Here is a 534,375-nt window from a genome sequence, read left to right as displayed (position 1 = left end):
CCTGGCCCAAGGTGCGAGGCCCGGCCCCGCGGCGTCGAGGAGCGCACTGCCTCCAGGGGAAGAACTTTTTGCTGCGCCCCCGTGAGGAGTCAAAGAGAGGTGACACTTAGGCAGGGAGATGAACATCGACAATGCTGCGACCAGCAACTGGAAAGGCCCCCTGACGCTGTGAAGTGTGGAGGAGCCAAGAGGGCAGGCAGCTGCGAAGAAAGTTCATCATAAAAGAAAGCGAAGCCACTTTTACTGACAATTGCAACAGTAACTTACATATTTTCTTAAAGGAAACATTTTTAGGGTTATTTTATTTTTAAAGATGGATGGATGGATGGATTTGGGAGAGGGTGGCAGGAGAGGGCGGAGAGAATCTTAAGCAGCGCTGAGAGTGGAACCTGTTGATGGCTCCATCCAATGACCCTGAGATCACCATCTGAGCAGAAATCAAGAGTGGGAGGCTTAACGTACTGTGCCACCCAGGTGCTCCAAGATGAATTTATATGAATGTGATCCTTTTTGACAACATGAGCCAGATCATTGTCATTTCTCTGCTCAAAACTCTCAAAACTCTCAAAACTCTACAGTGTTTCCTTTCTCGCTGCCTAAAAGCCAACGGCCTACAAAGTCCTACAGGATCTGGTCCCCTACCCTGTCTGACCTCATCTCCTTGCTCTACATCCATTTTAGCTGGTTTCCCATCAAACAGTCCCTGAACTTTAGTCTGGCCGGCCTCTTTGGGTAAATTTGGCTATAAAGAGACAACCAACCCAAATGCATTTAGCCAGGTTATTATTTATACTGGTAGCAAAAGCAAAATCAGCATGGTGTCAGCTCCTTGAGTCCCCAGTCCCATAGGACACCAAACCAGAGGGGCCAGATGTATATACTTGAGCAACGGGTTGCTCTGCTGCTGGATAGCCAACTCTACACTACTGCCAAGCAGTAATATGAACTTACACTGGGGTCTGCAGTTGTAGCCTTCAGAGGAGGAGGAGGAATGGAAATGGAAGGAAGGAAATGGAAAGTCCTGTGCTCAACTAAAACTAAGGAGAAGGAAGAAAAACAGGCTTGCTGCAGTCTCCCACAAGATAGGGATAGGAAACTGCCTTCCAAGAGCTGCTCACCAGCCTTACCTCCTCTTGTTCCAGGAGGAATTCTACAGCACTATGTTAAGACTTGGGTTAGACTGTAGTCGATCCCTGCCTACATGGATGTGTGGAAATATGCAACGTCCCCAGGGCATCTCAACAGGGTCGTTCTACAATTTTCTAGTTATGGCTAGTATATACTACACAGTCTGCCACCCCAGGGTATTACACCAACTGTTCCCTCTGCCCAGAATGCTCTTCCCCCAGACTCACACACTCTTGGTTAACTCTACTCCTTCAAGTTTGCTCAAACCTCTTTCTTCATGAGGCCTACCTTGCATAAAACAGTTCCAATGATCTATTTCTATGTGACATACCACCCCAAACATAGTGGGGATAAGACAGTCATTAGAGTCATGGATTCTATGGGTCAGAGATTTGGACAGGGCACAGGGGAGACAGTTTGTCTTTGCTCTCCCATCTCTGCTGGGATCTTAGCCTCAAATGGCTGGGGACTAGAATCATCTAGAGCAGGGGTCAGCAAACTATAGCCTGCCAAAGTATCACATGTTTTTGTAAAAAAGTGTTATTGGAATGTAGCCATTTGTGCTGCTTTTGTGCTATGACAGCAGAGTTGAGTAGTTGTGACAGACATTAGATGGCCCACAAATGGCCTGGATCTTTAGGAAAAAATTGGTCAATTTCTGATCTAAAGGCTTGGGCTGGCATTTGCATTGAGATGACCTGAAGTCTAGGGCTGCAGGCCAGAGCATTTAATGAGGCTTCTCCATGGTGGCCCCAGTGCAGTTGGAAGTCTTGCATGGTGATTTGGGCCTCCAAGAGCAGGCATTCATTCTAGGGAACAAGGTAGAAGATGTAGGACCTTATAAGACCTATAGCTTTAGAGGTCACCTAACTCCATGTCCCTAGACTTTCTTGGTGCAAGCACTCATAATGCCACTATCACAGAGAAGAGTCATAGGCACCCCCTTTCACCTCTTGATGATGGAATTGTCAAAGAATTTCCAACTATGAAAAAAAAAAAGAACTTCCAACTATGTTTTATAACTTCCACAAATAGGAAAAAGTAGGTAACAATGTGGGGTATCAGCTCTATTGTATTAATTTCATGTATACCATGCAACTAAATGACATTATAAATTTTTCATATCTTCAGATATTTTTATTTAAATTCAATCAACTTATAATGTATTATTAGTTTCAGAGGTAGAAGTCAGTGATTTATCAGTCTTATATAACACCCAGTGCTCATTATATCCCATGCACTCTTTTTTTTTCCCCATGCACTCTTTAATGTCTATCATCCAGTTACCCCATCCCCCAACCCCTCACCTCCAGTGACCCTCAGTTTGTTTTCTATGACTAAGAGTCTCTTATGGTTTCTCTCCCTCTCTGATTCCATCTTGTTTTACTTTTCTCTCCTTTCCCCTATGATCCTCTGTTTTGTTCTTAAATTCTACATATGAGTGAGATCATATATAATTGTCTTTCTCTGACTTACTTCACTCTGCCTCCATCCATGTCTTTGCAAATGGCAAGATTTCATTTTTTGGATGGCTGAGTGGTATTCCATTGCATACATATACCGCATCTTCTTTATCCATTCATCTGTTGATGGACACCTGGGCTCTTACCATAGTTTGGCTATTGTAGACAATGCTGCTGTAAGCATTGGACTGCAGGTCTCCCTTTGGATCACTACATTTGTATCTTTGGGGGTAAATACCCAGTAGTGCAATTGCTGGCTTGTAGGGTAGCTCTATTTTCAACTTTGTGAGGAACCTCCATTCTGCATTCCAGAGTGGTGGCACCAGCTTGCATTCCCACCAACAGTGTAAGAGGGTTTCCCTTTCTCCGCATCCTTGTCAACATCTGTCCTTTCCTGACTTCATTTTAGCCATTCTGACTGCTGTGAGGTGGTAACTTATTGTGGTTTTGATTTGGATTTCCCTGATAGCAAGTGATGTTGACCATTTTTTCATGTGTCTGTTGGCCATTTGTATGTCTTCTTTAAAGAAATATCTGTTCATGTCTTCTGCCCACTTCTTGATTGGATTATTTGTTCTTTGGGTGTTCAGTTTGATAAGTTCTTCATAGATTTTCCATAGTAGCCCTTTATCTGATAAGACATTTGAAAATATCTTCTCCCATTCTGCCAGTTGTCTTTTGGTTTTGACTGTTTCCTTTGCTGTGCAAAAGCTTTTTATCTTGATGAAGTCCCAATAGTTCAGTTTTGCCTTTGTTTCCCTTGCCTTTGGAGGCATGTCTAGCAAGAAGTTGCTGTGGCCGAGGTCACAGAGGTTGCTGCCTTTGTTCTCCTCTAGGATTTTGATGGGTTTTTGTCTCCCATTTAGGTCTTTCATCCATTTTCATTGGAATGAAAATGGCCCAGTTTCATTCTTGTGCATGTGGCTGTCCAACTTTTCCAACACCATTTGTTGAAGAGACTGTCCTTTTTCCATTGGATAGTCTTTCCTGCTTGTCAAAGATTAGTTGCTCATAGAGCAGAAGGTCCATTTATCGGTTCTCTATTCTGTTCCATTGATCTTTGTGTCAGTTTTTGTACCAGTACCGTACTGTCTGGATAATTACAGCTTTCTAATAGAGCTTGAAGTCTGGAATTGTGGTAGCCACCAGCTTTGGTTTTCGTTTTCAACATTCCTTTGACTATTCGGGGTCTTTTCTGGTTTCATACAAATTTTAGGATTGTTTGTTTCAGCTCTGTGAAAAAAGTTGATGGCATTTTGATAGGGATTGCATTGAATGTATAGATTGCTCTAGATAGCATAGACATCTTAACAATATTTATTCTTTCAATCCATGAGCATGGGACATTTTTCCATTTCTTTGTGTCTTCTTCAATGTCTTCCATGAATGTTCTATAGTTTTCTGAGTACAGATCCTTCTGGCTCTTTGGTTAGCTTTATTCCTAGGTATCTTATGGTTTTGGGTGCAATTGTAAGTGGGATCTACTCCTTAATTACTCTTTCTTCTGTCTCATTGTTAGTGTAGAGAAATGCAACTGATTTCTGTGCATTGGTTTTGTATTCTGCCATGTTGCTGAATTCCTGTATGAGTTCTAGCAATTTTGGGATGGAGTCTTTTGGGTTTTCCACATAGAATATCATGCCATCTGTGAAGAGTGAGAGTTTGGTTTCTTAGCCAATTTCAATGCCTTTTATTTCTTTTTGTTATCTGATTTCTGAGGCTAAGACTTCTAGTACTATGTTGAAGAGTGGTGAGACTGTACATCCTTGTCATGTTCCTGACCTTAGGATAAAGCTCTCAGTTTTTCCCCATTGAGAATGATATTCATTGTGGGCTTTTTACATATGGTTTTTAAGATACTGAGGTATGTTCTCTCTATCCCTATGCTGTGAGGAGTTTAAATCAAGGAAGAATGCTGTTCTTTGTCAAATGCTTTTTCTGCATCTATTGAGAGAATCATATGGTTTTTGTCCTTTCTTTTATTAATGTGGTGTATCATACTGATTTCTGGAGGTTGAATCATCATTCTTGCAGCCAAGGAATAAATCCCACTTGGTGGTGATGAATAATCCTTTTAATGTACCGTTGGATCCTATTAGCTGGTATCTTGGTGAGAAGTTTTGCATCCATGTTATCAGATATTAGTCTGTAATTCTTTTTGGTGGAGTCTTTGTCTAGTTATGGGATCAAGGTAATGTTGGCCTCATAGAAAGAGTTTGGAAGTTTTCATTCCATTCCATTTCTTTCTTTCTTTCTTTCTTTCTTTCTTTCTTTCTTTCTTTCTTTCTTTCTTTCTTTCTTTCTTTCTTTTTTTTTTTTTTGAAACAGTTCCTGAAGAACAGGTATTAATTCTTCTTTAAATGTTTGGTAGAATTGCCCTGGGAAGCCATTCAGCCCTGGACTCTTGTTTCTTGGGAGATTTTTGATGACTGCTTCAATTTCCTTGTTGGTTACAGGTCTGTTCAGGCTTTCTATTTCTTCTTGTTTCAGTTTTGGTAGTTTATATGTCTCTAGGAATGCATCGGTTTCTTCCAGATTGCCTAGTTTGTTGGCATATGAACAACTATATAGTTGTTTATATTTCTTCAGTATTGGTTGTGATCTTTTGTCTTTATTCATAGTTTTATTTATTTGGGCCCTCCTCTTTTCTTTTTGATAAGTCTGGCCAGGGGTTTATTGAACTTATTAATTCTTTCAAAGAATAAGCTTCTAGTTTTGTCGATCTGTTCTACTGTTCTTTTGATTCTATTTTATTGACTTCTGCTCTAATCTTTATTAATTTTCTTCTCCTGCTGGGTTTAGGCGTTGTTTGCTGCTCCTTCTTCAGCTCCTTTATATGTAAGTTTAGGTTGTATATTTGAGAACTTTCTTGTTTCTTAAGAAAGGCTTGTATTGCTGTATCATGTTTTCATTTTCAATTTTTTCCTTGGATTTTTACATTCTTCTTTAATTTCCTGGTTGATCCATTCATTCTTTAGTAGGATGCTCTTTAACTTCCATGTATTTGAGTTCTTTCCAAATTTCCCCCTGTGATTGAGTTCAAGTTTCAAAGCATTATGATCTGAAAATATGCAGGGAATGACCCCAATGTTTTGGTGCCAACTGAGACCGTATTTGTGACCCAGTATTGATTTATTCTGGAGAATGTTCCACCTGACTCAAGAAGAATTTGTATTCTGTTGCTTTAGGATGGAATACTCTGAATATATCTGTGAAGTCCATCTGGTCAGTGAGTCATTCAAAGCCCTTGTTTCCTTGTTGATCTTCTGCTTAGATTATCTGTCCATTGTGGTGAGTGGGGTGTTAAAGTTGCCTGCTATTATTGTATTATCAATGTGTTTCTTTAATTCTGTGATTAATTGGTTTATGTAATTGGCTGCTTCCATATTAGGGGCATAAATATTTACAATTGTTAGATCCTTTTGTTGGGTAGACACTTTAACTATGATATAATATGTTCTTCATCTCTTATTACAGTCTTTGGTTTAAAATCTCATTTGTCTGATGTAAGGATTGCCACCCCAGCTTTCTTTGGATGTCCATTAGCATGGTAAATGTTTTTCCAACTCCTCACTTTCAATCTGGAGGTATCTTCAGGTATAAAATGAGTCTTTTTAGACAGCGTCTCGATGGGGCTTGCTTTTTTATCCAACCTGATACCCTGTGTCTTTTTATTGGGGCATTTACTCAATTTACATTCAGAGTAACTATTGAAAGATATGAATTTAGTGCCATTGTATTACCTGTAAAGTTACTGTTTCTGTGTATTGTTTTTGTTCCTTTCTGGTCTATGTTACTTTTGGGCTCTCTCTTTGCTTAAAGGATCCTCTTTAATATTTCTTGCAGGACTGGTTTAGTGATCACACATTCTTTTAGTTTCCATTTGTCCTGGAAACTTTTTATCTCTTCTTCTATTTTGAATGACAGCCTTGCAGGATAAATTTTTCTTGACTGCATAGTTTTCTCATTTAGCACCCTGAATATATCATTCCAGTCCTTCTGGCCTTCCAGGTCTCTGTGGAGAGGTCTGTTGCCTGACTAATGTTTCTACTCTTGTAAGTTATATACCACTTGTCCTGAGCTGCTTTCAGGATTTTCTTTTTATCTCTGAGATTTGCAAGGTTCATTATTATATGTCCTGGCATTGTACTAACTCCTGTCTATCACATGGACCTCCCAATTCAGGGGAGGATTCCTTCTGTCCAATTTCATATAGTTCAGGCCACCTGATATAGTATTTACACACCTGGCTTGGCCTCGGGATACTCTGAATGAGGATGTCCTGAGAAAAGGCTTCATCCCTCTTTCAGTGCCAGAGAACCATTCATTCATTCAGAATTCCACAGACATCAATTGAGCTTGTGTTGAATTACAAGTTAACACCAACACCTGGGATATATGCATAGCACCTCCCTTAGGGAGCCTGTCCCATGGACCCTCATGTTAGTCATAGGATGGACTCACTCACTTAGCAGCCATCCCACAGTCTTCCAGTCATGGCACCCTGGATATCCTTAGCAGAACCATTGTTCCCATCCTCATATTATCTTCTGTCCCTGAGCCTCAAGGTGGGGTTCTCCCTGCTGGCTTAATACCATTCCCTGTCCCTTCTCCCTAAAGTCTGTCACTTTAATCATATGTCACCAACCATTGGGTCTCTCTCATTCCTTGAAGATTTTAGTACTTGCACCACAGTCGCTCCATTACAGTATCCTTATAGTAATTCTTGGTGGTTTGAGTATCATATGATGACATTCCAACACTACATATTCTAAGCTTCTTGACATCTTTTCATCCATTCAGTGTGCTGAGCTACATGTTGTAAAAATAAGTATCATGTTCTTGAAATTTGCTGGGGAATGGGTGGTGCCAATAAAGCAGTCAACTCGGAATGCCCCAAATCTTTTTTTTTTTTTTTTTTGAGAGAGAGAGAGAGTAGTAGCAGTGGGGGAAGGGGCAGAAGGAGAGAGATAATCTCAAGTAGATGCTGTGCTGAGTGAGGCACCTGATGTGGGGCTTGATCTCATGACCATGAGATCATGACTTGAGCTGACAACAAGGCTAGGACACTAAACTGACTGAGCCACCCAGGCACACCAATTCTCCAAATGTTAAGGAAAGCACAGCATCTAGTAGTTTCTTGGAAAACACAGATGGTGTTGGAAGGGTCTCCATTCAATGAGCTGAACAACCTATTGGGAGTACAATTGTATAGCTCCTGACTGTGTTGTAGGGAAGGTAATCCACTAGGAATACTAAATCTACCACTGCACTTGTATAACTAAATGGCAATTGCACAGAAATCCACTGTTAAAGAAGACTGGCCAGATGCCAACCCTATGGTTTGTTACAAAAAGAGAATACAATATAACAACAAAAATAAAGTAAGTATATGCAACACAGTTAAAGATTATTTCGTGGTAAGGGGTCTAGGGCAGCCAGGTACAGAGTCTTTTGTCTTCTCTTCTATAAGGCATATGGCCAACTGCATTTCCTCTTTTGCATCAGGAACCACCTGGAACACCTTGGAAACAGGGAGCCCAAAATAGAGGCTCAGCTGGGAAGTTTTATATTTTCTGGTCACCTAGACATATTTCCAAGGCATAACCAGCCTCAGTAGCAGAGTCCTCTCCGGGTCTCACTAAGACCAGGTGCAAATCATCTGTCTGTTTATAATAAACAATGCTGACAAGCTGATACAAATCTCCTTGAACCTCTACAAACCCATGATTACAAAGCAACATTATTAATCAGTATGCTTTAAGCCCTGACCAGGAATCAGTGCCATGTGAGAACTTTAGCAAAATAGCCCAGGCTAATTCCAGGCCCTCAGGGTACAATAGCTTTTGTAGTCGTTGCAAAATGAAATGGTACAAGTAAAGGTTTACATTCAGCACAGTGATTATCATAGTGAAATAAAGGCATCTCCTTTTGTGGGTTTTGGAACTCTTTTGCAAGAAAACCCATTCACTAGGCTGAAAATTTTACTGAAAATAAAATTGTCTAGCTCAGAAAAGGGATACTACTCTCTTTTTTAATTAATTAATTAATTTATGATAGTCACACACACAGAGAGAGAGAGAGAGAGAGAGAGAGGCAGAGACATAGGCAGAGGGAGAAGCAGGCTCCATGCACCGGGAGCCCGACGTGGGATTCGATCCCCGGTCTCCAGGATCACGCCTTGGGCCAAAGGCAGGGGCTGAACCACTGTGCCACCCAGGGATCCCGGGATACTACTCTTTAAAGATCTCTCTCCGTGTATTGAACAATTCATAAAACAATTGTTGGGCTTTTGCAATTTGCTGGGGGAGTGATGTGCATGTAACAGAATCTACTGGGTGTCCTGGAAAGAGTAGAAGTACAAGTATTCAAGTGTTCCAATTTGTAAAAAAAAAAAAAAAAAAAAAAGTGAGTTGGTGAAAAAAAGTGGAAGTACTATTGTCTGGCATTTGCTTTTTTTGTTTTGTTTTGTTTTGTTTTAATTTTTTTTAAATGTATTTATGATAGTCACAGAGAGAGAGAGGCAGAGACACAGGCAGAGGGAGAAGCAGGCTCCATGCACCGGGAGCCCAACGTGGGATTCGATTCTGGGTCTCCAGGATCGCGCCCTGGGCCAAAGGCAGGCGCCAAACCGCTGCGCCACCCAGGGATCCCTTGCCTGGCATTTGTAATTTGTTATGGGGCTGAAAATTCTGGTATGACACTTCATTCATCCAGCAAGCTGAACTACATACTAGAAAGCCAAATGCCCAATTCTTGTATTTATTGGGGTATGATAATGAAGCATATAAACTACCTCATTCCACATGCTGAACAACAGATTGGAAATTATCCAGCTCAAGTATCTGGACGTGTTTGCACGTGTGTGGTGTGGGCAGGGAGGACAAATTTAGATTTTGTACTTAAAAGGCTCAAATCACCCAGTTAACAATATATGGGAAGTACAAGTATTGGAGCATGTAGGTGACTGCATGTGGAGAGGTAAATGACAAACCCGAAGCACCAGTGTCCAACCCTTGCAGCTTTTGGAAACCCAAGATGGTGTTGATAAGATAGTCTCTCACCATGCTAAACATCTGGGATGTGCAAATATCTAGATATTAGAATTCACTGAGGCACTGAGACGGTGCTTAGCAGAGTCTCAGATTAGCATAAAGCCTTTCTGGATGTACAAGCGTCCAACACTTGAAGACTGGGGGACATCGAGATGGTGGATGTATGGAGTCATTTAGCATGCTACAGAACATAGCAGAAGCATGACAATCTAGATTTTGTAGCTTAATGGGAAACTGAACTGATTCTTATGAGCAACTCCATTTAGCTTCTTGAACAAAATACTCGTATAGTGGGACGCCTGGGTGGCTCAGCAGTTGGGCACCTGCCTTTGGCTCAGATCATGATCCCGGGATCCAGAATCGAGTCCCATATCGGGCTTCCTGCAAGGATTCTGCTTCTCCCTCTGCCTATGTCTCTGTCTCTCTCTCTCAGCCTGTGTCTCTCATGAATAAATAAACAAATCTTTAAAAAAAAAAATACTAGTATAGTAGTTGAAATGTTTTGCCTTTGCATTTGTAGGGGAATTGAGATAGTACATGTAAAAAAAAACTCCATTTTGCTTGCCAAAACCATTCTGAAAATAAGAACTTTCTAGTTCTTATAGTTTGTTGGCAGAATGGAGATGGTAAGTATATGAGATTCCACTTGCTGAACAATACGTTAAAATTACAGGGGTCTCATTTTGGTAGTTTCTCAGGAATGGCTGACTGTCTGGTGATCTGCCACGTAGCAGACAATAAAAAATCCGATGATAATAGTTTTTTTTTTTAAGATTTTATTTATTCACTCATGAGAGACAGAGAGACAGAGACACAGGCAGAGGGAGAAGCAGGCTCCCTGCAGGGAGCCTGACGTGGGACTCGATCCTGAGTCTCCAGGATCATGTGGGCCAAGGGTGGAGCTAAACCGCTGAGCCACCCAGCTGCCCTTATTTGCTTATTTGGACATGTGTACTTTTGTCATCTCCTTTTGTTCTCTGTGCTCTTTGATGTACTTGCTTGCCACAAAGGGTGTAAAAATGTGTGTGTGTGTGTGTGTGTGTGTGTGTGTGTGTGTGTGCTGGAGCTGCTGGATCGGTGTTTTTGTGTTTCAAATTTCCTTTTCACCCTTGGCTGAAGTTGTAAAACCTAGGCTTGTAGTTCTTTTTGTATGGGTAAAATTTTTAAATTTTTTGAATATTTTATTTACTTATTCATGAGAGACATGCACAGAGAAAGAGACAGAGACACAGGCAGAGGGAGAAGCAGGCTCCATGCAGAGAGCCTGAGGTGGACTTGATCCTGGGACTCCAGGATCATGCCCTAGGCCAAAGGCAGGCACCAAACTGCTGAGCCACCCAGGGATCCCAAAAGCCTTTTCTTCACAAAAGATGATGATCGTTTACAAAGCCTTGTTTATCAATAACCCTTTCTATGTCTCTCTTGTCTCTCAGTTTGAGGAGAAAGCTCCATGTGCAACAATAAAGTGTTATTAAATCTTAAAAGCTATGTCCATAACTTCAGCCACAATCTGCCTAGAAAAGCGCTATCACTAAGGGCACATAACAAAATAGCTGGATTAACTCCAGCTATTAACCCCTTGTGAGGGCCTCTGTTTACCTGAGAGGAATTGGTCTTCAGGAAAAAAACATCAAAAGAACCACAGTTGAAGACTGTACCATAGATACAGAATAGACTGCCATTGTCAACAGACTGCTGTCAACCTGTACTAAAGCGCTGGGGTAGGATTTGCAGACTACTTAGTCCAGAAGCAGACAAATGCATGAAAATATTACTGCTTAACCCAGGAGCTACAAAACCTATTTTTGATTTAATTATGGGTAATACTCTACTTTTAGTGAGCATATCCAAAAGCCTTTTCCCTTCATCTCTAGCCATCAATTTTACTGTCACGCTTGTTCAAACTGGAAAGAGACACCCTTTAAATAGTATCTTGTACTAACTGACCCATTGGAAATCAGAGTAAGCAATCCCATAAAGAGTGTAGATGAGATTATGAGCTAACAATGAACACATGTAATAAAGCTTATGTTATGATTAATGGTATATATTGATTATTCTTGTCTATAAAACCGCTCAGAATAATGGTAAGATTGGCTAAAAATTATACAATATTTACCCAGTTCTTCTTTCATAACCATAATTTTTTTTGCATAACTTCAATAAGAATCTGTCTTCTTTTTTACCAGGTTGAAATTGGATAAATAAATGTGTAACCATGATCATGATGACGATCTCATTTAAGAATGATAAGAGCTTTATCAAGGAACAAGGTGGTATGTTTCCTTTTTTTGAGTTTTGAGAATTCTTTATATATTCTGGATGAAAGATACTTGCCAATAATATGACTTGCAAGATTTGTTTCCCAATCTATGGCTTGGATTTTCTTTTTCTTAACAATGTCTTTAGGGGCACCTAGGTGGCTCAGTCAGTTAGGCATCTGCTTTTGGCTCAGGTCATGATCCCAGGGTCCTGGGATTGAGCCTGCATTGGGCTCTCTGCTCAGCAGGAAGTCTGTTTCTCCCTCTCCTTCTGTCCCTCTACCCCCACTCCCCACTTGCTTTCTGCTCTCTTTTTCAAATAAATAAAATATTTTTTTTAAAAACCCAATGTCTTTAGCAGAGCAAAAAGGATTAATTTTGTTGAGGTTTTCAATTCACTATTTCTTTTTCATTTTCGGATTGTGCTTTTGGTGTTTTATCTAAGAAAGTTTTTAAAAACATAGCTTTATTCAGATATATTTCAAATAGCATAACATTCTCCTATTTAAAGTATATAATTCAGCAGTTTTTAGTATATACACATACTTGTGCAACCAACATCATTCTTTTAGAGCATTTCATCATCCCAGAAAGAAATCTCATACCTATTAGCAGTCATTTTCTGCTCCCCTATCTCCACCCTATGTTCCAACCTCTACCCCTGGCCACCACTAATTTACTTCTGTCTCTAAAGATCTGCCTATTCTAGGCATTTCATATAAATGGAATTATACAATATGTCACCATTAGTGACTGGATTCTTTCATTAGGCATAATATTTTCAAGATTCATTTATGTTGTAGTATGTATCAAGACTTCATTCCCTTTATAGCTGAATAATATTCCACTGCATGCATACACCGCATTTTATGCGCCCAGTCATCAGTTGATGGACATTTGGGTTACTTCTACTTCCTGGCTATTATGAATAATGCTGTTGTGGACATTCATGTAGAAGTGTTTGCATGAACATATTTTTCAGTTCTCTTGGGTATAAAGCTGGAAGTAGAATTGCTGGATCATCTGATAACTCTAGGTTTACATTTTTTGAGGATCTGTCAAATTGTCTTATCAAGTGGTTGTACCATTTTGTATTCCTACCAGTCATGTAGGAGGATTCCAATATTTCCACATTCTCATCAACATTTGTTATTGTACTATTTTTGTTTTTGTTCTTTTAAAAACAAAAGATTTTATTTATTTGACAGACACAGAGAGCACAAACGGGGAGTGGCAGGCAAAAGGAGAGAGAGAAGCAGTCTCTTTGCTCGATCTCAGGACCCTGGGATCATGACCTGAGCCAAAGGCAGATGCCTAGCTGACTGAGCCAACCAGGCATCCTGGGTTTCTTTTCATGTTGAGTTGTAAGAGTTTTTTACATATTGTAGATAATAAATGCAGATATATGACTTGCAAACATTTCCTCCCATTCTGTGGCTTGTCTTTGCATTTTCTTGGTAGTATCCTTTGAAACACAAACTCATAAAAATTTTTATGAAGTCAGATATATTAAATTTTTTTGATTCCTTGATCTTTTGGTAGGATATCTAAGAAGTCATTGTCTAATCCAAGGTCACAAAAATATATACCTATGTTGTGTTCTTCTGAATGTCTTATAGTTTTACTTTCGCATTTAAGTCTTTGATCATTTTGAATGACTAATATGAATTATAGATCAAGTTTCTCTGTCTCTTTTTTTTTGTATATGGATATCCATATACAAAATTGTCAAAAAGACTATCTTTCCTACTAATTGTCAAAAAGACTATCTTTCCTACTCTGTAAAAAAAAATCACTTGACTCTACTCCTTTTTTTAAAAAAAATTATTTATTTATTCATGAGAGACAGAGAGAGAGAGAGAAGAGAGAGAGAGGCAGAGACACAGGCAGAGGGAGAAGCAAGCTCCATGCAGGGAGCCCAACGTGGGACTTGATCCAGGGTCTCCAGGATCACGCCCTGGGCTGAAGGCGGTGCTAAACCGCTGGGCTACCTGGGCTGCCCTATCATAAATGAGGGCTGCACATATCATTTTCCTTCCTAAGAATACAATGTAGAAAGAGGGTAACAGTAATTTTTTAAAAAATATTTTACTTATTTATTCACGAGAGACACACAAAGAGAGGCAGAGACATAGGCAGAGGGAGAAGCAGTCTCCCTTTGGGGAACCTGATGTGGGACTCAATGCCAGGACCCCAGGATCACAGCCTGAGCTGAAGGCAGACACTCAACCGATGAGCCACCTAGGTGCCCCAGGGGTAACAGTACTTTTAAAGTATATGAAGAATAAGTTACAAATACTACTTAGGCCAGGTGACCACAGTTAAAATCAAAACTAAGTCATGTGGTTGGTATACATATGATAGGATGAAATGGCTAATCTTCCTCCCCCAAATCCATATCCCCAGTCTAATCAGGAGAAAAATATTAGACAAATTCCAGCTGAAGAATATTCTACAAAATACCTGACCAGTGTTCCTCAGAACTTTTAAGGTTGTTATAAACAACAAGAAGAGCCTAAGGAAACACAGCAACTTAAATGTAATATTGTATCCTGAATGGGATCCTGGAACAGAAACAGGACTTTAGGTAAAAACTAATGAAATCTGAATTAAAGCATGGTTTTAGGGATCCCTGGGTGGCGCAGCGGTTTGGCGCCTGCCTTTGGCCCAGGGCGTGATCCTGGAGACCCGGGATCGAATCCCACATCGGGCTCCTGGTGCATGGAGCCTGCTTCTCCCTCTGCCTGTGTCTCTGCCTCTCTTTCTCTCTGTGTGACTATCATAAATAAATAAAAATTAAAAAAAAAGCATGGTTTTAAATTAATAATGTTTTGATACTAGTTCATTAATTTTCATTACTGTATCCACCTTACATTTAATAAATGTAAAATATTAATAATAGAGGAAACTGAGTGTGGGATATATGGGAGCTCTCTGAACTATCTTTGCAATTTTTCTGTTAAATTAAATTGTTGGAAAAGTAAAGTGACTTAAAAATATCAATTGCCTCTATTTGTATGTAACTGTTTCTCAACTCTACCTGTCTCATGGATCTGTGCATCTATCTTTTCTCCTATAACCCACTCTTTTTTTTTTCCAGCTTTATTTAGAGGCATAGTTGAGAACTACAATTGTAATATATTTAAGGTGTACAACATGATGATTTGATATATGTATACATTTTGAAAGGATTCTCTCCATCAAGTTAATTAACACATCTATCATCTGACCGATTTCCCCCTCCCTCGCTTTTGATTTATTCATGAGGGACACGGAGAGGCAGAGAAACAGGCAGAGGGAGAAGCAGGCTCCCCATAGGGAGCCCGATGTGGGACTCAATTTGGAACTCCAGGATCACGCTCTGAGCTAAAGGCCCTCCCCTACCTTTTTAAAGTGTTCTCAACACTGCCATCTCTTTGACCAATGTGAGTCATATTGCCAGGGCCATTATCAGAGTAGAAAGGGACTACAAAGTTATAGGGCAAAGCTTACAGATATGGGGAGGCCATTAATTAGGGCCCTTAATGCAGTTAGTGTACTACGTACGGGTCTGAAGCCATTCTGACTCCTAACACTTTGTGTAGATCTGTTCTATCTCTTCAAAACTGTATCTGAAAAAAAATGTATCTGAAATTCAGAGATAAGATTTTGTGTATATCTTTTCTCATCCACTGTATTAGGCACTTGGTGGGTCTTTTCAATAAGTAAATCACATCTATAGTTCTGGATAATTTTGCTGGTTTTATTGATTCTGTGCTCTGTATTTTCCTATTCTCTCTCTCTCTCTCTCTTTGGAACTCCTGTTTGAATTTTGATTTCTTGGACCATTCTCCTAATTTTCTTATATTTTCCTACCCATTTTCATTTTCCCATCTTTTTGTCCTACTTTCTGGGAGATCTTCATTTTATAACTGTTTTAGTAAATATTTTTCTTTCTAAAGCTATATTTTTAATTTATTAGAATTCTTTTTTGCTCTCTGATTATGCCTTTTTATGATATACTACTCCTAGTCACACTAAATATAATTTAACTTCTCTTATCTTTTTGAAAACCATGCTTTTTCTTTCTTTTTTTTTTTTTTTGAGAAATTGTCTTCTCTATGTATTTTCTCCGTTACTCCAAGTCGCTTTTTATTGTTTTTGTTTTTAATGTTAGAGGCTGTATTCATCGATTTGGGCTGCTGTAACAAATTACCCTAAACTGAGTGGCTTAAAACAACAGAACTTTACTCTCGTGGTTCAGGAGGACAGAAATCCAAAATTAAAATGTCGATCTGGTTGGTTCCTTCTGGGGATTCTGAAGGAGAAATTATCCCATCCTTCTGTCCTAGCTTCTGGTGGTTGCCAGTAATCTTTGGTGTTACTTGCCTTTTGGCAGCATGACTCTAATCTCTTCCTCCTTCTTCACATGGCCGTCTTCCTCCTGTGTGTATCTATACCTTTGTGTCCAAAGTTTCTTTTTTTGGTAAGGATCCTAGTCATTGGATTAGGTTTATCCAAAGTCTGGTATAAATTCACTTTAACTTGACTATATTAGCAAAGACCCTATTCCAAATAAGGGCACGTTCTGGGGTTCCAGGTGGATATAAATTTGGAGGGGAGGGTGGGTGTGGGAGCTACTAGTCAACCTGGTACAGAAGTTTCCTTAGATTTGTGTTAATCTTCGTTGTCTGTTCCAGATATCTATTGGTATGTAACAAATGACCCCAAATTTCATGGTATAAAACAACAAACATATTATTTTAACATCCTTTAGAAACTCTGAGATAATAGTAAATGTCGATCGCCACTAGGTTTGTGTTAATGTTGTTACATAGCAAGAAATGACTAATACATAACCATTGTGAAATTAGAATCTGTGTCTTTTAATTTACTTGTCTGGAAGAATTTTTGATAGTGGATATAGTTGTACTTTACCATATTGGGAGACAGTTATGCTTGCCTTTCAAGGGGGCAGTCTTGGCTGGAAACTTTGGAAGATAGAAATGGTATCTGTCTCTGGAGCAAAGGGCAGGTTTGTTTATAGCCTTTGAAGACGGAAACCGTGTCTTCTTCTTTTTTTTTTTTTTTTTCGTGTCTTCTTTTAAGCAAAGGGCAGACATTCTTACTGCCCATTAATAAGGTTTTCTTAACTTCACTATTCCTTTCCTGTGATGCAACCCGATGTGTAGGCAGATGTCATCTGGCCTTCTTCACAGAACTCTGTGGGAATTGGGGCTCAGGGTGCTGGCACAATAATGCTGCTATTCTGCTGCTATTGCTATAAGTTCATCTCTGACCCAGTGGTTTTCCAGCTTCTACTGGTACTCATGGAACTGTGGCAGGCAGACAGTAAAATTTCAGACCTCTCAGAGTTCTTGAAAGGCTATAGAAAATGATGTACAGGGATCCCTGGGTGGTGCAGCGGTTTAGCGCCTGCCTTTGGCCCAGGGCGTGATCCTGGAGACCCGGGATCGAATCCCACATCAGGCTCCTGGTGCATGGAGCCTGCTTCTCCCTCTGCCTATGTCTCTGCCTCTCTCTCTCTCTCTCTGTGTGTGTGACTATCATAAATAAATAAAAATTTAAAAAAAAAAAGAAAAAGAAAATGATGTACAGCACATATTTACCTTTGGAAACTGGAAGGCATTTTTTTTTCAGAGGTGGAAATGTAAATACTATACAAAATTACCTCTGAACCTATTAAAGAGACAAGTGAGAATTCGAGCTGTATAGTTCTTTGTCAGCATATGGTGTTACTCCTTCTCCACCAACCTTAACTACACACCCTCACTTAGTAAAGTCTTCATACCTGGGATTAGTTAGGCATGAATGATGGCTAAGAATACCTTTATCATGGAGGAATTTTAGCAAGCATTATCTTCGGACGCCTGGGTGGCTCAGTGGTTGAGCCTCTGCCTCAGCTCATGGCATGATCCTGGATCCCAGGATCAAGTCCCGCTTCGGGCTCCCTGCGAGGAGCCTGCTTCTCCTTCAAGGAGCCTGCTTCTCCCTCTGCCTATGTCTCTGCCTCTTTCTCTGTCTCTCATGAATAAATAAATAAAATTTTTAAAAAAGCACTACCTTAATCGTTTTTTGTTATGTTACAGGAGCTGTCATCCCATTTACCGAATGACTGTTTGGTGCCATTTGTACCTAAGGTCCCCAAGTCAGTACCATACAATAACATATTCACTGTACTATGAAGAACTCCATTACCATCACCATTTCAAGTCTTGTGGCCTACTAACTTAGCAATTATAGTAATAGCAAAGAGACCCAGAGGCGTAAAATAATAGAGCACTGCTGGTTAAAATCAGAATTGGGAAGCAAGAACTTGATATAAAATGTACTAAGCAAACTAACCTGAGTTGCCTTTGGAAAAAAAAAATCACAGTCTTTTATAATTTAGTTTCCACATGCCACCTACTCTCAATTTAATCTCTAATTACAGTTCTCTGAGATTGTTGTCTTTTTCTTGAGGAAAACGGGTTATTATTTGAAAAAGTAGCATTTACATTGTGTAATCAGGATATCATAAACCTTTTTGGTAAACAAAAAAATTTAGATCAGGAATATGAACTTTCTTTTTAAGATGGGACAAGCTTTGATTAAATGAACGAAACTCCTAATTTCCTAGGTTTTTAGGCTTCCTGTTTGCTCAATGTAATGGTGAAAATTGTTCCTGATCATTTTTTTTTTTTTTGAGATTTAAATTTTTTATTTGGTAGAGAGAATGCACACACAACAGGGGGAGCTGCAGGCAGAGGGAGAGGGAGGAGAGGACTTCCCACTGAATAGGGAGCCCAATGCGGGGCTTGATCCCAGGACCCTGGGATTAGGACCTGAGCTGAAGGCAGATGCTTGACTAGGCCATCCAGGCACCCAAATTGTTCCTGATCTTGAAACTGTTTTTTGCAAATACACTGTGAGACATAGAGTCAGACCAGCCAGGCTAGCCTTATGTTTGAAATGAAGACATTGTATTTAATATGCTGTGGGGTTTAATTCCCTGGAATGTCCCAATATCCAAGGTCCCAGAAGGTAAGGGTTTGCTCAACTGTGTGTAAAGCCTGCCTCTTGTCATTTCAAATTAGGGTGACCAGTAGTCTCATTTGATGCAGGCTGTCTGTTTTTTTATTTATTTATTTATTTATGATAGTCACAGAGAGAGAGAGAGAGAGGAGAGAGAGAGGCAGAGACATAGGCAGAGGGAGAAGCAGGCTCCATGCACCGGGAGCCTGATGTGGGATTCGATCCTGGGTCTCCGGGATCGCGCCCTGGGCCAAAGGTAGGCGCCAAACCGTTGCGCCACCCAGGGATCCCCGGATGTCTGGTTTTAAAACTGAAAGTCCTGTGTCCTGGGAACAAAGGACTGGGAAAATTGGGATGATTGGTCACTCTACTTCAAATTATAAATCTGAACCCCTATACTTAAATTGACTTCACATTTGTGTATCAGAATATATCAGAAAACTGAATATGTTCATAAAACATTATGCAGTAACTCATTAATCATACCTCTTGTTATTCCCTTACTGTGTAAATGAACTGGTAACTATCCCCTGGCTTTTTGGTCCTTTTTCTTCAAGCCTATAAAAATCAAGTATGATTTCTGGCATTTGAGGTGCAGCTTGTTTTCCCTGTCTCTCCTCTGCAGTAGTTAAAACACAGAAAACCTAATTTTAACCAAAGTCTTTTTGTAGTTTCTGAGACTATGAAGTTGTCAAGAACTGGAGGGTGAAAGGTGCCAGCTGTGGGCCTGGTGCAGGCCTGGTAGAGAGGAAGATATAGGGCCCCGGGCAGGCCCAGAGAGGAAGGCAGTCGCAAGGGTTCAGAAGAGAGGAAGAACCTGGTATACAATTCACTCTCAGCTAAAAAGGTTAGTTTAAGGTCTTATACTTACCAGGCAGATACTGGATATAGCAGGGGGCTGCTTCTGAGAATGCCCCTAATGCTCCCTCCTTCCTTATGTAATCCTCCCTCACTTCTGAGTGTGACTTCCTTCTAACCCTCAAAAGTGATGAGATGTCCCTTCTGTGGTTAGACTAAGATTATGATTGATTTCTTGCTAGTAAATGCTATTGGTTTATTGGCTTGCAAGCTTTGATGATATTGGGGAACCCCATGTGGCAAGGAACTATGGGTGACCTCCAGTTGCTGAAGACAGCCTCTTGCTGACAGCCAGAAAAATGCTGAAGCCCTTAGTCCCAGAACCCAAGAAATTGAATTCTGACTGAGCCTGGGAGCAGAACTTTCCCCAGCAGAGCATTGGATGAGATCATACACTAAACAACACCTTTATTGCAGCCTTGTGAGGCCCTGAGCAGAAGACCCATCTAGGCCTGTCCTGATCCACAGAAATCATGACATAATAAATATATTATTCCAACCCATACATTTTGTGGTAATATTTTATGCAGCAATAGCTATTAGTGCAGAGACTTGTCTATTTTCTCATAATCAGATTAAAAGTGACAAACAGGGATTTTATCAAAATTTTTGGCACACCAATTATATATGGAGAATTTTCCTAATTACCAGGTAAGTACACCAACAAAAGAGGTCTACTTTATAATACTAGATATACCTGTATCTGTATCCAAAATGCAATCTCAGGAGGCCTAAAGGTAATCCATGCTTGTTTGGAGGACATGGCAGGAGTTCAGCGAGTCGGTTGTCTGTAGGAGTCTACACCAGGCTTCTGTGTTCTGAGCCAAGTGGATGCCTCAAATGCTCACAGAAGAGAATGGAAGGATGATGGAGATAATAGATGACCATTCTCTGAAACTCCTGGATTTGTGGTTTGGACCCCCATGAGCAGAGGTTAGTGGCAGAAGCTAGAAGATTTGCTTCCTTAAGAGACTTTGTCAGACCATGAGTGCAAGCAGTCCTATTATTGACACTGGAGTGCCGCAGTGGGGGAGAATGACATGTTTGGCCACTCGGCAGGGAACACAGCCCTGCTTTGGCAACTGAGAATGGATGGTCTTTGGGAGTACAGGAGGGGCAATGTCAGCATCATCCTTGGTTTCCTCACAGTGAACATTGTGGGCTGCGGTTGCAGAGAAGCATCTTGAGAGAATTTGTGAGCACCAGGGGAATACCCAGGAGGGAGAGCTGAATGAATCCTTTCAGTGATTCTGCGTTACAGATTGGATAATTAGGAGCATAAGATTGTGCTGCCTTCGTTCCTTAAACGACAGAGCCAGAAGCAAGCTTGATGAGCGCTGATGCTTTAGTCCACAGGGAGAAAATGAAGGAAAGAGGAAAAGAAGCAGGAAAGATGAGAAGTACTGTGCTGGTGCTGCTTCAAATCAAGAATCTGCATGGCAGGTGGCCCACTCAGCCACACACATCTCCTGACAGGTGGTGCAGAGAGACCATGCCTTACAGTAGTCTACCTCGGGGAGAGGAAAAGGAAATTTATTTGACTGGCTCCTTCCAGCCTTGTTCCCACTGATCAATTTGCCTTGATCAAAATTTGCTCCCTGTATCAGGCCAGGGAAGTCTGGGGATTTTTTGGTTTCAGGCAAATGACTATAGTGAAAGGCAAGTCTACTGAAACTTCTGAAAGTCTCTGGCTTAGTCCATTGGGGTTGCCATAACTAAAATACCATAAAATGCCTGGTGTATAAACAGCAAACTTTTATTTCTCATAGTTCTGGAGTCTGGGATGCCCAAGATTAGGGCGCTGGCAGATTCCGTGTCTGGTGACACCTGCTGTCTAGTTCATTGATAGCTGTTTTTTGCTGGGTTCTCACTTGGTGGCAGGGGCCAGGGAGTTCTGTGGGGTCTCTTTTAGAAGTACACTAATCCCACTCATGAAGGCTCCACCATTATGATCTAAGCACCTCCTAAAGACCCCATTTCCTAATACCATCCCATGGGGCATTAGGTTTCAATATACGAATTTTGCTGGGACACAAACATTCAGTCCTCAGCAGCCTCTTTCCTGTTGGAGCGAAGGCTTCTGAGAAAAGGCATTTGAGCTAAACCCTGAAGGCTGACGTTCCCAATAAAAGGAAGAGAATGAACCAAGATACCAGGGCCACGGAGGGCAAAACGTATTTGGGGATTCCCAGAGGACATAAAGTTTCAGCCAACTTTACATTTCTGGTTAAAGAACTTAAACTTTATTTTTTAGGCAATAGGATGCCTAACAATACTTTTAACCTGGAGATACCATGCAATGGGAGATTATAGCTCAAGAAAATTTTCTAGTTTTTGTTAAGTGTGGTATGGTACAGTTGCATCCACAGACACAGAGTGCGGGATAAAGCTGGCTTCTTAACCTGGATCTATGAATCACATGGGGGAAGCGTGTATGAAGCTCAAAAAGTCACGCTACGTTTTTGTAGGAGCCTCCCTAACTTCAACTTTTCAAAGGCTCCGGAATCCAAAAAGTTAAAGCGCACTGGCAGGCAAATAGAGAAAAATCAGCACATCCCTTTCTGCCCCAAGCCTGGAAGTACATCCTTCCAGTTTGGGGGTCAGGAGGCTGAAGTGAAAGAGGCAGTTCACGCTTGTAATGACACCACCTGGAGAAGATCTGGACGCCAGGAGGGACCTATCACGGTACACACTGCAGCAGAGACCGGAGCCTCCGGAGGGAGGTTGCAGCGCCCTGGAAAACCCGCCCCGCGCTTTCTCCCCGCGGCTGCGCAGGCGCTAGGACCGAGGTACTACGGCCGCGCGCCTCCCGCGACGCCCCGCCCCTCCCCGCCCCGCCCCGCCCCGCCCCCGCGCGAGGCAGGACGGGAAGGCTAAGATGGACGCGTTCATTTGAACATCTCGCCTGAGTGGCTTCTCCGCACGCCTGCCTGTCGTTCGCTGTCGCGCCAGCAGCCGCAGTCCATTCTTCCTCCGGAATAGAGGAGGGAGAGGGAATGAGAAGCTGCGGCGGCCGAGGCGTCCCCGTGACCGGCCCTGCCGCTGCCCTCGGGCCCCCTCGGCCCCGCGCCTCCGGGGAGCAGCCGGGGCTCGCCGCGCCTGACGCGTCCCGAGTCACACAGGTGCGGGCCGGGCCCGCAGCGGCCGGTGGTTCCCCGCGTGTCCCGTGATCCGCGCAGCGGCGCCGAGGTGGACCTCCGTGCGGTGACTAGATGGCCGGGAGCCCGGGGGCAGGCCCTGAGCACGCGTTTGCGCCCGGTGGTCCCTGGCCTGCGGACCGGGCTTCCCGGGGGCGGGGGGGCAGCTCGCCTCGCCTCGCCTCGCCTCGCCGCGCCGCGCCGACTTCCTTCCTGAGCCGGACGCGGTGTCCCGTGGGGGCCTCAGCTTCTAAGTCGGCCCCCTGCTCCTCGGACAGGATTCTCCGAGGTCCGGGGGCTAGCTTGACGGTTTCACCTAACCCTAAGGAGGCTGAGGAAGCTCTGCCTTTTTGCGGAGACTCCACGCAAGATGCCTTTCCTGTGCACCTGGGTCTCTCTCTCTCTTTTTTTTTTTTTTTAAAGATTTTATTTATTTATTTATTTATGAGAGAGAGAGAGAGAGAGAGAGAGAGAGAAGCAGAGACACAGGCAGAAGGAGAAGCAGGCTCCATGCAGGGAGCCCAACACGGGACTCGATCCTGGGTCTCCACGATCAATGGGTCTCTTGAAGCAGTTTGGTGGTTACTTTGGGGCAGGGTCGTTTTTGTTTCTAGTAAACGATGCTGATAACTTGATTTATAGCCTATTTAATGTAATATAGTACTTTTATATGTAGCTTTTTAATGTTGCCTCTAATAAGTAAACACAAAAATTTGGGGCTCCTATGAAACTCTTTTTTTCAAAAAATATATTTATTTATTCATTCATGAGAGACACAGGCAGAGGGAGAAGCAGGCTCCATGCAGGGAGCCCGATGCGGGACTCGATCCCGGGTCTCCAGGATCACACCCCGGGCCTAAGGCAGCGCTAAACCGCTGAGCCACCCGGGCTGCCCTATGAAAGTCTTCAGTATGTTTTAATCGTACTGAAGAATATTGCGCTGTTAAAATAATCACATAATAATGTAATTTTTCTCAAAGTTTTAATAGAATAACATTTCGAAATTGCACAACTGAAGTTGGATAAAGTCGCAAGTTTAATGCTGGCTCTCCTGTTGACTAGGAAATAGGAAGACCAGCAGAGTTTTGTTGTTTTCCTGTAAGTTTTATAAGGCACGTTATTAGTTATGTCCTAAATTCACCTGTTCTCAATTCTGAATTTTAGCAGGAGGAATAAGTGCCACCATTTTGACATACAGTAATCTCAGGAATAATGTTAATTCACAGCAAAATAGCTTCGCGACTCTGGTTGCTGTATAGGAACTTGCGTAGGAACTACAGATGCTTAGAGAGTGCAGCAAGGAAAATGGATGCCAAAAAACCCTCACGTGAGAAATCACAGTCAAATTTAGTTAAACTCTTGTCTGTAGTGCTGATACCAAATGTTTGTTTTGATTTCCATGTTCGAGGATTGCAGTTTAAATGTGATGCCACAAAGCCTATTTCTAATGTAGGTATTGTCTCAGACACAGAACCGGCATCCACCTTATATATCACACGGCAGAGCATCAGAATTTTATTAGCTGTCGATTACTGTATATGGAAATATTTTGGAGATAAAGGAGCATTATTCCACCCATAGCTTATCTACTAATGAACTGTATCTTCATAGATTGTACTAATGTAAAGCTAGCAGTCTTTTTTTTTTTTTTTTTTAAAAGCTAGCAATCTTAAATTTACTGCCAGCATGACTATTCTGTGGCCAGGGTTATTCATGCATTGGTTCTGGTTTGACCAAAAATTTGGAATTGGTTGTAATTATATGTTTAAATGAATTGAAGTGTCAGAACTGCTGATGACATTTAATGGATTATTCGGTCTTTTGTGGACGGGTCAACTAAAAGCAGTACTCAACTACTGATGAATTAGAAGTAATATTTTTTTGTTTCATTCCAATATGCCATTGATCCTTTAGATATGCTTTTCATGGAATCTGGAATGCCCTTTGGTACTATGATTACTTGTATACCTACAATATGATAGAATTATTTGACACTCATCTAAGGATTAATGACTTCTGTAAACTTTTATGATATTTTTATTCTGGTTTTGACTTTAGAAGCTGACCAGAATGTCTTTGAATTCATGCAGAAATAATGTTGATATTTGGAACCCATGTCGAACTTCTATGAAGAAAGGGCAACGATGATTGCAGCCGGGGATTTGCAGGAATTTGTTCCTTTCGGTCGAGACCACTGCAAGCACCACCCTAATGCTTTGAACCTTCAGCTTCGCCAGCTGCAGCCAGCCTCTGAGTTATGGTCTTCTGATGGTGCTGCTGGCTTGGTGGGATCCCTTCAGGAGGTTACAATCCACGAGAAACAGAAGGTTCCATTAAGTTTCCCAGTACATTTTTTGAAACGTAGAGTGATGTGATCTGTTTATAATTTAAGGCTACTCAGATGCATCTGAGAAATGAATATGATGCAACTTGTAGAGTCAAGATTCTTATTTGGTAATTTCAATCAAGGAAGTAATAACATTGTATTATAGTGTCATAGTTATTTATTTTAGACACGTGTAACTCATAGTTATTTATTTTAGACATGTGTAACTCAAGAGTCCAGTTTGGTAGTATGATTATGGTCTATTTTAAATCTCCTTCTCTTCATTTAGTATGTAGAGTCCAGATTTCATGTTTTGGGGAGTAGGTGGTAGAGTTAGAAATAGTCCCCGCTGCAAAAGATCTGCATGTTTCTAGAGGAGAAAAAAAATTCTGCACAAGTAGGTAGAGTAGTAATTCTTAAATAGAGGAATGAGATGTAAATGTGTATCAGAAAATCAGTCTTCTTTCCTGCCTTATTCCTTTCTTGTATCCCTTTGGGTTACCAAAATCTCAGGGAAGAGAGGTTTATGTAGTTAGAAATCTAAACCTTTCTTGTTCTCATTCATTTAATGGGTAGGACAAGTGAAGGAAGGTGAATGTACATGCAGTTGTGAAATGGGGAAGTCTGCATTATTACCAGTAATTCCTGCATATACCTCACTACTCCTTTTCCATCACCCTCACATATACTTAATATACCCTTTTAGTGTCCCGAGTATGTTGGTTTCATTTTTGTATCTATAGATAAGTATAATTTTTGTTTATATTTTCGGCAGAATAATATAGTAACATAAGGCAGTTAATACAGAATTTTTGAGTAAATTCTCGTTCATGAAACCTGTAAGATTTATAATACACACCCACTGTCCGTTAATCAGTGGCACCAAACTTTCTGAGAGTTAGGTTTGGATTGAGTCTTACTCCATAGGCAGAGAGAGAGTAGGAGACTTGTATCTGGATGACTCTTTTACTTAATTAATAAATCTTGTTCCATACTATTGAAAAAGAGCGTGCTTTAACATGTCTTACATATGTTAATTTTTAAGGAAAGCTGGCAGTTAAGGAAAGGCGTCAGTGAAATTGGAGAAGAAGTGGATTATGATGAGGAACTCTATGTGGCTGGAAATATGGTGATCTGGAGCAAAGGAAGTAAAAGCCAGGCATTGGCTGTTTATAAAGCGTTTACAGTTGACAGTCCTGTTCAACAGGTGAGTTGGTTTGAATTTTAGCATCTCTGCCTCATGAGTAAATAAGTAAAATCTTTTTTTTTAAATTTTTATTTATTTATGATAGTCACACAGAGAGAGAGAGAGGCAGAGACACAGGCAGAGGGAGAAGCAGGCTCCATGCACCGGGAGCCCAATGTGGGACTTGATCCCGGGTTTCCAGGATCGCGCCCTGGGCCAAAGGCAGGCAGGCGCCAAACCGCTGCGCCACCCAGGGATCCCAAATAAGTAAAATCTTAAAAAAAAAGTTATTTTTTTCTTAGGATGACAGTTTTGTGGCTATATAGGAAAACATCTTTATTTGCATGATGAAGTGGCTAGGGGTAAAGTGTCATGATATGTAATTCAAATAGTGCCCCCTCAACCCCACATGTACATAAAATGCATGCACATAAACAGATTGGGAGATTATTAATAACTTAGATTTAGGTGAGACAGATATCAGTGTACTACTTCAACTTTTCTTACTGAGCATTTTCAGAAATGAAAAGTTGAGGGGAAAAAGGAATACATTTATAGTAGTTGAATTAATTGTTAGGCTGTTTACAGGAGATTTTGGAGGCTTTTTGGCTAATGTTAAATTTCTTATTGGGGAACACTGAAATCTTTGTATCTGGACACTGCTTATTATTATTTTTCCATTAACTTTCCTTTTTTTTTTTTTTTTTTTTTTTTTTTTTAAATTTTTATTTATTTATGATAGTTACAGAGAGAGAGAGAGGCAGAGACACAGGCAGAGGGAGAAGCAGGCTCCATGCACCGGGAGCCCGATGTGGGACTCGATCCCAGGTCTCCAGGATCGCGCCCTGGGCCAAAGGCAGGCGCCAAACCGCTGCGCCACCCAGGGATCCCTCCATTAACTTTCCTGATGAGAGTATACTCTTTTAACAATTTATTGGGAAAGATAAACTGAATTATTCCAAAACCTGAGGGCATGTGTGAAAGTGTTTCTGTTCAGAAATGTTAAAGTCACTGATCTCTCTTTTATTTTTTTTTTGGTAAGATTTTATTTATGTATTTGAGAAAGAGAAAGAGCGCAGGCACTTGTGCAAGCTGGGGGAGGGGCAAAGGGAGAGGGAGAGAGAATCTGAAGCAGACTCCATGCTCAGTATGGAGATCCACATGGGGCTCCGTCTCACGACTCTAACCCTAACCTGAGCTGAAATCAAGAGTTGGACGTTCACCCAATTGAGCCACCCAGGAACTCTGCCAGTGATCTTTTTTTTTTTTTAATTTTTATTTATTTATGATAGTCTGTATGCAGAGGGAGAGACACAGACAGAGGGAGAAGCAGGCTCCATGCACCGGGAGCCCGATGTGGGATTTGATCCCGGGTCTCCAGGATTGCGCCCTGGGCCAAAGGCAGGCGCCAAACCGCTGCGCCACCCAGGGATCCCGCCAGTGATCTTTTTGATGATAATTTTTCCATATATAATCCATATGGTTAGTGTAGACGTGAAAAATGGATTTGATGATGTCCAAATAATTCTTTGCTTTTGTGTTTCCATCTTAATTTCTCCCAAGAATGATTGCCTGTTTATTAGATTCCATAGATATGTGGTTAGACATTTTATCTATTTTCTCTTACCTTCTTTTAAGATTGCTTGTAAATAGGGGTGCCTGGGTGATTCGGTCAGTGAAGCATCTGACTTTCAATTTCTACTCAGGTTATGATCTCAGGGTCAACTTGGGAGTTGGGCTCTGCACTGGGTGTGGAGCCTGTTTAAGATTCCCTCCCTCCCTCTCTCTCTTAAAAAAAAAGGAAAGAAAAAATAGTTAAAGTGATAAGTTTTATGTTACATATATTTTACCACAATTTAGAGAAACAGAAATGCCACTAAATAATTTCAATAAGTAATTGTCAAGCATGCAGATTGAAGTCTAATAACTTTTCCTAGTTTTTATTTTATGAGAGGGGGGCCTTTAAGACAGGAAAATGTTAGCTTTTCTAAAGTTTTTTTTTCTAATGTGAGTCTAATACAGTCTGAGAATGATAAGATCATTAGGTAAGTCTGGAGATTATAAAATAGCTTGGTAGTTTTGAACACTTCTGATAACTCTTTAGCTTTCTAAAACTTATTTGCAAACATAGTTTGTCTCTCCTTACAATATTTATTAATTAGTCTAATTTTATTTTATCTTACTCTTTTTTGTTCCCATGGTATGATAAGGAGGTACGGGTATTACCTAGGTGTCATTGTTATTAGTCGGATGCCACTAGTGAATAGGTTATTATTTAGATAAAATTTTCTCAGGTAAATCTATTTTGTTTTGATTTTAGGCATTGTGGTGTGACTTCATTATATCACAGGATAAGTCTGAGAAGGCCTACAGTAAGTTTTTTTTTGAAATTTTATTTCATCTTACTCCAGATGTTTATCTCCTTGGATTTTGTTGTTGTTCAAAATAAGTAGCCACTAATAATAGTGATTTAGCCTAAGCAGTTTTTTTATGGTACATTAAAGAATTTGTGCTGTTGGAAATTGCAGTTTGTGATTGTTGAAAAAAATTTTTTTGAAAAAACAAACAAACAAAAAACCATAAATCTTGTTGTATCCTTTCTTTTCAGGTAGCAATGAAGTAGAAAAATGCATATGTATATTGCAAAGCTCATGTATTAACATGCATAGCGTAGAAGGAAAAGATTACATAGCTTCTTTACCTTTTCAGGTAAATCGAGTGTTTTACTGTTTTTGTGTTTAGTTGTATAATATTCTTGAATTAATTGGTTGCAGAAGTATTGCTATCCTTTTTTTTTTTGCTATCCTTATGCTTTGTAGTAATCAATAATGTCATTTTTATTCAGATAAAGTAACCAAATTTTAACAGTTTTACTTCTTACTGTTTTTCCATCCTTTGCATAAAAAATAAATTTTTTAATGAAGCGAATTATGGAATTTTTTTTTATAAAAAATAAAAAGAAATTGTAATATTAAAGCACAAGACCAAAATTAGTCTTTTTCCTGTTTCTCACCATCTTTTTTATACCTAGTGTTATATTAAAATTTTATCACATTGTCATTTTGGTACTGTTACTAGCCAGTGGCAGGAATTTCTGATTGAATTCTTTCTTAGGTTTGATTTTGTCTTGAACTTTAAAAAAATATAGTTAATGATCACATTGTTTTGTAAAGCTATTACATTGGAACAAAATCTAATGTTTTATAGTTTCCTAAGCACATATTATATGGAGTAATTTCTTTTACTTCTGTTTTTTCTTGTCCTTTACCTGATAGGTTGCAAATGTTTGGCCCACCAAATATGGATTATTGTTTGAACGAAGCAGTTCTACACATGAGGTACCTCCAGGTCCACCCAGGTATTCGTTTTACTCAGTTCAGTATATTATTTGGGCTTTTTTTGGTGTTGGTTTTGAGGTAAAATTACCTAAAAGTTCAGGATGATGGGGGCATCTGGGCAGCTTAGTGGTTGAGGGTCTGCCTTTGGCTCAGGTCGTGATCCCAGGGTCCTGGGATGGAGATCTGCAGTGGGCTCCCTGCGGGGAGCCTGCTATTCCCTCTGCTTATGTCTCTGCTGCTCTATGTCTCTCATGAATAAATAAAAATCTTAAAAAAAAAAGTTCAAGGTGATGATAATTTCCATGCTAACGGCGTAGTTAAATGCCATTTTCTCTTATCTCAATATTGTATACTTATGAGCTCTATTTCTGTTTTGGCATTTCATTATCTACTGCTTCCCTTCTCCCTTCCATAGTAAAATTAAACAAGCACATACTGAAGGATAAAAAAGACTCTGTTATTAAAGCTGTCATTGTTTCATTGTGTTATTATGGGCAAGTCATTACAGCTTTCTTAGCTTTAGTTTCCTTATCTGTTACAAAAGTACTATCATTAACTTCTTGGATTTATGCAAAGATTAAATGAGCTAATGCACATAATCTTTGATGTAGGACTTAGTACATATCAGGTGCACAATAAATGGTAGATGCTTATTGGTGGCATGTTTACCTTGTCTTCCTAATAAATTGTGAGCTTACTGAAGGGCAGTAACATACCAGTACCTGTCATAGTCTGCTGCAAGTAGTAGACACTGGTTTTAAAAATTTGCTTATAGATTTTAATCTTTCTGTGTTTAGGTAGAAGACCTATTTTTTTCTCCTTTTTAATCATTCCTTAAAAAAATGCAGCCTTTTTATTTACTTGAAGTTTTTCTTCCTTTTTTGGGGGTGGGACACTTTGTAAATGGAGGTAGGACACTAAATTTGTTTCTTAGCTGCCAAAGACACACTGCCACTAAGAGAGGTTTAAAAAAAGAAAAAAGAAGACTGCCTTATGCTTATTACTCCGTTGGTTCTGTAATGTGATGACTGCTGTTTGTAGAGATTTCCTGGGCTATATTGATTTCCTTGTGTGTGTGCATGCATGGAATTACCATGTACAAGAAGACCGATTTCCAGGAATGAAATAGAAGATACTGTAAAACGTTTAGAGGCTTGCTTTGTGAGATGGTAGGTTTCTAGTTGCTTGTATATTCTGGAGAAGATATTTCTTTGCAGGAAAAAAGTGCATAATTTGCGTACAAATGGAATGATTCTGTGTTGGTGATCACTGATTATTTGTTTATTACTAGAGAACCTTTACCCACTATGTTCAGCATGCTGCATCCACTAGATGAAATAACCCCACTTGTTTGTAAATCTGGAAGTAAGTGTATTTTTATAAATTCTTTCATATACGTTCTTTTTTTTTTGAGTTTAGGAGATGGGAGGAAATGAAGGAGCTTTTTGAAAATAGAGTTGTTTTTTTTTTTAATTGGCTTGTTTTATAGAAATAATGTAGTTTGAACATTTTTATTATGAAAATTTATATTAAAGCAAGAACTTAATACCAACTATTGAAACAGTATTAACTGTTTTAATAGTTATTCTTTTCTTAAAAATAGGGCCTATAATCAATCAGGAATATTGATAGATTTGCTAACCTATCTGTAGATGACTCTTGACTCTGTTCCTCAGTAATTCCTTAATAAGTAAATGAATAATACTTAGATGAACTAAAATTGTTTTTTGTTGTTGGAGAAAAAAAGTATAGGTTCATAGACTTCTGTTTAATCATTTTTGCTGTTCATAATAAACTAATTTGCTGAGATGCAGAACTTTTAGTATTTCCTGTGAGTATTTCTAGATGCTTATCTTAAAAAATTTAAATGTGGCCAAATATGATAGGTAATTATAAATAATGAGGACTTGGAAACTGAAAAAAATACTTCTATATATATATATTATTTTTTTTTTTTTTTACCGGTTTCACTTGTAGTACTTTATCCTAAGCACATATTCTGAAATTCCACTAAGATTTTAATCTTCTGTATCAGGGCTTGGCAAACTGCAGCCCATGGGCTAAATCCAGCCAACAGCTTGTTTTTGTAAGGCTTATGAGCTAAGAATGGTATTTATCTTTTTAAAGAATTGTAGAAAAAAACATTATGCAACAGTCAGTATGTGGTTCACAAAGCTAAGCTATTTATTCTCTGGCCTTTTACAAAAACGTTTGTTGATAATTCTATATCATATTGGTAATGATTACAGACTATCTAATTACACACATTAGAGCCTGTGACTGAATGGTGTGAAGCCATTATTGATCATGCTTTTGAATAATAATGATCTCAGGAATTACTTACTCATAATGTTAAGTAGAATATAAAACTGAATACAGTGTGATTCTAATTTTGTAAAAGCATAAAAAGTATGTATATGTGTAGGAAAAAAACACTACAAGGAATACTCCCTAATATAGTGGATATTTTGAGATGGTTGAATTACGAGTGATTTTTATTCATTTCTTTATAAAATACCTCTCATTTTATAAAATAATTATTGAAAATTAAAAAGTATTTTAACAGAGGGAAGCATTTAGGAAGCTGTCAAATAAGGTTATAGATAGAAATCATTTCAGGGTACTATAGAAGTAAAAGTTAAACTCACTAGGGAAAACTTATTTTGCATGTATGCTCAGTAAAAGGTGTACTGTTCAGCTGTGTTTGAATAGTTATTATAGAGGACAGATTTCATAGAGAAGAAAACAGTCAAGAGGTCAAACTTGGCAGAATAGTTGATTGCAGTTTACAGGTCAGCTGTTGGGTGGTCACGGACCTTCTGCCTGTGGCCGATGGGACATTGAGTGAGCATACATCTTTAACATGTAATTGCATGTGTGTGAGAATGAAACTGGTAATGTATTTTTATCTTATCTTTACGTATCTTGAGGAAGTTGATGCCCAAAGTAAATTTAAAAATTCAGGGTGATTCTATGTTAATGGATTTTGTGTCTTAATTGGCTGAATTTCTCTTTAGGAATTACAGGAAGTCACTTCATAAAGAACTGTTTTTACAAAGTTCATTGTTCAATACCTGATCATTTCTGTTTTATCTTTAAAGGTCTTTTTGGTTCATCAAGGGTGCAATATGTTGTAGATCATGCAATGAAAATTGTTTTTCTCAACACTGAGCCCTCCATTATAATGACCTATGACACTGTTCAAAGTTTGCATTCTGTGTGGGCTCTCCGGAGAGTCAAAACAGAGGTAAGGATAAAGGCAAGTCACATCTTAGTAGGAAAGGATAGCTAACACTGAAAACTTTCACATGTGTTTGGGAGAATCATTTGTGAAATGCATTGAGCTTTATAGGAAAAAGGAAATATTGTGTCTTTAATAACTGGCTTCTACCCTGAATTCTCACCAGGAAATTACCCTTTTAATCTAATTATTGCCTTTTTTTCCCCCCTTCTCATCATTTTGACTTAAGGAAGAGAATGTTGTCTTAAAGTTCTCTGAACAGGGGGGAACCCCACAGAATGTGGCCAGTAGTAGCTCCCTCACAGCACACCTCAGAAGCCTCTCCAAAGGAGATTCTCCCGTGGCTTCACCTTTCCAGAATTACTCCTCCATTCACAGTCAGAGTCGCTCGACCTCCTCACCCAGTCTACACTCTCGTTCACCTTCTATTTCCAACATGGCAGCTCTAAGGTGGGAATTAAGTGTGGAAGTGTTTCCTTGTTTTAACAGGATCTCCCAAGAAAGAAATACCTTCTTTTCAAACTTTCTCTTATTGTTACGAAAGATTTATGATCTCTGTTGACAGCTCTTGGGTATTTTTTTTTACAGAAAATAGTAATTATCCCAGTTGTGTTACTTTTACTAAGTAAAAGCTAGTTTTTTTTTTAAATGAGTCCTATTTAGAAGCTGGCTGTGTTTGCAGTAAGATTGGTTGCCTCATTACCACTAAATGGCAGCAGTTTGATGAATATCAATTGCAAAAATATTTTGCAATTCTTTCTTTCTTTCTTTCTCTTTCTTCTTTCTTTCTTTCTTTCTTTCTTTCTTTCTCTTTTCTTTTCTTTTCTTTTTTCTTTTTCCTTCCTTCCTTCCTTCCTTCCTTCCTTCCTTCCTTCCTTCCTTCCTTCTTTCTTTCTTTTTTGTTTGCATTAGCTTTTTCATTTTTATTAGTGTATACCTGGTAATATGGGGACATAGTTTTGTTGGTATGTATGTATCTGGATATATAAGAATATAGTTTGGACCTTTTGGAATAATAAAAACAATTCATGTTCTGAGGCAGAAAATGAACTAATTTTCAGTTTTAAAAGTAAAGGATGAATTCTAACAACAATTTTAAATCTTTGGAACGTAATAAAGCACATTAGCGTGAACCATTTAAGTAGTTTTTCCCTTAAAAAAATATTTCTGACTGGGATTATGCCATGAATGCACTTGGTACCTAGAGTTTTAGAAATTGTGATTGCAAAGTATGTTCCATCAGTCTGCCTTGTTAATTGTGATGCCCTTTCTCTGTTTGTTTTGCAGTCGTGCTCATTCTCCTGCCTTAGGAGTGCACTCTTTTTCAGGGGTGCAGAGGTTCAACCTTTCAAGCCATAATCAGTCTCCAAAGAGACACAGTATTTCCCACTCTCCAAATAGCTCTAATGGCTCCTTCCTTGCACCAGAAACAGAGCCAATTGTTCCTGAACTTTGTATTGACCATTTATGGACAGAAACGATTACGAATATAAGGTTTGGGATATATATTTTTATATTCGAAGAAAAATGTGGGTAAAAGTCTTAAAAAATATTTAGTGTTTTACTTAAGGTTTCCTTTTAATCTTTTAATATAACTAATTATATAAAAACATAAATATTAAGGCTACCTTAGTTTCAATAGAGGATATTAATGATATTAAAGTGATTATAAAAGTATTCTCTTATCATTTCTTATTTCTTCCATAGTAGTAAAAATCTCTCAGATTTGAGGTGTTTGATGTTTTAGGGAGAAACAACTAATTTCTGTATATTAAGAAACTTGGGATTTTATAGTATTTTTAAAGTTTTATCTTTATGTTAGTTGAGTGTCAGCTGTTTTTGGGAAATGCAGCTCAGATCTCTGTTCTGTGTGGCCTTTCTATTATTTTCTCTTTGATCATTCATTAATTCAGCCAATTCCAGTGTGTGTGCTAGTGGCTGTGGGTTAATAGGTGTTCCTCTCCTGAAAAAGAGACAGCTGAAGGTTGGTGACACAGAGGCACTGCCTACTTTACTGATAGGGCCTTGGGAAGATGAATAGGTATTTGTTGGGGAATAAAGGGAAAAAGGACACAGTAGGCAGGGCGATCAGAAGTTCAGAAGTATGAGTATGTAATATGTGCAAATACTCTCTGCTTATCCTGGAAGGAAGGGCAAGGTTTGAGAAAGGGGAGGCTAGAGAAAGATTGCCCTTTAGGGCTGCTGTATATGATAAAGGCTGTTAAGAAGGTGCTTTATATGTATGGGTCATAAACTCAGAGGAAAGAGCAAAGCAATAAATGTGGGAGTTGTTGGCTTATAAGTGGTGATTTGGGCAAGAGAGGTAGATTGGAAGTCAAAGAGTGTGTAGATGTTGGTTTCCTGGAAGGCCTCTGGATGAGTTTGCATTTGGCAGAGGTTCCAGTAACGTAGCATTATATAGTAATCATGTGCACGTGTGATGTATAGGACTTTTCCTAAAGAGAGGGTTTTAACATTCATTAGATTCTCATAGGGGATCTGAGTCCTCCAAATAATTGATCTGGTGGTTGTGAGTCAGAAGAGTGCTAGAGACTAAAGTCTTGGAAACTTAAGATTTTGGGGGTAAAAAGGGAAAAAGAGACAAAGCTGGAGAGGTCAAGTGGGAGAAGCAGCAGAAGTGTCATGGAACACTGGAAAAGAGAGCCTTTCAAAAAGAAAGCTGCCAGTATTACCAGGTGCTGATGGGGGTGGCACTAAGTGATGAGCTCAGGGAGGTGGTATGTAGGTGGCAGTGAGTTCACTGGTGACCTTGGCCGGAGCACTTGGAGAGGGGCTGTGAAGTGGAATGGGGTGGAAGAAGTGAATGGGGAATGAGGAAGTGAACATTGACATACAGATTATTTTAAGGATTGCCTTTGAATTGGGATGAGGAAACAAATTAGAGGGAGTCTCAGGGTCAAGGGAGAATTTTCTTGCTGAATTACATTAGAGAAAATTAGTCTTTGAGACTAAATATCTTGGCATGTATCTCTAAAACATAAGAACATCTTACCACAAGGCCATTTTTATACCTAGCCAGTTAACAGTACTTTATATCATTTATTATTCAGTCCATCTTCATATTTTAAGATTTTTATCTTAATATGAGAGAGTAGGCTGCAAGGACTATATCCAAAGTAGGGAAAGCATTGAAAATACAGGAGAGAGGAAATGACTGATAGAACTAGGAACCAGAAAGGAGCACAAGTGGAGAGATTAGCCTTGGGGAGAAAGATGAAAGGCAGTGATGGTTATTAGATACATAGAGAAGAGGTTGGGCTCAAGTCCAGTTTTCTCTGTGATGCAGAAGGCAAATGTATGTTGTTAGGGGATAGGTATAGTTGGAGGAAAGTAAAGCTGTGAATACAGTGTTGAAGTAGCTTCTCTGTTTTTGTTCCTCATAAATAAAAATTTCCTATATTTAAAAATCATTTGTCTTTAAATATTTCTTGCTAAATTGAATATATTGCAGATCCTTATTTTACAGAATTATGGTCTTCTGTACCAGATTTCCAGAAGGAAATCTTTGGAAATTAGAGATATGATTTCCAAAAAGAGGGATGAAGTAGAGCCTAATCTGAGAGAGAGAGGTTGGTTAGGTTAGGGTGGAGGTGACGTTATAAGAAATGTGATACCTTACACCCTTTAAGGGATAGGAATTCAGGTTTGCAGCTTTAGCAGTAGGTAACTTTAATTATATGGAATTAAAAAGATCATTGATAATGATTAAACTTATTATAATATATTCCCAGAAAAGCTGTGAAATGGACTCAGAATCAAAGAACTAGAAGGAATCTTAGAGATCAGGAAGTTCCAATCTTTTTTTTTTTTTTTTAGGAAGTTCCAATCTTAGAAGTGTTGTGGGGTCTTCAGTGTTACTGCTTGGCCCAAGTAGTTTTAAGATTTCTTGCAAGATATTTTCATCAGTAGTTAACGATGGCAGATTTTGGAACCAATGTTGACAGATATTTTATTAATGTATCTACTACAGAGAGAAAAATTCACAGGCCTCAAAAGTGTTTATTACATCTGACCTATGTGGGCAGAAGTTTTTGTGCTTTTTAGTGGAGTCTGAACTCCAGTTACGGTAAGTGCGTGCATATACTTCCCCTGATTTTTTGTAAATAAACTTAGGGCTGCTTATTCTTTTTTTCTTTTTTTGACTTAAGTAGCTTTATTGAAGTAATTTACATACCAAAAAATTAACATGTTTTAAGTGTATAGTTAAATGATTTTAGTAAAATTACAGAGTTAATGCAACCATCAGTACAATCTGGTTTTATAACTTTTCTATCCTAAAAGTTTGATTTACAGTCAGTCTCTCTTCTGATTTCCAGCCTCAGGTAGCCACTCTGTAGGTTTTCTGCATAGTATATTTGCCTTTTCTGGTGGTTTTATGGAATCATACAAAATGTAGTTTTTTTGTGGCTAGTTTCTTTCACTTAGCGTAATGTTTTTTAGGATCCACCATGTTGTAACATATATGAATATTTTATTTCTCTTGCAGTGTAGTAGTCCATTATGTAGATACATACATCACTTTATATGTTTATACATTCATCTGTTGATGGACATTTGGTTTATTTCCACTTTTTGACTATTGTGAATTATGGCCCTGTGAACACTGGAGCAGAAGTCTTTTGTCTGAATATACATGATTACTTTTTTCTTGAGATATCTAGTAGTGGAATTGTTGCGTTGAACACTAAATTCATGTTTAACTTTTTAAGAAATTGCCAAACTTTTCCAAATAGGCTGCATCCTTTTATATTCCCACCAGAAATCTGTGAGGGTTCCAGTTTCTTTATTGTGTTGTCATCTCTTTGTAGCTATTTCTAGTGGATATGAATTTGCATTTCCCTAATGATTAAGATGTTGAGCATCTTTTCATGTTTTTATTGGCCATTTATCTTTTTAGGTAAAAATGTGAATTAAGATCTTTTGTCCACTTATTTACCTTTTTATTTTGAAATAATTTTAAAACATAGGCAGTTGCAAAATAGTAGGGCGGGGGGGGGCGGTCCTATGTACCATGCACTGTTTATCCCCCGAGGTAACATCTTATATAATTATAGTACATTATCAAAACATGGAAATTGACATAAGTAGAATCCACATACCTTATTCAGATTTCATCAGTTTTACGTGTACTCATTTGTGTTTTTATATGATTCCATGAGGTTTTCTCACATGTAGATTTCTGCTAACATAATAGTCAAGATACAGAACTTCTTTATTACTTCAAAGATGTCCCTCATGCTACTCCTTTGTAGTTCTATACACCATACCTACCCACCCTCATCCCTAACCCCTAGCGACCACTAATCTGTTCTCCATTTCTGTGATTTTGTCATTTGAAAATGTTACATAAATGGAATCATAACAGTATGTAACCTTTCAAAATTGGCTTTTCCCAGTCAGCATAATACCTTTGAGATCACTGTAAGTTGTTGCACATATCAGTAGTTTGTTTCTCTTTTTATTTTAAAATTTAGCTGTGTAAAGTTTCAAGAGAGTAATGATAAAACTCAGCTCATCTTTGGCTCCATCACCAATATACATGCAAAGGATGCAGCACCAGTGGAGGTAAATGCAGGCACATTTCTTGAAAAGTTGAAAATTACTATGTTTTATGATTTGCACAGATTGGCAAATAAAATTTTTGTTTCTCTCAGAAGATAGATACCATGCTGGTCCTTGAAGGCAGTGGAAACCTGGTGCTGTACACAGGAGTGGTTCGGGTAAGTAATAAATAGCATTTCATCCTTTTGTAGGACCACTTCCTTGATGATTATTTTTTAATGTTAATTTAGTTTAATATTAGTGACCACCTGGCTGTAGGATTTAGCAGATTTTTCTAAGAGTTGAAAATGAAGTCTCCAATTAAGGTTGGTCCCAATGTGGAAACCTAAGACAAACCGCTATTATGGATTGGTGCTATGAATCTGGCACAGATGGGGAACCATAAAGAGTATAGGTAGATTATTAAAAAAAAATTAAAAATAATTTAACCTGAAGTTTTATAAATAATGTAGTTTTGAAATTGATGTATGGGTAGCTTTGTCAGGTTTCCAAAAGTTTTTGTAAAGTTTCATTAAATGTGTAATATATTGGCCATATATATATATATATATATATATTTTTTTTTTTTTTTTTTTTTTTTAAGATTTATTTGTTTAGGATAGAGAGAGAGAGAGAGAGAGAGGCAGAGACACAGGAGGAGGGAGAAGCAGGCTTCATGCCGGGAGCCCGACGCGGGACTTGATCCTGGGACTCCAGGGTCACGCCCTGGGCCAAAGGCAGGCACTAAACTGCTGAGACACCCAGGGATCCCCAGCCATATATATTTTTTAACAGTTGTGAAATTTACATACATAATTACGTAAATTTTAAAGATTTAAACTATGAAATTTAAATACACACATACGCACACATAATTTGAAGGCTAATGGAGTGCCCCTTCCTATGACTACTGTCCAGATTAAGAACTAGAACATTGCCAGTATCTTTATAGTCTGCAGAGTGTTGTTTCCTTACTGCATCCTCATCTCCTTGCCTCCCCCTGGATAGACACAATTCTGACTTTTGCAGTAAATCTTTTTTGCAATGTACAGCATGTTTTACTGAGAAGTAAATTGTTTAGTTTTTCTTAAATTTGAATTTTTATATAAAGGAAATCATACCATCTAGTCTTCTCCAGATGTCATTATTTTCTTCAACATTATTACTATTTTTAGATTTACCTATGTCCACATGTAGCTGTTTACTCATTCACTGTTATGCAGTAGTCTATTGTATGGTTATACCAAACTTTTACTGTTTTGTCATCACTGGGGGTATTTATTTTGCTTCTGCTATTTCCTCTAGTAACACTTTAAAAAAAATTCTTTTTTTTATTTTTTATTTTTTATTTTTTTTATTTTTTATTTTTTTAAAAAAAAATTCTTACACGTGTCTCTTAACCTTCAGAGTATATGCATATTCAACTTGGCCATGGGCCAAATTGTCCTCCAAGGTGTAGGTTGTACCAGTTTACAACATCTCCCCTTACTCCTTATCTCCAGCAGAGTATGAGAGTACTGAGTACTGCTTTACATTCTTGTGAATCTATATTACTATTTATTTTTTCTTCTTTTTCTCCCCCCAAATTGGTGCCTCTTTAAAGCCAGGTGATAATGGAAGTCTAGGCACCCCACTTGGCCTTTGCTGACATGACTGAGAGATGGGACACAGTTGTTCCCATGGTGTTTGTCTGGAGTAGGTTGCTTACTGCCTCAAAGTTTTTTATCTTGTTAGGCTATTCCTTTCCTGACTTTCTTGGCCAAGGAGAGCAGTATTTCTGGGGCCTTTTTTGTTTGTTTGTTTGTTTGTTTGTTTGTTTTTTTGTCTGCTCTCTTAATGAGATTGTGGTCTGACCCAACTTTTTTGCTACCCAGAGGCCAGCCTGAGAACTAAATGGTGTTACAGATCAGTATTTAGTTCTCAGATCTTTTACTGTGTCATTGTTGGTCAGTTTCACACATGGCTCACTCAGAGGCCTGCCCAGGATTTTATACACATATTTAAGAAATCCTTTTCTCTACTTACTTCCTTTCTATTTTTCATCTCACTCCCTAAATGGGACAGGGAGGGGTTACTGCCTTGTTATTGCATGGTGGGGGTGGAACACAGTACTCCACCAATAATTTCTGTGGAGGTTAGAAGGGGAGAGGTATGCTGCCTTATTATTGTAGAGTAAGGATGAAAGACAGTGTTCCTCCCCCTTCATAGTTTTTGTACACCATTGGGAGGTGTAGAGGCGCTGCCTCTTGGCAATGAAAACAGCAGCACTCTGTCCATAGTCTTTGTACCTGCAGTGCCTGCTGAGGGGAGGAGATACCACCTAGTTACTGCAGGGCAGCTGTGCAAAACAAGCTTGGCCCACAGTCCCTATGCTCAGGGAGGGATGCCACCTACTTCTCAAAAGGGGAATGATAGAACTCTGCCTGTAGTTTCCAGACTGTAGCTCCAGAGGAGACTGAGGACTATTGTTTTTTTTTTCTTAGTGTTTCCTGGAATGGGGCAGGTACGGTGAAGATGTCTGTCTTGCTTGGTTCCTCTTTTTCTGACACTTTGTCTAAAAAGAACGAGGTTTCCGGGGCATCTGAGTGGCTCTATGGCTTTTTTTTTCTTAGTGTTTCCTGGAATGGGGCAGGTATGGTGAAGATGTCTGTCTTGCTTGGTTCCTCTTTTTCTGACACTTTGTCTAAAAAGAACAAGGTTTCCGGGGCATCTGAGTGGCTCAGTTGGTTAAGTGTCTGCCTTTGGCTCAGATCATGATCTCAGGGCCCTGGGATCAAGCCCTGCATCAGGCTCCCTCCTCAGGGAGCCTGCTTCTCTCTCTCTCCTGGCTGCTGCTCTCCCTGCTTGTGCTTATGTGCACACGTGTACACATGTTCCCTCTCTTTCTCTGTCAAAGAAAAAAAGAAGAGCAGAGTTTCTCTTGGTTTGTACCTGTGGCCATTTCTGGGTTGCAGGCCCTTTGAGAGCTCAAGGCCTGTTACGGAAAAGTGAAAGAAACAAAAACACCTAGGGAATTCAGCATAGGTTCATTTTTGGTTCTCGTGTCCCTAGCCAGTGTCTTCTTTTCCTCACCTTTCAGAGTCTTGCATTGCATTATAAAATCTGTACAGATTCTATTGTAAATAGTGGGAGGAATAGAGTGAGATGTACTTACTCCATATTTTCGTTAACTGGAGGTCTCTGTAGCTTTTTAAGAACTTTATATATACTGGTTCTCTCTCTCATTTTGTTTTCTAATCCTGAGGATTTTATTCGGGTAACTTTTGTAATTTTATTAGCTTTTGGGTAGTATATGGACATAAATATGGATTTTGTTAGAATTTCACTTGAGTTCTGAATATTTCCTTTGAGTCTTCTCAGGAGTTTTCAGCTTGTGTGGGTGTGAACCTTTGTTGTGTTTCTCCTGAAGACCCCACAGATAGCCAAAATAAGGGGTGGTTAGCATGGGTTGTAAACTCACTCTTTTAATGAAGAATTTATATAAAGTTTCTTGAGGAAGAAATATTTGAGAGTTTATGAGGGAAGAAGGCAGATTATGAGCTCAAGAGCAGTTTGGATTATATTGGGATTTAATTTCTGGAGCATCAGTCAGTCTCATTTATTTATTTTTTTTTTAGCCCCGTGAAGGTAATTGATCATTCTCTCTGTCTGGAGATATTGTTAACAAGATTGTTGCTTGTAGTCTCTGAAAGTTTAATGTCTCTGCTGTTTATACCACTAATATGGTAGGAAAATGCATGATACATGGAATTTTGTATAATGTTCTGACTGTATTAGCATTCACCTACTTTCCTGCCAGAAATAAGTCTTTAGTAATGAAGAGAAAGAGTCAAACCAAGAGAAATTATACCAAGACATTTGTAGTTGGATGGTTGGAATTAATAAAATTTTAATTCTTTTCATTTTTTAGATATGTTTGGAATATTTCAAAGCTTATTTAAAATTTGGAATATTAAAAGAAATTAATGCTTATGTGCCATAACATTTTATTTAAGGTTATGATACATTAAAGCCAATATTTTTTTCTGCATCTTTGTATTGCTTAAAGGTGGGAAAGGTTTTTATTCCTGGACTGCCAGCTCCTTCCCTGACAATGTCTAACACGATGCCTCGGCCCAGCACTCCACTTGACAGTGTCAGTACTCCTAAACCTCTTAGTAAACTACTTGGATCCTTGGATGAGGTGAGTAATGAATTAGGTACTGTCAAAAAAAATTAGAGACTCTTTTTTTTTTTTTTTTTAGATTTTATTTATTTGAGATAGCAAGCAAGAGGATAGAGAACATGAGCAGGGGGGAGGGGCAGAGCAAGAAGCAGGCTCTCCATTGAGCCAGGAGGCCAATGTGGGGCTCCATCCCAGGACCCTGGGATCATGACCCGAGCCAAAGGCAGACCTTAATCAACTAAGCCATTGGGGGCCCCAAAATTAGAGACTCCTTTTTTTTTTTTTTTTTTTTTAAAGAAAGATTTTATTTATTCATGAGAGACACAGAGAGAGAGAGAGAGGCAGAGACACAGGCAGAGGGAGAAGCAAGCTCCACACAGGAAGCCCGATGTGGGACTCTATCTCGGGTTTCCAGGATTATGCTCTGGGCTGAAGGTGGCACTAAACCACTGAGCCACCCAGGCTGCCCCTAGAAACTATTAATCATAGGAAACAAAAGGAAGATTGGTGGAGGGGAGGGGGGTTGGGGCGGTTGGGAACCTGGGTGATGGACTTAAAGAGGGCACATAATATAATGAGCACTGGGTATTATATAAGATTGATGAATCACTAAACTCTTTCTGAAATTAATAATGTACTATATGTTAATTTAATTTAAATAAAGAAATAAAAAAATAAGTAAAATTTTAAAAATGTGCTAGTGTTTTAAAGAAGTTTGGTTCAAATAGTAGTTCTTCCCATGGTTAACTCTTTTCTGTTTTAAAAATGACAGAGTTGGGGGATCGCTGGGTGGCTCAGCGGTTTGGTGCCTGCCTTTGGCCTAGGGTGTGATCCTGGGGTCCCGGGATCGAGTCCCATGCTGGGCTCCTGGCATGGAGCCTGCTTCTCCCTCTTCCTGTGTCTCTGCCTCTCTCTCTGTCTATAATAAACAAACAAACAAATAAATAAATATTAAAAAAATGACAGAGTTGGAAGTTAGCTAATACTTGTAGGGTATACATATTTTCAAAACAAATGGTTCAGTGAATGTATTGACCTCCCTTGTGATGCGTAAGGTATTACAGAGATGAGAATGATACATTCTTTTTCATCTAGGAACTTCCTAATTGATTTGGATAGAACAGATGTATTATCTACATGAGAAGTTATAATTTAAGATAGACTATTAAGACTTACGAATGAGGAACAGAGAGTACCACAGCAGATCCACTGATAGGAAAATATATCCTTATGGGTTGATGTAGCAGAACCAGAGGCTCATGTCTGAGGGGCTTGTCTGACTTGGTGCAGACCTTCAGGATAGTAGGCTATCTGTAGATAGAAAGGGGTATTTGGGGCAGAGAGGAATCACATGGGAAATAGGTGTGAAAGCAGGTAAGTACAGAACATTTCTTACACATATTTATATTTCCATTTTGTAGCATATAAGACTCAAGGTTGTGGAGTGAATGAACGCTTGTAAAAGTACAAGTAGCCTGTTGGGTGGGACAGGGCAGGGAATCGGTGACAATATCTTGTTTTTGAATGTTTTCTATGTGCTAGGCACTATTCCAAGTGTTTCATTTGTATTAACTCATTTAATCCCTTAGAATGGCTTTGTTGGGAAGATACTGCTCCCCATTTTATGAATGGGTACATGGAGGTATAAGAAGGTTACTTGTCTAAAGTCATATAGCTAGTAAGTGTTAGAGCTGGGATTTATACTCTTACTAACATGTTCTTAAAGGCAGAGAGGATGAAAAGGTTTTTATTCTAAATGCTATCACCAGAACATTACAGGATTTTGAGGTTGGAGTTACAAATGCTAGGCTCTGTGTTTTATTTATTTATTTTTATTTTTTAAAGATTTATTTATTTATTCATGAGAGACACAGAGAGAAAGAGAGGCAGAGACACAGGCAGAGGGAGAAGCAGGCTCCACGCAGGGAGCTTGACATGGGACTCGATCCCGGGTCCCCAGGATCACACCTCAGGCTGCAGGTGGCGCTAATAAGCCGCTGTGCCACCGGGGCCGCTCAGGCTCTGTGTTTTAGATGTATATCTTGGGACTTAGACCTAAGAGATTCCAAGTGTTTTCTGTGTTAATTCAAGAGATGCGAAGGGGATCTGAGTTATAGCAACAAATTGGAAAGGAGGGGAATGACACGAGAGGTCTGGAGAATTTGAAATGGCAGAGTCTGTAGTCTGATTGGTTTTGTGCTGTGCTGGGAGAAAGAAGTGTGGGTAATAAGGCTCAGAGTTCTCTGAGCAAGCTAGGTGGATACCCATGCATACCAAGTTAGGAATCCTGGAGAAAAGAGTTCTGTATTTGAGACATTTGAGTGCAGATGTTGAGGGGAAGTTGAAAGTGGAGATTGGTGCAAGCAGTTGATTGTATTGATCAGTGTCTAAGCCCTGGTTTTATTTTTTAAATATGTGCAGCATTGAGTTCTTTCCCTTTAAGTCAGGACATTTGAAGAACTTTCAAATGGGAGCTGGAGAAGTGTCAGGGTTTTGTGTAATTTGGAAGAATTTTTGTGCTTTAAAACGTAAAATGGTTCCTAACTTTTTAGAATTCCATTAACCCAGGAATGGTTAATATCTCTGGTAGCCACGGGATCACAAGATTATAGTATTACACATTGGCCAGTGGCTTTCTATGCTTCTGGTTGATTGTGCAACTAAGATTCAGGACCAGTGGAACTCAGTTTTTTGTGGCATCTGTGGGAGGAGAAGCTAAAACATAATAAATAATCTTATACTTGATGGGCTGGCAATGTCGACAAGATATTTACTTAAGAGATGCCCTATAATTTGAATTTGGGAATACAGAAAGAGTCAGTGGTTAGGACTGGATCTAAAACTGGAAGCATCTACATGTAAATAGTAACTAAGATCATTTAAGTTTTTTGTTTGCATATCTACAGTCAAGCACGTAAATGTTCTCATGTTTTCAGAACATAACAGTTGCCTATAGGGGAAATACCACTATGTGCTTATCTTAATCTTGTTTCTTTTCTTTCTCATTACTCTCCTTTCTCTGGGGTTTTAAGATCCTCGAGTCATCTCTACCTTGGCTGCCTCAAGTTATAGTTTATGTGTCTACCTCTGTAAGATTGCCGGAAGTCTCCTTCCTCTTAACAGTGGCTTTCCTTGTACACTCAGTGTATCCAAGTTCCCTTCCAAATCCCCATCAAATATTGCACATGCCAAGACCAGGAAAAGCAGTGTAAGAATTTCCGGCCACCTCCTTATGACGCCCTTCTTTCTCTCCTAGATCTTGGCCCCTCGGGTTTAGGTTGTTCCATGGCTCTCCAGTGCTATTGATCAGAGGTTTTGCTATATTACTGGCCTCTTCTAGTTGCTTTAGGTGAGGTCTTGGTCTGCTGTAAGGTACTTCATCACATCCAGAGAAGAATGATTTTAAATCATTACGTACAGTTGTTAGATTATGTACAAAAAGAGATTTCTTTAACCATAATTCATCAAAAAATATTTCATATGTGTTGTATATATGACTTTTTACAGGTGGTTCTGTTCTCCCCAGTTCCAGAACTGAGGGATTCTTCAAAACTTCATGATTCTCTCTATAACGAGGATTGTACTTTTCAGCAGCTTGGAACTTATATTCATTCTATAAGAGACCCTGTCTGTAACAGAGTAACTCTGGTAAGTATATTTATTTTTAAAAGATAAGGTAGTTCTTTAAAAAATATGACTATCAAATTTGTCAGAATGCAGAATTTTGTCTGAAAAATGAAAATATTTTTCATGATTTTTAAAATCTCTTGCAATGTGTCATTTTTTGGGTACTATTTTACTTTAGAAAAATTTTTAAAAAGATTTGATTTATTAATTTGAGAGAGCAGCGTGCTAGCACAAACAAAAGGGAAGGGTAGAGAGAAAGGGAGAAGCAAGCTCCCTGCTGAACAGAGTCCAACATGGAGCTCCATCCCAGGACCCCGGGACTATGACCTGAGCCAAAGCAGATGCTTAACTGGCTGAGCCACCTAGGCGCCCCCTAATTCTGCTTAACTTTTCTACAGTTGCTTTATTATTAAAAAATTACTGAAAACAAATCTTGTTACAGTTGAATTTCATATTGACAGGATTTTTGTCTTTTCATTAGAAGTTAATCTTTTTTAGTGCCGGTGACTCTTCGTGTCTGTATAAAAATTAGACATTCATTAAAACAACTTTTGGAAATTTTTTTAAAATAAGCACATTTATAGTTTCTGAAATTTGAAAGTATTTAGTTCCAGTTGAAAAATAATTGTTTTTCATTTATTTTATTGAATTTTGCTTTGACAGGCAGTCTTGTAAAGCATAGCCATTTTTAAGACATTCAAAGACTTAAAATGCACAACTTCTGTTTACTTGCTCTTGTTTATTTCCATTCTTTTCCTTAGGAATTGAGTAATGGGTCCATGGTTAGGATCACTATTCCTGAAATTGCCACCTCTGAATTAGGTATGATTGAAGTCAGACCTCACTTCCATTTATTCTCAGATTGTTAAGATTTGTGCTATTTGCTGATTTACAGTAGTAATTGGGATTTTAAAAAATCTGTTGTATTTGAAGCCATGGGATTGCAGAGAGGCTGTGAAGAGCTGGGGAGCTCTTTTTATTGTCTACTCCATGTGTGCTCAAAGGCTAGGGGTATACTTGGAAGATATGCTAGTTCTGTTTCCCTGAGATATCTTATGTTGAAGAATGCTGTGCGGTGAGATCATAATATATGGACATGCCTCTTGCAAGAAAATCTGAGAAACAAGGAAGCCTACGCAACTAAAATAGTTTTTGGCATATGTGATGGGTTTTAATCATACAATGAATCTCTCAATTGTTAGATAAATTGAGAAATTAACATAATTGCCTTAATTGAATAAAACTTAATATTGCAGCCAAAATCAGGTGTATTTCAATAAAATTGAAAATTGAGTCTGCTGAAATTATTGAAACAATTTGGGAAATACTAGGTGGAAAATATTTCTGAATAGAGAATAGTAAAGAAAACTTTAATTTGAAAAGATTTGTCAACAATTGTAGTAAGTTAAGAATGTGTAAGGAAATTCACAACATTTATTGGTTTCAAAATCTAAGTGGCAAAGCAAAGCGTTGGTAGATTGTGTGATTTCTGGAATTTGATAAGTAGGGTAGAATGACTTTTCCATTTTAGGAAATATCTTTCTTGGTGTGGTAAAATGATGCTATGAGTAGGTATAGAGATACCTTGATTTTCTAAAAGGTGCTTAGCCAATAATTTCAAAGCCATGTGCCTTAGAAGTATAAGCCTGAACAAAATATATAAAAACAAATAATGGATTAAATAAAATAAATGAAAATGGAAAAAAATCTTACTCTCATCAAATAGAAGTCACATAAATTTCTATCCTTTATGTATAAAGCATTCCTCGGCCCCTCAAGCAGTATCTGGTTTACACTTATTTTGGATTCAACCATGACAAACTTGGTTTTTTAGTTTTCTAACATTTATTCTATTTGACTCTAATCTTTGCTATATGTGTACACACATAGCAAATTGATGAGAGAAAGGATGTGCTGCTGAGGATGGGCCTGGTGACAGTGGCAGTGGGAAGGGAAGAAGAGAATCCTCCAAAGAGAAGATGTGAGAATACAAAAACATTGCAGTTTGGGACCACTTACTATAAAAAGCAGACCCAGGCCTCTTTAGGACAGTAGCCTGACAGTGTAGTTCTGTGACTGCTATTTCCACAATGGCACTGAGTCATTAAGGAAGGTAATAGTTATGTAGTATTGGCTGATCCATTTGAGACAAGAGCATGTAAAACATTTATATGGTGTCAGAAATAAAAAGTGAATGGTGTCAGAAATAAAAGTTGTAAAGTTTTGGTTAACAGGAATGTTAACTCACTGAGAACATCTTTTAGCAATAGTTAAGCATTTGCTATTTGAGGTTGCATATATTGAATATTACATATTTACTGAAGTATTTCAGCAGTATTTTGTATGAATTTATTCATGTAGGCATTGTATATTTTTGATAGAATGACCTTTAGTTTATTGTCCAAACTAGAATATTTTTGAGAGTAAAATGGGATGCTAATAGTAATTGCTGGAGCAGTGGGTATAAATCAGTTCTATCTCAGGTAAGGCGGACTATTGGTTGTCTTATTTCTGATCCAGAATCAATGAGTGGAAACCTGCCTGAGACCTCCTACAAGCCGTGTTGAATTCAGTAGTGGTTTAAGTTTCAAATGATCGGCAGGGAATGTTTGCATCCTCCTGGCTCCGTAATGGTAGTTCTCTTTTCAGAGTAAATGGCCTTTACACAGAAGTTAGAAAATCTTTCTTATTAAAAGGGGAAAAAATGGAAATATTGGAAGCATACTAAAATTAATCTTTGCTTTTAATAGTACAAACATGTTTGCAAGCAATTAAGTTTATCCTGCCAAAGGAAATAGCTGTTCAGATGCTTGTTAAGTGGTACAGTGTCCACAGTGCTCCAGGAGGACCCAGTTATCATTCCGAGTGGAATTTATTTGTGACTTGTCTCATGAACATGATGGGTTATAACACAGACCGCTTAGCATGGACCCGAAATGTAAGTACATATAATTTCTTTTTTCTGAGTTATTCTTGTGTTACCAATGTAATGTTTGCATAATTGGTAGTACAGTATTTAAGGTATATAATGGAGCAGTTTACTGAAAGGTATACCTTAATCAACAAAATGATATAATACTAAGGCTTATTCTATCTCTATGGTAAATCACATGTCATTTAATATTTAATAATAACATTTTACTACTAATTATAATTATTGAGTTTTATAACATGGGAAAGCATGTTTTGATTATAATTTCTCATTTCATCTTTGTAAAATGACTGCAGGTTATGCTAGGATTAGTAGTAATCATTTTGGTTTTATTAATGAAGAAAATGAATCACAGAGAGATCACAGACTGGTAACTTGCTCAAAACAGGGCCTAGACTAGGTCTTCTGATTGATGGCTTGCTGTTGTTCTCTTCAGCCCAGACTGTTTTTGCACACAAATTACTTGGTCTGTGGGGAGGAAGGTTTGATTTGAGGGCGATTTAGAGGGCTTTAGCCTAAGTATCTACTCTGCTAATGATGCAAAAGTATATTCCTAACCCTCCACTCCAGAAGCTTTCTTACAGGTCCTTAACAAGTGATTTACAAAACCAGTGTCTTAAGTATTGGTGATTCCTTTTGGCTCTAGAGAGGTCAAGGTCCCAGGGCAACCTTGCTTGGGTCACTCTGAAGAAATCCCTCTAGAATACACTTAACGTTTGTCTCGGTAATTCAGCTGTACCTGTCTGTATATTTTAGTCTTATACTAGCAAATCCATTTAAAAAATCATTTTTTTCTTCATTATGAACATACGTGCTTACCGTGGAAAATCTTGAAAATGGAAGAATTAAGAAGAAAATACTACTACTCAGATAACCACTCTGAGCATCTTTATATTGCCTTTTAGATTAACACGATGTAAATGAAAAGTTCCAATATTATTAAAAATTCTTAGGAAAAAAACCCTCATTTTTATCATCTTCATAATAGGCTGTCATGTGATTTTATCATTAACCAACTGCTAATAATAGAACATTATTATTATATATTATATAAAAATGTTAAATCACTCTCCCTTTTTCTAATTAGGAATAACTTGAAGGAAGGCTCTAGTCATTTCCTAAGAATATATAACCTTAGAAGAGGTATTATTAGGTCAAGTAATTTTCAGAAAGGGTTTCCTGTTGACATTCTCACCAGCTTCATTTAGAAGTGCCCACTTCACTACAATGTTGATTTGTGGTTTGGTGAACCTTTGGAAATTAGACATTTTTCTTTTTTTTTTTTTTAAGATTTTATTTATTTATTCATGAGAGACACAAGAGATAGAGAGGCAGAGAGAGACACAGGCAGAGGGAGAAGCAGGCTCTATGCAGGGAGCCTGATGTGGGACTTGATCCCAGGAATCCAGGATCACACCCTGCACCAAAGGCAGATGCTCGACCACTGAGCCATCCAGGCGTCTCATTTTTTCTTATTCCTAAGTAAATGGGAACGGTTTTTTCATATTCTCATTGTTTGTTTGTTTGTTTATGTATGTACGTATGTACGTATGTAGGCAGGCTCCATACCCAACATAGGGCTTGAATTCATGACCCTGAGATTAAGAGTTGGATGCTCTACTGAATGAGTGAGTCAGGAGCCCCACTCATTGGTCATTTATAGTCACTATTTTTTGACTTGCATTTCCTGTCCTTGTCTATGTTTCATTCTTTTCTCTGCCAGTAACCAAAGTAATCCTGTCTGACAAAGTCAGATCATGTCTCTGTTCAGAGACCTCCAGTATCTTCCCTTCCCAGAGTAAAAGCCAGAAACCTGCAAGGTGCCATGTAACCCATCCCTGTCTTACCTTTCTCATCTTATCTCCTCATCCCTGCCTTGCTCACATTGTTCCTAGCTGTCCTCCTTCAGTTTCTCTTCTTGGAACATACCAGGCATGTTCCTGCCTCAGGGTCTTTGCACTTGCTATTTATTAACTCTGGAGGAAAAGCCTTCCCCCAGAAGAGAAGCTTAGGCCTTTTTCAGATAGCACCTCAGTGCAGCATGCTCTGTTCATTCCAGTGGAATTGTTACCTCTCCCCATGCTTTTTATCCCCTTTACCTGTTTTATTTTTCTCTTTGTGCTAATTAAATATGCTGCATATTTTACTTAATTTATATTGCTCTGTGGAGTTGTTACCTCTCCCCATGCTTTTTATCCCCTTTACCTGTTTTAGTTTTCTTTTTGTGTAATTAAATATGCAGCATTATATCTAAGCAGGAATTTTTGTTTAGTTTTGTTTTCTATCCCTAGGCCCTACAGTAGTGCCTGGCATAGATGGATGTTCAGTGAATTTGTTGAATGAACACCCTTTTGCGTCTGAATGAGATATTATTTTTAAGAATTTGTATTTATCATATTAAAGAATTTCCCTCTGAAATTCCCTTGAGAAAAACCTTCCTGGGAAAATAGAGATAATTTTTTAAAATTTTAAACAGTTGCATGAAAGCTACTTTATTCCATATTTTCCCATTCTTCATTTAAATATGAAGAAATTGAGCCTTATTAGAAACTAAGGATATCTACAGTGCTTCAGCTTTTTGCAGTTTGTGTGTTACTCTGCTGTGGAACTTGCTGATGAATATAGGTTGTTGTGCTCCATTCTCTAGCAGAGATCCAGGGCCCTCTTAGGTTTTCATATTATTGGGAAGACTGAGCAGCTACCATTTTTTCTTTTGTAAAATGTGGCTCTCTTACTTATTTATTGGATAATAGTTCTAAAAGAAGGAATGAGGAAATCAGTCCTGAGGCTGAGTTGCTTTCACATTTATTTATAGAACTGCATAATAAATCTCTTGCTATACTTTGGTTCCTACATCAAAGCTCAGGATGAAATGGTCTTCAGTGGCAAATGATTTTCATTTTGTTTTCTTCAAATATATCCTTTTTTTGTTTTCATTTAAATGGGTAGAGAGGGCGCCTGGGTGGCTCAGTGGTTGAGTGTCTGCCTTTGGCTCAGGTCATGATCCTGGGGTCTTGGGATCAAGTCCCACATTGGGCTCCCCACAGGGAGCCTGCTTTTCCCTCTGCCTATGTCTCTGCCTTTCTCTCTCTCTCTCTCTCTCTTTCATGAGTAAATAAAAATAAAATCTTTTAAAAAAGTAATGGGTTAGAGAGTAAGAAGTACAGAATTTTTCCCAATGAGTTACATGATTTTTGGCATTTCTTTGGGTCTTCCTTAACTTACTGATGTGTTAAATGAGAGCATTGAAAAAAAAAATGAGAGCATTGGACAGATGATGTTTCCTTCTGGTTCTCACATTCTATGAATGGTTGCATCGGGGGTTAACATTTTGTATCCTCAGGATGCTCATATTTTTGTTAGGTAGAAGTTGAGCCTCTGCTGAAGGCCAGGTGTGTGATGCCAGGCTTTTCAGATTTGCATCAGGCAGGGTAGTTTCTCTCACGGAATTGACAGTCTCAGGAGAAGGCAGATAAGTATTTTATATCAGGTTGTGATAAAGGTCAGGGATCTACAAAAGCATATAATAGGGTTGGGTAGCTTGCAGAATATTAAAATAATGAAAATAAGATAGATCCATATATGCCACAAAGAGGTATCTATATCAGATAATTTCTGTTGTTTTTCGTAACTCCAGGTCTTATAAATGTGATAACGATAGCAAGAACATTCTTTATGACATTTAGAATGTGTGTGAGAGAGAATGTGTATATATAGGCATGTTAGTATGTGCTAAATTTTGGTTGAAGGTAAAATAGCTAACAAATGGATTTGTTGCTTTGATTGTACTCTTGTCATTTTCTTTTTTGATAGTATTGTGTGTGAACTGGACTGTGTTTTCTTTGAATGCTTCACAAGAAAACCTTTTCTCTTGATCAGTTTTAAAATTACTCAGTTCTAAAAACCACTTTATTCCATTTTATATTTAATATTTAAATATGACATTTAAATATTCAGCACATTAAAATTACTTTTTTGCTATGTTTACTTTTTTTTTTTAAAGATTTTATTTATTTATTCATGAGAGAGAAAGAGAAGCCGAGACACAGGCAGAAGGAGAAGCAGGCTCCATGCAGGGAGCCCGACGCAGGACTTGATCCCGGGTCTCTAGGATCATGCCCTGGGCCAAGGCAGTGCTAAACCGCCGAGCCACCTGGGCTGCCCTATGTTTAGTTTTTATATAGAAATCAACTTTCTTTTTTTTTTTAATTTTTTAAAAAATTATTTATTCATGATAGTCATAGAGAGAGGAGAGAGAGGTAGAGACACAGGCAGAGGGAGAAGCGGGCTCCATGCCGGGAGCCCGACGCGGGACTTGATCCTGGGACTCCGGGATCGCGCCCTGGGCCAAAGGCAGGCGCTAGACCGCTGAGCCACCCAGGGATCCCAGAAATCAACTTTCATATGAGTGAGATTGATTGATAAATTATGTAAGTTTTATAAAAACTTTATTGTATTATAAATAAAGCATAGGAAAGTAGCCATTGCCATTCATGGACTTATGGTTGATTAATTGGTAGTTTAGTGCCCATGTGAAGTAGCAGAGGCGGCAAAGGTGATGCAGGGGGGAACTGAATAAGATTAGTTAGGATAGGCTAAATATATTATAATGGAAAATCCTCAAAAGATGTAATGGCTCACACAATAAAAATTTAGGTCTTCCTCATGTAACAGTACTTAGGAGGTAAACAGTCTGCACAGTTATTACAGATCCAGGCTGATGGAGCATCTGCCATCTTCAACATGAGGCTTCAAAGATTACCCTGGGGTTGACTCCATCCAGTCAGGTACAAAGGAGAAAGAGATTGAAGGAGCACACACATGAGTTTGTCATGAACAGGGCATGGAAGTGGTAACATCTACTTTCATTTATAGTCACACTGTCATAGGGCTGTACATAACTCAGAGGGAGGCAGGGATATAAAGCCTGGCTGTGGGTCCAGGAGAAAGAGGAGAACTCTTTACTTTGAAGAGTAGCTATCTGTCTCTGCCATAGAATTGTTAGCCTGTCTACTAGAGTCTGTTATGTAAACTCTAAATAAATGTCTACTTGGTTCTGATATTTGGCTAACATTGGGTTGTACTTCGTGTATTTGGGATATGGCTAATGGTTCTTGTTTTACTAAAGTAGTGGCAATCTGTGTCATCACAGAAGTCAGGAAGGAAAGGAAACCACCATTCTAGTGCCTGTGAGCCAAGGCACTGTACTAGGTGCTTTCCATATATGATTTCATTTCTTCTTCACAGTGACCTGAAAAGAAAAGTATTCCTACCATATTTTCCAGATGAAAAAATGAGTATTGGTGACTTACCTTAGTTTCGGTAATATGGAACTGATACCTGAATTCTTTAAGTTGATCAGTTGACTGATAAATTTATATGATTTTGTCTTTTTTGGGATTGTCTTTCAGTTTGACTTTGAGGGATCACTTTCCCCAGTCATTGCACCCAAAAAAGCGAGGCCTTCTGAGACAGGATCTGATGATGTAAGCATTATTATTTCTTGCTACTATAAATTAATTTGTGGGTGCTTGTACTAGAGTCTACAGAAGTGGTACTCTTGTTGATTTGTATTTCTAACATCCTTTATTTTAATACTGAATAGTATTTATTTTGAAAGTTGGATGTGTTATGTTTTTTGTGGTTATTTATTTACTTTTGTCTTTAATAATCATTTAAAAATTACTGAATATACATAATGCTGCATGATTTGAGTTTGGATGCTAGATGTTTTATTGCTAATTAATCCTCTGGTTTTAGGTTCTCAATCATATTAGATTCTATGGGTATATTCTTAAGTTCAAAGAAATTTTTAAAAATTGAGGTATAATTTACATAAATGAAATGCTCAAGATCTGAAGTTTATAGTTTGATCAAACACTTATGTAACCCACACCCCAAAACACAAAACCTATCCATTATTCCATAAAATTTCCACGTGCCATTTTTAGTCATTTCTTCCTTCCCTTCCTCTATTCTTGAAGCAGTCATTGATTTCAGTTCTATCACTATATGTTATTTTTGCCTGTTGTAGAACTTGTTATATATGAAATAATGTGGTACAGAATCGTTCGTATAAGGTTTCTTTGATTTAGCATGTTTTTGAGATTCATCCCAGGCATTGCAGATGTCAGCAGTTTGTGCCTTTTATTGCTGAGTGGGATGAATATACTATAGTTTGTTTATACATTTGTCTGCTGATGGATACGATACCTATGCCATTTTCATTATTTGACTATTATGAATAAAGCTGCCATCAGTATTCAGTGACAAGTGTTTGTGGACATATATTTTCATTTGTGTAAATACCTAGCAGTGAAATTGTTAGGTCATTGCTGGTTCCCAAACTCATTGTACTACCTTACACTCTGACCAGTGATATATGAGAGTTCCTCTTGTTCATTTTGGCCAGCATTAGCTGTTGTCAGTCTTTTTCATTTAAATCATTTGAGTTTGTATAAAGTAGTTACTCTTAGGTTTTAATTTGCCTTTTCCTCATGACTAATGATATTAGACACTTCTTTATGTGCTTCTTAGCTACTTACATATCTTTTTGTCAAGTTTCTGCTCAAACCTTTTACAGTTTTTTATTTTTATTTATTTTATTTTTATTTTTATATTTTTTAAAGATTTTATTTATTTATTCATGAGAGACACACACACACACACACACACACACAGAGGCAGAAACATAGGCAGAGGGAGAAGCAGGCTCCATGCAGGGAGCCTGACGTGGGACTCAATCCCGGGTCTCCAGGACCACACCCATGGCTGAAGGCGGTGCTAAACTGCTGAGCCACCCGGGCTACCCACCTTTTACAATTTTTTAATTGGATTTTTAAAAATACTCATTGAACTATAGAAGTTCTTTATATACTCTGAGTATGAGTTCTTTGTTGTATGTTTTCTCTTAGTATATGGCTTAATAGTGTCTTTTGATGAACAGAGTTTTAAAAATTTTAGTTACTCTTCTTGCCAATGTTTTATGGTTTGTTTTTTCTTTATCTGTTCCAAGAGATTTTAAGTTAGAATAACACACTGTAGTAAACCTTTCAAAAGTGTTAGAAAATTCCAAGACCTGAAAATAGCGTAAACCATATTCTCTCAATACAATACAGTAAATCAAAACAGAAACCAAAACAGACTCAATACTTGGAAAATGGAGGACAATCAGTGTGAATATAAAATTCAGTTGATGATTAGATTGTAATTGCTTGCCCCAGCATCTTATAAACATAGATAAATGTACTAACTATATACAAGTAGACTTTTCTCCTTACCAAAACACAGATAAATATATTAGTCACTAAACTTGCCCATCTATACTTATGACCTGTTATTCTCTACTTTTGGCTTCATAAGATATCACCTAGGATAATTTTAGTTTTCTTTCTCATTCTCTCTATAAGTAGTTGGATTCTTCCCCCAGTCTTTTTCCTAATAGGGCATAACTAAAATTTTTCAAATGGGTTTTGAAGTGGTTTATCTTAGTGTCTATTGTTGGCATCTGGAAATTGCCTAGCTAATTTGATATGGGGATCTGATTTTTAGGTATTGTGATTGTTTTTTCAACTTAATGTGAAAATGAAACTTAAATTATTCTAATGATGACATTACAAGGGGGCATTATTTAAAAAATTAATATCTTCTTTATTTTTCTCAGGACTGGGAGTATTTACTAAATTCAGACTACCACCAGAATGTTGAGTCTCATCTTTTGAATAGATCTTTATGTTTAAGTCCTTTGGAAGTTTCACAAATGAAGGATGAGGATTTTTCACAGAATCTCATTCTGGATTCTTCTACACTTCTTTTTACTCATATACCTGCAATATTTTTTGTTCTTCACCTTATCTATGAGGAGCTTAAGTTGAATACTCTAATGGGAGAAGGAATTCGTTCACTTGTTGGCCTTCTTGTTCAGTTGGCAAGGTAAATCTTGTTTGTAGACTAGTAACTACCAAGAAGTCCTTAGATTACCTGATCTCAGCCATGAATATCATATAGGAACCTTGTAAATAAATTTATGAACTCTACCTTTTCAGAAAACCAGAATATTTTCTATAAACCACAGAAATGTTTGAAGGTACTGGCTATATAAAGGCCTTGTGGGCTGTTATGGGGTTCTTAATCTTTGTCCTAAGATCAGTGGGAAGTCACAGAAGTGTGTTAAACAATGGTGGTGACCAACCTACTCAGCTCTTCATTTTGACAAGGTGACTTGGCTGTGCTTTTGCGAAAGTTCTGTAACACCTACTGTTTTGCAGTAATACCTAAATTCAAAGAAGAGGTATAGTTAACATAATCATAGTTTACATATATGAATATGAATTGTAGCTATTATGATCCCTGTATTAATGATGATGAAACTTATCTAAGTTTGTTTCTATGAACATGAGTAGTATTTGCTAGCTGAGGATTCTTTTTGCCGTGTTTTTGTTGTCTCAATCTGTCGTTGTCTCTGCCTTTGAGGCTTTTTTAGTGTATCCAGTTTGGCCCTGAATTCTGAAGGTTATATTTAGGTGGTGTTTCAGCCTTTATTGAGCCTTAGTGATAAAGAAAGTTGAATTTGAATTAAAATGTCAACCACTGAGTTAAGATTGTAGAACATTTTCTAATTTCTGTGATCTTCCTCAAGACTTAAATTCTCTTCTGAGGTGTGACCATTTTAATTGATGATCAGTTTCTCTTATGACAAATCATTACTGTCATGAAAATTCTTTTGTTATGAAATGACTTCCAAACTCTAATCATTATGGCTTTCTGAAATTCCATTTTTTAGGTTTTTTTTTAGGTATTACATGTTTTAAGGTATTCTTAACACATATATCTTATTTAATTTTCAAAACTTCTGAGTGAGTGAATAGAAATTTTCCTATTTTCTAGAAGAAAATACTGAGGTTCATAGAGATAACTTGCTGAAGATCACAAAACTAACAAATAATAGAGGAGAAACTAGTTTTAACCCCATAAAATTTATCTAGCAAAAGGAGTTTGGGTTGCCCAGTAGGGCACTTCAAGGTCCAAAAATAGAATAAAAAGATTCTAGATTTGATGATCTTTTTTGTTATAAGTTTAAATTGAAAAATTGAACCGATGAATCCTAATTTTGTGAGGGAAATGCTTTAATACTTTCCTTATGATTTCTTTTTTATATGCTCTTACTGTTTTAGGGATTTAAAATTGGAACCTTATGTAGATCATTACTATAGAGATTTCCCAACACTTGTCAGAACTACTGGACAAGTGTGCACAATTGATCAAGGTACGTGTTTGTGCCATTAAAATTTTTCTTTTTCTTTTTTTTTTTCTTTAAGATTTCATTTGTTCATGAGAGACACAGATAGAGAGGGCAGTGACATAGGCAGAGGGAGAAGCAGGCTCCCTGTGGGGAGCCCGATATGGGACTCAATCCTAGGACCCCAGGATCACGACCTGAGCCAAAGGCAAATGCTCAACCACTGAGCTACCCAGGCTCTCCATTAAAGATTTTCTAAACAGTGAGTGACATTTGGTTGTATCTTTCTTGGTGAATAGCACTGTATTTCTTACCTTTAGTCTCTTAAGTTGGAAGTGGTTTCTTTCCACCGGTAGATTTCAGTTTGTAGTGTTTGCTCTCTGACTTATAGTAAGAGATAACATTAACTTCTTCAGTGTGTGGGAAAAATTTTACCCATCCCCAAGTGCTAAGGATGCTTTGTTCTAGACCTATCTGATAGTAGCTAACAACTATGTATTATTTAAATTAATTTATATAGAAAATTCAAGTTTACATTTCAAGTAGTAAGTAGACACATAGGGCAGTAGTTGCCATATTGGATAGTTCAGGTATAGAACATTTCGATCACCACTCTACGGCCTTAGACCTTGAGCTACAGGAACTCGGTCAGGGCCCAATGTTTAGAGGAAAATCCTAGGTGTCTCTTGTTTTCTTGCCTTTAGGATTAGGGCAGTATTTTGGTTAGATTCTTTATATGGCTTGAGTACAATAATTTGCTAAATTTCCATCCAGGATGGATAAAATAGTAGTCATTTAGATGCTACATATTATAATATAGTCTGTTATTTTCTGTGGCAAAAATCATGAAGCATTTTGAAGAAAAATGTTACTCTGATTGTTTCCAAATGGCAGACAATGATCATTTTCCCTTTAGAATAAAATGGCATTGCGGGATGCCTGTGTCGCTCAGTTGGTTGAGCATTCAACTCTTGATCTTAGCTCAGGTCTTGAGCTCATGATCATGAGTTCAAGCTCCATGTTGGGCTCTGTGCTGGTCATGGAGCCTGCTTAAAAAAAAAAAGATTAAAACAGTAGTATCTTAATGTATTCTTGTGTTTTTATAAATGTGTATCTAATTCTAAAGGTCAAACAGGATTTATGCATCATCCATCATTTTTTACTCCTGAGCCACCAAGTATTTATCAGTGGGTGAGTTCTTGTCTGAAGGGTGAAGGAATGCCGCCCTATCCTTACCTTCCTGGAATCTGTGAAAGAAGCAGACTTGTAGTATTGGTATGTATTGTCTACCTTGTTTATTTTTTTCTTTTTAAAGCTTCATTTTAAAAATTCTGCCAAAAAATTAACTTTGTTTTGTGTACATTTCTGTGAATTTCTTTTTTTTTTAATATTTATTTATTTATTTATTTATTTATTTATTTATTTATTTACTTATTTATTTACTTACTTATTTATTTATTTATGATAGTCATGAGAGAGAGAGAGAGGCAGAGACATAGGCAGAGGGAGAAGCAGGCTCCATGCACCGGGAGCCTGATGTGGGATTCGATCCCAGGTCTTCAGGATCGCGCCCTGGGCCAAAGGCAGGCGCCAAACCGCTGCGCCACCCAGGAATCCCCATTTCTGTGAATTTCAACAAATGTATAGATTTATGTAATTACCACCATAATTAGGCCACAGAACAGTTCCATCCCCCCAAAACTTCCCACAAGCTTTTGTGATTCTTACAGATTGTTGCCTGTGTTAGCAGGCAATACCTGTTGTATTTAATTGCCAAGTGCTAGTCAATTACGGGGATGTTTCATATTGGTTACCCATTCACCCTTTGAAGATATTTGGACTCGTTCCAGTTTTTAGCAATTATCAATACAGCTCCTATAAACATTCATGCCCTAGGTTTTTGTGTGAATGTAAATTTCATTTCTCAACGGTAGATACTCAGAGGTGAGATTGATGGTCATGTAAGTATTTTTCAGAGCGGCCATACCATTTTACATTCTCACAATCACTTGTGAGAGTTCTGATTTCTCTACATCCTTTCAGTGTTTGGTGTGGTCATGGTTTTTAATTTTTGCCATTTCTGTTAGATATGTAGTATTTTGTGGTTTTAATTTGCATTTCTTTAATGGCCAATGAGGTTTTGAGAGTTCTAGATAGGAGGTTTTTTTTTTTTTTTTTTTATTTATGATAGTCACAGAGAGAGCGAGACAGGCAGAGACATAGGCAGAGGGAGAAGCAGGCTCCACGCACCGGAAACCCGATGTGGGACTCGATCCCGGGTCTCCAGGATCGCGCCCTGGGCCAAAGGCAGGCGCTAAACCGCTGCGCTACCCAGGGATCCCTAGATAGGAGGTTTTGTCAGCTATGTGGATTGTAAATATTTTCTTCTGGTTTGTAGCTGTCATGTCTCATTCTCTTAATATTTCTTCTGCAGAACAAAAATGTTTAATTTTGTTGAAGCCAGTTTATCCATTTTTTCTTTTATGGATAGTGCTTTTGGTGTCTAGGAATTCATTAACTTCAGGTCACAATTAGGGTCTCCTCTGTTTTTTCACAGAAGTTTTATAGTTTTTGCTTTATACTTAGATCTATAATCTATTGTGTGTGTGTGTATATGTATACATATATGTATAATACATTGTATATATATAAATATATATATATTTATAAGATGTGAGGTTTAGGTTGAGGTTCTTACTCTATTTGGATGTCCAGTTCTTTTAACACCATTTGTTGAGAAGACTCTCCTTTCTCTCTTGCTTTTGCACTTTTCTCCAAAATTAATTTACCACATTTTTGCGGGTCTATTTCTAGACTATTGTAGTACATTAATTCATATTGCTGTCCATACTGTGTTGATTACTGTAGCTGTATAGTAAGTCTTAAAATTGGTTAGTGTGATGACTCCTTTTGTTACTCTTCATTTTCAAAATTGTTTTAGCTATTTTGGTTCCTTTGCCTTTTCATTTAAATTTTATAATCAGCCTGTCTATAGCTACAAAAAAATTCTTCCTGAAATTTTTTCCCTAAAGAAACACATCTTTCTTATTTTAAAAAATTAGTTAATTTTGAATAGTTAATACGTGTCTGAGGTCAAGACTTCAAATAGAACCAAAGGACTTTGGTAAAGGTGAGTTCCTTCATGCTCCCATTTCTTGGTCCCTTCTCCCAGGAGCAGGCAGCTTACAGGTCCTTTGTGTATCTTTCCAGAGATGAGGCCTTCCCAGGCTTATAGGAGAACCTCTTGCTTTTATCTCCTCCACAAATATCATTGGACTGTAAATATGTTTATACCCACATGTCTTTTCGTTTATTATGTATTCTGCTTTGCTTCATGTTGAGAAAGATTTCAGAGTCCCCTGTGGCTCTGAAACAGATATGTAGAATAGTCATTCTGCTTTTTAAAAAAAATGGTGGTAAAATATGCATAATATTATTTTAACTATTTTTAAGAATACAGTTAATTCAGTGGCATTAAATACATTCACAAAAATATCAAGAGCAGGTTTGTCCCAGAATTTTCACATCCCTTGATGCTTGTGTCGAAACATTTAAGTGAAATCACCTAGTATATTGGTCCTGCCCTACTCTGCTTGGGGGTTGGGATTGGGAGAGACTTGGTGTAGTATCTAGCCACACGGAGGAATCAGAAATATGAATATACCAAGTTGGTCAGCCTCCCAACTTAAATTATATTAGTCAACTTGTAGATATTCATATTATGACTTTTCTTTGTTAGATATGATGTCAGCTAGGTTCAGGAGTATGTCATTTGCAGTGGTTATATTGGTTTGGAATTTAGGATTTTTAAGATGCTCCAGCATAGTAGTAAAATTTTAATAGAATCGCTTTACCTTCTTAAAAAAAAAAGCTACTGCAGGTTCAGCTCTTGGTAGTAGTAGCAAGGAGCAAATATTCAAATGAGAACTTCGAAGGCCAAGGGGAGAAAGGTGTGAGTTAGGGTTCACCTAACCAGATACAGTCCAAGTGTCTATCAGATTATGAATAGAGAGAGTTTGGTACATCTGTGTAATGGAATACTACTCAGCAATAAAGAGAAATCACTGATACATGCCGTAATGTGAATGAGTCTCAGAGGTTTGCTGAGTTAAACAAGTAGGACACAGAAGATTACATATTTTAAGATTCCATTTATTTGACATTGTAGTATAGGCAAAACTATGGGGAAAGAAAACAGGTGGGTTGTTTCCTGTGCTAGGTGAAGGAGGAGTGGGGTGACTAGAGGGTATAAGGGAACTTTTTGGTATGATGGAAGTGTTCTATATCATGATTGTAGTAGTGGTTATATTATTATATGATCTTTGTCAAAACTCAGAGCTGTACATGTAAAATGGATGAATTTTCCTATATGTAATTATGCCTCATTTGTTTAAAAAATAATGTTAATTTTCTTCTTTTGCAGAGTATTGCACTCTACATACTTGGTAATGAGAGCTCTGTTTCTGAGGAATCCTCACAGTATTTATCAAGAATAACTATAGGTAAGTCAGTGTAATAATGTTAGGTTTCCCAAAACAATTTTTTTCCCCAAAACAAATTTTTGTGAATGTTGATACCAGAATTGAAATTAAAAAATGAAAAATTTCCTAAGTGTTTGCTTTAGAGGCCATGTCTTGCCTCATTTTATTTATTTATTTATTTTACTTATTTTTATTTTTTTTAAAGATTTTATTTATTTATTCATGAGAGACACAAAGAGAGAGGCAGACACAGGCAGAGGGAGAAGCAGACTCCATGCAGGGAGCCCGACATGGAACTTGATCCCGGGCCTCCAGGATCACATCCTGGGCTGAAGGCGGTGCTAAACTGCTGAGCCACCTGGGCTGCCCCCCAAATGAAAAATTTCCTAAGTGTTTGCTTTAGAGGCCATGTCTTGCCTCATTTTAGAGATGACCTTTTGTACTGTTACAGGCTGTAGTCCATAGCTGATTTTCAGAGACCAGTACTTCAGATCTAACAAATTTTATTTTTCATTGTATGTGAAAGGACTATTTTATAGTCTCAGGGAAGTTACTACTACACTTTCCAGCCTACCAGAGGACTGCTTATTTTGTTTTTTAGGAGTTGTTCGTTAATGAATTTTTATTTCCAAATGTCTTCTACATGTGATATGTTTTCTTTGTGAAGATAACTATTAAAATAAAATTTCATTTTGTTGCCTTTTAGCCCCCCAAAAGTCACAAGCAGAACAAGAAGAAAACAGGTGACTTTTATTCAGATTGCGCTTGTATATTAAAAATATAAAACACTATTATGTTTACTGTTTCATAACTCATGTTTTATTCCCTCATAGGTTCAGTTTCAGGCATTCTACATCAGTTTCTAGTCTAGCTGAACGATTAGTTGTCTGGATGACGAATGTAGGTAAGATAGTCCTTGTTACTTTTTTCATGTCTTTGAGATGCTGGTGAGAACCACCTGCTTCGTCCATTGGCCCTGTTTCCTCACAGTCAGCTAGAACAGAGAGGCAGAAAAGGAGCTCTCACTCTGTGAAAGGTCCTGCAGGACCAAGATCATGGCCCATCAAGCCACACCTCCTTTCCCTGTCACACCTTCCATATCATAATGCTGGCATACCAGCTTTTTATCTCTTGGCAGGTAAGAAATGTTTATTTGCTCTGCAGACTGGCCTCTTCAGAATGGAGACTTATAATCACTCCATGTTCAAACTTGAAGCCATTATAATACTTAGGTATCAGAAGGGAGTATGTCTGGCAAAATCTAAAAGTAATTATACAGACACTTCAGGGAATGCTTTTGAAGGATCTAAGCTAGTGATTTAGACTCCAAGATGAGGATGTAGCTGGGAAAGGGGAAGGGGAGGAAAGGAGTTCCTTATTCTTTTGCCAAAGCCAGTGCTTTTAGGCTTTAAACGGAGTAAGACACTAAAGACATTATTTTTTTTCTTGAAAGTAAAGGACTAAAAAAAATTTTTTAAATTTTGGATATGAAGATACAAAAAATGATAGATAGTATTATGTAATAGTATGTTATAAAGTAATAGTTTGATGAATGTGGTGTAATGAATGGTATAATGAATTTGGATTTCCAAATTCTTATTTAAGGAATATTCTAAATGATTTAGTTTTTCGCTTTTTTTTTTATATGCTCCCTTGAAAATTACAATAATTGTCATATAGTATTGCAGGTAGGATACTTCTGCTGAAAAATATTAGATGAGTTCTGTCTGTTGGTATGTCATATAATATTTAATAAAAGTGTTATTCTCATATAAGGAAATGTTTTTACCTCAATAATTCATCAACTTTCGATATTAAATAGTAGAAAATCATTATAGGAAAATAAATTTTAATTTATTTGAGATTTGAAAAATTTTAAATATGAAGTATGGTATAATACAACAGAATGTATAAAATATATGTTTAGAGAATAATAATAAAGTGAAACATTTTTGTGTACTAGTTACCTACCATTAGTAATAGAACATTTCTAGTGTACTAGAAGGCTCTGCATCTCTGCTCCAGGTGATAATCTTCCTCCTATGTACCCTATTGCTACAGGTACTCTTGGCCCTACCTGAATTTTGTATTATCTCCTTTCTTTCGTAGTTTTATCATCTTCATATATTGGTTGGTGTTATATGTCTTTGAACTTCATATAAATGGATATAGATATAAATTATTTTTTTCACTCCATGTTGATTCCTGTAGCAGTAGGTCATTCATTTTCAGTGCTGCATACTCCATTGTTTGACTACAGCACCATTTATTTATCCATTCTATTTAATGATAGCAGTGGGGCTGCTTCCTCCCTTCCCTTTTTGTCATAGCGAAAATATTCACTACTGAATATTTTAATACTTATGTCCTGGTGCACATGTGCACAAGTTTCTGTGTGGCCATTAATGGGCCACAGAGGGGGACCTATCTGTATATGTCACATGTTTTCCAAAGTGATGATACCACCAGCTGTGGGTGGGGATTACTGTTGCTCCATTTAGTTGCCAACATCTGCTATTGATTTGCTTTAATATTTATCAAGTGAGTGTGAAATTATATTTTTAGTAGTTTTATTTTTTTTTTAATTTTTATTTATTTATGATAGTCACACACACAGGGGGGGGGGGGCAGAGACACAGGCAGAGGGAGAAGCAGGCTCCATGCACCGGGAGCCCGACGTGGGATTCGATCCCGGGTCTCCAGGATCACGCCCTGGGCCAAAGACAGGCGCCAAGCTGCTGCGCCACCCAGGGATCCCATTTTTAGTAGTTTTAATTTGAACTTTTCATAATCACTTTTCATATGTTTATTGCCCATTTGTGTTTCCACTTTGGGAAATGTCTTTTTGTCCCTCCTGTCTTTACAATTGGGTGGTTTCCCTTTTTCTTAAGGTTTTTAGGAGTTCTTTTAAAGGGGCCTTTTATACTAATGCTTGATGGCAAAACACTAGTCTGGTAGTAAGATGAATAAAATTGATTTCTGTTTTGTCAGGATAGATGTCGATTAACTTTAGTTAGGATAATTGGGACAGTGGCAGGTCTGAATGAGAAATTTTCTCCCTTTCATTACAAGGTTTCACTTTAAGAGACTTGGAAACTCTTCCCTTTGGAATTGCTCTTCCTATCAGAGATGCAATTTACCACTGTCGAGAACAGCCTGCTTCAGACTGGCCAGAAGCTGTCTGTCTCCTGATAGGACGTCAGGATCTTTCCAAGCAGGCCTGCGAAGGAAACTTACCCAAAGGGAAATCTGTGAGTGTCAACATAGAAAGTTCAAAGTTTAGCTTTAGTCTCAAAATCAAAGTAGAACTACTCGTTTTTCTCGTCTTTTTACAAGTATATATGTTTGTCTTTTGTATGCCATATGGAGTTTATAATTGTGCAGGTCTTCTCCTTTATAAGTTGAACATGGGAACAAGGTTTGTGAAGGCTCTGCCTTGCCTAGATATTTCTTTCTTTGAGTCAGGATAAGTGCTGAGTCAGTAGATCCACTACCATGACTCTTTCTCTACTTGTATCATATTGGTAATTAACTACTTTGTAACTGTTACATAGAAAAAAGGAGAGTACATACATCCTCAATTTGAATATCTAGCTCTATTCTCTTTTATACATTTTTGATGTGTTGAATTTCTTGAATTTAACTTTTTTTTTTTTTTAAGATTTTATTTATTTATTCATGAGAGACACACACAGAGAGAGGCAGAGACACAGGAAGAGGGAGAAGCAGGGAGCCTGATGTGGGACTCGATCCCCAGATCCGGGAACACGCCCTGAGCTGAAGGCAGATGCTCAACCGCTGAGCCACCCAGACTGCCCGAATTTAACTTTTTAAATAGGTATAGATATATTTGTTTAATCATAGAAAACTAAAGCCCCAGGAAAGAATTTTTTTGGGAACTGGAATGGGGGATACTAAAGCTGTTTAGAAGATGTCTTAGGCGGCAGCCTGGGTGGCTCAGTGGTTTAACGCTGCCTTCAGCCCAGGGCGTGATCCTGGAGACCCGGGATTGAGTTACATGTCAGGCTCCCTGCATGGAGCCTGCTGCTCCCTCTGCCTGTATTTCTGCGTGTCTCTCTCTCTCTCTCTCTGTTACTCATAAATAAATAAATTAAATCTTAAAAAAAAAAAAAAAGATCTTAGGTTATTTGTCCTGAAATTCTATCCTTTGCCAGTCTTCCTCTGCTTTTATGAAGAATGGGTTCTAAGAAGCCTACAAATAGAAAATGAAATGCATCATTATTCTCCAATTATCTCTCTTTTAATATTAGCCTCTTTTAAAACTTTAAAATGGAGTTTTAACTACTTTTTCTAGAACTGCTTAACTTAAAAAAATATAAATGGTAGCACTGCATTACTAAAAAAATATAAATGGTAGCACTGCATTACTGTAAGGATCATAGAGGATTCAGGGATGGCTTTCCCACTCCTAGTGACTCTTGTACTTTTTTTGAGAGCAAGCCAGCAGGGGTGGGGGTGGGGTGAGCAGGAAGAGAGGGAGAGGGAGGGAGGCGAGGGGAGAGGAGGGGAGGAGCAGGGAAAGAGGGAGAGAGAGAGAAAATCCTGAACAAGCTCTGCCCAATACGATGAAGCTGATCTCACAACCCTGAGGTCATGACTTGAGCCTAAATCAAGAGTTGGATGCCTAGCCAACTGAGCCACCCAGGTGCCCTGCTTGTATTTAGTTTTTATATTCCCTAGGAGAACAGCACAAATTTGCCTCATCTCTTATCAGCTTTGAACCGACACATATCAATCAAAATATTGTAACTTTGTAATCCATATTAGGACTTAGGCTATTAATGTTTCTTCGGACCTCCAAAGTCTATATCAAAATTTTATTCCTAACATCATAGTTGCCTACTGGATCTGTGAGAGAAGCAGTTTCCGTGGGACCTCATCTCCAGCAGGATTGGCCCAGCACATCTCTTTTAACCCATACTCATATAATAGTTGAATTAGTGTTTGTCCTACTTTAAACAGAAAACCTTTTTTTAAATGCTAATAATATGATTATACTTTGCTTTACCAAGATAAATTTTAGCATGTAGACCTCATTTCTTACAATGAGTGAGAGCAGTTGAACATCATTAGCACTAAAACCAAATGGTATTGATAATCTTTGATCTGTATTTATTTATTTATTTTTTAAGATATTTATTTATTCATGGGAGGTACAGAGAGAGAGAGGCAGAGACACAGGCAGAGGGAAAAGCAGGCTCCATGCAGGAAGCCCGATGGTGGGACTCGATCCTGGACTCCAGGATTATGCCTTGGGCCGAGGGCAGGGGCTAAACCCCTGAGCCACACAGGGATCCCATTTGATCTGTATTTAGATGTCATTTTAAGTAATTCTAATCTAAATTCAGTTTGTTCAGTTGTTTGAGGCTACCATTTAATTTTATTTGAGGCTACCTTTTATGACTCATCTAAATTCAGTTTATCAGCTATTTGGATCTATACTTTATGGCTAACTCATATGGGAGAATAGTTTCTTTTAAAGTTAGATATTCCATAGGAACCATAATGAATATTTATGAACTAAATAAGAGGGTAAGTCATTATCTGCTATCATTATTTTTAGGCTTCTACATTATGTTACAAAACTTTGGCATTTTAATCTTTTGTTAAAGGAGTGTAAAATTCTTTCCAGGGTGCCTGGAGGCTCAGTCACGTAAGAATCTGCCTTCAGCTCAGGTCATGATCTCAGTGTCTTGGGACTGAGTCCCACATAGGGCTCCCTGCTCCAGTCTGCTTCTCCTTCTGCTTCTTCCCCCACTTGTTCTCAGTCTCTTTCTCACATAAATAAAATCTCTATAAAAAAAAAGGAGTAGAAAGTTCTTGAGGAAATGAGAAGATTTCACGCTACTCACATCTAGTTTGCAGTGTGATTGAATTATTTGGATGGGGAAAGCTCATAGAAAACACATGTTGAGCTTCTGAGGACAATGATAATCAAGGGATTAAACCTCTTCATTTGTTTTGCTGCAGCTGCTTTCTGATTAAGAAATTTTTAAGACATCTTTATTTAAAAACAAGGTGAAAATTGATCATGGTCCATTTAAAGTATTAAAGTAAGAAAATATTGTTCAACTTCCTCCAGTCTGTGACATATATCCTTCCAGGTTGTTTTTCTATGCTTATATTGATCGACTATAATATTTATGTTTGTGTGGGTTCTTTAGTGATAGTGAATGGGTTTCATATTCTGCTTGCAGTAATTTGTAACCTTTTTATGATATTTAGGATACAGTTAGATTTTTATAATTTATTTAGAATGTTTCTCTCAATGGAATCAGCTTTCTGATTATTGTTTTGAATTTAATGTTTTTCCATTGGCTCAGTAATTTTCCCAAGTGGGCAATATAATTGTACTTTTAAAAAAGACTTCTGGATTAGAGTCCTAGGATACACTGTGAACCCAAAACAGCCTTGCTTTAGAATACATATATTCTCTGTATGATAGAGTCACAGTACATCATCCTGTATATTCTAGTGATCAATAAGTGCGTGGTGATTGGTTTTTAAGTTATTATTACAACCAAGTCTGTTACTCAGGTGCTCTCATCAGATGTTCCTTCAGGAACAGAAACTGAGGAGGAAGATGATGGAATGAATGACATGAATCAGGAGGTTATGTCATTAATATGGAGTGAAGATTTAAGAGTGCAGGACGTGCGAAGGCTTCTTCAAAGTGCACATCCCGTCCGTGTCAATGTTGTACAGTACCCAGAACTCAGTGACCATGAGTTCATTGAGGAAAAAGAAAACAGGTGAAGGAAACACGTTGTTGTCTTTTGTCAGTGTTTTTTAACTCTAAAAACCCTAAAAAAATAGTTCAGAGTTAAAAGTACCACGTATTTTAAGTTTTTATCCAACCTCAGTAAACCATACTTTTTTTTTCAAAATGTTTTGGCGTTTGATAACTTAAGAGTATCTGATGACATAAGTGACCCTACTCCTCTCGAATTACAGTTGTGTGCTATTTAGAAAAGATGACTCAGACTATTTTGCTTAGTTACCTTAAGAATTTACATCAAAGCAACACACTGAGCTCATTCTTCTGTATTTTGATGAGGAAAAAAATGTGTGTATATGTATAAATGTTTTAGTGTAGTTTCAACTTGATATCAGTATTTTTTTCTGATATTATAGGGAATACACTATAAGTCTTCTCTATTGCCACTTTCTAACATATGTTATATTCCTTGATAATTGTAATATTCAGTAGTAACCATCTCATGAGATTCTAGAGTTGTTGTCTTAGGACAGTTCAATTTATATTTGAAAATTCTCTCCTGTCCTGTTGCCTGTCTTGTCTCTGTCACCTGTTACTTTCCACTACTATTTTCTGGTTCTCCTTGCTTTGCTCACAGTAGTCCTGCTTTAAGAGGAAGGAGCATCCACACATAGCCACAGGGTGCCGAAGATCCGAGTTAGTCCTAATCTGCCTCACTGTTTCCTCTTCCATGTGTACCTAGGTGTTTGTCACCTGTAGCTGAGGAGGCTGAGGGACAGAGAAGTTGTGTGGGAGCATAGTGGCTAGCATGAGCTCTGGAGCCTTTCTTGGCCACTGGATGTCTTTGGATGAATTACTTAACTTCTTGCTGCCTCAGTTGTCTCAATTATAAGAATAGGCATAATTATAGCATTTATACCTCATATGGTTGCTCTGTGTGTAGAGTGAGTTATATCTATCTAGTGTTTAGGACACTGCCCAGTACGTAGTAAAGCTCAGTGCATTAGCCATGATCATTAACTGAGCTCATTGATTCTATGATGCTAGTTTAGTTTTTTTGTTTTGTTTTTATCTTTATAATCATTGATATCTCAGAAGGGATTACAGTATTATTGTTTTCATTACAGTTTTGTGGATTATGTTTAAAGTTTCTGCTAAAAAGTTCTTTGGGATGTGGCCTTGGATTTTTTCTGATTCTAAATTAACATGGGGCAGTGTTCCTGAAGAATCTTGGGACAGCAGATTTTTCTCACCAAAAAAACTAGAAAAGCAGCTGTATGTATAGTTAGGGAGAGAATGTGCTTATAAATAGTTTTGTCTGCAGAGAAAATGTTAGCCTCTGATGGGATATTTCTGTGTCTTCAGGCATAAATTCTGTTAAGTGTTTTCCTGATTTTAACTGCCCCTATTTCCACAATTTGTTTGATTTTGCTTTAAGTGGCTACATGGAATGTGATTTAACATAGAAAAAAGTTAAGAGTAGTGTACTAGTTTCAAAATATGGCCCATAGAAGCCATTTTAACCCTGAATATGGCAACTTATTGTATTATTAATCCTATAAATCTTAGTTATTATGTAAGTGAAACTAATTATTTTTCCCCCGGAGATACCAGGAACTTGTCACCTCCAGTATAGGAACTTACTTTCCTTTCTTGTGTACAGGTCACATAGGTGGCACTCCTGAGACAAAATGAGGAAATGTAAACGTAGTATTTTCCTTTGAGCCTGTTAGCATCAGAATGGAATTTTTTTTAAGATTTATTTATTTATTTTTATTTATGATAGACACAGAGAGAGAGAGAAAGAGGCAGAGACACAGGAGGAGGGAGAAGCAGGCTCCATGCCGGGAGCCAGACGTAGGACTCGATCCCAGGTCTCCAGGATCGCACCCTGGGCCAAAGGCAGGCGCCAAACAGCTGAGCCACCCAGGGATTCCCCCAGAATGGAATTTTAGATTTTTCTTTTTGGTTGCTGAGGGAAAATTTGTTTGGTTTATAAACCAGTTGGTTTTCACTCAAAGCAAATATGAAACAAAAGAAAGGAAATGTATCTCTCCCTTAGAGTTTCTAAGGGGAACAAGAATAAAAGTGAGAATAACCACGTTTGGATGATTCATCCACATCTTTGTGTGAATTTACTCTGATGTGATTTCATCTTACATAGAAGTTCTTCTTTTGGAATACTTAACTATGGATTGCATTCCAGTTTTTCTTTTGCTTACACATTTTTTACATGTTGGTTTTGATTTTAATTATAGATTGCTCCAGTTGTGTCAGCGAACTATGGCCCTTCCAGTAGGACGAGGAATGTTTACCCTATTTTCATACCATCCTGTTCCAACGGAACCACTGCCTATTCCTAAATTGAATTTGACTGGTATGTTAAATTCTGGTCTCAGTGAGAAAGGAAAATGATTAAGTATATTTTTAGTGAAGTTATTGAATTAGTTAAAACCAAAGAAATGTTCTTTCTATCCCCAGTGATTTCACATATCAACCACTCTAGCAGTTGTCAAAGCTCAAATAGCAAATCAAACTAAATATTGTGGGAAATAGCATGTAGCCCATTACTAAATTTGCTTTTAATGAGACCATTTCATGATATGGAAAGGCACTTGGGAAAGTTTAGAAAGATATTGATGATGGTGAGATTACTGAACTTTAGTCTTAAAGTATAATATGTAAAAACTTTGTATCTTAATGTGTCTTGTTATATGTTATTACGAATATATCATCCTCATTCAGAAACAAAAAGAAACTAAGCATAAAGAAAAAATGCTCATGTATAATATAGTAGTCCTGTTTGCTAGAGTGTTAGCGTTTTGGTATATATGGTTCTCAGTTTTATTTTTCTAGTTTGTAATATTATATATTCTCAGGAAAATTAAATCTGTTTTAGACATTGTTTTTAAATTTACTGTAGAGTGAGCATCCTTTCATATCTAGTACACATAGATACACAGTTATGTATATGTGTAGGTAGCTATTGTGTACAGATATTTTTATTCAATAACTTAATTTTTATTTGCTGTATTTTACACAAATAGTTGTAAAATAGCTTATGTAAAGAATCTGATTTTGTTGGAAATTATCAGTTTTTTTGCTATTATAACCATGCTGTCAGAGTATAGTTATTTAGGTTAGTTGCTTTAGAACTCCTAGGACAGCAAGATTTTAAGGCTTTGATGTAACATTCATTCATATTACCTTTCTGATTGGTTGTGTGGATTTTTACTTCTGCGAGATCTAAGTGTGCTCATTTCCTAGTATTGATTTCAATGGGTTTTATAGTGCATGTTCACCTGATGCTTGTGTGAATATGTTCTAAAGGTGACAGTTGTGTGCAATTGAAATTATTGAAAATCCCTGAAGTATAATATGTGTGGTTTTATGAGACTTGTACGAAATGTACATATCATACACACAGTCATGTATAGTATAATATATCAGTATAATTCCACAATGTCTTAAGTTTCATAATTTAAAAAAATCCAGGGTTCCACTCAGGTATGTGGAAAGCATATACTTTTAATAACATATGGAAAGTGAGATCACATTTCATCTCCAAATTATACCTATTCTGGAGCACTAATCTTATTTAGAGACAGAAGAAACAGAGTTACCTTCAGTATTTGAATGGTTCTCTCCCAGAGATGAAACAGTGTGGCAAAATCCAAATAATAACTGAGTCTTCATGGTGAAAGGGGCATAGAGGTGTTCATTCTGTTAGTCTTTCAACTGTTAAAAGGTTTTTGTTTAAAGAATTTGAGTTAAAAAGAAAAGAACCTCATGCAAAACTGGCAAATGTTAAAATGTATTAAGTTTGGGCAGTGATACGTGGATGGGTATTAATAAATATATATGAATCACTTTTTTTTCCTTGAATACATTTAGTTAAATTTGCATATTCAGAATGTGTTTCTGACATTAGTCCAAACTTTTATTCTTTTAGCCATTCTGGTAAACTCCCCTCCAAAAAACTGTTATTATCTTATTTTAATAATAAATTAATTTAGGACAAGATACTTTCTTAAAATAGCTCCTTAACTTACACTGGTATTAGTACTTTTGTATGTTATTCTTATTGAAGAATATTTGCTTTACCCTTTGCCAGTCATTTTCTCTTGTGTAAATACTCTTGTTTTATGCATATGATGAATTGTTTTAGAAAGTTCACTTGTTTTTTCATTATTAATTTCTGCCTTTTTAGAAGTTAAAAGTACACCTCATGAACTTGTCACCCAGTGTGACATTGTCATATACCAGCATTTGAGTTAGCTCTTAGGTACACAAAGCATATGGTAAAAGCAAATATATTTTACTTTGTGTGTGAGTATGTTAGCATACACACTCTAATTAAGACATTGTGGATCTATCTGAAATTTATTTTACATAATTTCAGAACTCCTTTAAAACCATATTTTCAAACTTGTAGTGAACTGTATAATTTTATGCAATATTTATAGAATAGTTATTTTAATATTCATCTATGACCTGATGTAGTTAATACAGAGCATTAAAGATATAAAAAGAATTTGGTATTTGCCTGTACACAGTGGAGATCCAAAAGAGAACTAAAAGACTCAGGAAAAGGAGTTCACAGAGCATGTAGAATCATGAACATGTAATTAACAGTGTTCTGACAGAAGTTGACCATAAAACTTAATTTAGCAAATACTCTTTATGGTTCAGTGGGTAACTCAGGTCTATAAAATGATGCTTTTTTTTTTTTTAAATAGGGTTTTCTGAATGCAATTTGGCATTTTTAACAAGGGCATATAATTACTTATACAGAGGGAGAAACGCATATAGTAAGAGAACAAATTTATAAAGGTCCTCATCTCATTTTACAGTGTATTTTTCTTTAATGTCCAGAGACAACTGTAGGATGGCATATATGAAATTCACATCAGTGTCATCAGTCACAGGTTGAAATTTATTATTCATATAGTTTAACTGTGATGTTAATCTTCACTTTATATTAATAAGCTTACTTCTGTGTGAAAGAAAGATTTCGAAGTAGTGGGTATCCTAGTCAGATCTGTATAAAGTTAAATTGGTATCAGTTATCTTATAGCCCCATGTATTTTAGCAAAAAGGAAAATGAATTATTTTATTCTTAAAATTTTTTTATTTAAACATTTTATTTGATTATAGTTGATGTACAACGTTACATTAGTTTCAGGTATACAGCATAGTGATTTAGTAACTCTGCATGTTATGCTCACCACAAGTATAGCCTCTGTCTGTCACCATGCAGTGACTGTATTTCTAGTGCTGTACCTTTTATTTCTATAACTAACCTGTTCCATAACTGCAAACCTGTATTTCCCACTCTCCTTTATGCATCACCTTATTCTTTCTTTTCTCTGGTGATCATCAGCTTATTCTCTGCATTCCTAGGCCTGATACTGTTCTTTGTTTACTCTTTTCTTTTGTTTATTAGATTCTACATATAAATGAGATCATATGATAATTGTCTTTCTCTGACTTATTTCACTTAGCATAACATCCTCTAGGTTCATCCACGTTGTTGTAAATGGCAAGATCTCATCATTTTTAGCAACTGAATAATATTCCTGTGTGTGTGTTTGCATGCGCGCGTGCGCACACTACATCATTATTCATTCAACTGTTGATGAATGTTTGGGCTGTTTTCCTATATTGGCTCTTGTAAATAATGGTACAGTAAACATAGAGTGAATGTATCTTTTCAAATTAATGCTTTTGTTTTTGGAGGGTAAATAACCAGTAGTGGAATTATTGGATCAACTGGTATTTCTGTTTTTAAATTTTTGAGGATCCTCCATACTGTTTTCTACAGTGACTGTACCAATTTATATTCTCACCAACAATACGAGGGTTACTTTTTTCCCCCACATCCTCACTAACATTAGTTAATTCTTGTCTTATTGATTCTAGCCATTCTGACAGGTGTAAGGTGATATTTCATTGTGATTTTGATTTGCATTTCCCTGATGATGAGTGATGTTGAGCATCTTTTCATATCTGTTAGCTATCTGTATGTCTTCTTTGGAAAAATGTCTATTCAGGTCCTCTTCCCATTTTTAATTAGGATTTTTTTTTAATGTTCAGTCATATAAATTCTTTATATATTTCGGATATTAATCCCTTATTAGATATATGATTTTCAGATATCTTCTCCCATTCAACAGGTTTCCTTTTTGTTTTGTTGATGGTTTGGATTCCTTTGCTTTGCAAAAGCATTTTATTTTGATGTAATCCCAGTAGTTTATTTTTGCTTTTGTTTCCCCTGCTTGAGGAGACTTAGCTAGAAACACATTGCTTTGGCCTGTGTCAGAGAAATTATTGCCTATATTCTCTTCTAGGAGTTTTTTGGTTTCAGTTCTCACATGTAGATCTTTAATCCATCTGGAGTTTACTTTTGTATATAGTGTAAGAAAGTTGTCCAGTTTCAGACAAATGAATTATTTTATATGTGCTGCCAAAGCAAGCATCAGACAATGACTTATTTTGAACGGGGCTTTTCCACTTTGCATCAGATTTAATGCACATGTATTAAAGTCTAAGTACTCATAGTAACCTAATATCATTCCAATTATTATGGGGTTAAGGGTTTCGAATGTAGAAAAACTAATCTCTGTTCTTAAAAATATAAATTGAATAATTTTGGATTTATGAATTATTCTCTCAATTTTAAATTTGCCTGAATAGGACGAGCCCCGCCTCGGAACACAACAGTAGACCTTAACAGTGGAAACATTGATGTGCCTCCTAACATGACAAGCTGGGCCAGCTTCCACAATGGTGTGGCTGCTGGCCTGAAGATAGCACCTGCCTCCCAGATCGACTCAGCTTGGATTGTTTACAATAAGCCCAAGCATGCTGAGTTAGCCAATGAATATGCTGGCTTTCTCATGGCTCTGGGTCTGAATGGGCATCTTACCAAGCTGGCTACTCTCAATATACATGATTACTTGACCAAGGTGAGACTCCCAGCTCCTGGCAGTGTGCCTCATTGTGGGTCACTACAGTAGCTCCTAATTGTTCTGTTTGTTTTTCCTTCTTCATTCTTGTACACCTCAATCCATTCTTCCCATAGCAGGTAGAGTAATCTTTCTAAAGTATAAATGGGAATATATCACTTCTCTGGTCAAAACTGTTTAAAGAAGTACTTCATTGTTCTTGATACACATTCTGCATATGTGATGCCACTTACTTGTCCAACCTTACTTTGTACCACTCAGCTCCTTGTTACCCACACACCAACCACAGGGACTGGCCATTTTAGCTCCTTGGCAAACCACATTCTTCTACTTCAGAGTTTGGCAAACCAAACTTTCTTGGCATAAACTCTTCTACCTTTATGCCATAAAAATTCACCACTTAAAGTATACAATGCAGTAGTTTTTAGTGTGTTCAAAGAGTTGTGGATCTATTACTGCTGTTACATTTATTTATTTTTTTTATTTTTTAAAGATTTATTTATTTATGATAGACATAGAGAGAGAGAGGCAGAGACACAGGAGGAGGAGAAGCAGGCTCCATGCCGGGAGCCCGACGTGGGACTCGATCCCGGGACTCCGGGATCGCGCCCTGGGCCAAAGGCAGGCGCTAAACCGCTGAGCCACCCAGGGATCCCCACTGCTGTTACATTTAGAACATTTTCATCAGTCCATAAAGGACCCTCATAGCAGTAGCAGTCGCCCTCCATTCCCTCTCCCTGCAGCCCCTAGCTACCACAGATCTCGTTTCTGTCTCTGTGCATTTACTGAATCTGGGCCTTTCATGTAAATGGAATCCTTCAGTAGGTGGTCTTTTATGACTGGCTTCTTTCTCTTATCATAATGTTTTCACAGTTTGTTTTTGTTTATATTGTATCATGTATCAGCACTTCATGCCTTTATATTGCTGAATAGATATTTTATTGTGTGGATATACTGTGTTTATCCATTCATCAGTTGGTGGATAGCTGGGTTATTTCTACTCTTTAACTGTTATGAACAGTGCTGCTATAAACATGTATGTTTTTGTGTGGACGTATATTTTCATTTCTCTTGGGTGTATTTCTAGGAGTAGAATTGCTGGGTCGTATGGTAGCTGTTTAAATTTTTGAGGAACTACCAAACTTTCTAGAGAGGCTATAACCTTTTTACAATCCCACCAGCAATAGATAAGGATTCTAGTTTTTCCAGATTCTTACCAACATTTATCTGTCTTTTTAATTATACTCATTCTAGTAGGTGTGAAGTAATATCTCGTTGTTTTGGTTTGCAATTTCCCTGATGGCTAATGATGTTGAGGACCTTTCATGTGCTCATAGGCCATTTGTAAGTCTTCTTTGGAGAAATGTCTATTCAGATCCTTTGTTTATTTTAAAATTGGGCTATCTTACTGAGTTGTATTCTTTGTATACTGGATACGAAGTCCATTAACAGGTAAATGATTTGCAGAAATTTCTGCCATTTGGGTTATCTTTCACTTTCTGATGGTATCTTTGAAGCACAAAAGTTTTTAATTTTAATGAAGTTCAGTTCATTTATTTTTTTCTTTAATTGTTATGCTTTGATGTCATATCTCATTGCCTACCCCATGATCCTAACCCATTAACACCTGTGTTTTCTTCTAGGAGTTTTATAGTTTTAGCTCTTATATTTAGTTCTGTGGTCCACTTAGAGTTAATTTTTGTGAGTGATGTAAGAAAGTGGTCCAGCTTTATTCTTTTGCATGTGGCCTACAATTATCACAGCACCATTTTCTGAAGACTGTTTTGTTCCCATTGAATTGTCTTGGCACTCTGTGGTCACTTGGCCATTACTGTGAGGGTTTATTTCTGGATCACATCAGAGCCATTTACATGTTTCTCTCATCTGACCTCATTTTCTCCTACTTTCTAAAGCTGAGTGCCTCCTTTTCTACCACTTTCCTGGCTAATTTATATTAATCCTTGAGGTCCTATTATATGTTTTACTTCTTAGAAGAGTCCTAATAATTCTTCAGCTCCTCCTAATCAAAATAAGGCTTTCTAAAAATACTGCTTTGTATTATTTTATATTTTTTCAATATATTGCTTTTCAATAATATATTTGTGTATTTTTACTTCAACATTTTTTTCCCCATTGGGGGTCTAGCATTGTGAGAGTAAGGACTGTGTCTCTTTAGTTTGCTATTGTATTCTTGGTGCTTCTCACTGTGCCTGTCAAGAGTACTTACTGAAAGTACTGGCAGGCAGTACTTTATTTAAGACTACGTATTTATTTGGTAGTGACTGATATTTCATTCTGCTTTCTACCTTAGGGTCATGAAATGACAAGCATTGGACTGCTCCTTGGTGTTTCTGCTGCTAAACTAGGCACCATGGATATGTCAATTACTCGGCTTCTTAGCATTCACATTCCTGCCCTCTTACCTCCAACATCCACAGAGCTTGATGTTCCTCACAATGTCCAAGTGGCTGCAGTGGTTGGCATTGGCCTTGTATATCAAGGAACAGCTCATAGGCATACTGCAGAAGTCCTCTTGGCTGAAATAGGTATGGCAATTGTAGTACTGTGTCTTTGTCAGCATAGATTGCCCACTCCATAGGAACCAAAGTAAAAATGGTAATAAAATTAAGGAAAAACAGTAGCTTTTGTTAGAATGTTCTGACCCATATAAAAAAGATGGTATAAGTAATATTTTCCAAGGCTGATACTAGTGAGCAGATTATTAATCTGCACGTTTATTTGGCCAGCCCATTGTTGAGCTCCAGAGATCCTATTTAATGAGGTAGGCTGTGGTCTTTTTCTTTTTTTTTAAGATTTTATTTATTTATTCATGAGAGACACAGACACACACACAGGCAGAGAAATAGGCAGAGGGAGAACCAGGCTCCCTCATGGAGCCCAATGTGGGACTTGATCCCTGACCCTGGGATTATGACCTGAGCCAGAGGCAGACTCTCAGCCACTGAGCCACCCAGACGTCCCATCCTGTGGTCTTAATTATACATGAGAGTGCTATTTATCCTGCTTTGTCTTTACTAGGCAATATCTAGCAGTGATCTGCACTTGAAATGCAAAGTTGAGTATTTTGATCCCTAGAAATGGTGTTCATTCTGTTGGACAGTAGTACTTCCAAGAGAAAGGAAGTGATTGACTCTTGCTTTTCCTCCTTTACGTGCTGGTGGGTATGTTGGTAATGAAATGCATTTTCTCTGTTTTTAATGGAGCCTAAACCTTTTGGAAATGTGTCTTCTGTATTATCTTTTTCTGACAATTGGAAATGCTTTTGGCATTATTATGTTCACTAATTTAGATATATAGTTCCTTGCTTTGTTCAGTCCTACTCAGGATCTTTCCTACATATATTTCAGGATGTATTGTTGAAGACATATTTTTCTTTGGAATGATTGTTAGTTAGCTGTTGCCACAATAATGCTACTTAACAAATAGCCACAAAATTGGCCTAGCATCTCAGCTTTAGGCTGTAGATCTGTGGGTATGCTGCTCCAACTGTACTCCAGATGACTTATTTTTGGCCCACACTTGTTTTATGGTGATAACAAACGGTCAAGAGGGAGAACCAAATAATGGAAGCACATTTCATGCCATTGCTTACATTATGCCAGCTAAGATCCCAGGCCAAAGCTAGTCATGAGTTCAAGTTCACCATAAGGCTCTTGTCAAGAGTATGGATGTATGTGTGTATGTATGTGTGTGTGTGTGTGTGTATATATATATGTATATATATATAAACATATACTGTTGAGCAGTGAAAAATTGACACCAACAATATAATCTACAGTGTGAAATATTCACAAAACTGAAATTTTTCTATTACCAAGATATGTTATAGCATAAGTTGGTCTAAGAAACATTTATTCAGAAGAAACTCGAGTGGCTTTTAAAGCTTGTTCATCTGCAAGGTGAATCATAGCATAGCCTTTTCATGTTGTATATGGAGGATTTCATCTAGATTCATATGCGTATACTCTTATGTAATTACAGTCAGAATGTATATATATACTGTTTTTATATTGCCCTTTCCATATATCATTGTCATAAATGTTTTTAAAAATTAATTTCATATTGTGTAATATCTCATTGAATTGGTGTTCTGTAAATTGCTTCTTTTTTAATTTTCAGTTTCTAATTCTTTGCTATTTTTGTGTAATATTGGTTACATTTGTATAATATATGTATTTTTTTAATTCCTTTTTTTCCTGTGGGTAAAATGCCAGGACTATGAAATTTGTCTTTGACAGAGGGCTCTTTATGTATAATACATTTTGCTGCCCTAAAGGGTAGAGTTAGAATTAGGGGGTGCTTTTTAAAAGTATGAGTTTTGTATTAAGCCAGAGTTGTAGGATCCACACACACAAATTCTACCATAATAGAGTTCAGTATCATGTAGATTCAAAATAAGTGTCTGAAACATAATATTTAGCTTAAAAACTTAGTATCCTTCCTGCCCATTATTAATGTTTGAATATGTGTTTACCATAACTAGTGAGTAGATTGAAAATAGCAAAACAAAAACCAAATGTAAGATTTAAAAATTAAAACATTTTGAGCATTCGTCCCTTTAAATATTTTTTTCTAGTTCTTGATAATTTTTTTTGTTTTTCTCTAAATAAAACCCAAAGTTTCACAGTGTCTAAAAGTCACTGCTTTCAAATTAGTACATTCAAAGAACCATTTGGGGCTTTATTTTGTTGTAAACCAATAGTTGTGAATACCATTTGTGATAATGTCCTGTCTTTCTAGTGGGGCTGTATAGAATCCATGGTTCTTATTAGAAAGCTAATTCTAAAACATACAATAGAAGGCCTGCTTGAACTGTGTTATTTTCTGTTTTACAGGACGGCCCCCTGGTCCTGAAATGGAATACTGCACTGATAGAGAGTCCTATTCTTTAGCTGCTGGCTTGGCCCTGGGAATGGTTTGCTTGGGGGTAAGTACTCTCTGAAACTTCAGATGCTTCATTTATGACATTTGGATGTTGAGACAAATGATATTAACATTTAACTCTGAATACCACTCTACCTCACTATGACTTAACCTGATTCTCAGCTTTTTTTCTTTCCTGGATATTCTTCAAAGTGCTAGAATTGTAGTGAAGAGTGGGGCTTTAAGATTTTTATCCCCTTGGCTTAGAAGTCAGTGTTCATAAATGAACCTAGGGAATGAAATATCTTGAAGAATTTAAGATATGAGATGAAGTGATAGCCCCCCAGACAGGAAAAGGAAAACTGTGAGAATGTAGTATGATGGGGAGCTTTAAGTGTCTATAGTAGTTGCTAGAGATAAACCATGACCTTCTTTTGGCACCCCGGTATTCACTGGGATCTCAGAATGTTGCCATACTGTTTGCTTTATGACAGAATACACTACCACCTTGATCCATCTTAACCATATCCATGAGACATAGTATAGAATTATCATAATTCATTATGAAATGAATTAACATTTCATTAAATGACTGTGTCACCTGGAATGTGAGTTCCTTAAGAGCCCCCAATACAGTGTTAACACTGAAACTAAAATGTATAAAGAAAGTTCACCATCTGTTAGGTTTTTGATTCTTTGCATTTGACACATGAACTAAAGAGGCAGATGGTGCAATGGAAAAGTAGCACACTGGAAATTGGGATCTTGATTTGCTCCTGACCAGTGAGTCCTATCCATGAAGTGTTGTTTAGTGGTTAAGCAACTCCATGGATTGTTTTATATCCTTGTTTATAGCCAACTCTGCTGGTTATTAGCTTTGTAACCTTGGGCTTGGTGTGTGCCTTACTTTCCTCATCTAAAATAGTAGCTATTTGGTAGAATTATATTAGGTAAATTAATCCACGTTAAACAGACAAGTACTAGAAACAGTAAGTGTTCAATAAATTCATTATTATAGTTATTGTTGCTGAAATACTTCATAGGCACAATAATAAAAGAACTCAGGTGTTTATAGTTCAGGTTTCATTTGCAGACCTAATATTTTCTTTTATTGTTAGTATAATTAACTGTATTAACTTTATTTGTGAAATGAAAGTTTTAACTTGAACATATATGTATTGTAATTCTTTTTTTTTTAAGATTTATTTTTTATTTTAGAAAGAGAGTGTGCAAGACCAGGGGTGGGGAGGAGCAGAGATAGAAGAAGAGAGAATCTCCAGCAGGCTGCCCACTGAGCATGGAGCCTGACGCAGGGCTTGATCTCATAACTGTGAGATCATGACCTGAGTGGATGCTCAACCTATTGAGCCACTCGGGTACCTCTAAGTAATTCTTAGTGTGAATAATTAAGAGCTTGTTTGAATATTAAGTCTTGGGTAATAGTTATTTTAATTTAAAAAACCCAAAATACCTTGCTTTGAAGTTAGTTCATTCTTTTGTCATGGGTATTATGAATCTTATTCCATAAGCTTTCCTTTTTACATGTTTGTTATTTCATTTTCCAGCATGGCAGTAATTTGATAGGTATGTCTGATCTCAATGTGCCTGAGCAGCTTTATCAGTACATGGTTGGAGGTCATAGGCGCTTTCAAGCAGGAATGCATAGGGAGAAGCATAAATCTCCAAGTTATCAAATCAAAGTAAGTCCAAAATAAAGCAACAAATCAAAATTCTGGGAGTTAAGTCAATGTGAAAGTAGTTTTCTTACCAACGTTTGTAAATCTGTTAATTTTAAGCATAGGCTAGTATTTAGAAAAACTTGTAACAATTCAGAATTCTTTTACATGAATAAACTTTTTTTTTTTTTTTTTTCTTTTAAATAGGAAGGAGATACCATAAATGTGGATGTAACTTGTCCAGGTGCCACTCTAGCTTTGGCTATGATCTACTTAAAAACCAATAACAGGTATCACATCCCCTGACTCTATCCCTTGCCATGATAGTATGACCTCGGTTTTGACCTCAGTAGTAAAACTAAATTATCTGAATGTGTTTATTTATTTATTTATTTATTTATTTTTTTGAATGTGTTTATTTTCCTTATACTAGATTAACCTGATTTTGATTCTCTTCAATACTATAGGTTATATAGATTTTTTCTAGAAACAATGTTTTACTATTTTAGTCTTTGGCAATGTAATTGCCAAATTTAATTTATTTTTGTTTTATAGTTGATGTCACTGACAATTAAAAAAATGCCCAAATTCTTTTTTATTAATTATGCATGTTGTTTCAGGATTGGTTAAGCCAGAAACACTTAGCATTATTCTATTCTTGGTTACCATTTACAAAAATGATTTCTACTTAGTTCAAGAACTTTCCTAATAATCTCACCATCTTCCTTCCCAACTCCCAATAATTAGTGCTGGACACTTGAAACTAGACTTTTTTAGAATAAACTGGTGTTTATTTTATATTTTACATGGAAGAGTAAGTTGGGTAGGAGACATTAAACCATGGTTTAAATGTGAAGCCTTTTAAGTTAAAAAATATTCTAAGGTTCAAGAAATTTTTCAGTATTGTAAATTTCTACTATTAGAAAAAGTGAATAGATGCAAAATTAACAAGTGGTTAAAAACAGGTATTCATCTATTTTGATGAATATGTCAATGTTTTCTTGGTAATGGAGATATTTCTGTGAACAAAACAAAAAATATCTCTTTTCATAAAGCTTATGTCATAGTAGGATAGACATTCATACATATCAAATACTGTATTAGAGGATATAAAGTACAATAGAAAGCAAATAGGGTAGTGGAGAGAATGGGGATAAGTGTTTTGAAACCTGTCTTGGGATTCCTGATTATTCTCTCCTCGAGCAATAATGCTTATTGGTATCCTCCACCAACAGATCCATTGCAGATTGGCTTCGAGCTCCTGACACCATGTATTTGCTGGATTTTGTGAAACCAGAATTTCTCTTACTTAGGGTATGGTACTTTGTAATTTTTTATTTCTGCTAACATGAGGAATCTATTGTGTTTTTCAAGTTAGCTTGTGAATATTAATGTTTCTACAAGGGAACCTTTTACTATTAATCCATTATCTAGTTGTAATTGGTAGTATTCTTTTGAAATTTCCCGGATGTAACTTGTAGGAACGCCAGGAAGCATAACCATGTTGCTATATAATACCTGGAGTTGATATTTCAACTTCTTGCATTATTCAACAAGCAGTAAGTGGCTGGGTCTTCATTACTGCCTTATTTTACATTCTTTATCAAGGATGCAGCATTACTATTAAGAGTATAATTAATGACAATAACTATTTGACATAATTACCTACATTTTTCCCTTTATTCTTTAATTTTAAGCTTGTATGTTTTTAGCATATGAAAGCCTTTAGGTTATATAGACAGTGCTAAGATTCTTCTCTTTGATGAAGCAAGTTTTTAAAAGTCCTCTAAACTTTGATAACAATCAGCTCAATTTTAGGGTATTTTTTTGTGTTAGAAATCTTAATCTGCAATTTATTTTAATATGAATTTAGCTTAGGTTGATATTATGTACTGTTTTTTTCAAAATTGCTGTCAGTTGGGAACTGATTTTTACCTTTTAATACTACCATTTTTATAAAATCTGTGAACTTTGCCTGCTCTAATTAATTTTGTCTGTTACATTTTTAAGACACTTGCTCGATGCCTGATTCTGTGGGATGATATTTTACCAAATTCCAAGTGGGTTGATAGCAATGTTCCTCAGGTGAGTATGTATAATAAATATTGTTATACCTTTAAGAGCATAAGGTATGATTTCTTGTGGGATTTTCCAAAACCCTATAAAATACTTTTTTAAATAAAGGCAATATTGATGATTTATAATATGTCTTGAAAACAGGAACTTTCAGTTTGAGATTGCTGATCACAGTCTTCCCTTTTGGCCCCAGATCCTGAGAAATTGTAGTATTAAAAATTAAGTATACCAAAGTACCCTAACAAGGTATTTTTGACATTTTTATCCTTATTAAGCCCAGATTTATTTTAAGATACTATTTTATTTTGTGACAAGTTTAGATCTCATATATATTAACTGGTTTTAATTACTTTATAACCTATTTATTTAATAAGCCAAATAGTTAAAAATAAGCAGATGCTTTTTTAAAACTCCAGATCAAATATTGTAACTAAATATTGCCCTTGCAATCAGCTGTCCATGTTTGGTGGTTTCAGGTCCTTTTTCCTTATGAAATAAATCTGTTTATCCTTGAGAACACTGTAGTGTTTCATCCAATATTTTAATAAGAAAAATTTCAAAATAAAGGTTGAAAGAACTTTATACAACATTCATATCACCAGTTGGATTCTGCAGTTAATATTTTACTATGTAAATTTGTTTAATCATACATTCATTTATTCTCTATCCAATCCATCATTTTTTGATGAATTTCAAAGATAGTTGCAGACAGTAGTATACTTTTCCTTAAATATTTTGGCATATTTCCATAAATATTTGGCATATCTATCATTAACTAGAATTCAGTATTTACATTTTCTTTTAAGATAAAATTTATATACGATGAAATCCACAAGTTTTAAATACACTATTTGATAAGATTTGACTAATGCATATGCTTATGTAAACAAAACTCTATCAAAATGGCCAGAAGTGGGCAGCCCGGGTGGCTCAGTGGTTTAGCGCCGCATTCAGCCCAGGGCCTGATCCTGGAGAGCCGGGATCGAGTCCCATGTCAGGCTCCCTCCATGGAGCCTGCTTCTTCCTCTGCCTGTGTCTCTGCCTCTCTCTGTGTCTCTCATGAGTAAATAAAATCTTAAAAAAAAAAGGCCAGAAGTGCACTCCTTCCATGTCCCCCTCCATCTATACTCATCCCCCACTCCCAAGGCAGCTTATTTTCTGAAAATAAATTAGTTTCCCTTTTGTAGAACTTTGTATTAATGGGATCACATACAGTATATATCCTTTAATATAAGACTTCTTTCACTCACCATGATTTTGAGATATGAGTGTATCAGTAGCTCATCCTTTTTAAGTAGTATTCCATTCTTTGAATAGTCCACAGCTTCTATTTCCATTGTCTTTTGTTGGATACCTGGGTTGGTTTCAAGTTTTAACTATTATGAATCAAACTACCATAAATACCCTGACACAGATATTTTTGTGGATTTATATTTTAATTTCTTTTGAGTAAATATTTAGGATTGAAATCTACTTAGAGTAGATATGTTTAGTTTGATAAGAACTGATAAACCTTTTTCCAAAGAGTTTACACCATTTTACTCTGTGACCAACAATTTATAAAAATCTAACTGCTGCATATTTTGTCAGTATTTGGTGATGTTAGTCTTCAATTTTAGCTCTGCTGGTAAATATGTAATGATATCTTACTGTTGTTTCACTTTGCACATTCTGTCACTCCTTTCTCAAAAATTAGATGACTGGATAAATAAGGGCTTATTTCTGGGCTGTCTGTTCTGTTTCTCTTTAATCTGTTTGCTTATCCTTATGCCAGTATCAAACTGCCTTGATTACTATAGCTAAATGATAAGTCTTGAAGTCAAATAGTGCATATCTTCCAATTTTGTTCTTTCTCATGATTTTTTGCATACTCTAGGTCCTTTGCATTTTGTGTAAAATTTAGAATCATTTCATCCTTACTGATTTTTTTTTTTTTTCATCCTTACTGATTTAAAAGTCCGGTGAATGTAAGTGAAATTGTGTTAAATCTATAGATAAATATATGGAAGATAGATACGTAAGGACTGAGTCTTCTAATCCAAGAATATAGAAACTATTTAGGCCTTTTAAAATTTTTCTGAGAAAGGTAAAGGTCTTGAGCAGCTTTTACTGTGTACATTCCTAAGTATTTTATGTTCTTTCATTCTATAGTAAGTGGAATCTTTATGTAGAATTTCATTTTCCAGTTGCTTGCTGGTATACAATTGATATAAAATAGAAAATTGATATTTGTATGTTAACTTTTTGACCTTTGACATGTAAATGCATGTATTCGTTCTTATAGTTGTTTTGTAGATTCTGTGGGATTTTCCATGTAAATACTCATGTTTTCTTTAACATGATTTTACTTTTTCATTTTTATGCCTTTTATTTCTATTATTTTAACTTAGTGAAATGGCTAGGATCTTTAGTAGACTGTTGAATAAAATTGAGAGTGAGCATTCTTGCTTTGATCCTAGTCTTAGATGAAAAGTGTTCGATATTTCACTAGTAAGTATTTTTCACTATAAATGTTCTTTATTAGGTGTTGAGGAAGTTTCCTTCTATTTTTAATTTTTAAAGAAGTTTTATCATGAATGGATGATGAGTTTTACTAAATGCTTTTTCTATATTTAACATTTTTCTATATTTTCTGATATAGATAGATTTTCTCTTTTATTATGGCAGATTGCATTGATTGGATTTTGTATATGTGCTGCCAAAGTAAGCACTGCATTGATTGAATTTTGAACCAGCAGAAAAACACTGTATTCCTAGGATAAATCCAACCTGATCCTTGTTTATTATTATTATTATTTTTATATATTGCTTCATCTACTTTGGTAATAAGTTAGAAGTCTTGAATCTCTTTATGTATGATTCTAATCTATAATTCTACTTTTTTAAGAAATATTTTTGTAAGATTTTGATAGTAGGGTTATGTTGGCTTCATAAAACGAGCTGAGCCTATTTTATCCGGTTTTCTGAAAGAATTTTAATATTGATGTTATTTTTTCTTAAATTTAATGTTTGATGTTATTTTTTCTTAAATTTAATGTTTAATGTTTCACTATTGAAACTAGTTCAGGTGTTTTTGTAGGGCAAGTCATGTAATTTGTTTTGCAAATTTGTAATTTTGGTAACATAGTTGATTTCTTTAATAGGTAAGGGCTATTCATACTTGTGGTTTAATATTTTGTCAGTTTTGTTGTCTTTCAAGAAATTTAGTTCAGCTAAGTTGGATTTGTAATAAAGTTCATACTACATCACTGTGTATGAGAGAGAGAGAGAGAGAGAGGCAGAGACATAGGCAGAGGGAGAAGCAGGCTCCTTTTAATGTCATTGGGATCTATAGAGATAACCTCTTCCATTCTTCATAGTAATTAATAAATTCTTTATTGGTCTAACTAATTCATTTTGATCATGTTTTTAAAGAAGAAATGCTTGCTTTTCATTTTTTCTGTTAACTGTTTTCATTTAACTAGTTTCTGTGCTTACCTTTAATGTTTTTTTTCTTCTATTTTTTTGGGTTGACTTTGCTTCTATTTTTCTAGATTCTTATTGTAGGAGCTTAGATCATTGCTTCATAGACTTCCCTTTTCTACCTGTAAAGCAATAAATTTCCTTATATGTGTTGCTTTAGCTGCATCTACAAATTTCGGTATATTCTTTTTTTTATCATTTAGTTGAAATATTTTCTAGTATCCCTGTAATTTGTTCTTGACTCATGGATTTCTTTAGAAATGGGTTTTTTTAAAAAAGATTTTATTTGTTTATTCATGAGAGACACAGAGAGAGAGAGAGAGAGAAAGAGGCAGAGACATAGGCAGAGGGAGAAGCAGGCTCCAAATAGGGAGCCCAGTGTGGGACTCAATTCCAGGACTCCAGGATCACACCCTGAGGCGAAGGCAGATGCTTAACCGCTGAGCCACCCAGGTGTCCTGGAAGTGGGATTTTTAATATCCAACCATGTGGGTTTATTCTGACTTCCTTATTATTAATTTTGTTCAAATTTAATTTCATTGTGGTTTTATTGAAACTTGTTTTATGACCCAGCACATAACCTTCTTGTCAAATGTTGTGTATACACATAAAAAGAATGTGTACTCTGCAGTGGCTAGATGTGTAATATTTTATATATTGAATTCTTTAAGATAGTGGTAATATTTAGACCATTTGCGTTTTTACTAATTTTTAACTAGTGTTTATGAACTTACTAAGAGAAGGATGTTGAGATCTCTTAGTATGATTGTAGAATTATCTGTTTTACTCCATTTCTTTAAATTTTGTTTCACATATGAAACTCTTACTAGGTTTATGTACATTTTTGATTTTTTAATGTTACTGTTGAATTGACCATTTTATCATTATTAACTGGCCACCTTTTTCTCTGGTAATATTCTTTCTCTTGAAGGAAATTTTTCTTATTTAATGATAACATAGTCACTCTAGCCTTTTCTGTTTGTTTCTGTTTTCTTTCCTTTTTTTTTTTGTTTCTGTTTTCATGATCTACCCATTTCTGCCCATTTGTTTTGCAACCTATTTGTGTCTCTATTCAAGATGCATATTTTAATGACAGCATATAGTTGGATCTTGTGTTTTATCCATTCTGGTAATTTTTGCCTTTTTTTTTTTTTTTTTTAAAGAACTTTATTTATTTGAAAAGGAGGGAGAAGGAAGGGAAAGAAGGAAAAAAGAAGGGAGGGAAGGGACAGAGGGAGAGGGAGAGAGAATCTTAAGCAGGGCCCAGTGTAGAGCCTGATGTCAGGCTTGATCTCAGGACCCTGGGATCATGACCTGAGCTGAAAACGAGAGTCAGATGCTTAAGCTACGGAGCCACCCAGGCACCCCAATTTTTGCTCTTTTAATTGAAATTTTTAGCTTTCTTTGACATTTATATCTTCTTAGATTTTATTTTTTTATTTTTTTAATTTTTATTTTATTTATTTTATTTTATTTTTTATTTTTTTATTTTTTTTAGATTTTATTATATCTCATTATCTCCATTTTTGTTTTTAAGGATTCATGTTTTCCTCTGATGAAATTTTTTTCAGGCTAAAGAAATTTCTTTAGCTTTTCTTACAAAGCAGATTTACTGGCAGTGAAGTCTGTTTATTTTCTTTTAGCTGAGAATGTCTTAATTTGAAATTTGTTTTGAATGGTTATTTTTGCTAGATATGGAAATCTGGGTTGATAAGTGTTTTGGAGCATGCCAAAAACACTCCAAGGTTTGGTAATTCACTAGAAGGACTCAGGACTTAGCATATAGTCATACTCAGATGATATAATACAGTGAAGGAAAACAAATGAAAATTAGCAATTGAAAAGTTGGGTGCAGAGAAGTCTAGAGAAAACTGGGCCCAGACTTCCAAGAGTCTTCTCCCAGTAGAGTCACTTGAGACACAGTTCTTCCAGCATTGGATTGTGACAGCATATGTGAAGTGTCATTAATGAGGAAGCTCATTAAAGACTAAGTGCTCAAGATTTTTATTGAGGGCTGGTCATATAGGCATCCTCTGCCTACCATGAAGCTGACCCTTAGAAGATAGCTCGTGTCAGTGTAACCCACATTTTATACAAATAGTTGAGACACAGGAAGCCTCTTGTCATTTAGGGAAAGTTTTTTTTTTTTTACAAGTGTCAGGTTCTCTTTGCCATTCAAGTTTCCAGATGCCAACCAAGGGCCAGCCTTGCAAGCAGGTCTTTCTATGGGTAGCAGTCTCAGGCCTGCTAGATGAACTGTTTACTGCACAACAACAAAACAGTTTTTTTTTCTGATCACTTAACAGATGTTCCTTGTTTTTTGTTTTCCATTATTTCTGGTGAGAAGTCATTGAATTTTTACCTGTATTTATTGTGTCATTTCTTTAGCTGATTTGAAGATTTTTCTTTTTATATGTGGTTTTCAGCAGTTGATTATGATGTATTTAGTTGTGGTTTTCTTTGTATTCTTAAGGAACTTTTTGAATCTGTAAGTTTATGTCTCATATTAATTTTATATCTTCCAACATTTTTTTTCTCCCTCATTCTCTCTTTTCTCCTATTCTTAGACTCCAATTATTTGTTTGTTAAAGCCTTTGGAAATCATCCTAGAGCTCCTGTTGTCTTCTGTTCTTTTTTTCCTCTGTGTTGTGCAGATTGCTTAACTTCTGTTGATCTATCTTTATGTTCACTGACTTTTTTGGGCATTTCTATTTTTTCCCATTAAGTCTATGATGTGAATTTTATTTTTACTTTATTTTATTTTTCCCATCAAAGATTTTATTTATTCATGAGAGACACAGAGAGAGAGGCAGAGACCTAGGCAGAGGGAGAAGCAGGCTCCCTGCAGGAAGCCAGATGCAGGACTTGATCCCAGGACCTCGGGATCATGATCTGAGCTGAAGGCAGGCACTCAACCACTGAGCCACCCAGGTGCCCCCATGAAGTGAATTTTGAAGTTTCATTTACTTCTTAGTTGCAAATTTTACATTTTAAAAAATAATTTCTACTTTTTCTGACGAGATTTTTGTCCTTTTATTTGTTATGAGCATATTGTTCTTCATATCTTTCTAGTTACAAGAGCTTCTTTAAAATCCTTCTAATGTCAACACTGTGGTCATTTCAGGACTGTTTTATGTTGTCTTCTAAGAATAGGTTTCATTTTCTTATTTGTTCTTATGTTAATAATTTTGAATTGTATCTTATTGTGAATGTTGTCTTTTGAAGATTCTGGATTCTGTTGTATTCCTCAAAGAAGTATTGATACGGGTGTGTATGTGTGTGTTATGTATACACAAATACATTTTGTTTAAAGCAGACAAATAATTTATTTGGAATCAAATGTCAAACCCTGTCTCTTGGGTGCTAACTCTAATCTCAGTTTAGTTCTTTTATTCTGTGGGCACCTGGAGTCTGCCCTGCTCACATGTGATTCACATGTTAGGCAGACATTTTCACACAATTAATGCACAGAATTTGTGATTTGCCCTCTGTAGCTCTCTCCTTTATAGTATTCCATTCTCACCTTCTAGTGGCCGTGGTTTCCTAAGCCCTGTATTCTGTTTGATTCATGCCAGAAGGACCATGGATTTTTAATTGGAATTTTAGCTGCCCTTTATAGCAGAGTAGGCCTGCCCTCAGGCCAGAAGCCATGAAAAAGGAAACTTATTACTCTCTGGTTTTCTGGTCTTCCAAATGTTACCTCTCCTCTAGAAACTGCTTGCTTTTGTTTAATATCTAGTGCCATTAGGTCAGGGATTGGGGAACTATAGCCCATCTGTTTTTATAAATAAAGTTTTATCGTAACAAGCCATGTCATTCATTTACTTATTATGTATAGCTGCTGTTGTGTTACAATAGCAGAAATCAGGAGTTACTTTAGAAATGATATGGTCAAAAAAAAAAAAGAAAAAGAAACGATATAGTCTATAACTCAGGAATGTTTACTCTTTGGCCCTTTAAAGACAAGTTTGCTGACCCCTGCCATGATAGTTTGTTTTTTTATTTCCCCCAGAATTCATATTTCTTTGTAAGAGAGTCAGTCTGATAGTTTATTTTTACTCCTAGATTTATTTTTATTTGTTTGATTCTTCTGAATCAAATTTTTGATTCTGAAGTAGAACTCCTAAATTTATTCTTGATTCTTCCAGTTTGTTAACCACTAATTTGAAACAGGAAGAGTTGTTTTAATGGACTCAGCCATTTGTCACCAAAATTTTAACTCCCAGCACATCTGGATGTCAGAAATGTCAGTTCTTTCAGAAAATGCCCCTTAAAATATATATTGTAGGATAAAATTATGCTTTTTCCTTCCATTCCTTTTTTCAGTACGTATTTGTTGATCTTCTGTAAATGACCTCTGTAAATGCTAAACTCTAGGCTACATTTAACATGCATCTGACATGTAGGCTGTCCTCAAGAAACTCTAGTAAATTTACTAAGTTTAGTTTACAAAGTTAAACATGGACACAAATAATTGTATTCCAGAACAGAAAGTGTGAAAATCTGTGTCAGAGTTCTCTTTTTAATTTTGTGGAAATGTGATCCTTGGGCTTTTAATATAATTTCTTTTTTAGAAAGTTATCTTTCTGATATTTCTTTTGCTTCAGACCTAATATTTTAAAATTTGGCCTTGTTTACTTCAAGGATCCCCAAATGCATGTAACAAATTCATTCTTCTATTCATTGATATTTCCTATCACTCTCCACTTTTTCCCTAGTTTTACCCACTCATTTCATTAATTCTGTAGCGCAGGGCACCTTGTAGGGAACAACCTAGTGTCCAAAGAGGTATTAAAAAGGTTACTTTTAAAATGGCTTTTTTGTTTGTTTGGACTTAAGGCGCATCTAAAATAACAAATAATGTCTTCAAAGCACTTTTTTTTTCATTATAAGCTTTAATATACAATCTTATGTTATGCTCTTAGGCAGTGCTATACTGTGAGTTGTTCAAGTGTTGCCCTCAGATTATGGATGGGCACAGTGTGCTATTTTTGTTTATTATCAGTATATCTGTACACCCATTAGATTATGAACTCCTCAAAGTCAGCTAGAGCTACTGTTAGATCATTACAATGTACTCTTAATTGAAAGAAGACAGACTGTCCAGAGTCACCCAACTATTAAGAGGTGAAGAAAAAGTGAAACTAGCTATTAGGACTTCATATCTTAAGAATTTTCCATTATACCCTGTTCAAGGCAGAGGAGTTTGGTGGTCTTTTCATGTTCACTTCCTGTGTGGTTTACCTTGCCCTTAAAGGGTTGTATTTCTCCCTTTGATTACTCCTTATAATTTTGATTTTGATTTTTTTTTAAACTTTAGGAGACCATAGGAAAGATGACAAGGACCATATTGAGGAAGGTTTCTCCCTCTCCTCCTCCAGTTATTTTACAACTGAAGTTCTTAGTGATGGTTTTAATGGCTTATGATCAAGTATAGTGTTACAATACACAGGTTAATGATATGGTGATGATACCAACCAACATTTAAGATTTAGTATGTAGCAGACATTAATTTTAAGAGCTTTGAGTAGATTGAGTCTTCTAATTCTCACAGGAACCCTTAAGGATGGGGACTTCTTTGTGCTCATTTCACAGATGAGACACAGCAGTCAAGAAAATTGCCTGAGGGGGTGCTTGAGTGGCTCAGTTGGTTAAGCATCTGCCTTTCAGTCAGGTCATGATCCTAGGACCCTAGATTGAGCCCTGCAACAGGCTCCCTGCATAGCAGGGGGTGGCCCCCCCCCCGCCCCCCCCCCCCCCCCCCCCCCCCCGCCCTGCAGCTCCCTCTGCCTTTGCTCCTGTGCACATGCACTTTCTCAAATAAAATCTTTTAAAAAACCAAAAAGAAAATTGCCCATGGTCACAGAGCTAGTGTGGGCCTTACTGAACCTAGGCCTTAACCTCTAGGGCACATGCTCTTTTGAAGCCAGAGAAGCTTATAATTGCCTGTTGTCAAAATAGAAATACTCCATTCCTATATGATGTTATAATACTATATAACTTATGATTAGGTTATCTATGTGTATATAAATTATTCACTTTGGAGTTATATCAGTTTTTCAGAATGTCATTCAATTTCTGAGTAAATAACATTCAAAATTAAAAATAAAGTCTGGAGAGGAAGGAAGGAAGAAAGATGGACATAGTTCTCAGCCTGTATTAAACAGCCAGCATAATTGCTTACCTCATTGAGATTATCAAAGAGAAAGGTATTTCAAGTTTTTGGTTTGGTGATGTTCAGTACATAAGATTATATCATAAGGGAGTTTAGAATATTTATTGGTTTATTATTGAAAGCATCCTGAAATGTTACTCTCCTAAAGAGTCTTCTAAAAAATTAAAGAATGATTTTTAAAATTTAAAGTTAATTAAATGATTTAATTGGATAATTTAAATCTTATTTAAATTTGATAAAGCTTTGCTTACTTATTTACACTATAAGGAAAGGGATGTGTTTCTAAACAGTAGTTACAGATTAACGTATTGACAATTTAGTTTAGCTTGGGTAATTTAGTGACTAGTCTTACTCTGGTAGGCATAAGGCTAGAAATCCCTCATGAATAAAAAGTATATGTCTCTGATGAGAGTTCTTTCCAGTTGCTTTTTTCCCCCTTCCCCACTGCTTTCCCGTATCCTTGCCCCAGCTCTATTCTACAATCATCTTTGTATTTCAGTTCACTAGTGTGAAATATTATCACCCTGTTATTGACTCAGAATATACTTCAGTCCTCCAGTTCATACATATTCAGTTCTATTCAGCTATTGTTGAGCCCATCTTAGATTTGAAATTGGGTTGCATTCAATGTGATTAAAATATATGTATTTGAATGAAATGGTTTATGTAATTACGGCTGTGGAAAGCTGTATGTTCTTTTTCTTTTCTTTCTTTCTTTTTTTAATGAGGGAGCTTGTGAGGAGGAGCAGAGAGAGAATCTTAAGTAGGCTCCACACCTAGTCTGGAGCCCTATATGGGGCTTGATCTCATTACACTGAGATCATGACCTAAGCCAAAATCCAGAGTTGGATGCTTAACCAGCTGAGCCACCAAAGTGCCCCAAAAGCAGAATGTTATTTTTCAAATCATTTAATATTTGTAACTTGAATATTAATGTCCAGATATTCTTACTTTCTGTCTTGACAGATTATAAGAGAAAATAGTATCTCTCTCAGTGAAATTGAATTGCCTTGCTCAGAGGATTTGAATTTGGAAACTTTGTCGTAAGTCATGAAATATATATATTTCAAGTGAACTAGCGTAGCATCTCATAAATAAATAGAAGTATACTGTGGTAAAAGTACTGTCCTTGATTTAAATAATTCTGAATCCCCCATGTTTCTAATCATTACTTATCAGATGCTTACAGAGTTGATTTTTATTTTTGTTTAGGTCACTGAAGTGTAGAGCTCTTGCCCTCAAAAAACAGTATCAGAGATTTAGCTTATACATATTCCTCTTTTATCCTTTTCATTAAAAAAGATGGCAGTTATTTTTAAAAATTATCTTCTTTGCTGTGTGTGAAACATGCAGTCAAGAGGCATACTTTTATCAACGAGGGCTGCGTGATCCTGCTGAAGAAATCTGCTGATTGAGTAGAGGCACAATTGAGCATTCCCAAAAGAATATAAACTAGTTTAGAGAACGGGAATGTTTATTATTTTTACCCTAAGAAAAGTAATAATGAATTTTTAAAGCCAAATAATGGTAGTATTAAATTTTTTATAATCTGTTTTCAGGCAAGCCCATGTTTACATAATTGCAGGAGCCTGTTTGTCTCTGGGTTTTCGATTTGCTGGCTCAGAAAACTTATCAGCCTTTAACTGTTTGGTAAGAAGTATTATTAGTTTATTCTCTTTTTTAACAAAGCATTGATATACATCTTTTAACTTCAATTTGTTTTTCTTTTGTTTTCCAGCATAAGTTTGCAAAAGATTTTATGACTTATTTGTCTGCACCTAATGCTTCTGTAGTAAGTCTTTTTATGATCATTCTTCTTGGGAATAAAATTGAACTTGAAGAAAATTCACTGATAATTCAGTTACTTATGTGTTGTTAAATATCTCTGCAGTTTGAGTTTAGAATGGGAGATTTGAAGTTTTGGCTCATCTTTGTATTTGTGTTCTGGGGTACTGATTAGGTGAAAGTATACTGACCCGTGAAAATCTCTAATTCTTGTGATAGCAAAAACCATATCCTTCATGAAATGTCATACTCTATGCCATTCTGTCGCAGGACTGAATATTGGTAACTGCTCTTTAAAACATTAGCGCTTAAAAAAAAAAAATTAGCACTTAGTAGAACTGCAATTCCTTTTGAGGCATTGCTACTCTACTGACAGGAGATTATAAGATTTTATTTCCTAATGAAATCCACACAGATTTGTGCAACATTATGTATAATATGAGAAAACTGAAAAATCAAAAAGTCTGAAAGTAATTAGGTAAATTTGATTATGGTATATCTGTGTGTTGTTATACAATAGAGCTATCAAATCTTGTGCTGTAGGAATTTTTCCTGAGTGAAGATTGTTTACGTATGATAGATTTTAAAAAGTTAAAAATATCATGTATAGTAATATCCCAATTTCACTTGAAAAGAGATTCATAGATACAGGAAAATATTTGGGGAAAGGCCAAAATGCTTATGGCAGTTCTCTTTGGGTGTTAGTATCCCAAGGCATTGTTATTTCCATTGTTATGCTTTATTTTTTGAATTTTCTACATTGAACTTAAATTTCATAATCAGAATTTTTTTATAGCTTTTTAAAAATTATAAATATTTGTAGTCTAATGATGGCCAATTTAATTTTGATAATAAATGTAATGCAGTAGTTGGTAGTATGTCATCTTTTTGCATTTCCAGACAGGTCCTTACAACCTAGAAACCTGCCTGAGTGTGGTGCTGCTGTCTCTTGCCATGGTAATGGCTGGCTCGGGGAACCTGAAAGTTTTGCAGCTTTGTCGCTTCTTACACATGAAAACAGGTGGTGAAATGAACTATGGTTTCCACTTAGCCCATCACATGGCCCTTGGACTTCTCTTTCTGGGAGGAGGAAGGTAAATGAATATATATTTTTTTCTTCAATGAAGAGATCTCACGAACAACATCTGTAAGAGTGATTTATTTTGGTTTTGAAGATACTTATAATTTTTTGATCCTGACTAGCTGTTGGCATATCAAGGAACATTATTACTCTTTAAAAGGGCTTTTAAAAAATAGTTTAAACATCAATTTATGCCTTACTTAGTAGACTTAACCATTCTCGCTCTGTATTTGTAGAAGAGTCAGTACTTAGTTCTTCAGGGCATTGCCCCTTGTTCCCCACTGTTTAATGATTGCCCTTCTACTGAACTGCTCTCTCGTAAAGGTTATGAACACTAATAGTCATCAAGTCCTATGAGAGTTTCTTAGTTTTCCCTTCTTTTTTTTTTTAAGATTTTATTTATTTATTCATGAGAGAGACAGAGAGAGGCAGAGACACAGGCAGAGGGAGAAGCAGGCTCCATGCAGGGAGCCCGACGTGGGACTAGATCAGGGAGCCCGACGTGGGTCTTCAAGATCAGGCCCTGGGCTGAAGGTGGCGCTAAACTGCTGAGCCACCCAAGCTGCCCCAGTTTTCCCTTCTTTGGTCTCTTTCCAACATCTGTCATTCCTGACCACTTCATCTTTTTATGACTTCCCTGTAGACTACTATGTAGATCAAGATAGAACTCAGAATACCTCTCTCTACCCCTGCTATGCCTCTCCTGTTAGCTATTACTTCACTTCTACCCAAAGATAATCACTGTTTAGTCTCCTAACACCTTGGACTGGCTTTGCCTGTTTTTGAAATTCAAATGGAATCATACACTGTGTATTATTTCATACTTACAGTTGACCCTTGACCAATATGGGTTTGAACTGTGCAGGTCCACTTACACACGATTGTTTTGGTTAAATAGTACAGTGCTGTAGATATATTTTTTCTTCCTTATGATTTTCCTAGTACTTCTTTTCTGTAGCTCACTTTATTATAAGAGTACAGCAAATAGTACACATAACATACAAAATATATGTGTATCTACTATTTATGTTATCAGGAAGGCTTCCAGTCAATAGTCAGCTAATAGTTAAGCTTTGGGGAAGTTTAAGGACTTTTGACTATGCAGGGTGATTGGTACCTCTAACCCTCACATTGTGCAGGGGTTAATTGTACTTCTTTAACTCAACATTATTTGTGAGATTCATCTGTGTTGCATGTAGCAGTGATGTATTCATGTTTCTGTGCTATTAAATTCCATTGTGTGATTATACCACATTTATCATCTACTCTGCTCTTAACGGATGTGTTGTTTCTAGTTTAGGGCTATTATGAATATTCTTTTTTTTTTTAACTTTAAAGATTTTATTTATTTGAGAGAGAGATGGCATGTGCACACAAGTAGGGGGAGGGGCAAAGGGCGAGGGAGAACATGACTCTCCCCACTGAGCAGGGAGCTCGAGATTGGGCTCAATCTTAAGGACCCTAAGATCATGACCTGAATCGAAGGCAGATGCTGAGCTGACTGAGCCACCCAGGACCATTGTTACGAATATTCTTATGCATATCTTTGATTTTGTTGTATATAGATCTATGAGTGTATCTTATGAACATATATATATGCCTAACTTCATAGATAATGCCATCAGTGCTCCTGATATACTCATTAGTGTTGTGTGATGTTCCAGTTACTCCCCATCCTTTTCAACACTGGTTTTATTGTTAGTCTTTTTAATTTTAGCCATCTGGTAGTAGTTGTGGTTTTAATTTCCATTTCTCTGAGTAATGATATTTAGCATCTTTTATATATTTAATGGCTAACTGGAAATCTCCTTTCGTGATGTCTAAGTCTCCTGCTACCCATTTTCATATTGGCTTACTTGTTTAAAAATTTGGTTTGTGATAATATGCACATAACCTAAAATTTATCTTATTAACCATTTCTGAATGTGCAATTCAGTAGTAGTAAGTGTATTCACCAATCTCCAGAATTCTCCCTCACAGAATAGAAGTTTTGTTTCCTTTAAAAAGCACCTCCTTGTTGCTGCCTTCCGCCAGCCCTTAACAGCTCTGTTATACTACTGTTTCTGTTAATCTGACTATCCTATATTCATTTATCGGCACTGAGGGGGGCACTTGACGGGATGAGCACTGGGTGTTATTCTGTATGTTGGCAAATTGAACACCAATAAAAAAAAAATTATTATTAAAAAAAATAAAAAACACCTCCTTGTTGCCGCCTTCTGCCAGCCCTTAACAGCCACTGTTATACTACTGTTTCTGTTAATCTGACTATCCTATATTCGTTTATCATTATGATCCTGAACCATTTGTCACTCTTAATGTGTTGTACTTATTTTCTCTTGCTCAGTGGCTCACCTTTTAACTCTCAATGGTATCTTTTGATGAACAGTTATTAACATTTTTCTTTTATGATTTGTACTTTTTTGTCCTTCTGATGAAATATTTCCTTACCCCCCCAAAAGGAAGATATTTTATTTTCAACAAGTTTTAATTTTTCACTCATATTTGGATATAAAATATACCTGTACCTGATTTTTCTGTATGATTTTTTGATAACTGATGCCTCACTATTATTGAAAAGTTCATCTTTTCTCCATTGTTCTGCGATACCATTTTTATTATAAATTAAGCGTCTATATACAACATATATTTATTTCTGGGCTGTTACTATATTCAGCTGGTCTGTTTTTCTATGCTTGCACCAATACCATAGTCTCAATGATTATAGTTTTATAATAAGTCTTGATATCAGGTAGAATAAATCTTCCAAATTGGGATTTTTTTCTTCAAAGATGTGGTTTTCTGTTTTTGTTCTTTGAATTTTTATATAAATATTGGAGTTTATGATTTTCCATACTAAATAACCTCATAAAATATCAGTCATAATTGCATTGAGTCTATATATTGGTTTGGGAGGAACTGAAATGTTATATAATACTGAGTTTTTCAATCTATGAATGTGGTGTATCCTTTCATTTATTTAGCTTTAGTATGTGTGACCTTCATCAACTGATAAAATTTCTACAAGTCATATCGGTTTATTTTTCTCTCTTCTATAAGACTGACTTAAACATTGGAGTCCACTTTTCTAGAAGGATAAAAGGTGGAGATTATCAGAATGGTGTACATTTCCTTTTAACAGGTTTTGTAGAATTGTTCTTTCTTTAATTGTTTAGAATTAAGAATGATTAAAGAAATCTTATATTAAAATTCTTATTTTATAATTTTTGAGAATTTATTTTCCTTTCTAAATAAACCCCTGTATCTCTTTTTTACTTTATTCATTCTTTTTTTTAACTTTAATTTTGTTATACTCTTATTCAATATTTTGTTTCACACTGTGACCCTACTTGCTCTGCTTTTATATTAAGTAGATTTTCTCCCACTCTGCTGCCACTTTTCTAATGATTCTTGATCTTTAAATGATTATGCATACTTTGTGACAACATTTAAATTTCTCATTGCATATCCACGTCCTATGTTTAATCTCAAAATTTTTAACATTAATATCTAATGTTTATCTTTGGATTTTGGCTTTGTCAAAATGGTAAAGAAAAAATGGCCTATTTTATGCCTATGTCAGAGTAGGTATATTTTCTTACTTAGATTTTGAAATCTCTTCTTCCTAATTCATTAAATAGGTGTATATGTGATAAATGCTAAGTTCTTGAGGACATATATCTGTATATAATAAAATAAATATTTATATTGATTATCTACAACAATGGTTTTATATGATATCCGGTCTCATCTTTATTTCAAAATATCTCTAAGAAAAACTAGAATTTTAGAGTAATCTCCTGTTTGCCATGTAGAGTTTGAGCAACATTAAAATATAAGGAAAATCTCAAAAGATTTTATTAAGAGTATGTGGCGTTTATAAAAATGAGTTTATCACATTGATTAGAAAAAAAAGCTGTACTTGGAGGGATAGTTGTTTATACATTAACTTTTTATGAAAACTTTTACCTTTTTCATTTAGTCCATCATTCTGAGGAGATGCTCAGGCTTTACAGAAACAGAAAAATAAATTGCGATACTAAGTCACAAACCCTGTATTTTTAGAAGTGAGGTTTATTATTGTCTAAGGAAGTATGTGTAGAACTGGAGAAGAAGTGGTGTCCTTCATACGTGATTTTTTCAATATCTGTCATCTCTAGGATTATATTCATGGTCCTCACTACTGTGATATTTTAGGTTAAAAACTCATGTTTATTAAGTCAAGTTTTGAAAGTTAACATCTGTGAGATGTTCCTTTCACTTTTAATAGTAGATGATCTTGAAATGGCTTAAAGACTCACTGGAAAGTGAAATGTTGACAGCATTGACACACTTGTATCTATCAAGGCGTTTTATAAGTGAGCCTTGCCACAGTACCCCAATTTCCTGATTCTCGGGAAGGCCTTGGAGGTTTGCACAGTATAATTAATAATGTCTTTCTCAGGCAGCCCGGGTGGCTCAGCGGTTTAGCGCCGCCTTCGGCCCAGGGTGTGATCCTGGAGACCTGGGATCGAGTCCCACGTCGGGCTTCCTGCATGGAGCCTGCTTCTCCCTCTGCCTGTGTCTGTGCCTGTCTTTCTCTCTGTGTCTCTCATGAATAAATAAAATCTTTAAAAAAAAAAAATAATGTCTTTCTCTCTGCATTTGGTTCACAGGTACTCTCTGAGTACATCAAATTCTTCCATTGCTGCCCTTCTCTGTGCCCTTTACCCGCACTTCCCAGCTCACAGCACTGACAACCGGTGAGTCTAGTGATTCTCTCCTCAATGTGATCTTTTGTAAGCTCTCCAAAAGGGGGTAATTTGATTGTTCTTTGGTTCCATGGACTCATTCCCAAATTAATTTATTTTCTTCTTGGACTTAGTTCTCTTTCTGACTAAGCCTTTGAAAATGTTTCTCTAAGTATTAGACCAAAAGAGAACTTTGGACATCTGATGGATGGATTCATCAGTCTTCCACCATTTTTCAATCAGTAAAACTGCTGTTAACCCAGAAGTGGGCCAAACAAGGTTATCTTTAGGGAAAAGTTCATCAAACAAAAGATAGTAGCCAACAGAAGCAAGACATTATGTTTTATAGTATAATTGTTTAATTCCAAGAGAGAAATTGGTCTGATTTAGTGGCAGTGTCTATATGAATTCCTTTTTTCCCTCTTTTATGTTGAGAATGTTGAGAAGTTTTATATAAATGAAATAGAAGGGACACAAAAAACAAAATGCAGCAAAGAATCAAAGACAACTTAGAAGTGGCAGTGAGCCATTCACCGTCAGATATGTAGGAAAGGTGTGAGAATACAGAAGCTCTGCTTTGAGAGCATGAAGAGCCATCAGCACTGCAGTCTCCCTGGCAGTTTTAGGCATAGTTGATTTCTGCTGCATGTGGAGGAGGGGAGAAAATAGCACCTTATTATTCCCATGACATCTGAGATGACCAGTGTGTTCAGTTCATTATCCAAGAGAAGCATCAGGAGATGGAGCCACTGACTGTAGTAATTAAGCTGTCACGCTCTAGTGCAATGTAGCTTAAAATAGTAATAATAAACGGAAGTTGTTGTTTTATAAAAGTGGACTGACTGACATCCGAACTCTGATGATAGGCAGACAAGCGTATTCCTGTTAAATTAATGCAGCTCTGACAAGTGGTCTCTTGCTTGTCAGTTTAGGACAGACTTTTTGAGTTGTTATTGGTGGTTAGGGTACAACAGAGAGCCACACTCTTATATTGCTGGGAGAATCATTTGGTTTAGCTATTTTAAACAAAGCAATTTGGTTTTAAGCACCAAGAACCTTTATGTAACTGATAAATACCGTTTTTTTTTTTCCTGGCTTTGATTGCTTTTAATTCTTTTTTAAAACAACATCTACACCTTTATTTATTTTTCAGTAAGGTTAAATTCTTGAGGGGTACAGTATCATACAGATTCTGTGCGCAATGACTTTAGCAGGAAGGCTGCTTCAGAATTTGGCACGAATCATGCCATTGTTTCTTCCACGAGTTACTTTTCCCCCAGATTACCCAGGTTTTGTTCACTTTGCCACCAGGAGTCACTGTGTTGTTCTTTGCTTTGTATATATAAGCATATCCCTTGCCTAGGGAGAATTCAGTTTCATTTCAAGCATAAACACTTTGAATTTTAAGAAGAGCTGTGTGCTCCCTATGGTTTCAGAGACCCTGCTTATAGTCAACAAAGATGGCCTTGGACAACAGCATTCTAGACACATTTGTCATTTTAGGAGTCCTGTACTCAGTAGGCTCCACTTACTTGCACCTGGAGTTCAGCAGCAAGAGCTCCCCTCTGCTTTAATTCTAATCAATTTATAGGAAAGGGAAGGTTTGGATGGGAAGAGGAAGGCTACTGCTGTTACTAAAATTTAAAAAGAAAACTTTGAACTCTCATTTTATCCTTTTATAGCATCCTATAATGTAAAAGCTTTTTTGTGTCTAAATGCTAAAATATAAATTTTTTGAAAACCCAGAAAAGCACACACACAGAAAAATATAATCTTACCCATTAGTTTTTTGTGTACTGGATTCCAAGTGTGTATGTTTGTGTACAAGTATGTATCTGTAGAATAGCTTTCCTTCTCTCTCTCCCTACCAGCCCTTGAGCCAAATAAACAAATAGCTAGAAGTAAGTTCCTTGGAAGGTAAATAGATGCCTGTGTGCGGTATTAAAGGATTATCTGAGAACTGATTTTATAAGGGATGAATTTTTCAGTAAATATTTTCATGTTAGGATAATTTTTACTTCATCTGTAAAACCTCTTAAATGTGAAATTTCAAGTAAGGAATTTTAGGATCAAGGCATATATCTTACGATTTTTAAAAGAGAATCATTCCATTTGTTTTTTTTGTTTTTTTTTTAAAGTTTAGCTTTATAGGATTTATTTATTTTTTAATTTTTTTATTTATTTATGATAGTCATACAGAGAGAGAGAGAGGCAGAGACATAGAGGGAGAAGCAGGCTCCATGCACCGGGAGCCCGATGTGGGATTCGATCCCGGGTCTCCAGGATCGCGCCGTGGGCCAAAGGCAGGCGCTAAACCGCTGCACCACCCAGGGATCCCATTCCATTTGTTTTTAATTGAATCTCATCTTCCTTTAGGATTGCTGTCATGGGAAGATAGCAACCTGAGCTTCTGTCATGGGTCAGTGTGTCAGCAGCAGCAGATTGTAGAGCTCACGCTGTTGTCACCTATTTGTTACCTCCTCTCTGTGTTTTCTGCCAATAGGTATCATCTACAGGCTCTGCGGCACCTGTATGTACTGGCTGCAGAACCAAGGCTTCTAGTGCCTGTGGATGTGGATACAAACATGCCCTGCTATGCCCTCTTAGAGGTTACCTATAAGGTAATTCTTTGCTCCTTTCATTTATTTGTAATTTTATTACCACTCATACCTCTTTGCAGGTCAAAATATTTTTAAAAATGCTGTCCTTTAAGATAACAGAGTTAATTAATCTCATCAAAATTGAAGCTTCTAAAGTTTTTGTACATCCTGCCAGCCATTTGGGCTCATTTATAGTCTATGGAGGTAATATTTTAGAGATCAGCAGTTGCTCTTTTGTTCCTAGAGCCTATTGTTTGAAAATGTCCTTGTTCATTAAAGTGTTCTTAAGAATGAGTTAGAACTACTCTTAGATTTGTTTGTAGAATGCTTTAAGACATATATTTGATGAGAGATCTTTGATTTTGATGTACAGATTATAAGTCATATATCCTTCATTTATTCAGAATATTAAGTACTTTCTGTGTATCAAAACTATGCAGAGGCTCTGGGGTACAAAATTACATCGTTGTATTCCTTAAGGACCTCTTGTCCATTGGGTAGCCAGGCATGGATGCAGTAAGAATAGAGTGTGGGGGTATGTATAGAATGCAGGGGAGCAGAGGAGATAGGCCCCATCTAGCTGTTGAAGGTTGGGGAAGTTGTGACGGTAGACACAGTGTTTGGGCTGAGATTTCAAGCTGAGTGAAGGCACATTCCCAGAAGACAATATGTGCAAAAACCCAGAGGCCTCAGAAGTGCAGATGTTTTGTACTGCTAGCATGTGAGCTAAAAGGCTTGAAGTGGGTATAAGGTGATACAGGCCCTTCAAAAGATTGTAGACTTGGCCCTTTAAGACTTGATACCAGAGAACATTTTATGCCTTTTGACAATCTGTGTAGAAACTGTGGGGAAGAAGTACAGAGTAGAGATGTTTCTTCTTTGTAGCTTCCCCTAATGAATTGTGGCTGTTCTTGTACATTTGTAAAGGGTACTCAGTGGTATGAACAAACCAAAGAAGAATTGATGGCTCCTACCCTTCTTCCAGAACTCCACCTTTTAAAGCAGGTGAGTGGAATGCGATTTAGGGAGATCAGTGGAAGAGGTAAATTCAGCCAGAACAGTATAGCATCAAAAGTAACTAAGTAAAAGTCTATTCATTCTCTGTGTTCTATAGGAAATAGGAAAACAACCCTTGGAGAAATTGTCATGAGAAACAGAGAAGGTCTTTACTTGGTGATCTTTACTGATGGGTTAGATGGCCACAGAGCTTGATTCACATACATTTTTGTCTGGAAGTGGAGCTTGTTAACTTTTCAGTGTTTCTTTCCAGCCCAGTTATTTTTATTTCCTCTGAGAAACTTGGGTTTTGTTTTGTCAAACTAGCACTTTTTTTTAGCGTTGGATTGACTGTGTTCACATTTATCTTGGCAGATTAAAGTTAAAGGCCCACGATACTGGGAACTGCTCATAGATTTAAGCAAGGGAACACAACACTTGAAGTAAGTATATTGAATTTTTTAGATATATCTGTGAAGGGAATAAAAGTATATGGGAAAGTAGAAATTGCAGATTATTATCTAGAGTGGTTCCTTGTCACCCTTTTATCTCATGCAGGGCAGTAGAGTAATATATTGAATAAAGTGGTCTATAACTTTGAAATGGAGTTTTTATTAGAAAATGAGTTTTAGTTTATTTTTTTATTTTTTATTTTTTTAAAGATTTTATTTATTTATGATAGAGAGAGAGAGAGAGGCAGAGACACAGGCAGAGGGAGAAGCAGGCTCCATGCTGGGAGCCCGACGTGGGACTTGATCCCAGGGCTCCAGGATCGCGGCCTGGGCCAAAGGCAGGCGCTAAACCACTGAGCCACCCAGGGATCCCCTGAGTTTTAGTTTAGGAAACAAACCCTCCGGCAGCCCCGGTGGCATAGTGGTTTAGCGCCACCTGCAGCCCAGGGCGTGATCCTGGAGACCCTGGATCGAGTCCCACGTCGGGCTCTCTGCATGGAGCCTGCTTCTCCCTCTGCCTGTGTCTCTGCCTCTCTCTCTCTCTCTCTCTGCATCTCTATGAATAAATAATAAAATCTTTAAAAAAAAGGAAACAAACCCTATTATATATTTTTTATAAATATAGTTATATTTATATAAATATATAAATATAGTTATATTCATTGAGAAACTTGAAGTGACATAAGTTGATACAATAATGGAATTGTCTTTTGGAGCAATAATGAAAGATCTTCAGTGTAAGAAAGTAAGGCTGGAAAAAAAGGGAGTAAGGCTGCTTTGTATGTCCTTTTATTAAGGGAGCTTTATAACAATTGATGTTTGTCAGACCACATTTTTTGCATGTTTTTTTCATTGTTTTGTTGGATTGTTCTCATAAATTTAAGGTTATGGTAGATTGCTTTTGAGTGGAAATAGTCATATGCAAGTAATTACTGTAATGAACAGTGTTAATTTTATACTTTGAGTAGTGTGTAAATTAAATCTTTAAATTTCCAGAAAGTTTAACAAGCCCATAAGAAATTTTATAGTTTGGTCCCAATTTATATTTTCCTTAAACTATTTATATGATAGCTGTTTTCTGTATTGTTCTCTTTAGATTTGCCGCATCATTTTTATTTTTTATGCTGCATGCCAATCAATAGATATTTAGTACCTCCAGTGGGTAGATAAAGGGAATGTGAGAAGTGTTAGATAAAATATTGCCTGTGAAGAGTACACTTGAACAGACAGTGCTTTTTTACTTAGCAAGTTCTGTGAACCCAAGAAGAGTAGAGCTTTATTTTGGCTTTCTCATAGGGATTGATTTAATTTTAGGTACAGTAAATAATTGTATACCTTACTGGAAAATGATAAAGACTTTATCTGATGTGAGCATGATGTTGGGAGGCACTATGTTTCCACTCGAGAACTACAAATAATATCTCATATAAAATTTATTCTTGTTTTTTTTTTTTTTTTAGATCAATCCTTTCTAAGGATGGAGTTCTGTATGTTAAGCTCAGAGCAGGTCAGCTCTCCTATAAGGAAGATCCAATGGGGTGGCAAAGTTTGTTGGCCCAGACTGTTGCTAACAGGAACTCTGAAGCTCGGGCTTTCAAGGTAGTATTGATTGGTTAAAAAGTGAAGGATGTGATGGACTAATTTATAAATCCCATTAGCCCACTGGAGCATGTACTTCTGTATAACATTTATGATACCGCTTAGGTAAACCTACTCTCTCTCCTCACTGCAGATTATAAAGACTGAATGGCCTTGGATCTGTTTGTTGTTTTATGTTGCAAATATAATAAAATATGAGTCATCTGCCAGGACTGTAAGGATGATTTACATTTAGCAGCAGGGACAGTATATCTTAACTCTATAAAAATGTTTTAATATTTTTACTTATTAATCTTTAAATCTGTTAAGATTTACTTAATTCGTAGCAGAAATAAAAAAGATTTTTGCAAGGTAGCATTAATTACATTAATAAACACTCCTATTTGTTGCTTAAATCTTGGTAAGGATGAAATGATGACAGATTTATCAGTTTGCTTTATTATTTTCATAGTACTTGACTGCTAACACAAGAGTTTATTTATTTATTTATTTTTAAGATTTTATTTATTCATGAGAAACAGAGGGAGGAGAGAGAGGCAGAGACAAAGGCAGAGGGAGAAGCAGGCTCCATGCAAGAAGCCCAACATGGGACTCGATCCCAGGTCTCCAGGATCATGCCCTTGGCAGAAGGCGGCGCTAAACCGCTGAGCCACCTGGGCTGCCCCCCACAAGAGTATATAGAATGAAAAAGTAGTTGCAGTTAGAGTGTATGAAACAATCTCATTCCCATCGCAGTCAGTATATATTTTACTGCTCCTCACTCTAGAACTCAAGTTTCCCACACGAGAAATGTGTTCCATAAACTAACATTAAAATTTCTTAGTTTAGGGCAGCCCTGGTGGCTCTGTGGTTTAGCGCCGCCTTCAGCCCAGGGCGTGATCCTGGAGACCCGGGATCGAGTCACACATCAGACTCCCTGCATGGAGCCTGCTTCTCCCTCTGCCTGTGTCTCTGCCTCTCTCTCTCTCTCTGTGTGTCTCTAATAAATAAATAAAATCTTAAAAAACATTTTCTTATTTAAGTACAGTTTTCAGAAATTCCATGAGCAAATGTGCTCCTGCTGAAAATACACCAAGTGGCAAAGTAGTTAGGACCTGTAGGGGGTAGTGGTAGAGGCAAAAATGTGGCCAGCGGACTGGCTAAGTGGTGGCCAGAGGACTGAATTAACATCCTTTATTTTTCCACATTAGGAGATAGTATTTATTTTAATTTAACTCACATTTCATTTTAGACCAGTTACTTATGGCTGAGCCTTTTATAATAGTTCCCAGGGTTTAAATAGATGTAGTTGAACATCAGTGAATTTTGTTTGGCAGTATTTTTTTTTTTTAATTTTTATTTATTTATGATAGTCCCACAGAGAGAGAGAGAGAGAGAGAGAGAGAGAGGCAGAGACACAGGCAGAGGGAGAAGCAGGCTCCATGCACCGGGAGCCCGATGTGGGATTCGATCCCGGGTCTCCAGGATCATGCCCCAGGCCAAAGGCAGGCGCCAAACCACTGCACCACCCGGGGTTCCCTGTTTGGCAGTATTTGATAGGTTGTCTGTAAAATGGTTTTGAAGGACTTTTTTTTTTTTTTTTTAATTTTATTTATTTATTCATATGAGAGAGAGAGAGAGAGGCAGAGACATAGGCAGAAGGAGAAGCAGGTTCCATGCAGGGAGCCTGATGTGGGACTCTATCCCAGGACCTCAGGATCACCCCCTGAGCTGATTGCAGATGCTTAGCCACTGAACCACCAGGCATCCCTTGAAGGACTTTTGGATACGGTTACCTTAACTTAAGCACTGTTACTTTTATGAATTAGAGCCCATCTCAAAGACCCTAATCTAATTTGTAAAGAAAATGAGAAGTTTATACTTGATTTTAAATTGGAAAATTATGTAAAGATTAAAAGACATCTCAATTTCCTTCTTGCTGGAATTCAGAAATAAAATATAAACCTCAATGGAAAATGGTCATACTTCTGTATTGCGTGTATTCCATATTCCATTTTCTTGAACTTTGTTCTTTTTTTCCCAATTTTTTTTTATTGTGGTAAAATACAAAATTTGCTGTTAAAACCCTATAAGTGAAACCCTATAAGTGAATTCAGTAGTATTGTCCATTCATATTGCGCAATTATCACTACCATCCATCTGTAGGACTCTTTCATCTTGTAAAACTGATCATCTGTATCCACTGAGCAGCAACTCTTGTTCCTTCTTCCTCGCAGCCCCAGTGCCCACCATTCTGCTTTCTGTCTCTGAATTTGATTATTCTAGGATCCTCATATAAGTGGAATCATACACTGTTTACCTTTTAGTGAGTGGCTTGAGTGGTAGTTTTTATTTTTTTTCCTTACCTTTTCAGTAACAGTTCTTGGTTTCTTGCTTATTTTTCAGTTAGTTAATGAGGGAGAAGGGAAAGCCTTTTGGGAATAAGTTATGTAAGAAAGACCTATTTATTATTGTCCTGATAAATCAGTAGCTCATGTTGGTTTGTGCACAAAAGTGTCCTGTAACTTCTCAGCAGAACAGGTTGGTGAAGCTCTAGAAAATTTGTACAGCCTTGGGCTTTATGGGAACATTGTGTGAACACAGTGAGGTAGGTTTCTTAGAACTGCATATACTACAACTTGAACAATAAGGAAAATAACCTCTAATACTACACTTCTATTTGTTGCTGTTGTTTATTTTTTTAGCCAGAAACAATTTCAGCATTTACTTCTGATCCAGCACTTCTGTCATTTGCTGAATATTTCTGCAAACCAACTGTGAACATGGGTCAGGTGTGTATCACATGTTTTATTCAGCTACCAGACTACAATTTGTTAAATTTATCTGTGGACACCACCAAAAAATCCCGTAATATCCATACCTATTTATGAGGTTAGTGACATGCTTTGGGTACATTGCATGATTTTTGCTTGGCAAATACAGATTTTTCATAGTCTAAACTGTTAAATTCGGTAACTGCCTATCTTGATAGAAGAAACAACTTAAAATTTCTAAGACATAGATTTTGATAGGTAATATTTTCTTACATGCATTTTTGTACTGATATTTTCAGTGTTTACTGTCTCTTATTTTTACATAATTTTAGTATTTGTTTCATCTGTATTTTATAACTTTTTTTTTCTATTGGTTATAAAGCTGTTCCCTTTAGAATTCAAAAGGTGCCCAACAGATCTTTTATTTACTCCAAAGCTTGGATGTAGGATTTGATATCTGGGAGTGATGGCCTGTTGGCCTATAAGTGTGTGTAGCTCTTGGAAAAATTTTTCAACCTCTCCAAAATGCAGTTTCCTTGTTTCTAAAAGTGGGATTATTATAGAAGATACCTTACGTTGTTGTTTTGAGGGTTAAGGGAGATAATTATAACCTCTTTAACTTACTGAATCTTGACTACTTATTAGATACTTTGCTCAGTACTTTATGTAATTTTCTTACTGGATTCTGACTTGGAGGGTAGGTACTTTATCATTCCAGGTTTACAGATAAGGAAATTGCCACTCAGCTATCACATGCCTAAAATCACACAGCTAGTAAGGGCTGGGCATGCATTCAAGGCCGCAGGTCTCTGATGAAAGCCTGTGCCTGCCCGTAAGCCTAACTGGGTTTGGTTGTGCTGCCTCCTCCATGCTTGCTATGCTCGGTGTTTGTACTGCATCTTTGTGGATTATGCATTTCCTTTCTGAATCTTGCCAGCCTAACCCAAAGCACATCTCTAAGGTGTCCTGTCTGCTCATATTACTCCAGCTGATCTTTCCTCTTCTTGCAGCACTTATAGCCATAACTGTCCCTTGGGGCTTAGTTTTATTATATTTTATTGATATTTAGTGTTATTCACTGTGATTTTATAAAGAGATAGCTGTCTTACCCTATATATCATTGACTGTAGAACTTAAGAATGGGTCATAGTAGTTGCTATACAGTCTTGAATTGATTTTGGAATATACATTGATGTGCTACAAAAGTTTCTAATTTTCTACAGAAACAGGAAATTCTGGATCTGTTTTCTTCAGTACTGTATGAATGTGTTACTCAGGAGACCCCAGAGATGTTGCCTGCATACATAGCAATGGATCAGGTATGGTTCCAAAAACAGTCCAATTCTGATTTCATTTATACTGTATTTTAAATAACATACCAACTGTGAGGTAAGGTTCCCCATGTATTCATCTTTTTCATTTCTCTTTTGCTTTTAGAAATTTAAAAAAGGAAACCTTATAAAACTTGAAAGCTCTATATATAACCAAAAAAGCTTTGAATTTATGATGGGAATGCCCCTTGGTGGACTGTCTTACTTCAGGGTTCCTATTCTCCCTTTTTTTCTCTTCGTCTGACTAGCAGAGAAAGAGCATGTTTCCTCCCTTTCTCCTCTAGCATCCTCTCCTGGTTTCTTGCCTCCTTCCTGCTTCCCTCCTTCCTGCTTCCCTCCTTCCTGGCAGAGATATGCAAATGAGCAGTAAGTGAACAAACAGTGCCCTAATGATGACAGTGATATAAAATTATGCCTGAGTGATTAAGCTTGCAAGAGGTTATAGTATTAGTGTGTAGTGATTTAGCAAGCTGGAGTTCATTTTTAAATTTTTTGTATTATTGCTGTTTTAAAAGAGCTTAAAAGTGGTAATGCAGAAAATGCTTAACTGCTTCCCTAAAAGATCAGACCAATCTATTCACTTTAGTAATACGTATGACTTTTTAATAGTATCATGCCTTTCAGACTCAAAATTGCAGTTAAGCTAAGCCAGTAGTTTTCTAACTTGGGTTAAATTTATATGAGGAATCTTAAAAATACAGATCTTCAAATGCCATTTTGTATTATCTACTGAATCAGAATTTCTGGGATGAGTTCCAGGTCTGTGATTTTAAACAGTTCTTTAAATGAATGTGATATGATGAATTCACAGATAAGCATGTGGGGCTCAGTGATTAAAGCCAAAGGAAGTTACCTCTAATGGCAAAATAATCTCTATTGAAAAGTAGGAAAGTGACATTATTAAGTAATGTTCTTAATTAAAAGGCAATTTCTAATATGACTTGATAGGCCCAGAATAGCATTATTGTCTGGTATCCATCCATATTTTTTAATTAGAAAGTATGATTATGTGATGTTCACACTGACACTACTTCTCATAGGGACTCTATGTAGCAGCCAAGTATTGAGTTGTATTTTTCTTTTTTGGCTGAAAGTGTTCCCATTTTATGCTCTGAACCTTTATCCCTTCACAATCATGGGCAATTGTTTACAGAACATCCTTGCTAGTTGCAGCCATGGTGACTTTGCAGATGGGTCCCAAGAGCATTATTATCAGTAGTATTGTTTTGCCGTCTGCCTCTGGGATCCCTGGCCAAGTCATTGTACTCCACTTGAGTTTCTGAGAGGTAACTGACAGTAGACCTAGCAGGTCTTCATTTTTCAGAGCCACTGAGCCAAGAATGACCTCATTTGCCTTTGTTGCTTTTATCCAAAAGCTATATATGTGGCAACCATATTGAAGAGAATGGACATGCATCTGCACCCAGTAGAGGGCTTTTCTGTGGGGCTGACTGCATCAAAACATGGAATGGATTCCTCTCTGCACTTTATTGATCTATGAGGCATATTTAAAAAATACTCTATTATACAACTCTGAGGAAGAGACCATTGGAGCAATTTCATTGTTTTAATAAGTGGATTGCTGTTCCTTTTGTCTCTTAAAGGCTATGAGAAGACTAGGAAGAAGAGAAATGTCTGAGACATCTGAGCTTTGGCAGATAAAGTTGGTGTTAGAGTTTTTCAGCTCCAGGAGCCATCAGGAGCGACTGCAGAACCACCCTAAGCGAGGACTCTTTATGAATTCTGAGTTCCTCCCTGTTGTAAAATGCACTATTGATAATACTCTGGACCAGTGGCTACAAGGTAATAATAGCATTGTGTCTGGTGCTTTTTTATTTAAAAAAAAAAAAGTATTTATTTATTTTATTATTATTTTTAAGATTTTATTTATTTATTCATGAGAGACACAGAGAGAGACAGGCGCAGAGACACAGGCAAAGAGAGAGAGGCAGGCCCTGTGGGAGCCTGACGTGGGACTTGATCCCGGGTCTCCAGGACCATGCCCTGGGCTGAAGACAGTGCTAAACTGCCGAGCCACTTGGGCTGCCCCCTAAAATTCTTTATTTAAGTTAAATCTAGTTAACATATAGTGTATTATTAGTTTGAGGGGTAGAATTTAGTGATTCATCAGTTGCATGTAACACCCAGTGCTCATTATATCACATGCCCATCACCCAATTTTACCCTCAGCCTACCTCCCTCAGCCTACCTCCCCTCCAGCAACCCTGTTTGTTTCCTAGATTTAAGCGTTTCTTATGATTTGTCTCCCTGTTTTCATCTTATTTTATTTTTCCTTTCCTTCCTGTATGCTCATTTGTTTTGTTTTTTAAATTCAACATATGAGTGATATCATATGGTATTTGTCTTTCTCTGACTGACTTATTTTGCTTAGCATAATACTCTCCAGTTCCACCACGTCATTGCAGATGGCAAGATTTCATTCTTTTTGATGGCTGAGTAGTATTCTGTGGTGGTGGTGGTGGTGGTGGTGGTGGTGGTGGTGTGTATACACACACACACACACCCCACATGCATACATACCGCATCTTTTTTATCCATACATTCTGTTGATGAACATCTGGGCTCTTGCCATATTTTGGCTGTTGTGGACATTGCTGCTGTAAACATCGGGGTGCATGTGCCCCTTCAAATCAGTACGTTTGTATCCTTTGGATAAATATCTAGTAGTGTAGCTGCTGGGTCGTAGGGCAGTTCTTTTTTTAACTTCTCAAGGAACTTCCATATTTTTCAGAGTGGTGCTTTTAAGATACACTGGGACTCAGGGTTTTCTCTTGTAGCATTTTCTTTAATTGCTAAGCAAGGTAAATCTGAATATAAGCTAGAATGGCTATAGATGTAAATGTTTTCAGTTAGATGAATTGGACTCTGATTATTTACTTCAGCTTCTTTAAAAAATACACTTTGCTTCATACACCATAAGGATGTATATATACATATATTTGTACATATTTAAAATATACATATACACGTATTTTTAAATACCACTTAACACTTAGGAACTTGATTTATCTTTTTTAGCATCCGATCCTGTTTTCTTTCCAATGCCTCTCTCTGCTATTTCTTAGGGATGTGGCCTGTCACCTAGCTGTGAGGTCATTGGCTGTTTTCTTCCCTTTTTTGTACCCCCACATTGTGTACACTGAAAACTTGATGTGCGCTTAGAGTAAATGTTTGTTTTACCAGCTCTATGAGTTAGTTGGTGGGAACCTAGGACATCACGTAACAATGGCTTGGAAGTACAGACTTGTGATTGCAGGGGAAATGTGAAATTACTCCTAATGGTGTAGCAGTAATTATGCCTCATGTGAGGCAAGTGATGATTTTTTAAATCTTTTGATTTTTTAAAACCTGTAAATAGTAACAATTCTTGATGTCCTAAAGCTGTTAGTAGCCAGTAAAACCTGCGTTTGAATATAATTAACGTAAAAACTATCTACTGTAATATTAGGGAATACATTTCTGAAAAAAAAAATGTAAACCAGATTGTGAGGTTTACATGGAAAGCAGCAATTTCAAACTCCTAGTGTTTGGTTAACACCTTCCATTAGAATTCAGAAGATTATATAATTTCCAAATTTTTAAAAATCTCATTTTTCTCATTTTTTTGGGAAAAATACAAGTTATTACATGGGTTTTGGTATTTTGTTTGTATTCAGCTCAGCATTTGATTATCTATGGCAGACGTTTCGTGTTGATAAGAAGTATGTCATTAAACCTTGGAGAATCTCTGGTTTGCACATTTCATATCAGTAATGAAACTTTGGCAGTGACTAGAGCAGTCTTTAGTGCCCTGAATTGCTTTTTTTCTTACCCTTACCCTCTTTAGGGCATTTGGTAGTTTACAACATTGCTCTTTACCAAATTTGACTTGCTACTATAATTGCCAGAAATGTACATTTATTTTTTAGTGAAGAGCCATCACTTTTAAATTAAGGTAAAATTTATTCCAATTTTGCATTGGTTTCAATATAATGCATTGTATATTAGTTTCAGGTGCACAACATCATAATTTGATATTTGTATATATAGCAAAGTGATCACCATAGTAAATCTAGTTAACCATCCATCACCGTACATTTGATTCCCTTTACCTATTTACCTACCTCCAGCCCCTGTGATAACCACCACTCTGTTCTCTATGAGTTTTGGTTTTTAGGTTCCACATATACATAAAATCATACAGTATTTGTCTTTGTCTGTCTGACTTCACTTAGTATACCCTCAAGGCCCATCCATATTATTGCAAATGACAAGCATTCTTTAATATCGCAGAGTAGTATTCCATTGTGTATATATACGATATCTTTATTCCTTCATCCATTGATGGACACTTAGGTTGTTTCCATATTTTGACTATGGTAAATAAGGCTGCAACTAACTGAATATCTTTTTGGTTTAGTGTTTTTGTTTTCTTTGGATAGATATCCAGCAGTAGAATTGCTGGATCATATTGTAGATCCATTTTTAATTTTTTGAGGAACCTCCATGCTGTTTTTCATAGCTGTTGTATCAGTTTGCATTGCCACCAACAATGCAAGACAGTTCCCTTTTCTCCACATTCTTTACAACCCTTGTTATTTCCTGCCTATTTAATAATAGCCATTGCAGCAGGTGTGAGGTGATATCTCATGTGGTTTTGATTTGCATTTCTCTGATAATTGGTGACGTTGAACATCTTTCATGGGTCTGTTGGCCTTTATGTCTAATTTGCTAAAAGTGTCTATTTGGAGTCCCTGCACATTTTTAAAAATTCTTTATTATTTTAGAGAAAGCATGTGTGAATAGGGGGAGGGGCAGAGGGAGAGAGAGACAATCTCAAGCTGACTCCCCACTGAGTGTGGAGCCCCATGTGGAGTTTGATCTCATGACCCTGAAGTCATGATTTGAGCTGAAATCAAGAGTCAGATGCTTAACTGACTGAGTCACCCAGGAGCCCCTCTCTGCACATTTTTGAATTGGGTTTTTTGTTGTTTTTTAGTTATTTGAGTTTTTAAAATATATTTTGGGTATTAACCCCTTATTGGATATATGATTTGCAGAATTTGTTTTCATTTAGTAGGTTGCCTTTTCATTTTGTTGATGGTTTCCTTTGGTGTGCAGAAGCTTTTTAGTTTGATGTAGTCCCACTTATTTAATTTTGCTTTTGTTGCCTTTGTTTTTGGAGTCAGTTCCAAAAATTCAACACTAAAGAATGATGTCAAGGATCTTACTGCCTAGGTTTTCTTCTCAGAGTTATGGTTTCAGGTCTCACAGTCAGGTTGTTAATCCACTTTATTTTTTTGTGTATAGTCTTAAGATGGTCTAGTTTCATTCTTTTGCATGTGGCTGTCCAATTTTCCTATCCCTATTTATTGAAGAAACTGTCCTTTCCTCATTGCATTTTCTTGACTCCATTGTTATAGGTGTGTGTTTATTCCTGGGCTCTTTGTTCTTTTCCATTGATCTATGTGCATTTATACTGATACCAACTATTTGGCTACTATAGCTTTGTAGTATAATTTGAAATCTTCTTTCCAGTTTGGATGCCTTTTATTTCTTTTTCTTGCCTAGTTGCTGTGGCTGAGACTTCCACTACTATGTTGAATGAAAATGGCAAGAGTGGGCATCCTTGTCTTGTTCTTTATTTTAAAAGAAAGAAAAGCTGTTAGCTTCTTCTTTTTTTTTTTTTTAAGATTTTATTTATTTATTTATCAGAGAGAGAGAGAGGCAGAGACACAGGCAGAGAGAGAAGCAGGCTCCATGCTGGGAACCTGATGTGGGACTCGATTCCGGGTCTCCAGGATCACACTCTGGGCTGAAGGCGGCGCTAAACCGCTAAGCCATCTGGGCTGCCCTGCTTCTCATAGTTGAGTATGATGTTATCTAATGACTTTGTCATATATGGCCTTTATTATGTTGAAGTACATTTCTTCTGTAGTTGCTTTGTTGATTGTTTTTATCATAAATGGATGTTGAATTTTGTTAAATGCCTTTTTTGTACCTATTGAGACAATCATGTGATTTTTATCCTTTGTTTTGTTATTGTGCTGTATCACTTTGATTTGCAGATGTTGAATAATCCTTGCATTCCTAGATTAAATCCCACTTGGTTGTGGTGTATGTGTGATCCTTTTAAAGTATTATGTTTTGTTGTTGTTTTGAGTAACTAAAAAAGAATTTGAGGGCAAGAGGATGTAAGCAGTATAAAAATCAAAAGCTTAACCAGCTTTCACTGACTTTTCTTTCTCTGCTTGTCAGATGGGGATTGGATTTTACTTGTACATTTTCTGAGAGTCCTGACCTGCTTATGGACTCCTTTATACAAGGTGAAGCTATGGGGCAGATTCCTTAAGAGACTCCTTAAGAGACATTTTGGGAGAACTCTCATCCGGCAGAAGTGTTGTTCATGCTTCCTACTTTTTTCCCTTCTGCTTCATGTATACTACAAAATAGTCATTGCATGCAATGGTAAGCCCAGCAATTAGTAAAAAGAAGCTCTGGAAGTCCACTTTGCCATCTCGGCTCTGTTCCTGGTCCTTTGTTATTTTGTCCACAGCCAGAGGGTCTTCTTGTTTTTCTGAAAATCTGGGAACTCTTTCCATGAGTACTCTCAGGTCCACCTTTGTTAAGTAGCTTTTATCCCCAGCAAACTTGTAAGACATGAAGATCACGGTTTCCATGGTATGTCCCATTTGAGACTGCATTTTGGTGAGGTCTTTTGAAACCTTGGCCAGAGGTACAGTGGGGACCCCTTTTGATATATTGTTGAATTCAGTTTGCTAATATTTTGTTGAGGATTTTTGGATCTATGTTCATCAAGGATATTGTTGTGTCTGTAATTTTTGTGTGTGTGTGTGTGTGTGTGGTGTCTTTTTTTGATGTTAGGTTAATACTAGCCTTGTAAAATGAGTTTGGAAGCATTCTCTTCTCCAGGTTTTGGAAAGAGTTTGAGAAAGATACATGTTGAATTTTCTTTGAATGTTTGGTAGAATTCACCAGTGAAGCCATTGGTCTTGAACTTTTGCCTATTGGAAGGTTTTAGATTACTAATTCAGTCTCTTTACTAGTAATCAGTCTATTCAGATTTTCTATTTCTTCATGTTTCAGTCTTAGAAGACATATGTTTCTAGGACTTTGCTCTATCCATTTCTTCTAGATTGTATAATTTGTTGGTGTGTAGTTGTTCATACTAGTCTCATAAGATTTTTTTTTTTTTTGTATCAGTTGTAATTTTTCTTCTCCCTGTTCTCATGGGGCTGTTAAATATACTGCTATCCTTCCCTAGAACTTTTTCTTTCCTTCTCTGCCTACTCAACTTATATTCATTTTTACAGCCTCAATTTAACTGCCCCTTTCTCATAGACCTTCTAAGACCACACCACTTCAAGCAACATTCCTGCCGTTTTTATTTCTTCCTTCTCTCCTCTTCCCCTCCCTTAGCTTTTCTTTATGTATTAGAATGCCTTAGTCTACTGGTAATAGAGAGCCTAACTCAACCTGGCTTTTTTTGTTGTTGTTTTGTTTTGTTTTGTTTTTTTCAACCTGGCTTAATCAATAAGGACACATATAAGCTTACATTATTGGAAGGCTGCTAGTAAGGTGGTCTAAGGGTCATCTTATTTTAGTGCCTTTAACTCCAGTTCCTCTGAGGTTCCATTATTTATACTCTGTGCCATGGCTTTATCCTCAGAGTGCTTTTTCTCATGGTAATAAAATGGCTATTCCTTGCCTCAATCTCAGCATTCTGCAGAGGAAGAATAGAGTTGCTTCTAGGAGCTTTGCCATAACAATGAGGAAATCTCTTTCTTAAGCCTCTCGCAAATATGTTGTCAAGCACATTCTCATGTCTCTTTTTTTTTTTTTTTTAATTTTATTTATTTATTTATGAGAAACAGAGACAGAGAGAGAGGCAGAGACATAGGCAGAGGGAGAAGCAGGCTCCATGCTGGGAGCCCAGTATGGGACTCGATCCAGCATTCCAGAATCATGCCCTGAGCTAAAGGCAGACGCCCAACCACTGAGCCACCCAGGCATCCCAATGTCTCTGGTTTGAATTGGAATTCATGCACATTCCTCAGTCAGTCCTTGTGGCAGAGAATGTCTGTTACTGAATAGGTTAGGTCTGTCAGTTCCTGAACCAATCACACTGTTGAGAATGGGGTTGCCCTTATTGTCCTGGACCAGTGGTTCTCAAAGTGTGGTCTCTGGAGCAGCAGCAGCATCACCTGAGAACTTCTTAGAAATGTAATTTTCCTGACCCATCCAAAAAATTTTGGGGATGAGGCCCACTCATCTGTTTTAATCAACCCTGTCAGGTGATTCAGATGCACCTTAAAGTTTGAGGAAGTCTGGCTAATAGTAATTAGGATCCAGTTCTGGAGCTGAAGTTAGTCCCCTCAAATGTTATATACTGCAGAGAAGAAGGATCATAAAATGGATATTTGGAAAGACAGCATACAAGGACCACTATCCTTGTATAGCACTCATCACAATTTCTAATTATGCATTTGTTTGTGTAATGTCTCTGTTCTTTACAACACTTTATACTCTGTGGTGACAGTCTGGTTTACCACTGTAGCCCTAATTCCCAGCATAGTACCTGTCTAGTGTATGTTAAGTGCTTAATGAGTTCTGGATGAGAACCTCATTTCCATTTGTGTATTTCTCTCACAGCTGGGGGTGATGTGTGTGTGCACGCCTACCTCAGTGGACAGCCCTTCGAAGAATCTCAGCTGAGCATGCTGGCTTGTTTCCTTGTCTACCACTCAGTACCAGCTCCATGGCACCTGCCATCTATAGGACTAGAAGGTAATTATTGATCTAAGTCCTCTTCAGTACCTGTATTATTGACTCACTTATTTTTTAAGTATCTTGGTAGGAGGTAATTCTAGTGAGTTAGGTGTTGGTTTTCATTCGTGTTTGGGTGTTATTGTTGAGAACTTTTTCTCAAAACATCTGAACTTTATACACCCGTAAACTTTTATTTACATTCAGAAAAGGATGGGTTCTTCAGAGAGCCCCAAGCACCAGAAAATACTAATAAATTAAATATTTATATTATTTTTCTTTCTTAATTTTTATTAAAGTTATTTTTATCTTTATTTTCTGGGTTTTTAGTTTGGATGTTTCTTTTTAATCAGATAATCGTAATTTCCAATATTATAAAGTTTTAAGATGACCAGGTACCTGATTTTGTGTGAATTTGAATGTTTTTGTAATACAGAGTTTGAAATATTAGCACTTCACTGTATTTTTCAGAATATGTAATCAGATATGGAGTTTTCCCAGTAACCTGAATCAAAATACAATTCTAAGCACTTTTATTATTATCACTTTCAAATTTCTGCTTATCAACTGAGATTCAAAATGGCTTTTAAGAAGAGGAAAGATTGCTCCATTTAATCATTTAAAATTTAATAACATTATAATTTATTGCTGTTTTGAAAACCTCAGATAAAAATGTACTATCTAGAGACTTCTAGTTATAGACATGATGGAATTACTTATATTGGACTGACTCTCCCACAAAAACAAATATAAAAATTTGACAGACTACATAAAACAGCTCTTTAAAGAAATTGGTAGCAACCATGCTGGCCAGACTTGATTGAGGCCACAGTCCCTACAAGAAGGGAAGCATAGTGAGGAAACTCAATATTTACTCTGGCTTTCTCCCAAAGGCATTTGCTAGTTCATAGCACAAGAAGTAGAGTCCCAGCAAAAGGCAGTAGTGCTGCTGGGCAGGGTAGCCAGAGTTTGGGTTAACAATTGCTTGAGAATCTAGAACTTGAGCTAAATCCAAAGTAGGATGGAGAATAGAGTAAAACTGGGATGTACTCAAAACTCAAAAACCTGGAAGTACTCATTTCTTGAGACACATACCAAATCTTAACCTATATGTGCATAGGATAAGAATCCAAGAAATCTAGCAAAAGCCAAGAGACTAAAAATGTAGGCAAATATTTCAACAACATAATGCCAAGGAAACAAAGGGTAGAGTTCCAGGGCTGCCAAAGTAAAGTGGCTTTGACAAACATCCCAGCCATCTGATGAAACCACAGCAGGACCAAGCCCTAGGAGTAAAGTAAAAAGTGAAACAGAAGACCTAAAGTTAACCTCAAGCAGAACAAAGGAAATCTGTTTGCATTCTACCTGCCTTATAACCTTCTTAGGAGGAATAAAGTATATACTGAACCTTTATAGTTTTTAATACATAGTATTTGGTGTTGAATAAAGAATTATAACAAAAAAGGTAACAGAAACTGACTTATATGTGATCTAGGTATTGTAATTACTAGATTTGGACTTAAAATAGCTGTAATATTTCCAAGAAATTAGATGAAAAGATAATTTCACCAAAAATCTAGAATCAGTAAGGGTTAAATGGGAATTCTAGAACTGAAAAATATAACTGAAATTAAGAATTCAGCATATGGATTAAGTAGTGTATCAGACATTTAGCACCTGCCTTCAGCTCAGGGCATGATCTTGGAGACCTGGGATTAAGTCCTGCATCAGGCTCCCTGTAGGGAGCCTGCTTCTCCCTCTGCCTGTGTCTCTGCCTCTCTCTCTCTCCCTCTCTCTCTCTGCCTCTGTGTGTGTGTGTGTCTCTCTCATGAATAAATAAATAAAATCTGATTTTCCCCAGTGTATAATCTTGGGAGATCCCAGGCTGTGGGGAGGAAGCGAGAACCTAAGTGAAGCCTGGGAGACTTCTTGAGTTGAGGTGATGAAGCTGAGAGTACAGGGAGACTAGAGGAGCTAGAGTTTTACAGGATGAAATGCCAGAGAGGAGAGAGCTACACAAAGAGAGAATGCCAGACATCTGCATAAGTTCCCCCTCAGCTATCAGAAGAGTACTTACTGGTCAGCACATGCATGTGAAGAAACTGTTTGTGGCTAGGGGAGGAACTGTCTACATGGATTAGAGGACACATTACCAGTTGTTTACACAGGTTCAGGAATAGTGCCTCTTCTCACAACTTCATAATTTAAGGGGCTTTAGATACTCAGAATGGTCTTGCTTTAGTAATGGGAAATACTTAGCTCTAGACTAAATAGACATGAGAGTATTCTGGTCCCACCTTACAAAGCTCAAAAGTGTGGCACAAAAGCATCAAATTGTTTTTCAAGACATGTAATTCTAGAATAAAGCCCAAGAACATAGAAATACAGAAATATCTGGCACCCAACAAGGTAAAGTCACAATATCTGTTATACAAAGAAATAGGAAAATAGGACCTATAGATGAGATGAAAAATCAATTAAAACTGATCTGGAATTGACATAGATGTTCAATTAGCAGACAAGGACATTAAGACCATTCTTATAACTATTCTGTATTTCAGAACATTAAGACATATAGAAGATATAAAATACCATAATTGAACTTTTTGAGATGAAGAGTACACTGAATGGGAATAATGGGCAGGTTAGACATTCCATAATAAAAAGTTTGCAAGTGTGAAGACATAATAGCAATAGAAACTGTCCAAAATTAAATGTAAAAGTACAAGAAGGAAAAAGGAACAGAGCATTAATGAAATAAGCTGTGAAAAGGACCCAATTTACATGTGATTGGAGTCCCTGAAGAAGAGAGAGTCCCTGGAAAACTGAGGGGGGAGGGACACAACAGAAAAAATATTTGAAGAAATAATGGCTGGAAATTTTCCAAATTTGATGAAAACTGTAAATCCCACAGATTGAAAAATTCAGTGAATCCCAAGCATGAGAAATATGATTAAAGTTACATTAAGGCATATCATAACCAGATTGCCCAAAACTGGTGGTAAAAAAAAAAAGCCTTAAAAGCAGCTAGAGGAAAAAAGACATGCTACACACAGATAAAAATAAGAGTAACTTTGTATTTCTTGCAGGAAGCAAGGTAAGTGATAGATTAGTGGAGTAGAGGATGCAAAGGAAAATTAAAATGTCTTAGAATTTTATACCCAGCAAAAATATCTTTCAAAACAGTCCTGAAATAAAGCCTTTTCCAGACACACAAAAGCTGACAAAATTCATTACCAGCAGACCCACACTATTGGAAATGTTGTCTATTAAGTCCTTTGGGCAGAGGGAAATAATGTTAGATGGAGATAGGGGCTACACAAAGGCATGCACAATATTGGAAATGGTAATGACATGGGTTTATTCATGCAAGGCTTCTTCTAAAAATACTTTTTTAAAGACCATTGATGGAATGAAAATAATAACAATGTACTATGGAGTTTATAAAACATGAAAAGTGAAAAGTATGGAATGGTAGTTCAAAGGCTGGGAAGGGAGAAATGGAAGTGCTGTTGGAAGGCCCTTATGCTAGGGGATCCCTGGGTGGCTCAGCAGTTTAGCGCCTGCCTTCAGCTCAGGGCGTGATCTTGGAGTCCTGGGATCGAGTCCCACATTGGGCTCCCGTCATGGAGCCTGCTTCTCCCTCTGCCTATGGCTCTGCCTCTCTCTCTCTCTCTCTCTGTGTCTCATGAATAAATAAATAAAATCTTAAAAAAAAAAAAAAGGAAGGCCCTTATGCTAATATGTGAGGTGGTATAATCTCATTTGAAGGTAATCTTTGATAATTTAAAGGTGTATGCTGGAAGTCATAAAGCAATTACTAAGAAGACAGAGTCAGAACATACTGCAACAAAGGAGCTATAGTGGAAGCATAAAAAGTCATAAAAAGTAATCCAAAAGAGACAGAAAAAGAGGACAATGGGGAAAAGAGCACAAATGGAACAAATGGAAAACAAAGATCAAGATGATACCTTTCACCCTAACCATTTTAGTGTCACGTTGAATGTCAGTGGTCTGTTAGATTCCATAGTGCATTAGTATGTTGAAGTTGTTTCATATCTTCCTGGATGTTTTTATTCTATGTGCTTGAGTTTTAGCAAGGTCTGGGGAACACCATAGATTATCAGTTAAATAGGAAACTTGTCTTAGTTTCTGCTGAGGTTTATTAAACATTTAATTCACCTGACTGGCAGAGCCCAATCAATCAAAGGAAATACTTAGGAGAAAGTTTTCTCCCTTATATTCTGTGTAGCACAGCTCTTTCTTGTGTTAGTCGTGCCTTAATCAGCCACTTGATCATATTGATCTGTCCATCTTCATGAGCTCCTGTGATCCTGTCCCCTCTGTTGTCTGCAGGTCTGCTAGGATGCTTGCTGTGGCCTAGAGTTGCAGGAACTTTATATACATATATGTTGAGGCTAGGAGAGAGGGAGTAGTGGACAGCTGCATATAGTGGGATGGAGGCAAAACGGAAGATGATGCTTAATAGTAGTTTCAGGTTATATACCTCCTACTTCCTTTAGAGCAGTGGTTCTTAACCTTGGCTGTGCATCAGAATCACCCAGGCAGCCTTCACACTCCAGATGTCCAGGTTGTACTCTATATGAATTACATTGGAATATCTGTGGGACCAGAGTTGAGAACCTTTGCTTCTTAGAGGGTGGGGCAATAGATTAACGTCCATGTATTTAAGCCTATGTTCTTTTCTTGGGTACATATTGGGTTATATAGATTAGGGTAATTGAAAGTAGATGGGCACATTTATTAATTCTATTTAAGTAATATATAATTAAATATTAATAGTTTCAGATGTCACAGGTCACTTTCTGAAGTACAGAATGGATACATTTACATTTTTATGTCATTTTACTGTACATTTGGGAAATTCATAGATTAAATGTTATCTTTGGGGAATTGTTTTCAAAGGGAATAATGTCCTCTTTAAATGTGATTACGTGTCTGAAGCTTCCGTGAAAGGGGTGTGCAACTGAATTTATTTACAAGAGTGACTTTTTCCCCCCATTTCCATTTCTTTAGGGAGCACAAGCTTTGCTGAACTCCTCTTCAAATTTAAACAGCTGAAAATGCCAGTGCGAGCTTTGCTAAGATTGGCTCCTTTACTTCTTGGAAATCCACAGCCAATGGTTATGTGATCATGTCTGTTGGTAAACCTACCCTGAAACGTGACTTCTGCACAAAAACATGACCAAACAACAAAGCTAAAGAAACATTTATAAATTTTATAATATAACTAGGGGGAAAATAAGCTGCACAAACCTCAATGTATTTTAAAATTTAAGTGTTTTAAATATTCCAGAGGCTCTGTTGCTGTCAGCATTAACATTATATGATATATAAAAGTGAGTTAAAATTTACTTTTGTAAATAAAGTTTTTTGGTTTGTTTTCAAAACTCTTGATTATTTTAGTTTGGGATTCAGAGAATAGAGCAGTAGGCACTAGGGTGAAAATTCATTTAAAAATCTTTCAACTGTGGTGATTCAGATAAAGTGATTATGTTCAAGTTTGCAAGGTTTTTAAAGAAACTCTGTCATCAAGTTTTACTCTCCACAGCAAGAAAATGGCTTTTAGCATCTCCTAACATGTCACAGTTTTCCAGTCTAAAATTAGTGTGTACTTTCTGTGATGGTGCCAGGCCTCCTCCAGTCACCTTAAGTGGGAAGACATTTATACCCTAATGAAGAATTGCTCAACGTGAAGCCTGTTGTAAATAGAGGAAATATGCAATTTCCATTATAGAGAGGTATTCAGAAATAGCATTTAAAAATAAATTGCATTTCCACTCAAGATTTAGAGAATGAACATCTGTATCAAGAGCTTTAGACTAAGTAATGATGAAAGATAATCACGTAGAGGTGCCTCCAGCTTCAGGTCTCCCATACAGGAAGAAGAAAACTCCCTGCTATCCAGATTCTGACATATGCCCTGTGTTACCTGAATGGCCAGTGGGACCCTAAACGGGTAGAAGCAGCAAGATTCATTCAGTCATTCCACATTTCCACATCCTGAATTTTGCTTTTTAGTTTTAAAGGTAAAAATCAAATAGAAAGGTTTCCATTGAGATTTTGGCAAAAACCTATGTGGCAATTGCTTCTGCAGGGTGGGCTTGCATTTACAAGGCACACTTCTGGAGGCAACTCATTCTCTCTAGACTCAATATTCCATCTGCATGCTTGCCTCAAGCACTTGCTCTTGCATATAGAACATAGGCAAGATGTGGCTGATTGGGAGGGCGAAATGTGTTTCCCTTTCACACTTAGCTAGCTTTTCTTATAATTAAAACTAAAAGAAAACAATTAAAATGGTAGATTACAGAAATTCCATTTGAATCAAGATTTAAAGAACTCAGTATCTAGGCAACTGTTGGTATCTTCAGTCTCCGTTGTTATAATTTGTATTCTTTTTTCTGAAGGATGACTTGAGAGGGTATTCTGGGCAGCCTTATGAGCAGACATGCTAGAATCATCAAAGAAATGAATGCCATCTATTTATGTGTTCTGGTAGCTATCACCATTCAGAATATTTCAGCCTCCTCAAAGTTAAGACAAGGGAAGAGCTGGAGAAGTGCATCTGGTTCCTAAGGGTTTTGGCCCAGAAGTGGCATGTGCCACTTCCAGTTACAGCCTATTGGCAGGAAGTAGTCACCTTGATCTGCCTCCTGTGACTCTTCCATGTGTCCACGAAGGGGAGGAGAACCAGACGCTGCTGAGTACTGGTTACTTAATGTCACAGTATGGTTCCCAGCTTACTCATAATTACCCACATTCATCCTTTCTACTTACCCAGATATAAATGCTTCCATAGGTTGGACATAATTAAAGAAATAGTTACACACACATGCATACTAAGAGAGATTATTGCCTCTCCATTGGAGCCTGACATCTGTGCTCCTCCCTCGAGTAAGAGGTCCTGTAAAGAGTGAAGGCATGAACTTGTGGGTAGCTCTGAGGCATGGACACCAGACCCTAGTAGGAGTGTCCATTGAGTTAAGCTCTACAGAGCTTCCCTCGGTGCTGCCCAGTCTTGAGTAAGGCTACTTTTTACCATTTGTCTAGAAATCAGCTGACTTCACAGTTAAGAGATCTTCTGACAGCCCAGAGGAAGTACGCAGGAAGGGTCCTCTCATATCTGAGCTTGATGATCCATGTACAGACCTACTTGGTCTGGGAGGCCGGTGTGCCTGTATGGCAGATGGGTCGGAGCTTGGGCAGAAAAACTGGAGCTTGGGAACCAGGATTCTGAGTAGAAGCCAGAACATGTGGAACCAAGGCAGGAATTGCCAGAGGAATGGATTTGTGTTGATTCTGAGGAAGGCCATGTCAAAGTCTAGTCTGAGGGACAGGAATAGGCCAAAGTCCGGAGATGATGTTGGGAGCTGGGTGAAACTGGAAGGTCATGGCCAATTTGAGATCCTAACCAGGGAGACTTTGTTGCCTCCTGCATATAAAGTTGGGGGCTTGGCTTATGGGTTCTTCTATCCTTATACCGCATTTTGTAGAAGATGACTAGCCATATAAAGATCTCTTCCGATTCAGCTATGGGGGAGGGGACAGGATTTGGTCACCCCTCTGTGCTCAGTGTCTGCAGTTTTCAACCAGCAGTGGAAGGAAGCAGAGGAGAGGTGGAGGTGCTACTTAGAGAGAGTACGCAGGCTGGAGGCCTCTGTTACCACTTAGCAACCACCCTGCAGATACCCATGTGGTTTACAAAGGTTCCCAGGTGACTGGCTTTTCCTGTTTCCAAGGGCCAGCTGGGTTTCCCCAACCCTGAAATACATCAGTTGCTTCTCATTAGTCACCTGTAGGAAAGTCTTTTTTGCTAAATTGAAAGAAAAGCTTCTAAAACCATATCCTTAATTCTTGCCTGTGGATAAGGATGGACTTGCCTGTTAGCATCCTGTTGCTTTGCTCCATGTTATGTGCTTGAGTGAAATGGAGGCCAGGATGGAGAGCAGGGGTTGCCCAGATGGCAAGACCTTCATTCTTCAGGCGCTACATAAAAGGTCAGCACTGGAAGATCTTTCTACCCCTCTTTCCACAGCTGAGATCCCTGAGGCTCAGGGAAGGAGGTGGCTGGCCCAAGGTTGCACTGCTCCCGTCCCAAGCCTGGGCTGTCAGACCATACTGCTCTAACTCCTGAACCTGGGTCATTACTGCCTCTCCTCTTAGTGTTGAGAAAGAGCCAGAGTGACATTGCACTTGGCAGTTTGTGGATCCTTCCTTTCTCTGTGCATCTTTAGAAAAACCAAGGCCTTTGTGTTATTTCTTGGAATTAGATTGAGTTAGTCTGTGTGCTGCTTTCTTGGTCATAGAACTACCATCTTAGTTTAAAATGGTTCTTTTAGCTAAAAATATTTCTTCTATTCTGTGGTACGTTCTAACATGAAATAGGAAATTTAGAAAAAAATTTATACTAGGTTCAATAAACTCAGTGAAAATCTGTAAGTAACTGCATGTTAATAATTTCCACTGCTTTTACTCCAATACATAGGTGTGAAATCTGTTGCCTTGTCTCTGTAGTTAATGGATCTGTCTCTGTCTTTCACGTATGCTGCCTTGTGGGGCTGTAGTCTAGCCATGGAGTTCCAGAACCCAGATGTGTTAGATCATGATCCTGGTAATCATATCACTGGGGGGGACTTAACACAGGGACAGTGTTTAGAAGCTGGTTAGTGCCACTCATGTTCTTTCATTTGTCTTATGTTCATATTTGTGCATATTTTTCATTGAATCAAGACTGTTTTGTTCACTTACTGTGTACCATTCCAGAGATTAAGAAGATAGTCTCATCAACTGGAAATGTAGGGAAATGTACACAGCTCTTCAACAATTGAAGAACCATTAGCAAATGCATTGTAATTGCTTCCCTAGCTGCATCACTCTGCCTGGGTAAGATCTAGATGAGATGAGCACCAGCCCCTGCTTGATGAGATGTCTGCAAAACCCCGGGGTGGGGAATGGGGGTGCTGTCTTGTGTTATCTTGCTCCAAACGCCCTCTCTGCTTCTCTAGTTAATTTGTGGGTCATCTAACTGTTCCCTTTTCATTGGCTGGTTGTCAACTCAGTATCTTTACTACCTCCTCTTCTCTTTGCTCCCCCTCCAGCTGTTTCCTGTGTGGGGCCAGGTAAGTGTGTGCCACTGTGAGGAGCTGGTGAGAGATGCCCACTCGAGGCTTGGAGGTGGAAGAGGTGGCCAAGCTGTTGCTGTCCTTCACTGGTCCCAGGCAGACACAAGGGCAAATGGTGCTCACCTGGCTGTAAGAAGCCAGTACCAGCTGTGACAGGTGCCCCCACCCCTGGCTTCTGTAGTTTTGCAGAGGCTTCTCAGTCCTTTCCTCCCCAAAGATTTCCATCTATTTCCCTTATCCACACCCTTTCTGTTTGGGTTCCTGAGCAAACCTTGTGCTGCTGCATAGGATGCAGTGACCCAGGTATGAACTTAGCCCCATCCCCAAGTCCCATAAAAGCCACATATCACCACTTGGTCTCCCCTGGTTTTGCTCATGGACTTCCCAGTCACTTGGCTATCTCTTGAGCTCCTGATGCTGTTCACCTTCCTTTTCCATTATCAAACCCTCGGGTGTGCTTTGACACTCTTAAGATTTTGTGATAATCCTGCAATCCATGTGCCAACTCATCTGGATGGCACCAACCTCAAGTCTCAGTGGCAGTGACACTCCCTGCCCCGAGTGGCCTTGAGTTTCTCCCTAACACACTGAGAGGACTCACTAGAGGAAGAACGAATGCATGGTCTTTATCAGCTGAGTAACTGGAACGATGTGGGTTGGCCCTGTTTTGTGCCAGACTTCCTTTGACTGAGTCACTAGATACATGAGTGAGGAGAGAAACAACCTCTTAGCTTGTTTCTACCTTGGCCTTCTGGGGCTGCAAGGACGAGGTGTCATAGACAGTAAATACTATGATTATTTGCAACTGGAAAGTTCTGGAGGACTAAAGAAGAAAATGCTAAGCCCTCCTGGGATAGAGAGGGTTAAACAGCAACTGTATTGCTTCCTGAAAGGAGTCAACTTTTTACAAGACTGGCTATTCTGTCTATGCCTGACCGTGAGAGGTTCCTGGGAACCTTGTCATCATCAGCAATTTCATGGCAAAATCAGTCATTTCCATGGGAAAAAAGTGGCAAAGAGCTAAACAGTTTCTGATAACTGCAATTATTGTCCAATTAGATTTCTTATCTAAAATAGCTATATATATCTATCAGTATACCTATATATCCATCCATCCATCCATCCATCTGTTGGGAGTGCTGTAAAATCTATGAGCATCACTGAGCAGATCGAGCTGTGTGGACCAACCCAGGCCTGTGGATATGCCTGTAATGTTGGGCACCTACCCTCAAAATCTTGCCCCCATCCCAAGTGTCCTTCCTAGTCTTTGAAGGGTTTTGCACCTGAGAGTTCCTTCCCTTGGTATCCCTATGACAATCCCTACTATCATGTGAGGGCATTTGCATGGTGTACCATGAGCTTTCATGTTATTGTTAGTACCTCTGAATGATTTAAGGATAATCTCACAGAGAGCTGGGTTTTGCTTTGTGAATCAACCAGAAAATCTTTGAATAGAGTTTAGATTTATTAATGCAAATGATATGACTGATCTCAGTTGAGTCTCATTTTTTATATTGTTTCTATATTATATTTCTACTCTTTCTTATATTTACCATGTGTCTTTATTTGGTGTTTGCTCTCTTAAAATTTGTCCTTTCTTTGGCATTCACATTTAACACTAATATCCTCATAGGATTCTTCTAGTCGTCCATGCCCCCCACCAACGGCCTTGTGTCTGACCTCCATGGCACCCTGGGATCTCCCCACCTGTCCCCCAGACAGCCGTTCATGACCTTCTCCCTGTTTCCCTCTCTTCTCATTTTGAAAGTTGAAAGTTGGGTCATTTCTATGATGTCAGAGCATACACAATGGCACAGGAATCCCCCCTCTTATCCTCACTCTTGTTTCAGCCTTAGATCCACATGTCATCACACTCAGTACCTTCTGCTCATCTGCTGGCTGGACTTTCCCACCGTCTCTTCATTCAGTTGTAGCAGATTGTCGGGAAGGGTTCCAGGGACAATTGTCCCCAAGATGCTGATTGTCCTGAATGGGCTGGTCACATCCTGTATCCTCTGTCCTCATGTGTTTCTCCTCTTCCTGTCTTCTCTTTTCTTCACCATCTTCTAGCTGTTTCTGTGGCCTCTTCCTTCAGGTTCCTCCTCCTCAGTGATCCAGGCCTCTTCCAAGACTTTCTGTCCTTTCTCTCTCTGCCTGTCCTCTGTCTCTGCAGAGGCTCCTGCTCTGGTCTCTTGGCTTCTTTGGTCCCCCACCCCCACCCCGGCTCCATGTTACTATACCCTCCTGGATTATCCAGGGGGCAGGGCCTTTACTGGCTGACACCCGTAAGAAGGTTGGGGGGCATTGTGCTATTTGGGCTGCCATAGCCCTGGCTGTCCCTGCACCCTCCCTTCCTGCAGGTCTGAGGAAAGCTGGAGGCCCAGTACTGTCCCTCTGGGGCTCTGGGAGCCTGGGAAGGGAGCAGCAGCTTGGTGTTGGGGTAGGGGAAGGCAGGGGATGGGCAGGCGGGTGCTACAAGGAAGGAAAGCGGGATCAGAGCAGAAGGCAAACCTTACTATAGGTGTGTAAGGGAAAGGGATTCCAGCAAAATCAGCTGCTGCCCTCATTGCTTGTAGAAGTGACCAGACCCAAGAGCAGCCCCTGTTAACCAGGATTTCTCTCTCTCTCTCTTTTTTTTTTTTTATTGTGATAATGCTGTTTTCTTTGGAATTTGAGATTTGGGGCATGTACAGTAGTTGTTGGTCCTCAAATAAGAAGCCTGTGGATGAATTAAACTTTATCCCAAACATGGTTATCACAGAGCACACTTGACCTTTTTTTCTTCTGTGGTCAGAATAGGCTCAGTCACACCCTGCAAAGAGGCGGGGGTGGCTCAGTTCACAAGATTATTCTGGTACGGCTATCTCTCCAGGCAAAGGGTTCCTTCTGCATTTCACTGAAAGTCTCCCTCAACTTCAAGTAGACCGAATTACAGAAACCATATTTAAACGGGAAAAAAACAAACAAACAAACAAACAAACACATTCTAAAGAGTATGATGCTGGTCAAGTGGTCGTTTCCTCTAACTGTGTCATCTATTAGGTACTTCCTCACAGTTCTCCAGGTGCTTGTGTTCTTTTGTGCCCCAGTGATCTGATTTTTGCAGAGACCAGGAGCACTAGGAGCTTCTGTCTGTGACGAGACCCTGACACATCCTGCAGGGACCTAGCTACTAAGCTTGCTTCATGTGGGAGCAAAACACATACCGCTTTTGATGACATGTTGGAATTAATGTCTCTTTCCTCCCAAGAGCCACCAGGGTAACAGCCCCCTTTCCAGAAAGGGTGACTTCAGTGTCTTCCATTTATTTGTTTAAAATTTTCAACTCAGATCAAAACCCTACAGAGGTTTTCATTACTTAGATCTGCATTTCCAAGAGGTTTCCTAAAAATTTTTTTGATATGCAAACTGGGATCTTGTGTTACATACATAATTCCATAATCAAATTCATTTGGGGAATTTTGATACAAACACAGGTAATTACTTTCTTTATCATGGGAGTTCTTGGAGCCCTTACCATGCTAATATGCTTGAAGGGATGCTGTATTGCTTCTTCTTTATGCCCACCAGCCCAGGAGGTGCCTACCCAGCATGGGGGTGGGGGATGTCCAACCCTGCGGAGCCCCAGGGCACCTACACTCACCTGGACCACCTGCAGCCCCACCACTCTGTTTCCTGGGGACCTAGGGGGCGCATTGGCGCACCCGACTCCAGACCCAGTGATGTGGGTTCTGGGCCTGAATCTGAAAGGGAAACAAAGCAACATGAGTACCTGGAGGACAGGCCCAGCTCCACCACTTCTGGGGTGTGCCCCCTGGCCCTCATTTCCAACAGACCTCCTCACACAACTCAGGAGTGACCCAGGCTCGGTGCCCCATTGCATGGAAAAATTCCACCTTCAACTTCAGGAACTCCTTGTAGAGGTCTGGCCAGTGTTCCCTGCCCAGCAGGAACTGGAAGATGCTCCGTTTGGATGTGGGGTTGTCCTCCTCCATGTCGGAGGCAATGTAGCTGCCATGGGAAAAGACAGGAAGTTTGTCAGGCTCCAGTGATGGTTGGCAGCCTCAGGCAGCGCAACGGGGAGAGGCTGCACTGGTCACATGGGAACACCCAGTGCCCAGGGCAGTCTATCCAAGAGGGAGGGTCTGGGAAGCTCTATCTGCAGAGAGCCTGGGTCCAGAAAGTCAGCAAGACCATCCTTAGGACTAAGCCTGTGGGGCTTACACTATGCCTGGCCCAGGCCAAGGTTCTGGCTGCCGGCCATCTCCCTGGGACTTCTTCCCTCAGGTCACTCGGTCTCTCTCTGAGCAGCAAGTGATGTTTACTGGCTACTTTCATAGTCTTAGGACCTTACCTATTGTCTTCCCCTCCCCAATGACCGTGTGACCCCTGAAGGCCTTGTCTGCTCTGTAGTCAAGACGAACAACTACTTGGGACCTTCAGGCTCACGGGCATAACCAAGCCATCCCAATGGGGTAATGAGGCCATGGGATGGGGAGGTGGTGGTTTGGGGCAGAACTGAGAGCAAGTCCCCAAGGAGGCACTCACAGGGCCAGGAAAAAGTGGATCCTGTTGTAGAGGTGTCCAGGCAGCCCAACACGGCCGAAGTACTCCACCACCATGGAGAGCAGATACTGTGTGGACACGGAAGGCAGGTGAGAGGTGAATGGAAGGGGCGAGTGTGTCCCGCATGGTCCCATCCAATGGCCACAGTGGGAACCCCTCAGGGTGGGCTGTGCTGAAAAGAGGAACTGACAGAAGGCCAGGAGAAGATGCCCAAGGGAAGGGCAGGCCATGGACGGTGTGTCCTTTCCTTCTCCGCCCCTGAGAGCAGGTCTCTCCAGGGCTTCTCCCGCATGAGCAGAAATCTGGTTCTCTGTTCCTGCTCCCATGGGATGGTGACTGCGGACCCCTCGGTCCCTCATCATTTTTGTGCTGCAGATACCTTATCAGACACTTTGAGGAAAATGTCAGCTTCCAAGAAGCTCTGGATAACAGGATCCTCTGCAAAGGAAGGGAGAAGTGATGAGGGCCTTGGAACAGCCCTTCTGGGAGAAGTGAGCTAAGGGCTGTGGGACATTCCAGAGGGAAGGAAGAAAGTTGGAGCCTCCCCAAGTTCCTTTGTCTCCAGGAAGTGGAGGCAGCCTCCTTTCTGCCAGGAAGGTTGTGAGTCTTAATGTTACTAATAGCTGCAATTCCTTCCAGTGAGGCTCTGAGTTTCAGCTGTGGGGCGTGGATTTCACTATTGTAATTTAAACTTCCCCATGAAGGGCAGGGATGCATCTGTTGATCATAGAGATGTGGTCCTGCTCTCAAAGCTTAACACATTTGCCCCAAGCCAGGAGCTTGGATGTGGCCATGGGTCTCTATGACACGGCATCCTTGTCACTTTATCATGCTGTGACCATGCAGAGCTTCCTACTGCCTCTGATCAACTGAGTGCCCTGAGCCTGTGGCAGATCACAACTCCTGGGCATCCTGCCCTCTCTCTCCTGGATCCCCTCACTTCCTGCAGATAATGACCTGGTCTCGCCCACCGTCAGGCTTGTCTGGGATTAGAATTGTCCCCTGGAGGTACCATTTTCCAGGGGTGCCCTGAGAATGCAGGGTGCTGTCTAACTGTGGCTCCTTGCCTGGGACAATGACACTGCACACCAGGAAGGGATAGGATCATTTCATCCTCCTCCACCCTTCTGCAGCCAGTCTGGCTCTCTGCAGTAGAACTTTCTGTGATGATGAAAGCATTCTAGATCTGCATTGTTCAGTATGGTAGCCATTAGCCATGTGTGGCACACTTGAAATTTGGCTGATACTGAAAAACTGATTTTAAAAACCTTATTTAATTCATTTAAAATTAAATAATAGCTACATGTGGCTAAAGAATGCTGTATTGGACAATGTGATCTCAATGTTATCCCCAAACCTGTCACACTCAATCCTGCCACTGGTCCCGATGGCACCTTCCTTTACAGACATTCCCTAAGCACCCTATTCTGAAGAGTTCCCTTGTCTTTGCTCAAGCTCCATCTCCAAGCATCATTGCCTTTGAAAAACATTACTTCTCTACATTTGTCACTGGCTGAGAGCAACTTATTTCTGTATGAGTTTGTTTTTCTGTCTCCTCCCACCTTGAACAGCAAGATCTACGTTGTCTTTTCATTACTAATCTCTAAAATCTTAATTCGTGGGAATACATCAATGTATCTCAGTAGGCAGAGGCTGCACCCCTTGGTTTGTTCTGAAATGTCTTGACAGTTGAGCTCTCTCCACTGTAGCCTCCTCCCTATCTCTCCAAGAACTTGTCTCAAAGAGGAAGAACCTTCCAGCCACCCAGCAGAAGCAGGGTCACTCTGTGTCTGTGCCTCCTGGACGCCTTACAGCTTAGAGCCCAGGGGGAGGTTTGGGCATGGTCCCAGAGCCACTGCTTCCAACATGATTCTCAGCACGGCGAGGCCCTGTAATGTTCCATCAGCTCAGAGCGCACACACCCAGAAGTCGGTAGAATGCTTCTTGGTCTTCAGGGCGGTAACTTGGTCTTCTCCTCTTATTCATCCTGAGTTTCATTCCTTCAACATGATCAACAGTCCATATGTTTTTCTTCTGTCCCCTCTTCTTCCAGGACCTCAGCTCAGAGAGAGTTTCTGAGGCAGTGGAGTTGGATGTCAGGGTGCTACTCTCCTGCACAGCTGTAGAAACAAAAGATTCCAAGTAAGCATGGATGTGATCCACCTGAGAAATGTAGTTCTTTCCTTGCAACTCACTCTGAACACTGGACTTGGACCTAGTCTTGGGAAGACAAGATGACAAGTGGTCACTCTATAGTAACACTCTGTGCCGGGAAGCAGACACATACCTGCCTTGACATCCATTGATTTCCTCTTCTTCTGGCCTCTCATTCTCCTGACTTTCTGCTCAGAGACAGCCTCTGAAGAGGCAGAACTGGAGGCTAAAGGGCTCCTATTCCTATTCCGTGGAGCTGCAGGGAGACAGGAAGGACCCTGTGTCATCATGGTGGGAGAACCCACCTGGGAAATGCTAGGCTCTTCCTTTCCCACTTGCCTTGAGAATTTTGCATATGACATCTGGAGGGGTAAGAAAATGACCATCACCCCTTTGCACTTGTCTGTAAAAGAGGGTAGGAACGGAATTATTATTTCCCTTTCTTTGCCAGGCAAAAGCTGCTCTCCTGTGCATCTTTCCATGGACCATTCTGCCTGGAGGATACCTCTATAGAGGCAGATGTAACTTCTCTCATCATAGATGTCTTTAATAGTCACCAAAGTGAATGGGATAGTGACCTCCCTATCTCACCCTGAAAACCCTTTCCCTTGCCCATGAAGACCCAAACACGTGAGAGTCAAGAGTAGGAAGGAGAAGTAATGTTGGAACCATGATGTTCTGTAAACTTCAGTCAGAGACTGTGGGTAGAAGCTAGAGGACCACACATACCTGCCTTCCCTTCCATGCACACTCTTTTCTTCTGACTCTTCTTTGCAGGTCCTGTTGACTTCGAGCAATCTCTGAGGCAGCTGATGTGGAGCCCGGAGAGATCCTGTCTTCTCTATGTACGCAAAAATGGAAGGGACTCAACCTAATTCTGGCTGGACCACTTCTATTTGCTTAACCTACTCCTCATAAAACCTAATAGTAATTAAAATGGCAAAAATGGCTAACAGTTATTGATTGCTTATTGAACTTCCAATATTGATCAATGCATAAAGAATGACTTCATTCAATTCTTATAATGATCTATGAGGTAAGGTGTATAACTTAGATGATTTGTAGATGCAGAAATAGCAACTTGTCTAGGATCTGTTCCTTAACTGTGGTAGTGCACTTTGGATTTGGGATTAAGACTTGTATCTGGCCAGTGCTCAAGGAGAGGATGGCCAGGAGCAGCAAGAATTGAGCCTCAGTCACCTTTCTATGAGGGCTAAGCTGGATGGCCTTACATAATCGGTCTAGTACAGGAACGAGTGACACTCACCCAGAGTCCACTTCCTGGCTGTTTCAGGATCTAGGCCTCTCACACTTACCCGGAGCACAGCCTCAGAATAGTGTGAGAAGAACACTGACTATAGCCAGGTCTTTGGGAACAAATGGCTTCCGAGATTCTGGAGCCCTTGACACAAGTCACTGATGACATCACACCATTCCACCAGGAACTGGTCTTTGGTCTGTACAAGGTACTCAAGGAAAAGATGATAGGCCTCAAGGACAGAGCAGTTAGTGTCCCAGCCTGAGCACCAGACTCACCTCTTCTTATCCCAACACTATCTCTGCTTTGAAACTCATCTTGTATTTAATCAAATCAATTAATAAGATGAAAGCAATACACCCATGTATCAAAACACAAACTTAAAAGCTGACTAATTCCTCATTCGTAATACAAGTAACTCATGTAGTTTATTTTTACTGTCTTCTTACTTCTGTTTAGCTATTACCATATTAAGACTAAAAAAATTTTAACTTTAAAAAAAATTTTAACTTTCATATTTTAAGATGATTGTAGATTTACATGCAGTTGTAATAAAACAGAGATCCTATATAACATTCACCAAATTTCCCCCAAACTTGCATAACTATAACACAATATCACAACAGGAAATTGACATTGGTACAATCCACTGATTTTATTCAGATATCAGTTTTACACACCCTTGCTTATGTGTGTCTTTAGTTCCATGCAAGTTTTTCAGATGTGTATCCCTGTGTGACCACCACCAAGATGTATAATAGTCAAGATTCAGAGTAGTTCCATTATAAGGATCCCTCATGCTAGTCTTTTAGAGTATCCTCCTCTAGCCCCTAGTAACAACTAATTTCATCTCCATCTCTACAATTTTGTTATTTCAAATTTATTATATAAGTGGAAGCAGATAGTGTATAATCTTATGTTATTGGCCTTTTTTTCACTTAGTATTTTCCTTGAGAACTATTCAATTTGTTGCATAAATCCACAGTTCATTCTTTTTTATTGCTTTGTGGCACTCCATGGCCACATGGTAAAGTGTGTACTTTGTTTTGTGAGCATTTGCTATGCTCTTCTAAAGTGGTCCTAATTTTGCATCTCCACCAGCAATGTCTGAGTGGTCCAGTTTCTCCATGCCATTGCCAGCAGTTGGAGTTATCACTAGCTTTTATTTTGACCCTATCTCATCATGGTTTGAATTGGCATTTCCCTAATAGATAAAAATGTTGAACATCTTTTTGTGTGTGTTTGCCATCCATATATTCTCTTTGGTGAAATGTCTGTTCATGTCGTTTCTAATTGAATTGTTTCCTTCTTTACTGTTGTGATTTCAGAGAGCTTTTCATATATTCTAGGTGCAAGTCCTTTGTAAGATATGTGGTTTGCAAATACTTTCTATCAGTCTGTAGTTTGTCTTTTCATCCTCGTAACAGGGTCTTGATGCCAAGGCTGCTTGTCCTCCCAGTGAGGGTCTCCTTAGTTTTGCTTCAGCTACTTCATCTTGTTAGGGAGACAAGTTGAATCTTACTAGAATTTCAAGCACTGCTGTGACCAGAGCTCTCAGACCACTAACAAATTATTTTTAATTCTTTTATTTAGTGCAGTGCATTTGAGACCAAGCCACACTCAATATCTCAACCCAAACTTGCTCTGAATGATGTTTCCCTTGTGTTTGCTGCTGAAATAGCCATCACTCTGTAGGAAATCCCCCTCAGGATCGAGAAGCTCACTCTGCAGTCTGGGGAGATGGTGCCTCTGACTGCTGTGCGTGTCCCAGGCTAGCATGGGGAGTGCACTGCAAACCTCAGCTTTTGTCAGGCTGCCAGTCACAGGCTAGCTCATATTTCCAGCATGGGGAAATACACCCTGCCCACCATGAGGCCATGACAAGGACATGGTTGTGTGACTACAGGAGCAGGAAGGGACCATCATCAATCTAGCACACACATTAAGCACAGCCATGTGTTGAGGGGCTTGAGACCTCCCGTGACCGGGGAGTGTCTCCTCTGTGGTTGCCAGGAAGAGAGTCTATAGCTTTATTCTCAGATGTCAAGAATCACTTCTCTGCATCCCTGCTTCCACATAAGTGAAGTAATAGGGACTTAATTTACCCTCCCACCTGAGATAACTAGAGGACAAAATATATATAAAAAAAAAAAGTTGGATTTCAAGACACCAGACATGAGGCAGTGCAGAAGAGTGGACCCTGAGGGAAAGGAAACAGATGAAGTGTGACCTGTGATTGTCCCAGATTATTTCCTAGAGAGCTTCCAGACGTGGGGCTGCCCATGTGGAGTCACTTCGCAGAAAAGGCTTTATTGTTGAGCAGCAACATTTTTTTTTGTAATTTTTCTAACACCAAGTGTTATTTTCCTCCATTGTCCAAAAGGATGCAGGGATGACTGTTGTACTTGGTCATGCACTGTGTTTTAGATGAAGGTTTTAAAATATTTGTTTTTATGTTTTTTAAATTGATATTAAAAAACTGAGTGTAAGGAGCCCCCAAAACTAGTAATCTGGTTTTCTCTTAAAATCCGGCTTCCATTTGCTAGTGTCATGTGGGCTCTTTCTACAGACTGACTGTACATCAGACTCCCTGCCTCAGTCGAGTGGGTCACATAACAAGGAGGCAGTGCCACCCTACCTCATATGAGACTGGAGGCTGCCTTCCTTCTTTGGAGTAAGACATGCTCTTAAAAATGCCAATGAGTGGGGATCCCTGGGTGGGTCAGCGGTTTAGCGCCTGCCTTTGGCTCAGGGCGTGATCCTGGAGTCCCGGGATTGAGTCCCATGTCGGGCTCCTGGCATGGGGCCTGCTTCTCAGTCTGCCTGTGTTTCTGCCTCTCTCTCTCTTTGTGTCTATCATGGATAAATAAATAAAATCTTAAAAAAAAAGAAAAAGAAAAAAATGCCAATGAACAGCAGTGGGATCATAATGCATTTTTTTTCTTTTTTTCAGGACAGACTAGGACATGTAAGATGGCTATGTGGGACCATTTAGGAAGGAGGGAGCAGAATGGGGCTTGGGGTCAGGGAGAAGAGAGTTTCTAGAATCCTAAAAGGATGAGTCTTCTGCTGTTTCTAGAAAGGCTGTTGTGACAATGAGTTCTTTTCCTAAATGTTCAGTGTGGCTCTATACAGGACAGTACTAATTTTTTTTTTTTTTAATGAACACATTAGGACACAAACATTTCATGTATGTGTTTGAAGTAGTCACTCTTGGAGATTTTACATACGTGTTCCTATTATTGTTCCAAACTCCTTGTGAATAGGCTTTAGAACATGAATATCCTCAGTAGTGGCGAGTTTCCATTTTTTAAAATTAGTTTTTTTGGCATCAAGAGTGCCCCTACCATAAGGTAGGTGATGAAGTAGTTTCCACCAGCTGCTCTGCTGGGACCCAGAAGGTGGTCAGTTCATTTGTTGAAGTGAGCCAAGAAATGAGGCAGTGGCTGCAAAGCTGGGGATGTTCATTTGCTTGTGGAACTTTTAAATAGATCTTCCAAACTGTTAAGACAACACTTGGATATCTTTATGTTGATGTGTTTGCTTTGGAAAACAAACAAAAAAGAACTATTATGTTATAATTCCACTTCTCAACAGGTACCCTGCCCTTTCCCTCTCTGTGTTAGAAAGGTATTTAATGTAGTGACTGAACCTCTGGGTTTCTTCACGTCTAAAATAAGAGTAGTAGAATATACCTCATACAACTGTTATGAGGGTCAAAATATATTTGTCAGATGTTACCTGGCAAATGCTATAGCTGCAAGCCATAGTGAGATGTGTTTCTTATCTCCAAGTCTGGATACATGCATGTATTCCGCCTGAAGTGCGCTCCTGGGAGCAAGAGACTCAGTCTGGCTGTTGCCTTAGATAATATCTCAGGTGATTGGAGACTTTTGTTAGGGAGCACAAGTATGGAGCTAGGTTGCAGTGTGGAGCAGTTATTGGTGGCATTTTACAGTCACCTCCCATCTTGCAGGGTGGGTAGGGCCATGCTTCCGGTCAGTCCATTGGTAGGTGGAAAAGCCCGGTCCTCTCTTTTGGCGTTTGCTATGTGATCCCCACTATGGCCAGTAGGTGGTGCAAGCCACACACTACTGCCACCACCACCAGCTTCAGTCTTTTCAGCCCTTCTCAGAAGGGAAAGGTCTATTTCTAACTCAGCCTGGGCTTTATGGCAATGCTTAATCACATGGAAAGGAACATGCAATAACTACTGGTATTTCTGTAAACACACATGCTAAGTGCAGCTGCCAGTTGGGGATGAGGACAGAAGGAGCACTCAGTGAGAGGTCTCCTGAGGACAGTCTATAAAAGGAAAACCCTGTGGGTTTTTAATTCAAGAGCTTCCCAGTTAACCTTTGTGACTCATAGAAAGAAACATTTAGAACCCAGAAGGACAATGATACCACATTTTGTGGATGTAACCTGGTCCTCCCTGTCCCCCTCCCGCTTCCCCCGAATGGCCAGTTTCAGGAGGAAAGGCCGGTGCCCTAGCACAGGGCAGGCATGCCCACCTCCCAGAGCCAGCACCTTCTGAACGGACTGTGACTAGTTTTCCTCATCTTGGGTCCTGCCAAGTTGCCTGCTTCTTGTGTTCCTCCTGTCTCTGGAGAAGAGTTGATTAGAATCTCATCCTATCATTAATAAAATTGGCATCAGATGTGAAGCTGAAGAGGCGACACCACGCAAAACAAAAGAGTAAGTGAAATCTGGTCGACGATGAGGCAATAAAGACTGGATGCTTTTAATTTTAATACATGGACACTTGAAAACATTGTACACATAACAAAATTAGCTATCTTAATCATTTTTAAGTGTATTTAACACATTTGTGTTGTGCAACCATCACCACCACCTGCCTCCGAAGTTCTCCTGTTGTAGAACTGAAACGCTGTTCCCATTAGACACTGACTCCTTGTGATCTCCTCCCCATAAGCCCTGGCAGCTGCCATTGGACTTCCTGTCTCCACAAATATGACTATCCCACGTATCCCATGTATGTGGAATCATACGGTACTTGTACTTCTGTGACAGGTTTATTGCACTGAGCACAATGTCCTCAAGGTTCATCTGTGTTGTAGTGTGTATCAGACTTTCCTTCCTTCTTAAGGCGGAATGATATACCATTACATGTGCATATCAGATTTTGTTTCTCACTCATTCATCCATAGACTATGGGGTTGCTTTCATGTTTTAGTTATTGTGAATAGTGCGGTGATTAACATGGTGTACAAATACTGCTTGGAGACCTGCTTTCTCTTCTTTTGGATATGTTCCCAGAAGTGGAATGGCTGGATCATGTGGTCACCGATTTTCAAGTTTTTGAGAAACACCTCTATTGCTTTCCATAGAAGCTTTTACATTCCTACCAACAGTACACAAGAGCTCTAATTTCTTCACATCCTTGTGTAGTTTCTGTTTTGTTTCATTTTTGGATAGTAGCCATCTAAATGGGTATGAGATGGTGTGTGGACACTTAAGTATGTTTTTTCTAAGACTTTCTCTTGAGTGTGCTAGGCAACCTGATACCTTCTTATGACAGTGGTCTTCAGATAAAGATCTCTCCCAACCCCCACTCTCTCCTCAGAACCTCTGCCCACAGAGCCTTCCATGGGTGGGTAGATCTAGGACCAGCCCCTCCACCTCCAACCCACTTGAGAGCAGCTTCATTTGGACCAATCTTAGGTCACCAGAATTTCCTGAGGTGTTACTAGGTCACAGCTTCAGATCCTCTGAGGACAGGAGCCAGACTGGTTGATTTGTTAACTGCACTGTGTTGCTCTCTTGTCCCACAAGTGGAAGGTCCCAGGAATCTCTCCTTTTGCAAGCATCTCCCTGGAAGGAGTGTGGGGAGGCTGGGAAGCTTGAAGTCCTCAGCCTGCCTTTGAAATATCTCATAGTATTGCCAAGGGACATGGCACGGGCACATTTACCCAAAGGGTGGGGGCAGGAGTCACCCAAAGTGTCTGCCCACCTAGGCTTCAGTGGCCCCAAACATTCTCATGGGGTCAATAGCTATATATCATTGTAGGGCAGCCTCTTAATTATAGATTCATTTCATTTTAAGAACTTTTTGAAAACAAAGTGAAACTTTCTTGTGCATCTTGTGAGAGAGACATTCTGTGGCAGATATAAGTCGGTAAAAGGCAGTCTGTTCCCACAGAGCTGAGACTCAGGAGGAGGGCCAGCCAGGATTCAGGGTGAATGACCAAGTGCTAGGGTCTGTGGGGATGCTGGTGTGATGCCCTCAGGTAAGTTTGTGTCTAAGTCCTGGGTTGACACTTGTTTGTTCTGTGTCCATGACAAAAACAAGCTTAATGATAGCTACCGTTGGAGTTGCCAGGAGGTTTAAAATGAGGTAATGATGCACCCACTTAGAAGCATCTGGAATGGGGAAGTGCTGTTAGTGTTCTTCCTCTTTTCCCCCTCATTATCTGCTCAGCCTAAGAGGAGAGTGTTGATGAGCCCAAGTTTAGACAGAGAGGAGGAAGATCAGGGAGTAAAAGCAGTTTTTGGTGGACAGCTGCCCTGGCAGACAGCAGACAGACAGAAGGATGTGCTCCCTGCAGTGGGGAGAAGAAGGAGGAGGGGGAGGAGGTCCAGCTCAGAGATTCCTGGCCCACTCAGGCCAAGGATGAGGTCCCACACAATAGCTACCACTTTCTGGTTAAACTGGGGTTTGACCTTTGGAAGGGCTCAGCTTTCCAAGTGAGGGCTTTGCCCAGATTCCTGCTTTCCTGCTGCAGCTGATGGCCCAGCTGCCCAGAGGCAGGTACAACTTATGGAAGTGCAGGAAAATTCTAGTTTTGCTGTTTTTAAAAAAAGAAATCTGATCATTTATTGAGCATTGAGCTTATGTTTTGAGATGTTCGTTGGCTGGTCACTAAAGGGCTATTCATGGATAAGGGCTTTTTATTAAATGGAAGGTAGTAACTTCTGTGAGGCCGCTCCTGGAACCATCTTAGTTAACAGTTTATAGTTTGCCTTTTGCTGATCTCATCTCATTCTTTCCTTCAACAGGCCAATGTGGCAGGCAGCAGGGTGCCCCTTTTACAGACAGAGAGACAGGGAGACAGACAGAGACAGAGAGAGAGACAGAGAGACAGGGAGACAGAGGCTGAGACTGAGGGCCCAGGCAGGCTTGAGGGAGGTGGCTGGGGCACACCTGAGGCGTCTTAAGGGCGTCCTCATCTTGGTCATGGCTTCCCCCGACCCGATCAGTTGATCTCTCTCTTTGGCTTTGGTTCTGGGGCACACTTTCTGGCATTTGAGAAGCTCCCTTTTCAAGAGAGAAGCTTAGTTCCTATTTCAGCTTTAGGCAGGTGATTTAAAACACCACCTAGTTATGTCTGGGGTGTGGACACATGGAGAAGGCTGACTGAATACAGGGAGAGAAGACTGATCAAATGCAGATCCTAGTTGGCCACTCATGAGCTACCCGACCCTGGAAGTTTCACTTATAGTTTATATCTTGCCTCTTATCAGGGCTCTTCGATTAACTAACCAGGGGCTGGATATAACCAGCCCTTACTTCTCCTGGAGAGGCTAAAGGGCACAGAGAATGGTGAGGAGCATAGCCATTGGGAGGAAAGGGGGCCAGAGAGTGGGGCCAGCTCATTTGACAAGGAGCCCTGGGAAATGTGAAGGTTGTATGTTCTTTGCTGAGTCAGAGCATTCGCTGGCCTCCTCTGTTTTTTGCAGATTCCCTGGAATTTGGTTGCAAAGGGCCTGGCACCTTCCTGTGGCTTTTGAAATCTGGAATGTGGGCAGCATTGAGCAGAGACTGAGGTCCACAGCTGGGGGTGCCCTCACAGTCCTTCCATGCCTGGCGGCTGCAACCTCTAATTTGGGGTCTATTGTGGTATTGTTGGTGTTATTCAGGGTTTTGGTTTCAATAGCATCTGTGATGATTGCTTTGTTATTTCACAGAAATTGGTACCAATGGTTGGCATGTAATGTGGTAGCCTTGGTTCTCTTGCTTTTGCCCAACACCTTCCAGAAGAGCAAGGCAGTAGGAAAGGGAGCGCGGTTAGTTTGCTGAGCTGCAAACATCAGCAGCGGTGGGTGCCTCATACTCTTGCTCAAGCATTTGCCCAGGCATGGTGCATTTGTAAATTTGCAGAAATAATATCATTCGCCTTTATTATTTGCCCCCTAAATATGAAGAAGCTCCATGGCTTTTGTTTTCTCCTTAGTGAGAAAGAAAGAATTTTGCTTTCCTTGAGTCTGGCCAGATTATACAGAGGTGATGCGTTTTAGTACTTACATTTGCCTGTGTTCCTGTCCCTCTGACTTTTACAGACTTGTCTTATTCCTCTGAATAGCAATGCTTGTTGGCACATACTCCTTGGGATCCTTCACATTGTTTCTGGCGAATTTCTAAAGATCACACTGGCTTTTTCTCATAGTCCACGAACTCACAGGATTGATCCTTCAGGCCAGTGTTCTCTCTAGACATCTGGAACACCCTGCTCTGACTTTGCCTGTTCTCCAGATGGTGCTACATCACCTTGGACACAGCCCCCTCCTCTGTGGGGACCCCTCTTTTGTGAGGTGATAGGATGTGATATCTCTGGGGTGGAATGCTTTAAGTCTGCTTTTTCCTGGGATATTTGGTGGCCAGGCTGTGGACCCCATTCTGGCTTTTGGAAGGTGTGCCATTGTCTTGATGTAGGCCACCCTATTTTAGAAGGGACAGGACAGCAAGGATCCCTCCCAGCCTCTTGTTACCTGTACCCACAGCTTTCTATAGGGACAGAGGCTTAGTAGCAAGTAAGGTAAAGAAGGATGAGATTAGTTTGTGGACTGATTTTTTTGAAGTAAGTAGGTGGGATCTTTTAAAAATATTGTTATGTTATTTATTTCATAAAATCAATCCATTTTGATTAATCTGTTGCACCCTGAATGAATTTTGATAATTATACATAGTCATGTAACCACTGCCACAGTTGAGATACAGAACATTCCAGCACCTGGAGAAGTTCCCTTTAACTTCTTTGGAATAACCCCCCTTTATGGCCCCAGGAACCAGTGACCTGTTTTCTATCACTGTAATGTTGCCTTTTCTAAAATTTCATATAAATGCAACCAAACAGTATGTAGTGTTTGCATCTGGCTTCTTTCACTCAGCATAACTGATTTGAGACTTGTCCACATCCTCGTGTATATCAGCAGTCAGTTTCTTTTTACTGTGGAGTGGTTTTGCATTGCCTGGATGCACCACATTCAACTTCCCATTTACCAGCTGATGGGTATTCGAGTTGTTTCTAGGTTTTGGTGATCACGAAGAAAGCTGCATGAACATCATGTACAGGTCTTTGGGTGGATGTCTGTTTTCATTTCTCTTGGGTGAATACCCAGGAGCTGGTTCTCTGGGTCGTAGGATGGTTGTATGATTTGTAAGATACTGGCTAACTATTTTCCAAAGTGGCCATACAAGTCTCTTTCCAAAAGGGGCACTTTCAGCCAGGACATACCACTGCCCTTCCTGGCATCCATGCGTATCTTTCCGTGCAATGATTTTCAAGAAGTTTGTTGGACATGTAATTAAGATACATGGCTTTTAGGCAGAAGACGATTGCATATCTGTGGATGAGATGAGCCCAGCTTTGAACTCTGGGTGCTGTAGAAAGGTTTGCATTGTCGCCTTGAGGAAAGCAGGTACACCCTGACACAGTACAGGTGGGAGTCACATCTCCCGCATGTCCTCTTGGCTCTCATGTGTCAGTTTTGTGGGCGTGCCTCAAATGGCAGTTCCAAGTTCATCCTGAGTTGAGATAACGCCTGGAGGCAAGAGGGAAAATATCTGGGGCTGTCAAATCTGGTGGGAAGTGATTAATCATGGAGACTTTTCTGGCACACTGAACTGACCTTTCTCCCACGTGCAGCAGGGGCAGACAGGGTCAAGTTTAAATCCAAGATGACAAGTGTCTGGATTAAGGAAGGTTGTTTCTGCATGCTTGGCTTGGGGTCAGTGGTTCTGTGTCTCACACCTGGTGAAAACTGACTCTCAAATGAAGAAAGAGTTATGGGGGCTGACTGAGCTTTGGGCTGGAACTTCCTGCAAGGTTTTCACGACTGACATGCCCTTCGCATGTGTTGGGGGCATTCCTGGTTCCTGGCAGCACCCGAATGACTGTTTTACCTTGGAAGTCATCCTCTTGCTCACCATGTGTCCAAACCTTCTGAGTGCAAAATGGGTTGCTTCTCTTGGAGTCCTTCGGCCCTCTCCCATAGAGGGGGTCTTGGGTCAATCGAAGCTTGCATGTTTCGTGGCAGGCACCTGCTACTGTCCATGGGCCTCGAAGTAGCTCCAGATCATGTGATCTGTGGCATTTATTTATTACCAGGTAAAATTTGGCCTCTGAAGAAAAGGCGCTCCCTCTCGCATTGTCTAAGGCTGTGGTTACTGTGGAACCCTTACTTTATTTATGGTTCAGAGGTGGGAGTCCAGGCATCAGGTGGAGGGGACACACATGGAGGTTAAGGCCCAGGGTCAAACTTGGGTGAGGTACACTCCATCCAAAGCCTTGGTTAAGGAGGGGTGTGTCTCGATTTTCTTATTGAGAGCAGTGACAACACACTAGATGATATCCTGTCATAAACTCCTGGACTAGAACTCGTCTTTTCAAAAGGCAAGGGCATCCTGTTCCAATGTTGGAAGCCCCTGTGAGGCCCACCCTGCCAGCCCGGTCAGCAGCATGAGGCCATCTCCAGTACACAGCCCTCTGAGTCTTTCCGGGCTCTGCTTCTCCTTGCAGCTGGTCTCAGAGACAAGGTCTCTGCCTGCTTCAGTGTGTGATCTGGTGTCCCTCACCTACTTTAAGACCAGACTTTCAAAATCTCTCTGAACGAAAGCAGCAGGCAGTATTACCTAATTTGTCTCTAATCTGATAGTCCTAGGATAATCCTGGAGGGGAAAGTGGTGTGCTGAGCACTCCCTGGCTTACTCAATAAAAAACACATTGGGAAACAGTGGTATTTTTCTGTTTTAAAATAGGTAGGTTTGGAAGGAGCTGGGAAACTGTGGGGTGGAGTTACAAAATGACTATAATTGTGGGAGAAATATTTTCTTTCAATTTTGAAACACATTAAACGAGATATACAATTTAGAAATAATTTACTGTTGGAGGAAGGCTCTTTCATCCAAGGGGGGGACATTTCTTCTGGTTGGAGGGGTCATGGGAAGGGGACCCCAGGGTCCCTCGCCCCCCATCTTGTTCTCTTTCAGTTTCACTATGGCCAAACAGAGCAGAAAGTCACAGTGTAGGAGGAAAAAGCCCCTGCGTTTTTCTCTCACAGGAAACAGGAGGATGCAGGGTTGAGTACGGATTATCAGAAGGAGAAAACTCACCCTGTTGACACAGATGAAAGGCTGCCTGTGGGCCTTTCTGGGTGCCACGGAGGGCACTGATCACATAAGGCACTGTGATGGTGGCACTGCTCTGCCCACATAGCTCTCATGGGCATCTTGAATGAATGTCTGCTGAATGCCACTCTATGTTGGGTACCATGCCAAGCACTTGGGAAGCCAGGACAGACATGGAGACATTGCCCTTGCCCTGGTGCAAGACAACAATCACTGGTGCTGGGGTAATGGTAAAGGTCTGGAGCCTAGGCCTGGCCAGGGGAGGGGATGTCATGGGGGGGCTTTAAGGGGGCAGGGCTTATAGCAGTGCTTGTGGAGAGGATGAGGGTTGGACAGTCTTGGATAGCATAGTAGTAATAAGTCAAAGAGAAGGGAGGGGCTGGAGAGACCCTCCTACAAATGTCAATGGTGTGAACTGGGGTGCTCAGGAAGTGGGCATGCTGTGTGAGTGGGCAGTGGGCTTGGGAGGAAGGACCAAACTCTGTCTCGAGGAGATCAGTCCAAAGTGTTTGAATGATAGGCATCTTGGATGGTTCTAGAGCTGACTGTGTGATGCTTTGTGTCAGACAGACATACTAGTCGGCCTGAGGCTCATTTTTAGGGCTTTTCCTTATTTCTCTCGTCACTATCTGAGTAGCTGGATCTGGCTTTTGATTCCTTCCAAATGTGTCAATCTTCATGTATCTGCCGCCAAACATCTATCTATGTGTTCTGTCAACTGTCTGATATCAAACACATGCATGCACTACCACGCATGCAAACATGTCACATACCAACTGCATGCTCTCCACTGGTCAGTTAAGTCCTTGATTCTTCCTGAACTCCATGTATGTACAGCCAACTGCGCACTTCATGTCTCCACTGGGATCTATCTCTCTTAGGTGCCTTGAACTTGACATATCCTGAACTGAACCCTTTATCCATGCTCCCTTTCCAGCCTGTCCTTTCTCCAGGTCTCCACCCGCTCAGTCTCTGCAAAAGTCTACTCCTTTCTCCAGCTACTCAGGGTGAAAACCCTGGAGTCATCTTTGATTTCTTTTTTTTTTTTTCTTTCACTCCCGATGCTTCATCCATCAGGAATCCTGTCAGTTCTTCCTCTGGAGTATATCCAGAATCCATTGACTTCTCTCTGCACCAGCATGCACAGCTGCCATTGTGCCTCATCTGACACCAAGGGTGCTACTGCCCCACTAGACCCCTTTCTCCTTTTGCTCCCCTGCAGGCTATTCTCTGCATCTCGTAAAAACAAGTCAGATCATTCCATTCTCCTGTTCAGTACCATTCCCTTATATTGATATTCCAAGTCCTTTTCTCAGCCCACAAAGCTCTCCATGGTCTGGTCTGTGGTACCTCTGTATCTTTTACCTCTGACTCAGTTCACTCTACTTCATATTCTCCTCTTTACTAGACTCCTTGAAACCCTTTAACATGTAAGTATGCACCTACCCCAGGACATTTGCACTAACTGGTTTCTCCTGGAGAATTTTCCTTCTGATATGTTCATGGCCTGCTCTTCCATTCCTTTCAGGTCCCTTATCGTAGAGGCTTTCCTGGGCCACAATGTATAAAACAGCAGCTTCCTCTCCATCAGTCTTTTTTCTTATTTAATTCCTAGAAATAAGCCTCATATTATGTGGTCTTTATTAAAATACTAAAACACAGGAAAACTTTTAACAAAACATTTCTATTCCAGGGACTTGCCCAAGCATTAAAAATATTTTTTCTAGTTCACTTGAGTTTACAGAAGGATTTCATCTGCTTTTGTAGATTCACTGGTTGTGATGAGAACGTTAAGAGGCCAGGTGTAAGTCAAGAAATTCCATGAGCATTTGCAATAAAATAGCCCTCCATCATTCTTTGATCTCTAAACTAACTCTGCTTGTTTCTCGGTTTTACTTATCACCACTTGGCATTAATTTTGTTAATTGTCTCCTTGTTCTTAAGGAAATACACGAGAGTAAAGAACTTGTCTTCTTTTCTATCAGCAGAACCTAGAACAGTTTTGGCATTGGTTCTCTAAGCTGTTCGTAAATATTTGCCGAATGAATTGAATGAACTAATTTTTTAGCGGGTTTGGAGGAGCTGACTTGGGAAGACTCTGCATACTATTGTGGTGATCTAGGTGTGGTGTGATTAAGGCCTAGACTAGACGGGCGGCCTCTGGGATGTAAAGGAAGGGACGAATGAGGGAAGAGTCTTTAGACTGGATATTGCAGGAGAGGGATGCTCACTTGGCCATGCTTTGGATGACTCTAAGGGCTGTGTTTCAGACTCAAGGTATGAGTTAACCGTAGGTATTTAGATGCCTCCTGGTATCTGGTCTGACCCCCTGCTAGGCCCTTGTTACGTGATTCTGGCCTCTGTCCCAGTTCCTCAGCTCTCACCCCATAGCCTTAACCCAAATGGCTAACTAAGCCTGAGGTTGTAGACTGACGTTTAGAGAAAAAGATAAAGAGCCTCATCCAAGCTAAGTAGAAAAGATAAAAATAAATTGATCTATGATGTAAGAAAATGTAAAGATGTGTAAAGGTATCAGGTTGTACATGGGTGCTTGAATTTCTTTAAATTTTGTACATGGCCATTTGAAATTAGTAATTTAATATTATGTTTCATTTTTAGCATGGAGTTCATTTTCATAGAGGAATTGGCTGATAGGTATGGCTTTGGCCATGAGGCTATAACCCAGCTATTATCACTGACTTGCTGGAAGCTGCCCAACCAGGAGCCTAGGAGGTGTAAAGAAAAATTATCCCAAACTTGAATTGAGGACAAAGGATGTCTCCGTGTCCTTTTAATGTCATACCTGAGCATTGTCTACTAGGTTCACTGAAGGGTCCCTAAATCTCTAGGGGTACATATGTTTGTTCCATGTACTATTTACTAGATGTTAGGACTCAGACTCTGTGAAGTTACATGCTAACCTATCCTTACGAGAGGGTAAATCTCACATACCTTTTGCTGCGTAAGAATGCAAACCATTTCTGTCTGGTTGAAAAGGTAACCACAGATGTTACAGTTTTCTTGTGGCATAGAATATTAACTAGTTTTATATGTAATTTAGTTCAGTGAACTTAATGTTTGTCTCCTCCACCTCCAAATTCATGTTGAAATAGTAATTCCCAGGGTGCTGGTATTAGAGACTGGAACCCTTGGGAGATGACTAGATCATGAATGAAATTAGTGCTTTTATGAAAGAGACTTCAGAGAGATCCCCTGCCCCTTTGCCATATGAGGACATGCTGAGAAGATGCCCGTCTATGAATCCAGAAGTAGGTCTTCACCAGACCCCAGATCTGCTAGCGCCCTGATCATTTGGACTTTCTAGCTTCCAGAACTGTGAGAAATGAATTTTGGTGGCTTATAAGCCACTCAGTCTAGAGGATTCTGTTACAGCAGCCCAACTGGACTAAGACAATATTTATGACAGAGTTCTTCCCCAAACTGACTGTCCATCTCTGTTTCTCTAATACTGATTCTCAGCATTAGAGATTCAACTCATTGACAAGTTGAATAAATGTGCTTAGTATATATATATATTTGACAGTATGAGGCCATGTTTCATCATTTTGAAAATGATGCTTTGACCGAGGAGATAAAATGGCTCATGTGCTAGCTGTGTAAACCCAAACTTACAAAATGATGTCAGTGTCTTTGAATACATATGTAAAGGACTTAACCTACTTTCCCTCATCTTATTTCTATTTAAAAAAAAAGTCTTTTTAGTAGGCTCCATGCCAGGAGTGCAGTCCAGTGCAGGGCTTGAACTCATGACCCTGAGATCAAGGCCTGAACTGAGATCAAGAGTCAGACACTTAACTGAGTGAGTCACCCAGGTGCCCCCATCTTATTTCTATTTTTGAGCGTGCATTTCTCATGGACCATTGGTCAAAAGATGGGGACAGAATACGACTCTGGCAGTTCAGGCTAAACCAGCTCTTTTACTCTGCTCATTCACCCCTGTTTTCTTTTTAATAAATTGTCTTTAAAAAACAGAGAGCATGATCCAGCAACAAATGGGGGCCTGTGCCCTGCCAAGTCTAGATAATTAAGACTGGGGGGTAGGCTCTGCATAGCACTTTCTCCACCATCATCTGAGGGGCTCTAAACTAGATCTTGCAGTTTGCTTGTGGAGCGGGGGGTTGGGCTGGGAGTTAGATGTATGGTCTTGCATCTCATATGTGTGGTGTGGTCCAGAGGCTGGGTTGATCCTATATTTTGCACGGCCTTGCCTTGCTCTGGCATCGCTGCCCCCAGAGGCACCCCAGTTCTGCCCTGGCTCTAGCTATGTGTGTCATTCACTGATGTTGCCAATAACTACTTATTCCCATGGGGCTTGATTATCCCCTAACGGCCAGTATGGAAAACTCACCTCCTTTCTCACCTCCTGGAGGTGTGGAGGCAAGTGAGAGAAAGAAAACCCCCCAGAATGGAAAAGTGTGATCCGAAAGTTGGAAATATGGGTAAAAGATGACTCCGTGTCCTTTCAGTGTCACCCCAGAAAATACTGCTTTGTGCAGGATCATTATTCTGGATGGAAGAAATTATGGGATGCTTTATTCATGGGGTCCATGTCACTTAAGACTGTCCTTTTATCTTTGAGGTGGATGGGAGTGAGGGGGGGCAGGGGGCTACAGCATTCCAGAAATCACCTCATTTTGCATTTCCTAGGTCCAAAGCTGAGACAGCTTTCTGTTCTAAGAACCTTTGAAAGTGGTTCTTGTTTTTCTAAGACCATTAATCAAAAATTAAAAAAAAAAAAAAATCACCAGGAAGAAAACTAACCTGAAGATTTTGGGTTATTCTCAGGTATCAGGTCACTGAGTCTGTGGCTCCAGACTGAGCAGCCGCACAAAAAGGTGGTGGTGGGGGGTAGAAGGGAGGTGGGAGGGGCAGCTGTTGGTGCCCCAAGTGGAGCTTGCTTCAGGAGGAGTGGATTGATTTTCCTGGTGGGGAAGGCCTGTAGCTGAGTGCTCATATTGCAGGACCAAGGGGTGGCTCAGGGTTACTCTGTGAGTTCACAGATGGATTCTGACCTGAGAGCTGGTCTACCCTGAAATTAGGAGGAATCGTGGAACATGCTGCAATGCACAGAAGCCTTCTTTTTCTCAGGATTGTGACTCCTAAAAGTATTCACCTCCTTTGTCTCATTTAAAATGCTTGTTTTTACAAGGTGACTTTATTAAGAGTGATGTCCATGGATGTTGTATTTCTAATCTGCTATGTTGTTTACCTCAAGGAAAAATGGGTTTGCTTTACATTATTGACTTAACTTGGTGGAAAATATTACCCTGGTGGGGATGGAGATGGGGCTGCCATTTTGAAATAACTACACAGGTTACCTCTTCAGGTAGGATGCAGCTTCTCACATTAAGCACAAATGGGTTTTGAAAATATACACATAATGTGATAAGTGCAATGGGACGTGTTTCTCTCTCCTTCTCCACTCTATCCTTGGGCTTACATGTATCCATAACACACACACACACACACACACACAAGCATGCACACATGAGGATTTTTTGAAATATGACTCAACAGTATAAAGAGGCCCTTTTAGCATCAGAGCACACAGGAACTCTGCTATGGTGACTTCAGTTCTGGTAGTCTGATTGTCTTGTGGTTACTCTACCCTGAGGCCAGACCACAGTGAGGGCCTCCCCTGTCCCCACCCAACCACACCAAAGTGGGGAAAGGGGCCATGGGGAACACAAGAAGAACTTTGCCCCATCACCCATGAGAGGGTGACCGCAGGAGCCTTGCTTGAAGGTCTTGGGATGGGGGTGATTATCCCTGTGGATTCTGTGAGGGTCGGAATATATGACCTGATATGAAGTAAAAGATGGTCTTTTTTTGATGAGCATCTTTTACCATGCTCATCCATCCAGATTCTGACTGTATCTGATCAGCTATCAGTAAACCGTTGAAAATGGATGGTTGCCCACCGTCACCTACTATAGAAGGCAGGGTGCTTGGTGACATTGCTAGCCAGCTGGATACATTTCTTACCAAATAGCACTGTGGACAGGGAACATTTCTTTGACCCTACTCTAGCTATTTCTCCTCTCCCACCTAGTTTCCTGTCTGCCACCACCTACCACCCATTTAGCAATCGATTAAATAGGATATTTTACAAGAGCGTCCCATGAGGTTTTGTTTTGGAAACTGTGGATTCAGTGAATAAGGCAGATCCCAGTGGTTTGGTAGTCTTTCTCTCTCGTTAATCAGAAGGGATGAAATAATAATATGATGGGAGGTAGCAGGACTTCTAGCTGTAGCTTCTATGGTCGAAGTGGTAGATTTCAGGGAGGCCGTACTGCCACATGGCTGAGCGCCAGCATGGATACCAGACAGACATGGGCTGGAACAGTGGCCGTGCCTGTGGCCCTTGGTTGCTTCATGTGGAAATTGGAAATGATTGTGTCTGCTCCACAGGTTCTTATAAGGATTATGTGGAAAGCACTGAGCCCTGTGTCTGGCTCCTGGAACAGGAGTACTAGTGACCGAAGGTCATTATAGTCACTGCTGTTGGGGAATGTGCCTCCTTGTAGGAGGAACTGGATGGAGCCTTCATGGAGAAAAGAATGTTCCATGTTGACTTCTACACAAGAGAGCAGGAGTGAGCCCCCCACTGGCTAAACCAAGAAGACTGTAGGACTGGGGCACCCTGGCCGCCTGGGGCTTTCTGGAAGCTCTGCCCCCTTGTTCCAGATGGGTTATCTGCCCCAGACTCAGCAGGAACTCTGTGGCAGATGATGGCTCAGAGAGTGGCCCAAGGTAGACACTCACAATGGGCAAGCACTGGCAGGAATAGCAAGAGGGGGAGGGGAACAGAGACCCCATGCAAAGGAGTAGGTTTTGAAATCAGTGAGTGCACTACTTCTTTTTTTGAGATGTGTCATTTGACTCTGTGTCTTAGAAAGCCAGCCCTGCCTCTCTCACCTCAACTGACTCTTGGACTTCGTAAGTGACCATCTCCTAGTCTTCTAGCAAAACACTTGAGGTAAACTCCTTACAAAGCCTTGTACAGGATTCAGAGGAGGGTGGGAGGCAAGGAGCAAGGGATTTTGGTTCTGGAAGAGCTCTCGCCCACAGCAATGCATCCAGACTGACCCATTCATTCTGGTGTCTCCATGGGAGACACAAAGCTGAGACCTGCCCGGTCTCTCTAACTGGAAGCATCTGCTGGTAACTTAGCCCTGAAGGGAGTTACAGAGAATCTGACAGGAAAAGGGGTCACTGGGTGATCTGGCTTCCTCTCATCTTCCCCTGGTCATTTCTGAACTAAAACCTGGCCTCAGCCCTCAGGCATGACCCCCTCCCCCCAATCCCAGACACCTGCAAATGGTGATTTCCTCCTGGGGTTCTGGGTAAGTAGTACAGTGGAGGTGGCCAGCATTTAAATGAAGCCTCTGACATGGCTTAATTTATGACACCCGACTAAAAAAGATGCAAAGACCTTTTGACAAACTGTTAAATAAAGACTGCAAGTTGTGGAGTGATACATGTAGCAAATTCTTATTACATATGTATGTAAATGTATAAAGTTCTGGAGGGCTGTGCCCTAAACCACTGGCAAAGATTAAGAGAAAAGGAGAGAACTTTAGCTTTTTACATTAAGAACTTCTTTTTCTTTTTTCCTCCAGAAATTTCAGATATTCTTGAAAGCATGACTTACCATATAATACACACTCTGTACTTTCCTTGCCACCTGACAACCTCAGAAAACACAAAACCAGTTCTGTCTTTAAAAACTTCTGCTGACTGCACACACTCTGCCCCTTCCAGTTCTCTCCGAGCGCTTCTAGTCCTCGTGACCCCGGTTCCCATCCCTCGGCTACGAGTCCTCATCACTACTGTCACCTGCTAATTTCCTTCAAGATCACGGGCCACATTTATTGGCAATTTTTCTTAATCAAGTTTCAAGTTCACAAAACCATCCTTCGCCTTGTAGTGAGGCAATGCGGGGAGTCATCTTCCACAGCACAGCGGAAAGAATCTGGATCAATACAAACTCAGAGCCCGTTCAAAGCACCTCGCAATGCTTTAGAGTTTTTTCTTCCATTTCTTCCTTGATGCTTTTTCATGATAAGCTTCCTTTGTTTTCAACTGTGCATTGCCTCATTCTCCTATACTTTGATTTCTTTAAGAAACCAAGCCACTAGGCTGATGTGAGGCTGTCCCGAATGCCGAGGTTCTCTTGAAGTAGTTTCATCTCTTAACTGTGCTCTGTTGATAAACTCATCACAACCAGGTTTTCTTCTATCAGAGGGTTGGTGAGTTCAGATGCAGTCAGAGCTGTAGGAAATGTGAAAATATCACAATCCGTCCTCTGAGAATTCTGCGGATCCTCGGCATCAAACGCGGCTTCCCGTGCTCTGCAGGCCTCCACAGATCGCCTGCGGCCTCCTTCAAGCTTCTGGCTTCTGCCTGGAGCAATCGGGTAATTAATTCCTCAGACGCTAAGTGGGTGATGGAGGCTGGGATCCAGCCAGCAGCCCGGCCCCCGCCCGAGCGGTGTGTTCTCACACCCTCTCCCTCCGGCCTTTGGGGCTTCCCTGTCTCTGCCGTTGGCCTCCTCAGGCTGCCCCCGCCTCCTTGTGCCGGCTGGACATGACAGTCTGCAGGCAGCTTGGCCCTCAGGGTGGGCTCGGCCTATCCCAGAATGATCAGAATAAGAGAGCTGCGTGAATGTGGGTGTGCATGTGCCTTAGCACATCCCTTCAGACTTGGGTAGGGTGTGCACGAGTTAGGATTTAGGTGTTGCTCGAGTATTTATCAAATAAATACAAAGAAAACAAAAGCACAAGTATAAAGATTGCATGTGGCAGGGCCACTGGCGGGTTGTGTTCCCCTGGGTGAGTCCCCTTCCAGAGCCTGGTCTGGCCTCTGGGGAAGCCACTCTGCCTAACTCCCTGCTGGCGATGCAGGGCTTACAGCCACTGAGAACCTGGTGCTCACTTTTTGCCGGGCAGGCTGCCATCCCAGATCTCTTTGAGCCTGGCTGAGGAGCCAGGGGACACCTGCTCCCTAAGGCATTCTCCTTCTCCTCCCAGACTTGTCCACCTAACCAGGCTGACCCCTCTGAGAACCTAAGGGAAGGCTGGACCTGCCATCCATGAAAATACACTGGTACAGCACAGTTTGCTTGACATCTTAGGACTGGTGCCCTGGGTTAAGAGCTTTTGTCTTCGGAAAGTGTCTGCTTCTTGTGCAATGGGGTCTGCCCTCCATCCTCCCTCACACAGGGACTTGGAACTGTGAACCTCCAGCCTCTGGAGAAAGAGGGAGTGGTGATGCTCAGGATGAAGGCAAGATGGTCCTGGGTTCCAGGAGTGGCTTGAGCTGCAGTGGGATTGCTGCTGGCTGGGCTCCAGGAGACTGCAGAGTCCTGTGCCCCACACCCCACACACCCAGCTGAGATGGCTGATGGACCCAAGGCATTTTTTTCCCATGCACTCGTCACTTCTGCAAAACCTTCCAAACCTGCCAGAGGCAACTAGTGAGCTTGTGGAGGTTACATGACAGCTGGGACAGGACTCTGGGAGACAGCCTGCCCCAGCACGGCCACCCTTCCTCCTCTCCTCCTCTCTTTCCCTCCCCTCTGGGTTGGTCTGGCCTCAGAGGAGTGGTAGGAACTAGGGGGTTTGCACTTAACAAAGTCCACCAGGGCCTCGTTGATGTTTTGGCGAACAGGGCCTAGAATGCACCTTGCATGGTTGACCTCCATTCCCAGCCATGCCCCTGGCATTTTGGAGTGACAAAACCCTTTGGTGAGCTGCCACTGCAGCTTGGATTCACTCTGTGCTGAGCTTGTGCATTTGGCCCGTTCCAGTCCTCACTCGACATTAGGGTGAGGCAGTGGCTGCGACATTTCAGGGCAGGGGGCAGCCAGTAGCCTCGGTTTCAGAGTTGGTCAGGCCCATGCCCAAGTTCTAGCCTGTCATTTATCTGTGGAGTTGACCACGGGCAATTTCCCATCCTCCCTGGCACTCTAGTTCCTTGTTGGTAAGTGAGGATAATTACACAAGCCATTGGTGGGGATGGGGGTGGGGTATAATAATTACGTAATTACATTACAGGGTCACAAGATGAAATGAGGTCAGTCTTACAGAATTTAGCTTAGAACTGGGTACACAGAAGACTCAGAGTTATCAGCCGTAGTGTAGGATGGGATCGGCTGCATTTCTCACCTACTTCTCTGAGCAAAATTGTTTCTGCTCCCTTCCTCACATTGCTTGACATAACGTTTTCCTTTAAAACTTTGAAGTGTGTTCTGTAGCATTAGAAATGCAGTCCGATGAGTCAACAACTTCTTTTTTTTTACTTTTTTTTTTTTTTTAAATTTATTTATGATAGTCATACAGAGAGAGAGAGAGAGAGAGGCAGAGACACAACAGGCAGAGGGAGAAGCAGGCTCCATGCACCGGGAGCCTGATGTGGGATTCGATCCCGGGTCTCCAGGATCGCGCCCTGGGCCAAAGGCAGGCGCCAAACCGCTGCGCCACCCAGGGATCCCGAGTCAACAACTTCTTTACAAAGTGATGACGGCTAGGCCATGGTGGCTGTTCATCCATGGACCCATCACTTCTCCAGCAAATGCCTGCTGCTGGCTGGTCCTGTTTCCACACTTGGCATGAGGGGCACTGGGCCTTTCGAAGGACTCTTTCGAAGAGTACTCAGTGCAGCAGGCCCGGGTCTGTAGCACCTTCCTGGGGAGAGGTAGGCTTGACCCCTGGGCCAGGTGGGAGGCAGCCACCTGAGGACTGTGTTCAGACTCATGTGATCTGAGCCTCCTGCCATCACACTTGCTGGGGGTGAGCCTTTCCTTTCCCTGGAAAGTTCAAGTCTTAGAAATGGAATGAAGACTTTGTTTACATGTTTTCCCCCTAGCTGAGTCACCTGTGGTTTTTCGTTCCCAGAACCCATTCTGCTGTGTTTCGGTTTAGGGGGAGTCGTGTGTGTGCCTCGCTTCTCCCACAACTGAGCCAAGCTTTGCCTCACCCCTTCCCACACCCCGACCTTCCAAGGAAAGCTTCTGGGTGTGTGGTGAGCAGTTTTCTAGTGGTTGAGAAGAGAAATGGAGAGTGACATGCTTGTTTGCATCATTTTGAACATTTTTAGTTCAGTAAAAACAACACACCAAAACCAACCTTCCACTTAACTCACCTTTTAGAAACACCCCGTGCCCTCTTGAACTCAGTGGTCGTGGTCCCTGCTCTGGCCTCTGCTGGGACAAACTCTGCTCACACCCAGTTCTCAGACCGGTCTTGCGTACTCTGTGTGTCCTTCCCAGGCTGCCTGGAGGCAGAGCTTCTTTTCCCACTGCTTAGGGTGGACTTTTTACCTTTCTTCTTTAGGAGCTGACAGCAGATTGCCCCAGCTTGACGGTGAGCCCCTGAGCAGTCGGAAGATTCCTATAAAAATCGTAGTCACTGTAAAGGAAAACAAACACAGCAAAGCTCAAAGAAGAAAGTCAATTTCGGTTGAGATCCAGCCCTCCAGAAACAATAACTGGCCACATTTGCTGCAATGGCTGTCTGGTTAGTTCACTCTATACGGCTCCCAGGTGATGTTCAGGTGGTGTTACAGAAACGGCATCGCGTGAGCCATCGCTGTTGGGAGAACTGGCTGGCACTACACTTCTTTGTCATTTCTTTTCCACTCCTTCCCCTTCCTGGCCTGGCATCTATTATATTTCGTAAGAAGTTGGTTTCTGAAGGGTCTTCACTGATGTCCTTGGCTGATTATTCAACATACTTTTCTTGAGAGGTAGAATGAGTGGTTAGGAATAGACTCCATACCTCCAGCCAGGGTGGAGGCAGGAGGATAACTGTACGACACTGCACAGGTCACAGAAAAATCTCTGTGCCTCGGTTTCCACATCTCTATAAACGGGGATGAATAATAATGCTTACCTCACACATTTGTGCTGGTGCTTGATTATGTTTTTATTATTATTCTCTTAATCGAGGTATAACTGATATATGACATTACGTGAGTTTCAGGTGTATATGATTCGACATTTGTATATACTGTGAAATGATCATTGGAATAAGTCTAGTTATCATTTTCATCACACAAAGTTACACATTTTTTTCCATATGATAAGAACTTTTAAGATTTACTCTTTTAGCAACCTTCAAATCTGCACTACGATGTTATTGACAATAGTCACCATGCTATACATTACATCCTTATACCTTATTTATTTTCTAACTGGAAATTTGCACCTCTTGACCCCCTTCACCCATCTTGCCCAGCCACCAACTTTTCCCCCCCTCTGGCAACCACTAATCTGTTCTCTGTGTTTATTTGTTTTGTTCATTTGTTTTTTCAAATTCCAGGATAATTAACATACAGTTTTATATTAGTTTCTGGTGTACAACATAGTGATTCAACAATTCTATACATTTCTCAGTGTTCATCACGATAAGTGGGTTCTTCATCCCCTTCATCCATTTCATCTCCCTCCCAACCTTCCCTCTGGTAGGCACCTGTTTGTTCTCTGTATTTCAGTCTGGTTTTTTTTGTTTGCGTCTTTTTTCCTTTGTTTTGTTTAAGTTCTCCATATGAGTGAAATCAGATGATATTTATCTTTCTCCGACTTATTTCACTTAGCACAATACCCTCAAGTTCTATTCATGCTGTCCCAAATGGCAAGAACTCATTCTCTTATTTTTTTTATGGTTGAGTATTATTATATCTATATATCTATATCACATCTTCTTAACCAATTATCTTTAGGATATTTCCATGTTTTGGCTTTAGGCTACTGTAAATAATGCTGTAACATAGGGGTGCATATATCTTTATGAATTAGCGTTTTTGTTTTCTTTGGGTCAATACCCAGTAGTGGAATTACTGGATCATATGGTATTTCTATTTTTAACTTTTTGGAGAAAACATCATACTGTCTTCTACAGTGGCTGCACCGATTTGCATTCCTACCAACAGTACATAAGAGTTTCCTTTTCTCCGTATCCTTGCCAACACTTGTTGTTTCTTATCTTTTTGAAAATAGCAATTCTAACAGGTGTGAGATGAGATCTCCTCATGGTTTTGATTTGCATTTTCCTGATGTTTAGTGATGCTGAACATCTTTTTCATGTGCTTGTTGGCCATCTGTAGGTCTTCTTTGGAAAAACGTTTATTCAGGTCCTCTGCTCATATTTTAATCAGATTGGGTTTTTTTTTTAAAGACTTTATTTATTTATTCATGACAGACAGACAGACACACACACACATACACACACACACACAGAGGGAGAAGCAGGCTCCGTGCATGGAGCCCGACGTAGGACTCGATCTTGGGTCTCCAGGATCACACCCTGGGCTGAAGGCGGCACTAAACCACTGGGCGACAGGGGCTGCCCTAGATTGGTTTTTGTTGTTGTTGTTGTTGAGTTGTTTGAATTCTTTATATATTTTGGATACTAACTCCTTATTGTATATATGATTTGCAAATATCTTCTGTCATTCAGTAGGCTGCCTTTTCAGTTTGATGATGATTTCCTTTGCTGTGCAGAAGCATTTTAGTTTGATGAAGCCCCACTTGTTTATTTTTACTTTTGTTTCCCTTGCCTTTAGAGTTGGATCCAAAAAAATCATTGCCAAGACTGATGTCAAGAAGCTTACTCCCTGCATTTTCTTCTAGGAGTTTTACTTATCTCTGTTTCATCAAGGTTTTTTTCTTCCTGGGGTTTTATCTTGTTCTTTCATTTGGAATGTATTCCTTTGCTTCCTCATTTTGCTTGGCTCTCTGCATTTGTATCTATGTATTTGGTGAAATGGCTACTCTCCCAGTCTTGAAGGAGTGGCTTTGTGTAGGAGATGAAACTTATTGTACAATATGGCCCTAGCTCTTGGTTGTCTCTCAAACCTTTGTGATTATTGAAGCAGGCTGACTTATCCTTGGTAGGTCCCAGTTGTTGAGGGTGTGCCAAGACCTGTCAGTGTTCCAAAGGGAGGGCTCTCAGTCAGCCCCTCATTTCAGGCTGATTGGAAGCCAGACCTTCTGGCAACAGCTTTTTTTTTTTTTTTTTTTTAAATTCACCCACTCTTTTCTTTTCTTTTCTTTTCTTTTCTTTTCTTTTCTTTTCTTTTCTTTCTTTTCTTTTCTCTTCTTTTCTTTTCTTTTCTTTTCTTTTTTTCTTTCTTTTCTTCTTTTTCTTTTCTCTTTCTTTCTTTCTTTCTTTCTTTCTTTCTTTCTTTCTTTCTTTCTTTCTTTCTTTCTTTTCTTTCTTTTTCTTCTCTCTCTCTCTCTTTCTCTCTTTCCTAGAGGGAGAGGGAGAGCAGCAGGGAGTGGGGAGCTAGAGGCAGAGGGAGAAGGAGAGACAGAATCTTTAGCAGACTCCACACCCAGTGTTGAGCCAGATGTGGGGCTCGATCTCACAACCTTGAGATCAGGACCTGAGCTGAAATCAAGAGTCAGACGCTTAACTGACTGAGCCCCCCAGGTGCCCTAAAGCAACAGTTTTTAAGGTATGCAAACATGTACAGTCTTATGGGCCCACACGTAAACCCTGCTGGCCTCTCAATCACGTGATCTGCAAAAAGCAGAGCTCCAGATAAACAGGTAAGCTCCTTTCTGGAGGGTACCAGTGAGCTGTAGTGAGGCAAGCAGGAGTGCAACAATACCAGCCTACATTCCCTGAGAGCCTCTGTAGCCTCTAGATGTGTGCTGAACCTGAAGTGTGTGCCTGAGACTATGGGTTCCGTCAAGGAAATAGGCCTTTTTTCACAGGAAGAGTGGGTGTGTTTCAATCTGCTGTCTGTGCTGTGCCCTGGTGGCAGTAACCTGCCAAGAACTGTCTCTCTGATTGTTTTAGTCCTGAAGGACTCAGAAAAGCAATTGCCCCTGGCTGCAAGAGCCAGGTGTTCAAGGGGTGTCCCCTCTGTGAACTGTTGGTTTGCTGCCTTCAGTGGAGCCATGGAAGAGCATGGGGCCAGGGCATACTCACTGGTTTTAGAGGGGGTGGGAGAGCATGGCAAGGGTGTTGTGCCCACTGGTACTGGCGAAAGTAGAGGAAGGGTACCTGCCTGTATCCCTGGAGTAACTAAGCCAGATGTTTTGGGGACTCATCTCCCTAGTGCAGGTCCTGAGTGTCAGGGTACTGATATGATACACAGACTCCTCACTGTTTAGGTAGAAACTCTATAATTGTGTGAGATCCCTTCCATTTGTGGGTTGCAGTGCCAGTGGTGGGGCTTTTGGAGAGACCATGTCTCTTCCTCTTGTACCTATCTCTAGTGGCCCTACTTTGTTGTGGGAGAGCTATTCCTCTGTTTCTCAGGGTTATTATTTTTTTTTTTTTAGAAGGAATTGCTTCCCATGTAGCTGTAGATTTGGTGTGTCTGTGGAAGGAGCTGAGTTCAGGATATTCTTAACCTGCCATCTTGTACTGCCTCCTCAGTTGTGTTTTCGGTGGTGCCTGACAAGTAGTGAACATTTAGCGAGAGTTATATTGACTATCTATTAATGTGTAAGTCTGGAGAGTACGGGGAGTAAAGGCTACAGCAGCTCTTACTCACCCCTACATACATAGCAGCACAGAAAGGGCTATTGGATAGAAGTCAGCTCAAGATTTCTATCCATGGGAATACAGAGGAAGGGCACTTAACTCAGTATGGGAGGGGGAGGACAGCATTCTCCCTGCAAGGGTGCATCAACCATTATCCCTCCTCATCCACAAAGAGAATGACATTTGTATCACATCCTGTGGCATTTGTGGGAGAGGCTATTCATGGCTGCAGGTGACCAGCTAGATGGCCTTCTCCAGACATTCTAGTCTTACTCCTCACTGCTTTCTTTGGGGTGGGATGGGAGCATGCTGGGTGAATGGCACTACCCGAGATGCTCAAGTGTGAGCTCTTCTTGGCTCTGTCCTTTCTCTTATCTCTTCTTACCTTCAGTCCAGCAATCCTATGAGCACTTTCCTTTCTCCTCCATGTGCTCATCATCTCAGTGGCTGGTAATCCTGATTCCAAGAGCCACCATGGAAGCAACAAGAAGCTCAGAAGTTTATTTCTGCCGAACAAGAAAAGATCATGATTCCATTTGTTTTCTGGTCTAGATAAAAGAAAGAGGAGAGAGGGAAATGATGGACTACCTGATACTTTAACTATACCCAGACAAGTTTTAAAAAAGAGTTCTTAGCAACCAGCCTTCTGTGAAGTTAAAGACAAAACACTCTCTTTCTGTGCTCACCCTTGGTTCTGGGTCACAGAGGAGGGTGTTCATCTGCCCTACCCTTACTGTGAGCCATGGAGGATGAGTGATGCAGGGTTTCCTAAGGGGGTAGTGAGTGGGGATTCCACAATGGCTTTAAAAGTCTGCTGTTATTGTTAGAGTTTCTTGTTCTGTTGGCTCCTAATGGATGGAGCTCTATGTAAGTCAATGCTGAAGTCAGATGCAGGGTAATTTCAAACAAAATATGATCAACATGTGTACGTAGCATTGGGACATGTGGTTTAAGGTTTGATTACCACACTTACCTTCAGAGCATTGCATTTTGAGGTGATGGGAAAGACAGTTGCATGAGAACAACATGGTGGAGTGTTGGGAGGTCACCTGGATGGGTGCCAGTCCTGGGTCAGGAACATCTAAGGGGAGTAGACAGAGGGTCTGGGGCTGCTTCTGACTTCTTGGTGAGTCAGTCAAGTGATCTTGGGAAAGTCCTTCAAGCTTCTAACTTCTTCTTTAAAAGGAGGAATAGTAAACTGTGTTCCAGATTTGGGTAGGTGTCTCATCAGGAAGGTTCCTTGGTCAAGTATGTCTGGAAAATACTGCCCTTCATGTCCTTTCAGTATAAGGCTCATTAGAAGATTAGAGGATCTACAGATACCTACAGGAAGAAAACTGGTTAGGATGTTCAGTGAATATTTCCCTCACTCTTTGACCACAAAACCCCCTTTTTGTGGTGATGGTATGGGGGTGGGGTACAGTTTGGGAAATATTGGTCTAGGTGTCCTTCCTGTTCTCAAACCTGTGATGTGAAGCTCATTGGCTTGCACAGTGCACTTTGGTGACTAGGGCCTGAGTGTGCCTCTGTTCACAGTTCAGCCTCTCTATCAGCTTCCGGGTACATGGTGTCCATAGAAGCCTCAGTCCCCAAGCCAACACCTGAGGTCCTTATGGCTCCTTACAGGTGGGTGTGGAGCATCAGGCAGAACACCTAGAACCATTTCCTCTGTTGCTGAGCCTTGCATGTGGCAGCAGCCCTGGGGCCTTTCCATTCTGCTTCCCACCCTGCACGCCTCCATGTCCTCTCTGCCAGGCTCTCCGGAGCTCCCCTTGCAAACCCTGGACCTCCTCTGCCCTCCCCTTGGACCACTGTCATTAGTTGATGCCAGCCTCTCCACTCCCTCTGCCCTGCACTCCCTCCCCGTGGTTCTGATCTTAGGAGAGCAGGGCTCAGCTGATTCCCATGGTTCCTTCCACTTCCTCCTGCTTCCTCAACTTGAAGCAGAAACTGTCCACCTCTTACCTGAAGTCATTAATGACTATGTCCATAGCTTACTGCTTTCTGTAGCTTGAAAAGACGTTTTTTGTTTTTTAAATCAAGATAACTTGCATTTATGTAGCTTTTTACTCTTCAAAGCCCTCATTCATCATCTCATGTAATGGTCTCAAATCCCAGAGTGTGGGAGGGCAGTGATCACAGATGTATTGTAGACCCTGCAACGCACAGAGCAAGAGAGGCCGAGGCAGCTGTCACATTGTCCTGGCAGTGGTAGGAGTCCCAGGTGGCCTTCCCTCAGGGTCCCCTGTACCTTTGTGTCCTGGCCAACTCTGTAGACCAAAGTGTCCACGCCAGCTGGAACACTGCCCCTACTCGTGGACACACCACTGTATCTGGGCCTGTTCCCAGGCTGGCCACACAAAACTTTGTCTTCTACTTCCAGAGGCTCGGGAGTGCAGAGCGCAGAACATCCTTCCCCGGGAGTCTTGGCTTCGGCATCAGGAGTGGGGCTCTCTTGCACTGGTGTTTGTCAGGATATTTGGGGGTGTGCAGGAGTCTGAAGCCAAACTTTTTGGCATATATTGGAGAAGCAAGTTTTATTATGTAAACATTTGAAGAGGGAGTGGAGGAAGCCAGAATGGAGAGCCCTGGGAGCACGGGGATGTTTATGCAAAGTTGGATGCAGCAGCCCTGTCAGGGACGGGTCTTCAGTGCTACTTTGGTCCAGACCGGGAAAGACACCCTTGCCCCTCTTTCTGGCTGTCTTGGTGGGACTGTCCCACCTGTCCCACCTCCTCTCTTTCACAACCACCGCAGCTCCAGAACCCTCCAGCAGTGCTCCAGGTGGAAATGCCCACTGATCAGAGTTGTCATGGGACAGGGACATTGTGGCCATTGTCATTTCCCACACTGGGGTCAGTGAGCATCTTTAGCATCTTCATATACCTCATGGCTTATTCCTGATGCCTTTCTTAAAAAAAAAAAAAAAAAAAGAAAAGAAAGGAAAGAAAAAAGAAAAAACAACAAAGAACTCTCAATGTAAACAGGGTAATTATGGAATCTTGTCCTGCAATCCAATACAGCATTTTAAAAATCCTAAAAATCACAAAAAGCAACTGGATGCTCTATGTCAGCTGTATGGAGACATTTTGTCGAGTTTCAAGCATTACCGCAACCCTTCCCTGCCCTGCTTTAGCTCTGGCCCTCCTTCCTCTTGGAAACAGGAGTAAGAGGCTGGTACTGCACGCCCCTCCCAGCTCTGCAAGAGTGCAGCCACAGCACAATCGTATTTAACTGAATTCCACATATAAAATTTCCCTATTATTCCATACTTGCACTGTTAACGATGAAAAAATTTTTCTTGTTACTTTTGGTGGAAATTGCTTTCAATAGTCTTTTTAAGTGACAGACAACAGGTAAACGGACAAAGGAGAAAATAGAAAATGAACCATAATTTTACCAACCAGAGACAGTCACTTTTGACATTTTGTAAGATTTCTTTCCAGTTATGTGTATACATAAGTACGTGTATACACATTTTATTGGAGCTCTGGAATTGTTTATATAATTTGGTACAGCTATAGCTTTCCACTTAACATTACAGCACAACTGTGGTTCTGTCATGCTCTTGAAATCACTATCTTGACATCACTATTTCTTCCATTGTATGGATGTACCATAATTTATTTAACCATTCCCACATTATGAGACAAATACACTGGTGCCAACTTTTCACAACTGTATATGATGCTTCCATGAACATCTTTGCAAATAATTCCAAGTTTCTGACTGTTCCTACCAGTGGATTGCTAGAAAGGTTGATGAGAGGTGGAACCGATATGGCCAAATTGCTTTCCAGAACAGTGATTCCAAACACGGACGGGTGAGGCTTGTGGTGTGTGTCAGCAGCCTCAGCTGAGGGCCGTGGAGGTCTCAGAATTGTCCATCTTGATTTTCGCTTTCTTCCTGTCACTCCTGAGGTGATATGAGAGGTCAACATTTGATTTGTTAAGAGGCTCAGGTCAAAAAGGAGTAAGGCAATGAATGCTAATTGAGATTTTACCTTGTGTCACACCCTGTGGAAATGAGAATAATAATATGGTGCCTGGGAAGGAGCTCTTTTCTGGAACATTCCATACATTTTCTTGGCTTGATGAAGTCTTTACTAACATCTTTATTATTTTCCCCTTTAGGGTATCCAGGTTTTAAAGACTTTGTATATTAGGTGAAGTCGTAATAAATCATCCATGTTGTGTTAAGCAGTAATGTCCAGTAGGCGTACAGACCCCTGGACCCCGGCTGTTCTTACTTTAGGTTTTTGCTATTCCTGATCCACAGCCAGCAAGACTTGGGCACACTTAAGTCCAGGCTGGACGCTCCCTCTGAGGAACGTCAAAATTGTCACTTTACACATCATTCTAAGTATGTAGACTCCAAAGAAGGCAGTGCTGAGAGTGTCTAGGGAAGGGTAGTTGGCTTTCTGAGATAATTTTTCTTTTTCCTTCAGGTTCAGATTTTTTCCCCCTGCTAACTGCAGAGTTCAGAGCCTTGGGGGGTAAAGTAGATTCTGAGCAACCATGATTCTCAAATTTAGGTTTATTTATTTTAAATACCCATAAAAAAGATTTGTAGAAACGTGTTAGCTAAAACCATGACACTTGCAGCCAGCCATCCACAGTCTATGCTTGAGATGCTGAAGTAAGGTGACAGATGGCTCTTGGAGAGATGGCCCAAAACATGGCTCTCCAAGAGGCAAGTCCCCCGTCTGAGGGTTAGACCGCCTGTCACTGCCTTCTTCCCCAGATATCCAGGTGTTGAGGGTCACCCAGGGGCAGAGGTTTTAGCAAACTCCTTTTTCTCTGGGGTGCTGGCCTCTGCCAGGTGCCAGCAGCAAAGAGAGAAATGGCCAACTGTGCTGCACGCCAGTGTGTGATGGCACAACACAACGCTGTAGTGTCTGCTGTTCACAGGATTGATCAAGGGCTCCAACCAGTGCTTGTGGCCCTGTAAACATTATGCAGTCTCACTCAGCCTTAGGTTCCTTATCTATAAAATGGGCTCATAGAACGGTCTACTTCTTAAGTTGGTTGTGATCCTGTATTGAAAGATTGTAGATTGGGAATGTAGCATAAAAGCTTAGAAGATGCTGGATGAATATTACCGTTCCTGTGTCTCATCCCACAGAACAATCAACAGAGGAGCAGAGGCCACAATCTGGAAGCACCTGGGGTGTTTCCAATGACAGACTTTCAGTATGTGAAGAGACCTTGTAGGGAGATTGTTTCCCCTGAGCACAGAGATATTCTCATGCCCTCCAACGTGCTCACACCACAGGTGCGATTCTGGGCAATTCCTACCCTTGGGGTTTGGAGTGCCCACTCCTTGTAACCCTGGTGCCCTGGGGAGTCCCTTTGGATTCCTGTCTTCTGTGTCTTCCCTGAGTTCCTGCAGGTGGCCTTGGCCACAAGGCCCTGAATCTGGGCCTATGGGTCAGATCTCAGGCAGAGGTGCCCCCTGAGTGCCTAGGCTATGTGGGCAACTGCGGGGAGCCCAGCTGGGTGCAGGTTACAGAACAGCAGGTGCATGGTGGGTCTAGAGGCCCATGGACAGTGCAAGGCCACGGGCAGACAGAGGCGGGGTTGTCCTCTCTCCTACTCTGACCTCAGTACTATCATCAGACCAAAAGCAGGAGCCTGTGATGGGGACAGAGGGCTCCGGTGGCCCCCAGGGCCCTGCTCGGGAACAGGCAACTTCAGAGCCCACTGCTACCCATAGTCCAGTCCCAGGAAGGCAGCCTTTGGAGTGTGGCCCAGGCCCAGTTACTGCCAGGTGGACCATGCCACCTGAGCTATGTGACTCAGAGCATGGTGACTTTCATGCTGGCTACCTCTTGCAGGATGGCTCTGGGGCCTGGCTGGCCCCTGTGCAATCTTGGGCAGCTGGGCTTCTGGCAGCGAGCCCCACTGACAAGGAAAAAACCTTGACCTGTGCCTACTGTGCGGCAGCCCCTCTGCTAGCAGGAGGTTACTGAGCCCAGGGCAGACCTGGAACTTACCAACCCTGGTTTCCAGATCCCAGCTTGTGTCGTGCCTATCTTGGAGGCTGTATTTTTTTTTAACGTTAAAAAAAAAAAAAAAGCATATCTTCCTCAGGGTGTAAGTAACTCTTCACATCTAATCCCAGTGCCCAGAAGAGTGAATGTTCTTGGTGTTTTCTCGAGGTTTCTTAAAGGAAATCTCTCACCGTTCTCTTGGGCGTGGCACTTGGCTGCTGGGAACAGACACAGTTTATCTTGCAGAGGAAACTGTTTTGCAAGAGGTTTCCCACAATTATGGTCTGAGGGAGGGTCCCTGCCAGCTTTTCTTAGTCACTTGGGCTTAGGGGGAAGGCACGGGTTTTTGTTGTTGGTGGTGGTCTTTTTTTTTTTTTTTTTTTTTAAATCTGAAGGCAAGAGCCATCTGGGAGTAGGCACACATGGGTAATTACCCTGAGTTAGGGAGACAAAAGGACTGCTGATCAGCAGCTCTTGGGGCTGCTGCAGGTGGCTGATGGCTTTTGGTGGAATGTCACAGAAGTACTCAGGCTAAGGGGTGAGTCAGAAATCCTTAGGTCACTTGCGGTTTTCTTTCATGGTTTTGCTGTGACTCTTAACTTGTTTTTACTTAACAAGAAAAACAGGTGTTTGGGTGTCTGTTTGAAATAGTACTACCCTCTCTTAGCAGCTTTACTGTAGTCACATGGCTGCCCCAGTTTGATTGGCACTAAATAGATTAATGAGAAAGAAGGGAGAACAAGCAAACCTTTAGACAGGGCCTCCCTGGACATTCAGGTCCTCGTGACGCTAGCAAAGAGGGAGAGTGAGCTTGGAGTCATCCATCCTTTGATGAATTTGAATTGGTGGCTCTGGGAGACAGCCCCCAGGGCCCCCAGGCCCCTTTGGAGCTAAGTCCCCCTTTAGAAGTGAGTGTGTGTGTGTGCCCTGCCCCTGTCTTTGATTCTCTATATGCCTCCTGGATGAGCTGACAGTTCTCACCTTGAGTTCTGGTGCCTTTTGGATGGAAATAAAAGCAGCACATTTGTCCAAACATGGCTTTGGGCTTCCATTCCACCTGGCCAGGCATCCAGACACTGCAGCTTTTCCAGTCCCGCTAACATTGATGCACCACTCTGAATTTCCAATACCAGGGGAGAACTCCTGCCTCCCCGGCTGCAGGTGCTCATTGCTTCTTTCCAGTCCTCAGACCTGAAAGGATGAGTCTCAGGCTTCACTGCAAAGACCTATCAGAAATTGGAATATCTGATTCCAATCAAATCTCTATTCACAGGAGTGAAAGTGATGGGAGGTACCCAGTGATGGAAGGTTTCCCTTCCATGGTGGGTAGCTCCAGAGATTTGCTGGGCCCTCAGCCTTGGGACTGGAAGTGGCTGGAATCTGCCAAACACACACAGACCAGGAACCTTTTTTTTTTTTTTTTTTTGCTAGGAGTTAAAGGTGGCTCCAAATGCCTTCCTTTTACCCCATTCCCATTGGACTTGTTTTATACCTGTCCGTGATCTTTAGACGCAAAGTTCTTCAAGGTTCGGCTTTGAATTTGCAGCTTGGAACCCAAGTGGCTTGGTGGCCAAATAGTGACTGCTCAGGGCACACCTTCCTAGTCCTCTGCCACCAAGCCAGACCCCAAGGCCACAGGCCACCTGGAAATCATGGGGTGCTTGGACTTTCCCTTCCATGGCGGGGAGCTCCAGAGATTTGCTGCCTTACCACATCACCACAGCTGGCAGGAAGAATCAGCGTGGCTGGGTGAGTCAGACATGTGGGCTTATCAGAAATGAACGTGACAGGAGTCATTTCTGAGGGAAATGGCTGGCAAGAGGTGCCAGTGGTGTAGAGACAACTGCCAGAGAAACAGTTGTACAAGTCAGCTCTGCTTCCTCCCCTGCCATGTCCCCAGTCCTTGAACTGGCCTGGCATGCTGCAGTCAGTTCATGGGTCAGATGAATTGTTTTCTTCTCTTTGGGGGTAAGAGGTGACACAGGGCGGGATACCTGTCAATGTGTCGTGGGTCAATTTCCAGGCCATCTTTACCTTCTTCTTCCCTGTATGTATTATTGGAGGGACATGGGATGGCATCAGCAAGATGGCGAGTAGACATCTGGGCTGTTGTGAATGAATGAGTGCATTAGACTGGGGTTCCAGGGCCCTTGCCCATCCTTACTGAAGGGTGCACTGCTGTGGGAAGTGGAGCTGGAGCCCGGCCTACCCAAACCCTCCTTGGTGAGGGGGAAGCCAGCCGATGCGAATCTCCAGCATATCCTTGCCTGGAATGTGGAACTTCATTAGGATGAAGCCCAGCATGCACTGGAGACTGCCCTTGCTGCAAATAAGTTTCCTTTAATTTCTACAATTCTTGTGTTTGGGAAGTAACTGTGTCTGTGCTGTACCCTGTCCTCATCAAGCCTGGTCAAGCGGCTGAGGGTGGCTCCTCATCCCAGCTAATAAAGCCATAACCAGCCACCGTGCAAAGGGCTCAGAGCTGCTGGCACAGAACAAGTGTCTGGAGCATCCCCAGATTCTCGAGGGAGTGGATGAGGCTGGTTGGTGGGGCATCTGCCTGGCTGGGTGCACTCATCAAGTGCAGGGACAGCCCTGCTCAGCCTTCTGGCCACCCAGAAGACATCTGCCATGCTCGTGGGCACCATGAAAACCCCAGAGCTAGCTGCCTAGGGTCAGAGATGGGGAAGGGTCTTAAAATCCATGCAAGCCATTCCTAAGGTTTCCCTTGATTTGACTAGCGTTGATTGAACACCTACTGTATATGTCGAACTATATCAGAACCAAAAGGATATATACCTGTCTGTGTTGGTAATAGGTGAGATGAGATATCCAAACAGGAGCCTGAAGGAGTTCTTAGAGAAATGGCAGGTGGTGACAGTTGTCCTCAGAAACTGCCAGAAGAAGAGAAATGTTAATTCTTTTACTTTAAAAATCTGATCCCTAGTTTTTGTCTATCTGGCAGTAGCTCTAGGAACATAATCACACCAACATGCTTGTTTACTGTTTACCTGCCTGGTCTGATGTTCCCATCTAAGATTAGGTGTGGACCCAAAGCACAGAGGGCTGGTGCCCAGAAGAGGGACCAGGAGGAGGGGAGATCCCCCAAGGCCCCCTGATGCCTCCTCCTACTCTATCTTATTGGCTTCTAAGGAAACCAAGGCGTGTTTGGAGGGATCTTTGCTCCATGTGTTCCATCGTCCCTCTCCTCTCTGTGATGGGCAGTGCATTGGCTTTCCTCTGCCAGCATGCCAAATGACCACAATCTCTCCCCGCTCTAGAGTCAACACTGCACCAGAACGACTTCTCACTTTGTGCCAAGCAGCATGTGGCCAGGGAAGAGACTGCCAGGCTGGGCCTGTTCCCAGGGAATACTTCCTTTGGGAGAGATAAAGGACTCAGTAAACCCAGGGCAGACCCTCCCAGTACAGGCTGAGCACCTCCTCTCTGAGCAGCCAAGAGTAGCAAACATATGGGAGGCATTCTTTGTCATCTGAGCCTTCCTTCCTGAGGCAGGGCCAGCTCACTCTTGGAGCTCACACTCCAGCACAGTGTCTTGGGGAAAATGGTGGACCAACCCCCGCATCCCTGCAATGTTGGGATAAACACTTTGTTTACTTCCACCCACCCTGCTGGCTTGCCCCGGGGAGAAGCCGAGTCACGTCCGACTAGGGGTACTGGTGAGCCTGAATAAGCTGAGCCACATTTATAAAGGCATGTGGCCACCATGTTGTTTCACTAAGGTTCTCTCTTTTGCACCCATGCATGTATCACTGTGAGTCTCATCCATTAGGAAGAAGAGCCAGGGCTCTTCTCTGTTTTCTTTCCAGATGGGAAGCACATCTGGGGTAGAACCAGTCTTTTTGACAGCCCACTTCTGTTCCACCACTTGCTGGATCTATAGGCCTGACACAACCTTCCAAATAGTACTTAGCAGACCCAGATTCCCTCTGGAAGTTCAAGGCCTAGATTGAATATGATGCTAGGAGCCTCCAGCTTGTCTTCTGGGACCAACCAAGTTCTCCAATCCAGCTTTTTCACTGAACTGTGAACTTTGCAAGTTTTAGGCCATGTTGTCCTTATTTTCATCAAGTTTCTTTCATGCACAGGCTGTAAGATTTCAGGGAAATTCAAGTTTTCTTGAGCACTGATTAATCACAAATACTAGTAGGAAAGACAACATTCACGAACAAGTTTGTTTCCATGTCCATGTTGTAGTAACACTTACCATCTGCATTGGCCCCATGGCCAGTCTCTGCTCCCTGATGTGTGGGGCCTCAGCTGAGGAGACACAAAGGCTGGTGGTGATAGGGGCTGAGGCCTGGAATCATCTGAAGACTTGTTTGTAATTGTGGTGATTGATGCTAGCTATCAGTGGGGACCTTATTTGGTACTGGCATCTGGAACACCTATGCATGGCCTATACTTTCAGCCTAGTGTCCTTAGAAGGGTCAGACTTCTTAGATGGGCCTCAGGGTTCCAGCTGCAGTATGGAAACTACGTCACCTTTTATGCCCTAGCTTTGGACACAGGTGTGACCCTTTTACTGCATGCTTTTTGGTTGAAAGTAAGTCCCAAGCCTGCCTAGACCAGGAAGAAAGGAATTAGATTCTACCTCCTGAAGAGGGAGGGATGCAAAGTTTTGGAAAGGCATGTGGGGTGGGGAGTATTCTTATGGCCACCTTTGGAAATACAATCTGCCCCAGAATTATCAGTGAGAAGGTAAATGTAAAAGTTTCCTGTTTTATCTGTCTAGTTCTACCAGCAGGCACAAGGTTGAGAAGAGCAAAACTGGGTAGGAAAACATTCAGGAGCAGCCAGTAATGGGAAGGATGCTGTGTTTCTCATGTAGTTGACCAGGAAACACCTGTGTGGAGACCAGGGGGCTCAGGGACCCTTGCTTTGAAACATTGTTTGCTGGCAATGTCCACTGTTCTGGACTCTTAAATCTGAGCTCTTGCTTTATGCAACAAAGCATCTCCCCCTTGCCATTTTGGGCCAAAAATATACCCCAAAGAGTAATGATAGTTGTCCATAAATATACTTTGTGCAGTACTTGGGGCCCAGTACATGTGTAGCAAATGAAGCTGTTATTATTATATGATTTTTTCATCATCTTTAATAAGAAGCACATATGGGAGTCATGTGTCCTTTCTCTTTTTTAAACAGAAGATGGAATCCATGAAGGTTTCTATCTTATTACTGCTGTGAGGATTTAAAAAGTTGACAGTAACTCTTACCAGAAATTCCTAAGAGGCAAGGAATTTTGTGATAATAATTTAAATATTAATAGGTTGACTATTCAAATGGATAGAAAACTGCCTTATTCTGAATATTTTAAGATTTTATTTATTTTTTCATGAAAGACACAGAAATAAAGGCAGAGACATAGGCAGAGGGAGAAGAAGGTTCCTTGGAGGGAACCTGATGTGGGACTCAATTCTGGACCCTGGGATCACTTTCTGAGCCAAAGACAGATGCTCAACCACTGAGCCACCCAGGCGTCCCTAAATGCTTTATATTTTAATTACCTTTTTATTATGCTGCTTTGGGCATCTGGTACATAAACACATCTTATATGGGATAAAAATAACTATTTTTTAAAAAAATCTATGATCAAAGGATCCTTTTAATACCATTTTCTTGGGCCTGTGTGCTAAATGTCTATCCCTGATCATGTAGGAAAGAGAGTTCGTCCCTTCATTATCTGAACTGAAGTGAGTGGAAATATCTCAGGGGCAGGTACATTTGGGCTAAAGGCTACGTAACTTATGATAGGGCTTTAAAAAAACGTTTTTTTGTGGCTATCATGTTTTAATATTTAAATGCCTAGATTCAAAGCAGTAGCTTTGTGGGGGACCTAGTGTACAATGTGGAATGCCTGGAAATGGCCACATGTGGGTGTATGTTCTCCACTGGATGGATTCAAGACCAGGGGAACGCTGAGGTCTGCCAGCTTCATTGCCAACATCAAGTAAGCAGATGGTGCTGGCAATGTTAGGAGCCATTAAAAATCATGTTTTTCAAGAATATTGAATGACACAGGGAAATACGATCTAATGTGAAGTGAATTGCATCAATACTCCAAGCTGTGTACCAACTGTATCTGGTGAATCAGCTGTAATAACATGGGCAGGAGGCAGAGCCAGCCAAACCCTGCTTACTCATTTTCCAGGAAGAGGGGGATGGGGAAGAAGCCCTAACAGAAGGTGCAGAGTCCTGAAAGGTCGGCTAAGGCCTGACATAGGGAGGATCTTGATGGGCAAGAAGGAGGCAAGGCTCATGGGAAAGAGATTAGGGGAACACAGTAGAAAAAATTCACTGTAGACAAAACTTACCATCGTAGACAAGGTTCATCACTGTAGATAAGGCTCACCACCGTGGGCGGTTTCTCCACGAGCCTGCCCTGTTGTGTTATCCCACATCTGTCCTACCCCTTTGACTGGAGGCCATCAGTTGCTACCCTCTTGCTTGGCAGTTCCTTTAGGCTCCACTAAAGTCCTGTCTGCATGGTCGTTTTTCCTTCTTTCTTTCTTTCTTTTTTTTTTTTTAAGATTTTATTTATTTATTCATAGAGACACAGAGAGAGAGAGAGAGAGAGAGAGAGAGGCAGAGACACAGGCAGAGGGAGAAGCAGGCTCCATGCAGGGAGCCCGACGTGGGACTCGATCCCGGTCTCCAGGATCAAGCCCTGGGCCGCAGGCGGCGCTAAACCGCTGAGCCACTGGGGCTCCCCCTTCTTTCTTTGTTGTGAGAGAGAGAGAGAGAAAGTGAGAGAACATGAGTGGGGGAGGGGCAGAGGGAGAGGAGAGAGAATCTTAAAGCAGGCTCCATGAGTAGCATAGAGCCCAACACAGGGGTCAATTACATAACCCTGAGATCATGACCTGAGCCAAAATCAAGAGTTGGATGCTTAAATGACCAAGCCACCCAGGCGTTCCTGCATGATTCTTATTTTTATTTTAGACTACTGTATGAAAGGCAGCTTTAATGGAGTCTAGGCCCATGACTAGAGCATAAGGTTAAATGAATCTACAAACTTCAAAAGTAAGTTGCACCCCTAATTTTCAATTGCCCACTCTGATAGATATAAATAACTTGCTTTGAGAAGGGTTGTTCATCTCCACGGGCTTAATATATTCATATGAATGGAATCTATTAACACAGATTTGTGTGGCCTTTGCAGACAGTGGTGTTTATTTATTTTCAGCTGTTGGTTTGGATAGATATAAAAAGAAAGGAAATTGGTTTGCCTTAAGAAGGTGAGGAAATGGAAAAGAACAAATTCTGGTTCCCAAGTGGTTGTTTCTCATGTGCCACGGGCCCACTGTTGCCACCCCTGCAATCTCAGTTCTACTCAAGGAGAGCATAAGAAGGAGAGTGGAGGGTGGGGTTCAGGTTTTCTGTCAGGGGCCTGATAACCCTGACAAACCAGCAGTTCAGCCACCTCAGTGGTATCCAGGCAGAGGGCATCCTAACACTTGCTTCTCAAGCAAGTTCCCTTGGCTTCTTCCTCCAACAGTTATTAACAGATATCAGTGCATTATTTGGTATTTGTCTAATTCCTCCTGAGGGAAAAGTTTTGGACATTCTTATAAAAAAATAAGAAAAAGAAAACAAAAAGCGTGTATTATTTTTAGAAGGAATACATGTTCATTGTTGAAAATTTGCTTATTGACTCTTTACTATAAATCTTTCTGGTTCTTTTATTTTTCTAAATTTTTATTCTGGAATCTTTATAGATTCACAGAAAGTTGCAAAGACAGTGCAGAGGCTTCCTGTGTGTCCTCCATCTAGTCACCCCACTGGTTACATCTTGCATAATTATAGTCTGCTACTGAAACCAGGAAACTGGCTTGGGTACTATGTGTATAGTTTTATGCCATTTTATTACATGTACAGATTCCTGAAAGTGCCAACCCAGGCAAGACACAGACCTGCTTCATCACCACAAAGATCCTCCTTGTTCTTCTCCTTAGAGACAGGCTGTCCTCCCTCCCCACCATCCCTAAGCCCTAGAGACCACTAATCTGTTTTCCATGTCTGTATGTTTGTTATCTTGAAAAGTTATGTAAATGGAATCATGGAGTATATGATCTTTTGAGACTGCAACTTTTTACTCAGCAGAATTCTCTTGAGACCCCTCCCAGTTGTTGTGTACGCCCATAGTCCATTCCTTTTTATTGCCAAATCATACTCCATGGTGATGGTTAATTTTTTTAATATTATTTATTTATTGAAAGACACACACAGAGAGGCAGAGACACAGGCAGAGGGAGAAGCAGGCTCCATGCAGGGAGCCTGATGCAGGACTCAATCCCGGGACTCCAGGATCATGCCCTCGGTGGAAGGCAGGCGCTAAACCGCTGGGCCACCCAGGGATTCCCTGATGGTTAATTTTTTATGTAAACTTGGCTAGGTCAAGATATTAACCCAGGTATTTGGTTACATATTATTCTAGATATTTTTGTGTTTTGTTTTGTTTTGGGGGGTTTTGGGAAGATGAGCTTAACATTTAAATAAGCAGACTTTGGGACACCTGGTTGGCTCAGAGGTTGACCGTCTGCCTTTGACTCATGTCCTGGGATCGAGTCCCACATCAGGTTTTCCACAGGGAGCCTGCTTCTCCCTCTGTTTATGTCTCTGCCTCTCTCTCTCTGTGTCTCTCATGAATAAATTTAAACAAAATCAGCAGACTTTGAGTAAAGCAGATCATCTTCCATAATGTCCATGGACTTCATCCAATCAGTTGAAGGTCTTGAGGGAAAAAGACTGACTTGTCCCAAGAAAGAGGGAATTCTATCAGCAGATTGCCTTTGGATTTGAGCTTCAACATCTATTCTTTTCTGGATTTCCAGCCTGCCAGCCTGCTCTGCAGATTTTGGGCTCATCAGCCACCATAATTACATGAGCCACTTCCTTCAATTGTCTCTCTATACCTGAATCTATATCTGTATCTGTAGAACCCCTCTGATATATCCATATTATGGTTTGTAACTATTTGTGTAGCCATTCTTCCACTGCAGGACATTTTGATTATTTTGTTTTGGGGTATAATATATTAAAAAAAGCAAAAATAAAAACTTGTGTATAAGTTTTCATGTGAACATAAGTTTTTATTTCTCTGGGATAAATACCCAGGATTGCAACTGTTGTGTCATAAGGTATGTGTTTAAGTAACTGCCAAATGATTCTCCAAAGTGCTTATATTGTTTTACATTCCCACCAACAATGGATGAGAGATCCAGCTTCTCTAAATCCTCACTCATATTTGGTATTGTTGCTATTTTTATTTTAGCAATTTTGATAGGAGTGTAGGGTTAGTTCATTGTGGTCTAAATTTGCATTTCCCTAATGGCTAGTATTGTTGAATATCTTTTTATGTGCTTATTTGTACATTCTCTTCAGTGAAATATCTCTTTGTTTCTTTGACTATTTTCTAGATTGTTTTTTTCCTGTTGAATTTTGAGTTTTATATATAGTAATAATAAATAATATATAAAATAATAATAATATATAATATGTATATATATTCCAGATATGAGTCCTTTGTTAGATATATGGTTTGCAAATAATTTCTCCAGTCTGTAGTAGGCAGGATTTTAAAGATGTCTACCCAGAATTCCCATTCCCTGATTATTCAATCAAACATTAACCTAGTACATCTGTGAAAAGACTTTTCAGATGCAATTAATGTTACTAAGTGGCCCACTTTAAAATCAGGAGATTATCCTGAGTAATGGGCCCAATGTAAACATATGAGCCCTTTTAAGTAGAAGAGGAAGTGGAAGAAAGGGAGGGGGGAAGAGAGAGAGGAGAAAGAGAAAGAGAGGAAGAGAGGAAGAGAGAGAGAGTGAGAGAGAGAGAGAGAGAGAGAGAGAGAGAGGAGGAAGAGGAAAGGGAAGGAGAAGAGAAGGAGTTTAGAATCATTTCAAATGTGAGAAGGATTTGATCCACCACTGCTGACTTTGAAGATGGATGAAGGGCATAGGACCATGAGCCAAGGAATGCAGGAGATGTCTAGAAGCTAAGAATGACCCCAAACTGGCAGCCAGCAAGGAAATGGGAACCTTAGTCTTAAAACTGCATGGAACTGAGCTTGACAACAACCAGAATGAGTCTGGAAGACTTATCAGCTGAGCATCTAGAAACGTTTATCCAGAGCAGATAAACCAGCCAAGCCTACCAGACTTCTGACCTATAAAACTGTAAGATAATAAATGGTGTTATTTTAAGCTGCTCCATTTGTGGTAATTGTTATGGTGCAATCAAGAACTAATACATACACAATCTGTAGTTTGTCTTGTCCTCCTCTTAACAAGACCTTTCCCAGAGCAAAAGTTTTTAATTTTGAAAAAGTCCAATCTATCAATTATTGTCTTCTGTGGGTTGTACTTTTAGTGTCATGTTTATGAACTCTTCACCAAGTCCTAGGTTCTGAAGATGTTCTCTTCTGTGTTCTTTGAAATCTTTTAGTTCATCTTTTACATTTAAATATATGATCTGTTTACAGTTAATTTTTATACAAGATGTGAGGTGTATGTTAAGGTTCCTTTTTTTGCCTTTGGATTTCCACTGACTTTAATACCATTTGTTGAAAAAACTACCCTTCCTTCATTGAATTGCTTTTGCACATTTGTTAAAAACCAGTTGGTTGTTTTTGTATGGGACCATATTTTGTCTTCTATTCTGTTCTGTTGGTTTATGTGTCTGTCCCTCTGCCATTACCACATAATCTTGATTGCTGTAGACATGTAAATCTTAAAATTTGGGTTGAGTTACTCCTCTCATTTTATTCTTTTTCAAAATTATCTTAGCTATTTTAGTTCCTTTGTTTCTCTATATAAGTTTTGGAATAATCTTGCTTATATTTACAAATATCTTGCTGAGATTTTGATAAGAATTATGTTAAATCTATACATCAGTTTGGGGAGAATTGACATTTTACCCGTTGGGTATTACAATCCATGAACATAGTATATTTTTCTGTTTGGGTTTTTAAAGTTTCTTTCATCAGCAGTGTTCAAATCTTAACATATAAGTTCTGTGCATGTTTTGTTAGATTTATATCTAAGTATTTCATTTTTAAAGAGATTGTAAATAGTATTGTATGTTTAATTTTGGTTTCCGTGTTTTCATGCTAAGATATAGAAATATAATTACTTTTTCTTGATCTTTTCTCTTGTACCTTAAAAACTGTCTTATTGGTTCTAGGAGGTTTTGTGTGTGTGTATGTGTGTGTGTGTGTGTGTGTGTGTATTGTAGGTTCCATAGAGTTTTCTATGGAGATTATCATGATATCTGTAAAGAACAATACTTTACTTTCTTCCTTTTCTGATCTATAAGCCTTTTACTTACTTTTTTCTATCTTATTGCCTTAGCTAGAACTTCTACTTAATGTTGATAATAGTGGTGAGAACAGACATTCTTACTTTGTTCTTGGTCTTTAGGTGGAAAGTATTCAGTCTTTCATCATGAAATTTAATGTTAGCTATAGTTTTTGATAGATGTTATTTACCAAATTGAAGAAATTCTGGTCTATTCCTAGTATTCTGAGAGTTTTTGTCATGAATATGTGTTGAATTTTGTCAGATGTTCTTTCTGCATTGATTGATAGATTTGTCTTCTTTCACTTGTCGATGGTGGATTTCACTGATTGATTTTTAAGTATTGAACCAGCTTTGCATCTCTGAAATAAATCCCACTTGATCATGTGGTATTCTTTTTATATACTGCTAAGTCTTATTTATTAATAGTTTGTTAAGAATTTTTTTTTTCACGAGAGACAGAGAGAGAGAGCGGCAGAGACACAGGCAGAGGAGAAGCAGGCTCCATGCAGGGAGCCTGACGTGGGACTCGATTCCAGGTCTCCAGGATCAGGCCCTGGGCTGAAGGCGGCGTTAAACCACTGAGCCGCCCGGTCTGCCCAAGAATTTTATCTTCTATACTCATGAGCTATATTGGTCTGGAGTTTGCTTTTTTGGACTATCTTTGTCTTTTTTTTTTTTTAAGATTTTTATTTATTTATTCATGAGAGACACACAGAGACAGGCAGAGACATAGGCAGAGGGAGAAGTAGGCTCCCTGTGGGGAGCTTGATGCAGAATTCCATCCCAGGACCCTGGGATCATGACCCACGTCAAAGGCAGCCACTCAACCACTGAGCTGCCTAGGTTCCCCTAGACTGTCTTTGCCTGATTTGATGTCAGGTAATATTAGGTTCATAAAACAAATTGGGAAATGTTCCCTTCTTTTTGCTTTCTGGAAGAAATTGTGTAAAATATGTATTAAAATTGTTTTAAACATTTGTTAAAATTCCCTTCAGTGAAATTATCTGGGCCTGGAGGCTTTTTTGGCAGAAGTTTTTAAATTAAGAGTTAAATTTATTTATTAGTTATAGGGCTATTCATAGTATCTGTTTCATCTTACATGAATTGTAGTAATTGGCAGTTTTCAAGAAACTGGTTTATTCCACCTAAGTTGTCAAATTTATACATATAATGTTTTCCATAGTATTTCCTTATTATTCAAGTAATATCTCCTATATCTGTAATTTTGTCCCATTTCATTAGTGATACTGGTAACTTGTGTCTTCTCTCTTCTTTTTTATTTTGTCAGTCTTGCTAGAGATTTGTGAATTTTATTGATTTTTTTTCAAAGAACTGTTTTTTTCTTTCATTCATTGTCTCTATTGATTTTCTATTTTCAATTTTAGTGATTTCTGATCTTCTGATTTCTGATGCTCCCCTGTCCTCCCAAGCCGCAGAGGCTTGGACTGGGCCATAGAGGCAAAAGTGGAGAAGTGAGTAGGGGTGAAGAAGCTATCTCTATCCTTATACATGGAGGGTTGCTGCTAAGAGGAGTGTATATACATGGTAGGGAGAAGGAGCACTCCAGCAGATCTTGCAGACTCCAGCCTGCACTGCGGAATGAGCTGGAGGTGGGGATGAGGGCAGCCCCATCAGATACTTCCTGGCCTTTCTTGCAGGGGATCCTGGTTCTAGCAGGTCTCTGGACACTAGAGACACTATCCCATTTAAACCTCAGCCAGTCAGGAAGAAATGGCAGAGGAAGCTGAGACAGTTTGCACTGAAGGCTCAGAATGCATCCTTCCTTCTCCCAGCAACAATCTGGAGAACTCCAGAGACTCTTTATTTGCATATAAGGAGTGCTTGCTGGGGAGGAAACTTCATGAAAATGTTTGCATATGGGAACTCAGATCTCCTGTTTGGGTCCAACAGTTCTCTCTTGTTTGTGGAGGTAAGGTGGCCTGGATGGTAACCAGCCTCACCTGCTTTGAAATGGCCTGGGGTTTGTCTGCATCAAGGTCTGCCCAGGAGGCCAGAGGAGGGGGTGCAGGTGGGGGCAGTTAACTCCTAGTTAACAGAAGGACCCAGCCTGCTTCACACATATAAATATATCAGGGGAAAGTTTCCCAGACCTTTCAGAGGTTAACCAACTCTTATAAAATGGCATTTTGATGAATTGAGCATAAAAAAAAAATGGAAACATTCAGATAACATTTCCCTAGGGTTTGAAAACTGAGCAGAAAAGTACTTGGCAAAGGGTCCAAGGGTCTGGACCAAGAGTTTGAAAAATGATTTGAGATATTGTGATGAACCCAAACTACTAGCAGCTTCTCCTGTCTCCCATCGAAGCTGCTGTAGAAAGCCCAGGAAAGGGAGGCCTCAGTCAGAAGGGGAGAGCCCCTTTCTCTCTCAGGGAGTGGAGGGAGTCATTTCCATGGTCATCTGCATGGGGCTTCCTACCTGGGCTGAGTTTGATGTCAGATCTGTCTGTCCATCTGTCCATCTATCTGCCCATCCATCCATCCACCCATTCATCCAGCACTAATTAAGCACCAACTGTATAAATGGCTCTGGGAGGACAGAAGGTTAATGAGGCTCTGCCTTCTGCCCTTGAAGGGCTCAGTGATATGGCTGGAGAGTCTTGTAGCAAAGCCTTGAAGACAGGTTGGATGGTATAGGATCCCAGGGCAGAATGACATACTTTTGAGACCTTTTGAGACCTGAGTTGACATAGTTTCCAATGACACAATGACCTCCCTCAGGAAAAAGAGGGATAGATTGAGGACTCATCCCAGGGTTACCTGGCTGGAAAGAGGGAAGCTGGGACCTGAATCTGGGCTCATTGAATCCTGTACCAGATGATGGGGCTTCTCTCCAGCAGGTGAGAGCAGAACGAGGGCACCAGTTGCTATAAAATCCAGACTCTGCCCTCAGGCTAGGGGTATAGCATTTGATCTTAACCAGGAAGAGAAATCGCTGAGAAGGGCGAGGACATGCTGGTCCAGGGAGGTCTCTTGGTGAGCCTAAGTCCTTCTTGGTACAGAAGATAGAATCCTGGAAGGATTTGGAGGCCATAGATCTTGGTTTCTAATTACACCAACCCCATCCTATCCGCAAAGGGAACTTAGAATACATGGATTTTTCCCCCTCTCTTGGACACAATTATGCTTTGGGTTAGTGGTGTGAATGTAAATGTTGGGGAACCTAAGATAAACATTTCAGCCTTTTTTTTTTTTCTCACTCATTCTCTGAAAAACCCTTTGCCAATCAATGTGTCTTGTTGGGTGAGGGGTTCTCCAGAGTGACACTGCACACTGGCCTGCTTCTAAATCTAGAATCACCACAAATCTGTCAGCTATAAATGCAGGCTTAAGCAGGACAGGGTGCCAGTGACTGAAACACCCAGAAAACAATGGTGTGTGTGCCCTGATAGTCCAGACTAGAGACTGGATCTTGGGAAAGCTTTGAGCAAATCAAAATACTGTCTTCTTTTGATGTATGCAGTGGTTGATTCCTGAGAGATTCAGTGTTATTTGAAACTGTGTAAAAAAATATACAGTGTGTCTACATGTCAAATGGGGTTTGGTTCAGGCTTAGGTAATAAATGAACAGATTTTTACCTGCACAAATGTCAAGGAGGATGTTTGAAAATCATATGGGATGTGGTGCGATTCTGTGTTATGAGGGAGTCTCTTGGAATTCCTGATTTGTATCTGATGGATACTATCAGTGTCCACCCCCATCATGATGACAACAGAAAAGGCCCCACTGACTTCCTAAGTATCCCAAAGGTGGCCTTGCCCGCCCCTTGATAAAACCCCCTCGCACGAATGAGACATTTTGGAAAGCATAACAAAGTGGGCTCCAGATGCCACAGCCTCTGTTGGGTGAAGGGACGCTTCTCTCTTTCTCTCTGAGAACACAAGGCTGTTCTAGAAATCTAGAAACTTCTGAGGCCCATCCAAAATTAGCTCCTTTGAAACACAACATGTTACAATGGTTTTCCTGGACAGGTGATGTTTTTCTTCTTACACAGCTCAAAATAAGAAAATGACTGTTGTATTCCAAAACAACAACCCACGAAAATACCCTCTGAAAAAATTGGTGCTTTCGATGGCCAGCTGCTCTTAGCCCCAGCACTTATATAAATGCTGCCAATTTTTAAATATGGGGGTGTGAAATATCAGATGTTTTACAAGCCCCAATCACCACATGGATAAAGGCAAAATTCTGTTTGGGGCACCCCTGGCTCACCCTGTATTGTCAGTAAGCGCCTGGTACTGCATCTGGGTGCAGATGGTGCTGCGTGAGAAAGGGTTCCATCTCCTTTGCTGGCCAACAGCTCTGGGAACCTTGAGACACTCTGGTCCATGGGTGGGTGCACACACTCTCCTTCCCATCAGTGGGCTGGCCCGTCAGGAGTGCCGCTCCCTGAATGGCTGCAGCTCTCCACTTCCTAGTGTGGCAGGCTGGCACTTCCTGTCCTGTGGCTGGGTGGGGCACGTGGCTGGCTCTGGCTGCTGGGCTGTGGGCTGGAGGGGCACTGTTATCTGAAGAGTGGGTGTGACATGCTCTGGAGCACCCCCTCCTCTCACACAGAGGTCAGCCACATTGGAAGTCAGGTCCCTGAGTGACCCCAGGGAGCACCAGATGTTGGGGCTGCAGTTTGCAAATGAAGACCCTCCCAGCCCCAAGGAACTATGGGGTATGTGGTAGGGAAAACCAACCCAGGAGAACTGGCTGCCCAAGAAAAATGTTACTCCGAGAGATGAAGCACCTTGTCGAATCTGTGACTTGGCTAAAAAGTGGGAGTTGGTCTAAGAACCCCGGTGTTTCAGAGTACAGGCATCCTGTCTCCCAGCCACTGACCTGTGGCCCCTGCTGCAGACAGCTGTGAAGACAGCCCTAGGAAAGGCCCTGGCGTTGGCGACAAAAGGCTGTTTTCCGGGGTGCCAGGCTCTCTGGATACACAGACTTGGGGTAGAAGACGTGCTCAGTCGGGTGAGCCTGGCCTTGGTGACTCAGCACGCTGCTGTCAGTTATGCAGTAGGAGGCCGGCCTGTCATACTGATTCCTCTCCTTTGCCCTGTGCAGGCAGCACTTGCTACCCCGTGTCACAGAGAAGGCCTGCAGGTCTAAGAGTAGCTCGGACTGGGCCAGCCCGCATCACCTCCCCTCACTCCCCAGCTTCAGCCCTCAGCATAGAAAACGGGAGCGATTTTAGGCAATCATTGCCCAAGTTAGGAGAATACCTCTCTCATCTCATGACTAGCTGTGACATGGATCTAATCCGTTAGGTTCTGTGTGTGTGTGTGTGTGTGTGTGTGTGTGTGTGTGTGTGTTGGGAGGGTAGTGACATGTCTGGTGTGTTTGGCAGAGCAGAATGAGTAGCTTGGGTATGTGGCTTCCACCATGCTCCTCGGCTCTGACATACACATGAATTACCTAGAATCTTGTTGAAAGCCAGAGTCTGGTTCAGAAGCCTGGTGGTGATGGAGGGGCCTGAGACTCTGCATTTCATCTCTACTCTTAGGTGGTGTTGATGCTGCCAGTCAGGATCACACTTTGAGGAGTGAAGTTTAGGTAACCAGAGCTCTTTCTAAGAGCAGTGAGTGCTGGTGAGTGGATAGCCAGTCCCCCCTGTGCAGGCCCCGGCTTGTCCCCGGAGTGCCATATGGTAGCTTGCAGTGCCAGAGATATCCCCCTTGTTCTGGTGATAGGAATAGCTGGTAAGAGGCCTTAAGGCTAGACCCTGCACAAGCAGGTTTCTGAATAGGCTGGGTTTTATTTTGGTTTCTGAAATTTCGCCAGTTTGGCCACAGAAGAGATTGTCAGCTCCAAAATAAGTTTCATTTTCTGGCATATTGAAATAATTAGAAATAAGGGACCTTTTCCTGCTCTTTTTGAATAAAGAAGAGAATGAGGCAGATGAGCCAAGGCCAAGCCACTGTGGTAGGTGGAATTCTAAGATGGCTCCCAAGATCCCTGCCCCCATGCACACACCCTGTCCCAGTTATTCAATTCAACACTAATCTAGGTGCTACAGTGAGAGGATTTTGCAGATGTAATTAAGGTCCCCAATCAGTTGACTTTAAGGAGAAGAGATTATTGTGGGTGAGCCTACACTAATCAGGGAGAGATTTGAAGTACAGTGGGAGAGAGATTCTCTTTTGCTGGATTCAAAGGTGGAGGGAGCTGTGTCACAAAGAATGCAGGTGGCATGTAGGGGCTGAAAGGAGCGCCTGGCTGACAGCCAGCAAAAAGACTTGGACCTCATTCGTTCAACAACCTGATGAGCCTGCTGACAGAGTCTTCCCTAGAATCTGGAAAGAGACGCTGCCATCAGATACTTTGATTTCAGTCTTGTAACACACATCCTGGACAGAGCATTGAGCCATGCCAGCCACGGACTTCTCACCTACTAAACTGTAAGCTGACAGATTGGTGTTGCTTTAGGTCTTAAATTTGGGATAATTCCATACACCGAATAAGAAAACTAATACCGTCATGAGAGGAGATCTTTAGGACCTTAAGAACACATGTGGTGGTATAGCCCTGTGCACGCAGGCTTGCAGTGTTCACCTCCTTGTACTAACTTTATGTATCAGAGTGGTCAAAAATCAGGTGCTTGAAATCTGAAAGGCATGTTTTTTTTATCTTAAAGGTAATTTTGTATGTAAAATTTGCTCCATCTCTTCCTCTTTTTAATAAGGGCACTAACCACATCATGAGCGCACCAATCTCATGACCTCACACAAATTTGTTTACCTTCCAGAGACCCCACCTCCAAATACTATCATTATGGGAGTTGGGGGCTTCAACATATGAATTCTGAGGAAACACATTCTGTCTAAGAATAATTGCTTAGATAAAAGGAGTACAATAGTGTCATTGCCCAGACATGTTGGGGGTAGCATTTCACACAAAGGGTCTTCAAGAAAGACCTGTCAGGGGGACATCTCATTCCCCTGCGCTTCCCACGGCAGTCAGCAGGGAACTCTGACCTGCTTGATAGCAGACTTTCAGGACTCTGAAGACGTCCTGATGGGATGGGATTTGCATGGATGATCTTCTAAACCTATAGGCTTAACCCAATTTTCAAGTAGCGCAATATCATTTTTTATTCCTCCTTCACAGTTACTGCAATGAGTGATGGTGTTTTTTTTAGATTTTTAAAAAAATTTATTTATTAATGAGAGATACAGAGATAGGGGGCAGGTAGAGACACAGGCAGAGGGAGAAGTAGGCTCCATGCAGGGAGCCTGATGTGGGACTTGATCCTGGGTGTCTAGGATCAGGCCCTGGGCTGAAGGCGGTGCTAAACTGCTGAGCCACCTGGGCTGCCCAGAGTAATGGTGTTTTACTGGGGGGCCAGATGGCTGATTTTTGGAAGAGTCCATGTTTTATTTTTTAAAATTTTTATAAAGCTTTTATTTATTTATTCATGGGAGACACAAAAAGAGAGGCAGAGACACAGGCAGAGGGAGGAGAAGCAGGCTCCATGCAAGGAGCCCGATGTGGGACTCAATCTCGGGAATCCAGGATCAGGCCCTGAGCCAAAGGTAGATGCTCAACTGCTGAGCCATCCAGGTGTCCCAAGGAAGAGTCCATGTTTTAGTATTAAATTCCAAGTTGAAGAACTGGCTCACTTTGGGGCAACACTCCAGCCCCCTCTTCACCACCTGCAAATTCATCTTTCCTCAATCCTGCTTCTTTTGCCTATCAGAGTTGGTTAATGACTGTGCTGAAATTTAGGGTGCCTGTAAGGGGTAATTTCAGTCATCCCTGTCAAGTACTTAATTGTGTGTCACTGGAGAGATCTATCTAGACTTGTCTTCTTGGCAGAAGGTTGGTGGAGTGTGTGTGTGTGGGGGGGGGATGTTGGGGAAAGAGTGAGCAGATGTGCCTCAGCTGGGAGTGATGGGACCTGATTTGAGATACAGCAAGTTCCAACTACAGTGAGGTGCTGAATCTGTGCTCATAGAAAGTACCACAGGGACTGGAGAGCAGGGGGCCCATTTCAGAGAAGGGAGCCTGAGAGAGAAGGGAGGGGCTGGGAAGTGGATTGGGGGTGGGGTACAGAAGACAGAGGGATGAGCCTGATGGCAGGGCTTCCAGCCAGGGCCCATGCACAACAGAGAAGATAAGGAAAGCACAGCAGGGAAGTGGGGCTGGAGGAGGCATCCCTTAGGCTCCAGACCTGCTATATTTGATGCACCAGGGACAACTAGCTGCAGAGAGTCAGAGTCTGTTGCAAAAAAAAAAAAAGAATGTTTCGAGCTAAGGAGAGAGGCAGGGATGGGCTATGAAGAGCCACTAATGACCAGACTTTCCAACGCTCATTTTCACTAACCTCCCCCTCTGACCATCCCCTCCTGTATCAGTTTCCTGTGGTGGCGGTAACGAATCACCACAAACTGCGTGGCTTATCATCCCAGAAGTTGATTCTCTCACAGTTTGGGAGGCCACAGGGCCATCATCTCTCTGACGGCTCTAGAGGAGGATCCTTTCCTGCCACTTCCAGTGGAGACCCTGCTCCTTGGCTCCCAGCTGTACCACCCGACCTCTGCCTCCCTCTTCACATGGTGCTCCCTGTTTGTCTGGGTCTGTCTCCTCTTCTTATAGGAACATAAGGCCTATTGGATTTTGGGCTCACCAACCAAACATGACCCCAACTGAGCTATTATGCCTGCAAGAACCCTCTTTCCAAAATCACACAAGGTGAGATTTCACGTGGACGAGAATTCATTGGGGGCCACTATTCAACCCAGTGTACCTTCCTCACAACTTGCGTTTCAAACTCCTCATGAGCAAAAGTTGGATACTCATTTCAGGACCACTATTGCCAAACCACACAATAGTATGAAAATTTGCATGCCTACCATCAAGCTATCCTGAAGCCAGGATTGCCTGTTTATTTGATATAAGAGTAATAGAGGTTGGCTCTGGTACTTTTTCTCCACCTACGACCTGACACAACTCACTGCCTACTCAAGTTCCCCTCAAAAGGAGCCAGTTGTACAAAAACGTTATGCAACCGCAAAATTCGACCAAAAAGTTTCTGGGGAAGGTATGATCCACAGCCACTTGCTGTCCCATCCACACCAGTCCCTGCAGCCTGGTTCTATTTCTGACCCCATTCCATTCCAGCCTGGCTTCAGTGGCCACTCCCATCCTCCAAGACTTCCTTCCCTCCTTGAGGAGATGCTCACTCTTCTTCCACTGAGTGGAGTTGTGGTGGGAAGCAGCTGCCCAGTCAGGGGCATGTCCTTGGTCCCCCTTGCATCTAGAGAGGGTCCCTTGATGAGTTCTCACCAGTGAGATGGGAGGGGATGAGGTACAGGTTACTTCTTGACCCAAGTGGTTGTCAGCTGGCAGAAGGCTGCCACAAGTTGCAAGGATCCTGGATCCCTGAACTTCTGTGTGGAAGGTGGCCTGCTGAACATTTCCACTGAATGGCCTATGAGCGTGGAAAGTCTCTGGTGAGAAACCTCTGAGCTGGGGGGCTCATTAGCCTCCACACTGCTGTTCCTCTCTCATGCCACCCCCAATGCAGCTGCCAAGACATTGTGCCTTGATTAGTGACAATGAGTTGGCTCTGCTCTGGCTCCAGTTCCCAACACACAGCCAGCCCTGCTATGGTGCTCAGAGGGATGTCCAGGAGAGGGCCTTTTTGTAGAGTGTGGCAGGAATTCTAACAATTCAGAACCCTTCTGGAGAAAGTTAACTTGAGGTAGATATGATGCTTTGGGATAACGGGGGATGAAGGGGAAGGGGGACAATCCTGCCACCTCAAGGACCTGTGGAATGCTCTGCTTTACCCAGTCCTGCTCTCCTCTAAAGCTACCAGTGTCCTATCCCAGTGTCACTTAGAAGATGTTGGCATCACCTTTATCCCTGATGTGACAAATTACATTCTCTGACAGAGCATGTGTTGCAGTGTACTTTTTTTTTAGAGGAATACTTCATGTTTCTCACCTGCTCACCTGAAAAGTTCTGTCCTAGGTGCAAGGCTATGGTGTGTAGGCCAGGCTTCCCACCCCATCTCATCTGGATTATGGGATACATGCTGGGGGTGCTGTCACCAAGAAGCCTTTGGCAGCATCCGGTGTCACTACTGCACACAGTGAGGCCTCATTTCAACACATTGTTGTGATTTCTAAAATGATGATGCAAGCCTGTGATTTTTTGTTCTAATTTAGCTTGAGGTCCTTCTAACTATGGCTGCTTGTCCTTTTAACAGAATAGTGCCTTAATATATTTTATAAGGCATCAGTTATTTCTGCAGGCAATTTTATCCACGGATTCATTTATTCAACAAGTATTTATTGAGCAGATATCTCATACCAGAAACTGCTAGAGGTCTGGGGATCTAGCAGAAAAGAAAACAGACAACCCAAAGATTGTTTTCTCCTCCCCCACTTTGTAATTAGGTCGTCATTAAGTTTACGGTATTTCTTCTTGTCTCCATGTTTGTGTTCTGTGGCTCTATTTGACACAGTGAGAAGGTGACTGCTTCAGGCCTGGAGATGGGGCTTGGAAGTGTCCCTCTGCTTCTGGGTTCTTGGTGGGGTGCGGGGAAGCTGCTGGCCTGTCTGTATATTATAGGTGCCTCATCAGTAAGAACCAATGAACTACTTATTTGTATGAATAATGCATAACCACTTTGCATTTTACAAATCAGCTCCTGTTAGTGCAAACTGATCACACTGTGTTTGGTTTAGCAGATACCTAAAGGAGATGGCTCTATTTCCAAGGCAACAGCACCCTGGTCCCTTGACCTCCCAGGTTGCTTTTCTTCCTGTTCCTCCCTTATCCACTCCATTGACTTAGCATCATCAGGTGAAAGGAAAACACATTTGGGGCACAATGAGCCCTGACTACTTAGGAGAAGGGAGCAAAGGAACAGGTTTCGTGGGGCAGGGGGCAGTGTGTGAGCTGCTAGCCACCCACCAAGGCCCAAGGCAAAGCTTCTATTTATCTTCATTTCAGAGCAGAACTACTGGCATGAGTTTTCCTAAGGCCCATCCTCACTCTTGAAGGGCTGACATTCAGACAGGCTGGCATTCTCACATTTACATTTGCTGGTTTAGAATTGAAAAAGATGTATATTAAAAAAAAAAAGCACCAGAATGTGGCTATTCTAGCTATGATTACACAGCCAAAACCACTTTTTCCCTGTATGGCTGATGCTCTGCCACTGGGCAGCCCCAGTAGATGGGAAATGTTTTTATGAACTTGAACTGGCTTGGCTTAATTCACTGCATCAATGCAATTTTGCAAGCACCTGGTTCTATATAGGTCACTAGGGTTCCAGGTCCTATTCCATGTCAGGAATGAGAAATAGTGAAATCTTGCTGCCACAAAAATTATTTCACTCAGGGCACCTGGGTGGCTCAGTGGTTGAGCATCTGCCTTTGGCTCAGGTTGTGATGCTGGGGTCCTGGGATCAAACCCCCAGTGGGCTCCCCCACAGGAGCCTGCTTCTCTCTCTGCCTATGTCTCTAAATCAGCACTAATAAAAAGGTAAAAATCTCAAAAAAATCTTACCCAGGATTTGCATTCTTGCCAGTTTTATTTGGGGCTTCCTTAAGCCACTTGTTTATCACCTTCCCCTCTATCTCTTTAGAGTGCTGATTCTCCACCTTTTTCTGCCTTGAGGTCTCCTGAGTACATTTGTCATCTCTCTTAGGATGCTCATGCTGTTGGTGTTCTTGTGTGACCCTGGGGCCTTTCCTACAGGGGTGAGCTTTAAGCTTAGGCTATGGGACATCCATCCCAGACTCCCAGGGAAGGCAGATTTTGTTTTAAAAAAGGGCATTTGGGGCATTTATGTCCTCCCAAGGACGTAAGGACAAGAGGGATAAGGACATGGGAGGACACACCCATAATAATAGTCGGGGTCTCCATGAAGCTGCCTAAGTGCTTGATGAGAATGAACAGGATCGTCTGGCAGGTGCTGTGATTGCCTCTGTTGCAGGTACCATGAGGAGAGTGTGAGGATGGCTGAGCACCCAGGGGGACCTCCTGTTATAGGCTGTGGCTGGCTGGGAAGATGCCCAGCTCTGTGCACCCTGGTATCAGCCATTCTTATATGGTACCTGAGTGCATGGCAAATAGTGAGAACCTGATAGTCATTTAATGGCTGAATGTATGCTGCTGTTAAATATCATCAATAGGGGCACTTGGGTGGCTCAGTGGTTGAGTGTCTGTCTTTGGCTCAAGTTGTGATCCTGTGGTCCTGGGATCAAGTCTCCCATCAGGCTCTTCACAGGGAGCCTGCTTCTCCCTCTGCCTGTCTCTGCCTCTCTCTCTGTGTCTCTCATGAATAAATAAGTAAAATTGTAAAAAAATAAAACAAAACAAAAAAACAAAAAAACAAACCCTCATCAATAATTAATGGTATTGTAAGAAATGTTGTTCCTAAACAGGAATGTCCCAAAGCCACTTCAGCCTGGGACACAGTATTGTGGGAAGGACTGTCTTGCTGGTTGGACTGGTCAGGCTGTGAATGGGTGGCTGCATGTATGAGACCTCTGTGTATGAAAACAGTGTTCAGGGATGCCTGGGTGGCTCAGCGGTTGAGCGTCTGCCTTTGGCTCAGGGTATGATCCCGGAGTCCTGGGATAGAGTCCCACATCGGGCTCCCTCTGCATGTATCTCTGCCTCTCTCTTTGTGTCTCTCATGAATAAATAAATAATATCTTAAAAAAAAAAAAAGAAAAGAAAACAGTGTTAAATTCTCTGTGTTCTCAGTTTCCTGACTTAACTCTCCTATTGTCTGTTGTGAGAGTCTGACATCTACCTTCACCCCTTGATATGTAAGATTAGGACTTTCTGCCTGATTGTTCTTGCAACCCCAGCCTGCACCTGCCACCTAACAGGTCCCCAATAAAAAGTTGTGAACAGAACACATGAATAAATGCTATTTTGTAGTTGATGGTTTGAGAAAATGCTTGTGACTTAATTTTAAATTAAACAAAAGATACAAAATTGATTCCGTTAAAAACAAAGATTCACCCCCCCTCCCGCCATGTCCGCATACACATCCCTGCAGAAGCTGTAACACCAAAATATTCACTGGGCTTGTCTACTGATGGTAAGTCTATGCATGATTTAAAATTTTTTAAAAATAATTTTTAATATTTTCCAAAATATCATCAGTATGTATTGCCTTTATCACATGATAAGTCAACTTAAAGTAAACTGAAAATCAAATATTGCACATTTTCTTTTCTGTATAAAATAGTCACAAAAATCAAATAAATAGTGGAGTAGAGCTGGATCCTCAAAGTTCAAGGGCCAAGAGTACCTGGCTTAGAAGGCACACATACATGACTTGGTGGTTGGAGGTGACGTAAGGGGAGGAACCAAGATATTTATCTGGAGAGGCACAGGTGACTTCCCCAGCACTACCTGGTCATGTGCTCTACACATATAATCCCTGCAAGTTTGGTTCTTTATCATGCAGGACCAGGTTCTCAGTGCAACATAACTAACTACACAGTGGGCCTCTTAGCCACAATCCATTCAGAGGGAAAATGTAAGACAGAAATCCAACTGGGCTATGAAGTTTCTAAACACTGAGGAAGAACAGCCTTTGTCAGGCATATTCATGTATGACAGGAACAGGACCAAACCTGATACTGTCCTCTGTGCATGATATGGCTCAGAAAGGATCAGTAAATGGAGTTCTTTGATTCCTCTGGCTAATTTCAAACCTTTGCTCCAGAACTGCATCGTGGATAGAGCCAGACTGGCTGGAGTCTGCCTCAGGCCTGTAGGTTGTGGTGTCGTCGGTTCCAGAACCTCCATGTGGGAGCCACAGTTCTTTGTGTGGATGCCAATCACCACACCTTGCAAGGTTGCTAAGCGTTGGTGAAGGCTCAATACACAGTAGCTTTCTTATTTCCTTTTTCTTCCTGGATAGACCTGGTATCTAATTTTAAGGGGTTTCTTTATACCCTACTCCTCTGCTTTCTTTCATACTGAAACAACTTTATCTATTTTTTTCATAAAAATTACTCCTTTCTCCTAATATGTGCCTTTTGGAGCTTAGAGATAGCCACACAGAATTTTTTGGATCAGTAATTTCCTTTAAAAGATGAAAATCACAAGTTAAGTTACATTTATTTAATACGTACTATGTGCCTTTGTCTACATGTATGCCTTTGATAAATAGAAAAGAATTGGAAAATGATGCTTCTTAAAAATGAGTTTACCTTTTTACTTTCCCTACCGTAGTGCCTGAAATTAATATCATTTCAATAATTCCTTTGTACAAGTACAACCTTGTCTATAACTATTGCTACTATCACCGCCACCACCATTCATCTCCACCATCACCATCATCCCCACCAACACCATTATCACCATCATCTCTACCATCATCTCTACCACCATCATTATCACTACCATCATCTCCACAATCACCACTACCATCACCATTATCAGTACCATCACCTCCATCACACCATTACCATCACCATCACCATTACCATGATCATCTCCACCATCACCATCATCACCACCATCATCTCTGCTACCAACATCATCACTACCATCACCAATCATTACCACCACCACCAACACTATCATCATTATCACCACCATCATCTCCACCACCACCATCATCACTAACATCAACATTATCACTCCCGCTCCAGCCACCATCACCATTACCACCTCCACCACTCTTTGTCACAGCTGCCACTATTGCCATCATTGTCACAACCATCACCTCCATCACTACTGCCATAACCACTGCCATTGATGGTAATACCATCACCACTAACAACACTGTCACCATCCTCACCCCACATATGGACAAGACTTCATAGCAAATGTTTCAGATTGCACCTGCAAAGCCCTCAGACTCTGAAGAATCCTTGAAGAGGGGAGCAGAAGTAAAGATATGAAGGTCACCCATCTTCTTCCACTCATACTTCCATCTTAGGCACTCCAATTATTTGCTTTCAGTATTAGAGTTCCTCACAAAATTCCACCTGAAGAGTTCCAGGCTTTAAAAACTTTTTAAAACTATGGCACACAGAAACATGGTAGATTTATTTATCATTAGAGAGCAAGGTTGCCTTGGGTGGTGGTGGGGAGAGGACAGGACTCCACAGTCTTTGGCTGGCATCAGAGAAGGCAGCTGGAAGGAAGTGAAAGGGGAAAAGAAAACCAGAAAGGCAGCAAGGTCAAACACTGCTTTTGTTTCCAGGGTATATTTTGGGTGAGATTAGGTTAATCTGAGTTTTGGAAGAACAGCTGGGGAGGCTTCAAAGTCTTCCTGCAGACTCAGTGTGATGACAAGCATTCTCTTCCAGTTTGCAGCCAACTGCCTGGCCACTTCCCTTGATGCCAGGCCCAGACAGGCTTTTCTGGGAGGGTTTCTCTCTTGGCACTCCCTTCTGGCATATCTTAGCTTTGGGGTCAGTGGCATAAGTCTTCTTTCTTCCAAATAGTAAACATTGGAGAGATGTATTGGATAATTCCTTCCCTTGAAATTTTACTCCTTGGGGGAAAATATATACTCTCATTAGACATGAAACATATCATGTTTTGTTAATATCTAGCACAGAAACAGGTCTGAGGCTTACAAACAGGCCCAGCACTGACGACAAATCCTTCATTATTACCCAACAATTATTTCTTGCACTACTGTGTCATACGTGGAAACTCCATGAAGCCAGGTTGGCATTCCTCACATTCCAGATGCTAGCTGAAGTTTTCTTTCTTTTTCTGCTCTGAGGAGTAGCTAGATGGGTAGGGGGTGAGGATGGAGAAGTGAAGGCAAGAGAGGGATATATAATGGAGAGAACCAGGCTGCAAAGCCTGCTTCTGGGGTGTGAGCTCACATGCCTACAGGCAGATAAGTAGTGGCACCTCTGACATCCTACTGTAAGACAGAGGGAAACAGGGGCTGTGGGGAACACAGAGCTCATGCCCCATCTCAGTGGAGAAAAGCCACTCAGTTCCAGCTAGTCTTTGCCACAGGAAAATGAGAGGCTATTGTTGCCAGATTTTCTGCAAAAGCTAGGATCAGAATTTTAAAAGTCCAAAACTACCCAATTTTAGGATGTTGACCATTTAGAAGTTTTAAAAAATATAGTACTGTGCAGGTCCAGTGAGCACATTTGTGAATAGTATCTGGCCTCCAGATATTTGGTTGGCTTTCTTTGTTTTATCCAAAGAAGGATTTCTTGTTTCCAAGTGAGGGTACAGAAAACATGTCAGAATATCCATGTCTAAAGAGGATTTGGTTGGTGAAGATCTATTTTTCCCACCAGCAAACCTTTAAGAATCTGTCAAGGAGGAGCCCTGGTCTGAGAAGCTTTGTTCTCAGCTTCCTTTGTTCTCACCTGCCCTGAGAAGGGCAGATGTTCAAAGGCCCTTTTCCCAGTGGCAGAAAGCAATGTGTTCAGACCACTGATCGTGAGCTCGGGGCACCTGTATTTTAACCTTCATCAATGCCAATTGCCCCTGCCCCAGTCACCTGTTAACTACCTGTAAAATTAGAGAAATGGGTTGGGTGTGGGCATTTCAGCATTTGTGTGTTTAATCATCTAGCTCAAAACTCAAAGCCCAGGGAATGAAGTAGAGGAGTGAAGAGTTTCTGCAGTTGAGGCAGGGGAGGGAGCTGAGGAAGGATCTGCAGCTTCAGACTGCCTTCCCTCAAGGGCCACGGACAGCCTTCTCAATCCCTGGCCTGTCTCTTCCAAAATCTTCACTCTGAGTCTATTTTTCCTTGTGTTTTTCCAAGAACCAAGCTTTTGGGGACACAAATTTGGGCAGATGCCTTTAAAAAGGACTTGGCTAGAGCAGGTTCTCACTTAAAAAGCAGAGTGGAAAATCCAGACCTCAAGGCAAATCATCTCCAAAGGTAAAGCATATTTTTCTGGTGAGTTCCTACTGCCAGTAAGCAGAGAAATATAGCCTAAGAAAATGTGCAAGAATGGGAGACATGGTCTTGAAGGAGACACCTGTCCAGGTACTGTTTGGCCATCACTCGTTAATGAAGATCTCAGGTTCAGTCCTTAGGACCTTAACGAAAAGAAGGAGATGGATTTTGTCCTGCCTCACAAATCAACCAGGGGCAGGAGGAAGGTAGTGATGGTTCTGTTCCATCTAGTCCTTCCTGCTGTGTGGCTGGCTCTCAAGAAAGCAGCGATCACAGACGTTGATGCGAAGCGTGAGGATGAGTTTAGGGAGGACCAGAGGAGGGACACAGCGTTTGGAGTGTGCTCAGTGTGTAAATGCGCCACGCTTGTTATTCGCAAACATGTGCATTTGTGGAGTTACAAATTGCACCTGTCCTGTGCTCTCTCTTCTTCATCCTCTGAACTGTTCTAATGCTCAGGATGAGAACAGCTCTGTGCAACCCTGTAGGTGGATTCCTTCATTGAATCTTCACAAGGACTCTGAGCAAATCATTTGAGGACCTCCCCCACTCTCCCCAGGATGACGCAGCTGCAGTGGTGGGAGGAGGACCTCGGAGCCTCCAGCCCAACCAGTTGCCCAGGCTGTGCGCCCAGCCATTGAAGCTCCTAAGAAGCCAGGTCCTGCTTACCCTGCTGGTAAGTAGTATCTGTGGAGGTGTCCTTTTGGTGTCATTGTCCTGAGTATTGCCTACAGAATCCTTGCATCCTAGGGGATGAATCCAGATGTGAACTGTGGCAGGGGTGGCTGCTCGCCTGCAATTCCCTGTGGCCTCTCTGTCCTCATTGCCAGTCCCAGGAGGGGCTGTGGTTTGCTTCCATCAGGGCTGAGGCCTGCAGAGGTTCCTGGTTTGTCCTGTCCATTCCACCTTCTCTGGCAGATTCTGGGTTGCTCAGAAGCCGAGTGACAGGGCTGTAAACACTAACAGCCACCTGATTGCCCCTCACTATGGACTGGATATTGGTGGCCCCTCCAAATGCATGTGGGGAAGCCTAAACTCCCAATGTTGTGGTATGAAGAGGTGGGGCCTGTGGGGGCTGATTAGGCTGTAAGGGTGGAGGCCTCATGGATGGGATTAGTGCCCTTTAAGTGGCACAGAGACATGATTTTGCTCTCTTTCTGTCATGTGAGGATATAATGAGGAGAAAGGCATCTGCAAACCATGGAGAGTATTCTCACCAGATTCCAGATCTGTTAGTATTTTGGATTTATAGGCTCCTGAACTGTGAGAAATACCTTTCTGTTGCTTAAAGTACCCAGTCTGTTACAGCAGCCTCTATGGGCTTCAGAACCCCGGTCTGCATTCTGTGGGAGAGAAATGAAAACCCAGGTCTAGGGCAGCCCCGGTGGCGCAGTGGTTTAGTGCTGCCTATAGCCCGGGGTGTGATCCTGGAGACCGGGATCAAGTCCCACATCGGGGTCCCTGCATGGGGCCTGCTTCTCCCTCTGCCTGGGTCTCTGCCTCTCTCTCTCTCACTCTGTGTCTCTCATGAATAAATAAAAAATTAAATCTTTAAAATAAAAAAGAAAACCTAGGTCTACCTTTTGCTTTCCATGGGCTCTCTGGGACCTCATCACTCTCAGAGCTGCAGGAGGCAGCCACATGGACAGTATGGCTCTTTTAGGTGCCAAAAGCTAGGGGAAAGAGAAGCAGGTACTCGGTGAGAGGGCCTGAGTCCTCCTTGGGGCCCTTGGGAACCACAGGATCACCAGGAAGTCAGGAAAAGAAGAAGCTCCAGGCCAGGAAAGAGAAGCTTCCTGGGGCAGGAGGAGCTCCGGAAAGGAAGCCAGAGGGGAGCAGGGCTGATGGTTCAAGGCCTTAGTCAACCCTGGACTTGGGGCCCAGGTCAGACACTACAGGGACCTTCCAGGAGCTTGTGTCTATGGTTCAAAGCTGATCCATTACTCTCAGATATTGTCTCTGGCCAAAACCACATACTGGTTTTCACAAACGAATAAGTGAGACTTAGAAATGATTATCCCCAAGAAAAGAATTTTGTCCTTTGCCCTTCCATTCCTTCAGCCACCCTCCCCAAATGAGCCTCATCTCCTGCTCTATGATTTTCTTTGGAAGAATGCATGTCCCCACAGGGGCCTTCAGCATTTTTGAGTTGAGATGGGTTTGGAGATCACCTCTTTCAATTCCCTCATCTGGTAGAGGGGATCTTGAGGACTGGCAGGGCAGGGCCACGCAATGAGTTACTGAGGAGAGAAACCAAGAGTTTGGAGTTAGGCCCTGGCTGGAGTTATGACTGTGCTGTTTGCTAGTTACATCATCTTGGGAAAAACACCTGACCTCCCTAAAACTTGCTTCTCTTAGTTGCAAAATGGGAATAATCATGACATCTACTTGAGTGTTTTGGTGAGGATCAAATAGATAAAAGCATGTTCAGTGCTTAGCTCCTTGAGTGACTGTTCTTTTCTGGCTCTTCTTCATGGTTTTAGCATTGTTCTCATTTAAACCACTGGTTACTTCTGTTTATGGGTTTCTGACTCAAACATACATTTATTGGGTTCATACTGTGCATCCAGTGATTTGGCCAAAAACATGACAAATTGAAGGCCTTAGCTTGAACCTTGGAAACTTGCAAATCCCACCTGGAGGTGGTGATTGAGGAGATGGCAATGGCATGTCTTGAGTGGAGAGGGGCAGAGAATGAGCTGGACCTCAGGGTTGCGGAGGTGCCAGGGAAGGAGAGATCCTCACGTCCGGAGAGTCAGGAAAAGAAAGAGAGCAAGAAGGTGGGAGACAGATTTGAAATGCAGGATTAAGAGCTCAGGAGTCTGAGGAGTGAGTAGAATGGGCTTGTTGCCCATTGACCTTGACTCTATTGACCTCATAAGGAAGAATATTAATAGGAAAGTGAGGGGGAGGGAAGAAGCTGACACAGACCCAGGGGTCTCCTCATACCACTGGGTCAAGATCTGTTGTGTTAGCTCAAGGAAACCAGGCAGAGAGGGGCTTGCCCTCGGAGCTTACACCTTAGGTGGGCACCCAAGAACGCATGGAGGTGGCTTTGTGCACTTGGGGGTAAAAGTCCAGCTCAGCTCTTCGCTCGCTTTGGCTCCTTTGAACCGGTTTCCTCAGTGTAAATTGGGTCACTAATAGTGCTGGATTTTCTAGGCTGTTAAAAGGACCACATGGGGAAGTGCATGGAAATGACCATGGCCTGTGCAGAATAAGTGCTTGTTGTCACTTCTGAGGTTTCGGTGTTCTCAGACTTAAAAAGGGAGATCACAGTGGCTTTTCTGCTCTGGAAAGAAAACACAAAGGACTACGTGTGTAAAAGTCATTTGGAAATGTAAACTTGCAGTGCAGTATTTTTGTTGGAGGAAACTTCAGTTCAGTTTGTTGGGGAGATGGAGGGAGCATTAGGGATGTGGGGGATTTTATGTGTTGAGTTAGGAGAACAAGATAGAGAATCTTATGCTGGGTTTCAAAAGAAGAAAAAAAAAGGTCTTAAATAAAGCTGTGTGTTTCCGTAACAGATTTGTGGAAAGAACACGAAATCCCCCATCACTGGCCTCTAGTTTGAGGAAAGAAGGGGAAACTTGATTTAAGGGGCCTGCCGACCACATCAACAACGCACACTAAGCTCTCGAAAGGGGAGCAGGCTTCCTGTATCTCTAATCCGTTATCGACATGTACTACTCTCGAAGGTAATCTGTTAAACATTTGTGAACAATGATGCTAGCAGTGATGGTCAGCTCACTTACTGCTGAATAGAGGTTCACGTGTTATGCTCACCACATTATCGATGACGAGTCTTTCAAAGCTGTGTTAAGTTGTCTGCCCCTCAGTACTGACATTAGCCAATTAACACCCCTCTCTTAACCATCTGGGACTATGTTGAACACAACCAGGAAGTATCTGAGCTGGAGAAGGTGTGTGGTGGTGGTGGTGATTTCATCAAAAGACAGGTGTATGATCAGAGAAGCTGTTGTAGTAGAGGCTAAGGCATGGGATGGGGACACTTTCTCCAGGAGCTGGGAAGGGTAGAGGGCACGTCCATTCCAACACAAATTCTCTGACATGTACTGAATGTCCTGCAGTTTAATCTGACATTACCCAGAATTAGTGTAGGCCCTGCAAGTTCAGGGGCTCAGTTCCACGGGACTGCCCTCCATTCAGACACCAGTCGCAAGTCCCAGATCACCAGGCTGCTCACGGTTCTGTCCGACTTGGCTACAGTTTGGGGGTTCCCATGGTCCCCCCATCAGGTTCCATAATTTGCTAGAATGACTCACATTGCATTGCTCGGCAAAGTGGTATACTTACAATCACCATTTCATTATAAAGGATATAAATGATCAGCCATATAGAGAGATGCATAGGGCAGTAAGGTCTGGGGAATAGGGGGTAGGGTGGTAAAAGGCAGTGGTGGTGGGTGCAGAAGTTTCTGTCCTCGGGGCATCAGGGTGTACCTCCCTCCCAGTACATCAATATAGTTACCAACCAGGAAATTCCTCGAGCCCCGTCGTCATATTTCAGGCTCCATCTGGAATTGCAGTATGTAGGCATATCTGATTAAATCATTAGCATGAGATTGAACTCAATCTCCACCCACTCGCTGGAGATGGGGGATGGGGCAGAGAGTCCTAACTCATCACGAGCTGAGCAAGGCTCTGGCCTTTCCCTTCTTCCTTCCTTCATTCCTTCCTTCCTTCCTTCCTTCCTTCCTTCCTTCCTTCCTTCCTTCCTTCCTTTCTCTTTCTTTCTTTCTTTCTTTCTTTCTTTCTTTCTTTCTTTCTTTCTTTCTTCTTTCTTTCTTTCTTTTCTTCTTTCTTTCTTTCTTTCTTTCTTTCTTTCTTTCTTTCTTCTTTCTTTCTTCTTTCTTTCTTTCTTTCTTTCTTTCTTTCTTTCTTTCTTTCTTTCTTTCAAGATTTTATTTATTTACTCATGAGAGACACAGAGAGAGGCAGAGACACAGGCAGAGGGAGAAGCAGGCTCTAAGCAGGGAGCCCAATGTGGGACTACATCCCTGAACTGGGATCATGCCCTGAGCCAAAGGCAGACACTCAACCACTGAGCCACCCAGACATCCCAGGCCTTTCAGAACCTAGCAGTCTTCTTTAAGATTTTATTTATTTATTTGACAGAGAGAGAAAGAGAACAAGTAGGGGGGGTGGCAGAGGGAGACAGAGAAGCAGACTCCCTGCTAAGCAGGGAGCCTGATGAGGAACTCGATCCTAGGACCCTGGGATCATGACATGAGCCAAAGCCAAAGGCATATGCTTAAGTGCCTGAGCCACCCAGTCGCCCCCAGATCCTGACAATCTTTATAGGTAAGGTAAGGATGGTGATAGGACCTGCCTTTGAGGGTTGTTATCCAGATTTGATAGATAAGACCAATGAGGGCTTTATATCTCACCTGGCACCGCAGGATCTTGAGAAATGGCAGGATTCAAGGTGGTGGCAGTGAAGGCAGAGGGTATGAACAATGTCAACACCACCTTGTTGATGCATGCCCACCACAGTCTTGAAAGGTCTAATAAGGTATAGTTAGGACAAATAACTTGGTCAACATTTGGAATTGGTTGTCTTGAGAGAAAGTCTTGGTTAAAAATCTAAATAGTTTGGAGATTGATGAGAATGATGATCCCCAGCATGATGGCAGCCCTCACTGCCGATTAGGGAAGCAAGGGTAGATCCTTCTGTAAACACCTCAGTCCAGGACTGTGAGAGACATACTCTAGTCTCAATAGCCCGTGGGCTTGACCTTGATGACCTTTCATATTATAATTGTCTTTGTTACACTCACTGTTTCTCAGTAAGCAACATGAGCTCTGAAAATATTTTGCCATATTTCGTTCTTAGGCAGTCGAACTGTAGTCATGATCAGAAGCATCTCTTGAACATAAAGTGAGTGTCAGGTCACACCAGGTTTTCTCTTACTTCATTCTCACTCTGGTAGTATCACTGCGGGGACCTTAGGCCTTCACAGAGCGGGGTCAACAGAGATGGTAAAGGTATGAGGAGGTGCTGCCCCTGAGCCCCACGTGGGCAGGCCTAAGAACCTTTGGGAAACAAATGTCCCATTTCCGGGCTCTAGTTCCTCATTGTTATAAACTGAAGTATTCAACCAGATTGCATTTACTCTTTTGTTTTCCAGTTCTTGCCTCCATGAAAATGATAACCCTCCTGCACCCCGCTCCCTCACCCCAACCAGTGACACTGTTTACTGAGCATTTACTATGTGCAGACCTATGCATATAGTAAATACTCAGTACTCATTTTTCCCTGGCAATAGCTTGAGGAAGCACCACCTTTATTGTCCTTGTTTGCTAGATGAGGAAGGAAAGTGAGCTTCAGTGACTTTTCCAGGGTCTCTCAGGAACTGGGTTAGAATCCAGTTGTGCCTGAGTCCACTGAATGAGAGAGAACAAGCAAAGAAGAGTTAGAGGGGAGCTGGCTTTATTAGCAACCGAAGACTGATGTAGGGATGCCCCAACAGAAAGGGCAGGCTTGATATAGTATAACACATATGGAAAGCTTTTAAAAAAAAGAGGGGGGGGAGGGAGAGAGAGAAAGAGAGACTCCCAATCTTTAGGATAAGAGGCACACCACCTCCCCTGCCTGGCTCAGGGCTGGCCATGGGTGTCCTGGTCATTGTCCACACAGGAATACGGGATGGTCCCATAGTAACTTGGGAGCTATGGTGACAGCCCTTCGAGAAGAAATCATTTAGAACTTTGCCCTGTAGCTGATAATAAAATAAAGAAACATTCAAAGAAGGTGACACAGAACAGAAGTGAGAACCACGGCAAGGTTATCCCCAGAAAAACAGCAGGTTTGTCTGTTGGCCGTGGGAGGACTGAGCACTAAAGATTGGTAACCTGCTCTCTGCACCGCTTGTCTGCCAGAATTATCTTGAAGGCAGGAGGGAGGAGAAGGAGCAGGGAATTGAAACCATTTGGTCTCGGGGCTGAGATTATGTTTTGTGGATTTGGCAGAGAATTTTTCAATCATTACTTTTATTAACCCTTACTCAGAAAATAAAGGCAAACCGCTTGTATGTGTGGTCCTTTTCTGTGGAGACCGAGGCGCCACGAGTTCCCTTGTCAAGGAGGCTAGATGTTTCCTTGCCTGTTTAGTAGATGGCAATATTGTGCCACCTCGACTAGGAGGTAGGCAAAATGCACAGATGGTTGCAAAAGTAAAATGTTGTCCTAAAAGATTTTTACTTATTTATTCATGAGACACACACAGAGAGAGGCAGAGACACAGGAAGAGGGAGAAGCAGGCTCCAGGAGCCCAGGATCATGACCTGAGCCACCGGATGTTGTCCTTCCTAATTTTGCCTCTTGAGTGGTTTACTTCCCCATCTCAACACAGCAGCCACCACCTGGTCCCCTGGCACTATCTACCTGCTTGCCAACCATAAACACAAACTCAGCCAGAAATGGTTGTACTTGCAGGTTCTCTATGAAGGTCTGGGTCACAGCTGGCCTACACCATGTAGAAATCTGAGTGCTTTCCTGGAGGTGGCAGGCCCTAATGTCTCTGCAATGGGGAGGGCCTGAGCCCGTTGCTGGTGAGGTGGTAAACCCCAGAAGCACACACTGTGGCAGTCGGTAGCAGCTTAAAAAATTAATAAAATCAGGGATCCCTGGGTGGCTCAGCGGTTCAGCGCCTGCCTTTGGCCCAGGGCATGATCCTGGAGTCCCGGGATTGAGTCCCGCATCAGGCTCCCGGCATGGAGCCTGCTTCTCCCTCGGCCTCTCTCTCTCTCTCTCTCTCTCTCTGTCTATCATGAATAAATAAATAAAATCTTAAAAAAAAAAACGAATAAAATCATAAGGTCTCAGACCAACTCTTGGGAGAGTGATTTATCCATAGCATTGTAGATAAGCATTGATAGGAAGAGGGGAAAAGCTTAGGTGTCTTTTTCTTTTTTTAAAGAAATTTTGTCTTTAATAATATTTGTAAATCTCTTCACTAACTGAAGACCATAGACAGGTAAGGCGCTTGAAATACTCCTTTAAAGTCATGTGAGTTGCATCCTTTGATTTTTCTTTTTTTCTTCTGGTAGAAAGCTCTAATGACCTTATGTATTTTATAGCATATATTGATCAGACTTAGGGAAAAAACTCAAAATTGTTCCATTAGATTGACTGACATCTCTTTCTAAAAAAAAAAAAAGAAAGAAAGAAAGAAAAAGAGAAGAAAAAGAGAGAGACTTTTACTTATCAACGGTTGGGGCAAAATAGAATCAAAAGATTGATGGTGGTTCAGAGAGACACTCAATGACAAATGGAAGGTCTGTGGTTGATAGCCAATGTCTACTGAGGAAGAAACAGCAGATGGTGTGAAGTAGCACCCTTGGACACTGGAGTCTCCCAAAATAAAGCAGAGTGGTCTGAGACTGTTACCAGGGGTCAGCAGAGAGCACATCTGTGCATGTTCAGGGCCTTATTTTCTTTTTGTTAAGCTTAAGAGTTAGCTTCACCTTTATTGACAAAGAATTGCTGAAACATCATTTTTGAACAAAAATAAGTACCAGGACTGTGATTACCCTTTTTGGAGACAGGTAGGAGTGGGTAAAGGGTGAATCGGTGCAGGGTTGTTAATAGAAGCATCCCTTCTATTCTGGTAGCTTCTGGGCATATCTCCCCAACATCTCAGTGCGCTAGTCACTGAGCTAGGCTCATTATGCTAATTTATTCAAATCACACAAAATCCAGTCAATTTGATCTAACTAACCAGGTTTATAGGTGAGAAAAGTGAGGTTCAGAAAGGCTGAGCAACCTCTTTGAGGTCACCCAGCTGTGAGCAGTGAAGCTGGGAATAGATTCAGGCAGTCTCTGGGCTTCCTGGCCTGCTGGTCAGCAAGCACAGAGTTCCCACCCACCACTTGCCTGCTTTTAAGACAGGATCTTCAGTGACACTGTCTGAGGGCACACAGTCCAAGCAGATACCTAACTTTCCGGGTTATGTTTCCACAGTTGCCCCGAGAACTTGATCCATCTCTTGGTCTCCAACACCAGAGCAAGGGGTGTGGGCAGTAACTTGCAAAGGTGAGAATGTGATTTGCCTTCCTTTTCATGACTCAGGAGTCAGGGTAGCTAGAAGGTTCCCAGTGTGGGACTGCAGGCATCAGACTCTAACTAGATTAGGAACTTGGAAACTCTAGCAGTATATATGCATCAGGATGAAGTATCATGATTGATAGAACAATGTGTTAGAAATCGGAGCGGTTTTATGTCTTGCCATTGTTTTGGACAACATTTTCCACTTAAACAGAGCTCTGTATTGTAATGGTTGAGACATGAAATTTTGAGGACACGATCTGGAGAGGACTATGAATGTGTGCCAACAATGGAGACCCATCTTCCCTTCCCTGGGAAGGCGATCCTTGAGACAACAGTGTCCTCCCCTGCAGGCATAGTGTCTCCAGCCCAACACAGCAACCATTTTATCCCTTTTTATTTGAGGACTTTCAACTTTAGCATAAAAAGCAGCCATTCACTTTGTGGCTCTGTTTTCTGAGGTGGTTGTTTCCATTAGTTGCAAACTAAAGGTGACTGTGGGTGACTTGGGAGTGGCATTAATAGATGGTGCACTACAAAATAACAGGATTACCAACCACAACCCAGCTGACCTATGATGCATTCCAAACTGTGCTCTCCCTTCTTTACCACTATTGAAAGCTGGTGTCTTAGAAGTCCTCATAATTGATAAAGATGAGGTCTCTTTTGGGAAAGAAGCAGCTATCCCAGAGTGTCGACTATCCTAGCTTGGAACCGTTCAGGGTCTAGTGATGTAGTAGGGTGGGATCCCTGGGCCACTTTACATCTGTGTCCCCACATTCCAGGCCTTAGAAGAAGCAAGGAATACTCACACGAACCCCCACCCATCAGCTTGTTTCTGGAATGCTCCAGAGAAAGAAGAGGGAGGAGCACTGCCCGACAGGACCAGTTAGGGGACAGTTCTACCATGATGCCAATGAACTGCTTCTGGAGGCAGAGGCATATGCAGAGCTGCTTCAAGTGGTCATGGCATCACTGACCTGGGAGCCACTGTCCCACGAGCACTCCCTGGAGTCGTGGTGAGAAACACCAATGTGAACGATTCTTCTTACCTGCTGACAACAGCTGCCTGAAGACATTCTCCCTGAAAACCCTTTTCTAAGGCTGGTGGTAATTCAGTTTTATAGAACAAAGAGCCGTACTTGTGGCCGGGACTGAATAAGACTTTCCAAAGCCAATGTGAACCTCTTGAAAATAGCATCATTTATAGGTGATGAAATTTTGTGTTTGAGATCATGTCCACAAAAAGTTGGACATTAGTCATTTTATTAGCAATGTGATGCCCCTAGGAGGAATCAGAGAGAACTGCAACATCTTTCTCTAGAACACGTGTTTTGTCCTCTGCATAGATTACATGCACTGGCTTTGAAAGCCCTTGAGGAACATTCTCCAGAAATGAACCCCGTCATGCAGAAGCTGATCTTAGGGATCTGTAGAGGCGGTGTGGATTTGTGTATCAGGAGGTGGAATAGTGTAGAGGGGAAGTGTGTGGGTCAAATCCCAGCTCCACTAGTAGTTCATGGTGGAAGCTTGGCAAGGTGCCGACATTTTGGTACCTCAGTAGTCTCATCTGTAAATTGGAGATGATGATGATAAACTCTGCTTCACAGGCTTGTGTGTGTGTGTGGGAATTCCACAAGGTAATAACACATCTAAAGTGTGGAGAACATTGCCTGACACATGGTACACATTCAGCTGTGCTCCTTAGCTGTGCTCCTTAGCTGTGCTATTGAAGAGGTGACAGTTCTAAGCAGCAGCAGAACTGTGTGCTCAAGTTTCAGTGTGGCTCACTTGCCTTCTGAGAGCTGTCTAATATTACCCCCGGTCATCCTCAGAGCCACTTTTAAGCCAATTCTGTGTACGTACATTCCTTCTTTTTGTGCTATCAGGAAGAAAGGAGTTGGATATGGTTCAGAACCATGGGGAGGAGGCAAATGAGATAAAGTTTTCCATGTGGACGGAGTCAGACCTTCTAAATGGTTTGTTTCTGATCCTCAGGGAAGCAGCTGCTCCATCTCAGTGCGACAAGCCCAGGATCCCTGCTGGCAAAGTTGATGAGAGGCGAATCTCGGCCTTGCCTTCTGACTTCGCTCACAGGTTCTGCTCAGCCTCACTCTCACCTGCACTGCCTTCTGCTTACCCTCCTCCTGGTGGTGTCTGGATGGCCTCTCCAGTGCTTTTTTGGTGAACCTTATAGTTTAAGTAACATGCATAGGGAACCGTGTGTGCAGTGTGCTAAATTACTGCGGAGGCAGCACACCTAGATAAAAACGTTGAGACTTACCATTACCCAGTATGCTCCCTTCGTGTCTCCTCCCAAACATCACCTCCTCCAGAGGTTACCACCAGTCCTAACTTCCCTCACAACAGATTTATGTTGCCTGCTTTATTATACTCTGGATAACTGGAACCGTACAGTATGTAGTCTTTTGAGCTTGGCTTCTTCCGCTTAATACTCTGTGAGATTCCTCTGCGTTGTTGACAGTTCTGTCTTTTCCATCGCTGTCTAGAGCTCCATTGCATAAATTTCTCATGCAGTCTACTTACTCATTCATCCATTCTCCCTCAATGGACATTTGCATTCTTTTCAGTTTTTGACTATCATGAATAACGGTGCCATAAGCATACATTTTGGCAAATATATGTAGGCATCTCTGTTGAGTATGTGTCTGAGACTGGAATTGTTGGGTCACAAAGTATGCTTACCCTCAGCTTCAGTGAATGTTGCCTAAATGGTTGTTCAGACAGTTGAGCAAATTATACTCCACTAGAAGTATATGAGCATTCCTTTGCAGAACGTCCTCACCACCACTTGGTAGTATTACTTTTAGACTGTGTGTAGCAGTATCTCATTGTGGCTTCAATTTGCATTTCTCTGATGATTAAGCCTTTGTGTGCCTTTTTAGATGTGTGTTGGCCATTTGGATATCTCCTTTTGTGAAGCTCTTGTTTACATTATTTTTAAGTTGAGTTGTTAAAGTTCATCTGGTCCTAAGATTTTCTATGTGTGTCCTGGATAGGAGTCCTTTGCCAGGTATGTTTGCTACAACTACCTTCTCCTACTGTGTGGTTCCCTTTTTCACTTTTTGGTTTCTTACAGAAACTTTATTGTTTTACCTTTCCCACTTGGGTTTACTACTGGAATTGTTGAGTTTATTTCTGGAATCTCAGTTCTAGTCCATTGATCATTCTGTCTATATGTCTATCTCTATACCAGTACCACATTGTCTTGAATGCTATATCTTTTTGTAGGGTTATGTAGATTTTGAAATCTGAAAGTGTGAGCGCTCCAAACTTGTCCTTCTTTTTCAAGACTGTGTTGGCTACTTAGGATCTTTTTGTAGTTCCTGATGAATATGAGGATTGATTTGTCTATTTCTGGAATAAGGGAGTTGGAATTTTGATAGGAGTCTCATTGAATCTGTAAATGAACTTGGGGAACATTGCTGTGTTAACAACATTAGGTCTTACTATCTATGAACACAGGATACCTTTTCTTTTCTTTTTTTTTTTTTCAGGATACCTTTTCTTATTTAGATCTTTACTTTTGTCCAAGAAAGTATTATAGTTTTCTAAGTTCAAGTTTTCTGGGGTTTGGTTATTTTTTCTTTTATAGTTTTCTTTTAATATTATTGTAAATAGGATTGCTTTCTTAATTTCATTTTTGAATTGTTCATTGCTAGTATATAAAAATACTGCTTTTTTGAGGACCAATTGTGTATCCTATAACTTCACCAAACTTGTTCAGTAGCTTTAGCTTTTGCTGTTGATTCTTTAGGATTTATGTAAGATCATGTCACCTGCAGATAGATACAGTTTTCCTTCTTTTCCAGTTGGATACCTTTTATTTCTTTTCTTTATAAGATTTAGTTTATTTTCTTGACTCAAGGCATCCTGGATTATTGTAAGCCATTGGTTAATTTCCAGAGTTCAGAAAAAGTTGATTTTGAGGAATTTTGCTAGTGTTTTGATAGCTTTTATGGAAGGGCAAACTTTTGAGGTTCTTACTCCTCCATTTTTGTGGATGTCACCTCAGGCTTGCTTGCTTTATTATTTATTTATTTATTTATTTATTTATTTATTTATTTATTTATTTATTTACTTACTTACTTATTTACTTACTTATTTGAGATACAGTGAGAGAGGGAGAGGAAACACAGAAGGAGAGGGAAAAGCAGACTTCCCACTGAGCAGAGAGCTGGGTGTGGGGCTCCATCTCAGGACCCTGAGATCACAGCCTGAGCTGAAAGCAGACACTTAACTGACTGAGCCATCCAACTGCCCTGGCCTCAGGTTTTTAATTAGAGCATTTGTTTTATTTCCATCTTATATAACATTACCATCTTATAATTTGTTCTTTCTTTGTGTCATCTGTTTTGTTTCTTTTTCTCTCCCTTCTTGCCTCCTTTTGTATGAATTAAATATTTTTATTATCCAATTTATCACTTTCCATCAGTCTTTAGTTTTATATCCTTGGCCTTTTACACTTGAATTTAAAGAGTATCTTTATTATTTCTCAAACAATGTTATTACCTTAAAACACTTTAATTCTTCTTACCCCCTCATGCCTGTTACAGTATTAGGAATTTTAATTCAACATATATTTTAATTTCCATAAATTGCTGTTATTACTTGGTGCAATTAATATTTGTTTACACTTACCCACATGTATGCCTTTTTCCTTGCTCTTCTTTGTTTCTGTGATCTTCTTTTTTCTTTCCTTTTTGTGGGGGGATCATTTTCCTTGCGCTGAAGAATTTCCTTTAGTATTTCATTCAGTGTGGGTTTTGTTTTGATGAATAATCTCAGGTTTCTGTTGTAGGGACTTGGGGTCTGAATGTGTATTTATTGTGCCTTCAGCCCTGAAAAATATTCCACTGGGTATAGAATTCTCAATTGTAAGCTGTCTTTTTTGTTTTTCTCCAGCATTTCAAAAATTATTCCATTGTTTCCATTAGGAAAGTAACTGTGGGTCTCATTGTTGCTCCTTTGAAAGTCCTATGTCTTTCCTGCTCTGGCTGCTTTCAGAACTTTCTCATCTCTGGTTTTCTGTAATTTTACTATGGTAGACCATAGAAGATGCTGTCCGTGCTCCACGTGTTCTCCCTGAGATCCTGTTACTGTAGGTGATTAGACTGAGATCAAAGTGGATACATACCCAATGACACAGGCATTGTAACACTTCTAATGATTAATAAATTTGAAATGGCACCAACAAAGTTTGTTTCCATGTGAACGTTACATCCTGTGGTTCCAGAGACATAAGAAGCCAAGTCTAGTTCTTGCATATAATTAGTGCTCTGTGTTTCTGTAAATATTTCAGTCAGTGTTCCAGTTAACGAATGAATGATTAAATGGAAGAATCAGACAGACCAAATTAATGATCAGGCCGATGTACAGACAGGTGGGTTTCAGCTTTTGACCTGACACCATCTAGTTTTCTTGTGCCCATCCCTGAAACGCTCTGTGGGCCATTTTCTTTAGGTCCTTTTCTTCACTGGTATAGGAGGGCATTGGGTATGGAGCCAGGTGTCTGGAAACCAAGTATCTCTGTGCATAGTGCTCTTGCAGTCAGCCATTTTGGTGGCTTCTGAGTTTGTTGGAGGGCTTTCAGAGAGAAGACACTTGCCTCATTTATATGGTTTTCTCCATGATCTCCTCATGCTGGGAGCAAGGAGACAACTCTGGCTGTCTGCTCTAGCTCAGGGCAAACATTTCCTGGGTCCCCACAGCTCTCAGCACCTTCTTGGTGTCACATGGCTACATAGCCATCCTCATGTGCTGTCTTCTTCGCCTCTCCAGGGCTCCTGGCTCCTGGGTGCCTGATTTGATGTCTGACACATGTTGGGCCCTCATGGAGGAAAGAATGATGCTGCAATATTGTTTCTGCAACAGCAGGAGCTCCACCACCCAGTTTTCTCATCAAGTGGAAACTTCTTTCTCTTCTAAAGAAGTAGTTGATACATAGTGGTGGGAAAGAGATGGCTTTTAAAGAAAGGGAGCCAGAACTGCTTTACTAGCTCTTCCTTGCGCTTCAGCTACTAACTTATGGGGGAAGGGAGGAAGGTGCTCTGCTCAGCTCCCCTCTGCTATCTCCCCTCCTCTGCTTTCACTCCCCCTCATTCCCTGCAAACCCTGCATTTCTGCTCCAGATGCCAGGTCTTTTGGACTCTGAAAGCAAATAGGTTCCTGTGCCAGAGGCAGGTCTGCTGGTTTGGGAGAGGGTTGTATGCAGGTGTGCCTCTTGTCAGCTCACCCAGCAGAGCGCCCCCAGCTCCTCATTCACAGCCTTCAGCAGCAGCAGTTCGTCTTTTGGCTTCTTCCATTTTCCTTGTTCTGGTCCCCCGATGGTCTATGAGACCCTGACTGCCCCATCTGGGGTGAACTGGTAACTGGCTATCACTTAACTTTTCAAGTTAAGGCTGCCTCTCAATGGCAGCCCTTCCCTAAATCTGCCTTCCTCAAATTTGTTTCATTTGGGGAAAAGACAGTGTGGTTTTCAGCATCCTGTCTACCCCGTCCACATGACAAGGATTATAACAGCACATTCATGTGAATGTTTCTGACCTCTGGCTTCAAATCTAGATCTCATGGTCCACTAACTGAGGCACGTTAGAACAGAAACCTGTCTTGGCCTCTGTTTCTCCATCTGTGTGTCGGGGGCTCACACCGCTGCTGTGAATAATAAGTGAGATGGTACATGTGAAGGACACAGCAGAGTGCCAAACTCAATACTTGGTGATGGCTGTTATTTCTCCAGCCTCTGAGACATGGTACATATTTAATGTCTACTTCCTCCTTTCTTCCTGGCCTAGAGGTGTTTGATCACAAGTCAGGAATCCCAGGAAGAACCTGAGTGCAAAAGTCATTTCTTCTGATGCTCCTGCAGCTCCCTGCTGAGACTGCAGCAGGGGCCTCATGGAAAAACCATGACACTCTTTCAGGAACTCTCTCCTAATTTGTTATTTGCTGGACTCAAAGGTTCTTCATTCCTGGCATTGCCTACATTTCACAAAAATTGCAGATTTGCTTCTTTTCAATAGAAAGAAATGTTTTCTTTGGAGACTAGTGACTGCGATCTGATGGGGCCAGCGTGTGAGTCTTCATAGGAAATGAAGGTCCCTCCCTGGGTCACGATTGCTGTGTCATGACTGCTTTCTGCAAAAGGAGGAAATAACACCAAATATGAAAAACGAAAAGTCATTGAGGGATTAACATAGGGTGAAACCCCTTTTGTATTTCAGTAGGTAAGACTCTGAAAAACCCTGGTTTATTATAATGATTGCTAATCCATTTTAGAATTCTGAGAATTAGTTGCAACGAAATGTCAGAGATTGTGCCTCCTCTGTGTCAGATCATGATTTTTTAGTGATGTTTGTCATCTCAATCTTCCTCAGATAGTAAAAAAACCACACCACCCATTAAAGACTCTTTAATTTCCCCCCTCCATTAAGCAAAGACTTTTTAATTTAGATTTGTACATGGCTTGCTTGACTTTTTCTTCTTTATTATTTTTTAAGATTTTATTTATTTATTCATGAAAGACACAGAGAGAGAGAGAGAGAGGCAGAGACAAAGGCAGAGGGAGAAGTAGGCTCGCTACAGGGAGCCTGATGTAGGACTCGATCGCAGAACTCCAGGATCATGACCTGAGCCAAAGGCAGATGCTCAAACATTGAGCCATCCAGGTGCCCCTACTTGACTTTTTAAAAAGAAATTTTTCTGATGATTCGTTGAAGCCCGTGGCTTAGATCTCCCATGGGAGGGAGGGTCAGCGGGTGTGGACTTTGGTTTAACCCTTCCTTAAGTGGCATGACATTCTTCCCTGTGGTGCTGTTCCCATTGGAGCTACTAGTTTATGTCAAGTGTTGCCAGGACCTAAAACCAGAGTTCTAAATGATCACATAACCAAACCACACAGCCAGACACTCCTGTAAAAAAGGCAATTGGGGCTCGTCAGCACAATCATGGAGTAGCAAAGGATGGCCAGGGTGTCTCTACTCTGTGTGTATAGGGGTGTGTGTGTGTGTGTGCACATGCACATGCTTTAGGGAACTGACAGTTACTTTGTGGCTCCATATGCACCTGGGCCCTGGGGAGGTACAATTACATGTGTCTAATGGACAAATCCTGAAGTCTGATCACTTTGGAACCCAGTCTCCTCTCCCCACTTAGGTGCCGTTTGACCATGGGAAGGTAACAGAGCTTCTCTCCTCCTGTTCTGTAAGATGGAAATGATGACACCAGTTGTTACTACCGGGGCTAACATGGAGGTGAAACATGACCATGCACATGGAACAGTATGCACAGGCTTGTATGATGCCTCAGTACTGTCTGTATTCATTTTTTTTTTATTCATATTTGTTGCTGATGTAACACACTGCTACAGACTCCTGACCTAAAATGGTACATGTTTATTTTCTTACAGTTGGAGGTCAAAAGTGTGACATGCGTCTGACCAAGTGAAAATCAAGGCTTCGGCAGGCTGGTGCTCCTATCTGGAGGCTCTAGGGGGAGAATTTGCTTCCTGGGTCTCTTGCGTTGTTGACAGAACCCAGTTCCTTGTGGCTGCAGGACTCAGCCCCCTGTTTTCATGTTGGCTATAAACTGAGAGCCATTTCCAGCTTTTAAAGCCTGCCGGTTCCTTGGTTTGTGACACCTTCCTCCACTTCAAAGCCAGAAATGATGGACACCACATCTCTAGCAACTCTTTGCATCCCTCTTTTGTTTTTAATAGCTTACGTGGCTGTATTGGGTCCACCTGGATAATCCAGGATACTCTTCCTATTATCTCATTAAGCAGCCTTAAATCCTCCTGTGTTCTTCAGTTTTATCATATACAAGGTTCTGGAAATTAGGAGGTGACACCTTTGGTGACCATTATTTTCCTACCACACTATCTTAGTCATTATCTTCACCCGGGGGTTTAAAGAAGATAGATACCCTCAGGACTCCACACGCCCAGAAGCACAGATGCTCAGCGATCAGGGGCATTTTGAAATCATCAGAATAGATAATGTTGGGGCGTAGCTGAGGGTGGGGAATGCAGGGGTGGGAATCAGGCACAGTAGTCTAAGGCAGAAGTGGGAACTAAGTAAAGCTGGTCTTTCTGGCCTCAACCCTCCATGCCACCCATCACTGGAGCTTTGGGAAGTCTGCATTTCTCACCCTGCTCCCTCCTCTTTTGCTACCCTGCTGACCTCTGTCTTATGAGTCAGGGAGCATTGCATTCTTTGTGGCTACTTCTGCTTAGGGCTAACCTTGTGTTGGGTGCTTTGTCTATACCACTTGATGGCCTATCTACATGCACACAGGCTAATATGCTTGGCCTAATATTACAAGTACATTCGTTAAGGTTGTGATGGCTCAGGCAATAAACAGGGATTTACTGGAGGACTGTGGAGCTCATTTCCAGGTTTTGGGGAAAGCTGAAACAAGCAGGCCTCAGTAGGAGCAAGTACCTAGAGACTTGGGGACCTTAGTGGCACAGTGACAGGCCTTCTGGCCAGAATGCTGCTGGGAGCAGGCTGAAGTCCAGCAGACCCCTGTCCAGGAGCTGCACTAGTCACTGTGTATTTCAGGAGGGGGACCTGATGATCATGCACTTAACATGCATATATGTGAGGTTTTTAGACATTTCTGAATCTGGATTCAGGAGCAGATAGAGTTTGGGCTTGTACTAGGAGCCCCAGTTTGAAATGCAAACAATCATATGGCGAAAAACCAGCTGGTTGTTCTACTGTGAAGCTGGTTGTCCAGATGTTTCTCCCCAGACCCTATCAGCTATGGCCAGGGAATGGGTCATAGGGCCTCTAGCCCCTGGAGGAAGTGGTGTGATTGGGCAGCCACCCCAGTGATGACCACCCTACAGCTAGTAAGTGAAGAAGCTAAAATTTGAACCCAGGTTTGTTTGCCACCCTCACCCCCAACTCAACCTCTTCCACAATTTCATTCTTCAGAAGAAAGTCACTTCAGTGACTTCCAGTGCCTTCACTTCAGCACCAGCCAAGACGGTGCTTTTCGATGTTTAGGTGGTGAGATGCAGAGATGTGGACCCAGAGCCCAAGCTGAAATAATGTATCCCCAGGCTAGTTCTCATGGCATGGCCTCCACTGCTCAGCCCTGAGCCATTCTGTAAGGATATGTGGATAGCTTAGCTGGCATCTCTGTGTGTGAAAGTTGACTCATTGGACACACACACACACAGACACACACACACGCACACACACATGCAGGGACTTGATTAGGAAATATGAGTCATCTAGAAGAGTTTGAGATTGAGTATAGAAGACAGACAGATTTTAAATCTACAAAATATGCTTATTTCAAAACACTATCATGCTTATTTCAAAACACTACCATGCTAATTTCAAAGCGCTACTGATATTGCATTCTTACTAAGTGTGAGGTGTGGGGCCCTGTGCTGCCTGTGCACCAGCAGACTTAACATTCTGCAAAGCCCTGCAAAGATTTGCCCCTTTTCCAATGAGAAAACCAAGGTGTAGAAGGGTGAAGGGTGTTGTTAAAAGTCCTACAGCTTTTAAGTGGTGGAATCAAGGCAGAACCTTCACTGAGCATGAGGAAGAGATGACTTTAATATATAGCACAAAGGGTTTAGGTTAGACATGAGGCTAATTTTGGGAAAATAAAGCTTACTGCAAGACTTTGCAGTGGGTCACTGTGGAATCTTCTAGGTGCCTTTAGAAAAGGCACAGGATGATGTTTGTAATAACCAAAAGCTAAAAGTCACCCAAAGGTCTACCCACAGATAAGTAAACGAAATGTTGTATATACAGAGCATGGAATATTATTCAGCCTTAAAAAAGAAAGGCATCCCAATACGTGCTGCAATGTGGATGAATCTTGAGGTAATGAATAAGCCAGTCAGTAAAAGAGAGATCCTGTATGATTCCGCTACAGAAGCACTACCTACAACAGTCAGATTAATAAAAACAGAGTGTAGACCTGTGTTGCCAGGGGATGGGGGTGGGGGCCTAGGGAGTGAGTGTTTAATGGGTATGGAGTTTCAGTTGGGGCTATGGGAAGAGTTCTCTGGATGGGCAGAGGGGATATTGCCTAATAACCTGAGTGTACATAATGCTATGGAATAGTACCCATAGAAATAGTTAAGATGGTAAATGTTATGTTCTGTGTATTTTACCACAGTTAAAACCAAGTAGGATGGTTAAGTGCAGTACTTCCTGAAGGTGAGGGCGAGTCTCTAGGTCAGGCTGTTGTGCCCCGACCTGCCTTGCAACTGGTGCTGAGTACTGATCTGATTGTCATGTTTTCCCCGGGTTGGGTCCATGTCCCCTGATGTTTTCTTAATTGTGAGCTATTAATTCTGACCCTTCTGCTTAGTTCTTAATGTCTCATGTGGTTGAGCGCTCACCACCAGGGCTCAGCAGGCTCGGGCCCCTGGGAGTGGTGCTTTCGTGGGCAAGCCTGGGTCTGTGGTTTCTAAGACGTTGACTAGGTTTCATGTTGCAACTCTGGGAAGGACTGGGTGCTTTTTGCATGAAAACGTTGTGGCCTGATTTACACGTGGGGAAGTTTTCAAGAATAATTACACATAAGAGTCACTGCAGAATATATGATCCCCAAAGGAAAACAAAGTGTGATTGTATTTGTGATGCAGATGGAAACATAAAAGAGTTGGTGCTGCTCTCAAAGTTCTAGAAATTTGAAGGCATAACTTGTGTTGGACCAGAAGGGCCCTTTAAGTCACGAGTCACATTTTAGGGGAGATCCTTGGATAATGTCTCCTTTTAGCACACAGAAGATCTTTTTCTCCATTGCTACTTTGCAGATATCCTAAAAATGTTGAAATGCAAGGGTTTGTGCTTTTCTTTGTCCTCTCTCTTCCCCACAGCCAGGTGGAGGTGTCAGTTTTTAGTGCAGAGACTAGTAGTGAGGCTGGTATTCTTTTTTAATATTTAGTGTGCACTTGTATTTCTCCCTGTGTAGATTGCCTAAGTCCTCCTGTTGAAAAAAAAAAAAGATGTGTGTGGGGGGGGTGGTGAATCTACCATCCTTCCCTCTTTTCTTTTGAAAAACATTTTTTGGGGGTATTTTGGGGGTAAATACCCAGTGAGTCATTCTTGGATTGTAGGATAGTTCTATTTTTAATTTTGTGAGGAATCTCCATACTGTTTTTTCAGAGTGTCTGCACCAGTTTGCATTCCCACCAACAGTGCAGGAAGGTTCCCTTTTCTCCATATCCTTGCCAACATCTGCTGTTTCTTGTGTTTTTGATTTTAGCTATTCTGACAGGTGTGAGGTGATATCTCATTGTAGTTTTGATTTGCATTTTCCTGATGATGAGTGATGTTGAGCATCTTCTCATATAGTCTGTTGGCCATCTGGATGTCTTTTTTGGAGAAATGTCTGTTCATGTCTCCTGCCCATTTTTAATTGGATTATTTGGGGGTTTTTTGGTATTGAGTTATGTCAGTTCTTTATATATATTTTGGTTACTAACCCAAACTAACTATAACAAATTATATAACACTTTTTTGGTTCTAGTTCACACTGACAAGAGACTGTCAAATATTAGTTTGCATTATGTAGAAATTAGAATGGTTTCTAATTTCATCTGGGACATTGACTTCATCTGGCTGCAAAGTAAAGCAATCTGCAGAGATTGTAGGTTTTTTTTTAAGATTTTATTTATTTATTCATGAGAGACATAGGCAGAAGGAGAAGCAGGCTCCATGCAGGGAGCCTGATGTGGGACTCAATCCCAAGACTCTGAGATCACGACCTGAGCCAAAGGCAGACGCTTAACCGCTGAGCCACCCAGGCATCCCTGCAGAGATTGTGTTCTAAGCAGGCAGAAGGCACTTTGAACACAATCACAAAATCATTTTAGAAGAAGTTATGTGTGGTGAGGTCTGCATCTCTATCTAGACAACTGTTTGTCTAACTTTCCATGAGATTTTCTATCAACATAATATAGTCAGGTGATTTATGCCATGGGTTTGGAAAGTGTATTTCTAGTAGTATAAACCATGTCGGTGCAGAAAGCTAAAGAGAGTGAATGATAAAATCGTGGAGCTGCTTATGACACTCTTAGTGTAGAAAAGAAGAAAGGTTGTTACTTTTCTCTTGTTAAATTGTTGATAGTTCTGGATGCTAATTCTCTGTTAGGCATATTGCAAATATTTTGATCTACTCTGTTATTTTTAAACTATATTTTTGTGGTCATTGTACACGATTGAGAAGTGTATATAATCCTTTGTAGCCTTTGCTTTTTGTTTCTACTCGACCCTAAATTTATGAAAATGTTATATTTTTGTAATACTTTCATAGTGTTTGTTTTATGTTTTTTCTTTGATTCATTTGGAGTTCATTTTTGTGTGTAGGATGTGAGGCAGGTATCTAAACTTAATTTTGTTTCAATACATTTTATGGATCATCCCGGTAGATTTATTTAATTTCCCCCTGAGATCCCATCCCCTTCATATTCACTTGCTTACACATGCAATCACACACACAACTGAATTCTAAATTCTTTTTTTTAAAGATTTTACTTATTTATTCATGAGAGAGAGAGAGAGAGAGGCAGAGACACAGGCAGAGGGAGAAGCAAGCTCCATGCAGGGAGCCCGATGTGGGACTCGATCCCGGGTCTCCAGGATCACACCCCAGGCCGAAGGTGGCGCTAAACCACTGGACCACCGGGGCTGCCCTAAATTCTAAATTCTTGACTCCTTTTTAAGAGTTATTTATCTAGCTATTGATCTAGTTTTCAAGAAAAGAATCATTGCTTTCATCCAGTAAATGTTTATCTATGCCTTTGTATTTATTCTGCACTTCTTTCTTGGCTAATTTTTTTGTTTTGTTTTGTTTTGTTTTATTTTTTGCTTCTTGAGTTGAATGCTCAGTGGATTCATTTTCATTAAAAAATTTTTTCTAATATTTGCATTAAAGACTGTAAATCTTTTTCAGATTACCTCTCTGCACTTTACAGGCTTTGATGTGCTTTGCCTTGTACTTGCTTTAAAATAATTGTTTGAGGTTTTTGTTTTTTGGAGATTTTATTGATTTATTTGAGAGAGAGAGAGAGAACACAGTGGAGAAGAGGAAGAGAGGGAGAGGAGAAGCAGACTTCACACTGAGCAAGGAGACCAATGCGAGGCTTCATCCCAGGAACCTGAGTTATGACTTGAGTCAAAGGCAGACACTTAACTCGCTGAGCCAACCCCCTGCCCCCTCTTTTTTTTTTTTTTAATATTTACTCATTTATTTATCCATTTACATCATATAAATGTCTTTTTTTTTTAAAACTAATACACTACTGCCAGAAACAGTCAACCTTTCTGAGTTAGAGTAACATTCTGATCTTGAATACCATAGCAAACAGCTTGATGAAGCAAAAGTACATTAAGTCCTACATATATATTTTTACTTTTTAGTGACCATATCTCCTTGTTGCAGGTGTAAAATTAGAAAATTTATTGTACCTTTGCCATACATGGCCTGTTGTGCCTGAGGTTCTGAGCACACTCTCTCCTCAAAGGTCTCATATTCAATATTCAACAGCATCTTAGATCTAAAGAGAGAGTTTGATGATACAGGTTTTAAAATAAATTATGTCTGTTTATAGGTTGAGTGTGAGAGGGAAAATGTACATCCAAGGCACATTTTCCCTCTACCTATAATACATGTTTTTTACTTACTTCTTATTTGAAGATCCTTTTAGAAAAAGCAGCAAAATCGACAGTCTTATTTAGTTAAAATATTCTTAAATGTGCAAAAAAGGATCATGTAGAAAGCATACTATACAAAAAAAAGCATACTGTAAAAAAAAAGCATGATTTTACTCTTTTAAGAGTAAAAGAATATGAAAATATCCTATTATGTCCTGCATGGCCAGTTAGTTCCATAAAATGTCAGCACTATAAAGGTAAGCAATGGATACTCATAAGCTGAAATACTCTCTGATCACAATTCTCAATTAAGAACTAGTATACTGGATGACAAGCAACATTGTTGCCTGAAAATACAAAACAATTGAAATACAAAAACAATTGAAAATACAAAAACAATATTTTTGAAAATATTCATATCCAGTCATCTAAGCAAATCCCAAGAGATGGATATTCTAAGAGGGGGAAAAGATATATAGGGAGGGAAGAGAACACCAGCAGTGGAGATGTCAAGAGCAGCAGTCTAGGCAGAGAGGGCGAATGATTTACTGTGTCTGTTTTTCTCAGCTTGTTTTAAAGTTCTCAGATGAATTGGTTTTTTGGCCATTCTTTCGCTATTAATTTATATTTTATGGAGTTTTGTTCAGTGAAGGTGCCCTATGAGATTTCTGGTCTGAGAAACCTGTTGAGATTATCTTTGAAGCCTGATAATGGCCAGTTTTTGTGAGGGTTTTGTGTGTTTGAAATGAATGTGTATTTTCTACTTGTTGGGCCCATAGCTCTGTTTTAAATCCTTCTTGTTTATTATATTATTTATATCTCCTGGATTCTTGCTTTTTGGGGTCAATTTAATCTGTTAAGTTTTGGAAGAGGTGTGCTCCACTGCATCTACTGTGAGGTGGATGTGTCCATTTCTTGCCTCTCTAGCTGTCTTTGTATCCAGTATTTTGGCATTAGTCATCAGGTGCATCAAGGTTGATGATTGTAATATAGGTTTCACTTTTTATTAATTTGATGTATTTTTTCTTCAAAGAGGTTTGATGCTTTAATCTTGGAATTCTATTGTCTGGAAGTGATACTAATTCAGTATCAATTTGTTAGTGTTTGCTTGCTATGTCTTTTTTCTTTTTATCCTTTTTGCGTTGTTTTGTTTCAGGAGTGTCCTCTAATTTTAGAATTCCTGCTGTTATAGAAGAATTTAGCCTGAATTTTTACCAATTATTGATGTGTTTGAATTAATTCCTGCCATATTATCCTGTGTTTTATATGTAAAATCCTGCCTGTTGTCCTTTTTAATTAAAAAAAAATCTTTCTTGCCTTTTGTTGGATTGTCTTCAATTCTCTTGCTTTCCCTTTTATTCTAATAGATTGAAAGTAATACATCTCAATTCTATGTTTTTCAGTAATTGCCCTTAAAACTTTACAAATTTACAGTTATTCCCTCACCATCAACATTGATTTAATTGCATGTACATTCCTCATCCTCTCTTGTACCATTTGAACAAGACAAGAACCTTAATTTCCTTACCTGCCATCACCACTAGCTCAGTTGAAGACTGTCTGAAATGGTCATCAAGACTACTGTTAATTTTGGGGGCTCCTGGTTGGCTCAGTTGTTTGAAGTGTCCATCTTTTGATTTTTGGCTCAGGCCATGATCTCAGGGTGGTGGGATGGAGCCCCAAGTCGGGCCCTGTGCTCAGCAGAGAGTCTGCTTGGGATTCTGTCTCTCTCCCTGTCCCTTTGCTCCTCCCCTTGCTTGTGTGTATAGATGCGCTCTCTCTAAAATAAATAAATCTGAAAAAAATTATTGTTAATGTTTTCTTACAATCAATACCTATATAATCAATTATATATTTTATTCTTTTCTTACTATTTTTGTGTTGTTGTTCCTTGTCTCTTGGATTGTACTGTATTTTGCTTAAGGAGACCCTCTGGTAACTCTTTTAGAGAAGGGACCTGAATAATCCGTAAACTTTCTGTGTTTGTCTATTAATTAGGTGTTGCTGCATTAATGCTACATAGCAATTTACCCATGGTCTTGTGACTTATAGTGACAAACATATATTTTGCTTGCTTGTGGGTCTGTGGATTAGCTGGGGTTTGGCTCCTTCTGGTTAGGCTTGGCTGGGCTTGGCTCCAACTGTGAGTTGGATTTGGATTGGCTTCATGTATTTTATTATGGGAGAAGCAGCTCCCTGGGGCATACTCTCTTCACGGCAAATCAGAGGAGCTTGAGAGGCTGTGCTAGACAATGTAAGCACATCCCAAGTTTTTGCTTACTTATTGTTAATCAAAGTAAGTCACATGGCCAAACCCAAAGCCAATGGGGTGGAGGGTATACTCTCTTCTTTCTGTGCTGAGAGGGACATTAGGGTACCAGAGCCAAGGAAGGGAGTGAAGAATTGAGGACAACAATCCAGTTTACTATGATGTAACTGGAATTATTCCACCCCCTCACACTTGAATGATAGTTCAGTTGGGTACAAAATTTTCTGTTTCTCCCCCTCTCCTCCTCCTTAATAAAGCCTATTGTCTTATATCTGGAAATTTTCTCTTGTGATCTTTTTGGTAGTTTTTACTTGAATTTTTAAAAATGTCTATTTATGAAAGAATATGTACATACAATTGCCATAAAATTAATTACATTTCTTTTTAGGTCTTCTTCTGCTTCCTCTGAATTCTTTTTCTGGAGAATTTATTTTTCCACTCATGATTTCAATGCTTCTTTTTTGATGATCATTTTCTTTAAATACTTGTCCCTTTGTGGATGTGCTTTCCAGTTTTGTTTTGGACATTGCCTGAATGCTGTATCTCCTTTGTGACAATCTAGTGATGGGGTAGAGTGGGGAAAAGGCCATGCTGTGTGGTGAGTAGGCCCACTCTGGATGTGGTCTCTGATCGCATCTCTGTGGGGATCTTGTAAGCTTCTGGTCCTCTGAGCAACCCTGCCCCTCTGTTTGTCTAGCACAGTCAGGAATTATTTTCTTTTAGAAAGCATACTTTATTGTCATCTCTAGAGATCTGGACAGGTATGCATATTCTGGCTAGTTTATTCTCAGATGTTTTTCTGGGAGTAAGTTTTGTAAGGGAGTGAGAGCCTAAAGACCCAAAAAAGAGGGTTGGGTAAGGAAGCCAGATGTTAAAATCCTCTCCACATGTCCCTTCCTGCAGTACGGACCTGGCTCAGGCTCTGGGGACCATCACTATGCAGGGGCACAGGCAAGATCTGCTCTTTCCCTTCTCTTTCTTCTGCCTTTCCTAGGCTCCCATTCCCCCATGCTAGGGGGAGAATGAAGTGAGAAGCTGGCCATGGCTCTGGGCCTTTCTCTCTTGGTTTTTACTGGCCATGAGCACCCTCTCTCTGTGTAGTTGGTATTCACACGGTGGGGAGGTACATCTGTGTGCTCTTTGGAGGACCTAGCAGGCTCCCACAATTGTGAGCCTTCCCTGATGTAGGAGGTCCCCTTCGGCTCAAGAACTTTTCTTTTGAATATATCTTTTATTCCAGAAAGAGCCTGGGATTCTTTGCCAGCTGGAAGATGCATTCATTTATTTGTCAAACATTTGGTGAGTGTTATATGCCAGGTATATGGGTGAAAGGTTGGGCATACAAAGATATTTTGAGGAGGTCCTATTTTGTCTCTTTCATCCAATAGAGAAAGACATTTGTGTAGGGTTATAATAATTACAAAAATATATGATATGGTGTCATTTCTGCTTGTTGAGGTGGGGAGGTGGATGGACATGCTGGGAAACATTTTACAGAGGATAGAGGTCTTAATAGAGTCTTGAAAGGTAATGGGTGTTTTCTGAGGGCCATAAAGGGAGAGAGGATGGTGGACAGTAAGGCTTTGAGGTAGATGGTGGATCCAGACCCCCATTCCAGGCAGTGAGGCAGTGAGTCCCCAGACCAGGGGACATGCAGCCCCTCTAGGTTTTAGGGTTTCAGAAAGACCCATCTGGTGGTCCTGAGAAGGAAGAACTGGCTAATGGAGAAGATCAGATGTGGGGTGCTTTGAAGAGGCTGTTTAGAGTCCTGAGAGCTGCTCAAGAAAAAAGTGCCCATGGAGGTATTCCTGTTTGTGAACACCCTCTGTGCACACTTACACACATACGTACACACACACAAACATATATACACTTACATGTTGCGGATACAGAAGGTGTTGGACCAGTCACTGCTCAGACTGGAGCTAGGCCCCTAAACACCATGGGAGGAAAGAGTCCGTGGAAACAATAGTGCCTGAGAGCCAGTTCCTTAAAAGTATCCTTCTTGAAACCCTGGGGACAGAGACTGTATGAGCCTGAGAAGCGTAGTAGGGCCTCAGGGTGATGTAGTTGTCCACCTTATTTTGAGGTGACAAGGTGGGAAAGGAGTCCAATAATTATCTGGACAGCTCAGGCATAGTTAATCAGTGTACTTGGAAGGGGCTGCTGAGTCATCTAAGGAAGGCGTTTTTATTATGCATCTGAGGGAGAGAAACAGGATAAGCAGAGTGGTATGTCCAGTCTTGGTTTGTGTGTTGTTAATAAAGATTTCATAACCTTGGCCAAAGGCCCCTAGGAATACATGATTATTTCAGGGGCCCATCTTGAGGCCAAACAAGTGAGTTTCACAAGTATTTGGCAGTCTGTTATTTTTGTCCTGTTAAGTCACACATGTCCGTTTACCGGTTAGGCCCTACTTCCAGGGCTTGCGATATGGCCTTCCAGGTTTCCTTCTCAGTAATGGAAGGTCCCTGGAGCAGAGCCTTGTCATTAAAATCTGGATCCAGCATAGGGGTGTCCTACGTTTTGGAAATGGTGTTACCCAGTCCATAGTTAATGCTCGTTCTAATTGGAATTAATTTCCAACACAGCTCAACTGAAAACCCCCTTCTGCCTTCAAACAATTTTCTTGTAGAAGAGCTATAATTAAGGTACCCATGGCATTGTCAGATTTTATTTTGGGTTGAAATGTCTCATGTGTGATTTTGGCACTGGAACAATTTCTTTTGGAGAGTGCTGTAAAACATCCTTTCAGCTGTTCTCTTGTAATAGGAAAAAAAAAAAAACCTTTCCTTTTGTGTACATCACCCCCAAAAAAAGACCTATGGAGGGGCCTTAGTCATGAGCTTAAAACTGTTAGAGGTGTTGTATGGGGTGAGGTATGTTTACCAAACAAATGCAGAAACACTTCGTTTATTTAGAGGCCACTTTTTGAGGAGTCTTGATTATCTGGAACACAAGCAACAACAAGAATATAGTGAAAACAGCCACTGAGCTGCCAAAATATTATCAAAACTCCCAAGTACCCAAGCTCTGGCTGGTAACATACAAGTCTGAGGTGCTTCTTGTAGTTAATTTCCTCTTAATTTAGATAAGATAAAAACGATCTTGACTTCATAATTTTCTTGACCCTCAGCAAATCCTCAGTAAGGATTGAAAGGAGGAGACTTCCAAAAGTAGGTCCCCTGCAGTCAGAGGGACAGGCTGCAGTCATATGAAGAGGAAACTTCATCCTATGATTAAAATAGGCAGACCTCGGAACAGTTAATTAAAAGAACATTCACTTTTTGGGTTCTACTGCCCTAATCTTTCTCAAGGGTTCCACTGAGAAAGTGACAGCGTTGTAGCAGAGGCATCCCATCTGCATGATCTAGGCATGCACAGAGCCCAGGGGGTCTGCTTCTGTGTGGTTAGCTGTGGGAGTGGAGGCAGTGCCTTGCACAGAGTGGGTATTAAAAGTGTTGTGTTAGGGGTGCCTGGGTGACTTGGTGTGTTAAGTGTCGGCCTTTGGTTCGGGTCATGATCCTGGGGTCCTGGGATGGAGTCCTGCATTGGGCTCCCTGCTGAGTGGGGAGCCTGCTTCTTCCTTTCACTCTGCCTGCTGCTCCTCCTGCTTATGTGCGTGTGCTCTTTCTCTCTGTCAAATAAATAAATAAAAATAAAAATCTATATCTATATATATTATATAATACATATAGGCTCTTCAGTTCCAGAACAAGATGGCATATACTCACTCTCCCCTGTTTCTCTCTCTCTTTTTTTTTAATGTTCTAAGAAAAATTCTCTCTTTTATATATAATTAAATACACTAGAAATTCTTTAACAGACAATGATACAAGAACTCTGAGAGCTTGAATGATGCCATAGGTGGGAGGGGAGGCCCTGGGCTCATTCCTGCCAGGCTCTGGTGGAAATCCTGACTCCCTATGCTCTCTCAGGACTACCAAAGCAGGGAGGGAATCCAGTCTTCCCAGGTGGTCTCCACTGACACCTGGTCTCCAGGTGGTGGGAGGGGTGCTCCTTACTGCTCAGTGAAGAAGAGTGTCCCAGATCCCTACTCACTCTTCTCTGATGCCATGCCAACAGGGCATTGGGGTGCCTCCATATAGTCTAGTGGGGGTAGAAGTCTAGGCTCTCCATTTGGTGTGGGTAGGGATGGCACCACTGTTTTTTCTATGGGATTTGGTTGGAGTAGGGTGGTTATTGTCTAACACTGTTCTGTCTTATTAGACTGACCTTTCCCTGGTCCTTTGGCTCACAGAGCAGGGTCTCATCGGAGTCATTTTTGTGTGTGTCCAGTGGCGTTTCCGGTTCGCTGGCTTCTTTAACTCCAAGTGCGGGTGGGAGTTATCGTTGCGTTACTCGGGTTCTGAGTTCCCTAACTTCTCTTCTTCTTTCCACATCCAGGTTTTTTGTTGGGCTTAGCAGGAGGAACAGGGAAAAGTATGTGTAATTCATCTTCCTGTGAGCTGAGATTCTGGCATCATATTTTAGTTATAAGAAACTTGCTTATTTTAACTAATGTGTGATAGATTCCAGGGTGATGGATTCTTAATTTTAGAAGTGTGATCAAACTCCAAATATAATAAAAACATCACTGATGGGGCTGTGTTTTATATACCATGCACCAATTATACTGATTTTTACAACTGTGGCTAGCTTCTATGAGCTAATCTTATAATCTGAACCTTAACTGTAGCTTCTTTCTTAGAAATCCATGTTGAGAAATGCTCTACTCTACTGGGCTTAAGTAAGATGAGCATCTGAACGTGTTGCTTAACAAAACTATTTCTACACAAGCTATGCTTTATATCAGGAAATCTATGTAACATTTCTTAAAGGAACACAACCAGCAAACTCATGGCTAGTACATACTTGGCACACTTGAATTAGCAGAGGCAGAAAAAAAATCATTCAGAAAAAATAGTGGATCTACCCTATGTGAGAAGGATGGTAGGTGCTGGAAGATGGAAAAGGAGAAGTGTTTCCCGATCCAACAATTCACTGTCTAGAGGGAGAGAGAGAGATACAAAGAAGTGGTTCCAATGCAGTGGGACAGGTGCTATAATAAAGGGGAGAAGAAGTCCTGGAGGGGCCATGAAGGGGGTCACTAACTGGGAGAATGACAGATGTTGGGAAGGTGTAATGGAGAGATGAGAAGCAACATCTGAGCTGAGATTGCAGGGGTGATGGTGGGATGGAGGGAGCAGCATACACAGGGCTTGTGGAGGAGAACCATTCCTGTGGAGGGAAGTGGGCATATGGAGCAGTGTCAGAAGACTTGGCTGGAAATAAGGGCAGGGAGGGATTACAAAACATCTGGATACCCTGGATGGAGTAAAAATTCTTTTTTAAAAAAGAGTTTTTAAGAGAAAAAATGGCATGGAAGAAATAATGCTCTTTAGGTTCTGATTTATAAATTTGTAGGAGTTAAAAATCAGAAATCAAGACAGAGAAGATGGAAAAAAAAAAGGGAAACCCTATTATTGGTGGGAAAAAAATGGAGGTGACATTGTCTAAAGGCATTGTTGAGCCAAAAACATACAAGAGCAAGGCAGGATCTACACATGTGATGGGAAACATTCAGTGGAAGGCACATCTTGCACATGTTGTTGGGTGGCCCTGAGGCATAGAGCCAAACTCCACGTGGACCACAGTCAGACCGATTATTTCTCTTCAGTGATGTTTTCACAGAGCTATGCGCAGATGCACAGGCTGCGTCCTGACATAGTGGGTTCCCTGTCTCTGGAAGTATGCAAACATCAGCTGGCCACCCACCGGGCTAGTGAAGTTGTTTGAAACTTTAGGTACTCAGCGGGTAATTCGATGAGATGATCTTCTGGGTCCCTTTTACCTCTGAGAATCTTTGCTTCTCTTTGAACCTTGAGGAGAGTCTCATGTAGAACAAAGTGGATTATTGGTGAATATTTACTCATAGCCTAGGTGAAAATCATGTCGGGATCAAAGCATGACACACACAAGCCTATCACTATCCACTCTGAGGGAAATGGAAATTTTACAATTTTTGTCTAAGATTTTATTTATTTATTCATGAGAGACACAGAGAGAGAGGCAGAGACACAAGCGGGTGGGGGCGGGGAGGTGGGGGAGAAGCAGGCTTCATGCAGGGAGCCCGATGTGGGACTCTTTCCCGGGGAATCTGGGATCACACCTTGGGCTGAAGGCAGACGCTCAACCAATGAGCTACCGAGGTGTCCCGGAAATTTTATAATTTTTATTTATGTTCTCTTCGTGTATCTTTTTTTAAAGCCCTTACCAGAATTTTCAGTTCTTCCACAATTAGTATGATTCCTTTAGAGCTGTGCTGGCAACCTGCCATAGGTTTAGCTGGGTGAATTCTTCCACAGAAATCTAGATGGGACCACATCCCTGGCATGCCCCAGAATCAAACTTGGCCCAACTTGGTATTATGTTGACCCTGGGCCATTCTATCCTATTGCAGACTCAGTATTTTCAGTTAGGCAGGAGCTTAGCCAGCCATGGGGGGTGGGGGAGAGGGGTGGGCAGCAGAGGCAAAACATAGACCTTGCAGGAAATGCTGTGTTTTCCTTCACTGACTGTTTTCTCACACATTCATTTTCCCTCTTTTTTCCTTATCTCCTACCCAATCCGGCTTATTAATAATAAAGGCAAAAAAATAGCCAACACATTGGATATTTGTAGTGTTTAAGGCAACGTGATGCACATTCAGTCTCCTCAACAACCCTAGATGTAGGGTTGTTGTTGTTTTTTTTAATTATTTCCATTTAACAGATGAGAAAACTGAGACCCAGAGTGGACGAGGAACTTGCCTGAGCTTGCAGAGTAGAGCTTCTGACTCCGGAGCCTGAGTCTTAGAGTCTCACTTGTGAAGGCTCATTTGATCTCTTTTAAAGGTTCAAAGAGAGGTCTCTTTGCTTTTGCTGAATAGCACCCCTTTGCCTCCTCCTCGTCAAGATGTTTGGGGGATGTTATGAGGCCATATCTGTAAAAAAATTTCTCCATCACAAGTGAATTTTCACAGGCTGAGCATGCCCATCTAACCACCACCAAGATGAAGATGCAGAGCATGACCAGCTTGCCTAATGCTTGCACCACACCTCAGAGCGACTGCCCCCCTCCCTTCCATCACCATAGAAAGCTGCCTCTGTTCCTGAACTCCTTATTGTTGGGATCAGTGTGTCCTCTTTGTGTGTGTGTGTGTGTGTGTGTGTGTGTCCTCTTTTAAGTCTGTTTACTTCCTCTCAGTGCCTGTAAGATCCATCCAGCAGTGCGCTGGTAAGTTGGCTCTCAAAAAAAAGAAAAAAAAAAAAGGCCCTGTTTGTAGTGTTTGCCAATTTCAGCGGTATAAACACTCCCATCATGGCTGATTTCAAGCCACCAATGATTTAATAATCAGCTTAGAAAATTCCAAAGTATTTCATAATCAGCTTTTAGGAGCTGGTACGAGCCAACCCCACCATGCCACGGGATTCATCCACATTGTGATGTGTAGTTATATATGGTTCATACTCTTTGTTTAGCAATCTTTATGTGAACATATGTGGGTTCTTTCATTGTAGACTTTAGGCAAAAGTCACTGGTTTTCAGAAAGAGCTTCTTTGGGGGATTCCATTGACAGTGACATTGCTGCTGGATGGCAGAGGCATGAGCCCTGGAGCCAGAAAGCAGCAGTTCTGGTCCCATGTCCCTTAGTACTTCTCCTGACCCACGTACTCAGCCTCAGCTCTGTGGACAGAAAGCACCATGCCTGCCTCACAGGCTGTGAGCACACTTGGCACTCAGTAGGTGCTCAATAAATTTCCTCCATCCCTTTATTTCTCTTGTTCATCCCAGGGAGGATGGCTGTACTCTGGGTGAAATCACATGGAGAAGGAGGGATCTGTGTTCCTGCATGGATCTCCGGAGTTTTTGCCCTGGTGCCCAGAGCACCTGCAGGATTCCTCAGCTGTATTTCCACTTGGTCTCTTTGAAGAAGAGAAGAAAGAGAAGGGAAAGGAAGATGAACGGAAGATGAAGGAGGGAGGAGGGAAGGAAGGAAGGTAGGCAGGCAGGAAGGGTGGATGTAGGGATGTAGGCCTGTTGGTTTTGTCTCTGTGGGCCTGGCCTGGAAGAAGTGTTTTGTCTTTACAAATTGACCACCTGATTTGGCTGGCAGTGATGGGATCAAGAAATCTGTTCACATTTGGAAATGACATTTGCTTTCTTCCAGAGCTGTGTTCCTGCTTCTAAACTGATCACTATAGCCCAGGCATCCTCTGGAGAGAGACCCCATCTCCAGTGGCCCATGAAAGGAAACCCAAGGAAAGAATGAGAAATGAATGACACGAGTGCAAAAAAAGAGTGTCACAGACTGATAGCGTACCTACAACTTTTCAGGGTGAAGGGGAGTGGAGACGGGACCATGGAGGGGCCCCCTGGGGCCTTTTCCTTGGCCTTGTGACCCAGGGCCTCAGGGCAGAGGGAGCTGGCTGACTCGGAGCTTGCTGCCAACCAGGGGCATCCTGCCATCCATCCACCCTTCCTTCTACCTCCATGAGCTCCTCCTGAAGGAGGTGCAAGAAATGTCTTCCATGTAGCTGGCACCAGCAAGCTTTCTATCTGCAGCAGGCAGGAAAGGCATCTCTTGCCTCCCTCACTGATTGTGAAAATCCATGAATTGTGGCCAAGTGAAATAAGATGCCCCTCCCTGCCTGCACCCCTCTGACAGCTGGGCGTGATGGACGACAGTGTTGGCTTCCAAATCCGTGACTGTTTGCTTTGGATCTCCCTCCAACACCCCAATCCCAGGACTTGGGGCCTCTGAGTGAAAGCTGCTGGTTTCTGTGACCTTTTGAATCAACTTCTTGTGTCCTAGGGGCAAAGACCATGTTCAGATCCCCAGCTGGAGCCCCACGTCTCCACCACCTGTCTGTGGATCATGCCACTGCTGTTTCCCCAGGGCTTTTGGGAGGATAATCTAGAAGACACAGCATGGTATAAGAAACAGAAAAAAATAATGATCTTGGAACTAGCTGCACCTAATTTTAAATCCTGGCTCTGCAACATACTAAGATTGGGTGACCTGGGGCAAATGCTAGCTCCCATGTATCAGGCCCAATGTAATTCCTTTGAGAGCACCCAATCGGCTCAGGATTTCAACTCACTTTGCATGGGTGGAGGTGGAAATGCTGCCAAGACCCACCTGGCCAAGGCAGGACTGAACAGGATTTGAACCTGTGTTGGTCTGGCTGCAGAACCACCTTCTGTTTCCTATCCCACACCCTTGGTACTGTGGGCTTGGGAATACACCTGGGCACTGTCATTCCCATGGATCCCCTCACTCTTTGCGGCTGAGGCAAGGGGCGCTGAGGGACCTTCTGTTCACGAGTGTGGCAAGTTCAGTTACTCATTCTTTTACAGTTGGATATTGAGATTGCTTCCAATTTTTTACTATCATGAACAAGGCTGTGTAAAACATTTAGAATCCTAAGTCTTTTCTCCATCCCCATTGCCTTTTGAGATTTAGCTAAAAGCTGAATTACTAGGTCACAGGGTACAAAAAACTTTAGGTTCTAAGCATAATACCTGTTGCCAGATTTCTCTCAATAAGAGTTTTGGTGGCTTATACTCCCCTTACCCAGAGACTTTTCCCTTATAGCTGGAGGACCTTTCTAAGTTAAGGTGTAGGATGATGCTATTTTGATCCTTGGTTAATACTAACAAAGTACCCAATGTGTCCATGTGTGTGCTCCAGGGAGAGAGGGCTGCAAAATTATTTCTATTAAAAAGGAAGTACTTTGGGTGCCTGCATGGTGCAGTCGGTCGAGCATCCGACTCTTGGTTTTAGCTCAGGTCATGATCTCAAGGTTGTGAGATCGAGCCCTGTGTCAGGCTCTGCACTCAGCAGGGTGTCTGCTTGAGATTCCCTCTCCTCCTTCTGCCCCTCACACTTGAGCATGTGCTCTCTCTCTTTCTCAAATAAATAGGTAAATCTTAAAAAAGAAAGAAAGAAAGAAAGTTCTCAAAGCCATCCTTTCTGTCTTCCTGAGCTTTTATTTAAATCCCTTTGTACATAGCAATGCACAGAGGCTATAAGGAAATTTAGAAAACATTAAAAAAAAAAAACAGAAAGAAAAAAAAGTTATCTTGCCAGAGATGGGGAGATTATGGGAGGTTTTCTTTTTCTTGTCAAACTGTTTCTACACTAGAAATGGGAGAGGAGAGGGACCTTATCCTTAACCAGAATGGGCACCCAGCATTTTTAGATGTAGTTCATTAAAATTTTATTTTTAAAGACTTTAAAAAAAATTATTCATTCATGAGAGACATGAGAGAGAGAGGAAGAGACATAGGCAGAGGGACAAGCAGGCTCCCTGCAGGGAGCCCGATGTGGGACTCAATCCTGGGACAGGGATCACGCCCTGAGCCAAAGGCAGACAGACGCTCAATCGCTGAGCCACCCAGGCGTCCCTGCTCTCTTAGATGTAAAGCATATCAATAGAGATAATGCCTGTCAATTAACTTTCAAGTTGAAGAAAATAGAAATCACTTTGGTCTACTTGGGAACCAGAGTCCAAACCTGGCCTCTCCGCTCTTTGGCTCAGGCAGGTTGGTGATTTTTGCTCTGGTTGTGTGGCCTTCCTCGTGCACGTGCCTGTCAGCTGTTGCTCTGAGCCAGCCTCTGAAGCCATGCTGGGATGTACCCCAGACAAAGAGCGAGGCCCCAGGGCTGCTAAGGAGGCACCCCATGGAGCCCTAGTGCTCCAGCTCTGGCTTGCAGTGCAATCTGGGGTTGGAAAGACCGGGGAAGCCCTGTCACTCTGGGAGAGGAGGCAGTGGATTGTACCAGCCTTTGTTTTACTTCTTGCCTCCTCAGTTACTGGGCACAGGGATGCCAGGAGTTGACACAGGACGGGTGGTCCAGGGACAGCTGGGCAGTGTTGAGTCCCGCTGGCTCCGGCCTGCATTCTCTAGCTAACACGTGCTTTATGCACAAATAACTTTCATGTGCCTATTTTTTTTTTTTTCTTTAAAGTCAATTTTAAGTAATATTCGCTGGGAACAAAGTTGGCTAGGCAAACTGAAAAAGTGCAAAGAAAAATCTAAAAATTTTAATCTCTTCAGTTAGGAAAGCACAAACATCTGTTACTGGCTGAATTGTGTACCCCCTCCCCCCGCCCAAATTTGTACTTTGAAGTCCTCATCTCCATACCTCAAAATCTAACCATATTGGACATAGGTCTTTAGGAGGGGATTAAGGTAAAATGAAGCCTTCAGAGTGGACCTTACCTGATCTCATTGGCATCCTTATAAGAAGAGAAAATTTGAACACTCAAGAGACACCAGGGGTGCACACAGAGGGATGACAGTGAGGGCCTGGCAGGAAGACGGTCATCTGCAAGCCATGGAAAGAAGTCTCAGAAGAAATCAGACCCACCGACTCTTTGATCTTGGACTTCCATCCTCAGGAACTGTGAACTCCCCGGTGTGTGGTGTTTTGTTATGGCATCCCAAGCTAAGACAGCACCCCTCTCTCCTCTCATAGTAAAGCCCACTGGAGGCAGTCTGCACAGCCAGCTTTATTCCATGCTCTGAATTTCATGCTTTGCACTGTGGGCACTTTCCTGCACCCCTGACTCCCTGCTCACCAGGAGGATAAGGTTCCAGCTCTGTATCTGGGTATTTGAGATCATCCATGGATGGCCCTCTACCCAGCCATGCATGCTGATTTGCTGGCCATTTGCCAGACCGCTCCCTCTCTTCAGCTCCTGCCACCCACCTCCCCTGGCCCAGGTCTGACCTGCAACTGATTTGCCATGTAGCTCACCACAGTGCGTTTGTATATACACCTGTGTCCCTGGCACTTACCACAGTCCCTCTAACACATTCTGTTTTTAGCCAGCCTTTACATGACAGTAACTTCTGAAAAAGTGAAGATTGAGGATTTGGGGCAGAGTTAAATTCTTCATGGGCCCCTGTCTCTTGTATCCATGGATATTAGAGAAAGGATAACACATTATCACCAAGTTGGACTTATCCCAGGAATGCAAGCCCGGGAATGTATTAGAAAAAAAACCAATGTAATTTACTGTATTTACAGAATGAAGGATTAAAATGATCAGGTCATTTCAATAGATGGGAAAAGCATTAAATAACATTTGATATCCATTCATAGTAAAAACTGACAAACAAATAAACAGAAACAAACAAACAAAAAACTGCCTGCAAACTAGGAACAGTAGGGAATTCGCTCAAACTGTAAAAGACTTTTACAAAATTCCTACAGGCCAGATTACGCTTAGAGGTGAAAGTCTGAATTGTTTCCTGAGCCCATTTACTCCTCCCCAGGAAAACTTTCCTGACCCCCTGACCAGGTCAGATGCCCAGTGTACATGCCCCCAGGACCAGCCTCTCCTCCAGAGCAATGCTCACAGCTGCAGTTGAAACTGTGTTCATGCCACCATTCGGTCAACGTTTGTTTGCAGCGAGCTCCTCGATGATGGCCTTCTGCCTGGTGTTACTGTGCCGTGTACACGTCAGACAGAGTGAGCCTCTGAGTGAGTGGCAGGCACTGTCCTGCTTGCACAGAGCTTGAAGACTGGGGGCAGGGGACATCTATCAAATGAGCACGTTTGTACACCTGTGAACTCTGCAGCAAAGATGATGCTTTGGCTTCGCTCTGGGCCACTCCCCCACGGAGAATGGAAGCTCGTGCTTTGTCTCCTGGCTCAAGGCTGTTGGGGGTCATCCAGACCTCTCGCTGCCCACCCCACACAAATAGATGAGGTCACTAGGGCCCAGGATGTGAAGCACATCCACCAGAAGAACCACAAAGACTAGTTAAGAGTGAATGGCTGTGATAACTGCAGAGGGTGGTCCTCTTTCTAATCAATGCCTGTACGAACACCTGCAATTTGAAGCAGCTGGCAGGATGCTGTAACTCCTAGGATCCTGGGGCAAAGCCCCTCCCACTGAGGCTGCTTGCCCACCTGCCTTAGCTCTGGTCATCAGAAATCTGGCTTCTCTGCCCACGGTCACCAGACAGGACACAGGCCCTGGCCTAGCTAACCCCTTCTTCTGTCTGGAAGTGGACTTTCCCTTTCTTTCCAAGGAGGAGTGGGCAGCTCTTCACAGGTGAAGGGAAGCAGTGCCAACTCCAGGATTTCTCCATCCGGTGGTTGTTGGGGGAAGGGGCAGGGCTGGAAGCTGTGCTGGCACAGATAATATGAGTTTTTTTTTTAAAGATGTTATTTATTTATTCCTGAGAGACACAGAGAGAGAGGCAGAGACACAGGCAGAGGGAGAAGCAGGCTCCCTGCGAGGAGCTCAATACAGGACTCGATCCCAGGACCCCGGGATCACACCCTGAGCTGAAGCCAGATACTCAACCACTGAGCCACCCAGGCATCCCCAGACCATATGAATTTGAGAAGCCAGTGACTGTCCATCCCGAAGAATAGATGGCTGCCGTGGGAGCCGCGAGGGGTGGGAGACGCCAAGGGCCCTCGGAGTGGCCGCTGGAGAAGCATGTAAGGAAGAGGTGAGGTGGCCTCTGGATTAAAAGGTGAGGGCGGGCAGGCGCCCCAGCTGCCTGGACATGCCCTGGCAGACTTGTGCCTCCCCTCACCAGCCTGGGCAGGTTTCTGATCTGTTCCTTCTGAAATGCGCCTCATCCAACTGCTATATATAGTAAAGGGAAAGGAAAAGAGAAAGCACAGGCTTTCCTCACTGACACCATCAAAGCCACCCATCAGCTATAGATTCTCTAGAGGATGCACAGCCCCGTGTCTGCCACAGCTGCCTCTCTACCTGCGATCTTAAGAGGATGATTGTTTTATTTTGTTTTGTTTTGAAAAGAAGAATCACGATTCATGACAAGTGTACAATGAACACACATTAAAGGTTTTATTTAATTCATTTATTAATGAAGGAACCAGTTAAATGTTACAAGCAGTCCAAAGGAGAATTAAAAATAGCGTACAGACAGACCGAGGCAGGTTGGAATGCTGAGGTCAACTTGCAAGCAGATGCAGAACCAACAGTGGCCACTGGGCAGAGTTCACTTGTGTGTCTATGGACAGAAGTGGTGTGTGTCCCTGTGGGTGCTTTACAACTTGCCAAGTTGTCGAGAGGCTCCTGGATAGGGAAGGGCGGGGAGAGCCAGGAAGAGTATGCTGGAGGGAACACACGGTGATCCTTCTTGTCCATTTTATTTCATTTTTTCTGAAGATTCATTCTTTTTTTTTAATTTTTATTTATTTATGATACTAACATAGAGAGAGAGAGAGAGGCAGAGACATAGGCAGAGGGAAAAGCAGGCTCCATGCACCGGGAGCCCGACGTGGGATTCGATCCCGGGTCTCCAGGATCGCGCCCTGGGCCAAAGGCAGGCGCTAAACCACTGTGCCACCCAGGGATCCCTGAAGATTCATTCTTTATTTTGATACAGAGAATAAACCCTTCAACCTATAAAGGGTGTCACTTGTTTTCATACCACAGAGCAAACTTACAGAATCAGAATCTGTTCCCAGCTCAAGAACATCACATATGCTTTAGGAAAAGTCATTGATATTTGGAGTCAAAGAAACATCAGTGTGGAGGGAGTAACGAATTATCTCCCTCTCCTGATTTTTCATAATTTTACAAAATCGTCACTAGGAAAGCTAATAGTTGGGATGTCACATAATTATGCCAGAATCTAGTAAGAGCAGTGAAACCAGCCATGTGAATCCAGTCAAACTATAAAAAACATTTTATTGTCCTTCTCTCCTGTTTCTGGAGTAGGAAGGCTCTACTTTAAAGCCCCATGGGCCAGCAATATAGTTGAGTTATAACTTGTAGGTTCCTTCTGGTTACACTTGCAAAAAGAAGCCACAGAATTCTTGAGGGTCTGACATGTAGAAAGGAGTAAGCTAGGAGGCAGGCTGCTAATCTGGATTTACTTAGATGAAAAATATTTACAGAGCAGTCCAGTTGATAGGCTGTTAACATTGAAATAACCAAGCCTTGGAGCCCGGGTGGCTCAGTCGGTTAAGCGTTTGACTCCTGTTTTCGGCTCAGATCATGATCTCAGGATTGTAATATCAAGCCCCAAGACAGGCTCAGGGCTGGACATGGAGACTGCTTAAGAGTCTCTCTTTCCCTCTCCCTGTCTCTCCTCCCTCCCCCTAAGAAATAATCAAGCCTATATTGGTCAACAAGTCCGACCAGGTGATCAGAATACTGCCCCTAGACCTTTAAGTGATGCATTTGAAGTTCTCACAGTAAAGTTGTGCCTCCATCAGCTGTGATTATCTTCTTTGATTTTAATGTCCTGTCCATCAGTCTTCTTTTTTTTTTTTTTTGAGATTTTTTATTTATTCATGAGAGACACACAGAGAGAGGCAGAGACATAGGCAGAGGGAGAAGCAGGCTCCCTGCAGGGAGCCTGATGTGTGACTCCACCCCAGGACTCTGGGATCACTCCCTGAGCCAAAGGCAGATGCTCAACCACTGAGCCACCCAGCTGTCCAATGTCCATCAGTCTTTACCAGCTGTAGTGGTCACAGCTTGGTAAAACCTTGCCATGAAGTCTGGCTCACTGACCTCCAGCTACCTGACAGATTCATTGCACTCCTGCTCAGCCAACTCTCAAAATTACTGATCCCAAAGATGTTGCTGGAGCTTAAAGATACAAAGTGGTTGGTTTGCTGCAGATGTGCTAAGCTGCTTCAGCCCTTCCAGCAGTGGCTGTAATTTCCCCGGCACTGCCTTAGCTACCTACCGAGTCCTGTAGGAAATGTTCACTCTGGGGACCTGACGAACCAGCAAACCAGTAAAGAATGCACTTATCTCCCGGGAAGCGATTTAAGACATTGGGGAAGGGGAAGATCTAGTAATACTGTCTGGTCCTGAGGGTAAGGGAGAAGAGAAGGATGGTGGCATTGAAGAAGATGATTCCAACGGCACCCTCCTCTTTCTTCTCACAGGGCACCTGGAGACCGTCACAAAGGTGCTTAAACTCCAACAGTCACCACCACATCCGTGTTTCCTGAAAACCCTCTTTCTTGTCCATTTTAAATCTGTCATGGATCAGGGGAGAGGTGAGAGCTGAAGGAAATCTGGGCATTTCCTTCACCAAAATGAGCTGAGACAGGGGACAGGCTGAGGATGGATGTTGACAAAGTCGTGCACTGGACTCCCGATGCATGTGTGAGGAAGAAGTGGGACTGAGAAGGGGAGGGGGGATAAATAGCATATAAGTACACATGTAAATAAGGGTTTATAAAGGGAATAAATACATGAACAGATAAACAAGAGGGAAAGAGAATAGACAAGCAAATAAGAGTCAAGAGGAGGCCTGGAGGAGGTGAGAGAAGAACTGTTTTGCCCATTTGCTCCTTGGCTCATTTCCTTATTCACTGAGCAGTGTATTGGGCAGTGTGCTCCCCCCCTGGAGTACAAGCTCAACCAGCTACATTTTGACCGTTACTACTCATCCTACAGGGAAGGACAACACTGTGCGGTGGGGCAATGGCCCCCGGGGTTGTCCACATCCTGATCCCTGGAACCCGTGAATGTTATTGTACACAGCAAAATGGATTTTGCAGATAGAATTAAGTTCAGGACCTTGAGATAGAGAGATGATTCTGGATCATCTGAATGGGCCTGATATATTCACAGTGGTCCTGATAAAAGAGAGAGGCAGGTGATCAGAGGAGGAGAAGGCAATGTGACAGCAGAGGCAGGGATGGGAGAGATGTGGCCACAAGGCGTGGAGTGCTGGCCTCGTCTGGAAGCTGGAGGAGGCAAGGAACACATTCCCCTCTGGAGGATCTAGTGGGAACCAGCCCTCCAATACCTCTGATGCCTGTAGTCCTGTAGGATCTGGATTTCTGACTTTCAGAACTGGAAGAGAATAAATTTGTGTTGTTTTCAGCCATTATGTTTATAGTGATCTGTTACAGCAGCAACAGGAAGTGGATACATACTCTGAACAAATGCACCACAGCATGATTGCAATGCAGAGTGCTCTGATGGGGGAAACTGAGCCAGTCAGGGGAGCCACCACCTGGTATCCTGGGGATAAGGGATTCCTGCTGACACCTGAGAGTTTTGGAGGACGTGGCTGGCAGAGTATTGGGCTTGTTTTGGGTGGGGTGGGAGGGCTGGTGTCCCAAAGTATACCAGAGGAGGTAATAACCTTGCAGAGGCCCCGAAGCAATGTTTTCTTACCTATCAGGGGCAGAGGAAGGCTGGAGGCAAGAACCACTAATGTGTGGCTGTGGTGGTTTGCACAGGCCTGAACCCCATGATGGGGGGAAAACGCAAAGGAGGAGAATTCTCAAGACTTTCAGGAGGCCTTTGCAGGAAGGTGGGTGCTACATAAATTCGACATGGTGGTTTTAAACGAAGGGCTTAAAACCATTAATTAGTCATCTGAAATAAGTATTAGCTTGGGTGGGTGGCGCCATGGAGCTAGCTGGCAGCCTCCCTATGAAAGCAGCCTCAGGCTCCCTTCTCTTGGTGTCCTTAGAAAATGTGAACCTAGCGGTACCCACATTGCCTAACAGAGTCTGTTAATACCTGGGTAAAAAGAAAGATCGTCTTTACCACAGCTTTGATTCTGAGACTAGCCTCAAATTCTCTCTAAAAATCCAGAAAGTGTTTTGCTCATCTATACATTCCTAAAGGCCACACAAGCAGAAGCCTTAGCAGCAGTGGACCAAGTGCACACTGCCTGTGAAATCTCCAAGAGGGTCACTGTGGAAGTAGTGATTGGCCAAGTTGCCTTTTTCAGGATATCAGTGGTCCTCACACCCATTTGCTGCGTAGTGAGCTTGTCTTTTGGTACTTGAGGTACTTGGTTTTGATTGTTTATTTGCATTTTAATCCCCAGAGCTCCTCCCACGATGGATGTTTGTGAGCCAAATTATTTGGCAGGAGACTTTGGTGTCGTGGATAGATGGGGAGCAGCAGAATCAGTGTCTTTTCAGACCTCTCCTCCTGTTGGCCATCTCCTCTTTCTGCTTCATACATGTCCTTTTTACAATCTTAGGGGTTGTCGCACATACCAGGAGAGCCGGTCCCATGGCACAGATTCTCCCCCCTGAGCCTGATACTGCACTGGCTCGTGCTTTTTCCTTGGGTGATATGTGATGGACCCTTTCTCTTGATTCCTCATACTCTTCAACTAAATTTTCACTTCTTATTAATTTATCGTTTGTAGGGCAGCCCAGGTAGCTCAGCGGTTTAGCGCTGCCTTCAGCCCAGGGCCTGATCCTGGAGACCCGGGATCAAGTCCCACGTCAGGCTCCCTGCATGGAGCCTGCTTCTCCCTCTGCCTGTGTTTCTGCTGCTCTCTCTCTCTCTCTCTATCTCATTAATAAATAAATAAAATCTTTAAAAATTTTTTTATCATTTGTGATATTGATTCTATTTGGGGGTATGCCTTGAAGGCTGCATCCGGTCACAGCAAGAGAGGGGTCCACGCTGGGGTCCCCATGTAAGTGAATTTTGGATGAATTATAACCTGTACACTGGAAAAGTCTAGAATTGAGGAATACAGGCCAATAAAAAAAGACCTACAGATTTGGAGACCCTCTGCTTAAAATGACATATGCACTCCACTTAGCAGTGCTTTGCGAAGTTTGCTCTAATCATTCTGACAGATATTCAACTTCAGTCTCTTTCAGAGTCCTGAAAAATTTTGAAAGTACCAACAGGCATCCTCTCTTGATGACCTGCTTACACAAGGAGCTAAAGTTGAGTGTGTTCTATACATAGCACACGTTCTCAGCCTTCCATGTCTGGCCAAGTATGTTGCTGATCACACTCAGGGAACATTGACATTCCTTAGAAATGTGGCAACTAAAATGATTTCTTAAAATCAGTAAATACAGTATTTCTTTGATCTGCTTACTTTGATCAGGCCATGCTCCTGTCCAGGAAATTATTTTTTCCTCTTCTAGAATAGATTAGATTAGAATAGAACAGATTTTCCTACCTTCTATTTCCTCCTCCCTTGGGATGATGATAAGCATCAAGAGGAGGGACTCTGAATTTTTGCAAGCATTTGTGTTCTGGTTGACATTGTGATGATGTTGATTCATGGCACCCCATGTTGAAACAGGTCTGGTTGAGGCTTATTGGAAACATGCCACCTCATGTAACCTGGGTTTGTTGGAGCTTCAATATAGAAACAACTTCTTGGCAACACTAATTCTCTTGATCATAGTGTTGTAGTTAAGAAGGCACAAGAATCCAGAGCCCTGGAGACCTGAAACCTTTCATAGAACCAGCATGTATATTGTCTCCTAAATAAGGAACGTTCTTGGAGCGGGGTGGGGGGTCCATTAACCTGGAGCTCATGATAACCAGATGACTTGAATCAAGGGTGTGAGTCAGGAAATGGAATTCAGGATGAGGGAGCTGAGTGTGGCCTCATGCACAGGTCTTTCCTGACTCTCTTCCTTTGACAGCAGGCCTGTGTGGCCATGGTTTCATAATGCTGGGTGCCTTCTATGTTGTCGCATGAAGAGCCTGTGTTCTGGGAGCTGGAGAGAAGGGTGGGTGTCTCCAAAGTCCCGTCCACATACCCCACTTGAAGACCAGAGTAGTCAGGGCTTGGGTAGGCTGCAAATAATGGAAAACCCAAAAGGCAGAACTTTATAAGAAACCTTGCTTTTTCTGCCTGCAAGAAGTCTGAGTTGTTGGAAGTTCAGGGCTGAGTTGGAGGTTTAGGGAGGCCAAGGCTTAGGCTTTAATGCCTTCTTTGGCCTTCTCCTCAGGGTCATCTAGAAGGTGACTGATACAGGTGGGATGGGCCTGAGTTGCAGGGAACAGTGGGCTATGAGGCTGGCACTCCCTCTGGATGGTTGTGGGGATAGCCATCAGGAAGCCTCCTCTCCACCTGGTCAATCTGAGAAGGGATAATGTGCACTCATGCCAAAAGGCCAGACTGGGTTCCCAGGTGGGAAAGAGCAGCCCCAAGGCCTGCAGAAGCTTTGGTGGCACTCACACTTCTTGTACTCCTATGAGCTGTTCAGTAGCCCTGCTCAACAAGGCCACTGTTGTCCTTTCCAACAAGTCACCACATGGTACTCTGCTAAACACTTAGAAGTACCTGAGCTCTTGGCTGATGGTGGCTCACTTTAATTGCAGACCACACAATGTTGAGGTGGAGGGAGAAGCAGTGGTTCCCTAGGGAGGCCCAGCATCATGACCCTCAGGGGTTGTCATGGGACAAGATGGTGGGACAGCTCCTATAAACTGGTCTTTGCTTACTGCTTTTATGTTTTGTCTTCAAAACTTTGCCTCTCCTTCTTCCCTTCCACTCTTCCTTGACTGTTCAGTTAAAGGCAGGCTGAGTTACCTACCATGAATTGCTGCACCTCTGCCCTTCCCTTTACCTGGATGACTAAAAAGAGGCCACCACAACTCAGCGAGGCCCATGTCCTGGAGGCAGGCTTTGGCCCCAGGCCCAGGAGTCAACAGGCAAGAGATACACCTTGGTTTTTCTTTAACATAATTTAATTTCTTAGGCTTCCATTCTGCACAGGCAGAGAAGCTTATTCTTGGTCAGTTGGCATCCTTTGCCTTTCCTGAGGATGCGATCAGTGCAAGGGGCCAGGCTGGCTGCCAGCATCTCTCCACTTGAGTGTTTCAGATGCTTTCTTGCCAGCTCTTGGTCATCGGGTCCTGCTGGTCACTGCTGTTGTCTCTTGTTCTTGCTTGATCCTGACTCTGCTTCAAGCCTGCTCTCTCTGGGCCTGAGAAGCTCTTAGGAGCCCACCCATCCTAGGAGGAAGTCAGGTGAACTTGGGTCTGGCTTGCTACTTCTGAGCCATTAAATAGGTATTTTTTCTGCTCACTTCTCCTGAGGAATTTAGGGGTTTTGCCCCATTGTGGGTTTCAGCTTGGGATCTGAGATTATCCTCCTGCTTATTGATCACTGAAAAGGCAAAGTGAGGATGGGACACACTTGGGGCACAGGGCCTTCCCAGGACCCACCCCCTCCCCATTCTGCTCAGGAGAGCACTGTGCAGCTGAAACTGGAGACTTACTTTGTAAGGTCACACATTCCTCCAGAGCTCTGGTCTTATCCCAGGGCCTGAGCTTGCAGTCAAAGCTCTGCTAAGTGATGTCTGGCTGAAGCAGGGAACATGGAATGATCCTGTTACATGACACAGGAGAAGATCTTGGGAGCAGAAGAAGCCCGTCAACACCTCAAGAAATCCCACCAAATCTATGTAAGAGGAAGAGAGAAAGAAGGTTGAAGAGAGGTTCCCCCCCCCCTTTTAAGATTTATGTATTTATTTGAAAGAGAGAGAATGAGCAGGGGTGAGGGGCAGCGGAGGGACAAGCAGATTCCCCACTGAGCAGGGAGCCTGATATGGGGCTCAATTCCAGGACCCTGAGCTTATGATATGAGCCGAATACAGATACTTAACCCACCGAGCTACCCAGGCACCTCAGGTTTTTCCCTTTTAATATACCATACAGATTAAATTTTAGACTGTCTGTGTGTTTGTTTTTAAAATTTTGGTCCTTTAGATGTCAGAGAATTTCAGAATACATGAGTAAAAATGCACTTACTTTTCAGTGCTCTTGGGGTCTCTTTGAAATGATCGGAAGTTAAGAAACTTAGTTATGTTATTTTACTGAAAATTTTTTTAACTTGTAAAGTGATCTGCTAGGCTATCAAACTTTTTAGGTGCACCCAAAATAACACCCTATTTCTGAAACCACCGTATTTTACACTTTCACTTCCCACATACACCAGCTTGGTGACAAGAAACCATATGAACAATGTGCGGAATTGAGGTTCTCGGAAACACACCCAGGACCTCTTGTTCACAGTGTCTCTGCTCAGCCACTCCTTCTGCCCAGCGTGTCCCCATCCTGTCCCCCTGGCACTCTCCTGCCTCTTCTTCAGGGACCAATGCCAGTACAATCTCCCCAGCTTCACCTGGCAGCCCTCCCCCCACTGCCAGCCGGAAGAGTGGTTCTCTACCTGTGTTCATCATCCGTTAGAGCATCTCTCTCACTGTATTAGAGAGACTGGGTCACCTGGGTGCGTCCTTCCTCTGTACTTTTGCAATCTATGGTTTATACACCTCTTAGATGTACTGCCTAAAATTTTAGACCCTCAAAATCTGAAAGTCACCCCTGACACTACCCAATTACCTGTTGAAAAAGGTGCTTTGTTATCCCAGGGTGCACAGTAGATCCTTTAGGTCCTGGGCATCTGAATGTGTATTTTGATGGGGTCACAGCTATGAGAACAGAGGAGCATACGGCCATTAGTTTCCCTGTGGGTGAGCTGCTTCATTCCCAGGGCCAGCTCTTAGTGATTTCTCAATCTCTGGGGCTAACGTGGGACCAGACACATAGTGTTATGGGTTGAATTGTGTCCCCCCACCCCCAAATCTTTACATTGATATCCTAAGTCCTACTACATCAGAATGTGACTTATTTAGAAATAAGATGGAGGGCACTTCAGTGGCTCAGCATTTGAGCATCTGCCTTTGGCTCAGGGCGTGATCCCAGGGTCCTGGGATCAAGTCCCACATTGGGCTCCCTGCAAGAAGCCTGCTTCTCCTTCTGCCTATGTCTCTGCCTTTCTCTCTCTGTGTTTCTCAGGAATAAATAAATAAAATCTTTAAAAAAATAAATAAGATGGTTGCAGATATAATTACAGTGAGATCATACTGGTAGGGTATGGGTCTCTAATAGGTAGGTGGGTCTCTAATCCAGGGTGACTGGTCCTTCTGAAGAAGGGAAATCTGGGTACATACATGTGTATCAAGAGAACATCATGTAAAGATGAAGGCAGAGACTGGGGAGATGTTTCTGCATACCAGGGAACACCAAAGATGGCAAGCAGATCACCAGTAGTTGGGGTAGAGGCATGGAAAATAGATTCTCCCAAATGGCTTTCAGAAGAAACCAACCCTGTCGACACCTTGATCTTGGACTATTGGTCCTGGAACTGTGCAACAATAAATTTCTGTTGTCTAAGCTCCCCACCCCCCCCATCTGCAGTACTTCTTAAAACATTCCTATAAAGGAATACACCTCATATGTATCCTGAGTAAATACTAAACAAGTGAATGAATGAATGAAACCTTCCAGTAGCAAAGGTGCACCGAAGAGCATCTCATGCTGACTCATGGGATAACCCACACTTGTCTGACAACATTGGGAGAGCCATACCTCTTGGCACCCCTTGGCAGCTGGTTGAATTATATGATGTCCATATGAAATATCAGGTATCCCCCAGGCTTAATGACAATTAGTGGGGTGACCTCAAGGAAATGGGGTAGCCACATGAAAATCTGTGCTTCTAAGAGGGTCTTGGAGTTTTCTAAACTTAAGGAAAGAACAAATGAGAAACCTTGCAGTCTTTGACATGTATTAATATGAAGTTGTTTTTGAATCTTTTATTATTTTAGGAAAATACTTGCTTTTTTCATGGCAGATTAATTAAAGGGCATACACATGGGGGGCTGAGTTACCTTAGGAGATCTCCCTCCCCCTCAGGAGTCTGCTTTGTTCTGAGCCTCCAAGCTGTTGTATTTGCACTTTGGCAGGAGGGGGTGGGGTGGGGCATTGGCATGGTTGAAGACCAAGGTAGATCCTCACACCCCAGGCCCAGCTCACCAGTGCTATTCAGCTGTTGTTCACACACCCTTCTCCCTTGTGCCCAGGTGTGAGGAGCCCTCATCATCCATCTTTATCTGTGCCTCTCATCCAGTTCACTGATGCTATCCATGTAAATGTTTTGTGTTTGGGTTAAACCCAAAAGATATTGACGATACCCTAACCCCTCATACCTCAGAATGTGATTTTTTTTTAATTTTTTTTTTTTTTATGATAGTCACAGAGAAGAGAGAGAGAGAGAGAGAGAGAGAGGCAGAGACACAGGCAGAGGGAGAAGCAGGCTCCATGCACTGGGAGCCCGACGTGGGATTTGATCCCGGGTCTCCAGGATCGCGCCCTGGGCCAAAGGCAGGCGCCAAACCGCTGCGCCACCCAGGGATCCCCTCAGAATGTGATCTCGTGTGGAAATAAGGACTTTGCAGACACTTAAGATGATGTTATCAGGGTGAATTCTAATCCGGTTTGACTGTGTCCTTATAAAAAGGGAGAATGTGGACACACACTCTCACACACATACACACAGGGAGAATGCCATGTGAACACAAGGGGATCGGGAGATGCATCTATAGCCAGGGAATGTGGCAGATTGCCAGCAAACCCCCATGAGTGAGGAGAGGGACTTGCAGCCCTCAGAAGGAGCCAACCCTACTGAATGACACCTCGATCCCGGGCTTCCGGCCTCCAGAGCTGAGAGATAATACATTTCCATTGCCGAAGCCAGCCGTCTGCGGTACTTGGTTACAGCAGCCCTAGCACAGTGATTCAGGGGGTGATCTCAAAGTTTCCTATCCCGAACGGTGGCTCATTTAGAAGAGGGGTGCCAGATGGCCCTTTCCCATATATGAGCATCTCACATTTAAAGGAGCAGTTCTGGGCTATCTGAGGTTACTTGCAAGTGCCCATCTCAGTCATAAACTTCCTGAAGTTGCATCATGAAGAATTTGTTTTCCCTAGCAGTCTTTTGTTTCATGGCTTTCTTCCCTTCTCTTTTTGTTCCCTCATTCTTCCTGGCACATTTCTACTTGGAAGAGCTTTGGTCTGGGCTCTTGGTGCTCAGTTATTAGGAGCCTCTGTTGCACCAGGTAGGAAGCCATGGAGTGTGTTCACGGGCTTGCGGTCCCCTCACAGATCAAAGTGGAGACATCCTGACTCTTCAGCTTGCTCTGTGAGGTGTGTCTCTGCCTCAAGGCCCTGCTGATAGATGATGGAGGAGCACAGGGTCGAAGAAGGCTGTTGCCCTCTGAATGGGTATGCCTCTGCAAAATCCTTATGTGGAAGCCCAACCTGCCATGTGGTGATACTTGGAAATGGGGCCACTGGGAAGTAATTAGGTTTAGATGAGGTCATGGGGGTGGGGCCTCTTATAAGAAGAGGAAGAGACTAGAGCCCTCTCTCTGCCATGTGAGGACACAGTGAGAAAGCGGCTGTCTGCAAGCCAGGAAGAGAGCTCTCACCAGACTGAACCTGCTGGCACCTTGATCATGGACTTCCAGCCTCCAGAACCGTGAGAAATAAATGTCTGTTATTTAAGCCACTGGTCTGTAGTGTTTTGTTATAACAGGCCAAGCAGACTAAGACAGAGGCTTTACTTCTCTGCTCCCAAAGGACTGGCCCTCCTGGGGTGGAGCAGAGAGCTGTGAATACTGGGTTTTGAATCTGGCCACTAATGATTGGCTGCCGAATCAGTTCAGGGACAAACGGCTGTGCCTGAAAGAGACAGTGTTTTCCAGCCTCTATTCAGTGGGTTTAGAAACCCAAATACGTATGAATGCTCTTAAGCCCACAGAATTAGGCTAGCTTAGTTTCTCCAATTGGACAATGAGGACTTCCTCATTCTATGTGCCAAAGGGTCCTGGGACCTCAAAAATGTGTCATTGTTGTTGAAGTCCTGCAGATAAGTAGCCAACCACCTCTTATGCAACCATAAGGGAATTATGTGTTAAGGGAAGGGGGGATGCAAAAGGTGTCCATTAGAGGCAGGAGGGAGGGAGCGGTCACTTAGACATGTGCCACCTCTTCCATAAATGTTGCCAGACATTTCCTCCTTGGCAGCTGATCATCAGACCTTCAGTGGAAATGAACGCTATAGCGACCCTAAAAAAAACCATTAACATGTATAAACTTTCCACAGTATTTTATGAAGTAGATGAGTTTGCATCATTTTCCCCCCTAACTTATGGCCTGAATATTTTATTTTTTGGTTAAGTTTAGTTCTGTTCAAAATTGGTCTCTTCAGTATCTGCCCTATGTAAGCATTGGGCTAGATTCTAGGGAGGATAGTTGTGCCTGGAACATGGTACCTGCCCTCAGGTGTACAGTCTCGTGAGGGGAGATGCCATACACAGAACATGTAGTATGAGGCCGAGTGTCCAACACGAGTTACAGAGGATGGGGCGGGGAGAGGCTGGGTGCCTAGAGTGGTGCGGCACTGCCTTGGAGCACACCTCAGGTGTGGTCTACAGGAGCAAGGGCCATCTCATCCAGTGAGGGCTGGGGGTCCCTCCCCATCTTGACAGGTGGGGAGATTTTAAGGACTGGGAGGCATTCTGGTTGTGAGGCTATCATATGCAAAGTCTGGAGGCAGCTGTGTGTGTGGGTTCACTGTGTGATAGAAGCAGGGTGTAAGACTAGAGAGATCCATAGACAGAGATGGTTTCTGCCTTTGTAGACTGGCAGGATGAAACTGTCTTCTGGGTCCTGGCTGGGAGAAGCCTGCAAGGTATTTGAACTTAGAGATGACATATCCCAAAACCAAGGTTAAGGGAGGTCATTTGGGTGGCAGAGTATGCTGAGCCAAGAGATGGGAGAGAGAAAGGAAAAAACTCACAAAGCACATCCCAGGACTCGGGCTGGCTGGACACGTAGGTCTGAAGAAGGGGAGGGCAAAAGGTGACCCCACTGAGCCTCTGCATCCTTGACCCCATTTGACGTGGATCACATTAGAACATACTGAATTTGTCACCCATCGGTCCTTGTCCTTTTTCCATAAATGTTGGTATTTAAAAACTCATTTCTTGCTTTTCTAATGAATAGGGGCTGAAGTCTATGCACAGAGATGACTGTTTTGTTTATACTTGCTTAATGATAAACAGCACTAAGGACATTTTTAAGGGCACCAAAACTTCCTTTTCCAATTTATCAGTAGTAACTTTTACTTTGGCAAATGGAGGGGCAATTGAATACTATTGTCTTAAGCCTCCCTGATGGAGCAGAGATACCCAGTGGGGAGCGTGGGAATCTACTTGGCAGAGGGAGCGTCTCCTTTTATTCCCATATGGAAAGAGACATAAATTTGGGGAGTGCTTGCTCTTTTCCTAGGTTTCTGTGGCCCACGTTAACAATCTTCTCAAGTGAATTTCAAATTCTCTTTCCAATGGGCTGCAAAAGTACTTAAACCATTTATTTGTTCTGGTCCTGAAATCAGAGTTACTTAGTAAACTCCCAAAGTGCCTGAACCATGAGAAGTCAAAGGTAAAATGACATGTTTAAAAGTTGCCATAAATGTTGGCAACTGGATGTGATGATAAATCTGAGCCATTTCACATGGTCAGTTGGGTCAGTAATAAAAGACATGAACTTAAAATATATTTCATCTTGCCTTTCATGGCTATAAAGATCAATAAATTTTGTAAAATTTAAAGATAAAGTGTGAGACATTTTGAATTTTATGTGAATGACTTGCATGGTGACAGTAACCATGTCGTGGCCCTTGGAGCAGGAGGTAATTTACAGTTGATGGTTTCTTGGCAATATATATATGTATTTTGGAGGTAATATTTAAAAATTACCCAGCACATGGTTTCTGATAAAATGCATAACTCAGGTACTTGGAGTTGTTTTATAGGAAAAAGATGAAGGCACACTGTGTAGTTAGGATCCGGGCACGTTGCTCCTCCCTGGGGAATTATGAGTATGGAAACCTGGCTCCCGCCAGGGAATGATAAAGCATGCCTGTGGAAAATGAGTCTTGACTTGAGCTCAGTGCCAGAGTGCTCTGAAATTCAGGGCTCTCCCAGGACTGTCTGCATGTTCCTGTCTCAGCTGTGACCACTTGAGGCTGCTGGGGCAGGTGGAGCAGGCGAGGAAAGATTCTCTGCCTGAAAGGGAATGCTGGGGCATGTGCTGTCACTATGTCCGGGTGCACTGTGCCCTCAACCTCTACCCAGGCTTTAAGCCTTGCTCTCTGACACATGGTTTGAGAGCACGAGGGAGATGATGGAGATGTGCCTTCACAGCGAAATTCTGCTCAATGTGAAGGCCTATCTGTTCTCTTTGCACAGAAATCATGTGTGTGTGTCTGTGTGTGTGTGTGTGTGTGTGTGTGTTTTGGAGGGCTACTGTGCTCTCATGCTAGGTTCCATAGTACTCTGCCCCTACAGCCTCTTTCCACGTGTAGGGGCTGGGTGAGGCTGGAAACTGTAAGCTATCCAATTAGCTATTCAGTTTTAACTGGTAATTAATTGTAATGATTAAGATGGGTCTAGGAAACTTTGAGAATTGACAAAAGGTGACTGACCTAGTTAGATGGGGTGAGGGTGATGGTCAAGGAGAGCTTTTTTGAGATAATGGCACTTGACATCTGAAGGGTGCTCTGGGAGGCATAGGAGGGGAGAGAGTCTCAGGCAGAGCCAGCAGTGCCTGTGATGACCCTGGGGGAGGACGGGATTTGGTATGTAGGAGAAACTGAGGTGGGGGAGGGCACAGTGTGGGAAGTTAGAGGAGTGTATCCAAGGCTACTGAGAAAGGCCAGGGCCAGGCCCAAGGGCACTGGGTATTTAACAAAGGATTTCAGCAGAGCAGTGATGTGAACAAATCTGTATTTTAAGAATGTTGCTCTGGCTTCTGCATGGGGAAGAGATTGGGGTAGGAGGATTGAGTGATAGAAATAGTGAGACCAGTTGGGGCTATAGCAGTAGATGACACAGAAGATCAGGTTGCCTGGACTCAGAAGGTAGCCATGGACACAGAGAGGAGTGGACAAGCTCAAGGTGTCTTTGGTGATAGAATGGACAGTTATGGTTAGCTCTCAATCAGCCATTGTTTGTATTCATTGCTTCCTTGCATCTTCCTTGGCCACTGACAACCACTACTAATTTGTTCAGCTTCTAATTGTAACAAGGGAGGTAATCACACATCCCCAAAGGTGTGTGCCCTTTCACTCCTTCCACATACATGCACGATCTTCCATAGCATATACATGTGAGCCCCGAAATTGCCAATGAAGGTTTATTCCCTCTAGGATTCCAGTATTAGGATAGATGAAGTTTTGCTGAAGTGACAAATTTTCCCATAATCCCAATAGCTTAACAGAACAAGGGTTGGTCAATTGTGAATGCTGTCTGTCCAAGGAGAAGGATGCTCTGCTCCACACAGTCCCTCAGGGATCAAGGCTGGTAAGAACACCTTGTTCTTTAGGCAGAAGAATCTAGAACATGAGGCCTCTTTAGCCTCTGCATGGATGAGAGAGACTGGAGACACGTGAGCTTCTTCTGTATGTGTCACTGGACCTCATGGTTCTGCCAGAACTAACCACCATGACCCTGCCTTACTACAAGGAAGCTAGGAAATAAATACAAGGGAGCCCGCTGAAATACCAGATAACTAAATGAAACGGTGTTTCTGTTTCTGCCATAAGCCTGGATTCAAGGCAGAGGAGACCCAATTAGTGAAAATTCAGAGAGCTGGTGAAAAGGATTCATAGCTTTACACAGTGCAGGGAAGGTGGTTCTATTACAGAGGGGCTCGTTTCCCAGAGCCTGGGGAAAAATGCTTAGATGATGATGACGACGACGACGATGATGATGACGATGATGATTTTCCTCCTTCCTCTGTCACCTCACAACATTTAGGAATAGCTTAATCTCCTTAAGACAGTATGTAATTTCCTCTCATGCGAAAGCCACATCTGATGGGGTCACCACAGGCCCTGTGGCCCAAGGTCTCGCCCGGGTCCCCATCTACCCTTTCCCAAGCAGAGCACAGCACAGCCGTCTGCTTTGCCCTCCACCTTGGTGAGAGTCAGCCTCCAGATGGCCCCCGGGTGATTCCTGACTCCATCTTCCCTCCTCCATGATGACCTGCATAACCATATTGTGGAAAAGACCACGCGACGCCTGAGGCTATGTCATACAAGACGTTACCCCTTTTGCCGTGCTCTCTGGATGGTGTGGATGGTTCGCTCTGGGGGAAGCTCACCACAACCTTCAGAGACACTCCAGCAGCCCCTTCTGGAGAGGGCCACCCTTGAAGGACTGCTGCCTCCTGCCGACAGCCAGCATTCACTTGCCAGTGGTGTGCACGAATCATGTTGGAAGTGGATCCTCTCATGCCATTCAGGCTTTCAGGGGACCGCAGCCCCTGCTGACATCTGCCTGCAATCTCAGGAGATGCCCTGAGCCAGAAACATCCAGCTAAGTCCCTCCCTGATCCATCGAAATTTCACGAGATACTCCCTGTTTGTTGTTGAACCTCTTAAGTTTTGGGTTAAATTACTATGCAACAATGGATAACTAATACACCCCAAATTCAACAGACTCCTCCTTATGCCCTCGTGCTATTTCACCATGGGACATTCTCAGATTCTCCTGTAGACTTGACTGCTCCGGCCTTTGTGTTCCCACAGCATGTGGCTTTTCACTTGACTTCTTTATTTCTAAATTGCATTAAAGTTGCTTCTTTCCTTGTCAGTCTCCTTAATTTGAGGATGTACCGCTTGAGGACAACAGTCTGGTCTGGCTCACGCTTGTAACCATATATTTGGCAAAATAGTTTGATGATAGTAGCAAACACTTATTCTTAGTTCATACTGTATGGTCCTAGGAGCTTTATGAATATTGACACATTTAATCATCCCGTCATGTCTGCTGGAGGTACCATTATTAGCCTCACTTTTAAATCCAAGGAAAGCAAGGCACAGAGAACTTGAGTAAGACACCCAAGTTTGCACAGCAAGTAAGTAGCAGAATCAGAATTATGAAGCCCAGCAGTCAAATTTCAACAACCCTGCTCTTGTCTCTCTCTGCTATCCAACTCGGATTGTGTGTCTTGGGAAGGGAATGAAAAACTATCAGGCGGGCCAAGTACTCAAAGGACTAGGAAAAAAAATTATTAGAAGAAGGGAAGTAGTATGAATAGTATGTCAGGGAATGACAGCAAAGGACAAATGGGCAATGTTACAATCTCAGAGAAATAGACTTCTTTTGAAGAATAGTTTTCCAATTCGTAGATGAGAAGCTTGACTGCAGTTGGAATTCAATCTATAGGAGATGCAGACACGGGGTGGATCATGTGGTTCGTGAAGTTAGGGAAGTCTGAAATAAAAGAGAAATAGCCGTCAAGGAAATCTTCAGTATTTCTGTTTGTTTCCATGTCTGTCTGGCTGTGAACACCTTTGGTTGGTTGGGTTATCCTAGCTCACTGGTTCGTTTAGGGCCCCTTCAAACTCCTTGTATCTGGGTAAGTGTGTGGAGTGCCGAGGACGCGGGACTGTGTGTGACGCTTGCTGAGCATTGCTGCAGGCTGCTGCTTCCCGGAGGTGTGCCCGGAGCAGGAGGCAGGAGCGGTAGCGCCAAGTACACAACGAGTGGGAGTCCAGGACTGCTGAGGCGGCAGAGGAATTCCCCAGGAGGACAGAGGAGACACATCAGAAAAGCAACCAAGGGCACAGTAAGATCCAGGACAGCCAACTGTTTGCAGAGCACGCGTTCTTCCTGGGTTGGGTCCAGGCTATTAAAGTAGAGGATGTGTTTGAAATGCTTAAGAGGAATCCTGATTGTCATCACCGCCTGTTAAGTGTGCTCTTGGGGAGATCATCTTTAGCGCAGGACTGTGTGCGGGGAGGAGTCTGATCACCTGCAGACTTCACCAGCTCCCGTGGTGCCTGGTCCACGGCAACGTCCGCAGGTGTACCTACTGCACACCTGTCACCTCTGCTTGAACTGCTCACGCTAAGGTCTCACATTCTAAGCCGTCGATAAGAATAAGGGTTGACTTTGTCTTACTGGCAGCAGTGAGTAGAGGGAAGAAAGGGGCCCTTTTCTGGGCTGACAGGGGAGCCACATGTCAAAAAGCTGCCGTGAACTCGGGCTGCGTGCTTTTGCAGTGGTGCCGGTGGCCATCCCAAGCTTCGTTAAGCATCCTGCACTCCTCGTCTGTCCATGACACTCTTCAGCGCTGTGTCATTAGCTGCATCATGCTCAGATCACTTTGAGTTTACCAGAGGGCGTTTTACATTATGAGGGTACAGGATACACAGATAGCAAATTAGAGGTGCACAGGGCGTATTATGGATCTCGCTGAGTGGCTGCCCTTAGGACGGCTTGTCCGGCCCTGGGCTGTGAGGCGGTGTGTGTTGGCTTTGGAGCAGCTTGGGAGGAAGAGCTGCCCAAAGGCCTTCCCTGTGCCTTTTCTGGAGGATGCCGTTCATGACTCATCCACTATGGGAGGAGTGCTAAGGGAGGACCGGGTGGAGGGGTTCCTCCATGTGTCAGCACTGGTGAGACCTGTGTCTTCCAAATAGCACTATCTTTGTGTCCAGTGGACAGTCTGAATCATGATGCTGCCTGGACTCCTTTCTTTACCATGGCTTCTGGGGCACCCAGAACCTGAGTGTGGTCTGCTTGCAAATGTCCACAGTGTACATGGGGTCATGTACGTGACTGTCTTGCTTTTCTTATCACTTCTTCCCTTTTACTGTTCATTCCATTTTCTGTCTTTTGATAGCTGACTTAGACTTAAATTCATTTTGGGACAAGGTGGGGTATTAACTAAGAAATAGATAAATACTTGTGATTTAGACAGTGGTGAATATGGAGTCCCTCCTGAGAATTGTGATTCCATCGTTAGGGATGCTTGTCTAGTTACAGGGGAATAATTCCATTCCTTCCCTCTTTGGCTAGACATATATAGCCTTTTGGTGAATTGTTTGATTCGGTGGCCACTTATTAGATGTCGGGCTCCTGAGGTATGTCTGGGGCAGGTGATGCTGACTGCAGAGCTACATTCCAGTGGCAGGAAATAGACAAAGACTCTATAAATGGGCAGTGACAGTGATTATAAATGGGGCCTTCCTTTCTTGAAGGAAGTAAACAATTGGCAGAGAATGAGAATGGGGTGTCTTAGTCATATTGTGCTGCCGTAATACCACAAACCAGGTGGCTTCAACAATAGACGCTTATTTCTCAGAGCTCTGGAGGCTGGAAGTTCAAGGGCAAGGTGTGGGCAAGGTAGGTTTCATTCTGAGGACTCTTTTCATGGCTTTAGGGGGACTATCATCTGGCCATGAACTCACATGGCCTGTAGCTTGTTCATGCGGGGTTGTGGTGGGGCCCGAGTGCACTCACATCTCTTCTTATAAGGACAATAATCCTATTGTATCAAGATTCTACCCTTCTGACCTCATTTTAATCTTCAAAACCTCCCTAGGGGCCCTGTCTCCAAATACAGTTACCTTTGGTTAGAGCTTCAACATATTGATTTTGGGGACACATATATTCAGTTCATTAGAGGGAGGGAATGGATCTACTTTACTATAGAGTGATGAGGGAAGCCCCTTGTGAAGAGGGCAACACATAAGTTGAAAGCTACAGGATGAGCATGAATGTGCTGTGGGAGATGTAGCTGGGGAAGAATGGAAGGGCACAGATGGAGAGAACAGCCAGAGCAAAGGCCCCGAGGCACCCCCTGAAGCCTAGTGTGGCTGGGGCTGCTGGGCAGGTAGAGCAGCCCAAGTAGAGTGGAGAGATGGGCAGGGCCTTGTCAAGCAGCCAGAGTAAGGAGTTCAGGTTTAACGCTGCATTCGGTGAGACATCACAGGAGAATTTTAAGCAGGACAATGTCACCATCTGGCTCAGACTTGAGAAGCTGTGTGGGAGGGGGATGGATTGATGGATTGGAGGGCTTGGGAGCGGAGGTGGGGAGCTAAGTGAAGAGATTGTTGCATCAGTTTGGGTAAGAGGGAAAGTGGCTGGGACCCAGGTGGCAGCCATGGTCTAGGGAAGCCAGTGGAGTCTGTTGATAGAGAAAATGTGGGAGGCAGGTGAGGGGTGCACTCCTAGGTGCTCACCAGAGAAGTCAGGTGCATGGTGATGCTCTCGACTGAGATGGGGGAGAGAAATGGTGTGGGCAAGGTGCATAGTCAGGGCTGGCTATCCCTCCATTCGTGCCTTCATTCCAGGATCGCTACAGCCTGGACACTCTTTCTGGGGAAAGCCTATCTCCTATGGGCCGCTTCCAAATGGAAGTCTCACAGACATCAACCTAACTTGCTCAGAGTGAAACTCTTCCCAGCCCAGTACCTGCCCCTTCATGGTAACACCTGGAACCTGTTTCTGCAGGCCTGCCATTGTCCTAAACATCTCCTACATGTGCCCTTGTCCTAGAAAGGACCCTGTGAGGCAGGGGCACCTCTCAAAGAACAGAGCACAGATGGCTCAAGGAACTTGGATTCACTAGAGAGTACATAGGGGATGAGAAATTTGGAGGGCCTGGTGTCACTGGCTCCCCGGCAGGAGGTACCAGGAGGTGACTACAGAGGAAGACAGTACACACGGGGAGCAGGGGATGGGGTCGGGGGATGAGTGGACAGCAGCAGAAGGAAGGACAGTATTGTGTGTTGAAAGCCCCAGCACTCCAGAGAGGTGAGAGAAGAGCACAGGTATGGACCTGGTCACGTTGGGAAGGACATGTTCTCTTGTCCCTACTACGTGCTGTTTGAGTCCCTAGGGCAGAACAAAGGGCTTGAGTGCAGAGTTTGGAGGTGTGGGCATGGGGCTCATGGCCAGGTGTGCTCCTGGCCCCCGAGTGCTGGATGCTTCAGCTGTGGGCACCCCTTTGGGAGGAAAAGATGAGGTCCTAGAGACCAGAGAATGGAGCTGGGCTGGCTGTGGAACCAGGGGAAGAGTATGCGCCCTCTCAAAAGCCTTTATTCCATTTCCCTGGCTTCTTAATAAACAGGCCTAACATCCCCCAGATTCAGGAGGCAAGGGTGTGGCTGTGAGAAAGTAAGGGATCATACGAAATTTGTAAATGTGGGTCAGTTCTCCAAAAAAGAAACTCTTGGGAGTGTCAATATTTTTTGAGCCAGCACTCGAGGGACCTAATTTCCTTAATATAGTAATAACAAACATTTCCCTTCCATTCATGACTCCATGTAAGTATTTCCTTCATGTTTCAGCCACTGAAGTGACAGTGAAACAAAAAATAAAGGCATTTAGATATCCACTTTAATTTTAAGAACCTACTGACTGGGATCCCTGGGTGGCTCATCGGTTGAGCGCCTGCCTTCAGCCCAGGGTGTGATCCTGGAGACCCAGGATCGAGTCCCACGTCGGGTTCCCTGCATGGAGCCTGCTTCTCCCTCTGCCTGTCTCTGCCTCTCTCTTTATGTGTCTCTCATGAATAAATAAATAAAATCTTAAAAAAAAAAAAAAAAGAATCGACTGACTTCAGGAGAAAGACAAAATGTCATTGTGGGGTCCCTGCGTTTGTCGTGTACTACTCCGTGCACTAAAAAGACTATTTAAAATTCTTGCAATGGCTTTAAAATTTCTGGTTTTGTCAGCCTAGGTGAAATAATAAATTCTTATCAGTTACTATGATAGAATTTATTTTAACCTCCAATTGTAGGATAGGCTTTGCAGGCAGGACTGCCCTTACATCGTATTTCCAACCCCACCAGCATGACTCTGGGCAGACTTGCTTCTGGCATCCTGTATGCTATATGGGTGTGATTGCGTCTCTCTGAAATATGTCTTGAGGAGTTTAAAAAAAATGGCACATGTAGAAGCACTCAGATGAATAAATATCTCTTCTTATTTTGTTTGTTTGTTTGTTCCCATGTAATCTGGTTACCTAGGTCAAGAGTTTGCCCAGCTCATGAAAAGAGGAAACCCAACCTTTTCAAGAGGGACAGATTCCCTAGCTGTGTTTTGTGTGCTGGATGGCCTCCACATCATTTGGCCATGGTCTGTGTGGGCACTGAAAAGGGGAGATAAATTAATGCAGGGGAGGAATGGAAAAAGGCTAGTGCCTGGCAGGCACCAGGGCAGGGACCAAGTCCTGTGACTCTGGCCCCTCAGGTCAGCTTGAAGACTACACTTCCCACCTCCCTTTGCAGCTGAATTGGACCAGTGAGGAAGTGCTGTGTGGGAATTCTGAGGAGGTCCCTTAAGGGAGATGATTAGGCTGGGCTTTACGATTCCCATTTCCCCCTTTCTGGGATGTGGATAGGATGGCTGGAACCACAGGTGACTCTGAATAAGGTCATGTGCTGTGGAGGGTAGAGCAGAAAGACGTAAGCTGATAGGTGTTCTCTGGATTAATCCAGGTTCCCTGAGCCATCTGTGTCTTCGTTTCTTCACATGCAAGATGAGTGTTAGTATCACACCCATCTCCTGGGGCATCTCTAACATGAGGAAATATGTATAAACTGCTGAGGATAAGGCAGCCTGCAGTGGTAGGTGTTGGGAAGGCTCTGGTTCCCAGCTGGCAAGAGTGTTGGTCTGGGCTGGTTAGTCCCTGGTGACCTCAAGGAGCTACCACATTAGCCCTGGACTGGCCACTTTCTGTCTTCCATGTGGGAGAATAAACCCTCCTCTCATTGAGTTGCTATTATTTTTTTTATCTCTCTTAACTGTAGGCTGAGTTTAATTTCCTTTTTTTTTTCTTTTTTCTTTTTCTTTTTTTTAAATTTATGATAGTCACAGAGAGAGAAAGAGAGAGGGGCAGAGACATAGGCAGAGGGAGAAGCAGGCTCCATGCACCGGGAGCCCGATGTGGGATTTGACCCCAGGTCTCCAGGATCATGCCCTGGGCCAAAGGCAGGCGCCAAACCACTGCGCCACCCAGGGATCCCTGAGTTTAATTTCTAATGAATACACCCGCCAAGCTATTATAACAGAGGTGACAACAGGAGCAAAGCAGGTCAGCTTGCATTTCCCTTCTTCTCCTGGTCTTACCTAGTCTCGGGAAGTGGTGTGTTTCTTCTTGGCTTCTCTGCTACCTGGTGATCCGTGGCCAAAACCAGAATTGCTACTAGCCTATATAGGGTCTTGGCACAAATTAGAAAAAGGTGCCCCTTTCCTAAGACACTTCCCTGTCATCTGCCAGAAAAATGCCTTCACGTAAATTAATGATGCCTGTGACGGGAGAGGCACGTGCCCTTCAGAAGCAGCCTGCACTCGATGCTCTCCTGCACCACTGCCTGTGGCCTCCTGAGCCAGTGATTGCTGCCCACTTTGGGGTTAATGCTCCAGCCAGTCCAAGACCTTGAACTTTTCTGGGCCTTCCACCTGTACCTGGCACAGGCCTTAGAACAGCCAGCCACGAGTCTGGGCGCAGAAAGTAGCCAAGACCATGTGAGATGGGGCAGAGGACAGGCTTCAGCAAGTTCCTGGTGATTAATAACTTTTTACATGAGTGGCTAGTGTCTGTCCCCTCTGTCCCCATCATTTGGCTAGTCAGTTGGCAAAAGCCCTGATTGTTGTTCATATCCTGGCCCACGTGTCAAGCTGCCTGGCAGGCTCAGGCTGTTACATGGCAGGCTCAATGTGCAGGGCTGCCTCCCTCAACCTCCCCAGAGATCTCTGGGGTTTCTGGGCTCCCCACTTGCCCCTGTGTACAAGACGGATGGGGTCAGAGACAGCTCTGTGAGGTCTTGCTTACATAGGTACAATCTCTGCAAAGGAAAGCGAAAACCCAGGGCTTGATTTTGTGCTTTTCAGGCCAGGCTTCCAGGACTGGCTTTAGGATAATCCTTCTTTTCCTCTTTAGCAATTTCCCCACACCCCTGCCTGCCCACCCACAGTAGATTAAAGGAACTGAGAACATCCTAAGCCCCAGATGGAAAGATGCCAGAACTGTGAGAATGTTGCTCTTGACTTTATAAGATGGTCAACATCGATCTGAAGAAATATGATCTGACATGGAAAAAGCTCATGGGATTTCAGAAATTACCAAATTTGCTATGAGAAAGTTACTTGTCCTAAAAAAAAAAAAAAAAAAAGAAGAAGAAAAAAAAAGGATTCCTAGTCTGTCATAGTTTAAGTTTCTTTGTTTGGTTTGTATATTGAGAGGGAAAAAAAATTTTTAAGTAGCTTTAACTTGTTCTGCAAAGAATATGAAAGTTAAATCTTCTTTACACATATGAAATATTATTATAGACTAAGAGAATTAGAACTTATTTACAACCACACCCTAAATGTATGTAATAAAGCAAATGCTGTTTTCTTCAGAGAAGCCCCCTGGGCGATAGAAACTTATTCTAACCAAGCCCTGAAGGCACCTGCCCAGAAATGATCTGGATCTATCCTTTCTAAATTCCCCCCAGAATCCCAGGATGGCCCACAAAAACACCAGCTGGCTGGGAGTAGACATGCATCTTATTCCTGGCCCTTCTTTGGTTTACAGTTTGACTGTAAACAACGCTAGATTGTTTCCAGAAAGCGAATCTACCTTCAGAGGACAATTGGCCACTATTCAGGATACTGATGAGAGAGGCCACAGTGAGGCACTTTCCAAAATATAATTCAAAAAAGTGCTGAATGAGAGACTCCTAACTCTGGGAAATGAACAAGGGGTGGTGGAAAGGGAGGTGGGCGGGGGGTGGGGGTGACTGGGTGACGGGCACTGAGGGGGGCACTTGATGGGATGAGCAGTGGGTGTTATGCTATATGTTGGCAAATTGAACTCCAATAAAAAAACAAAAACAAAAACAAACAAACAAACAAACAAAAAACTGTTCCTACAGAAAAAAAAAACACAAAAAACAGAAAAGTGTTGGGTGATGGAAGCTTCATGTGAACAAGCCTATGGCTTCCCACAGGGAGGACCTTGATGGAGGGTGCTGGCTGAAAATCTAATTCAGATGTGTTTTCAAAAGCAGCTTTGAGGAGTGCATCTGACCTACGTGCAGTCAAGGTCTGGGCTCCCATGCCAACTGGGAAGAACAGAATTGGCTCTCCCTGACCAGACGAATTTGATTGCAAAAGCGGGAGCTCTCATCCCCGGATGTATGTTCTAGATGGAACTCAAGTCATAGCTGAGAAAGAATCCCAAACTTTTGTCAATACTGAAAGCCTTCTTATGAATTAAGGGCTTTAAAATATTTTTATTAGTAAAGGAAAAATTAATCACGTATTAAAAAGATTGTATTTCATTAAAATGTACACGTGTAACAGTTAAATGCAGGCTCAGGAGGAAACTGAGTTTGATTCCATAAAAATGTTGGAGTTGCTGGAGGCACTTCTGGCAGTTTGTGCTGTCCTGTCTCAGCCTGTACTATACAGGTCCGTGGACTTAGGGTTCTATGTTTGTGGAAACAAGCAAAGTCAAGAGATTAGGAGTCAGGCACCTGTGAGGGCCTGTTGGAGACCTAGAGCAGGAGGGGAATGGGTCTTAGCTGTGTCCATCTGTCTGTCAATACACCTGCTTAGTTCCCTGAGCAGTCCCCAGAGGAATGCTTCCCGAGGGAATGAGCAGGTGATGGAAGCATTTGAAGAGAGGCAAAAAAACCCCTTTCCAACCTTTGGTGACAGGCTGGTGTCACAGGGCACAGCCTGTTCAGCGGCAGGAGTTCCGCACTCAGAAGGACACATGCCTGGTTCAGCACTCTGCTCTTCCCATCTTGTAATTTTGCATGATTTGGCTCAAAGGACGCCAAGATCCATGTGCACGGACTCCTAAAAATTATGTAACTCATCCTGATTGTCAGTCACTCCCAAAATAACAACTTGGGTGCCTTAGGTGGTCCTGCTGCATCTGACAGAGGTCATGTGACTTCAGAAACTACTAAATTTATTCAGAGGAAGTCACTGGCCCTCAATAACAAAGGGGCTCTTACCAGATGTCCATTGAGAGATGAATGATATATATACCACATCTTCTTTATATATATACAAAATGGAACATTAGCCATCAAAAAATGAGATCTTATCATTTGCAACGATGTGGTTGGAACTATAGGGTGTTATGCTGAGTGAAATAAGTCAATCAGAGAAAGACAATTATCATATTATATGTGAAATTTAAGAAACGACACAGAGGATCATAGGAGAAGGGAGGGGAAAAATAAAACAAGATGAAATTAGAGAGGGAGGCAAACCATCTTAATAATAGGAAACAAACTGAGGGTTGCTGGGGAGATGGGGTGGGGGATGGCATAACTGGGTGACGGGCATTAAGGAGGGCATGTGATGTCATGAGCACTGGGTGTTATATAAGACTGATAAATCCCTAAATTCTACCTCTGAAACCAATAATATGTTGTATGTTAATTAATTGAACACTCCAGAAGTTCTCCTGCCATCCTTGATGACTCCCCCAGGTCCACATCACCCTGCTAGGAGTCTAGGCGCCATGTGAGCCTGCACCCCTAAATGCAGGTGAGCGGTTCACCCATCCGCAGCCAGTACGATGTCCTGCTGGACAGCCAGCCTGTGCTATCTCAGAGTCAGATGGACAGCTCACCTGGAGCTTTAGCTACTATCTCTAGAAGAGAACCTGGCAATTCCTGAGCATCTCTGACCAAGACTCTCCCTGTTCCTCTCAGTTGGGGATTTCAAAAAGGCAGAAGCTAGATCTTTGAGGAAAGACTAACCTTTAGCTAATTAGGACAAAAAGAGAAAAAGGCTGCTTACTAAGGCAAAAAAAAAAAAAAAAAGAATGAGAAAGGCAGGAAAATGTATGCTTCTTCCCCTACCCTCATTCTGTAGCTCTGTTGAGGAGGAAATGCTGAGCTACTGAGCCTGAGTTCGGGATGGGAGTCTACTGCTTATTCCAGAAACATCAAGGTCCTGTGAGCATGTCCACACCTATGGTCTTCTTAGGCACAGAAAGAGGCAGACAATCTGACTCCAGAGCCCAGACTCTTAACTCCTGAGTCATGAGAAGGATCTGGAGAAGAGAGAAGAGCAAGTGGAAAAGCCCTGAGGCAGGAAAAAACATGACGTGATCAAGGCACAGAAATAGCTATGGCAGTGATGGCGAAGATGGCAAGTTGTGGACCTGACCTTGGCAGACAAGGGAAGGAGATGGATCCCATTGTGGGACAGCAGGTCCCACTGGAGAGGTACGGCCTCCTCTGTGTGGCTGGGGATGCCACTCTGCTCAGGAACTGCAAAGGCCACTGTCACACTGATGCCCAGAGAAAGAAGAGACCCCCATTATTGACTGATGTTTCCAGGTGTGCTGGTAGGGTTGCAGTGATCCACTCCTTCCTGCTGGGCCTGGCCTGTGAGCAGCTGGGACACTGGCAGGCGGCATGCCCTGGAGTGGGAGCAGCCGGTGTCTCTGAGACGTAGCAGTGCCAGCTGGCTCACAGAATGCTCCAGGCACAACCTGCAAAGCCGCTGGGATTTCTACCCCACCTGCCCGCACATCTGCAGCTTCATAACCTTACCTCTCCACTTCCTGACTCACCAAAAAGCCACACTGGTGCTTCTCAGCTTCTAGGGCAAGAAAATACTGTAATGCGTCTGAGTGCAGTCATGGACGGTCCCTTCAGGCTCTATCAAGAAATAAATCCTGTAATTCCTGTGGATTGCAAAACAACAGTGAACACATCTTACGCACAGACTTTAATCATTTTACCGTTGACATTTGTTTTTACCTAATTTTTTAAGTAAATATATCTGTGTCAAGGACCACAACATCAAAACATAATTCTTTTTCTTTATGGACAAAGAAAGCATTCCAAATTTATGTACTGTGGAAACACTTCAACTATGTGTCAGATGCCATCATGATAAATCACATCACAAAAAGATGACTTACTTATTAAAGCATTTTTGAATAGATAATATATTCACATAGTTTAAAAAGTAAAACTATATATTTTTATATTTTATTTATTTATTTTAAAGAGAGAGAAGTGCAAGGGAGATGAGGAGCAGAGGGAGAGGGACAAGCTGATTCCCTGCTGAGCGCAGAGCCCGACGTGGGACCTGAGATCATGACCTGAGCCGAAATCGAAGTCGGACCCTTAACCAACTGAGCCATCAAGGCACCCCTAAAAAGTAAAACTATATTAAAATGTATGCAGAAAAAAATTTCTCCCCCATCCATCCCATAAGCCCCATAACCACTTCCTGAACCTGGTAGCTAATTTTAATTAGTACTCATTTATCCTTTACAGTTCCTGTATGCAAATACAAACAAGCAAAAATACATTCGTGTTCTTTCCCTTTTGCATGATAAGAAGCATCCTGCCTTGCTTTTTCCACTCACTGTGCTTTAGTGGTCTTTCCATATCATTCTCCTGAAAGCTCCCCAGTCTCTGTCACATCTGCATAGGAGACCGATGTTAGGATAGGCTGTTTGGTTGCACCAGTCCCCTGTGAAGGATCCTGGCCGACTCTTGTCTTCTGCTATTACAAGTGCTGCCGGATAAGCCCAATATCACCTCATTTCACACACATGCGGGCAGAGCTGTAGGATAGATTCTCAGAAGGGGAAGTGCTGGGCAAAGCTTCAGTCTCTTTCTAATTTTGGCACATGCTGCCAAAGTTCTATCATACTGGGCCTTCCCATCAGTAGTGAATGAGAGTACTTGCTCCCCCCCACCCCCCGCCTTTCCAATGTTGTTAACATTTGGGATCCTGCAGGGGAATGCTGGTAAATGTTTAACACCCTCCTCTAAAAAGCACCCCCCCACACACACACATGAACACACAAAAATGGAAAAGCCCTGATTTGTAGTGTCTGCTGATTTCTGTGGGGTCACTACTTGCATGCAGGCTGATTTTAAACTACTGGTATAATGTCCCTGACCATGGATTTGAGAAGAGTCAGGCAACAGCACACATCGCATGCTACTTCCACTACACAGAACAAGAGACAGAGGTAGCCCAGGTAATACTGGGGATCCCTGGGTGGCTCAGTGGTTTAGCACCTGCCATTGGCCCAGGGCGTGATCCTGGAGACCCGGGATCGAGTCCCGCATCAGGCTCCCTGCATAGAGCCTGCTTCTCCCTCTGCCTGTGTCTCTGCCTCTCTCTCTCTCTCTCTCTGTCTCTCATGAATAGCACACATCGCATGCTATTTCCACTACACAGAACAAGAGTCAGAGGTAGCCCAGATAATACTGAAATGTAGCAATAGAATAAGGACATTTTGAGTTTTACTTCCTTTGTTTTTAATTATAATGTATGAATTATAAGGTTATATAATTGAAATCTTAGTAATAGCTGCATTTAATGACTGGCTTGCTAATATTCCTGAACCTTTAATAATTGGTTCCTGTGGGCCCATTAGAGCCAGCTTTGGTTTACTACTGGAATTTTGCCAACCCTAAAGGTAGAAAATGCTATCTTCATAGTTTTAATTTTTATTATGGTGGCTTTATATGTCTAAGAACCATTTGCATTTCCTTTTCTGTGCAATGTCTCCTTGTGTTCCTTGCTCATTTGTTTGTTGGGTTTTGTTCTTTCTCTTATTGATTTCTAGGAGCTCTTTATACATTATAGCAATTATCTCTTGCCTAAGTTATGAATTGCAATGTTCCCCCCTAGTTTGCTGTTCATCTTTTGTGTCTGCCCATGGTATATATATATTTTTTGCCATGAAAAAGTTGTGTTTTTTAAAAAAGATTTATTTATTTATTTGAGAGAGAGAGAGAGAAAGAGTAAGTGCATGGTTGGGGAGGGTGAGGGAGAGGGAGAGAGAGAATCCCAAGCAGACTTTCCACTGAGAGTAGAGCCTGATGTGGGACTTGATCTCACGACCCTGAGATCATGGCCTGAGCCAAAATCAAGAGCAAGAATTAGAAGCAACAGGATTATACAATTAAAATTTTCTAATCCTGAGTCTCACATATACCAGGTTCTTGTTCTCTAAGCAATCTATACAATTCCTGTATCCTGTTGACATTGTTATATTGGAATTTGCCTTTTTCTTTTGAGCCAGGTCCTTTTTTATAACCCTTCTCACTCTGTGATACCACTAAGATGCATGATATATGAAAGATAGGCCTGGCACACTTCAGCTAGAAGGAAGTGCACATATAGGAATCACAACCTATCTATCAGGTGCTATATTACTAGTTCCGTGGCAGTTAACCCCAGCACTTTTCTCTAGTATTATTTCCAACATGGGGAGTGTCTTCACTAGTATTTGTCTTCCCATGTGGGCATGTCCTGCTCAGTCCACCTCTCTCCATTGGACACAGAGGGCCCAAGGATCCAAGTAGGATGTTGGTGCATGGTTTGGATTCCAGAAATGCTAGTTGAATCACCAGCTGCAGAGGCATGGACTCCACCAGTGGATTTTCATCAGCATCCACACCATCCTTGACAGTCCCCTTTAACATTGAGTGTCAGCATCCACACATTTCCAGGGTTCCTGGAGAAGCCACACGTGTGGTTTGGATGCTGTGATGTTAGAATGCAGGTGCGTCTGAAAGCCACCTGACTGTTTATAAAGAACTTTTATTTTCAGCATCTCATTTTTGGTCCAGACTTTAGAAATGAGGAAACTCGTCCTCAGATACAAGAGATTTGTCCAAAGTGACCCAGTTGCTCCTCTAGCTTTGGGCACTGCATCTGGCACATGCTCTGTCCTCAGTGAAATGAGGAGCATTTGAGATGACATGATTTTCCCAACTCCCATCCCAGTGTCCGTGTCATGGTCCCATGACAGGCATGACTCAAGACGGCTGGTTTTCTTCCTGAGGCACTCTACAGGGGATCATTGGGAAGAGCCCTGATCATTCATGCCAGAGCTCTGCCCACATATCCCAGTCTCCCTGGCTCAGTAGACCTCATCGTCTCAACATTCGCCATCAGAAATGCATATGATAACAATAATACCCAGCAATTTTTGAGGGCATTCTGTATGCCAGTGGATGTCTATGTGTGTAGGCCTCACTCAGCCCCGTTAGTATTATTGCTGTGTCATTTTATAGAGATGGAAATTGAAGCTTCAAGAGGTTATAGAACTAGTGCAAGCCAGACCAAGGAAATGGTCCAGCCAGGCGGAGATACAGATCTATAGGGACCCACCGGGATTTTCGGGCCCCACTTGGGATTTCCAAACACATTCTTGTTTTATAATCTGCAGACACAGAAGTCCTCATTTGACAGAGGCCACATTCCTTTACATTGTAGGAAATGCAATGACAGTGAATCACCATTGGGGGAGAGCTCTGATCCCCCCTTTGTGGCCACCCCTGCTCTGAGGCTGTGCTGCCCACTTGTGATGGAGACAGCCTTGAAATTCTCTGTGTCTACGGGAAGGAAGGAGAGGGATTTTGTTTTTCACTTTTGCTGCCATAACTAATTTTATTTAGGAGAGCATTGTGTCTTTGGAGAGAGAATTGTAAACAGCAAGAGAATAAGAGGACTTCAGAATGAGCTTGTGTGTGCTCCAGACTTCCGCCAGCTCATGACAGCTTCCTGACCCCAGCAGACTGGCAGCCCCTGGGCTCATGGGACAGATGTTGGCTAGGGGCCAGTGTCTGAGCAGAATGGCCTGGGCTGGACAGTGATTCTCCCCAGCCAGTGTGGCAATGAGCCCATTCCTGAGAAGGCGCCTTGGCTTGGAAAAACACACTGTGGGTTAGACATTGGCATTGGGAGCAGGGATCTGAGGCCAGAGACATGGCCAGGCATCCTCTGGGAGACCCGGCTTTGCTGCTGGGCTAGTGCATGTTCTCAGGAGAACTGGGCCCAACTTAGGAAATGTCCTATCACTCAAGAGGAAATCTGATGCCTAAGAACTGATATAATTGGGAGACTGATAAAAATTAGACTGAGAAGTGGAAGGCCTAAATGAGGAGCCATAATGTTTACTTTTCCTTCAAAATGCCTTCCCTCTTGCTTATCTCTGATTGTGAATACAACATATTCATCCAAGAAAACTTGGAGCAGTAAATAGAAATCTCTCATAATCATTTCACTTGGAGATTTCACTTCTATTTTTTTAACTCCTACTTTTTTAAAGACTATATCCTACTGATCATTTTATCAGGAACACGAAATCAGATTAATTGAGACCTCTGATTCAAGACACACTTTTATGATCAATGGCTTTCTTTTTTTGTTTGTTATTTTTAATAATGAGCATTCCCCACCCAAAATGAAAACTAGGTTCTTTCTAATGATCTATAAAACTTTTGGGCTCATTTTTTTTCCCTACACATACACATCTCTCTGTCTACATGGCCTTTTTAAACTTTTTTTTTTTTTTTTTTTGCTTATTCAAGTACAAGCTGTACACACACCTTTGTGTGCCTCTCAGGGGGTTTTTGGTGGTGAAATTTCATCACTCAGGTTGTTTTCCACTGTACTGCCCTTTGGATCTCAAAATGGACTGCCCATTTATCTCTTTCTGTGCAAGGGCAGGCAGGGTTGGGAGAGGCACCAGAATACATCCCCTCATTTATCTCTGGGGCCGTAGCAAAACCACCTCCCCCAAGCTCAGGCAGGTGTCGGGTCAGTTTGTCCTTGAGGATCTTCCATAAAGGAGAGGTTTCAGTGTCTACTGTGGCCTCCATAAACTGCTGTGGTCAGACATGCGTCTTTGCATCTGAACCACCACTGCCCGATTTATGAAATTCACATGGCTTTAAAATTACTTGGTAGAAATTTAAAAAGCTGTTATTCACCATCATGTGCTTCCCAGCCTTCTCCAGAATGTACTTTTCTTTCTGTCTTGTTTCTTGTCATTGATTTCATACTTTGGCTGTTCTTCTCTCTATTATTTCTCTTTAAGTTTTAGATCAGGACTTTGGGCATGTTCACACCCCAGACCTCACTAGGGAGGCAACTCAGCATCCCCCATGAGCCAATAGATCTGGTTCACAGCTGTGGGAGAATTTCTCCCTTCGTCCCCACTCCCCATCCTCTTGTTTCCTCTGTTACAGATTTTCCCATCTCTTCCTTCCTCACGTCCCTATGCCTCTCCTTCCAACCAGGGTTTGCGGTAGACAAGTGTCCAATATTGGATGAGTCACATGCTGTATCCTGTGAAAGTCTTGTCTTATGGATGCCAGAAGCTACTGGTGAGTGCAAGAACAACTTTGATGCTCATTTGAGATTGATAGATATCAGGCAAATAGTAAAAGTTTCTTGACTTTGCTGCAAATAAATGATTTAAAAAATCAACAAATGCAAAAACAGAGATTTTAAAAATCCAACATACAAATACCCAAAACAAAATCCTTTCCTATTATGGTTAGTATTTCTGCCAAACTCAACTTGGGCTTTTGACTTTCCAGATGCTCTTGCATAGGGCTCAGTTTTGTTCCTCTTTGATTATGTGCTTTCCTTGTGCCCATCTTTGCACATGTACTAGCCTCATCTGAAACCGGTCCAGATCGCCCCTGTACAGGCATGTTAAGGTCAGGCCAGGCCAAGCCTGGACACAGACGAAGGAAGTGAGTGGGAGACCCTGAGGGGAATTTTGTTGGATCTGTGAGCTTGTTGCATCGTCCAGGCCCTCTGATATATCCAGAGGAGACAGACCTGAGTTCTGGCCCAGACCTGCCACTTATTAGCTGTGCAAACTTGGGACAGTCAGCCAACCCATCCAAGGCTTTGTTTCACACAGATCAAGTGGATAATGGTTCCCACATTGTCACATTGTCGTGATGGATGAAACAAGATCATGTATGTCACATGTCACCAGGGTAACTGGCAAAAAGAAATATTGACCACTGTTCTTATTATCAACAATGATAACAACACTAGAGGAAAGCCTCCACTCACCCCAGCCCCCTACCCCGGGGCTCACAGGCACCATGTAGCTTGCACAGGCCATCTACCCCATCTGGATGCCAGTCTCCTGGTCTCTTGCTCCTGCCCCTGTTCCTGGCCTGTTTTCTCCTTTTATTTGAGGAGTTCTATCAATGCTCCCTCCCACTGAGCTCTCCCACTGCTTGTGCCTTCACCTCCAGGTTGGCCTCCTAGATTCCTACCCAGAGCTGGCACTTTTCAGCCATCTCCTGACACCTCTATGCAGCTTCATTTCTGGTGACTTATTCTGCTCTGTGCTCCCAGACCCCCAGGGGCATGTCCTAGTCCTTGTACAGATCATGGGTCTAGACAGCAAGGGGATTGAAGACAGGAATTAGGGTGTCCTCATCCCATTCTCCAGTCCCTGGCAGGGATCTGGCTGGAATGCACGATGCACTGGATGAAAGCAAGGAGAGGAGGTGGATGGGTAGTTCTTTCTTTGTTGAATCCAACTTTAATAAAATGTTCCTTTCTAGTTGCAAGACCAGAGCAACTCATGTCAAACATCTTTTGCATTTTAAAATCTTTGTTTCTCTTAATGATCCCTCAAATCAAGCCAAAAATATGTCTACCTTTTGATAGTTTCATTAATTTCCTTTCAAATCATTTCATTTGGATTCTATGCAATTCAGGTGAACAAATATTTCCACATTACTCATTATATGTTGGGTATTACTATGCACACGTGACTGAGAGAGGATGGTCAGAGTTTCTGCCAGGACAGTATTCACATCCTATAAGGGAGCAAGATGGTGAGCACAGATCCGTAAGCACACAGGGTAATTTAATTTTAATAAGAGCTACCCCAACCACCATCCACCACCACAAAAGAGTCAGAGTAGAATAGCAGGCTGTGAGGGGTGGTGATGTGTGTGTATGGAGAAGTCCTGAATGGTGAGGGCAGCTGCCCCCTGGGGATCTGGGGAAGAGCATTCTAGAGGAGTGGCAAGCATGAGGCTGTGGGATCGCAGAGAGTCAGTGTGTTTGAGGGACAGAAAGGAGGCCAGTGGGCCAGAGCACTGAGGAAGGGGGCCAGGGTGAAGAGGTAAACCAGCGTCGCGATTGCGAGGACTGCCGCATTTTCCACTGCCCAGACGGAGGACCCCCTTTGGACTCAGAATGTGGGTGCTGACAGCTACGCTGAATCCCAAAGCCATGAGCATCCATGGCAAAGAGCCATTTCTGGGTGGCATCTCTGTAAACAACACAAAAAAATGAAAAGAATGCCATCGTCCAAATCAGTGAAAATGGATAACAAATTGAAAGAATTTAAAAGCAAACACTTTGGGGAAGCACTTTTCCTTCAGTAGCCTACTATCATGATGTCTGCAAAGCTGCAAAAGGACATTAAAGCTCTGGGAGGGAGCATTGATAGAACTCCTCAAATAAAATAAAAGGAAGCAAAATTGGCACCAACCGTGGGTCTGTTTTTCTGTCGTAGCAGGTTCAGAATGGGCACGTGCGGCTGACAGCGCTGCGCCTCATCCCAGACGTGCTGGACACTCATCTCAGGAAGGCTCCAGACCCCATGTGTACAAACAGAGGAAAGGTTTTAGTTGAGAAGCTACGAGGGACCATGAATGAGATGCTACCTGAACAGCAGTAGCAGCAACAGCAAAGACTTGTATTTCGTGGAGAAGTCAGACACTTCTAGAAGAGCTGCGGGGAACAAAGACCATGCAGGGAAAACAAGTCCTAAACTTAGAAAGTTCTTTTGTGAAGGGAGAAGACATGGGCGGAAGGCAGAGGCACTGCACTGTCAGCTGAGGAACTGCTTTTTGTAAATCACTCTCTTCTGGAGCTCTGCATTTTTTTTAAATGTAGATAAGCAGCCTAGCATCCAAAGCAAACTCAGCTTAAGCTGAGAATCCAAACAAACCATAAAGATGCTGGTACCTCAGTTCAAATCCAAGTGAAAGCAAAGAACAAAAGGAAGCAATGTTGCTTGTGAGAACATGTTGATTTCAAACTAGCTTTTTTTTTTCTATTTCTTTTTTTAAGATTTTATTTATTTATTCACGAGACAGACACACACATACACACACACACACACACACAGAGAGAGAGAGAGAGAGGCCGAGACATAGGCAGAGGGAGAAGCAGGCTCCATGCAGGGAGCCTGATGTGGGACTCGATCCTGGGACTTGATCCTCGGGCTTGATCCCAGGACTCCAGGATCATGCCCTGGACTGAAAGCAAGCGTTAAACCACTGAGCCAGCCAGAGATCCCCAATTTTAAGCTGGCTTTCTAAATTGCCTACACTGACACTTTGGATGGAGTGGCCTGTTGTAGTCAAGGTATTTATTCTTTTGTGTGTGTGGAATAAGGAGGAAATGCACCTAAAAAATGAATTTAAAATGAAGCTTTAGATATCTTCCACACATGATCAAATTATAAAAAATTGAACCAAAAGACCAGCTACAGTTATGACATACTTTTCAGAATGAATTCTAGAAAATTAATGTGGTGTGGGTGAGAGAGCAAGTCTTTGGGTATTAAAAAACCCAGGAACTGAGCAAAAGCACATGTTTATTCCAGAATCGCCCCATAACCTCCAAGTAACAAGTGCTGCATGTTGAATTCAACTTTAAAAAATGGCAAGGAGAGCAGTACACAGCCCTCTCCACATGCTGAAATACAGGCACATTCTTAATGCTTTTAAATATGAAATAATTACAAACAAAATGACTTAGAGAAACTATAAGCATCAATGCAAGTTTCTGACTTCAGTTGGGAAAACAGTGCATCTCACCTCAAACAAAAGGCAGACACTGTGCTTTCTCCCAAAAAGGAACTGAAGAAAAATGACCTTTATTCCACACTTCCATGTGGTTCTGATCTAATAGCATGACAGATTGTGGAAAACCACCTAAAACTTCGAGCAAAGACCCTTCCCCATATTCTTCTTAAGAAGCCCAGTGAATGTGCACTAGGAAAGTGGGTGGTTTATTTTCCATGAGATGCATTGGGAGGGGAGGAAATAAAAGAAGAAAATCTGAAGCCCAATGTGAAATCAGACACAAGTAAGAGACCTTCTTATCACAGATGAAGGAAAGAGATTAGTAGCTCACCAGTGCATTCCTTGATAGAATGATTTCAAAGCAGATAGGAGAAATCAGAATTTTAGGATTTCACAAGCTCTGCTGAAAATAATTCTACACATGATGTTTTAGATATAAGAAAATTAGAATAGTCTGTTGGCAATCTTTTTTTCCTCTTCAGCTTCAGTGTTTGCTGGATGTTAGTTCCAGTCAAAATGAAGTAGTTCCATTCCTCCCAGGTTTCTTCTCTTGCAAACAGAAATATCCTTGGACATAACACAGCAAACGGGAAGTCTCTGAAAGGGGGCAAGAAGGTGGACTGCCCAGGGATGTCAAGACTTGAGGAATGACATGGCGGGGAGTTCAGTTTGTTTATTTTCCTTCTAAATGGGACAAAGTGCTGGAGAAGTTTGTAACTCAGAACCACCAACAGATACAAGCAAGAAAAAAAAAAAGCTCCACGAAAAGCCTGCTTCCCCCAGCCAAAAGACTGGGAAGTGAGCAGCACTTCCTAGCAGCACAGAAAATCTTTGCATAGTACCCCACCCAACACCAAACACCTACAGAAAACCTGTCTGCTGTTCCATGATGAGAGTAGTACTGATCTATAAGTTCCGTGTCCTGTAGGTGGAATCATCACTAGATTCTGATCCTTCTGCTGGGGGGTTGCTCTCCCATCTCCCCACCTGGCAGAAACAGACAGTGCTCTGATCCCCCCACTGCGAAACCGAGTGGGGAACAGATCTTCTATACTTCCACCCCGCAGAAGCAAGTTGTAATGGTTCTTCCTCAATATAATTTTGAAAACTCCTGAGAAGTCTTACCCAGTGTCCTGTTCTTCTTCCTTCTTGAAGTGCTAGACTCCTTCTGTTATCATTTTCTTTCTGTTTAGAGATTCCTTCAGTCATTATTGAGAATTATGCCCCCGAGGACAGATTTTCTCGTGAAGTGTCCTTTCATCTGAGAAGGTCTTGGTTTTCCCCTTCATTCCTCTAAGATATTTTTGCTGGGCATATAATTTGGGATTGCCAATTTTAAAGGTTTTGTTTTTGTTTTTGTTTATCAAACTTGAATAATGTGGTGCCACTTCTTTCTGGCTTCCATGATTTCAGAGGAGACATCACTACTATTCACATTGTTGCTCCCCTGTAGATAATGTCTCATTTTCTTTCTAGCCTCTTTCAAAATTGTTTGTCTTGGGTAATCTGAAGTTTAATTATGATACATCTTGGCAGATAAGGTCCTCCAGCCAACCAGCCCTCCTTATCATGGGGGTCAGGCACAGTGCCCACTTACGTCTGAATAGCAGGCTTCAGACCCTTGCCAGCCTATGGGATTATTAAAACATGTTAATCACATCATCCCACAGGATACAGTGATCACCTCATACTCTTGTTACTACAAAGCCTGCCTCCCATGGCCCCTTCTGGTTCACTGTACTCCAGACTATACACTGGAGTCCAGGTGGTCCTGAGTCCTCCTTCCTGGGATGTGAGTGTAAGTTGTTGACAAACTGTGTTAATTTTATCTGACTTGTGTTGGGTGTTAGGTGTTCTGCCATTCCTATAACAGTAGGATGGGAATCCCTCACCAATGGAGTGAAAAGGAGGTGTTCAGCATGGATGGAAATGGAGAGTCTTATGCTGAGTGAAATAAGTCAATCAGAGAAAGACAATTATCATATGGTTTCACTCATATGTGGAATATAAGAAATAGTGAAAGGGAGTATAAGGGAAAGGAGGAAAAGTGAATGGGTAAAAATTAGAGAGAAAGACAAGCCATGAGAGACTTCTAACTCTAGGAAACAAAAAAGGGTTGCAGAAGGGGAGATAAGTGGGGGGGATTGGGTAACTGAGTGACAAGCGTTAAGGAAGGAACATGATGTGATGAGCACACTGGGTATTATATGTTGGAAAATTGGGGGAAAAAAGTGTTCAAAGCAAGTGTAAATGATCTAAATTCAACAATTAAAAGCCAGAAATTGGCAGGATAAAGAGCGATGACAATAACAACATCAAAACTCCCCATGCAACAACTTGTCTTATATGTTAATTTATAAGATAAATTTAAAATTTAACCATATAGGTGGATTGAAAGTAAAAGAATGGAAAAAATATACCATGGAAACATTAAGTAAGAAAAGGTGGGTGTGTTAATATCAGATTAAGTAAACTTTATCAGAACAAAAGAATACTGAGGACAAAGAGGGACATTGCTTAGTGAGAAGAGAGTCAGTACACCAAGAACATAGCGATTTTAAACATAAATGCAGGGCAGCCCAGATGGCTCAGCAGTTTAGTGCCACCTTTAGCCCAGGGTGTGATCCTGAAGACCTGGGATCAAGTCCCATGTCAGGCTCCCTGCATGGACCCTGCTTTTCCCTCTGCCTGTGTCTCTGTCTCTGTCTCTCTCTCTGTCTCTCATAAATAAGTAAAGTCTTTTTCAAAAAAATAAAAACATAAATGCACCAAATACCAGAGCTTCAAAATAAATAAAGCCAAGCTGATAAAACTGAAAACACAATTATAGTTGGAGAATTTAATATTCCTCATTCAGCAACTTAAAAAGCTATTATAAAGAAGTTTTTGACAAGGGTATAGAAGACCTGAATAATACCATCAACCGGGATCCCTGGGTGGCGCAGCGGTTTAGCGCCTGGCTTTGGCCCAGGGCGTGATCCTGGAGACCCGGGATCGAATCCCACATCGGGCTCCCAGTGCATGGAGCCTGTTTCTCCCTCTGCCTATGTCTCTGCCTCTCTCTCTCTCTCTCTCTCTGTGACTATCATAAATAAATAAAAATTAAAAAAAAAATACCATCAACCAACAGGATCTAATTGACATTTACAGAGCATTCTATCCAATGGTAGCAAGATACACAATTTTTTTCAAGCATTCATGGAACATTTACCAAGATAGACCATATTCTGGGTCATAAAACAAACTTTAACATTTGAAGCAATTGGAATCATATAGAGTATGTTCTCTGACCACAATGGAATCCAGCTGGAAATTGGTAACAGACAATTAACAGTGAATTCTCAGAACACTTAGAAATTCATTTGTCAAAGATGTAGTCTCGAGGGAGATTAAAAAGTACTTAATTCTGAATGAAAATGGAAACACAAAATATCTAAATCTCTGGGATGCTACTAAAGCAGCACCAAAAGGGACATTTAGCAGAAAAGATTTCAAATTAGTAATCTAAATTCGTACCCACCAGAGAAAAAGAACAGCAAAATAAACCCAAAGCAGAGCAGAAGGAAGGAAATAATAAAGAACATAAATTAATGAATTTGAGAACAAACAATAGAGAACAATCAATGGAAGAAAAGCAAGCTGGTTCTTTGAAAAGATCAATAAAATTGATAAACTTCTAGCAAAATTGTTGATAAAAAGAGAGAAGGCACATTTTACCAATACCAGAAATAAAATACTGAACTCAACTACAGATCTTGCTGTCATTTAAGAATAACATGGGAATGCTAAAGCAATTTTACACAATTCAACAGCTTCGATGAAATGGACCAAATTCTCTAAAACACAAACACATAATTCTCCAGTATGAAATAGATAGCCTTAATATTCCTGAATCTATTAAATAAATTATATCTTTAATTTAAATCTTCCAAAAAAAGAAAATGTCAGGCCCAGCTGGTTTTACTTGAAATCTCTAGTAAACATGTAAAAAGTGGAACATGGATTTAAACATAAATTTTAAAAATATAGGATATTTAAAAGGAAACATAGGAGAAAATCTTCAGGATCTAAAGCTAGGCAGAGTCTTAGATATAACACCAAAAGCGCCATCCACAAGGAGAAAAAAAAAAACCAATACACTGGAATTCATCAAAATTAAAAACTTTTGTTCCCTGAAAGATTCTGTTAGTAAGATAAAAAGACAGGTTGCCACCTGGGAGAAAATATTTTCAGACATCCTATCTGACAAAGGTCTTCTATCTAGAGTATGTAAAAATCTCTCAAATTCAACAGTAACAGATAAAGAATCCAGTTAGAAATGAGGAAAAGACATACACATACATTTCACCAGATAGGCTATAGAGGTGGCAAATCAGCCCATGAAAAGATGTTCAGTATCACTGGCCTTTAGGGAGATGCACATTAAAATCATGACACTAATGCTACACACCTAATCCTAATGAAATTGCTAAAAACAAAAATAAGGACATATCTAAATGCTGGCAAGACTCTGGAGAACCTGGATCACTCCTGCATTGCTGGTGGAAATGAAAAATGTAATAACTACTCTGGAAAACAATTGGCAGTTTCTTAAAAAAACTAAACATGCACTTACCATATGTCCTAGGAAATTATATTCCTGGGTATTTAAGGCAAAGAAATGAAAATATGTGTTTGCAAAAAAAACCCAGAAAAACAAAAAACTGTACCATAATGTTTAATGGCAGCTTTATTCACATTAGTCAGAAACTGGAAACAAGCCAGATGTCCATCAATAGGTGAACAGTTCAACAAACAGTAGTACATCCATACCACTAGAGTACCACTCAGCTGTAGAAAGGAGCAAACTGTTAACATACACAACAACCTGAAGGAATCTTCAGAGGATTATGCTAAGTAAAAAACAAAACAAAAGAAAAAACCCCACAAAACAAAAAACAACCCTCAAAGGTGACATATCATATTATTGCATTTATATAATATTCTTGAACGGACAAAACTGTGGAAATAGGGAACTGATTATAGGATGTCGGGGATTAAGGAGTGGGCTGGCGGGGGGGAGCAGAGTGGTGGTGGATGGAACTTGGCAACACAGGGCATCTTGCTGTGATGAGTCTAGTCTCTATCTTGACCGTACCAATGTCAATGTACCAGCAGTATATTTTACTACACTTTTACAAGAGGCTACCATTGGGGAAGACTTGGTAGAGAGTACATAGGGTGCCTGCATTATGTTTTACAACTGCACAGGAATCTATACATATTACCTCAAATTAAAAGTTTAACTTTTAAAATGCTGAATAAGAGCAGGCCCTGCCATAGTCTTCCCCCATAGAGCTATTTTTATCTTTTTCGGTTGTATTTCTTTGAGTTTGACTTCCATATTTTTCTGGATGTTTTGATTGTTGATCTTTGGTTTACTAATTGAAGACAATTGGAGATCAATCTATAGCTATTGATACTTTATGGTAGTTGAGAACTTAATTATTGTGGCAAAATTTTAATTTAAAATTTAATCGCTGGGGCTTTGAGTGTTCTGCTTTCCACACTGTCTGTTTTCTCTGTGCCTCTGTTGTTCTGTTTGTTTGTTCTGGGGTTCTCACACTGAGACCTTTTCTCAGTGTGGGCTGCCCCGGGACTCTGTCTTCTTATTTGTGAATTTACTGCAAGTTTGAATGGCATCCCTGTGTGACTATGGGGTAGGGAGAGGGCAGGTTTGTTGGCAGGTAGGCTTCACTGAAGGAGGTTGGCCTTTAGTTAGTGGACCCCAAGTGTCGGAATTGGACATTCTCTGCCCTGCCAGGGGTGAATTTAGGGCAGATGGGATGGCACCTTCTGGCTTCTCAGTGCTGGGCCAGGGTCAGAGAGAGGTTGCAGTGTGTTCAGCCATACTCCTCACATCTGATCATGACTGGGCACCGTGGGCCATCTCCTCTCCTGGTGGGATGCCTGGCCTTGTGGGTTAAGGAGGGCATCTAGAGGGTCTGCGGCTCCATATGCAGACTGTCTTCCAGGTCCTATTTCTGTTAGCACCCCCTTTTCCTCAGGAACCTGGCACTCCTGCAGTCTGGAGGGTCTCCACCCTTCCTGTTGGAGCCTTCTCTCTGCAGGCATGTAGGTGACACTTCCTCACTCTCCTTCCCCAAATTTTCCTCCTGTTCTCTTTTCCAGTTAGTGGGTGACACCTCTGTTTGTTTGAATACTATTCATCATTTTGGTGGGGTTTGGGAAAGGAGAGGAGATAAATGTGTGAGTCTATGATCTTTGTCTGTAGTAAGTTGAACAACTGCCACAATTTCCTGTGTTCTAAGATGCCATTGTTCATTCAATCGCAGCATATCCAGAGCAAAAGGAACAGTTACCACATCAAATGTTCACATCTATTATGAGATGCATTCTGATTTTAAAACAGCAAAATGTTCTTGAACTTCGGAGAGCGTGGTAAGCTCGAACTTCCCTTCATGCCTGAACTTCCCGTTTATTTTGTCTTCCTTGTAGACTGGGTGAATGCTTCTCTGAGAAGACAAGCAAACAAGAAGAACAGAGAGTTGGGAGGAATAAAGAAGGCAGCAAGGGCTGCTCATACGGCTGCTCCCCTCCCCCTCCACTGTGAAATTCACTGTTTCTTCCCTTTTCCCAGAAACAGCAATCTACCAAACTTGTAGGAATTAAATTTAAATACAAAGAATCTAGAGTCTGAATTGGGCCAAAGCCAAGCGCGCTGACATGCAAGCATGCAGGGTGAAGTGGTGGAGGGATGGCTCTGGGCAGGAGTCATCTAGGGGCTTGGTTGTCTTCAGTCCCCTGAGACCTGATAGTGTGACCCATCCCCCTGCGACCTTGGGCAGTATTGTTTTTGGTTGGATACTAACCAATCCTCAGCCACCACAAGTGGAATGTTTAACATGTGGAAAATCTTTATATTGAAACTGCACAAAGGGCAAGGGTCATGTGAGGGGAGTGGGGTTGGAGGGCATCCACTAGACAGTCAGTGTCTTATTACACCATAAGAGCAAGGCCAAGCCTGAGTCTAAACAGAGAAGGAGATGTGTATTTAAAAGATAAGATGGAGAGTAGGCTGGGATGGCCTCCCTGAAACTTCTGGAGAGGCAGTGATGGTCCATCCTGGAAGGAGGGTGCAGCTTTGTCTATCTTGGTACAGAAGAAAAGTATCTCCAAAGAAGAGAAAGTGCATGTTCCTCTTCAAAGTGGAGATCTCTGGGAATATTGATTTCAGTGTATTCTTAGCAGGGATTCTGTGTAAGAGTAGAACTGTGGGTGCCATTTTTTGGCTTCTTTTTTACTTATTTGTAGTTCCCACATGTTCTATCATGAGCATGGGATACTTTGGTCACAAAAGAGTAAAGCAATGCAAAAAGAAATTTTGAATCTTGCATATCTTGCCTTGGTTTGGCCCTTGGAGCCCAGTTTTCTTGTTTGTAAAATGGGGATGACGACAATGCTACCAAACTCATAGGCTGAGTGACAGGTGATCATAAGCACTTGGCTCATCGCCTGCCCAGGGCAGAAACTTGTGCTACATTTCACATTGACATCGGCTGTCCTGGTGACCTGTTCTGAACCATGACATGAACTGTGTGCCCAGGGGCATGTGGGAAAGCAGGAAGTCCATGAAGACAACAATATTGTAAAAGCTTTGTCTTGCCTTTGAGGAAAGAGTGCGGCTAAGTTTCAGAGGGCCATGTCAAGGGATAAAAGAGACCTATTTATAGGGTTTCCAGGTTTAGCAAAAAAACACACAGGACACCTAGTTCAATGTGAATATCAGATAAACAATGAATAATTTTTGGTATAAATATGTCCTATGCAATATATTTCGGACACGTGTATAGCAAGAGGAATTTGTTGTTTATCTGGAATTCAAATTTAACTGGGCATCCGGTATTTTGTCTGGCAGCCCTCCTGTTTCTCAGTGCCATGCATTTACTTGTCTCAGCTACTGCTGTCACCTTCTCTGTGGGCTGCAGGCGCGTCAGGATTTGGGGCTTGATGACTTTCTGGGGTAATTTAGCCTGGGCCCCTCCTGTGTCCATGAGTCTCACAGTGGACCAAGTGCACAGCTAAGCTTGAGTCAGCCACCAAGCTTCCTGACCCCTCTGGAAGCCTTGTTGTGGATCCTCTTTTGATTGCTGTTGCCCTCAGATCTGACCCACTTAAAACCTGGGCTCTCCTGGAAGCAAGGGAGAAATGGTCTGTTAGGCAGTTGAGGAGCTTGGGGTCTCCTGGGCACACACTCAGTGTTCCTGCTTCACAAAGGTGGGGAGACCTTGAAGCAAACTTCAGACCCATGACAGCAGGGAGTCAGGGTATAATGCTAGCCACCTCTCTTCCTCATCCTCCTCTTCCCAGGCCTCCCTGCCCTTGACCCCACATTTTCACCCTTTAGAATTTCCAACTGAATCCCTTGCTCAAGGCTAGGAATGCAGCTGATGGTTCTGGTCAGTGGTGAGCCCAGACTCATTGCCTCTTTCTAGGCCTTTCCAGTAGGTTCCGCTGTCCCCAACCCCCTCTTCTCTTGTTCTCTGGCTGCTGCCCCTCTAGCACGTTCCCACAGTCAGATGCTTTCATGGCCTGTTGTAGCAACATCCCCGAAATTCCCGAGGGGCCCCTGCCTAGCCAGTGTGTTTCCTTTTCTCAAGTGTACGTGGGAATGAGGGCTGTCTGCTGGGATTAACAGTGCACATGATTTCCTAGACTCTCTCAGTGCCTGCTTCCTGTGGAGGGCCCCTGAGTTCTGAGCCATGTGGGTCCCACGTGCCTGAAGCGTGGGCGTGGAAGAGCCCTGGGGGCCTCCTGGGTGACTGGCCCCGCTGGTGGCCACGCCTCCTCCCGCCTCAGTGGACCCCAGTGCAGAGGTGTATTGCTCTCTGGAGCTGACTGTAAGATCTTCAGGAACACTGTGAGTTAGTTGTTGGCCACAGCCTTTATTAAAAATTGTGTAAACTTTCCATTAAATATATCAAAAGCAAAGGTGATGAATGGTAATGAACTCAAATCTTACCATTTCCTAATTATTTTAGTACAGTTTTCCACAATCTATGCTCTCGAGTTATTTTCATCTACGCTCTCCGTACAGGTGGGACTGCTATACAGCACGATGGTATGGGGCCACCCATCTCTTCCCAGTTCTGGATTCAGAGACATTATCACATTGATAGTTTGACATGGACCACGTAGGAATATTTACACCATGGAAGTCACCAAATGCTATAAATTAGTGTTTTATTCTTTGGAAAGCTGGTGGTTAAACATTTACCAGCATACCGGGGCTTACATGCCATTGGTTTGTTTATCGAAAATAAGTGAAATCCTTTAATCACATGGTTTGAGCACTGTGCAAATGGGCGCCAGCGTAGCCGGTGACATCACTGGTTTAAATCTGAGATCCTCCCCTCTCTGCTGCCCCGATGCCTGCAGCTTCTCTGGACCTTGGCTCTCCTCTGCCCATCCCCTTTGCCTCCTCCCCAGCACTCAGCAGCTTGCCTGTCTCCCCACCACAGCTCTCAAGCATTTATTATGTAGCTTCCCTTGGCTTTTTAGCCAAGTCCTTCCTTTTTTGCCACTGGGTTGTCTTTCCACATTCTCCTGAGTGCATCACAAAGTGCTAGGGACACAGTGTACTGTGCTCGCAGGACCCTCCCAGGCCATGCTAACAGCACCATTGCCCTTAGCAGAAACAGCAATAGCTGTCTACACCTGTGCTCATGCTACCTGGACAGCACTCGGGAGTCCCCACAGGCCTGCCTTGTGCATTTCTCCCTTCATCCTGACACCTTTAGGAGAAATGAGAATTCAGGGGTATGACTGGATATTAGCTGGAAGAGAACTTTTCAGGCTGCCCTGAGCAGCATGTGGAACCTACAGATTTTATCTGAGTAGTAAAGGGGAGGGCTTCACTCCTTCAAACTCCAGACTATGCAAAGAGAGACAGTAGTTGAAACTGTGAGCCATGGGAGGGACAGTTCATCTGGCTTTCCTACTTTTACTAGCTGAGTGAACGTGGGCACTCTCTGCCTCAATTTCCTCATATAAAAATGCAGATAATATCAGTTCTTGTCTCATAGGGCTTTTGTGAAGTGTAAATGAGTGAATACACATAAAACTCTTAGAACACTGCCTAGCTAATAAATGTTAATCATTGTCATTACTGGAGCTATATGCAAAAATTGTTTTCTTTTTTTTAAGTTTTTATTTATTTTATTCATGAGAGACACAAAGAGGGAGACAGAGAGAGTTAGAGACACAGGCAGAGGGAGAAGCAGGCTCCATGCAGGGAACCTGATGTGGGACTTGATCCCAGGTCTCCAGGATCACTCCCTGGGCCGAAGGCAGCGCTAAACCACTGAGCCACCCAGGCTGCCCAAAAAATTGTTTTCAACAAAATAGTTCTGATAACAAAGAGATTTAAAATATAATATTATGCAGCCATCAGAAAGGATGAATACCTACTACTTACTTCAATGTGGATGGAGCTGGAGGAAATTACGTGGAATAAAATAAGCTAATTGGGGAAAGACAATTATCATATGGCTTCACTAATATGTGGAATATAATAAATAGTGAAAGGGATTGTAAAGGTAAGGAAGGAAACTGAGTGAGGAAAAATTAGAGAGGAAAATAAGCCATGAGAGGCTCCTAACTCTGGGAAACAAACAAAGCATTGCAGAAGGCGGGGGAGGAAAGGGGATAGGGTAACTGGGTGACAGGCATTAAGGATGACAGGTGATGAGATGAGCACTGGGTGTTATACTGTATGTTGGCAAATTGAATTTAAATTAAATAAAAATAAATAAAAATATAATACCTTAAAAAAAAGAAAGGGGTTGAAAATTAGTGATATAGCCTAAAGGCCTTCATTTTATTTTACTTTTTAAAGATTTTATTTATTTATTTATTTATTTATTTATTTGAGAGAGAGAGTGGGGAGGGGCAGAGGGAGAGAACTGAAACAGACCCCCACCCCCACCCCGCTGAGTACAGAGCCCACTGTGGGGCTCTATCTCACAACCCCGACCTCAAGATCATGACCTAGGTCAAAAACAAGAATTGGAATCTTAACCAACTGAGCCACCCAGATGCCCCTAAAGGCTTTTATTTTATACATGTGAAAATGAGGCTTAGCTCTGAGAACTAGGTCTCCACACAGAAGCCAGAGTGGTCAGGGGCGGCCAAGAGGAGGTCTCTATATAGTTTTGCGTATGCCCTCCCTTCTGTATCCCATAATACCCTCAAGCTTATCAGCATGCCACACTGAGACCTGGACTTGACTTCCAGCCATACTTGGGAGTCTCATTCTATAACTTGTGACAGTCATTTGTAGCACGGGCCATGGGGTTTAGGCGAGCACATGTGTGTCAATGACAGTGATGACACCAGTGGTGACCAATAACGCCACGTGCGGTGTTTATCTGTGTGAGGGTGTGGAGCTCTGTTGTCACAGAGCTCACATTCTCGTAGGTGAAAGAGATAATAAGTGAACAATCATGATATAATATCAGATGACAAGAAGGAAAGATCACTCGTGGGCAAGGGGGTGGACAGAGGCAGGGTGGCAGACTAGGCACCTCTGAAGGCACCCACTTGCTCTGTGAGTTTGTCTACACTGTGTCCAGCGTACTGTGGGTGGGCTGCGGGGCTCATCGGCTGGGGCCTCGACACCCGCTGTGCTGTCCTCGGAGCTCCTCTTCTTCCCACAGCCTCATCTGTCTTCCTCGTCTATGTGGGTCCCAGAGCCTTTTGTCCCCTAGCCCCGAGAGTCTCATTCAGCCCTGCCCATGGCATTCTCCTGGGTGGAAGATTAAATGTCCTTGCAAAATCACAAACCCCTGGGTCCTTGAGCTCCTGGAAAGACAGTTCTCTTGCATGCCAGCTCCTCCAGCCATGCATGCTCATGAGAGATTCTGAGGGGTGTCCTTCTTGGGATGCATGATTTGCATCTGAGAGACACCATAACTTGCAACCATTTCTTTGAAGTCCAATAACAAAACTCTTAAAGGAAGTATTGATTGATACTATTTCTTTTGCATTCATTCACTGGTGCTGAGAGATCTTTACGGTGTTATAAAAAAAAATGTGATAACATGGTACTGACAGATAAAAGGATGCACTTTGTAAGTTAGAGGGAGGATTTCAGTATGGTTTTGCACACCATATGAGCCATCTCCTACCCTCCACCCTCCAAATGACTCTGACCCTGGGGTTAGGATAGGTTTTATCAGAATGATTCTAGAGTGTGAGAGCTTATGCTGTCAAGGACCTAAGTTGTAGTTGACATCTGATGAAAAGGGACACTTGCCCTGGTGGCTCTGGTTTTCTGCACAGGAACTGTTCCTAGGTGCTGGATGGCTCTGATGGATTGTTTGTTGCCCAAACATGGACCCTGCCAAGGACCTCCTCAGGACAGTATAAATCACCCAAACTGTGATTTATACTGTCCTCAGCTGCCCACATCTCCCCCTCAGCAGCTGCTTCCTAGACACCCTGCTGCCTCTAGTTCTCAAGTGTTGTCTTTGGAAACCACCTGCCCCACCTCCTTCTCCCTTCATCCCATCCTCATCCCCCACCTTCTCTCTCTGTCTTTCCTCCCACCATGCCCTCCTTCCACCATCACCACCCCTGCCTCCATCCCACCCCAGGCTCCTGCACCTAAACCACATTGCCAGCTCTCCCCCTTCCTCTGCTCCCCCAGAGCTGTCAACAGATCTCTGCAATGCAGAGGCATCCCTGGCTTCAGCTTGAGGCAGAGTGAGTTTTCAGTGGCTACTGGGACTCTATTTGCACCATGTGTCCCATGTAGTGGAGACTTGGGGGCTGCCACCAGGGGCTTGCTTCCCACCAGGTTTGATGGAGCAGAGAGCTGCCTCCTAAAGTGGTACAATTCCTCCCAAAGACTTTCTCATAGTCAATAGTTATTTGCAGAAACTTTAATGGAAAGATGCAAATGAAGCTGAGAACATTAATATAAGAGAAAGAATGAATCCCTCATGGTTGGTAGCACATTCCACAGAAACCAAGAGAAGGTTAAGACTGGAGCACGCTTCTGGAGTATGATGGGGAAGGTGCAGGGTAAGAGTGACCCAGGCAGGATCCAGCCTGTAGCTTTTGCCCAGCAGGTATAATAAGGGTAGGCCTGGGAGGCATGTAGGACAATTTTGAGCAGTTTTACTGCCCAGAGTGGTGGATGGTCTCTGAACCAAATGCCTGGTGTGTCCACAGCTAAACCTGGTCATGTGGCAAGTGCAGAACCAGCAGCAAGTTTGCCCTTCTGAGTGCTGGGGAGCAGATGAGGGTGGGGGGTGGCAGGGCTCTGTAGTGATGGTCAAGTTCGCTGGGGCCACCTGACTCCAGACAAGAAGGCTTCACACTTGAAAGTGCTCAGGAGCAGGGCCTCTCCATCCACTGAGGCACATTCTGAACAGGCTGGGTGGGCCCCACAGGGCAGTCTAGCTAAACACTACTTTTCTTGGGAGGCGTAACTCACACACCCCAGTCCTGTTCAGAGAAGTTCCACTACACAGGTCAGAGTAAATTGAGTGTCCTGCTCTGCCCAGACTTGCTGAGGCCTGGCAGCCTGTCTGGCCTTTTTGGGCGAGACTGGGAGAACTAGAGTGGGGAGCCCTTACCTAGCATTTGGATTGAGGAAGGGCCCCATGGTGCTGGTGATGATCTTAGCAACAAAAGAGAATGCAGTGTAGCCCCTACCTAACCAGTGTGGCCAATTTTACATGAATTTGAATCAAGGATATTTGAAACTTTTGAAATAATACAAAGCTTCCCTAGTTGAAAAACAAAAATCACATAACTTCAAAGCAGTGGAGAGATGGGTAAAGGTGGGGAGCGTGAATGGATTGTCTTCAGTTTCAGCCACTGGGCAGGTAGACAGAGGTCTCATTGTTTTCTGGTGCAAACCATGTAGCTCATGTGCTTCATGACTCTTATGGTTTTGTGGATTATTGTGCAGTCATTTGAACTTTTACTGTGTTATAATCTCTAAAACTGAAGCAAGATCATTGAATTATTCAGAGGATGGTTCAGGTGCCATTGTTGCAAAAAAATAGACCCATATTCAGTAACTTTGAGATGAAAGTTAGAGGAGATCGGATGTCATAAGGAAGACCTCAAACACCAGGAAATACCAATCTCTGCATTTAGGACAACACCTTAAGAAACAGTGGAGATAATGCAAAAAATAAAAGTAACATTAAAGATCCACAAATAGCCCCTGGCCCCTTACTTTGTAGTCCTTGCAAGGGAAAATGACTCCAGCATAACCTTGGCTTCTGCAGCCCATTCCCCATCTAGAATATTCCACCCTGCATCCTTAGAGTCACCCATCCCAGAGCAGATCATTTCCTGACAGCTGTAGCTGGATTATACCACTTGGGGTGGTAGCCTCAGAGAAGGGTGTGCACATTGTCAGCAGCTCCAAGAGAGGGGTCAGTGGATCCATTCCCAGACCCATTTCCATGCCTCTAGGTTTTTCTGCACCCACTGGATGTGCATGAAAAGGTTGAGGAAGTAGGACCCATCACCTGCTGACTGCAGGCACTTGGGCAGCATGGGATTTGGAGATGGTGGAAGGAGTCTAACTTTTTGCCCATGCACCTCTGTAGCTTTTGATTATCGGTAATGAGTATATACTGACAATTTTTAAAAGTGGCTAATTAAAAACAGTACAGAAAGAGGGATCACTCTGCTGTGGAAATTGGACCTACTTAGAAAGCAAGAAGGTCTGTGAAAACTCCTGATACTAGGAGGCCAAGCATCTGTCTCACTGCCGGCTGTCCTAGTGCTTCTCTGCAAGAAAGTCATCTGGACCAAGGGCAGCTTGTGCCACCCTCACCTCCCCCCACTTCTGCCCCTCCCCGCCACCAGCATGGTCCTCACCTGTGCAGTTCTTGGCCTGGCCACGTGCAGAAGCTCAGGGGAAAAGGCTAGCCAGGGTCTGCAGGAGAAAGGAGGGGACCCCATCCTTGTTCCTAGGAGAGGCTTCTGGAGAGGGCCTAGGCAGATCTCTTGGTGCTGGAATTGCCTGAGAAACAGGATAGCCTTGGCCATCAGACCACTTCCAGGGAAATAACCAATAGCTGGGAGTGTGGGACCTTTGTGACCCTAAGAGAAAGAGGCACCTGTGGGCATGAGCCAGGGAGGGGTCAGCGGCCTCCAGCCCTTACCCCATCATTGGGAGAGGCTCCAGAGTGCCAACTCATGGAAAAGAGAGCTAGGAGATGTGTCTGGAGGCTACAAAGTGCACACCAAATGCTCACTTTGATGGGGAGGTGGCCGGGGAATTGACCCAACTCCAGCACGACCACCCCCAGCTGCCCCTCTGAGGCTCTGCATTAACCATATGCTGCGGGGTGTGGGGGTGAGGCTCAGCTACAGCTCTGCTGGGTGCTGCTTTTTGGAGATGGTGTCACCTTACTGACAGGGAAGGACTGAATATGCAAGCTGAGGGACAGTGAGCACACAGCACATCCTGACTCTGACCAGTTCTTCCCCATCACAAATCTCATTGAATGTGATTTTCCGAATGGCATGAGCAGCCCAGGGCAGTGCAAAGTAATGGTATTGAAATGCCCAGCAGGCAGCCATCCTGGTCAGAAATGAGCATTTCTGCTGCAGACATTCGTGTAGGCGTTCAGACCAGAATGGGATGCTGGTCCTTTTGCTGTGGTCCACACATTTCCACTCATCGGGACAGCAGACATCGTTAAGAGCTGCAGTGTAACACAAGATTCTTTGCTGTCTTTTTATTTTTTGCAGAAGGTATTACAAAACAGAGCTTACCTTGAAACAGAAAAGAGTAACTCTGTGTTAGCATGCTTTCACAGGTTTTAGCTCCTGTCCGTGGGCAGTTTGCAAGCGTTTCCCTCCTCCTCTCTCCATTCATTTATAAAGAAACCTCCTACGTGGTGCCATTAAAATAAAACCTTACTCATATGCTTAGTCAGTCCTAAGAAGCATTTCTTTCATATGTACCCTATGAATGAGTTCTGGAGTAACAGGTCTAGAAAACGAAACTGCTCGTGAAGAATATGAAAACGATTTGAAAAGGTGCCAGAAAAGATTCTGAGTGTGCATGGGGTGGGGTGGGGGGGGGGGTATCAGCTTGTGGGACTGTTCCAAGACCTCTAGGTTGTGACTACAAATGAACAGCCTCTAGCACTGAGAAGAGAATAGATAGTCCACGTTTACAAAATGGGAGACCCGCCCTTCCTGGACACTGTGGGGGCTTCTTCTAGTGAACAAGCCACTTCTAGATGCAAGCACTCGGGGCTGCCTGTTGATGACATGGGTTTTGTGAATGCCCTGGCTTTGGGTGTGGGCTCTGCTGTATATAAGCTGTGTAACCTGGGGCAAGTTGCCTGGCTAGCCTGAGCTTCAGTTTCTTTGCTGTAACAAGCAGATAATAACAGAAGTTACTCCATAGGATACCCTTATCGTGGGACACCTGGGGGGCTCAGTGGTTGAGCATCTGCCTTTGGCTCAGGGCGTGATCCCAGGGTCCTGGGACCGAGTTCTGCATCAGGGAACCTGCTTCTCCCTCTGCCTGTGTCTCTGCCTCTCTCTGTGTGTCTCTCATGAATAAATAAATAAAATCTTAAAAAAAAAAAAAAAAAAAAAGAAAGGATGCCCCCATCCCTATCCATCAGAGCTCAAAATTAGATTAATCACAATCCTTGGTTATAACAGGCTCTACCTCTGATTTATGTGTGGCTTGTCTTTGCCATTTACTATGTAATTAGTTATTTCCAATAGCATAATGAGCTTTCAAGTATCCACCACCCAAAATGAAAGCTCTGACTAGGACAGTAACCTATATCTCCCAATATGGTCCCCAATAAATCATTAACCCCTTCTCTCCACGCCTGAGGTCACTGGCACTTCGAATCCCATGTTCCTGATACCCCTGCTTTCCCTTATGTGGCTGAATGCTTCTGTATGTATTTTTAGAAAATACGTGTATTTTTATTTTAGTTGTTCTTAACTTTCTAAAAAATAGTATGCTATATGGAACTTCTGGGGACTGGCTTTTGAACTTAATGTTAGATTGCAAAGATCCATCCATAGTATTGTGTGTCACCGTAATCCATTTGTTCTGACTGTGGTGGCAGAGGAAATGGACTTCCTAGGGTGTAGTCACCACTCTCCCTTGGAGGGGTGCTGGGAAAGGGGAGGTCCCGATCTGTGCTAATTAGAGCAGGGCTATTATAATCACACTGTGCACCTCCGCTGGATCCAAGTGTAAGAGCTTCTCCTGCCTTTGAACCTTGAAAGGGGATCATGACAGAGAACACATGAAAGTTCGACTTCAGGAAATATGCCAGACCTTTTTCTAAAAGCTTTGCACCAGGCCACAATGCCACAAACTTTATCTTCTCCAACACTTCATGGCATCAGACATTTTACTTTTTTTTTTTCGCTAATCGAATGGGTGGAAAATATGATCGCATTGTGATCCCTTTTCTTTGTCTTTTCATAAATTTGTTAGCCATATATGGTTTCCTTTTCTGTGAAATACCTCTTGGTCCTCATTTTTACCTGGGGTTGCTTGTGCTCTTTTCTTAAATTGATTTGTAGCATTTTTACATATATTATTGATAATAAATCTTTGTGGTTGATATTATGAATATCTTGTTCCAGTTTTTACCCTGAGTTTTCACTTTTAAATTTTTTTAAGTTTTTAATTCCAGTTGCTTAACATACAGTGTAATATTAGTTTCAGGTGTAGAATTTTAGTGATTCAACAATTCCATCCATTACCCAGGGCTCATCACGACAAGTGCACTCCTTAATCCCCATCTAGTTCACCCACCCCACGCCCCCCTCCTCTCTGGTAACCATCAGTTTGTTCTCTATAGTTAAGAGTCTGTTTCTTGGTTTGTCTCTATCTTTCTCTTTTTTTTCCCTCTGCTCATTTGTTTTGTTTCTTAAATTCCACATATGAGTGAAATCATATGGTATTGGTCTTTTTCTGACTTATTTCACTTAGCATAATACTCTCTAGCTCCATCCACGTCATTGCAAATGGAGTTTTCACTTTTTAAAGGTATCTCTTGGTGAATAAAAGTTCTTGATTTTAATATAGTTGAATTTATCCTTTTACCATCAATTTTATGTGTGTGCCTAAGAAAATCTTTAGTGACCAGAAGGTATAAAAGATAGCTACTACCTGTATTATCCACTATGAATTTTAAATTTTGTTTTTGACATTTCACTTTTTAATCTATCTGGGGTTATTTTCTAGGTATGGTTTGAGGGAGATAGCCAAGGCTCCCCCTATACACAGGGGTTATCTAATTTTTTCCAGCTCCCTTTATTGATCACTCTCCTCTCCTCACTGACCTTGTCATCTGTCATGGACCAAAATTCTTTATACACATGAGTCTTTTTCTGGGATCTCATTCATAGTCCTTGACCAATTTTTCTGTCCAGCTTCACAGAAGTCCAGGTGTCCTATAAGGTGTCTCCCTCATTTCCTTTACAGAAACATCTTGCTATTTTGGTCCTTTACTCTTTCAAATGAGTTTAGAACCATCTTTTCAAGTCCTGGTAAAGAGACACCATCATGGGAGTTTGGTAGGAATTACCGGGAATGAAATATTATTATTACAATATTAAATCGTATTATCCCTGTATATATCTCTCCATTTACTTAGGTCTTCTTTAATATCTCTCTCTCTTTTTTTTTTTATGATAGTCACACAGAGAGAGAGAGAGAGGCAGAGACATAGGCAGAGGGAGAAGCAGGCTCCATGCACGGGGAGCCCGACATGGGATTCGATCCCGCGTCTGCCGGATCGCGCCCTGGGCCAAAGGCAGGCGCCAAACCGCTGTGCCACCCAGAGATCCCTTCTTTAATATCTCTTGATAAAGTTTGGTATTTTGTCTCTTAGAAGTCTTGCATCTATTGCTAGATTTATTCTCAGGGAATAGATACTTTCTGATACTATCCTTAACGGTGTCATTTTCACTATGTTACCCAGTTCTTTGATGTATATATATTTTATATCTTCAAATTTTATTGTTTCCAAGAATTTGTAGATTTTTGGAATTTGCTATGTAACAATTTTGTCTTATGCAAATGATTGCAGTTTTACTTCCTTGATAATGTTATTTTAGGGGTGAACTGGGTCTATGCAAATAAAGCAGCTAGTAAGTGCTCAATAAATGCTTGTATTTATGGACATGGTCATTATTCATCAGTGGAAGAATTTTAGAAATTGCCTTAACCAATTCCCTCATGTTAAAGAAAGAAACAGAATCGTGGAGTAGTTTAATGATTCACACAGCTGTTCAGTGCCAGGATGGGCCCAGAAAACCCAAGTCTCTGGGTTGCAGAAACAAGCGTCCTTTCTCTTAACCCCTAGTCACACATCAGTGTGTGCCTCTGTCTGGCATGAATGACTCTGATAGGAGTGTTTTTGTGAGTGGAGCTTCCGCACATCCATGACAAGCATTTATTAAACATGCAGCAAGAATTAAGCTCCTTCTGTGTGCTGGGCTTGCACATTGTGCATGCTTCTAGCAGAGGAAAAATGCACATATTGCAACTCAGATGTACAGAAAATGGTATTTATTTCATTTTTAAAATCATCTATACTGGGCAGCCCGGGTGGCTCAGCGGTTTAGCGCCGCCTTCAGCCCAGGGCCTGATCCTGGAGACCTGGGATCAAGTTCCACGTCAGACTTCCTGCATGGACTCTGCTTCTCCTTCTGCCTGTGTCTCTGCCTCTCTCTCTCCCTCTCTCTGTGTGTTTCTCATGAATAAATTTTTTAAATTCTTTAAAATTATCTATACCGATCTTATCATTTTCTGTTGAAGTCAGGGGATGGAGGTGAACCTGAAAGCAACATAGACTCTTTTGGTTTAACTCACTTTAAAAAAAAAATATTTTATTTATTTATTCATGAGAGACACAGAGAGAGAGGCAGAGACATAGATAGAGAGAGAAGCAGGCTCCCTGCAGGGAGCCCATGCAGGACTCGATCCCAGTATCCTGGGATCACAACCCAAGCTAAAGGCAGATGCTCAACCACTGAGCCACCCAGGTTCCCTGGTTTGACTCACTTTCTTTTGGGTATCTATGCAGTTAAATCAAGATTCATATTTCCTTCTTAAAAGGCACCTCTTACACAGTCCCTGTCCTAGGTTGGCAGGCAGAAGAGAGAGAAGCTTATGGATTCTTACGATGTGAGGTGGGGTCCCTGGACTCCTCCAGGCTTTGGGACATAGCAGGTGGTGATTGGGCTGGGCCTGGTCCAGTCTTTGAGCATCTGTGTACCGCTGGCCCCGGCTGGCTCTCCAGGTGCTTTGGTATTCCTATGGGTTAGATCTCTCTGACCTTGCAGATTCTCTCAATCTCAGCCTTGTCTAGATCTATCCCCACCAAGACCCTTTAATGGGGACCTCGAGGAAAGACAACTCACAGCTACACCCAGGTGTTTCCCCTCTGAGGGCACATAAAACATTGGGGCCTTTTTCAGGCCACTTGGAAGCAGAGGGAGCACCAAGCTGGTTTACCTATATACCCCTGCTCCCTGTGCCTCTGCTGTATGGATACAGAGCAGCCTGCGAGATAGGATCTTCTCAGACACTAGCTCAGCCTTGACTTCTCTCTCCTCTAATCCTCTCGTCTGCCTCTCCACAGGCTGGGTATTTCTACTTCCCACCTCACAGAGGACACAGCAGGACCAGGATGCACCTCTGCCTCTCCTTGCATCTGTCTTCCAGAAAGACACCTACTTCCCCTTCTCGCTAGGCTAGGCATCCCTAAACAAGTCTGCCATCTTCTCTTCATTCAGGCTTGTAGCAAACTCCATAGTCAAGTTGGCCAGGCTTGACTCTTGAAAGACTAAGGGAGAGTTTTGAAATCTAGAATAATGTGTGTCCTTTCTCAACAAGACCCATTTCCTTATAACCTCTAACAGTGTTGGTTTTGACATGCAAATCTCTTCTAAGTATTGTCCTAGTTAGCTGTGGTAATGTTTGGCACTGGGGTGATGAGTAAGACTGCAGTTGTGTGGAACAAGCCCGTTGGTGTGTACAGGTGACTGTCTTTGTGGATGCAGGATCTTGTTCTCCCCTTCCTCATGCCCATCTCTGAACTAATGAAAATCCAATCTGTCTGTCCTCAGTGGTCTGTCCCTTCTTAGTCACTGCCCAGGATGCCGTAACCAAACACACCTCAAAGAATGGCCTCTGACTTCCACCCTGCAAATCCCTGTTCATCATCCACTTGGTCTCCATTCGGCCTTTACTGAGGACTTACATGGGTACAGCTCTGTGAGAACCTAGAGAGAGTAAGACAGAAGAGCTGCCTTCCAGTTGCTCAAGGGGATAAATAAAACACGTGTGCAAAGGAACTAGTAGCAGGTATGTTTAAGTGGCAAAATGCAATGTAACCAGGAAGAGCAGGTCCAGAGAATCAAGGAAAAGCAGGATGATTGCAGACTTGTTTTCTTGGCTTCTACATATAAGAAGAGCAATATTTACCCCTGATAAAGGCCACTGTGCTTTAAGTAGAGGACACAGCCGAGATTTTGTCTCTGTAGACCACTGTTCCACCAGGGCTGGGTACCGAGTGTGTTTTCCAGCTCTGACTGCATGGCTGCTGTCTATAACAGCAGGCTACAGTTCCATTCCTGGTACTGCATCCTCTCATGTGCATTCAGGAAGGCAGGTGACTCAGATGGAATCACTCAAACCATCAGATTTGGCAGGCTTGCTTTCCATTGCCAACAAAAGTTAAATAAATTAAAAGGACTCCATAGGAGCTCTCTGGAAGTTGGTCTGTTGTGAAATGTGAAGTGGGGCCTTCCTCTGGGTGGATGCTAAAAGACATGCAATTCCATTTTCTTTGGCCTTTGATTTTTTTTTTTAAGATTTTACTTATTTATTCATGAGAGACACACAGAGAGAGGGAGGCAGAGACACAGGCAGAGGGAGAAGCAGGCTCCATGCAGGGAGCCTGACGCGGGACTCGATCCTGGGACTTGAATCCTAGGACTCGATCCTGGGACTCGATCCTGGGACTCGATCCTGGGACTCCAGGATCACACCCTAGGCTGAAGGCAGCGCTAAACTGCTGAGCCACCCAGGGATCCTCCCATTTTCTTTGGCCTTTTGGAGCATCTGCCCAGGCAGCGTTTTTTACTGCCCACATGAGATTTCAGTTGAGAGTAGAATTTCTCGATTCACACTCAAAGTTGCCCTTGTCTTCCTGTGACCTGCAGGGCCTCCGCCTGACGCCAAGTATGTGCTTGTGTGTGTGCGTGCTGTGTGTTCATGTGCATGCATGTGTATGTGTGTGCATGTGCCATGTTCATATGTGTGCCTACATGTATGTGTGTGCATGTGTGTGCATGCACATGAGGCTCATTTTGCACACCTCTTACACATACACCCCTCATTGGTCCTCGTGAGTCATTCCTGAGATGTAGGTGAGTGTTTTCTGCTGCTGTTCCTGTGGCTACTTCTAGCTTAATTCCTCCAGGGTTTTTCAGTATGTGTTAGAGATAGCTCGAAAACCATTTCACCAAAGAATTTGGAATTGTTCATCAGTGGACAACAAAAGGGTGTCGTTGATGTGGGCAAAGGTGAGGAAGCACAGAAGTGTTTACTGAGGAGGACAATTTTGAATAAGGAAGGATTGCCCATTCTGAAACACATCTTACCATTTCGATGTCCACACATATGTATTGTATTTTTAAAAATTTTTACTAAAAAATATATGCCAGAGGCACCTGGGTGGCTCAGTGGTTGAGCATCTGCCTTCTGCTCAGGTCATTGATCCCAGGGTCCTGGGATCAAGTCCCACATCGGGCTCCCTGCAGGGAGCCTGCTTCTCCCTCTGCCTATGTCTCTGCCTCTCTCTCTGTGTGTCTCATGAATGAATAAATAAAATCTTTAAAAATAAATAAATAAAAATAAATAAAATTTGCCAGATTGTTTCAATAGAATTGACAGCATCCTATACTTTATATTCATAATTAATGCTTTTTAAAAATTAAAACTTAGGTTTTTAATGTGGTCAAAGGAAAAAACATCCTGATGAGACAATCACCTTTTTGTAAATTGCAATACCCTTTCCTTGGAGTTTGGTGAGGATGCAAGAACTTGTGTCTGGTGACTAGAGAGGATGTTCAGCAGCCACAGGAACCAAGCATAAGAATGGTGTCAATCAGAAAGCAAGCTATGTGAATTTATCAGTACAAACCCCAGGATGCCAGGTGGCTTTTGTCACCATATATGAATCAGAGAGAAAAGATCTATCTCCTCTTCTGAGAAAATAAATAAATACACAAATAAAGGATTGCCTTCAGGTCATTTGTGCTGATAAAAATAGCTAACATTTTTGATCACTTATTGCCTGCCTGTGGTTGTTCTAAGGGCCATGTGCATATTTACTCAGTTCTTCTTAAAACACCCCATACGGTCAATGGTTATAGTATTTTCACTTCCATTTGACAGATAAAGCCACAAGCAATACACTAGCTTGCCCAGAGTTACTCAGCTAATAAGCAGCTGAGCTGGGACTCCCACTCAGCAATGCAGCTCCAGGCCTGGCTGCTAACCCCTTCTTCCTTCTTGGCAGCTGCCTTCACAGAGGAATTCAAGAGGTGGGTGGATTTGATGTAATATTTTGTAATGGGCCTCTTTCCATCCATTTTTCCTGGAGTCTTCTAAGATTGGAGCTGGAGAAAATTTTCCTAGCTCTCTCTCTAAGAGTAGGGGTGTGTTTCTGGTGGCTTCTTTGGCCAGCTCAGGCTTAATCAAAGTGAGCATGTACCCCTATCCCCCCAACCTTGGTCCACACTGACCTTGGAGACTGTGTGGGGCTGCAATAGCAGTGGGACTTGAGCAAGTGGGTCATGGGAGGTGGGGTGCCTCACTATGTCCTGGGACTCTTGATGTGCTTATCTTCACTGCTCTTCACCTCCTTTGAGTTTGTGTAGGAAAAAGGCTTGTGCTTCTAATTTAGCTCCTTTGGAGACTGTCTTGGGTCTGTGATCTGGAGAGGTGTGAACAGAGCTGCAGAGTGTGCAGGGGCACCCAGGAAGTGGAAACCGGAACAGAGCTGCTTGCCATTGGGGCCCCCTCACCCCATTTCCAGGAACAGGCCAGATTTAACCTTGGGATGTTATTTCCAAGGGAAGGGGAAAGCTGATGCCTGATTCTGTGCAGAGACGCCTCACATGGAGGGTACTGCCTTGTACTGATACTTGCGTGTGTTTTAGTCAGAGAAGTTCAGGTTACCAGACTGTCTTCTTCCCTACACGGTCTCCCCAAATCCACTGACCCCACTGGGCCACCCACCGAGGCCCATTGCCCCAACACTCACTCTCTCCGGAGACTAAGATAAATGTAGGTACCAGGCTCGTGGAACAGAGACCATGTACTTCTGCTCAATAAACAGAAGTACAAACCTAAAACTACTTGAAACCTAAAACTACTATAAACCTAAAACTACTCGAAAAGTAAATCTGTTAATAAAAAGCCAATTTATGGGCAGCCCCAGTGGCCCAGCAGTTTAGCACAGCCTTCAGCCCAGGGCGTGATCCTGGGACCCTGGGGTCAAGTCCCGCGTCGGGCTCCCTGCATGGAGCCTGCTTCTCCCTCTGCCTGTGTCTCTGCCTCTCTCTTTGTGTCTCTCATGAATAAATAAATAAAATCTTTTAAAAAATAAATAAATAAAAATAAAAAGCCAATTTAAAGTGAAAAGAGTTAGTTATTTAAAAAAAGAAAGGAAAGGAAAAAGGAAGGGTAGAGGACATTTTTGGTTCCCTAAGGAGTGCTTATGTGGCTTAAACATAGGCTGGGTCTCATCAGGGAGCCTGCCCTGAAGAGGGATCCATTCGTGAGCTCTGAGAGCACTTGACATTGGGGCGGGGTCCGGTGACAGGACACTAGGCTGATGGTAGATTCTCTCTGACCTGTGATGGCAAATAGGATTCCACACACAATCTTAGTTTGGGTGGAAATGGGACCTGTGGTGAAGGGAAATGTATTACCTTGAACAAGTCCTTTCTAGGTCACGCTGTGCACCAGGGTGACTGTAGAGGTCCTCTGGCCAAACTCAGCTGCCGGTCACCTCACCACTCGTGCTCCCTTGGATGAGCCTCTGCTTCCAGAGCCAGGGGCACCATTCCTCCTTTGCACAAAGATGCTCAGTGGTCTCACATAGCCTGGACAAGGCAAGCAAGCAGAAGAACATCTGAAGTGGTGAGTTCTGGCGTGCTCACTGGACTACCCCAAAGTCAGGAGAGAGACTCTTAGCTTATAAAACTAAGAGAATCAAACAGAAAGATCTACTGTCATGTAGAATAAAAGGAGCATTTTATCAACCCAGAAATATTCATTGGGAACCCACCCTGAATAAAGCACTGTGTAAGGTAACTTTAATAAAGAGTTGGCAGGGATGGTCTTTAGCAGTTATGCCTATAGAATCTGGCCCTCATCATTAGCATTTGGCCAGCTGGTTTCTAATAGGTGGTGTTCACTTCAAATGCCCATTGAGTGACTTGTAGCAGGTGGGCATCGTGCTGAGTGGTGAGAACACATGCTGGCTCCAGACCTGGAGAGCTCCCACAGCAGGGAGAGATGGCCCTTCACACACTTGCTGATACCACTGATAACCGGGGGTGGGGGGGTGGGGGGGGTGTAGGCAGGGTGGTACCAGGTGGGGAGTGGGGGGAAGGACACACTTATGGGGAAATGGTTACACTGTCGGCTCAACGAGGTGGAAAGGGTGTGCAAACCCACATCTCTCACATATCACATCATATCCTCATGATGCTTGCTCTGTCCATATTGGCCAGTGCTCACTTACTTGTGGTCTTCTTGGTGATTCATTCGTGGCGCTCAAATACCTCTAGAATGGATACTTTACATTGCGATCAGATATGAAAAAACAGACTTACTTGCCATTAATAGACCATATTAGATTGAAGCATGGGAGTGACCTTATATTGATAGCAAAAGACTACACTGAAACAAAGCAGTGTTCTTGATTTTCTTGCCTGTGGACGGCTTGTTCCCACTGTGGAAAAGGAAGTTCAGCAGGAATTTGAACCATCTAAAGCAGCCACTCTTTCTCCTTGATGAGGTCAGAGGGATTCAAAGGAACTGAACAGGACAGCACTGTTTCCCTCCAAGACACAGGGCCCAGTAACAACTAGATCTTCTACGGTGGAGAATGCCCGTGGGTGAAATCTTGTATGTGTATTGCCCATTCATTCATCACTGTATTCCCAGAAAGTCCTTAGAGTGTCTAGCATGTGCCAAACATGGGGGGAGCAGATCAATGAGACATGACCTTACCCCCCGCCCCGCCCCCGCCCCATGGTCTAATGTGTGTGGAGTAGAGGCCCTACCTGACCCACCACGCACTGAGCATGAGAGGACACGGGCAAGGAAGAGCGTCCTTCTGTCGGGCTGAGTTAGGCGAGCGAGCTGCTCGCAATGTCCTTGGAGCTGAGCCCAGGAGACTAACTGGGATTCTAGCAGAGGCTTCAAAAGAGAAAGGGAAGTGAAGAATTCAGGGAAATCTGTGTTACTCAGTTAGATTTTAAGGCCACGAGGATGGGGGCTTCCAGAAGGTGTAAAAAAGGGAGTTTGGGTCAGATTCTGGAGTGTCCCAGATGCCACTGAGGAGCTTAGGGTTTTGGTAGACAAAGGGGAGTCACCGAAAGTGTTTGAGCAGAAGGTGACATGGAGCTGATCTTTTAGGAGATTATGGGTGGTTATGTAGAAGAAGAGCCAGAGCCAGAAAAATGACTCAGGAGGCAGAGTGAAGCTGACAGGGCCAGGGGGTGAGATGCTGTGTTCATGTGGACAGAGGAAGAACACCCATAAATGTTGCAGTGGGGTTGTAGCATACAGCACATGCACCTCATATAACACACGTGCTTGTATATATATTTCATTTACACTTTTGGGAGTGAACACACAGAACATAGTGAACTTTCTTCATGTTTGAAAACTCAACATATTGACATTTGAAATTCCAAATAACAATATAGTTATGCTTTGCTGAGCCCTGACCAGATCCCAGGCAGGGTTCTCAGCCCTCCAGATGTGTTAATAATTTTTTTTAAGATTTTATTTACTTATTCATGAGACACACAGAGAGAGAGGCAGAGACAAAGGCAGAGGGAGAAGCAGGCTCCTGATTCGGGACTGGATCCCAGGATGTCAGGATGCTCACTGAATCCTTTCCATACACAAAAGGCAGTTCCCTAAAAACAAATGAACACAGCTGAAAGGAATCTATTAGCTATATTAAGAAGCCAAAGGCAGACACTCAACCACGCAGCCACCCAGGTGTCCCTGTTAATCATTTTTTAAAAATGATCTTACTTATTTATTTGAGAGAGAGAGCAGGAGCAGGGCAGGGTGGGGGTCCAGAGGCAGAGGGAGAGGGAGAAACAGGCTCCCCACCGAGCAGGGAGCTCAATGTGGGGCTCAATCCCAGGACCCTGGGATCATGACCTGAGCTGAAGTTCAGCTTAATTTACTGAGCCACCGAGGCGCCCCTAAGTGGGTTAATCATTTAATCCCTACGATAACCCAATAAAGTGAGCACTGTTATTATTACCATTTTATAGTTCGAAAAATTGCTACAAATTGAGTAACTTGGCTGAGTTCACACAGATAGCCCCAGAAGTTCTCTAAGATAACTTGCAACAGACTTCCTTTAAATAAAATTCCACCCAGGCTATTCAAAATGTAGTGCTTTTTGGCAAAGTGGATCTCGCAGTTTTTTTGGGAGGGAGCAGTGTGCACAGTGACTAAGCACTCGACAGGTAGGGTACCACACTAATGACACTTTTTCTGCTTGGCCCCTGGCCAAGTTCACTTTCACATCAGCCGGTCATTAGCCTTCCTTCCTTGCTTTTATCAGCCACCCTGACTTCTGTTACACTGACCCCGCAGACATTCTTTCTGGCTTTTGGCAGTTTCCTGTCTACCTACCCGGCTATTATAATTGGAACAAATAAACATTAAAAGTGACACCCATCCCGGTCCCAGGGAGTTGCCATCAGCTTCTTTCTAGAAATTTGATCTTTTAGGACTGTTTCATTTTTTAGACTTCTTAATTTAGCTAATAGATTCCTTTCAGCTGTGTTCATTTGTTTTTAGGGAACTGCCTTTTGTGTATGGAAAGGATTCAGTGGGGGATGCAAAGGTGTCTCTCACAGAGAGCCCATGCAGGTCTGCATAATTGGCGAGAGTTCAGTTCTCTTCTGCTCACATTTAGGGCAGCTGCTCTGTCCAGACCGGGCCAGTCCTGCCATTGAGGAAGGAGGGACAGTCCAAATGGGCAGGGGGCAAAGATAGGTGGGCTCTTTCTGGGTCTCTCCATAGCACCATGTGTTTTTTCCCATTCAATAATTTGAAAATACTTTGAAGATTGTGAATAGTCAAGCTTTGTGATTGTTTATTTTTTTTATTCAGAATTTTAATTATGTACATAAATAGCAACATGAGAACCAGGAGTTCTAATGCTGGACATTATCTCTAGGTAAAAGGATTTCCGATTAGTCCACTGGTAGTATGGCATCACCCAAGATAACAAAGAAGCCTGGTATAGTTTTTCCTGAAGAAGAAAGCCAATTTACTACATTCAGTACTGACTTCTCTGCCATTTTTCTGTAGAAAATGCATGGAGTTTCCAATGTTTACCTATAGCTGATTAAAATGGGCAGAGCATGGAGCATTCTACTTGTTTCTAGGTGAATTCTTCACATTTTCTGGCTTTTGAAAGTTCTCCTTCCACAAATCTTCTACAACTATGTATCCTCGTAAACCCCAGTCATATAAGTTCTCTCCACTGACCTGCACAAATACTATGGCTTGCTGTGGATAATAAAGAGAGGCAGCTAGTCCCATGAACCCAGGTGGATACACCAGCTTCTTTATTTTTGACCCTCTAGCCAAAAGAAGTCCAACAATGCCAGCAAAACCAGTAACACCAAGTCTTGGAAAAAATCCAGGAGGTGTATTTTGGAGATATTCATAGCTGAAACCCCCACTGAACCAAGCTCTGCATCTTGGGCTTTGTTTGTGAGCACATTTCCTAACAACTTGTATATGACTCGCAATAATGTCGGAGATGTGAAATGCTTTCTTCAAGCTGGGTCCTTGGCTCCTCCACATATTTAGATTGACCCTCAGGAACCGAGTAGAGTGAAAGCTCATTAACCTTCACAGAAGTTTTCTGAGGTGAGTCCCTTTTAGGTGACACATAGACTTTAAAGGTGAGCAGACTCAGGCTGGCCGGCCCCACAGACCTCCGAATTACCTTGAACATGTTGCTGGCAGAGGTGACTCCGGCAGGGTCCGTGATTGTTTTTTAAAGGACATTTTCATAGATGGAGGCCAGGCTATTTCATGTGGCACCGTATCCTTGGGCCCATTAGACTGGTACTCAGTGAACAGCAGTTCGGGTGGTGAGGGTGAAGTCACAGGATTTCAGGAGTGTGTCTGCTGAATGTGAGGCCTTGTGCCATGTGCCCCATCATCTAGAATCCTTGAGAAGGGAGTAGAGCCAAAAGGAGAGGAGAGGAGAGAATAGGACAGAAGAGGAAGAGTAGGGAATAGAGAGAGCTATAACACCTGCGGTTTCTTTTAGGCAAGACAAAAACCATGTGATGTAGATTTAGGCAAACAAATTTAATTTAAAAAATTAGAATCCATGCCCAACATGGGGCTTCAACTCATGACTCTGAAATCAAGGGTTGCATACTCTACTGACTGAGCCAGGTAGGAGTCCCTAGGGAAACAAATTTTAAAAGTTAAAGGAAACTGAGTCTCAAACTAGATAATTATCCCTGAAAAAGACATTCACTATCTCTTACTGAATTTTTAACTTTGTGTTACAGAAAATCTCAAACCAAAAAAAAAAAAAAAAGAAAGAAAATCTCAAACCTATACAAAATGGAATATTATAATGAACCCCCATATATCCATTACCTGCCTTCAACAGTCATCACCTTAGAGTCCATTTTGTTTCATCTAAAACCCCATCCACATTCTGGATTTTTTAAAGCAAATCCCAAATACTATCATTTTATCTGTAAGTATGTCAGTATGCATCTCTAAAATATAAGAACTCTTGTTTTTCTTAAACATAACCATGATGATTATAATCTTAAGGAATGATTTTGAGAAAAATTCATGAGGTTTAAAAAAGAAATTTCCAGCATGCACACCCTACTTATTACTTTTTGGTTTTAAATGACTCTGTCATTAAAGCCTGCTTTGCAGTCTGACTCTGATCCTTCCAGAAGCTGCTCCTCGAGAAGTAGGAGGTGCTATGTGAGAATGAGCCGCTGAATTCTGGAAGGAGACCCAGAGTTCTGGACATGGCTTTATAAATGCACCTGCCCTCTTTCTAGAATTTTGTCCATCTGATCCTCTTCACATATGAACCATCTCTATTCACAGCCACAGAAGTGAAAACAGCCACCGTCAAAAAGAGCAGCAGTTGAAGGGCAAGTGTCTGCCAGCACTATCTCTTGGGAATGGAGAGAAAGAGCTGCCAAAACAGGAGATACGTCTGACATCCAGACAGCGTTAGCCGACTGGTTCCCAAGTAGGAGTTGGCTGTCCAGAGAGATGCCCTGTGTAGGTGATATGAATCACAAATACGCTCTGCCTTGATTAATCTCTAACAGTCAGAAAGTCGAAAGCTTCTTGTCATCATGTTCAAGCTTAGGAGTTTGGTTTTCCGTGGGCAGCTGGCTCTAGGAGGATATCACACGACTGTCTCAGGGTCCCCGAGGGATGTTGTAAAAGCTGTCTGTATGTGGGTCCCTGAATTTGAGGTCGTGGGTGTGGAAGGTGATGCACCAGGGAGTTGGCTCTTAGCTTACTGGGTCAGATGTTTCTGAGAACCTTCTTCACCAGAGTTTACAGTTCAGTTTCAGAGGTGAATGAGCCGTTTCAGATGATCAAAAAGATATGCTCTCTCATATCTCCCAGAGAATAATCTTTCCTTCCTCAGTTACTTTGAAACTGAAGTTTGCTGCCAGCGTAGGAGCCAATCCATTATATCATAATCAATGACATGAATGTTTTGCTCAAGTTCAGATGTCTAACAAGAGTCATTTTCTTTCCGAGGGCGTGTTATCAGTCTCATGAATATATGCTCTGCACTTCATTAGCATTCTTCTAGCAAAACACCATTCTGAGTCATTTCTGAAATATCTGCCCTCGCCTGCAAGTCGTTTCTCAGTTTTTACAAAAATTGCCTTTTCTACTTACTGGCAGAAAAGTTTAATACCACACAAGCCTAAAATGGGTATACTGAGAAAAACACAGCACACCTATGGAGTTGTGACCACAGCAGGGCATCGTGCTCTGGCCCACAACCTCCACCGATGGAGGCTCATCCACCTCCAGGCACAACCTCGCAAGGGAATGCTGGGTGGGAAGTGAAGTTCCATATTATGTGTATTCACCACTATGGCTTTCCCAGACCTTAAGCCAGAAGGAGGTTTAGAGAGCTTATCAGGGAATGTCAAGTGAAAGAGAAAATTGGCACCCATATGTTAAGAGCTGCTTTATGAGTGACCATCAGAGAGTGTTTGAGCTCCTGCCCCACAGCACTGTAAACACCACTCACCATGGTCAGCTCTGGCCTGGCCTGGTCCCCTGTTTGCTTCCTCTAGAATGAACAAGAAAATATATACTCCAACATATTGGCTATTAATGTGTTTCTTTCAACTGGGGTAATATATGTCTCTCCCTCTATCTGATTGTTGTAAAGACTGTCCAGCTTGCCCCTTGGAATCGCACCAACACAGAGTCCCAGTCTGCAGGGATGCCCTCCTGGCTGTCTATCCGAAATGACCCTATCTGGTTTAAGAGCTTGCTTTCAAAGGACCCTAAGGGACAAGCACTGTTCCATACTCGACTCCCTTCCAATTCCATGGGGTGTAGACCCTCCATTCCCGTCGAGGACCACCTGCTCTCTGGAGTGCGTGTCTTTGAGATGAAGGGTTTGCTCTCCCTCTGCAAGCAGAACTTTGATAGTGCATAGCCACAAGGGACCCCCAAGAGCTTCCAGAAGCTTCTGATTCATGGAAGCCACCTAAACGGGCCTCTGTGTTGCATAGAGTTGTTTTTAGTACTTGTGTCTTTGGACCACAGCACTTCCCTGGTGGGGAGGCTCAGGCTCTTGGGCCCAGGCCAGAGGCAGGATCTGAAGACAGTTACAATTCTTTGTTCAGTGAAGTGACTGGCTTCTGGCTCTCCTACCTCCAGACCGGGGCCTCTCAGAACAAAGCGAGGACTGCCACTGGACTGAGGGTACCAGTCCTGGTTGTGGACACTGGGGTTCACAGCCAAAAAGGATAAAGACGGAAATTCCATAGTCAATTCATTTCAACCACACTTTAAAAAAAAATTTACACTTATTATAGCTAAGTTGTTTCCAAAATGTTATGGAGGATATGACATGATCAATGGTATCTTCCATTCCTGCTCCCCCAACCCCTGCCCCAGAACATGAAAGTCCAGTAGGAAAGACAAGCCAAGAAGCCGGTTCTAACCAAAGCTAAATCAGATGCAGACCCTCCTAGACTTTAATATATGCCTTTAACATATGATATATAAATTATATATATAATTTATACCCTTGAACAACTATGGCCATTAATATACCAGAGCATTTAATAGGAACTAAATTTGTTCTTTCATGAACTGGCCAGAGAACTTTTCATGACAGTGCTGCCCCCCAAGCCATCAAAGTTCAGTTTCAGCAACATTCTCCAAGGCATGTGGGTGCAATTTTTTGAATGGCCTATTGCATTTTGCTTCATTTATCTTATCAAAATGAACAGGAAATTGAACGAACCAAAGCTTCACCTGTGTGCATTAAATAGAGGGGAGACCAGGTTGAAAATCACAGGAAATACTGAAGGCTTTCGTTCCATCACGCATGTGCTTGCTTAGTAAATATCAGTTGAGTGCCTATGTGTACAAACAACTTTTCCAGGCACAGACCAAGGTCCCGGCTGTCATTGAGTTCAGAATCTAGGGAGGGAGGCAGGAATAAACAGGATACATAAAATACAGAGTGTAGACAATGAAAAGGACCAAGGATAAAAAAACAAAGCAGGGAAGGGGTGAGGAAGTCAAATCTGGGGAATGGTATACTTTAAAAAGAAGGCCTCACCCAGGACAGGGTGACTTTTAAGTAAAACCTGAAGGAAATAAGAAAATGACACAATCAGATTACCAAGAAAAAGAAATCTGGGCAGAGAAAGTAGCATGAGCAAAGGTCCTGAGGCTGGTGCTGACAGTGTGGTGATGGCCTTATCCTAGTGTCAGTGGACGTGTCTGAGTCTGGGTTGGTCTCAGGGGAGCAAATGAGCACTGACAACAGATGCCATGCAGAATAGCTGGAAAATGAGCCATTCCTGAAAAGTGTTGGATGCCCTTAACTCAGTGATGACCCACAGACCAAATGACCAACCTGTCAAAGTTGACAACCAATGAAATCTGTTTAGCAACAAAATGACTGAGATGATTTCCCTTTCTCCGTGTTTTTGCTCACTGCTTACTCCCCGGGCCTCAGGTGGTGCCGGCCATATAGCTACAGCTCAGTAAGGGTTCATTAAATGGATGTTTCAGGAAGCATGTGAGGACCTGCAGCGCGGCCCTTGTAGTGAGCGTCCCGGGAGTTAGATCCGTGCAGGAGCAGGAGCAGCACTGCCTGGAAGCCAGGCTGGGAGACCATGAGCTAGTTACCAGGGGAGGTGGGCCGGGGCTGGTTCTGACAGGACCCGAACACGGAGACAGCGGGAGGCATCACTAGTAGCTTGCGGGTCCCACCAGCCCACAATGATTGAGGATCCAAAGTGCTCGAAAAATAATTCTTTAGTCCTATATCTCCTGAGCATGCTCAGTACCATGGAGCCTCAGTTTACAAACTTTCCAGGCAAACTGCTGCTCTTTCTCTCATCAACGTGTTAGAGAGAGGACTTGATTCCCCTTGCTGCCAAAAGTGCCCTTGCTTTCAAGTTCAAACCAAAAAGTAGTGTGGTTGTTCTTCAAGCTGATCCGTGCAGAATAACCGCAAATGCCAACCCCGGTGATGGTTTCTAATTGAATGTGACTTTCTTTGTTAACGCCTGTCCTTGCCCCCAGCAGCAAACTGACAACCAGGACTTGCCTTTGTGAGCTGAAATGATGTAGCTGATAACCAACAGCTTGTATTAATTTTTCCTGATAATCTCACGGCACTTTTAATGAGATCGGTGGCAAATGCCGTGTTTCTGGGGCAAATTAATTTGTCCTTGCAAAACAGAGCGTCAGCGATTTTTATTTCCTTTGTGTCTGACATCTAATGGGTTGTGTTTTCAATGGCAATTGATACAACCTTGTATTTCGGCCACACTGCAGGAAGGACAAGATTTTGCCAAGAGCAATAAAATCAGCATAACCACAATTGAATGTCAGGCAATTGAAGTTTGAAAATGGGTCTGCTGATGTTTTGTCCCTTCGTTGTCCATGTGGCAGGACATTGTGACTTCGCAAAGGGCCAGAGGGGTGAGCAAGGATGCCGGCCAGCCACTTGGCCTCCACGCAGCCTGGTCGTGAGAAGGAACGTGGCTGTGAAGTGTGACCCTCTGTCCCTTATGGGCTTCCGCCCGTGCGTCCTGTGTGGTGGTGACCTGCATTTATGTCCTTCCTATTGCTGAGGCCACGAAGGGGCAAACCGCTCTCGTACCCGCCTCTTCCCTCATTTCCAGGCTGTTATTGCCACCCCCTCCCCAATCAAACCAAATTTTCTATCAGAATTGGAAGGGGTTTGGCCACAGCAGCAATCACTGGTGCCACAGTCTTTGCAGAGGATGGAGTTTTGAACTAGGCAGGTCGTGGAGTAATGTTGAGATTTAACCACGTCTTTCTCAAGCTGGATAGGAAAAGGCCAGGGCCCTGAATTCACTGATGCAGTTTTAAAATGTTAACACTCCTAGAATTTTGACTGGGGCCTGTTCTGCTGTGAAGGGTCCCATCCCAGAAGGGGTAGACATGCTGATATTTTCTTTGATAAGCACTGGGGTCCTGAAGACTCTGAGAGACCCATAGGGTAGAGTGGGGTCTTTCCACAGACACCACCGTAAAGAGCAGATGGGTTTGGCACATCTCACTCCATCCTCTCTTTAATTTCCAGAAAGATAAGAGAGGCTGCTCCCAGAGCTCCTCTGTCCTGTTAGGGTTGACCCTGCTTGTCTGGCTGGTGGTGGAGTAGGGCACCGCTGCTAAAAACCAGCAACAGACGGTGGTATCGGGTGTCTGCAATACCACGTAAGAGGGGCCAGGGACCAACTCTCCTCCCTTCTGACTTAGGATTGACACCTTGGAATGGCCAGTGGGTGACAGATGCCCAGAAGGTGAGCATCTCCCTGGAGCTGAGGTCAGAGTTCTGTTGGTCGTTTGTAACTTGAAGTTAAAAGAAACAAGTCATACAAGTAAATTATTATGAGGTAGAGTGGCTTAGAACCCACTATAAGTAAACAAAAGCAGGGTATGAGTAGATATTGTCAAGATGGGCCCCGATGGTAAAGCCATACAACATACAAATCATATAATGATTTGTGACCCCCACGTGGGCACCACTCTTGAAGCTGGCACATCCCAGGCTGGCATGCCTATGTACTAGAGACAGTCATGAGTAATCTTGTCTCTGAAAAAGGTTTTCCTGTTCAAAAATCATGTTCAAGACCAATGCATGGGACAGCTTTTTGGGTCATGAGTCTAACCCAGGAGCTTTGGTTTAAGTGATATGGGGTGGGGGTGGGGGGGAAGTATGGTTCCTCTCAGATGTCCACAGGCCATGTGGATATATAATTAAGTTAATCGTTTGATTAGACAGGAATACGGACAAACTAAAAGTTTTCAAAGGAGCCTGACAGATCTGTTTCAAGAAGGCCAGAATTCAGATGCAGCCAGAAGCAGTGTTTGGTTCATGGGTGCTTGCCCCTCAGCCTGTCCCAGTTTTAATAATATGGAAACCCTGATTTGCTTGGCCTGACCCTTTGCTCAGGCAGTGTGTTTTCTGTTTTAATGTGAATCTGCCAAGACCACCGATGATAACATTTACAGCTTGGAACAAAAACTGATTTGTGGTGCTATAAATAGAACAGCATATAATCTTTTTTTGTTTGTTTGTTTTTAACCAAAGACTATCAGGTTACTTCACAATTGCATTTACCTTCATATTCAGAGGAAGAATAAATAAACTGCTTCCCCTGCTGCTCAGCAGCTTGGCCATCTGAAAAGCCCAGTATCTGAAGTTAGTTCCCAGTGGGAGAAATGGTGCTTTACCACAGCTACCTAAATCAGTCTCTGATGTTCTGGCTCTGACTCAGGATGCCACACTGTAAATGTAGCAGCGACACCGTAAAGGCCAGGGTCTTTCATACCACATGAAGACTGAACTTCTTTTCTGGGGCACATGGAGCCACATAATCCGAAAGACACTGCTTTGAAATAATGACTGTGCTCAGTGGCAAAGAGTAAAGCTTGATATTGCGCAAGAATGGTGTCATTCAACCAATCCCCCAGTGTGTTCATTTGGTGGTTAAGTCTAGCTGTTTTTGGAGTGTCCCCAGTCTCACCCAAGCAAATCATATGCATTCACAGGCACATCAACATAAATGCACTTAATATAATACATACTAATAAATATGTACAAATAAGTATAATGAATATAACATAGCTAACAAGTAAACATGTTTTATATAAATGTATTTATTACGAATGTATATTTATAATATAAATATCAATAACACATTGCCAAATGAATGAAGGACTCCTTCCTTAAAACAGTCTAAGTGTCTAACGTTGCCACCATGATTCATTCATCTCCTGTGAGCATTCCCTATGCATATAATCAATACTTATGGCAAAATGATTTTCATTTCACCTCATAAAATGGAAAAATTATTTTCTCATATTTTGGCTATCCTAAATTTAAAATAGGACAATATTGATATTAAAAAAATAGAATGAAAAAAAAATAGAACAGTATTATAATTCTAGGGTTTACAATTTTTTTCCACCCAGAAAATTAGTACTTTCCAAATTTTGGTGTCTTATTGAAAAACAAAAGAGAAAACATTTATGACAAATAATACCAGATTAATATTCACATTATATTTAAAGATAAGATTAATACTTAAAATAATGTTACTAAAAATCAGTCCCAGATGGATGGCAAATTTAAATGTGAAAGGTAAAACAATTCCACTTTTACAGGAAAATATGGAATATCTTCACAATATTGGCAAAGGCAAAAATTTCTTAATGAGAATACCAAAAGAAAATAATGACATTACTATAATGTCGGGTACAGAAGTTAATTCTCTTTACCTGGGTGAAAAAGAAGGTTAAAAGAATCAGGAAGAACCAGAGGGGGTGGATGAGCCATTTCCCTTATCTTAGAAAGGGAGGCTCCAGAAGAAAGTGGTAATTTTCAGACAGGTTTGTGTCCGCTCTTTTCCTGCCTCTTTCCGGCAAGGGCTCCTGTGTGGCCACGCGTTCTGCATTGTTTCATTCAGAGTACGAATCAGGTATCTCATAAGAAAAATCACAATGTGAGGTGCCTGGGTGGCTCAGTGGTTGAGTGTCTGCCTTCAGCTCAGGTTGTGATCCCAGGGCCCTGGGATCGAGTCCCACATCAGGCTCCCAGAGAGAAGTCTGCTTCTCCCTCTGCCTAGGTCTCTGCCTTTCTCTGTGCGTCTCTCATGAATAAGTAAATAAGATCTTTTTAAAAAATCACAATGTAATTTAAATCCTAAACAAAGCAGCTATTCAAAGAAATGATGCTGTTAACTATTCTTAACTTATAAATTACATTTTTGTTGCAAGTCCTTTCGGTTTGAAGATCATATGATACAATTGGAGGACAGAGAACAATGAGGACAGCTCCTCCCTGTAAGTTCCAAGGTAATTCAAGGTGATGGTTAACTATTGAGTGATTAGAGAAATGCGTCTTGGGACCTGGCCCAGACTCCGTGTCCTTGCAGCTCCTTTCCTCCATGGTGTCTGGTTCCCTCCACGTTGCTGGCAGTCAACAGCTGTCAGATTTATGAAGAATGAGATAATCACACTCATTTTGGACTAGGAGCACTTGAGTGCCATGTAGCATGTTGGTATCGATGAAACACACCAATACCCACCTGCTGAAGTTAGTGGTAATTGAGAGACTCGGTGCACATGCCTGGATATCCGAGGGTATTTCAGGTGTTTACCTCTAAGGGTTAATCCTGTGACCAAGACTCAAAAAGAAACTTCAAGAATCAATGTTCGAACTTCCAGATTGAATGTATCACCCATGTGATGTAGGGTATGAATAAAAATCTGTAGCGCAGGTTTTGAATAGATCCCTTCGGATGTGAGCATGAACGTGTGTGTGTGTGTGTGTGTGTGTGTGTGGTTCACTTAGCCCTTGGCAATCTCAAGGATGTGAGCAGAGCTCTGCTGACACCCCAATTTCTCTCCATGTCCCAAGTTTCAGATCAAAAGCTAGGCCTCAGGGGGATCCCTGGGTGGCTCAGCGGTTTCGCGCCTGCCTTTGGCCCAGGGTGCGATCCTGGAATCCCGGGATCGGGTCCCGCGTCGGGCTCCGGGCATGGCGCCTGCTTCTCTCTCTGCCTGTGTCTCTGCCTCTCTCTCTCTATGTCTATCATAAATAAATAAAAATAAACATTAAAAAAAAAAAAAGCTGGGCCTCAAAAGTCCATTGCCCTCCAAAAGCCCTAGACCCTTGCTACTCAACGTGCAGTCCTTGGACGGGCAGCAGTGCTTCCCCAGGGAGCTTGTAAGAAATGCAGAATCCCAAGCTGCACCCCAGACCTAAACAATCAGGACGTGCATTTCATCAGGATCCTCTGAGGACCCGAATAGCCATGGGTATTTGAGAGGCTGAGAAACACTGCTCTGTAGGACATATGCAGGTGACAGTCTCTTCTCTCTTGAGAGTATTTCTATGATTCAGATCCTTGTTTTGGTGATTTTATAATTAAACATACTTAGGGACTGAATATTTTAAAACTTGTTCAGCTTGCTCATGCCTGCTTTGCAACATATCTGTAGTCTGGGGTTTCTTGGTGAGATGTGCTTCTCACCACATGGCTCACCAAGGTCTTGTCTGGAGAGCAGAATTACAGACGGAATGGGATTACAGCAGCCAGAAAACCCCTGGAAGCTCGCGGACCTGGCCGCACGTGGGGCTGTCTGAGGGATGTCTCCGGGACAGGATGCCATCAGGACTTATGGTCTAGTAGCAGAATATTTGCGACTGATCTACAACCCTGCCTTAATTCCAGTAGTTGCCTACATCATTTGTGATCCTTTTCTTGTGTGATACAAAACAGACAATTCCCTCCCCAGTTTAGATTTTGAAAATTTGTTTAAAAAGCAATCATGGCATTTTGACTTTTTACATACATGACTAATGAATATAAAAGCCAGGAAGTTTTTAGGATCTCTTTCCTTCTTGGATTTATCTCACTGTTCCCCGCTTGAATCCGGTGAGTTTTTTGTAAAATTTGCTCTTTGTGGCTCTCGTGTAAATTTGCTGCAAAGATCACTCTCAGGCCCTCTTTCCCTCGCCACCTTTCCCTTCCAGCAGCCTCCATCTCTGGCTGCTCACCCTGACTTGTCCCCAGCCCACTGCGGCCAGATGTTCCTCACTGGGCCCTCAGTCTCATGTTCTAAAAGGAAAAGCCTGAGCAACTTGACTTCCCTGTTCACCAACAGGAAGGGATCCTGTTGCAGCTCACACCCCTGCTCTGCTGGTTTTATGGCCGCTCATGGAAATGACATATGTGGGGTAGGGTCCCATAAGAAAAAGCTTCACAGGGATCCAGCCATGTGTTTTCAGATCAGATTGTGCCGTGGGAAGCTCAGCCAGGGGGTGTGAGGAAACCCACCCTAGACTCATCAGCCTGAAGACAGGGGACAAGGGAGGCGATTCCAGGGGCTTCAGGGTAAGCTGTGGCTTCCCTGCCCCCTGTGTGGATCGGTGCACCTATTCATGATGTGGACAGTGTGTTCTCAAGCTGCATGGAAGTCAGTTTTTTGTAAGCCGAATAATATTTTAATTGCGCTGGGGCGGGGGGGCTGTCCTGCAGCATATCATCTGTGTAATGAAGCACCCTCCAGTGATGCAATTAACCTAATAAAAGCCTACAGTGACATCTCTGAGTTTCTTAAAACAGCACGTACATACCACAGGTATGTATAAATACATTTGTAGATGCACGGATATAGCAGATAGAGTAATACCAGCAACGATACCAATAAACCCCAACATGCCAGTGGCTTGAGACTTGGGGAACAATCCAGCACTGTTCCTCCTGCTTGCCAGGCCTTCTCCTTTCCCTAGTGATTCAGAGACCCTGGCTCCTTCCATCTCACAGTTCTCCACCATTTTCAGAGGCCTTAGAGGCCTCTCCATCCAGCTATTGAAGAGAGTAGAGAAATTCCATCTGTTTCTCAAAGCCTTGGCCTGGAGGTGACCTATGTTTCTTCCTGTCATCTCCCATTGGTGAGAACAGGCCTCATGGCCACAGTAGGCCACAGAGGGGCTGAGCCATGCAGGTTTTTGGCCACAGCTCAGTACAGAAAGGTTGACAAAACGCCTTCTCTGCCACACCTTCTGTGCTTAGTCAAGGGTTTAATAAGCAAATTTCCTCTAACATGTCTATAACGCTTCCTACGTGGAAGGCTGAGTGACGGGTGGTATCTTTAGCATATGGAAAGTGAATTGAGGCCCTAGGGAAATTTATTTGCATTTTGACAGATGTGGGAGGAGAAATGAAGATCCTAGGGGCTTCCTGTGCTTTGCTAAGTCTGCTTTTTTTCATCACTATGATATTGATTTTAATTTGGAAAAAAAAAAAAAAGCAAGCAAGTGCAAAAAAAGTTAAATGCACAGAAGCAGCTTTGTGGCCTGTTGTCTAATGAAACAAGGCTCAGGGCTGCAGGGGGCATGGAGCCTGTGCACCCCACCATCTGATTTACTTTGGACCCAGTTCTCTGGGTTCCAGAGGAATCACTAAACCTTTGTAGAACTGACCTAGGACTGAAGCCTGCTTTGTGCTGTTTATACTTCCTTAGATTTCATAACTTTACTGGACCCTGGAAATAGTTTTGTTTTTAGCCTAAAACATAGATGTACCAAGTTCTTGTGACACTATAAGTAATCCAATAACCAAAACACAGCCCCCATCTCATTTGTTCTGAGTGCAAACATCACATTATTAAGAGCTGGGAGGGATGCCTTTTGCCTGGAGACACGGGGCCTTAGAAGGAAAAATCCAGCAGTAGAGTCCCATCGACTCAGGTCTCACCCAGTTCTACCACCTGACACTTTGGGCGAGAACCATAGTTCCTTGCACCTCAGCTGCCTTATCTATGACATGGAGCAAAATCATGCACTTTGCAGAGTTGCCATGTTGGCTGGAGATACAGGGTATGGGGGCTGCTCCCTAAGGGGTGGCGGGGAGATGATTTCCACTGAGTGTGCTCCTTCCCTCTATCTTACCTCCACCTCCTGGGGAGCGATTCCTCCTCAGCCCCCTCCTCACTGTTCTGACCATCATGCGGGGGGGCCTGCAGTCTCAGTCCCAGACCTGGATCTCTAACTAACCCAGCTTATTTGCCCTGAACCCCATGTTTTCTTGACTTTGCGGCACCTTCTCTGGGTCTCCCTGACTCTGCTGAAACATGTGCCTAATTCCCAACTTCTTTCCCCACAGGGCGTCTCCTCCTGCCTTCTCCATTCCTATTTGCTTTTGTCCTCATTGCTCAGGTGCCTGGGTGGACCCACTTCCCCTTCCCTCTTCTCCCTCCTTCTCCAGTGGCCTCCTTCCTGCCTCCCCACCTTCCTCTGCATCCTCGACGGCTCTAGTCCACCCTCCACTTCAAGGCCAGATGCGTCTTCTTACAACTCTTCTGCCCTTAGTAGCCAACGGAAGCTGCCTGCTGCTCACCCGGTGAGAAGCTTGCTGATGACCGTCCAGCTCTGAGTGTCCTGAGGCTGAAAGAAGCCCTTACTCTGACAGCCAGCATCCTGCAGGCTCATCTTATCCTATTCCTTTAGCTCCCTCTCCTCCCCGGATGAGCTCACTCCAGTACAATCTGATTGAATGAAAAGTTAGCTATCTGAAGCCACAGATGTTCATGAAAAAAATCTGGCTCTGTCTTCCCTGCTCTGCTTTCCAAACTCACCCCATTCTCTCTCAGACTCCCCTTACCTAGAATACATCCTTCACTCCCCACTCTTTTATTTATTTATTTTTTAATTTTTATCCTCCCCACCCCCCCGACCTTCGCAGAATCTCTCACCCACCAGGTGTTGTCGGTGTGCCGACGGGGCGGCATGTGGAAGACAGTGGTGTCCACAGAGAAGAGTGGGTACTGAGTGGCTTTTACAAGGATGTCAGAAGTAGTATTTTTTTATTGAAGTACAATCAACATACAGTATTGTATTAGTTTCAGGAGGACAGTATAGTGATTTAACAATTCTATATATTACTCAACACTCCTCACAACAGGTGCCCTCCTAACTCCCCATCACCTCTTCCGCCACTCCCCACCCTCCTCCCTTCTGGCCACCAGCAGTTTGTCTGTCTTTAACAGTCCTTTTTTTTTTTTTTCTCCTTTTGTTTGTTTGAGGTTTTTTGACTTTGTTTCTTAAATTACATATAGGAGTGAAATCATATGATATTTGTCTTTCTCTATCTGACATATTTCACTTAGCACTATACTCTCTACTTCCATCCATGTTGTTGCAAAGGGCAAGATTTCATTCTTTTTTATAGCTGAGTAGTAAATATTCTAGGGTGTGTGTTTCTGTACTTATATACACCACATTTTCTTTATCCATTCATCTATAGATAGACACTTGGAATGCTTACATTTCAATGCTTCAATAAACATAAGGATGCATATTAGTGAATTAGTGTTTTCATTTTCCTTGGGTAATACCTGGTAATGGAAATACTGGATCATAGGGTAGCTGTATTTTTAACCTTTTGAGGAATCTCCATGCTGTTTCCACAGTGGCTGCATCAGTTTGCATTCACACAACAGTGCACGAGGGTTCCTTTTTTCCTACAATTTTAGAAAGATGTTAGAATTATTAAACTTCCAAAAACCTGGCTTCCTAAAGCTTTAGAATTCAACTTGTAAATTTAATTATTTTACTTAACTACTCTAGCTTTACAACTCATTAATTATATGTCCTAAATATTTTATTTTTATTTTTTTATTTTTAAAGATTTTATTTATTCATGAGAGACACAGAGAGAGAGAGAAAGAAAGAGAGAGAGAGAGAGAGAGAGGCAGAGACACAGGCAGAGGGAGAAGCAGGCTCCACACAGGGAGCCCAACGCGGGACTCAATCCTGGGTCTCCAGGATCACAGCCTGGGCTGAAGGCAGTGCTAAACCGATGAGCAACCGGGGCTGCCCCTAAGTATTTTAAACAACATTAAACATCTAACATATTTGATAGTCTTCTTAGGCATTCCCGATGTCTGTGACAAGCAGAACTTTCCAAACATTTAATATATTTTGTAACTCTGCTGAATGAAACTTACAATGCATGTTCAGTTTATGTACAAACGTAGACAAATCATCTTATACCTTCCAACTTATATCCAGATTCTGAAATCAAACACTTGACTATATGTTTTATAACCACTAGGCTAATCTTTTGGATTGTTAAATCCAAAATATGAAATATTATAAACCCTTTAAAAAGGGGAGACACAACAATTGCTCACTAAAATCAGTGTGTTAATTTATGGACTTGTCTTACTCCAGAACTTTTTTTGTCATTCCAAACTGAAGACTCATACCCATTAAACAATAACTCCCCAGGCCCCTCTCTTCTGTCTCTACGAATTTGCCAATTTAGATATTTCATATAAGTTAAAATTGTACAATATTTGTCCTTTAGCATCTGGCTTATGTCACAGCATAATATCCTTGAGCTTTATCCATGTAAGGTGTGTCAAAATTTCATTTTCTTTTTAAGATTGAATACTGTTCCATTGTGTGCACGTCCCACATTTTGTTCATCCATTCACCTATCGTAAACACTTGCATTGCTTCTACCTTTTGGCTATTGTTAAGAATGCTGCTATGGGTATACAAGTATCCCTTTGAAGCCTTGTTTTCATGTTCTTTCTGATAAATACCCAGAGGAATGGATCATACGGTGATTCTATTTTTAATTATTTTAGGAACTGCAGTGTTGTTTCCCACAGAAGCTATACCATTTTACTTTCCTCCAAACAGTGCACAAAGGTTCCAGTTTCTCCACAACCCCCCAACACTGACCATCTTCTGGTGTGCGTGCATGCATATGTGTGTGTGTTTGTGATTTTTTTTTTTTTTTTTTGTAACCACATTTTTTTTTCCCCGCTGGTTCTCACACAGGCTTCCCTCGCCTCTCTCTAACTTTGGGGACTGGCTGTTTTCCCAGGCACGGCACCTTGGCCTGAGAAAGCCGTGAGAACTGAGTGCCTTTTGAAGGAGCGCTTGGCTTCTGCAGTGGAAGAGAACCTTCATGCATGGGGAGCGTGGGAAGTTCCCCTCTTGCCAGCAAAGGAATGAACTTGTCACATGAAGGGACCAGCAGACCTGAGGAAAGGGACCGTCCTCCTGGCTGGCACTGATGGGTACAGGGGTGGGTGAGGAGGGTGATGGACCACGGTAAGACTCACTGATAGCCAGGAAGTCGGCAGCCTGTGGGACCGAAGAATTCCTTTTGTCCTGTGTGCCGGTGAGGGCCTTGACAGAGGGATGTCGAGGTCTGCCCCTCTCAGGCAAGCCTGGCTCTCTCAGAACATTCTATCTTCCGCCAGGAGGCCTGTTGAAGAGATTTTTTTTTTTTTGAAGAGATTATTTCTCAACATTCATGTTTCCCTTGCATTGATGTTGTGAACATCCCTTCTTCTCCAAGGCCAGTAGTAGAATCCAGTTATGTTTCCAGGATCTTGCTACTTGGAATTAAATTCTTTCTTTTTTTTTTTTTTAAGATTTTATTTATTTATTCATGAGAGACACACAGAGAAAGGCAAAGACATAGGCAGAGGGAGAAGCAGGCTCCTTGTGGGGAGCCCGGTGTGGGACTCGATCCCAGGACCCCAGGATCATGACTTAAGCCAAAGGCAGACACTCAACCACTGAGCCACCTAGATGCCCCAGTTCTTTCTGAGAAACATAGGAGATATTGCAAAGGATGAGAGCCTTGTTCTGTAGTGCTCTATAGGAGGGAATGAAGGAAGGAGCACTGAGAGCAGGGGAAGAAATCAAGCTGCTGCCAAAATAAATACCAGAGAAAGCCCCCAGGCTCCTGGATGGAGAGAATTTCCTTGAGCTCTCCGCCAAGACCCAAGGAACAACTTAATGCATTGAAGCAAATCATATAAAAAGCCTACACAGGTTTCCCTTTGAATTTAAAAACTAGGTTGAATCTAGAGTAAGAAATATTTTCCTTGCCGTGTAAATAACTTCTGATGGGGTTGTGTCCCCATTGCATGGAAGTGCTGTAGAACCTGCCTCCTAGGGATCCCTGGGTGGCGCAGCGGTTTGGTGCCTGCCTTTGGCCCAGGGCGTGATCCTGGAGACCCGGGATCGAATCCCACGTCGGGCTCCCGGTGCATGGAGCCTGCTTCTCCCTCTGCCTGTGTCTCTGCCTCTCTCTCTCTGTGTGACTATCATAAATAAATAAAAATTAAAAAAAAAAAAGAACCTACCTCCTAACCATTTAAGTGTATCCTTCCTGCCCTTTCCAAGGTGAGGGTAGGGGGCAAGCTCAAGCCTGGAGCCCCGACCCAGACACCCACTCTGACATTCACCCTTGGCCTTGCCCACCCTCTCTTCTACCCGTGGCCATCCCTACCAGCCCACATATTTTCTATCTCGATTTTGCAAAATCCTTTTTTCCTGACCTCTCTAATAGAAAAGTAGAATTTGGCAAACAAGCACCTGTTGGCACAAACCTTTCGAATAATAGACTTACTTTAGACTAAAGCATACAATGGGTCTTATAGTTTGCCTTAGGCCACCATTTAAATGACTTGGATAATGAAATGGAAAACCAGATGGACTAGAATAAGCATCTTATCTGCATTGAATGGCAAAGAATGATCCTTCTTTGCCTCTCAAACAGCCACAATCATTGTTTCCATGACCTATGAAGCTGATGCTGAAATCAGCTCTTGCTTCTGCATCAGTTCATAAATTATTAGGGAAATTGGTGAGATTTTGCTTTTGCTGTCAGTCTGTTCATTTGACTTGTAACTTCTGGCCTTAACGCATCACATTACTGTGTACTTTAGTTGAACACAGTAATAAATAAAACATTTGTTTAATTTTAGACCCAAAGATAAATCTTGGGAGCTGTTAAATACTCTTCTAACTTAATAAGGTCTCCCAGGAAAGAATTTGCCTTCAGTAAATCACAGAACTGGGTCTACAGGCCATCCAAGTAAAATTACCAATGCTCTAAACACGATTGGCTGAGTTGATAGTTTGTCATTTTTCCCCCCTTGTCTCTACCTGTGTATTTTGTTCAGTATCTATTGAGGCTCAAGGTGCTTTAGAACAGAACAGTAAGAAACAGTGTCTGTTATTCAACCATTCATTCACCCATCTATCCATCTATCCAGTCATTCATCATCTATTGAGTACCTACTATGTGCCAGACTGTGTCAGGCATTCTATTCAAGAGCAATATTTCAGTGAGGATGGTGTGGGCAAAGACATACAATAAAAGGCTTAGAGAATAGACACTAACTTGAATATTAATCCAAGAAAATTGTTTGGCGGATGTATTAGTTACCTAAAACAGGTTTAAAGGAGCACCTGGTGGCTAAGTGGTTGAGCATCTGCCTTTGGCTTGGGTCATGATCCTGGGGTCCTGGGATCAAGTCCTGCATGAGGCTTCCTGCAGGGAGCCTGCTTCTCCCTCTGCCTGTGTCTCTTCCTTTCTCCCTGTGTCCCTCATGAATTAATACATAAAATCTTAAAAAAAAAATAAAGCAGGCTTAAAACAACAAACATTTCTTATCACAGTTACGGTGGGACAAGAACCTAGACACAGCTTAAATGAACATCTTAAGCTCAACATGTCTAATACGGTTGCTGTCAAGTTGTTGGTCAGGGCTGCAGTCTCATCTGAAGGTTCAGCTGGGGCTGGTGGTGTCTGTGTCCAGATTTACTCATGTGGTTGTTGGCAGGCCTTGTTCACTCACGACATGGGCATCTCTATAGGGCTGCCTCGTGACATAAAAGCTAGTGTGAGAGCACACAAAACAAAAGCTAGTCTTTTTATACCTTAATCTCAGAAGTGCCATTCCATCCCTTCTGCCATATTCTTTGTTAAAAGTGAGTCCAGAAGTCCAGCTCAACCTCAAGGAGATGAATTATGCAGAAGTATGAATACCAGGAAGTGACATCTGGCCTTAATACATCATATTAATGTGTAGTCTAGTTGATAAATAAATAACATTAATAAATAAAACTTTTGTTTACTTTTAGACCCAGAAACAGTAAGAAACTGTTAATAAATGCTGGGATCTATCAAGTGATATTCTAACTTCATCTTACAAATAGTATTCTCCTAGGAGAGATGATGGGCTATCAGGAGATGAGAGCCATCTCAGATGCTAGCAACTATAGTGTGTCAGTTAGGAATTGGATTTAGCTGCTAAGTGGCTTAAACATATAAGCATTTATTTTTCTGACATAATGAGAAATTTAGAGGCTGATAATTATGGCCTTTGCTCAGAGGCTGGGGCTTTGTGGCTCTTCGAGTTTTTTGCTTATGACCCCAAGATCACTGCTGGAACTCCTGCCTTCATGTCTGCATTCCAGGTAGCAGAAAAGTGGGGGATGAGAGAAGAAAGAAAAAGAATACCAGCCCAGTCTCTTCCTCTTTCATTCCAGGAAGTGGAATTCCACTCAAAAAATTCAATTCACATTTCCATGACCATCCCTATCTGTAGTAAAGCCTGGGGAATATAACCTTATGAACCATTATCTTGAAGGGCTCATTGCCTCCAGCCTTTCCACCACCTCATGGCTAAAGAGACCTGCTTTACCACCATGCCTGTCCCTTTAGCTGATCTTGTGCCCACCAAGCCTATCATTGCCTTTGTTAGTAGTTGCTTTTGTGTTCTAGGAGTTTGTGTGACCAGGAAGAAGGACTTCAGTCCTGCCCCCACCTGCACGCACACGCACACTGCCCACTTTAAGCTGACAAGGAAGGCAGCATTAGACTTTTATCATTATGAATGAAGGTACAGAAGTCACAGTGCAGCCTCTTAAGTACAACTTGGGAAGCCTAATTCAGATATCGGAAACCAACTCAGGGAAGTCGATCGTGTGAAATGTACTCAAGAATGAGGTCATTCATATGTCCATTCAACAACTATCTTTTGAGTGTCTGGAGTGTGTATGGCACTGCCTGGGCCCACCAGCGTGAATAAGAGAGGCAAGTGTGTGGGCAACTTTGAGAGACATGGTTCTACCCTGCTTTGCCACGGACTTAAGTCAAAGTCCTTGAATCCTGTCTGCCTCACTTGCATCTTCCCTATAATAGTGAGTAGTTAAAAGTCAGGGTCCTAGAGCAAGATTATCTAAGTGCAAGTCCCTCCCTGCCACTTCTGCATCCCCTTGGGTGAGCTGCTGAATGTCTCTGGGTCTGTTTCTTCATTTATAAAGTGCCTGCCTTATAAAGCTGTGGGAGGATTACGTGAGAAGATGCATGTTGCTTAGCCCAGGGCTGGGGCACAGTAAAAGCTGTGTACATGTCAACTACATAGATGATAGTGCTGATGAAGATGATGGTAATGGTGACAACAATGATGATGATTGTTTCCATTTTAGAATTTGATTATACTTTCCTCACTTCTGAAGATATGCGTTTTGTCTATTTTTCCTATGGAAGAGAGAACACTTTTCCACTACAGATGGACCCCTTTGCCTCCCTGTCTCTCAGGGTAGGGGAGGTTTCAGAACAACTCTTGATTGGTGCAGATGCCCATACAATTCTATAGAAAGTAGCACCTAACTTAGGAGCATACATTTGGTCCAAAGTATTCTTTTAAAGTCGTTAACTGTCATTGTATTTTTCCAGAAATAAACAGATATAAATTGCCCATAGGTCTGCCCACTGAAGATACATTTAACTCTTAACATGACTTGCGTATAGCACTAATACAACCAACCTGAGCTCCCAGTCCTGGGAACTAGAGGGAGGTAAAGGGATAAGAAACAGGGAAGAAGAGATTGGAGGGCAGGGATGCTGAAGCAATATTTTGAAATAGAGAAGTTTATCAATGATCACCTATACCACTGGTTCTCAACGTGGGGTCCACCTCCCCATCCATCTGCTCTTCTTTTGCTGAAGCCAAGCTCACTTCCCCATGGGGAAAAGGTCAATGAAGGGACAGTGAGCTGAGAAGGCTGACCCATACCCAGTAAGAGTGCTAAGCACGTATGTATCTTTGGAGTCATTGGCTCCTTCCCAAAAAAATGCTTGTGAACTCAAATTGAGTTGTAATTGTCAACATTTAAGGGAGTTTGTAAAAAGTCACTATTCGGTAAACTGTATCATATGGTACAGTATGTGTCAGGCACGTGCTAGGTGCTGGAGATACAGAAGTTATCAAATAGGCAGAACCTGTTCTCATGTTGCTGTGTTTTTGGAAAAAAGATGTTTTGCTTCACAAAAGCCAAATCAGACCCCAGGGAGCCTGGCAGGGGATCCACTCTGGGGTCAATGCCAGAGACTGCTCAGCTTGCTATAGCTGCTGTCTCCCCTCATCCAAATCCAGAGCTCACTGCAGTCTCAAGCCCACTTGCTGTGCATTCCAGACATGGGTGCAAATGCTGAGTACCTTTGCTGTGAGGTGAGTGTGAGTTGAGACAACTCTTTCTTCTGGAAATTAAAAAGAGCAGTCCCACTATCTCATCTTGCAATTGCTAGCATAGTTTACTATTTTCTTCTTGTGTCTAGATTTTTCCCTGCTGCGGCTCGGGACACATCCCTAGTTCAAAGCTGGTGTGTGTTTCTGCAGGGAAGAACCTCTGGATTGGTAAGGCTGCTTAGCAGGCAAACAAAACTGGCCCTGCAAGTGGGCAGCTGAACAAGTCTGGGCATGTCCTGCCTTCCGTGACTGTCTTAGTTCTGGTTTCTGTTCAGTGGATGAGGAGCAGACCCACAACTTTGGAGTGAACTTGCCTTTGTGTACTGAAGATGTGGTGGGACAATCCCACTGAGGACCATGGAAGCTTTAGCCTGAAAATGGTCCCCACTCTAGGCTCTAGGGAGTTTTAATAATGAGGAAAATACTCACATTGTAATATTAAGTGAAATAAAGCAGTGCACACTTATGTATACAGTGTGAATACATCTATGTAAACAGACTAGAAGATTAAGGGAGAGAACAGGAATGAGCAGAAGGAAATGCTTCAAAACATTAATAGTGCTTGGCTTTAGGAAGTGGGATGAATGGTCTCTACTCCTCTGTATTGTCTAGATTATCCCCAGTGTTTATAACTTTTATAATAAAGACTGTATGAACTTTTTATATAGAAGACATACATGATTTCAAGATCTTAATACTTTCCCTGCAGTTTTAAGAACATCTGATATAAGAGTGGCAGGCACCTGGGTGGCTCAGTTGGTTAAGCATCTGCCTTCGGCTCAGGTCATGATCCTGGAATCCATCCTGTCAGGCTCCCAGCTCAGCAGTCTGCTTCTCCCTCTCTTGCTGCCACTCATCCTGCTTGTTCTCTCTCTCTCTCTTTCTCTCAAATAAATAAATAAAATCTTAAAAAAAAAAAAAAAAGAACATCTGATAAAAGAAACCCCGGTTACACTGACCAGCAGATGCTATCTTGATTAATATGTATTCTTTCACCATTAACCAGATAAATGTTAAACAGAAGCTGGTGGGAGCTGTTGTTAGTTGAGTAATCAGTGGATGAAATCACCTATGAAATGAAAACAAAGCAAAAACAATATAAAAACAAAAATTAACATTACATGAACTACATCAGAAGAAGACTACCCTCCTTGGGGCAGGTTAAGAAGCCTCCTAGGTAAAATGAAAGTATTTTACAATCATTTTTCAAGCACAAAATGAGCAGAAAGATACACAGTCTTCAATGGTGTTTTCCTTTACTGTTTTGCAGATCTGTCTAGAAACTCCAGTGTCCAGGGAGACAGCTCAAGGATGACCATCTTGCTTGAACTTGGCAAGTTCCTTGTTGCGATTTCTAACATGGAATTGTGAAATCATCCTGTTGGAAACTGTGAGTGCCTTGATCAATTTTTTAAAAATCGTCATATTTTAAAATATTCATATGTTTGTTGTAGACAATAGTATTCTCTCTCTCCTTCCTTTCTTCCTTCCTTCCTTCTTTCCTTCCTTCCTTCCTTCCTTCCTTCCTTCCTTCCTTCCTTCCTTCTTTCTTTCTTTCTTTCTTTCTTTCTTTCTTTCTTTCTTTCTTCTTCCTTTTTTTCAGTACACTGCTGTTCATTCAGTCATCCAGTGACAAACATTTTGGTCACCTGTAGGAGTGTGCATGTGGGTATGGCAGGATTTTTCCATCAAGACCTTTCAGTCTTGTGGGAGGGGTAAAGGATTATACTAAAATATGAAAGCAAAACAGGGAGCAGTTGGCCGCCTCACTCCTGTGCACACCCTGTCCCTTCCCTGGCTCAGTTCCTCTGTGTGCCAATAACATCTTCCATATATGTAGGATTATGCCTCTCCATTGGGAACATGGACCCATTCTTTCCTTATGTCATAGATCAGATGCTATGGGAGGGCATTGATGGCTCATCCTGGACCCATACTGTGGCAGACACTGCTAGTTGCCAACTGAGATCCCTTTTCCCTTTCTTGCTTAATTCAAAAACACATTGTATTTCAGGTGACAAAGTGTCCAGTGGAAAGACTACATTTCTGAGACTAGATTGTAGCTAGGAGAGGTCCGTGTGACTTAGTTCTACATGTGGAATTCTTACGTAGGATTTTCAGTGAGAATTCATAGTGGTGGGGCTGGGAGTGGTGTTATGCACTTTCCCCATCTTCCATCACTTCTTCCTACTGTTCATCTGGGGAATGTGGACTTGCTAGCTGGAGTTCCAGCAGCCATCTTGGACCCAGAAGTCACGTGGAGGTTGAAAGCCATTCTCCATGGTTAATCAGAAAGATAGGTGCCCCCATGCCTAGTGAACTTTGGGGCTGCCACTTCAGCCTGTGGTCCCTGTGCCAGACTCCTTTTACCTGAGACAGAAACAAAGTCCCAACTTAAGCCATTGTTACTTTTTTCAGAAACATGCACCCAGACCAAATCCTAGTTGATGTACTTGCCCAACTGTGTGACAGGTGGTGAGGCACGCTAGAATGATAGAACTACCAGTACCACATGAAAGGGGAAGGGGAGGGTCCACCAGGAAAGGGGGCTGTTAGGTAAAGTGACAGCATATCTACTCCAGAGTGCTGCCACTTGCTGAGGGCTTACTAAAGGCCCAACCAGCCCTCTGCTAAGTACTCCACCTGCATCATTATTGAATCCACACCAACATGGTGTGACAAGACTCTCCTATGACCACAGTTATTCTCAGTTTACAAATGAGGGAACAGAAGCCCAGAATGGTCACTTTCTCAATACCACTTAGTTGGGAGGTAGGTTCCAATCTGGGTCTGTTGGACCGAGACACAAACCTTTGCACCCTACACAGACCCCAAGAAGCTGTGTATATGTGGAAGCTGAAGAGTGGGTTAATCAGATCTGTGGCTTTGTCTCATCACAAAAGTGAAAGAAGCAGTTCAGAGAAGGGAGTGGTGCATGGCAAGCTGGAGACAGGAAGACATGGGCAGACCCTGCCATACCATTGCTCCTGCAGTGTGGGTGGGCAGTGCCTCTGGGTAAGGTTGGGGTGAGGGAGCCTCAGGCCAAAATGCTTTCCATGTCAGTTCTCCCAAGCCTTCACTGGGGTCGATCCCTATTACATATGATATTTAACTTGGAAGTTTCCATAAAGAGCCATTCTAAATTAAATGAACTTTCTTAAGTTCATGTTTGATTAACAACATTAATGACCCATCTGTGGCCATTAGGAAGTGTGCTCATATTTTTTCAATACAGTTCAAATTTTCCAATTGACTATCAATCGGAGAAGGACAAACATTATATGGTCTCATTCATTTGGGGAATATAAATAATAGTGAAAGGGAATAGAGGGGAAGGGAGAAGAAATGGGTGGGAAATATCAGAAAGGGAGACAGAACATGAGAGACTCCTAACTCTGGGAAACGAACTAGGGGTGGTGGAAGGGGAGGAGGGCGGGAGGTGGGGGTGACTGGGTGGCGGGCACTGAGGGAGGCACTTGACGGGATGAGCACTGGGTGTTATTCTGTTTGTTGGCAAATTGAACACCAATAAAAAATAAATTTATTATTTAAAAAAATACAGTTCAAATTTTCGATTATGAGCTTTTTCAAAGGGAAAACTCAGATTGCTTGAGGCATATGTGTCCATGAAGTGAAAATTGAGAAGCTAATACTACTGCTAAAAAAAAAAAAACAAAAAAAAATCACTGGGCTCCAAATCAAGACGTATAGCAGCAGAATAGGCTCCCCCGATCTCTTGGAAGTTTTCAGCAGACCAAAGAATTATTTGGACATTAAGAGTTTTGTTTGGTTTTTGTTTTTCCAGTTATCAAGCCTAAGAAACTTCCCAGTTACACCAAACCATGCAAAATGATGAAGACTATCATCCTCCATTGTTTACAATGGAGAGAAGCCATTCATAAGTTCTTCTTATTAGCCAAGAATGGGAAATTTGATAGCCTTGACTCCTAATAATTTTGCTTTATGTTTTTCTTGTTAACATTTCAATATAGTCTGTCTTCACCAAACCAGAAACAGCTGATGCAGACAATAACTCAGAACATTATTTTTTTTTTTTTTTTATAATTTTTTTATTTTTTTTTTATTTTTTTTTTTATTGGTGTTCAATTTACTAACATACAGAATAACACCCAGTGCCCGTCACCCATTCACTCCCACCCCCCGCCCTCCTCCCCTTCCACCACCCCTAGTTCGTTTCCCAGAGTTAGCAGTCTTTACGTTCTGTCTCCCTTTCTGATATTTCCCACACATTTCTTCTCCCTTCCCTTATTTTCCCTTTCACTATTATTTATATTCCCCAAATGAATGAGAACATATAATGTTTGTCCTTCTCCGACTGACTTACTTCACTCAGCATAATACCTTCCAGTTCCATCCACGTTGAAGCAAATGGTGGGTATTTGTCATTTCTAATAGCTGAGTAATATTCCATTGTATACATAAACCACATCTTCTTTATCCATTCATCTTTCGTTGGACACCGAGGCTCCTTCCACAGTTTGGCTATAGTGGCCATTGCTGCTAGAAACATCGGGGTGCAGGTGTCCCGGCGTTTCATTGCATTTGTATCTTTGGGGTAAATCCCCAACAGTGCAATTGCTGGGTCGTAGGGCAGGTCTATTTTTAACTGTTTGAGGAACCTCCACACAGTTTTCCAGAGTGGCTGCACCAGTTCACATTCCCACCAACAGTGTAAGAGGGTTCCCTTTTCTCCGCATCCTCTCCAACATTTGTTGTTTCCTGCCTTGTTAATTTTCCCCATTCTCACTGGTGTGAGGTGGTATCTCATTGTAGTTTTGATTTGTATTTCCCTGATGGCAAGTGATGCAGAGCATTTTCTCATATGCATGTTGGCCATGTCTATGTCTTCCTCTGTGAGATTTCTGTTCATGTCTTTTGCCCATTTCATGATTGGATTGTTTGCTTCTTTGGTGTTGAGTTTAATAAGTTCTTTATAGATCTTGGAAACTAGCCCTTTATCTGATATGTCATTTGCAAATATCTTCTCCCATTCTGTAGGTTGTCTTTGAGTTTTGTTGACTGTATCCTTTGCTGTGCAAAAGCTTCTTATCTTGATGAAGTCCCAATAGTTCATTTTTGCTTTTGTTTCTTTTGCCTTTGTGGATGTATCTTGCAAGAAGTTACTATGGCCGAGTTCAAAAAGGGTGTTGCCTGTGTTCTTCTCTAGGATTTTGATGGAATCTTGTCTCACATTTAGATCTTTCATCCATTTTGAGTTTATCTTTGTGTATGGTGAAAGAGAGTGGTCTAGTTTCATTCTTCTGCATGTGGATGTCCAATTTTCCCAGCACCATTTATTGAAGAGACTGTCTTTCTTCCAATGGATAGTCTTTCCTCCTTTATCGAATATTAGTTGCCCATAAAGTTCAGGGTCCACTTCTGGATTCTCTATTCTGTTCCACTGATCTATGTGTCTGTTTTTGTGCCAGTACCACACTGTCTTGATGACCACAGCTTTGTAGTACAACCTGAAATCTGGCATTGTGATGCCCCCAGATATGGTTTTCTTTTTTAAAATTCCCCTGGCTATTCGGGGTCTTTTCTGATTCCACACAAATCTTAAAATAATTTGTTCTAACTCTCTGAAGAAAGTCCATGGTATTTTGATAGGGATTGCATTAAACGTGTATATTGCCCTGGGTAACATTGACATTTTCACAATATTAATTCTGCCAATCCATGAGCATGGAATATTTTTCCATCTCTTTGTGTCTTCCTCAATTTCTTTCAGAAGTGTTCTATAGTTTTGAGGGTATAGATCCTTTACATCTTTGGTGAGGTTTATTCCTAGGTATCTTATGCTTTTGGGTGCAATTGTAAATGGGATTGACTCCTTAATTTCTCTTTCTTCAGTCTCATTGTTAGTGTATAGAAATGCCACTGACTTCTGGGCATTGATTTTGTATCCTGCCACGCTACCGAATTGCTGTATGAGTTCTAGCAATCTTGGGGTGGAGACTTTTGGGTTTTCTATGTAGAGTATCATGTCATCGGCGAAGAGAGAGAGTTTGACTTCTTCTTTGCCAATTTGAATGCCTTTAATGTCTTTTTGTTGTCTGATTGCTGAGGCTAGGACTTCCAGTACTATGTTGAATAGCAGTGGTGAGAGTGGACATCCCTGTCTTGTTCCTGATCTTAGGGGAAAGGCTCCCAGTGCTTCCCCATTGAGAATGATATTTGCTGTGGGCTTTTCATAGATGGCTTTTAAGATGTCGAGGAATGTTCCCTCTATCCCTACACTCTGAAGAGTTTTAATCAGGAATGGATGCTGTATTTTGTCAAATGCTTTCTCTGCATCCAATGAGAGGATCATATGGTTCTTGGTTTTTCTCTTGCTGATATGATGAATCACATTGATTGTTTTACGGGTGTTGAACCAGCCTTGTGTCCCAGGGATAAATCCTACTTGGTCATGGTGAATAATTTTCTTAATGTACTGTTGGATCCTATTGGCCAGTATCTTGTTGAGAATTTTTGCATCCATGTTCATCAGGGATATTGGTCTGTAATTCTCCTTTTTGGCGGGGTCTTTGTCTGGCTTTGGAATTAAGGTGATGCTGGCTTCATAGAACGAATTTGGAAGTACTCCATCTCTTTCTATCTTTCCAAACAGCTTTAGGAGAATAGGTATGATTTCTTCTTTAAACGTTTGATAAAATTCTCCTGGGAAGCCATCTGGCCCTGGACTCTTGTGTCTTGGGAGGTTTTTGATGACTGCTTCAATTTCCTCCCTGGTTATTGGCCTGTTCAGGTTTTCTATTTCTTCCTGTTCCAGTTTTGGTAGTTTGTGGCTTTCCAGGAATGCGTCCATTTCTTCTAGATTGCCTAATTTATTGGCATATAGCTGTTCATAATATGTTTTTAAAATCGTTTGTATTTCCTTGGTGTTGGTAGTGATCTCTCCTTTCTCATTCATGATTTTATTAATTTGAGTCTTCTCTCTCTTCTTTTTAATAAGGCTGGCTAATGGTTTATCTATCTTATTAATTCTTTCAAAGAACCAACTCCTGGTTCTGTTGATCTGTTCCACAGTTCTTCTGGTCTCGATTTCGTTGAGTTCTGCTCGAATCTTTATTAACTCCCTTCTTCTCTTGGGTGTAGGATCTATTTGCTGTTTTTTCTCTAGCTCCTTTATGTGTAAGGTTAGCTTTTGTATTTGAGTTCTTTCCAGTTTTTGAATGGATGCTTGTATTGCGATGTATTTCCCCCTTAGGACTGCTTTTGCTGCATCCCAAAGATTTTGAACGGTTGTATCTTCATTCTCATTAGTTTCCATGAATCTTTTTAATTCTTCCTTAATTTCCTGGTTGACCCTTTTATCTTTTAGCAGGATGGTCCTTAACCTCCATGTGTTTGAGGTCCTTCCAAACTTCTTGTTGTGATTTAGTTCTAATTTCAAGGCATTATGGTCCGAGAATATGCAGGGGACAATCCCAATCTTTTGGTATCGGTTCAGACCCGATTTGTGACCCAATATGTGGTCTATTCTGGAGAAAGTTCCATGTGCGCTTGAGAAGAATGTGTATTCAGTTGAGTTTGGATGTAAAGTTCTGTAGATATCTGTGAAATCCATCTGGTCCAGTGTATCATTTAAAGCTCTCGTTTCTTTGGAGATGTTTTGCTTAGAAGACCTATCGAGTATAGAAAGAGCTAGATTGAAGTCACCAAGTATAAGTGTATTATTATCTAAGTATTTCTTCACTTTGGTTAATAATTGATTTATATATTTGGCAGCTCCCACATTCGGAGCATATATATTGAGGATTGTTAAGTCCTCTTGTTGAATAGATCCTTTAAGTATGATATAGTGTCCCTCTTCATCTCTCACTACAGTCTTTGGGGTAAATTTTAGTTTATCTGATATAAGGATGGCTACCCCTGCTTTCTTTTGAGGACCATTCGAATGGTAAATGGTTCTCCAACCTTTTATTTTCAGGCTGTAGGTGTCCTTCTGTCTAAAATGAGTCTCTTGTAGACAGCAAATAGATGGGTCCTGCTTTTTTATCCAGTCTGAAACCCTGCGCCTTTTGATGGGGTCATTAAGCCCGTTCACATTCAGAGTTACTATTGAGAGATATGAGTTTAGTGTCATCATGATATCTATTCAGTCTTTGTTTTTGTGGACTGTTCCACTGAACTTCTTCTTAAAGGGGAATTTTAAGAGGCCCCCTTAAAATTTCTTGCAGAGCTGGTTTGGAGGTCACATATTCTTTTAGTTGCTGCCTGTCTTGGAAGCTCTTTATCTCTCCTTCCATTTTGAATGAGAGCCTTGCTGGATAAAGTATTCTTGGTTGCATGTTCTTCTCATTTAGGACCCTGAATATATCCTGCCAGCCCTTTCTGGCCTGCCAGGTCTCTGTGGAGAGGTCTGCTGTTACCCTAATACTCCTCCCCATAAAAGTCAGGGATTTCTTGTCTCTTGCTGCTTTAAGGATCTTCTCCTTATCTTTGGAATTTGCAAGCTTCACAATTAAATGTCGAGGTGTTGAACGGTTTTTATTGATTTTAGGGGGGGATCTCTCTATTTCCTGGATCTGAATGCCTGTTTCCCTTCCCAGATTAGGAAAGTTTTCAGCTAGAATTTGTTCAAATACATATTCTGGCCCTCTGTCCCTTTCGGCGCCCTCGGGAACCCCAATTAAACGTAGGTTTTTCTTCCTCAGGCTGTCGTTTATTTCCCTTAATCTATCTTCATGGTCTTTTAATTGTTTGTCTGTTTTTTCCTCAGTTTCCCTCTTTGCTATCAACTTGTCTTCTAGGTCACTCACTCGTTCTTCCACCTCGTTAACCCTCGTCGTTAGGACTTCTAGTTTGGATTGCATCTCATTCAATTGATTTTTAATTTCTGCCTGATTAGCTCTAAATTCTGCAGTCATGAAGTCTCTTGAGTCCTTTATACTTTTTTCTAGAGCCACCAGTAGCTGTATAATAGTGCTTCTGAATTGGCTTTCTGACATTGAATTGTAATCCAGATTTTGTAACTCTGTGGGAGAGAGGACTGTTTCTGATTCTTTCTTTTGAGGTGAGGTTTTCCTTCTAGTCATTTTGCTCAGTGCAGAGTGGCCAAAAGCAAGTTGTATTGGGAAAAAGAGAAAAAGAGAGGAGAGAAAGAAGGAAAGAAAAGAGAAAGAGAAAAAAAAAAGGGAAGAAAAAGAAAAAAAAAAAAAAACAAAAAAAAAAAAAAAGAAAAAGAAAAAGAGAAAGAAAAAGAAAGGAGAAAAAAAGGGGGTGGGGGAAGGAAACAAATCAAAAAGCAAAACAAAACAAAAACAAAAACAAAAACAAAAACAAACAAACAAAAAAAGAACCACCGGGGAGTATCTTCTGATTCTGTGTTCTTTAAGTCCCTTGGCTTCTCCTGGAAGTTGTCCGTCTAGCTGGTGTTCTGGGGGAGGGGCCTGTTGTGCTGATTTTCAGGTGTTAGCATTGGGGGAGCTGCTGTGCCCCTGCCTGGTGCAGGGCTCGGTGGGGGTTGTTTACCCCGTGAGGCCGCAGGAGGAACAGCCCCAGTGGCGGGGCAGCTCTGGAAACCTGGATTCAGCTCCGGCAGGAACTCCGTCTGCAGGGCCTGGAGGCTCCGGGCCGGGCCGCTGATCTGCTCAGCTGGGGCAGGAGCGTCCTCGCTGTCCTGGGCCCTCCCGGCCTCTGCCTGTCCCGGGGGGAGGCCGGATCCTGGGCTGTGTCCCGGCGCCCTGTGCTCTGGAGCCTGCGCTGTTGGATTCGCGCTCCCGGGCCGCGCAACCCCCTCCGCGGAGCCTCCGCCCGAGCCCCTCCGAGCTGCTCCTGGAACCGCGCAGCCCCCTCCGCACGGAGCCTCTTCCTCTGCCCGAGCCCCTCCGAGCTGTTCCCGGGGCCGCGCAGCCCCCTCCGCGGAGCCGCCGCCCGAGCCCCTTCAGCTGCTCCGGGTCCCGCCGGGTCCCGCCGTGCGCGCTGCAGCCCTTAGGGAGCTCGGCGCACTCTCCTGGGCGCGCAGTTGCTGTTACTGTCCCGGGGAGCCCGAGGGCATCCCCGCCCTCCTGGGTCCTGCTCCAACTCCCCGCGAGCCCCTTTCCGCCCGGGAAGGTCGTGCAGCTCCTGCGTCTCCGGGACGGGGCTCTCCTGTCCTGGGGACACTCGCCCCGGCCTCAGCCCGGCTCCTCGCGGGGCCCCTCCCCCTTGGAGGCCTTTGTTCCTTTATTTCTTTTTCCCCGTCTTCCTACCTTGATAGAAGCGCGAACTCTTCTCACTGTAGCATTCCAGCTGGTCTCTCTTTAAATCTCAGGCCGAATTCATAGATTTTCAGGATAATTTGAAGGTTTTCTAGGTAGTTTGGTGGAGACAGGTGATTTGGAGACCCTGCTCTTCCGCCATCTTGCTCCTCCCCCCCCAACTCAGAACATTATTAACGGGTTTGCCAGGACTAAATAATATCATGGGAAGTTGAACAGTTACTCATGGATGACGCACTCTTTACAAGCACTCATCTAACACCAGGCTATAATGCTTTCTCCATTTGAGCACCAATTCTCTTGGTTTTCCTCCAACCTCACTGGCCAAGGATGCTCAGATCCCTTCCTGTGTTTATATGATCTCTCTCCCTCTCTATGTCTCAGCCAGAGCATATCTTTAACTCCATCTCTAGAACATTAACTCTCAAATCTGCCTCCAATGTTGACATTTTCCCAGAATTCCAGGCCTACTCGACATCTCCACATGGCTGCCTGATACGCACATCCAAATGAAGGCGACCAAAACAGAACCCACGATTTTACCCTCCCCTAGACTGCCTCCTTTTGCACCACACAGTTGGTCAAACTAAAAATCTCAGGGTTATGCTTGATTAATGTGTCTCTCTCTCTCACTACCCCCAAGCCCAAACCATTCATCAGCATTACTTCTCAAACCTTTTTCTAGTAGGTCCCCACCTCTCCATCCCTGCTGTCATCATCAGACCAGACCCAAAGGGACACACTGGACTTCAGTTTCCACCTCGTCCTACATGAGTGATTTACACTTAGCAGTAAGAGCTAGTCTTAGAAAATTCAAATTGGACCATGTCATTCTCCTGTTTAAAACCATCAGTGCAGGGCACCCAGGTGGCTCAGTGGTTGAGCATCTGTGTTTAGCTTGGGCTGTGATCCTGGAGTCCTGGGATTGAGTCCCACATCAGGTTCCCCACAGGCAGCCTGCTTCTCCCTCTGCCTATGTCTCTGCTTCTGTGTTTCTCATGAATAAATAAATAAATAAATAAATAAATAAATAAATAAATAAAATCTTTAAAAAATAAAAAAATAATAAAACTCTCAGTGCCTCCTCATTGCACTTAGCATAACATCTGAGCTCCTTTCCTGCCCCCTCCCTGGCCCATCTTCTCTTCCTGTTGCTGACCAAGCATCAGCCATGGTGGCCTCTTTTGTGTCCTGTGGCACCTCAGACTCCTTTTGGTTTGAGGGGGCCTGGGCATTAGCTGATTCTTCATCCTAGAATGCTGCTGGCTGGCTCCTAGCTGTCATACAATTCTTCAATTCAATGACATCTCTTCAGAGTGACCTATCTAGATGGCCTGCTCATCTCAAGTAGTTTTCTCTTTCCTATGCTAATTTTTTCACAGTTCATGTCACTAGCTTGTATTTTTCTTGTGCCCTTATTTTCTGTCTCTTTGCATTAGAACATAAGCTTCATGAGAATAGGGCCCTTTTCTGTGTCTTTCCCAGTCAGGCCCAGGGCCTTCCTCAGGGCTTAGCATTTGGAAGGCATTCATTAAATGTTTGTTGGATGGTTGAGTTCCAAACTTCTTGCATTTTGCTCCATGCAGTCTGCTATCTTCTCTCTTATAGTCTCTTTGTTAAGTAATGTTTTGTAATCCTGCAGCTCATTCAGAGTCACTGAGTTTTATAAGATGCTGCATATTTAGTATTTGATTCATTCATTTAAAATTCTAGACTTTTGGTTTTTTTAAGATTTTATTTATGAGAGACACAGAGAGAGAGAGAGAGAGAGAGAGAGGCAGAGACACAGGAAGAGGGAGAAGCAGGCTCCCTATGGGGATCCCCATGTGGGACTTGATCCCAGACTCCAGGATCACGCCCTGAGCCAAAGGCAGACACTCAATCTCTGAGCCACCCAGGTGTCCCTAAAATTCTAGACTTTTGATTATATCCCATGACTCAAATATTGTATTGAAAGGAAAACTTTCAAATAATGAACCACACATACCTGGCATTTTACCAAGTCAACGGCATTTATGAATAATAGCAGATACTTAGAAATCATCCTGATTATGTAAGCATTTAACATTTATTAACTTTTAATTCTCATGTAGCTCTGTGAAGTTGGAACTGTTTTTGCCTTCATGTGCAAATGGGCTGAGTGTATTAGTTTTCTAATGCTAAGTGAGTGCCTTGAATGGCTCCCCTTTATTAGTTCATAGTTCTGTTGGTCAGAAGTCTGAGTTCTCTGGGTTCTACACACAGGCTCTCACCCATTGAAATGATGGTGTCATCAGGGCTGAGCTCTTATCTGAAGCCTTTCAGTGAAAATCCACTTCAATGTTCATCCGAGTTGTTGGCAGAGTCCAGTTCCTTGTGGCTGTAGAGCTGAGGTCCCTGTTTCTTTGCTGGATCTCAGCTCAGAAAGACTGCCCTCAGCCTGGGCATTCTTGTGCTTTGAGTCTCTGACTTCTTCTGCTTGCAGCCAAGAAAAAAATCTCTGCTTTTAAAGGGATTACCTAACGGCTCCTGGGTAGCTCAGTTGGTTAAGCATCTGACTTTGGCTCAGGTCATGATCTCAGGGTCCTAGGATTGAGCCCCATGTTGAGCAGGGAACCTGCTGCTTTTGCTCCCCCTGCTTCTGCTCTCTTTCTCTCTCTCTGTCAAATAAATAAAGTCTTTAAAAATAAAAATAAAAAAGCTTACCTGACAAGGACAGGCCCACCTTTATCTTATGGTCAATGGACGTGACCTTAATTACATCCCTTCCAGAAGATCTCTTCCCAGAAGTACTTAATGTTGGACTAAATAACCAGTAATAAGAATATCATTACTCTGCAAAAATGAGTTGCCCAAATTGCAATCCATGCTCACAAATGATTTTAATTAGAAAAAGTTCTAGAAATACCATATCAAGTGTTTAGTTTTTCCTTTTTTTTTTCTTTTTTACCACCTGGCAGTGACAGGAACAGCACTGAGATTGTCAGTTTAAGTCTAAGATGGTGCTTTTTAGGGGTAAAAGATGAGGTGCCAGGACTGACCTTGAGCAGTTGTATGATACAGCTCCTGGCTCTGTCGTGGTGTTGGCAGAAGCGCATCTTGTTCCAAGTGAATGAATCAGACACATGAGAATATGATTTATTTGAGTTGATGTTTCCAAGAGATGAGTGTCTGTGTCTGAGGAAGACAGCCACTACTCTATACATCTGCCTGAACTTTGCCTTGGAAAGGCCCTGGGTGCCCATACTCCCTGCAGTATAGATCAGAAGTCAGAGCTCCAGTTCCCCATGGCCAGAGTTTCTAGCTGGCATTCAGAAATAGCCCTCTGCACTGCATGTAGGCTGCTATTTCTTAGAAAGCTGATGCCCACAAGGTTGTTGGTCCATGCCATCAGCCATGATATCCTCAGTTCTGAGGTTCCTTCATATTTTAATTCACAAGAGAAATAGATGCAAACTTGAGAATCTGGATTCTTTTTGCACCTATTATTTACTAATTTGTCAGATGTCACCTCAAGCCATGGTGTGAATCATTGCCAACCATAAGGCTGAAAGTGGAGTATGCTTTTGTTGAGATTATTTGGTCCACCAATTCCAACCCCAACATGCCTGAATACCTGAGGAGTCCAGAATTAGCACAAACGATCTTTGTGTGCAAACCATTGCATTGTGTGTATTTTATTGTTCTTAAGAATCATGTGTGGCTTTTATCAGACCCCCAAAGTGGTCTTTGTGCACCCAAAGTTAAGAACAATTGGTCTAATCTAACCCTTTTCAAATGCAGAACTAAGTACCTTCTTGAGGATCCTGAATAGGTGACCAGTTAGTCACTGTATGAAAAATTCAAGGGACAAGGACATTCAGGATGTTTGCTGAAGGATGGATGCAGTGGTAGGGTGGCTTGTCCCAGCTTGAAAGAGCTAATTTGTGCCTTTCTTCCCAACTAACTTTCAGTCACATCATGTTGGTAGCTTGAAATTAGCACTAGAGGGAGAGTTTATATCAGAGAAGTCAATAAACACTACAAATCAGGGCTTGTTGTATTCATTTATATTTGGAAAGCCTATTAGCACACTGTTAGGTGGACATAAGGAAGATGGAGGGGATGACAGACAGGAAAGCCCAGGACTCCTATTTCCATGACTGGGAGCATGAAGGTGCTGGCAGTGCCTATGGGGCCTTGCAGAATGACTATGACAACTGCTTGTGTCAGCCCAGGAGAATGGTCCTGTGGGCTAGGATGTGGAGTCTTTTTTTTTTTTTAATTGAAATTTGATTTGCCAACATAGAGTATAACACCCAGTGCTCATCCCACCAAGTGCCCTCCTTAGTGCTCGCCACCCAGTTACCCCATCCCCCCACCCACCTCCCCTTCCACAACCTTTTGTTCATTTCCCAGAGTTAGGAGTCCCATTCTAATTTTTCCCACTCAGTTCCCCTCCTTTCCCTTATAATCCCTTTCACTATTTCTTATATTTCCCATATGAGTAAAACAATATTATGATTGTCCTCTGATTGACTTACTTCACTCAGCATAATACCTTCCAGTTCCATCCATGTGGAAGCAAATGGTGGGTATTCGTCCTTTCTAATGGCTGAGTAATATATATATATATATATATATATATATATATATATATATATATATTCTTCTTTATCTATTCATCTGTCAAAGGACATTGAGGCTCCTTCCACAGTTTGGCTATTGTGGACATTGCTGCTATAAACATTGGGGTGCAGGTGTCCCGGCATTTCACTACATCTATATCTTTGGGGTAAATACCCAGTAGTGCAATTGCTGGGTCGTAAGGTAGCTCTATTTTTAACTCTTTGAGGAACCGCCACACTGTTTTCCAGAATGACTGTACCAGTTTGCATTCCCACCAACAGGGCAAGAGGGATGTGGAGTCTTTTAATGAAACATAGAAGGGGAAATCTGGAAATCTGGACAAGGAATCTTGGCAAATAGCCCAGAGCAAAGGCAAAAGGGAGGAGAGAAAAGAATGGCCCGGAAGGAGGATGATTAGTAAACTGGAGGCATTAGGATATAACATTTGGCTCACTGAGCATAATGACATGTCATAAATCCCTTAAAGAGGGGAGGATAGGAGTGAGGGGCAATTATGTGCTTCAGCCCACAACCAGCATCCAAATCTTAAGACTAATAGGGTGAGGGCATCAAGTCTCAGTAGCTATCTGTAAAATAACACCTCTAGGATTCTTTAATTTGGGGCCTTATGAAGATGATAAAAGAACTTATTGGGAAAAACCAAAACTAGACTCTAAAATTTCTACCTCATATAGAGGAGACACCAAGCTATAAAACCTATACATGGAGAATTGAACAAATGGGGGAAACATACCATGTTCATAGACTGGAAGACTCAACATAGAAAGGATGCTAATTCTTCCCAAATTGATGATATATGGGTTTCTTGCAATTCCGTTTAAAATCCCAACAGTGGGTTAGTTTGTGGATACAGAGGGCTTGAGTCTAAAATTATATAGAAAAAAAATTTATATAGAAAGAAGCCAGAATGGCTAAAGAAATTTTGAGAAAGAAGAATAAAGGTGGAGGAATTGCACTACCTGACTTTAAGACTTACTACATAGCTACAGTAGCCAAGACTGTGTGGTATTGGGGAAGGGGTGGATACATAGATCAACAGAACAGAACAGAAAGTCCAAATACAGAGACACACAAAGAAGGCCAACTGATACTCTACAAACTTTCAAAAGCAATTCAGTGGAGGAAGGATAGTGTTTTAACCAAGGGTGTTGGAATAATTGGACATCGGGCCAAAAAAAAAGAAGAACTTTGATCAGGAAACTTGATCTAAACTGTGTACCTTGTAAAAAAAAAAAAAAACAACTTAAAATTGGTCATAGATCTAATGTAGAACACTAAAACTTTTAGAGGAAAACAAGAGAAAAATATTCAATATCTAGACCTAGCATTAGGCAAAATTTTCTTAGATATGAGACCAAAAGCATAATCCATAAAAGAAAGAAATTAATCAACTGGACTTCATTAAAATGAAGACTTTTGCTCTGTAAAAGATACTATTGAAGAGGATGAAAAGACAAACCACAGACTGGAGAAAATATTTGCAAATCATATACCTGATTTTAAAAATTACATCCATGGGGCGTCTGTATGGCTCAGTCCACTAAGCATCTGACTCTTGATTTCAGCTCAGGTCATGATCTCAGGGTTGTGAGATTGAGCCCTGCATCAGGCTCCGTACTCAGTGGGGAATCTGCTTCTCTTCCTCTTTCTCCCTCTCTCTCTCCCTCTTCCCTCTACCCCTCCCCTGCTCACACATTTTCTCTCCCTAAAATAAATAAGTCTTTAAAACAAATAAAACTTGCGTCCAAATGTATAACGGAAGGTATAACCTCAACAGTAAGGAAATAAGCAATTCAATTAAAAAGGAGGCAAGTATTTGGACAGACATATCACCAAAAAAGACACACAGTTGGCAAATGAGCACATGAAAAGACGCACAACATCATTTGTCATTACAGAGATGCAGATTAAAGCCCTGAGGAGATCCCATTACACACCCAAAAAAATGTCTGGCAGTGTCAGCTCAGTCAGTTAAGCGTTGGACTCTTCATTTTGGCTCAGTTCAGGATCTCAGGATCATGAAATCCAGCCCTGAGACAGGCTGCTCACTCAGGGCAGAGCCTGCTTAAGATTCTCTCTCTCGCTCTCCGTTTGCCCCATCCTCCCTCCTTAAAAAATACTGACAATAGCTATGCGGACAAGGGTGAGAAGCACTGGTCTCTCAGGCATGCGTTGGTGGAAATGCAAAATGGATGGTCCAGCTACTCTGGGAGACAATTCAGGCAGTTTCTTATAAAGATATACATACAGTTAACCGTATGAACCAGCAATCCCACTGTTGGGTACTTACTATGGACACATGAAAATTTCTATCCATGCAAAAACTTGTATGCAAATGTGCACAGAAACTTTATTTGTCATAGCCGAATATGTCTCTCAACAGGTGAATGGATAAATAACCTGTGGTATATCCATACAATGGAATAACACTTATAAATAAATAAAGGAATAAATATAAGCATGCACAATTTGGATGGATCTTAAGAGCGTGTGTGTGTGTGTGTGTGTGTGTGTGTGTGTTGGGGGGTATTTTGAAGCAGAGTGTACCTCTGCATTCCAAGTGCAGCCTCAATGAAGCCCACTCGGCACAGCTGGCCTCCCCCAGCTCGGGGCAAAGAGAGGCTAATCCCCATGGAAGTCAGTCCGTGGGGTCCACCCCCATGACGAGGTACACTCCATTTCATTGATATTTTCACACTAACCTCCTCTTTTTTTTTTTTTTTCTTCACACTAACCTCCTCTTGAGGAAGCTAGGCTTCATCCACCATCCAACCTGTGCCACCGTAGACACTGCTCTCTCGTGTTTTTCTTCCTCTCTTGCAAACACATGCATCTTCTTCTTTTTCCAAATCCTGCCTCTTCTATCCCTCTCAGCCATCCTCATTACCTTAGTGAAAAACACCACCTCTTCATCAGAGGGGACTTTTATTTATTTTTTTTTTAATTTTTTATTTATTTATGATAGGCACACAGTGAGAGAGAGAGAGAGGCAGAGATATAGGCAGAGGGAGAAGCAGGCTCCATGCACCGGAAGCCCGACGTGGGATTCGATCCCGGGTCTCCAGGATCGCGCCCTGGGCCAAAGGCAGGCGCCAAACCACTGCGCCACCCAGGGATCCCCAGAGGGGACTTTTAGTTGGATTTGTAGTTGTTTCAGGTTTTTAGTTGAAAGACTGTAATCAGATACTACTTGTCATTACATTTAAAAAATTGATGTCACTTTTGCTGCAAATGATGAAAATACCAGAGCGTATGGAACATGCCCGTAGTAGCCCCTCCTCGACTGGTTGGTATCCGGTGCTGTGGAAGGGGAACCCTCCCCAGGGCCAAGGCCTGCCCTTGAGCACTAGGTTCAGTCCCTCTTCCCAATTCCACCAAATTTCCTCTGGTCCTCTCCTGTGTCATTACGATCTCCCTTTGTAGTAAGTGTTTTCTATCAGTAAGTGTCCCGGTAAATTGTTATTTCTCTTAAGAACAACAACAAAGGACATTTCTCTGGACCTCATTTCCCTCTCCAGTTCTAGCTATTTCCAGAAAGTGATGTCTCTCCTCACTGTCTTCCACCCGTCTTCCCCTTTTCTCTCTTGTCTCTTTTCAGATCTTCACCAGCTCCTCCCCACATGGACCTCCCTCACCAAATGCAAGATGCTCTCCAGCCGCCACCCCCGTGGCCACACAGCCATGCTTCCACGAGTGTTCATTCTCTCCTCTGAAAGCATTCGTGTTCACTTGTTTCCTCAGGCACTACACTCTCCTTGCTTCCCTCCCACCTGGCTGGTCCCTGGTCCCCTATCCTCCCTCACCATCCCTTTCTGCTGGCTCATTTCACCCCCTAATCTGCTAAAGCCACGGCACCCCAGGCCTCAGTTCTTGCTTGTTTTTTCTATACTCATTCGTCTGATGAGCTCATCCACCTCATGGCTATATTCCATCTAACTTAAGATGCACCATCAAGTTCAACTTCCACCATGGAAGGAAAAAAACAACAGCACTGCCAATTAAACTCTTACATCCCATCATTCTAATCACAGGTGCTCCTTTGCTCTCAGAATCCCTGGGCTGCCCTGGAATGAGTAGTAATGCTTCTCTGGGTGGGAAATGCTTCCTCTGTGGGGAAACAGGATTCAGACTCTTCTATTTTTTCCTCCCAGTTCTCTTTACCACCCAGCCTGTGGGATCCCTATATGGTCTTGGGGAGGTATCACCTGGTAGGTACTATAATGAGCCCCGCCACATAGGATTGTGCATATCATGGACTATGTAAATTTACTCTCTGGGGTTGCACAGTGTACAACCTATACAACTATATATTGTTGTCTGAGTTCACCCAATTTTCCATATTTTTTTTCTTTCCTCATAATACCCTTTCCTAAACTTCAGAAACTTCAGAGTAAGACTGAGATTCTTGAGTTTTGGGCATTCTTCCCTGTCATCCCTGAGACAATGGCCATAGTCCTGGGCTTTGCTCCATTGGGCACCCCTTACCCTATCAATGTGAGTAAAAGTAGCCAGGCTGTAGCTGGCATAGATGTGAGAGCCCATCCTGGAATCAGTCATGGTGACAAGGGATGACATTCCCTTGTTTTGCTTAGTCTAATCAAAGCTCTGCCCTGGGTATGGAGTCAACCAAGTGTCAAGACTATGACTAACAGGGGAGGGATAAGATGAACGGGGGGCATCATGGATCTACTCCATGAGGTCAAAGCCAGGGGAGATATGTGGGAGATGGAAGTGACTGGAGCCTGTGTTGAGGCCCATAGACAGGAAAGGAGAGAAGAGGCTTATATTTGATTAAGAACAAAATCCTAGGAAAGAAGTGAGGATAGAGTGAAGGGTGGTGCTGGATTTGCAAGAAGGGAATAATGGATTCTCTCCTGAGCAAGAGGGTAGTGGGGAGACCTGTTTGCTCGAATAATGGAAGGATCATGAAGGACATTCCCTGATGCACTCATGTCCCTGATCGAGAATAGTGCTGTCTGTCCAGGCATTGGTGGCATGTACTTCTTGGGATGTGCTGGTGGGTAATTCTAACTCACTCTCTCCATCAGTGGGAACTCTTAATGTTGTAAGGGATAGGTCACTCCAAGGCTCAGATTTTGATTTACCATTCAAACAATTAGAAAACACATCTCCCTTACACACATTTGCAGAATTTGGGAGACTATACCATGATGTGAAAGGATGTGTGTGTAAAAAGTATTTGAAAAGCCTTTTGTGGGAATTCCACATGGCCTGAGGGTTAGGAATGTGGGCTCTGACACCAGGCAGCCTGAGTGCACATCTGGGCCCTGCAACCTTGGGCAGGTTCCTGGCTCTCTCTGGGCCTCAGTTTCCTTGCTAGAAAGTGGGGATGACCTTACTCAGATTTTGAGGATCAGAGATTGTGAATACCTGTGCATGTTTAGGAGAATTACTAACATATAACAAATACTCTTCAATGTAAGTCATCAATATTTATGAGAATCCCATGACATGCTAGAATGCACTGTCCTCAGATTGTGCACTCTTCTGGAGTGAAACTTGTTTATTGTACTAATTCAATGAAACCTAAATTTTTACAATGCTATTTTCATTGGCAAAAGAACACGTAGACATTTAAAAATTGTTTCCATTTCACCATGTTTAGAGTGTCACCATTGTTTCCTTTCTGATGGAGTATGCAGAAATTAGCCAGTTGATAGAGAATACACTCTAGAACATTCCGTATTAACAATTATGGGAGACAGTGCTACTGATACACCTTAATGAATGTTTTATTTATGAATATGCTGGGAATGGCCTCCCCCTTCTCACTAATATTCTCTCCCTACTTCCCAGCTCAAATGAGAAGAGCTCTGGATGGAAGTGCAATCAGGAATTAAGACAGCATTCATAGGATCATTCAATGCAGCACCAAATACAGTTCCAGTGACCTTCCACGGTGACGGCCCAAATTGCTGCTTTAGGAGGAGACCCAGGTTCATGTCTGAGGCCTTGCTCTAGAATATTCCAAAAGGCTCGCTGTAACAGTGTTACTGTGGAAAACCCACGGTTGAAGTGATGAGGCCTCTGGCAGGGTCCTTCCAGCGGGAGGGTGTGGCCACCACATGGAGCCTACATTTCCCAATTATTTCAAATTTCTTTAATTTATTCCTGGTGATTTTTAAAAATTAATATTTATTTTTTAGTTCCCTCTCAGGGACTAATGAGTTGACTTAATACAAGTCTTCATAAATAAAATAAGGTCTGGCTTTCTATATATAGGACAAAAATCACAGCCTATGCCCCTGTGGACTCTTGGCATCGGTGTAGACTTCCCATGGCTGCTGGGTCCCCACCGGGTACAAGATGTCCCTTGGGGATAACACACAGCCTTGCTAAAGCCCTGTTTTCAGGCTGTTCATGAGGCTGGTGTCCCCAAGCCCCATTCTCCCCTAGAGAAAAACACAGCGATGAATTGCACAACAAAGCCATCCCTAAATTCCAGAAAACCAACAGGCTTTCCACTCTCCTGGGGGGAAAGAAATCCCTGCAAGAAATGAGAGTATTTGGCCAGTTGGCACACTGCAGATTTCAAGGGAAGTCAAAGCACTTGGTCCTGATAGAAAATGCCACGACTGTCTTGTTAAAAGAACCTAATAGAATACTGAACAAGTATTTTTTCCCCTAAGATGAACTTCGCTGTAAATGGAAACTGAGTCTTCTGACCCCTCCGGAGTGAGGCCCACTGCACATTGCACATGTGGCTTGCCTGTGTCTCCTGTCATCCAGCAAAATGTAATTTCCATATTTTCTCTGTATCCTTTAGGGGTATCAGAGTGTGGCCTACCCAGCAGTAGGCATTAAGTCAAAACGTGTTTTTAAGAGCTCCAGTGTTCACTCATGGCCTTGTGTGTGTGACCTTCCAGAAACCATGGTTGTCCTGATGCAATCAAGCCACCCTTCTGGGCTTCTCGAGAGGCAGCTGAGCATCACGCGGATCCTGCTCTCCTCCATAGTCTCTCATAATTGAAAAATGCAGGAAGCTGTGGAAGACTGCCCCACCCCCGGGATCATTCCAAAGAAAAACTGGGTGGCAGAGACTACTCTCTGCTCTTGCCTCTTAACATGCACCGACAATTTTTAAAAGTTCGATTGTTACACCTTCATTTCATTTCTTGGGATTTTAATATTCAAGTCTGGCAAAATCTTGCAGTCTAAAAGACAGAGAGAAAAGATTTTGTAAGTCACTTAATCCCCAAAGCAGAGCACACACCCTCCTAATAAACAACTTTGAAGAGATCATGATTTTAGAGCCCACGAATAGGTTATGTCAGAGGAAGAGATGCAGAAGAAACCATGCACTGAAACAAGTCTTGCCTGGGCAATGTAGACCCCACCTCCTTAGAGAATAAGGCAATATCCCGTTCTCCTGCCTTCTCTGAAATGTCTTGAAAAGAGCAAGAGTTTCGTAGGAGCAGGAGCGTTGCAACATATTACAAAATGTCAGTGTATATTTGAAATTCAAATGCACATGAGAGTCATGCATTTTATTTTTCTGTGGTTCAGATCTCCTAAATAAAGCATTTCCCCTCTGTAGGCGCTCCGCCCCCGCCCCGACCCTGGGGGGCTCCACATGAGGTCAGCATCTGGGTCGCTTTGCCAGGGTCAGAAGACTGTTCTTCCAGGAAGGGCTGCAGAGACCCTGGGAACGGGACCAGCCCAGCTCACAAGTATGAAGAGAATGTCGGAGAGGAAGTGGTGGCTGTGAGTCAGCATGAGTCATCTCGTTCCAATGAGAACGAAGACTGAGGTGTGCGCGCTTTTTTTTTCTGCCTTTTTTTTTTTACTCTTTTTTTTTATTCTTTCTTTTTCCTTCTTTTTTTCTTTTTTCTTTTCTTTTTTTTTTTACTTTCTTTTTTTTTTTGGTCTCAGTCATGTGGACATCATTGGGAATGGAGGGAAAGAGTGACTGCATGGCTGGTGCTTGCTGAGCCGCGGGCTGGTATTCCAGAAGGGCTGTGCCTGAGTTGGTGTCTGCTTCAGACCTTCGGGGCCCCGGCGGCGGGAAGGTGGAGTCAGCCGCTTGTCCCTGGTGAGTACGTCTCTGTCATTTTTACCATCATTTCTGCCGTCTGCCTCAGAGTCTAGATGGGTTAAAGCTGTTGCATCTTGGAGGGGACACTGCATTCGAGACTTTGAGGGTCCCTAATTTTAGAGCAGTTGCTGCGTCTGCCCCGCCCCATCGCTACTGTATTTCAGCCTGCTGTCTCAGGGCTTAGCTGGGAGAATGTCCATACTCGGGCTACACTGTCGTCCTGGAAGAGGCAGTGATGCTCGGTTGGAAGCTAAGCGGTTCCAGACTCCGCTCTGGAGCCCCAGTGAAGTTCAGAGATGGAGGTGGGTGAATCGGTGCTCACCCAGGGGGACTGAGGTTGGGCCAGCTTCCGCTTCTCAGAGGTGGAGGGAAGACAGCCCCCGAGAAGTTTCTGGCCGCGTGGTCTGAGCTGCCCAGTTTTTAAGTGCAAGAAATACAATAGAGAGGCAGAATTTTGGCATATGAATGATTCTGGGAACTTACTTTATGCCTTTTCTTTTTGCTTGCGAGTGAATGTCCCAAACTGTAGTAAAATCAGAAAGAAAATATGCAGGGGTCTGGGGGCTGGTGCCTAGGGGCTGGGGTTGGGGAGGGTGAGGGTTGGGTTGTTGAGTCCCTGAGGCCTGATATGACCTTGATAATGTGTTTCTCAGCCTGTTACTATTCTGAAGAGGCTTAGCTTTACAGTCAAGTAAAATACAGGAAACTTTTTTTTTTAATGTCATTCTAGTTACTGTAAATGAACGGTTAAAATGTCATAAATACCTTGTGATAAACATTTTTTGAATTTGCTTAAAAACCTGCACATCAGTAGGCAGGGTATGACAGGGAGCTTTTTTCAGTAGAGTCATTTGAGTGTGTGGGCTTTCTGGGTTAATAATGAGTCAGCACCAGATTTCTATAATTGGAGCAGCTCTAAGAGAATAAGCGATATGCCCCCAAGCACAGCATGGTGGCTGGCTGGCCCTCCAGGAGGATCTGACTGTTTGGTCTTTGTTGAAAATCAACTTTGGGTGCCTCCCTTGTTTGGTGACCACCCCCCTCCCGCTCCCAGCTTCAGTCCCAGCTCTTCTGTGTCCTTGTGAAGCCCCTTTGCTAAGGGGTCCTTACACCGGACCCTCCCCTTCGGCTGAAGTTGACTTTTAGGGTCTGCCTTGACAGAGCTGATTGAGCATACGATTTGTTAAATTAAAAATCCAGAGTGTATGAAGGGTAGGGATAGCCCAGGGTTAAAGCTACATCTAGTGTCCCGCCATGTGACACCTGCGGGGGGCATCAAGTGGGAGCCGGAAGGGTCACAGCTTGAGCTTCAAAGCAGGCGTTATGCATGTAGCATGCAGCGGGGAAAGGGTAGGGGGTGGGAAGGTGTCACATTAAAATCAGAGAGCCAGATTCCAAGGAAGAAATCCTCCCTTGAACCTTACTCTTATAAACTGAGAAAAATGCCAAGAAAAAAATTATAACAAAAACAAAAACAAAAACAAACCTGGAGTTGTAGGCTGGTGGCTCTAAGGCCAAATGCATCCTATTTGAATCTACCCCCAACCCTCTCAAATTCTGTTGGCCTGCCCAGGATTGGTGTTTGGGTTCTTTTTCTTTTTCTTTTCTTTCTTTTTTTTTTTTTTTTTTTTGTATTCTGATCACTATGATGGGGTCCTATATTCTTTGGATCACGGGCCCCATTGAACCCTAACACTGCAAGGCTCTGTTAGCCTTGGGCTTCCGGACCATGACACTGCCTGCCTTAGAGGGCCACTGGGAGGGCTTAGAGAGTAAGCATCTGCCAAGGGCTTCCAACAGCATCTGGACACAGAGGAGCCCCCATCGACGTTAGCTCTATCAGCTTCCCTTCTTACCTGGACTCTCAAGGCATGTGGGCTTGCGGCCCCAGAATTAGTGACATCACTTTCCCAAGCAAGATCTTGTGATTTCAATGTAATCAGTGGCAGTTCCAAGGCTGACAGTCTCCGGATCAAGTCAGGACCTCAGCAAGGCAGACAACAGGGGTTTCCGAGGTGGGAGCCCAGCCCAGTCTGTCTCTCTCTCGGTGAGTAATCTTTGTAAGCGCTCAGAGAAATGCCATCTTCCTGGAGAGAAGAGCCCCAAAAGGCAAAATGCCTTAGGCAGTGTTGTGGTGGCTTATGCACACTAGCATTCTCTCTTGTCCCCATTTCAGAGAACACACCAGGAGTCAATGTGTGTTTGTTACCGGGCGGAGTCTTCAATTCCCCTGGATAAGCGCCGTCGGGAAGTAGTTTTGAGGTGGTTGATTTTATTTGAGACCTTGATTGTATTCTTTGATGTAGAATTCAGGCAGTCGTATGAATGCTGGAAGTCAATTTACCGCTTACCCAAGAGAAATAAGCCTGTGGCGAACTGACAGAATCACTTTTATAATCAGGAGAGTCATTTAAAAAGGCCAGAAATAAGGCCATGGGCAGGTCTGAATAATAGAGCATTCATTAATATGATGTGCTGCTTTGTCATATTTTCCAACTAAGAAAGATGCTGATTCTAATGAGGATGCGGGCAAAGACTAAAAAGAGAAACAAACTACAAGAGAAATGGAGCAGATATTTTAAAAGGACACCTGCAGCAAAAAAGAAAATGCTGACAGTTTGATGATATTTGGAAATGGCCTGGTGGCCTGTTGTCATGGCCCCCTGAGCTTCGAGACTGGCCTATTGCTGCTGGCCCCATCTCCCACTCCACACCGTTCATCAGGACCCCTACCTGGGCTTTTATCCCTCTTGCCAAGAGGTTAGCATGGTCCCCACCATCTATTGCCATACGGAGAGCTTGCCCTCATGTTGGGCAAGTTACATAGCTTCTTGTTGTCCCACCTTCCTCACTGTGAAAGGGAGTTAATAATAGTACTGGCCTCTTGGGTCCTTGTAAAGATCCGTGATGATTAGCACACCGGTTATAGTGAGACTTGATAGCTGTTAAGTACACGATTACAGATTCAGACATAGACCCAGACACCTTTCCGTCTCTACCCGGGCCCTGGGCCCTGTGGGCATCCATAAAGAATTGGCTCTGGGTTCCTGAAGTGAGATCCCATCTGTGTTGTGTTCTGCATTTGCAAGATATTTATTGATTAGGTAAATGGGAAATGTTTCATGGCTCTCTCCTGGAAAACCCAGAGTACTAGATGTCACCGTCATCGTGGCCATCATGGTTTCTATTGTCCCCATCATCACAGTGGGGACAGCTCCCCTTGTCTTCAGCCCAACCACGTGGTAGTAAATTTCTGTGCATTTCCTTTACCCCACAGCCCCCAACACACACACATACCCACCCTGGAAGATAGGAAGGATGGCCAATTACTCAACTTCTTCAAGGTGCAGGAGTCCTAGGCAGGTATATCAGGCTGAGCAGCTGCTTTGAGGAGTGCCTGGCAGAGGGGGGCGGGACCTTCACCTCCATCAGAAGAGGAGAGTCAGGAAAAGCAGGGGACCAGGAGGGTGCTCTCTGTAATCCGGCAGAATGGGATGGCAGGCCAGAGAATCCAGGACCACTGGCCGCGGACCTGCTTCCAGGGTGGAAGCAGCTGGATGCTGTACTCACGCTTCCTGTCTAAGGTCAGCTACTGTCAATTTCTGGTTGTTTGCGAATCATCACAGTATATGGGGCTGAGTCATTTTGAAAATATTAAGTAAGGTACACTTAAAACTAAAACCAGGGTGAGCATAACATGTCCTTTCCTTGCCAAATCTGAAGATATCCAAGATCACGCAGTGCCTCAGGAGCTGAATCTTCACACTCATTCTACAGGGATCCAGAAGTAATGCCAGTTGTGTCCCTTGACACGGTCAGCCTTCTGTGGTACTGCCCTGCCAACATAAGGCATCAGGTGCTTCATACATCTCCTTTCTGAAAGTCGAGGCTTTGCATGTGCAGCATGGCTGTATTGTTTGTCTGTTCTAAATGGTGCCACTTTATGGGCGGTTTTGTTCTGCAACTGCAACCTGTGCCAAAATCCAGAGGACCCTCTCTGCTCGCAGTGCTGAGGCAGGACAGTGGTGTGCTTGGCCCAGTGCTTCAGGGCAGAACTTGGGCTCCTCACAACTTCAACAGGGTTCTGGTTAGACCACAGAGCTCAGGCGAGGGGAAGCCAGCAGTGGATCAGAAGGAAGTTGGGTCCACAGGAAGGAGGAGTGGTTGGGAGGCTTGTTTGGTCTCAGATGATTCCTCTGATTAAAGAAAAGCAAAAAACACCCGGTTTCCTTGCATTTTGTATAATCAAAAAAGCTAACGGTGATGGCAAATGTTATCCATGGCGGTTTTCCCGTGCATCCTTTGTTTTTAGGATCCATTATCCTGCAAGGGAGGGCTTCTCCCCAGAGACTTTTAGCATTAGCCTTTCCCTCCGTGCTGTCCTTTCAAAAGTTTATCATACTTAAAATACTGGAGTTTTTAGCAATGGCATAAATGGGTCATTTTAGCTGTTATTCCTGGACGTTTACATAGTGTGAGAAGGATGCATGGGTTTCTATCAATTTAGGTAGATAGAAAGGAAAGTTTTACAAAATAGCCGTGCTCCCAGCAAGTGTCAGGCTTACTTTCCCTCAGACAGAAAAAGATTAGAAGCGGGCTGTCAGTGCAAAGGTCAGTGGGCAGCCAGTTCATTCATCTCTCTTCTCTGCATTCCTTAGCATTGGCTTCCTTCCTTAAAGTTGTCTTCTGGTTTTAATAGAGCTGCTGGAGCTCCAGCCATCACCTGTGCATTCCACACAAGAAGAAAGAGGAAAGTAGGGGACAGAAGGCTAAGCAGCCTAGGTGTCAGGCTCCTTTAAAGAGCTTTCCTAGAACCCGCAACCTACCCTTTCTGCCTATATCTTTTATTGGCCACCGTATCTGTAAAGCAGCCTGGGGAATGCAGCTTTTTAATTAGGCACATTGCTGCCCCTGACAACATAGCAGTTGCTGACAACACAGGAAGTAGAGGAGAATGGATGTAGGATAGGCAACAAGCAGTCTCCACAACAGAGTGCTCCTGAAGACAGCTAGATTGATGTTTTACAGCATTCTCAGTCCCATGACTGGAACCAGGACAAGTCGCTTAGCTCGGCTGGGATCAGGATCTACTTTGTGAAATAACCACGTTGCTCTCATCAGAACTCTCAGGAGGAGACTGTGGCTTCAAGAGCCCTGAACAACTTGGAAAACGGCATTCAAAAGGAGAGAAGCCATTTGTTTGACTTTGGTATTAATAGTCAAATAAGATTTCCTTTCATTCATGCGTTAGCAAATACTTCACATTTACCCAATAAAATAATGATAATTCAAACACTGCTTTGTTTACTGAGTGCCTGCTTGGTGCCAGGCACTCTTCTGGATGCTCTGCAAATATGATCTTCTGGAGTCCTCACAGAACTGTGTGACAGATTATCGTCATCGCCCCCCATCATCCGGACAAGGAAGCTGGGGCACAGGGAGGTTAGGGGAGATGGCTAGATCGCAGTGCTAGTAAGGAGAGGAACTTCGTTTTGAACCCGACAGTCTGGTTCTTTGGCCCAGGGACGAGGAGGTGAACCAGCAGACCGGGTCTTTCCTATTTATATCTTTCTGGTGAAATAGACGTGAGCCCAATACTGTCAGGCCGCTCTCAGCGCCCCAGGGGACGGGTGCAGGGAGGCGGGAGCCCTCACATCCTGTAGCACCTCCTGCCTAGAAGGAGAGCAGTCCAAGCTTAGCGTTCTTCCCCCGCACCCCACCCCGGAGCACAGACCAGGAATCCCAGCTATGTCTGGGTTCATGACTCACGCCCTCCCTTGCAGCCGGCTTTTCCAGAGTCAGCTCCTGAGTCAGGACCGCGCCCTTCCAGCCCTGAGGCTACAGACTGGGCTTCATCCAGACTGGCCTTCAGAGGTTCGGCAGTGGTCCAGCAAAGAGCAGGATGGCCGAGGTAGAAAAGTTTCAGCTCCAAGGACGTGGAGTTTATTCACAGCATTCAGCCCCATCAAAGGCCGGAGAAGGTGGACCTGTCACACCCTCCTTTCCACATGACCCCATCATCTGGTGACACAACCAGGGCCATGAGGATGCATGAGGACAGGGTGGGTTTTTTCAGCAGGGGGTGTTTGCTGTAATTCCACCCTGGACTAAGTCCCCTTCTGTGTGTTCTTTGCTTTGCACCATCTCAGAGCCTCATGGCATCCCTCCATCTTCCTCCTCCAGCTCCTTTACATTACATGCCGCATTTACGCCATTGCAGGCGGAAAATTCAGACAGGCAGGTGGAGTGGCCGATGAAACACATAGGCTGCAATGTGTAGTGGGGATTTGGGGAAAGCTCCCTGAAGGAGCCTGACATCTAAGAGGCTTAACCTTTTGTCCTCTACCTCCCTCTGTCCTCCTGTGTGGAATGCAAAGGTGATGGCTGGACCTCCAGCAGCCTCCTTGGAATCACAAGACAACTTGGAGAAAGAAAGGCAGCGCTAAGGAGGGCAGAGCAGACAGATGGCCACAGGGTTTTGGGAGGCTGGAAATGTGAGATGCCTGGAGATGTGACTATTCCTGCAGTGGGTTTACCTGCACAATGCAGAGGGAGGTACGAGAAATCACTGCTGAAATTCAATCTGTAGGTCAACTGGGAGGGGATGTCTGTTCCCTTTGTGTGGAGCGGCCTTTTATGCTTCTGGTATAAGGAGCGAGAGCTCAGGGCTGCATAGTGACCTTTACAGGTGCCTTAGCCTTCGTGGCCCTTCCCTCATGTAAGACTGTATTATGACTGTCTTGGTATAAAGATGAATGTTCTCCAAACTGGATTTATTATTACTTAGTCATTTTCATTATATTTTGGGTTTTCTTCTGTTTTTAAAATAAATGAAAACATTTAATTTTTGAGAGTATTAAGCAGAGGTTGGTGCTGGGAGGGCAAAGAGCAACCACAGAGGGGTCTCCTCATGGAGCACGTAGGCTGGTCCCTGGAGGGGTGCCTCTGGACAGTGGGTGCAGATGGCTTCTTGTGTACTGCTGCTGAGCCTCAACAGCCACGACACTCATGTCACCTCTGGAAATGATGATGAGGATTTTCAGAGCAGATCTGTCCATCCTGTGCAGTTTTTCCATCATCCCTCATCTCCCCTATAATTTCTCTGCTCATCCAACGGATCTGTTTTGTGGGTATGCATATCAGTCTACAGTGCTAAGGTATCAAAAATAGAACACTCCTTTATTCTCTAAATCTCTAAATTATATTAGATCCGCTTTAAGCTCACCCTGCCCCTATATTACCCCCTCAACCTGGCTGAGGGAAAATTCAGATTCTGTCATTATAGGGAATCCTCGTTTGTCCAGTGCCCCTCCTGTCATCATCCAATCTCAGGGTTCTTGGTGCCAGACAACCGGGGTGGGGCAGTCTGCTCTCTGAGGTGGCCGCCACCCTTACTGTTGGACACCTGAAGATCAGCGTGTGTGGGGTTCCAGAGCTTCTTGGGCTCCTGCTCCAGCCAGAGAGGCCTGCATGCCATGGTGCTCTGTCCCTGACCATAGGCCCCTCCTGGAAATGTGCCCCTCCCCCCCACACACACACAGCTGTGGAGTGTCTGGTGGCCGCATCCTGTCTGCTAACTGCTGCAGGCCTCTCCTAACCTGGTCCCCCATCTTGGCCTGCTTGGGGGCTAGAAAGAACAGTGATAGCAGAGGAGTCAGAAACATAGCACTCTCGGAGGACCTGTGGAGGTCACATGGTATCTTCTTGTGACTTCCCAAAGCCTCCGGCACACATTCAACAGAACTTTCAGCGATGATAAAACCGTGCTACATCTGTGCCATATGCAGCCACAAGCCACGTGTGGCTACTGAGCACTTGAAAAGTCGCTAACGTGACTGAGGAATTGAGTAAAACTTACCTTTTATTTCAGTTAATTTAAATTTAAAAGTACATAGCCACACGTGGCTAGTGGCTGTCATTCTAGAAAGCACACATCTAGAGCATGTTTTCCTCTCTGGACAGCTTTGAAAAATGGGCCGTCACCCTGAGGACAGATGTGGCCTTGGGGTGGAGGGGTCAAGTTGAACTTGGCCCTCAGTGCTCAGAAGAATGGAGAGCTTCTGGGCCAGTAGCTTTGGGCCAGGCAGGTGGGGGTCTCACATCTCTGTCACCAGTGCAAACCTCAGTGTCCCCCTCTCTGGGGACAAAAGCTCAAGGTGCCCAGGGAACCACCTGCCCAGGAGGTGGCCCAGGCTGGGCACCTTACACCAAGACCATTCCCGCTAGTTGTTTGATGGTTTCTTCTGGGTGCGAGAGCCTCAGGCAAGGCCACACAGACAGACCATCTGGGCTTGTGGTATTTGATCATGAACTTTCCTGTTTGGGGAGAGGCATCCTTATTTTTGTTTGTGTGGAGCCATTCTGGGGACTGACTAGATTGGCTAAGGCACACTTCAGGTCCCTGTCACTGTCATCCTACAAATCCCCCAAGTGTGTTTTTTTACTGTTTTGGCTTTTTTTTTTTTTAAGATTTTAATTTATTTATTTGAGAGAATGCGTGAGAGAACATGAGCAGGGGAGGGGCAAAGGGAGAGGGAGAAGCAGGCTCCCACTGGGCACTTGGGCAGAGAGCCCCACGTTGGGACTCGATCCCAGGACCCTGGCATCATGACCTGAACCAATGGCAGATGCTTCACCGACTGAGCCTTCAGGAACCGCTACTCTTTTGGCTTTTAAGGGAGAAGTGTTAAACCATGTTCAGCCCTAATCGACAGGAAGCACACAAGCAGTGGGGAGATGAGCTGAATGGGCAGCAGGGAGCAAACCCAGGCCCCAGGCCCCCGCCTCTCCTCTCCCCTGCCCGGTTCCACAGCAGCACGGCAAAATGCTGTCCTCCCACGGGTGCGGGTTGCTGCGACAGGCCGCCTGCCCTCCCCTGAAGCCACCCACCCAGGGCCGTGCTGCTTGCTCGATTCTGTGGACTGTCTGTCCGGGGAGAGGCCAGGAGGCGTGGCGAGGGAGCCACCTCCGCTCCGCGGGCTCCTGGCTGCACAAGCTCAGTGTCTAGCCTGGGAAGTAGGAGTACAGGAGTCAGTGCCCCAGGGGTGGTGCTTTTGAGGATGAAAGGGCTCGCTTTGCAGAGAATTCTTAGCAAAGTGCCACACACAGTAGGTGTTCAATAGTATTGGCTGTTGTTACTGGAATGACTGCCTTTTTGCTGTGTGTTCCTGACCATGGACACCTTTCTCTGGGGGCCCTGATCTCTCCCCAGTCATGGTCCGTCCAGTCCAGCTTGGGCACCCGAGGAATCCCATCATCCTGCCTCCACATCATTTTCTCCAGGCCCAGGGACAGCGTGAGCCGAACAGCCTAGAGGCTAGGGGAGAGGGATTCAGTTGTCTCTCCCTTCATTTATTCATTCGGTATTCATCAAATGTTTACCTCTGGAGGCAGGTGATAAGCAAATGTAGCTGTTAGAAGGGCTGCTGGGGGGTGGGGTGCAAGTGGTGCAGGGCAAGGGGGGTGGTCTCTGAAGGTCCCTCCACTTGAGTGGAGATCTGAAAGTCGGTTTATACATTTTGTGTCTTGCTTTGTTTTCTCTGTATGGATAGGCAGCTAGAGGAGGTTCCTGGCTCCCCCCCTGGCTAGCTGTGTGACCGTGAGTGAGTCACCAAGCCTCTGATGGTCGGTGCAGCTTGGCGAGTTGACCCAACTTGGGGTCATCACCATTACAAAGACACTCTTCACTTTGGGGACTGCCCCACCACAGCATCCCTCGAGGTGAGCCCCATAAGGGCCGTTCAATCTATACTTAAACCCTTCTCTCGGGATCCCTGGGTGGCGCAGCGGTTTGGCGCCTGCCTTTGGCCCAGGGCGCGATCCTGGAGACCCGGGATCGAATCCCACGTCGGGCTCCCGGTGCATGGAGCCTGCTTCTCCCTCTGCCTGTGTCTCTGCCTCTCTCTCTCTCTCTCTCTGTGGGACTATCATAAATAAATAAAAATTAAAAAAAATAAAAATAAAAATAAACCCTTCTCTCCTTCCAGAGACAGCCCAGCCCATCACTGCAAAGCACTGACTGAGAAGATGTTCCATAAATAATCCAAAGCCTGTTTTCTGGCACTTCCACGTTTTGGACCTAGTTCTGCCCCCTTGAAGCCATTCAGTCATATCCGTGGTCAAAACTATGTTCTTAATTCAGCACATTCATTAGCACTCATTGGGCAGTTATTCTGTCCCAGGAACTGCTGAATTACAACACAAGTCCCGGGTTCTTTCACAATGAACCCTTCCAGTTGCATGGCTGTCACCACTTGCTCGAGCTCTTCCTGCTTTGCACAGCTCCTGAAAGTGTGCGCTGAGGTATTCGGCAGCCTTGACCCCCCGTGCTGCCCTTCTGGTCAGGGACTGCTGTTTTCTGATGTCCCCCTCACATGTGCATGGTGACCTGCCTTCTCCTGGATGCTGGGCTGAGGTTTGGGTCCATGCATTGGCAGTGGGTTAACATCCCTACCTCTTTGCGTGGGGACATGTGCAAAGCCACCTCTCATTTCTTTAGGTACAGACTTTTGGTTTAATCTCCTAGATTTGGCCCATATGTTCTCTAACATAAAATATGAAGCCTGACATCATCTGCAATTTAGGGAGGTGTCCCTCCCTTTTACATCTTCACCAGAAGACCGTTTGGCTCAGCATAAACCAAGAGCAGAGACCTATGGCACTCTACTAGGGACTGTCTCCCAGGTGGCCTGCATCTATCATTCTGGGGCACTCACTGAATACAAGCAGCTCCCCTTGCTGCAGGTTTCACTGATGCAGATGAATGCGTGATGAAATACATCATGTAATCAAATGTGTGATGTGACCTCACTGACAAACATGGTAGGTACTGATCATTTAGACACTCAGCCAGATTCCTCCCGATGGGTAGCCATCCTCTTTCTGTCTCATTCTCCTTCCCCCCACCCTCAAATACTTTCAGCATTTGGTGAGGCTAGCTAACCTTTAGGTCTGCTGTTAGATGCTAGCAGTAAGTCACCTTAAACATCTAGAACATTTGAATGCTCAGTTGTTGGGGATTGTTGATTTAGTTGCTTATACATGGTCACATCCTCAGGGTTTGTGGGTTGAAGGCATTTGACTCGCTTCAGATAGGCCTTTCCAGTAGGCATCTCTGGGCCCGGCCTGACAGATGGGTGACTGTCTTTGTGCAGCAGTCCCTTTGAAGTCCCCAGAAGAGCTTGCTCTGTGGAGGGAAGAGGAGAGATGCAGAATGAGTGCAGACTGCCACCCAGCAGCACAAGAGGTGACTGCAAACCAGAATGCTCCCAGTGAGAACCTGAGCCACCCAGTCACTGTCGCAAGGTTCCCAAAGTGAGTAGCACCTGCTCTGTGTGCATCTGCTGAGTCCATCACCAGGGGCACTTGCACAGAACAGGAATGCTCAAGAGGGGCCAGATGGCTGCCTCCCCTGGACACTGCACAGCTGTTAAAGGAGTACAGTCCCCCTCTCAGCTCCTCCCTACCTCCACCTGCCCTCTGGTTGCCAAGATTATGAGAATCTTCCAACTCTCATCTCTCCCACTCTCTGTGAAAAATGAATAGCCAGGGAGTGGCAAAAGAGATGGGCTTCTTATTGAAATGGAAATTATTCTCCAAGTTTCAGGAAGGAGAGAGTTCCAGAACTTTCTGAGCAAACAGCTTCCAAGAATCATTACAGTTACTCAGTGCTCCACTGGTGGAAAAGGGGAGGCCCCCAGGTCTCATGTTGGAGGTTTTAATTTATATCTTGCGCAGGACTTAGGGGAGATTAACCATGCTGCTTAAACAGTATGTAGTAAATCAATTTTGAAAGGGCCTCCTGGCAGCTGTAGGGAATGGAGAAACTAATATTTATGCAGCATTTTCCAGAGGCCCGGTGTGTGCTGGCTGCTTTATATCCATGAACTTGTTCAACCCCCATATCCAACCCATGTGGACTAGGATCTATTAACCCATGTTCCAGACGAGCAGACTAAAGTTCTTAAGAGTTTCAAGGTGCACCGATCAAGGCAGAGCCAGAATTCCCACCAGCCTCATCCTAAAACACCAGTTCGAACCTCCAACCGGCCAAACGTCAGGCTTTGTGCGGAATTCTGTTTTCCAAGACCACAACCAGATTAAAGCCTTTTTGGATCATTCAAATAAATCTTTCCCAAAGGAAGACAACTTTTGCATAACCCCTGCCTGAGCAGCTCTCCAACGACCTCAAGGAATCTTGCTGGAAGCTCTATGATTAGGCGTGGGGAGTGCACTCCTGCCAGGGGCACCTGGAAATACTCCTTTGGAAAGGGACCCTTACCGGAGGGTGACTTTCAGCTGATGCTTTTCAGCATCTTTCGAGATGAGCGTACGGGATGTCTCATTTAATCTGCAAATGCGAAGGGGGAATAGAATTTCCAGCTTTAATTAATTTTTTGAATAAGGTTTGAAAGTGAAAGTAAATAAGGGGTTGGGTGAAAAGCACACTCTCACCCCTGTCTCCTACCCAGTTCCCATTGACCACCCCTCTGAAACCCTACTCTTTGTTGCTTATCAGTCCCGGGTTTCTTTATGCAAATGTAAGCAGGTATTTGAATGAATCTTTTTCCTTTCTTTCCTACTTTCCGCAAAAACTATCACAATCGGTTTTACTGATAAACCACTTCTGTGCTGTCGAGAGGACTGGGTTGTGTGTTCCCTCCCTGCATTTGGGGCTGCTGGGCTGCCATCCCCTTTTCTGTCATCCTGAGGCCTAGCCTTGTCCAGGCATTCAAAGGACAAGCAGGCACTTGGGGAGGACACGGTGTATGGGCTCCCATCCCCAGAGAAGCCCCAGGCCAGAGCGGGGAGTGCCATCATGAGGGTCCCAGGGGCGGGGGGGTAGGGTGGGGGGGTGGGGGGAGGACTGAGACATGCTCTCATGGCTTGCAACTCCATTGACCCAGGGTGGCGATCTAGCAACTGGCCGAGGACCAGAAAGGTGAACAGTGACTTGGATGCTCCATGGGTTTCATGAGGGTCCAGGACCCCCACAGCAAGCTTGACATCAAATTTTATTTATGAAAGAGATGAATGAAGAGGTGGAGATTGAGAATTGAAAAAAAAAAATCCATCTCCAAATTCTTTTAAACAAATGCCCTGGGGCACCTGGGTGGCTCAGTTGGTTGAACATCTGCCTTCAGCTCAGGTCAAGATCTCAGGGTCCTGGGATCAAGTCCCGCGTGGGGCTCTCTGCACAGCTTGGAATCTGCTTCTCTCTCCCTCTGTATGTTGTTCCTACCTGCTTATGCTCTCTCTTTCTCTCTCTCTTTGTCAAATAAATACATAAAATCTTTAAAAAACAAATCAAACAAATGCCCCTAGTGAAAGTTTCTGCTCTAGCTATGGCAGCAAGCACCCCAAATGGCTATGGCTGTCATTTCACAGTGTCTTCTCTGAGCCAGGCACTGTTCCAAGTGTCACCGAATCACCCTCAGTGAGGATCTCCATTTTTCAGGGAGGAAGCTGAGCCTGTAATCACATAGCTAACAAGTGGGGGAGCCAGAGTTCAGGCCAGACAGCCAGCTGCCCGGCCCCCAGCTGGTTCCTGGGTGGACAGCTATCCTCACAGCAGCCTCCCCAGGGCCAAGGGGCTTCCTGGATTTTACCATCAGAGCACCTAAGGGGTTGCAGCACAGAAAGCAACACGGAGCCCAGGGTGGCAGGACATCTGTGCTGAGGCATGACAGCCCTGGGCCCCTCCGGATGGCCCTGCTCCTTCCAGAGGCCGGCTGGCTGGTAGCCTCCCTGAGAGGCACTTCCAGATCAGGACTGTCGGCAGCAGAGTTCTGAGCTGTACGGAATGGCACGCTTTAGAACAACCTTTAATTTGGCACTGACAAAGAGAAAGCAAATGTGTTTAACAAGAAGGCAGTTTATTTTCAGGGGAAAGGGTTTGGGGGAAGACACTGCAGAAGAAATGACGGAGAAAGTGAGTGGAAGTCCAGGCTTTGTGAGTCATCATTCAAGGCCTCTGTATGTGTTATGGGATGAATCTCGCCTCCCCAGAATTCATATGCTGAAGCCCTACCCGCCGAGTCAGTCAGAATGAGACCTTATTTGGAAATGGTGTCATCGTAGACACAATTAAAGATGAGGTCATAGTGGAGTAGCAGGGCCCCTTTTCCAACGCGAGCGGTGTCTTTACGAGACGAGGACATTTGGACGCAGACAGGTACCCAGGGAGAAGGCCAGGTGGAGATGGCAGCGAGGCTGCCGCAACCCACGGAGGCTGGGAGGGCGGCGGGGGTCAGATCCTTCCCTGGCACCTCCGGCAGCAGCGTGGCCCCGCCACACCTTGATCTGACTCACCTGCAGAACTATGAGATGATGCGTTTCTCTGGTTTGAGCCCCCTGCTTCTGGTCCTTCGTTACGACAACTCTAGGAAACTAGAACAGTGCACATCCTTCCAGATGCCGAAGGCGGCTGCTCCCAGCGGGCTTCCAGCGCAGCTTGGATTAGCCGCTCAAGAGGCACCTGCTGGCCCCGGGGACGCTCCGCCTGTGCCCAGACAGTCCTGCTTTAGTTAAGCAAATAGAACGTTCTCAGTTCGTCTTAACTTTTCCCGGACTGCAGGAATGCGGAGGTCAAAAAAGCGGAATTTGGTCTTCACATTAGCTTTTAAAAAGAGGGTGAGGGACGGGGTGGGGGTGGGGGAGAAAAAGCCACTTCATCTTTATATGTGACGGGATCCATGCTCTGGTGGGCCGCACGACGTGACCCAGGCAGGGCTGGCGACTGAGCCACCGCCTCCACGTGAGCGGAGCGCAGTCTGACCTCACGCCAGGACCGTCCCCGGCGATCGGAACTTTCACCCGTGTTGTCCTTGGCCCGCTCCTTTCCCTTCCTCCAGCGTTCACACGCATCCCTGCAGATGACACTTACAGGACAAGCAGGGACGCTCCCAAGGACCCGGGAAGTCACGCTTTTCTGTGGGGCTTTTTCTCCGTGTTTCCTAGCTCTTGAGCAAGGGTGACTATGAGCCGAACACAAACGTGGCTTTGACAAGCAGTTCAGAAAAACAGGAACCGCCAATTCATGAGAACTTAAAGAAAAAAAATAGTTTAAAGAACTGAGAAATTGCCACATTATAATGAAAGAATGTCAGGTTTTGGAAATGACAAGAACGAGCAATCTTCACCTCGAAAACCCGGTGGAGTCGGTTACACAAGACATAAACCACACACAAACACGAGCATTTCTTATAATATAAGGGCATTTACAGTCAAGAGTACTTCATGGAAAGTTATTTTCGTAGCAGGGGTAGCCTTCAGCAATGAGTATTCGTCAAGAGAGCGAAACCTTGACTTCAAAGCCAGGAGGCAGAGGAGCCCGGACTCCGAAGGGCAAGGGCGGCTGAGCGCGCTCACATGGTGCAGCGGGGACTGAGCACTGGGCCCGGCCACAGGCGCCAGCGCGGGTGCCCTCGTGACAGCAGGGGACACACCCACCTCTGGCTGGCCCCGGGACGCTGCAGCTTGCCACAAGCTTCGGCTTGAACTTTTGCAAATAACTCTTTTGTTGTAAAACTGAGGGCGTTATGGGAAGCAAGCAGAACGTCTGTGGGCTGTGAACGGCTTGTCACCTTAAGGTGGTACCTGAAGCAGCTGAAGCAGCCCTCGGGAGCCAGGGTGGAAGGTGTCCTGAGGGTAGCGGTGCTGTGTGACTGCCCCAGGCGCAGGGCTTCGGCCCCACCCCGGTGGCAGTGCCTGGTCAGCGTTATGACACCAGGAGCGGACTTTAAAAAAAAAGATACTCACCGCCCCCCACACACACACCCACACCCACACCCACACATACTCCCACCACCCTGCAGAGCTAGCTGCTGTTCCCGTTCAGGCCTGTTTGCTTCCAGTGTTTTCCATCTGTATGTATTTAATAATTGCCTGGGCGATCTATCACATAATTCAACCATCTTTATTTATTTATTTATTTTTAGATTTTAAAAATGTATTTATTCATGAGAGATACACAGAGAGAGAGAGAGAGAGAGAGAGAGAGGCAGAGACACAGGCAGAGGGAGAAGCAGGCTCCATGCCGGGAGCCCGATGTGGGACTCGATCCCGGGTCTCCAGGATCACACCCTGGGCTGAAGGCGGCACTAAACTGCTGAGTCACCCGGGCTGCCCAATTCAACCATCTTTAAAATGTAGACTAGCACAGTTCATATAGCACCCTTTGCCCCATTTTTGTGGTCATCTTATTTTGTAGCTACACACAACTGGTATCTCTCCAGAAGGCTCTGCATTTGGGGGTAAATAGAAGAGTTGCCCTCCAGGGGCGCCTGGGTGGCTCAGTCAGTTAAGTGTCTGCCTTTGGCTCCTCTCAGGTCATGATGCCAGGGCCCTGGGATTGAGCAACATCCACATGGGGCTCCCTGCTCATCGAGAAACCTGCTTTTCCGTCTCCCTCTGCTGCACCCCCTGCTTGTACGCTTACTCTTTCTCAAATAAATAAATAAATTTTTTTAAGTTGCAACTTTAAAAATTAATTAATTAATTAATTAATTACTTAAAAGTTGCCCTCCCTGGGGCGCCTGGCTGGCTCAGTTGATAGAACATGTGACTCTTGATCTCAGGGTTATAAGCTTGAGCCCCAGGGCACCTGAGTGGTTGAGAGTCTGCCTTGGGCTCAGGGTGTGATCCCAGGTCCTGGGATAGAGTCCCATATCAGGCTCCCCACAGGGAGCCTGCTTCTCCCTCTACTTATGTCTCTGCCCCTCTCTCTGTGTCTCTCATGAATAAATAAATAAAATCTTAAAAAAAAAACAAGCTCAAGCTCCACATTAAGTGTAGAGATTACTTAAAAATAAAATCTTTAAAAAGAAAGTTGCCCTCCCTGAAGAGTTTTAGGATGTAAATCCAATAAACTACACACTGAAGGGAAATGGAAAGGATTAAACTCAGCTTCCAGAAATACTGACTTGAAAAACAAATACATATATTAGCAGATTGTTCTGGGGGGAGCTTGTTTACAGGAGGACTATGGCTTGCTAATAATGACTCTTTTATAATTTGCCTGCTCATATTCTTTTTTTTCTTTTTTTTTTAACTTCAGGGGAGAAAGGCTTCTGTGGGGCTAAGCAGAACCTAGTGGGTGTGTAGGTGCTTCCACATCAAAGATCCCAGGAGACCCCCCAGGGGGCTCTCTTGTGGTTAGGCCAGGCCTATCCTCACGGCTGGATGGAGGCTCATCCATGGTGTCTATGGCATCCCAGACTTCATGGCAGCAATGGTGTTCTCACTGTCTCGACTTGGGGTTTTTGTTGTTGTTTGTTTTTGAGAGGGAGGGAGAGAGGAGACAGGGAGAGGAAGAGAGAGAGTCTCAAGCAGGCTTTACATCCAGCATGGAGCTGGCCATGGAGCTCGATCCCACCAAGATCAGGACCTGGAGCCAAAATCAAGAGTCAGACACCCAACCAAAGGAGCCACCCAGGCACTCCTTTTATTAAAATTTCATTTAATTTTCAATTTTTTATTTAGAAAAAAGTTTATGCATTTCTTTCAGCCTGTTCATATTCTTTGCATCCTCTTCCTCCCCCACTCCCTTCCTTTCTTCCTTCCTTACTTCTTTTCCTTTTTGGTGGAAAAGAGCTATCAGAACACTCCTCATATTTTGGGTTTTAAAACTTTGATATAGGAAAAAAAAAAAAAAACTTTGATATAGGGACACCTGGGTGGCCCAGTGATTGAGCATCTTGCCTTTGACTCAGGTCATGATCCCAGGGTCCTGGGATCGAGCCCCACATCCGGCTCTCCCCACAGGGAGCCTACTTCTCCCTCTGCCTATGTCTCTGTCTCTCTCATGAATAAATAAATAAAAACTTAAAAAAAATAAATCTTTTTTTTTTTTAATTTTTTTATTTATTTATGATAGTCACAGAGAGAGAGAGAGAGAGAGAGGCAGAGACATAGGCAGAGGGAGAAGCAGGCTCCATGCACCGGGAGCCTGATGTGGGATTCGATCCCGGGTCTCCAGGATCGCGCCCTGGGCCAAAGGCAGGCGCCAAACCGCTGCGCCACCCAGGGATCCCCCAAAAAAATAAATCTTTAATATATATATGGTGCAAATCATTTCTTCCAGTCCATTGCTTGACCTTCTACTTTGTTTACTGTGTCTTTTATTTTATAGAACTATTTAATTTTTATGTACTCCAATCTGTTATGATTTTCTGGAGACCCAGGTTTGGCTTGCTCAGGAAATCTAGATTACAAAAATATTCTCTTTTTTTTTTTTCTTGAGGTATTTTATAGTTTTATCTTTCTGGTTCAAAATGCCAAGTTCATGGGGATTTAATTTCATTTACAATTTGAAGAAGAGGTGTCCAATTTTTTTCTAAATGGACAGCTGTTTTTCCTAGTACCATTTATTAAGCAGCCTGCTTTTTCCTAATAAAAATATTTTAAGTGTGTGGGTTTTACATTGGCAGAGTTGGAAGGGGTGAAGTAGGCAATTTTGGTTGGAATGTGGAACTTAGTGCTTTGGCATCACATCTCTGTCTGAAATTGGGGCTAAGGGACGGAGGGAAGCATATGGCTTTCAGAGAATAAGAGATAGAAATGGAGAGGGGTTAGGGTGGATAACCTGAGACAAGTGGATGGTGAACACAGTAGAGAGACAGTAGAGCCATAGCAGAGGGGGATGTGAGTGGAGAGCTAAGAAGCAGCTCAGAATAAATGGACCCAACTGGCAGTCAGCTCATGGAAAGGCAGATGCTCATGCTGGATGCAGGACAGGCTGGGCCAGCCCCCATGCTTGTGGGCATGGGGAGCATCAGGTTTGGATATTTGCGTACTGAAAAATTTGATCTCAAGTGTGAAAAGTAGACCTGCAGTCCAGGTAGAAAAGAAACCTGATTTTTCTGGGGCCAAAGAAACTGGATCAATAAGAATAACCTGAAGAGTAGAAAAGGGACCAAGCCTATAAGAAGGAACCCGAACCCACCAAAGCATGGAGTTGGAGTCAAACCAGAAGACTTAGTGGGGCTCGAGTCTGCTAACAGTTTTAGAGGGTATAAATCTAGAAAGAGCACCTGGATGGCTAGCCTGAAGCCCACCTTTCAAAGAAGTCTTTCCAGGATGCTGTGACTTCAGTCTTGCCACCATGAAGTCCTTAGGGGGAGACCATAAAGCCCCCAGCACCCTCCCTTCCAGGTCCGTGGCAGATACCAGCTAAACCAACCTCATGGGCTTATGGTCTGTGCAATTGTTCACCACTCTGAGCCATGAACAATTGCACAGACCATAAGCTCCTCTGACTCTGCTGTCACCATCTTGAAATTCTGAATAGTTTTTGAACAAGAGGCCACACGTATTCATTTTGCACTGGGGTCCAAATGTTCTGTATTCGGGCTGGATATAGGTAATGGGTCCCAGCACTGTTCCTGGGAGTCCAGACATTGCTTGCAATCCTCTAGCACAGTGTTTCAGTGAGCCTGGCCAGGAGGCAGAGGCAGCAGGAGCTGAAATGCAGTTGCCTTTTATGACTTGGACTCTTCACTACTGCCTTATGTAGTGCAGGGTCCTGATTTATGAAATGTGGCTTAAAAGCAACTTACAGGAATGAAAGTGTAGGGATAGAATTTTCTGTGAAATTCTGTCAACATTAAAGAACCTCTAGCCACATGACTTGCTACTTGGGCCATGTTCTCTGTACTAGAAAGACCCACAGAGAAAGAAGTCTGCCAGCAGGAGGCCTAGGTGCTCTACTGAACTGATGGCTCAACAGTATGCTTATCCTAAAGGTTCCCAGAACTAGGAGTCAGGGGCCCTGAAACATGAGTTGTAGGAGGCCTCTCTGTCCCGATCTAAGACCTGCTCCATGGTGGGGAGCTATTGGACAACCTTTCCAGTTTAGCCACCGGTCTCTGGGGATTCCTGTAGATTGAAGGAATCTTCTTTTCTCTTTATGATTCTGCTCTCCTCACCCACTGTGTCCTGCCCCTGCAGGCGCTCCCTAGGCAGAAGTATCAGCTTGGCAGCAGCATTCAAAAACTGAGAAAGCACCAGGCAGAGGCAGACCCACTTCTATCACTACCTACCCATTAGAACCAGGCATTCCCATTTACAGGGAAACTTGAAGCCCAGTTATAAAGAAAGCACCGCAGGACGTGATGCCAACTCAACATCCCTACTGAAATTCTAAACACACAGTTCTCTGGTGAGTTTTCCTTCAGGATTTACAGATCGGGTTCCAAACAAGGAGAGCCCACTGAAGTCAGGACTTGCTACAGGGTTCTTGGAATCTGGTAGCTCACCTAACATGATGTTTTACGAAATGGAACATCTAGAACATCTGGTGGCAGTTGCCCCCATCGGAAGCAGAAGCTTCAGTAAAACTTCCTATATGCCGTTTTTCTGCTCAGGCCACCTATGGGTCCATTATTGATAATGTGGCAATGGACGTGAGGGGGCACCAGTGAGTGGTATAGAACATAACAAATGCTATACACCAAGAAAATTCACAGTCTAGTATAGAATGAGAAACTCCAGGTTGATTCAACAGAAACTTTTTTTTATTATTGCAGGACTTTTCAGAGCCTTTGGCCATGCTTTGTAAATGTCTGAAATGTGCTTTGTAAATATCCCAAATGGCATAACATAGACAGTATATGCTAAATGTAGATGGTGATGGAACCTTCCCTTTTTTTTTTTTTTCTTGGAGAATTTTATAGGACCAGAATTCCAAAGAATGCAGTTTGGGATAAAATATACCAACGTTACAGAAGTTTAGAAGGAATATGTTAGTATGGGTTAAAAGAGAGTGACAGGTGGATCAAAATCTTAAAAATCAGAGAAGACCTTCAGATCTTCCCATATAGGAAGAGTGGCACGGTAAGAGGCAAAGTATAGTGACAAGTGGCAGATCCAGGGCTGGCTGGCTATGGCAGGCTTGGGGGAAGAGGAGGCTGCGGCAATTTGTTAGAGACAGACCATTAGTGTTGGGCCTTTCATTTGCAGGGAACATTCGTGTGTGTGTGTGTGTGTGTGTGTGTGTGTGTGTGTGTCAGTGCTTAAAGGTTTTGAGCAGGGGCTAGGATGATGAATGCACAGCTTCAGAAAAATGATTTTGTGGGAAGAACTAAAGACATCCTGGAGACTTGTAGCCCTCTTGGAAGGCAGCCTAAGCACAGAAGCTGGGCGTGGCCCGGAAGGAACAGACCCAGGTGGCAGGGGCAGCAGATGGACACACAGATCAAGGTAGAAGTGGCAGCAGCGATACAACTGGCTGAATTTTGAAACTCCAGGCCGCCCACGTCATCACTGACATTTCGAAAACTCAGAACAGATGGTAACACCTGAGCCTATACAGATGGGTCAGGAGGATGACTGTGACCATGTGAGGGGTAGGCACGGAGTGGAAATAGTTTCTCCCACCAGAGCATTAAGAATATTACAAAGGGGGTTCCCCCTCTTTCCCTCAAGTGTGTACTGGCTGAGCAGCCACCAAATAGCACATGGGAACACCTGCATGCCAAGAGCACCCTGTGGCCCATCCCTTCAAAAGTTGTCCACGTGGAGGATGGGTCATGACCAGGAGAAGTGCATGAGCAGGCCCTTTCACTGTGACGGACAGCGTACTGTTGCTGGTCAGTAACAACAACCCTAGAGAGTATAGTATTAGGTCACATGCCTTTGGTAAGGCCTCATCCAACTGGATCTGGCTCTTCTTGCTGTTTGGAACCAACAGAATCCTCTGCTCACTAAACTGCTTATCCTGGAATCTCACAAATTTGCACGTTGACTTTGTTAATAAAGGACTAAGTAGATAATTCATACAAGCCCTGTGGTTTGGAAGTCACAGGTTTTGGCACTTAGTGTGCATGCATAAGACAAAGGGCATTAGAAGAACAACATTTCCTAGACCAAGGCTTTATGTTTGGATCACATGCAGCCACTCTAGACAATCTCCAGAAGAAATTCAGTTGGCTTCTTCTGTCTGTACCTTCCCCTTATCGCCTCATCCCCTGCACATATTTATGTGTGTTCACATTTATGAATGAACATGTACCAGTGTGCCCTCATATGCAGCCTTTGGGTTCCTGCAATTTGAATCTATCCTCAGTCAAGGTACCTAACCAGGACAGACTGATGGAAAGTGTTCAGTACTTGAAAGATCAGACATGATAGTCATCTTACATTACAAAGAACACCAAAATATTCTATGAGAAATATTTGTGCATCGTGTGAGGAAGTAGTGAGCTGTGAATGGGGTGAAAAGTCAGTTATTTCAAAAAAAAAAAAAGAAGAAAAGAAAAGTCAGTTATCTCAGTGAGCACGAAGGTACTGATGACGATGCAGCCAAGAATCAGAAAGACATCCTGGTTGAAACAACTTACAGGCTTGAAGGAGAGAGATCTGAGCAATGAGGCCATCAAGGAGGAAGAGAGAACACTGGAAAGGGGTTGGAGGATGACCTACCCAGAGGCCTGTGGTGCTTACCGAGGAGGCAGCATCTGGACCAGGCCTTGAGAGGTAGATGGCTTTGGATGTGCAGCGGTGGACGCTGGAGGCCGTCTGGGTGCTAGTCAGTGTCCAAAGGCATGGAGGTGGGCATGTCCGGGCTGTGGGTGTGTCCATGCCGCGGGTGTGTCCAGGCTGTGGGCATCCCTGGGGCCATCGTGTGCCTTTGGCTGGCGAATCAACACACAGGTGGAGGGACAGGACTCAGCGGGAGAAGTGAGTTGGTTCCCATCTGGCTACTATGACACAAATACACAAATGAGTACAGCCTCTCACACAAGAGCCCTCAGGGCACATGTTTCTGCCAAGGTTGACGTTGCCCAAACCATGGCTGGAATTCCTTTGGGGGGATTACTTTCAGAGCCCATGCAGCAGCCACAGGGAAAAGAACCCTCGTTGCCCCAGCTGGCTCACTTCACCTGACAGTTTCTAAAATCTCGCACACGGAATTTGTCACTCTATCAAGCATCCATAAAATGCACCGTGAGCCTGAAAAGTTTTTCCAAAAGAAGAGCTTGAAAATTGAACCTTGAGCAGCAGAAACTGTGACTTCCAAACCACAGGGCTTGTTTGAATTATCTCCGTAGTCCTTTATTAACAATGTCAATGTGCAAATATGTGAGATTCCAGGACAGGCAGTCTGGGAGCTGTGGGATCCACTGGTTCCAAGTAGTAGGAAAATTCTCTTAAGAACCAGATCCATTTGGAAAATTTTTTATTAATCACATATCATAGTGTTAATATAACTACAGATTGTGGTCTTTCCTTTTGTGATGCTGGTAGCAACTTCTTCTATCATCAGAGACTTGTCACAGTTTTCAACCTGAATGTAATTGCTTCTCTCCAACTATTCCAAGCTAACTCTGTGTGTGTGTGTGTGTCTGTCTGTCTGTCTGTCTCTGTGTGTGTCTATATGCTTCTACGTTGTCCATTTTGAAGTCCTGGCTCTATATCATTTTCCTTATTATTTAGGATCCTGCTGGAAGGACATTACTAAGTTTTGTGAAATCAAATTTCACATGTTGATTGAGATTATGTGCGTTGAGGGTCTTTGAAAGCTTGCAGGCTGGGGCTGCCTCAGTGATATGTGATGGCGCAAGAGATATAAAGCCTGGACACCTTGCAACTGTTTGTGACCAAGCAGAAAAACCAAAGTGGTTTTCAAACCAAACTGGTTAAAAAATGTGCTTCTTTATTATGCTTTGTCATTTTATTATGCCATAGCATAATAAAATACCACAGACTCTGTGGCTTAATCAGCATAAATTTATTTGCTCACACTCCTGGAGGCTGGAAGTCTAAGAGCAAGGTGTTGGCAGGTTTGGTTTCTTTTGAGGCTTCTCTCCTTGGTTTTCAGATGGCCACCTTCTCCCTGTGTCCCCACATGGTCTTTCCTCTGTGCATGTGCTCGTCTGTGTCTTAATCTCCTCTTCTTATAAGGATGGTCATATTGGATTAGGCTCACTCATATGACCTCAATTTGCTTTAATTAACCCTGGAAAGACAGTATCTCCAAATATAGTACTATACTGAGGTACTGCAGGTTAGGACTTCAACATCCAAACTTTTGTGGAGCACAGTTCAGCCCATAACAATTTGTTTTAGGTAATGTGTTTAAGACACATTTCCATGGATTTATCTCACGTATGGATGAATTACACAGTCAGCAGCTAGGTGAAATGTCCAGCCAATTAACATCATCATGATCAATTATAAAGACAAAATATGTTCACCTTTGCATTCTTCGTTGCTGGCTCCTGTGCTTTAAATCTGAAAGCTACAAAAATTCAAAATTCTGCTAGAGTGTCAAATCTCTTTCTGGTTTCGAATAGCACATTTTCATCTCTACTAATTTTAACCCCTGGCCACTTGCAAGTAGGTGGGGTATGGTTCTCATGTTTGTGAGACCACAGGGGCCCTAGTTTTCTGAGCAAAACCTTCCATTTCTGTGGCAGAGGGCAGCCTCACCTGCCTAATGGCTTGACCTATCGTTCCCTCTGATGGAGACAGCTCTTGGGGTCAGCTGATTGGCCAGTCGGGGCTCCCCTCACTGAGACCTGGCCATTCCCTGTCATGGCTTCATTCTCCTGCTCCCAACTCAGTTTTGTTGGCTCCACGGGAAGGTTTCTATCCTACCTACCTGCCATAGGTCTTTTCCTTACACCTCTAAGGTTCAGATATTGTCCATGATTATCCTCCAAAGCACTGGCTATCTTTGGAGATGCTTTTGGCCTGAATTCTGCCCTGGATTTATGGGCTTTATCTTGTTTTTTAATTTTTGACATTTTCTCCTATGAGTTCCATGAGGAATTGACTAAATTGAGGACCAAGTGGAGACAAGGTCTCTTTCTCTCAGACTTTTTCTTCTGTTTTATGCTCTTAAACACGATCTACTTGGCCCTTCCCTTAAGAGTGTTGGTTCTTTGATCCCTGGAGTCCCACACACCCAGGCTTGAATCTCTAGCCCACTGCTTACTGGTCAGGTGAGCAGGAGAATTCAGTTTGCATCCCTAGGTCTCAGCATCCTCATCCATAAGGTGAAGGTAAATGATAGCACCTATTTCGAAGGCTGCTGCTAATGTTAAATGTAAAACTCTTAAAGTAGAGTTCAGTACTGAGTAGGTGCACAGGAAATGTCAGCTACATGATTATTTTTACTCATATTTGCACATGTTGTGGCATTTCGCAAAACTATTATTCCTTTCCTAGGCTCACCTCAGACCTGCTCTATCTCTTGACTCTTTGATGTCCCCACAATGACAAATGCTAGACCACCGCCTTCTCTAATGGCTGGAGAATTCTAGTTTTCATTGAACTAGTCTGTTTATTGGAACTTTGGCAACTTCTGATCCCCATTTTGCTCTTTGGTGCAGCACAGTTCACTCTGGCTGTTCTCATGTTCCCCCAAGACAATCCTAGGCCCAAAGTTCCGTAGACTGTTTGACATCTAATAAACAACTCCCTTTGCTATCTGGACACTCTCCCCTAAATATTGTCCACTGCTTCCATCCTTCTAAAACTGTGGATCTTAGAAAGAGACAGGATGCTTCAGGTGAGGTCTGGCCAGCCCAGGGCAGAATAGCCCCAAACCATACGAAGCACCCTGGGGCCCTTTCCCTTATCTAGTGGCCACATTACACCTTCATCAATATTGTATTTATTGTTAACATAACCCTGTAAGTTTTTTTTTTTCTCTTTAATTTCTGCTGCAAAAGACAAGTCTCCTATACTCTAAACTTATGAAGTTAGGGCTTTTTACATGCAAAAGTACTACCTTTATTAAATGTTAGTATGGAATTTTTTTTTAAAGATTTTGTTTTATTTATTCATGAGAGACGCAGAGAGACAGGCAGAGACACAGGCAGAGGGAGAAGCAGGCTCCCTGCGGTGAACCCGATGTGGGACTCATTCCCAGGGCCCCGGGATCACCCTGAGCTGAAGGCAGACATTCAACCACTGAACCACCAAGACATCCCTAGTATGGAATATTTAAGCTATGATCCTATCCCATCAAAATCTTTGGGTGTTCTGTTTGTAACGTACCCCCTGGAGGGGATGGGTCATCAGTAGATCTGACAGAGACATGACTATATTGTTGTCATGTCACTGAGAAGTGGAGGACAGGGCAGAGAATGGGGCCTGGAGGGTGGCTGGCAGGAGACAGCCCACCATGTGATGCCAAGTAGAATTCTGGGCTCAGTTAACCAACTGTGAAAACTACTAAACTTGGTCCTGAACGTAATTCTCCATGTGGCCTCTACGATTTCTTCGGTGGTGTCTTGCTAAAGCCTAGGTAAGCTGCTCACCATATTTCCTTGATTTATCACTCTCAAGCCCCTGCCATAAGAAAATGATCCTGCCTATGACCTGCCTGGCTACTGGGACATGCTACTTCTTTTTCTGAGGTCTTCTAAAGCATCATTTTTGGCATTTTAGAACCTCGCCAAGGGTAAACATAAGGGTCAGAGTTTCTGGAATTACCTTCTTGCCCATTTTGGCTACCAGAACCATTCATGTCTATGAATGCTGGAGCAGCTCACCAGAACATCTGTGCTGGCTGCAAGATGCAGGTCACTGAGGTGGGAGGCAGGACCCCACTTGCATCATCCAGGTACCCATTCACCATTGCCAGCCCCCATCCTGGACCTGTTGGCTCATATGCTGTCTATGGTCCTTGGGATGCTTTATTTGTGTGTGTGTGTGTGGCAACCTGGTTAGATCACAGTACCCAGAAATTTAGCCAAACATTATTTAGATGTTTCTGTGAGGTTATTACAAGATATGATTAAAATTTAAATCTGTAGGGATAAAAAATAAATAAATAAATAAATAAATAAATAAATAAATAAATAAACCGTAGGGATCCCTGGGTGGCTCAGCAGTTAAGTGTCTGCCTTCGGCCCAGGGCATGATCCTGGAGACCCGAGATCGAGTCCTGCATCGGGCTCCCTGCGAGGAGCCTGCTTCTCCCTCTGCCTGTTTCTCTGCCTCTCTCTCTCTCTCTCTCTCTCTCTGTCTCTCATGAATAAATAAATAAAATCTTTAAAAAAAGTTATTTAAAAAATTTTAAATCTGTAGACATTGAGTAAAGCACATGTCTCCATAACATGGGTGGGCCTCATCTAATCAGTTGAAGGCCTACATAGGAAAAAACTGAGGCTCCTTGAAGAAGAGGGAATTCTTCCAGCAGATGACCTTCAGACTCAACTGCAGCTCTTTCCTAGGTCTCCAGCAAAATTTCATTTTGCAATTGTCAAGTCTCCATGATTACATGAGTCACTTATTCAAAATAAATCTTTCTTTCTCTCTCTCTCTTCCTTTTTCTGTATACATATTCTATTGGTTCTGTTTTTCTGGAGAACTCTGACGACTATGGTCCTCTGGCCAATATTAGCATTATTTTGACTGACAAAATATTTAAAATAGAAGTGGAGGAGTTCTGCTTTCTATCATGAACGACACTCTTCTGTTTCTCTGTAGCCCATTTTGATTTGTTCCTTCCTAAAAGTGCTCCACCAGGGCTCTATTGAGTTCCATTTTAAAACATGAACTGAGCACCTACTACGTGCAGAGCACTGGCTCCCTTCTGCACCATCATTCCGTCTTTCACTCATGTCCTTTCCACTTGAAGTACACTGGTCATGTGGCTACGACAATCTCCATTGAGCTCTTCTTCTTCATAAGGGACACGTCCTGCTCTAGGGGAGAATTAAGCATCTGAGAGCCTCCCAGCCTTCTTGAGCCATCCTTTCCCTAGTCTACACAAGCAAGTCAGGAACACCTGACTTGTCAGAGCCTTCTCCTTCATCCATCTGAACGCAGCCAGAAGAGTAGTTATAAGCCCAGGTCCAAGGCCAGAGAACCCTTGGGCTTGATATGAAATTTGCTACTTGCTTGCAGTCTGATCTTGGGCAAACTTTTAAACCTTCCTGGGTCTCGGTTTCCTCATTAGTGGAGCGGCTTTTCACAGTGCTCACCTCATGTAGTGGTTGTAAGGGTTGTAAGGATTAAGTGAGAAGAGACAGCTAATTACTTAGTGTGCCAGGCCCAGGAAGGGTGGCTCCTGGTCTCATCAGGTGCACCCTCTTAGGCCTTCTGAGCTGTTCCTCTCCTCTCTTCACCCATCACACCCTCTGGCAGTCGCTGGTATCATTCACTGTTATTCCCTCTCTTTCCTCTTGCACACACAGGGCAAAATTGTAGTTGCCCAGCCTTTGTGAAGTTACACATGGCCAAGGGACTTGCTTTGGCAAAAGAAATGAGTGTTGGACATTTTTGTCGAAAAAAATACATTTTTCTTCCAACATACATTTGTATGGAATCCAGCATATATTTGTATGGAGGAAATACATTTTTGTTGGGATAAGCTATAGGAGGTAGTGTTTGTTACTGCAGCACAGCCTAGCCTGCTCTGACCGATACCCTCCTTAATCATGACTATCTAAAATCATGTAGCCAATACCATCCTTAGCTCTGTAGTATATAAGTAGCATTTGTTATTATGAATGTATTTACATAAATGTATACATGTGGGACGCCTGGGTGGCTCAGTGGTTGAGTGTCTGCCTTCACCTCTGTATGTGTGTGTCTCTCATGAATAAATAAAATCTTTTTAAAAATCTATAAATGAATAGAAACATATTTAGATTCCTAAAGAGTTATTTGAGGGAAATCTTTTCAATGCTCCAGTTTAACTTCTTATTAAAAACAGGGATGTGGGGCAGGCAGTGAAATTGCCTAATCTACTCATATTGGCTATAATTGGAAAATGGCCAGAGAAACACTATGGCCAAGTTTCCAGTCTAGGGCTTGACCCTGAGCTGGATTCAAAGCCCCCCCGAGTGCACTGAGAAGAGAGCATTCACTGCATTTTCCTTACTGTGTTGGAGAAGGTGACATCACACCTGCCTAGCAGAGCCTCTCGAAAACTTCCCTTGGCACCTTTCTCCTCCTGCACCTCTGCTCTCTGAGGCACCCTTGTCTTTTACCATCTATCCCAGCATACCTCTCTTCTGGTCCACTCTGCTTCACCTCCATGTCTCCCTGTTCCTCACTCCAACTTGGGGTCCTACCCTCTGGACCTCTGTCCCTTTTCCTAGGCAGATGTCTGGGGAGGTGTCTTTGCTTTGCTCCAACTTATTTCTTCCTCATTCCAAAATTTACTGATGGTTACCCCTGACATCTTCAGAATCCACCTTCGTTGGAAGGGATGAGCAGGGGGATTTTATACGACTCAATTTAATTCTTTGTTTATGTTTTCAGTGATTGATTTTTTTCCGAAAATCGTTAGTGTGAAATTCTAATATATCTTTCCTACCACAAAGAATGAAGTTCCATTTATCTGATGGGGTTCAGTCTTTCTCTGTTGGATCAATAGCAGTAAGGTCCAGAAGCATCAGAGTTATTTGCTAACTATACCTGAGTTGTTTGATCCTTTCAAACCTCTGTCCCAGTTTACCCTGAGCGGATGGGTTGATGTGAGTCCCCGTGAAGGTGTTTTCTACCTTGAGGACAGGTTGTTGGCCAGGCCCAGGGGAGAGCTATTTGAACCTCAGACACTGACAGAAGGCAGGTCCCAGGGAAGGTCCCCAGGGCATCCAGTGAAAGCTTATTCACTCTCCCCTGGGAGCAACTCTGAGACTAGTAAGCTGACCGTCTCGTAACTGTGAACACCAGTATGTACCATTTCATGCAAGTCAATGTGAGTTCCATTGATATTTCCGCCAGGGATTCAGAGACCCTTCTCACTTTTCTGCATCGGCCCGCAGCTGCAGAGTGGCACTCTCAAAGCTTCAAAGGAAAGAAGGAAGAGAAGGGAGAGGACAAGAGTCTTTTGTAGAGTGGGAAGGAGACCCAGATTCTCAGACTCCATCCCAGAGTAAGAAAGGGAAAGGGGTTCTCTGCAGGCCAGGACACTGGAGAGACTCCCGTGCCAAGATCAACGACCCCCTCCGACATCAGCTATTTTTATTGACAGTTACGTTGGAAAACATGATTTTGGTGTGTTGAAAGCACAGGGGTCCCTCCTGCCACCCCCCCAGAACTAGCCAGCGGTGTCCCTGCAGACCAGGAAGGGCTGGATGACCATCCTTGAGTAAATACCTTTCCGGGGTTGGGCCGAATGTGTACATCTGGTCGTTTTGTTCTCCCACAGATATAATAGTGCGGAAGGGTCAAAACTAAATGCCTTGAGTTCTGGCTTTTTCAGAACCCCAGCCAAGTTACCTAACCTCTCTAAAGCCTGGGTTTTATCACCTAGAAATGGAGACAGAACCCATCTCAGGTTCCATACCTCCTGCGGGGACCAGTGCTCAGGCCAACGCCCCGGGCAGGGAATTAGCCGGCAGCCCCAGAGCTACAGCCATCGGCTTCCTCAACCTGGCTTCATGCCCGTGACCTTTCACGGAGGCACCAGCAGCCTCTGCCTTTGCTCAGAATCCCTCGCAAGGAAGTGTGGGCTTTGTCTGGCCTTACATGTGATTGATCTTACGGTGAAGGCATGAGAACGCCACACTCAAAGGCGGGTCGCTTGAAGTTGGAGTGACAAGTCACTTGAGGATTTCTTACTATTCGGGGCTTTCCGAAAAGCGTCTGTGCTTCAGTAGTTTTGGTCTTATAAAAGTTTCCCACCTGCAGTTTTAGTTTATAATTATTCTAAGAGCTTTTTATACATGAGCTAGATTTCCTTTGCACTCGGGATAATTTACAGAGTCATCAGTCACTTCACTGCAGCTGTGAGCCCTGCCAGAGCCGCGGCGCACCTTGAAAGTGAAACCAGCTACCACTGGGAGCAAGGGAGAGGGCTCCGAGGGAAGAAGTGACTGTCCTGCGCACGGCTCCTGCGTGTCTGGCCATGGGAGCCCAGGCCGCCCTCTAGAAAGACATCCAAAATTTTTCACTAAGCTTCTGTGAACCTCATAAACGAAACCGTAATGATTTTGGCGGCAAAGCATTACTCGGTCTAGAAGCCACAGGAGGATGTCCCTAAATAGTTCATGTCACAAGAAGGGCAAAGGAAAGCATGCCTTTGTGGCACCCCTTTGCCCTCCAGATTGCACCAACCCTGTCTTCTCCGGTTGGGACATTTTGTGTGTGTGCACGGAGGTCAGCTCAGGTCACTCGAGCTAACCTGCAAAATGAACCACACGGAACGCACACGTGTGCTGCCCGAATTCAAAAACGTGACTCGAATGCGAACCAGACATTTTGTTTTCCCAAACCTCACGGGATCCTAGAAGCGGGCAGGGGCGCCCAGAAGGGCCAGGGGTTGGGACGCCGGGGTGGCTCAGCGGTTGAGCGTCTGCCTTTGGCTCAGAGCGTGATCCTGGGAACCGGATTGAGTCCCACGTCGGGCTCCTTGCAGGGAGCCTGCCTCTCCCTCTGCCTGTGTTTCCCACTCTGTGTCTCTCATGAATAAATAAAAAATATAAACAAAAACAACAAAAAAGGGATCCCTGGGTGGCTCAGCAGTTGAGCGTCTGGCTTTGGCCCAGGGCGTGAACCTGGAGTCCCAGGATCGAGTCCCGCATCAGGCTCCCTGCATGGAGCCTGCTTCTCCCTCTGCCTGTGCCTCTGCCTCTCTCTCCCTCTCTCCCGCTCTCTCTGTCTCATGAATAAATGACATCTTTAAAACAACAACAGCAACAAGAACAAAAAAGAAGGGCCGGGGGTGGGGTGGGGTAGGGTGGGGGGAGCCCACTCTTGATGGGGGCCTGCCCCCCCCACCTTGAACCAACTCTAAGGAGCCAGCACCCCCCCAGCCCCCTTCCTTCATGTCGTCCGCCCAGGACCGCCCGGGGGGCTCTACTCTCCGACACCCCCACCACCCCCACCAGGAATTCATGACTTTACAGGCCCAGTGGCCCTTCGAGAGGAGAATCTCGGTTCAGAATCGCACCTGGGCACCTTAGGGTTAAGCATGAACGCAGATACCTCGCCGGCCTCCTGGGCCTCCCCCTCCCGGGCACCTTGACACTCCGGAGGGGAGAACCGAGCTGTCAGGCTGCCTGGGGGCTGGGGGGGGGGGGGGCTGGGGCGAGGGAGGTGATTTGCATAATGGTGTTTGCCGCCCCGGCGAAACTGAAACCCAGGCTGCGTGGGTGGGGCCTCGTTTCCTAACGTCAGCGCCGCCGCCCACGGACGCCCCCGCGCACATGGCCCTCGGGCCGCCCGCAGGGGCGGAGGCGCGGCCAGGCGGCGCCCGGGGCACCGGGTGCGAAACCCGAGGGACACCTGGAGCGCGCGGCCCTGCCCCCCCAGCCTGGGAGGGGACCCCGCCGCGCTCCCTGAGCGCCCTGGAGCCCGTCTCCCTGGGCTCTCGGCCCGGCTGGCAGGACGCGGCTTGATAAAGGGGGAGGAATCATTTTTAAAGACTTTGCTGCTTCTGCTGCTTTTTTTTTGTTTGCTGTTTCCTTCGGCCCCCACCCCCACCCCAGGCAGTTTCTGAGTCAGCCTGAGTGTGTGATGCCCGAGGGTCCGTGTGCTCCTGGCCCACCGTTGGCTGGACAGAAGGGCTCAGCACCCCAAGGGCCTCCCTTTAAAGGGGGGGCCTCCCTGCACCTGCAGCTCTGACCGGCTTGATCCCCCTGCCACCCGTTGGGGGTTAGCAGTAACTTGACAGTTAACCCCACCTTACAGTTTCTTTTTTCTTTCTTTTTTTGGGTATATTTTTTTTTTTTATTGGCCTTCGGTTTGCCAACATATAGTATAAGACCCAGTGCTCATCCGGTCAAGTGCCCCCCTCAGTGCCCGTCACCCAGTCACCCCAACTTACACTTGCTGTCGCTCATGTCTCTCAAGTGGCAGAGTGAGTTGGGGGCATAATACCAGAATGTGTTTGATACAGGAGTGATTTACCCTAAGTACCAGATTTTCCATGCGAAGATATACATACTCCTTACAGAGTTGTAGGAAGAGAAGCCTTTCCTAGCCGTTTTTCTTTTTGGCTCTGTCTTGAGCAGGGGGTTGGCCCGCACCCTTGCTGGTAGATGGAGGAGCGGGTCCCCACCCTGGAGGCCTCGGACCCCGGGATGTTCTCAGGGACTCCAGTCCACCTGCATGTCAGCCGTCACAAACAGCGAAATAACAGATGGCTTTGGCGTTATGTGTTCTGTGACAGAGGTGCTCTCTCAATATAAATTATACAAATTCCTTTGTATGTGTACCTAAATTCCTATTTTCTAAATTTCCAGATAATAAAAAAATATAACTACTATCATAATGTGGGGCATGGGGGATGGTCTAAGTCGGGTGCAGAGCACCAGCATGACAGCCCTTAGATGGGCTTTGGCATGGGCAGGAGGGCTGCAAGGAGGTGGTGGTAACAAGAAAGGTGCTCCCTGGGAACCTTCAGTTATAAATTTAAATCACTGTCCATTTGACCCCAGAATGAACATCATGATACTAACTTTTCATTCTTTCATAATGGGTATAGCTTTTCCTATGAACTGCTTATTTAAAAGTAATTGATTTTATGCAACACTGAAAAGAGGATAATACAGGTATATCCAATTCCTGTCGGCATTTGTGGGGTGTTTGCACTGAAATCTTATGGATGAGGTCAAAAGATAAGAGCAGGAGGGCTTTTTGTAGCCAACTTACATTTTTTAACTGGTCTGTATTAACTCTTCTTGTTACATTTTGGAAGAAGGAGGAAAGAACCATTTTAAAACTGGAATCGGGCTATTTCGTATGCTTATTTCCACAAACATTACGTGAATGATTATTAAGTCCCAGGTACCATGCCACCCTAGCAAATAGTGCTCTTGTCCTTGAGAAGTTCACAGTTTGGAAGGATAGGCAGTTGTGAAAGATAATGTAATATTGACGCTCATGTTTCCCCAGGGCCAAGGCTCTGGACCACGTTCATCGGGGGAATGATCTCATTTCATCCTCACATAATCCATGAGAGAGGTGCTATTTTGAGCCTTATTTTAGGGATGAAGAAAATGAGGCACAGAGAGGTTAAGTAACTTGTCCAAGGTCACACAGCAAGTAGATGGCAGGGCCTGGATTTGAAGCCAGATTGTTGGATCCCAGAGTGCGTAAGATCAATGGCCAAGTCACAAAGCCACACTATGAATGAAGCACTCTGGGAGCAAAGATGCTAATTCTGTGGCTTCTGTCTGCTGGCATCCCCAGCATGTTCGAAAAGGAGTTGATGTTTAGGAAGCCAGGGAGGATTGGGGTTTCAGTGTTGGTTGGTGGCTTCTTCTGCCAATGACAGTAGAAAAATAGTGTAAACCAGGGCCATTTACTCACACCTAAAGACACATCATATTTTGAAAGACCCTGGTTATTTTCAATCTTCTTAGGTCTCATCCAGTGTTATAAGGTCAGTGTTGGTGAGGCTGGCATTCCCTTCCTACATTGTGAGATGTGGCTTTTCAGGCACACAGTTTGGGGCATAAAGCGGGTAAAAATATAATGCTAAAGAGAATATTTCATCAAGATATGCTGCCTAGGAATTTCACTTATTGGCACTGGAAACCCTTCCCTTAAGTCATGAAAAATGTGCTTTTTGGAATGCTCTGACATAGACAGCAATCACCCGAAAGACGCAGGGACAGGTTGTGGAGAAGCCAGGTGTCCCTCCTGTCCTTTGGTGGTATTTGCAAGTTAGATGGCAGACGCCAGAGAAGAATCTCATCCCATAAGAACTAAGGCTGCAGTGCCTGCAGCGTCCAGCCCTGCGCTGGCTCCTCCTGGGCAGTTCCATGCCTGAAAGGCAGAAAGGAGTGGGCACGGGGAGGAAATTCAGAGCAGTGAAGACTTGGGGAGAAGGTAGTCAGGGCTCCACAGAAAGGAAAGCTGCAGTTGAACATTGAAAGCCTGAGTAGATGGAGGGAAGTGAGGGAGCTTCAGAGGCTGCCAAGTGAAAGCAGGGGGCTGGGGCAGGTGTGAGCCAGGAGAACGTTGGCTGACCTCCTGCAGGACCAGGGAGATTCCATCTGCGTGAAAGCAGTGACCATGTGCATCCATCTTTGTCCCCATCTCTGGCCTGTCCTCTCCTTCCCTACCCCATCACTTGCTATCTTGTTGGTGCTGTTATAGGCCAAACTGTGTCCCACTCCAAATTCCTGTGTTGAAGTCCTGACCCACCTCAGAATGCGCCTATATTTGGAGATGGGGGGAATCTCTATAGAGGTGATTACATTAAAATGAGATCATTCAGGTGGACGCTAGTCCATTGTGACTGGTGTCCTTATAAGAGAAGGAGGTTGGGACACAAACACAGGACAAGAAAGACCACGTGAGGATGGAGCGAGAAGGCAGCCATTTGTAAGCCAAGGAGAGAGGCCTCAGAAGCTAAACTTACCAACACTTTGATCTCAGACTTCTAGCCTTCAGAATTGTGAGAACATAAACTTCTGTGTTTAAACCCGCACCCCCACCCTGTGTGTGGTACTTTGTAGTGGCAGCCTGAGCAAACCCATACAAGTGCTCGATGTATATTTATTGAATTAAAGCAAGGATAGATGGATGGAAGGAAATGTTTCATAGCTAGAGTAAGAGCAAACCATACAGGTCTTTCTCAACCTGGGCAGAGAATTTAAATTCAGTGTTGGAGGTAGTAGGGCACACTGGAGGTCCTTGAACTGGGGAATCCCACGACCAAAGTGACCTTGTAGGAAGACTGACTCTGGAGCTCTGAGCTAGTGAGAGGAACCAGGCCTGGGAACCACAAGAAGTCTTGACGAGGGGCTAGTGGGTCACTGATGGGCAATGGGGAAATGAAGGGAGTTCTTGCCTTCCTTTTATGTTAGTGCTCTCCCTGGAGGGGCAGACAGGGACCTCTGATAGACCAGAAAATTGGAACTCTACCTGGAGAGAAGCCCACAAAGGCTCTGATCGAATTGGACAGAGACCAACTCCCCTCACTTGTCAAATGAAAGTGAATAAGCTGTTCTCTAAGGAATTCAGAATACTCACCTTCATTTTATCTGTAGGTAAAATTTTAGGTGGATCCAGTGTGTTCCCAGACAGGCTTTTCACCCTGGAAAGCAAAGAGTGGCTGATGTGGGAGGGTATTTATGATCAGAATCCATTCATAGACCAAAAAGGCCACGAAGGGGGAGGTGCATGAGTGGCAAATCCCCTCTCAGCCTGATGGATTCCCTGGCATGGCTTGGCGCCTGTTTTTTTTTTTTTTTTTTCTAAAGATTTTATTTATTTATTCATGAGAGGCACAGAGAGAGAGAGGCAGAAGCCACAGGCAGAGGGAGAAGCAGGTTTCCTGCAAGGAGCCCCATGTGGGACTCAATCCCAGATCCCGGGATCATGCCCTGAGCAGAAGGCTTAGCCGAACTGCTGAGCCACCCAGGTGTCCTGGCCTCTGGTGTTCAAATGCCACTAGCTTTCTTTGGTCTTCAGCCACTGGGGGTGGGAGGCTGGTTGGGGTTCCCTCCCTGGTCCTTAATTTGGGCGGATCTTGGTTTCACATTAAATTCCTGGTTCAGTGTCATGGCACTTTTTGTTTGTAGTCAGAACTGCAAAGTGATGAATGAAGGAAAGATCAGGGCAGATCAAATGTCAAATCTCAGCAGATGCCCTTATAATTAGAGTTGTTTCTACAAAGTGAATCAAAGCTTGTAGTATCAAGAACATTGTTAAAGAGTACACTTTGATCAAAGTTGGATTCATATTTCTTGTTATTTCAGAGTTAGTCTCTGTGAACACCTTTTGAAAGCCCTTGTTAGGGATCCCTGGGTGGCGCAGCGGTTTAGCGCCTGCCTTTGGCCCAGGGCGCGATCCTGGAGACCCGGGATCGAATCCCATGTCGGGCTCCCGGTGCTTGGAGCCTGCTTCTCCCTCTGCCTATGTCTCTGCCCCTCTCTCTCTCTCTCTCTCTGTAACTATCATAAATAAATACAAATTAAAAAAAAAAAAAGATTGAAAGCCCTTGTTATACTGAACTCTTCTGAATCTAAACAAGAAACCAGTAACGTCAGGAAAACCATAAGCGTTATTTTTCTAATACGAAAATCAAGAGCCTTTGTATGTTAAGTTCTCCAAACATCATTCTATCCTACTCAGTCAGATTCTACAGCAAAGAATATTGGGAGCCCCAAAATAAAGTCCCTGGAGAAGAGGGAACTGGTGTTTTGTAAAATGGCTGGATGAGAAATAAATTTGAAAATTGGAGGAATTCTAATAATTAAATCATGTAGTCCCCAGTCATCACTTAGTCAACCCACTGTTTAACTTGGGTTTCTGTTATTTTCTGTATGTTTTGACTTCCAATTTCTTTATAAAAACATAAAAAGGAGTCTCAGAGGGACACACCTGGGAAGCCTGGGGTGACATCTCCCAGAGTAGGATTTGTCATCATGTTAGGATACAGAGGCACTCAAAGAGCTGCATTCCATTGGATTTCATTGGATCTCTCAGTATACGCTTCTATGTTTTTAGTTAAATGAGACAGACTATTGAAAAATGCTGAATACTTCACGAAGGAAGAACTGGTACTTGTAAGCCCTCTGCTTTAAGAGTGGATAGTATTCAACCGCAGAGTCCTTTCTGATTTAATTAAGTCTTTCGGGTAAAAGTGGCAGAAAACCCAACTCAAAGTGGTTGTGGCAAAATCTAGAATTTACCAGCTCTCATAAGTAAGGCATCTCAGAGCAGGGTTGGCATAGGCACTGCTCAAATGAGGTCAGGACATTTGGTCTTCTTTTTCTCCTCTTTTGGCTCAGTTTCCCATGTGTGGGCTCCCTTCTCAAACAGACTCAACTCTCATGGTCTCAGGGTGGTGTCCATTTAACTGTCCTTCAAGATCCAGATGCAGCGGGAAAGGGCTCTTGTCCCAGCATCCCCTGCAAAAATGCTATGGTTCCCTCTGATTGGACCAGCTGGCTGGAAGAGGGACCATGGTAGCCTACAAGATAGCTTCTTAGTAACTGAGCATCATATCCATTATTCCTAAACCCAGTGTGAAATCAGCGGCAGGACAGTTCCTGTTCACAGACTATTTTCATCATTTCTCCAGCCTCCCTCCCAGCAAACCCCAGCTCCTGGTGCCAGGCGCCTAGCTCCTTCCTTATTGGCATAAAATGTTGTCTTTGGTATCTGAGGAGGATTTATTTTATGCATCCACAGTTTTCTGTTTTGTTTTTTTCCTGTGAAGCAAACACAGGAGCTTTGTCTTTCTAACTTTTTTCTATGTGTCACTTAGCTAGAGGCAGTGAGTTGCTTTAAAAGTACTTAGCAATGCTGATGAAATGTTTTGTCCACTCTTATGGCCAAGGGGCAAGCCCTCCCTTAACAGAAATGATCACCTACGAGTTCATCTATGTTTGCTAGTCAAGAATGCCACAGGGATGTTCTTTCCAGCAGCAGCCCCCTTTCCCCGAGGTGACCACTAAGAGGGTTGACCAAGGCCCCTGGGCAAAACAAAACAACCCTGCATTTCGTGGTCATCATGCTCCAGGCATATCTAGTGAGTTCCCAATGATTGATTACCAGCAGCAAGCAGATGCTGACTGCTGTATTATTTGGTAGATTTTACTGTTTAACATGATTATTTACTTCACTTTCAGTCCCTCGCTGCGCTTTTCAGAAAGACACTTACTTGTTCTGCTGGAGCCCTCAGAGTCTGTTTCTGATTAAACTGGTCTTGATCGGTGCTAAGTTCACATTTCAGCCTTGATTTATGCCTTCCCTATCTGCAGATATGTTCCTCGTTACCCCATACAGGAGAGGCCTCTTCTCATTTGCTCCTTCTCATTTTCATGTGAACAAGGTAATTGGTATCAGGAATACCTCGCAATGCCACGCACGCTAGTATCATGAGAGAGCAGGATGTGGAGGGTAAATAATAATAAAACTCCTGATTGCTGGGGCATAGGAAAAAAAAATACAGGCAACTCCCTGAGTTGAGAATCTTGATGTTTTGATGTCCTTCTTGAATTGGGAAAACATGATATTGAAACTATTCAAAGTAAATGAGACTCCACTGGGTTTAGGACAAGAGATGTAAAGGAAAATTCCAGGGAAATGGGCCAACACCTGCCCACAAGAATAAACTGCTCCCTTCAGGCTGTTTTCATGAGTAAGGTGGCCATCACATCAGGTCAACCTCTGGTCATTCATTCTCTATTCTTTCCACCTCATTGGCCCTGATCCTGTGTGGAGTTGGGCGAGGAAGGGTCCTGAGGAACGATGTGGTGGCCAAATTAAGAGAGAAAGGCAGGATTCACAGAAGTTGCTGATGATTTGGTAATGATCTCAGTCTTAGCTGGAACGACGTTTAGCTGGGCCCTGTTCTTACAAGGAGAAATACGGGTGTCTCAGCCCCTCTGTCCATCTGTGAACCTCAGAGGAGACCCTGCCATTTGATCACTTGCCCCCATCCTTCTCTCACACACCGAGCTTTGCCACAAAGGTTATAGGAGACATTCATGTGTTCGTTACGTTTATGGGTATATCTAGCAAAATGCAAAGTCTTACTGATAAAATGTGGACTTTTCCCACAGAAATGAATACTTGTCATACAGATGTGCAGAAAACAAGCCCACTTAAAAAAATCTTTAATAATGTATAATTTTTGTAAAATCATGAATTCCATTTATTTCATCTTAATCTTTGTCCTCTGAGATATTTGAAGACCTGAAGTGGGTTCAGTTAAAAAAAACCAAATGAAACAGCACTTGAAAAGGTGTTTTTTGTGTGTATTGTAAGACTTTATAGTGAACGCTTTTGTTTTCTTTTCCCCCATTTATACAGACTTTTGTTCTGCTCTTAGATAAAATACTAATAAACAGGAAGTTGAAAAAAAATGTGGTGCAATTGTTCTGAGTGTTGTTTTTCTAGAGAGGCTTTATGGGCCACGCCACACCGTCCTATTCAAAGCAGTCCCTGTAGGTGGTGGTGTTAATAAAGAAATGAAACAGCCAAGCTTGCTCGGAGCTTGCTCTGCAGCTGAAAGCCTCCCACTGAGGCCTCAGTCTTCAGGACTAATGGGGCTGTTCAGACATTCCAGCAGTTTCCTCTTTATTTGTCCTGAACCAAGTTGCAGAATTTTAAGGAGGTGAAAGTTAGGCCATTCCTATGGGAAAGATATTTTTCTTCTTTACTCATCATACTGAGTTCATGAGATTTTATTTCCCTTGAATGGTGTGTGTGAGTGTGTGTGTGTGTGTGTGTGTGTGTGTGTAAAAGCCAGGAACAATACAAAATAGGAATGTGCAACCTTTGTTTATCTTTAAGGCAGTTAATTAGCTACAACCCTGGTCTGTTGTCATTTGAACAAGTTGGTAAGAAAACCCGAATCTTGTTCCCTTTTTTAAAAAGAATGACTTTAATACTCATAGCAACAGTTAGTCAGTGGCACGAGCTATGACAGAATTATGGGCAAGAATAGACACCCCTAAGAGTAACTCTCACCTCCCCAAGCCCTCTGCCTGCAGCAAATCCCAGCCTGGGTGACCTGGGCTTGGAAGCTCCAGCCTCCGGAGCCACCAGAAGCCAGACTGGGGAAGCACAGGGATGTGCTCGTTGTTGGGGAGCAGTTGTCATTCCCAGTGTCATGCCACCTCGACTGTTGTAACACTGCACTTGTGGGGTTTTATGTCTCCCTCAGCCTCCCACCTCTGCGTGAGGACTTGTAGACCCAGGCCTGGAATCCTGGACCCTCTAGTCTTTGCCTTTTGCTGCTTACTGGGATGCCACCTCTGGGTTTCCCATGGCTACAGAAGACAGGCAGGAAATGGGGGTGCAGAGTTGCAGGAAGGGAGAGCTAAGGAAATAAGAATTTCAGGGAGGGAGCCAGGGACCCCGACAGGGAGATGGAGACAGAGAGAGCCATCCCTCTCCAGGAGCCCCCAGAACTCTCCTTCCACCAACCACTGAGTGGGTCTTCTCATTTACTCCCACCCGGCCTCATCTAAACTCCCCCCCCACCTGCTCCAGTCAAGCATGTTCAACTTCAGACTGTTGCCTGTCCCTGGCCTGCCCTTCTGTCTTTTTGTTTTTGTGTTTTTTACTAAGCAAAACTAATGTTAAAAACTAGAAGAAAAAGGTAGAGATGCCATCCCAGGGGCGGGAGGCCGGGTAGAACCGAAGGGAGAAACCTGTGGCCAGAGTGTTATGGACCTGCCTCCAGAGATCCCACAGCTCTGAGCGACAAGGCCATTAAAAAAAAAAAAAAAAAAAAAAAGTTGTAAAAAAAATTGTTAATGTCAAAAAATAGGAGGGACTAAATAAATGTCTCCTCTGTTACTCTGCACCTGGAGAAAAGCAAACCTCCTGGGCATACTAGGATTTCACCAATCAGACATCCCACGAGCTCATTCCTGAGTTTAGCCCTCTTTGGGGAAGAAGTGGGATCTGTGGAAGTGTGTGAACAGTCACCAAGGTTCTGGGGAAAGGGTCCAGAGGGGAAAAGGTTTCTGTATTGAGTTTTGTGTTTCCAGGACCTTTTATGGCATCGCTGTAAAGAAGCCTGATTTTTACAGGATTAACCCTGCTTCCTTTAGGAGCGCAGCAACCATTGTTCTGGAGACAGTGAGCGGTGTTTTGTTCATTAGCACATCGCACATTCTAGGGTTGAGGGGGGAGCTATTCTGTACTCTTGTTACTATTTCTGATATTTTATTCTCTGTTCAGAGTCAAGAATTGTACCCACCTAAGTCAGCCCCTGTCAGGAAATGAAAAGGTTCCAGCACTGAAGCATCTAAATAACCCCGCCGTGTCTGTGAACAGAAGATATTTGGGCTCAGATTTCATGAATTATTAAGTCTTTTCTTAGATGACTGAGCTCCGTGGTTAGAGAGCAGATAAGTTATTTTTCTCTTTAATGCTGAGTGTTTTCACTGATTTCAGTCTTACTCATTAGAAAATAATCTGCTCACCCACAGATGCCAGGGGTTCCAGAATACAACCGCTCTACCTTCTCCAGTAGACATTTTAGACCTTCCCCCCCCGGCCCCCCCGCTGTGGCTTTCACAGTCAAATGTGAGTTGACTTGCAGTCATTGGTGAGCGGTATTTTCGGAGCATGTTCATCCCCACTCGGGGTGTGTGTGAGATAAAACATCCACCCCAGAGTCCTGTGAAGGTCACACACCCTTGGATTCTGTCATCGGGACGTGAAAGTTTGGACACGATTATTTAAAAAAAAAAAAAAAAAGGCAATGTGACTATACAAATTCTCCATGGCCCTGCTGTGAATTTGTAGGGATTTCCACAATGAATGCTATTTTAGTCATTTAAAAACATCAGTGCACTGAGCCTAATCAGCAGATTTGTATTTTTGACATTTTTATATTTTAGGAGGCATTGGAAATGAATCTGATCTGTTTCAGTTTGGAATTTCCCCCAAAGGTCATTTTACCAAAGCTCTAGAGCTACGCTGGTAATGCTTTCATTTTACACGTAGCTATTTTCTCTCTGTTCAGTGATCGCTCCTTGCCTGGTGTGTGGTCTAGTGACTCGGTGATTCCAGAATCCTACGGTGCCGCGGACTTGGTTGTGGAGCCTGGGCCAGGTCCGGCGGGGCTGCTCCTTGGGCCGTGGGGCACCTGGCCGTGCAGCAGACAGCGCTCGGGGGGCACGGGGTCCAGACGGCGGAGGCCCCGAGTGGTATAGCCTTAGAGCCTTGGTGTTGGTGCTTGGTTCCTAAGATCCATTCTGTCCTATAAATATCTATAAATACATACCCTCTCTAACCTCTCCCCCAGATAATTAACAGAGCCCACAATTAACTGTGTCGCATGGAGACTTTGCTTTTCTGCAAGATTCTTCCCTTTTTTTCTAGCAAGCTTGTTCATAAATCTTCGTGGTTATTGTAACAGTTCAGGTATCATATATACACACACACATGATGACACTCGCATAAACTACATGAGGCTTTTTTAGAGAGAGAGTGTTTTTTGATGAATCTCAATTTCTTTTCCATGTCAAAAAAGGCACTGGGTAATAACCCCAGCAGGAGAAGCTTCAGAAGTTAAAACAAGTTGACATGTACCCAGTTCTGAATCAAAATGCAACATTTGGCTTTCATTTTTTTTTTTTTCTGTCAAGCCTTCATAGTTTTTGCATGACGTCAGGCCATTTCAGATCTAAGGTAAATGTGATTTGGAATTATGCTTCAAATTAGAGCTGTCATATGGCCACTCACATGTTTTGCCATTGTTATGATACAGTAAACAATGCTCTTTAATCAATAATTTACATCCCGGATCAGTGACTTTTATCTCCATCTTCATCTGTATTTCGTGACATTAATATTTCATTGTTTATCTATTAAATTAATGTTTTATATAAGCTTACCTATGAAATTCATACTTCATATTTGCCTGCCTGGGCAATTAATTTTTCTGCAATGCTGCAGCTCATCTTGTAGTGTATGAATCAAGAAAATTAGCAAGATGCCTGTCGTTCCTTATTGTACAGAACAAATGACACATTCTGCCTTTATCAACAATTTGGTACTAACAGATGAATTTTAAAAATAAAATTTGCCTTTTCTATCAACAAGAGAAACTTCTTTTTCTCTCCTCCCTCTCCTTTTTGTTGGTTCTTTAGAATTTCTAAACATAAAAAAAAATTCTAAACAAATAATCAACCCAGCCTTCCCATCTTTGGGGGAATTACTCACAGTAGTTTCTGCTTACAATCAGGTCACAGGGGGCTACTGTCAGAATTCACGATGAGCTTCCTGTTATTTGGCAAAGCTTTCCTCAGTGGTGAGAGTTTGTGTACAGGGTGCTCAGAGTGGGTATGAGATAGCAGCCTGGTTTATTTTACTTCTGAAATGACTTTTAAAATATCAGTTTAAAAGTGTATTTTACCAAACCAAAACAGTGTGTCCCTGATGTTTCTCGCTGGATGTTCTCCCTGCAGGGATGCTTTCTATGCAATTAGATGTTTGGACTCAACTTCCACTTTGCAAATCTGTGAAAGAATTGCTCCTGCCAACAGCCCTAGGGAGGGTCACACTGTTGTAGTGTAATTTACATGCAGCAGAACATAAAAGAGACGCAGAGAAAATAATCTCTAACCCTGCTCAGCTCTTATGATGCTCAAGCTGTTTGTGGATATAAAAAGTATTGTTATGATTCCACTCACATGAGATATACCTAGAGTTGTACAACTCAGAATAGACTTGAGGTTAGCCCGGGCTGGGGTGGAAGCCTGGGGGTTAGTGTTTAGGAGGTACAGAGTTTCTGTTTGGGAAGAGAAAAATGTTCTAGAGACAGATAGTGGTAATAGTTGCAAAACCATGTAAATGGGCTTCATACCACTAAGCTGTATGCTTAAAAATGTTTTAAAATTTATGTGTGTTTTGCCACAGTAAAAACAAAACAAAACACATGCAAGGAATGGAAACAAGGTGTTTGAATTACTTTGTATAATAAAAGTAGATGCTAGATGTGATTTGCAAGAAATTACAGGGGGAAAAGATCTCAAGAGGCTCCAGTGAGTCCAGACCTCTAGTTTCACAGGTCTGGGAGCTGAGGCCCTGAGGGACCATGTACCCCTGGCCCTCCCCCGAAGCCAGGCCACGGCTCTTTGCTGACCCTTTGCTGCCTCTCCCTAGACCAGTCATTCCTTCTCATTCTAGCAAACGTGCCATTGATTAGATTAGCTTTGTGATAAAGACCTGCAGCAAGGGTGTTTTAATCCTACAGCCTTTAATCTGGACGGTTCTTGAGTTAGACGGGTGTGTCTCTAGGGGAAGGCTCCCAGACCGGAGGCTGACTCCACGACACCCTGTGACCTCAAAGTGCCATTAGACCAGGGGCTTTTATTTCACAGGAAAATCATGTTTGAAACCAAAGTGGCTCTCTGGTGGCAGCCTTCAGCCCACTGATTCTCCAAGTGGGCAATGTGAGGCTTCTCCCTGCTGTTGCTTTTATGTGAGCTTTGGATTTGACAGGGTATTCCCATGCTTTTACCACCTTAATTCATGCTTAGTTTACAGCTCCTATGCTCCTATTCTTAAATGTTCTGTGTTTACTAAAGGAAGTAGGCATGTGAGAACTATTCATGAGATTTTTAGAAGCAGTTTAGATGAGCCAGGGAGCTAAACCCTCATGAAACAAATTTCAATAAATGCTCTATGGCCTTGGAATATATTGTCCCTAGTCTTTTCTATGATATACCTTTATTTTACCTCTTTTTTTAAACTCCAATTTTTATCCCCTACCATCAAAAAAAAAAAAAAAAGCTTGAGCCACACTTGATCTCTATTAAAAATTCCACCTCCGTGTAATGAACACTAATTATATTTAGTTCCACTCAACTCCGAGCTGTAGACGACTTACCTACTTCCTGGCAGCAAACACCCTACCAGCACAGCATTTGATGGTTACACATTTGTGCTTGACATCAGCATTCATAATTCTGGGTGGAGGCTGCAGCAAAATGAAGAAATTGCCTGATCAAGGGACTACAAAGCATTCATGTGTGAGACAGGCATGATATACTATTTCTTTCCAAATGAGGCGGTACTATTGCTTTTCAAAATGCATCTTGCTGAATAAAATGGTTGGTCAATCTCATCCATTGCTCATGTAAGCGCTGTTCAGAAAAACGAGCACAAAGGATAATCCTTCTGGTGGTTTTATCACTAGAGATCAAGCACCATCCCAATGGGAAGCCTTAAACATCCCTTTCCAGGTCAGGGCTGGTCCAGGCTATTTCTGGGGTTCATTTTGTAATCCCATTAAGTGTGGGAATTTTAGGCTAAGGTCTCTTTCTCTGATAAGTGTTTTTCTGATCCTGAGCTCCTTCAGAAGTGGACCACATGCATTTGGGGACACCGACATGGAGGAATGAGGAAGGCAGAGAATCTGAAGTCACTGAAGGAGAGTTGCCAAGAACAATCTAGTGGCTCCCCAGAATTACACATGTTGAGCTTGTGTGAATGGAGCTTGAGCAGGGAAAGGAATATAACTCAGACATATGTGAAGGTTACTGATACCCGGGAGGTAAAAGAAGTGTTTAGCACGGTACAAAGGGTAACCAGAGTAATGGGGCGAAACCAAGGGAGGACGTCCTGGAATTTAATATGAGAAATAAAGTTCCAAACAGGGGCATGTCCATCAGAGTGTGAAATGGGCTTATCAGAAAAAAAAAAAAAAAAAAAAAAAAAAAACCCACAATGACAACAATGGGCAGACTAGTTCCAGTGACATTGCAAAGAAGGTTCAGATAAAAACCTAATGAACAGGAAGCACTAGCAAATGGGGTGTGTATTGGGGGAGCATTTAGGCCCAGCCCAGGCTGCTGGCTCGAGGGACAGTGATGGATTTTTTTTTTTTTTTTTTTTAGATCCAAACAGGCAGATGGTTAGGGGCAGAGGAAGTGACACCCACAGATCTGCCCCTGGATTGGGAAGACCATGGTTTCCCCACCTAGGCAGTCAGTGTTTCTCTGCAAGCTTCTTTGTTACTATGAGGCAGTGATATGGGATCGCACCAGGAAATGCATAGACAGTCATAATGGGTGTGGCTTTTATTTTATTGCATTTTATTTAAAATCTTTTGGCTTTCTACATAAGGTGTGGAATTGTTAGTAATACTGAAACAGTGCCCATTAAAACTCTAGTTTATTAACAGGTGCCTAGAGATGCCCCCCGCCACCTCCCGGAGTCAGGATGCGTTCTTCCCCTGCAGGCAAAGAGATTTATTTCCATAGCAGGGGTTTCCAGTGTCATGTTTACAGACTAGCGATAATTCTTGCTGGCTTCATGTACTGACTGACCTGTTTTTAAAATAGTCCTATCACGATGCTAGGTAGGCAAAGTCATATTTTTATAACAGCGTAAGAGCAACTTTCCCCAATGTGAAAGGACAGTGCTCCATAGAACAGAGAGTGTGTGGTACCCCAATCTCTGTTTCTCCTGAACTTCTACAACTGTTTATTTAAAACTGTGTGGAATGAGTATCCAAATTGAAAAGAAGGCTATGGGGATGCCTGGGTGGCTCAGCGGTTTAGCTCCTGATTCCGCCCAGGGCAGGATCCTGGGGTCCTGGGATTGAGCTCCCTGCATGGAGCCTGCTTCTCCCTCTGCCTGTGTCTCTGCTTCTCTCTCTCTCTCTCTCTCTCTCTCTGTCTCTCATTAATAAATAAATAAATAAAAACCTTAAAAAAAAGAAAAGAAAAAAGAAAAGAAAAGGAGGCTATGGCTTCCTCCAGGCTCTGTCTGGTTAGGGTTAGTCTTCAGGGTGATTTCTTCTCCTTCCTTCCTTCCTTCCTTCCTTCCTTCCTTCCTTCCTTCCTTCCTTCCTTCTTTCCTTCCTTCCTTCCTTCCTTTCCAAAATTCTCTTTCTCCTCTGCTTTTCCTCTTGCTTTTCTTTCTGGGTCCCCACCTTCTCTTTTCTCTACTTTTTTTTTTTAAACAATGTACATACATTGCTTTAAAAAACAAGAAAAGAGTTATTTTTATATTTTTTCTTAAAGAAAAGAACATGAATTAACAGTGGAACTACTCCTTATTATACTAGTCTACAGAAAGAAAAGAAGGCCAAGGTAAGCAGCAAACAACAGAAACAACGATGATTTTATCATTTTTTTCAGTTGTGGAAGTGACTCGGAGAGGGTTGTACTCCTCCAAGTGGACGATACATGGTCAGCGTTAGGGTACCCCCAGGAGTGAGGTATATCAGAACACTAGCAGGTGGAAGGAATAAAGAAGCCACAATGCCCAGGGTGGTCTGAGAGGAGGTGCCACCTGGGGCCCACTGGCCTTCCTGGTGACAGTAGTTATCTGTTCCCTCCAAGTAGGAGAAGCCTGGTTAAGGAGAAACAGTCCAAGGGTTCCGCTGGGAGAAGTCTTGTCTGCTGATGGAATGGGCCTATCTGCAAACATCACTTCCCTAACCTCCACCCCCACAGTTTGGCCTGAAATGAAACCTGAAATCCCCCTGTTAGGGTTTTGTGAACATGCTCCGAGCCTCTCCTCTGGGAGTGTGCTAACCACTGGTCCAGAGGCTGAGCTCAGTGACCCAGTGCCCACACTCCACCTCCCCAGTCTTTCCAGGGAATGGCAGAGGCAGGAGGAGGGAAGCAGGGGCGGCAGGGGGTGGGTGGCGGCAGACGGGAAAGGAACCACTAGGTAATTTTAGGAGTTGGAGCAGGCATCAGGTGGGAGGGATCCCTGGGGGAAAACTCAGGGACAAAGGAAATCTAAAGTGGGCTGGACCCAGGCTTGCCTTTATCAGGGAAGGGAAAGTAGGTTCTGTCCTTTTCCCCTTTCCTTCTATTCCTGCTATACAAAGTATTTCACTCTCAGCTTCCAGTTTGTCTGGTTCAGTACTACTGTGATACTGTGGGAGAGGGGGCCCAGAAACCTGATTACCTGTGTGTGTGTGTGTGTGTAAATGGTATGATTTTTATTCATGTGAATTAGCCTGCTAATAATTTCCAAATCTTTATGGTGATTGATATTATTTTGGTGTGTCTTTTTTTTTTTAAAGATTTTATTTATTTATTCATGAGATACACATAGAGAGAGTCAGAGACATAGGCAGATGGAGAAGCAGGCTCCCTGTGGGGAGCCTGACCTGGGATCACGACCTGTGTGTCTTTAAAATCCATAGGGATACACCATCTTGGGTCCCACTTAGCACACAGGAGTGGTGAATTCAGTTCACACATGTGGAATGCCCACGGCAGGCCAAGCACAGTGCCCAGCCCAGGGACATCTGTTGTGGAACAGACCAGATGCATGAATGGCACCTTGGAGGTAATCAAGACCTAACGCCAGGAACCAGCACCTTGACCTTGAACCAGATTCTGTGCCCACTTCTCCTTCTGCCCTTAGGCCTCCGTGTATTTTACATGACCAGAGCTCCGCCCAGATTACCCAACAGCACCACTGTATGGCCCTGGGAGGCCATGGTGCACAGATGTAGGGAGTCAGGGGACCTGGCCCTGAGTCTTCTTATTGTGATTTGTCTAAGCCGCTTTTTCCCTGGGTCCTTCTGTCTCTAAAAACCAGCATGAGTTAAATAAACAAATGAATAGGCCCGAGTCCATTTGCCCTGCCTGCCTCTCTGTGCAGTTTTGAAGTTCAGATGCAATCATATCTTCAAAAGCCCCTGTGAGCGGGGAGCTACTTTGCAAACCCAAAGGGAAAATAAGAGTGGTATTGGAATGATCAACCTAATAAGCTTCTCATCTCTATGAAAGACACCCTGGATCCCTTCCTTGGCATGAAAGCCTATGTTTCCTCCACCACAACCCGACTGCATGTGGCACAAAGTTATTGTATCTGAGAATAGATGCGGTGTGGAATAGAGAAGCGGTTCCTCCTGCTTTACCGACAGGCACCCTCCCCTCATGTGCGCCCCGACCTCTGCCCATGAGAATTTTTAGCAGAACATTAGATTAGGTATGCCAAACATGTTCTAGCCTTGATTATGAAGATTATACACATACAAACCCCCAAAGATAAATGTTATTTAATTGGATAAACAACCTTTGTGTAGTTTTTCCTCTCTGTTTTATTTCAAGGTACTGCTGACATGGTTAACGGGGCAATTTTTGAGATGATTTTTGAGTCTGCCTCGGTGTGAAAGGCTTCATCCTGGCGCGTCCTAGTAGTCACCTGGACGGGCTGTGGAATGGGTAAATGAAAGAATGAGTTAATACATGCATATTCAGGGATGACCATGAAAAGGCAAGCCCCCAGGATGATGTTGATTGCAAGGTAGGGTTAGAGAGCCTGGTAGAGGTATAGTCTGATGCTTCCACCAGGGCCATCTTCCCACCCTGCCCCCTTGAGTGAGTCCTCTTCATGACTTTCCAGGAGCAAGTCCCTCTCCTCTCCTGAGTGCACCCTACCACGATGGAACAAGCCTGATCCATCCTCTATTCTCACCATGGGGCAGGTGGACTAGGCCCCTCCATAAAGTGCTCTGTCTTTTTAACAGAGGGAAGCCTGAGGCTCACCAACATGCGTAGTGGAAGTGATGAGCTCTCTCCAGGCCCGCTGATGTTTTGCTTTCAGCGTACACTCAAACACCCAGTACTGAACACAGCTTCCTCTTTGCCCCAGAAGATCTCGTGTGCAGGAGATGGCGAGCCACTTCTCTCACACGGGCCCTCCGCCCAGGGGGAGACACATGCTTCTCCGCCCAGGGGGCTTGGTGCTGGCTAGGCAGGGTCAGCCAGCCACAGAGTCTGTCCCGGAGAAGCCTCAGTCCAGCCAGACACATGGAGATACAGACCGAAAGCCTCTGTGGAAGGGGCTCCGTGGGTTGCGGAATGGTTCCCGCAAAGACCAAGGCTCCACTGGCATCTGCAGCAGGTTAACCATACCTCTGCCAGCTTGCTTCTCTCTAAACAAAGATAATAAGCCAGATGCTCTTCATCTGGCTCGGGGTGGGGCGTGGGGTGGGGGGAAATTTTCTAATTGACACAGCACACCCAGGACTGCACCTCAGCAAACGGTAGTTGGCAACTTTCTTCATCTCACTATGCCAGTCATTTTGTGTCAACCCCGCGACTGCAGCTGGGTCCTGAGCTCATGCTACCTGACCAGCTACATCCATCCACCACTCATAAGCCATTCAGGGGATTCTCACCTGGTGCCAACTCTGCACCAAAAGCTGCTCTGGGAGGGGACTCAGGGATGCCCTGCCCTCTTGCCCCAAGAGCCTGAAGGAGCCAGTCTAGACACGTGGGACCTGGGAACCACACAAGGGAGGCCTGAAGCCCAGATGCCTACAGGTTGCCTGGTGACAAGGTCCATCCTCCCAAGGAGAAGTAGAAGGAGGTGCTCTCGACCCACAGAGTGACATTTGAACTTCCATTACATGTGGGGTGGTAGCGGCTAGAGAGAGAACAGCTCTCACCATCTCCACCAACTCCTGAGTCACAGTGGTCAGCAGGGGCCAGACTCTGGCCACCTCCCCAAAAGGCACATAATAAGGTTGGGGAAACCGCATCCCAAGAATCGAGGTGAATCTGGGTCTGAGGACAAGAATACGCTCTTCACTTATCCCTGGCAAAAAAGCAAATCCAGATGCTTGGTACAATCATGATGCTGTGCCTCTAAATGAATTCGAATGAAAAACGGCAAGGGATTCCAAGTTACTTCTTGGAAGTAAATTGTGGGCAAATACCATTTGCTAAAGCCTGGAAAGCAAGTTTCCTTTGGTTTGTGTTTTCAAATGCTTTGACAATGTGGTTTGTTTCTCTCCAAGAAAAAAAAGAAAGAAAGAAAAAAAAAAAGTAAATAAAGGCTGACAACTGAGTGAGATCACAGCCAAGTATTCTAAGAGCCCACAGTCACCTAGGGCAAGGCGGTTGGCGAGCGAGGACAGAAATCCAATAGGGACATGAGGTCCATCCCGAAGGCATCAACTCCAATGCTCGTTCGGATGAAGAAAATCTACATTTCAGAATGGGACGGATGTTGCCATCTTTCTGAGAGGAAATGTAAATGAGGATGTTTTTAAGGATTATTTCCACCAAACGGAAATGTTGGTGCTTGCTCACTCACTCGCCAAGTGAGGATCGCTGCTGTTGTTCTCGACGAGGAGCGTTAGGGCTCATCCCCTAGCAACGGGCAGCAGCAGAGAGAAGGTTCTGTGAGGGGTGTCGCCTCCCAGACGCCGTGGGGACTGTGTCAACAGCAAAGGCCGCCACGGAGGGAGAAACTACGGAGGCAGAGCGCGCATTGCCTCACTGGCTCCTTGTCCCTGCCCGTGGCCGTGGGCAGGTGGGCAGGAGGTCCCGGCAAGCTGGGAAGTCCCTCTGATTTGCTGAAATGGAAGACTTCACATTTTAGCTTGCAGGCTAGCCTGGCCATTCTGGAGCAGTTCCATCAGAAGTGCTGGGGCCCTGCATCGTGACTCTTTTTCTCTACTTGTCCTTCTCCAAACCAGCCCCTAAAGCCGTCCCTGGGACCTCTGTGTGCTGGCTCCGAACCTCAGCCTGGTGCTCCAAGAAGCTGATAGAACGGGCCCTTTCAGAATCTAGAAGTGGAGCTCCCTGGCGCCCAAGGGAGAAAGAAACTTCTCCTCCTCGGAGAGCAGCTTTCCTGTTCTTCGTGCCCTCGTTTTTGTGACTTCTCAGATGAATGCCATGGCACAGGCAAGAAGAGAGCTCCCAATAAACGAAATCCAGGGGCTCTGGGTTTATAGAATAAATCGAGGTTGCCTTCTCCCACGAAGAAGACAGTTGCAGAGCAGGGGACAGGTTACAATCATTACCGTCCCCGGCCTGTTCCCCGGGGCCCCTGTGCTGCTTCCTTTTCTAGCTGCTCTGTCAGAGCCCGGGTGGGGATTTCCTCTGGCCTGGCTCTCCTGGGGTTGAACGGCAACCTATGTGGGCAGATTTTAATGCTCCATTTTTTTTTTTGTCATCTTGTTTAATTTTTCTGTCATCACAATAAGTTTGCTGCTTCATTTTTTTTTTTTTTTTTTAACAAAATGATTCACAATGAAAGAGTTGGGTTTGGGGAGAAACCCTTTTCTTTAAAACAAACTATAGAAAGTAACTTGATGAATAGTGCAGTTTTAGAAAACATTTGTTTCTGTAACCCTTTGAAAACAACGTTGCCAGCTGCACTATCCCAAGATACCCCTTGAGGTCCACAGGGTGTGAATGAAGGTGGAAGCGCGGTAGGGAACAGAGTTTCCCATTTGAATATACATTTTTGTCACATCATACCAACAACCATTTCCCTTTCTGAGAGATCTGCACAGTCCCCTGCATGAGGTTCTGTGGTTCAGGGGTGGTGTTGGCTACAGTGTGGTGATTTCACTTGGGGCTGCTACAGCCTGTCTTCGGCTTCGTTTGTCTTAGGGCTTAATTTCCACTCCCAAAAGATGAGGCAAAATGGAAAGTGACATTCGGAAAGGAGTGGACGAGTGTCTGATACAGTCGCCAAACCTCGTTCTTGTGATAGTGAAGTGGTGGTGATTCACTTACCTACCTCTCGGTAAAATGTAAAGCACCACTTCTTGGTTGCTAAACCAACAGACCAAACCTACTGACCCCTGGCCCTGGCTGAAGGTACCCGAGGGCGGGTGTTTATCCAAGATCTTGCTCGGCTCCTTTGATATGACTTCTATCGAGGCAGCTAGAATCGTGGTAAAGCGTTCGGTGTCGCTCTGGGTTTTCCTCACCGTTGACAATTTTAAGTGTGAAGGGAAGGAAAGCCCGTCTTATCAGAATGTTCTTTCCAAGACAAGTCTCCGTGAAGAAGTGGGCTAAAGGACTCGGACCCTTCTCTATTTCAGGAAACACTGTGCTTATCAATAACTCTCCCTGGGTGCTCTGTTCACTGTGGTTTGTTCGCCTCTGTCACCATCCTTGTGACGAGGTGTGAAAGTGGGCTTATATTCCACTTGTCACCCGAGGCTCCACTTTCTGTTTAGTAGATCTTAGGTAAGGAAGTGAGAGGACATGAGGAGGATTTGTGTGCAGTAAATAAGCATTAAGTCTTTTCAGATTTCTGGGCTGGAATTTAGCAAAACAAGGTCTGCTCACAAAAGCGGTGACTTCTAAACCAAGTATAGACTAGAGATAAATCTGACAACCCCTGACATCTTTAAATGTCAAATCCACCACACATCACAGATGACATCGTACCTAATGATCGAACTCCCTTTAAAATATATTCATGTAAATACATTTTTGTGAAACCACAAGCTGTTTCTCTCAGTTTTGTTTTCAGCTGGCTTTGATAAAAAGATTGGTTGGCATCCTACAGCTAATTAAACAGCTTTTAAGCCAACATCAATGAAAAGTTTTAGACTCAGAAACATACTCTGCTCTTCATAGTCCAAGGGTATCCACAATGCTTTTTACTTGTGCTAACAGACCCTGTCAGAGGAGAATTCTTTAGCTGTAGCCTGAGTTGAGGACCAAAATTATCCTGTTCTCGATGGTCTGTTCTGCCTTTTTGTTCACTCTCTGTGCCAGCAACACGGTGCACTAGATTCACACCAGCAAGACATGCAATTCCTGTTTCTGTGTTCACTTAGAGACAATGGTGTTTAATATATTTTAGATTTCTTACTCGTGTAACACATTTCAGTTTGTGACTCAAAGCTATTTGTGTTTGCTTTGTGAAAAATAGAAAATAAAATGTGAGAGACACTTATTTCTAGGTCAAGAGTTCTGAGTTACCAGGCTTCTCTCATCCTTGTCTGTGTAGCTTTTTCTTCTTCTTCTTCTTCTTCTTTCCCCCAGTTGCAGTTATTTCTAGATTCTGGAAAACTATTACTTACTTAAAAAAAAAAAAATTAAAAGCCTGGTGTTCTAATTTTACAGCTGAACCTTCCCTAACCCTCAAAGCCAGTTTGCTTTACCAAAGTGTCATCATTTCATACATGATAGATGGCTTCAAATAAAAGGTCTATCTAGTAAATGGGGGTGGGGGGGTAATGATTTCACTTCCACTTGGGAATACCTCTGGAGATCATAAGGGTGTTTTAAAATCTTGCTGTTAACAAATGCATTTTGTGAAAAGGAAAAAAAAAAAAGGAAGAACAGGTTAGCTGATTGCCTGTGCAGTAATTAGGCTGCAAACTATTTTTAATATGGAAGAGTTCACATTTTGATTTATCCACTTGCAAAAGCAAAGTGGGGGATTTCTTTCTTTAATGCTGTGATTGTTTCTCCAATGAAAGCTTCTATACGGTGCCCCTCCGCTCTTAAGAAATTCCCGGGTTGCAGAGAGAGTCGAGGGCGAACCTGAATCTGTTCCGTGAGCACGGCCTTTTTAGTTGTGGTAAAAACAGAGTCAAAATGACAGCCGTCATGAAGAAAGTGCTTCAGGACCATGTCATGTTTCACTCTTTCCAGATGACTAAAATCGCCATCATTTCCCAGGTCTGACATCGGGGGCAGGGGCTGCGTGTGGTTTAAAGAGAGTGGGCAAGTATTAGCTAAGGTCAGGCTTTTCCTGCCTGTGAGCATTCGATGATGCTGGCTGAGGGTAAGGGCAGAGATTCTAGGGTAAATTCCTCAGACAGAAAAATCTCTGAAGGTCACAAATTCAGGTGCTTACCCCAGCCTTCTCATTCCCTGTCCCAATTAAATTGTCGTGTTCCCTCAAGGGATCTTGGTTTGTTTGTTCTTAAATGCTCTCGTCTTGCTTCAGCCAGGCTATTTGCTTTAAAGCACCAAGCGCTGAAAGACTTGGAACAGAAAAACATAAAGTGTCAAGTCTGAATCACATGTTTTAGGTCTGGAGTGAAGCGACGTAACCCATGACCTTGCCAGAAGATATTATTACCCTGATCCTGTCCTGGGTTCAAGCTCCCCAAAAGCAATGCCTGCCTCTCACCAAGAAGCTTGTAAAGTGTCCACAAATGTGTCCAGTGATTTAAAATTCCTCATGCTAAACTTTTGTCAGCCAGGATATAGTCTCAGTGTCCTTCTGAGTTTTGTGATTTCTTCTTTTTAGTTCTTTTTACTGTTTATTTGTTGGTCGATGATTTAGGAAGAAATCCACTTTCAGAAGAAATAATGACTTGCTTTCTGCTGTGGGTGTTTCCTTTCTTTACTACTTAAAGAATTTTCAAGTTTGAAGAGATTGTGAGAATACAAATGGGTGCAAAGAAGGTGGAGAAAAGGAGTGAACTAACTTTTCAGTTGTTTGAAATGAGGGGGATCCGGGGCTCAATCTACTGGTGTTTTTCCAATGGTGTCTCAATTTAATTAGCCAAAGCACTGAGTAGCATTTCTTTCTAATATAGATGTTACAAACAGCTTAGCTTTTTCTAAATATAAATAGCCAGGACTAATGCTCTCAGGATTGCCTGAAAAAATTTAGAAATGTCTGCAGGCTGTTGTGAACAGTTCTGTCTCTTTATGGAGAGTTGTTTGGGCTTTTTAGAAACTCATTAATTTGATTGTAAGCGTCTGAGTGTTATCAGGAAAAGAAGCTTTAGAAAATGGTTTCAGAATGTGTCATTTTCTCCTTGGTTTAATCTGAGATGGTGTGTGGGCATGCTGGTATTTTAAAAGGCTAAAAATGGTGTACATATTGCTGTGCCTTCAAATACGAGGTAGGATTGCAAACAGAAGTTTTCTTCAGTCTTCTCTCTGACATTCTGCTTTTCTTCCAAGTAGTGATTCTCGAATTTTTAGCAAGGATTCTTTCATTCTTTTTTCATTTTCAATTTGTTGTTGTAAATCAGCAAAAACAAAATTTAAAAAGCCAAGTCAGTTTTCTATTATTTTGATCTCAATATTTAATGTTTCATAAAATTAAAACCCTATGTTTTCATTTTAACTAGTTTCATTATTTTTTTTATGAAATGATTTGTGGTATAAGACTGCCATTTGGTTTCAATATTAATATATAAGATGAACTACGTGGGCGTCATTTATTTTCAGTAGTAAATAACTGCTTAACCGATTATTTTACCTTAGCAAAATTCAATCGATTCCTTTAGGATTTTGCTCTGCATATTCAGACAATATTTGATGTGTGTGTGTGTAAAATAAAAATGACATGTTGCCTCATTAAAAGCAAGTTTATGGTGTAATGCTGATCAGAATTAGGGAATGTCATGTAGTTGGTTTCAAAATCCAATCAGTGGGTTAATCATTAATTATTCTTTTTTTCCAGGAAAGTCTGATTTGGTTGTTTCAAATTTGGATTTACTAGAATTCTTTTTTTTTTTTTTAATCTTTTATGTGTGTGTCATTTTAACCTTAAAAGGGGTTAATTTAGCAAGAATAGATACCTTTTCTGTTTGTATTGTGGCTTGTTCAATTTCTCATAAACTGTATTTGGTAGCTCAAATGTTGAAAGCAGTTTGGGAACAAAATGTCTGCTTAAACCATGACAAAATTGGCCACAATTTGCCGATTGGGCTGATAACAAAAGCCAGCAACACAAAATAGGTAGAAAAACAGTTTGTTCGGTGATGTGAGACCACTGAAGGTCTTTTTGCATGTTATTTTTTTTTTTCATTCTGATGTTTATGTTGTGCTGGAAGTATGTGAAGAGAAGTTTTTGCTCACCCATAGATTTTGATTTAACCATTTCATCTAGTGAATTTCTTTTAAAACCCCAGAAAACAAAGCTTGCTCACCTGGCATCTGAGACACACATCTGAATTGAAATCTAGCTTTTGCCCCTAGACCCCATGTCTCATCCAGGCTCCACCTGGTCATAAATGTCTCAAAGCTGAGAATTTGATCTTTGAAGGCAGCACTTAAATGGCATTGTTTCAGGCCTGCAACATTAAATGGTGTGGCTCTTACTCCTTTTTTTTTTTTTTTTTGCAAGAGTCAAACAAAAATCACTGTTTGTAATTTAAAAAAAGCTCTCTACCCGAGCATGCAGTTGAGAAAAATTTCAGCCATCAGTTGGACACACAGACTCTCAAATTATCTTCTCAGACTGTACAGAAATGTTAATGTTTGACACGAGACAATACATTTTTTCAAGTGATAAAAGGAGACAGCAGTACAGTCTCTGATCTCCGTTGTTTTGACTTCTGCCTCGATTGTGTGTGTGTGTGGTGGGGGGGTGGTCTTATTTTTTTGTCTTAAAAATCAGATACTCCTGGGCAATAATTAGGATGAGGTTTATGTTTCTACTTATCTAATCTTTGTTTTCACAAATAAATACAAATAACTCAAACTGAAACTTGATGGCTTTGGTGATAATAAAATAGCAGCCACGGGGAAATTTTCTTCATTTTAATGTTCTTTCACAACCCACATTCAGTTTCGGTAGGAAAATTATTAACCTTTCAACAGCCTGCTAAGACATGGGTTCCTAATACACTCTTGAGGATGATTTGCAGGTTTTGGTTCTATTTTGAGATTTTGTTGTACAGTTTTTTCTTTTTCTTTCTTTCTGTCTTTCTTTTTCTTTTCTTTCTTTCTTCTTCTTCTTTTTTTTTTTTTAAGACCAAGGGCTTTCTTTGACAGCGATAGCAATGACTTGAAATCCTCTTGATTGATATCTTTTCAACGCGTGCATATTTTACAGTGTTTGTATTTATTTTTGATCACGGGGAGGGAGGGCTCCTATTTCCTGTTCTCCTACTGTCTGGTGCTGTGAAAGAGGAAATGTTCTTTAGTGTCTCTGGTTTTCCTCCTTCTAATCCTTGAGTGGATACTGTGAGTCCCATACCCCTCTTTTTAAAAATCCACTTGGGCTACGTTTCGGCGAGGGCCGGTGACTCTGGGTTAAGCATCTGGCCTGCCTCCTGCTGCCTGACTTGGAGTGGCCTCGAGTCAGTGTCCATGGAACCAAAGCAGGTCAGGCCAGTTCGGGCTTGCGGTCCAGAAGGGCTGCAGGTAGGGCCCGGCGTGGGGGCGCCTCTCTAGCTGGCTGCTGCCAGGCTTGCACCTTGGGAGGGGGCGTGCGGGGAGTTGCTCGTGACCTGGCAACTCCTGTGTCTTCACCTGAAACACACAGGAGGGCAGAGCGTGGGACAGGAGAGGCAGCCGGTGCGTGGGACAATCTCGAATGGCAGTTTCCATTTTAGGTGTCTCCTCCAAGTCTGGCTGGCGTGGCCACACCTGCAGAGAGGGCCCTGAATGGGACGTGGTCCCACCGCATGCCCTGCCCTGCGTCTGGCGAGGCTGTGCCTCGGCGTGACTCATAGTCCCTTTCTTTACTCTGCCGCCTCCAGCCTTGTAAGTCCTCACCTCCCCCTCCTCGGGGTCCCCCCTGCCCTTTCCCACCGCCCCTACTATGGGGACAGTGGAAACTGAGGAATGTCGTGGTATCTGTGTGCACCTCCATCTCTGCCACTTTCAGTGTCGTAGCCTGGGTTTGTCTTCCTCCTCCTCCTCCTCTTTCTTCTTCTTTTCTTACTTCCTGTATGAGGTTAGTTTTTTTTAAAATAATAAACCTTTTTAATGTTTTTTTTGGGGGAAGGGTAGCTGGTTGTATGTTGCCGCCTACCTGTCCGCCCGTGGGCCTGGTGCAGGTGCCCACCACCAGCGTGTTGTCGGCGTGAGCAGAGCTCGGAAGCACAGTGGGCTTTGCCCCCACTTCTCCTTCCAGGGTGGTGGTGAGGAGGGTCAAGCTGGTGAAAACAGCTCCTACTCTTTTATTGGGGAGAAATATCCCCAGATGTCAGGGCAGGTCAGGGAGCGGGCAGGTTGGCTGGAAGAGAAAAGGATGAGCCGGGGCAGTGACTCAAGCCGATTTAGTATCCCACAGTGCTCAGCCCATGCTGTGCAGATGAGCAGCATCCAGAAAAAGAGATTAAGAGACCCATCATGTCAACATTTCTCCCCAAGTCACCCCGAGAACTTGTTGAAAGTCTCAGATGGCCTCTGCTGGCTCTTTCCTGCCACTGTGGGGACCTCAGGAGAGAACCATCTGGTGAGGGACTTGCAAACAGTTAACTAAACAGAGAACATCAGTATGTGGTCAACCTGTGGTGACCCACAGTCACCAGGGACCAAGCCCATGGCCCCATGTCCGAGAGCTTCACTGGGTCTTCTGAACTTCAGTCACCACTGGTGATTCTTGGGTGTGCACCTGACCCACCCGGGGGCTTATGAAAACAGACATTCCTGGGCGCCACGGCCAGCATTTCCAGTCTAGAAGATCTGAGAAAGGGCCTGGGAATTTGTATTTCTGACACATTCTCATGTGGTGTGATGCTGCTGGCTCAGAGGCCAGTGTTGAGAAGCCCTGGTGAGGGCCATAGGCCATGGGTGATTACAATACCTAAAGGGCCGCATCTGATGGAACGTGCTGGTTGCATCCATCTTCCCTCTAGTACCTGGTCCCTTCATGTGCCCTGCACAGCTGAGCCATAGCGGGAAATCCAGCCCTTCAGAACTTTGCATCCCTCGGTAACTAGACAACTTTACCTGTAATTTGGAGTTTTCACAGTGCTAACCGGACTATAGGTCTGCTAAAAGTGTTTTGAGGTTTAATTCTTTGAAAAGTGGGTTTTATGTTAAGGCTAGAGAAAGTGGCCAGGGTGAGGGGGCGATGGCCTGACTGCCACAGGCAATAATCCAGTGAGGGCCATCCTTGGGTTGCCCGCTCTGGTCTCTCTTCCCACCTTTGGTATGAGTTGGGGGGAGATGTTTAATAGGCACCTCTCTGTACCAGAGGGTGGACAAACTCCCAGGATCCACAGAGGGACAAGGTATGTGAATCACCTGTGAGCTCCTGTTCCTCTCAGAAGAGGGCCAGAACATCTTGATCAGGATGCTAGGTGGGAATCCGGGTGCCACTCTTTACTAACTAGTTGTGGTGCCCTCCCTGGCCTTCCAGGTGGGAGGGATGAGCCTCATGGCACCAACCTGAGAGGCCGATGTCATGCCAAAGGGAGAGAGCACTTCTGGGATGGTGTCTGGCATATGGAATGTGCTCGATAAGTGATGGCCAAGAGAATCTGGGTGTGTTCTGGGGCCGCCCTGGGATAGGCTCATGCTCTGCTGACAGGGGTTTTGAGGGACACGGAGTGTTTCTGAACCACATGTAGGTCTGTAATGATGTGTGGAACACTTTGCGAAAACTGCTGCTCAAGGGAGATCCCCTCAGGAAAGGCTCTAAGTCTGCTCAGAGTTACGTGGCTTTAGCTTGAGAAATGGGAGCCCCCCTCAGAAACAAGGGAAGGGGGGCCCCTCAAGAGTAGATTTCTCTCTCCCCTGCCCTGATGCGTCTGGCAGCATAGAACCCTAATAATTTACACAAGGGACCCATATCACTTATCTCTGAAATTAGTCTGTGATAAGCAACGAACGCTTCCTGGCCGTGCCCTCTCAGTTTTAACTTCTTGAAAAATAAAAACAGTGGGCTTCTGAGAGCTGGACACCTTGGTGCTGTTGAATACATCCTATCCCCCTGGGCAGCTGTTTCGAAATCTTAAAAAGTTGGCTCCCAACACTGTCAGAATCCACCGTGAGTCAGCATGAACAGGATGTGAGTGCCTGGCTTGTCATTTTCCCAAGCGTTGAAAAGACTTCAGTGTAGAATAATGCGTTTTACACATTGGTGACTGGGGGCACTGGTCTGGCCTTTCAGCAGTGAGGGATTGGCAGTGCCGTGGATGTTACAGCCAGTTGAAGTCTATGGCTTTGCTTCCCCAGCCCTGTGCCCTCATACTTACTGCCTGAGAAAGAGGCCTGGGTGAAGCCATCCAGGGAACCATCCAGTCTGGGAGTGGGTGTCTGAGCTACTGTTTTGTCACTCCTTCTCAGTTTCCCATGTCTAGAGCTGTTCCTCTGCCATTAGGAGCAGAAAGGGCAAGGTTGGGGAGCTAGCTCAGGGAACATCCAGAAAATCAAGTCCCTGATGAGGGTTTGTATTTGCAGTGTGATGTGTCTGACCCTGAGGCCATCCTTTGGATCTGAGGGAGAGGGAAGTTGTGTACACAATGGGGAGAACTAATTGGGGCCCCTTGCATATTAGAGATGGTCAGGAATAGTGTAATTCAGCCAAACGGGGAGTAAGAGCAAAGGGGTAACATGTGACCTGAAGCTCCTCTGGGACTGTCCAACACCGGGCTGACAGTTTCCACCCACTCCCAGTGGATGCCAGCAAACGGGAAGCCAAATGTATGATTGGCTCTGAATGAGGGACAAATCTTTTAAAGTTCCTGAATGGGTTATCTTCAGTTTTTTCAGTGATAGCTAGACAGCCAGGCCAAAATGGAGTCATTATGGATTTTACTTATCCATGCAAAAGCTCCTAAATGAGCTAGCTCAGGTCTTATAGGGGAAGCTGGAATTGGGAATCTAAGTAGGAGGGACCCCAGGTCTCAGTCCCAGTGGTGTCAGCTTCCAGTGTGACCTTAGGAAGATTGCTGAATTCCTCCATGTGGGTGCTTGTACAATGAAGGTTGACCAGATGATCCTTAAGGTCCGGCCATGTCTCACTCTTTGTGATATAGGTCAAGACCTGCGTGGTTGAGTGTTTGTTGCTAACATCTGCCTGGCTGTTGTACTTTTTTTTTTTTAATCCCTCAAAAGTGGGGAATCACTGGAAGAGAGTGCAAGTTCCTTAGCCACCTCTCTATTTCAATGGTGAAACTAAAGGAACCAGGTTTTCCCTTGTACCCACGCCCATCACTGATGCATTTCTTCGTTCCTGTTTCTCTTTGCCCACCCAGAGAGGCACCACATAAGACATCTTGTGTCCAGTTTCCAGACTTTAAGTCACGTTAGAAAATGCTAGCTCATAGGACACAAATCAGGAAGCTGGTTTTCCCAGCAGACTCATCTGGGCAGCATTCTTCTTAGAATGTTAGATAACCACAGAGCCAAATTTATCACCTCTCAGAAAGCCCGACTGCCACGGGCAAATAGGGCTTCTGAGGAAAAAACTAAGGCTGCAGGGGTTGATGGGAATCAGCTAACTCACTTGAACAGAAGGTTTAGGGGAAAGATATAAGGAAAAACAATACAGAGTCTCAAGAAATAAATACAGACTATCACAACTGCCATGTGAAATGTCGGGACAGCAGGAACAATGAGTGGGTAAGAGAAGCTTTGACCTCTGCCACTCAGCAGAACCCCGCTGGCAAAGGCTGCTAGTGTGAAAAGGGTTCTGCTCCAGATATGTTTGGGAAGCACACAATAAATGAATTTCAACAGCTTTCTTTATTTCCTAAATTCTCAGGGTCGTTTGTATGTGCATTGTGAATGAGTCTCTAGGGGGAGGATGGGGTTGTTCCAAAATCATGTGCCCCTTCCTCCCTTTTTACAGAGAATTTTGTGCCATTAACAAAAGTCAGGAAATGGGGAGGGGCAGGGGGCTGCTGGTTTTCCTGGTGAACTCAGGGTTGCATCTTGGGCAGGTCTCATGTGGAGGGGACAGCAGTACCCACGGGGGCTTTGAGTAGACAGGCAGAGCCTGTTCCTTCTCTAACCAATGATAAATACTACCTGGTCAGAGAAGATGGCTGGAAAGTGTAGGCAGGTGTGAGGTTTGACCTCCCTCCCATGGCATTTCTGTCTCCTGCCTTGTCTTCCACCCCCACATGTCTGAGCCACAAATGTAAGCACAAAGCTGGCTTGTAGGGCCACCATCTTTGGGGGAGGTGACACTGTCTGTATTTCTGAATTGACCCGGACCTCTGCCTGTCTTTGGAATCATCCTTTCACTTGTTTGGGAACTGAGAATAAGCTTCCACAAACAATGTGCTGCTTGGGAGCCACATCGTACTGGTCTCAAGTAGCAAAGTTGTTTTTATTAGAACCATAGTCCTTAGAGCTGTCTGAGCCATGTCAAGGTTTTTGTTTGGCCAGCCACCCTCCCCACTCCTTTATCTGATCACGAGCTGCCCTTCTCTTTTCTTCCCTCCACCTCACTAAGGCTTCTTGGTGGAAGCCCATCTGTTCACGATGCTTCCATGTACCTGGGAGGCTCATGCTCCTGAGATGGGGAAATAATAGGGGAGTGGAAGTTCAACCACCATCCTCCTGGTCCATCCTCATTGGGCTACAATTCTACAATTCTCTCTCACATCCCTTTGGACCATTGGAGACTGATGCTCGTGCATCACCTGGGCAAACATCGGAGTTGTCCTGAAAGTCCTGTGTGACCCTTTAGGGAGACCAACAGAAACATGTAGGGGAAAAGCCTCAGTGTGTTCCAGCAGTAGACCTGACCCGGACGGTCAGAACTAACTTCAATTTTCAGTAAACAGGTAGTGGGCTTCTGGGAACATCTGCCTTTTCAGTCTCTTGTGAATTATTTTTAAACGAATGCCCTGCCCCCCTCCCCATTGCCACCCGCAATTTTCGTTGATTATCACTATTTGAATAGATGCTGATAAATTTGATTCCCCAGCTTACTGTGGCATTTATGATCTGTCTTTCCCTTTTCGGTTTCCATGTACTGGAGTGACTGTCTCTCAATGCGGTTGGCAGTGACCTGTGTTTTTCATGCATGTTTTTGTTTCAGAATAACTGGGAGATGAAACAGGAAGCTGTATGACACAGTTGATCGAAAATGACACAGACACAGAAAAATCAGGACTCGGCCCCCTCCAGTGCCTCTACCTGCTGCCCACAGCTGGAGTGCAGGTGAAGGGTTTCCCCTGGGGCCTGATCCTAACTGCTGTGGACTCCAAGGGCCTCCACATTCACGATGATGTGTTTGTGATGTCGTGGTCACAGTCTCGTCTAGCCAGTTTCCTATTGATCTGACCAGTCCCTGTGTGTCTTAATCCCTTTTCCTTCATTAAAAGCAAAACTCAAGAAAAATGAATTGTTTGCTTATTAGCTATACTCAAGCATTAGCTGGAAGAAAACAAATAGCATTTGAGATTAATTTCTATAGCACCACGGGTAAACCCTGCTGTAACCACCCAGATCACGATGACATCTTTAGAAGAGCGTTCAACTTGAATCTCTTATTACTCAGCCTTGTTTGCCCTGCCTTTTTCTTCCACAGCTCTAGAAGACCTCTCTAGAGTCAGTATTGGCCCGTGTGACATTTGAGGAAAACCCTGGAAGACATTTGGAACTCTCTTTTCACTCATATTCTGATCATGGTCTGCAAATGGTGACCCCAAAACCATCACCAACCTTGAGCTTTCTGCTAGAGGCCTCTGTCTTCTCAGCTGCCTCCTCTGCCCCCTCCCATCAGTCACCCATTCATTTCTTCATTCCACAAGGTTTCTTTGGGGCATACTGTGTGCCATGTTCTAGAGATAATTTGGATAGGACCAACTCTACCCTGGTCTTCCCAGTGCCTCTAGCCTAATGCTGGGGCTTTGCTCACAAGGTGTAGGGTGGCATCATGCAGTCATCATGGATGTACAGCCTACTCATTTCATGTACATGCCCTGGTTTCTTCAATTCACCCTTCAAATCTGAGCCTCTGGGATGGCAACCAAACATTCTATAGAATGGGTGTAAATGTCAAAGCATTCCTTCAGTGGAGTACTACCCTCGTCCCCAACCCTTAATGGAACAACTCAGTCCTCCTGGGGACCTGGTCAGAGAGGCCGTTGGTAGCTGCCTTCATCGCTTTTGTCAGCCTTCACTTTTAAGCTTAGCAGATGTCCACGAATGATTTAAAGTGATGGTGTTTCATGCTTCTCAGAATTAATTTCTCAGTCAACCACGATGATAATCTCAACCCTCTCTAGGGTTGATCTCTAGAGCATGGTACAGTGTGTCCTGCAATGCCTCCTCCTCGGGGAGGCTCTCTCTGACCACCTGTCCTGAGACAACCCCTTACCCCCGCTATTTCTATTTCATGACCCTATTTTATTTTCCTCATGGAACTTGCCAATAGCAACAATATCCTGTTTGTTCATTTATTAATTAGCTGTGTTCCTCTCACTTGCCTTCCAAATTTTAGCTCTATGGAGGAAAATTCTAGTCGATCTTATTTCCCAGTCCATCCCAGCACCTAACACTCTACTCAATAGTTATGTATTGACTGGATCCATTGCCTTATCACTTCTCATAGTGACACTGTGATGTTGAATAGTCTGGTATCCAAACCAATGTTTGGTGGATGAGGAAATTGTGAGTCCATTTACCTCTGATGGTGTGAGGAGGTAAATGGAGTAGTTAAGGTGAGGACGCAGGCTCTCTGTCAATATACTACCCAGCAGGAAAGGTTGATCATAAACTGTCTGTTGTCTAAATAATCAGATTCTCACCTGAAACCAAGCTTTGACTTGCTAATCAATGTCCTTAAATTAAATTACATTTGCATATGGTCCTGGAAGATTAAAGGCAACCAAGTAGCAGAGAAATGTGTCCTCAATGATCTGGAGTATGAGACCCTCATCCTCGCTCTGCCAACTCTTGCTTGGGTGAATCACCTAACTTCTCTGGATGCTGCTTTCCTCTGCAGAACACCAAGAAGACTGGATGATCCCAAAGATCTCACCCTGCCCTGAGGTTCTTTTCCCTCCTCTCAGCTGGATCTGTTTCTCAGAGTTCTAGAAGAGGAGGAGGTAGTACAGAAATGTGTCATGGGGAAGCAGAGACAAAGCCCCTGAGAGTACATGGAGCATAGGCCCAGTTGTGGGTTTGTGGATGTGCCTCATGGGTTGCTCACACAGACTTAAGTCAGCCCCTTAAGACACATCCCCCTATCCCAGAACCAGGGGATCTTGTTTGGAAGAAGATCTCCTCTCACCTGTGCTTTTGAGCAGAACTAAATTATACCCTCTGCCCATTTATCAGAAATTAACCCACTAAGGGTATTTATGACCTGGAAAAGGTGGAAGTCACAGGCTCAGGGAGAAGCAGAAATTACTCATGTGGTATTTTCAGGATAATTAGTTCACAAGGATAACAAGAGGAACAAACAAGAATGGAACACACAGTTCTCGGCGGCTGGGGCAATGGTTCTGAATTCTGGCCAGACGTTAGAATTACCCAGGAATTTTAATAAATCCAATGCCCAGGCTCCCCTAGGACCAATCACAACAGAATTTGGGATGCAAGGGCAGACATTAGTATTTTTTTGAGACTCCCCAGGTAATTCTATCATGTAGCCAAGATTAAGAACTGTTGGTCTGGGGTTGTATTGTCCAATATGGTAGCCACTAGCTACACATGTCTCATGAAAACTTAAAACATGGCTGTGTGACTGAGGAACTACATTTTTAATTCCTTTTTACTGTAGTTAAGTTAAATATAGTATCCACACGTGGCTATGGTTGGCATATTGGGCAGCGCAGATATAAAACACATGTGTCATCACAGCTCTGTCTAGGTGAACTCTGGTGCCTGTAACTGCCAAGTGAAATCACACTGAATGCAAGAGAAGTGTAAGGTGGTTATCTCAGTAAGTTAATTTGGCCAGGGCCTGCTCTCCTGTGTTTGGCCTGCAGTGTATTTTTCATTTACCTTTTGAGCCAGGGATATGCAGTAGCAAGAGTGACATGCTTTCCAAGGATTGCATGGTAGGATCTGAAAGAACTTAAAATACCTACAAAAGTCCAGCACTCTAACCCAAGTCACTTGGCATTCACTCTGGCTGTTTACTCGATTTGCATCTTTGCATCCCTAGCCCTGGAAAGGGAGCTGTCTGAATGATGATTTAATTACCAGAGTTTAGGACAGTGGGAAGCACTGTCCAGGAAGAACTTTTGGAAAAGCAGATGGCCAAAGGAGGAGTTTGGAATTTTGTGAGTTCACGATTTGAAATGGGCTCATTGGGGCCACTCCGCAAGCTCAGCCAATCTGGGGTTACAGCTGGAGAAACAGAAGCCAAAGCTGAATCATTTTCTGCTTATCACTCACAGGCTGTCAGAGGTTTTTTTTTTTTTTTTTTTTTTCTTTTTTTGGAGGGAAAGCACCTTACAACAAATAATAATACTATTTTGAATTTCAGAGCTTTCCCTTTTTCAAAGCACTTTACCACCTCTGACTTATTTTGTCCTCACAACAAGGCCATATCAGAAGTAGGGAAAGGATTTTTAGTGCCTGTCTAACACCCCAAGAAAGAGTTCAGTATTATGGAAAGAATTAAAAAGTAAAGGTGAAGACTCTCAAATGTTCTACTTTGTCATCTCTGGTCACATTCAAGTATGTAGCAGCATAGCTAGAATCGAATTTTGGACTCTTCCAGTGAACTGTGTTTTTTCAGAAAAACCTGGGCTTCACCGTTGCTCCTGTCTCGTTTCATTCCTGCCTTCTCACTCTTGTGAGTTGATGGTGTGAGTTCATTTTGTCCTGAGAGGTTTGTGTGATTTGCACATGTGACCAACGTGCCATCAGTGTCTCCCTCCAAGTTAGTTTTATTTTATTTATTTTTTTTTAATTTTTTTTTTCATTTATTTATGATAGTCACACAGAGAGAGAGAGAGAGAGGCAGAGACACAGGCAGAGGGAGAAGCAGGCTCCATGCACCGGGAGCCTGATGTGGGACTCGATCCCGGATCTCCAGGATCGCGCCCTGGGCCAAAGGCAGGCGCTAAACCGCTGCGCCACCCAGGGATCCCTCCAAGTCAGTTTTAAAATGGAATGTGGGACAGGACCCCGTTGGCCTCCATGGAAGCAATATCCCTGCTTCCCTCTAAAGGATGTGACTGGAACTGAAGAAGCCCTGTCACCTTGGAGCCTTCAACCTTCTCTGTGTAGAGCTGCAGAAAATCATTTCAAACCTCATCTGCCAGTGGGGAGAAAACACTGGCTAGTCTGAGCTGTTGAGATCAAGTGGATGGCTTGGCCAGCCTGGTCATCTCTGGCAGTGGGCATGGGAGTAGGCGTAGCAGGACCAACAGCATGCCATGGCCTGCCCTCTTTGGGAATGTCACCCCCACCACTGTGAATTCGCCCGGTTATACCATCAACTGGCCCAGCTTGTGTATCTTATGTACATAGGATACAATGAGAGGTTTTCAGATGCTTTACTGAAAGCAAGACACACTTTCTGGGGCATTCCCCTAATCGACTGTTCTGGTGAAGCTCGTCAAAACAGGAAATGAGGTTAGCATGGAATGACTTTCTCTTAGAGAACTCGTGTTGCCTCTTAGAGACCACCACTTTCTTCCCAAATGCTTAAGAGCCTTGTCAAATGCCTCTTCTGGGTTTGTTGGGAAATTAGAGTGAGTCTGCTCTTCTGTAGTTTTTAGAACCCATTCCTCTGGAAAATGGTGATGTTATTTCCCGGCCTTCCAGATCCTCTCCCTTTCACGCCAGTACCTCTAAGATGTTTGCAAGTGGCTCTGAAATTAAGGGTGCACAGACTTCAAGCCCGGCCAAAACCTGGCCCCGTCCACGTGCCCAGGCTGAGGTGATCACACATGGATGTGAAGTAGCTACCTTCTCATGCTTCTTGGCCCACATGGTTCCTTTCCATCAGGTGTGCCAGTAAGAGACACGCATCCAGGGGACATAAAAACTGAGTGAAAGCAATCCACTTTCCTGCCCTGCTCCACGTGTGGGCACCTGGCTCAGGAAGGCACTATAATTAAAACAGCTGGGCCTGGCTTCCTTCACGTGAATCCCCACATTGGGTTCTTTGATTCAGTTTTCAACAGCAGTGAGGGTTTCATAGTCTGGGCAAGCTGCAACATGCTTGTCTCTCTGCTGAGGCTTTCTGACAAATGGTTCAACTCGAGATTTCTGGATCTAAATGTCTTCTTGTCAGTACTGAGATACTTTTGAGTCACTTTTGCTTTTATCCAGCAGAAGAGAGTCAACCTGGGGAATGTCTAGCTTTGACTCATGGGTGTCCAGGGAGGACCGATGTCCCCAAATAATGAGTTTTGGGTCACCCCTTAAAGATCTGCCTATGCCTTATGCTCTCACTTCTGTAATCATGGCTCTGTCTCCCTTTTTACATAACTTAGCAGGACCTCAAAAGCCATTCTGAGTCCTCATGACTGGAAGGCGACTCCTTCAGCCTAGTATCCCTGCCTCACTTTCCCCAAATCTACAGGTACTGCATTTCCAGTGATATAAGTATATGGGTTAATAAATGTGTCTTTAGAATAATTCCAGCTACCATCTGAGGATTTCATTTGCTTAGGACACAACTTTTGATGGTTCACATATTACAGTTGACTCTTGAACCAAATGGGGGTTAGGGGCCCCAACTCCCCCCCACACACACACACAATCGAAAATCTGGGTCTAGCTTTGCCACTCCCCGAACTTTACTAATAGACTGCTATTGACCAGAAGTGTTTCCGATAACATGACAGTGGATTCACACATCCTTTATATATTACATGTATTATACACTGTGTTCTTCCTATAAAGTAAACTAGAGAAAAAAATCTTATTGGGATAATTATAAAGAAGGGAAAACACATTGCAGTAGTGTACCACAGAAAGTCCACGTATAAGTGGACCTGCTCCATTCAAACCCATGGGGTCAGCTATATTTCCAGTCCCAGTAACAGGCTCCAGAGATGGGATGATTGTTCTTTGGTTTTGGTTAAGAAAACTGAGTTTCCTGGGAAACAAACAAGGGATGGTGGAAAGGGAGGTGGGCGGGGGGAGGAGGTGACTGGGTGACAGGCACTGAGGGGGGCACTTGATGGGATGAGCACTGGGTGTTATGCTATATGTTGGCAAATTGAACCCCAATAAAAAACAAAAGAAAAGAAAACTGAGTTTCCATTTGCTCCAAATCATAAAATTAGTGCATCCTGGATTTAAATCCAGAGTGGTCTGGTCCCCCCCCACTCTCCTACCATGCTGCTTCTCCATATTTTATAAATATGTAAAAGCTAAGCCATTTTCCCTTAAAAAGGAGTGTGACCTGTAAGGGACAATTGGAAGAAAGCACCAGAGCATAACTGAAAACAGAGGGCGACTGGAAGTCAAGTGATCCACGCCTAGTCCCAGGGTCCCCTTTATGGCTACAGCACAACTGCGGGCAGATGTGGTCACCTGAGCCCCTACCTCTCTGTAAACACTGGTCCTGTTGGCATTGGCCTGTGCCACAATCATGTGAGGGTCCTTGCAAGAGGCGCCGGGATGTGGGCAGACTTTGTTTCTGAAAACTGTCTACTACGCAAAGTGCGGTTGGAGGGTCAAAAAGGTAGAGCCCCCCGCCCCCGGCCCCCCTGGCACCAGAATCTGCATTTGACAAGATCCCAGAAGACTGGTGAGCACAGCTGCTAGCTTTGCTCTCTGGGCCCCTTGAGGTCAGAGCTCTGTGGTAACACCTTTTACCTCCAAAGCCCAACATATGCCTGCCTTACGTAGGTGGTGAGTAAATGTTGGTGAAGTGAATTTGGTCTTTGCTCTTCTGAGAAGCTAGTTGGGGGATCCGGAAGGAATCAGTCAGAGGTGCCCAAGGGTCCCAGCTAACAGGGAGGCTGTTTGAGAGTCAGTGGGATGGAGAAGGAGATGAAAAGAGATACAGCAGTAGCAGGAGTGGTTGCTGCCATTTGAAGAAGAAGAGCAAAAAGGAGGGAAATGTATCATCCCAAACTACTGGTATTCCACCGGCAGCCCTTTAACAATCCTTATTCCATTATTTTTATTTTTGGAACCTCTAGAGGCAGCAGAACACAGCTCTGTTAGGTTACCTTGTATCTGCATTTTTATTTCCTCAAGAAGTTACTTCACAAACAGTAACTCCTCCACATACCTGTCATCTATCTCTTTGAGAAGTACAGGTGTTTGGCAGTTCATCTATGGTTCTGGCAGGCTGCCCTAGAATTATCAGAGTCAATAACGGGGGTGTGAGAATGAGTGTGTGCACACGCACGTGTGTGTGTAATAAGGGGGTGTGTGGTATGGTCGTGTGAGTATTGTGTGGGGGTGCATGTGTGCATGTGGGGGATGTATATATGTGGTATGTGTATCTATGGTGTGTGTGTATGTGTGCTTATGTGTCTGTAGGGCGTGGATGTGAGCATGGCCATCTCTTGTACGTGTGTCTGCCATGTGGGTGTGTGCATGTGAGTGTGGTGTGGGTTGTTGAGTATGTGTCTTGCTGTGTATGGTGCATATGGTAAGTACACGTGTGGTGTGTATGTGACTGGTTGTAGGTATAGCACATGCGTGGTCTGGGTGTAGGTTGTCTATACTCGTGTTTGTGTGTGTTCACTGTGTGCATGTGTGGTATGTGTGTGTCATGTGTGACTGGCTGTGGGTGTCTGTAGTACATGAGCACCTGCATATCTGCAGGGGTGTGTGTGGTGGGTATCTGTGCAGTGTGCACGTGAGGAGTGGGTTGTGGGGGGGGGAGTCTATGATGTGTGTGTACACCTGTGGAGCACATGTGTATACCTGTGGGTGTCCCTGGTGTGTGCAGATAGGTATGTGAGTGTCTGGGATGTGTGCAGGTTGTGGGTAGGTGTGTTTGTGTGTGCAGTGGGTGTGAGGTGTGTGCTTCTTGAGCATGTGAGGAACAGCAAATATGTGTGCCCCCAGCAGTGATTGGCAGGGTCTCTTCAGACCCACATAGAGCTTCATGACACTAGTAGAAGGGGAGGCCTGTGCCCCCCGCAAGGGGACCCCATTCCCACAGGGGGTGGGTGGAACGGGGATACCATCTGGGCCTGGTGAGTGCCGGCTCTGAACCACTCATGCCTGGAGCCCCTGAGGACAGGACTAAGCTGGGCAGTTCATACCCAGCTAGTTACTGGGGTGGGGCAGGACCCCAGAAAGGATGGGCCCGGGGCAGAATCATGTGAACAGAAGCCCCTTCCTTCTGCCCTGCTTGCTGACATAGGGGCAGTTGAGGAGTGCTTTGGGCTCCACGTTTCACCTCTGGGGTCCGTGCTGGTGGACAGATGAGCTGCTTCCAACGCAGTGTCTCCTACTGGCACCTATAGCAATACCTTGTCTTGCCCAGATGGCCAAGGCCAATGATGCTGGGGTCCTTGTCTCAGTGACAGCCAGAGCTCTACAGGTATCTGCTGGGTGGCAGAATGCTGACAACAGGTGAGGGTGGCTCACTGGTCCCCAGAGCATGGGTACCTGGCCTGCTGCTCACGTGGCCTCCGCTCCAGCCCTCATGTGTCATTCCTCGGGGAGGGCGCTGTTCGTGTTAGGTAAAGACCATCTGCCTTTCTTTGACCTGTCTCTTCTTGAGACAAGAGTGACCCAGGAGAAAATATTTCTAAAGACATGGTCAGTGCTGGGGCCCTTCCTTTAGGGTCAGAGCAATGGAGCCTCCAGAAATAAAAGAACCCAGTCAGATGTGCCCCAATTCTGGCCTGCATGGTCTCCAGCAAGCTCTTGGGTCCCTGAACTTCAGTTTCCAAATTTACCAAATGGATGCAAGAGGATATTTGCAATACTGTATGAAAGCACAAAGGACAGATTCAGTAATGGTGACTATTATCCTTATCCTCCTTATCTTAACCCGTAAAAGTTGAGGATAGAAAACAAATAAATGTATCAAGGAAATAATAGAAACATGCCATCAGTAAAAACATTCTGGTGGTGTCCTAAAGACCCAAGCTATAATGCGTAAAACATCAAAAGAAAGGAAAGCTCTAAAAAGCAGGGGTAGCCAAGACAGCAGTCTCAGAAAAAGAAAACAGTCTTCAAGAGAAAGAGCCTGAGAAGCGTAGGGCCAGCCTTCCAGAGCTTCCTGTGCTCTCCAAAGCGTGACAGGGCTCGATCCTGAATCTGCAGAGCCAGACACGGTATAGAAACACTGATTTGCTTTAATGTAAATATTTTGATGTCTTTCTTTGCCTGAACTTTTAACCTTGCTGGTAAATAGGGTATGTACAGTAAATGATTGTTTTTCTGAGAACTGACTGTTGAGGAAATAGGGGGGAAAAAGGATTTTTATTAGCTAATTGTCAGTCATGTGCATGATTGAAAACCTCATTATTCTGCTTCTCAAGATCTGCTTCAGGAGATATTTGGCCACTCAAAATTGCTTTACTTTATTTGACAAAAAAGAAAAATTTAAAATGTGTAAATATGCCAATTCAAAAATAGCAAAACATACAAAGACAATGGAGGGAGGGAAGTCATTCTGTGGAAGGTTTCTGAGACAAGAAGAATAATCCAACCAAAGTCCAAGTTGTTTCTAATTAGAAACTTTCCATCCTTCATTTCCCTGTGGACTCTGGTCCTCTTCTCCATTTCCATCTGGTTGTAACCTCCAAGGTCTTGGAATGGAAGTCAACGGACATCTGAGGTCCTGGCCTCAGAGCGAGCCTTAAGATAGATTGGCAATATTCGAGGTGCTACCTTTCTCTCTCCAAGCAGGTGGCTGACAGCTGTTTTGTTTACAAATACTGTCCCTGCCAGTGGATTGTCTAAAAATATTTTGTGATCAATGAGAACAAGGAGAGGGAACCAACTGGAACAAAGAAAACCCGGATTCTAGCACAGGCTTTCCACCTGCAAGTGTCATTCAACCTCTGCCCTGTGATTTCCTTAACTATTAAATGAAGATATAAGACTTTTTGGCTTTCAAGCCCCATGAAGGTGTTGTCAAAACACCAGATCTGATTCAAAGGGATATGCACACCCCGATATTTATAGCAGCATCATCTATAGTAGCCAAGTGTCTATCGATAGATAAATGGATAAAGAAGATGTGGTATATATATACAACAGGATATTATTCAGCCATGAGAAAGAATGAAATCTTGCCATTTCCAATGACATGAAGCTAGAGAGTATAATGCTAAGCAAAATAAGTCAGTCAGAGAAAGATGAATACCATATGATCTCCTCATATGTGGAATTTAAGAAACAAAACAAATGAGTTAAGGGGGAAAAAGAGGCAGAGAAAAACCAATAAACAGACTCTTAACAATATAGAGAATAAACTCATGGTTACCAGAGATGGGGGAGAGGGGAGGAGTGAAATAGGTGATGGGATCAAGGAGTGTGCTTGTCGTGATGAGTACTGGATGATGGATGGAATTTCTGAATCGTTATATTGTACACCTGAAACTAATATTACACTGTATGTTAACTACACTGGAATTAAAATTAAAAACTTAATTAAAAAAAAAAAGACCCACAAGATCCATAATGTGCTTTGAAGTGGTTAGAGGGAAAAAAGAAACCCCCTCTGTGCCCAGTGGTGATGGGGTCTCACCAACATTGTAACAGATGATGGCACATCTTTTGGATTCCTAAAGACTCAATGGAGACCCAGTCTCGGGGTGACTCTCCCACTCCTTGCTATTTATACCTACAATATTTGTGACTCTTAGTCGAATGCTGTGGAATCTCTTTCCAGTAATACTTCCATTGGAAGGTAAACCGAGGACATTGAGAATAAATGTTGCAAGTCTTCTAAGATAGGGTGGTGCACATAGATAGGACTTTTAAGGAAGTTTCCACCAGACTTCTTAGAAGAAGGATGAAGGGGAGGACAGGGAGGCCGAGAAGAGGAAACGAATGGCCACTTCTTTTTAAAGATGGGATCGAAACAAACCACAAAGTGTGTCTAAAAGAGGCAGCTCGTGGGAAGCCAATTTCTAACGCTCTTCGTCCCCATCTTTCTCCCCTCCTTTTCCTTTCAGAATAAATTAAAGAACCGGCTAAAATCCAAATTATGTGTGTGGTATCTTTATCTGATCAACCTCATACTCTAATCACATCTTATCTTTGCTTGTAAAGCAGCTCCCTTCCTGTTCTCCAGGCACATTACTTCTTTAAATGTTATGAACACACACACATATGAGTCAACTCTGCAGAAAAACAGAACTCAAGGTCTTTGTCCTCTGCAATTCATTTGGAGGGTTAGTTCTGGAAGGCCTGAGCTGGCATTCCCAGCAAACTGTTCCACACATTCCAATAACTCTGCAAACAGCCACTCTCTCAAGGCAAACAGGGTGGGACATCAGGTAAATACTTAAGAATGGAAATGTCATTCATTTCCCCATCTGTATCATTTCTAGTTGACAAGAGCATCAGTCAATGCAAAGTTTGTTGAGACTGGTAAGTTTGAGGATTTGTTGGGAAGGCTGTGTTAATAAGATATTTTTGAGAAATTCAGTTGTGTGTGGTTAACGCTGTCTTTTCTTCCCCTTGATTCATGTCGAACTATATAAATTGGAAAGTTGGGGGCTATTTTCAAATGCACTTGAGAGTGTTAAGTCATTGTGTTGCAGTGGTGCTTGTTGTCACTGTTCTTGTTGGCTGGCTGGTTCTAGTCTCTATGAGGCTCCCTCGTCTCTGGGCTCCTAGATAATGATGAGGCCAGTGGTTCTCCAGCCAGACAGTAGAGTAGGTGTTTTTAAGGCAAAGACTGGGTAGTGTTGCTGAATATAATTCCCGTGCTTCTGTGTGAGGGTCCAGGATCGAGTCCTACATCGGGCTCCCTACGGGGAGCCTGCTTTTCCCTCTGCCTATGTCTCTGCCTCTATGTATCTCTCATGAATAAGTAAATAAGATCTTTAAAAAACTTTTTTTAAAAGAACTTTTCTTTGCAAAATTTCATAAATCCTTATGTGTGAGTTGCGATATCCATGTGAATGTGTCCCATCATAAAAAAGGTAGATTTGAAAGTATCCCTTCTGTCAGTAAATAAATCTTCCCCAGTACTTCATCATTACAACTCCTGGTCACATTTAAAACTACTTCAGTTTCCCTCTTCTCACCACCTCCACCCCCATTAGAAAAGGGCTTCTTTAGTGTGGGGGGGGGGGGTTGTGTCTTTGAATCTAACTACATGATTTTTTATATTTAGTACATACAGGGAAATTCTAGTGTTTACTGGGAGCCAAAAGTAGCACCTACTTTAAATCTGTTGCACCACACTGGCTTAAATGACGAAACAAGCAAACACCCAAGTACTAGAAAGCCAGAGACCCCAGGAAGGAAAATGTTGTGAAATTGCAGTGTTCACTTTAGGTAGGCTTTCTGATCGTTTATCTAAGGGTAACATGTTGAAGTGTCATGTGGATCCCCTCAGTGTCTGTGTAGTGGATTTTTTAGCTTTATGCCAGTATTTGTGACTTTGACATAAAATACAATCTCTAATTCCCACCCCTCACCCTAAATTCAGAAAGAAATGCATCTTTCTATCAGATTGAGACAGGAATTTAATATTTATTGAAAATCTATGAGCATATATTGTCCTACAAAGCTCTTCCATGCACTCATCCATGGCCCTGGGGGACTGTTAATAGCTTTATCTCATTTTAAGGTAGAGAAAGGAAGACTCAGAGTGGCCAAGCAACTTGCCCAAAGTGACCCAGTTAGGAAGTGGCAAAGCTGGTACTCAGAGTGGGTTTGTTTAACCAAATTGTTTAAAAATATCAGTTTCGTTTGTGGAACAACTTTATCTGACGGGTATTATGGTCCCCAATTCATCACCAATCCCGCAGGTCTGAGGCAAAGATGTACCAACTAAGGACCAGCAAGACCAGAATAGGCACGCTTGGCTGCCCGACCTCCACTTCACCTGCTGCCAGGTGAGAGGATGAGTGCTCCCGAGCGCTTCCCAGTTCGCACACTTCATTGCCTCCTTATGCAGCGCAGGATGACCGCTCCTCCATCTGCATGGTGAGGGAACCTCCTTTCGGAAAGGGATTCCCTTCCGAGCAGCCCTGACTCTCCCTTCTCTCAGTGAGAGGCCTGTCTCGTGCTTTCTGAGATTCAGCACATAGAAAAGAGGTGAAAGCCTGGGAAATGTGAGGTCTCACTCTGCTGAAGTCGCTGGCAATCAGCTCCAAGAACTATAACCACGAGGCACCTGAAAGCAACCCCTCAGCAGGGAACCCAGAGATTCTTGCTGGGGATTCTCTGAGTCCCTTGTAGGGCGGCACTGTGCCCGATGCCCCCGATTCAGCATCAGGGCCTGGGTGGGTGGTACTCTGCATAGAACATGTAGGCCGAGCAATGCAGTCTGAGGGTGCCGTGAGAACCCCTTGTCTCACAGACAGCTCATTCCAGTCTGTCCTTCAGCTGAGCTCAGAATGGTGGAGATAAAATACAGAAAGACAGGATTTGCTCTTGTCACCCCTATAGACTGTTTTTTTTTTAAGGCTGTTCACACTCACACAAAAATTGGGAACTTGATCACTGTGGGCTGACGATGTATTTTGAAAAGGAGGAGGGGAAAATCCTCCTTTCCCCGAAAGTTCCCATCCATTGTTGAGTAAACATCATAAATCTATTGCAGAGAGACAGGCTGCATGTACTCAAATTACCTCCTGCTACAATTTTAGCTTCAAGTTTTAATGCCCTAAACATGAATAACGTTGTATCCTAGCACAGGTCTGATTAATGAGGCAACTTTGCCAACTTCAGGGTCGGAGAGGGGGGCCCCGCTCCCTTCCTTTTTCTCCTCGTGGCTTAGTAACCACTTCAGCAAATTTCCCCATTAACTATACAAGGCAACTGAGTGCAATAAAAACTAAAGGTTGTGGCAGATAAACACTAGCGTCTCTCCGGGCAGACCTTGGCGGCTGACAGAGAGCAGGTCTGTTCAAGTTTGCCCCCTGGAATCCCAAATGTTTCATCCTGAATCCCAGCGTGAAAGCCATTCGCACCTTGCCATTTGCCCATGGGCCATCTTCAGTCTGTGGGTTACACTTACCAGACCGTCTGCTTCCTGGGTGGTGATGTGGGGTTTGTACACTAGTGGTGGGATATGTTCTCCTTATACGTGAGATCATCAGTGCCCTCACATGGCATTTGGGAATGGGGCCGACGGTCACCCTTGGGAGGTGACCCATATTAGCACCTAACATCCAACCAGGAAAGAAAGGGGATTTTGTCTCCCCCAGATATTGCCTGCCCCCTGAATACTGCACTCTTAAATAATTCCTGGATAAAACTCATATTTGTTGAGCAATTAATGCACACGGGGCACACTTAACCAGAAAGGCTGAGTCCTCTGTGAAGTGGCAGAGGGAGCTCTGCATATACAGTCTCATTCACTGTCCACCACAACCCTGTCCAGCCAAAGACATTATCTCCATGTTTCTCACACATAATCATCCAGGCTTATTGGGTGACATAACTTGCCCAGTGATGGAGCTGGAATCTGAGCCCTGTTCTAAGTCCAAATTCAATATTCTTAAGCAGTAAAACTTCTCTTCTTCCTCCACCTCTGTTCCTACTTACATCCTCTTCATTCACACACATACACACACGCACACACACCTTTACACTTGAACCCTTGCGTGGGCCACTTACATCAACAACTTAACCACAGAACCTGAACTGGTCCAAATTACAGGGATTTAGAATCTAGAATTTCCATGATGTTTAGGCTTTGTAGAATTAATATTTCAGGTGAGTTTTGATTTTTTTTTTCTAAGTGCTTGCTTCAGCAGCACATATACTAAAGTTGAGTTTTTTTTTCTGAGCAAGGGTTCAGCAAACTTTTTCTCTGAAGGGTTAGATAATAAATATTTTAGGCTTTTTGGGCCATTAGGGTCTCTGTCACAACTATCCACTCTACCACTGTAATGAGAAGTAGCCATAGGCAGTCTGTAAAGGAATGGGAGTGGTTATGTTCCATTCAAACTTTACTGACAAAGACAAGCAGTGGGCCAGATTTGGTCCATGGGCCTCAGTTTGCGATCCCATTAGTCTGAACCCAAGCCATGATTAAAAGTGTTACCAACACCTTAGAGTTCTAAACATTGGGTCTGGCTAAACTCTCAGTGCGAGACTAGGTGTCAAGGCCCTTACAGTTAGGCGGCAGAAGTTCGCGTCAGCCTTAATAAGCACTGGGACCAACATTTCTCCTACCCCCAGATGGCCAGGCCAGCAGGTCTCAATATGTGTTCCATAGGGAGATAACATAGTCATTTTGCCAGGAAAAGGTTTTCTGGACTAGTAAGTCTGGGAAATCTTGGGTTCGGTAGTGGAACTATTTCTATGACTACAGGGGCACACTTAACCTTCTCAGGGTTCATCCTAAGGCTTCTCAGGATGTTTAATATGCTGATGAACATTCTTAATCTCAAGCCTTCCAAGCTTGTTGGGCTTTTATGTGCAATCCTTAGTTGTGTAGAGAGGGCAGGAGGAAAAAAGATGTGACTTTAGGTTGGGACTCATTTCCATTTGAACAGATGGGTGAGTTGGCTAAAAATGTCAGATTTGTTGAGCTGTTGCTATTGTTCCCTTTTGTTTTGCTGTTGTTGTTTCAATGGCCTTCTGAGTTTCCTAGTAGTGATTATGAAGAAAACTCCTAAACTGAATCAAAACATCAATGACAAAGCAAAACACAAAGAACCGAATCCCCACCAGCACAATTCAGACCCTCTTGGCGAGGGTTGGTTTTCCACAGGCTGTGTTTATTTCAAAATGCACCTGCTTCCTTTTTTCTCTCTCATTTCCCAAGTGCCACTGAGAATCCCTCCTTCTTGTCCAGGGACCCAAAAGGACCCCTTGGGGCAGGACCCACACTAGTCTTGGGCAGTACATTTTCACAGAGCTGCCACCCTTCTTGCCCCTTGCCCCCATTCGGGGCTGAAAGACCCTTCCCCACTTCCCCTCCACTCAGGCGTATGCCTGGTCCTGAAGCCAGGTTTCAGTGAAAGCCTTTCATGGCTTTTCCCTCATCCAGGAAACCTCAATCTTTCAGATGAGATTCTTTGGCGGGCAAACTGACCCCTTTCTTTGTGGGACTCAGTCCACACGGGGGACACTGGCCCATCCGTGGGGCTCCTGTATTTCCTGCCCAGAGATCTCCGTCCCTGTGGGAGATTGGTTCTAATCCTTCCCTCTCCACCATCTTGCCTCTCCAGCCCTGACTTGCAAAAGAGACCAGAGAGAGCTCCTGGCCTCTCCCTGACACAGCCAGGGGAGGTGAGTATGGCTTCCTCTTACCACAGTGAGCCAGGCAGAAGAACGGGGCAGGTAAGGGCCAGACAGGAGCGAGTTCAAACCCCAGCCCTGACCCCCACCCCCCACCAGCTGCATGATCCAAAGTAACTCATCCAACCCTCTCTGAGCCTCAGTGTCCCCATTTGTAAAAGAGTGGACCTCGCCCCATGGGGTTGTTGTAGGGAAAGTGAATCAATGCCTGCCCAGGGCCTAGTGCTGGTGCCAGTAAAGGGGCTTCCAAGCGGGGCCTGACAGCTCATCAGGAAAGGCTAGCTGCCTGTCCATCCCGGGGCGGCTATGCCAGATCAGAGGGAAGCTCAGCAAGCCACTTGAAAGGGACCTTGACTCATTTTGTGGTAACCGAATGTGCAGTTCAGGAAGTGCTTCGCAAGAGCAAACTGGGCTTCAGCCACCCCCTCGTCCCCCTGCCCTCTGCACAGAATCCATGGTGCCATGACACTGCTCCGAGCAGCCTCCCCATCTGACGTCAGCTAGTGTGTGTCAGCATTGTGGACAGCAAGGCCCATGTGTGTGTTCCGATGGTCCACTGAAGGCTGATGGGTATGGGGGGCCTTGGGTCAGTGGACAGACTGCCCAACCACGTGGGCTCACATTTTGCTCCATCCCTCAGGCCAGGGGCTCAGCTCTCTGAGCCTCTTTTCCTCATCTGTACCTGGCACTCCCTTGTGTCAGGCCAGCACCAAGCACCTGACAGGCCCTATATCCTTACAAAGAGCTTTACAAGAAAGTCCTAAACTTCTCACCATTTAAGGATGGGGAAACCAAGACACCCAGAAGTTGTGAAATGCTCTAGCACATGAAGGTTGAGTCCTGGAGCTGGGATGTGAACCTTGGGGGTTGTCCTCCAGAGCCTGCCTCCTACCAACTCGCATCTAGAACCTATCACATGGTAGATCTCAGCACTTCCTAATCAGAGTCCGGAGCAGCCAGCGTCCACTGGCCATACATGGGATGTTGTGAGTGTGGAGGGGAAGTTCATGTGTGGGGCATCTTCAGCCCCTCTGCTGCTTCGCTGGCAGCAAGGGAGTGCTTTTGAGTGTAGGGGAAACTCAGACTCCATGGCAGGGCTCCTCTGGCTCCTCTGGCTCCCTATGGGATGCCCCCAAAGCCCTGGGAGTACACCTGGCCACTGCTACCGCTTGGACCCTCCAGCCCCCCAGAGCCCCCGACTGAATGCTCCAGTGCAGTGGCAGGAAGAGCAGGAGCCCAAGGGTGCAGGGTGCAAAGAGAAGCTGGGGGTCGCAAGGGGATGAGGCAGGTGCTAAATGGGGCAGGGGAGGCCTGGAGGAGGAGAGCACCTGGTTATTAGCCCCATCTCCCATTCCCTCTGCCAGTCTCCACACACCGGCCACACAGTTGGGTGGGGAGCCCAGTGACACAGGAAAGTGAGCAGGGCCCCTACCACAGTGGCACAGAATTGCTGAGCTGGCTCACAGGTCCTGAGACCTGCTTCTCGGGCCAGTGGGGAAAGAAAACACTGCGGGCTGAGCCATCCCCTGCTGGGAAATCAGGGCTTGTCCTAGTTCCTCATTCAAGGCGCACTCTCCTTCCCAAAGCAGTTTCAAAGCCTGGCATTGCCCAACCCAGGCAGGGGAAGCCCGGCGCACCGGGTGCCGCAGGCCCTCGCATCCTAGGCGGTGGCCACCAGGGCACGTCCGTCTGGCCTCCAAGGCCGGACAGTAACCTACTCCCTGTGTCCTGGAGCCCACGTGGCGAGGAGGAAGCTGCCATTCTGATGGCCCAGAAACATCTGTTCCCCATTCGTCATTGTCAAGCTCTGATGTCCTTTGGGACTTCGTTTGAAGGACAGTTTTTACTGTTGTAACCAAAAAAGCAAAAGGAAGCAAACAATTGCAGGTCCCTTTATTTCGGGACTTTTTCTGTGTCAGAAGAAAGCCATTTCAGTAAATAGGGACTCTGCCCAAATTACCTGCCCCCACAGTGAGTGACTACAGCATCTCCCCTCCCCCTCCCCACACCCCGCTGTGCTGAGAAATGTTGAGGTCAATACACTGGGGCTGAGGCCAGGATGAAATGAGCCAGCAGGAAACCTTTGGTTTTCACCTGGGTCTGCTTGTGCATCTTTTGAAAGATACCCGTGGCCCAGCCCGGTGTCCCTGATGCTCTGCGATCCACCGGCCGGAGCACAGGGGCAGCTGAGAGGGCAGTGCTGCCGAGCCTCCTCCTCGGGTCGGATGTTGCCAATATGTGCACGCTGGGACGATGGATAAGCCGGCCAGGCTCGGGCACGCCCGCGGGAGGGCAGGCTGGAGGCCCGGGCGGCCGGGACCACTTGGAGCCCAGGAGGGATCACAGCTGGTCCCAGCGGTCTGCTGAATCCAAGAGGACCTGGTGCTTCCTTCCTGAGGATTTTAGGGAGGTATTTGGGGCCCAGGCCAGGAAGGTGTTTCCCAGCAGGGAGGCAAAGGTCTGGGGGCCTGGATGTGACAAGTCAGCCCTTTGGTCCCTCTCCGTCCTCTTGCTCCCTGCCCCCCTCCCAAAGTGTTCTGGTTTCTTTTTTTTTTTTTTTTTGATTTATTTATTTATTTATTCATGAGAGACACACAGAGAGGCAGAGACATAGGCAGAGGGAGAAGCAGGCCCCCTGAGGGGGGCCCGATGTGGGACTGGATCCCGGGGCCCCAGGATCACATCCCGAGCCGAAGATAGTTGCTTAACCACTGAGCTACCCAGGCGTCCCTGTGTTCTAGTTTCTTACAGCTGCCGAAACACCCTTTGTAGCTTAAAACAACACAAATGTATTTTCCGACAGTTCTGGAGGCCAGAAGCCCAAAATCAGTGTCGCTGGGCCCAAGCCTAAGGGTGGTTCTTCTTGGAGGCTCTGGGGCCATTTCGGCTGCTCCAGCTTCTGGAGGTCTCCGGGATTCCATGCCTTGTGCCTCCTCCTCTGTCTTAAAATATGTCACTCTGACATCTGTCACCCATCATCCATGGCCTTCTCTCCTTTGACCTTCTTGCCTCACTCTTAAAAGGACCCTAATAATTACTCTCAGGGTCCATTCAGATAATCCGGGGGGAGCTCCCCAGCTCAAGATCTTTAATCCTGTCGACAAAGTCCTTTTCGCCACACAGAGTAACATTCAGAGTGCCTAAGGATTAGCCCATGGGTATTTGGGGGAGGCCATTACTCAACATAGCACAGAAAGTGGACGTGAAGACCCGTGAGCAGCTGCCCGCATTTCTGAGGAGTGCTTGGAGAAGCCTGGTCACAAAGCAACAGTGAGGGCAGCCCCGGAGGCCCAGAGGTTTAGCGCCGCCTTCAGCCCAGGTTGGGATCCTGGAGCCCCGGGATCGAGTCCCATGTCAGGCTCCCTGCATGGAGCCTGCTTCTCCCTCTGCCTCTCTCTCTCTCTCTCTGTGTCTGTCATGAATAAATAAATAAAATCTTAAAAAAAAAAAAAAAAACCAAAGCAACAGTGAAACCTTGGGGAGAGAGCTGCGGCATGTTGGGGGCCACTCAGCACTTTTTGCCCATCCCAGCTTCCTCTGGAGCTGTGCGCCTTCCTTTCATTGCGTGATATCATGGGGAGGAGTGGATACATGGGAGTCAGGGGTGCCAGCTCTTCCTCTCTTGTCTTGGTGGTGCAACCACGGGTGGACACGCCACCAAGCTCTGCCCTTGAGTGCTGTTGCTTGAGACTTGAAACCACATTGTTGTTTGGCCCAGCAGTGACCCCCTGACCATGTTACTCCTGCTCTGTGCCTCTTTCTGCCATTCCTAGTCTCTGACCCCACCAGGCAGGCCTTGGGGCCCACCCCTCCCCAAACCAGATGACCTAGCCTTCCCCAGGAGCTGGTGAACTGTCATTCTCTTGGCCCTTTGTGATAGAATTCACAGATGAAGATTCTGGTGCTTGAGCTCAGATCGGTGACTCTGGGATTGTCTGCTGTGCCAAACGAATAGGAAGACTTGAAGGTTCTTTTTTTTTTAATGCCATCTTACAAATGGGCTGGTGTCTTGGTAACACAGTCCTGGCATCAAAACCCTGGCTTCTGTCACTGAGGGGTGTGCCTGCGGTGTATTGGGGGAAGGGGGGTAATAGAGAATGGTGTTGGGTTCACCAATTTCTGCCCCGAGTTGTCCATCGCACAACAGCCTCTTCTATGAGAGCCATGAGATGGCATTATTACTGCTAGAGCCCTGATGGGGTTCAAGACACACCATCCCCAAATACGGCACTTTGCTTGACATTCTGAATATTTTAAGCTGATGAGGTTTGAGAAAATGGCAGCTGGAAGATGACTCAGACCTCCTCCCCCATTTGCCCTTCTTCCCTGAAACTGGTTATGAAACACTAGTGGAAGAGGTGCACCCCCCACAATCAGAGGAAAGGAGCATTCGAATCTCCAGAGACAAATAGATGTCAAGAAGATTCCTACAAACAGGCCTTGCTACATCCCCTTCTACCCCCACCACGTTCACAGCTCTTGCCTCAGACCCCTTAATCTATCATACCCCTCAACTCTTTATCAAACATAGCATAAAACACTCAGGTCCAACTGTTCCTTTGGTTCCTCATCTCCTTATGAAGGCTCCTGTGTCATGTGGAAGTTAGATCACACCAGTTACTATGCTTTTTTCCTGTTCATCAATCTTAGTTTAATGTTCAGACCCAGCCAAGAGATATCATGGGGAGGAGTGGATACATGGGAGTCAGGGGTGCCAGCTGACTGGCAACCCCAAGATGGTTGAGGGAAAAAAAGTGTTTCCTTCCCTACAGCCCTACAGTTGCTCATGTTTGCAAGAAATGGAGGGGACGAAACTGGGCACGAGTTGTTGAATGAATGAATGAATGAATGAATGCCACAGTCTGCATTATCCTTCCTGCTGGTGGCCCGACAAGTCCACCTAGAGCTGTGGTCACACAGAGCTGGGAGACAGACCTCTGAACACAGCTGAAGAGCAGCAAGCACTCCTCATTTTCTTCTCCTCTCTGTTACTATGTTCCACCTTGCCAGGATTCTCGGCATCCAAATACAAAACAAAAACTCTAGTCCCTAAACTGGGCTTTTTTTTTTTTTTTAATTTTTATTTATTTATGATAGTCACTGAGAGAGAAAGAGAGAGAGGCAGAGACACAGGCAGAGGGAGAAGCAGGCTCCATGCACCGGGAGCCCGATGTGGGATTCGATCCCAGGTCTCCAGGATCGTGCCCTGGGCCAAAGGCAGGCTCCAAACCGCTGCGCCACCCAGGGATCCCCTAAATTGGGCTTTTACTTGAACATAGGATCACTCAAAACAGTATTGTGAGCATTGGTGCCATATAATTTTAAAGCATTTTGGAATTACATAGCTCTAAATAAAACAACAACAACAAATGAAAGACAAAAGACTTTTTATCATCAGACTCGGTAGCGAGGTAAATGTATGGATAAACCACAGGTGTTTAAAAAGAAAAAAAACCTTTCTAAACTCTGGGTCCTCTTGAGAACTACAATGGCATCGCTGGATGAGACTGCCAAGAAGAGCCAAGACAGACAGGTTGTAGCTAAGACCCAAGGAGGTGTGGAGTGGCATGGGGTCGATAACAAAAGAACTCAAAGCCAGGAGAATAGGCTGCAAAGAGGGCACAGATGAAAGCATCAGCCTCAGGAAGCCTTTCAAACAGAAGTCTCTGGGACAGGAGGCAGCTCTGCGAGGGGGAGAGCCCCTAATCCACAACTCTTGACCTTCTGGTGGGGTGACCAAAGCATTATTTGCATGGAACTGAGAAATATCCTACTATGTGGGACTTCAATATCAAAGCTGGGATAGTACCGAGCAAATGAGGATTCTTGGTCACTCAAGTTCCAACCTGTCTCTAGAATTTTCTAGTGATGAAAGAATCTCAGTCCCGAGGCCACTGAGATACCCCTCTCATCCACTGGTTATGCCTGGGTGTGGCAGGTATGGAGGAGGCAGGGAAAGATCCTCCCACCATTCCCTCCTGGAGGAGAAGCAAGGGTTTTTCCAGAACTTTGGACTCTGAAGTGGAAGGTGAACACTTAAATACCTTTAGGATTTCATGAGAACTCTAAGATTTTATTTCAACAATCAATTTTCATATTTGACAAAATGCAGACCTGTTTCTTAGAGTTGGTACTGAGTCAGTGTGGAAAATATTCTTTCTCTAGAAGAGAAACTGCCCTGGCGTTCATTTAAATCTCAAAGGGACAACAGTTTATTTTAAGGTAACACAGCTCAGTGAAGCCCATTCTAGCATGTTCTATGACTGGGGTAGTGCAAAGGAACCCCGACATCGAGATTTGGAGTCCCTGGGGTGTCGGGCCACAGTTTTTAGATCCTCTAGAAATACACAAATAGCTCAACTGTGTGTCAGAAGTGGGAAAAAATACAACTTACATATTTTTTAAAAAATATATCTAATCTCATCTTAAACTAAAGGCCCCTTTCCTATTGGTAGCAACAAAATATTTCACTCTACCCACTGGAGATTTCTCGATTTCTATTGTTTTAAAATTTAGACTGCATGTGGTCTAGGTTTCTGATGCTGTCCTAGGTTTCTTTTCCCCTTTTCCTTTTCCAAGATGCAGGCCAGGCGCCAAAAGTGGAGCAGTATGCCCTGTGGCATTCAGAGAAGAGGTCTAGCTTCACAAGGAAGCACAGTTCCTCTCTCCTACTCTTCCTGTGTTGACCTCTGGCCTCACCGTGTCCCCCCAGCTGTGGTGTCTCTGTCTAGGCTTATTCTCAGCCCATCCTCACCATGGCTCCCGCATTAAGGTCTGCTGTGACTTGTGTCTGTCCTCGGATTGGCCGAGAAGTAACCAACAGGACAATGGTTATACAAAACTTTGTGCATTCATTCACCTGTTCATGGCCACTTGAGTTTTTTCCAATTTTGGAGTATTACGAATAAAGCTGGAAAGAGCGTGCACATGTCATTTTGTGGACAAATGTTTTTTCTCTTGGAAAATTACCTAGGAGAAAGATGGCCAGGTCATACTGTAAGTGAATATTGACTTTATAAGTAGCTGCCTATTAGCTTTTTGAAGTAATAGTGAGTTCCCACCAGCAAAGTATGAGAGTTGCAACTGCTTCATGTCTGCTGACATTTGGTGCGGTCAGTCCTGAAAAAATTTTAAGCATTCTAAGTGCATGAGAATTATATCTCATTGTGGTTTTAATTTGTGTTTCTCTAATTACTAATTATGTTGAGCACTTTTACATGTGCTTATTGGCTATTTGTAGTGTCCATTTTTGTCTTTAGCCTATTTTTTATACCAGACTCTGTGTCTTTTATTATGGATATATAGGAATTCTTTATATATTCTGGATACAAGTCCTGTGCCAGATGAATGGGTTGTGAATGTTTTCTGCCAATCTCTGGCTTGTCTCGTGGTCACTTTCATTTCCTTTCCATCAGAGAGAAGAATTTTATGAAGACCAATTTATCATTTTTAAATGTTATGAGTAGGGCTTTTCATGTCCTATGAGATCCTTGCCTACCCCCAAGGTTGCAAAAACCTTCTGTTTTTTTCCATGGGATTTACAATTGTAGGGTTTAGTTTTTAAGTTTACAGTTGAAAAGCCTGCATATGTGTGGCTAAATTTTTATTTGAAGATTTTCTAGATATTTTGTTGATTTCTCCTATCTACGGGGTCAGAGATAAGCTCTGCATGATGTCATATAAACTACAAAATTGCAAAAGCAATTGGCAGTTATCTTTTAAATAAATTACGCAGAACCAAAAAAAAAAAAAAGTCGTCTTTATTTTGCCTGTGTATTTGCCACTTGGGATATCTTCTTTCCATGTTGAAGGCACCAGTGTCCATCAGATATCATTTTTCTTCACCCTGAATAACTTCCTTTCACATTTCCTGAGGAAGAATTCTCTCAGCTTCCTTCAACTGACAATGTCTATGTCACCTTCATTTTTTGGAGGATGTGTTTTACCGGATGTAGAATTTCAGCATTTATTATTCCATGAGCTTCTCTCATAATTTCTCATTGCTTCTGAAAAAAAGTCAGGGGTAATTCATATCATTCGTCTCTTATCTTTTTTTTTTCTGATTTTTTTTTAATTTTTTTTTAATTTTTATTTATTTATGATAGTCACAGAGAGAGAGAGAGAGAGAGGCAGAGACATAGGCAGAGGGAGAAGCAGGCTCCATGCACCAGGAGCCTGATGTGGGATTCGATCCCGGGTCTCCAGGATCGCGCCCTGGGCCAAAGGCAGGCGCCAAACCGCTGCGCCACCCAGGGATCCCCATTCGTCTCTTATCATTTGTGTTATTTTCCTCTCTGGCTGCTCTAGGATTCTCTTTATTCTCTTTATTTATTCTCTTTATTTTTCAATAGTTTACCTATGATCTTGCTTTTTGGGTGTGTATACATGTTCATCTTCCTTGGAGTTTTTTGTGATTCTTGGGTTTATATGTAATGTTCTTTTATCAAATTTAGGACATTTTCATGGGCAGCCCGGGTGGCTCAGTGGTTTAGTGCCACCATCACCCCGGGGCCTGATCCTGGAGACCCGGGATCAAGTCCCATGTCAGGCTCCCTGCATGGAGGCTGCTTCTCCCTCTGCCTGTGTCTCTGCCTCTCTGTGTGTGTGTGTGTGTGTGTGTGTGTGTCTTTCATGAATAAATAAATAAAATCTTAAAAAAAAAAAACAAATTTAGGGCATTTTCAGCCATATTCTTTCAAATAGTTTTTTTCTGCCCACTCTCACCCTCTTCTCCTTCTGAGATTCCAATTACACATATATTAAAATGTTGGATATTCTACCAAATGTCACTGAAGCTCTTTCATTTTTAAAAATCTTTTTCAGGGTGATCCCTGGGTGGCTCAATGGTTTACCACATGCCTTTGGCCCAGGGCATGATCTTGGAGTCCCAGGATCAAGTCCCACATTGGGCTCCCTGCATGGAGCCTGCTTCTCCCTCTGCCTGTGTCTCTGTCTCTGTCTCTCTCTCTCTCTGTCTCTCATGAATGAATAAATAAAATCTTTAAATAAATAAATACATACATAAATAAATAAATGTATGTCTTTTTCATCCTGTGTTCTTAAGATTAGATAATTTACATTGGCCTGTCTTCTAGTTCACTGACCCTTTCTTCTGTTGCCCGCAACTTGATCTTAGACCTATCAACTAAATTTTTCATTTTTTTTTTAAGATTTTATTTATTTATTCATGAGAGACACACAGAGAGAGGCAGAGACACAGGCAGAGGGAGAAGCAGGCTCCCTGTGGGGAGCCTGATGCAGGACTCAATTCCAGGACTCCAGGATCATGACCTGAGTCGAAGGCAGATGCTCAACCACTGAGCCATCCACACACCCCCAATTTTTCATTTCTGAGTCTTGTCAGTTCTACAACTCCCACTTGATTCACCTATTCGTTCATTTCGGCAATGTTTTCCTTTAAGGCCTTGAATGTATTTACAATAGCTACTATGAAGTTTTTCTCTGCTAACTCCAACATGTGGGTTCCCTGGCAGTGTGTCTATTGAATGATTTCTTTTCTTGAGTAAAGTCACATTTTTGTTTCTTTGCATGTCTAGGAATTTTTTATTTGTATACTGATCTCTGTGGACAATAGGTTTAGAGATTCTGTATTCTGTTATCTTCCTTTGACAACAGCAGGCAATTAATTCTGGCATATTACCTTGACATTTTAGAAGCTTGCTTTTATACTGTTTAAGATGGGTCTGTTTTGATTTTTCTTTAGCCTGAGGGCAGTCTTTAATCCTGATACATAGTCTCTGCTCCTAGGTAGGATCCCCCCTCCCCAAGCTCAGGATTTCAATGGAATGCCCAAGGTATTTATGAAATGTCTCTTGGAAAAAGTCGCATGATTCAAACTCCAAACTCTGTCTCTCAGTAAATGGGCAGCACTTTAACTCTCTGCTCAGTTTTTTAAACTTTTAGCTCCTTTCAGGATCTATTCCCTCCATTTCCCACCACTCTGGTAGCCCTGAACTCTGTCCTCAGACACCTCGAGCAATAAGCTTTCTGCCTGGCTGGCTGAGGAAAGCCCTCAGCAGAAAACTGTCTAAAGATAGATTTCACTCAGTGTGGTTCCTTCTTTCAAAGGTCAAAGTCTCTCCAGTGTCTGTTTCTGTTTGCTCCTCAATACTTAAAAATAGTTGGCTTTTAAACATTTTGTTCAGAGTTTATCATTGTTATCTGCAGGAAGGTTGACCCAGTAGGAGCTACTCTATCATCATCAGAACTAGAATTTCCTCTATACCTAGTTTAAGGTTTTTAAAACATATTGCAAAATCGACCTCCACAAAGACTATACCAAGTTACAGTCTCACTGGCAGCAGATGAGAGTCCTTGATATTCTTCGCATTTTGCAGTCAGAATTTTTAAGCTAAATATCCTGGAATTCCAGAACCTTAGAGACTGCCAGAGACAGTAATTCCCATTTAAAGTCCTTGGATTCTAAAACAATTCATGAAGGTTGTAACTGGGTTGAAGGGCAATCTCTAGAAGTTATAAACACTGTTTCCAAACTTAAAATATACAAGTACCCATAACTAAACCCTTAACTGCTATTACTTTGGATTAGAATTACAATGTATTTTTCATGGAGACATTGGTGTCTCTTGGTGGTCAGGACTTCCGCTTGAGAGTTAAGCATGTTTTTGTCCAACCCAAAGTGGCAAAATACATTATTATTGATAAATGAAGTGTGGCTTTTAGGACATGGCAACCTCGGGGAGAAATTGAATCAGAGGAAATATTGGTGGCCCTGGGCCCTGGGTACAGTGATGGGAGTTTCTCACAGATGAATTTGTTCTTCATCATTGGATTTATCTTTGTTCATATAGCTTTGTCAGTGATGGTGTTCCCCTTTATTTACTGAGGCCCAAAGAGATGAAAGAACTTGCCTGGAGTCACACAGACTTACTCCCACTGTGGGTACAGAGGTCAAAACCCAAGATCAGACTTTGTTTCGAACACAGCAGCATATTTTAACTGAGAAGGAGTAATTCTGATATCTACTATGGTTCAGACTTCGTTCTGAACACAGCAGCATATTTTAACAGGGAAGGAATAATTCTGGTATCTACTATGGTTCAGAGAGAAAAATATAAAAGACAAAACCTAGAGAAAAGTATTTGAGAGAGCTATCCTGGGAGCATATTAATGATTGGGTGGATAGTCATGTTCCTTGCGGTGCCTGGGATTTCCAAGTCATTAACTTTCAGAGGCAAAGAAGAACCAAACACAATCCAGGTAAATGGATTTTAGCTGAATGCAGATCTGTTGTCTATTGCCAGGTTTTCCTTTGTCTATGAGATTTGTTTCTTATATTTTGATGCCAGATCTGGAGTCATGTGTACAGATTCATATCTCCTCAATTTCCAAAGCCAAAGCTTCCCACTTTTTATAGTCATGTAGAAATGACCAGAGTAAGGTAAACACACAGACTGCTTTAAAAAAAAAAAATAAATAAATAACTTCTCCAGTACCCAGACCACTGCTACATATTCCTTAGTATATATTTTCTGCAAAACTTAGGTTTATTCCACCACATTTTTTCCAGAAAAGTCAGGGTTCTTATTTCAGGCAGCAATCATGACACCATGGAGACTCTAGCAAAGCCTTATTGCTTTGAAGGAACTTAGGTCAACATTTAATTACTTCCACCTGGAGACACTTGCTGTCTTGCTGTGTGTACATGAGATTGAGTGTGTGAGTGTGCAAAGGCCCATGTGTGCATTCATGAAGTTAGCTACCTAGGAGGGAACGTGCGTGTATGAGTTGGCCATGCATCTCCTCCACCTTCTCTCCAACATTTCACTTCTAATTGTGCTCTAGAAGGCTGACCGGCCATGCAGGGCACACCCACCTGGGGTCTGCATGCAGCTTGTCTCAGGAAGCCAGGACACAGTTCAGATTTGTTCAGACTCATTTCAGAGGTCTGAGATTGGGAGGACCAGCTCCTTTAGGAGCCAAGGCAGCTGCCACATGGGAAGGAGAAGCCAGTCAACCCCTGGGGAGTGCAGAGGCCTCTAACCTCCAGGACAGTCCATAGGCTTTTTTACCCCTCTTCTCAAGAGAAAACCCCTTCCTACTATTTTTCCATCCAGTCAGTCTGGCAGCTTAGCAGAGAGGGAAGACCTCAAGGATCCCACATCCTGGCAGCACAGCCAGGACTCTTGTGCAAAAAGACACCGGGAACGGTGTGGTGATAGGACACAGCAAAGAGAAAACAGTTCTGCAGAGACTGGCTTACAGAAGGAGGCGGCAGAAAAGGCTCTCCTGAGGAGGGGCTGAAAGGGGAGGCTCAGCCATCTTTGATGGAAAGCCCAGCACACACAGTGGGGAGCAGACCTGGCCAGGCCAGGGTCCCCTCCAGTTATGCCTGGCTAATCTCGGGGCAAGGCCAGGCTGAGATAAACACAGAATACTGCTTCTTGCAGATAAGATGTGAAAAGGGGTCTGTTCCTCCTCCAGACCCTGCAGCACTCTTAGCAAAGCTGAATGCTTCCAGCTGGGAACCTTAGATCCCATCACTCCATCTGATTCTCCTTCTTGCCCCTTCACAGCTTTTCTGAAGCTTGACCTGAAGGGAATCTCGCTTTTTGCCCCTGCTTTGTCCTTGTCACCATTTGTGACAATTGAAGGAATTCTGTGTGGTGAGAACATGACCATGGGACACTTTAGGCTTCAAGCCTGTCCATTTGGATCTGTGAGTTGTATTTTCTCTCCTCGTCAAATAAAAGGATTTGAGAAGCTGAATGCTTTGGACATATAGTGTGGAAATGTAGAAGTATGTGTGGACTCTGACACTAGACCTCCAGTATGACCCTAGCTCCAACAGGTACTAGCTGTCTGACCCTGGGCAAGTTACTTCCTGGGCCTTTATTTCTTCAAATAGAGACAATGATCGTACCTACACTACATAGTGTTGTTATTCAGATTATATTAACTATTACACATGAAATTCTTAAACAACTCCTGGCATATAGGAAGAACTATTTAAGTGTGATGTATCACTGTTTTTATAACTCTTATTTTGCTTCATTTCCTTCTGTTCATTTCACATGACTAATTTCTAAAAGACATTTCAATTGCTTTATTATTAAAGTGGATGGAAAGCCTAGCTACCTCTCACCTCCCCAGCCCTGGCCTGTTCACACCCCTCGCCCTTGTTTTTTCTGGCTGGGGCCAAAGACACACACAGTTCTTGTCCCTGTGCCCAACTAGGGGTGTTGAAGCAGAGAAGGTATATTTACTAGACTGTGGTTTGGGCCCCGTCCTGTCTTTCAATTTAAGAAAGTATCTGTGTAATTTTTTTCATCATCATTAACAAGAGTTGCTTTTGTCATAACTTTTTTTTACAATTGATGTATGCCCATGGTAAGAAAAAAAGATATGTGCACATTGTAAAAAACTTCAAGTACGAAAAGCCCCCAACTCTTGCTGAAGGTTGATTTCCTTCCCTCGAGGTAATTGCTACTAAGAGTTTCCTAATATAGTTCCAGGCTTCTTCTAGAACAGCCCTTATTTTTTCAATGCCTTCTCTGACTTTCCAATAGACACCTTTGGTTCAGCTGTGTGAATGAGTCTGTGTGCATAGGCCTGAGTGAGAATGGCCTCTGAATTAAGGCCATCAGGTCACCAAAGGCTGCAAACCCCAGAGCTGGGCCTTTCTTCACCCAAAGGAATTCAAGAGCCCACTCAGTGGGTTGAACGTCCTGACATCAAGGTCATTTTTCCATAGGGCCCAGGCTGACCTTGTAGCATGGTTCTAAAAACCACCCTCACCCTTTGGTCTGATAATCCAGGCCTGGTGTCTGAATCCCTCCAGACTCTTCCTATGAGCCTGGCTCTTTGACCCAAAACATTTTTTTTTTTTTTTTTTTAAGATTTCATTTATTTATTTGACAGAGAGAGAGAGAGAGAGAGAGAAAGAAAGCACAAGCAGGGGGAGCAGCAGGCAGTGGGAGAGGGAGAAGCAGACACCCCTACTGAGCAGAGAGACCATGCAGGGCTCCATCCCAGAACCCTGGGATCATGACCTGCCCAACAGGGTCACCCAGGTGCCACAACCTGAGACTTTTTGCAGGAGTTCCCCCTTTTACCTCCAGGCCTGCCAAGAACTGGGCTCCCCAGAAACCCACATAAGACTCCAGGGCTGACCCCATGCAGCCCCAGCCTGGCCCCATGTGTCTGGTCTCCCTTGTCTCTCCGGATCACTGGGCTCCTCAGCCAGCACCCTTGCTGGACCCACTGACGTGACCTCGTCTCCTGCCTCTGATTCTGTGGGCTTCACACTCTGCCCGGGAAGACTCCCTCTCCCTGGCAACAGCTGGTGAGGCAGCATGACCCTGTGCTATCTGTGGCCTCTGCAGGTGATTGCCAGGTGACTGTGGGCCTCCCTATGGACCCTGGCCTTGGTCTCCTCATTTGAAAAGTGGAGAAGGAGAGGGTTCACCTGCATCTTCTTCAGAATTCTTTTTTTTAACTCAGAATCCATCTCAGTAAACATATTTTAAATACCTATGGGTATAAATGTACAGCAGTGTGCGCATGGCCATAGTAGAAGCAGGGATATGGGTAAACAAAAACCCATCTAGCCCCACGGAGCTCACATCCAGTAGAAGAGGAATAGATGGCAGGTTTGGGAAAGGCACTCCGGATCTGTCCCTTGTCTACCTCACATCTAGTGGTTTCCCTTGCCCCTGGTGGCAGGTGCCCTTTTGGCCCTGTGAAGGGTCAGTGCCAAGGCAGGCCCTGAACTAATTGGAAGGGAGGCCAGTGACCATCCAGAGCTGCTTCTCAGCCTCCAACCAACTGCCACATCTGGAAAGCTGTGCCAAGCCTCCAGAGATGATTCTCTATCCAAAAACTGAAACAAGGACTCAATATAGCTATTTTCATTTTGATAGGAAAAAAACGTCACTCAAAAGCACTTTATTGTTTTCTAAGTGATCTCAGGCAGGAAGACCTGGCTCAGCCCTGTCGTAAGGCAAGGCTTACTTCCTGTCCGAGATCTGCAACAGCATATCGATGATGATGATGATGATGATGATGGCGACGGAACCAAAAAAAGTATCAGTAATAAGAGTTGCCTCCCTGCAAATTTCAAATTATGTTTGCAGATATCTGAGGTTCACTGCTGTCTGAAGAGTGGTCCCTGGGGACCCCCACTGCTACGGGTAGCTCAGTGACAAGGATCCTGCCTTATTGTGTCTGTATCTCCAGAAATGCGGGTCTAGCCACCACGGTCACGGATTAGAGGGTGTCTGCATCAGGACCAAACATCACCACAAACCTCATGTAACTTGGGGGTGAGCATAGCAAAGCTTAGCGCATCCATGATCTCTGCAAAGAGACCATCCATGTCGAGACAGGCAATCAAATCTTACTGCTTCTTTTTGGTGGTAAAACCCTGAGGGTTCCCCCACTTCTCTCTTCCTCCAGCCCTCATTTTGTAAACATCTGGTTGCTCCTTTGAGCTACGCAGGATTCCGATGCACAGGATTGCTCTCTCCATGCTCGCTCTCTCCCCAAGGAACCAGGTCACTGTGCCCCCCTGGACTACTTTGGGTGGTGGTTCTCCCCTCCCAGCCTATTTTCAACACCCAAGCTTTCCCTATGATTTTCTTCTTTACAAACTGCATCTTGCCAAAGATTGGGAAATAACATCAGGATGAGAGATATGTGTGGTTAGGTCAAAGGATGATGGTCAGCTCTAATCTTTTTGTTTTCTGTATTTCTAAAATTTCTACAATGAACACCTATTGCGTGTGTAATCAGGAAAACGGTCCACTAAAAGGGAATGGGGGCCTCAAGGTTGAATATTCTGATCCAATGTTGGTTAAGGATTTGACTTCCCTGGCACACTTGGGTGGCTCAGTCATTGAGCATCTGCCTTTGGCTCAGGTCATGATCCCGGGGTCCTGGGACTGAGTCCCACATCAGGCTCCCTGCATGGAGCCTGCTTCTCCTTCTGCCTGTGTCTCTGCCTCTCTCTGTGTGTCTCTCATGAATAAATAAATAAAATATTTTTAAAAAAGAAAGAGGGATCTGACTTCCTGAAGTTTGCTAAAAGCCCTTTCCCCCTCCTTACCCAGTCCCCCAGGTCCTGGAATGCAAAGGATTATCTTGTCCGGAGCTGTGGCTCCTGCCTGGGCCTGGGTCTCGTGCTTTGGAGACTTGATGTTTCTCTGGCTTCCCTGACAGCTGTAGCTGCAGTGTTCCCTGGGGTCCAGGCCCCTGGCCAGCCCGCACCCATGCACACCATCTCATACCCAGCGGGCTGGCCACTGTGCCTCGCAGAGGCCATGGGTGCTGTCACCCAGTCTTCAGACGACAACCCCAGAGTGGACGGCTTGCCTCCCCTCAAGCAGCCAGAACGGTTCCTCCTGGGCATTTTTTTCTGGGTGGTGTGTTTTTCTTTCTTTGGTAGCTCATAAAATCCCCCCGCCTGAACTGGGCCTCTTGGTCTTTAATCTCCAACCTCTCCTGGAGCGGTCCCTATTTCTTTTTAATTGTGCCTCCTTTTTTTTTTTTATGGAAGTTGCCTATTGAATTTTTATGACAATATAGAGACGTGGATAGACTCCAACAAAAATGAAATCTTTATGGAATAGTCATTTCTCTCCTGGAGTCTCCTGACAAATGCTCCTCTGTGGATATATATACATATCTATATATTGGCGAGGAGTGGGGGCAGCCCCTCTCATCTTGGCTGGGGCTCAGCAGGCTGAGTGGCGGCCGCTGAGCTGGTTATTATTGCAATGTTATGACCGCTGGGGGAGTGGGGGCAGCATGAGATAGGGAAGAGGAGACATAAATCTTCCTCAGGTACAATCCCTTTGCCTTCGTGTCAGCTGAATTAGCACCACTCCCTAATCGCAAGCAACCCACCTATGTGACTGCGCCTACATGGGGAGTGGCCCACTGGGTTGCCCCCTCTCCAGTACTTCCCATCCTGGCTCCCCAGCCTAGGCTCAAAAGCCTGTATTCTTGGGCCTTGCACCATGTGTGACCATCTGAGGTCACTGGCACATTTCTCTTGGGTGAGCTTCACCAAGTGTGGTCTGGGGATGGCTTTTCAGGGGTTGGGAGCAAATGGTTTTCCAGGGGTCAGGAGCCATGGTTGCGTTTTCAGGGCTTGAGTACTTGTGCCAAGATGGAAAGGAATGATTATTCATTTACAAATAGATATTGGGAACCACCCAAACCATATGCCTAACCCAGATCTGGACACCAGGGATTTCAGAGTCATGGTCCCTTGTCCCACGGAGCTGATGTTCTTCAAGGAGGAAACAGTCAAAAATCAAGTAAACATGTAAATGAATGTGAAGATTTCAGATTGTGGACAGAGAAAAGAGGACTGTTAAGGGAGACAAAGTCCCTCTTCCTTAGACTATGATCAGGGAAGGCTGCGTGCTAAGATGATACTGGAGTCAGGGCAAGAAGATGGGAGGCCAACATGCTCAGTTTAGGGAAGAGCATTCCAGCCAGAGACCAGCAAGTGCAAAGGCCCTGAGGCCAAATGCACTCAAGTTGTTGAGAAACCAAAAGAAAGTAAGTGTGGTTGAGTGGTGTGATCCACCAGGGGAGCAGAAAAAGATAAGGCTGGAACAGGTCTGGGGGCTTTGTGAGCTTTTCTTTTCTTTTCTTTTTTTTTTTTTTTTTAAGACTTTATCTATTCATTCATGAGAGACACAGAGAGGCGGGGGGGGGGTGAGGGGGGGCAGAAACACAGGCAGAGGGAGACGCAGGCTCCATGCAGGGAGCCCGATATGGGACTCGATCCCAGGACTCCAGGATCATGCCCTGGGCCAAAGGCAGGCACCAAACTGCTGAGCCACCCAGGGAGCCCTTTGTGAGCTTTTCTAATTAATAGCTCCTAGTTCAAGTGTAAGTGAGCCACTGAGTGGATTTAGGAAGTCGAGACCTGACAGGAACTGATTTTCCTTTTAAAGACATTTTGACTTCTGTGTAGAAAAACAGACTATAGAATTGTATTAAAAAAGTACCCAGCATTTGGAGCCTCAGAAAGGTGGCAGGAAGCTTCAACTCCCAAGGAGATTTGGGAGAAGGGACAAAGTGGGATTGCTGTTTCTTTCAGGTTGTTGGATCAAGAGCTGTTTCCTCAAGCTGCAAGGCCTCCTACATACCTTTTCTGCAGCCCAAGACCTAAGGAGAACTAAGAAGTGATAGTTGGGTTTGCCACCCTGCAGAGAATAAACTTTTAGGCAAGAACAAGGCTGTGTAGATCTCACATGTGAATTAAGGAATGGAGTCTTCTGTATGAATGTGTCAATTATTTATTCAGTAGGAGGGACAGCCATAAACATCCTAATAAGGAAAAAAATGAACATATTTTAGTACCCGCCATGTGGCTGTCACTGTCCCATGTGTTAAATCCTATTACTGCCACAGCAGTCCTGAAAAGTTGCCTTTTCAGGATGCCTGGGTGGCTCAGTTGGTTGAGAGACACCTTTGATCAGGTCATGATCTCAGGGTCCTGGGATCATGGCAGGATGAGACTGGGGTACCTTCAGGAGAACCTGGTGCCTTCAAGTTCCTTCCAGCCATCGGCCCACAGGCCTGCCTGAGGTCTGAAGCTTTCCAAAAATACCATGTTTGACATTTGAACAAAAAATTAACTCTAAAATATAAGAAGAAAGCTATAAAACCACAACTGATAATTTAAATCAATTAAGGCCAATAAAAACAAAAGATTTTATTTTATTTTCATTTCTTCCTTCTCCAACACTCATCCCTGCCTTATGCAGACCCGAGTTTCTACCTGAAAAATTTCTTGTCACATGTTCTACAGGGCAGATATCTGGCAATGAATACCATCTGATTTTGTTTGAGAAAATCGTTACTTCTTCTTCACTTTTTTCATTTAAACTTTTTGAGATCTTTGTAAAGTCAGAGGTGGTGTAAGAAATTTAAAAAAAAAAAATCCTGTGTGCGCTTTATTCAGTTTCCTTTGAAAGTGACATCTGGCAGAACCATGGAATAATGTCATAGCCAGAATATTGACACTGATAACTTTTATGTATACTCATTAGTGTCTGTGTGTGTGTGTGTGTGTGTGTGTGTGTGTGCATTCCATCACATGCAGTTTTACCCAAGGTGTGGATTTGGTGTCCATCACCATAGTCAAGATATGCTTTGCTTCTGGGGCATCTGGGTGGCTCAGATGGTTAAATGTTCAACTCAGGTCATGATCTTGGGGTCCTGAGATCAAGCCCTGAGTAGGCCTCCCTGTTCAGTGGAGAGTCTGCTTCAGGTTCTCTTTCTCTCTCCCCCTCCTCTTCCCTTGACTCGTGTGCACATGCTCTCTCTCTAAAATAAGTCAATAAATCTTAAAAAGAAAAAGATATACTTGACTTCTGCGACTGACAGGATCTCTCATGTTGCCATTTTATGGCCGTCCCTCTGTCCTTTCCACTTTTTCCCCTTCCAAACTCCTGGCAACCAATAGTCTGTTCTCTGCTTTCATAATTTTGTCATTTTAAGAATAATATATGGGATCCCTGGGTGGCGCAGCGGTTTGGCGCCTGCCTTTGGCCCAGGGCGCGATCCTGGAGACCCAGGATCGAATCCCACGTCGGGCTCCCGGTGCATGGAGCCTGCTTCTCCCTCTGCCTGTGTCTCTGCCTCTCTCTCTCACTGTGTGCCTATCATAAATAAATAATAAAAAAAAAAAATTAAAAAAAAAAAAAAGAATAATATATAAATGGAATCATAGCATGTATGCATTCTTTTGCTCAATATGACTGTCCTGAGATTCATCCATTCATGCACCCCGTGTATGGAGACCCAACGTCCTCTTGATTGCTGAGTAGCACCCAAGGCTTAAATGTGCCTTGGTTTGTTTGCTTCACCATTCATCACTGAACGACATTTGGGCAGTTTTAGCTGGGGGTGGGGAGATCCGGGAGAAAGTGGTCCAAGAAGGGATGGAATGGGAGTCTGAGAGAGAGAAAGAGAGAGACAGAGAGAGTAAGCCTGTGCAGAGAAGGAAGGTGGAGAGAAGGACAGGGGACAGGGGACAGGTGTCCTCTGGGAGAGAACACTGGGGAAGAAGAGAGAACAAAAAAAATGGGAAGATTATAAAGTATATAATCATACCCCACAGATTGCTTACTATATTCTTGGACAAAAAGTTTTTTAGTGGACTCTTCTTTTGGGAAGAGGCAGCATAACTTGCTGCAGATCCCCAGCCATGCATGCACACCTGCATGCTCACACACTCCCCTGCTTGCTCCTGCACAGATACTTCTGCATGCATGAACACACATGCGTGTGCAGGAGTCAGCCCCAGGGTGCCAGTGCTGTGAGGGGCTCCATTGCCTCCTCTCCTAATGCAGGGGTGGTCTTTTCTTGTGTAGGCCTAACCATAGCTCCTGGTCACCAGCCCCCTTGCCCACTGGTGCTTCGTCAGGGAATGAGGAGAGAAAAGTTATCTATTCTTGGCTTCTTGAATTAAAACTTGGAATTTACTGCCCACTAGAAATAGCTCATGGGGCACAGAGCTTTAGGATTAAGTCTTTTGTGGAACATCAGAGGATTCTAATCACCCCGAAACATGTGTCTATGGGAAAATGCACCTTGAGTTCTGTCTTGTAAATGAATTTTTATGGGTTTGGGATTTATGTAAATTCTTCATAGTGTCCTAATGACAAATGTTAATTTTTTTAAAAACAAACTTAGGGGATAAAGAAGAAAGCAAACATTACCCATAATTTTGTACTGCTTTTATTTTTTTCTTATAAAAATATTATCATATTGCACATACTGTTTTGTGTAATTTCTAGTTTTATTTGCTAATTGTATAAGGCCGAATTAAAAATATGCCCCCTCAGGATTCTGTGCCTAATCCCCAGAACACAGGATTATGATGAGCTATCTTGCCCATGAATATGTTATCTTCCATGGCAAAAAGAACTTGGTAGATTTAATTAAACTTATTAGTTAGTTGACTGTAATTCAGAGAGATTACCTTTGATTATCTGGATTGGCCTAAGGGAATCCCGTGAGCCCTAAAAGGGAGTCGAGAAGCATAAAAGGGATTTGGTGTACCATAGCTGTCTTTGAAGATGGGTCCACTAGCCGAGGAAACGCAAGAAGCCTCTGGATGCTGAGAATGATGCCTGGCTGACAGCCAGCTAGGAGATGGGGTTTTCCGCCCTACAATCAGGGAACTGACTTCTGCCAACAATTTTAATGAACCTGCAAGTGGACCCTCACCCAGAGCCTCCAGAGCATAAAACTAGCTGCCACCTGATTTCAGCCTATGAGACTCCAAGCAGATACCCAGCAGAGCCTACCTGGACTCCTGACTTCCAAACTGTATTTTAATATTGAAGTCTGTGCTAAATTGTTATGCAGCATTAGATAATGAGTACAGTAATAAACCACAAGCGTTTTCATGCCAGTGAACTTACTTGACGTCTGTTTCAGTGGCTGCAGAGTATTGTACTCCAAAGATGTCCATACTTTGGTGAGCATCCTTTAGTGAGGCACACAAAATCATTGGGTCTAGCATGCTCATTTGCAGATGAGGCTCCCAAAACACGTCCTCATATATCTTATCATTTACTGGGGAAGTGTTCTAAGAATTACCCTCTGTATTCATGGGCAACAGTGAGAGCAGACTACTCTCATTATTTCCCATGTATATGGGCCTTGGTGACACTGTGCCCTAATGGTGATTCTACTATCACCTTAGTAGATACACTTCCTAAAAGCAAATCCTTCAAGCTTCCATTACAGTCAAATGGATAGAGAGACTAGAGACTAGATTTAGTCTCTCACATGAAACAAACAGAAATGGCAAAAATACATGAATGTATAATAAGCCACTAAAAGGAATCAGTGAGATTAGAAGGGTGCAAATAGGATCAATATAGGAAAATCACCCGCATGTCTGTGTACGAGCAATGGGCAATCTGAAATTGAAATAAAAAAAAAATACTATTTCTAGTAACCTAAAACTTAGAACTACTTAGGGATAGATAAATCTGACAAAGATGAGAAAGGTCTGCATACTGAAAACTATCAAATATTGCTGAGAGGAATTGAATTAAACATAAGTAAATAGAAAGACATACCTTGTTTTGAGCCAGAAGACTCTACATTGTTAAGATGATAATTTTCTCCAAATTGATATGTAGCTTCAACACAATGCCAGTCAAAAACCCCTAAACCAGGATGCTTGGGTGGCTCAGCGGTTGAGCATCTGCCTTTGGCTTGGGATGTGATCCTGAGGTTCTGGGATCGAGTCCCCCATCAAGCTCCTTGCTTCTCCCTCTGCCTGTGTCTCTGCCTCTTTTTCTCTGTGTCTCTCATGAATGGATGAATAAAACCTTTAAAAAAAAAACACCCTAAACCCTTTTGTGTTTGTCAAAATCAATAAACTGACCCTAAGATTCAAAAGAAAACACAATAGATCTGGGAGAGCCAAGAGGATTGTGAAAAAGAAGAACAACTTTGAGGACCAGCACTAACCGATTTCAGGTCTTACATTAAAGTTACTGGAATGGGATCCCTGGGTGGCGCAGCGGTTTAGCGCCTGCCTTTGGCTCAGGGCGCAATCCTGGAGACCCAGGATCGAATCCCACGTCGGGCTCCTGGTGCATGGAGCCTGCTTCTCCCTCTGCCTATGTCTCTCCCTCTCTCTCTCTCTCTCTCTCTCTCTGTGACTATCATAAATAAATAAAAATTAAAAAAAATAAATAAAGTTACTGGAATGAAGCAGGGTATGTTGGCATACACATGGGCAAACAGATGAATAGAACAAAATATATATTTCAGAAATAGACCAACATATGTATATGGACAACTGATCTTCAGAGAAGATGCAAAAACATCTCCATAGGGAATAAAATACTCTTTCAGTAAATGCTAGGGGAACAACTGAATATTTATCAGCATGAAAAACTGGACTTTGATGAACACCTCACACCATATACAAAAATTAACTCAAAATGGATCACGGGGACCCATTTTTAAAACCTATAACTGGGTATCCCTGGGTGGCTCAGCGGTTTAGCACCTACCTTCAGCCTGGGGTGTGATCCGAGAGTCCTGGGATCGAATCCCACATTGGGCTCCCTGCATGGAGCCAGCTTCTCCCTCTGCCTGTGTCTCTGCCTCTCTCTCTCTGTCTGTGTCTCTCATGAATGAATACATAAAATCTTAAAAACAAAAAAGCCTATAATGGTATAAGCCCAACATGAAAATACAGAAGAAAATTCTAAGCAGATGGGCAAATCCAAGAGACTCGGAAACTGAATCTGCAACTCCGAGTTAGGGAAAGACTTTTAAGATGAGACAGCAAAAGCATGGCATATAAAAAGTTTGATAGAACTTCATAGATTTTTAGAACTTTTGCTCTATGGGGGACACCATAGAGGGGAATAGATAAGCCACAGACTAGGAGATATCTGCAGATCACATAGGTGATAACAGACTTGAACGCAGAATACTTTTTTTAAAAAAATCTCAAAATCAATAAGGAGAAAGCACACAACCCAGTTTTATAAGTGGGGAAAGGAATTGGGCATGTATTTCACAAGAACAGCAGTAGGAATGGTAAATAAACACAAAGCCATTAGTAATTAGGGAAATGCAAATGGAAACAATAGTGAGATAGCAGCAAACACCGACTGAAATCTCTAAAATTAAAAATACTAACCATGCTGAAATAGGCAAGAACTAGAACCTTATACAATGTGGTGGGAATGTAACATGGTACAACCATCCTGAAAAATGGATGGGCAGTTTCTCCAAAGTAGAGCATGCACTTACCATATGACCCAGCCATTCATTCCTAGGTATTTATGCAAGAGAAGTGAAAGCATATGTCCACATAAAGACTCCCACATGAATGCTAATAGCAGCTTTATTTTTCATAACTCAAAACTGGAAAGAATCTAGAGGTGCAGTGCAGATAAATAGGTAAATAGACGGTAGCACATCCATATAATGGAATACTATGGAGCAATAAAGGACAGACTATTAATACATGTAAGAACATGAATGAATCTGAAATAATTATGTGGAGTGAAAAAAAGTCAGAGGGGATAAAACCCCACAAATTGCATGAATCTATTCACATAAAAAAATTTTAGAAATACTCACTAATCCATAATGACAGAATACAGACTAGTGGAAATTTATAGTGTTGAATGCATATATTTGGAAAAAAGACAAATCTGGGCACCTGGGTGGCTCAATCAATAAGTAATCGACTCTTGATTTTGGCTCTGGTCTTTATCTCAGAGTCGTGAGATCGAGCCCTGCTTTGTGCTCTGCATTAGGCATGGGGCCTGCTTAAGACTCTGTCTCTCCCTCTGCTCCCGCTGCCCTCCTTTTCTTAAAAAAAAAAAAAAAAAAGGTAGGAAGAAAAGAAGTATCTAAAATTAATCATCTATGTTTTCATCTTAGGAAATTTTCAGATATATACAAATTTTTAAATATTATTCAAAAGGTTGGGGGATTCTGGGATGGAACACTGAATCTCACACACACACAAAAATCTAACTGTGTTACAAATGTAGATAATCAGGAGTACTGAATAATCAGGAGTACTGGTCAGGCATTTTGTAGAATGAATGGGGTGGGCATAAAAGGTGCTGACCCAAGTAGTACTGGAAATAAGTGGAAATTGTTAAGAGCAAAAGCAAAAGGAATCGTACATAACACTGTATTCTCGTTGATAAAGTTGTCTCCCATGAGATATGAGTTGATGATTCTGAAGCCACCCATCATGAATTTTGGAACTGAAAAGTTCAGTAAGTGGATGACAGGTGGTGGGAGCCAAGTTTCCTACGGTTGGAGTGAGAAGTTACAGACAAGCAGAAGAGGAATGCTAGAATGATTCATGTGGTAGTGGATTAGCATTGGAGACATCAGTAAGAACTTATGTTTAAAGAGACGCACACAAAATATTTGTAGATATGGGTTGGCATAAACACATATATTTCCTTGCTCTGTCAGCTAAGAGGGTCCGAAATAAATGACATCCCAGCAACAATGAGCACATCTGGTGCCCAGATTTCAGATTTTAGTATCATTCTCCAATAAAAGAAACTAGGACTTCTGGAGAAATGGCTGATTTTAGGATGGGCAGGGAATATACGAGATGATCCTGGAGCATCATATAATGTCAGAAAATGAGAAAGTGCTGAGAAAAACAAACAACAACACACAGTGGTGGGGATGTGTCAAAGGGAAGGCAATAGCTCTCAATGGCCCAAACTAGAATAAGAGCTCTCAACGGCCCAAACTAGAATAATCTGAGCAATAAAGTATTATTGGATGATAAGTAATACAAGTATAAAATAACTATGCATTGATTCACACTGATATATATGATCATGAAATATTCCATACTGATAATATGAATACATGAATAGAGGAGAATAGACAAATCTCCCATGAAGCAAGCACAACTTCAAATAATTGATGTAGCTACTCTGCCCCCAAGAAGGTAGACCAGAACTCCCCACTCCTTAAGTGTGGAGAGTACATCGTGACTCCCTTTCAAAGAGTACAGTGTGAGAAGGGAGAAGAAGAAACTCAACAAACACTACCTCAGCCAGATGTCAAGGTCAACTCAAGAGTAATAAGTCATGTGGAATACATGCGCACTTGAAAATGAGGTGATGAGAATGACACTTTACCTCTGTGTCTTCCTCCCAGAAACCCATAATTCCACCCTAATCATGAGGAAGCACCAGACAAATCCCAGTGTAGGGACATTCTACAAAATGCCTGACCAGTACTCCTGAAAACTGGCAGGATCATCAAAAGCAAGGAAAATCTGAGAAACAGCCCCAGCCAGGAGGAGCGTAGAGGGGACCTGACAGCTAAATGTATCCTGGAATCCTAGAGCAGAAGGACATTAGGTAAAAATAAAGAAATATGAATGAAGTATAAACTTTAGTGGATAATAACATCGATATTGGTTATTAAATACCATAGATGTTCCATACTGATATAAGACACTAACGATAGGAGAAGCTGGGTGTGATGTATGTGGGAACTCTCTGGACTATTTTTTCAATTTTTCTGGAAACTTAAAACTATTTGAAAATTTCCAAAAATTTTATTTATTTATTTTTTCAAAAATTTTAAATTAAGGCTAATCCCTTCCCCCTTGCTTCTCATCCCCTCCTTCTTTTTTCCCTCCTGTAAGAACAACAGCAGCATCACACATGTTTTCAGCACCTTGTCATTTCCAGCTGTCTTCCTGGATCTTTCTACAAGAGCCTTGCCACGACCCTGTGCTGTGTGCAGCCTGCTCCAACTTACCAACAGGCAGACAGGGCCAGGGAGACCAGCGAGCCATCCGAGGTAGCAGAGTGCAGGCAGTGCCCCCCAGGACTCATACTGGGTTCTCCAGGTCCCACCCCATCCCCCTGCCACTCTGCTTTCAGACCCTCTGATTGCAGACCATTTGGGGCACAGCCTAAGTGGTATTCTTTTACGCCAACTTGGCTTGCCTGGACTCAACCTGCAGGATGGAGGCATCAGCTTGCTGCTCCTTCTCCTTAGAAACAATCTCTCAAGAAGAAGATGGCCAGGAGCTGGCATGGGTGCTGGAATTCCTTCCTGTCCACGGAACTACTCCTCATCTCTCTGTACCAAGCACTTTCAGGGGTAATGATCTCATTTGGTGAACTCCAAAAATATCATTATCCCCAATTTACAATTGAGAGCACCGAGGCTAGAAACACGGATGATAAGTGAATGAAAACCCTTCCCCTTTCTCCTGATCATCTGTTGTCCCTGACTCTGGTCCAGGCCAGCACTCATCTGCCCAGAGTCCCAGGTAGAAGCTGCTCATCCCCCCCACTTCTGCCCCCCAGTGTGAGCTCATGATACCTATCACCACCCATGGCTTGATGTGGCCTCCATAGCAAACACGTATCACCTGTTCTCTGCAAGTGAATGTGCCTTAGAGAACCCATCAAATCCCCAAGGAGAAATTGCATCCTCTATGGAAAATATCTGCAGTGAGGTGACTCCTGTTTCCTTTCTCTGTCCTTCTGGACCACGGCTGAGTCCCTATGCATGCACCTGAGAGTGTGGGCAGAAGCACTTCTGCTGAGTGGGATGAAACGTCATAAGAGCTCTGAGGGTTGAAACTTTGAAGAGGTTGAGATCTTTAAGAGCTGAAGAACCTTTGAATCTCCCTTTAGCTCCCCCTACCCCGACCACAAGCCCTCTCTTGATGTAAAACATGTGTTCAGATTGAAAACAATGAGGCATATGTCTATGCCGACAGGACTATTTTGCTTTATGCTTCCTCAGTGGTTGGAAACAGACCTACCTCTGACATCTGTGTGACACTGTAAATGGAAGGCGCTCCCTGTTGGTCTTATCTGTGGATTTGCGAGATAGAACAGGAGACAGTGTCTCTGCTGCTAGGAAGGGAGTCTGTGTGCCCACATGCGACCCCTGTGGAGCAGATGTGACAGAGGTCCAAGTAAGTCTGGACTTACTTGGAAGCCATTAAAGTTAAGCTGAAATGCCCAGGGACCAATAGAGAGAACCTTCCAGAACAGATATGATGTGACCCCCACCCCCACCCCACCCCCACTCTACACCAGCCATGCAGATGATGTCTTCATCCACATGATGAACGGCCTTGCATCAAACCAGGACATCTGGCTTCCAGGCTCTCTTCTGCCACTTACCCTGCCATTTGACCCTAGACAAGTCACATGGCCTCTTATTAAAAAACCGACTGAATACTTTCTAAAGAACCTTCTGGCTCTGAAAGTTTATGAGCTCTTTTGCTCTGAGTTGATGAGAAATCAGCTACAGTGAGCACTCCTGTACTTTTGGTCTAAGTTAGGAGATGCCAACATCCCTGAATGAACAGACTGAATTCTGAAGTGGGAGGCACTTGGGGACCAAATGAGGAAAGGATTTGGGACCAAAACAGGTAACAGAGTAAATGAACGTAAGAAATTCAGGTTGAATCAACCTTCCACAAATCTGTACTGAGTAACTCCTATGTGCAAGTCACTCAAGTGTGGGAGGGGGGAAGGATGGAAGCATGAGACTCAAAATCTCGCATTCTAATTGATGCACTCAGAAATTCTCGGTGGAAAAAAAATAACTTGTATAAACAATAGGACGCTGTGGGGGAACAGTAAGGCTAAAAGAGGTATTTGGCAGGCAGATGTAGAGCAGGGGGCGGGATTCAGGAACAAAGCAACAAAAGCAAAGGAGAAAAGGGGGGGCATTCGACGATCAAGTCTAATAAGCCTTATTTCGTGGTCCACGTTAGCACTCCAGAATGTAGCCCCGAGAATCACCATGCCCAGAGCTCCAGCACTAGGGGAGCTGCCAGGATTCCGGGGATGGTGACATGCTCTGGGAGGACTTTCTTAGTCTGGGAGGATGTTGGCGTCACTGGGCTCCACGCCACCAGGGGAGGGAGGCCGAGGCCTGATGCAAAGGCACAAGGGGAGCTGGTGTGGTCATGCCAGGAGGAATTCCTGTCGAGCAGGGATGTGTCACAGTGAGGATGACATAACTGTTCGGGCAGAAGGCAGAGTGCCAGTCAATGCTCGGCACGACCCAATCCCTTACCTGGGCAAGCTAGCGCTTCAAGCTCCTGACCGTCGTTCATCATTTTAGTCACGTGAACGAGTTTCCAGGTCTTCTCCTGAGCACTGGTTGGGATGACTGGGAAGTGAGCAAGACGCTGGGCCCTGCGCTTGGTTGGATATGAGGGGCTCTATTACGTCATAACTTGCAGAGGGTCTTACTTGTGCCCAGAAGGGAATGAGGGGCTTGTCTTGCCCTGGAGTCATTTGGGGAGAATTATGCAGAATGTGATTTCTGTTCAGAACAAAGTAGGGTTCGGATTTTGAGAAGAAGGAGGTGGCATGTTCGAGCAGAGAAGTCATGGACTGTGCTTGCAGTGGTACCATTTCACTCTTTGTTCGGGCAACGAAACAGGATAAAAGTCTGCAGAGCAGAGCTGGAAGGGCCTTCAAAGTCGGTTTTCAAGGTAAACTCACCACAGATACCGTGGCCTTCTCCTCATCTGTATTTGCTAGGGCTGCCATAACAAACTATCAACAACGGTGCCTTAGAACAGAAACGTACTGTCTCACAGCTCTGGCGGCCCGAGATCCGAGGGCAGGGGTGTCAGCAGGGCTGGTCCCTCCCGAGGGTTGCGAGGGAAAATCCATTCCAGGCCTCTCTCCCAGCTTCTGGTGCTTGGTGGCAATCTGTGGCGTTCTGTGGCTTGTAGACTCAACACCCTGGTCTCTGCCTTCCTGTGCACGTGGTGTTCTCCCTGTGTGCACGTGTCTATGCCCAAATTTCCCCTTTGGTTTTTTTTTTTTTTTTTTTTTTTTTTTTTTTTTTTCTTTTTTTTCCCCTTTGGTTTTTTTATAAAGACACCAGTCGTGCGGGATTAGGGGCCCATCATAATCCAGTATGACCTCATACAACTAATTATATCCATAATAAACTTATCGCCAAGCAAGATCACATTCTGAGGTTTAGGGGGCAGAGGTTCAGACTTCAACATATAAAATTTAGGAGGACACAACTCAACATCTTACAGCATCATTTCTACACAGGGAGCCAAGACGGTGGAGCCATCAAGTCACAGGCAGGGAAAGAGATGCAGTGCTGGGTGCCTCTGTGGTTGGAACAGCTGCAGACACACTTGTCCCTTCGTCCCCGTGTCAGATGGAGACTGGGCTGGGATCCATGGCAGAACCCAGTGTGAACCGAGATCACTGGATACCCCCCCTGCCGGGGGCTGGCACTGGGCCAGGGCACCCAGCCCCGCCTCAAGGAGAATGGGTCACACACAGATGGAGGATGACCCCAAGCTGCTGGCACATGCTCAGACGTGAGAACTACTGCTCCGTGCGGCAGGGCCCAGCTCCTTAGGTAGGCCTCCCAGGAAGGCCAGCGTAAGGGGCTGCTCTCTGAACCAAGCAAGAGGTGGCCTCACCGTGCATCCCCTCCTTCCCCTGCAAAGTGGCAGTGATGCTCTGCCCTGCCCACCTAGGGTCAGGTGAAGCCCAGGTAGGGCAGCACATGGCACGGCTTTGAAAAGACCCACATACTTGGCGACACAGGGAGTAGCATTATGACTACTGATGTTCTGTGCAGCCCGAGATGACAAGTGCCAGCCGGCGGCTGTCTCGTCTCCTCAGGGAGTCCCAAGCGCCTGCTGGCAGCGACAATGTCTGATGACTAAAACATATCTAACCCTCCCTGTGCCCGCTTTGCATGCGCCAAGGCTCGGCCAGTCCCGCTGGCAGCCTGCCTGCCTGGCCTGTCGGGCTGCTCCTCGCAGAGGCTGAAACCCACCCGGGTTGCATTTCACAAGTCCCGGCCTGCTCTCCCCACTCAGGGAGCTTTGGGGGGAGCAGCCCTGCAGGCTGGGTTCTGGCCAGGTGAACTGGCCTGGAGGAGGAAGGGGGGCTCCTGACATGCACCTGTGGCTTAGGTTTCTCCCTTGCTGGAGGGCTGGGCGGCGGGGGGGGGGGGGGGGCTCCCCTTTCTCTCCACTGGCTTTTTCCAGAGCGCCTTCATCCTCTGAGACTGACAGCTTACTCCTGGTTGGGAAGGGAGTGTAGGAAGTCGGCTTGTCGAGCTTCCCCTGCAGCTCCGCCTGCCCAAACCCCTGCCACTGGCCACTGCCACGGTGCCTTATTTACCCTGGCCACCAGGTCTCTCCCGCTGCCCTAAGAAAACAGATTACTGTCCAGAGCTAAGTCCTTGCGTGTTTCCTCTCTGGAGATGGATCAAGTTTGGAAAGAGAGGTTTCCTGCAGCCCATGACACCGTTTGGGTTTGTTTTATCTGTCTCCACCTGTGGGGCAGGGCATTAACCTGTTGCCCAGGGCCGGGCCAGCAAATGACTGAAAGGAAAGCAAATCTCACCGGTGTGCTTTTCGACAACACACCGTGGTCTTGTTCTCCTCTGCTGAGCTTTGTGCGGGTGAGGCCCAGGCCCACATCTGAATAGGACTCTGCGTAACTTGATATGTTTTCTTTCTTTGCTGTAGTCTCTGTGTGCCAAATTTAACTATGCCCCAATCTGTGGTCTGTATGTATAGTGCTGTTGCAGGGGGGTGGGGGTGGGGGGGCTGCCTGCCGGCGGGGGCGGGGAGGGGGGAGTGGATATCCCTGTGGTTTTTTTTCTTTTTTTTCCTCTCTCTCTCTCTTGCCTGCTTTGCTCACTGTTTGCTATATATAACTTGCCATGACTGTCCTCACTCTTTGGTCATTTAACCCTTTGGAGATAACCACCCTGCTTGGTGTCTCCCATAATGCGTTTTCACAAATGTCCTCAAGCGCCCTGTTAGGGAAGCACTGGCGCTGTCAGAGTTAACGCAGGCCTTTGGAAATTCGAACTTCCCCCAGAAGTGCTTGTGCAGCAATTAGCAGAGCCCCACTCAGATACAGAAAACTATCCCCAGCCCCCCTTTGCAAACAAGCAGTGAAGGCACTTGCTCAGAGCCAAGAGTCACCATGGTGTCAGAGGCTTGTGGCGGGTGCCTTCTCTCCAAAAGGCTTGCATCCTATACCTTCCAGAAATGTGAGAAAAGTGTCAGCTTCATGTTGCAGCAGGGTTCCCTGGGGGAAGTAGGGATCTGTTGTTCAATTCAAACTCACCGGGGTGAGCCTCAGTCCTGAGATGCTGGGGTGAACCAACCCAAGGGTGGAAGAAAGCTACTCATTTCCGGCCTGGGTGGTGGGTGGCCCTTCCTGGGTGGACAGAAGCTTGTTTCACTTTGCTGGAGGAAGAGGGCTGGCAAAATACTTTCGTACCTACGAACGTCGGGCTCCAAAAAGAGTCCCCTCACCCCAGACAGGCTCTCCTCTCAAGAGGGAATCAGACATGGCTCCTCAGGACCCAGGATCCATGGGATCCGGGGACAGAGGGTAGAACCTCAGATCTCACTGCTCACTTCTTCAGAAGTCACAGAAATGCCGGAAAATACAGAACCTCGAACCTCCTTGGGAGGGGAAGATGTCTTGGGTCATCTCGGGCTATATTTAGAATGGAAAATTTGCTGGCTCAGAAAAAACTGGTCATGTGTCCTCCTCCAAGCTGCACCCTGAGCAGAGAGCCTGGCGCCATGGGCCCCTCCTCCCATCCTTCACGCAGCCCTGGGCCCCTCCTCCTCCAGGGAGCCTTCCCAGCCCTAGCAAGACCCCACGGGGTCTGGCCAGTTTCCCGTTAATAAACTTCACAAGCGTAAGGACTGTGAGGTTCTAGGCACTGTGTGCTCGGCTCGGTGTGAGCTCGGAAGTGAGTGTTTGACCTGAAAGTTGGAACTCTGCTCCGTTCACCCACTCCCCACCCCTGCCCCACCAGATGTGAGTGCCAGAGATGGACACGGGGATCCTGGCCCAAAGGACAGTCACTGGTGGGCCTCACCTGCTGGGAAGGAATGTGACCCCAGGAATGTTGGGCTTCATGATGGTGATAATTCGGCTCCCTGGGGATCCCTGGGTGGCTCAGCGGTTTAGCGCCCTGCCTTCGGCCCAGGGTGTGATGCTGGAGTCCTGGGATCGAGACCCACATCCCTGCATGGAGCCTGCTTCTCCCTCTGCCTGTGTCTCTGCCTCTCTCTCTCTCTTAGTCTGTGTCTCTCATGAATAAATAAATAAAATATTTTTAAAAAAATAATAATAATTCGGTTCCCTGTTAACTTTCTTTTGGTAAGCATCAAAATGTTTTTTAAGAACATGGAAGTTGGGGCACCTGAGTAGCTCAGTTGGTTGAGCAGCTGCCTTTGGCTCAGGTCATGACCCTGGGGTCCTGGGATGGAGCCCCATGGCTGGCTCCCTGCTCAGCAGAGAGTCTGCTTCTCCCTCTCCCTCCATCTCTCCCCATGCTTGTGCGCTCTCTCTCAAATAAATAAATAAAATCTTAAAAAAAAACAAACTTAAATTAAAAAAAAAAAAAAGAACATGGAAGTTTATTGCATCACCATTTCGCTTGGGGATCCGCACATGATTTCTCAGAAAAAAAAGCAATCCGAACCCGCCCTGTTGCCCATTCTAGCCCAGGCCCTACTTCCCACTTTACTGAGGACGAGGGTCAGAAAGCAGCATTGCTAAAGAGAGCTGTCTGCTGTCTGTGCTTGTGGGAACAAAGGGGACCATGGGAAGGCAGCCTTGGGTACTCGCTGGGGCTCATGCACCATTTTGAACCTTCACAACCTCTCTGAAAGATGGGGATTATTGAGACTTTTCCCAATGAGGAGACCAGGGGCTAGATGTCTCTTCCACAGACCCCTCCCTCACCTTCCCCACCAGCTCCTCACCAGGCTTTCCTACCCTTGAAAGACACCCCCTTAGTCTCCTATCCCATCGCCTCCCATCTGGCCCACAGCCCAGACTCCTACTCCAGACAGAAGCCAGCATAATCTTTAGGAAATGTAAAACCATGCCATGTGCTCCTCCTGCTTGAAACAGGACAGTGGCTTCTTGGTGCTCTTAGAACAGAATTTAGCCTCCTCCCTGTGCCCGGCCAGCACCTCCCCGATGTCATACCTGTGGCTCACTCTGTCTGCACCAGCCCCTATCAGTCCTAGAACCTTTGTATTTGCTATTCCGTGGGCGCTGGTCCCTGAAGGACACTAGTGTCTTCCTCAGGGGAGCTCAAGGGCCAGTTCTGGCTGGTGGTTGACTCTGCAGTCTGCTCCTGCACACCTGTTCTCTTGGGAGGAAGGAGACACTCAAGCTCCCTTGGCCCTAAGGCCCACGCTTCTCCCAGCAACCTGAGGCAGGCTCCCAGACACAGGGCAGCTGCTTCCTTCTTGCACATGCTGTGGTGGAGGTGATTTCTTTTACTGCAGGGCAGATCTCAGAGCTCTGTGATTGAGGCAAATGGCTATTCTTTCATGGGGCTGCAGGTCTTGAACTGACACATAATGTCCTAGAAGCCCACCCAGAGAGGAAGCTGACGCGCTCTGCCTGCTCCGGTCTGCCTTTCTGAGACCCAATACATCGACATCCTCTCAGCATGTGGATTCTCCTACTCAATGATCGCATCATCTCAAAAGAAAACTCTCTTGTAATTGGTGAAACTTAGGTTGGGTTGAACATCCAATGGCCTGTCCTACACCGTTTAATGTGTTACTTCAGGATAATTCATTCCTAGTTATCAGGTCTGCTAAGATGATCTTAAACCAATCACCTGGAAGCGAGCTCCAAGTTGCAGGCTCAGAAACACTAGTCCCTTCAAAGGGGCTTTTCTAGGGTTGCGCCAGGGCGGTAGCCACTTTGAGGAGGCCCTTTAGAACAACAACCCATCCGTGGCACAAGATGATGTGAGAGGCTCCCAAAGGGCAAGTAAGGCTCCACCTCCTCGAACCCTCCTCTGGTCCCACCAACCTCCCCATCTGAAATCTGCGGAGCTTGAAGTCTGTTCCCACTAGTTTGACACTGAGAGTTTTAAATGGAAAACACAGAGAAAGAAGACAAAAATATGAAGTAACATCGAAAAGATCACATCAAAAAAAAGAAAAGAAAAGAAAAGAAAAGATCACATCAAATAGGCAATCTGACAACCATAAGCCGCCTTCCTGATTTCTTTTATAGCCCTAGTGTCACACCTTCTTTGTCATCAATTTAGCATGTAACATTTTTTTAATTAAAATCCAGTATCATTGAACAGGTTGTAGAGCATGAGCAATATTCTCTTTGTTCTAAAAATCCACATGTAATGAAGCTGCCATTCACAATTGTTTTCCACTGGGCTGCTTATTAAAAAAAAATGATTTTCAATGAACAGAAATAGGTGCATTTTCACAGCGTGAGGTCCATCAGGAATGCAGACCTTACCAATCACAGCCCAGCCCCTGGCAGTGTGGTGGGGGGATGTTGTCAGATGTCGATTTGAGCTGATTGTTTCTGAGGCCATGTGACTGCTACTCTTGTGTCCTGTGGTGCGTTTTATAGACTGATGTCATCTTTTTGAGATAAATTATTAGATAAATGTTTATAGGTGCATGCACGTTCACAGTGTGCTGGAGTCAAGGGAGGAGTCCCATGGAGTTACCAGGAAAGGCTTTATTTAGGACACAGGGACTGAGACATTGAGCTGTGGCACCCCTGCCTCTGACAGAGGCCTCCAGCACCAGCAGACAAGAATCCAGATAGTCAGATCCCCAGGTGTCCACTTGGAGGGGGAGCAAAGCAAATGCAGGCTCTGCCTCCCACCTCTGGAGGCACCAAAGACCTCAAACCACAGTGGGATTGCAAACCACAGCAGGGTCTGGGTTTTTCTGTTTGACTTCAGTACTTGAGCCAACATGCAAAAACTGGTGATTTCTGTCTCTCTTTACCCAATCTGGGCCATCTGCACCACGGATACCTGCATCCTTTCCCCTGCTCCAGTATCAATCTGCTAAAGCTGCTCATTAGCTGCGCACGGCCCCTAACCCTAACTCCTTCCGTTTCTGAAGGCCCCTGTGGATATCTCTGAGCTCTGGCCTTGCCCCCCTGGGACATTTATTTAGATGGAAGGAAAACTCTTTGTTCCTTTTCAGCACCTCACTCCTTATTGTCACTGTGGTCTTGGGCAAACCATCCTATGCCCTCAGTTTTCTCATCTGTATAAAGGGATGACCTCAAAAAGTGGTTCTGGTGCTCCTTGAGGAAGAGCCCAGCACTTGCACACACTCGCTGCCTGCTGCCTGCATGTCCTCAGGGGCCTGCGGTGTCCAACCAGGGAAGGTAACTGGCCATTCAGTGTGTGAACAGCCTGCCCACCATCTTCCTCCTGAACATACCTGTGCGGGGAGTGAGGACAGAATTACTCAGAAACAAGTGATTTCCCAGCTGTGGTCTCCACGCTCCGATAACAAAGGACTCGGCCCCGATTGATTGATTGATTGGAGGAGGGGAGGCAGGAATTGTGTGCCCCAGAAAGGCCGGCGGGACATCTTGAGTTTGTTTGTAACTAATCTTGAATAATATAGATCTTTTTAATTTGCAGCAAATCCAATTCCCTCAACAACATCTGTCATAAAATGTTAGGAGTGTGCATGGAGACTGAATGTGGAGGGGTTTTTTTCCCCCACCACCAAATCCAGAGTTACCCTCCAAATTGTAATCTTATCAGATTTAACTGGTTCCACATAAACAGATCTATGTATATTTCCAGTAGTTTCAGCTGAAACCGGTTAGGAACAGATGTGCAAAGGGTTGCCCGGCACTGATCCATTTAAATGTATTTTTCCGTGAACGGCCTTTTCTCTCTTTTTCTCACTTTCCTCCGAGGAGGGGAAAACCAGAAAGTGGAACCGTCATTAAAGTGGATATTACACGCTTCTGAGTTTTCTGCAACCAGTGTTTGCTGTCGGGTTCCAAACAGCAATTTGGCACACTGGGCTGTGAGCACAGGGTATGCGCTTGATGGGCAATGTTTGCCGCGAGTCCACGTGGCTGGGAGGATGGGCCCCGAGACACATGTGGCCCCTGCTCCCTGCTCGAAGGCAAGAGCAAGTAAGATACCCAGCTCTTTGGTCCTTTAGGTGTTTTGTTTTGTTTTTTTTTTTTTTCAGCTAAATGCATAAAAAGAAGGGGGATTTAAAAAAAAAAAAAAAAACTCCAACAAGTCAATGACAACAAAAAACAATCTGATTTTAAAAGGAGGAAAGGATGGGATCCCTGGGTGGCGCAGTGGTTTAGCACCTGCCTTTGGCCCAGGGTGCAATCCTGGAGACCCGGGATCGAATCCCACGTCGGGCTCCCGGTGCATGGAGCCTGCTTCTCCCTCTGCCTGTGTCTCTGCCTCTCTTTCTCTCTGTGTGTGACTATCATAAATAAATAAAAAATTTTTTAAAAAAGGAGGAAAGGATTTGAACAGACATCTCTTCAAAGATGATATACAAATGGCTAACGAGCATAGGGAAAGAGAGTTACTATTGCTAAGAATTAGGGAAACGCAAAGGAAAACTATGAGGAGACACCACCTGTTCCCATTCAGAGGGCGTATGGGCATATATGTATCAGCAGGCCATGGCAAGGGTTGGCCAGGACATGGAGAGATGGGAGCCCTCCTGCATTGCCAGTGGGAATGTAAAAGCATGAAGCTGCTGTAAAAAACAGTATGGGGGTTCCTCAAAAAATTAAAAATAGAATTACCATATGATCCAGCAATTCCTCTTCTGAGTGTAGGCCCAAAAGAATTGAAAGCAAGTTCTCAGAAGGATGTTTGCACAGTCACGTTCATAGTGGCATCATTCACAAGAGCCAGAAGGCGGAAGCAACCCGAGTGTCCTTCAACAGGTGAGTAGGTAAGCAAGACGTGGTCTCTACACACAGTGGAATATTACAGTGGAATATTATTCACTTGCCTAAAAGGGAAGGAAAATCTGCCACATGCCACAAGATACATGAAATTTGAAGACATTGTACTGAGTGAAACAAGCCAGTCATAAAAGTGCAAGTCTTACGTGATTCCACTTCATTGGGTGTACTAGGAGTCATCAAAGTCACCGAGACCTAAAGTAGATGGCTGGGGAGAGTACACTGTTTAATGGGTAGCATTTCAGTTTTGCAAAATGTAAAAGATTGAAGGCCTGTTGTAAAACAATGTTCGTGTACTTAACTTACAACGGTTAAGACAGTGAAAACAAAAGTGGGGTGGGGGGCGGTCTAACCCTGGTGCTGATCTCACAGATGGGAAGAGGATCCAAGGAGATAACACACACATCAGCAGGACTTTGGGCCTGTGGGCTGTGGAGATTAAACTTAAGACAGAACGAGATAACATGGGTGATGTTTTCCCAGGTTTGAATTTCTGTTCTCAAGAGCACTTTTCTCTCCACTCTCCCATTTCCACCACAGTCTGCAGCCATGTCCAGGAATGCCCCACTGGGCATTGGGCCTCTTTCTCCGTGCGTGCCCCTGGAGCAGAGCTCTGTCCCAATGGCCTGTGCTTCCCCTGTGGCTGGCATGGGGCGTGGGAGGCGCCTGTCCCACCTTCCGTGGTCTTTGAGTGGACCACGGGGCTCCTGTTGCTTCCATTCTGCAGACTTCCATCACACTGACTTTGCCCCGGCCTTGGGGAGAGGGAGGGAGGTCTTGGTCTTGGAGTGTCAGGGCAGATGAGCCTCAAGGGCTCCATGCCAGCTGTGAGAAGCAGCATCCCTTCCGGTTCAATTTCTGCCACCACTGTGCACCCAGAGTGTTACAAGTAAGAGAAGGGTGAGGACAAGTTGGCTTCATACTCTCTCAAAATCCCAGATCTCGGACGGGAGCTCTGTCTTCCTGGGGTTCTGTCCAGCCTGATTGCCTCTACAGGGCACAGTATCCCAGAACCCCAACATGGCTATGTTGCTTACTATTTAACAGGACATTCTGGGTTCTGTTACTACAAGCACCGTTGTGTTTTTGTATGAGCAGGGACCTGGTGGTGATGCATCCTGGGCTCTGACTGCAGTGTGCCCTGCCAGAGTGATCAGCCTGTCACCTGACAGGAGGCGACCCCCTTGCAGGGCTTCCGGTTGGCCTTATCAGGAAGATGGGCAGCTGGCTTGGGAGGGGAGATCAGATTTTTTTCAGGGCAAAGCAAAAGCCCATTTGTCTTACTGAACAGGAAAGAACAAAATCAAAGCGTTCATTAACACTTCAGAGAGGTTAAAGGAGCACATTTGGTTCCCAATTAGTATCCCTCCTGGCCTTGCAAGTGTCAGGTGGAGAATCCCATTGTCCTAATCCAGGGGAAAGATGCCAGGGGCTTTTCTTACTGGCTTAGAATTGGGGGGTGAGGTAGGCTCCCTGCCCCGGATGGGGGCACTGCTTCCAGGATCACCAGCCCCTGGCAGACCTCTGGTCTGTTGAAGAGACAGCTTGAATGATCCATTCTTGTTTGTGACAACCTTCATCTTCTCCAAGCTTCTCATATTTCCCGCCTGTTTTTCTTTCACCTGATTATTTTCTTGCCTGCTGTTTTTGTTATATTTTTGTCTATCCAGAGGTGAGCATTCAAAGGCCTTGATTTCTATAACCAATTCCAGACTTTACAGAAGCAAAAAAATCAGCAGGTTCAAAACTTGCCTCTTTTATTCACTTGACTCAGACTGGTTTAGGGCACACCTCTGAGCGCAAGCCAGAAACCTCCAAAAAGAGAGCTATTGTCTGGAATCTTGTCAGTCATCCAGAAGACCTGAGAACACTAAGCAAGTGAGTGAGATGCTTCTGCCCAGCCCAGGAAGATTCCAATCCATCTCTTCCCCTGACAAATAGAGACCAAGGGGAGACAGATCAGACTCCCCTAATTCTGTCTCCATCTTCTCCAGAATGCTTCGGATTCCCTTCATTTATTCATGCTCCTACCCCCAATTCACCAGTTTTTCAGAACCTACGTTCACGCCCATCCATCACCCTGATTTCCAAAGCATTATAATCAGTGATAATTATCAATTATCATAATCAATGATAATTATCATTATCAATAGAGTAGTTTCCCTAAAATGACTGACAGTACAGCCCGTGACCTTTCTTTTCAGCCACAAACAAAAGGGGACTTAACAGATGTGTGTGTACGTGAGCGCACGCACAGGAATGCACGCACCCGTGCATGGGCGCTTGAGCGCATGCCTGCCTAATGCACAAACTCTTAATGAAAAACAGGATAAATTACAGAGAATGGCAACCTAATGATTATAAAAAGGTATATGAGGCATAACCCATTAGTGAGCTGCATTTTGTTCAAAACTGAGGTACTCAGAATAACACGCCTTTGTGCCGGAATGCACTCAGCTGTAGCAATGACTAATAATATAGCTGAGGATCTGCTCACATTTTTCCCCTTTTGTGCCTATTTTCATAAGTTAATAACTCAAGCATGAAATTATTTCAGGCTGAAGACTGGTGGTAAGAGCAGGGCAAATGTGTGGGAAACAACTTTTTGTTGTTGTTGTTACTTAATTTAGTTTGGCTGTTTTTAAGTTAGAGGAGTAGAGATGTCAATGTCCATTTTCTCCAGCAACGGGTTTTTGCTAAGCCCAAGAAAGCTGGGATTTTATTAGACAAAGCAAATGTTAAATGAGTGCGGATAGGAGTTGCTCTTCATACAGGTATATGCTTCTGTTTGGTGTAGGTTGGGGTTGTTGGGGAGGGGGACAGTTGGATGAAATTGAATCAGAACCTTGAAGTGACACCATCCTGAATTTAGTGCCTTCAACTAGAAAACGCCTCTCCATGGGCAAATCAAACAACCTGGTGAACAGCGAGCTGCCTTACACAGCGGGAAGTGGGGGTGAGGGTATCAGTAAATTCCTAGGGCAGTGGACAGAACAGAAACAAGATGAATAATATTAATGCCTCTCCTTAGAGTCTCAGGACTCTGGGGGTTAAACGAGCATTTTCCTGCACACGGAACCAGAGAAAGTCCAACTGGAGGAGACCAGATTTCATGCGAGTCTTTTAAAAAAATTTTCTTTCCTCTTCTTTTTAGTGGGGCATGAGACTTTGAAAGATAGAAATACGGGTGTTTGATCTAACAAACACCTGAGTAACTACATTCCAGAATGTGGTCACTATTTTGTCACGATGGCTCTGACTTTTTTTTTTTTTTCAAGTATAATAACCTAGTCATTCCTGCTAAATTTGTACCCTTTTCTTTACTTCACAGATGTGCAAAGTAAGGAGCAAAAGGGGAAAAGACTTGGTTGTGGTGTGTGGCTGCCGGGAGCTTCCTCATCCTTTATGAGCTGGATCTGTAAAGGAGACTGTCAGGCAGGTAAGACCTGCACCGTGCCACTTTACAGAAGGCCAGCTAGGGGTCCCCAGTGGATGTGAATGAGAGCCTCCCGGTGCTGTCCTGTGCCGGGGCCCCCAGACACACCGCAGCCCCCAGGGAGGGGCGCACCGACCACCCGCGTGAAGCAGCAGTAATTCCCCGCGGCTTCAGGGTCCGCTTCACCAGGCGGGTAATTCAGGAGCAAGTCAGCAAACACTTAGGGAGACATTCCATAGAAATACATGTACCTCGTAGGGTATACTGTAATCGGTAGCTAAATCCTGGATCGTTGCCAAAGAAAAGCAAAATATGCTGGCATCGTGTGAAACCATGTGATGGGCTTTGTTTTTATGAGCAGATTCCCCCATTTATAAGTCTTTGATAAATCCTCCCCCTCCCCTTCCCCAAATGGGATCTGAACTTGTTGAGAGTCAGGGTTATTATTATCATCATCATTATTATTATTATTATTATTATTATTATTATTGAAGGTGAAATGGGACAAGGGTTTCTCCGTGCCCTGTGCTGTCCCAGAGCTTGTCGGGCTCCAGGCGGCACCAGCTAAGCCACCTTGGACCTGCAGCAGGTTCCGCAGAGCCACGTGCGCAGGGCGCGGGGTCCAGCAGCTGCCCTCCCGGGGAGAAGGCTCTGCAGACTCCGCTGGGCTCCGGGGCAGGGGGCGCTTCTAGACTGACAGCTCCCTTTACACTCCAACAATGACAAAAAAAAAAAAAAAAAAAAAAACTAAAAAACCAAAAAAAAAAAAAAAAGAAAAAAAACCCAAACCCAATCCGCACGTCTCCGCGTGGATTGATTTGCGCTCTGGAGAGTTTCGCGGGCCGTTTTCAGAGGGTTGAAATCCCCAGAATTGTTTCAGGAAGAGTAAAAGGCAGCAAGGAGGAGCGAGCGCCGTCGGGGGCTGCGTCTCGGGGAGGTCGGACCCCAAGGCACCAGCGCGGGGGCCGCGGGGCCGCTCGCGCTCCCCTCTCCCACCCGCCGCCCGGCCCCAGCTCCCAGGCGGCCTCCTTCCGCCCAGCCCCAGGGGACGAGAGGTGGGACCTGCCCGAGCTCGACAGTTCGCACGTTGACGGGAGAAGGCGGCGCGCGGCGCACCTGACCCGGAGCGCACGGCGCTGGGTGCGCGGGGACCGGGTGTGTGCAGACCGCCCCCTTGGGCCATGTGCAGCCCCGGGCTTTGCGGAGAAGGTGCCTCCTCCGAGAGAGTGTCCTCTCCTCCCAGGCCTCAGCCGGAGAACTTCCAGAGACAGAAAGACCACAGGGTTCCTGGCACGGGGGCTTTGGCTTTATCAGCTGAGAGCAGGTTCTTCCTGGCCTGAACCCCGGGCCCTTCCTCCGACTGCAAAGGCAAGAGAGACACGAGCAGACAGAAACACACTTCTCACGAGCTGACTCACACCCAGAGCTCTACTCAGTTATCAAAAAAATTGTCTAGAAGAGATCGTTGAGAGTCGTGGTGCGTCTGCCTCCCTCTTGTCCCTTGAATCCGGCGCTGGGTCACCTGTCAAGACACCTCAAATCCACAAGAAGCAGACCTAAGGAGGGCTGGGCAGTCTTGAACACACCACCCTACTTCCCAGTCTAGTGCAGTAACTTAAAACAAAACAAAAAGAACAGAACAGCAAGGGTGTTTCTAAACTAGGTGGACTCCAGTCTGCTTGAGAGGAGAAGCTTAAAAATGCTGGCGGTGACCTTGTGTGACACTGGAAAACTGGCTTTACGGTGGCTCCGTGCAAAACAAATCGGGCAGGGAAGAATTTACGCTGTGATTCTTTGCGTGGGGTTTGGCAGGATTTAGTTAATGACAGCCCCATCGTTTCTACACACCCGTTAGCAGTGTGTGAGTGCCAGTCGCTCCACATCCTCATAACGCTTCTTCTTGTGGTCAGTCTCTTTTATTGTAGTCATCCTAAGAGCTGCGTGGTGATAGCTCGTGATAATAATTGACATCACCTATTTCTAGTTCACAGATCTTTGGTGATCTGTTTAAGCTAGTTTGTCCATTTCCTTTTTTGTTTTTTTTTTTAATTTTGTCCATTTCTTAATTGGGTTGTTTGATTTCTTATTATTGAGTTTTGGGAGTTCTTTGTATAGAGTGGATTCAAGCCCCTTATTAAAGAAAGATATGACTTGTGCATATTTTCTCCCAGTTTGTAGCTCATGTTTTCATTTTCTGTTGTTTTTCATTGTAAAGGAGTTCAATATATCCATTTTTTTCTTTTATATATTATGCTTTTGATATATCTAAGGAATCTCTGCCTTGCCCAAAGTCACAAAGATTTTATTCTGTTTTCCTCTGGAAGCTGTGGATATTTCAACCTGTGATGATCCATTTTGAGTTAATTTTTGGACATGGTATGAGGTGTGGGTTGAAGTTCACTTTTTTGCCTACAGGTATCCCCGCATTCCCCCACATTTGTTTAAAAAGACTACCAGTTTCTCCCTCCCTGCACTGCTGTGCACTTTTGTCAAAAATTAGTTGTTCATACATGAGTGGGTCTGCTTAGTCTTGAGTCTGAAGTTCCACGGATGTTTGTGCTCATGTTTACTCCACCAGCTTGATTATTGTCACTTTATAATAAGTCTTGAAGTCACACAGTGTTAGTTCTCCAACTTTGTTCCTCCTTTGCAAAGTTGTTTTGACTATTCTAAGTCTTTTGCATTTCCACATGAGTTTAAGAAGAAGTTTGTCAATTTCTACAAAAGTCCCTGCTGAGATTTTGCCCAGAATTGCACTGACATTATAGATCAATTTAGTGAGAATTTATACCTTAAAATATTGAGCCTTCTATGAACACAGTGTCTCTCTCTTTACTTAGGTTCTCTTTCATTTCTCTCAGCAATGTTTTATAATTTTTAATTTGTAGACCTTGTCCATCGTTTGCCAGACTTGCTCTAATTATTTTATACTTTTTGATACTATTATAAATAGTACTTTTAAATTTTTGATTTCTAATGTTTCACTGCAAATATACAGAAATGCAAGTGATTTTTGTGAATTCATCTTGGATCCTGTATCTTTGCTAAAGTCACTTTTTTAGTTCTAGTGCTTCTTAGTGCTACAGGATTTTCTGTGTAAACTCTTCTCTTGTGTCATCTGCCAATAAAACAGCTTTCCTTTTTAATTTCCAACCCGGATCTCTGGATTTCTTGCCATATTACACTGGATAGAAACTTCAGGACAGTGTGGAATAGAGGCTGTGAGAATTTCTGATCTCAGGGAGGAAAGTATTCAGTCTTTCATCATTAGGAATGATGTTAACAGGGCACCTGGGTGGCTCAGTTGGTTGAGCGCCCAACTCTTGGTTTCAGCTCAGGTCATGATCTCATGGGTTTTGAGATCAAGCTCAGCATTCGGGTCTGCACTCAGCCGGAGTCTACTTGAAAGAGTCTCTCCTTCTGCCTATGCACTCTTTCTCAAATAAATAAATAAATAAATAAATAAATAAATAAATAAATAAATTAATCTTAAAACACACACACACACACACACACACGAAAAGGATGATGGTAACTATAGGAACTATAGAGGCACCTGGTTGACTCAGTTGGCAGAGCATCTGACTCTTGATCTCTGGGTTGTGAATTCAAGCCTCACACTGGGCATGGAGACTACTTAAAAAAAAAAAAAAGAATGATGTTAGCATAAACTTTTGGTAGATTTCTCTTATCAGGTTGAGGAAGTTCCCATCTCTTCTTAGTCGGGCTAAGAGTTTTTATCAGGAATATTTGTTGGATTTTATCAAATGGTTTTTCTGCATTTATTGAGACTTACCACAGTTTTCTAGTGTCATCATTTGACAAGTTTGAGTGAAGTGTGGAACATTTACTTCTCTTTATGTCACTTTACTCTCTCTGTTTATAATATTCAGTTATCTCAAATATTTCTTCTACATATTTTTAGAATCACATTAGACAGTGTTAATAGTTTTTGCCTCAATCATCAACACAATTTTGAAAACTCAAGAGGAAAATGAAAGTCTCTTGTTGCTTATTACATTCTTTCTTCCTTACTGATGCTCCAATAGTCTTTCTTTTATTATTTCTCTTTCTGTTTAGAAAAATTATTTTAGTGGGGCACCTGGGTGGCTCAGTCAATTAAGTGTCTGACTTCAGCTCAGGTCATGATCTCAGGGTCCTGGGATCGAGCCCTACATCGGGCTCCCTGATCAGCAGGGAGTCTGCTTCTCCCTCTCCCTCTGCAGCACCTCCCTACCCCAGCTCATGCTCTCGCTCTCTCTCAAATAAATCAACAAAATCTTTTTAAAAATTAAATAAATCTTTTTTAAAAAGAATGAAAACTTCTTTTAGCCATTCTTATTCTGTATGTCTGCTGGTGACAAATATTTAGTTTTTCTGAGAATGCCTTGGTTTCCATTTTATTCCTGAAGGATCTTTTCACTAGAAAGGACTTTTTAGCTGGGTGTAGGCCACTTCTTCAACACTTTTTCTGGCCTCCATGGTTCCTCATAACAATTTTCTATCATTCAAATTTGTCTTTCCCCCTAGAGGTGGAGTGTCATTTCTCTGTGTTTTCAACATATATTTTTTCCTCTTTGTTTTCAGAAGCTTGACTATGATGTGCCTTATATGGATTTCTTTGGGTTTATCCTGTTTGAGATTTGCTTGGCTTCTAAAATCTGTGGCTTTATGGTTTTTGCCACATTTGGGAAGTTTGAAGCTATTACTTAATGGAGCATTTTTTTCAGTTCTGCCCTCATTTCTTCTCCTTCCAGAACTCCAATGTCATGGAAGTTAGATCTTTTGTTACAGCACCACAAATCCCCAAAGCTCTGTTCCTTTTTTCTCCAGTGCATTTTCTTCTCTCTGTTGTTGGGAATGGATGTGTAACAGTGTCCTATCTTCGAGTTCACTGTTTCCCATGATTCTGCTGGTGAGTGACCCCATTCAGGCAGGGTTTTTATTGTTGTTTTGGTTGCCATGTTTTTCAGTTCTAAAACTTCCACTGGGTTCTTCTTTATATTTTAACTTTCTTGCCTGGGATCTCCTAAATTTTCATTTGTTTCAAGAGTATTTGTCGTTACTCTTTGAAGCATTTTTATGGTAGTTCTAACTACCATCATTCTAACATCTCTGCCACCCTGGGATTAGCATTTATTGATTGTTTTCATTCAATATGAGATCATGCTCGTTCTTGGTATGATAAGTGATTTTTTTAATTGAAAACTTGGCATTTCAAATATTGTTAAGAGATGCCGGATATTATTTGAATCATCTGTGTTAAGGGTCTTCCTCTGACACCAGCCACTTTCTGGTGGGGCAGTGAGCTGCACTGTTACTGCCAGGCAGGGGTGGAAGGCCAGGTTCCCCATCTGGCATCTGTTGACAGAGGTAAAAGTAAAAGAGGTCTCTACCTTATTGCTGGGTAAGGATAGAAGTTCTGGCTCCTCAAAGGGCCTCCACTAACAGCTCTCTCAAATGGAGGAGTGCCCTGTTGTGATTCCCCACATGGCCTTGTTATCACTGAGAGGTGGAGAGAACCCCCTTTGATACTCCCCTTGTGGACAAGGGGAAGAGAGCCTGGGCTCTGCTAGGTGGGGGTGCAAGTCCAGGCTCCCCTCATGACCTCCTCTGATGGTGGAGAGAAGCTTGTTAACTTTGCGGATGAATGTCTCAACCCCTCTACTTGGCCTTCTCAGACACAATCCTGGGGTGGGAGAAGTCGAGATGGGGAAGGAATGAAACTTGGTGGTGGGACATCTGCCTACATGTCCTCCTCACCTTATCACATATATCACCACACACGCCCTCGCCCTTGGCAGAGCTGTGCAAACAAACACTGGCCCAGGAGCTGGTTGTGTTTTATCTCATTTATCTCTCACACCCGCCCTGTGAGATAGGCAGCAATTCAGTGCTCCCTATTCTTACAGACAGGAGGAATTTGGAGGCAGGGAGGCTGAGTAATATGACACAGGTTAGCATGAGTCTACACCAGAATTCTAAGCCAGGTCTGTCTGATTCTAATGTCCTTGCTTTGTAGCCACCATGTTTTATTGTTCACTAAGTTCTGAATAGAGGGGAATGAGTGCCCCTTGGGGATATGAGTTTGCAGAGATCAGAAGGAAGGACCTAGAAAAAAGGCTAGAGAGTGTTTCCAGGGGTTGCAGTGGACCTGCATCCTTCCAAGAGAAGAAACCTTCTGCGGAAAGAACGGAGGAGTTGCATGGACAGAGCTGGGATTCCAGATTTGGAAAAACCTGGGTTCAAACCACACTCCACAGTAATCCCCCAGAGAGCAGGAGTTTGGGCAAGTTGTTCAAGCCCTCCAAGCTTCTCTTTTCACATTTGTACAATGAATGTTATGATGATGGTGTCTCCTTCAAAGTTTCCCAGAGGGTAAAATGAGGCAATGCATGTATAACACTTAGGCAGTGCCAGGCCACAGTAATTGCCAAATAGGTGCTGACTGGTGGTTTTATTTGCTATTGCTCTGGAAAGTGGCAGGTGCTATAGGCCCTGAAGCTTGAGATGACTGGAAGGACAATGTTACTATGCTATAGGGTAGGGGCGGCCCAGAGCTTGTCCAGAAGTGGGGAGGCCTAGCAGAACCCAGGACCCCGTAGGAGACACTTTGCAGGGACCCAGGCTCCCTGCATTGGTGGGACTGGGTGCCTTGCGACCTGGAGAGGTCATTCCCAATCTTTGCTCTGGTAGCAGTGATGGCTTCAGCAAGGGAGGGAGTGGTGGTTTCTGTTGGCTCTCAGACATGCCAGCTGTCTTCTTTGGGAATGTGTTTCTCCTCCCCAGAGGGAAGTAGATGATTGAGAAAGGAGGTGAGCAGGTGAATCGGGCTTTGCAAACACTAGCCTGTTAGCTCCTGTGTGCTTGCCACGGACACCAAGCCGAGGCCAGCGTCACAGCAGGTTATGGTGCACTGCACGCTCACTGCACCAATGAGATGTATTTGCAAACATATTATAAACAGATTACATTTCTTATCCTAATGTGGCTGTTGGCTACCTGCCTGCGAATTTTAGCCTCCAGGAGAAAAACAATTGCTTCAGCTGAACAGTTCACTACTTTTACTTTCCGTCCACTGCTCAGGGCTCCTTCTGGTTCTCCTTCACTTCCAACACACACAGACACATGTATGTACACATGCTTACATGCAACCACACACATGCCTTCACAGGGACGTGCCAGCCGTGTGCCTGCTGGCCCCCTTTCTGCTGGCTGCAGGTGCTCTTCTGACCCACATGTGTATTATGGGGAGCGGATTGCCTGCTAATATGACTGTGGAGATATTTTGGCTTTTCAGGAAAAATCCTCTGCCTGTCACCATACCCTTTCACATTTAATAAACACACTCTGGCTTCTGCTTCCAGACTCTTCTTTCCTTCCATAGATAAACACTTTAACAACCCACTTTAGGAGCGCCTGGGTGGCTCAGCAGTTGAGCACCTGCCTTTGGCTCAGGTCATGATCCTGGGGTCCTGGGATGGAGTCCTGCACTGGGCTCCCCACAGGGAGCCTGCTTCTCCCTCTGCCTGTGCCTCTGCCTCTCTGTGTCTCTCATGAATAAATAAATAAAATCTTTTTTAAAAAAATAGCCCCCTTTATTGGTTAACATCCAACGTGCCTTTTCCACAGGGCTGTGAGGCCCAGGGAAGGGAGGGGATTTCACTGAGGTCCCTAGTAGGTTAGCGAGTGACAGAGGTTCTCCAGACCCACCACACACACTGACACCATCGCGGGGAGGACCCTTTTAGCCACCCTGACAGTTTCCTTGAGGCTGACCAGAAGGGATTATTGGAGATCCTAAGATCCAGCCAAACCAGACACAGAGGAGCCCAGGGCAGTGGGACTTGAGCTAATTCCCACCAACCTGTGTGCAAGTGATTTCATAAGAGAAAGTCAGGTGGAGGCTTGCACACGATTGCCTCCTGGCCTCTCCACAATCCTGTCATGCTTCCTTCCCCCTCCTGTCCATGTTTATACTTCCTCCCTCCCTCCCGCTCTGTCTCTGTCTCTCCTTCATCCTTCCAGAAAGTCCTCCCTCACCTTTCCCTTTCCTCAAGCCAAGCTTATGCCCCACACGGGCCTACGGACTTCTTTCCTCCAGGGCCAGGGAAGTGGACACAGAACGACGTCCAGGCTGCGCCCCTTGGGGGTCTCACATCAGAGACGCAGGGAACAACTGTTTCCCTGTCCACGGACAAGTCAGTGGCACGTCTCTCCAGGCAATGTCTCTGCCCAGGAGAACAGCACTGGGTGCCCCTGCAGGAGTCCAGATGTTCAGATCCTGCAGGGCCGCTGGCCAACTTCTATGGCCCTTTCTTTTTGTGAGAAGTCCGATAAGCAGACCAGGTTAGGAAGGGGATCCTAGCCGGACCGTGGAACAGACATGACATGCAACTACAGGGGCCGCCTGCATCTGTCCGGTGTCTGTGCGTTCAAGGTCCGCACATGGGCACACTCTCACGTGTACACTCACACGTCCACATTCATGGCACATGTGCCCATGCTCACACTCATATGTGCACGCACACGCAGGTACGCTCATCCACAGCCGAGTGGCTCTAGGCCTCTCGCTCAGCATGTCGTTTCTCCCTCTGCCTGTGTCTCTGCCCCTCTCTCTCTCTCTCTCTCTCTCTGTGACTATCATAAATAAATAAAAATTAAAATAAATAAATATTTAAAAATAAAAATAAAAATAAAAACGGTCTCTGCCTGGCAGCCAGTAAAAGTTACCAGTTTCCGCTCAGGTTCCCTCTGTTTGCACCCACCTGACAGTCAGCCTCTTGTCAGGCCTGGGGAGGCCCTAGGCGAGACACAAACCCTTCCAGAGGGGCCAGGACAGCCGTCAGCTCTTGTGCCCAGGGAGCTCATTCCAAACATCCATGGGGCGGCCAGCCAGGCCCTTTGGTGCCAAGATGACACCTGTCTTTCACAGAGTGACAGCTGGGAGCTTGCTCCTGCCAGCCCCTCTGTGACATGAGAAATGAGTCTGTTGTCCGCTGGGGGCCTTATCCCAAGAGCCAAGGGGCTTAGTGCCAAGCCAAGCATACCAGGGGCTTGGCACGAGGGTGTCACCCACAACTGCTGTGATTCCGAAGACAGACTCTGAGGTCAGAAACTTGAGTGTGGGACGCCTGGGTGGCTCAGCAGTTGAGCATCTGCCTTCAGCTCAGGGCACAATCCCCGTGTCCCAGGATCGAGTCCCACATCAGGCTCCCGCATGGAATGGAGCCTGCTTCTCCCTCTGCTGTGTCTGCCTCTCTCTGTGTGTCTCTCATGAATAAATAAATAAATAAAATCTTAAAAAAAAAAAAAAAAAAAGAAAGAAACTTGAGTGTGCTGACACTGCGACAGAGTGCAAAGCCACAGCACTATGTCACTGGGAGAAGCAATGGGCACCTGCAGTGGGTGCCCCCCCTTCTCAAGGTGCAGTGTCAGGAGAGTTTGTTTTTAATTAGGGTAGGGCAAGAAGGGAGAATTATGGTGGTTTTTTTTTTTTTAAGATTTTATTTATTTATCCGTGAGAAACACAGAGAGAGAGGCAGAGACACAGGCAGAGGGAGAAGTAGGCTCCCTACAGGGAGCCTGATGTGGGACTCGATCCTGGGACTCCAGGATCACACCTTGAGCCAAAGGCAGATGCTCAACTGCTGAGCCACCCAGGCATCCTTATGGGGTTTTATTTTAAACCTGTCCAGAGAATGGGCCCTGGGCATATCTTAGCTCACCATCAGCCCCTCATGTACCTAACGGGCACAAGCAACTGCAAATTTTTAGTTATCTAAAATTTAAAACGTGTTCTTCTCTAGCTCCAAAAGGAGTTTGAGATGCTACAAGATTCAGCATGAATGTGTGCCAATTAATGCACAACGGGACAAAAACTTCAGGGCAGAGGAGTGGCTAAGCCCAGGCCTCAGACTTGAGGTGAAGGCTGCACATGAGTGAGGAACATACCTCCGTATCACAGGCAGCTGAGCCAGCGGGGACCCCTTTCCCTTCACTCCACTGTCTTCATACCTTAGACACTAGGCCAAGCAGCAGTGACCCAGGCAGGAGATGGCGTTGAGTGGAGGAGTGACATCCACCTGGGCATCTGCCTGCTGTATCTGGCTGTCCCTAGGATGTAAGAAGAACAGAGATACTTCACTTTTTTCAAGTTAAGAAAGTATTTTTAATCGTTAATCTTTGGGGTGCCTGGGTGGCTCAGTCAGTTAAGCATCTACCTTTGACTCAGGTTGTGATCTCAAGGTCCTGGGATCAAGCCCTGCGTCGAGCTCCCTGCTCACTGGGGAGTCTGCTTCTCCCTCTCCCTCTCCCCCTCCCCTACTCATTCTCTCTCACTCTCTCTCTCAAATAGATAAAATATATTTTTTAATTTTTTTAAAATTTATTTATGATAGTCACAGAGAGAGAGAGAGAGAGAGAGAGAGAGAGAGGCAGAGACACAGGCAGAGGGAGAAGCAGGCTCCAAGCACCGGGAGCCCGACATGGGATTCGATCCCGGGTCTCCAGGATCGCGCCCTGGGCCAAAGGCAGGCGCCAAACCGCTGCGCCACCCAGGGATCCCATAGATAAAATATTTTTAAGAAATATAAAAGGTCTAGGGGATCCCCAGGTGGCTCAGCGGTTTAGCACCTGCCTTCCGCCCAGGGCATGATCCTGGAGACCCAGGATCTAGTCCCACATCGGGCTTCTGCGTGAAGCCTGCTCCTCTCTCTGCCTGTGTCTCTGCCTCTGTCTCTCTCTCTCACTCTCTCTCTCTCTCTCTCACACACAAATAAATAAGATCTTTAAATATATATATATATACATATATATATATAAAAGATCTAAACCAGAGTGTGGAGCGGCCCAGGTGGCCCAGGGCAGCCCGGGTGGCTCAGCGTTTAGCGCCACCTTCGGCCCAGGGCCTGATCCTGGAGACCCGGGATCGAGTCCCACGTCGGGCTCCCTGCATGGAGCCTGCTTCTCCCTCTGCCTGTGTCTCTGCCTCTCTCTTTGTGTCTCTCATGAATAAATAAATAAAATCTTTTTAAAAAATAAAATAAACCAGAGTGTGAAGAAGAACCCCTCTGGCCCTTACCCCTCAGGACCCCTGATTCCTGTGCTCGCTTCGGCAGCACATATACTAAAATTGGAACGATACAGAGAAGATTAGCATGGCCCCTGCGCAAGGACCCCCGATTCCTTCCCCAGAGGCAACCACCATTACCAGATCGCTAGGGATCCATTCCAGGCTACTTGCCACACACATGAGTGTGACATGGAGGATAGCATACTGTCCTAGTTTATTTAACCAGTTGCAGAGTGTTAGATGTTTGGATTGTGTCATCTTTGGCAAACACAGGCAACACTGCCTAGGAACCGTTACAGGTGCACATGGCTCACAAGCCGGAGAGTATGCCCAGATGAATGCTCAGGGCTGCAGTTCCCAGGGAAAGCGCTAAGTGCATTCGCAGTTTGGAGAGATATTGCCAAATGGCACTCCACCAAAACTGTCCCATTTTACAAATATCTAGGATGCATTAGAGCTCCTGTCGTGTTTTTGAACATGGCATGTGATCGAAATGTGACAGCCTGAAGAATGATGAATGGTATCTGGGTGTAAACATAAGTTGCATTTCTCTCCTCACAGGCAATGCCGAATATTTCCTCAGATGCTTCGGAGCCATGTGCATCCCCATCTCTACAGCTCGCCAATTCGCACCCCTTGCCCATTTGCCTATTTGTTGCCCTCTCAATAATGTGTAGGAGTCTGTATATATTAGGGATAGTTGCACTTTGCGATATTAGTCAAGAGTTTTCCCTTTTGAGTTTGTTTATGGTAGGGTTGGTTGGCCTTAGAGAGAAAACTTGATTTTTATATAGTCATTTTCACTCATTCTTCTCATTGGGGGTTTTATCCTTTATGTTTATCCAAAAAAGGCATTCCTCCTTCTGATATGAAAAAGTAAAAATTATTATTTTATTTTAAAACTTTGATGGTTTCTTTCTTTTCTTTTTTTCATTTTGATAGTTGGTTTACATAGATTTTATTTGGATATATCATTGAAATATCGATTCACCTTTTTTTTTTTTTTTTTTTTTTTTCAGATGGCTCCCCCAGCTAGTCATCCCAGTACTATTTCTGGAACGAGCCACCTTTCCCCACTGATCAGAAGTGCCTCCTTTCTCGTCTCACAGAGGCCTTGTTGCACTTGCCTCTCCTCTGGGCTTTCCACTCTGAGGAAGAGAGATGCTTTTAAGTGAGTGTAATGCAGAGGCTCAGAATCCCAGGACAGAAAATATCCAAAAAGGCCTTCCTTTTGATCTGTGGTTTAAAATACAGAGAAAAAATATTCTTCACTTGAGAAAATACAATCCTTTCTGGTTTCTTAAAAAAATTTTTTTAAGATTTTATTTATTTATTCATGAGAAACAGAGAGAGAGGCAGAGACACAGGCAGAGGGAGAAGCAGGCTCCCTATAGGGAGCCTGATGTGGGACTCGATCCCTGGACCCTGGGATCACCTGAGCTGAAGGTAGATGATCAACCACTGAACCATCCAGGTGCCCCAAAACCTTTTCTATTTGCTTTAACTTGTCATCCGATCATACTTAAACCCTCCTCCACTACCCTTCTCTTGCAGGCAGGCACCTGGGGTAGTTTGAAGGGAGCATTCATGTTTCTTGTGCTGCATAAAAGTCCAGACATTTGCTCTGTGAGGGAAAGAACCTAACTTAAAGTAGCTGGGAAAGAAATGTATTGGTCAACACCTGAAAAGTCCAGGACTGGCTTGACTCAGTGATGTCAACAAGACCGATCTCAGTCACTCTGGCTGTCTTGAGTAGGCTTTCTGCTAGAGGTGGCTGTGAGTTGGCTGCTAGAAGCTCAGCTCAAAGACTGTCCTCTCAGTAGCCCAAGGTAACAGACACGAGAATGGTGTAATGGGACATCCATCCTGGACTGATCGCTAGAACTGGGACACGGTATGTGCTGGTTCGTGGTTCTGGGTCACAGGTCTGCCTCTGGACCAGGCAGTCCAGCAAAATGGTGTGGGCTGGTCCTAGAAGGATGCTGGTGTGCTGCACTGCCCAAGAAGGGGGATCAGATCCTGAGAGGTGGTCACAGCAGGTGTGCCCCATGCCCCGCTCTTTCCCTGACCTTCTACATCTTTGTTCTTCTTTCCTGGAAGTGCAAGATGCAGCTGTTACCCTGCTGAACTTGCCACCCTGGTCAAGTGACTTCACTTATCCAAGCCTCAGATGAGGATGATGAGAGAATTAACCAAAATAACAGACCTCAAGTATCTGGCACCTGGAGCCCAGCAACTCTCTGCTCATTGGCTCAACTGCATTAAAAGGTTTGGATCCCAGTGCCCCAGGACAGAAACAGTCCTCCCTCTGCAGCTCTAGGTGTGACTTAGCAGCAGTAAGGGGAGAAAAAGAGGAGGAGGAAGAGGAGAGACGGAGGGGGAAGAAGAAGGAGAAGAAAACGGGCAGCAGGTGAAAGGCCGACAGGAAGAGCAAATAAGAGGCCAAATTAGATCTTCATAAGACACCTTGATGCCCCAAGGACAGCCTACTATTATAGGCTGCAGCCTCTCTGGGAAAAGAAACTGAGGCCTCTGCCACCCTAGCTGGAGGAGCTGCAAACGGAGACCAGACCCTTTAAACATTAAATCCTCTTACCTTGGGGCACCTCGGTGGCTCAGCGGTTGAGTGTCTGCCTTCGGCCCAGGGCGTGATCCCGGGGTCCTGGGATCGAGTCCCACATTGGGCTCCCTTCAACAAGCCTGCTTCTCCCTCTGCCTGTGTCTCTGCCTCTCTCTCTCTCTGTGTCTCTCATGAACAAATAAATAAAATCTTAAAAAAAGAAAGAAAAGAAATCCTCTTACTTTGCCCAGTGTCTATGAGAATTCTCATTGAAAATATCCCTGAAATAAGTTTTGATTGCATGTGTGTGTCTAATGCAAAGGCACTCATGTTTGCAGGGTTTTTTCTTTAAATGTATTTATTCATGAAAGACACACAGAGAAAGGCAGAGACATAGGCAGAGGGAAAAGCAGGCTCCCTGCAGGGAATCCAATGTGGGACTCCATCCCTGGACCTGGGATCACGCCCTGAGCTGAAGGCAGATGTTCAACCACTGAGCCACCCAGGCGTCCCTGCAGGTTTGTTTTTTTGTTTGTTTCTGAATAATATTTTACCAGTGAACCTCTCTTATGCCATTAGGCTATTTCTGTGTTCCCATTTACTAATTTTATCCAGAGACATAAGGTGTCCAACTAAGAGACTACATTTTCCAGGCTCCTTTGCAGTTCGCTGTGGCCATATGACTAATTTCTAGCCAGTGAGATACGAGCAGAAGTATGGGATTTATAGTAAGGTAAGTTAAAAGGAACTGACTCAGTTGTGTAGATACTCTCTTCCTCCTCCACTGGGACATAGATGTGAGAGCAGGAACTCCTGCAAGCTCTTTGTAACATTGAGAGTAGAAACCAGGGCTAGCATAGTGGAACAGAAAGACAAGAAGAATCAAGCTCTGTAAGACTTTTCTATGGGTATATAAACACTCGTGTTTGTGCTTCTGTCTTTTGGTGTTTTCTGCTAAATGCAGCTAAATACAATCCTAACTTGAAACATATGATTCAATCCTTAGCAGCTCTTGGCTGATCTTCACCTTCTGGAGGAGTAGAAATGTGTGTGTGCCAGTATCCTAATAGCCTTGGCCTCTTTAGGACCTGAGAAGAATTCTCATGGAATTTGGACCCCATGAGGGCCTTAGAGAGATGTATTCCTGTCTGGGCTACTTCCCTCTGGTGAAACAAAGGCACTTTCTCTTTGCCCTAGGGAAGGATTTAAGATTCACTGATCTACATGATCAAATCTTACAATTTGTGTGGTTTGTTTCTCAGTGCTGGGCCCTGTTTGGTAAAACTGAACCACAATCATTTTACTAGATCTTTAAAGAAAACTTTTGTCAAACGGTAACTTACACCAGATGTCTGATTCTGCTTGTAATAGTTTACAGTTGACCAATCCGTTTCTGTGCATTATCACCACACACGCGCGCGCGCACACACACACCCTTCAATAGAATGGAATGGCTATACTAGCTGCAACAGAACCTGGAGCTCACACACTCCATGATCAGCAGAATGGTCCTGCCCTGGGTCAGACCAGAGGATGGGGACCAAATTTTTATAGAAATCCTTCCTAGAGTGGTCATGTTTTTAGAATCAAGTACCGAAAATACTGTCTTGACGGTAAAGTAAAAGCAGATTTTTATCTTAAGCTGCTTGTTGGTGGCTGCCAACAGCAGAGACACAACAATTTGGTCTTCTAAACGAGAATGTAAGTGTCCTATTCAGTATTGTACCCATTAGCAGCGTATAGGACAAATGACAGGAAACTCCGCTCAAGCTAGCTTAATAAAGTCAAGGAATGTACTGGCCCAGGAAACTGAAAACTCCGGCAGAAACTCTGATCTTGGGCAAGGCAGGAAGCCTCCTGTCTGCTTTTCTATATAAGGTACAATATTCCTTTTTTAAAAATATTTTATTTATTTATTCCTGTGAGACACACACACACAGAGAGGCAAAGACATAGGCAGAGGGAGAAGCAGGTTCCCCGTAGGAAGCCCAATGTGGGACGTGATCCCGGATCATGACCTGAGCTGAAGGCAGACGCTCAACCACTGAACCACCCACGTGCCCCTAAGGTACAATATTCCCGAAGATAATGTCAAAGTACCCCTTCTTCCATACCCTCAGTCTGCCAATGGTTGTACCGGCTCCCTCTCTTTGTCCCCAATTAATCTACAGCTTTCCATCTTAAATCGAAAACAAGAAATTATCAAATCCAAACCCCGTGCAAAGCAGGAGACCTCTCCAAGGACCCCCCACAAGAGGCCCATGCCTGCTCTCCTGGCCCAGATGCCCATCAGCATCTAAGGGAGTCCCAAAGGGCCTGAGTGTGGTTCCAAGTTACTTACATTAGAGTCATAATCTTCTTTAGATTGTACAGTTATTGAGAGGCAGGTGATTGTGTGGTTCCAGAGGGCAAAATCGGGACACACCCTGATGACACATCCATCGGATTTGTACAGACAGATGTCATGAACCCCACAAAACCTTATCTCCTTCAGGCCACACAACATAATCATCTTCTCCGACTATTTCATGTAATTTGAGGTCTCCGGCAAGCTAAACATGCCAGTTGACATTCTCGAGACATAGTATAGGATATTTTACTTTGTTCTGACTTTGTTTAGTCTCAATAACATTTTTCACTTTTTTTGGGGGGGGGGTCCTTATGGCTTTTTTTCCCTAAAAAAAAAAAAAAAAAAAAAGATTCACCTGTAAGCCCATCACTTAGAGATAGCCACTTGAAGGGACAGCTCAACTTTATCCAACTTTTTTCTGCATATAAAAAAAATGCATGTATTTTCCTTTACAGTGTTAGGCTCATAGTATCTATTTTCATTAGGAAATCATCTTTTACAATACACTTCATGTCTGTCTACAATTTCATCTCATAAATGTATCATGATTTATTTAGCCATACCCTGCTTGCTTAGCTCTAATTAGAAAAGATTCCTTGAAGTGTCATCACTGGGGTGAAGTAATCTCAGCCGCTCCTCCTGACAGCCCCATCAGACAGGAATTATGATTATATTCAGTTTACGGTGTGGAAGGTTAAATAAACTAGTCTGTGAGTGCCAGCAGAGAGTCTAATTAGCACTCCCACCTACATTGTCGCCCTTGTCCCTGGATCCTTGTATAAATTGTCCAAATTGTCCTTTTTTTTTTTTTTTTTGATTGTCTTGAAAGAGAAATGTTAGCTTACTGCTTTTTTTATTTGCATTTCTTTGGTTGTTTGCAAGTTTGAACATCTCTTGATTTCTTACAGACCACTTGCATTTATTTTCCTTCAAACTGCATTGTCATGTTTCTAGCCATTTTTCTGTTAGTCTTATGCTAAGTCCACACATAAACATTCATGCAATTTATCCACTATGTGTCATGTATGTTCCCCGGGCATTTTCTTGCCTTTTAATTTTGTTATGGTGACTCAGGACTGAAAAATTTTCTTATTTTTGTATTTGCCAATATTTTTCTTAGTGGCAGTTCCCATTAATTTCACCCATAGGCAGTTTTCATCTCTCTCAGGCGCAAATAATTGTGTATTCCCATTTTCTTTTACAATGAGTTCATTCTCTGTATTTAACTCTTCTGTCTCTCTGGAGATTATTGTTAATTTTCTTCTCAAAAGGTCAATCCAGCAGTATCAGCCTGTGTGGGGTAGCCAGACCCATGACCTGTTCCGTCATACTTGGTACCTGGTCAGGACTGTCACTCGTAGCACCTGGATGAGCCCCTGCAGGCAGCGCATCTGGACATTATACTTGGTTAGTACAACTGAAATCACGTTGCTTTTAGCCCTCACATCCTTTACTGACATTAATCCCACGGCAACTAAAACTGCCAGATTTTTCTTTGTTCTGGGAGTGAGGGTACAACTTTTAGAGAAACACGTCTACACTTGCTACAAATTTGCATGTGACACTTTTATATAACTGTGTCCCTCATGTAGGTGTCATTTGGTCTTTGGCTTTTCATCTTGTCACTTAATTGCCATCTATATGGGCAGGTGTTAGAACATACGGACTGCCTTGAGAGCCCTATACCATTCCCGGGCCACTGCGATGCTGACATCTGGGCTCTTCCTCGGATCTTATTTTCATGGAGGCAGCCGATTAAATAGCCATGTTCCTACCTGGCACACTCTTCTGTGTTGCATTTTTAATTCTCAGTATTTGTATTGATATATATTCTGGTTCAATTTGCATGAATGTTACTGGTTTTGTGTCCTATTCCCTCCAGTTGAAATGACTTTGTGTCATTCATGATTTGGTTATTTATGTGTATTTGGGGTGGGCTCTGTTCCTATCCCTATTGTATGGGCAAGAAAGATATTGTACCTTCAAGAGAGGAAGTGAGTTGCCTAGGGCATGCAGGGAGCAGTTGGTAGGTCAGAATTGGCATGAGTTCACAGCACTGGTACTCTTGCCTGAGATGCTCCTCTACTCCTGCATAATCAGTGGCAGCAAAGGACCCTTCAAGACACCAACTGGCTTTGCTGACATTATTTTAGGTATAGAGTGCCTACCAGACGCACCTGTTTAACCTCAAGAGATTCCTAGTTTGGGGGGACACTAGAACCCGTGTGGTCCCTCACATTCTTTTGGAAATGCTTTCAACCCACATGGTCTATAGTTCTAGACATTCCCCCCAGGAATTGCCATGAAGCAATCTATCCTTTTACAATTTTAAAAGTGGACAGTTTGTGTCCGGCCTGGCTTCCCAGTGTTTAATCACTGTGCTTCTTAGAGGCCATCTGAGAACTTTCATCTTTGCCTGGGCTGAAGACTAACTCTCTTAGTGTATCTGAGTGCTGTCTTGTCTTCTCATTGGTCCTGGGTTCTACCTTTTTCAAGAATATTCTGAAAGGGGGATCCCGGGGTGGCTCAGCGGTTTAGTCCCTGCCTTATCCTGGAGTCCTGGGATCGAGTCCCACATCAGGCTCCCGGCATGGAGCCTGCTTCTCCCTCTGCCTGTGTCTCTGCCTCTCTCTCTGTGTGTGTCTCTCATGAATAAATAAATAAAATATTAAAAAAAAAGAATATTCTGAAAAACTAGAAAAGTGGGAAGCTCAATTGAAATTGCTTTCTCTGGGCAGCCTGGGTGGCTCAGCGGTTTAGCGCCACCTTCGGCCCAGGTTGTGATCCTGGAGACCTGGAATCGAGTCCCACGTCGGGCTCCCGGCATGGAGCCTGCTTCTCCCTTTGCCTGTGTCTCTGCCTCTCTCTCTGTCTTTCATAAACAAATAAAATCTTTTAAAAATTTTAAAAAATAAGTAAAAAATAAAGAAATTGCTTTGTCTCTTTTTTTGTCAAGTCTTTAAATTTGAGCATTTTCTCCATGCATAGCTCTATCCTTTCCTTGTTGTATTCTTCAGGTAGCTTTAGAAACCCTTGTGAAACCATGGCCCATTAGTGTGTCCCTGCTTATTCTAGGCATTAGCCTTCTCAATGCTGTTGTCATAAGGGCAGTTCCCTCAGACGTATTATCTTTGATTCTGTGCCCCTTTTTCACATTTTACGTAAACTTTTCTAAAGATCTGAGATCACCAGTAACCACCCTTTATGGCCACATTGGATTTTTTCTAGCCATTTCCTCTCTTTTTTGTTCATCACTGGTATTTGTCACATATATGTGCAGAATTGGGGGCTTTTTCCCTCAATCTCTTTCTTCACTGTAGATGCATTTCAACATGTGAGCCTTCAGGTTAAGATTGTGTGGTACTAGGGAATTTTATCCAGTCTTTCCATGCCTTGGTTTCTTGGATATGATAACAGCATCAACCTCCTGGAGTTTGGACGCCTGGGTGGCTCAGCGGTTTAGTGCCTGCCTTCGGCCCAGGGCATCATCCTGGGGTCCCGGGATTGAGTCCCGCATCGGGCTCCCTGCATGGAGCCTGCTTCTCCCTCTGCCTCTCTCTCTCTGTGTCTCTCATGAATAAATAAATAAAATCTTTAAAAAAATAATTTATTAAAAAAAACCTCCTGGAGTTGTTGTAAAGGAAATATTGCATAGTTGTTATCAGTGTTAGCGTTATTATCTACCTATTGTTGAAATCTTTTGTGGTTACAAGTAACAGAAACTGGCTTAGATACAAAAAGAAAATCTATTGGCTCAGAGAATGTTCCTCCAGGATTTGCCATTAAGCAAAATCCAAAAGTCCCCCCCCAGCTCCAGACAGAGCTGAGTTCAGAGCTCTGTGAATGTCACTAGGACCCGAATGTCTCCATTTGGCTCTGCTGCTGCTTCACGTGAAAGCAAGATGGCAGTGGCAGCACCAGGCCCCTGTCTCCCTTGGCCCCCAGCCTGGCAGGACCATAGTGAGGAGTAGGACCACAGAGTTTGGACTTGGCTCCTATTCCTGGGAACTGGCACCATGCCCATAAAAGGGGGAGCCAAACCCTGAATTTGGGAGATTTGCTTTCCCAAGAGGGAGAGCTCAGGAGCCTTCCTGACTGCAAGTGATTTCGCTGACACTCCTGGGCACCCCCTCCACCCTGAAGCTAACGACATTTGGACATTTTGAAGCAGCCCTTTTGGCAAGACAGATCCCGCCAGAGTGGAAAAAGATGACCCTGAGCCCTGGCCACAGGTCCCCACTTCTTCTCCCTCCTTTCACTAGCCTGGACGTTTCTGGCACTGGCCTGCACCTCTGATATCTGCTAGACTCTTTCCTGGGCTCCACAAAGCTTGGTCCTGATGGCTGCTAATTATTTACTTTGTCTTTATCCTTTTGATGTAGGAAAAGATGTTAGGGTTCCAAGGCAATGGCCAAGAAAGAATTCTTGAGAAGTCTTTGGTGCAAAAAATATTTTTTATTAAAGCACGGTGGCGGGGCGGAGGGGGGGGTGGGTCAGGAGACAGGCATCGAGGTGGCTCAATGGTTGAGGGTCTGCCTTCAGTTCAGGTCGTGATCTTGGGTCGTGGGATTGAGTTTTGCATCAGGCTCCTCGAGGGGATCGTGTGCTTCTCCCTCTGCCTATGTCTCTGCCTCTTTCTCTGTGTCTCTCATTAATAAATAAATAAAATCTTTAAAAAAAAAAAAAAGCACAGGGACAGGACCTGTGGGCAGAAAGAGATGCACTGGGGTCATGAGGAGTGACTCATTATATACTTTCAAGTTGGGAGGGGTTTAGAGACAGCATAAGCCTCTAAGGGATTTTGGAAGTAAGGTTTCCGGGACCCTGAGGGGGCTAGCTATTGTTGGAGAACCGTCATTTATTGCTGTCAAATAAAATCTGAGTCATGAGACTCTTCAGATGTGTATCGGTGGGTCATATGCTTGGGGGATGATTGCCAAAATATATCTTGGGGGGGGGGGGGGTAGATTAGAGATAAAGGAAGTTTCCAAAGGAATTTCTATATGTTAAAGTAGACTTACAGGGTCCTAGAGGTTGGGCTAAGATTTCCTTTTGCCCTTAGCAAAGTATCATCGTCGAGGCAGCTGAGTCCCTAGAGGAAGGTCACCGCCTGTTTCAGGGACTGGTCAATGGGCTGTAAGTAGTAAGGACGTTTAATAATTTTTCTTCTGCCTTTGTTCCCCGCATCACTTTGACTCAGCTGGTTTTCTGTGCCTGGTCCATGACCTCGGAGTCGCCCTCCTAAGACATGCCTGGTCACTCAGTGTGTTTATGGTATGACACTTCTGTCACATACGGTGATGAGTACCACTGTTTCTTTAACCTTGAATCCACGTCTTCTTCTTTTGCACAATTCACTATTCCTTCATGGGCAGTCTTAGTGGGTGGGGGACTCCAGGTGCTGTGCACCCTGCAGGAAAGGACAAAGGTGTCCACAGTGTTGTCCCCGGTGGCCTTCCCCACCCCAGAGCAGTCCTGAGCTGAGCTGAGCAGCCTCAGAGGGAGTGACAGCAGCCCATTCATGCCCTGCAGAGGCACCTGACACACTTGAGTTCCTCTCTTGGCCTGAACCCCATTCTCGGCTCAGAACCCATCTTTCCTGTTGACTCTCAGAGCCTCTCGATAACGTCCAATACATTCCCCTTTTGCTTGAGTCAGCAAGAGTAGTTTCTTTTCCTTTCAAGAACCCAAGCTGATATTCTTGTGCTGGGCTTCATCTTCTCTGGTTTTATAGATTTATTTGGGCTTTTTTTTTTTTTTTTAATTTTTATTTCTCCCTCTGAAGTTTCTGTTTAAACTCTTTCTGGTCACCCTGGCAGGCCTCCTGCAGCATGTTCTTCTCAGATTTTGGTTAGTACATCCTGCTTCCTGCCAGGACCCCGCTGTTCTGGGGTGGATCTGGGCTGCGGTCCAGCAGACACAATTCTCCACTCTGACACCATCTACATGCCCAGATGTTCCCTCCGTACACTTCCTCCCTCCTCCTTTCACTTCCAAAGTCACGAACTTCAAGCAAAGGAAGAAATGAAAACACCACCTGCAACACCATCCCTTCAGTTTCCTCCCCAGGACTTCAAAGTGCAGAGAAACATGTAGGATTGAGACTCAAAGGTTCACTGGCTATCACCCTTGAAGGAAACGTAGAAACCATCACAGGTCTTGACTCAAGTACCACCTCTGGGTGCCTGGCTGGGGTGGCTGGGGCTGAAGTGCTGAAGGGGTTCGCAAGGCCTGCGTGGATGGGGTAAGGGAAGGCGAAGCATATGAGTGATGATTTGTCCTCCACCAGCAACCCCCTCTGCACTTTACGAATGAGGAAACTGAGGCACGGATGTATCAAGTGGTCTAAAGCTACAGCGGAAGCTAGGGCAGGTCTAGGGGTAGATTCTAGGTTGTCAGGCCTTTCCTCAATGACAGTGATGTCTCTTTCACGCTGAAGTTAATCGCATCTGAAGCCATCGAGGTCCAACTTGCTGATCGCCTGGTGTGTGTTCTATACGCAGCCACATCTGGACATCCTGGCAGGGGCCGGCCGTGCCTGTGGACCAGGGGGTAATACTGGAGAACTTTGGGAATCCTGGTTCTGATTCCCTGGGGTCAGCAGGTGGTGCAGCACACGGGATCTCCAGGGTTAGGAGGGCACCCTGAGAGCCCGCCCACTGGTTAGTACATTTTATTAGGCTGCAGCTAGAAAAGTTTAGGATCTACTCTCGCCACAGAAACATACTCCAGTTTGTTCCAAGTGGGGAGGAAACAATTAGGCAGGTGAATCTCGCCAAAGTGCTAACTTTCATCCCACCTAAGATGGTAAGTCGGGTCCAACCAAATCCAGACCTGGCATGACTCATGAGAGCTGTTGTGGGATGATGGGCACAAAATATCTTCATCCTTCCTGTGAAAGCCAGCTCCTGATTTATTTTTTTAAGCTTTTATTTATTTATTTATTCATGAGAGACACAGAGAGAGGCAGAGACATAGGCAGAGGGAGAAGCAAACTCCACGCAGGGAGCCCGATGTGGACCCCATGGCAGGACCGCAGGATCACGACCTGAGCCAAAGGCAGACACTCAACCACTGAGCCACCCAGGCGTCCTGCGAGCTCCTAATTTAAAAGTCCATCTTGTTTAACTATCAAGGTGGGAGCCTTCATAAAAGCCAAGACGGGGGCACCCAGGGAGCTCAGTGGTCCAGGGTCCTGCCTTCTGCTCAGGTCGTGATCCCTGGGTCCTTGGATGGAGTTCCGCATGGGGTTCCCCCCAGGGAGCCCGCTTCTCCCTCTGCCTGTGTCTCTGCCTCTTTGTGGGTGTCTCTCATGAATAAACAAATAAAATCTTTATAAGTAAATAAATGTCAAAATGCCCTCCTAGAAGTAACAGAGGGGTGCGTTCGCAGATGGTGAAATGCTTGCAGAAGCAGCCAGCTCAGGGAATGGGGTGCCTCAGCAATCCCCCGGGACAGGGGCCTTTCTTCTGGGCCAGGAGCTCCAGGGTGGAGTCTCCCGATAAGGAAGAGAGAACTGCTTTGGGGGGAAGGAGTTCACAGGGACTGGGACCCACTGGCGGGGTAGCCCTCGGCCGCCTGAGCGATGGGTGAGCATCCTGTTTTATTAAAAGCCCGGTGCTGGCAGGGAAAGCTGTCTGCCTGCTGTGCGGGCAGGGGCCCAATATCGCTGCGGGCAATTCCAAGCCAGTACTTCAAGCTGAAATCAAACCAGGAAAGAACAGGACTGTTTTTCAGCTGATGAAGCAGTACTTTTTTCTTTCTTTCTTCTCTTTTTTTACCAGTTCTCTTGCCTGGCTCCACTGTGTACATTTTGTGTGTGCGGGCATGCATGTGACATTCTTCCCTGGAGGCAGCCGGGGTTCGCTCCTGGAGGAGCCCACCCCCACTTGCCCCTCCCTCCTGCCCTCCTCCCCCTCCCCCTCGCCTCACCCCTGTGTCCCGGGCGGCCCAGCCCCCAGCCCCCGGTAGAGGCGAGGAGCCGAGGGAGGCCCAGACTGTGGCCTGAGGTTATTTACAGGGTGGGGGTGGGGGAGGGGGAGGGAAGAGAAATTCACTGCTTTGTTTATCTTCTGAGTCTGGAAACTCGACAGCATTCATCCATTTCCAAGGAAGCCAGCATTTGTAGGCTCCCAAAAATAAAAAATAAAAGGAGATTCACTTCAAAAGGGACTAAGCGAAAAGCTGTTCTCCTTGTGAACTGATTTGTTTATTATTATTATATATTTTTAACATTAGGTTTGGAGCAAGTAGGAAAAAGGAGTCCCCCCTTTTTTTTCCATATTTTCATTACATTCTTACTCTCATCTTCTGTTGCCTTATCAGTGAGGAAGGCAAATAATATTTTAAGAGGTTGGTACAAATATGTTCTCAGCACTGCTCGTTTCACACGTGTCTGTGAGAAATCGAGGTTCTGTGTAAACTTTTATAATAGCCTTTACTGCCGAGGTTATAGGTGTCTCTGGGAGTCTTCCATTCATGTTTAAATTAAACTCATTCAAATTCAGTTTTTTAATTTTTGCAAATTAAAAAGAATTAAATGTGCTTCAACACAGATTTTTTAAATAATTTTTTAAGATAATAAATTTTAATAGGCTGCTTAGTTGTCTGTACGTGATTTCTCTGGGTCTTTTGAAAATTTGGAGTCAACGGTGCCCATATCAAATATAGCATGTTAATTTACTGGCCTTTTTTTAACCCTGCACTCAAACAATAAACTTTTCATGTGGTGCCAAAAAATGGTAAACGTTTTGGAAAAAAAAAATGTTTTAAAGATAGAGTCAGTGAAGAAAAGGACATTTCAGAAAAAAACATAAAATGTACTTGAAAATGTGTTACTTCAAATGTGAACATTCGATTTCATCTTAAGGATATAAATATTTGATTTTTAAAGTTTCTGTTATTTACCACATTATATGAATCACTGTACTGATGTAAGCCTAAAATCATGTAAACTTGCAAGTATTGCTATATATTTTAATATTTTATGGACTCATTTTATAGGAGTTTCAAAATCTTGAGAAGAGGTAATCTATGGCACAAAAAAAGAGTGACATAAATCATGTTGAGTCTGGTCTACTTTTTCCTAAACTGTGTCTTTGAGGTAAAAGATACTCAACAAATTGGATTTTGTTTTTCCTCCACTCTCTGGTTACTTAAAAGAAACTAGAGGATTATCTTTATGATAAGGAAAAGGGTATAGAAAGCAGTATGGGTTTTTTTTCCTTTTTTTTTTTTTTTTTTTAAGAAGAGGGAGGGCTCAGTGTTCTGCCTATTGTGCCTTTGGTGGTAAATTTAAAACATTAACTCCAAGCTTTAAGACTGCTTTCCCATGAGTCACTGCACTGGGCCAAAAGCCTCCTATATTGTCAGGCAAAGGTCCAAGATGAGAAGTAAGTAAAGCACAGATATAAGAAGTCTTTGTTAGTGCAGCTAAACAGTTGTAATTAAGAAAGCTTCGTTCCTTCCATGGTAATCTCTTTCTAGATAAATGTCGTTAAAGCCTTTCAGTGCCAAAGGAAAGCTCTGCTGCATTCAAGACCCCCGGTGAGTAACGGGGAAAAACTCAAAGAAAACCATTTTCTGTGCTACAGACAAGTATTTACATTACTGGTCAACATTCGGTCCAGGAAAGAAGTGATTACCTGTTTAGGCTTTTGAAAGGAATTCAATATCCTGTTGACTAAATACAGAGCAGGCTCAGAGAAATGTGACAATTGAATAATGCAATTGATCCCTTCCAAGAACCAGAATGAAGGTGTAGTTTTAACCATAGGAAGCACCATTGATGATACTTGTTCTACTTTCTGGAAAACCAACCAGGAAAGAAAATTATGTCTGAAACGTTTTGAAAATAGGCTGTCCTGCCTTCTGGTTCTGGAACAAGATGGCATAGGATCACTTTCCCCTATTCCATTTCTCTTAATACAACGGAACACCCTGAAAACGATTCAACAGACAATGATCAAAGAACTGTGAAAGCTGGGAAGAAAAAAAAAAAAAAAAAACACCACCACCACAGTGGACTGGCAAAAAAAAAAAAAAAAAAAAAAAAAACCCTCAAGACTTGAGAAACAACTTTTTGAGTTCCCTGGGCTTTCTTTTTATTTCCCATATGCCTCCCGGGCACAGGAGAGGCTCGCAACCTGGAATCACCAACAGGCACAGACAAGAAAACAAAAACAGAAAACTAAACCCAATAGTATCCTGCTCTCTCTGGCCAAAGTCCAGGAAGGGGAAATCCAATAGAGGCCCAGTAAGAAGTTCCAGCCCCTACTCCAATGCAGATCTTTGTAGACAATCTAATCCATTGGCAGTGGAGTTGAGGGCAGCAGCAGCAAAGCCCCAAACACTTCTGGCCCCTGATCTGCAACTGAGATGTCAGGGGGTGGCCTGACCCACCCACAGCAGCAGCACTGAAGCCCCATGTCTTCCCGGCCTTTACCCAGTGGCATAAGGAGACCCAGGCCCAGCAGCTTCTTCCCCACTCCCAATGGTTGCCCAGCAACAGAGTCTCCTAACATAATAATCACTAAGAAACCAACACAAAGTGATATACTAAAAAAACATAATAATTAAATCAAAACGGGACTCTCAAAAATGTTCAAGCAACCCGCAGAAAGTCAAGAACAAAGAAACAGAAGAATGAGAAACAGAACAAACAGAAAACGAATAATACAACGCCAGATTTAACCCTAATAGATCAATAATGTAATATAACCTGAAATGTAAGTACTCTCAATACACCAGCTAAACAGTAGAGATTAGAATGGATTACAAAACATGACTCAACTATATGTTGTTTACAAGAAACTCACTACAGATTTAATGACATGAGAGCAAAAGAAAGGAAAAAGATATTCCATACAAGCATTAAGCAAAAGCATGGATTAGACCGAGTAGACTTCAGAGCAAAGAAAGTTACCATGGACAAAAGGATTATTCCATTAAGAAATTATAGCTACTCTGTGAATCAAAACAGTTTCAAAATATCTGAAGCAAAACCCAAGGCAGTTGGAAGAAAGAATTAAACAAATCTGCAATCACCATTGGGAGCTTCTCATCCCCACCTCCCTAACCCCACCCCCCACCCCCGCTCAGGACCTTTTGGACCACTAAAGAGAAAATCAGCAAGAATACAGAACTCCAGGCCACCACCAACTGAAAAGATCTAATTGGCATTTATAGGAGGCTCTGTGAACAACCACAGAATATCCATCCTTTTAAAGGGCCCATGAAACATTTACCAAGGTAGACCGTATCTTAGATCATAAAACAACAAACCTTAACAAATTCAAAAGAATTAAAATCATACAGAGTATGTTGTCTGGCCAATGGAATCAAGCTACAAATCAAAACAGCAAGTCAACAGGAAAATTTCCAAACACTTGAAAAACTAAACAATAAGCTTCTAAATAATTCATGGGTCAAAGAGACCATCTCAAAGGAAACTTTAGAAATAAAAGAACTGCGGGTGTGATCCCAGGGTAGACCTGCATTGGGGCCCACATCAAGACCCACATCGAGGCCCACATTGGGGTCCTTCTCCCTCTGCCTCTGTCTCTGCCTCTCCTTCTCTGTGTCTCTCATGAATAAATAAATAAAATATTTAAATAAAAATAGTAGAACTGAATGAAAGTGAAAATAAACACATTAAAATTTGTGAGATGCAGCTAAAGCAACCCTGAAAGGGAAAGTTATGGCACTAAATGCTTGCCTTAGAAGAGGAAATATCTCAAATGGCTAATCTAAGTTCCTACATCAAGAAACTTTTTTTAAAAGAACAGAATAGGCAGCCCAGGTGGCTCAGCGGTTTAGCACCGCCTTTAGCCCAAGGCCTGATCCTGGAGATCCCAGATCGAGTCCCACATTAGGCTCCCTGCATGGAGCCTGCTTCTGTCTCTGCCTCTCTGTGTGTGTGTGTGTTTCTCATGAATAAATAAATTTTAAAAACCTTAAAAAAATAGATCATACTATTAAAAAAAAAAAAGAAGAACAGAATAAATTTTAAAAGAACAGGGATCCCTGGGTGGCTCAGCGGTTTAGCGCCTGCCTTTGGCCCAGGGCGTGATCCTGGAGACCCGGGATCAAGTCCTATATCGGGCTCCCTGCATGGAGCCTGCTTCTCCTCTGCCTGTGTCTCTGCCTTTCTCTCTCTGTATCTCTCATGAATAAATAAATAAAATATTTTTTAAAAAAAAGAACAGAAGAAGGACATAAGAGCAGAAATCAACAAAATCGAATGCTGGAAAACAATAGTAGAAATAATTGAAATGGAAAGATGGCTCTTCAAAAAAGATTAATAAAATTAGCAACCTCTAGAAAGATTGGCAAAGATAAAAAGAAGACATAAATCCCCAATATCAGGACGGCAGGAGATACCACAATAAATTCTGTAACCATTATAATGACAATAAAAAATACTACAAACAACTTTATGCTCATAAATTCAACAACTTAGAAGAAATGAGCCAATTCCTCAAAAACCACAAACTACCAAAACTTAGCCAAGATAAAATAGATGCTCTGCTCAGTTCCTTAACTATTAAAGAAATTGAATTTGTAATTAAAATGCTCCATAAAAAGAAATCTTTAGGCCCAGATGGTTTCACTGGAAAATTTTACCATTCAAAGAATAATTAATGTTATTTCTAGTCAATCTCTTCCAGAAAATAGGAAAGGATAAATCAGTTCCCAGTTCTATATATGAGGCCATCATTACTCTGATACCAAAACCAACCAAAGACAGTGCCCTCCCCCCAAAAAACTAAAGACCATTATCTCTGATGAACTTAGATGCAAAAATCACCAACCAGGGGACGTCTGGGTGGTTCAGCATTTTAGCACCTGCCTTAGGCCCAGGGCATGATCCTGGAATACCAGAAGTGCATCCCACATCAGAGTCCCTGCGTGGAGCCTGCTTCTCCCTCTGCCTGTGTCTCTGCCTCTCTCTCTCTCTGTGTCTCTCATGAACAAATAAATAAAATCTTAAAAATCATCAACCAAATTTAATCAAATCTAACGATGTATAAAAATAGTAAAACACTATGACCAAAAAGGATTTATGCCAGGTGGGCAAGACTGATACAATATTTGAAAATCAATCAATATAATCTACTATATTGACAGGCTAAAGAAGAAAAATATGATCATATCAGTTTATGCAGAAAAATCATTTAACAAAATTCAATACCCATTAATAATGAAAAAACCTCTCAGTGCACTAGGAACAGCAGGGAACTTTTTCAGCCTCATAAAGAACATCTTCTAAATATTACATCAAACATTGTATTTAATGGTGAAAAACTGAATGCATCTCCTCTAGAATCTGGAACTAAGCAAAGGTGTCTTACTCAACAGAGTATTAGAAGTCCTAACCACTGTAATAAGGCAGGAAAAAGAAAAGTCATTCAGATTGGAAAAGAATCAATAAAACTATTTCTTGTTACAAGCAACATGACTGCCTACATAGAAAATCTCAAGAATAGGGCGCCTGGGTGGCTCAGTTGATTAAACGTCTGCTTTGACTCAGGTCATGATATTGGGGTCCTGGGATGGAGCCCTGCTCAGTGAGGAATCTACTTCTTCCTTTCCCTCTGACGTTCCCCCTCCCCACCTTCTGCTTTTGTGCTCCCTCTCTCTCTCTCTCTCAAATGAATAAACTGAAAAATTAAAGGAAAGAAAGAAAATCCCAAGGAATCTGTGACAAATAGGTTGTCTTCCTTTGACTGGCTGCATTGATCAAGCAAGTGCTTGCAGTTGTTCTTGGCTCTGTGCCACTGGACACCTTCCTTGATCTCTCTGAACTTTGGTCCCTCATCCGAAGCAGGGTTTTATGATAGCGCCCAGATCCTGTGGTTGTTGTATTAAATGAGGGCAAGTGTGCAGACAACCAATCATTCTGTATTTGCTTCTGGTCCTGCTAGTGTTGCTGCTACTGTTATGTGCTAGTGCAGTCTGCTGGGCTGCCCCCAGCCACTGTCTCTGGAACCAAGAGACCTGAATTCCCTTGTTAGTAGTCCTGTGACTTGTTAACTCACCCAGTCATTCTAAACCCTACTGCTTTCGTTTATAGAGTGGGGATAATAACCCCTCTCTCATAGGTCTCTTGTTAAGACCAAACAGAACAACACAAAGAGGTGTTCTGAGCACTTAATAATAATAATAGCCAAACTTTGTTGAGCACTCCCAACTGCCAGCACCACAGATTGCTCTTTACCTTCAACCTTTTATTTAATCCTTGTAACCATGAATTATTAGTCTATGTACATTGGAAGACTAAGGCCCCAAGAAGTAATTTGCCCAAAGACATAGCTTATAAGCAATAGAATCCAGATTCAGACTCCCAGAAACTGGCTGTGCTCTCATGCTTTCCAGAGAAAGTCAGCTAGTGAGGGCAAGAATAGCCTGGCATGGGGGCTCACTTCCACTGGCAAGATGGGTATAACCCGTCATGAGAGGCTCAGAGTGCAGTTTATGACAAGCAGTGGGGAAACCACAAGTCATCCTTGGCAGTGGCAACTGACTCCAAACCAACAAACTGTCTGAGAAATAAGGTGCCCTTTGGTAGGACACCAGGTGGGACATTAGTGAGAGAGTCATCCCCCCTCCCCCGCCCCATTTCCTTGAAGGATCCAACAATTAGGCCGAGACAAACTACGTGCCCAGGTCTAAAAATAACTCCATCACTTCCAATAAGGACTCAGTCTGGGCTGATGTCATTCTTTCAGGTGCCACAAAGGAATGCTTGACTGTGCGTCATGAACTTAAAATAGGAGTGGGGTCAGAGGGCCAGCTGGAGCTCATGGATGCCAAGTGGGCAGTTTCTCAGCTGGTGTTTTCTAATATTTCCTGCTCTCAACAGCAGGTTTCTGCCTCCTTTTTTGAGTTGAGAGGGGGTGAAAATGCGTGTTTAAAACGTTCATTTGCTTTGTTTTCTCTCTTCTCCATGTTGTATTCTTTCCACCCATAATTTGCATTCATCTCTACTGGCTGTTCATGCATTGTCCTGAAATACACTAGTTACAGAAATTAAATTTTTTTTTTAATTTTTTTTTTAATTTTTATTTATTTATGATAGTCACAGAGAGAGAAAGAGAGGCAGAGACACAGGCAGAGAGAAGCAGGCTCCATGCACCGGGAGCCCGACGTGGGAATCGATCCTGGGTCTCCAGGATCGCGCCCTAGGCCAAAGGCAGGCGCCAAACCGCTGCGCCACCCAGGGATCCCTAGTTACAGAAATTAAAATAGACAACCCCACCTCTCTTTCTCCCATCATGGATGGGTCCATGATATTTTCCTTGAATATCCCTGCCAGGAGTGCCATAGGGAAGCCACTAGCTGGATAATTCCCATGATCCCATGGTATGGTGGAAGTGGGCTACCCATATGTCAGGGTGCTCTATGGAAAGGTGTCTCTTTTGTGAAGGAGGGTGGAATAGAGTCTGTGATTTATTTCCTTTTTATAGCCTTGCTATATTTAAGGCAATGAATATATTCAAGATAGAATCATCACTGATTCAATCAATGAATTCTTTTTATTCAAAAGTTATTGAAAGGACTTCCGGTCCAGACAAGCTAGCATAAACTTATTTCTCCCTTTTCTCCTCCCAGCTAGGTCCAATGATGAACTCTGAAAATAATGCAAGAGACCACCAAAGGAAAACCCTAAAAGGGGAAAGAGAGAGGGGAATAAGCTAGAGATCCTAGGACTGCAGGAACAACATAGCAGTAGGGTATCTTACTACCCCTGCATCCAACAGGAGAGGTGACTAAGCCTGGCATTTCCCACTGCCCCACCTGGCACCAGAAGACAACTAACATAGATTCACTCTTACCTCTTTCTGGGGGTGGTGAGATACTCGTCTCTCACTGATAGGCGTCTCTCACTGATAGGCATCTGACCTGGAGTGCCCAGGTGGTTCGGATGACAGGGATTACCATATAACAAGCAGCCTCGCCTGGAAAGAAGCACACTTTGTCTCCACGGACCCAAGAGTCCTTCCCTTATCTAGAGGCACCAGCCTGAGGAATTTCCTTCAGGCCCCTCAGGTAGCAGCAGGAAGGACAAGTGGGAGCCCCAGAAGGCTGTAATAATATGACAAAGGCTCTGAAATTAAGTTGCCATTGGAACCGCAGCCCACTAAACCAGGCCAGGATCTGCTTGCTAACCTGACTAGGTAAAAGAAAAGGAGGGGGGCACCTGGGTGACTCAGTGGTTGAGTGTCTGCCTTTGGCTCAGGTTGTGATCCTGGGGTATTGGGATCAAGTCCCACATCATTGTCCCCGCTGAGAGCCTGCTTCTCCCTCTGCCTATGTCTCTGCCTCTCTCTGTGTGTCTCTCATGAATAAATAAATAAAATCTTAAAAAAAAAAAAAAAAGCTTCAAATAGGACCCAGAGTCTCCTGGCATGAAATGCATGATGTCCAGATATAATTTTAAAATACACATCGGGGATCCCTGGGTGGCTCAGCGGTTTAGTGCTTGCCTTCAGCCCAGGGCATGATCTCTGGAGACCCGGGATGGAGTCCCACATCGGGCTCCCTGCATGGAGCCTGCTTCTCCCTCTGGCTGTGTCTGTGCCTCTGTGTGTGTGTGTGTGTGTGTGTGTGTGTGTGTGTGTGTCTTCATAAATAAATAAAATCTTTTAAAAATAAAGAATGAAAAGAAAAGAAAATATACACCATATGAAGAGCCAGGAAAATAGATGAAAAAAGACAATCAGCTGACATCACCACTGAGATGAACCAGGTGATAGAAGTATCTGACAAAGATTTTAAAGCTGCTGCCATAAAGATGCTTCAGCAAGGAATTGCAAATTCTCTTGAAACAAATGAAGGAAGAGAAAAACCTCAACAAAGAAATAGAGGTTATAAAAAAGGAACCAAATGGAAATGATAGAACTAAAAAATATGATGATGGAAATTTTAAAAACTCACCAGATAGGCTCAGTGGTAGAATGGAGACAGGAAAAGATAGAATCAATAAAATTGAGGAAAGAACAATAGAAATCACCCAATCTGAATAGCACAGAGAAAATATGCTGAAAAAGTTCTCTACTGTGAACAATGACCTTGATTCACAAATTAGTAGCATTGAGTACACAGCAGAGGGGTTGTTTAATCAACTTAAGAGAACTAATAGTTTTAAAAAGTGAGAAAAAATAACTGGAAAATAACAAATTTTAAATTATACCATTTACAACAGCACCCAAAATGCAGGGAATGGTTAGGGCACAGAGAATTTTTAGGGCAGTGAAAATATTTTGTATGGTGGATACATATCATTATAAATTTTTACAAATCCATTGAATGTACAAAACCAAGAGTAAACCATACTGTAAACCATGGACTTTGGGTGATAGATGGGCCAATGTAGGTTTATGAATTGTAACAAATGTATTGTTCTGGTGGGAGATGTTGATTGTGGGGGAAGAAGTGTATAGGAAATCTCTACCTCTCTCTTAGTTTTCCTGTGAACCTAAAACTCTTATTTTAAAAAGGTTTAAAACATACAGAGAAATAGGGGCACGTGGTGGCTCAGTAGGTTGAGTGTCCAACTCATGATTTCAGCTCAGATCATGATCTCAGGGATGTGGGATGGAGTCCTTCATTGGGCTCCATGCTCAGTGGGGAGCCTGCTTGAGATTATCTCCCTCTGCTCCCCCTTCCACTCCTGTGCACGCAGGCTCTCTCTCACTCTCTCAAATAAATATCTTTAAACTTTTTTTAAAAGATTTTTATTCATTTATTTATTTGAGCGAGAGAATGAGAGAAAGCAAGCACAGATGGAGAGAAGGACTCTCTGCTCAGCAGGGAGCCCGATGCCAGACTGATCTCAGACCCTGACTGAGGTCATGACCTGAGCCGAAGGCAGACACTTAACTCACTGAGCCATCCAGGTGCCCCAAATAAATCTTTAAAAATTAAAACAGCAAAAATAAAATAAATAAATGTGAAAGGTAAAATGATGAAATTTCTAAAAGATAATATCAGAGAATAATCTCATGGTTTTGGACAGGAAAAATTTTCTCAAATATAGTTCACAAAAAAGCACTAAACACAAAGGAGAAGATCACTAAATTGGACTTCATTAAACCAAGAACTTCTGTTCATCAAAAGATACCATTAAGAGAGTGAAAAAACAAGCCACAGAATGAGAAAAGATATTTGTATGTCTTAAACTTGATTTAAAAAAAAACAACTTGTAGCCAAAATATATTAAACATTTCCATTAGCCATTAGTAATCCAGTAGAAAAAAATGAGCAAAAGACTTGCACAGGCACTTCACAGAAGAGGCTAGACAATTTATCAGAACATATATATGGCAGGGGGTACAGAGTACATTCACAGGTGACACTCCACACACCCACCAGAATGGCTAAAAATGAACAGACTGATGATACTAAGTGCTGGAGAGGATGTGGGGCAAATGCAACTGCCATCCACTGACTAGGTGGGATGTAAACTGCTACAATCACTTTGGAAAATTGTTTGGCAGGATTTACTACACCTGAGCAAGTTATATCCTATGTCTTAGCAATTCTACTCCAATACAGCCAATTAAAACACATACAGATGTGTGCCGAAGACATGTATGAAATTGCTCAGAACTATCTGGTTAAGTAGCTGAAGACCAAAAATGTGAAAATTAGTAAGAAGAAACCATGCTAAAATGGAGTTGAGAGTCCAGAATGCGGTGGGGGGGTTCTCATGCTCCACCACTCCTGGCCAAGAGCAGACCCAACAGAGAGAGACACACCTTGCAAGGTGATACTCCTTTAGCTACTACTTTTCCACCCTAAAAGGAGGAAGGAAGATTTTCTCCCCTACCCCACCCCCCAGCCCCAGCAACACCCAGCTACTGAGAGACCTTTGTAATTCAGTCAATGAAAGCCTCTATACTTTGAATCCCCAGTTTAGGGATGCCTGGGTGGCCTGGTAGTTGAGTATCTGCCTTCTGCTCAGGGCGTGATCCTGGAGTTCTGGGATTGAATCCCACATTGGGCTCCTGCAGGGAGCCTGCCTGGGTTCTCCCTCTGCCTCTCTCTCTGTCTCTCATGAATAAATAAATAAATCTTAAAAAAAAAAAAAAACCCACAACAGTGAATCCCCAGTTTACCCCAATGGACTTTTTGTTTGTAACAGACCTCACAACTTCCCTGTGTAAAAGAGCATTCCTCTCTTTCAATCTGTGGACTGGAGAGGCGGGCCAAGATGGTGAAAAAGTAGGGTCCCCAAGTCACCTGTCCCCACCAAATTACCTAGATAACCTTCAAATCATCCTCAATCTGTGGACTTGCCTCTGTTTCGCCATAAACCTACTTTGCTTATCCCAAACAGCAATTCTCTGCTCTTCCTGAGTAAGCCCATTTTTTACTGGTAAAGTAACTGGCAGTTTTATTTTTAAGGTTAATAGAAACAACCAAAATTTCCATCAACAGAGGAAAGGATAAATATACGTGGTGTCCTTAGCAATGAAATTGAACAATAATACAACACAAGGTAACACAGAACTGAAATCTTCATGTTCAGTGAAAAAAGCCAGACAACCAAGAGGGTACAACAGAAAGATTCTATTTCCAAGAAGCTCAATGGGGCACCTGGGTGGCTCAGTGGTTGAGCATCTGCCTTTGGCTCAGGTCATGATCCTGGGGTCCTGGGATCGAGTCCCATGGGGAACCTGCTTCTCCTTCTGCCTTTGTCTCTGCCTCTCTCTCTGTGTGTCTCTGATGAATAAATAATTTAAAAAATCTTTAAGAAAAAAAAAAAGAAACTCAAGAAGAGACAAAGCTGATCAGTGGGGATAGAAATCAAGGTGGTATTTGGGGGATGTGACTGGAAAGAGGCTCAAGGTGGCTATTGGGGTGTGATAATATCCAATTTCTTTTTTCTTTCTTTCTTTTTTTTTCATTATCTGTGCTTATTTTTTTCTACTGAAGTATAATTAACATACAGTGTTACATTAGTTTCAGATGTACAATATAATGATTCAACAATGTCCTGTTCCTTAATCTGGTCATGATTCCATAGGTTTGGATCCTTTGTGAAAAGTCGTCAAGCTCGTAGGCATAACATTTGTGCATTTTTGTCTATGTATGTTCTACTTCAGTAGAGAGTTTACTTAAAACACTATACTTGAGTTTGCAAAGTTCCAAACAGCCACATGAATCTTCATTGCTTCACCAAGTGTATTTGATAGGATGTCCAAAACCTTAGAAACCAAGATGCTATTTTCTCACTCTGAGCCAATAAACAAGCTGATAGAAAAGTCAGTTTGTTCACAAATGACTTATTTGTAGACAGTCTACACTGATTGTCCTAATATCTTCCATCCAGAGACAAGCCAGCCTTCCTTTCAGCAGAGTGGCCTCCTCGCCTGTCAGCTTCTCTGAGTCCAGAGAGTTTGGTTAAGCCCAACTCTAGTTCTCCAGCTCTCATACTAGTCCTCCTAACTGCTCACCCGATGCCATGACCAGGGCCTGTCTGTGGCCTAACCTGCTGTGTCAGTATAGAGCTCACCTGTGACCCATTTTTTTTTATCCCATGCTGATGCCCCCTGACATAGATAACTGGGGACAGAATTCTTTGGGAATTTCCTCTCTAAAACAATCTAGAAAACTCTTGTTGAGATGCTGAAGATAATAAGGAGCCTTTGCTGAAATACTTGGCTAAAATCACCCTGGCATTTTTATAAGAAAAGGGGTTTTAATTTGGAAGATATATCTGCTGAATGATAGGGCCATTAAACACAAAAGGGCGGTTTATTTCCTTCTAGAATGCTCTCCAATTACCTACTCCCATCAACCAACAGGACGAGAGGTGTTGGCATAACCAGCTGGATGATTTTTAAACCATCTTTGCACAGCCTGTCATCTTCCCTCCCCAGTAGGTAGCTGAAGTTACGCCAGAGTAAGTGGGTCTTTGAGAACACCTAGCATAGCCCCCTGGTTTGCCAAGGACTAGGCCAAGGCTGGAGGAGGGAAAGGGATTTGCAAGTTGAGTGGTAAGAACACGGGTCTCCTGGGACACCTTTCAGTGACCCTATCATGGGGATTTGAGAACAAAGCAAGGTCTTGTTGAGCCAAAACTAGCTGTCTCCTCCTTCCCTTGGTTTCTTTTCTTTGTTTCCTACCATCAAAATCAGGTTCCAAGGGGCTCCTGGGTGGCTCAATGATTGAGCATCTGCTTTTGGCTCAGGTTGTGATCCTGGGGACCTGGGATCAAGTCTGGCATCAGGCTTCCCATAGGTAGCCTGCTTCTTCCTCTGCCTGTGTCTCTGCCTCTCTCTCTCTCTGTGTCTATCATGAATAAAGAAATAAAATCTTAAAAAAAAAAAAAAAAACAGGTTCCAAGAGCCTCCCTAGAAGGGACCAGAAGCTGTCTATGCCTCCTGCTAGGAGCAAATAGCCTCAAGATGTCCTCATCTGGGATGAGCTGAAGAAGAGAGGCATCTGTGTAGAAATTAAGCCCAGGAAAACACAAGTCTTTGATGGGTTTGCAGAGGATGTAGTGAAGAGTAAAATTCTTGGCCTCTAGAATTACACATCATGGGTTCAAATCCCACCTCCACCTCTCAACCTCTTCACATTTCAGTTTCCCGACCTGGGGAGCAGGCATGCTGGTAATATCTACTTTGTCAGGTTGCTATGAACCAAGAATAGTGCATAAAGTGCTCAGAACAGTGCTGGGATACCAAGGCACAACATGTGGTGAAGGTGGTCGAGCACCGGAAAAGCAAGGGGCCATGCTTCCTGTGTCCTTGGTGAATAAAAAAAGGTAGAGACAGCTTTCAGTCATGGAGGTAGAGCCTGTTCATTGCTCAAGCTAACTGCTGTCCTGCCTGGCCTCAGTGAAACCCTCCCCTCTAGTAGGGCCAACTGGTTGGGCCAGTGACTACATGATGTGGCACCAGAGACAGCAAAGGGAGTATCTGATCAGTGGAGCCCTGGTTGCGACTGGGAAAGATGCCAGAGGCAAACCAAAGTCAACTGGTGGGCCTCTCTGTGGAATGGGTAAGGGCAGCCTAAGGCACTCTGAGAGCTGGGAAAATCTTCCTCCTGGAAAACATTCCCTCCTGGGATCTGTCAGTTGATGGCTGACTGTCCACTCTTAGAGAGCCATTCCTTTGGCTTAAGAAACGGTTCTCTGCCAAAAGGCAGAGCCCTTACTAGCAAAGGAGGGATTAGCCTTGATTCCTAACTCTGCTAGTTGTATGCAGGTGGGTTAAAGGAGGTAGGGACAAAAAAGCTTTAAGGATGCCCCGTGTCTGCAGGGAAAAAACAAAGACGACAGAGTTTACAGAGACCCCACCATTTTCTGAGCTGCCCCAGTTTCAGACGTGCTGTGTTCAGGTGGTTCTTCACGTTTTATACAAAGCCTCCTTTTCCGTGTCTCCCGAGAACCTCTGAACAATCCTGTGAACAGGATCACCTCCATTTTACAGATAAGGAAACTGAGGGCCACTCCCAGCCCGTGGTGACAGAGCAGAGCAGCCAATGCTGGGAAATGGGGGGCTCCTGGGCCCAGTGTTTCCTATCTTAGCAGGCCTAAGATAGGAGGGAAAGGAAGGGGTCACTGATGACAAAGTCCCTGTAAGTGTGGCAAGGGCCTGCCCGCCCAAGAGAGCTGGGGCAGGGTACACTGCATTCAGGCTGGCGGGGTTAAACACGGTTAATTAACAGCTGAAACCGTCTTATCTATGAGGGGTCTCCTGCGTTGGAGCCTCATTTTCACTTCTCTCTGCCTGGAGTGCTCAGCCCGGTACCATGTTCCTCCGATCCCTTAGGCCTCTGCGGTCACTCCCCCAGTGCTTCGGATGGTTGCTTCTCTGCGGTCTGTCCCCCGTCACTAGCAGGCCGACTTGTTCTTTGTCTCGGTGTCACAGCATCCTAGCAGCTGAAGCAGCGCCGGGCACTGGGCAGGTGTTCAGTAGGTAACTGATGAAGGAATGAACAGGAGGATGATAAATGAACCAAACACTTCCCCTGTCACACCCAACACCATGCACGCTGCTGCCACCCGGCCAATTAACCCTCACAAAGCAGAGTAGCTGCTTTCCCTCTAAGGCCTGCTTTCCCTTTATAGAAGGGGGCCCTTCTATAGAGGCTCCAGTGCAAACCGTGCTGTGTGCACGGGACAAAGATGCGGCGAACAAACTCATCTGTGTGAATGAGGCTGTTCTGAGGATTGTGTTTTGCTGCATTTTCATGAAAGTGACATTTCAGATTCCCAATTCCCTTTCATCTGCTACATTTCTGTGTTTGCTTCTAAGGTTTAGTGTGATTTTTTTTTTTTTTTAACAGGAGAGGAAAGGTAGCAGAAGCAGTTTCTAGATTCATGATTAAACCAGCACCGATGGCAATAGCTAATGGCGATGAAGTACTTGCAACCTGCTGAGCACCATCCCAGGAACCTGACTCCAGTGCTCTCTAATCCCCGAAGCAGTGCCTGGGGCGCAGGTTAGGATGCTAAGGCCTCAACCAGGCTTTGTGGTAGCTCAGAGCGGGCAATGGACACGCCTGGGCATCCTTGGGTAGAGTGCCAAGTCACCTCATTTTGCTTTTTTTAGGACATGAGGGTCATCCTGTAAAATGGGAAGGCAATGGGGCCTGTCGCCCTTGGAAGTTCCGCCTCATTTCCTGGCACCGGGGGAGTGATCCCAGTGTGCCGTGGCCCAGCCCTGGATTAGCCCCATTAGCAAATCAGGTGCAGAGAAGGCCCAGCCTTCCAGCAGCAGCCTCCCTGCTTCATCACATTCCCTCCCTCAGCGACGCCTATAAGGGCTGGTTTCCACACCTGTCAGGTAGGCTGCCTGCCAGAGGGTTTTTCATGAGATGTCCTGGAATCAGTAGCTGAAGACTCAGTGCCTGACAGGGCAGACACTAAGAAACTGCAGTTGCCCTGAAATATGTTCCTATAACTGATTTGTTTTTTGGTCTCACTTATGCTCCTCTGTGGGGCCGTATTCCAGACATGCTGTGCCCCAGCCTCTAATGTGACAAGGTCCCTCCCTGGAGTAAAGATACAATGAGGGGAACCCCTGGCCTGCACGCTGCCACAGGGCAAACACAGGCACAGCTCCCCATGGAGGACGGTCGGGCCTCCTGGGAGCCTATTTGGCAGGATAAGGACCCTCCAGGCTCATCTCAGCACTGTGTGGACAGAGCCCCCCAGGGAACCCCACACAAGAGAGCTGGATCCTGTTCCCGTCTGGCCCTGACGTTTATTCCCCAGATGACTGTGAGAACATGGGGAGAGAATAGTCAGCTCGTTCTAACAACCTCAGAAGCGAGAGGACCGACTTTCTCTCCACTTGAGAGCAGTCATCAGGAGCTGGGAATTCGCATCCGTCCTCTGCTAATTCACTTATGTGGCCTTAGGCAAGTCACTTAGCTCAGTTTCCTCTCCTGCAGGAGAGCAGTGGCCTGACTTGACTGACGTCTGCCCATTACAGCCAGCTGGGGACAGTTTTGTCAGCCAGACTCCGTTCCAGGCCTATTACATGAGAATCTGTGGGAGGCAGTCCCAGGTGATTCCCAGGCCCTTGGGGCGAAGGCTGGGGGTTGGGGATCCTGGAGGGGACGGCTCCTCCTCTCTTAGCTCTGACATCTGTGAAGTCCCAAGGCTCGCCACCTCCGACTCCCCACGCCCATCCTGTGTCAGCCACAGATTCTTGTTCTGACTCAAGGGTGGACGTGTTTAAGCTCTAAGCCCCCGAGAAGGAAACGGCTAGTCATTCTCTCATCCTGCTTCCATGGGTGTCTTCCAGGGACAGGCCCTGTGGGCGCAGATGGCTGTGGTGCCTCCCTCGGGGGCTGTGGGCCTCCAGGACGGTGTGGACAGGCCCTGAGGACATCCGAAGGCCTCTCAAGAGATGGTGATGGCAAAACTCTGTACTTAAGAGTTTTCGAAAGGAAGAATTCCTGCCAGGCATAAATTTTCTCCTCTGACACTAATGACCTTTCTGTAGTTAGAGACGATTGTCCGCATACAGGCATGAAACACGGCCCCGCTGCTCCCTCTCCGCTGGCTGAGAAGCAGGACACCTGCCAGCGCCCAAGTCCCCTCGCTTCGGTAGGAGTAGGGAATGGCACTGTTCTTCTTCCTTCTTCATCCTTGCTGCTTTTCTTCTTTTGTTTCTTATCACTTCTGAGGCATTCGCATCTTCCTTCCTGCTCTTCTCTTCATTCTTCACACAATAATGTTTATTTAATTTTCCGTGTTCTCTTCCAGTCCAAAACGGGCTTGGTCCAGACCAAATGGAAATAAACACGATTAAGTCTGTTCTAGGCTGAGACGGATGGAGACAAAAATGGGTGCCAGATATTGCTGCGATGAGGCCATCTGGGGGCGGGCAGAGGGCACGAGGAGGCCCTGCTCCCTGTCGCTGGCACACGCGACCCCGAGGGAGGCAGGGACGTGATGACCCAACAACCTCCAGTGGCCCCTGGGCTGGCAGTGTCAGCATTGCAGGGGGAGCTGTTAGGCAAGTTTTCGGGGCACCTGGGTGGCTGAATGGTTTAGCGTCTGCTTTGGCTCAGGATGTGATCCCCGGGTCCTGGGATCGAGTCCTGTAGGGAGCCTGCTTCTCCCTCTGCTTCTCCTTCTGCCTCTCCTTCTCCTTCCTTCTGTCTCTGCCTCTATGTCTCTCATGAATAAATAAAATCTTTTAAAAAAAGAAAAGAAAAGAAAAAGAGAATTCCTGAGTTCCATCCCCGGACCTACTGAGTCTGAAACTGTGGGTAGGGCCTGGGAATCTGCTTTCACAAGCTCCTGGTGATTCCAAAGCAGCATGATTTGAGATCCATGGTGTTCTGGTGCCTGGACAGCTTGCTGTCTATCACTAAGTGAAAGATTCGCTCAGTGCTCTGGACATGGGAGGCAGGGGGCCCAGGTGTCCGAGGGAGACCGTGTGGAGGCAAGGAGGAGGGGAGGCAGGAGATGCGGAAGTGTTTCCACAAGGACTGGCAGGGGGACGGAGGGGGCTGAACTAGGGAGCTAGGAAATGGGAAGAATTTGTTCAGAAGAGAATCCTTGCTCCCAGGTATGATCTCTATACCATCTTAATAGAAGAACTCTAAGTAACTCGGCTAGGTTCTATTGCAAATGCTAAGTGGAGTAAGAACCACTTGGTTCCTAAATTGTTTCTGGGAAACTGAGAACACTGTTTCTTCCCCAAAAGCTCCAGGGAGTACCATAACAAACACACCTAATGGTGACAACAGTTAGCACTCAGTAAATGATGGCATTTTACTGTGGTGGCCTGCGATCTTTTTAAAGAAGATGTGGCTTAATTCCATCAAGGCGCCCACCCTCCCCCCCCCACCCCCACCCACCCACCCATGCAAATCCAACTGTTTACTGGGCTTTACACATTAACATAAATGGAGTCATTCTGCTGTTTGCTTTCTTCCCTCCGTGTTGTTTGGGTCTTTGTTGCCACCTGTGGATGCAGCTCACTCTCATTGCTGGGTGGTAGGTGCTCCGTCCTATGGTTCTCATCTACTGTGCAATTAAGTGAAGATCCCATTCAGTGTTTCCATGTGCTCAGGTGGGTGAAGGAATATCAGGAGTGGGAAATCACCTTTAAATATATAAAAGGAGGGCTCCCTGGGTGGCTCAGCGGTTTAGCGCCTGCCTTCAGCCCAGGGCATGACCCTGGGGTCCTAGGATCAAGTCCCGCATCAGGCTTCCTGCATGGAGCCTGCTTCTCCCTCTGCCTGTGTCTCTGCCTCTCTGCGTGTGCCTCTCATGAATAAATAAATAAAATCTTTTTTAAAAAACATATAAAATCATAAATATATAAAAGGAGAGTTTTTTTTTTCCTAATTTGTATGCAAACGTCTCCAGATATACAGCTGGGGCTACCTTGTCAGTTTTCAAAGAAAAGATTTCTTTGTCCATGAGCTCATTCTTTGCTTCTTTCACTCACCCAACCAACCATGGCTGAGCAGGTACCTTGGGTCAGGGAATGCGCTGGGTGCTGGGAACCAATGTGAGCCAAATCCCGGAGGTTTGTAGAGAATGCAGGGATGGAGGTGCCTCGGTGCTCTGCTTTTGTGTAGATGGGATGTGAGGGCTGCCCAGATGATTTTGCCTCATGGAGATGGTAGAGTGGAGGTCACCTGAATATTCTGGCCTTGGCAACTCCAATCTGGAAAAATGAAAGAGTCCGTCACATTCTGTCCACCTGTTTATAGTTGACCTAAAATCTGAGTGGCTCTACTAAAACAGACCCCCCACCACCACCAAAAATTGTCCCAAGTGTTAGAACTGACCAGGTCTGTGGATTCGGAAGACCTGTGCTTCCCATGGTGCTGGCCCCTGCCTGCCAACTGCTCTGTACTGAACTACTGCGTCTGTCCAGTCAGAGGCTCCAACTCAGTAACCCGAGGGCATTGTCACATGATGAGTATTCTGAGGGGTCCACCATCACCAGACTCTGTGGGGGGCACTAAGGATACATCAGTGGCTCAGACAGACCCTGTCTCTGCCCAGGGAAGACCCACAAGAGGAATACCACAATGCAGTGATGGGACCGGGGTAGGACCCTGGGGTCATCCAAGAGGCCCCAACCCAGTCGTGGAGGGACAGGAGAAACCCCAGACTGGGATGGGAAAGAGGAAGGAGTAGACCAGCCAGGATAGTTAAGTTCATGTGTCAACTTAACTAGGCTAAGGGATAGATGCCCAGATAGCTGGTGAAAACATAACCTCTGAGCATGTCTGGCAGGTGTTTCTGGAAGATGTTAGCATTTGAATTGGTGGACTGAGCAGAGCTGATGGCCCTCCCCAGTAGGCACAGGCATCACCCCCTGCCCCCCACCATGGGTACCCAGATAGAATAAAAAGGCAGAGGAGGGGGGTATTCATTCTCTCTTTGCTTGAGCTGCCATCCGTCTTCTCCCTCCCTCAGACATAGCTCCTGGTTCTTGGTATTTCCACCTCAGACTGGGCCTTACACCAAGTCCTATACTAAATGTCCTCTTAGGGCAGCCCGGGTGGCTCAGTGGTTTGGTGCCGCCTTTGACTCAGGGTGTGATCCAGGAGACCCGGGATCGAGTCCCATGTTGGGTGGGCTTCCTGCCTGGGACCTGCTTCTCCCTCTGCCTGTGTCTCTGCCTCTCTCTCTCTGTGTCTCTCATGAATAAATAAATAAAATCTTTAAAAAAAAATGTCCTCTTAGACATATCCTTTTAGTTCTGTTTCTCTGGAGAACTGTGACTACTACACAGGCCAAGGTGGAGGACAAGGAGTCCCAGCATGAGCAAAGAGTCAGTGCAAGGGAGATCCTGGCCCAAGGATCTGAAAATATATCAGGGGTAAGGACCAAAGGAATAAGGGCTGAAGCTGTCCCAAGCCTCATCCCAAACTGGTCTCAGTTTGAGGCAGAAGAGTCCAAGAAAGGCAGATAAGCCAAGAAGCGGCATGAACCAATTTTCAGCTCATCCCCTACACTTACAGTTCCCTCTTGGGTGCTGTGATGGCATACAGGGGACTCATGCTGGGTTGCCTCTTGCATCTTTCAAATCTCTCTCCCCACTGACAGGAGCCAGGGGTTGGCTGGTGCGTGGAGTACCCCACCGTCTCCCAGGCGGAGACAGCCAGTGCTCAGCAAATGCATACCCCCAGACCTCAACACCCAAGCTTATTTATTAGGCCATCTCAGATTTGGTCACCCATTTGGTGACCTGACACCGAGCCTGTCTTTCTGCCTAGCTGGCAGGGGACTGATGGGCAGATGTGGCGGCAGACTCCGGACTGCAGACAATGGAGCCTTCAATCCCATGAGCAGGTTTGACGCCAAGTCTGGAATGAAAGGATGACTCTACTCAACTCACGCCCTCACCCAACAAACCAGTGGGATGGCAAGCTGTCTGGGCACCTCTGATGCCTTGGTGTCCGTCCCCTCCAGTATTTGATGGAGGTACTGGAGGCCACAAGTAGCAGTGGTCAACTTTGCACTTTATTTGAAGCCCTTTTCTGGCTATGTTAGTGGCTCCGATGCCATCCATACTCCACTGGCTTGAAAACTATTGTACATCTCTGTTGCCCTTGCGGTGTGCCTGTGAACAAAAAAAACAGAGTGGTTTCAACGTCAGGACACAAGTTATCACATAAGGTAAAACTGCCACCGTAATTGTAAAAGTCCTGCTGGATAAAATAATCAAAGCTTCCAGGAAACAGCTTTTCTCCCCGAGGACAAAAGAACCCGTGGTCCATAGTGAGGCTTGGTGAAAGGCTCAGCTGCCAACTCAAAGAAATGGTTCCCTGCTGACTGCGAGTTTTGATCTTACTTATTGTTCTGTTCAGAAGCCTGGGTAGACAGAAGGAAGTTGCAGAAATGCCTTCGAACCCTCGGGGCCTGGGGAGGGGAATCTGTCCACCTGCACTGTAAACCCCACCTCGGTCCTGCCCAAAGATGGAATAAGAACCACCTCCAGGGGTGCTTGTACTTACTGACGCCGGTTGACATTTACTGGCCTCTCTCGCCGCCAAGATCCCCTTCCTCCACCTGCAAGACCAAAATTTCCTCTTCCTTACCTTCTCCCCTGGGCTGCCCCAGATGGAATGCAAAATGGGGAGTGATAGCAGAGGGGAAAACCCGGTCCCCTGGCCAGAAGCCTCTGCCAGCTTCCAGATATTATCATCCAGATGAAATGCCTTCTCTTTCTTTGGGAAGTTCCCATTTCATGAAGTGAAGGGGGCCAAAGATTGTTCTGGATGGCACTGTGACCCCAAAGCTGGAGCCTGGGACGTGCAGGACCCCAAATCCAATACATAGAGGGGACTATGTGGCAGGTATGACTCTGGGGGGCGGAATCGAAAAGGGGTGAGGGTGAGGGCAGTGTGTCAAGACCACAAGGCCGCCTGGACAGCCTTCCATCACAAGTACAGGGGCTGGCACTCCATTCATGATGACCACGCAGGGATACACACCCAGAATAGACTAGACTAGTGGCAGTAGGAAGGGGACAGAGGGGATCCCCGGGTGGCTCAGTGGTTTAGCACCTGCCTTCAGCCCAGGGCATGATCCTGGAGTCCTGGGATCAGGTCCTGCATCGGGCTCCCTGCATGGAGCCTGCTTCTCCCTCTGCCTGTGTCTCTGCCTCTCTCTCTCTGTGTGTATGTCTCTCATGAATGAATAAATAAAATCTTTTTTAAAAATTATAATAAAATTCAAAAAAAATTTTTAAAAAGGAAGGGGACAGAAAGGAGGCTGATGATTGCCATTGGAATTAGCACTGGCGTAGCTCTAACTTCCTGGTAAGGGAAGAAAAAAAAAAAGGAAAACAGTGTGGTATGCAGCTCTTATTGTCTAATAAAAGAAAATATTCTTCAGGGAATTTTTTTTTCCTGGCAACAAGTTCTTGGAAGAATTTATGTGACAGAATGCTCCAAGGGAACATCCTTGTGTTGGGAGGCAGGCCACCTAGTCTGGAGGGCCTTGGAAATTCCAGTCATGCACTTGGGAGGGGGACTGGGCTGTCTTGCTGGTCCAGTGTTGGAAGGCCCATCACAGGATGTTGCTCAGAATGAGGGAGGGAGCTGGGAAGACGACCCCCAGGGATTTGAGGTGGAGGCCGGGCGGTGACAAAGACCATATATACCTCATGACTTCACCATCTGTTCCATCATGCCTCAGTGAGAGGTCCGGTGTCTATCCTGAGAGACAACAAGAACAAGTGGGTTTGCTCCCTGGAACTTTCTAGTCTCTTTAGGTTCTGGGTCAAGGCCGATAGAGTGGTGCTTTAAGGAAAGAAAGAGAGGGAGAGGGGGGAAAAGAGGGGAAAGAGAAGGGGAGGGAGAGGCAGAAATCTGGGAGGATAGAGAACAGGACAGAGGTCAATGAAATGTGTGTCAGGCCAAGGCTGCGATGAGGAGTTCTGCTTTCTCTGCTGTCTGGTTTAGGGCCTCATAAAGTAAAAAACTGACCACCAGGGTGGTCGTGGAAAATTGGCTAAATGGGATCTTGAAAGCTGGCCTCCATGACACTGACGGTCCACGGAAGTTCCAGGTTGCCATGTTGGTAGAGTGAGGCAAGACAAAGCGTTGTGGCCAAGTATTCCCTAAGGGCGTCTGTGAAGAGCTGGAGGCACAGCTTGGGCTGAGGTGAGATTTGTGACAGCTACGTGTGATTCTGTGTGTGACTTGCCCTTGTTTCCTAAACAAAGCCACCGCCACACACAGAGTAAAGTCTGACAAATCTGTGGGGAGGAGAGGAGAGAAAACTCAGGGGTCAAAGAGCAAGTTAAGTGTCTGTCTATCCCACGAATGAGAGAGGAGGGGAATGGATCTCAAGGTGGCACCCTGAAGGCTGAAGTAAGGAACCTACGTGCAGCTTCCACCTGGCCGGGATGTCTGAGGACAGGAAGGTCAGCTTGGCTTCTCTGTTCTCCGACTTCTCTAGCCACCAGTGAAGCTCAAGGGTGCTCCCCTCCAAGGCTCCCCTGTGCTCCAAGGGTCTTGGTCCCTGAGTGGGGCCCCCTGCCTGGGCATTGGCTGGGTGTGGAGTGGAGGAGCTGTCTGTACAACTTGAAGTGAGCCCACCTTCCACCTCACGCTCACACCTCCAGAGCTGTGAGTCAGCCCCCTGCACCAGGGGCGAGCGTACTAGTAAATCCTTCCAGCAGCCTCCACAGAGCCCTCACTCTACCATGTCAGCACAACCCAACCAGCTGCCCAGGACTGGACAGGACTCAGCGTGGCTGAGGAGACAGCACCCTGGAAGAAACAAAGATGCTTCAGAAAACAGAAAAGGCATCTTAAAAGATGCCTAATTTGTCTCATTTGAGGTTTTAGAAAGATGCTCTGTCCAAAACCAACCAACCAACTTGCAAGAGTCAACATCTTCACAGACACTGAAAGAATAGATACTTTGGTCACACTTACAATGAGTTATAAAATCTCTTATGCTGGGTCTTCCCTGCTCTTGTGTACCCTCCTCCTTCTGGACTGAACTTATAAAAATATATAAATTTGAAAGTTGATTTAAAATGTTCCATATATTGGGCAGTCTGGGTGGCTCAGCAGTTTAGCGCCGCCTTTGGCCCAGAGCATGATCCTGGAGACCCCAGGATCGAGTCCCATGTCCGGCTCCCTGCATGAAGCCTGCTTCTCCCTCTGCCTGTCTCTGCCCTCCCCCCCACCCCCCGTGTGTGTGTTTCTCATGAATAAATAAATAAAATCTTTCAAAAAAATAAAAATAATTTAAAATAAATAAAAAATAAATGTTCGATATATGAACCACACTGCCTGTTACGTTAGCATGAGTAGGGAATTAATTTTTCTATATTTTCATTTTTGAAGTTTTACAGACTATTGCAAGTGTTGTAGAAAAAATATGTTTTAGTTCTCCTCGAGATAACGTCTTATAGAAACTTCTGAATTTTCACCAGACAATATGCCCCAGGGTTTGGGCTTGCTGTTGGTCTCTACGGCTGAGCCTCGTCCTTGAAGTAGCCATGACTCAGCTTATTCAAAATAAATTTTAATGTAGTTCTCCTCTTCAAAGATTCAAAACTCACCCTCAGCACACACGCTGTGACTGTTGTGTCACCTCCGTAACATCTGCTCAGTGATGTCCCAATTCTACTGACTCATGGGGGAACCACAGGCTGCAAATGGCCACAGAACTCGCACACGTGGGGTGGGCGGCACGTCACCTGCACTGTGACTCAGCAGCCAACAGATGCCATCATGGGAGAGCAGAAAAAAGACAAAAGGGCAGCCTGTCCATGACAACACACAATGATATGTTTGCTTTATGATTCTAGTGCATGCTACTGGTCAGGTGTGAATTGTAGAACTCTCCAATGAAGTCAGGTAAAATGGAAATAGTTGCTTCTTGGGGCAGGCAGAGGTCCCAGTTAGTCTGGAAAAGGCAGAAGCAGCTGCATGTTCTAGAGTTCTTGGTCAGGACCCGCATGCTATCTGGGGGTCTTGTTGGCCCAGAGAAGACCCTCCTCCACACACGTACTGAGCACCCCGATGGTTGTGTCTGCACCTACCCACCAGAGTTCCTCCTGCCACAAGCACTAGGATCACTTGAGACTGTGCCAAAAGGGAAGTCTCAGCCAGGAACCTAACTGTTCTGTGCCCCTTCTCAAGCTTTCCCAGGATCCTGCTCTACCAATAGTCCTCCTTCCTGCTTAGAAAACAAACAGCCCATAAGGTGAGGGAACTGGGAGTCTGCCATCTCAAGCCATGGCAAAGCAGAATTGACTAGAAGTCTGAGCTCTGCTACATCTTAAAGACCAGGGCGATCTGAGTTCCAGGGAATCCTGTCTGTGTGTCATCATGACCACAGTTAGGGGAGGAAGAACAGTTGGCACAGTTTATCTTTTGAATACACCCAGAGGTGACCATGCCCTTGTAACTGATGTGGTGGCCCAGTCTTTCAGTGGATCACCTTCCAAGAATGAGGGCGTTGGCCTTTGGGGAAGGGTAGAAAGCCCGGACATCAGTTATGTGCCATGCCCAGCAGACTCTCTGGCAGCTCTGAAGAATGCCTGGTCTGGAGAGAGAGTAAGAGGCTCAGGGGCTCAGGGACAGGTGACAGGCGGCGTTGGCAACTGTCAGCAAGGCTGGGAAATCAGGCCCGGCCCTCCGAATGTAAGCTTTCTCTTTCTTTTTTTCCTTTCAGATTTATTTATTTATTTGACAGAAAGAGCATCCACACGCAAGCAGAGGGAGCAGCAGAGGGAGAGAGAAGCAGACTCCCCATTGAGCAGGGAACCCAATGCGAGGCTTGACCCAGGATCTGACCCTGAGATCATGACCTGAGCCAAAGGCAGATGCCACCAAAGCACTCCTGGACGTAAGCTTTTTCTTCTTTAAAAAATATTTTTTTTATTTATTTATTTATTTATTTATTTATTTATTTGACAGAAAGAGCACATGAGTGGTGGGGAGAGACAGAGGGAGAAGCAGACTCCTCGCTGAGCATGGATCCCTAAGCCTGGCTCTATTCTAGATCCTGGGATCAGGACCTGAGTCAAGGCAGATGCTCAAATGACTGAGCCACCCAGGTGCCCCTGGAAATGAGCTTTTGCACTAAGCTTTGAAAGTTGACTCTGAAGCTTCCCAGATTGAATCATTTTCCTTCTGTCTTTCCCTCAATTTCAGGGTTTCTTTACCTGGTCCTTCAGCAGCCCAGGCACTCAATACTATTCTCTGATATCTAAAGCCTCTTGTTCTCTGTTCCACCTGGACCTCCCTCCTTTGCACCATCTCTATGTCTCCCTCTAGAGCAACATCCCGCATCTCCACACTAAGAGAACTTGCCTTCTAGGGCCCCCACTGCTTAGTTATTGGGGTCATGACTTCTAAGAATCAGATGACTGTCGTCTCTGGAAAAATGCGCTAAAATAAAAACAAAACAAATATACAATTTTAGAACAATGAAGGCATTTGAATCTAGGTTAGGAGCCTCTGGATGCATTAGCCTCTGGCCTGTGTACATAATACTAATTCTCCACATCCACATGGAGCTTCCTAGCAACAAGTGGGAATGAGCCCTCTGATCAGTCCCTCATTAGGAAGGATCTTTCTTGAGCTTGACCTACTTTTTTGAGAATCTAATGAGAGCCATGGATTCCCCCCCCCCCCATAAAATGCATCTAAATGCAATCTCCTGGGGCACCTGGGTGGCTCAGTGGTTGAACCTCTGCCTTTGGCTCAGGTCCTGATCCTGGGATCCTAGGATCAAGTCCCATGTCAGGCTCCTCGCAGGAAGCCTGCTTCTCCCTCTGTCTATGTCTCTGTCTCTCTGTGTCTCTCATGAATGAATAATAAAATATTTTTTAAATAAATAAATAAATAAATAAATAAATAAAATCTCCTAATGCATCTAAAATCTAGCATTCATTTCTTAGAAGTTTCAGATTCCTCCTGAAACTCATTCATAAATATCCAACTCTGCTTCTGTTGACATTCAATTAATTGTGAGTCTAAGCACCCCATACTCTGATCCCTCTATTTAAATGGTTCCTCCTCGGAACACCTGGGTGGCTCAGCAGTTGAGCGTCTGCCTTGGGCTCAGGGCATGATCCTGGAGTCCCGGGATCGAGTCCCACATCAGGCTTCCTGCATGGAGCCTGCTTCTCCCTCTGCCTATGTCTCTGCTCTCTCTCTCTCTCTCTGTGTCTCTTATGAATAAATAAAATCTTTAAAAAAAATAAAATAAAATAAATGGTTCCTCCTCCACGGGGTCTTCCCTAAACCTCCAGCTAGAAAACCCTTTCCTTTCACTGGGTCTCTCTCCTCACTCTGTGAGGTCAAGCCATGGGTTCCCAGTACTCCTTGCCATAGTACCTGGAGATAGGGTCAACATTATGAGGCTGTTCAGTACACTGGACATTTGGGTCTCTCCCACCCAAGTGTTAAAGCAGGTTGAGCAGTACATGAGTTGGTTGAGTATAAGTTTGCTTATTGGATCAGAAATGTAATAGAACCTTAAGAGAAGGGAAACTAATAAAATCCCGTGTGAGGGGTACCTAAAAGAGTGAGAGTTTTTAATCAGTGAAAATAGTGCCTGAGAGGACATATGTATATATAATATCAAGGAAATCATGAAAGTTTATCAATAGCACACACTGGGATTTGCTTACCAAAACTGAAAATACTGAAATTAAGAACGCCTGCAAAAATTGAGAGAGACAGCATGTTCTATTGGCTTTAACACTAATTTATGTAGTGGGTAAGGGAAACATATGGCCCTCATTATCCTGAGAGGTTATGTAAGTCACAGACACAAATAGGTTCAAGAAAGGTTTAGAGATTGCTGAAAGGAATTAAAGAAGCCCTAAATAAATGTAAAGGCATGCTGTGTTCACTCATGGGTTAGACTTAATGTTGTTAAAATGGCAATACTACCCAAAACAATCTACAGATTCAATGCAGTACCTACCAAAATGTCAACAACCCTCTTTTTGAAGAAATGAAGAACCCTATTCCCAAAATCATAGAGAATGTCAAAGGGCCCCACATATTCAAAAGAATCTTGAAAAAGAAAAACAAAGTCTCCTTATTTACAGCCAACATATGGATGCAGTCCACATGTCCATTGATAAATAAATGGATAAAGAAGGTATGGTATACATATACAATGGACTATTACTCAGCCATAAAAATGAATGAAATCTTGCCATTTACAACACCATGGATAAACCTAGAGGGTATTATGCTGAGCGAAATATGTCAGAGAAAAACAGATATTGTAGGATTTCATTTATGTGTGGAATCTAAAAAACAAAACAAATGTACAAATGAAACAAACTGGAAGCAGATTCAGAAGCCGGAAACAAACTGGTGGTTACCAGGGAGGGGACGATTTGGAGGATGAGTGAAATAGGTGAAGGGGATTCAGAGGCACAAACATTCATTTATAAAATAAGTCCTAAGGAAAATTATAATGTACAGCATAGGGAATATAGCCAATAATATTATAAAAACCTTGACAGAGTTTTATGGGAATCATTTTGTTGTGTGTAAAAATATCGAATCACTGATATTTACCTGAAACTAATAGGAAACTACGTATCATTTATACTTTAAATAAATGAATAGAAAAACAAAATCAGAGAACTTGCACTTCTTGATTTCAAAACTTACTACAAAGCTACAGTAATCCAAATGGTATGGTACTGGCATATGAATAGACACATAGGTCGACAAAACAGAACTGAGAATCCAGAAATAAACCCACACATCTATGGCCAATTGACTTTTGACAAGACTGCCAAGTCCATTCAGTGGGGAAAATATAATCTCTTCCATAAATGGTGCTGGGACAAGTGGATTTCCACAGGCAAAAGAACAAAGTTGAACCTCTACTTTATACCATATGCAGAAATTAACTCAAAATGGATCAATGACTTTAATATAAAAGCTAAAACCATAAAATTCTTAGAAGAAAACACAGACATAAACCTTCATGATGTCCTTTTGGCAACAGATTATTGGATTTGACAACAAAGGCATAAACAACAAAAGAAAAATATGGTTAGATTGGACTTCATCAAAATTAAAAACTTTTGTGCATTGAAGGACATAATTTTTTTTAAGATTTTATTTTTAAGCAATCTCTACACCCAACTTGGGGCTTGAACTCAGCCCAGATCATGCTCCACCGACTGAGCCAGCCCCAGGGGCCCCAAAGGCATGATTAAGAAAGTAAAAAGACAACCAAGAGAATAAGAGAAAATATTTAACAAATCACATATATGATAAGGATTTAATAACCAGAATAGATAAACTACTCCAACTCAACAACAAAAAGGCAAACTCAGTTTAAAAATGTACAAAGGGTCGGGGCTCAGTGGTTTAGTGCCTGCCTTCGGCCCAGGGCCTGATCCTGGAGTCCGCGGATTAAGTCCCACATCAGGCTCCTTGCATGGAGCCTGCTTCTCCCTCTGCCTGTGCCTCTGGTTCTCTCTCTCTCTCTCTCTCTCTCTCTCTCTCTGTCTATCATGAATAAATAAATAACATCTTTTTTTTTTTAATGTACAAAAGGTCTGAATAGACATTTCTCAAAAAAAGATATACAAATGGCCACTAAGCACCTGAAAAGATGTTCACCATCATTAGTTAGGGAAATGCAAATCAAAACCACAGTGACGAAGGCTTTGGCCTTGGCAACCACAGCCTGGCCCAATGTGGTTCGAGATGCTACCCGGGATCGACGTCATGGCCAAGTGCTTGCTCATCCCCAGCATAAGCAACTGCACATATCTACAGATTCACTAATGGGGGCAAGGAAAAAAGATTTGCCAATTACTCATGTCAGTGGAGTTTGATGGAAAGTGGTGCGTCTGTGGAGTTAATCGTTACCATGTGTCAAGGGGTTTGGAGAATATCGATCAAAGAAGCATTTTCCTGATTGATGAAAAATAACTCAGTTATGCTCATCTACCCCTTCTGGAAGGTTATGCACTGTATTAATGTACTGCATAATAAAACCAACAAAAAAAGTAAAAACCAAGCCAAACAAGAACCACAGTGACATGCTACTTCATCCCCGAGTGTTAGAAAGGATGTACTGACATTTGAACTCTTGTGTACCGCTGATGGGAAGGTAAAATGAGGCAGCTGCTGTGGAAAACAGTTTGGTGATCCCTCAAAATGCTAAGCATGAAGTTACCATATGACTCAGCAAATTCCAGTCCGAGGCGTGAATCCAAAAGAATTGAAAACAGAGGCTCAAACAGATACTTGTACACCACTGTTCCTTGAGGCATTATTAGCAAAAGCTAAGATGTGGGCGCGCCCGAGATGTCCATCAACAGATGTCTAGAGGAAGAAAGTGTGGTCTCTACACGCCACGGAATATCATGCAGCCGTACAAAGGGATGAAGCGCTGGCACAGGCTACGGCGCGAACGGGCCTCAGGAACACGGTGCTAATTGAAACAGACACCAGAGGACAGACACTGTGTGCTTCCCCTCGGCTGGGTGCCTCGCCCAGGAAAGTCCTGAGAGACAAAGTAGAATGGTGGTCACCGGGGCTGGGGTGGGGGGCAGTGGGGAGCTATCGTTAATGGGGACAGTTTCCGTTTGAGGTGATGAAGACGCTTTGGAAATAGATAAGGCGATGGTTGCACCACGTTGTGAAAGTGCTGAAAGCCACTGAGGTGTACACTTTTTTTTTTTTTTTTTTTAAATAAGAACGATAGAGGGGCACTCGGGGCTCAGTGAAGCTACCTTCGCCTCAGGGCATGATCTCAGGGTCCTGGGATCGAGTCCCCCCCCCCCACATAGGGCTCCCCCAGGGGGCCTGCTTCTCCCTCTGCCTATGTCTCTGCCTCTCTCTGTGTGTCTCTCATGAATAAATAAATAAAATCTTAAAAAAAAAAAAAAAGATGGAGAGAAACATATGTGGGTTATAATCTCATCACAGATCATCAGGAACATAATAGGATGAACCACCGGGCTCTGCAGGCCACTGACTGTCCCGGAGCCTCATTCCTCACCTTGTGGGACACGGTGTTCCCGAGTGGGGGGCCCTCTCCTCGGCCGTGGAGGCGCCCCTGCGATCCCTACGACGAGGGTGACGGTGAGCCTTGGGGTGCCAACAGGATGGCAGCTGGAGACATTCCTCAGGCAAAACAGAAAGGCCACGTCCTTTGCGGCCAATCCAGAGCTGCTGGCCACGGGGCGCTTTGGAGCAGCAGGTGTCTCTCAGGAGCAGTATCCTCCAGGCATCAAATATTCACCCTTTCAGAGGAGCAACAACAACAAAAGAAACCACAGCCTATTAATTGACTAGTAAGAAAGAAACACTCTTACACACACACACACACACACACACACGCGCGCGCACACAGAGCCTTGCCCAAAAGAGACACTTACAGGCACTAGCAGTGACTCCCCGCTCCAGAAGGAGCACGCCGTTTGGCTTGCTTTCAGTCCAGAGCCCCTCGTCCCTTTCTCCACTGACACAAACACCCTGGCTGCCATCAGGGACTCCTTGGAGTTTTAAGGTAGCTCACCGGAAGCTAGGCAGCGTCCACCCTGGTGGTATCAGGACTTCATCATGGCAAGAAAGAGACTCGAGCTAGCTCAAATGAAAGAATGCAGTGGATGGGGACGACGAGGGGCTCAGGAGTCAGGGGCTGTGGGGGGCCAGGACTGCTCCAGGGGTGCTGGGAAAGCAGGAAGTACAGCCTGGCTTGGCGGAGGGGGCCGTCTGTCCCATGTGTCAGCTGGATCCGCCGACCCTTCTTCCTGCTTTACTCATTGTAGATGCCACCCCTGAGGAGGGCCTTCAAACCAGGATTAGGTCACATCCCCTTCTGTGACCAGCCCAGGGCGAGGAGAGCAAGGTTCTGCTGCCCAGACTTCCCCGGTGGAGGGTGGCGCATAAGATCATTCTCTCCCTGATACCAAACCCCCTGGGGAAAAGTCATCCCCAAAAGGGAACAGATGAGGCACAGCCTAGGGGCCTAAAGCCTCATACGTATGTGAAATCCGTGCCCCTCCTGGATGAACGTCCAAACCCCACTGGACTAAGAATCAAGGGTCAGGACCCACACAAGGCTTTGTAAACATTTCCTCTCTACAAATCTTTGGGGTATGTCTGTGCATCTGGAGTGGCTGGTGCCTGATAGAAAATTCATGGGCTTTTAATTTTGGCAGCACAGCCTAAGCTCCTTCTGCTTTCCCACAAATAAAAGGATGACCCCACTGCCCTCCTCTCAAGATCTTGGCCACTCTGACTGCAGACCCTCCAGAAAGCAGCTCTAGGCCTCTCAGTCGGGGTGTTGGGAGATGTGTCCCCTGGGCAAATGTGCAGAGGGACACCCCCTCTCCGCCCCCTGCCCTGGGATAGACTCTGAAGTCTGGTGACGCCACACCCTTCTTCCCATGCAGCTGATCATCAGGACATAGGACTCTCCTGGAATGAGTGACAAGAGCGACCTGTTCCTGATCTCAGCAATCTGCAACATTGGTACTGGTGCCAGGTCACAGGCAGGGCGGGAGGCCAAGAGGAGGGGCAGGGTCCAGCCGGCAGAGGAGGACGCAGGGGACCAGGGTGGGTGGGGTGTGGGAAGCAGGCCAGGGTCAGGCCAGGCCGGCGATCTGGAGAGGGAAAAGAAGTAGGCTGACTCCATGCCAGGCCTGTCACCAGCGGAAACATGCCAACCCTAGGACATTTCCCATTTAACAGATGAGAAAGCGGGCAGGGCACTTATCTGCCCTAAGGCGGGACATGCAGCTGGTGAGCTGAAGGGCCAGGGACTCAGCCCCAGTCACTCCTGGTCAGATGGAACCAGCAAGGAGGATGCAATGCGCCTGGGTGGGAGATTAGCTTAAGGTGGAGAGAGGCCTTCCCGGGAATTTGGAATGGCGACTAGGTATTGCTACCCCCGGGGAGCGGAGGGGAGCTTCAGGGCCCTGAGTATCTCATCTTCCTACCTCCTTCTACAATTACTGAATGTCAACCACTTCAAAGTGACATTTGAACTTTGACCCCATGGCAGCAGGTGTCACCTCAGTGAACTCTGCAGAGGTGACTAGACTTGAAAGCCAGTTCACAGCTTGACACAGTTCCTCAGGCTGGATGGTGGCTCTTACAGTGCTTTCACATGAGCAAGAAAGTTTGTCCACGTGGACTGGACCTCAGGAAAGTGTTTTTTTTTTTTTTAAGATTTTACTTATTTATTCATGAGAGACACACACACAGAGAGAGAGAGAGAGAGAGGCAGAGACACAGGCAGAGGGAGAAGCAGGTTTCCTGTGGGGAGCCTCAGGAAAGTTTCTGATAAGGCCTGCATGGCCAGCTTTCGATGCCACCCTTTCCACCGTAGACTTGGTTTTTTGGGTTCCTGGACCCAACTCTGGTGTATTGGCGGGGGAGGGGGGGGGTGCGTGGCAAGGTGCTTCCTACACAACACCAAGCAATTCTCAGACAACACCAGGATGTTCCACAAGATTCCCCCTTACACACACACACACACACACACACACACACAAGCACACGCTCCAGGTGTGGAGGCAGGGCTGGGAGCCTCCATGCTCTCTCCAGGTGTACCAATCAACCCATTTCGACCCCCTGGGAAACCCTCTGAACCCGGTCCTCTTGGGAACTTTGTGAAAGCTTCATTACATAGCCATGATTGATTAAATTGTTGGCCATCAGCGATTGATTCAAACTCCAGCCCCTCTCCCCTCCCTGGAGGGAGAGCAGAGACACTGAGAGCTCCAACTCTCTGATCACCTGGTTGGTTCTCCTGGCAACCAGCCCCTTTGGTTGGGTTACCTAATGGCTTTCCAGTAGACCTCTTTTTTTTTTTTTCCAGTAGATATCTTATTAACATAACAAAGACACCTTTATCACTCTTATCTCGGGAAATTCCATGGGTTTAGAGCTCTATGAGCTCTATGTCTGGAATAGGGTCTAAGAGGAAAATATATTTATTACAAGTATTTATTACAAATCACAACAGCACCCCCTCCCAGCAAGTCCCCTGCCCTCCAGCTGTGCCCACCCAGTGGGTGAAGGCAGGCAGGGAATGGTGGGCCTCAGCCTAGGATTGGTCCTGCTGCCCCTTGCCAGCACCTGAGTCAGAAGTGGGACCATCTGAGCCTGTCTTCTGCAGAAGCACTTGCTGCAATTTGCAGAGAATATTTTACTGTGTTCTCCAACCGGTCCTGGATTCATGTTTTCTCTTGTGCATGGATGCTCCCCTTTCCCCCTGATAACTGAGGTCATGCAAAGATGAAGGTAATTCTGAGTGATGTGGTACAGGATCTGAGGCCAGATTGGAGTAGACCAACATCTGTTAAAGTTCAATCTGTATCTCCTCTCTTGCCTTCTCAACCCAGAGTCTAAAACAAGAACTGAATTAGAACAAAAAAGTTGGGGGCATCTGGGTGGCTCAGTGGTTGAGCATCTGCCTTTGGCTCAGAGTGTGATCCTGAGGTTCTGGGATCGAGTCCCGCATCAGGCTCCCCTCAGAGAGACTGCTTCTCCCTCTGCCTATATCTCTGCCTCTCTCTCTGTGTCTCTCATGAATATATAAATAAAATCTTTTAAAAAAAAAAAGAACAAAATAGTTGATACAGTAGCTACGAATAAGAATTACTTTGGTGCGCCTGGCTGGCTCAGTCAGTAGAGCCTGTGACTCTTGGTCTTGAGGTCCTGAGTTTGAGCCTTACATTGGGCTGAGAGCTCTCATAAACAAACAAACAAACAAACAAACAAACAAACAAAAACGATATCCTATGCTGGGGACCATGCTGAACTCTTCCCAGGACTATTCTGGGAGTCTCATCATGACCTTACAAGGAAGGTTGTTACTGATCCCATTTAACAGATGAGTAAACTAAGCCTCAGAAAGGGAAGATGAGGGCAGCCCCGGTGGCTCAGCAGTTTGGTGCTGCCTTCAGCCTAGGGTGTGATCCTGGAGACCGGGGATCAAGTCCCACGTCAGGCTTCCTGCATGGAGCCTGCTTCTCCCTCTGCCTGTGTCTCTGCCTCTCTTTCTCTCTGTGTGTCTCTCGTGAATAAATAAATAAAAATCTAAAAAAAAAAAAAAAAAAAAAACGAAAAGAAAAGAAAGGGAAGACAAGCAGCACAGGGCAATGAATCTGCAGTGTTGGATCCCCAGTGCATTCTCTATTTTCACTTGCATGCAATTGCTACCACCTCCCTTCAGCTCCCCCGCCCCATCCCCACCCCCCACCCCCATCCGGGTGATTTCTCAAACTAGGGAAGAGTTTTCAAATGAGAATAATCAGTATTACTGAGGATAAACTTAACTGTCAGACTCCACCCTTGCCCATAATATCCCATTATTCCCAAAGCTCCCAGCATTGCAGCCCAGCGCTCTGTTGGTGTTAGATAAATGAGTGTGGCAACTATTGCCTTCTGGACAATCTTCCAAAAAGGGTTAGGATTAGTTTACCTGGTTCTCAGTTGGTTAAGTGGTTAAAAATTGTGAACACCAAATACATATTTGCTGTGTTTTTACTGAGCAGCCTTACTTGGAGTGAGATGGGAGGGGGGGAGACACTGAAAAAGTTAAAGTGAAAACCCAGCTCCACACTGTCAATTTCAAGATGAGACTCTAAAGGGAAACATCCTGGGGAGGGGGGATCACCTCTGATATTGGATGATGTTACAAATGGATCATCATCCGTATGAACATCCGGCAAGTGTGTAGCTGTCCTCAGGGGGTAGGGTGCTCCCTACAACCTGCAGCTGCCGGGCTGTGTCCAATTTTTGGTTTTAACCACTAATTAAGCTCAGTTTATTGAGAACAGACTGCCTTCCTCACCAGGAGAAAGAGACTCCAGGCTTGCGGGAAAAGAGGCCCTGCTTGCGTGTCCAGGACCCCTTGATTTTTGCACTTTGCTGGCAGCCAGGCACTGCTTTGGTGCTCAGCTCTTCTGGACAAGCCTAGTCTCCACCCTACCCAAACCAGGTCAGATTTAAGGATTAAAATTTCCATGTTTTTGCCCTATTAGCACAGTTAAATAATGATAATAATGAATATAAAACAACCAACCAACCAACCAACATCAGAAGACCTAAATGTGAACTATGCTAAGGGAAGCTGGCCTTTGATAATGGCACAGAGGGAGTGGGGGGGGGGGGTGGTCATGCATTGAGCACTAGGTCTCAGGACGGACCCTGGTTGTCTGTAGTCTGGGATCTGACAGTGACCTAGGAGCTCCTCCACAGGTGGAGAACCCAGACTCCGAGCCTCCATGTGCACTTGGGGATGGTCCTCAGACTTCCCTGGGGTAGGATTGGGACACTCCGCTGCTGCTGCTAGTGCTGGGGAGTGCACCCCAGACTTAGGAGCTGGCTGGAGCTGACAGTGGCTAGGCATCTGCTTGGCAGAGGTGGGAGGGGAGGCTGGCCAGGCCCCATAAACCCCCACCACCACCACCGACTCAGATGGAGAATGGAGTGCCTTGTCCAGAGCTGCCTGCGTGTCCCAAGTCACTTTTATTAAAACCCAAATCTGGTTGCCTCTGCCCCTCAGCTGCTACAATCCTTAGGAACACTGGAAAGACGCTCCCACTCCTTCCTCTGCCTGTAGGAAGGTAAGCACCCCCACCCCCGCCCCGCACCTGACCCAGTGTCCCTCCCAGCTCCAGAGGAGTGTCCCGCTGCCCGATGGCCCCCATCACACACTGCCCCAGGGACCTCAAGTAGAAAGCTGACTTTTTTCCCTGTTTGGGTGCATTTGGGATCATTTTTAATACATTCCTTTTTGCTCTTCATCAACTTCAAATGTATCAAGATGTCCTGAGGGCAAAAGAACCGATTTAACTCTCTGATTAGAAGGAATGCTCTTGGCCTAACGCCTCACTCATTTTGAAATACTGACATTAACGGGGAAAATCACTCAAGCTCTGTTACTTCCTGTGCTTAATTAAGTGGCTCTGCAGGTGACTCAACCCTTTTATTTTTCAGAATGACATCAGACTTATTTTCCATTTTAGGGATCCCTGGGTGGCGCAGTGGTTTGGCGCCTGCCTTTGGCCCAGGGCGCGATCCTGGAGACCCAGGATCGAATCCCACGTCAGGCTCCCGGTGCATGGAGCCTGCTTCTCCCTCTGCCTGTGTCTCTGCCTCTCTCTCTCTCTCTCTCTCTCTCTCTCTGTGACTATCATAAATAAATAAAAATTAAAAAAAAAAAAAAAAAAAAAAAAAAGACTTATTTTCCATTTTAATAGCCTGGTTACTTCATTGATTTTTTAAAATCCAATTTCACTTTCTAGTGCAATTTTTTATCAAATTTTTCCCCCTCCACCCCGGGAAATGCTAACTCCCATAGTGGCTAAACTCCAACTATTACAGATGCCTCCATTTTTATATGTTTGGGGTTTTGTGTGTGTGTGTGTGTTTGAATCCGAGATCCAAAATCAGAATTTGAAGGAATTAGAGGTATAATCCTTACATGCAAATTACCTAAATAATCTCACAAAGTGTTGGAGTTTTTAATATAATGAACTATCTAGTGTTATTCCCCTCAGAGGGGTCCCAGTGTCCTGGAGGTGGTTTTGGGGTCCCTGCAAAAAGCCCCATCTGGCTCTCAGGTCTCTCCTTGCTCCCTGGACTCTTCACTCTTGTCATGTCCTCCTGTCAATTCAAGGAGATTATTCCAGCCTCATAAGCTTGTTTTGAGCTCATTTAATATTTATCAGATGACTGTTTAACATTTATTAATCTGGAGGCTAATTGTCATTGCTGTTTGGTGAAGTCTGTTGTTTGGGGGTAGACATGAGGATTTCTCATCCTAACAACGTAAGATGGTTTGGACTCAGAGTCTCAAGAAAAAGCAGATGCCGATCTTTTACACAGCATGTGACATTTATTTATTGTTTGTTTATCTTTCAAATGGGATTTTGTTTGTTGGTCTGGTGCTTGGACGAGCTGAGTGCATTTCATGTTCTGCCCCTGCTGTGGGGTTTTCCTCTGTTTAAACGTCATGTCCTGACTCAATTTCCCAAAAGGAGCCTCCCTGGCCAGGACCGGGAAAGCACTTATCTGGGCCCAGCCCTGCTCATTACTCAGCATTACATCAGGACAAGGTGCACAGACCCAGTAACAGCAGCCCACCGTGACCCCAGCCTTCCCTCTGGACAGGAAAGGAACCAGAAGTGAGCCAGAGGTGAATCCTGTTCTGCCCAGAGGGCTTCTTCCCCTTCCCCAAGGTTCGATTACAACCAGAGAACTTCCAGGGCTGGGAGCATTGCTAGACCTCAGTGATACCTTTTTTTTTTTTAAGACCTTATTTATTTATTCATAAGAGACAGAGAGAGAGGCCAGAGACACAGGTAGAGGCTCCCTGCAGGGAGCTGGATGTGGGACTCGATCCAAGGACCCTGGGATCACGACCTGAGCCAAAGGCAGACGCTCAACCACTGAGCCACCCAGGCATTCCCCCCCCCCTTTTTTTTAATACCAGGGAGGAGTCAAAGTTATAATGCAGGCAGTAGGTACTCATTATGTGTTAATTTTCTTCCCACTTTAATATTTGCATAATGAGGGACACCTGGGTGGCTCAGCGGTTGAGCATCTGCCTTTGGCCCAGGGCATGATCACGGGATCTGGGATCGAGTCCTACATTAGGTTCCTTGCAGGGAGCCTGCTTCTCCCTCAGCCTATGTCTCTGTCTCTGTCTCTGTCTCTCTCTCTCTCTCATAAATAAATTAAAATCTTAAAAAAATATTTACATAATGATAATTGAGGGAATTAACTGGCTGTACAAATAGAAGAATACAGACTGATAATTCTTTTCTGCCTAAGAAAGATGTCAACTATTTGCTGCCTACCTTCTTGCTCTTGTCCTCCTTCCTCTAAAGAACTGAGGGGATTGATTCTAAACTAACGTCCCATTTGAAGCAAAGCTGCATCATGATGTCATGGTCAGTCTCTTCCAAAAGTTCTTTCTAATCCATTGACCGTGATTAAAAATTATACCAGGCACAAGGTGGGGTAAAGAAACCTGAGCTGGATCTTTGCGCTTGGGTAGCTAATGATCACCCGGAAAGGCGGCCAGTCCAGAGAGACACACATGACAAGAACCGATGGCTGGTAGGGTGCCAAGGAGAGAGGAGCCCAGGTGGTAGGGAATGACCTCTGGAGGAGAACACTGTCAACTTTCAGAGCTCCAAGCTCTTGCTTCCACTAGGTTCCATGCATGGATGGTCTCCCATATTCCCAGGGTTTCCAATCCGGAGACAAATGCCAGCCCCTTTCCCAAGGTCCCATAAAAACTCTTCAAAAAGACATTTGTGTATGTAACAGACTTTACTGAATGGTGCATGGGGACACCTGGCTCATAGAAGGTATTCAACAAATGTTTATCAGAAGAATCAGTCCAAGGACTCCAAATTGAACATTAACGTAGACATCGTTGCTCTTAGAAGTCTCCAGCCCTCATCCTTGAGGATCTTTCTCTGGGGGCTGCCGCACAGCTCTCCTTGCTGGTGCCACAATATGAGCTGGGTTGACTCCTTACTGGTTTCAATAAATCCTGGCGCTCTTCCAGTCCTGCCAGCTGAGACGATGCACTCAATCATCCTGTTCCTCTGTCCCAAATGCTCCGGGGCTGTGTCTGCGTTGGGAGCCACCTCTGCCCCTCGCCTCATCACCAGGGCATGAGGGGATGAAGTGGCTGCATGGGAAGGAGGTGGTGGGTTTCTCAGAACACTGCTCCCCCTTGGATTGCATCGCCTGGGTTTCTCTGCTGGAGGTGATGTTCTGACCGAAGGGGCTGCCTTTGGGCCCAGTTCCCAGGACACCAGGTCCTTATCAGGGAAGCTGAGGCCAGCCTCTGATGCGTCTGATCTTCCCGGGGCTTCTGTCTCCGGGGCCATGCTGCTTTTCCTTCACCCAGCTAGGTTTGTGCTTGCTACTCACTTCCTCAAAACTAAGCATATTTTAGGGATCGTACCTAAATAGTAAACTTGTAAAGTTTACTTACAATAGAGTGGCTAACATAAAAGTCAGGAGGGCCGCTACCTCTGGTGGAGGGAAGGAAGAAGGGGGCTAGAGGGTACAGAACTTTTCTGTAAGATGCTGTTACTATTTTCAACCTTGGGTGTGGACATTCAAGTGTTCATTTATGATTATTCCTTAAACCGCTCCAATATATTTTCTGCACTCTTGTGAAAATGTGATACATTTCCTAAAGTGAGTGGTATGTTCCACAATAAATACCACCCTGAAGAAGCCCTTCTGCCCTGGCTACCTCTCCCTGGCCATTTTGCCAGATCCAGTGCTGGGAGGACCCCAATCTGCCAGAGCTGCTGCCTTCCTTACCTTCCACTGCGACCCAAGCCACATCCTGACCTGGTTCCCAAAACCTGTGACCACTGTCCGATGGCCACACTATGGACACTCTGGGCGGCTTCTACTTTCCCACCCATTCTGCGCGGCATAGAAACTATAAGCAAGAACGTGTTGCAGAGGGCTCTGCTCTGCTGGAGCTCGGCTCCACCTCCATCCTGAGCTCTGCTGGTGGATCTGTTCAGGAAGGCACTGGTGCTTTCCGATCCAGGCCATGTGTTGCAGGGGACTGAGTGACACGGAAGAGCCAGAGAGCTGAGCTGGCCTACCAGTCCCATCCCCAGTGATTCTTCCTCCCCAGGCCCCTAGCTGGGCTTCATTGCTCTTGTCACTCCTCCACCACCTGTCAGCTGCGGCTTCCCTGGACTATCTGTCCTGCGCTGTCGCCTGCTTGTGTACCTCCCTAGCTTTGCCTTGCTCCCACAAGTTAGCTTAGTGAATCCATCCTGACAGTCTGTGGAGTCTCCTCTGCAAACATCACTGCCCAGGGAAAGCCTTGGGGAATGCACATCAACCTACTGTCTCCAACTTCGCACAACTGGCCATGGAGCCGGTGCCAAGGGTACTTCTCTCCCCGCCCTTTGGATTCAGAAGCTGCTTTTGATTCTACGGGCCTGACACATGCCTTCCCTTTGAAGTGTCGGTCTGCACGGTAGGCATATTGAGCCAAAACGAACATGTGGGCTATCCGGAGGGGTGCAATGAATATTTGTTGGTTGCAGCAAGTGCTTATTGTGGCAAACATTTGAAGACATTTTAACTAGCATAGCTGCCCCGTGTGTCTGCAGATCTGTAGTGGGGATCCCAAGTCGGTCAGGACAGGGCACCACATTGCCATTCAGACTTGCTCTCCCAGACCATCCTTATCCCTTCCTGCATGCGAGGCAGCACAGTGGGAACGCTGCAGACGGGCCTGGATGCATCTCCCCCTGGTACTTTCTAGCTATGTGCTCTTAGGCGAGGTCCTTCGTCTGTCTGAGCCTCAATTTTCTCAAGCATTGGAAGGAGTGATGATTTCTTCCTGAT

The 534,375-nt window shown here is 43.5% G+C and overlaps 3 protein-coding genes, 1 long non-coding RNA gene, 1 other non-coding gene and 4 pseudogenes across 19 annotated transcripts; 4 read left to right on the top strand and 5 right to left on the bottom strand.

Annotated features, from left to right (window-relative positions):
- The first annotated feature begins 22,637 nt into the window (after positions 1–22,637).
- Positions 22,638–126,517, top strand: ANAPC1 (anaphase promoting complex subunit 1). Of its 4 annotated transcripts, none has more exons than XM_025453958.3 (48): positions 22,638–22,901; positions 25,007–25,243; positions 26,288–26,449; positions 28,749–28,800; positions 29,037–29,137; positions 29,704–29,786; positions 31,058–31,131; positions 32,868–33,013; positions 33,237–33,457; positions 34,295–34,501; positions 36,999–37,094; positions 38,503–38,593; positions 38,686–38,748; positions 42,618–42,752; positions 46,242–46,382; positions 47,123–47,183; positions 49,112–49,299; positions 54,705–54,779; positions 56,957–57,225; positions 58,467–58,558; positions 59,658–59,806; positions 62,955–63,033; positions 63,719–63,755; positions 63,846–63,916; positions 66,085–66,263; positions 69,571–69,785; positions 72,010–72,128; positions 76,448–76,719; positions 79,031–79,265; positions 81,576–81,667; positions 83,169–83,303; positions 83,487–83,569; positions 84,515–84,593; positions 85,290–85,364; positions 95,959–96,035; positions 96,552–96,642; positions 96,731–96,784; positions 97,678–97,871; positions 102,514–102,600; positions 105,092–105,209; positions 106,116–106,193; positions 106,560–106,627; positions 108,097–108,235; positions 110,920–111,006; positions 112,212–112,307; positions 113,924–114,122; positions 120,993–121,127; positions 126,144–126,517. In XM_025453958.3, the coding sequence occupies exons 2-48, from the start codon at positions 25,031–25,033 to the stop codon at positions 126,257–126,259; spliced, it is 5,829 nt and encodes a 1,942-aa protein (XP_025309743.1). In that variant the 5' UTR covers positions 22,638–22,901; positions 25,007–25,030; the 3' UTR covers positions 126,260–126,517. The 4 variants fall into 4 exon arrangements, with proteins under 4 accessions (XP_025309743.1, XP_025309742.1, XP_048951374.1 ...); XM_025453957.3 differs by having other exon boundaries at positions 38,683–38,748; XM_049095417.1 differs by lacking the exon at positions 22,638–22,901 and adding an exon at positions 23,897–24,014 and having other exon boundaries at positions 38,683–38,748.
- On the bottom strand, positions 102,596–104,904 carry LOC112664412 (60S ribosomal protein L35a-like; annotated as a pseudogene).
- LOC112664413 (protein S100-A10-like) lies at positions 116,030–119,496 on the bottom strand. Its single transcript, XM_049095418.1, has one exon. The coding sequence runs from the start codon at positions 119,021–119,023 to the stop codon at positions 118,733–118,735; it is 291 nt and encodes a 96-aa protein (XP_048951375.1). The 5' UTR covers positions 119,024–119,496; the 3' UTR covers positions 116,030–118,732.
- On the bottom strand, positions 125,286–138,262 carry LOC112664411 (putative speedy protein E7). 5 transcript variants are annotated; one of them, XM_025453961.3, is made up of 9 exons: positions 138,240–138,262; positions 137,702–137,813; positions 137,106–137,228; positions 136,741–136,938; positions 135,198–135,256; positions 134,801–134,886; positions 134,089–134,263; positions 133,896–133,995; positions 125,286–125,549 (listed from the first exon to the last, which is right to left on the bottom strand). In XM_025453961.3, the coding sequence occupies exons 2-8, from the start codon at positions 137,715–137,717 to the stop codon at positions 133,936–133,938; spliced, it is 717 nt and encodes a 238-aa protein (XP_025309746.1). In that variant the 5' UTR covers positions 137,718–137,813; positions 138,240–138,262; the 3' UTR covers positions 125,286–125,549; positions 133,896–133,935. The 5 variants fall into 5 exon arrangements, with proteins under 5 accessions (XP_025309746.1, XP_025309747.1, XP_025309745.1 ...); XM_025453962.3 differs by lacking the exon at positions 125,286–125,549 and adding an exon at positions 127,563–127,581; XM_025453960.3 differs by lacking the exon at positions 125,286–125,549 and adding an exon at positions 132,820–133,165.
- Positions 138,263–142,658: 4,396 nt separating this feature from the next.
- Positions 142,659–217,366, top strand: LOC112664414 (uncharacterized). Of its 8 annotated transcripts, XR_004806042.2 has the most exons (10): positions 156,495–156,598; positions 157,865–158,038; positions 160,956–161,138; positions 199,783–199,999; positions 202,851–203,021; positions 208,308–208,379; positions 209,177–209,410; positions 210,390–210,488; positions 216,567–216,705; positions 216,820–217,366. It is a non-coding gene; the product is annotated as an uncharacterized LOC112664414 (long non-coding RNA). The 8 variants fall into 8 exon arrangements; XR_004806040.2 differs by lacking the exons at positions 216,567–216,705; positions 216,820–217,366 and having other exon boundaries at positions 156,496–156,598; positions 199,812–199,999; positions 210,390–213,854; XR_004806037.2 differs by lacking the exons at positions 216,567–216,705; positions 216,820–217,366 and having other exon boundaries at positions 156,496–156,598; positions 210,390–213,853.
- Positions 217,367–240,812: 23,446 nt separating this feature from the next.
- Positions 240,813–255,242, bottom strand: LOC112665073 (uncharacterized protein C14orf119 homolog; annotated as a pseudogene).
- On the top strand, positions 250,318–523,951 carry LOC112664415 (NADH dehydrogenase [ubiquinone] 1 alpha subcomplex subunit 1-like; annotated as a pseudogene).
- On the bottom strand, positions 304,151–304,878 carry LOC112665074 (MICOS complex subunit MIC26-like; annotated as a pseudogene).
- On the top strand, positions 480,158–480,266 carry LOC125752872 (U6 spliceosomal RNA). Its single transcript, XR_007403385.1, has one exon. It is a non-coding gene; the product is annotated as a U6 spliceosomal RNA (small nuclear RNA).
- Positions 523,952–534,375: the final 10,424 nt, after the last annotated feature.

Source organism: Canis lupus, chromosome 17, assembly GCF_003254725.2.
Source record: "Canis lupus dingo isolate Sandy chromosome 17, ASM325472v2, whole genome shotgun sequence".
NCBI classification, from domain to species: domain Eukaryota; kingdom Metazoa; phylum Chordata; class Mammalia; order Carnivora; family Canidae; genus Canis; species Canis lupus.
This window is presented reverse-complemented; position numbering and strand designations above follow the sequence as displayed.

Bases quoted from the DNA above. Each gene is read 5' to 3' on its own strand.
- LOC112664413 (XM_049095418.1), bottom strand. From the start codon at position 119,023: ATGCAGTCTCAAATGGGACATACCATGGAAACCGTGATCTTCATGTCT.
- ANAPC1 (XM_025453957.3), top strand. From the start codon at position 25,031: ATGTCGAACTTCTATGAAGAAAGGGCAACGATGATTGCAGCCGGGGAT. The intron at 28,801-29,036 runs GTAAGTTTTTTT...CTTTCTTTTCAG, and splicing joins TAAGTCTGAGAAGGCCTACA to GTAGCAATGAAGTAGAAAAA. The intron at 112,308-113,923 runs GTATGGTTCCAA...TGTCTCTTAAAG, and splicing joins CATACATAGCAATGGATCAG to GCTATGAGAAGACTAGGAAG.
- LOC112664411 (XM_025453961.3), bottom strand. The intron at 136,939-137,105 runs GTATGTGTCTGC...TTGTTTCTACAG, and splicing joins ATCAATGGATGTCAAGGCAG to CTGTGCAGGAGAGTAGCACC. The intron at 134,264-134,800 runs GTGAGTGCCTCC...TTCCCATGGCAG, and splicing joins ATCCACTTTTTCCTGGCCCT to CTACATTGCCTCCGACATGG.